At 41.1% G+C, this 574101-nt stretch overlaps 8 protein-coding genes and 1 long non-coding RNA gene across 24 annotated transcripts; 5 read left to right on the forward strand and 4 right to left on the reverse strand.

The window, feature by feature from the left end:
* Nucleotides 1–647: 647 nt before the first annotated feature.
* Nucleotides 648–123433, reverse strand: LAMC1 (laminin subunit gamma 1). The gene is made up of 28 exons (XM_082472533.1): nt 122527–123433; nt 48679–48983; nt 44094–44224; nt 41890–42056; nt 39221–39409; nt 38255–38372; nt 37792–37890; nt 37564–37700; nt 37067–37189; nt 36784–36973; nt 36359–36471; nt 34040–34261; nt 33731–33919; nt 22145–22390; nt 21495–21648; nt 20741–20883; nt 19594–19772; nt 18092–18248; nt 15232–15437; nt 14491–14570; nt 12818–12955; nt 12126–12270; nt 10959–11108; nt 10578–10692; nt 8941–9140; nt 7687–7845; nt 5349–5448; nt 648–3755 (listed from the first exon to the last, which is right to left on the reverse strand). Exons 1-28 carry the CDS (start codon nt 122939–122941, stop codon nt 3499–3501), a joined length of 4827 nt encoding a protein of 1608 aa, XP_082328659.1. The 5' UTR covers nt 122942–123433; the 3' UTR covers nt 648–3498.
* A 16213-nt stretch (nt 123434–139646) lies between these two features.
* Nucleotides 139647–198227, reverse strand: LOC309666350 (uncharacterized protein). The gene is made up of 4 exons (XM_082473704.1): nt 198111–198227; nt 178347–178508; nt 170979–171158; nt 139647–165882 (listed from the first exon to the last, which is right to left on the reverse strand). Exons 2-4 carry the CDS (start codon nt 178464–178466, stop codon nt 165781–165783), a joined length of 402 nt encoding a protein of 133 aa, XP_082329830.1. The 5' UTR covers nt 178467–178508; nt 198111–198227; the 3' UTR covers nt 139647–165780.
* On the forward strand, nt 178502–249391 carry SHCBP1L (SHC binding and spindle associated 1 like). The gene is made up of 11 exons (XM_082473106.1): nt 178502–197866; nt 198169–198588; nt 200119–200268; nt 208692–208906; nt 209833–209919; nt 209997–210215; nt 220443–220548; nt 238453–238606; nt 239835–240085; nt 240941–241063; nt 242225–249391. Exons 1-11 carry the CDS (start codon nt 197819–197821, stop codon nt 242474–242476), a joined length of 2025 nt encoding a protein of 674 aa, XP_082329232.1. The 5' UTR covers nt 178502–197818; the 3' UTR covers nt 242477–249391.
* A 2352-nt stretch (nt 249392–251743) lies between these two features.
* On the reverse strand, nt 251744–306316 carry DHX9 (DExH-box helicase 9). 4 transcript variants are annotated; one of them, XM_082472610.1, is made up of 28 exons: nt 306144–306316; nt 303097–303229; nt 301648–301788; nt 289282–289393; nt 286551–286663; nt 285785–285933; nt 283347–283393; nt 281377–281513; nt 281002–281091; nt 280735–280896; nt 280518–280595; nt 279784–279975; nt 271732–271873; nt 271206–271288; nt 267043–267199; nt 264847–264947; nt 262978–263191; nt 262697–262791; nt 262324–262397; nt 260965–261117; nt 258730–258890; nt 257795–257906; nt 257043–257204; nt 256802–256929; nt 254742–254971; nt 254450–254565; nt 253515–253715; nt 251744–252370 (listed from the first exon to the last, which is right to left on the reverse strand). In XM_082472610.1, exons 2-28 carry the CDS (start codon nt 303205–303207, stop codon nt 252061–252063), a joined length of 3771 nt encoding a protein of 1256 aa, XP_082328736.1. In that variant the 5' UTR covers nt 303208–303229; nt 306144–306316; the 3' UTR covers nt 251744–252060. The 4 variants fall into 4 exon arrangements, with proteins under 4 accessions (XP_082328736.1, XP_082328738.1, XP_082328737.1 ...); XM_082472612.1 differs by lacking the exon at nt 306144–306316 and adding an exon at nt 305846–306050; XM_082472611.1 differs by lacking the exon at nt 306144–306316 and adding an exon at nt 305756–306050.
* Nucleotides 306175–311436, forward strand: LOC309666409. Its single transcript, XR_014267085.1, has 3 exons — nt 306175–306308; nt 310302–310400; nt 311307–311436. It is a non-coding gene; the product is annotated as an uncharacterized lncRNA (long non-coding RNA).
* A 3262-nt stretch (nt 311437–314698) lies between these two features.
* On the reverse strand, nt 314699–351437 carry NPL (N-acetylneuraminate pyruvate lyase). Of its 7 annotated transcripts, XM_082473474.1 has the most exons (13): nt 351323–351337; nt 350186–350302; nt 347243–347327; nt 337651–337724; nt 336426–336513; nt 333244–333301; nt 327507–327582; nt 325437–325529; nt 324511–324659; nt 324333–324379; nt 321986–322070; nt 317567–317606; nt 314699–315308 (listed from the first exon to the last, which is right to left on the reverse strand). In XM_082473474.1, exons 2-13 carry the CDS (start codon nt 350226–350228, stop codon nt 315124–315126), a joined length of 1023 nt encoding a protein of 340 aa, XP_082329600.1. In that variant the 5' UTR covers nt 350229–350302; nt 351323–351337; the 3' UTR covers nt 314699–315123. The 7 variants fall into 7 exon arrangements, with proteins under 7 accessions (XP_082329600.1, XP_082329603.1, XP_082329601.1 ...); XM_082473477.1 differs by lacking the exon at nt 350186–350302 and having other exon boundaries at nt 351323–351437; XM_082473475.1 differs by lacking the exon at nt 350186–350302 and having other exon boundaries at nt 351252–351348.
* Nucleotides 351438–351520: 83 nt separating this feature from the next.
* Nucleotides 351521–483933, forward strand: RGS8 (regulator of G protein signaling 8). 6 transcript variants are annotated; one of them, XM_082473649.1, is made up of 12 exons: nt 351521–351740; nt 359911–360025; nt 384057–384140; nt 387682–395425; nt 455810–455925; nt 457049–457121; nt 458477–458624; nt 459034–459162; nt 461596–461697; nt 462717–462781; nt 478862–479028; nt 480251–483933. In XM_082473649.1, exons 8-12 carry the CDS (start codon nt 459137–459139, stop codon nt 480431–480433), a joined length of 543 nt encoding a protein of 180 aa, XP_082329775.1. In that variant the 5' UTR covers nt 351521–351740; nt 359911–360025; nt 384057–384140; nt 387682–395425; nt 455810–455925; nt 457049–457121; nt 458477–458624; nt 459034–459136; the 3' UTR covers nt 480434–483933. The 6 variants fall into 6 exon arrangements, with proteins under 6 accessions (XP_082329775.1, XP_082329772.1, XP_082329776.1 ...); XM_082473646.1 differs by lacking the exons at nt 351521–351740; nt 359911–360025 and having other exon boundaries at nt 376221–384140; nt 459034–461697; XM_082473648.1 differs by lacking the exons at nt 351521–351740; nt 359911–360025; nt 384057–384140; nt 387682–395425; nt 455810–455925 and adding an exon at nt 456901–456915 and having other exon boundaries at nt 459034–461697.
* Nucleotides 483934–526377: 42444 nt separating this feature from the next.
* RGS16 (regulator of G protein signaling 16) lies at nt 526378–532122 on the forward strand. 2 transcript variants are annotated; one of them, XM_082473674.1, is made up of 5 exons: nt 526378–526550; nt 527445–527555; nt 528339–528403; nt 528693–528859; nt 530277–532122. In XM_082473674.1, the coding sequence occupies exons 1-5, from the start codon at nt 526507–526509 to the stop codon at nt 530481–530483; spliced, it is 594 nt and encodes a 197-aa protein (XP_082329800.1). In that variant the 5' UTR covers nt 526378–526506; the 3' UTR covers nt 530484–532122. The 2 variants fall into 2 exon arrangements, with proteins under 2 accessions (XP_082329800.1, XP_082329801.1); XM_082473675.1 differs by having other exon boundaries at nt 528342–528403.
* Nucleotides 532123–539648: 7526 nt separating this feature from the next.
* RNASEL (ribonuclease L) lies at nt 539649–557552 on the forward strand. The gene is made up of 7 exons (XM_082473014.1): nt 539649–539766; nt 542010–543674; nt 547954–548039; nt 549295–549500; nt 550299–550431; nt 554331–554464; nt 555117–557552. The coding sequence occupies exons 2-7, from the start codon at nt 542198–542200 to the stop codon at nt 555295–555297; spliced, it is 2217 nt and encodes a 738-aa protein (XP_082329140.1). The 5' UTR covers nt 539649–539766; nt 542010–542197; the 3' UTR covers nt 555298–557552.
* The last annotated feature ends 16549 nt before the right edge of the window (nt 557553–574101 follow it).

A 574101-nucleotide genomic window follows, 5' to 3' on the forward strand; every position in this document is an offset into this window, starting at 1 on the left:
TTGGGTCAGCCCTCCAGATGGCCTGCTGGTCCAGCACATTACTTACTTCTTCTTCCATTATGTTTGAGAATGTTTCTCATCATATAAAGAAAGTACCTTTAGTTTAGCCGAAGATGTGTGTATTTAAAAGGCGGAAAGACAACTCTTTACATACACCTGCTAATTTAGAAAGCCCAAATAATTTGAAAATAGTCCTCCGTAGTCACTAATCAAATATGGAGACTACACCAGGGGGTCCGGCAAACTCCAGCCCGCAAGCCCGGGCCTGTTCCTGTAAATAGTTGTACTGGACCACAGCCCTGTTCGTTTGTTTACAGACTGTCCACAGCTGCTTTCCTGCTACAACAGCAGAGCAGTTCTAACAGAGACTGTATGGCCTGCAAAACGTAAAACATTTACTATCTAGAGCTCAACAGGAAGAATCTGCCAACCTCTGGACCACAACCAAAGTATTCCAAACTGAGAAGGGTTAAAAAAATAAATATATACATAAATAAATTTATATACTCACACACATGCACGTACACATACTGGATTGTTCTCAGGCAAATAAACAACCCAAAGAATACATTACGAGACGCTTCCCCTTCATCATACCTTTTAAAACATCTTACATCCCCAGTACCACACTCAGGCCACACCAAGTATAAAGGGTTACAAATATTCAGATTTTATTATAAATAAAATACTGTTTTTTTTTTAACATAAAAAATGCCAAGTGTTGCATTTTATTTACTACCCTGGAGAGCAAGACCGTAGAGATTAAGGCAAACAGCTAAAGTGAAGGCACACGGAAAAGGGCCACGGTTGGAATTAAGAGGGAAAATTCCAGGGAACAGCTGTGTATGCTCCCTGTGACACCCAGCATTCTGCAGCAGCCATCCTGTCAAATTTTATTACATAAAATACAGATAACTGGAACTATACAATAAAATAATGGCGATATTGCAGGTGTGTAATTAAGGTATTGTCTTATAAAGAACTTTTATTTTAAAAATAAAATTCTGTTTAAAAATATGCCACACAGATGGAAAAGGAGAAAAGAAACAACAACAAATTCCCAAAATTTCACTGTGGCCTAAGACTTACTGGAGTGAACCTGACCCATAGGCTAGAGGGTAAACTACCTTAGCAGTCTATCTTCAGTCCTTTCCCTGAAACCTTGACCAAAATGTCTCATAGGATGTGGCCACTTAAAAAGAGGAACTAGCTAGGAAACACTGATGTGAACACTTGGCAAGAAAGAGCCAGGCCTCCTGCGACAGGAGAAGAGGCCTGAGAAGAGGAATGGAGTGGAAGCTTAGGAGGATGCCAGGTCAAAACACCAGTTAAGTCAACTCTGGGATGCAAGGAGATGGAAAGGGGAAGAACTAAGGTAGACCGCCTCTCCCACTCTATCTATCTGCAGCATGATCCCTGATCATCCCTCGTATCCCTGATACGAGCACTCAAGTAATTATGCACCCCTTATAAAAATGACCCCGTCCAGCTCAAACAACGGCCAGAGGGCATTTCTCACTCAAGTAATTATGCACCCCTTATAAAAATGACCCCGTCCAGCTCAAACAACGGCCAGAGGGCATTTCTCACTCATTCCTGGCTAGGCTCTCACTGATGGTAAAGATGCCCTTCAGCAAACTTTCCTAATTCCATCCTTCCCTGTCAAGCTGGCGTTCCTGCTCCGGGGCAGGCGTTAAGAACAACATGGTGCTGTGGCTGAGGACCGCCAGGACTGCAACGGAAGAGGGTTCGAGGTACCTCTTTATCGTGGCTGTGAGTGGAGGAAAGCAGGTGGATGTGAATGTCAGAGAACGGACATGCTGCAAACACAAGGCGAAGAGCAAAGCAACAGGGAACGGATCCAATCCAAAGAACCGCAGATGGAAGGGGAGGAGGTATACAGACACATTGTGCCGGTGAAGAGGAAAAATGAAGTGAAGAGGTGAACGGACAGTGCCATTCTAGAAACAGGACCAAGTATATTTACATAAACTCCTTACTCTATAATCATGATAAACAAAAACACATTCACACAAAAATATAAATTTGAAATAATTAATAGCACCAGTGTGTCAGATAATAGTTTCTTTCCCCCGCTACGCAAAGTACAAAGTTGCATAGTGTTAAAGGCTATATATGAATCTCGAAGGCAGGTTGGTAGGAGGAAGGGGTTTGTGGCAGAGTATCGTCACGCTGTGACCTTAGAAGAACCACAGAGCTGAGGATCGGAAGTTGAGAAGCTCACTAGGAAACTCCATGTAAGGGTCTTCCCTCTACGCTTAGAGGGAAGGTTTAGAGGTGGGTTTAAATCACAAAGTGCAGGAACGAGATGGTGTTGGCAGCTGTGTGAAATACTGAGTGCAAGTATTTGTCACCAGGATTTGGCAAACAATGTGTTTTGAGGGGTTCTACAAGATGGGGAACATCAGGAGAAAACTGAGGCTAAGGGTCAAATGTTTCATCTCTCCCCAGTGGAAGAAAAATGGATATGTGGGATCCTGACAATACAAGTTGCATCTAAGTTCTATCCCTTTGCTAGAAAAGACTAGGACAAGGAGGCTTTTCTTTTGTTTTGTTTGTCAAGATCGTTAAGGACCACCCGTTCTCTGCCAGGTAACAACACTAGTTCCAAGACTAATACTCTAAAAAAGCTCTAAGAATTAGTTTGATTTTGAAAAAAACTTTAGTGGTTATCATATCCCTATTTCTTCTGCATAAATTCCATCTATAGGAATAGAAGACGTCTATTGGTGAGTGCAAGCCGCCCATCCAGATTTAAATTATCAGCTGCCCAAAGATCTGAAAAAAGTTTATCTTCCTAGTCAATTATTAACATCTGAGAAAATGTTCAGCCTACTTCTGCAGTCTCACATTCTCCTGGAGACTGTCATAAATCATTGCATCCTTACCCGTGGGATGGCTCAGTGTCCTAAACTCAAAATAGCTAAAACAACAGATGACGGCTCTCGACATTCTAAATGACCGATACCTTTGGCACAGGATGTGTACTTGCTTTTGTTTAAAAGGAGGAGGGGCAGGAGATGTGGATGCATTTTCTTTGCCTATAGACTGGATATACTGGCCATCACAATGCTACTGTCAGTAGCCAAACTTTTCCTTCATAGAAACAAGAGTACTGAGACTGAGGATGTTCTGTTGGTATCAGCGAGAAAGGCAGGGCTACTTGCTCAGCCCTGGCACACAACGGTTCCCACGAAGGGTTTAAGCCACTGTACAGCAGCGCAGGATGCCACGTCCTTATGCGACTCAGAAGGGGAAGGTGGGTCTGAGGGACCACCGTTAAGTGGAAGAGAGACTTTATTAGATAAAACCCTTTGTTCCTGATTCACGATGTTTAATTTGCTTCTCTTTAAACTTTGTGACTTCTCCTGGCTCAAAAGGACAGTGGTGGAGGGCAGCAGAGAGTGGGGGTCTGAAGAATGTAACCTTTGTGTTAAGGCACTCTGTGGCCTCACAGTGGCTCCCTAAGGGAAGACGCTAGGGCTTCTCAATGGACGGGGTGTTGAAGCAGCCGGAGGGTAAGGTCTTCCTGATGTCTTCCAGGTTGCGGATGTCCTTCAGGATCTCCTCAATGTCTCTGTTGTAGTCCATGATGGCAGCCTCCTGCCTCCTGGCTTCGTTCTCCAGGTTAGACACTTTCCTGTCTAGATCACTGACTTTCATTTCATCTTTGGCTTTGTTCAGGGTACCTTCAATCTCATTTAGCTTGTTCAGGTCCACTGTGTCCAGCTGCCCTGTTGAGTCAGAAGAGACACAGAAGAGGACGGACACATTCAGTGAGAATTGTAACATCACTCCACAAGTACCCCCACCAGCGTTTTTATAAAGGAAGCAAAGCAGCTGTCCCTATGAAAAAGTGGCCTGAGAACTTGAGGCCTGTCATACAAGGGCATTAACAATGCAAACCAAGTTCAATCACTGACCTAATCCAGCAGGGATGGGTCAGAGCTTATAATGAATATTGGGGCTGGATTTTTTTTTTTTTCCTGAGAAGATGGTTTTTTGTGAAATGTTTTCTAAATATATAACAACCACGTCCTAGACCTTGAGCCTCACTTGTGGTTTTGAAGGTCGTCTGGTAACGGGTAATACCTTTTTCACGTTTATATATGTAATCCTTGTGTCTTTTTAGTGCCCTCTAATGAACATAAAAATCTTTACGCTAGAACCCTAAGCCCTCAGCTCATCGATTCCAGGGAAACTGGGTTGTTTTGGGAGTCATGTCCTGCTCTCAAGAGTCAGACACTATCGTCAGAGCCCTCCTATGGAAAACGGCCAGGGTTGAAATGCTGAAATAATTTCAGCAAAGCTTCGCTTTAAAATTAGCAAGAAAAAGAGGTCCTTTTGAAAGGAACTACTTCTATATTAAACGAAAGCAGATAGCCAGCTGCACAACGACCAGCACTTTATGCATATTGTACTTGATTAAATTCTCACCAGATCATTTGACATCAATGATTCTCAGCTGTTAAGTAATTTGCCCAAATTTGCACAGCTTACAGGCAACAAAGCAAAGATTCCAACCCAAGTCTGACTAACTTTAAAATACAACCTTTTCTGCCACAAAACCCACCTCTTCCAGCTTACTTTCGTTTTAAAATCCATCTGCTGGCACATAATTTATTATCCTTGAAAATTGAGACAGATAAAAATATCACACACACCTCCCAGAAAAAACCCCCACAAAACAAAACACTGACCCAAAACCAAACTTTAAAGGCTATCACATTAAAACAGAGTGCTCTGCTTACAAAGCTGTACTGGCTAGGGTATTACAACTTTATAATAGAGGCTGGTGACAAAAGTACATCTGCCCTATAATGAGGCCTGCTCCCTATATCAAATTGGATTAAAGGAACATTTCAATATGCTTATATTTCCTTCAAAAAGAAAGCCTTCTCTCTTTTGGCATAAAAACTGTCACCTCATCCGATTAGCCTTTAATCGATTATCCTTTAAAGTGTTCTTTTATTCTGTCATTGAAATCCTTCACTTTAAATCCTTTAAAAACATTCTGCCAGCAGGATGAACTAAGAATAATCATTGTTCGATTCTATCATAAACCGTGACCATAAATGAGCCACCCTAGCTGGCAGCATATCTTTGAAATTTTATTAAGTCCTCAGACCATGGTCAGATTCCAATACTGAGGTCAGATTCCATGGAAGGACCTAGTAAGTACACGTTGAATTAATACAACTTAAAAGTCACGATTCAGTTCATACGGTCTTTGCACTGTAGTATCTACTTTTGAGTCAACTATCTCAGATCCCAAGAACAGTACAAAGAATTCAAAGGCTGCCTAAAATGACTCTATGGTTACTCACCCAGCTGCTCCAGGAGGTCATTAATAAGGTTGAGGAGGCTGGTGACAGAGCTTTTGGCCTTCCTGGCATTGATCTCAGCTTCCTGAGCAGCCTGTGAAGCCTGTACAGGGAAAAAGGATAAATGATACAGTAGTCTTGATGATACATTTTTATTTTCTTGAAGTATCTTTTCCCCAGTGAGTCAACAAATCTAATTTTCAGATGGTTTCCCTTCTTCTAACTCATGAAACTATTATCTGTTACTGTAGAGATGTTCTTTTTTGGTCCTATCTTCATGTTGAGGATGTTGCTATTTTTAATTCACTTAACAGTCATGCAGAAGCAGTCAGTATGCCTACAATGACTGTATTTGTATTTCAAAGATCGCTGTTACCTCCTTTTCTCACTTTCTCACTCAAGAACACATGGAGGTGTATTCATAATAAAACCCATCAAGCAGAAACAAGTTACTTTTGAAGGATGAGTATAAAAACTACCATTTTAGAACCAAAACATGTCCTCTGGGATGATCTTAGAGACTTGATTGTCAGAAATGTCCTATTCTCAGAAATTTTTCACAGCTAAGTGACATTCTTCTAAAACTCCCTCTCCCCATGCAGTCACACAAATACACACATACAAATTGGGGCAACACAATTTACATTTAAAAAATCAACCAAAGGTAAATATATTTGGGAAAATTCCATGAAACCTGAACAAATACACTTGTGCATGAGTCACAGGAAATGGCAATGGAAGAGGAAGTGTCTAAGTAGCAGAAAACAGATGCTCTCACAAATAAATCTGGTTAGGATATACACGAGTAGCTTTGAGCTGCCTACCACAGAACTGTTTTTCCTAGCTTTTTCGGGTCAAGAGAATACAAATTTTTTGGATAGAAACAATGTGAACATTTTAAAAAGAAAAAGAAGGCAACGGAAAAAAACCTTCACAAATAAACGATTAACCTCTGTTCAAACTGCAGCCATTCTCACTGCACCTTCCCAGGCTGTCTGCGAGTGTTCTGGCAGAGCTGTAAAGGACTCTGCTACGGCCATACTATTACATTTAACCTGCTGTCTGCAGCCTCCTCTTCCAGCAACAACTGTGAGCCTTCACTCTTCTTTCCCTTAAAAAACAGGTTACAAGACTGCAACAATACTGATGCAATGCTGGCCTTTCGGGATTGATATGTAAATATAAACGGGATAGTATATGTGAGGGGGCCTTGTGCTCCTTAGAAGTTACTTACCAAAAGGAACAAAAGATGGATCTTCTTTCCACCCTTTTAATTGAATTCATACCCTTTTTTGAAGCTTATAGAGAATATATATCTTTTCCTTTCCTTCAACAGGCTCTAAATCTAATGTTTCTACAACTGTATTAAAACATAAAATCCAGAGACCCTCAGCACATATGAAATATACACATTTTTACTATATGGGAATTTCCACTTGAGCCATACCTTGCTATAGAAAATGAGGACAATTCAAAACAACAAAAAAATGCATAATAAAATAAGGTATTTGCACAGGGATGCTTCCTGTTATCACTTCCCTAGGGACTTCTTTACCTAGATTAACAGGCTTAGTAGTTCTTCTTTCCATCCCAAGGTGAAAATGATCTACAGTGAAGGGTGTGATTTTTAGCAGGAGTGGAAGAAGGGTCCCTTCCTTGCACTGAAAGTCCACAATTAAACAAGTTCATGTCTATCATTACTGTGGTTATAATCAGATTGAACCGTAAAGGAATATTTCCATTGTGACTCCATCAAAGTCTTTCAAAAGCAAAATACAGCACAAAACAGAACGTAGTCCTTTGTTGGGCCATGCATTCACAAGTGAATTTTGTTACAAACAGGGCTATGTATACACATCATCACAAAAAGTGAAAAATCAAATTGGATGTAAGTTTGGTATGTTTTGTCATCTTCAAAAATGTCCTTTTACACAAGAAACCGGTCTTTGCCTTTAGGCAGCAAGTTGCTGGGAGAATAAGAGGAGGACGGAAATTAACTTTTCATTGCATGCCTTTTGTTCTTTTTTGATTTTATACCACCTGTGAATTACCCATTCAAAAATATAAAGACATACTTTTAAATGTCCTAAAACCTCAAATGTGTAAAACAGTGTTTTGCTTTTAACTGAGAGTAGCTTTGGGAAGGAGCTATTGTGCAACAATCTGGCAGAAGATCCAAATTCTTTGTCTTCTATGTAAGTTACTTACCCAATTCTTGACCAGAAAACACAATTAAAAACAGAAGTCAATATGAAAAAGACTCTTCTCAACAAGTTAGGGATCTTTATTATTCAACACCCTTCACTTTCTGCCCATTAGCAAATATGCCAGAATCACTTACCATCCCTGCCATCATCATATCCTGGTCAGCATCGTCTTGTTTTTTCTTCAGCTCCTTTTCTGCTTCCTGTAGCTGTTTCAACATATTATTCACCTCGTTATCCAGATCTGTAACTTCTGCAAAAGTCCTCTCAGCTTCTGCCTTGGTGCTGGTAGCATTCTAGGCACAAAGTAAACAATTCCTAATGAAAAAAAGTTTTCCTTTTTCTAAAGTATGCTGCCACTCCTTTTATAATCTGTAAAATGGTTCAAAAATCTGATCCAGAAAGAACAGGGCAATAATTTGTACTCTAGGCTGAATTACGTTATCATTTATTTAGGCTACACATTTAATGAAAAATATAACATTACCACCTAACATAACAACATTTTATATTTTATAAAGCACTTTGATTTGTATCCTCTTGTTTAATCCTGTTAATAAAAATTCCTGTTCTATCGTTGCCATTTTTAGTTGGGGTCACATAGCTGCAACATTTAAATGGTGTATACTTTCCACCACATTGTACTGATTAGACTCTTTCGCTTGGATAATTTTCTATTCAAAGCTAGCCTTATTCTATTGATACTTGGCAGTTCATCATAATGTACAAAAAGTCCATAATTCTGAAATATATTTTATAAAATATAATTAATCCAAGAAACTTAAAAATGTGTGTGATCTTCAAACACATAAGTTTAGAATCAGCTCCAATTTCTCCTTTAAATAAAACAGATTTATCTTTAAGTAGGAGAAAGCCAGCCTAGAGAAATTATTCTTTTAAGATGAGTAGAAAGAATCCTAGCACTGGTAACTTCAAAAATTCTAAATAGGTGGGTCTTAGATATGGCAATATGCTTGAAAGGGGGTCTTAAAAACTGTACTGGCTTGGCACTGTAAGTAAGATGGAAAACATATCAATTGTTCATGTCAAGGAACTGTGTTTACTTAGAAAGAATCTGATTTTTTGTGGGCAGGAGCTTGATGGGTCCCTGAAGCCAACCCCCCTCCTCAACAACTCAGACCCTTCCACTGAGACACAGCAGAAATTTGAGAGTAAAGGACCCTTTGAATGACTCTCCCTCTTCAATCAATGTGGTTACCTGTTCTAATGCCTAGTAAAAAAAAAAATGAACAACAAGGATGGTTTAATATAACTTTACTGGAGTTGAGGAAAAAATTTGCAAGAGCTTTTCGGGGTCTGGAAAGAAATCGGAAAATGACTAGAGAACAGATGAGCAAAGGCTTTGTTTCGGACAAGAGGGGCGAGCACACCTTTTGGACAGCGCTGGCGATCCTCTCCGCCTCGTGGGCCTTGTTCTTGGCCTCGGTGGCATCTGCGGCAGCATTGCCCAGAGCCAGCTGTGCTTCCCTGGTCTTTTCATTGGCTTCCATTATAGTCTGGTTGATGGCAGGGATTCTCCTTAGTGCCTCCTCTGCAGCCGTCTTGTTATCATTTACTCGCCTATCAAAATCTAAAACAGGTTCAAGGAATGCAATTAAACTGAACTCTCTACAAGCCAAAAGGGAACCTTTCAGGGAGCTGCCACTGGATTTTGTTTTATGAACAATGAAAGTCAGGGGAAAAGAATGAAAAACAGCATGGACTGAAATGTTAGAACAAAGCACACAGATCTACATGGAAGATGCATGTGAATGAACACCTGTTTCTGGAAGGCAGATTTTCACTTGAAACATTTATTTTCATGCAGAGCTGAGCATGCCATCACCTCCACCTCAACCAATATCGAAAGCTGCAGTTTATTCAGTGTTTACTAAGTGTTAGGTACTGAGTTAAGAGCTTTATGTGCTTGTGACACAGGCATTGTATCATTTTTATACATGAGAAAATTGAGGATTAAAGAGGTAATTTTTTTCAAGGATTCACAGTAAGAGGTGGATCAGGGATTCTAAACCAAACCCACTGACACAAAGCCCATACATTCAACCATTATCCTATAAAGCTTCTGTATATATAGAGCTTATGTTTATCAGAGGTGAGTCCAAGGCTACACAGTGAATTGAGCACAGTTCTTTTTTATCTTGGGTGAGGAAAGAAAACATAAAGACTGAGATGCAACTGGCAGAGAAAATTAAAAATAATCTCCATTTACCAATACAAGTCAGCTAAATAGGCATATCTTGGTTACAGGAAATATCTTTTCTTTTGGCTTCCATACCAAGGAATGCTGGGGTAAAATGACATGAGCGCTGGGATTTTTCTTTGAAATACTTTACCATAAAAAAGGTAGGGTAGGGACTTCCCTGGTGGCACAGTGGTTAAGAATCCACCTGCCAATGTAGGGGACACGGGTTTGATCCCTGGTCCGGGAAGATCCCACAGGCTGCGGAGCAACTAAGAACATGCGCCACAACTACTGAGGTTGTGCTCTAGAGCCCGTGAGCCACAACTACTGAGCCCATGTGCCACAACTACTGAAACCCGTGCGCCTAGAGCCCGTGCTCCGCAGCAAGAGAAGCCACCGCAATGAGAAGCCCGCACACCGCAACAAAGAGTAGCCCCCTCTCGCCGCAACTAGAGAAAGCCCGCAAACAGCAACGAAGACCCAATGCGGCCAAAAATAAATAAATAAATAAACTAATTAATTAAAAAATAAAAAATAAAGCACTATCAGCTGATGCGTAAAACAGTAATTGTTGGCTTTAATTATATGCATTAACTGATACAAAAATTTTTTAAGAAACTGTAGGGTAGGTGTTGGGGGATGAAGTTAAGTGCAGTAAAAATCTTAACTGCTGAATCTGAAAGGTATATGCGATTTCTTATACTATTATCTCTCGTGCTGTATGTGTTCAGAAAGTCTCAGAGTAAAAATTTTTTTACAAAAGAGAGAGAATCACCCTAATGAAGGACACGTACAAATTTACCCTGTTATCTGACCCTCTCATACCTTTCAGGTTGCTGAGAATGTCATTGGCTTCTTGTAAGGTATTTCGTCCCTTCTTAGCAGCTTCTTCCGCAAGAGCCTTGGCGGCATCAGCTCGGGCTAGGAGTTGGTCGGCAGTCTGCAAACACGTGGCAGATAAGAGGACAAACTCTCCAAGGTAAAGCCCTTCTCTCTCCTAACAGACCAGGCACCTACAAGCCACCACCCTGACACTGGCCAGTATACAGCAGGTTAGGCCTGGGCATCAGCATAAGGCCCTCCTCTGAATACTTTTTCGTGTGTTTTGTTGCTTCTGCAATTGTGGTAACATCACGGACACAGCTTACAGTCAGGCAGTTTCAATTTTTCCCTCAAGAAACGAAGCAACTTGCAAAGCAAACCAACCTGCTGTTCAGTCTTTCCTTTTTCCAGAAGGTTCTTTACTTCAAATTCCTTCCCTCTCATGTCCTGTCTGAGGTCCTCATAATCTTTTAACTTCTGGTCAATCAGACGATCCAGATCCTCAGCTTCCTTCTTTATTTTATTTGCCTCATTCTATGAAAAGCAAGTAAGATCATTATATTTTAGGCAAAACAACTAAACTGATGAAAAGGTAGGCTTAGTAATTTTATACTTAGTGGATATTTTTAAAAGAACAGCACAGGTGAAGATTTTATGGACCTTTTTAAAAAATTGAGGTATACTTACACACAGTGAAATGCACAGCACTTAGTTTGATGAGTTTTGACAAATATATTCACCTGTGTAACCAACACCCCAATCAAGATACAGAATATTTCCACCCAGGAAATTCCCTTGTATCTCTTTCCAGTCAATTTCCACACCCATCTTTCCAACAATGCAGCTGCCACTGGTCTGGTTTTTATCATCATAGATTAGTTTTGCCTATTGTCAAATTCCATATATATGGAATCATACAGTATGTACACGTCTGAGGAGACCTAAAACTTTATGGTAAAAACGAAGTCAACACCTCAGATGTAAGAAGTGAAACTTAATAAATTGCAAGTTTAATGTAAAAAATACACCATTTATATAGCACTTGGTATGAGGATTCACGATTAGAGTACAGATGAAATAAAATACTACCAATCCCTAAATATTTTACCTGCCCCAAAGCATCCTGATACAGTTCTTTCATTTAAACCATTCTTTTATTTCTCTCTTGTTCAAAACCAGGGTAACGACCTAGGTGTAGTCTGTTTTAATTAATCCAAGTACATTATAATTTGGATTTACATACAAGATTTAAGAGTGATTATTCCTACCACTAAAGGAGTCTTTGCTATTTAATGTTTATAACCACAGGATTTTTTTTTTTTACCTCAATAAGTTCTATTAATGTATCTAAACTAGAACTCAACTTGACCAGTGAGCTGTTGGGAGGACAGAGGAGGTAGGTACTGCTGACAGCGGCAGGGCAGTCAGAAGAGCTCTTACCCAGACTGAGGGGGTATGTGGCTGTGTGTTTGGTGGGACGAGGGTAGGAGCTGTGAATGGGGGACGGCAGTGACAACCAAAGCCTGTGCATGCAGGCTGTCAGCGCCATACCTCCATGGCTTCTGAGTCCACAGGAGCCAGCTGGGCGACACTGGCATAGATCTCCACAGCTTTCTCTCCAGCCTTCTTGGCCTCCTCATGGACTTGGGCGGCTTGCTTCTCTAGATCCTGTGAGATGTTCTTCGCTTGTTCATACCTAAGGAACGACAGATGTGATTTGATGAAAACCCTAGTTGCTTTTAGCATCTTAATGTTCACCAGATTCATTCCAGTTTAAATCACCGTGACAGTATTTCCAAAACCTCAAAGAAATGTTATATTAAAATGCTATTATTTAATACCAACATAGCTTAAATTTAGATTTCAACTCATCACTTCTATTTATAGCATACGGTTTACCATATGCTTTCTTATTTCAGACACCTTTTAAATATCTGTAGCTCAAATATATTTTCTCTGCTTACTCTATGATATTTTTTCTCTTCACCTTTATGCAGAATTTTAAGTATTATTTTGGCTAGTTGTTACCATTCTCTGCTGATACAGTAACTGGATCAAATAAAATCTCTGTGGCTCTACATCCCCTGCTCTAATTACTGCATCATTTCAAAAGCATGATTAACAAAAGAAATCTTACTGCATGAATACATGGTCTGAATTCGCCGGCATTTAATTTTTCCTTGAACTGGCGTTACTTACAAGAACAACTGAAGGGCTATAAACCACCTTTAAATTACACTCACTTTCTATTAAGCTCTTCAATCTCAACTGCTGTTTGATTTTCTCCTGCCAGTGTCCTCAAAAGCAGATTATATGCCTCAGTTGATGTATCATTGGCTGCCTTTGCCACTCGTACAATGTCATCAGCTTCTTGTTTATGGCTGTATAACATAAGAGGAAAAACAAGCCATGAAACACAACCGTCTCATAGGGAAAGAAATAGAATTTAGGTAATGCTTACCTTATTAACATACGTAAACTAATGTGGGCAGAGTTCCACAAATATTGAAAAAATCTTATAAATTTGGAATTTTGTTATCATTTCAGCGGGACTGAGTTTATAAATAGCATTCTGTAATCTGAGAAAATGATATTTCCCAAGGATATTAATGATATAAAATGTATAGGGGCAAATGCTTATATTTCTTAAAAATTACTTTTAAATATAACTATTTAAGGGTATTTATATATGAAACTGTGTATACCAGCAAGAACGCATTTCTCTAGTCATAAATACAAATCCCAGACCTCATCTTTAATTGCTACTCTGGTTCTGTTACTGCATAGTCCTGAAACAACTTTGACTATTCAGATTTCTCACAGGCAACCTAGTTACAGGCCAGGAAGAGCAACTCAACAAGGAACATGTCAACAGGGACTCCAGACAAATAACGCATTTTAGCTGGGTAACTGTTAAGGTTTTTTCAACTCTAAAATTTCATATTACATTGTCACACTGCAATACATGGCCATTCTTTTTGATATGATAAACTTTCCTTCAAAATTCATGCATGAAGTACACCACAATTAATTTCCAAGACCTACTTTTCTCGGGAGTTTTCTATAATGTTTTCAGCTGTCTTCTTTTAATCAGAAAATTCAGCTCTGAAACCATGAATGTTCTATGAGCTAAATTACAACAGTTCACACATATTTACAAAGAACAGAAAGAGCACATATGGTAAAGCAGGAAGCCAATGTAACTGCTCAGACATTGAGGCTAAAATTCTAACATCAGGCTTATTTAAGCACCCTGTACCTATGAGGTCTACTAGCTGTTCTGCAATGCATTTGATAAACATTTATTGAGTACTTACTGTATGCCAGACATTGTTTTAAGCATTGGGACTTCAGCAGTGAATAAAGCACACAAAAACACCTGCCCTCACGGAGCCTACATTTTAGCAATTTTATTTTTAAAAAAATGTTTTCACTTGATGCCTTCTACATTTAAAGTCTTCTTAAGAAATTACCTAACATTTAATCAGGAATGAAATGGTCTGTTTCTGATTTTCACATGTACTATGGGTTAGTAAATGTTTTCTATTGAAACTTGAAAATTAAACATTTTTGTTGAAAATTTAAAAATTTAAAAAAATAACTAAATTCTACTGAGCTTAATTATCTATTAACTTTAAGGTTTCAAAATTAAAAATCTAAAAAATGTTACGGTTTTCCTTAGATGTGCAAATATAATTTCCCTCCAAACCATCATATTCTAATATTCAAAGTAAATATTCTAATTTCAAAGTAAAGGGAAGCAAAGAGTACATGTAGCTAATAGCATTTCAGAAACGAGAGCAAACTTTGCAAAAGTGGGTTACATGGGAAGTGTGTGTGGGGATAGGATGAAACAACGTGTGCGTACCGCGATGAAAGCCATAACTTAACCATTAAAGAGGGAGCTGGAGGTTACCGTTCAGCAAGCTTTCGTGCCTCATCCGCCAAAAGAGTCATGTTGTTTGGGTCCCCTGTAGATTCTGGCTGAGTGATTGACTAGAGAGGAAATAAACAAAGCACTAATCTCAAAGGAATGAATTATTTAAATTTAATAAAGCAAGTGTCAAAACTAAATTTTCACTAGCGTTATTTAGAGAAAGAACGTCTCTTCTTAATTTCAGAGATCTTCAGTTAACATCAGCATCCTTGGTTGCAGATTATTATTTCTATTTTCAGCAGAGAAGAAAGGAAGTTTAGGGACTTCCCTGGTGGCCCAGTGGTTAAGATTCCATGCTCCCAATGCAGGGGGCCTGGGTTCGATCCCTGGTTAGGGAACTAGATCCTGCATGCTGCCACTAAGAGCCCGCACGGCTGTAACTAAAAGATCCCTCATGCGGCAGCGAAGATCCTGCGTGCTGCAACTAAGACCTGGCACAGCCAAATAAATAAATAAATATTAAAAAAAAAAAAAAAGGAACATTAAATTGCCTAGTGCCACAGAAGGAACACAGCTAGAGAAAGGATCCATATGTCTTTTGGTTTTAATCCAGTTTGTGATAACTATTTCATGGCAACTATAAGCAATATGGCTTTCTTGCTCCATGTCTGAAGACAAATAAAAAGATACAAGGAGTCAATTTAGCTGAAGAAGCATTCCACTACCAGTAAAAGCCAAGGGACTCCCTCAGCCCCACCTCAGACCTTCCCAGTCACTCACCACATTGGCAATGGCAACTTTTGCTTTCTCAAGTTCTCTGGATGCGATTTCAATCAACTGCTCTGTGCTTTCTACCCGGGCACATGCTTGTTCAGCCAAGTTTCCGGTCTCTTCAATGGTATTCCGGATATTCTGTAAACGGCTAATTTGGCTGAATAAGGTGTTATTCACTCTCTGGAGGCGATCCATCAAATTTTGGTCTACATCTGCAATCACAGTGCAGAAGAAAGTCCATAAATTATCTGAAGCGGGGTTGTGGAGGGGAACACATATCATCTCACGTGAAATCTGAGGCGCTGCTTATCCTTACTCTTCCAAACATAGCATCTTTCTGACAAGTTTCCCTAAGTCCATTGGCAGAGCTGGTCAGTCTTCACTGTGCCCAGCAGTAGCGCCAATGTTACATTCATCTACGGTCTCCAAGTGGGTTAACTGGAGATTAACACACTGTCTCTCCCACTTGACTATGAGTCCCTCATTCTTACTCAACACTGTATCCCCAGTCTTACACAATGATTGGCAAAGAGAAGACACTCGAAAAATGTCTGATGAAGGAAAGATTTTGATATTCCAGCACATGCAAGACTGAATCATAAAAATACAATGTTGTTAAAAGCACTACCAGCCCTGAGAGCTGGACATTTTTCTAAACTAGGAAAAAACTCGGTTCAAAACTGATGTTGAAATATGGCACGTTAAAATTATTTTGTATTTTAAACTAAATAGACTCTTGCTGCCACCTCCCACCGCCTGGCACATCCATGTAATTTCTTTCAAATTGATTTCTGCTTTTGAAAAGTTCTTCAAATTGTTCTCTATTAATTATGCCCATTCAATTTAAACCTCATACCTGTGTCCTAATCAATCAATCAATAAATATAAGCCCATGCAAAGACAATTCTGACGTTATTACAATTCTCACATGGCATGAAGTTATATTATAATATACAGGAACCATTAAGTCAATCCTATTCGAAATTGACCAGTTCTTATTTCTGCATGGTGCTAGTGTTGGCATCTAAATTTTCCAAGGAATGTAAAAGAGATGAGAAGCCAAAGTTAAGATCAACAAAGATGAATACAGGTTTGGAAAAATAGCAGCTTACAAGCAGGGCCATCCAATCAATACACATGCAAAGCTGGTGGCCTGCAAAACATCTCATCTAACTATACAAAATGGCCCTGCTCGGATGTTTACTTAAAACAATTCTTTGATAATCCAAAGATTTTTAAGAAAATACAAAATATAAAAACAAGCTGAAATCATAGAAAATCATTTAGATTTAGGAAGCGTTAAGCATTGGCTTCATTGGCTAATGAAGTTATAGAAGCCCCTTCCCTTTAGAACTTCAAAAAGGAAACAGATACCGATCTCTCTGGCCAGTTCTTTAGAGAAACAATAGTATCCCAAAAAGGGAACAAATAACCTAAGTGGATCACTTCAAAGCCCTCTAATTCCAAGTGTCCAATTGCAAGACCTAATTGCACCATATAATCTCCCTTCAAACTGCAGAATAAACACAAGTTTAACTACAAATGAACACTTAGGGAGAGTCTGAAAGGGTAAATCATTTTGAAGATATTTTTATTCTTGGCTAGTTTGAACCTAAGTAGGAAAGGTCAGCCAGGAGCTCCATGAATCAGGATTTAGTGGGAGTGGATTTTAACTCCAGCCTCCCTGTGGTGCTCCCAAAGCTACCAGAAGCAGCCCGTTATGCTCCCCAGCTTTCAGGTGGCTCAAGGGAGGGTATGGTGGCCATGGCTCCTATCAGAGCTTCTGTCCCACAGAATCACCTGCTTGGGCAGAGGAAAGTATGTAGCCATCGTGGCCAAAAAGAGCCAGATGTAACTGGGGCTGCACCAAGGTGTGGAGCCTGGATGAGTGGCAGTGCTGGCTGACCTCCCCTTCCCGCCCCTTGACCATGCCCATGTGCTGGTGCTGCTGGCACCAGAGCTGCCTGCCACACCCCACCTCTCAGGTTGACTGACTGGCACTTAAGAATGATCACCCCACGTTCAGTTCTTCAACGGATATGGCAGGACAGATGCGAATTTGCTGTTACAAGAGAATACATTAATGAAAAAAAAAGTGTCCAAATTTGAAAATGAACAGCCTAAAAAAACCACCATTGTTTATACAGAACAGGAAACATATAAATTCTTCTTTATCTATGTTTAAGACTTAAAATGTAACAACAACTGAAACAAAACACATACGTTTTTGACCTCTCATTTTATTTTTCAGTTTCTAAAAATTTACCTCATAGAACAATTTTTGGACTGTCCTAATAAAAATTAAACAAACTGGCCCAGACCAGATACATCCAATTTCTTCCTTCTCTACTTCAGTAATTTTATAAAATCTTAGGGACATTTACAATAAGAAATAAGCAATATATTTAGTTTTTGTTGACCTGTACTCTGACGAGAGGACTTCTCTAACTCCAGATGGAAACATCATCAGTAGGGAAGTTGATCATTGTGGTCCCGGGTGTATCAACGTTAATGCACATTTACTACGAGTATCTGATGAGCATCTGTGTCTCAGTGATGGAAAACTCCAAAACAAAAGTGACTTCAGCCCAGTGGTGAGCATCTTGATAGCAGGATTTATAAAATGCTTGGATTTTAACATCTAACAGTTTTTCATGTGCTGGGAGAACTATTTCTGCTTAGTGTATCTTAAAACATTGACAGGTTCTTTTCTACATGTTTAAAAAATAAAATAATTCATATTCTAAACAGAGTTTAAAAATAGAGAAAGAATTTTATAAAACCATACTACTTAACCTTGCATTAGGAGCTACATCTAAAGACGGACCATCTTACAGAAATTACCCACTTGTTTAATCGTGTGTACCTTTGACATCCTGGGCCTCACGAAGGAGGTCAGTCACCTCTCTCTCTGCTTCCTTTAGTCTATCCTCAAAGGCTTGATCTGTCACCATCTCGTCCCCAGTTCCAAGGTTTGCAATGAGATTCTCTAATTCCTGGAGTTTTGCTCGATGATCAGCAACCTAAGCATAATGGAGGAAGAAAAGGGAAAGGTAGGGTGTACAGACATTCCTGAAGAACTCGACTGTACTTCCTGCAGGAACAATAATCAAAGGGGGTACTCTAGAACAGAAGTGCCCAACCCCCGGGCTGTAGACCGGTAGCAGTCCGCGGCCTGCTCGGAACCGGGCCGCACAGCAGGAGGTGAGCGGCGGGCGAGCCCGCGAAGCTTCATCTGCCGCTCTCCATCGCTCTCCACGGCTCGCATCACCGCCTGCGCCATCACCGCCCCCCGCACACCCTGTCCACGGAAAAACTGTCTTCCACGAAACCGGTCCCTGGTGCCAAAAAGGTTGGGGACCGCTGCTCTATAAATATGAAGGTCTATACACTCCATGTATGTATACTTTTAAGTAGGTAACATGGGTAGTTTTTCCTCATTTCTCTGGCTTCAAAAGAAAAACTGGTTGATTCCTTTGACGTTAAACTCTACATGCTGATGATTCTCCAGTTCTGACCTCTCCCTTGTGTTTGAGACTACCTATCTGATATCCCCACTTGGCTCTCTGATAGGTATTCTCAACTTAATATCCAAAACTCCACCCTTGATTTTTTCTCTTAGATATGTATTCTCTGAGTCATTGCCATCTCAGTAAGTAATGCCTACAACTACCTTAAGCAAAAAACCCAAGATCCATCCTTGATTCTTCTCTTTCCTTAACCTTACCCTCTCTCATACCCTGCCCTGCCGAACACACATATAATATTTATCCAATTCAATCTAGGCTTCCCCTTTTGCCCCACTCCCAACCATCAATCTTCACACAGCAGAGTGTTGTTCTTAAAATATAAACTGGATTTCCCAGCTTAAAACTCATTAGTGCGTTCCCACTGGATTTGGAATAAAATCTGAATTCCTTACTCTGGTCAACATGGTGCAACGTAAGTTGTCTCTACCAGCCTTTCCAGTCTTATCACAAACCACTCCTTCCTCACTCAGCAGGCTCCAGACACCCTCCAGCTTTGAGGCCTTTGTACCCCACGTTCCCTCTGCCTGGAACAGCCTACCCACCACTTCTCCTTTGGTTTGCTCTTTCTTATCCTTAAGATCTCACCTTAAGTGAGTTTCCATAGAGGCTCTATATAAAGTAGTTCTCCCCAGTTATTCTCTGTTTGTATTCTTTCTTGCACTTATCTCAGTTAGTATTTCTTTAATTTTTATTATTTGTCTCCCAACTGGAACTTGAGTCTTTGAGAACAGGGACTGTGTCTATTTTGTGCACCATTTTTTCTCTAGAGCTTAGAGCATAGGACGTGCCCATTCAACGTCTGCTGAATGAATGAACGCATGCACTGTTGACAGCTGACCTTATCCTTTACCAGCCGGTAACAAGCTGGACATTCCTGGCAGCCAGGCCAAGACCGATTGTAGAAATAGTTCTCTTCACACTGGTCACAGCGATTCCCCACAAAGCCTTCTTTGCATTCACAGAGACCATCATCTTTGCACTGGAGGGAAAGAGTCCCCTCAGGATGACAGTCACAGGCTGCAGAATAAAGGGAAAAGGGTACATAATAAGGAAAAAAAGGAAGAGTGCATTTTCTTTTAACTCACATTGATATCAATAAGCCAACTGTACTATCATTATAATTAGATGCTTTGTGAAGAACAGGCTGATTTAGGAGAATTTAAATGGTTAAGCCTGCTTAGCAGAGAAGCCAGACATTTTTAAAACAACAGTAAATTTCAAAGTGAGCATCTTTTGGAGGGGGCACATTTCATGTGACTGAATAATTATAGAAATTAGTCTATTATAGAAAGTGCCCTTTTTGTGCACTTCGAGAATTTATCTCTACCTTCATCTCTCCACTGTTTTTCTCTCACTAAGGAACTAGAAAACCCAAATGCTAATGTTTATTTTCCATTATTTTATAGTTTGTTTACTCATTTTGTTCTCTGAACGGAGTCAATGACTTATGCTACATTCCACAGGAGAAATGAAGGAATTCAGAAAGCAAAAACCCAAACTGTTCCGCGGCCTAATTCCAAGCAAGTGTTTATGCCAAGGAGCAGCAGATGTGCACATGTAACCGCACCAAAAGGGCCCCAAGGGTGGGAAGCAACTGAGCCAATAAGTCAACAAACATGTCTGAGCAGAATCCCTCACTGTTTCATTTTCTGCACTAAGAAGGTGATCAATTAAAAAGTTTCATCAAGCACGGGGAAGGCTCGGTAACCAAAGGGTAATCATCTGGGAAAATTAAAGACTAGAAAAAGGAAGAATCAGAAACACTGTAAAAGAAGACATAAAGAGGGTGGTTGCAAAGAAACTAGAGAGGCTCTCGGTCCTCTGAGTTTTAAAAAATGGATAATATTTCTTGAATAAAGCAACTATGATGATTTGGGCACAGCCCTGACTGTGAGCCGTGTGGCTACACTGAGGCTGTCAAAGTCCTTTCTGGACTAACAGTTCTAACTGGAATGAGACGAGACTTTGCCACCAACGCCCCTTACGTTTACAGCCTTCAGGTCCAAACCCAAAGTGGTTGACCTCGCAGCGCTCGCAGTGCTGACCGGTGATGCCAGGCTGGCACTCACACTGGCCATTGTGGATGTCACACTGTCCATTGGTGGAACCCAAAGCATGGCAGTCACACCTGAAAATGAACACACGACATTTCCCAGGTAAGAAAAACAGACTTTAGGCAAACCTTTCTTTTTTGTTCCTTTCAGCATAGGACTGATGTAATTTGTATTAGAAAACAGAACGTTAAGGGCTGTTATGACAGACGTTAAGGGTTATGAAAACCTGAGGGTCAAGTAATTTTCATGAGTTCTATTCAGAACTTCTTTTTCTAACCTAACCCACACAAATACTTTTATTTCACTACTAAAACTACTACCCATGGCTCTCCAATCTGGCACCACATGGGCGCTGAATAGGAGGTTTGAAAACAGGAATTCCCAAGCAACTGCAACCCTTGAAGGTCTGATTCTAAGCATCTCAGAAAGGACCATATAATTTGTATTGTTAAAAAAATGTTGCTCAGGTGACACTGACACAGCTGGGGCCACTGCATTCCACTCTTTTCTCTCATTACTTAATTACAACTCTCCAGTATTGCCTCGAAAGGGTGTCTTGCCTGTTTTAGGCACTCAAATAATTCCTGAACAAAGCCAAGCCAACTATGAACCGTAACTTATAAAAATTCATCTCTGACAATAAAAAAGCAAAGGTCACTTGAACCAAAGGCAGCCGCCATCTTACCTCTCACAGCCCTGCCCGCTCTGCAGGTTGTAGAATCCAGGGTCACAAGCTCCACAGTCCCGGCCGGTCACATGAGGTAGACACTCACACTGCCCGGTCACAGGGTTACAGCTGCTCTGCTGCTTCACGGTCCCGTAGGGGTTGCAGTTGCAGGCTAAGGCAGGAAGACAGAGACAGCAAAAGATGCAAATCATCTGAGAGAAATACTCAAGTATAAACGACACAAACAGATTCTTCAGATTTGCGTTATCCAGTACAGTAGCCACTGGTCACCGGTGGCTACTGAGCACTTGAAATGTGGCTGGTCTGAACTGAGACGTGCTGTCACTGTGAAACACACACTGGACTTCGGAGACTTGGTGTGGAAAAGAACATACATGTCAGAAATTTTTTACTGATTACTTGTTGAGATGATAATATGTTAGATAGGTTAGGTTAAATAAAATATATTGTTAAAATTAATTTCACCTGTTTCTCTTTACTGTACTGTGTCTACTAGAGAAATTTAAATTACATAAGCGGTTTGCACTATATTTCTATTGAACAGTGCTGCATTTGACCAAACAACTGTAAACATTTAAAGAGACCGTGCAATGACTCTCAGAACGAATGAATATAACTGTGACAGAATCTGGCCGATGGCCGATTACCTTTGCACTTGTCTGCTGGATTGGGAGCCAGGGGATTTCCAAAAAATCCGTCTTTGCACCGGTCACAGTAGAAGCCAGCCGTGTTATAGATGCACTTCAGGCATTCTCCCGTCAAGCGATTGCAATTTCCAACTGCATTGGGATCGATGTTGTCATTGCACTGGCACAGGCGGCAAAGCCTCACAGGGCCGTTTCTACCCAGAGGGTCTCCAAAGTAGCCGTCATCACAGAGCTCACATCTTTTACCTGTGCATGAGACAATCTGATGTTATGAAAGAAAGGCCTTAGATGTTTCTAGTGCTACTGGTTACAAACAGTCTGGAGTAACCATCAGATGCAAGGCAACGTGGGGCAGTGGACATGGCACCAGCCTAGGAGAGCAGAGGACCTGGGCTGCAGTCCTGGCATGGTGAGTGACCTTGGACACATCTCCATTTCCTTATTAGAAAGTTAGCACCTGTTTTGCCTCCTTCGCTTCAGTTGTTTTGAGGATTAACTGAAATCATGCACTAGGAGTGCTTTGTAAATGAGTCCAGCTCAGGTTTATCAACCTTTCCAGTCCCAAGGGCTGGTACATTCATCTATGTTTGTTTTTTGCGATAATACTGAGAAAAATGAAAGATGACTGTTGATACCATACATTTCTTATACCACAGGGTGGGCAGGATTATTCTCTTAAAAAATAAAAGGCATGTGCTCATCCTTGTTTGAGCAGTGTCAGCTGGCACAGGAGAGAACTTGGAGATCGTCATTTGCCACTCGCTTCTATTACAACTAAGGGAACAGCCAGGTTGAGAAACTTGCCCACAACCAAACAGCTAATAGCAAAAGAGACAGAGGTAGAATTCAGGGCTTTTTCCACTGTATTAAACTCACTGCTCTTTATCCTTCTTTTTCTACTTTCCCACTATTATTAGCTCAAGTTGTGTTCTTGGTATCTTTGTAGCCAACTGGGCCTGAATTACCTAAACTTTTTGGAGAAACAGAGGTTTCTTCATTTACTCATCCCACAAATACTAACTGAGCATCTACAGACACGGCTCTAGGTTATCAGGGTGATGTGGTGAACAGGGGGGATGAGGTCTCTGCTCTCACAAAGCTTATGCAGCAACTGAGGGAGACCAGTTCACAGACATATAAATAAACAAGATCACTTCAGAGAGCGACACACATAAAAAAGTTAAACAAAACAGAAACCATGACAGAGAGACAGGGTGAGGGCTACTTTATATTGGGTGGTTAGAGAAAAGCCTCTGTAAGAGGAGACATTTGGGATGACAATGGAAAAGACACAAGAAACAAACCATGATAATACCCAAGAGAAGAATGTTCCAGAAAACCAAGATAAGCTCGTGGAAGCAGTAAGAGACAACCATGTAGGTCACAGTAAGGAAAATGGGTTTAAAGTACAGTGAGATGCTATTAGGGGTTTTTTAAGTGATGAGATCTGATTTACACTTTTAAAGTATTATTCTGGCTGCTGTATGGAGAATGGGTTGCAGGAGAGCAGAGTGAAGCATGGAGACAAATTAGGAGGCTATTTCAGGTGAGAGATGACAGCGGTGTAGACCAGGGTGGTGGCGGTGAAAGTGGTAAAGAGTGCTCAGATTTGAGAACCAGCAACACCTGCTGACTGATTGCTCCTGGGAAATGAAAGAGAGAAGAGTCAAGGATAAGCCTCCGATTTTAGCTTAAGCAACTAGGTAGATGGTAGTGTTTTTACTGAGATGAACAAGACTGGGGAAGGAACAGGGTTAGGGTTGGAGAAAATCAAAGATCTAGCTTGGATTTGCTTAAATTTGACATTCCTTTAGCCATCTGATTCAAGATCACACCAGAAAATATTTGGCACAAACTAGTGAGACTTGAGGAGAGACATTCACAGAAAGACAGACAGGATGAAAAGGCAGAGGGCTATGTACCAGATGAAGGAACAAGATAAAACCCCAGAAAAACAACTAAACGAAGTGGAGATAGGCAATCTTCCAGAAAAAGAATTCAGAATAATGATAGTGAAGATGATCCAGGACCTCGGAAAAAGAATGGAGGCAAAGATCGAGAAGATGCAAGAAATGTTTAACAAAGACCTAGAAGAATTAAAGAACAAACAAACAGAGATGACCAATACAATAACTGAAATGAAAACTACACTAGAAGGAATCAATAGCAGAATAACTGAGGAAGAAGAACGGATAAGTAACCTGGAAGACAGAATGGTGGAATTCACTGCTGTGGAAAAGAATAAAGAAAAAAGAATGAAAAGAATTGAAGACAGCCTAAGAGACCTCTGGGACAACATTCGCATTACAGGGGTTCCAGAAGGAGAAGAGAGAGAGAAAGGATCCAAGAAAATATCTGAAGAGATTATAGTCGAAAACTTCCCTAACATGGGAAAGGAAATAGCCACCCAAGTCCAGGAAGCGCAGCGAGTCCCATACAGGATAAACCCAAGGAGAAACACACCAAGACACATAGTAATCAAATTGGCAAAAATTAAAGACAAAGAAAAATTATTGAAAGCAGCAAGGGAAAAATGACAAATAATATACAAGGGAACTCCCATAAGGTTAACAGCTGATTTCTCAGCAGAAACTCTACAAGCCAGAAGGGAATGGCATGATATACTTAAAGTGATGAAAGGGAAGAACCTACAACCAAGATTACTCTACCAGGCAAGGATCTCATTCAGATTCGATGGAGAAATCAAAAGCTTTACAGACAAGCAAAAGCTAAGAGAATTCAGCACCACCAAACCAGCTCTACAACAAATGCTAAAGGAACTTCTCTAAGTGGGAAACACAAGAGAAGAAAAGGACCTACAAAAACAAACCCAAAACAATTAAGAAAATGGCAATAGGAACATACATATCAATAATTACCTTAAATGTGAATGGATTAAATGCTCCAACCAAAAGACACAGGCTTGCTGAATGGATACAAAAACAAGACCCATCTATATGCTGTCTACAAGAGACCCACTTCAGACCTAGGGACACATACAGACTCAAAGTGAGGGGATGGAAAAAGATATTCCATGCAAAGGGAAATCAAAAGAAAGCTGGAATAGCAATACTCATATCAGATAAAATAGACTTTAAAATAAAGAATGTTACAAGAGACAAGGAAGGACACTATGTAATGATCGAGGGATCAATCCAAGAAGATATAACAATTATAAATATATATGCACCCAACATAGGAGCACCTCAATATATAAGGCAACTGCTAACAGCTCTAAAAGAGGAAATCGACAGTAACACAATAATGGTGGGGGACTTTAACACCTCACTTACACCAATGAACAGATCATCCAAACAGAAAACTAATAAGGAAACACAAGCTTTAAATGACACAATAGACCAGATACATTTAATTGATATTTATAGGACATTCCATCCAAAAACAGCAGATTATACTTTCTTCTCAAGTGTGCACAGAACATTCTCCAGGATAGATCACCTCTTGGGTCACAAATCAAGCCTCAGTAAATTTAAGAAAACTGAAATCATATCAAGCGTCTTTTCTGACCACAACGCTATGAGATTAGAAATGATTTACAGGGAAAAAAACGTAAAAAACACAAACACATGGAGGCTAAACAATACGTTACTAAATAACCAAGAGATCACTGAAGAAATCAAAAAGGAAATTAAAAAATACCTAGAGACAAATGACAATGAAAACACGACGATCCAAAACTTATGGGATGCAGCAAAAGCAGTTCTAAGAGGGAAGTTTATAGCTATACAAGCCTACCTCAAGAAACAAGAAAAATCTCAAATAAACAATCTAACCTTACACCTAAAGGAACCAGACAAAGAAGAAGAAACAAAACCCAAAGTTAGCAGAAGGAAAGAAATCATAAAGATCAGAGCGGAAATAAATGAAATAGAAACAAAGAAAACAATAGCAAAGATCAATAAAACTAAAAGCTGGTTCTTTGAGAAGATAAACAAAATTGATAAACCATTAGCCAGACTCATCAAGAAAAAGAGGGAGACGACTCAGATCAATAAAATTAGAAATGAAAAAGGAGAACTTTCAACAGACACCGCAGAAATACAAAGCATCCTAAGAGACTACTACAAGCAACTCTATGCCAATAAAATGGACAACCTGGAAGAAATGGACAAATTCTTAGAAAGGTATAACCTTCCAAGACTGAACCAGGAAGAAATAGAAAATATGAACAGACCAATCACAAGTAATGAAATTGAAACTGTGATTAAAAATCTTACAACAAACAAAAGCCCAGGACCAGATGGCTTCACAGGTGAATCTATCAAACATTTAGAGAAGAGCTAACACCCATCCTTCTCAAACTCTTCCAAAAAATTGCAGAGGAAGGAACACTCCCAAACTCATTCTATGAGGCCACCATCACCCTGATACCAAAACCAGACAAAGATACTACAAAAAAAGAAAATTACAGACCAATATCACTGATGAATATAGATGCAAAAATCCTCAACAAAATACTAGCAAACAGAATCCAACAACACATTAAAAGGGTCATATACCATGATCAAGTGGGATTTATCCCAGAGATGCAAGGATTCTTCAATATATGCAAATCAATCAATGTGATACACCATATTAACAAATTGAAGAATAAAAACCATATGATTATCTCAATTGATGCAGAAAAAGCTTTTGACAAAATTCAACACCCATTTATGACAAAAACTCTCCAGAAAGTGGGCATAGAGGGAACCTACTTCAACATAATAAAGGCCATATATGACAAACCCACAGCAAACATCATTCTAAATGGTGAAAAACTGAAAGCATTTCCTCTAAGATCAGGAACGAGACAAGTATGTTCACTCTCACCACTATTATTCAACATAATTTTGGAAGTCCTAGCCACGGCAATCAGAGAAGAAAAAGAAATAAAAGGAATCCAAATTGGAAAAGAAGTAAAACTGTCACTGTTTGCAGATGACATGATACTATACATAGAGAATCCTAAAGATGCCACCAGGAAACTACTAGAGCTAATCAATGAATTTGGTAAAGTTGCAGGATACAAAATTAATGCACAGAAATCTCTTGCATTCCTATACACTAATGATGAAAAACCTGAAAGAGAAATTATGGAAACACTCCCGTTTACCATTGCGACAAAAAGAATAAAATACCTAGGAATAAACCTACCTAGGGAGACAAAAGACCTGTATACAGAAAACTATAAAACACTGATGAAAGAAATTAAACATGATACCAACAGATGGAGAGATGTACCATGTTCTTGGATTAGAAGAATCAATATTGTGAAAATGACTATACTATTCAAAGCAATCTACAGATTCGATGCAATCCCTATCAAATTACCAATGGCATTTTTTACAGAACTAGAACAAAAAATCTTAAAATTTGTATGGAAACACAAAAGACCCTGAATAGCCAAAGCAGGCTTGAGGGAAAAAAACAGAGCTGGAGGAATCAGGCTCCCTGACTTCAGACTATACTACAAAGCTACAGTAATCAAGACAATATGGTACTGGCACAAAAACAGAAATATAGATCAATGGAACAGGATAGAAAGCCCAGAGATAAACCCACGCACTTATGGTCAACTAATCTCTGACAAAGGAGGCAAGGATATACAGTGGAGAAAAGACAGTCTCTTCAATAAGTGGTGCTGGGAAAATTGGACAGCTACATGTAAAAGAATGAAATTAGAACACTCCCTAACACCATACATAAAAATAAACTCAAAATGGATTAGAGACCTAAATGTAAGACCGGGCACTATAAAACTCTTAGAGGAAAACATAGGAAGAACATTCTTTGACATAAATCACAGCAAGATATTTTTTGATCCACCTCCTAGAGTAATGGAAATAAAAAAATAAATAAACACAAAAATAAACAAATAGGACCTAATGAAACTTAAAAGCTTTTGCACAGCAAAGGAAACCATAAACAAGACAAAAAGACAACCCTCAGAATGGGAGAAAATATTTGCAAATGAATCATCGGACAAAGGATTAATCTCCAAAATATATAAACAGCTGATGCAGCTCAATATTAAAAAAACAAACAACCCAATCCAAAAATAGGCAGAGGACCTAAATAGACATTTCTCCATAGAAGACATACAGATGGCCAAGAAACAGATGAAAAGCTGCTCAACATCACTAATTATTAGAGAAATGCAATTCAAAACTACAATGAGGGGCTTCCCTGGTGGCGCAGTGGTTGAGAATCTGCCTGCCAATGCAGGGGACACGGGTTCGAGCCCTGGTCTGGGAAGATCCCACATGCCACGGAGCAACTGGGCCCGTGAGCCACAATTACTGAGCCTGCGCGTCTGGAGCCTGTGCTCTGCAACAAGAGAGGCCGCGATGGTGAGAGGCCTGCGCACCGCGATGGAGAGTGGTCCCCACTTGCCACAACTAGAGAAAGCCCTCGCACAGAAACGAAGACCCAACACAGCCATAAATAAATAAATAAAAGAACGTGAATTTCTTAAAAAAAAAAAAAAAAAAACTACAATGAGGTATCACCTCACACCAGTTAGAATGGGCATCATGAGAAAATCTGCAAACAACAAATGTTGGAGAGGGTGTGGAGAAAAGGGAACCCTCTGCACTGTTGGTGGGAATGTAAATTGATACAGCCACTATGGAGAAGAGTATGGAGGTTCCTTAAAAAACTAAAAATAGAACTACCATATGACCCAGCAATCCCACTACTGGGCATATATCCAGAGAAAACCATAATTCAAAAAGACACATGCACCCCAATGTTCACTGCAGCACTATTTACAATAGCCAGGTCTTGGAAGCAACCTAAATGCCCATAGACAGACGAATGGAGAAAGACATGGTACATATATACAATGGAATATTACTCAGCCATAAAAAGGAACGAAATCGGGTCATTTGTAGAGACGTGGATGGATCTAGAGACTGTCATACAGAGTGAAGTAAGCCAGGAAGAGAAAAACAAATATCGTATATTAACACATATATGTGGCACCTAGAAAATGGTACAGATGAACTGGTTTGCAGAGCAGAAATTGAGACACAGATGTAGAGAACAAATGTATGGACACCAAGGGGGGAAAGCGGCGGGGGGTGGGGGTGGGGGTGGGATGAATTGGGAGATTGGGATTGACATATATACACTGATGTGTATAAAACTGATGATTAATAAGAAAATAAATAAACATTAAAAAACAAAAAACAAACAAAATTGAAAATTATGTCCCTATTAATATTTAGTTTAATTTCCTTATATCAAACTATTCTTTTCTGAGAAATGGTAGGGAACTTTGACTAAAATGTTTATATACAGCACCATCCTATGCAGTGTCACACATTGGAGAGCATGTTTTCAAGCATAATTTTCTAGTGATTAAAAATCCATGGGATATTAGTATATTAAGAAATTAGAACATGATAAAAATGGCATTTCAAAACATCAAAGAAAAGATAGATAATTGAAAAAAAAAAAAAAGACTTGAGGAGAGTTAATAAAATATACTATCCATAGAAGGAAGGGGATAGTGTTGAGAAACCACAAGTAGAGCGTAGCACCTGAAATAGTAACTGCAGGGCTCCAGAACCTTGGCCTCAGAGGGTGGGTGGAGGGAGCAGTTACCAGAACCTAATAGTTTCTAACTTTCTTACAAAGGGCTGTTTGGAGAAGGTCACCTGCCAAGAGCTGGTAACTTTGATTAAGGTCACCAAACCACAAGGACCCTACAGAGAGGGGGCCTTGGAATACATACTCTGCCCTCACTCTCCTTCCTCTCTCTCTGATCTCCTATGTGCTTCCCACCACCTGCACTCAAATGGAGGTGGCCATGTGATGTAGTACATGCAGGTCTCATCAGGGTGGAGAAGGATGAAGGATGGATATGGAGGGGCAGATGGAAGGCTTCCAGCCCACCATCCAAGTGGAGACAGCAAGTAGGTAGCTGGTACTCAAGAGAGCGAGGTCAGGGCTGAAGACATGGATTTTGCGGTTGTAGGCACAGAGGGGCTTGTGAAGCCTAACGATGAGATTTGCTCACCTAAGGAGAAAATATAGATAAAGCTGACATGAAAGCCCTAGGCTGAGAAACAGAACAGTGTCCAGCGCTGCTGCGAGACCAGGTCAGATGAGGACTGAAAACTGACCACTGCGTCTGGCAAATAGAGACCACTGATGAGGTAACAGAAAATGTGGCTGGGGGAGGGGCAGGACACGAAGAAATAGGATGTTAAGAGAGGACAGGAAGCTAGGGGCCCTTCTTGCCTCTGAGGCAAATATTCAATAGCTTCCAGACCCGCACCCAAGATCCTTTCTCCAGATTAGGATTAAGACACCATTTCAGTTCTGCTTTTTCATCAGGTAATTTAGCTAGTCTAGATACGATCCGTATTTAAAATGTCTTAAAACCTGTTCTGAATAAAATTCAATTAAAAAATCTGCTAGAAAACTTAAAACAGAGCTACATGATAGCCCATGAAAAGCTCTCATTGCAAAATATCTTCCACAGCTACAGCTAGTCTATCCCTCTGTCTCAGGGTCTAGGATGTAGGTTCAAGTCCAGGCTGTACTACTTATATGACTTCGGGCAAGTTATAGACTTCTCTTAGTCTTGGTTTTCCTTATTATCCCTCCCACAGTGGGAGTGGTGTCTTCCTTTCTTCTCCTTTAGCACTCTTGTGTGTGTTCCTTTATCTGAACTAACCACACTGTATTAAAATGATCTGTGCTTTGCTCCACACTTTTAGACCCTGAAGATTAGGGACCCTCCTTTATTCATCTTCATGTTCCAAAGCCATGCACTCAAAAAATTTTGTTGAAAAAATGATTACTGTTTTTAATTTACCTGAAAAGATTGTTTAAAAGATTGTTTATTTACAAATAAATGCAGAAGCATCTCACACGTGAAGATCTCAGTGACTATCAGCAGTTATTCATATTCTTCAACAATTTTCTAAATGAGGAACATCTTACTTTGTATCTGCAACCTCTATTCATTTATTCAATAAATACTTGCATTCATTCAACAAACACATGTGCCAAACACTATTCTGGGTGTCAGGGACACAAAAGTGAATTAAACAGACAAAAGTTCCTGCTCTCAAGGAGCTTAAACTGGGGGTGGAGGGGGAAGATAGGCAATCAACAAATGAATACACATAAGAATATCAAGTGGCTAAAAAGTGCTAGGAAAAGAAGTAAAGCAGGATATAGGAAAATAAAGAGTGATGGCATTGGACTTCCCTGGTGGCTCAGTGGTTAAGAATCCACCTGCCAATGCAGGGGACACAGGTTCGATCCCTGGTCTGGGAAGATCCCACATGCTGTGGAGCAACTAAGCCCATGCGCCACAACTACTGAGCCTGCGCTCTAGAGCCTGCGAGCCACAACTACTGAGCCTGCGCTCTAGAGCCTGCGAGCCACAACTACTGAAGCCCACGTGCCCTTAGAGTCCGCATGCTGCAACTACTGAAGCCCGCGCACCTAGAGCCCATGCTCCGCAACAAGGGAAGCCACTGCAATGAGAAGCCCGCGCACTGCAACTAGACAAAGCCTGCACGCAGCGAAGACCCAACATAGCCAAAAAAAAAAAAAAGGACTGATGGCATTATTTTTCACAGGGTCTGTGCTGTTTTCATGCAGACTTCTACATCCTAATTAACATCCTCAAGAACTGCTATAGATCATTTCCTTCAATCCAGGTGATAACTAACAAAACAAATACAGCTGACCCTTGAACAATGCGGGGGTGGACTGATCCCTCTGCACAGTCAGAAATCCTTATACAACTTATAGTCAGCCAGCCCCCACCTTCTGCGGCTCCTCTGAATTCACAATTCCACATCCATGGATTCAACCAACTGTGGATTGTAGTACTGTAGTATTTACTATTGAAAAAATCTCATACGAGTGTACCCATTCAGTTCAAACCTGTGTTGTTCAAGGGTCAACTGTATATTTCACAAATGTTCTGTGAGAAACAACTGATTAGTGACTAATATGTGTATAACATTTTCTAAAATCTCCTATATGATACTCCATCTCTCTATAAGCATCCCGAATAATTTTACTTCACCATTTGTACTATTTAGTATAGATATGAGAACGACTCCACAATGCCTAACTGTTTAGTTTACTGTCCAGTGAAACAACAGAATCAGTAGAGGGATCTCTTATCAAAATGCTCTATTAAGTACTTCTGAGAGTAGATACTGCACGAGGGATACTTACTATACTCTGTGGCAGCAGAGTAAAGGGTCCTAAGAACCTGGGTACAGCAGGGAGGGTTCATTGAGGAAAACCATCCTGGGGAAGTGACGTTTCAACTCAACCCACAGAACAGACAGGAGTTGGCTAAGAAAAGTGAGAGAGTCGGGTAAGCACTCTAAAGAAAGAGAACAGCACACGGCAGGCCAGAGTCGGGCACACCTGAGCCCAGGAGGGCTGGAGCAGAGGGTACAAGTGCAGCGGTGGGTGGTGGGGAATGAGGCTGGAGAATTCTATCTCTAAGAGACTCTGTTGGGCCACTGTTTTCTTAAAAAAAAAAAAAAAAGGAGAAAAGAGTCAAAAATATGAAATTCTACACTAACTTCTACTCCTTATTTTTTCAACTACCTTAAGCAAATGATTGGCTCTCCCTGTGTGGCACTGCCCTTGTGCTCGATGTGCGGTCAGGGGAGAAGTGGAAGGAAGGTGGAGTGTTTTAATGTTTCCCAATGATTAAAGAATGTTTTGATGAGACATGAGAGATACAGATTATGAGCTCAGTGTTTTGGTTTTTCTATTTATGTTCATGCTCTCTAGCAATATCTTTTGAACAAAGAGCTTGTAATGGAGTCAAAGGCTGTATCAGAAGCCTGGCCAGAACTTCTCCATTACGTGGAGGCTAAAGTCAGTGGAAGAAAGGGGAACGGTCAACAGTGAGCCCCCGTCTCCCCTGTCAATCAGCACAGGCAGCTCCTTGAGTAGCTAGGAAAGATCTAGTTTTATGTTCTTATCAAAAAGAAAGAAACTCAGAGAATGGGAACAGAGGTCTTATCCAAAGCTCTACAAATATTTTTTCCCCAACTAAATGCGATGGGCCCTGATATACTGAAAGGACTATTTAGATAAAGAATTTAAAGAATTTTAAAATTACCACTTTACATCAAGGATCCCAGGGCAGCCTCACAAACTAAAAATCAAGTTTTGATTCGCGTCTTATAAGGGAGAGTATATTGTAGTGATCATCAGCTTTGGAGCCAGAATGCCTGGGTTGAAATTCCAGCTGCTCCAATGACTAGCCATGTAGCCTTGGACATGTAACTTAATGTCTCTGTGCCTCAGTTTTCTTAGCTGTAACCTGAGGATAATGCAAGAAGCTATCTCAGAGGGTTGTGAGGATTAATGAGGCAGTACATGTTAAAGTGCTTAGAAAAGCACCTGGCCGTAAATATGTTAGCTATTATTAGTATATGATGTGCATTTTACAAATCCATAATAAACCTGTTTCCTACACAACTTTTGCCTACTAGGAAAACTAATCATGGAACCAAACAAGAAAATCTGAAAACCTCCAAAGTCCTTCTTCCCAAGGTGTTTCTACGGATAGAGCAGACTTACCAGTGGTGCCAGTAGGACAGTTGGTGCACACCACCTCCTGTGTCTTAGGGACAACAGCACAACTGGAGCCCCCAGGACACGGACAGGGTTGGCAATCAGAGGAGGTGCCCACGGTTGAATCTCCATAGTACCCGTCACTACACTTCTCACAGTGGGGCCCGGCTGTATTCTCTCTGCAGTTACAAACACCTATTTGGAGAGCAGGTGTGAGAAAACAGGCGAGTGTGTAAGCAAATAAGACAATGAGCATTTCCAACCACCTGCTAAAGAGAATTTAGGTCTAGCAGCCCCCAAAGGTCATCTTCTCACCTGTCTCAGGGTCACAGGTCTCACTGTGCCCATTGCAGGTACAAAGCACACATGGACTGTATGGTCCAAGACTCGGAGTTTCTCTTCTGTAACCTGAGAGGCACATCTCACAAAACTGCCCTCCGTATCCCACAGGACAGGTGCAGGACTCCACCCAAGTTGCAGGGACCCCAGGCCCAGGACGAGCGCTCGCCAGGGTGACATCATCCAAATATCCAGCACCTGTGTATGATGTGGAGAAGAGGATCACTGAACTGGCTTTCGTATTCCAAAACTTCTTGCAAAGTCAATAATGCTAAAGGGTAACCACACCCAAAATTTCAGAGACAATCAACCATCAGTTTAATTCATCTGTTGGAGAAGATAACTAGAAAATAGCATTTAGGACAATTATGTGCTACCTGGTGCTAAGTATCTGGAATGGTGGTAGAGCAAACTTCATTTTTTAAACACACACACACACACACACACACACACACACACACAGATTTGTTGGATTTTACAGTTCTCCCAATCACCAATGTGAAAAATGAAAAGCATTGGGCAATAATCTGGGGCAAGAAAAGATAAAAGGAAGAATGTGGAAATAATAAGAGTTTAAGGCTACAGCCATTAAGCCGTGTTTTTGTTCTTTTGCCACAAAATCAGGCACTGATCGTAGAGTTCAAGAGAAAGCAGGGAAAGCACCTGTCGACAAGTACCACTCAAATTATATTTTTTGCCCTGCATAAAACAGAAAAAATAAGTAAACAAGTTCTAATAATCAGGGCTACTTTGACAAATATGTAATTATTCCAAAGCCGTATATCATAATGCTTTCCTGTTTCCAGAAGAAAATAAAAATAGAGGAAGTCTTATATTGGCTTAGCCCAATGGTTCATCCAACCTAACAGTGCAAATGACAGACTCAGCAGGAACATCCTATGGAAGAGGCAGGTTTTGATTGTATCATCATATTTCTCTTTAATTTCCATTCCACTCCTGTCTCTTGCACTCTTATCTTTCAAGTGTATTTCCCCATGTTATGAAATATCACTTGCTGTTTATATAATTCTTAGAAACTGATGACCTGAGGCTAAAGGACAGCTCTTCTATTTCTGCCTTGAATTTAGTTAACTTTTACTACATTTATGGGTTTTTTCAACATTAGATCATGAGAGACATCTCCACTGTTAATGTGCTTCCAACTCCAAACATTCTTAAGCCTCCCCATCCTAAAAGTACTCTTTCTTCAATCTGTCCCCACTCTCAAATTAGAGTCCCTCTCTTTTCCTTCCCTCACAGACGAACTTCTTAAAAGAATAATCTGTATTTTACTTCTTCACCTTTGAATTTACTTAATTTGTGATTTAATTTACTTCATTAAATCACTGCAATCTAACTTCAGTTTCAACACTTCTTAAACAAACAAACAAAACCCTCACCAATGATTCTTCAGTTACCCAATACCAAAATCCAATTGTACTATCTTCCTAAACCTGTTAATTGTTCCGCTTCCCTAAAATTCTTTTTCTCTCAAGTCTCAGGTCATGGTCCTTAAATAACTGTATTTCCAGGATTGCATCTTCTTTTCTCTTTCTATATTTTTTTGTTATATTTCCAAGTTTAAAAATGATTACCCATACGTTGACAACCCTTCGATTCTAACCTCCAGTCTCAACTTCTTCGTAAGCCCCATCCATATTTCTAACTACTTATAAGACATTTTCATCTGAATATTCATGCAGGCATCTCAAAAATCAACACATCCAAGCTGCTGATGCCACTTTCAATGCCACACCACCACTCTGATTCCTCTTCCCCCAGACAGATTTACCTTTCTACAGAAATAGGTCCTCATTAAAAAAAAAAAAATTATAGGAAAAAAATTTAAAGAAATGCTTAAAAACAGCTTTTTTAATTTAAAATTATAACAAATGTTCATTCAGTAATTTTTAATTTTTCATAATTTAGCCAATTTAGTTAAAAGGGCTTGATAGTTACATAGCAAGAAATAAAAAGAAACAAACGTTAAGCAATGTGAGCCAGCAGAATTATATTTGGGATTCTTAGAAGATTCTAATTAGATATAATGTAGCCTCAATAGGCTTATTTATTATAAAACAATACTATTTACTAATTTTGGCTGATTTTCTCCAGGTCCTTAAAAGTAGTTTTAAAATGCATTATTTTTATACATAATTCACGTATGATGAGGCAGTTTATACCACTTCTTTAGGATCAGTGTTATAGTATTAGGACTTTAGAGATAAACTTTTGATTATGGAACCTTTTATCTAATCATCTTAAATGATTCTCTTAAATTATATCATAACTTACTTCTCTCACTATATGTCCCACGGATCTTGATAGAGGTCAAATTGTTTAGGAGTTTCTGAAATTCGAAAGGGGTAAGAGTAGGCCTCCAAGGGTAATCTGTTGCTTCATGGAGCCTAGAGAAAAAGGAAGGGCCACATTAAGCTCTGTAAGGACAATTCTGGGTGCTGAGAAAGCATTTCTTACTCATTTATTCCACCAACAGTGCACTGCTCTGCCAAGCTAACCAGGTCAGAGAAGAGTCTGTAGGTTTGATAGTACAACTGGAAAAGGTACACGTAAACAAAGGGAAAGTTCCCTTTTACAAAGTCACCTTGAGAAGCCAGAAGTTTTTCTTCGACACACACCTTGAGGCCTGATGAGCTCTGACAAAGAAACCACTTTTATAATTCTGGTCAAGTCAGATTTTGCAAACAAAACTGTCTTACCTGAAGACATATTTCACAGTGGTCTCACTCGGATAGGAGTTGCCCTGAGCGATCAAGGGCACAGATACTCTTAGGCCAGCTCCCTCAAGCACCAGGTCTTCTGCAGAGAGGCGAGTGTCTCGCCTGTCCACTCGAAAGGAGAAGGAGAAGTTCTGACCATAACTCAACACCTGCTTGCCCAAGAACTTTGCTGGAAGGCAGACACAATGGTGAGCAAGAATGTGAGAGTACGAATAAACAGGGACACACGCCAAGCCGGACCGCTTCCTAGCCTTACACTTACCGGGGGCAATGAAGTACCTAGGAAAGTAGCTATCTGAAATGACAGCGATATCTTGCCTCTCAGAGGACCACTCAGATGACGCTTCAGAGCCGTCCCTTTGTTCCGCACGCCACCCATCCTCATCTGCAAGCAGAGGATGGAACACAAGTGCCGTTACTTTGTAAATGTCCTGAATTCAGGTCCTCTATATACCACAAAATATACAGCAAGTCATCAATGAAAGTTTTTTAACAAATGCAGGCTATAACAGTACCTATATATGCTATACCCCTCAAGCTATAATTTTCTTTATTTTATGTAACATTTTATACTCAATTTGGTAAATTCTGAAACCATTTATATATACTTTCAGTAAATTAAAAAGCCAAACAAAAATCACATACATTAAAAAACAAAGTGCTGATACCGTCAAAAAAATCCTCAAAGAGCTACTGACTTTTTAACACTGTAAATTTAATCTCACGATTCTAGAGGACAGAAGGAAAGGTCTACTTTACCAATCTGAAAGGTAGAGGTTATAGAATAAACACTGTAGCCGACAGCATTTGTACAGACGGAAGAATGCCCAAAGCAGAAGCAAGGTGTGCAACCCATAGGATTAGATGATTCCAGATTAAAAAATCCAGGTTTGCATCTGAAAGAGATTAGGATACAATCAGGTATTCATTGTACTTGAAATATGATAACAGAGAAAATACAATAAGGCTAGAGAAAAAATGAGCTACCTCTCACAATTGAAGCCTTCGACATTGTCTTTGCAAACACATCTTCCTGTTTCAAAATTACATTCGTCTGTGCTGCCAGAAGGATTACAAGAGCATGGCCTATTGGATGGAAAATGGAGGAAAACAATGAAATAAGAGAAAAGATAAAGAAATTCCACTCAATCTTTTGTTTTATATGTTAACAGATTTTTTAAAAAGGAATACATAAAAGAGCAAAATGAATCCTAAAGTCATCTTTATATTTGGATTTGATTTCAATCAAGGATAACCATCACATTTAGACATTGAAAACTCTGCTTCACCTCTGTACAAAACAATCCTGGATCATCATTACAGCTAGAAGCCTTAAATCTTGGTTTACAAGTATTATGGGGGGAAAATGTTTATATGGCTGCAGACTAGCTACAACACCTATTATTAAGAATCAGCTACATTTGGATTCTGCCCCCTTGAGAAATCTTACCTGCATCCAGCCTCAGTAAGAGAATGGTACCCAGGCTGGCAACGGTCACATTTGTCCCCCATCACTCCAGGCTTACAGCTACATCTGCCATAACTATCACACTGTGTACTGAGAGAACCTGAAATTTAAAGTGCTCAGTGTCAAACCACCAGTTAGGTAAGTAAAATTAATGTCTCAAAGAAAGAAGGTTGGTAACTAAAAACAGTGCCTGAAAACCAGAATGCAGATTGTTTTTCAGTATCTAGATGGTAACCAAGAGAATAAAGATCAAATTTTAAATCAGAACACTCTCCAAATCACACCCCTTGAAGCCATGACTTTTAAACTTTCCAGACACACACCCGAAGATGAATCTACTCATAACTGTTGAAAAACACTAACAAGTCACTCTGTAGCCAATGGTAAACTGTACACAGAACCAGTCACTCTGCTCTGTGGACAAGCACAGGCTCCTTATGGCCTGTGTCTAGAATTTAAGTATATACAGGCACGAATAACAAAAATAAAGTTCAAACTGCTGAACAAGTACGACAGACTAAGAGCAGTCCTCTGAACACACACCAATGTGCTGAAAGAGGTCAGCCCTCCAAGGAGGTTAGACTAAACAAAATCATTAACACGGAAGAACTCACGAAGCAGCTAACCTTTTACAGTCAAAGTTCAAATGGTCTTGATGATCTTATTGCTAATTATTTACAAAACCATTACTCAGGCCAACCCCACATTTTTATACACACCAGAAAATCATCCGAAGGCCCAAACTTGGTTAAAGAGAGTAGAGGCAGATCCTAAATCATTTACATGATGTAACATGTAAATTGTAACAATAAATTATAACGATGTACACTCTCCTATACTTAAGCTGTGCGAATCCCTAGGAAACAAAGCTTTATTTTCTGGGGGTACAGGCAATGCTTATTTTGTCTTCCAACCATCACAATGAAGCAGACTCTGCCTGTCACTTACCAACGGGACTACAGTGGCAGGGAGAGCAGGCTTCTCTGTTCCCAAGGCGGAAGAAATTCTCCCGGCACCTCTCACAGTTGGCGCCGTCCGTGTTATCCTGGCAGTTGGTACAGTGGCCACCATGGCCCGTGGAACGGTATAGTTCAGGGTCAAAGTAGCATTCCTGCGATCGGCCATTGCAGTCACAGGCTGTTGGCCAAAACGTTAAGTCAGATCCATGTTCCTTTACAAACAGCATTTTAAAAGACTCAAAGAAAACAAAACCATAATTCCCCACATCTCTGACAGACAGGTGGTGGCAGATTAAGAACGACCACCAGATGCACTGTTCACTCAAAAACAAAAACGAAAACTGTATGTCTGTCTATAAAGGGTTCATACAGTCAGGTTAACAGCTTACTAAGAAATGTTCATCCTTATCAAAAATAGTACCATCATAAAATATAAGTAATCCTTGTACTCAGGAATCTCCGCATAGTTGTACACATACAAACAAAAGCCAAGTCAAATTACAATTCTTCTGAATCTTTATCCTTCATTCTAATACCAAGTCCAAGCACAAGGGGCCAATTTATATGCAGGCTTCAATTTATGTTAACTTTTCAGGGCTCAGACAATTCAAATACCTTAGATACCAACTTCTACAATGCCAGATTACTTGCATACCCAGACGGGAGTAATCTTGAGACACATGGGTAAAAATTAGCGCCTCTTTCGAAAGAAGGAGGAAATCTATAGATCCGCAAGAAAGTAAATCCACAAGAAGGGAAATCTAGATCCACAGATGCTTCCATCTGCTGGGAAGCCATAGTGCCAAATGGGTCATCTGTTAAGTCGCTATATTCCCTACAGAACGAGTATCTGTAGTCACTGAAAATCTTTATTATATTTATACTAAGATGATTTTTTCCAAATTATTGATTCTGCCCCAAGTATAGACACTAAATAAAAATAAAATTTTATCTGATTACAGATAGAGCAGGAGATTGTTTTTAAAAAAATTTGAATATATGTTTTTTTTCTCCTCCCTGCTTTTACAATCAGTTCTTTTATAGTACTATATTTGAAAACTTTTTAGAAACTTGAATCGCTGGCACCAAGAATTAGAGTTAAGTAACTTTGAAAGCTCCCATTCCCTTCTTCATCAGCTATTTCTCTTCCCTCAAGTCTCCCTAGATTATCTCGCAATCAGCCCAGCTCACAGCACCTAAATGGTCTGGTGCTTAGAGACTGTGGGGTAGAACAATCCCCATGTCTATGCTGTCCTAACCCACTGCTAAAAGCAGATGCTGTGGCTCCCTCATCATCAGCTGGTAAGAGAGAAGGCAGCTGTCATTTTCTCTTCCCTAGCTCCAGCACCCTGACAATACTGTAGTACTGTCACACCTCCAGAAACTTCTCTCTTTGACGGGCCATGGTGCTGAAGGGACCAAAGAGGAAAGCAAACTGACTTAGCTCCTTATCAAAGTCTGTTAGCTACTGTATTCTGTTCACTTGCTAGTGAGAGGCTGGATATAATGTTACACTTGTTTTTTCCCATAATGTTCCTGGATAGACTCAAAATATGACATCATTAAGCAGATTACTTTTCAAACACATGTGTACATTTAATTAGATGTCACATCTTAGGAGTATTTCATTTTTTCTTTTATCAGCCTTTATCATGTAGTTTCCAACACTGGATATTACAGTTCAGTAAAAGAATTAAAGAAGTTCAAGTGCTTAGGAATGCTAGAGGAGGCTATAAAATTTATCTGAAAATGTGAATAAGAAAATCTGCTGTAAGCAGCTAATGTAAACAGTCATGAGTCAAGATATTGGTCCTTTTTCAAGGTTTCTGCCAATAATTCCTGCAAGTTCAGAGTGTCTTCCTTCTTATTCCCTTTATTACCAAGAGGATACAATAAGGAATATTTATAAGGACATAAGAAAATGTTGCTGCTTTAAAAGTTTCTCACTTTCAAGTCCTTGGCAAATCATGATTACACAGTTTCATGATTTTTCTCCTGAGATTCCTTTCTCTACCTCTTGAGAATAAACCAAGACATTATGAAGGAATAAACAATGTGTAATCTTCTTCATTTTACCTCTTCCTAAGAATACTAGGATCTACTCTTCTTCCCAGAGCCACCCACCTCTGCATGACAGAAGCAGGAAAATCCTCCCCATTGTGCTCTTTAGTGAGATAAAGAAAAAATAATTTTGATAAATAATCCATCGAAAGCAGTCTTAGTCTAGAACTCATCACACCTGACAAATGTTAATCAACAATCCTGGCTGTTTGAATAAATGAGCATTGAAAGCAAGAAGAATATTTTAAAGGGCAACAAAGAAAAGACTGGAGAAACCATATTTTAGAGTAGGCAACCCCAGCCCAGTATTTAGAGCTAAGCAAAGGCCAGACCTTGAAGGTGCCGCTCCCATTCTGTTATGTGTGTTCATGAAGGAAACATAAAACCAGCACAGTTTATGTTTATGGCCAATTGCCCGCATCTATGATTTTCCTTTGACGTGCATGCAGGTTATTGTTCTACACTCTCAAATTAGGGAAGAAGCTCTGCCTTTCAGGCTTTTCCTTTCAAGGAGGAATCAAAGGAAGTCACCAGTTCCTTCTCCCACCTCTGAAGTCCTCAAGACAATTTAGCAGACGAACACCAAGGGGCACTCACGCAGGCATTCGCTGGCACCCTCGGCAGTCGCCCTCCTCCACGGCCGGTCATTGAAGAAAGGAAGGCACTTCTCACAGTCTACGCCATAAGTATTATGTTTGCAATTACACACCAGCTTGTCAAATTCATTCTTCACGCACTCGCTTGCATGTCCGTTACATTTACACCTGGGGAGAGAAGAAACCCTCAAAAGAATGAAACACCTATGAAGCCCCGAAACGGATGCAGAAAAAGGATGTACACAGAGAACTAAAAACCACCTCAGGATGTTTTTGAGTTTACCACTCAAAACTGTAAACTGAGAAACTGAGCAAGATTAAGTAATGACTGTGTGTTTTCAGGTATGAAGAAAAATTAAACAAGACAGAAAAAAAAAGGTACCTTTATTTAACAGGGGATGGGGCATTAACCGGACATGAGAAGAAAGTCCCCAACAATTTCTGAGGACATCTGTAGGACCATTTCCTGAAGTGAAATGCGTGCATCTCAAGAGGCAGCCAAGTGTAGTGGTTAAGAAGAACATGGACTCCAAGGCCAGGCCGCCTGGGTTCGAAACCTTGCCCTGTAACTTACCAATGTAACTTAAACTCGGTGCCTTACCTGTAAAATAGGGAGGATGATAATACCTATTTCATAGAGTTATTGAGAAGATCAAGAGGTTGCTATATGTATGTGCCCCGGACTGTACAGGCATGTAACAAGTCAATAAATTTCAGCAGTTATCTGCCATCATGATTTTAAAGTATTTGATCTGAAGACAGTGAGAGACAGATACCACACCATCATATGGATCTCTGGTAGACTGACATTCCCTCAGGTTGTTTGGGGCAAGAATCCTTGAAGGAGCCTCTAGATGCAGGTACTACCATAAACTAAGGACTCATGGAAATCCCCATGAATACTAACACGCACTCTGGTGCAGAGCCGTTACCCTCACTCGCTCTTTAAAGATAGCAATCAGTTCCACAGCTTCAAGCACCACTTAATAATACACTCAAACACTTCTGAAACATCTACAGTGCACCAGGATGAATCCCAAATGTATATCTCCAGGCCGCCTCTTTCTCCCAAGCTCCTGTCCTTGATTGCTGCACAAATTTAGATGTCCTCCACGACTTAAAACTTTACATTCTACAACTAAACTCACCACCTTCCCAAATGAGCTCATCTTCTCCATTTATTTTGTTAATGATACCACCATTCTCTTGGTCACTAAACCTTCAAAATCACCTTTGACTAAAATCCTGATAATTCTTCCTTCATAAAATGCACCTAAATGTTTCTTTCCATTCTGCTGTCACCACCTTAATGTCAGGTATTTGTCACCTAACACCTAGATGACAGCATAATAACAGGAATATAAATTCTCTCGATCATATTCTACTGTTACCTTGCCTGCAGTTAATCTTCTTAATCTACTGTGTTGAAATCATAGCCCTAACTCCAAAAAAGTACATGATTTCTCATTGGTTACAGTTTCAATCAACTTTCACTGAGCATCAATCCCATACCAGGAACACTGCATACAAAAATAATGTTTCTGCTCTTGAGACTTCATAGTCTATTACAAGGGGAGGTAAGTCCAAGATTCTTGGCTCACTGTCTACGGTCTCTGGCTACCAAACTCTCTCTGGTTTACAACTCCACAAATTCATATAAGATTTTCCTTAAGTCAAGGAGGTTTAAACGCTTCCAACTCTATACTTTTGCTCATGACATGCACCCAACCCTCCTGCACCCAACCCAGACATCCTCTCTCCTTATCTAAACCCTACCTATTCGTTGACGCCCAGCTTAGATTCCATCTGTTTCTCTAGCCTGACAGTCCTGTAACTATTCTCTGACATATGACATCTCTTTATCTAAAACGCTTGATGGTACTAGTATTTAACTTTTCGCATATTCATACATCGCCTGCCCCATTCACCTGTAGGATCCTAGAAGGTCAGGTCCTTCTCAGTAAGTGAATGTCAGACTTGCACTTCCTCAGCAGCTTTATAGTGCCTATCATAGAGCTTTGCACTTAAACGCTCAATAAGAATTCACTAATGTGTTGATTTGACAAGGTTTTAGAAAACCTAATTACTTTGTTTCCAGGATAATGAGGTCTAAAAACATTACTAATACAGTTGTAAACAAGTTGCTACATTCACTTCTACACCAAAGCTCCAATCACTTTCAAGGTTATTTAATGGTTTACTTACCTACCACCCACAGCGAAATCAGAGATTGCATAATAATAGGATTTGAGAACTTTGGGGTCATTAAACACTTCATCTCCAAAAGTGTTCAGGCGATTGAGTGTTACTCTGATGTCAGTGGCAGTTACCCATTCCTGTCAGAAAACAAAAACACAGAAAAGATAGGTAAAGGCACTGAAGATAAGAGACATATATGTGACAAAATCTTCTAAACAGTTAATGTATCATTTAACTTATGTCCTCTTCTGGCATTAAATCTATTATAACACTCAAGGACTCCTTTCTTTTCTTCATACTTGAATTTCCTTCTTGACTCTTCCCTTCTTTGATCTAAGTTGTTACTTTACCACTCAGAGTCTCCCGAGGCAGGAATAATATTAGTTTCTTCACAAGGCTGTAGAGAGGCTTAAATGAAATATGCTTTTCAACGCTCAGCATGCATTAGGTAGTCAACACACATGTCTCGTCTCTCCATCCTGTATCCACACCCCAAAGCCAGTCAAGAGAAGCCAGCACAGAGCTCACGTAGTACCACCACTGTATCAGATACACTGGTCATTGCCTCCTCCTGCCCATCTTGTACCATCTCCCTCTCACTCTTACCCAATCCACTACGGACAGATCTGGGAGACACATCCAAGCACAAAGCAATCAATCATTACACTGGCCTGAACCAATCAGATGTACTCTTTGTCTTGACACTTCCCAAATGTCACTTCTCATGAGGCCTTCCCTGGCCACTCTGTCTAAAATCGCCACCCCCCCCCCCAGCCCCCTGCAACTCCCTATTTCCCTTCCCTATTTTATTTAAATTGCCTGTTTCCATCACCACCACCTGCCCACCCCACCATTGCCACCACCAGATTATAAGCCCCACAGGGCAGGAATTTGTTTTGTTTTGTTCACTGCATTTCACTAGTGCTTAGTATATAGTTGGTGCTCAAGTAACATTTGCCGAGCAAATGAACAGATTTGAGGAAACTCCAACTGATCAAGTTGGTAGGTATACCATAATGGCAGAGGACAAGAATGAAGGTTATACAGTTTTCCCCTCGGTTTTATGAGATCTAAGCGCTTATAATAAATGCCCTTTCCTTGAGCTAATTTTAGTCAGATGTTTACATCTGTAGTAATTACAATAATTATCCCAATGAATCACGTCTGCCAGTGTCCACAACCTGTGCGGTCCCTGTCCACGCTGATTCCAGGCTTGGGCGTGTGACTTGCTTTGGCCAAGGAGACATCAGCAAATGTGACACAAGCAGAGGTTTAACAAGCATGTGTGCACTGGGATTTACCCTCTTGGAATACTTCCTCCATCACATGAAGAAGCCTAGTCTAGCCCCCTTGAGGATGTAAGACCACAGGGAGAGAAAAACCCAGCTCCCAGCTGACCTGCCAGGGAGCGAGCCCAGGCCAACACAAAATCGTGAGAAATAATAAATCACGGTTGTTTAAAACCATTAAGTTTTAGAGTGGTATATTACATAAAACTACCCAAATATACCATGTCCACTTACTTACTTATTTATTTTATTTTTCGGCCACACCCCACGGCATGTGGGATCTTAGTTCCCTGACCAGGGATCGAACCCACCACACCCCCTGCAGTGAAAGCACGGAGTCTTAACCACTGGACTGCCAGGGAAGTCCCCCATGTCCACTTTAAGTCCTCTCCTGGGACTGCATATCAGCATCACCTACGGAGACGTTAACAAGCACGTGCAAAGCTGCAGGCGTCTGTTTTCAGAAGGCTTCACATGAGACTGGGAAGCACACCCCTGATTAAGAATCACTGCTTACACCAGGCCAAACACCTGGCATGTAGAACAACACAGAGAGCTCATCAAGGCTTATCTCCATGAAGCCTTCATGTATAATTAGAAAGGAGAAGAGATGATGATTTCACCATATCCAAACTTGGAACTCCAATAACAACGCCCACTCATGGCCACAATGTTAGGAATCTTTTAGTCGTCTGTAGTGTAAACAGCTAAACATATCTCTGTGTTTAATGCTTATTATATCTTCAACAGGCTTCACCTTTATCACAGCTCTCCTGGAATAAAAGCTTCTCAAGAGTTGAATCTAAGCCTTTTTTTTTTTTTCCCCCATAACGGGCATCTTAAAAAGAACAGACTCTAGGACTAGACTTTCTAGGTTTTGAATCCCAGTTCTGCCACTTAAAACTGTGTGATTTGGGGCAAGTGAGTTTATCTTTTCTGGGCCTCTGATTCCTTATCTGTAAAATGGAGAAAATAAAGGTATCTATCTTATAGAGTTATTGGGAAGGTTAAATGTGTTAATACATTTAATATATCTAAAGGTTTAGAGCAATGCTTGTCACATTGTGGCACATTATAGTAAGTGCTATAATAAATGCTAATTATTATTATAAATCACTACATGCTTAGTAATATTCATATACATTGAAACCGGGAAGGTTTCTGGGAGATCATAACTTTTAGAGGGAGGCACAGGGAGCGATGAGGGCAGAAGCCAACTGCCTCTCTCCTCACTGTCAGGTCGGCTACAAGTCATATCAGTTAACCCTCCTTGGCAATTATATAGCAGAGCCAGAGCTCTTACATCCAGAGATGCATAATTAATGTTTTTGCATAATGATACCAACTGACCAAATCTACTGCAGATGCCCACAGCCTTTTGCCACATTTAGTCTTACGAGTTTCTGTAGCATGAAGAGTTAAGAAACATCAGAATTCCTATAGCTGGGGGAACTGCTTCAAGACAGGCTGACAAGGCATACAGTTAGCAAAGGTGCCAGAAAACCACAGTCACATCATTAACTCACTGCTTTTCCCTACTGACTATACTGTTCCCTCCCCAGGACAGTAAAATACAATAATTCTTCCCTCCCCAGGAAGAATCAAAGTTAGAAAATGTGTGCCAGTTGACCAACTTATAGAGTATTTACAGATCACTTCTGCCCTAGGTAAGCTGTCTCCTGCTTTTTCATCTATCAAAGTCGGTTATTCTTTCTGCCATTTATTTTGAACACACCTTACTGCCTTTGAAAGAAACATTTTCTGAAAGACCTTTGCAAACACACTCATTGCTCACCAGAACCCTCAGAGCTTACCAAAATCAAGATCTATGATCTCCCAGCAAACTACAGAAATACAATGGAAGGGAAGAACTGGACCCAGCGAGAATATATTCTCATCTTTTGCCACTGTCCAAAGCCACACGGCCAAATTAGACAAAGGGTCCTTGTACATAAAAAGTTCCAAAGAGAAAGAATGAGGGAACACAAAGGCATAAGGCCCAGAAAAACAGGGAGATTCCCTACTTAGAAGTCACAACAACTTTTCATAAAGTATACACAGCATTTGCAAACCCACATCCAGTCTTTCTTGTCTCAGCGAATTAATACAGGCTGTCCCCATTTAGATGTTAACTCCAGCCATGTGACAGAAGCATCTCCAGTCTGTGTGAATGTGCTGAGTATGGCATGACACGCATCTGTCTCTCCATAATCAAACAGCCAGAACATAAGAAAAGGTCACAGACGTCTAAGCAATACAGAAAGATTCCAAATTATAGTATATAAGGAATATGCACACGGCATTTATGAAAAAAGAAATCTTGGGCTTCCCTGGTGGCGCAATGGTTGAGAATCTGCCTGCCAATGCAGGGGACACGGGTTCGAGCCCTGGTCTGGGAAGATCCCACATGCCGCGGAGCGACTAGGCCCGTGAGCCACAATTACTGAGCTTGCGCGTCTGGAGCCTGTGCTCCGCAGCAAGAGAGGCCGTGATAGTGAGAGGCCCGCGCACCGTGATGAAGAGTGGCCCCCGCTCGCCACAACTAGAGAAAGCGCTCGCACAGAAACGAAGACCCAACACAGCCAAATATAAATAAATAAATAAATAAATAAATAAAATTTTTTTAAAAAGAAATTTTTAATTCTTTCTATTGCCACATAGGGAAAAGTTTCTATCACCGTCCTTAAGCACTATACCAGGGTTACCTAAATTCATATCTTGTCACAAAATCCAGTGCTTTTAGGTGATGAAGAGTTTTCATAATGATTGGCAACAGTGCCAGACAAACCCAACCAAAATTTCCTTGTACAATAACGAAGGAAGGTAGAGTTCTTAAACATCTTGCTTCAGTTGTTCCCTCTTGCTAATATTAAAAAATAGTTTTTTTATTTTGTCAAATCAAAGAAGAGGTACGACAGGATACAAAAAAAATTTGGTAGATTCATTCAAATACCCTCCTTCAAAAGGAAGGCAGAAGCAAAATGTTTCCACTGCAAGTACAGAGACTCAAATCAAAATTGTTCAACATTTTTAAAAAATCTGTAAAATTTACCTCCCAGAATACACGTGCATGAAAACTAAGAACAAACATCAACTGGGCAGCAGAAATAAAACTACTTTCCTTCACTTATTAAGAGAACACAGGAGAGCAGAATAAAATCCAGCTGTCTGTCCTGGTGGAGTAGGTGCTATTCCTACTCCTTACTTCAGAAGTGGGACCACGGTCCCCCAATACAGTGATCTTCCTGCATCCTGCCTGTGGAAGAACTGACTGGCTACCAAGCCAACCGCTAGGTGCCTACCTGCAGCACAGGGCTATTGTCAAAGTTGTAGGCGCTGGGCCGTCCTTCCAGGGTTGAAAAGGCCACGTTGCCCCCGGTGAGAGGGGAAATGTCACTGAATTCATCTGTGCACAAGGCCTGCTGCTCGTCCCCTCCCGTCCTGATGAAGCCTCGGTTTGCCTTCGAGTAGGTGTTCTCGCAGGAGCCGCTGTAGTACTGGTAAGGGACCCAGGGCCCCTCTTCCCGCGTGCGCTTGTAAATGGCGAAGCTCTCCGGGCGGCTGGTGTGGAACTTGAGGCGCACATATGTGATGTCAAACGCTTTTCCTGTGGGGCAAACACATCGATGTCCAGAAGTCATACGTATGAAGCACAGAAACCCCCTCTATTCCCACTTTGCTTTGGAACTTGACAAAGAAAGAGGATACAAACCAACATGTGCACACTACGCTAAGAGGGTTCCAGAACACACAACACACTGGCTGTGTCCAATAGGCTGTTCTAAGCCTGGAAACAGTGTGTGTTTTCCCACAGAAATAAGTTATAGCTGCACTCATAAGCTGGCTCATAAAAGCCCACTTATGATGTGTGTTGTTAAAATGTTGGTTGCCATGAAAAATGATAGCATATATTACGTACTTATATTGTTAAACAAAAATAAAATTGAGTGAAAATGTGCATTTATCCTTAATGCCGGTGCTTCCACAAAAGCTTAATTAAAAGACAGAAAAGAAAATATTTGCTGGCTTTCTAAATGGGTCTTCTGGGCACTTTCAAGATTTTTAAAAATCGTTCTTCATTAATTTTAATGTTACTTCTTGATGCAGGAAGAGTATCATCAGCACTATTCTTCTGCTTACTTACCAGGTTAAGAAAGAGAAATCTGAGAAAGAGTCAAGGACAGTGATTGAGATATGGGGCAGGGTCGTAGAGCAGGAAAGAAGAAAAAAGATTCCTCCAGTAGCTGACAAAGAGATGACAAAAAAAGAGAAAGAGAGAGAAGGGAAAGGCGGTTTAAAGAAGCTGTGTTCGAAAGAGAATATATGAGACATGAGTGCTGAGCAAGGAAGGACAGCAAGGGGCAGGAGCCAACGAGCTGTCATCCCTCTGGAAGAAGAGTCACTGCGTCAGGCGGCTCCCTGCGGCAGGCAGAACACGGCCTGATGGCTGGGACAGCTTGGCTGCCAGCCAGCAGGATTTCAGGTGGGTAAAAAAGATAATGTGCAGCTGTTTTTAAACACCATTCATTCACAAATTGGTCTTTGTATCTCTGACACTATCTATACTTTGCTGCTTCTATGTTATAATGAAGACCACGGTTTGTCAACAAGTATGTATTGGGCACAACTACATGCTCAGTCCCATGTTATATACTTTGGGGGACAGGATGCATTAGACATACGTGGTCCTTGAACTCGAGACGCTTACAGTCGCTTCTGTCCAAGTGAATCAACTTCACAGGAAGAACCACCCTACAAAGCCCACAGAAGAGGAATTCCTGCACTCTCAGAAGTGTTGAGGAGAGACTTCTGCCATTCTCTCACTTCCTCACACCCACTCATTCCCCAGGGGAGAAGGAGTGTTGCTCATGTGTGGCCCGGAATCTCCTCAGCTCTCTCCTAGTTGCCACCCGAGTCCCCCTCTCTCCTCTCCCTCACTCCTCAGTGCAAGACAGCACCTCTGCCACTGTGCGGGGGAGGCCTGCTGCTGTCCTGCTACTCGATTCAGGACTAAGTGGATGAGTTCAACTGGGGTGGGGCAAAAGGCCCATGTAAGCTGTATGTCCAGGCTCTGTTCTTCAAGCCAGTTTTATCTGTAATAAAACTGATATGATAAGCCATATCTGACCCCATTTCCCAACTGGTTCAGATCTTAAAAGAGGGGTTTGATTAACTGTCCCCCATATAATGAAACATTCACACGCATAAGATCTTGAACATAAAGGTGTATGGTATGATGGAAAAAACACAGGCCTGGGCATTATGAGACCTGAGTACAGATGCTGGCTCCTTCAATTACTAGCTGTGTGATTTCTGTTCCGTCATTTTCTCCTCTGTGAAAATGAGGGTGATACAGACATAGAGAACAGACTTGTGGTTGCCAAGGAGGAGGGGTGGGTAGGGGAGAGAAGGATTGGGAGTTTGGGATTAGTAGATGCAAACTATTATATATAGGATGGATAAACAACAAGGTCCTACTGTATATCACAGGGAACTATATTCAGTATCCTGTGATAAACCATAATGGAAAAGAATATGAAAAAGAATATATATGTATAAACTAAGTCACTTTGCTGTACAGCAGAAATTAACACAACACTGTAAATCAACTATACTTCAATAAAATAAAAAAAAAAAAATGAGGGTGATAATCCCTGAGCCTCCTACCTCAAAGAGTTGTTGGAAGGTCAAACTAAGATCTTGTATATACCTGATTCACTATAAAACCCTATACAAACATAAGGCATTATTATAATACGGTACAGAAGAGAATTCCTGAACTAGGATCCTGGAGATGTTCACACACAAGAGCCTGATTGTACAAGGGCCTACCTGGTATAGTTGCCAAAGAATATTTTACAAATCCGGATCTTCTACCTAGGAGGCAGTATAACACTTTGTCTGGACACAGGTCACGCAAATACAGTTTACAACCTTCTTGTTCAAAGAATGCAAATTTAGCCTGTATCTCTTTACTGTGTCAAAAATGTAAAGACGTCACCTTTGAATGAAGGCGAGGTTATAATACAGTATCGACGGCATTCCAGAGACTATCTAAAACATTCTGGAATGGTAGAACAATTTAGTTTTACTCATGAGTACGTGGCTTGGGATGTTCAAAGGCTTACTCACTAATCTGTGGATTACAGATTACCCTTGCTTTTCTATTTTCTCTGTCTGCATTTCTGCCATCTCATTGTTCTTTAGCAACCCAACCTACAGGAGAATGGATCAAAGGAGAGGAGGTAAAATGGATCCGGGTATCCTGCGTCCCAGACAAACATCTGCACCACAAAGCCACACACTGAAAGAAACAGGCATATGTGGTCACTCAGTGTCGGTACAAACACAGCGATGGGTGGCAGAACGTCAGAAAAGCAACTCCGCTAGCATTAAACTTTGAAGCACCCTAGCTTGCTGCTGCTGGCGCTGCCTCACCACGCATCATTTTCAGAGCTGCTTTTTTCATTCTAACTTATAGCTACAGTTGAAAGAGGTAGAGGGCTCTGTGGCAATCTGTAAAGGAGGCTCACACATTCCACACAACAAGATGGCCACGTGCGTGACCTTCGACATTGCAGCCAGCCCAGTAGTGGATACAGATCACTGCAATTCCACGTGATGAGTGCTATGACAGGGGAAGGACATGAGGTTTTGGGAGCATGGAGGAAAGTCACCTAACCCACATCTATGAGGTCAAGATATTTTCTAGAGGAAGTGACATCTAAATCCAAGACCTGAGGAATGCAGAGGAATTAGCTAGGCCAACAGAGATCAGTCATCCAGGCAGATGGAGTTGGATGTATGAAAGCCCAGAGAACACAGAGGAGTGGCCACTGGAGGAATCAGGGGTGTGCAGTGCATCTAGAACTGGAGAGAGTGGCTGGAGATGAGTCAGCTAGCAAGCACAGCACGCCAGGCCTGAGGCCATGCTAAAGAGCAACTTCAACTTCCTCAGGCTGATGGCAAGCCATTGAAGGATTTACGTCAGGAAATGTATGATCAGGTTTGATTTTTAGAAAGATCATTCTGGCCACTGTGTGGAGATTAGGTTAGAAGGGACAGGACTAAAGGTAGAGAGAATATTTAAGAAGATGTGGCGGTAATCCTGGCCGACAGTGGCTGAACTAAGAATAGGGACAGCTGGAATAGAAAAATGAACGGATTTGGGTGACATGTAGTTAGCAGACTTCAATAATAATTTGTAACTGATGGAGGAAAGCAGGAATCATTTCTGAAAGCCTTCTCTACTTTTACCCTATTGACATTCTGTTTCATTGCCAAAGCTTCCTTTATGCATTCCACAAGGTGGAAGGATTGAGAATAACATTCAGTTTTCTAGTTTAAAAACAGCCAAATGGAGAGACGTCCCATCCACTGAAATACAGAACAAAGGAGGTTAAGCAAAACTGGAGGCAGAAGTGGAGGGCAGGATGGGGAGATGAGTTCTATTTTGGATACACAAGATTTAAGGTGTCTGTGGTCATCTAGACAAGAAAAAATGTCTAGTAGGGAGTTGGATGTGAATAGTCTGAAGGCCCAAGAGAGACGTCTAAGTTAGAGATACAGATTTGGGATTCATTAGCCTGTGGATGGATAATGAAGATGTGGTGTGGTTGAGACCAATGAGGTGAGAGTGTTGAGTGAGGAGAGCTGACTTTAGGATCATGCTGAGGAGCATCAACATTTAAGGCACAGCCAGAAGATGAGGCAACAGGGGAGACTATGAAGACCAGAGGGAGGAGGGCAAGTAAAAGACGACAAATATCACAGAAGCCAAGAGGGTGAAGAAGGAAAGAATCAATGGTGTTTAAATCTGCTAAGCGAATCAAGTAAGGTAATGACTAAGAAGCGTCCAATGGCTTCAAGCCACAAAGAGGTCACTGAGGTGCTTAGTGAGAGCAGTTCCACCGGCAGGGATCTTGCTGGGTTGGAACTGAGAACGTATGGTAGATAGGACGTGGGAAGGTAGACACAGTGAGTGTAGCCAACCTGGTATGACATCTGGCTAAAGGGTAGGAGAAAGAGAAGATGACGGTAATTGGAGGGGATATAGGGCCAGAGGAAGATTTTTCCCTTTTTTTCTGATAGAAGATACAAGGCTGTATTACATGCTGTTGTGCTCCAGTCAGCAGAAAGAGAAAGAATGACTGTGGAAACAAGGCGGGGAAACAAGAATGTGATTCAGCACTGGTGAAAGGACTGGCTCCATAAAGGAGAAAACCTGCATCCTCGCTTTCTACCTGGGTGCAAATGTAAGTGATTTAGTAGGTTTTAGAGGATGGAAGTTGAAAGAGTTCTAACTGATGACTTTATTTTGTCTGTGCAGTGAAAATCAAGGGTACCTGCTAAGGGGGTGAGGGCAAAGCCAGTGGGGAATATCTGAAGAGAGTGTAGAGCCACGATAGAGACTAGCAGAAAGCTGACTAGAGAGAAAGGCTTGCTGGGCAGAGACAACGCTGCCAGGATGAGGGTACAGACATCTTCGTGGAGGTGTGATTTTCTACAGCAGCACTCAGCACCTCCTGTACAGGGGCAATGGAAGGACAATAAGGTAGCGGGATTGGTGTTACTCCAAGGAATTTAGAATCTAACCTGAATAAATAAGGAAGCAAATACAGAAAACAGAGTGGAAGAGTCATGGCTTGACTATCCTGTGTTATCTGGAACTACCTGTAATCATGGATAATCAAGAACTGAAAACTTAAGGAGCTAGTTTTTATTCCATTAAACACCTACAGTTGAGACCTTCCATGTGCTTGTTTACACACTCTCTCTCTCTGAATACACTTCTCTACTCTTTATCTGTCCATCCTACTCATTTCACAGTTGACAGAGTAAGAAGATCTAGTTAAATGGCAAATGAACAGAAAAGAGGACTAGGTCTCCGTTTTTCCAATGACAGCGAGGACACTATCTTCATACTGTGGGGGCATGCGAAAGTAGATGAAGGACTTTAAAGGAAAGCAGCCAAGCCAAACAATTAAGAAAACCAGTAAGTACACGTCTGGAAAGTATTCCAGCAACTCTACAGCTAGAACGTCTTTCCCCTTCACCTCATGTTCACGCACATGAAGACTAACCATGGGACCTCCCTGGTGCTGCAGTGGTTAAGAATCCGCCTGCCAATGCAGGGGACACGGGTTCGATCCCTGGTCCGGGAAGATCTCACATGCCGTGGAGCAACTAAGCCCGTGCGCCATAATTACTGAGCCTGCGCTCTAGAGCCCGCACGCCACAACTACTGAAGCCCGTGCGCTCTAGGGCCAGAGTGCTGCAACTACTGAAGCCCGCACGACTAGAGCCAATGCTCCACAACAAGAAAAGCCACCGCAATGAGAAGCCCGCGCACCGCAAAGAAGAGTAGCCCCTGCTCGCCGCAACGAGAGAAAGCCCACGCGCAGCAACATTGACCCAACACAGCCAAAAATAAATAAATTAAAAATTAAAAAAAAATACTAACCATGGGTATACACACCCTCAAGAAAATATTTAGCTTCTGAATGTTCTGCTGCCTCCCCCGCCTCCCCTTGCCACATTCCTTCCATAAACAAAAAGACTCAAGTGCAGATGTTTAGAACGAAGCACACAAAATTAACTAATACTTCCTGCTCTGAATCCTACAGCGAGTCTGGCTGAGGGACTAAGAGAAGGGGAGGGGGCCACCTGGACAATGAGAATCCAGCCTTTGTGCACACAGGGCCAAGCCGAGGAATTCTGCTTACGCCTCCTACGTGGTGAAGTATGTCTAATCTCTCTGAGTAGGGGAGAAACCCTTCCTGTCTTAGAATTGGATTCGAGTACTAACTGCTGGGGAACATAAATGCTTCTCTGTTATGTGCAGCTCAGAAGAATTCCATGAGGATGTTGTGAAACAGCCTCCTTTACAGTGAAGTAATGAGCGACAATGGCCATACAGAGTTTCACAGAACTTCCAAATGCCCGTCCATGGCCTGGATTAGAAGAGAACTGGCTCATTCTGAAATATCAAATTAGGAGTCACTGATTCACTATTGTTCTTACGTGCTCACTCCTCAGAATCAGAAAATGACTATTCTCCTTGCAGTCAGACTTGATCTGAGGAATACGAGACTTTAATGAGGTTGTAGCACAGAAAGTCAATTAGAGATGGTAGATGTTTAGGTTACTAAATGGGAGTCTCCAAACAGTTAACACAAACAGTAGTCACAGAAAGCAACTATTTGAAAATGTTTCCAATTTTGTTAGTATAACTGCTGGCTGAAATAGGAGTTCCCAGGACGAAGTGTACAGCTGCGTACCAGCTGTTATTGTTCCACCTCAGCAGACAGATTGTACAAATACGGCCTCGCCAATCAAGATGACCCAGGGCCAGTTAATGCTGAATGTGGGATCCTCAAGTGGACACAGATGGGAGATCAGAAAGCGTGGAGAGGAACAGTCAAGCACAGACAGAATGTGTTGGGGTGATCCGGGTACATGGAGTTATTCCAACTGTTAGAAGACTCTTTCCTAACTGCCTGTTGAAAGGCTAGTTTCTATGGCTCAAAACTTACCTTCAAGATAGATTGTTTTTAAAAACTTATTATCCCGTTCCTTTCCCTTAAATTTCGGTGCTCTTTTTTCAAGGCCTCTCTCTTGTCAACCAGCTAAGTGCCAAAAGTGTAAGGGGACAATCCCATAGGAACTGCATCTAAATCAGTCAGCACAACTTATGAATCAGGACAAGTAACCTTTATAGGTTTCTATGAAACAGTCATTTTTCATTGAATTTATTAAAACAAATGCAACAGCATTCACAATTTGAGAAAGCATCCCTTTCAAATGAATAAAGAAAATGGTTCAAATTTCCTGAGTACATGCAATAAGCACATCCCATCACACATGAACCCCTGTCATGACAGAAAGACATGCCGAGATGAGTGGTGCTAGAATATGGACAGTTTCCATTCCAAGCTGCCACTGGGAAACAAAACAAAGGAGGCAGGTAAAACAGACAAAGTGAAGAAAATCATTTTAGACTTTTTTAAAAAGCTAATAAAATTCTATACCAAAGGCTATGTATAAAAATGATGGTATGGCTATGACAATAAAGCTAAGGGGAAAACAAAAGTTTTAAAATTGACTGGTATGATTTGGGAGAAGATAAACCCACAGTCTCTTAGGGAAACTAGATGTGTCCACAAAGTACCAAATTTAAAGTTTAAGCCAAAGAAAACAGTGCTACTCTCTCCCTATCACCTGCCAAACCTCCACTTGGTGTATCTGCTGAATAAGACCATGGCACTAACCTAGTGTAGCAATCTTCAAAAAATAAAATCCTTCTGCTTGTGTTGCCCAACTGTAGTATCCAAAAATGCTACATACTCTTCAGCAAATTGAAGGGTCAAAATTGACTTGGCTTTACACACTAAATATCAATAAATACGAGATCATCAGACAGTTGTTATGTGAACACGGAGGATTCTTAACTGAACACTAGAACATCAAACACTTTTGGAGGGTAATTTCAAATAGGTGCAAATTACTGTTAGAGGTTACAGATGTTTTCCATTGTCAAAACATAAGACATATATATCCTAATTTGTATATCTTGCCATTTTATTTGAAACTGTCACCAGGAGAGACAAGATTCCCAAGTGAAATTCCAAGACAAGAACTGGGCGTATGCCTTATTAACCCAAACCTCATGCTTGCAGACTCAATACCAGCCCTAATTCAGGCCAGTAGGTCACAAGCATGCCTGAAATCTTTGAGCCAAGCTGAAGGAATGCAGCCAGCATTTACTCCCACTCACGCAAGCTGAGGCGAAAAAATCCACCCTGCTGAGCGTCAGAGTTCTAACTAGGGGGGACTGACTGATGTGTAAGACTTAACTGAGTCACATAAATAAAGTAGTCAATTATAATACTAAGGAAATAAAATAAAGAAATCAACAGGCAATGAAATGTAAGCTTCATAAGTAAAACCCACACTTGAAAAATGTCTAATTGTTAAGACGTGAAAAGGAAAAAAGACACCATAATTTTACGGGAAGCTGTTTCTTGTTCTATGACGTCCATACACTATTGAGATTTGACTATTTTTTTGGCTATCATTCGCAGCAGAAGAGTCAAGAATTGTAAAAGAATAGAGAGAAAATCTGATTGGAAAAAACAAGAGATTCTAATATATAGTCATAGTAGTACAATGATAGACTAAGATCAATTCTAATAAATCCTCCCCACACACACAAAGTCCAAAGAAGTTAACCAATAGTGCACTTTCATTCATTCAATAACTATTTGCTAAGTGAATTTAAGTGACAGTCCACCATGACAAGCTACTTAAAATACCCAGTCCTTCATTTTGCTAGAATGCCTTTTACCCTCCAGTTTAAGTCTTAATAAACTCAGCCCGCTAGTCTCCTAGATCATAAACTATTTGAATCTGTCCTCAACAGAAGAAACAATTACAAACACCATGAAGTATCTTCAATACTAAAATGTCTTTCTCAGTTTTCACAATTGTGTAATTTCTTACCACAGCCACCCATTAGGTCAAGGTTAATAGCCATAACTGGTGTTGATAACTGCAAGTCCAAATGCTTCCACTCCTTCATCGAATATTTACTGAGCACCTATTATGTCACTGTCCCAAGCACTATTCTAGACACTAGGGTTACAGAAGAAAAGACAGACAAGGTTCCAACTTCATGGGGCTTACAGTGTGGCAGGGAGTGGGGGGTGGGTAAGGGTTAGATAAAAAGCAAAAATAAAAACAAAAATCTTGTGTGTCAGATGATAGATGACATGGTAAAGAACAAAGCACGGACAGAAAGCACGGGAATGGAGTGCCACTTAATGTAATATGACAGATGGCCTCACCGATGTGGATAAGGTGACATTCGAGGAAAGCACTGAAGAAGCGAGACAGACATGGTGGGGGGGACATCTGGGGGAAGAGCATTCCAGGAAGGACACATGCAAACACCCTGAGGCAGGTATGCTGGCCAGTTCCAGGGAATGATGAAGAGGCCAGTGTGGCTGAATAAGAGTGAACAAAAAGGAAAGAACAGGGGATGAGGTCAGGGAAGCTGAGGGGAGGGAGGGACTGCGGATGATGCCGGCCTTTAGGTCATTGTAAGACTTCGGCTTCTCCTCTGAATGAGATGAAAACCCACTGGAAGATTTTGTACGAGGGAGTAACGTGATCTCACTAGTATTTTAAAAGGATCACTCTGGCTGCTTTATTGACAAAAGACTACGGAGGGGAGTACAGAGAGACAAGAAGGCTAGTCAGGGGTTTTTATGCAATCTCCCAGGTAGGAGATAATGGTAGCTTGGTCCACAGTTGCGGCAGTGAGCAGTGATCAGATTCTGGCCATATTTTGAGGGTAGACCAGACCAGTTACGGATGGACTGGACATGGTGTGTAAGCTGTGGCAACTACAAAGATCGAGCTGTCGTTTATAATGAGATAGCGAAGTACATGGTAAGAACGAGTGTGGGGATGGAGAGCAAGGAAACTGGGAGTTCAGTTCTGGATATTTTAAGTTTGAGATGCTTGTGAAACATCCAAGTGGAGATTTCAAGTCAGCCATTAAGATATACAAGTCTGGATTTCAGGGAGAGGTCCAAGTAGGAGAGAGAAATCTGAAAAGTCATGAGCAGACAGACAGTATTCAAAGTGATGAGATTAGATGAACACACCTAGAGAATGGATTGAGAGGTACAGAACTGGGTCTTGGGACATACCAACTTTTAGAGATGGGGGAGATAAGGAGGCTCCAACAAAGGAGACTCAAGAGGGACAGTCACTGAAGCAGAAAGAGAATCAACAGGGCAGAATTCCAGAAGCCAAGTTTTAAAAAAACACTTTTCAAGAAGAAGAGAATGATCCACTGAGTCAAATGCTCCTGAAAAGGTGAGAAAGATGAAAACTGAGTGTTGGCCACTGGATATAACTGATTACTACAACCTTGACAGCAAATGGTTTGGTAGAATGACAGGGATGAAAGCCAGAGAATATTGAGGGGGTGGGGAGGACAGAGACTGGAGACAGCTAATAAAGACATTTTTCCAAGTAATTTTGCTATAAAGAAATGAGGTGGTAGATAGAGGGGAGAAGAAGGGGTTCAAGGAGAAATTACTTTCTAAGACTGGAAGACAGCACGTGTTATGTAGATGGGAATGATCCAGTGCAGCAGCTGAATTTACACTGAACAATAAGGACCATCTCTGGTGTTGCAGATGGATTAGAGTGGGTAAAAGAGACCCACTTTGGTGCACTGTAAAGTTCTTTGAGCCTTTCCAAACATTTCCCTCAAGGAAGAAGAAATAATGGAATTAACAGGATCACTGTAAGTATCTAGATTAAAGAGAGTTATCTGGTGCAAACTATCATATATAGCATGGATAAACAACAAGGTCCTACTCTATAGCACAGGGAACTATATTCAATATCCTGTGATAAACCATAATGTATATAACTGACTCACTCTGCTGTACAGCAGAAATTAACGCAAGATTGTAAATCAACTATACTTCAATAAATTAAAAAAAAAAAAAAAAAACTTAAAAAAAAGAGTTATCTGGTAACCAAACAGTTCAAAACCCAAGGAGCTCTGGAAGGCCCTCCCCAGTACAGCCAGCCCAGATCTAGGCTTTCCTGCTAGAAATAATCTGGCCCACAATAAGGTACCAGACTAGCTGTTAGAATCAACCAGAGAGCTTCTGAAAAAAATGCAAATTGTTGAGCCTCGTCCCCAGAAGTTCCATTTTGGTGGGTTCTGGGTGAGTTCCCCAAATCTGTATTTTTAAAAGCACCCTAGGTAATTTTCATGTACAATTACATTTGAAAAATACTGTCCTACTGTAAACTCTTCCTTATCCTGCTTCTCATCCTTTAAAGATTTAGGCAGGAAAGGCTCTGCCCTTGGTGCTGCAATGCAGAATGAACTCAGGCACTCATGAGTGGGGACTTCCACTTTCACATCAAGTATTTTAAGGTGAAATTTATTGCAAGTGTTAACTGTGCAGGCATGAACAGTGAACCAGAATAACAGTGGTCTATCTTCTTTAAGACACAGACAGATGTTAAACTACACAGGGGTTGTTCACTCCATATGCAAGGAGGCTTGGGGTGACTGGACCAGCTGAACCCAAGCTCTGTAACATTTTTCTCCATGCCAATTTCCTCTGTCATTCAACTTGTATCCTCAAGGCCCTATTTCCCAGGCACGTAGAAATAAACGTTTGATTTTGAGAAAACCCACCTACTGCTGGGGGTTTCACAGTGTTATTCTTTTCATGCAGATTATTGGTCAAGATTCCCTGTAATCCAAATTCCCCACCCCCTCTGGTTTCTATCCTTCCTTCCTCCTCCCAACAATTACTAATAGTTAATAAAATGACAGAACACTAACAACAGTTCTCAATGGCAAGAACAAATCTGGAAGCAAAGAGTTAACTTCTGCTTCAGTACACTCAAAAAGATAAGAAAACACTTTTTCTTCTTTGTCTAGAAGCCTAGACTTGTTTAATCCCAGTCTGTGTCGGGTAGTGTTGGCATTTTCAGGGAGAGTGTTATGTTCTGTTGGTTAAAGACCAATGTAGAAATATTTACTTTTCAGAGAAGAAATTTCAGGTATTTTTTTTTTTTAATATATATGCTTAAGAGCAAAGTACCAGACATTCATATCAATATTAAAGAGATGGGGGGTAGGGAGTGGGGCAGGGGGAGACTGAGATTGATTGAAGAATTCTAAGAACACTTCAAAAATTCAGACTCGATATTCTGGTTTTTAAATTCTCTCCCAACATTCACTTCTGATCTACAGGGCGTGCTTTCTTTTCATTTTGAAAATACTTTGAGGTCACTGATCCCATCTCCGTCCAGAATCAAGCCTTAGGGCACACCTTGAGTAGTTCAGAATCTAAGGTTGGCAAACTGTAGCCCACACACTGAGTCTAGCCCATCACCTATTTTTTGTAAATAAAGTTTTAATGGAACAAAACCATGCCCATACATTGCACTTTGTCTATGGCTGCTTTCTGGCTACAAGGGCAGAGTCGAGCAATTGTGAGAGAGACTGCATGCCTAAAATATTTACTGTGTGGCCCTTTATGGAAAACATCTGCTGATCCTGATCTAAGAAATCAAAGAATATAAAAACAAAAAATTCTACTGAAACCTCGTCTACCTCTTTTCTGCAGGGTATACTATTTTAAAACTTGGCTCGAGGACATCTGAATTTTTCCTCTATGGTCACATAAAATATGGAAAGAGGAATTCTATTCAGCAATTTTACAAGATTGATAACAATTCAAATCCATTTGATACCTAGATTTACTTATTTTATTACTTCGTAGGAAAATTATTATTTCAAATGAACAGGCGAAAAGATTAGCAGTTGAGGGGAAACGGAGATTTAACTCATTTCAAAAATCAAATCTACAATAATAAGCTTTAGCTCTTTTACACAGCCCACAAACGTGAACCAGTCAAGCAGAAAGACAAGGAAAAAAACACCACTGGAAAAAGCAGCACCATGTTTCCAGTGGTGCCCCCTCTCAGACCCACCCCAAATGGAGACTTTAATAAGCAATAGCAGAGAACGGAGGAAAACTGATGAATCAACTCCACAGCAACCGCTAGGATGGCAGGAAAAATGATGCTGAAAACTGCAAATAGAGTGGAAAATGCAAGTAGATCCCATTTAGAGCTCTGCGAGAACCTCCCTCCCTTGTCCTCTGGGTAGGAATTCAGTCCTTCACACAGGCCTCCTTGTACTTCTGCTCTTCTGAGCGGATGGACAATTTACATCACGAAAGTTCTCTGCCAGCTGGCACTCTCTCCACAAGCGACTGATTGTGAGCAGATGCCTTCATAAGATAAGGGTAAATGGATACACCCCCTTCTTCATCTTTCATTCATCCCCCCTCTTTGCAGAGAAATGGAAATGCATGCTCTACACACTATCTTTTAGAGACCAAAGTTTGTGTTCGTCACATCCCTTCATCTCTCATGGGCCGTGCTTGGACTTGCCATTGCGTTTCTGATTATATTGTGCCCCCCACCAAATATCTAAGATGTATGCCATCTCCCTAGATTATCTGTAAAAAACCTTGCGCTCCCAGATACAAGAACCTGCTTATTTTTTCTAATAATTTAGATTAAACACTGAATACTCTCTAGCATAGCCTCAATTTAGAACATTTGATAATCTACCACAACAAAGAATCAAAACTTCCAGCCAGAAGTCAATCAAAATTATTGGCGCACTTAGTGTTACAGATTAGTCATGCTTAAATACACTTTTTCTAGTTAAGTCATCTTCCCTTTAATGTACGTTATAATTTCAGAAGCTTCTTTGTTTTAAATTTCTCTCCAATTGGAAAGTAGTAGAGAGTTTTAATGATGCTTTTCAGGGAGGAGAAACGTTTTGTGATCACTCCCCAAATTGTTTTATAAATTAGGTATATGCCACATTCAGTGAAGGGAAGAGAAGATCATCTGACAAATTATTTACATAACATGCTTCAGGTAGGCCAGTCAGATTCCCTGTACTTCAAAAACACGAGCCTTCCTTATCTGCTTTTCCTTCTACATTGAGAGCAAATATTTAGCAGTGATATCAGAAGAAATGTTCTTCTAACCCATCCTTCACCATATTTCAAACAGACAGTGCTGAGTTCTCATCCACGGGAGTATTTCACATGCACCACAATGGGACTTGTTCTACCTTTCTATTTACATTCTGGAGAACAGCCAAAGTCCTTTCTCGCTCTCTTTGATCTGGTGCCAGAAACTTGGTATCTAACACCCACCTAGGAGAAATTCCCTCAGGAGCTCCATGACTAAAGAAGAGTCAGGAAGGAGCTGGAAAATATTCTATAAATCCACCCTATATCATATTGCTACCCATTTTATGAATCTGTGCAAGTTATCTAATCCAGTGCAAACTCTTTAGCATGTTATTGAAAGGCATTCATAAATCTGAACAATTGTGCTTCATTTTATACCTCCAAACTATATCCTAAAACTCTCCAATGTAAGACTCCACTCTTGCCATCTCTTTTATATATATACCATTTCTTACTTCTAAGTCATTCTCTAGCCTTCACTCCTTCCAAACCCTACCTATCTTCCTAGGTTTAGTTCACGTGCCACTGTCTCCACGACACTTCCAACCTGTGTTATCTTACTTATTGGAACACACAGCTCTTACTATCCAAACCACATAATTCAGAACTTGAGTATTCACTCCTTTGTATAAGTTTCTTTCCCCTAAAAGAGTTTAACTTTTTTTTTTATTAAAGTACAGTTGATTTCCAAAAATATATTAGTTTCAAAGTATAACTTATTCAAAAGCAAGTAATCTACCTATACTTTTTGGATATCCTATACAATAGTATTTTTCAAGTTTTTCTGACCATGACGCACAGTAAAAAAGGCACTTTACATTGCAACTCTCAACACACACACACACCCACACACACAAACTGAAAATCAAGTTTGATAAAACAATGAAATACCATCTATGCAATCTGATATTCTATTCCATTCTCTATTTCATTTGTTAGAAAAATGCTAGTCACAGTTCACAAAATTCATTTTATGACATTAGGAAGTTGTAACCTACAATTTGGAAAACACCATTCTGTAATCCCTTGGGCACTGTCCTTGGCACAAAACAGGTGCTCAATAAATATTTGTTCACTATGGGTTAACTCATCTACTATACACAACAGGTCAGAACTCCAAAATGAAATGACGTTTTCTAGTTATTGACATAAAATTTAAGATGACGCCTTTCAAGACCTTCCAATTACTTAAAAAACTGAACAATATTTTTAAAAGCCTTTGTATGTGGCAGCCTTTAACAAGATCAAAACAAAACAAAACAAAACAAAAACCTTTTCCTAAAGCTAAAAGGCAAAATCCCATTCATCAACATGGCATCCCTAAGAGGACCAGAAGCCACCAGCCCCGCCTGAACTAATCCTTCCAAAGAAGTTCTTTTTAGCAGCTCTGGATCCAGAAGAAGTCCTTCAACCATGAGCCTGTGATAAGCCTTCAGGGTAGCAGCAAGGATGTCCTCTCTGTGGGGTAGATGGAGTGATGCCCAGCGCTGGGCGTTAGACTCTACTAAAGAGAAGACATTTTGATATTTATTGGGAAACTCAGTTCTCCATGTCTCATGTTCATGGCACTTTTCTCATTGGGTTATCAGTACCTGGAATTATCTCTTTTATTTTTTGCATGTCTTGTTTATATGTCACCACCCCCCACCACCCATACACACACGAGAGTAAGCTTTTGAGGACAGGACTTTTGTCTTGTCTCCTGCTATCCCTTTACTCTGAGATATGTTTTTGTTCTTGCCTTTTAAAGAGAGAGAAATATCTGACTTATAAAATAAGCAGCAAGCTAATAGGAGAAAGTCAGTGACCTAGGTAAGTCTGGTTTGTTGTTTGGTTCATTCGTTCACTGATTCATTTATTTTGCAAAGATATGCTAAAACTTACTGTGTACCAGGCAGTTGGTTAGGCACTGAAGACACAAGGAGGAAAAAAGACTCAGTCCTTTCCCTAAAAGACTTCCATAGGATACACAAGGGAAGACAGAAATACTTAAAATGCAACGTGAGAGAAGTATTATACTAGGGAGTAAGGAGCAACCACATATCTATGTTCTCATCCATAAAATAAAGAGTTTTGACAAGATGAATTTAACATTCAGATCCCAAAAGCTTGATTGTACAATCTATGTGTCAGCGACATTTCTAAGGATACCTCCCTCACCAGATCAATGCTTTCTTTTCTTATAGTAACATTCTAGAGAAATGTTAAAATGCCACAGGAACTGATTTTGCAAAGACAAATGACAAAAGCAGCTGGTTTCCAATTAACCTCAGTTCTTTAAAGACTTAAATAATTTTCTGAACCTATACAATGCTTTTGCCAATACTGTGTCTGTCAAGTCCTATAATCCCAGGTGAGCTTATATAGAATAATCTGCAAAGGATAACAGAAATTAAGGTTCTACTTTTCAGGTTAAAACTTTTCTAATGACTGAACAAAGGGTTCTCAAATAGTTGCTTCCATCTTTGGATGAGAAAAAAATAACTCTTGGTTTCTAGGTCCATAAAATATGAAGCAGTTCAATCTCCAGGCAGAAACAAATAATCAGACATCTCTGTCCACATCTCGTCATGAGGGACAAACGACACATAATGTTTTAGAAAAATTTCCTCAGTACCAAGAAAGAATGGATTTTCTGCTCTTGCTTCTCTCACTTGAAAAAGTAAATGTCTGCATCCCTTTGAAAATTAGCCCAATCTACAAAACAGTGGAACTAAACTGAACTCCCACCAAGACTTGGCTCATGCATTCTTCCACAAGTTTGGAACAAAGACCCCATTGACTTACGCATGTAGGCGGATTAGAATTGCAATGCAGCCATGTAGCACATTACTGCTCAGTGATTCAACCGGGATAAGTCAAGGGAGCCTTCTCTAGATATTTCTCCCTGTTTTCCTTCTTTCCACAGCAATATAATTTCAAGTCTACCCTGTAACATAGATGTGTGATTTAGCGTAAGGCAGGCCTGTCCGCACATTTTAAAACAGAAAACAGGCATTACATTTTTTAATTTGCCTGCTCATATTTAGTGCTATTTCCAACCCTTTTAGAGCTCTCCTTTTTAAAAGGCCAGATAAGTGGACACATGCTAAGGGTCAAACACTCCAACTTCTTAAATATCCAGTGAGAACCTAAAAAGAAAAATATTATTATGAAAAATGAAAGGAATATGAGAATGGGAAACGGGTTAGTGGAAGAAAACAAGAGCAAAAGGATAGCATGAGCATAAACCAATTTTCACCAGTTTGCTATATCTTTAGAATTGATAAAGCAAGTTTATAAACTTCTTTTAGTGGTCCCCACTTTCTAATTTAATTGCCAAGCACATACTGACTGCCTAAAGTAATAGATTATACAAGGATGGGTATGCTCTCTGCCCTCAAAGAGTTTACGATCTAATAGAACCACAAATCCAAGTGCAACCCAGAGAAGAATGTGCTAAGTTTTAGCAAAAGCATAAACAGGGCAGACTGATTCCAAATGGATGATTTCATAAACTTTTATAAAGCAGTTATGGACAAATTTAGATTTCTTCTTCTGAATAACTGATAAAATACAAGTGGGTGGTTTTGACATAATAGACCAACATAATACATACTCTCAACAGTGTTTTCTTTCAGTGCTTCTCCTGATGTTTTAGTATATGAGTTTTAAGAATACTCACTTGAATAGAATGCTTGGCATTGTCACCCTTACTGTCAGAATAAAAAAGGGAGCATTGTAAGGAACCCACAGAGAACTTATATGAATACATGTACAGATAAGGACAGAGACTGATTTTAAATACCACATACGCCTGAATATAATAAAAGAACTTCCCCCCTAAATTATCCTTTCAGAAAAGGGAGAACTGCTTTGTATTTCAGTTCTTACAATCCCTCCCAATTATTTCATTTTAGACCACAAATTACTGTGAGGAAATCAAATTAGCTTGAAATGACCTCATATAATACAAGTTTTGGACACTTACATAAGACAAATAATAGAAGGGTTTTTTGTTTTGTTTTGTTTTATAAGAGGCAAGAAATTAACTCAGATTTATGTAATTTTCCATGAGCGGTGTGGCTTTAAAAATTAAAAGTGCTGAATATTGTAAATAATAAAACTTTTAAAGAATACTTTATTAGGCAGGAGAGTAAATGGTTATACTATGAAGACTGCAAATACAAACCGAAAGAAGTGGAAAAATACATATGCTAGTATTATATTAATCAGTATGTATGGCTTAAGATAAAATTCCCAATGATAACAATCTGATACAAATGTAAAAGCACTGTATCATAAACAATTTATTCATGGAAATGAATATAATATGATCTGTAAACCTGTGCTGATGGCTGAAAAGTGACTTTAACAATCAGTGATGTCAAAGATGTATGTAAAGAACTGGAATAAAACGGTTCCATAAGATGTGAAAATGCGGAAAACAACACTAATTTATAAATATATTATTTAAAATATGTAAATTAATAAACATTTTAAATAGACAGCTGATTATTTCACCTATAGCCTTTAAATTTTTTATATATTCACGTTGGCAAAACCCTGTTTTTAAAATCTTCTAAAAGGGAAAATGAGAAACAGCTTAATATTTGAGGTTGTCTTTTATACATATTCATATGGTAAATTTCGTGTTGTGACTCAAAAGAGACAAGACAGTAGCTCAAAGGGGATTCTGTATGAGAACTGTCCAATGTTTAACAGAGCAGTACCCATACCAAAGTTTCAGTCCCAGAAGAAACCAGCACAAGTCAGGAAGTGTGCAGGTTGGCAGGCACACCACCAATCATGCTGGTATGATTCTTATTGTTTCCATAGAACAGATACAAGTTATCCAGGTGGATGCCCTGCTTGAGACTCTTCCATCCCTTCCCATTTTATTCTTACTTTAAAAAGGAAAATCAACTTTAAAGGCAGATCAATCACCATCACACTAATACATGAAAGAACGTAAGTATAGGTACATTAGTATGATGTACCCTTGATGGTAACAGAATAGCATGAGGGAAAAAAAATCTTTGTTTCTCTTATTTGCCTTGCACTAATTCAAAAAATCATCATCTTTCTTTGCTTCCTCCAAAGTCCTCCCACCTGCACAAGTCACTGTGAAGGGCAAAAATGTTGGAAGAGTTAGTAGCACAGACAGCAGGAAAGTGAGCCCTCAACTAACTGCACGAGCTGTGCTAAGGCCAGAGCCCTTGCTCCACTGTATCAGTAGCAGGCCAAATGACGATATTGTCCACATCAAGGCTCAAGCTGGGGGAACCTCACCAGGAAACCACCCTGACTCTAAAGAACACTGTCCAAAGTCACAGTTCTCACTTCAATTCCCAGCACTAGGATATGGCTGGCACTGATCCTAATAAAACCCCACTTAAAAACCATCTTTAAAGATCCAGGCACATGCCTAAAATGCCATAGACATTTTCATCATCAATATTAATACAGGCATGCCTTGTTTTATTGTGGTTCACTTCATCACTCTTTGCAAATGTTGCATTTTTTACAAGTTGAAGGTTTGTGGCAACCCTGCATCGAGCAAGTGTATTGGCGCCATTTTTCCAACAGCATTTGCTCACTTTGTGCCTCTGTGTCACATTTTGGTAATTCTAGCAATATTTCAAATATTTTATTTATTATTATATTTGTTATGGTGATCTGAGATCTTTGATATGACTGCTTGCTGAAGACTCAGATGACAGATTTTTTAGCAGTTATTTTTAAACGAAGGTACGTACTTTTTTTAGACAGATTACTGCACACTTAATAGGCTGCAATACAGTGTAAACATAACTTTTATATGCACTGGGCAAACAAAGAATTTGTGTGACTTGCTTTAATGTGACATTCACTTTATTGCAGTGGTCTGAAACCGAACCCACAATATCTCCCGAGGTATGCCTGTGTAATGAAAGAGCATCAGTGCTATAATCACATGAACAACATGGCTCTATTTCCAACAATGATTCCTAAAAGTAAGACACAGTTTCTGGACGAGCTGTGGTAACTTGGAAAAGGGAACATGATGGGAAGTCCTTGCCCTTCAACTCCCTTTACTTAGGCACATGCACATACATGCACACATCACACACGGTCAACCTGCCAACGCTTCAAACTCCACAGCCCTTCTTCACCAAAATGATATCCTCACAAGGAAGCCATCAAAAATATTTAGCATACCAATCTCTTTAGAATTAACAGCATCAGTACTCTCATTCACTGCTGGTGGGAATGCAAAATGGTACAGTCACTTTGGAACACAGTTTGGCAGTTTCTTACAAAACTAAACATACTCTTACCATACGATCCAGCAATTGTGCTCCTTGATATTGAATCAAATGATATGAAAACTCACACACACACACAAACACCTGCACATGGATACTTATAGCAGCTTTATTCATAATTGCCAAAACTTGAAGCAACGAAGATGTCCTTCAACTGGTAAATTAACTGTGGTACATCCAGACAATCACTCAGCAATAAAATGAAATGAGCTATCAAACCACAAAAAGACATGGAGGAACCTTAAATGCATATTACTAAGTTAAATAAGCCAATCTGAAAAGGCTAATTCCAACTATATGATATTCTGGAAAAGAAAAACTACGGTGACAGTAAAAAGATCAGTGGTTGCCAGGAATTTGAGAGGAGAGAGGGATGAATAGGTGGAACACAAAGGATTTTTAGGCCAATGAAACTATTCTGTTTGATACTGCAGTGGTGGTCACAATGTCATTTAACACTGTCCAAACCCACAGAACGTACAACACCAAGAGTGAATGCTAGGGTAAACTATGGACTTTGGGGGATATTGATCACTGTTGTCTCATCAATTGTAACAAATGTACACTCTGGTTTAGGATGTTGACAGTGGGAGAGGCTGTATGTATGAATGAGGGGAGGAAGTACGCCACCAGACGTCTCTGTACTCTACTTTCAACTCAATTTTGCTGTTTAAACTACTCAAAAAATAAAGCCTATTAACTTTAAAAAGAACATTACTAAATTTCATTTAAAAGGCTTGTTTTAGAAGCCAAATGAACTTTGTTATAGGCTTTCAAGGCAGTTTTTCATTCAAAAATATTAAAAACTTAGAACATTAGTACTGTCAAAAAGTTGTCTAATGGCCAGTTTTTTAAGTCTAAAACTGGACTGTGTTGGAAAAAAACAACTAAAAAATAAAATCTTACCAATCTAACAACATATATAAAATAACACAGTCTAACAATATGCATTTTTCTATTTAACATAATATTTAAAAAAAAACTAGCATCAAATTACAACGGTTAAGATTTAACATACTAGCTACTGAGTCTGGAAAGAAAAACAGGAAGAAACAAAATCTCTGATCCCCAAAAGGTCTGACTCAATCCACTGACCACTAAGTGTAGTTGGGGGTATTCTCAATGGTCCTAAGTCCCAAGGCTGAAGTCTGAGAAGATAAGGGAGGGAACAGGGAAGGCTTAGGTTCCATAAGGAGGACCAGGGCAAAATACCAAGGATGGAGGAAGGTGGGGCTAATCCCCTGAGAACTCCAAGCTCACTCTCCATCCTATCTGGCCCCCTCAGCTAAAACAACTGTCCACACTCTGACTAATGCCCACGTATATTTCATCATTGTTCAGTGTAATGCTCTCTGGAAATGGATAACCAAAGATAAAGGATACTACCTAGAAACTGTAGAAACTATCTTGGTATCTTAAATATCATCTGTGGGAAAAAAATAGCCAATATAATATAACTTTTTATTTTTTTACATTTTCATAGCACTGTCATTACTCAATAAGACATCCCTTCATTATGCCTACAGTAATGAAAAACATTTATGTTTCTATTCAATAGAATTCTACGGACTCTCTTATACAGACTGGTAACACTGGTTACCAGTCTGGTTAGTTATTTTATGCAAAATCATCTGATCTTCAGCTGTTCAAATTCAGAAATTTAATTTTTATCAGTCCATTAAATGCTGATTAGGCTCTTGGAACTGACTTGTGCTAACCAAACTCAACCAAACTGATTTATCCATAAACAACCACAGGTTCATTTTGGATAAAAGCTATTTTTGTCAAAACAATAGAAGCAGATAGCTGCACAGGGCAAGTCCTCACAGACCAAATTAGAGATCATAAAGTTGCTTGGTAAGCAGAGAACTAGAGCAAATAGGAGTTAAACATTCTTGGGCAAGAGTTCTATCAAATTATGGCAAACTGCCCTTCCCTATTCTAGAGATAGTTCTCTCTAAAAATAATCAGACTAGTTGTCTAAAATTAGAGCACTCTCTCCCCCAGAGAATGGGACAGAGATTAATATTTTTACTCTTTATGTCCCCCTTTCCAATATTCCTTATATGTCACTAAAACTTCTGTTATTATAGTTTTTCACATTAATTACACATCATGATCCCCTTAATCTCACAATGTTGCCTTTAACTACAACATAAAAATGAGTTAAAATTACTCCATCTATTAGGTTTCATTTTCTCACCTTGACTCCAGATTTGGGGATTTGAGGATCTTATCATTACCTGAGCTTTTAGATTTAAGTGCATTTAAAAAAGCAATTAACATTCCAACGTGATACCTATCTTTCCAGTTAGCACCTTATCTCCAGATGCAGAAATTCATAGGACCCATAACTAGTCAAAAATAAACAACCAATACGATAAATTCCTGTTAAGAATCATCTTTCTGAACTAGTATCTTTCATCATTTTAATCTATATCTAAAATATCAAAGGAAAAAGTAAACACTAAAATACACAAGTACACACAAGCAAACCAACAAAAAGCAAAGCACAACTTTTAAAGGTTAAGAAAAAAAAAAACCACCAGAGTTGAATAATTTTAAGAGAGAACTTTATTGCCCCAAACAAGGAAACTCCAAAGAGATGAGAGAGAAAGCTGGTAAGAACCAGTCAGCACAAACAACAGTACTGAGAAAAGACTTGACAGAACAGGAAAGAGGGAAAGGAAAAGGAATTCTTGCAAATAGTCAGTACTGTCCACACCATGAGTCTCCCCTCATGGAGTAATTTGATTCAAAAGGATTATCTCTGGGATCACAGTGTAAAAAGAAAATGCTATAGAATTATTCTGCAAGGTACCTTCAAAGGAATCCCCACTTCCCCACACACTTTCAGCAAGTATACCTGCTTTTCAAAAAAAAGGAGAAATGAAGGGGCAATTTAGGTTTGAGACTGTTTGCATTTTTAGTTCCTTTGTTCTGTTCTCTTTAAATTAGAAAGAAGCAACCCAAACTGTTCTCCAGAGAACCTCTTAATTACACCAACTACCAAAATGAACTCATGAAGCACAACCTTGGCCTTTCAGGCTACTTCACAAAACTGCAGTGAAAAGGTCAGTCACTAGGTAACAAAAATCAAAAGGCCCTTCTTTAACTAGTTGGGCATGACGTTAAAATATTTTTGTGCCTAAATATTTATGACAAGGCATTAGATGGTGGGTGGGGCCTGGGGTAGGGGGGACAAACTGGGATATCTTGGAGAAAAATAATTTATTTTTTGTTTGTGCATAAATGTTTTGAATGCCAAGTGATTTTGCCAAAATTTATATCCAGCCTTCAATAACCAGTGCTCAAACCTGTAACATGAATTAGAGAGTACATTCACAGGATGAGTTGACAACTGAGATAGAGAAAAGCAAGGAAAACAAGTGGAGGCTGACTTTGCTCTGACCTAGTATTAGATGCAGTACTGTATAGTCCAGGTACTGTCTCAACCTAAAGGTCTCCAATGGTCCCGGGGTAGGGTTTGCTGATGCATGAAGGCTGGTTCTCAGCCATCGCAGAACAAGGGAAGAGAGAAAAGAGGTTAACCCCTTCAGCCTTACCACTCCAACCCCCCCCAGCTTGGTTCCACTGTTCCTCCCAGGCTGTTGGACAAAGACGGCAAAGGATGATGAGCAAATGAACAGAGTCACTGGACATGTTAATGGAATAAAATATAACTACTGAGGCGTTTCTCATTTGACATCAAAAATCCCATGACAGCATTCTTTTGGTCCTTACTGCTAAAAAATAAAAATGATAAAGCTCAGTTAGACAAAATGTCCTTCCCTACTCAGGGATAAAGGCAAATGAAACGGAGCTGAAAGCATTAACATGGAGCGCGCCTAGTAATCACAAAAATGTCTGGTAAGCACAGAGCCTTTCAGAGGGTGAACAGAATAGATTCTTCATTTCCATCCTTCTTTACTACTGTGGAGGCATATTTATAGATTCACTGTTGGAAGCAACTTGCCAAGGAAAGTTAGTTCTCTCTTTACAATAGCTATAAGATCTGGTAAAATGACAGAATGAGGTTTTGTGATACATTGCTTATGACAGCTGCAGAAGCATTTATAGAAATTGGCCAGACAACACAATGTTGAATCCACTGATTTCATGTGTCCCAGTGTGCCAAGAGATTAGGAAACTGTTACTCTACTACCTCTGACCCTTCCTCTCCACACAGGAGGCAGCTGAGAGTCATAAGCCAAAACATTTTCAAGCACCCAGAATTTGAGGACTTGTTTGAAAGGAAATGAAATTTTTAATAACTCTCCAAGGACATAAGAGTGATCTCTACCAAATGCTTGTAGCTATTCACTCAAATGTACTACACAAATTAACACCATACCTGAAATTGCTAACTCTAAAAGTCATAAATTCCCTATCTCTGGGGAAAGACAGGGGAGGCCAGATCATCACTATCCAAAATGAGCAAACAAAACAAGATGGTCCATTGTGATGTGTGGGAAGAAAATATCAGAAACTCAATTTGTATTTAGTTTTGTCTTACCCTTCTAAACTTCCCACTTACTGTATTTATAATGTACATATTACTATAGCCTACATGTATATTATTTATAAACAAATCAATATACATATATTATGGGTGTATGCCAAGAAATAGTTTACTACTAGTGTGCTTGATCCAAAAAGTTTAGAGACCATAGGTCCAGATAGCCACTTAGAACCCATGCTTGTCAAGGGACTCAAACACTGGGTAAAACTTTGAGATAACCTGAGAATTTACTTCCTAACTTATGTAACATCCTTTCATTCTTGCTTAAATATATCTATAATCTTAATAACCTGTTATGGAAAATATTTTCCGTTAGACAAGAAAATTATAAGCAGTGGACAAACTTTTATTTCAGGACAATTCTTTTAGACTTAAGTGGGATTGAGGTTGTGTCTGAATTTGGGAGGACATTAGTTTTCTTTATAAAACTAAATGAGATAAAGGTCAATCTGTATATCCAAAGGTAGATAAATGAAAGAGATTTCAATTACTGCTATTCAGTTACCTGATATTTAGGTAAAGTTTCATCTTTCATTCTTGAAGCACTGAGTAGAGAATTTCCAGGATTTTTTCCTTATAGACTCCATTAAGATTATTGATTAAAACTATAAAATAACAGGCCAGAATGAAAACCATAATTTTTTCTAACTCATAAAGTGTCAAAAATCCTCTGTAATGAAGTAGATGGGAATAGTGTTCTATGTCCAGCTCTTCCTTAGGTAAGTACTCAGCCTCCTCTTCATTAATAAAACATGTGACTCAAGTTCAATATTATAAAATCATATCCATACAGAAAATACCCTATCTTGTCAAGGTCCCTATGGACTGGAGTTTTTTGCAACCTGACAGTTCCCGCTTTAAACCAGGACCCTGTGAAGACTGAGGGAATCCTTAACAAACCATGCTTTATATCTTTTTGCTTCCTATGCATGATCAAAGAGTGAACCACACACTATACGGTAAACTTGTATGGATGTACTTTTTAGACAACAGCACTTGTTTTCCACATGCAAAAATCATTCTTAGACTCTGAACACTCAGCCTTTTCTAAGTTATAGGTTCATAGAGCTTAACAGGTAAGAGCATAAGAACAATTAAATTCATCACTTTATAAAAATACAATATGTATGAGGGAAATTTATGCATATCCAATAACACTAACCTATAAGTCTATATAAAAGACACATATGACTGATGTTACCATGTATCTGATTTGAATAATTTCATAATTAATCTCAATTAAATTTCTCTACAGAAATTAAATTTATCATATTTTGTCTCTAATAATTTCAATATCTGAAATATGTGTGTCTGCTTCTCTTGTCTATTATTTTGCTGGTTTTCTTTCATTATATCTTGTTTTCTTATATGTCTTGTTATCTTTCACTATGTGCTGGACATTGTATTTTAAAAATACACATAGGTATAGGTAAGGTGCATTCCTTAGGTAAGTACTTAGCCTCCTCTTCACTAATAAAACATGTAACTCATACATATATTATACACACAAACACACACACACACGAAAAAACTCAGAGCTAGTATCGTCCTACAAAAGAATGTTCAATTGCTTATGCCAAGCACTTGGGAGTGACACCAAACTGGCTCAACCTTAATCCAAGTTCAAGGCCTGAGTGTCTGAATTATCCAGGTGATGCAAAGCTGGCTCAAGTCTACCTGTGGAATGGTATATTTCTATTCTCCCCTTACTCAGAAGATGAAAGTCTTTTAGGGACCCAGGTAAGTCCTAGACTTTGACTCTATTTCCCTTACCCTGTGGGGCTGCCAAAACCTTTGTTTTGTAGCTATTTCTTTGATTAGAAAACACACTCAAGGCTCACCTCTGTGATTCCTGCCTTTTTCTAGGTTTATCCTCAGAAATTCCTACCTATTTTGTTAGCACTTTTTTTTTTTTTTTTTTTTTTAAATGGGACAGTCTGCCTCATAGGAATGTAAGGCTTCAGTGAGATAAGCCAGGTAAAGCGCTTAGGATAGCGCCTAACAGAGTTTACTTTTTTTTTTTTTTTTTAATTTATTTATTTATTTATTTATGGCTGTGTTGGGTCTTCGTTTCTGTGCGAGGGCTTTCTCTAGTTGTGGCAAGCGGGGGCCATCCTCATCGCGGTGCGCGGGCCTCTCACTATCGCGGCCTCTCTTGCTGCGGAGCACAGGCTCCAGACGCGCAGGCTCAGTAATTGTGGCTCACAGGTCTAGTTGCTCCGTGGCATGTGGGATCCTCCCAGACCAGGGCTCGAACCCATGTCCCCCGCATTGGCAGGCGGACTCTCAACCACTGCGCCACCAGGGAAGCCCCTTGTTAGCCCTTTGAGGTGTTTTTTGCCCCTCACAAAGACTGGGCTGAAAATCCTAGCTGAACGTTTCCAGAGGCAGAAGTAAGTCCTCTCTAGTAACATACAAAAAAGATATTGCATTATGTCCAAGTTGGGCTAATTTCAGGAGTGCAAGGTTGGTTAAAAACTTTTTAAAACATGTTAATGTAATCTATCATCTTGAGAAATTAAAATAATCGAATCATTTCAACAGGCAAAGAAAGCACATTTGATTAAATTCAATATTCTTTCACAATTAAAAAAAATCAGCCAACTATAAATAAAAGAGAATTTCCTTAACCTGATAAAGGGCATTAACCAAGAAAAAACCCATCAAAAAACCTTTAGCAAAATCATACTCAATGGCAAAGTGAGTTCCGTAAACACAAAGATTCCTAACTCTTTGACATCATACTAGAAACCTAGTCGCCACAAAAGAAAAAGAAGGTAAAAGGATAAGAATTAGAGGAAGCACTTATAGCCAATAAATAAATTAAAAGGTGCTCAAGCTTTTTAATCAGGGACATAAAAAATAAAACCACGAGTTACCATTTTATACCCATTAGATTGATAGAAATGAAAAGATCTGTCAATATAAAGTGTTAAAAAATACATGAGCTAGTAGTGAGCTTTCTCCACTATGTTAGACGTAAATGTAGTGTCCCCTTTCCAGCCAACTGGGTGCGCTGCAATACAGCTCTGACATTAACCACCTGCAGTTAGCATTAGACTCCACAGGTTAAGGCTTGGTGCTCCACAGGACTTCTCTTACTTCATATGCCAGCTGCACTTCGGGAGTCACCTGGTCACCCACACTTCTGACCAACTGGCTATAAATTCAGGGGTTCTCACAACCCCCTCAGGTTTGATAATTTGCTAGAATGACTCACATAACTCAGGAAGGTGCTACAGTTTCAATTACAGACTAGAAACAGCCAAATGGAGAGACACATAGACACATAGGGTGAGATGGGGGCAGAGGGGAATGCAGAGCTTCTGTGCACTCTCCTCAAGCAATCCAAGAATGTCATCCTTTTTGCACATCAATGTGTTTACCAACCAGGAAGCTCCACTGAGCCTCAGTGTCCAGAGTTTTATTGGGAGTCTCATTACATAAGCATGACTAATTAGATCACTGGGTGCAGGAACTCACCTGACTGAGCTCAATCCCCAGTCCCCATGCCCTCCCTGGAGGTCAGGCTGGCCCAAAGTCCCAACCCTCTAACCACATGGTTGGGCTTTCTGGTGACCAGCCCCCTACCTGAAGCTATCTAGGGACCCACCATGAGTCACCTCAACAGCATAACAAACACTCCTGACACTCAGGAAATTCAAAGAGTGTTTGAGGCTCTGTACCAAGGCCCAAGATAAGGTGTACCCTTTATTACAGCCCATGCCTGTCTTAAGCTCAGGCTGCTATAACAAAACGCCATAGACTGCGCGACTTAAACAACAGCCATATTTCCTTCTTAAATTTCTGGAGGCTGGGAAGTAGAAGATCAAGGTGCTGGCAGATTTAGCTCCTGGTGGGAACCCTCTTCCTGACTTGCAGAGGGATGCCTTCCCACCGTTTCCTCACATGGCACAGAGAGGAAGAAAGAGCTTGTCTCTCTTCCTCTTTGTATGATGGCACCAATCCCACCATGAGGACCCCACCCTCATCACCTCATCAAAACCGAAGTACCTCCCAGAGGCCCCACTTCCAAATACCATGATATTGAGGGTTAGGGCTTCAACATATGAGATGGGGGAGAGGGGGCACAAACATTCAGCCCATAACAAGTATCATTTCAAACAGATTTTGGAAGCTGACTTACATTAAACAATTTTTATGGAAAAAAATTTTTACAAAGCAAATCATGGTTGAACATTTGGCATATATCCAGCTCATGCAAAAGTCTGACTCCTAGATACTTGATTCATATAAAAATGGGTGTGTCTCCTTTAGGTTCCCGTTGTCATATGGTAAAAGAACATCTTCTAGATTAAACTATACAAATAGTACTTTTAGTTTGGCACTGCCTACCTAGTACTTTCTTCTTCTTTTAACTTCTCATATATATTTGATCTAAAGACTGGTTTAAGGATGTCCTCTTCAGGCAAGAGTAAATGAGGTCAAATAAAGAGGAAGGACACTAAACGTTATAGGTGAATTTAAAAAGCAAAACTTCAGTTTTAATGCTATTCAAAGAAAACACCAAGCAATGATGCTGCAATGATGTCCAGCTGACTCTGTCCTCTAACCTGCTGTACCCAAGAATCATCCGTTCACCACATCCAAGTATGTTCCTATAATAGTAATGTGGGGAAATTCTCTCCCACCATTTCCTAGATTCAAGTCAGGCATTTACTCTGGAAGGTCCACACCCATAAAGAATGGTCTCTGTAAAAGGAATACAGTGTTTGAAAACCAGTGGAATGAGGGGCTCCCTGACGGTCAACTCAGGACCTCTAATGAAGTAGAAATGTACACACAATCAGCCAGGACTTTTGGAGTCCAAGATATTCAAAGAGCTGTCTGCAGACTTTGCAAGGATCACTTGAATTAAATGTTCCCAAGCCTCAGTCTTTGGAATGTGTTGTAGCAAGATTTTATCAACACTCAGAAGTTTACCACAGTCACATTATCACAGATGGTGTCCCCCAAGTAACAGACTATAGAAAGTCAAATTTTACCTATATGCTATTATTTGTTCTTAGCTCCAAATTAAATAGTTCCTTTAATTCTCAAGAGATTTTTAAAATCTTTTAAAAAGCATAAAAATTCCCCATGTTCAAACCCTCTTACACTGTTGGTAGGAATATAATTGGTACAGCCACTATGGAGAACAGTATGGAGGTTCCTTAAAAAACTAAAAATGGAGCTACCATATGATCCAGCAATCCACTCCTGGGCATATACCCAGAAAAGAAAACTAATTCAAAAAGATACATACACCCCATTGTTCAGAGTAGCACTATTTACACTAACCAAGACACAGAAGCAACCTAAATTAAATGTCCATCGACAGATAAATGGATAAAGAAGATGTGGTGTATACACACACACACAGTGGAATATTACTCAGCCAAAAAAAGAATGAAATAATGCCATTTGCAGCAACATGGATGGACCTAGAGATTATCATACTAAGTGAAGTAAGTCAGACAGCGAAAGACAAATATCATGTGATATCGCTTATATGTGGAATCTAAAAAAGTGATACAAATGAACTTATTTACAAAACAGAAATAGACTCACAGACATAGATAACAAACTATGGTTACCGAGGGGAAAGGGGAGAGGGATAAATTAGGAGCTTGGAATTAGCAGATACAAACTACTATATATAATATAGATAAAACAACAAAGACTACTATATAGCACAGGAAACTATATTCAATATCTTGTAATAAACCATAATGGAAAAGAATCTGAAAAGGATACATACACACATATATACATATATATGTATATATGTATATATCACTTTGCTGTATACCTGAAACTGACACAACACTGTAAATCAATTATACTTTAATTAAAAAAAAGAAATTTCCCATGTTCATCCAGAGATCTGAACCACGAGAAGGGCCAATAAGCTTACATTAAATACAGTCAATTCTCATTATTCTGGTAGTTATGTTCTATAAGGTTGATGTAACCACTAAATTAGCAAATACAGAAGCATTGCTCCTAGCGGAAAGACAGGATTAGATTCTTGCAAACCTCTGGTCACAACATTTTGTCAACAGATCAATACATAACCTTGTTTCATATATATTTCTGTTTTAGGACACCTTATTTAACATATATTTTTGATTCATTAACATTGAACTCACGGTCAATAGCACTATAACTCACACCTGAACAAAGTTTATCTAACACATGTATTTTCTTCCTAAAGCACATAAAAGCCTTCTTGTACCAAGAAACACCAGACACTTGAGGCCTATTTCAGATAGCAAAATCACCAAGAAAAAAGCACCAAAGTGTGAAAAATGTGGCACTAAATGTTCACAGTATGACAGCTGAAACAACAGGGCAGAGCATCACCTTCTCCAACGTCAGCCGAGAACACATGTCAGGTGACGTTTTTCACCACTCTGAGCACGTTGCTAAATAACTGCAAAAGTATCATGAGGACTGTTTTTGCGTTACAAATAAAGTTTAGTAAGGAGGCGAATTTGCAAATACCAAATCTGTGAATAATGATTATGGACTGTACAGTGTCTACAGGGTCTACATATATACCTCAAACAGCAACACAATTTTAGTCTGTCTTCCTGGTGCCCAAAAGAAGAAAAATACAGACTTACTCTTACTTACTTACTTACTTTTTTATTTATTTATGGCTGCATTGGGTCTTCGTTGCTGCTTGCGGGCTTTTCTCTAGTTGCAGCGAGCGGGGGCTACTCTTCATTGCAGTGTGTGAGCTTCTCATTGCGGTGGCTTCACTTGTTGCGGAGCAAGGGCTCTAGGCTCACGGGCTCTAGAGCGCAGGCTCAGTAGTTGTGGCGCACGGGCTTAGTTGCTCTGCGGCATGTGGGATCTTCCCGGACCAGGGCTCAAACCCGCGCCCCATGCATTGGCAGGCGGATTCTTAACCACTGCGCCACCAGGGAATTCTTTTATTATTATTTTAAATTACAGCTGTAACTGGATACAGTTTCAATTTCCAAGTGAGAAACCCCACAGGGTAACAGCTACAGAACACAGTATAAAGTATTTTCCTCCACCCAAGTATAGACAAAACATCTATACACACACAATTCCAAGTTACTCATTATGTCTCTTCCTGCATCAATCACCAATTCCCTAACTTGACAACATATATACACACACAGACACACACAGACACACAGACACACACACACACACCAGCTTTCAAATTTAGACCCTTGAAAGACATTTCCTGGATCAGCCTTTTGTGGAACAACAACAACAAAATCAGCTTCCTGACATGTAAAACATGATTTCCTAAACAGCAATCTTGAAAAGCACTGTTACTTTGTATAGCGACACAGCAGGTGGCAGGGTGTGATGAAACAGGAAATGAGAACAAATGTCTCCCACACACAGACTTGCAGACCACCACAGGGAATACATCAGCACACAATTCCACATCTTTATCATCCAACCAGCCAACATCTGTACAATCTCTCATCCTTTAACTCACCCTCACCCACTGTTCAGCTACCCTTTGCACCTATCTGACAATTCTTTAGATATTAACATGAGAAATTTGCCAAGGGTGACATTACTGTGAGAATTACACTGAATTCAAGTAGAAAAATGATTTCCTAATTCCTAAAAAAATAATAATTTCTAATTCTCTAAATTAATAGCAAATCTCCTTAAGCCACAGATTTTAAAATATAACATTGATATCTCAAGAAATTATTAAACCCTTTTCACCTGACCACCTCCAAAGACTAAGGTTTCCCTAATTACCAACTAGATATAGCATTTATTCCACTTACAGATATAAAAACCTAATAGGAGCTTTTCCTTCACTACCCCAGAGATCAAAGTAGCCATATAGATACAAATGGCAGTACACTAGTGAGATCATGACCCACACGACAGAGGAAGAACACACAGATGTTACCACCACCCACAAAACTGGAAGTACCCCAGGAACATCTGAGCACCCACAAAGCATCTCAGTCATCCAAACTGTATGACAGACCAGAGTGATGCTTAGAGAGCCAGGACATAGAACCCAACAGAAGGGACTCAGCTCTGAAGCCCCAACAAAAGCACTAGTCCCTGGACCTTTACTTAAAATCATAGCTGTTCTAAGGTGGAAGGACTAGAAGAGTTCCCAAGTCTAACTGCCTCATTAATAGGTGAGAAAATAAGCCCAAAGATTAAATGATTTGCTAATAGAACTACTGAATCACAGACTGAACTGTATAACTATGTATTTGCCTCATAAAGGGGCTATGGAAGGACGATTCATTAGGCAATAAAAATACCCAAATTTTAGACGATATAATCCAGTCATTTCATTCCCTTGTACAGATCTTTCAATAATTTCTCAAAGCACTCTGGACTTTACATATGGCATGAAAGATTTTTATGGCCAAGTCTACGTACCTCTCACCTAATTCTGCATACACCCTGCAATCCAGCACGTTCATTCATCTGTCCATTCACTCAATCATTCTTTGAGTAATTATTCATGAAGAGTCTACTGTGTGTCATGTACTGTGCCATCCCAAACTACTTAAAATTACTCAAGTAGTCCATTCTCTTTTTGGACTCAGTGCCTTTGCCCATGTTTTTCTGTCTTTACCTGGAATGCCCTCTCTATCTTCTACTTCTACTTCTAAGTATACAAACACAGTAAGACATTAAATTGCATTTTTTAATGATTAGGTTTTCTATATCTTGGTGGATAGCTCCCATCTGTCTTACTTTGAACAAGCATTAGCACAATAGAAATAATGAAACTCCATATTTATTGTTCCCAGATGCATACAAGGCTGTTTTGAAAATCTGGCAAGAAAAGCAAGCTAAAATGCCTATTTGCCAGTGGATAAAATGAACTAAAGCACTCTCTGACAATGAGCCTAAAGCTACTCACTGGGTTCTTCTGAAGTTGCTGTAATAAGTAGTATAGTAGGTACAGTACAGTTTATACTGTGAGGGTATATATTAAATTTTAAGATATACAAATCAGGCAGAGTTCAACCATGATTTAAAAAATTTTAAAAACAAATAACAATACAAAAAAACTTACCATCAGGCCATTCCCTATTAAATCCTTCTAAAACAGGAATATTACTAAGATTTCCACTATTACTTCAGGGTAAAATTATTTTTCCTAAAGCTCAATCAATAAGTAATATGGTTTCTAGTAATCTGATTTATCAAAATTTATAGGTACAACCCACCACCTGGAAATCATTTCAAATACCCCAGGACCATAAGGTTAACTAATTACCAGATTCATGAAAGGTTACTTCTGGAAAGAACCTTGTTTGGGGGTTTAAAGAAACAAATTTAAAAATGTTAAGAGCTCAAAATCAAAGTCATACCATCCTTAAGTGACACAGGAAAGATTTGAGTCCTTGCCAAACACCCCAGAGAGTACGCTTTTCACTCTAAATGGGCCAAAACTGAAGCCTACTCGCATTTCTCCTATTACCAAAACCCGCGTTTAGAGTTTATGCTATAAATTCTGACAAACTCTTGAAATATAATTTCAAAAACCTCTATACTTTAAACAGGCATCATCAAAGTAGGAAAAACACAATATTGATATCATTATTTCCCTCAAACATTTTTAGTCACCAAAATGGCTTTGAGACAGTATTTTCCAATTCTGCCTTTAAGTGTATCTCTCACTTTAGGTAGGCTACATTCCTAAAGCACCAGGTTGGCAAAAGAGACAAAAAAGTAACAAATATCTGATAAGCACACTTCTTCTCCAGGGCCAACAGCACCTCAAAGTGAGAAGAGAAGATAACTTCTTTAACCTAATAGGGCATCTACAAAAAGCCTTCAGCAAGTATCATGATCACCTGTAAAATATTAAATCATTCTCATATTTAAAATTAAGAACAAGACAAAAAATGCCCACTTTACCACCTCCATTCAAGACTTCATTCATAACTCACCGCCTTTGCATCCAAGCCTCAGAAATCCTCTGGCAGAGCCTCGCTCATGGCTCATAATCACCTTCTTCCTTGTAGGTGGTCAAGTGAGGAAAAATGGAAAGATCCCAGCATACTTAGGCTCTACCCCACAGCTATGCTACCCAATGTGGGAACTCCAGCGTGTCCCCTCAACCTTCAGAGTCTTGATCTCCTCAACTAGAAAATGGGGATAAGTGATTCTAGTAACAAAGCATTAACTGAGTTTCTACTAGCTGATAGACAAGATAAATAAGGCTTTCCGAAGAACATGTAAACAAATATATAGCTGGTATCATAGTAAAAGGTATGAAAAGGCTTTGGAAAACACAGATAAGAAACAAATTAATTCTGTCCTACTTAAATCACAAGACTGTAGTAAAAGATCAAAAGAGATAAGATATGTGAAAATAGTTTTATAAATGACAAATCCTTCCACAAATATGGGTTACATTACGACTAGAATACATAAGATGGCATCTGTGTTTTCATGTGTCTCTTTATTCCCTAGAGCAGGGGTCCCCAACCCCTGGCTATGGGTCCACGGCCTGTTAGGAACCCGGCCGCGCAGCAGGAGGCAAGCAGCGGGCGAGTGAGCGAAGCTTCATCTGCCGCTCCCCATCGCTCCCCATCACCCGCATCACCGCCTGCACCATCCCCCTCCCCCCTCACCCAGTGGAAAAATTGTCTTCCACGAAACCAGTCCCTGGTGCCAAAAAGGTTGGGGACCACTGCCCTAGAGTACCTAGGAAACGGCAACTGAATTAATTCAATATTTATTATATAAATTTAAAAATGTGCAAAGCCCAAGAGATTTGGATTAAGATGCCAAGTACAATATATTGAATGAAAGCTCTCTGAGAACACTATTTTTTTAATTGAGACATAATTCACATACTGTAAAATTCACCTATTTAGCATTTGTAGCAAAATCTGACCTGAAATGACACGGGCTATGTATTATATATAGTCATTATTCCACATACGCATGAATTTTTATTTCACTGAGTTTGGTTATGGGATACTTGTCCAAAAACCGCTGAGAGGAGGAGTACGTAATATAAAGTGTACACATTGTGTTACGTTTCTAAAAATCATGAATTCTGAAACACGTTTTGCCCCAAGGGTGTTGGAGTTGGGACTACAGACCTGCAATAATCTAGTACCTACTTCACAGAGTGGTTGTGAGGACGATGAACGCCAAATGCTAGCACAGTGCCTGCACACAGCAGGTCTTCATTAGGAGTCAGTGGCTACTGCTAGCCTTCTGGGACTACTTGGTGGAGAGCACCAATACCCCTAAAACCTTTCTAATTTTGACCTCTCCATTCCCACCCCAACGGATGTACCTGCCCTTCCCTGTTTATGTACTATATATATGAGTTCTGGCTTACCATTTCTTCCTTTGTACTGTAACATCCCAGATGTTACTTCAATTTACATAAAAATAATTACCTTACACTTCAAGTTCACTTAAGCATCTGAGTTTGGGACAACTGTATCATTCACCACAAAAAGAAACCAACCACAAAACAAAATGGATAACCCACTAAAATGTACTATCACAATAAATAAAGAGGCAATAAATAGCAAACGCTTTTTTTAAAAGTCCACTTTCAAGTAAGAAACTAAGTATTACCAGGCACTTTCAGTATAGCCTTTAGTCTCTCAGTAGGTTACTAAGGAAACAGACCCTAAGTGCACCGTCCATATGCTATAGGAAACTCAGGTTAATGGACTCCAATCTACTCATTTTCCAGGAGATTGACCAGAAGCAAAAGGCAGAAACAGTTCATCTCTTTTTGCCATTCATTTTAGTACAGAAGCACCCATGTGAGGCCCCCAATAACAGATCTTTCTGAAGCTGTTTCTGCTATCATGATATTCCCAACACTATTAATATCAAGGTCAATACTAACAAGCTACAGAACACTCAGCACAGAACCACAGCAACAAAGAAATGCACAAAACACATTGTGCAGTTGTGTGGTCAACTTTAAGAGGAGGCACCCTAATTTTTTCCTTTTTTTTATTAAAATAAGAGTGCTTTCATAACTTTAAAAATACACTTACAAAAAAGAGAATTCCAAACAAAATTGAAAAACCTTATAATCAAAGATTACTTTTTATTTCTGAGCAAAATCCTAGAGCTGATCAGTAAATCATCATCAGTAGTTAAACAAGGTCCTAGGTATGAAATCTGTAAGAATATGATCTGCTGTAAAGGTTTTATAGAAAATATAGTTCCATTTCAATGAACACTAGTATCAAAACAAGAAATTAAGTTTCAGATGCAATCTCAGAACGTACTTAGCCTTAACCTGTGACTTTAGAAAAACTATATACTAATAACTAAAACTACCATAAACAAAACTTATTGTCCCAAGCTTTGCAGATGCTTTACAGGATACCTCATTTAATCTTCAAACAATTCTTTAAGATCATAACACTGATCATCTTTAGTGGTTGTTCAATTATAACATTCTTTTTTAAAAAAGAACAATAAAATTGAGAGATGCTGGATTTTGATTCCATTTTTCCCCATAAACAATACCAATCATGTACTCATATACATTTGTATTAGCCTATAGTGAAAAGATAAGGGGGAATTAAAAACTTTAAAATGCAATATAAATGTTGTCTATAATAATAATCACAATGATAAGTTATTATGTATTGAATGCCACTATATGCCAGTCACTATGCTGGGAGTTTTACTAGCATTCTTTCTTTTAATTATCAAAGTAGTCTGATGAAGTAACACCTTATTTTATAAATGGGGAAACTAAAACTCAAACTTAGGAAACTTGACCAAAGTCATATAAATTGTCAATGGCAGAGCTGTGATTTAAACCAAAGTTGTCCAGCTCTAAATCCTTGGCTCTTTCAATACCATACTGCCTCTCAGAGTAAAGTACTTTTCATTCTTCTCAGAGCTCTGGGCTTCCAAAGAGGTACTCACAATTTAAATGAGGTACTCACAATTTAAATGAGGTACTCACTCATTTAATATTTTTAATATTTTTAATGTTTCAAAACTTATAATTAAAAACACACACCATGATATTTAATTTTATTGTCATCTTGGCTAGGTTATGGTGCCCAGATGTTTGGTCAAACACCGGTCTAGATGTTGCTGTGAAGTTATTTTTTAGATGTGATTAACATTTAAATCAGTAGACTCTAAGTAAAGTAGGTTACCTCTAAAATACGAGTGGATCTGGTCCAATCAATTGAAGGCCTTAAAAGCCAAGACTGAAGTTCCCCAAAAAAGAAGGAATTTTGCCTCCAAACAGCAACATAGAAATTCTGGCTGAGTTTCCAGCTTTCGAACTCAAGACCGCAATATAAACTCTTACTTGAGTTTCCAGCCTGCTGGCCTGCCCTACAGATATCAGGCTTGCCTGATATTGGCTCACAATTATGTGAGCCAATTCCTTAAAATAAATACGGATATTTGTATGCATACAAACATACATACATATCTGTATACTTGTACGTATACATATGGATATACGTTTGTATTCATATACTGATTTATACACACACACACACACACACCTCTCTCTCTCCTGTTGGTTGTGTTTCTCTGGAGATTCATGACTTATACATACACTTAAATGTATTCTATATAAAATTTTAACCACCAAATGCATTAACTCATGCAAACAAGTTAATCTGTTTTTACGCAGACTTTGGAAAAACTCTTCTCCATCTCTGTGGTATACATGAACTTATACATGTGCCTTAATTAGGCCAGTTATAGTTCCACTTTGTTTTCATGTAAATTCAGTTTTGAACTTGTCCACTTGTGTAAAATTTTATAAGCACGCACACTGTTACTGCCGTTGTATGCCACACTCGAATGCCAGGGAAAGCCTAAACAAACCTGCACCCTTGGTGCCTGCACCTGCCACAGTGTAAGAGTCAATTCTCAATAATAAAGATGTTACCCACTTTGCTTCATAATATCTTAATACATAAAGTGTCAGGTCTTGGGGCTTCCGTGGTGGCGCAGCGGTTGAGAATCTGCCTGCCAATGCAGGGGACACGGGTTCGAGCCCTGGTCTGGGAAGATCCCACATGCCGCGGAGCAACTAGGCCCGTGAGCCACAACTACTGAGCCTGCGTGTCTGGAGCCTGTGCTCCGCAACAAGAGAGGCCGCGATAGTGAGAGGCCCGCGCACCGCGATGAAGAGTGGCCCCCGCTTGCCGCAATTAGAGAAAGCCCTCGCACAGAAACGAAGAGCCAACACAGACATAAATAAATAAATAAAATTAAAAATAAAGTGTCAGGTCTTACTGTCTTGTATACTTATAACCTGACAATAAAAATGGAAGTACTTTGTCATTCAAAAATAAATTACCATATCACAGAATGAGCTGTGTGGGAGGCAAACATTATCCACAAAAAGAAAGGTAAAAAAAACAGTATCAAGTTTGATGTATAAGCAAGCAGTTATGGAAATAAATTTAACATCATTATCTCATAACACCGCCCAGGGAAGATTCCAAGCAAGAGCATCCTTTGCATGTGATGAGTTCGTTCAATGTCTGAAATTGGCTCACCTCATGCTAACAATTCAGTTTGATGAGACAGATATGCCTCTGTCTTCTTTGTTTTTTAACATGTTGCTGCAGAAAAAAAATATGAAGAGGATTTACAAGACATTATGCTACACTGTTTAAAGCAATGATAGAAAAGATCTCAGGAATAGCATGGCCCCTACAAAAGCAACTCTATAATGTGTTCAATAATAAGCATCAGATGTCAGCATCTTCCAAACAGTACTGGACAATGACATAAAAGCTGCCAATTTCACTAAGCCATCTTTGAAATGCTCGTTTTCCAGGGTATCAATACCCGTATACAGCAATTTCAACTTTTTTTTTATACCTAAGTTTGCTATTTGCTCTGGAGCAGTGTGCCGATTTAAATATTTCTAATGAGATTTTTAAACTCACTTTTTGGTTGATAAATTCCATCAATTAACTATCTCTGAAATAAAACACTTAATATATATTAATTTGCCTGTATTCCAGAACAAGCTCCAATCTTACTATACGTACTTAAGGCCTACAGATAAGTGTTAGTTCGGACTCAACGTGTAAAACAAAATAAATTTGACTATCCTGAAACTTTGAGTGAAAAGCTGACAGTCTTTTGATTTTTTTAAGCAACGATGAACATCTTAAAATGTTACAGTGTACATTCAAAAACCATTTTCTGCCAAATAATGAATAATGAAACTGGATGTAGAGGTATTCACTAATTCCCTGTCTGTGCCCCAAAATGAATTTAACTGATATGGAATGTAGACATCACTAGTAATTCAACTTTTTTTTTTTTAACATCTTTACTGGAGTATAATTGCTTTACAATGGTGTATCAGTTTCTGCTTTACAACAAAGTGAATCAGTTATACATATACATATGTCCCCATACCTCTTCCCTCTTGTGTCTCCCTCCCTCCCACCCTCCCTATCCCACCCCTCTAGGTGGTCACAAAGCACCGAGCTGATCTCCCTGTGCTATGCGGCTGCTTCCCAGTAGCTATCTATTTTACATTTGGTAGTGTATATATGTCCATGCCACTCTCACTTTGTCCCAGCTTACCCTTCCCCCTCCCTGTGTCCTCAAGTCCATTCTCTAGTAGGTCTGCGTCTTTATTCCCGTCTTGCCCCTAGGTTCTTCATGACCTTTTTTTTTAGATTCCATATGTATGTGTTAGCATACGGTATTTGTTTTCTCTTTCTGACTTACTCACTCTGTATGACAGACTCTAGGTCCATCCACCTCACTACAAATAACTCAATTTCATTTCTTTTTATGGCTGAGTAATATTCCATTGTATATATGTGCCACATCTTCTTTATCCATTCATTTTGTCGATGGACACTTAGGTTGCTTCCATGTCCTGGCTATTGTAAATAGAGCTGCAATGAACATTGTGGTACATGACTCTTTTTGAATTATTGTTTTCTCAGTGTGTATGCCCAGTAGTGGGATTGCTGGGTCGTATGGTAGTTCTATTTTTAGTTTTTTAAGGAACCTCCATACTGTTCTCCATAGTGGCTGTATCAATTTACATTCCCACCAACAGTGCAAGAGGGTTCCCTTTTCTCCACACCCTCTCCAGCATTTATTGTTTGTAGATTTTTTGATGATGGCCATTCTGACTGGTGTGAGGTGATACTTCATTGTCATTTTGATTTGCATTTCTCTAATGATTAGTGATGTTGAGCATCCTTTCATGTGTTTGTTGGCAATCTGTATATCTCCTTTGGAGAAATGTCTATTTAGGCCTCTGCCCATTTTTGGATTGGGTTGTTTGTTTTTATGATATTGAGCTGCATGAGCTGCTTGTAAATTTTGGAGATCAATTCTTTGTCAGTTGCTTCATTTGCAAATATTTTCTCCCATTCTGAGGGTTGTCTTTTTGTCTTGTTTATGGTTTCCTTTGCTGTGCAAAAGCTTTTAAGTTTCATTAGGTCCCATTTGTTTATTTTTGTTTTTATTTCCATTTCTCTAGGAGGTGGGTCAAAAAGGATCTTGTTGTGATTTATGTCATAGAGTGTTCTGCCTATGTTTTCCTCTAAGAGTTTGATAGTGTCTGGCCTTACATTTAGGTCTTTAATCCATTTTGAGTTTATTTTTGTGTATTGTGTTAGGGAGTGTTCTAATTTCATTCTTTTACATGTAGCTGTCCAGTTTTCCCAGCACTACTTACTGAAGAGGCTGCCTCTTCTCCACTGTATATTCTTGCCTCCTTTACCAAAGATAAGGTGACCATATGTGTGTGGGTTTATTTCTGGGCTTTCTATCCTGTTCCATTGATCTATATTTCTGTTTTTGTGCCAGTACTATACTGTCTTGATTACTGTAGCTTTGTAGTATAAGTAATTCAACTTTAAAACAAAATTTCCTATTTCTCCTTCAAGTTTTCTGGATCAGTGTAATCAGACACTACCCTGAAATTGCATGACAAGCTATTTTAAAAGCTATTAAAGGTTCACATTGTAATTTTTAGCACTTTCTGACAAGAAAAACAATATTAAATAATATTAATCCAGCCCAAGAAAAGCTACTAGAATTATCTTATCCACATGACTTTGAACTCTTATTTTGCAAACAAAATGTAGAAATAAGTTATAAGATAAAACTGATTGAAGGTTGAAACCTAACTCTCAAACTGAAATTTAGTGTACCAAAGAAAATAAATGTATGTAACTCAGCACTATTCTTATCCATTTTATGTATTGGGAGTTTGATTTCATTGGATAAAAGGTCCTGTTACTAAGAAAGTTTGAGAACTGCTATATGTAAATGTGCAGGGCCAACTGGGCATATTCAAAAAAATACGGGCTTCCTTTTTCACTACTTCCCAATTATGCACTGATACAATTTAATTGCGCAAAGCTTTAGTTTCCTTAATAAAGTAAATTATTAATATTTACTTTATCAGATGTTGTGAGCATTCAATAAAATGTCTGTGAAGCAACTAGCTCCAAGAGTGGGGAAGAGTTGGCACTCAGTTTTCCTGACCTTCTTATAAGGTCCGTGTGCATTTACCTCAATAGCAAATGAAAATGAGAGATAGTAGTTTATCAATTAGGTCATGTATTTTTAACATACATGTTCAGAAAGCAAAATTCACTTCTGATTAGAATTCTTTTTAATAATTTTTCATAATCCATAAAAAAGACCTTATAGGAATATCTCAAAGAAACATAAAACTTAAAAGATATAGGAACCTTAAAAAAAGAAAGAAAAAAGGATATAGGTGCTGTATCCCAGTAAGTACTTAACAACAGCAACCCTAACGAAATGTCAGGAAGCGATACTACAATAAGGAAGCCATAGGAACATCTTGTAAATGCCAAAAAGAACTGACAAATTATTTCCCAAGCTTCCTTCTAGGCCCACAGCCCAGTAGAGATGAGCCAAGAACAAACAGAAAACAAAAAAACTAAAACCAACAGTTATTACAGAAAGAACTTCTGTTCCTCTTCGAAAAATCAGAGTAGAGAGTTTCAGATTTAGGTTGAGCTTTTAGACACTGATACCAAAAGACTGGAATGGAAAGGACTTTACTTTTGAAGGGAGGGAAAGGGGAGAAAAAAACCACCTTGGCAAACCAAAATGTGAGAAATCTAAAACAGAACTAGGTCTGCCAGAGTTTTGCAGTTTGTTGTTTTAAATGTCTCTCCTCTGGCCTTTCTGATTGGCACATCACCCTAGACTCAGTCATCATCAGCTCACATCTGGATTGCTATGATAATTTAAATTAGTATCCCAGGATCCAAACTTTTCCTCACTCCAAACCATGCAGCCACTAGACTAATTTTCCAGTAACTCTGCTATGTAACCATGTCACTCCTCTGACAAAAACCTTAAAATGACCGCCTTCCATAACGCACCTCGATTCTGCTTCATGTTCAAAGCCTTCCAGATGAAGTGATCACATCTTCCTCTCTCTTTTACAGAAGCTTACTTCTCAACACAAATCCTTCTTTCCAATTAAACGGTTTGTTTCATTCTTCCCATCAAAATAATGCTAATTTTGCATCCTTTGCTTATGCTGTTATATCAACTCGGCATAACCTCTAATCAGGATTTCTGTTTTCATTCGTTTATTCATATATACAACCATCTAATGAGCATCTACTATGTGTTTGGTAGTAGGGATACAAAGATAACTAAGGCCTGATCCTTGTCCTCAGGGGATGTAATGATTATTCAGTGAGTCAGACATGTAAACAAATCATTAGGACACAGTTTAATAACTGTTGTAATATTGTGTACAAGGTACTATGGAAACACAACAGAAGTAGTGATTCACCACAGAAGAAGGTAAGAGATGGAGAAACCATGGTCCGAGAGACTGCACAGAAGAAGTGGAATTTGAATTAAGTCATGAAGGATGACTAATGGGGAGTGGTGGGAAGGATAAAGGGGCAACTGCTATTTAAGAAAAAAATGAAAATACATATCATGTTTCAGGAACTGCAAAAGATTCAGCATTAAAAATACAAGAGGTTAAGCTGGAAAGTACATTTGCGTAGGTTTAACTTCTTGACACATGATGAGGAACCTAGGATGATTTTTAAGCAGTGACATGATCAGGTTTTTAAAGCTTGGTCTGAAGAAACTCTCCTTTCAGGATCGACAGAGCCTTCTTGTTACGGTTAATTTTAGACCAACCTGACTTGCCCAAGGGGTGTTCAGACTAAACATTATTTCTAGGTGTGTCTGTGAGGGTATTTCTGGATGAGATTAGCATTTGAACCAGTGGTCTCAGTAAAGTATTCTGTTCTCCCCAATGTGAGTGGGCATCATACAACGCATTGAGAGCCTGAATAGAAAAATGGGAAAAGGAAGAGTTCACCCCTTCTTGCTTCCTGTCTGTCTGAGCTGAGACATCTGTCTTTTCCTGCTCTTGGACTGGGATTTACACCACTGGCTCCCCTGGTTCTCAGGCCTCCGGATTCAGACTGGAATTACATCACTAGCTTTACTTGGTCTCCAGCCTGCAGACAGCAGATAGTGGGACTTCTCAGCCTCCAAAACTACATGAGCCAATTCCATACAATAAATGTCTTTATATAATAAGATATCTCTCCTATTGGTTCTGTTTCTCTGGAGAGCTCTGACTAATACATCTCCCTACTTTCACAATGTTCACATTTCTCTCCTTGTTCCCCTCTCCCCTTGAAACAGAACAACAATAACTGTCATTATGGAACACTAGCTATGTCCCATGCACTATGCCAGACATTTAATACCATCATTATATTTAATCCTTACAACATTACTAAGATAAAGGAACGCAGAGTCAGAAAAATTAAGTTTCTTGTCCAAATGTCACATAGCTTGTAAGTGGCAGATGCCATTCAAACCCCACTCCAGATTCTGTGGTCTCCATCCATTATGCCGCACATAATCCTACACTGAACTGCACTCTCCCTGTTCCATATCTATGTGTCCTCTCTTTTACCTATCTTGTAAATTGCTGCAGGACCTAGGTTCTATACCCAGGGATGCCACAAATTACTTGTTGACTTGGGCAAGTCACTTACCTTAACTAGTTTCCTTGGCCGAAATGGAGAATTAGACCAGGTGGTCTCTCAGATCACTTCCATTTTCTCCTGCCACACACTTGGGGTTAATACAAACTACAAGTGCTGATATATAACAGGGCAAATGGACTGTTAAAACCTGGGATGCCGTGGTCCACCACGATATAACTTATTAATAGTCCATCCACCAACATTTATGCAGAACACCTCTCAAACCAGGAAGCCAAACCTGAGTTAACAAAATCATCAACAATGAAGCCTCCCCTCTTACACCTGAGCAGCTTTCTTATTCTGCTAACTCAGCCTCCGCTAAGCATGGATACTTTGCTTATGAAGGCTTGAATTAGAGACCACTTCACTACCAGGGGATTCTAAGTAAATCACAAGACAGGCAATAGCTACATGGAATACAATGGAAGGAATTACCTACATTAAACTTCCAGTAGGGGCTTCCCCGGTGGCGCAGTGGTTGAGAATCTGCCTGCTAATGCAGGGGACACGGGTTCGAGCCCTGGTCTGGGAAGATCCCACATGCCGCGGAGCAACTAGGCCCGTGAGCCACAACTACTGAGCCTGCGTGTCTGGAGCCTGTGCTCCACAACAACAGAGGTCACGATAGTGAGAGGCCCGCGCACCGCGATGAAGAGTGGCCCCCACTTGCCACAACTAGAGAAAGCCCTCGCACAGAAACGAAGACCCAACACAGCCATAAATAATTAATTAATTAATTATTTAATTAATTAATAAAAGAAAACTTAAAAAAAAAAAAACTTCCAGTAAACCGAGACACATAGCAAAAACAGATGCTGCCATAGTACAGCTATCTTTCAAGAAAAATCTTTCGAGACTTTACTCCAGGGGAAGAAAAATTTACATGTTATAAAACAGAACAAAATATATATATTACCTTACCTGAAGAACCCTTGGCTATTGAGATTGCTGTTGATGGATTTTACCTTTAATAAACACGTAGGGAGCTTTTTGTTGGTGGCTTTTTGTGAGTTTTTCTCCTCCATTAATCATCTTTCACCCTCCAGGGAAACCAAGTAGGTGGGCAAAAATTCCTGGAGGTTTTCTGGGAGATACTGAGAACCCACACCCAGAGACATAAAAAATACTTCAAGTCTAGATAAACAGTCTTAGGAGATAATTTGGTTAACAAGTAACATTAGTATGAGTAAAGATAAAATATTTACATGTTGAGACATAAGAAAATATTATAGGAAAATGGGAAAGATGTGTAAGAACAAAACTTAAATCTTTAAGATGTGTTTTCTAATGATTCATTCACACACAAAACTCCCAAATTACCAAATTCATCATTCTTCACTTCAATCAACGTCTTCTGGGGACAAAAGACAATATGGATCTGTAATATCAACTAACTACAGAGATGAAACAGGCCCAGACTTAAATTTATACCTACCAAGCAAATTAAAATAACCACAGAGGAATCTTCTCCACAAAAAGCAGTATATTCATTTCAGGAAGCAGAAAAGCATAACGATGTATAAAACGGCAATGCATTGTAAAATTCCATCACCCCCGATATCCCTACGCTACGAACATGAAATACAGCAGTTGACCAAAACTCACATCCACTAAACCACACAATCAGCAAGCTTGAGATAAAATCCTTAAATTGACCCTTTAAGTATACTTCCAAGAATTTACTAAATTTAGAACAGAAATGGAGCAGTCAATAGCAATGAACTTTTGGAAAACTACATCATAGGCAAAAAAAATAAATGTCCTCCCATGTTAGAGAGAATGAGAGAGAGCCTCTTCTCAGAAGCGTCAAATATACTCAGTGACATAAACTGACGGTTTATTTTTAGGAAGAGATGAGGTCTGTTATTATTTGCTAAACAAAAGCAAATCCTAAAGATGACTTTTGATTATGACTTTGTTACTTCTTAGGTGTTAAGCATAATAAAATATCTGATAACATTTAGTTAGGGCACGTAATATTTATGTAAGGAAAGAAAAACTTCAATAGAGACTAAATGAGGGTGATAGATATATATTTATATTTTCAACTTCCCAGCCCTACCAGCTTAGGCTATAGTTGACAGCTATTCGAATTTTTAAATAAATTTCTACATGGTTTGGGATGGTCTAGGAAGTCTCCAGAAAGACAGGCAACCCAGTCTCTCTGGAGATTGGCCTGTATCATGAAATCTGTTTACGCATCAAAGATGGCTAAGGGAGTGGCTGACCAAAGAAAGTCCCTGGCAGCATTCAGAAGGCTATGAGGTGGGTACAATTGTGGCTTTGAAACAGAAACAAATGCACCTGTCACTACTAAATACCTTCTCTCTTGGAGAAGCTGAGGGCAGAAACCAGGTGAGTACCAATCTGTGTTTCTCTGAATCTGTATTGTGGGGAAACAACACTTTAGCAAACCTAAGAATACTTAGTCCTGCTCCAGAGTCTTCCTAATCCGCCTGTTTGTTTTTGTTTTTGTTTTTATGGCTGTGTTGGGTCTTCCTTTCTGTGCGAGGGCTTTCTCTAGTTGTGGCAAGCGGGGGCCACTCTTCATCGCGGTGCGCGGGCCTCTCACTATCGTGGCCTCTCTTCCTGCGGAGCACAGGCTCCAGACGCGCAGGCTCAGTAATTGTGGCTCACGGGCCCAGTTGCTCCGTGGCATGTGGGATCTTCCCAGACCAGGACTCGAACCCCTGTCCCCTGCATTGGCAGGCAGATTCTCAACCACTGCGCCACCAGGGAAGCCCTCACCTGTTTTTTAACAGCCCAGGAAGCTGTGAGGCCTTCAAAGACACAGACTTTCTTATAAAGCTCACAGTCGTCAAAGCTTAGCACAAAGTGCTTAGTAAATTTAGGATTATTAATTCTTGTGTTGTGATTTTAAATGAGAGAATTACTCAACTATTATGGCTGCCATGCAAATAAAGTAGGTATATAGACTGTGAGCAGGATGCACACTTGGAAGAGGCTCTCTGTCCCATGAGGTACAGTCTGCGTACATAACTTCCTATTTCTGCTTTTTTTTTTTTTTTTTTAATAAGCTCACAAACTGGGGTGGTGCATGGAATCGTGGAGAGAGAGCACTATTCTAGAAGGAGGAAACCTGATCGCTATCTTCCCTGGACTTCAGTTTCTTCATCTGTAAAAATGAGTGTGGTCAGTGAAATGACTTCTGAGGTCTCCGAGGTGCCTTCATGCTGCCTCACAAGGCTGGTTAAGTGCCAACCAATGGCACCCGAGAATTCAGGAGGGAGGGCAAAGCAACGGGGAGGGGGGACGGGGAAATGTGAAGAAGCCCTCAAGGATGAAGATGCTCAAGTCAGGCTTCAAAGACAGTGGTCCTTGTCCAGTGGACAACAAATACACCAGATTTGGCAAGGTCAAGTGTTCATACAAGGAGGAAATAAAGAGATGAGCCGGAACACGAGGAGCCTTAAGTGTCAGATGATTCTCTCAGGGAAGCTGACAAGTCTCAGAATCAGACCCTTACCATTCAAGCTTGTTACTGAACTCAGTATTTTTCAAACAATACATTGGTTTGAAATGAAAAAAAACGCTGGTAGGTCAAGATAAGCATTAAAAAATAATAATAATTAGAATAGAATGGAAATATCAGGGTAAGCCTTGTTTTAAGACACCTGTCTCAGTTGTATGTACTAACTAGGTGGCAATGTAAAATATATTTCTTATACTGGGCTACAGTCAAAAATATCTGGGAAAGGGCTTCCCTGGTGGCACAGTGGTTGAGAGTCTGCCTGCCAATGCAGGGGACACGGGTTCGAGCCCTGGTCTGGGAGGATCCCACATGCCGCGGAGCAACTAGGCCCGTGAGCCACAACTGCTGAGCCTGCACGTCTGGAGCCCGTGCTCCGCAACAAGAGAGGCCGCGATAGTGAGAGGTCCGCGCACCGCGATGAAGAGTGGCCCCCGCTTGCCGCAACTGGAGAAAGCCCTCGCGCAGAAACGAAGACCCAGCACAGCCAATAAATAAAAAAGAAAATAAAAAAAAAAACTGGGAAAAACTCATCTATTAAAAATTGACAAGGAAACTAAGTTTTTCGAGTCTTTAAGCACATTTTTCAGGTTTTTACATTTAATGCACTGTAAAACCCTAACAAGAGATTTGATTTACAGCATAACATAAACTCAAACAAATAAATTCAGAAAGGACTGCTCTTTACCCTCCCTGGACAGGAAGCAGATGTACAGAGAACTCCAGCCAACACAGAAAAAACAGAGAAATCATTGTGTAAGCCTCTTGCCTCATTTACCTGCGTTTGCATAAGGAAACCCACATGCTCCCAAGACAATAACTCCTTAAGTTCCCAGTCACTAAACCCCTCAAGAACTTTTTTTTTTTTTTAATAAATTTATTTATTTATTTTTGGCTGCATTGGGACTTTGTTGCTGTGCTCGGGCTTTCTCTAGTTGCGGCGAGCGGGGGCTACTGTTCGTTGCGGTGCATGGACTTATTGCAGTGGCTTCTCTTTTTGTGGATCACGGGCTCTAGGCACGCGGGCTTCAGTAGTTGTGGCACGTGGGCTCAGTAGTTTTGGCTTGCAGGCTCTAGAGCGCAGGCTCAGTAGTTGTGGCGCGCGGACTTAGTTGCTCCGCGGCATGTGGGATCTTCCCGGACCAGGGCTCGAACCCGTGTCCCCTGCATTGGCAGGCAGATTCTTAACCACTGCGCCACCAGGGAAGTCCTCAAGAACTTTTATGTAGCTTCTTTGAGTATGAAAGAAAATGCAAATATAGAAAAGGTCTCTAGTTAATCCAAATAATTTAATGAACACTATTATGTATCATGAACGAATAAGAACTTCTCTGTCCTCAAACTGCTTATAATCTATTATACGAAGGGATATAAGACAAATACCCAAAAAGCCAAGCTGACTGTGCTCAAGGTGAGGGAGGGGGAGGGACATGAGTAGGAGAAATGAAATGAAAGATGGTAATAAAAAGAAGGCAACTGAAATTGGCCTTTTAATATGAATAGAATATCAATCTGCAAGGTTTGGGAGAGACAGGACGAGGAGTGGAAACTAGGGTGCCTTTGAAGGAGGCGGGAACAGCAAAGAAAAGGCATGAGAGCTGCATAAAAATGGATAGGTAGCTAGTTGGACACCTGTAAGGAAACAGTGATAGTTAAGGCTATGGTTAATGGCACCAGGAGATGCACATTTTCTTTGCCAGGAAATGAAAGGGAAGCTTTTTGGTCACGGGGAATGGCAGGAACCTATGGGTACCAAGAATCTGAACACAGCTTGTTTTCTTAGTGTTAGCCACATTTATGGCTCTCCTTCAGACCATCCTAAAGATGGGTTCTTGCACCTGCCTCTCATTCAGCAGCCACAAAAGGATACTGACCATAAAAGAGTCTGCTCTCTCAGACACAAGATTCCCGTGATAGGAGCTTGGTTTGAAACTTTTGCCAAGCTTCAGTTCTCACACAAAAATGCACAGCCTCGGGATACTTCTGGCTCCTCTCCCACTGCTCTCTAGTTGAAGCCAAGCAGAAGTGCAATTTCTGCTGAAAGTCCACAGGTTTTTTTTTTTTTTTTTTATGCAACAATTCCAAGAAGGAATAAAGGCTGATTCCCCTTGGGGGAAAAACAGCTTAGGCTTTCCAAGTCGATACCCCAGAGACTCAACAACCGGCCCAATTATCTATTGCTGACAGCAGGCTACTCCAATGCACAGTACTTTACAGCAACCACCATCTTTATATCTCATGATTTTGAGAGTCAAGAATTTGGGAAGGACTCGGTTGGGAGATTCTTGCAGTCCACAAGGCACTGACTGAAGTCACTTGGTAGTATTCGGCGGGGCTGGTCATGCCTGGTGCCTTGGTGGGGACGGATGGAAGGCTGCACACTGCTGAGACTACCCACCAGCATGTCTACCCATGTCCTCTCGAGCCTAGCAGTTTTAGTAGTCAGACTTCTCCATGGCGGAGCAGGATCCAGGAGACCAAGGTGGAAGCCGCCACTCTTCTTCAAGGCTTAGTCTGGAACTGGCATTATCACCACACCTGCTATCCCACCGCTGGGTCACAGGCCAGCCCACATGCAGAGGGAGGAGTGTCAAAGCACTCATGCTCATCTTTAATCCATCCTAACCACCAAAACCAGAGCTGCACCTTAGGCAGCCATGATTTGCTAACTACTCAAGATGGGGAATTTTAAAACCCCGGTGAAGAAAAATTCATCGGACTACCTCACATTAAAAGGAGAGAAGGACAGAGAATTTCCAGAGCAACAGATACTCTCAGACCCTACTACTCAGAGTTTGAGACTAAAAAGCTTAGATGGATGGAAACTAAATTTTTGATGGTGAGCATACTGTAGGGTATACAGAAGTGGAAATGTAATGCTGCACACATAAAGCTTATATAATGTTATAAAACAATGGTACCTCAATACAAAAATTTTCTTAATTAAAGAAACCAAAATAACATCAACAACAAAAAAGAGTAAGGAAGCCTGGAGAACTTTCTCCAAATTCAGTTTCTATTATAACAGGGGAAAAGCAGATTAAAAATATCAGCAAACACTTCTGGAGTATACACTAGGCACAAAGAACTATCTTAATGTTGGAGATGCAAAGAAATCTAAGATACAGTCCCTGCCTATCAATGTCTCCAAAGGGTGAGACAATACATATACCAAAAAACAGTACAAGATAACACTTGAGGAAGTAACAGCTGGTATTTCAAAAATGGGAGAGGGAATCGGAGGCAGGAGACCAGTTAGAAGACTACCTGTGTGAGGATGAATTGCTGTAAGATGATTCTCAAGCCTACAGACTCCAGCCCCACTTTACAGCAAATAGTTTGTAATTCCTTCCCTTCAACATCGCAAAATGAAATCCATAGGTTATATAATCTACAACATTTAACTTCCAAGTTTGGGTGGGTGTGTGTGTGTGTGTGTGTGTGTGTGTGTGTAGCCCTACCTACAATGTAAAGCAGAAACTAAAAGGAACCATATGCATTTCAATAGATAAAAGCTCGATAACTACTAGAAGGCATAACAAAGCCATCAGACACTTTTATCAACTTACAACATGTAAGTTTGCATTTTTCATTTATTTATTTATTTATTTTTTGGCCATGCCACCCTGCAGCATACGGGATCTTAGTTCCCAAACCAGAGATCGAACCCATGTCCCCTGCAGTGGAAGCTCAGATTCTTAACCACTGGACCGCCAGGGAAGTCCCAAGTTTGCATTTTTAAAAATAGGACTGGATGGCATTCTGTACAAGACATACAGAAAATGAAGGGGCAGAGGTATAGGGGGACACTGCAATAAAAATTGGTGTTAGCAAAAGTAGTAACACACCAGATTAACCTGTGTGTTCTAAGAAAAAGAGAAATATCACTTTAACTGAATAGGTGTAACAAGTCAGGACAAATTACAGACTGTCAAAGTAGAGAACATGAGTTAGAATGATATACCTCAGCCAACTTTATCAGCATGTTTCCTTGTAAAATATTCGCTTAATCTTAATGATTTGATTACTCCAGAAGAAAAAACATGTTGGCAGGATAGGCATGTTGGTAACTATTCATGTGCAGGAAAAGCTGTAAAAGCAAATTCCAAAATTTCAACTGAATATGATCAACACTTTTCTTGACACTTGATATTTTAGAAAAAAGAGGCTAAATATACAAATATGCACACAGAATCACTCTGACTGTGAGTGCTAGAACGTAGTGTGACCTACACATGTGCCGAATGGGCAACGTGAACACCATGAGAGGCACTCTTGGCAGAGAAATGACTTTCCTCTTGCTAAGCTCAAAAACTATTTATTTACATGGTGGCTGTATTCATGGAAAATTATGTGTAATAAAGTTATGTGGAAAAAAACTGTGTTTATGTATAAAGACAAAGTTACATTCTAGGCTCAGATATTTATAACTGGGTTTTTAATAGCATAAATGTCCCATGAGAAATCACAAAGTTGGGCAAGATTTGGACACTTCTTTGCCGTGTGGGACAGCCTCCCCTCCCCACTTCATCCCCTCTGGCTCCTGTCCACTCCATACCCCTAAAGGGACAGTACCACACTCTCCTCTGAGGACCACCTCTCTGGGGTTTACAGCTGAATCCATGAGGCTTATCTATCCCAAGAACTTAAAAAAACTTCAGATTTATCACATTTTACATTGTACAAGACAATCATTCTACAGATTCCCATAGAGTCACCATTCTTTGTTCCAAAACCTCTAAATCCAATCCACCTCTCAGATTATAAATAAGGTTTCAAAGTGTATTAAGACAGTTTTAAAGAGGGGAAAAGAGCTTAAAGTATATGACCCACATTAATGATATAGCAAAACCATGACAACTGGCCTAACATATCTCAGGAGCTTGAGAAATTTATCAAACTCTGAAGTCAAGGGTGATTCAGTTAGGAAGACAAATTAAAACCCAGGTCCCTTTATCAGTGCTTCCTGGAGTTGCCACTGAGACAGATTGCTTTGTTTTTTAGAGAAACAAATGTTTTAATCAAGTCTTCAGTGAATTTTATAAGTAGCAATGTTTTCATTATCCAAAATACTACTTATGCCAAACAGTATGAATAACAACTAATTTGGTGACTACTTTACCAAAGAGGTGAGTAATAACTGTATATTACTAAATTTGAGCTAATTTTTTTTTTTTGGCCGCACTGCGTGGCTTGCGGGATCTTAGCTCCCTGACCAGGGATTGAACCTGGGGCCCTCAGCAGTGAAAGCGCAGAGTCCTAACCACTGGGATGCCAGGGAATTCCCAAATTTGAGCTATTTTAATTCACTGTAACCTGTAGCCAAAACATTCCTTAAAGTGGTTAAATACCAAAATAGAAACTAAGCTAAAAAGATTTTGTATTAATACCGTATCTCTTTACAAAAAAAGGAAGTGAGGTAGCTTATAGAAATAAATATTATGCAACAGAATAAAAAATAGCCTCAACAATTACAAAAGAAATGCAACCTAAAATAAAAACATTTCTCATCTATCAAATTAGCAAAGCTTTGTAAAACTCATAGTACTTAAGGGGAATGTTTAAACAGGAACTTTGTATATTGTTGTAGACAGCAAAGAAAAGAAAAAATAAATAAAAGAATTAAAGGTCAGTAGGAAGAAACGAAACTGTTATTATTTACAGATGATGACTGTCTACATATAAAACTGAAAGAGTCTAAAGACAAGTAATTAGAATTAATAAGAGAATTAAGCAAGGGGTATAAGATCAATATATAAAAACCAGTTACATTTTTATATGCCAGCAACAAAGACACAGAAAATGTAATTTAGAAAAAAAAGTTAAAATAACAACAACAAAAATGTACCCAGGAATAATTATAACAGAAAAAGGACAAGATTCACATGGACAGTATTATAAAACACTACTGGAATTCATTAAAGAAGGCCTAAATTATACTATGCTCATGAATAGAAAGACTTGAAATTTTCAAGATGTCAATTCAACCCAAATGGATGCCTAAAGTCAATGCAATTTCAATCAAGATCTAAATAGAGGTTACTGAGGAGCCTGACAACCTCATTCTAAAATTTATGTATAAGAGCGAAGGCCCAAGGACAGCTAGGATATTTCTAAAATAGAAGAATAAGTTTGAAAGGGATTTGTCCTAGGAGATAAAGACAACACACAAATCAATTAACACATTAAAATTAAGAAATTCTGTCCAAAAGCTATCATAGAGAATATAAAAAGACAATCACACGCCGGTAGAAGATACAGATAATACATAATTGATGAAGGATTAGTATCAAGAATACAGGAAGAATTCTACAAATCAATAAACAGGCAAATCAATAAATGGGCAAAAAACATGAAGAGACATTTTACAGGAGAGGAAATATGGAAGACCAATAAATACATGAAAAGATATTAGCCCTTATAAATAAAATGACTGAGATATAATTTTACACCATTAAATGGGCAAAATTTAAGAATTCTAACAATACGAAATGTGGATCGACGGTCTATTAACACTGTTGGTGAGCATCTAAACTGGCACAACCACTCTGGGAAACAATCTGCATTATCTCATAAAAATGAAGACACTCTTTATGATCCAGCAACCCAGTTAGAGAGACTCCCACACAAGCAACAGGAGACACATGTGAGAATGTTCACAGAATACTTTTCATCATAACAACAACCAAACAAAGTCCATCAGCAGAATAATCCATAAATTACCTGTAGTGTAATCACAATAGAATACTACACAGGAATGGAAATCAGTGGATTGCAAGTACACCTTAGAAATGTATTGCGTGAATAAAGCAAGGTACTGATGACTATATAAACCATTTTTATAAAGCTCAAAAGCAAGCAATACATTGTCTACAGATGATAAATTACTTTCTTTTAAAAGCAAGGGAATAAAACACAAAACCCAGGGTAGTGGATACCTAGGGTGGGAGAGTGGGCAGAAATGCTCCTAGAGCTACTCAAATACTTCACAGAGAAGTGTTCACTTCTACTCCAGATTTCTGTACACTAAGACAGAGTATCTGCTGCACAAACAACGTAATTATCTATTTCATCTTGCATTTACCTGTAAGTGCAAAACAACACCTCACAGTAATCCACAGCTGACCATATGTATTTCAAAACAAAATAAAACACAAAAAAACTCCACAGATGATTCAATTTGTTATTGGTGAGTACTTGAGGACCACGAGCCTAGATGACAACAGGATTTCCTCCTTGAGGAATAATCTCCGGATTCACTGGCAATTAGTATGAAGAATTTACAAGAAGTATTACACTGTAATAACCTTCAAACAATACGAAGAAGGAACTTAAACACCTACTTTAAAGTGCTCTATCCTTAGCGAAACAGAAACTCTTAAAAGTTTCGGTCTGAGAAACTCTGCTCTCCTAAAAAAAGAAAGGTATTTAACTTGGCATCGTGGATCCTGGAAAGGAGCACAAGACTTCTCAAAAAGAAACAAAACTGTGGTTGGTCTCAGCTATTCTTCGGTTCTTAAAAGAAAGTTCATCAGAACAAAAAGACAGGCCTTCTATTTTTACTGTCCACAACAAGGATGATGCCTTAAATTTTGAGAAAACAGCTCTGTGGACTTTCTCCAAAGATCAGTAAACACACCTCTTCCAAACACTTTTCCAAAAAGTCTGTGGACATATTTATTGAATTTAGCCCTATGCTTCTCATGAGTTCAGAACGGAGTTTTCTGATTCGAGACAATCGAAGAATATTCAAATGCCTACGATTTCACAAGTCAAGCACCTAGCTCTAAGTTGCTGACCCACAGCTCCTGTCCTCAATGAGCTCACATGCAGAAACAAAATAAGTACACATTTAAAAGACTCCAGAACAAGATGGTATGCTCAAGTGACCAAGGAGTGATACAATAAGCGCTACTGTCTCACACTTCCAGAATGTGGAAAAGAATTTTTAGAGACGGCAATTTCCTTCCAAAAGAAACTGGGGTGATAAAGCACAGAGGACAACATGATATATATTTAGGCAAAGGGTGATGGCAAAGGACTCTGAGCAAATAAAGACAATGAGTCTAAGAAAAATGATGTCAATTCAAGGAGACCACAATCTTTTAGAAAGCAAAAACCAAGCTGAGAGAACCCTAGAGGCAAAAGCAATCATTTATAACCATTTATATAGTCATTCTCAATACAAGTGATTCTTTAAAGATTCCTAGAGATACTGATTTATTGCTGATTTAAAGCAACTGGACAGGGGGCTTCCCTGGTGGTGCAGTGGTTGAGAATCTGCCTGCCAATGCAGGGGACACGGGTTCGAGCCCTGGTCTGGGAGGATCCCACATGCCGCGGAGCAACTAGGCCCGTGAGCCACAACTGCTGAGCCTGCGCGTCTGGAGCCTGTGCTCCGCAACAAGAGAGGCCGCGACAGTGAGAGGCCCGCGCACCGCGATGAAGAGTGGCCCCCGCTTGCCGCAACTAGAGAGAGCCCTCGCACAGAAACGAAGACCCAACATAGCAATCAATCAATAAAAATTAAAAAAAGGCTCCTTGGGAGATTCTCTTTAAAAAAAAAAGCAACCAGACAGAAAGAAAGAAAAGCTGTGATAAGTAGGTAGATAGGGAGGGAGATGCATAAAGTGTGGAGAGAGTAAGGACACAGACATCACTGAAATCATATGCTTCTAGGAACAAGAAGAAAATCAGAATTAACTTCCAATTCAAAAAGTATCTCGAGTGAAATGGCTTTAATGCAGCCAGGTTCCTAACAGAGGCACTGGAGATGAAATTGCATTTCTACAAAAAACAATCAAACAAACAAAAAAATAAACTACTTCTTTGAAACATTTATTTAATGCTCTATTTGGAATTCTAAATACTCTTACCATAATTTAATAACCCATCCACTCAGATCGTCTTAAAATACATCTGTTAAAATGCACCCTTTCAATGAAATAAAAGTTCCTATTAAATGGACTTTTATTCAATCATTTAGATAATAACCAATTTATCAAATGCCTATTATGTGCCAAATTTTTACATAGTCTTTAGTAGTTCTATTATCACTATCTGTAGAAGTGGTATAACATATAATCAAATGCGGTACAGTCCATAATCCTTTATCTATGATTCTATATCCAAAAATTTCTAAACAGCAGAGGATTTTCATAATATCTGACAACAAAACGTGACTTAAACTAGTGTGAGGCCCTTATAGCCTTTAATCAGCCTTTAATTCACAGAAGTATGAATACATTTCACCGCAGAGATAGTGAGGACCTGGCTGTTTAGTCTCTGACCTAATTAATGGTTAAAATACAGCTCCTGCCCTCAATGAACTCAACTCATGTTGAAGGAAAAGATAAATACACATTAAAAAAGATTCCAGAACAAGACTGTATGTTCAAGTGACCAGTAAGTGGTACAAACAATAGGCACTGTTTTACTACTTCTGGAGTTCTTGTTTCTGAAACACATCTGGATTTTAAAACAGCTTTGATTCATCCATCACAGACGAAGGTAAACATGATCACTACTGTCAAGTAAATCAAGACTTAATGATTCTGCAAGGATGTGCTCCTCTGAGATGAATCTGATACAGAGCCGGTCGGTGTAAGTACCCAACACTAACACAGTGAGATCTCAGTGTCAGGAGGGGACCATGGGGATGAAACCTGGTAGTCTCAGAATAAAATGAATTGTGCAAAGGTAGGGAGTGAATGGTGCACACTGAGAAGAGCAGGACGAGCGTGCACCCCTTTTCTTCAGAGGCTCTTCTCCTGAAGTCCTAGGCTGTGAAGGTCTACAGAGAGCATGCTTGCTAGTTTTTCTAGATCCACTTCCTAAAACTGCTGGCCACAGAATGGGATCCTCTGAAGAAGGTACTTCAGGAAGACCAAAACTCAGGAAAGAGAGGATTCTCCAGCACAGGAAGTGGCAGGCACAATACCACAGTAGAGGGTTGACATGCCAGAGCCATCTGCCAAAAACAGTCCCCCTCCCCGCCACCCTCCATCACTGTAACAGATTTGTGGGTGGGCGCAAGGTTGCCCAGCCAGACTACATTTCCCAGCCTCCACTGCACATATGAGTGGCCAGGTGACTAAGTGCTCTCCAGTGGCAGATGATACAATCATGTGGACCTCTGTCGGGCCTCAGTCTTGAGAGTTAGGCATACACGCCTCAGCAGCATCTTCCCACTTGGAAGACAGAGGTAGCTATCACTCAGCTTCAACCACACACATGAGGACAGCACCCTAAGGGATGGCAAATCATGAAGATGAAAGGACCCTGGGGCCCAGAATGTCTGTGTGGATCAGAGCTACCTTGCTGCTCACTCAGGACTACCACATGAAAGAGAAACCTCTATGTTTCTTGAACTACTTTATCACTGGGGCTCTTTACTACTATGGCTTAGTTTTTACCTAACAACACTGGTGAGGAAGCTACATCACGGACTAGCCATCCCACTCCACCTGTCCAATTTCAATAACCCTGTGTAACAGGCAAACTCCATCTTGGGAAAATCTAAAGAAAACTGCCATTTCTCACCCTCATCTGCATTCTGTGGCTGTAGCCTCACAGAAATAGGAATTCATTCATTCAGCAAACTTTTGAGCACCTACTTCTAAATGAAAGGTATTATGCTATACACTAGGAATATATAAGCCAACGTAAAAAAGAAAGCCAAGGGAACCCTCCTTGGGCAGGTCCTCTGTTCTGCATGCTTTTCACCCAGAAGTTAAGCTCTAGGTCTTCCTCTCTGTCCTATCTCCAGCACTTTGCAGTGCCTTTTACATAACAGGCACTAATAAATATTTGTGAATGAATTAAGAAATCAGTAAATTCATCTTATCCTCAATGAATTCAGTCTAAGGGGGGAAACAGAACAATACAATCTAGCACCTCTCACATCACAGGCATGCAATGTGGTCAGTGATTTTTAGAAATGAATGAATGTATGGGCACTGAACAACATGACAACAAATGCTATGGAGGGGCAGGAGGAATTAGAAATCAAAATCTTCCCAGAGAAACTGAAATTTGCCATGAGTTCTGAAGGACAATTAGAAGGTAACCAAACAAAGTAAGGAATCAAGAAGATGTAGGGCCCATGCTGTCTGAACATGTTTACTATGCCTGGAACTTAAGGGCAGAGTTCCAATCACACAATGCACATATCTAGTACTCCTTTGAATACCACTGCTTCCACTAATTAAGCCAAAAACTGACTTCTTTTCTTTAGCATTTGCATCATCATATGAACTGCTGTCAATGCAGTGCTACACCCTTCTTTAACTTTCAGATTTAATTTTCATTTTTAAATCTAAAATCAGGATTTATTTGACTTGTTCTAACAAATCCTCCATCATATAATCAAAGAATCTCAAGGTTGGTAGAAATCCGAAAGGTCACCAGATAAATGTTCTGGGAAGTCATTTATCTTGACCAGCTACAATCAGTTCTTTGCAGTCACATGGAATTTTTATCCTTCTTTTACAGCACTTTATATTTTGTCTCAGAGTATATTTGTCGATATACACATGCTCGCTCTCCCACTAGACTACACGTTTTTTATGTACAACTCACATTCTTCTTTATCTCATATTCTTCCAGTGCTCAATAATCACAGGCTCTGTATAAAATCATCTTTTAATCCAATCCAACCACATCAGCTCCTGCAGTCCCTGTCAAATCCAACCCGTTTGCTTGCTCCTGTGTACAGCCTCATTGTTACCTCTGGTAAAGATGAGTTGTCGCACCTTCTTTCCAAGACTCACAGAGCTTCCTTCCTGTTTTTAATGCCAATGATGCCACACTGCTTCTTTTTTCACCTCCATTTCTGTGTCATGGATTAGGGCTTAAGACTCCAAATGTTTGAAAAAAAAAAATGAAACAAGTTCCAAATAAACCATCCCTTTTGTAAGCTGCAGAATGTCCACATCTCAGAAACTGTCAGATGTTTCCCTGCAGATGTTTTAAGCCTAAAATCATCAATGCCCTTTCCCGTTCTACCTTTTGTCCCTCTGACAAGGTTACTGTGCTTCCTCGAGACTTCCTGTTTGAATAACCACACACTTGGGTGTTCAAACTCCCATGTGCCCATTATTCACCATAAAAGGGACCTGAGGAAGTAACCAGGCAGTTGAACACAAAATGATCTATGAACAGAAACAGCTGTGTGTTAGCAGGATGGACAAAAAGACAGCAGGGATCTTGACACTGCTGTGAATTTCAAAAACAAGGTCTATTTAGTCAGGCATGGTTAAAAGGCTGCTGAGTCAGAGCATTCGTGGCCCATTTCATAATTGAAAATCACTGGAGATGTGAAGAAGTCTTTTTAGTTACTTCCACGGAGTCTCACCCCAACACCAGCCTTCCTAACAGTCTCCCTTATGGGAACAAAGCTGCCTCTCCTTTCTCTCACAGCAATGGCACTACCAACTCAAAGGTTTCACCAAAAAAATTTAATACTTATTTTATTTCCCAGTCCAAAAAGCAGATTCCCCCTTCCCCAAAAGGTTTTCCTATAAAAACACAAGGAAGCACAGATATAGATACACACAGAAGAACACACAAAAAGCAGCAAAGAAAACAAGCCTACATTCTCCAAACATCTGGAAAGTATGTTAATTTCCAGAATCAGTCTATTTCTGATACCCTAGATTTACCATCCATGCCTTGTGCCAGGATATAAGAACTTTAAAGTGGGCATAAGTATAAAACCAAAGCTTTATCAGAATGGCCGCAAAGCTGAATGATTCCAACTGCACCAGGAGTTGATGCTAACTTATTCCTTGCCAAGCAGCAAAAATGCTGAAAACAGTAGTAAAAAAAACCAGCTTGAGCCCCTAAAGCAATCCTGATAAAGTAAACAAATTTTATTACAGCTGCATTACAGATGGTCTCACAAACTTTCATAATCTGTAACAGAGTTGTAAGAATTTGGTATTCGATAGACTTTCTATCCCATGAACTTATCTAAAATACTCACTATAAATTCACAACTATGCATAGAGACACTCTGAAAGTTAATCCTAGACGCTCAACCCCACAGAACATGACCCCTTTACCATGAAGGGGTAACCACATGACCAAAGCAATTAAAGTAGACAATTGCTCTTTGGTTTCCAACTGTCTCTCCCCACACAATATTCACCTTTAGCCTCATGTTTCTCCCCACCTCCAAAAAGAACACAACTTCAATGAAAATTTCAGGATGCTCATCTCTACCAGATCACGATCTGGCATTTAAATAATAGTAATAATCTAAAAACTTAGTGCTTCCCTGGTGGCACAGTGCTTAAGAATCCGCCTGCCAATGCAGGGGACACGGGTTCGAGCCCTGGCCTGGGAAGATCCCACATGCTGCAGAGCAACTAAGCCCGTGAGCCACAACTACTGAGCCTGCACTCTAGAGCCCGCGAGCCACAACTACTGAGCCCTCATGACACAACCACTGAATCCTGCGCGCCTAGAGCCCGTGCTTCACAACAAGAGAAGCCCGCACGCTGCAACGAAGAGTAGCCCCCGCTCACCGCAACTAGAGAAAGCCTGTGCGCAGCAACGAAAACCCAACGCAGCTAAAAATAAATAAATTTATTTAAAAATTTTTTTAAATGAAAAAAAATTTTTTTAATTAAAAAAAATTAAAAACTCAGTGACACCAAAACAACAGGACAAAGTCACCAGTCTTATCAGAATAAGGTCCATAGGAGAAGGAACCACTAGGGGAGGAACAGCAACACTGAAGCACAGATAAACTGCTAAACCAAGGCAACTATACCCTAACTTCTTCGGTAAGAGATTAAGTAAATTAAACCAGGACCCATCCTTAAAACATATTTTTTTACAGCTTAAACTTTCCTAAGTTTCCTTCCAACTCCAAAATTATTCTAGTTAGCCACATATTCAAAAGTCCAGACATGCCAACATTCCAGAAAACTAAAGGTCTAAATGTTGTACCAGATAGGGTCAGAAAACAAAATCCATTTCTAGATCTAATCATTTTACATTGCCAAGCTACTATAACTTATTTCTTAGTAGTTTCTGATAATAAGATGATCTCAGATTTTGAGAACATCTGTGCAGACCATTCCTGTTTCTAATCAGGATTTGTGCTGCCAGAGCAGGAAAACATCATTTCCCAGTCCCTGCCAATGAACAGAAAGCTCAATAAAAGCTGTTCAACTCATTTTCATCAAGCTGTCAGGACCCCCTTTTCAAAACCTGTGAAGCTCTTCTCTTGGAAATACTTAAGATCCTTTTATTCTCTTTGAAGAAAGTTGATGGAAAAGCCCTTAGAAAATACTTATGCTTCTGTATTTTACCAACTGGCAAAAGGGGTGGGGGCATTTTAAGCCCAATACTCGGCCTCAAATGTAGCAATGGGTGTCATTCTTCCCATAAGAAATAAAATTGAGCATGTGAATTTAAATATCATCAGTCACTAGGATGTGATGATGTAACCACATGTATCACAGAAATGCAATGTGGACAAAGCAGGTCTGTAAAGAAAGCAGGACTGTGATTCAATAATACTTAATCTTGAGTTGTAGAAGTGGAGGTAGTATGCAGTGGGGGAGAAACCCAAAATACAAAATCTAAGTGGGAAATGTAGCCCCCTTCTTCAGAGAGGAAGCAAAAAAAAAAAAAAATTTTTTTTTAAATTTTAAGATATCTAGGAGTCCCCTGCTTGAACCTTAGCTCAGGAATGCTCTAGGGAAACTAAGGAGATAAAGAGTGAATGATAGATACACAGATAAGATAGATAGACAGAGTTGTAGATTTACAAACTAACATATACAGAAATCAAAGTGAAGGAAGTCACTTCCGAGCCTGAAAGATGAAACAGTGACAAAGAAATCTCCTGGGACCACAGTAGTTATTTATCAATCAATAAAAGGTGGTTAGACCTTTCAGTTAGCAAACCTGAACAACAAAAAGGCCACCAAGTAAGAGTTAGAATTTACTTGAAGCAGAGGAAACGAAGTAGAACCTGGAGATGGCCCTGACAGCCTTATCTTTAAGGATGTCAGATAAAGTAAGCAACTGAACTAACTCAGCCATTCTCAACAACCAGAAAGGAGTCATGGATAAGGCAGAAAGGAGATAAGGTGGCGTTCCCCAGACCACCCTTCAGGAAACAGGGTATGTGGTACACTTTTCCTATCATTAGACACTGACAAAACACAGAATCTCATTCTGAAATTCAATAAATTCCTTACAAATTCCTAGAAGCGTTAACAGCTAAATATAAAACTAGTATAAGTACCCAAAGTGTAAGTATTTTCCCATTGCTAACAATCCTCTGTTTTTCACAAATAAGTGCAAAGATCTTTTTAAAAGAAGCACTCCAAATCCAGAGCTCAAGCAGAGATCTGTCAGAGAAACCAGACTCAGTCCTTTGGTTTGGTATACTTTCATTTCACTTCCTAATTAAAGGTCCTCTACAGTTCTCCGTCACTTACCAGGCTTGTTCTAACATGGCAGAGTGGCAAGGGCATAATCTATCCACAGCAGGTCTGAATTCCAACCTAAATTCAACCTGTTCTACCTCAGAGCAGTCACCAGTCATATTACTATCCGTAGGGGTAACAGTAGTTCTCAAGATTGTTTTAAGGATTCAAAGAGGCAACCAAGGGGTGCTCAACGAAAGGAAATTTACTTTCTTTTGTTGCCCAGTTTTCATGATCCGCATCTCCTCAGAACCCATCCTCCAAGTCTCTACTACTCCATGAAAAGCAAACAATGCCTTCACCATTATCTGGTTACTCTTAGACCTTTATTCAAACAAATCACCCTTCCTGGAAAGTCCTCCATTCATGTCTACCACTCTTCTTCAAGACCCAAGAAGCTTTTCCTGGTTGACTGCCATCGACACTCTTCAAAGTGCTTTGCAGGTATTCCCTCAGCACTTTAAAAAGTTTCAACTGAATTATGTTTACTGTGCTTATATTCTCCCACTGATTTTCTGTACATGAATGTTTTTGTCTTATCCCCTCAAAACACACTACAAATCACCTGAGGATAAAGAAAGTGTTTCAACAATATTACCTACACATTCCATATTACAATGCCCATAAGAGAAGAATTTTCTCAGCAAAATAAGAATTTTATTTACAAAAGAACTTTGCCCACTAACTAATTAAAATCACAATCAAATAGGCTCACCTCATTTTGAGTGGGTAAGTCTTTTCACTTAGTTGGAAAGACTTCACAAAATTTCATACACTTCTCTAAGAAAGCCACACAACACAGTTCAAGCTTCAGACTTATTATTTCTTTTCTTTTAAATAAATTTATTTATTTATTTATTTTTGGCTGCATTGGGTCTTTGTTGTGGTGCACGGCCTTCTCATTGTGGTGGCTTCTCTTGTTGCAGAGCACAGGCTCTAGGTGCGCGGGCTTCAGCCGTTGTGGCGCACAGGCTTAGTTGCTCCGTGGTATGTGGGATCTTCCCAGACCAGGGATCGAACCCGTGTCCCCTGCATTGGCAGGCGGATTCTTAACCACTGCAATACCAGGGAAGTCCCAAACGTATTATTTCTAAACGGCTCAATGAGAAGAAGCCACTACCTAGAACATGTCAAAGGAAGGAAGATGGGGTCTTCACATTATACATTTTATGTAATATGTGGAACATTTCGTTTTCACTGTAGAATTTAAGTAACAAATTTTATAAAAACCAGACATTGTAACAAAAGCACATGCCACAGGGACGTTCTTAGAGAACTCTCTAAACCTGCCCCCCAAAACACAAACTTACCATTTATCACTTCAAACCACCAAGCACCAACCAAATCCATCACCTGGTTAAAGGTAGTCGTGAGAAAAGCAAAGAGAACTTGCTCTTCCTGCACACCTGTCCACACTCCACTTCCTGAGACTTACCATGAAGCTCACCTGAATGCTTTTCTGAACGCACTCTGTAGGTACTTCAAGTAAAATCAGCTGATACCTCAATGAAAATCAGCTGGTTGGCTTGTGTCCCTTCACTCAAAAAACATTTCTTAATGCCTACTGATGCCAGCAACTGCTGGTAGGGTAGAAAGACCGTACGAGTAATAGAACTTAGATGATTATGTCTTAGATTCTGTGCTCTCCTATTTTAAACCAAAACTGTACCCTAAACTAACAAAATCACCTATTTATTTTTTGTATTTTAATAGGTTGAAACTTTTCATTCTTTTTTTCTAATCTGAAGAATAATTTAGATACAACAAAGTACACAAATATTAAATGTACAGCTCTGAATCTGTACATATGTATACACCTTTGTAACCTCCATGCAGGTCAAGATACAGAATGTAAAGTGGGAACTATAAAGGAGAAAAAAAAAAAGACTGATTACTAGCTGTGTCTCTGAAAACACTGACAGGCATCTCTGTAGTCACTGCCTTGGGCAATCGCTCTGGTTAGCAGAAACCTTCACATACAATGTGATTTATCATCATGAACAAAATTCATTGAGTCCCTAACTCTATACAAGACCACTTGTACTTTTTATTTCAAGAAACTAAAAAAAAAAAAATGTGAAGGAGGTTGATTCTGAATCCGTATCTCCAAAAACTTTCAAAACAAAAAGAAGATAAAATAACCAAAAAAACACAAAAAAAGATGATACAGCAAAAATCCAATGTTGACTGCAATATAATAGGAAGCAGCCATGCAGTTGGAAACAAAGAGTAAAAGAAGGGAGCTGAGGGACTAAAACTCCTAAAGTTTTAAAAGAAATCATGTAAATCCCCTAATTCATCTCCCAGCTTTGCCACAAAAGATCTGAGAGCGCCATTGTCTAAGAAAGAGATAAGTCTGCTTTATTTTATTTCATGAATATGTAGCTGCATAGGGCACCAGGCTGACTGGACCCAGTTATTTTAGGCTGGCCTCCTGGAAGAGCCCATGGAAAGAAAAGCAGATGTACTTAATTAGTGTCACCACAGTCTGGCACAATACTCTAAAACCTCAGTGACATTTCTATAAATGAGTTTTCTGCTAACCGCATTTAGCAAGCTGTCCGTTTTAGGCCCAAATGAGCAAACATCTAACTTTATCATTTTACAAGAAAGGAGATGCCTGCAAATCTTAGCAAGGTCCTCTTACAAATCTTAGGGCAAGAAACAGGCAAAGTAATAGAACCGGCACACAGTCATCTTGGAATTTTATCCTTTGACAATTTAAGATAAGGGACAGATTAATCCCTTATTTTAAAAAATCCTCTCTGGAATTTTGGGCAGTAAAAATAAACAAACAGTTCTGCTCTAAACTTTGACACTTTTCCCTAAAACTCAAACAGACCAGCAGTAGAGCTGTCAATTAAGTACATTGGAAACAAGCAACAAGGAAAGAAGCATCTGTTGGTTCTGCTGCCTGTTAACTCTAGACAAATAAGTGGTTATTATTCATCTGTCTAACCACTTTAATGTGGTTCTTCACTATCCTGCAGAGAAGGCATACCTCAGTATGCCTGTCTTCTGAGTGTACCCATAATGAATTAAATAAACTAAAAATGATGCCACACACAATAAGCAAATAAGATATTTCACTGCAACCCTTCTCTACAAGTGCTTAATAATACCCTTTTAGAGTCTATTTCAACAATAAACATGTGAATATATATTTTAAAATAAAAGTTATGTCCATTTCTAAAGAAAAAACACAACATTAACATTAAAATTTCAGAAACATATTCACATGCGAGATTCAAACCTGAGCAAGTAGTTTACTCATAAAATTTATCCAGCTGACTTCAAATCATATAAAAGTCTAATTTTTACACCAAAAAAGGATAGTCACCGATCTTCCAATTCCATATCAGTTCCATACCCAACTTAGTACTTTTTTATAAAGCTACAGAAATAAAACAATCAGGTACCACATTCACAGTGGCATAAATCTCAAGAAAATGGAGAGATGGCACTGATAAAAATAAACTCAAGTTCAAAAGTGTTACTGAGAAGAATATAAATTAATGTGCGGTGTTTTGGGACCTCTTATAATTCAGGCATTCATTTATTTACTCACTCTTCATATATTTACTGAACACTATGCCAGACACGTTGTTAAGCAGTAGAGATACAAACCCTCCAGCCTCCCTCCAAACGGTTAAGTGAATGCTTTCTGTGTGTGCACCTTTTACCTAAAAACTTATTATATAACATTGAATGTATCGGTCTAGAGCAGACGTCACCAAACTTGTGCTGTAGAGGGTCAGAGAGTAAACATTTCAGGCTTTGTGGGCCAGGACTTATTGTTACAATTACTCAACTCTGCCTCTGTAGTGCAAAATCAGCCAGAGACAATATGTTAATAAATGAACTTGACCGTGTTTCAATAGAACTTTATGGATACTAAAATTTGAATTTCATATAATTTTCACGTGTCATAAAATATTTTTCTTCTTTTGATTTTTCAACCAATTAAACATGTAAAAACCATTCTTAGCTCATCGCCCATACAAAAATAGGTGGCAGCCCAGGGCTGGATTTAGTCTGTGGGCTATAATTTGCCTACCCCCAGGCTAGAGACCTAGGTCTCCACATCTAAGCCACAAGTTCCATGAGGTCAGGGCAATGTCCAATGAATCATTATACACCCAGGAATCTGTATGGTGCTGAGGCATAGCAAGCAATTAACTAATGTTAGTTATATTCAACTAAACTAAAAAGATGACTAAGTCCCCGACCCTGCCTTCAAAGACCTCATGGTCTAGAAGTGGAGACAGACGAGTAAAGAAACAAGACAATACCATGTGATAAGTGCTGTGGTAGATACCTACAGGGTGGTGTGAGTGGGACACCTAATCCAGGCCAGGGAGAGAAAGAAACTGGGGAAGGATTCCTGAAGGTGATGACACCTGGAAGAAGTGTTCCAAACCAAAGAAACAGCCCTTCAAGCACATGAAATGACAAAAAATAAGCCTAGAGGTTATAAAGGTCCGGATCCTAAAGTACCTTATACACCATGCCAAGGCATCTGGACTTTATCCTAAAGGCTTAAGGAATCACTGCAGAATTTTTAGCTGGGAAACGGTATCATCAGATCTGCATTTTAGAACCATTGCTCAGTCCAAAGTGATGGCTGCCTGAATAGAAAGGGCAAAACTGGAGGCAGAAAGATCACCAATTCGTTAGCAAGTTGTTGCAGTAATCAAGGTGAAATTCCAGGGGGGGTTACAGTAAAGCAGATATAAAGATAAGGATCCAAGAGACATATGGCTGGATACAGGAAGTGAAAGTGGAGTCTTGGGCAGATTGTAGTAAGGATGGGTGGGAAAGAAAGTGGTGGAGTTACAGCTGCCCAGAGACCCAGCAGTGGATCCTATCTGCTGGCCAAACAGAGTAATCTTTACTGATGAAAGCCTATCAAGCATGGTTCTTGGCAAAAGATTGGTTGAGAGCCTCAGGAACAAACAGTAGTGCTGTTCATTAAGATACAGCTTTGAACTGGATAAGACAATAAGGAATGAATTTAGTTTTGGACATGGCCTCTGGACATACCAAACTGACCATGTCCCACATGGAGAAAAAGCTGTCCTGAAGATACAAATTTAGAATTTATTGATTTGCAAATAGTAATGGAAGCCTTGAGATTTAGAGGACCTTCATTCAGGAAGAGTGAGTAGCATGAAAAAAAAAAAAAAAGGAATCGAGAAACAGTAAGTGAAAAGGAACAGAGGGAATAGGAGGAAAACCAAGGGAGTCTAGTATCTCTGAATCAGTATGTACATGAACTTGTATTGATATTTTAAAGTTGCCCTGGAATAAACTAGTCATTCTTTTGAGAGATTTGTTAGAGAAACGAAGAACTGCAGGAGCTAGTATGTTAGACTGAGTCAAAAACCTACCTCCACCATAATTTTTGGCAAATCACAACCTCAGGACCCTCATCTTTGCCTTCCCTCACTGAGTTATGAAAATCTAATCAGTGATAAACTGGAGGCTTTATAAACTGTAAAATATTATAAAGGAACTTCTGATTTATTATTGTAATGGCATTACATCTGGGTATGAAAATTCCATCTAACAGAGTATAAACTTCTGAAGAATGGACCTTCAATCTTCTACACCTTTCTATCAGGTACTGCACCATATATTTAGTAGGTATTTAAAATATGTTTGCAGAATATTTGGGAGTAACGTGAGAATGTATGCACAGGGAAAGGAGTGCATAGCAAAAGGCGTGTCCAACTTCCTAAAAGGATTTAGAATTGAAATAGTCAAACTTTATCCCTCCCACAGATGTGGCCAATGACAAAATAATGGGGGGAGGGGAGCTCATAGTTCCAAATTTTCTCCTAATGTGTAAATTGTTTTTCTGAATGCTTTAGAAACATGAAAATGTTATTTACGGAAAAAGCAGTGAATTGTAGAACAGGAAAACAGCCAACAGCAACTTTATAAAACTGTGTTCACCAACTGCTGGCCACTAAAGAAGAGCTCCTTAACTCCTCAAGTTGAAACCTGCAAAATGTAAATCAGGCCTTTGTAAGACAAACTAAAATAGTGTCCCCTCAGGGTGCACAAATACCACAGTGAAGTCACCAGAGTTCTAACAGTCAGAACCTACCTCACAAAGATATTCCCGGGGAAAAAAATTTGCTGTTTGTTTCATGTTAAATACACACTAAGAGGACCAAACAGAATAAAATGTAATACCCTTATATAGCAATTATTGTGATTTAGACACACAAAAACAATATTTAGATACAGCTTAAAAGCATCATTTAATCACTGTTTGTTCCTAAAGCTTATAAGGAGCTTGGACACCAATCTGGTCTTGGTGTAAATTTCAGGAGTTCCATAAACTTTCATTGAGCTGGTTTTATAAGCACTCTCTTCCTTAATCTAATTGTTTTTAGGAAGAGGGTAACCTACCTTCCTCCAAGATCAAGACCCAGTCTGCCAAGTTTTCATCTACAGTGACTATCAAGTTAACTAAAGGGGTTGCTTAATAAAAGGCAAATCCTCAGATACAATCTTACTATCAACTACTCCGCTGATAAGGACAAAACTTATTATAACTTATTATAAAACACAAAAGCCAAACTTTTAAAAAGCAGTTGAATAATTCATATAGAAGTTAGGAGAGAAGATCCAGAAGTGGAAGGCAAAATAAGAAAGACTTCTTTTTAGAAAAGGATGCCTTGCTGAGATTTCTCTCCACAACAGGCAGAAAATGCAGTTCTGATGCCCACAGCAACTTTAATTCATTATATCTAAGGATACATTGCACCCTGTACCCTGGATAACTGTATATGGTGCTTAAGACATGGCTGCTTACAGAAACAATGCTGATTTTCCTGGCTTTTGTACAAGTGATGATAATGGTACAATCACCTAATTTGTACTTGCCATCTGTTAAAATATGCCTCACCCCCCAAAAAAGGTACCAGTTAAAATGATCGTGTAATTTTATACATACATGTGTATGCATGAAATGTTTCTGGAAGGTTACGTAGAAAATTGTGAGCGACGGTCTCTGGGGCAACTTAGCAAATGGAGATGAAGAGACTCACTAGTCGTTATACTGTTTTAATTCACTCTGTCATGTTTTACTTTTACAATAAAAAAAGTCTTAGGATCACTGGCAAAATATGCATATTTCTTGTGACCACTTAACTGCGATCTGGCTTTGCTTATTTTAAAGTTTACTGTGCTTAAAGTTCAACATCAAAAGGAAGGCTACAAAAGTGGTGGCTAGACCTAGTTCTTCCACACTACTCCCTTCGAGTTTCACATGCTCTGAAAGGGCATAGCGCAATATGCATCACTTGTTTAAGGGTATGTGAAATTTGAACTGGATGGGAGATTTAATAGATGCACAAACAGTCATGGTCCTTGAATTCATGGGAAATAATTAGTTAGCTAGAGCCCATGGAGTAACTGGAGTTACGGAGTGAATATGCTGAATATCGAAACACACAATAATACATAAAGCCCTGCCTATCTGTCATTAAGTTATAGATCATAACATTCATGAATACATATATCCTTGTCATGAAGAAAGAGAGGGGAGAGAGAGAGACTGAGACATGAAAGCGACTACACACAAATCTCCCTCCCCTTCCCCATCTTCTCCACACACAGTTTCCTCCAGGACAGCATTTCTGATGCAACATCAAGTACAATAACTTCTAGTCAAGTTTTTAGAAATTGTCTATCTAAAAATCTTCAAGTAAATGTTCTTACAGTATTTGTATGAAAACTATTTTAAATAACTTTTATTTACTTAGAAGTTTTAAATCTATAGTTTTATGAACTTCATTTAACAAGAATGTTACCCAAAACTGAAGAATTTTTCAGCAAAACAAGTTCAAGCATATATAACATTTTCAGAGTAAAAAGTCTTTCGAGCTTTTTAATCACTAGGACCCAAAGCTCATATATCGGCCTCCCAGTAGTAGCAACCTAACTTGAAGGATACTATCTTACCTAACACATTATCTTTGTAATAGAGAAGTAATCACTGAGTAATCTACCTTCCTCTACCATCACCTGAAATAACCTTTTGCTACATAGTGCTCAGAGCAGAAAATTCAGAAGGTCCAGATTGACAGCCCTATCTTTACCTAAATAAGAGATTCTTATTCAGAAATTTTCAGTTAAATCTCAGGCATTTGAGACATCAAGGCTGTGCTTTTGCTTTGAAATTTTTAATATTTCAAAATAGATAAAATAAGACGTTGTGGGCATTCAAAATTCAACACAGAAGCTTTAAAAAGACAAAAAAAATTTTTTTAATAATTGGATACAGATTTCAAAACTAATCTTGGCCAAGTTTAAAAATACAACACTTAGGAGAAAAGTGCTAAAGAGCATCCCCACGAAGTCTTAGGAGGCCCTAGGTCTCTTGCAGAATCTTTAGAAAGGCACCTGTTCCAAGATACTGCTTAGTTCCATGTTTCCAATACCTTTGAAAAACTGAACTCAGTTTATTTCTTCCATCTCTGAAAAACAGGTGCCTTAGAGTTCCAGTTTATGAACTTATTTTTGAAAAGTTTCATCTTCCTAATGACTTGCCTACAAATAAAATGATATTTACTACAAAGGTGCTAAATACTGTTTTTTAAAACTTGCTCCACACACAGTAATTTAGCTCCACTTTTCGAAGTACTTTCTCTAGAATCTTGACGCTTTCATAAAATTTAATGTATCAGAGAGCAGTGGAAAGAAAAATACAAAACCACGACCAAAAGAACCATGTGTCTACCAAACGTTCCTTTCAAAGATTCCCCAAATAATGTTACTAGCCTTATAGAATTATACTGCTTTGATAGAAGAATGGCTTGGCACGCTGTTCGCTCTGGAAGTTCATTACTACCAGCTACTGGTCTGCAACGGGACTGAAGCTCTACCCGTCAATGCCAGTTTCTCACGCATGTTACTCTGTTAAACACAATAACGAATCATTCTGCTTGTTTGTATATTTCAACGATGAAGAAAAACTGACCCAGATCAAACATGATTTTTAATACTTGGGGATAAACATGTCCATCCTCGTCCACCACCCAGCAATGAAGTTTTCTATACATCCCTTTCCTGATTTCTAAAAGGTCACTTACACATGCTTCTACACTTGCTTTGAATCAAAGCAAAAGCAAAGACAGTGAGGAGAGCCTTTTTACTCAGGGACAAAACTGTACCCAACAATTACAGTGAGTGCAGATACTTCCTTTTGTTTTGTCTGTACCAGGATTATCAGTGAAATCGCTCTGTGGCCCTTAATTAAAGCTGAACAACTTTAAAGAACAATAACTTAAAAAGTGAACTATTTTAATTACACATAGGCAACAGCGGTAGTAAAGTCATTTGCTCCCCTCAAATCCCCTTAACTTAGACCCTTTCCTCTCTAGCTTATTCAGCAGAGCAAACAGCAATCACCCTCAACCCTGGAGAGAAAGACTTTCAAACAACGTAAAAGTGCTAAAGGTGGACAAGCGAGGAGGGGGGTTTCTGATTAACGCTTCAGGAAACAGGGACCAAAACAGCCGAAATGGCGAATAATCAAGGGGTCGAAAATCCGGCTAAGTTATTGATAGACTAGGAAAGCAAACAGAGAGATGCTGGCGGGAAGCATCTTGGCTCGCGGGATGTTAAGTGCTAGATGGAGAAGGGAATTTCTGTGTGGCCCATGCTGGGGAGCAGAGAGCCACCACACGGCTGTTTGGGCCCCGCAGGCTGGGCGAGGGGGTGAGCAGTAGTAGGGGACGGGGCTGTCACCGCTTACCCAGATGCAGCGTGAGGTTGATGGAGTTGGGATACTGCACCCCGGCCAGCATGGTCTGGCTCTGCCACCAGGTGGTGTCGGCCTGGTTGTTGTAGTCCGTCAGGAAGGCTGCCCCGTGCTGCAGGTGGGGTTGCCCGGCGTCGCACAGGTGACAGGACTTGGTGACCCCGGTCACCCCGGTCTGCACACAGTACTCCTCGGGCGGAGTCCCGCACGTGTTGGTGGCCACCACGGTCACGTTGAAGGCGGCGTTGACGAATTCGGGCATGCAGCGCTGCGACCGCCCGCCCTCGTCCGTGCACTCGTCCATGGCTGCCCGGGCGCAGCCGGCCGCAGCGGCCGCCAGCACAGCCAACACCCGCCAGAGGCCGCCCCGCGGCCGCAGCGCCGGCGCGGCCGGTTTGCTGCCCCTCATCCCGCCGCCCGCGCGCTGGGCCACGGCAAAGGCAAGAGCGCGGGCGCGTTCCTCTCGCGCAGCGGCGTCCCTCGGAGGCCGCTCCGCGGGCTGAGCCTCGGGGCCCAGTGGCCGGACTCTCCGGACGGGCGGTGGCGGCGGCTCGCGGCGGAGAGGCGGTCCGGAGGGCGCCCCTGGCGAGAACTGCGCGGTTCGCTAACCACTGCCCCGCGCGCCGCCTCCGCGCCTCCCTCTCCCACCCGGGACACAGCCGGCACTCGCCACCGACCCCCGACTTCCGAGCGCGTACCCGAGCGCGCGCCCCCGGGGAGGAAGGAGCAGGGGGTGGGATCGGTGGGGTGGGGTCTGGCCGAGGAGAAAGCCCAACCCCGGCGTCTTCTCAGTAGCTCCCGCGGCCCCCGTAGCCGCTCCCCCGCTCTCCACGCGCGGTGGACTGCGCGTCCGCCCCGGCAATTCTCGGCGGTGGCAGCGGCGGCGGCGGCGGGGGCGGTGACATCTCGCGCTCGAGCCCGCGGCGCGCGATCGGCGGGGGAGGGGCCCTGAGGGGCGCGAGGGGTGGGCGGGGAGCGGGAGGAGTTGGGAGGGGGTTGGGGAGAGAGAGAGAGAGAGAGGGAGGGAGGGGCGGCGGGGCGGTGCATGCTGGGAGGGAAAGGAAGGCAGCGGAGAGGCAGCTCCCAGCCGGGAGGTGGACGCCCGGGTCCCCTGGCGCCGAGTCCCCGGAAGACTCAGGATTAGGGGAGGGGGTAACGGAGGGGGCCTTAAAGGGGCGACGCCGGAGGGGTGAGGTCGCTCGGAGTCGGCCTTTGGGCCCCACGCCGGTCTGGGCCGCAAGAGCGCGGATCCCCGCCCCGCCAGGTGTCAGTCCTTGTGTCCAGCCGGCCGCACCCCGGGCCAGGGACCAAAGGGACCCGATGGTGGGGGCTGCCCGCAGGCTCTCCGCCCCAGCCGGCCGCCGCGGGAATGCCCCCTGCCGCTCGGGGCCGGCTCCAGCTCTTTCCGAGGAGCGGTCCCGGGGTGTCAGGGGGCTGACATGGTCCCCGGAGAATATAGGGCCTGGTCGCAGCATCATAATGAGTTTTCTGAAGCGATTTCCTGCCTCTGAAGTAAAGTATAACCAGTCGTTTAACAGGCGCAAGGAAGGAAGTGAAAAGGCTGGGAATGGAATGACATTTTTCCCTTGGGTACGCAGACCCACTGCGAAATTCTTCCACTGTGTTGTTTATGTTCCCCAGCTTGCCTTTAAAAGACTCGAAATTATCTGGATCTGACATCCTCCTTTTCGGGCCTGCTGAGTCACGGAATATTCTCCGTGCCAGAATGACTCAGTTCACAGAACCTGAGCCAGAAGATCATGAGGTTTAGTCCGAGATCAGAACCTGGGCACTTAACCAGTGCTGATAACGACAAGCAAAGACGCGAAGGGAGGGTGCCGTAAAAGTGGATGACCCGAGGCGGCGTTTTTTAAACCTTTGGCGTCCCCAGGCAAAGTGGGTGTGCGTCGGGGATGCTCCTGAGGCAATTTTTTTCTTTTTCTTTTCTTTTTTTTTTAACTATTCAAGCTCTTAACAGTTAAGTGAGAATAATAAATACACTGGGGGCGGAAGGCGGGGGTAGAGAATACCTAGTTTTGGACCCAGTAGTCCCGTTAAGAGAGGGATGGTGAGGATGTGAAATAATGAAATAAGTAAATGTTAGGTTACTATGGTTGGGGTCAGTGTTAACTCTAGGAGGACCTTAAGGATAATGGTTTGGGGGAGGGGAGCAGATTAGGGGACTTGTCAGATGGTGAGCTTGGTTAGCAAATACAAGGATCACTTATATTGGTAGTTTATTTGATGAGATGGGTGGAGATCATTCATAACTCAGAGTCTCTAACTCCTCGCCCCCTGGCATCCACTCTTTGGGAAAGTTATGGAGCTGTGGGTAACAATGTTTTAATCCTTTCACGTGTGAGTGGAAGCAAAATAAATTTATTCATTTATACCTAGAGGGGATGCTATTCTCTCTCAGTCCTTGATTGTTCTTGAGAACAAACGAGGGCATACAGGACAAAGATAAGATGTTAGCTGTAAATAAAGCTACAGATATTTTAATAACTATATTTAAATGCATATATTAATACATTTGCCTGATAAATTTTCAGTATTTTATTAGGTATTGGCAAACCAAACAGTGGGTCTCCTTTTGTTTTCCACCAGGTCAATAGTTGGGTAAGGAGACCCCAAAGGCTGCGAATCAACATAAATGTTTCTTTGTCACTGCTCCCTTTTAGGTTCTAATGTCCAAGGGTTAGCTACAAGCTCTTACTTATGCTTACCTACCCCACTGTTTCATTACCGGAACCTCATCTGGTATTTGTAAAGCACATAAAGAGACTTTGAATTGATTTCTGAATTGTATTGCTCATCATGAGAGTGTGACAAGGAGATATCTATTTTGAAGCGAGATAATAATGTAACCAGTGTGCTTGATGATAAAAAATTTTGCTCCATTGCCTGAATCCTGATTCAAACAAACTAATGGTTAAAACAAAATTTTTAAGACAATTTGGGAAACTTAAACGCTAATTAGATCTTTGATGATAACAAATTAAGTATTTACCTGGAGATGCCACTGTTGACTAAATAGACTTGGGTGTTTTGGGTTTTTTTAAAGTGAGAGTGTGTGAGATTTTCTTCACTTCAAGTTGCCCTGTTTTTTTCAAAAAATTCCGGAGACCTTAATACATGTTCTTAGCTGCTGGAAGCTCCATTATTTGGTAAACAATTGTGGTGTTTAGAAGAAAAACATGAAGGTGTGGGAGAAATGGGTTCAGATCCCTCAAAAGATGATCTTAGTGCCCAATCACCAGTGCCTCTATGCTGAAAGAAAGGTAGGATGAAGGAATGTAGTGGTTTATTGTACATACAAAAGACCTCCAAAAAAATTTTTTTAATTCCACTTAGAATTTCAGAAAAAAGAGCTTTCCCCATCAGGATCTGTATACTCAATTTCAAGGAAGGATGCTGATTTCCCTGGCTTGGGTCACTGCAAATTCCTGAGCATACCCATCCCTAGCGAGGGGAATAGAGTAATGTGATTAAGCAGCCCACCAGAAAACCATGGAGTTTAGGAAAAGCAGTTCTCCAAGGAAACACGTTGCTGTTGCTAGAAGGGGGCAGGTTGCAAGGCAGAAAAAAAACCACCAGATGCCCACTACATCAAGACTGAGACTATGTCATATAATTAGAAAAATAATTTAAAATGTTGTATTGACCTTTTCAGATTGCCACTTGGCCCTTTTTTATCCTTTTATAATTACCAATGTGTTTATTTTTCCATTCCTTAGTCTTTTTGACCTCGTTTCCCTATATTCTTCCCAAGCCTAAACACCACTATACTATAAGCTTTATCTTTTATATTTAGCATGCAACTTAAAGATAACAGTTACAACTAATTATATAATGAGGTTAGTCTATATTTACATTCTGTTTTATACTTTTCAAAATGTAATAACTCTGAAGCAAAGAATATTAATTGTGTAGAGTTGAGGAAACAGGATCAAAGAGAATAAGTTACAGCAAAGTCAAAACGGGAGGCTGCACTTTGTGGCTCCCTGTCTAGTGTTGTTTTCTTTTCTGTGTGTAAAGATCATTGTAGAGAAGAGGGAAAAGGAAGAGCTTTCCCAAACTTCCAAGGTTTTGAGGTTATCAAATGGGAATTTTTAATTAGTCCCGTTAAGAGAGGGATGGTGAGGATGTGAAATGTGAAAATTAATATGATACTAGAAGAGAATTACAATATCCCTCTTCAAAGTTACGCTAACTACCCATGATTCTTGGTGTTAGGTTTATAGATCCTACTTGGGTCCTTGGTACAAGTCCAAGCATAACAAGATAATATATCATTGTGGCCAGGCTCAGGTGAAGACGGGATTCCTCTTATATGAGGTAAAGCCCATCTTTCCCATCTAGCCCCCCATACCCAATTTAAACCATCTTTGCATTGTGATACTAGTTTTAAAAGGGAGAGAGAAAAAAAAAAAAAAAAGGACACATAATACATAAGATTTAAACTAGAATTTTCTTATTATAAAGACAGTTTTAAAAAGAAATATTTCCGGGGCTTCCCTGGTGGCGCAGTGGTTGAGAATCCTCCTGCCAATGCAGGAGACACGTGTTCGAGCCCTGGTCCGGGAAGATCCCACATGCTGCGGAGCAACTAAGCCCGTGCGCCACAACTACTGAGCCTGCGCTCTAGAGCCCGTGAGCCACAACTACTGAGCCCATGTGCCACAACTACTGAAGCCTGTGTGCTTAGAGCCCATGCTCCACAACAAGAGAAGCCACTGTAATGAGAAGCCCACGCACCGCAATGAAGAGTAGCCCCTGCTCACCACAACTAGAGAAACCCCACACGCAGCAACGAAGACCAACGCAGCCAAAAATAAATAAATAAAATAAACAAATTTATAAAAAAAAATACTTCCAAAAGTTAGGAGCAAAGTCAAACCCCTCCCCCACCCAAAATCTTCCCATCAAAGAAGCAGAAAACTTCACATCTCAAAAATTTTATTATTCTGCTAACCAGATGTGAAATGCATCCTACTGTAGAGAACAGAGGGATAAATAATCTTTTATACACAGATGAAATGGCTTTATTGTGGGAACTCAGAATGTCTTTAATAAGTTGTTGACCGATAGTGGTTAAATACTGTTAGAAAGGGTAATTCTTTCAAAACCAAAGTTATTATTGGTAGTTTTCTCCCAACATTTAATCACGTTATAGTTCATTACCTCATTCAATTACTTAGATATATAGTGCAACAATTTTTTGGAGCATGTGCCTAGAAATTTTATTGTTCAAAATTAGAAGTTCACAGCTCTTTGAGCGAGACTCTCTTTGGGGTGTGATAATACCAGCTTTAAATCTTTTTCTCATTGAATTTGTTATGGTCCTCATAAAGAGCTCAGGGGCCTCCATCTCTAGTTTATATATGCATTTGAACAAATACTAAATTACTTTGTCCTTCCACCCAAATTTTGTTTATTGTAACAACCAAATTAAAGCAAGATTTTAAAAACTTCATCCATAATTATACTACACTAAAATGACTTTTCTTTTATCAGAACTCCCTCTCCTAGTCCTAATCATTCTTTTATTTTAATAGACATCTTTTATTGAAGTACAGTTTACATGCAAAAAACACACAAATTCCAGGGTATAGTTCAATAGTTCATATCACGAAGTGTACACACTTGTGTAATCACTACCCAGGTCCGGAAATAGAATATTGCCCTAACCTAAAAGCTCCATCATGTCCCCTGACAATCAGTATCCCTCCCTTCTCCCCAAATGTAGCTTCTATCCTTACTTCAGTCACCATAGATTAGTTTTGCTTGTTTTCGAATGCTATTTAAATTAAATCACACAGTATGTGTTTTGTGTGTGGGTGGCTTCTTTGATCAATATTGTGTTCTTGATATGAATCCATCATGTATGTAGCAATAGTTCACTATTTTTCTTTGTTGTGTGGTATTATATTGTATAAATAAACTGTAATTTGTTCATTCTATAATTGGTGGACATTTCAGTCATTTTCAATTTGGGGTTATTATGAATAATGTTACTATCAAAATTTTTGTCCTTTGGAAATACACACACACATACACACACTTTTGTGAATATATACCTAGAAATGGAATTCCTGGGTCATAGGATTAGGCATATATTCAAATTTAGTAGATATCACCAAACCGTTTTCCAAACTAGTTATGCCAATATTCCTTCCCACCAACTGTGTATGAGGGTTGTAGTTGCACCATATCCTCAGGAATACTTGGTATTGTCAGTCTTTTTAATCTATTCTAGGCTAACATTATTATGGTATTGGTGCAGAGCTTGAGAGCCTCTCATTCTGGTTTGTATATGTATTTGAACAAATGATGACTTACTTGTATCATTGGGTGTGAAGTATTGAACTGTGGCTTTAATTTCTAATTCCTCGATTACTGATTAGACCAACACCTTTTTCATATATTTATTAACCATTTGGGTATTCTTTTTTGTATACTTTTTCTTTTTTTGCTCATTTTTCTGTTGAGTTGACTGTCTTCTTCCTATTGATATGTAGGTATTCTTTGTACATTTGAATATAGGCCCCTTTTCTGGTTCTATGTGTTGCAAATATCTTCCTTCACTCTGGTTTGTTAATAGTGTCTCTCCCTTTTGAACTTTTATTATGAAAAATACAAATATAAATAAAAGTGGAGAGAATTACTCAGTGAAACCCCAGCTTCAAAAAAGATTTTTTGATTTAAGACCGATCTTATTTCAGCTATATTTCCTCATTTCTCCCCAGCCCCACTACCATCACCACTTAATTATTTTGAAGCAAAATCACAGATACTATAGTATTTTTTTCTTCCAGTTTTATTAAGATAAAAATGATATAGAGCACTGTATAAGTTTAAGGTGTACAGCATAATGCTTTGACTTCCATACATTATGAAATGATGACTACAGTAAGTTTAGTGAACATCCATTATCTCATATAGATACAAAATGAAAAAAATAGAAAAAAAAACATGTTTTCTTTGTGACGAGAGCTCAGGATTTTTCTCTTAACAACTTTCATTCTAACATACAGCAGGGTTAATTATATTATTAATTATATATTAATTATATTGTATTTAGATGCTCTTATGATGGGTGCATATATACTTACAATTATTATATCTTCTTGGATTGATCTCTTTATTGTTTTGTAATGTCTTTCTTTGTCTCTTGTTACACTCTTTGTTTTAAAGGCTCTTTTGTCTGATGTAAGTATTGCTACCCCAGTTTTCTTTTTATTTCCATTTGCATGGAATGCCTCTTTCCATACTCTCACTTTCAGTCTGTGTGTGAGTCTTTAGATCTACAGTGAGTCTCTTATAGGCAGCATATATAATGGATCTTGTGTTTGTATCCATTCAACCACTCTGTATTTGATTGGAGCATTTAGTCCTTTTCATTTAAAATATTGATAGGTATGTGCTTATTGCCATTTTGTTAATTATTTTGGGGTTGTTTTGTAGTTCTTTGTTGTTCGTTTCTTCTTCTTTTGCTCTCTTCCCTTGTGATTGGATGACTATCTTTAGTGTTATGTTTAGATTCATTTCTCTTTTTTCGTGTATCTAGTATAGATTTTTGTTTTGTGGTTACCAAGAAGTATATATATACCGACCTATGTACATATACATACATGATTATTTTTAGTTGCTGATCTCTTAAGTTTAATGCATTTTAACAACCCTGCAATTTTACTCCCCTCCCCATGTTTGTTTGTGACATCATGTTCTACATCCTTTTATTTTAATGTATCCCTTACCTACTTCTTGTGGATATAGATGATTTTACTACCTTTATCTTTTAACCTATTAACCTTGTACATTGTTGGTTTACTACCTTTATTGTATATTTGCCTTTACCAATTAGAATTTTCTTTTCATAATTTTCATATTTCTAGTTGTGGGCTTTTCTTTTCTGACTAGAGAATTCCCTTTAACATTTCTTGTAAAGCTTGCTTCATGGTGCTGAACTCTTTTAGCTTTTGCTTATCTGTAAAACTTTTGATCTCTCCTTCAAATCTGAATGAAAGCCTTGATGGGTAGAGTATTTCTGGTCATAGATTTTTCCATTTCATTCCTTTATATCATGCCACTCCCTTCTGGCCTACAGAGTTTTGGGTGAAAAGTCAGCTCATAGCCTTATGGGAGTTCCCTTGTACATAACTTGTTGCTTTTCCCTTGCTGCTTTTAATATTCTCTCTTTATCTTTAATTTTTGCCATGTATATATATTATGTAATATATATAATAATATATATGTCCAATTTTTTGGACATAATGTCCTAGTGTGGTCCTCTTTGGGTTGATCCTGTTTAGGACTCTCTGTGCTTCCTGAACCTGAATATCTGTTTCCTTTCCCAGGTTAGGGAAGTTTTCAGTTATCATGTCTTCAAATATGCTCTCCACACCTTTCTCTCTCTCTTTTCCTTCTGGGACCCCTTTAATGCAAATGTTGGTATGTTTGATGTCGTCTCTGGGGTCTCTTAAATTGTCCTCAATAAAAAATTTTTTTTTCTTTTTTCTCTTCAGCTTCAGTGATTTCCACTACTCTATCTTACAGCTTGCTGATCCATTCCTCTGTATCATCTAATCTACTGTTGATTCCTTCTACTGTATTTCTTATTTCAATTATCGTATTCTTCAGCTCTGTTTGGTTCTTCTTTATATTTTCTAATGCTTTGTTCAAAACTTCTAACTTCTCACTTTATTCATCCATTCTTCTCCTGAGTTCTTTGGTTCTTTGAGCATCTTTGTGACCATTATCTTGAACTCTTTATCAGGTAGATTGCTTATCTTCATTTCACTTAGTTATTCTGGGATTTTATCTTGCTCCTTGTTTGGAACATACTCCTCTGTCACCTCATTTTGCCTAATTCACTGTTTTTATTTCTATGTGTTTGGTAGATTGGTTATGTTTCCTGACCTTGACGAAGTGACCTTTTGTAGAAAACATCTGTGCTTCCCAGCAGCATACTCCCCTCTGGTCACCAGAGGTATATGCTCTAGGGGTCCCCCTGTGTGGGCTGCATGGACCCTTCTGTTGTAGGGGGCAGACTACTGTGGGTGGTATGGTAGGTGTGACTGGCCCCTGGTTTGTTTGGTTGTCAGGCTCTGCCTTATACGGAGACTGTCAGCTGCTGGTAATCGGGGCCAGGTCTCAGCAGGGATGGTTGAGGGGCTGAGGTCCCCAGATCTAGCATCAGCTTGCAGGTGGGTGAGGCTAGTTTCTCTTACAGCTAGCTGCAGGGTGCAGGGTGTCCCAAAGCTGGTGTCAGCTCACTGGTAAGTGGGGCCAGATACTGGGGTAACTAGCTGAGAGGCCCAAGGCGTCTTGGAGCTAGTGCCAGCCCACTATTGGGTAAAGCCAGGTCCTGGGATTTCTGCCTGCAGGGCCCTGGGGGTCCCAGGGTTGGTCTCAGCCTGCTGCTTGGTGGGGCCAGTTCCCAAAGGCTGGCTGCAGGGCCCTGAGTGTCCCAGGGCTAGTTCTGGTGCACTGGCGGGCAGGGCTGGGTCCTGGGCTCTCTGTTGGACAGGACTGGGTCCTGAGACTGCTGCAGGGTCAGGGGGTTCCTAAGGAAGCAGGCCTGCTGGTGGGTGGGGCTGTGTTCCTGCCCAGCCAGCTGCTTGGCTTTAGGCCTGCTGATGCTGGTGCCAACAGGCTGGTGGCGGGGGGCGAGTGCCAGCCCCAGCACTAAGAAACTAGAGAGAGGATTCCCAAATGGTGCTTGCCAGTACCAGTGTCTTTGTAACAGAATGAGATCCTAAAAATGGCTGCTGCCAGTGTTTATGTCCCTAGGGTGAGCTCCAGTTGCCTCCTGCCTCTCCAGGTTGCTCTTCAGGATCAACATGTGGGTCTGATTCAGGATCTTTTCAAATTGCTGCTTCTGCCCTGAGTCTCAGAGTGTGAGATTTTTGTGTGCACCCCCTTTTTTTTGGGGGGGGCTACATTGGGTCTTTGTTGCTCTGCTCAAGCTTTCTCTAGCTGCGGCAAGCGGGGGCTACTCACTGTAGTGGCTTCTCTTGTTGTGGAGCACGGGCTCTAGGAGCGTGGGCCTCAGTCGTTGTGGCACGCAGGCTCAGTAGTTGTGGCTCGTGGCCTCTAGAGCGCAGGCTCAGTAGTTGTGGCGCACAGGCTTAGTTGCTCCGCGGCATGTGGGGTCTTCCCAGACCAGGGCTCGAACCCGTGTCCCTGCATTGGCAGGTGGATTCTTAACCACTGCGCCACCAGGGAAGCCCTGTGTGCACCCTTTAAGAGTGGAGTCTCTATTTCCCACAGCCCTCCCAAAATTAAGTGCTTTCAAAGCCAAATGTTCTGTGGGCTAGTCTTCCTGGTGCAGGACCAGGGAAAGCCCAATGTGGGGCTCAGAACCCTCACTTCTTGGGGAGAACCTCTGCATTGTTAATTATCCTCTCGTTTGTGGGTTGCCCACTCAGGGGTATGTGTTTTGACTATACTGTGTCTCCAGCCCTCCTACCAGTCTTATTGTGGTTCCTTCTTTATATCTTTAGTTGTATAAGATCTCTTCTGCCAGTCTTCAGGTCTTCCTCATCAATAGCTACTCTGTAAATAGGTGTAACTGTGGTACGCCCTTGCGGGGAGGTGAGCTCAGGGTCTTCCTATTCCACCATTGGCCACTCACCCACTATACTATTTCATTTAATGCTGTCCTTTGATGAAAGAAATTCTTCATTTTAATGTAACCTAATTTTGAAGTTTAGGATTAGTGTTGTTTCGGGAATTCCCTAGCAGTTCAGTGGTTAGGACTTGGCGCTTTCACTGCTGTGGCCCAGGTTCAATCCCTGGTCAGGGAACTAATATCCCTCAAGCAACACAGTGCGGCAAAAAAAAACAACAAAAAAAAAGAAAAGTGTTGTTTGTACACTCATGTAAAAAAATCTCTAACCATGAAATTTAAAAAAATAATTTAAAAATCTTTAAAGTTATTAACATATCTTCCTATGTTATGATCTGGAAATTTTGTTTTATCTTTCACATTTAAATCTTTAATGCACTTGGAATTGATTTTTGTATATAGTATGAAATAGAGGTCAAGATATATTTTTTTCATATGGCTGCCCTATTGCTTAATCACTAATAATGGAAAGACTATTCTTTCCCACATTACTCTGCACTATGGCCTTTATCACTAATCAAGTGCCCTATAATCTGATTCAGGTTTCTGTAATCTGTTTTATTGTAGCGCTGTAGTAAGTCTTGATAACCGGAAGTGTAGGTTCTCCAGCACTTTTTTTTTTTTTTTGGCCTCGTGGCATTTGGGATCTTAATTCCCTGACCAGGGATCTAACCCGTGACCCTTGCAGTGGAAGCATGGAGTCTTAACCACTGGACTGCCAAGAGAAGTCCCCACTTTTTTTTTCCCTTCAAGACCATTATTTGATTATTCTTGTCCTTTACTTTTCCAAACAATTTAAAAATTGCTTGTCTATTTTCAACAAAAATTCTACCTAGAATTTTGCTTGTGATTGCATTCAATCTATATATTAATTTGGGAAGAAGTAACATCTATACATTATTGAGTCTTCCATCCCTTAATATGATATGTCCCTCTAATTAGTCCTTCTTTAGATTATCTTGGTAATTTTTGATAGTTTTCTGTGTAGAATCTTGTACATTTTTTTTTTTAAATAAATTTATTTATTTATTTATTTTTGGCTGTGTTGGGTCTTAGTTTCTGTGGAAGGGCTTTCTCCAGTTGCGGCGAGTGGGGCCCACTCTTCATCGCGGTGCGCGGGCTTCTCACCGTCGCGGCCTCTCTTGTTGCGGAGCACAGGCTCCAGACGCGCAGGCTCAGTAGTTGTGGCTCACGGGCCTAGCCGTTCCGCGGCATGTGGGATCTTCCCGGACCGGGGCACGAACCCATGTCCCCTGCATTGGTAGGCGGATTCCTAACCACTGCGCCACCAGGGAAGCCCACATTTTTAAATTAAATGTTTTGCTAAGTATTTTCTTTTTTTATCCTATTGTTTGTTACTCAAATATAAAAATACAATTGATAGCTTTATATTGGCCTTGTATCTAGCAATCCAAAAACCTTGCTAAATTCACTTATTATTTCTAATACTTTGAAATTTCTTTTAGATTTCCCATCTATACAATAAGGTCATTTGTGCACAAAAACTGTTCTGTTTTTTGGGGGTTTTTTTCCTTTTAAATAGCTTTCAGTTCTTTTTTTCTCAGCCTGCATTGTTTAGAACTTCTTGTTAAATGATAAATAGAAGTGGTGATAGTAGACATTGTTATCTTGTTCTTGATCTCAGAGGAACGCTTTTCAACATTTCACCATTAAGTATGTTTGTTGTACATTTTCTATGTTTACCTTTTATCAGATTAAGGAATTTCCTTTATACTCTTAGTTTGTTAAAAGTGTTTTTTTAAATTATGAATAGATGTTGGAATTGGTCATGATTTTTCTGCATCTTTTGAAATGCTCATATGACTTTTCTATTTTGCACATCATATGATATTATTTTGTTAGTGTGCTGCATTACATTGATTAATTATTAAATACCAAACCAACCTTGCATTCATGGTATAAACTCAATTTGGTTGTGCTATTATCTTTTTAACTATCAGTGAATTTAGTTTCTAATACTATATTTAGAATTTTTTCATCTATGTTAATGTTCTTTTTTTTTTTTTTCCTTTAACATCCTTGTCAGGATTTATTATCAAGAGCATACTGGATTTAGAAAACAAGTTGGGAAGTATTTCTCTTCTTCTATTCTCTGGAGGGATTGTTTTAAGTGTTATTTCATCTTTACATGTTTGGAATAATTTACCAGTGAAGCCATTTGGACCCGATATTTTTGGTGGGTGGAGGGGGTGGGTAGGATAGGAGAAGACATTTTAATAGCATACTCAATATCTAAAATAAATATAGAACTATTTAAATTTTCTGTTTCTTTTATAGTCAGTTTTGGCAACTTGTGTTTTTTAAGGAACTTGTTGATTTCATCTAAATTTCAAATTTATTGGTATCGAGTTATTCATAATAACCTCTTATTCTCTTTTTAATGATTGCAGGAACTTTATTCATTCCTGAGACTAGTATTTTCTCTTTTTTACTTACTAGGATCTATCAGTTTAATTAATTGTTACAAATTACCAGCTTTTGGCTTTGTAGTTTTTCTCTATTATTTGTTTATAATGTCATTTATTTCTGTTTTATTATTTTCTTCCTTCAACTTTGAGTTTGATATTCTGTTCCACTTTTTGATATAAAATCTTAGATAATTGATTTCAGCCATTTCCCCCCTAATATATATGTTTAAGGACATAAATTTCCCTCTAAACGCCACGTTAGCTACATCCTATGAGTTTCGATGTGCCATGTCATTATTATTATTATTCAGCTCAAAATGTTTTCTAATTTCTGTTGTAATTTCTACTTTGTCCCATAGATTATTTACAAGTATGTGTTTAATCTCCAAAGATTTGGGGGTTTTATAATGATGTTTGTTATTATACAGTTCTTTATTATAATGTTATTTAAAAGGTAATTAATGGGACCTTAGGAAATCTAATGTTTATTATTGTGATTGTTTTGCTTGGATCATGGAGTCTGTCCATGGATGGAGGTGAGAAAGAGGACCCTGTGGTTTGATCAGTTTGGAAAGGGTTGGCTGGCTCCACAACCTCTCTGACCTGGTACCCTGAGGGTGTACTACAGGAGCAGCAATGGCCTTTCAATAGCAGAGAACAGTCATCAGAACTGGCCCCTTTAGACTGAGTAACAACCCTTGGATTTCTGGACTTACCATGACATGGGGACCCAGAAAATGAAAAACATTCTCAAAATAAAGCAGGATAGATGTTTGGTGTCATATTACTACAAAAATTATGTGACCTTAAGTTATTCTCCAAGCTGGAGAAACAGGATATAACATTTTTCATTTGATATCATATTTCACTTGATATTTAGGCGACATAAATATAACTTAGTCTCCCTACTGTGTTAATAATATCCATAGCTGATATTTACTATGTCTCAAGCACTTTTCTCAGCATTTTGCCTTTGTTACTTCAATTAGTCCTCATACCTGTTATCCCCATTTTCAAATGAAAAAAGTAAGGCACTGCAATAGTAGGTGACTTGTCCAAGGTCATTCAGCTGCTGGTGGAGCCTGGATTTAAACTCAGGATGTCTGGCACTAGAGCCGATGCCCCTAACCATTGTGTATACTATAATAAGTGCTAATTTGGAGTTTTCTAGGTTGCAGTGACATTTTAAGTGCTCAGTATATACTGACTCATTTAATCTTTATAATAACCCTACGAGGTACGTAGCTTTACTATCATTCTATCTTATAGGTGAGCACACAAAAGCACAGGGAGGTTCAGTTACTTACTTAAGATCACACAGCTAGTAAGTGGCAGAGCTGAGACTCAAACATGGGCAGTCTGGCTGCAGAGTCTTTGTCTTCACTATTATGTAATACTGCCCCTCAAACCATATTGACTTATCAAAGACATGGCCTGTCAAACACATCAGTTCATGCTGTATTATATTTTCAAATTAACATTCACCCAGAATTGATAATTATGTCAGTAATGGTGACATTTATTTCTGAATGAATGCTTTGCTCATAAATAAAGTTCCTTCCAATTTTTAAAATTTAAAAACAATTTATAGGCATAATAGAAATAACCTACAAATAATAGTGTTTAGGACAAATATAATTACACAAATATACACATTATAGTCTTAGTTTGAATTCTATGACAAAAAGAAATGACTTATAGATAACATCAACTGAGGGAAAGAAAACTTCAATTTGCCCTAAGTTATGCACCTAGGTTATTTTTTCCATGGCTGCAACCTGAATTATTAAAGTTTAAAAGTTAAACTTTAATGTTAAACCACTCAGGGACTTCATAAATATGCTGTAGTGACAAGGCTTATTTGGTGTTAGTTCCACATGAAGGGGAAAGGGTCCATTTTCATCCAAGTCCAGAGACAGGGTCACCTGTCTAATATTCAGGTAAACTTAGTGACTGCAAAGCTGAACATTCCTCTCCCCACACATCACATTTTTTTAGCTGTCCAGTAAATTATACAGAATTGAAGTCCTTAACTTGCTTGTAAGTGTTAGCATGCCACAATTTTAGGTATAGAGCTTTCAATGCTTTATCCAATCATATTTGACTGAAGTAATAATAGTTTTCTGCTAAACTTTCACTTTTGTTCTTTGGTGTGTGTTCACTATACCCATTTGTTAACCACAAAGGGTATGCTTTTCCAAAGCAAGAATTAATACTGACTCAAACTGATTTCATGGAAAAGTCATTCCAAGAAGTAATTTGACATCAGAGTATTCACTGAATACAAGAATGACATTTTCTTTCAAAGAGCTGGATGGTCTTTTAGATATCCAGTTTTACATGCACATCAGTAGAACTTCTTAGGCATAAGGCACCCTTGTTTTGTTTTTAATAGCATCTGAACATTTGTGCTAATGGAAGCATTGGTCACTTATTCTGGAATGAGTTGTGGAAAGGACAGTCTGAATACAAAGGACCTCTGTGACATAACTGAGGTCTTAGCAATGAAAGTACTCCAGGCTATAAAGCAGGAATAGCAATACAATCACTGCATCAGGCAAATAAGTGAAAATATTCCACATGGCTTCCTAAGTAGAAAAAGAAAATAAGCACTTCTAAAGAATTCTTCTCACTATGTCACAAAATGAAGGTCAAAGCAAACTGCTAAAGTTTGGGAAATAAAAAACAGCAAAATGTAAAAAAAAAAAGAAAGAAAGTAACATACTTTGGAAATTGGCACCATGGTAACTCCCATTAGCCAGAGTGCTTCAAGACAAAAAACCCATTAAATTATTGTTATGGACTGAATGTTTGTGCTCTCCCCTGCCACCCACACACAAATTTTATATGTTGAAGCCTTAATTCCCAGTGTGATGGTACTTGGCACTGTGGCTTTTAGGAGATGATTAGGGTTAGATGTGGTCATGCTGGTGGGGCCCTGGTCTGATGGGATTAGTGCCCTTATAGGAAGAGACACTGGAGAGCAAGTGCTTCCGCCCTTCTCTCTCCATAGTTCTCTCTCTCTGGCTCCCTGTTTCTCTCTCTCTTCCATGTGAGGACACAATGAGAAGGTGCCTGGCTGCAAGCCAGTTTCTTTTTCTGGAACTTCTGTCTTAAGACAGCTCATTATAAAAACATCATATCAGTGTCTGTTGAGTGCATGAAAGAATCATTGTTATCAGGCTGCCGTCCTGATCAATCTTATCCCTTCATCTGAGACATATAATTACACAGCAGCACTGGAGCTACAGAAAATAGAACGTTTCCCCCTGCTGAGGCAGTACAGCCAAGGAAAGAGTCCTTCTTACACAGGCAGGGTCAGTGACACACAAAGAATAAGTTCACATGTGTGCCTGATTTCATTCATAAGTGATGTATCTTTTATATTCCAGATCACCTGAAGTTAAAGACCAAGGTTTTTTGTTTTGATTTTGTTTTAAATATTGATACCAGGATGGGGGCTCCACTGGTTGTCAGTGGAGCCAGCCCTGTGACTGGAGCGTTAGAACTTTCAGTCCCACCTTCCGCCCTCCCACCACCCCCAGCAGGGGTGAGGGAATGGAGATGGAGTTTAATCATCAGTAGTCAATGATTTCATCAGTCATGCCTATGTGATGAAGCCTCCAATAAAACTCAAAAGGAAGGGGTTCAGGGAGCTTCCCAGTTGGTGAACACATGGAGATGCTGGGAGAGTGGCACCCAGGGAGAGGGCATGTAAACTCCAAGCTCTTTCCCCATACCTGTATTATGCATCTCTCCTACCTGGCTGTTTCTGAGTTATATCCTTCTATGATAAACTGGTGATCTAGTAAGTAAAATGTTTCTCTGAGTTCTGTGAGCCACTCTAGCAAAATTGATCAAACCTAGGAGGTGGTCGTGGGAACCTCTACTTTATAGCCAGTTGGTCAGAAGTACAGGTAACACCTAGATTTGGGACTGGAGTCTGAAGTCCAAGGAGGGAGTCACTGGAACCTCCAATCTAGCTGGTTGGTCAGAACCACAGGTAACAGCCTGGGTTTGTGACTGGTGTCTGAAGTGTGTGTGGGGTGTGTGTGTGTGTGTGTGTAAGGGGGTGGTAATCTTATAGGACTGGACCCTTAACCTGTGGAATCTGATGCTATCTCCTGATAGTGACAGAATTGAGTTGAATTCTTGGACACACTCTTCTGGTGTCCAAGAATTGTTTGTTGGTGTGGGGAATTTACCCCCCTCACCACTATGTTGGAAAATTGGGTCTCAGAACACCCAAAAGAGGAAGACAAAAATTTGAATAAATAATTACAATAAAGTAAGATGGGATATGACATAAGAAATACAAAAGTAACTGGAAGTTATTGAAGGGAATATTACATAACTGGAAGTTATCTAAGCATGGAAGTAACATGATAATATTTTCAAATTTGAAAAATGAATCACAAATGGAAGAGAGCCATTTAGAAAGTTGGTGGCTATCATCCCAATAGGAGATAGATAATGATGGATAAGGGGATGGAGAAACATGGCAAACTCAAGACATACATATGAGGTAGAATAAGTACCTCCTGGGTTTATTTCTTGAGTTTAGAAGATTACGAAGACAATAGGAAAGAAATCTCTAGATTCTAGATTGAGCGACTGGGTTAATGGTGACGTCATTTAAGGAAATACTGGAAGAAGAATACATTTGGGGGTAAAGTTTGAATATGCTGAGTTCAATTTTCAACAAGTTCAGTTTTGGTCATAATGACTGTGTTAGATGCAAAACAAAGCATAATGTCTGACCTTGAGAGTTCATACTCTAAGAGGAAAATAATGAACATGTTATTGTATTCAGCATAATAAAAGACTAAATAGAGACACAGAATGTTGAAATAGGATACGTGAGGTTATGAATAAACTCTAAAGCTCAGTGACTTAACCAACAAAAATTTATTTCTTGCTTATATGAACTCTAATGCAGGTTGAAAGGACTTTACAGAGCAAAACACCCCTCCCCCAATACGTGGTATGTCTAGGCCATTTCCATCTTGTGGTTCTGCCATCTCATCACAAGACCTCCATAGTTACCAACAGAAGAGCGCATTAGAAGGTCATGTACCAGCTCTTAGGTGTTTTAGACCAGAAGTGGCACACCTCACTTCCACTCATGGCTGTTTGACCAGAAGAAGTCACATGGCCCTACCTCATTAGAAGGGAGCTGGAAAATGTAGGGCATCAAAAGACTACTCAGTGAGGAGCAAGAGTTTGAAATGAGAGTGGTTCAATAACTATATGGGAGAGCCAAGAAATCCTTCACAGGGAGGTCACATTTATGCTGAGATTTGAAGAAAGTCTAGGAGTCGGCCATGTGATGAGTACAGAGGAAAGACTTTGTAGGCTAAGGGAACGACATGTGTGTGGACAAGCTCGAGACATTACAGATATCTGGGGAATGGCAAGAAGACATTTGTTAGAGTACAGGGTTTCAGGGAAGTAGAAGAAAATAAGGTGATGATAAAGATTGGGGAGGGCATGAATATCATACTAAGGAGGTTGTATTCTGATCTGTAGACAAGGGTGAGCCATCGGTAGTTCTTAGGTAAATAAATAACTCTATCAGATTGGTGAGGAAAAATGACTAGGAAGAGGAGAGACTGGAGGCAGGAAAACCATCTAGGAGACTGTCATATAGTCCACAAGAGAGAAGAAGAGATAAATCTACTTAGAAGGTAAAATGGGTAGGACTTGGAAAACTTTTGACATGTAAGGGTGAGGGAGAAGGAGCTGTGGAGAAGAAATTTGAGGTTTCTGGCTTGGTCACTTCAAAGGATAGTGAAGCCACGAATAGAGGTAGGGAAAACAGTCATTGGAACAGATATAAGAGTAAAATAATTGTTTCTACAGTTAGACATTTGAGACACCAGGATCATCTTTTGCTGGAGTTTGTTAACCAAGAATTTTTCTATAACTATGTTGTAATAACATTTTTCTTTAAAAAAAAATTTTTTTGCTTACGGGAACACTGAAGGAGGAGGCTTTGTTATTGACTAAAACCACCCCTCTTATTTGAGTCTTAGCCCAGTTTCTATTGCCTACTAGATCCCGGTGTGCTTGGAGCATGGAAGCATCTGGAGCAACCACATTTCCTTATTTAAGCCAAAACAAGTTAACTCATCTGTGGCTTATCTCATATCCGCCCTGTAGATCTCATGGGAGGATATAGCCCTTATTATTAAAATAATGTGTAGAAAACAAAAATAGCATGGAAAGGAGTTTCAGAACACGATCTTTATAGTTGCTTTTCAAAATAACTTACTCATATAAAGTTAATGTAAGTTAATGTTTTGTGGTTAAATATTGCTTGGTTTTGATAAAGTATCTTTGTTAAGCTTTTATTTTTTTTGTATTTTTATGTGCATTCATTTAAGTTGGGGGGAATCTTTTCTGTAATAAGAAGAGAAACATTTAGATGCTGTTTTTTCCTCTGTAACTTGTGGTAAGGCACTTGACCTTTTGACAATTAATCCCTTGACTGTGATGCAGGATAATAGTGTTCAACTCTCCTATGAGAATATTTTTGAAACTTATTCAATCAAAGGTGTTAAAACACTGTTGTGCCCTTAGGTGAAATGTATTTGTAAATACTAAGTATGAATAATTAATGCTACTTATTTTGAATACAGTAATTTATTTAGTCCTGATATTTAGCCATCTTCTATTATATATTTGGTGCTGAGGATAAAAAGATAAACAACACATGGTTCCTACCTTCAAGGAATTCTTCCTTTTAGCAGAGAAGGTAAACCATAACATCAAAGAGTCAACATAGATAAGTACAATTTCATGAATGGTCAAGTGAATCACTAGAGGGAAAAAAAAAAGTGAAAGTGAGAAAAAAATCAATAGAAAAGTTACCTGAGCTAGTTGTTCTAAAAAACTTCAAGAATCTTGATTGACTCTCTTTTTTAACTAATAATAAGTTATAGTAATTTTCAAAGCTTCCACTTGTTGGCAAGTTATTTGAAGCAAGTCATATTTTTCAACTTAGTGTCCTATTTATCACAAGGAAGTGGTGAAGAGAATTGGTCCTGGATGTGAACCTCCTAAATTTAATTACTGGTGTGTGACTTTGAGCAAGCTTCTACTCCATTTAATGCCTCAGTTTCTTCATCTGTAAAATGGAGTAATAATAGCAACACTTCATAGAGTGGTTGAGGACCGAACAAGTTATACATGCAAAGTACCTAAAAGTAATTGGCACTTATTAAGCATTCAGTAAGTGCTAGCTGTTATTATTAGCCACACCTCCTAGTATAATGTTTTGCATACAGTAGATATATGCTCTTTGGATTAAACTAGCAGACACTTGGGCATAATCCAGAATTAGGTAAAAGTATCCATTCAACTGTCACTGTTCTTGACAAAAACAAATATAAATTCTGGAAAGATTTCACCTCATGAAGAAATGAGGAAAGAGATGAAAACTAAATGTGGACCATGAAAAAGTTCTTCAGAACTTAGGAAGTGAACAGTATCTTTAACATGTCATGGGAGGGACTTCCCTGGTGGTCCAGTGGTTAAGACTCTGCTCTTCCACTGCAGTGGGCACGGGGTCGGTCCCTGGTCAGGGAACTAAGATCCTGCATGCTGCGCAGGTGCAGCCAAAAAGAAAAAAGAAAAAAACCAAAAAACCACATGTCATGGGAGCAGGAAAAATGCCAGTCTAATAGCCCTGATGCCTACCTACCTAATGTCTAGCACATAGTAGATTCCCCATAAATACTTGTTAACTGACAATCCAATGGGGGTTGGGGGCAAAACATAATTCTGAAATTATCTAGCATTATTCAGAAGAAAATTTCCATTTTTGGCCTCTGCCATAAAATACAAGAAGACGTATTTTCTATGAAACAGTATCAGAAAACCATAATGAGAAAAAAATGGGGCATTGCTAGTCCAAGCACCAGCGATAAAACACTTGTTACCACCTGTGATGACTTTGAAAGTGTTTATTGAAGGCAAGGCCTTAGCAGATGTCATATCTGCTGCAATAGATCTTAAGCAGGTGTGGGGTAGGAGTGGAGGGTACAAGGAGTCAAAAACTGTCAGGTAGACTGGCTGCTTCTAAATGTTCATTTATATTGTCCAAACCCTGGATAGTGAATATGTGTGGTAATGAATTCTAGGGATGTTAGATCAGAAGGCAGGAACATAATTTTAGATTGGGCTGAATTTATCACTTGGCATGTATCCAGGAGAGATTCTGGATTCAGTGCGCTAACTCAAGCAGCTGAGAATAGTTCTAATTGTTGGCTTTGATTTAATGGTATTCTATGCTGAGTTAAGTTGAGATAACAGAAATTCCTTGGTACATATGAAGCAGTGATTCTCAGCTCTGTTTGACCTCATGCCCCCTCTTTATGATAATTTTTTTGTAATATCCCCTTTGTTCTCAAATGAAATTCATATTTAATTTAACCTACTTTACATATTATTTTCTTAAATCAATATAATATTCTAACTGTAACATAACAAATAAAAGGAGAATATTATTATTTCAATGTATGAATGCTTAAGCACAACTCTACCAGAAGACACAGCAGCAAAGTAGTCATATGTCTACATCTATATGTGGAACTGCCTTGAGTACAACAGCTCTAAATGTAGACTGATACAGATGTATTGTTTTGAAGATAAAAGTTCACAGGCAGTATTGTAATTGGTGATATAATTTTTCCAAAATAATGAAACAAGTATTGGTGAAGTTCTGAACAAAACAATATAGTAATAGCTTCACTGACATGATTCTTGCTTTCCAGAAAATTTAGTGTATATTAAAACCTCACAAAAGCTCCTGGATTTTTCCAAAAGACCCTGTGCCATTTACTGAGGTAACTGTACACTGGGGAAAGAGAAATATTCTTCATGCATTATTGGACATGTAGCTCTGAGCTGCCATGAATCCCTGGGAACCCAGAACTTAACTATGGTCACTCAGTTGAGTTTGACTTATACAGGTCATGTCATAAACGCGGTTGGGCTCAGGTCCATCTTACAGTGGGTCCTGACATGTACAAACCCACCCTATGTTTACTTCCACTATTCCAAAGTGTATAATTGGAATAGTATACTCAGCAGTTGGTAGAATTCTAGTATTGGTTCCCAATCCAAGTAGGCTATTACAATAGAAAAGATCAAGTAGGGGACTCCCTGGCGGTCCAGTGGTTAGGACTAGGTGCTTCGACAGCTGTGGCCCGGATTCAATCCCTGGTTGGGGAACTAAGATCTCCCAAGCGGCCAAAAAAAAAAAAGAAAAAAGAAAAGGTCAAGTAGAACATCCTTCCCAATCAAAACAGCAAACCTAAAGCACTACTGAATTTCAGGGAGAATTGTTGAAATTAGTGCTTGAAAGGGTTTAAAAGACTTGAAACAAACAACCAGTACAAGAGTACTAGTCCTCATCTTATCTCCATTGAATTTGACATTTGCCTGTGCAAAAGACAAATAGGTTCTGGCGTCATAAGCTTAATCAGGAAGAGTATATAGTTGCATCTTTGATCTCTTTACTGAGTCAAATCAACAAAATACCACATCTTGTATGCAGCTATTGATTTGATAAATGCATTTTTTTTCTGTCTTAATAAGCTGAGAACACTAGAAGCACCTTGCTTTCACTAATGTGGACAGCAGTACACCTTCACTATCTTGGTAAGCAGATGTCATGTGTGCCAAAGGATGGAAGATAAGTCCCATAAAGGTGCATGGTCCTGCCACCTCAATAAAGTTTCTGAGATTCCAGTTGTTTTGTTTGTTTTTTTGTTTGTTTGTTTTAAAATATTTATTTATTATTAATTTTTTTTTGGCTGCATCGGGTCTTAGAGGCAGTACTCGGAATCTTCGTTAAGGCATGCGGGATCTTTCGTTGAGGCACACGAGCTCAGTAGTTGTGGCACGCAGGCTTAGTTGCTCTGCGGCATGTGGGATCTTAGTTCCCTGACCAGGGATCAAACCCACATCCTCTGCATTGGAGGGCGGATTCTTTACCACTGAACCACCAGGGAAGTCCCTGAGATTCCAGTTGTTTGAGTCACATGAGGATATTCTTTCCAAAAAGAAATATACAATCACGCACCTTGCAATTCTACTTTGAGAGAAAGGCACAACACTCGGTGGCATGGTTTGCATTTTGTAGGTAATATGTGCCATAGTTGGGTGTACATCTCTGACCTTTCCTGAGTAACCTATAAAACCACTGACATTGAATAAACCTAGAGTAAGAGAAGGATGTCAGCTGCTCCAGGCTTCAATGCAAGCACCTGGTCCTTAATATACAGAAAATAAAATGGCAATTGACATATCTGTGACTAATTTGGAGTGCTGTGTAGAAACTTGTGGCAGGCCTATCAAAGCTCCTTCGGATTTTATCACAATGTCATTCTCTCTTCAGCAAATAACTACTCTCCTTTTCATATATATCCCTTAATTTGTTATTGGGTCCTGATAAAGATTAAACACCTGACCACAGGACATTAAATGATTAATTAGCCTGGTTACTCATCACAAACTGGGTGTTTTCTTATCTAATCCATCACAGTGAAAAGCTGGGCATGACCAGAGCACTCCATCATTAAGTGGAAGCAGCAGTTGAGTTTGGTCTGAAGCAGGTCCTTAAAGGACAGGTAAGTTGTGTGAACAGGTGGCTCACTCTTCCATTGCACTTATGCTATACACTGGCTCCTTTCCCTGAACCCACACATATGGCCTCATGGAAATCCAGTATTGTCAGTTAACTGAGGAAGAGAAATTCAAGCCTGATCTAAATAGTTTTTGGAGTATGTGCTGGTACTGGCAAGAAGCAGACTGCCACAGAATTAGAACTCCAAGTGGGGGTGGGAATGGGAGGGATTGGATAAAGGTGGTCAAAAGGTACAAAACTTCAGTTGTAAGATAAAAGTACTAGGGATGTAGGGATTTCCCTGGTGACGCAGTGGTTAAGAGTCCACCTGCCAACGCAGGGGACACGGGTTCAAGCCCTGGTCCGGGAAGATCCTACATGCCGGGGAGCAACTAAGCCCGTGTGCCACAACTACTGAGCCTGGGCTCTAGAGCCCGCGAGCCACAACTACTGAAGCCCGCGTGCCTAGAGCCCGTGCTCCGCAACAAGAGAAGCCACCGGAAGGAGAAGCCTGTGCACCGCAACAAAGAGTAGCCCCCACTCGCCACAACTAGAGAAAGCCCGTGCGCAGCAACAAAGACCCGACGCAGCCAGAAAAAAAAAAAAAAGTACTAGGGATGTAAATGTACAACATGAGGACTATAGTTATCATTGCTGTGTGATATGTTTGAATGTTGCTAAGAGAGTAAATCCTGAAAGTTCTTGTCACAAGGAAGAAAAATTTCTCTCTCTTTTTTTTGTATCTAAATAAGATTATGGATGTTAACTAAACTTATTGTGGTAATCATTTCACCATATATGTAAGTCAAGTTATTATGCTGTACACCTTAAACTCATACAGGGCTGTATGTCAATTATATCTCAATAAAACTGAAAAAAATAGAAAAGAAAATTTTAAAAGAAAACACTGTTAAGCAGAAAATAAATAAATAAATAAATGTATAAATGCGCCAAAAGAAAAAAAAAAAGAATTAGAACTCCACCCAGAAGTGTCCGGGAAAAACAATTCCGCTCCTGGTGGGAAGAGCTTTAGGCAGCAATATGGGTTATCTGCTTTGCCTGGAAGGATAGGTGGCCAAAGGTTAAAATCAATAGTGATTTATGGCACTACCCTTTAGATGAATGGTCAGGGACTGGACAGAAGGCCCATTGAGAGAACTGATAACAAGGAGATTTGGTTAAGCTACACATATGAAGCTCTCAGCCTAGATTCAGAACGTGAGGATATTTGTGTTCCATGTAAATGATCAACCAACTCTCCACCCCACCCCACATTAGAGAAAGTTCTAAATAATCAGGTGGACAAATTGATCTGCTCTTTGGATATAATCAGTCCCTTTCTCCAGCCACTCTAATGAATATTTAATAGGCTCAAGTACAAATTACCAATGATGGCAATAATGGAGATTATGTATGGGCTCATCAAAATGTACTTCCTCTTATCAAGGCTGATTTAGTGATTGCTACTCTTGAGTGACTGTACAAGTTAGATGACCGGTTAAGCTGAAAATACAGAGACTTAAACAAGGAAGAGTAATATGAATAAAGCGTATTTTTCTTTCCTATAAAAATCCTGGTAGGTGATCCAGGCTAGTATGGCAGCTTAACAGTTTGGGTGATTCAGATTCTTTCCTGCTTGCTTTTCCCTCTTTTTTCCTCTGCTATTTTATATAGAATGTGTCGGTAGTGGTGAATTTATTTAGCCCACACGTCACAGGTTCTCAAAAGAGGATTGTGACTGAACTAGAGTAGGAAAGAGCATCACCCAGAGATGAATGCTGTGACTGAGAAGATTTTGGGTCTCCTCTTTTGGAAAGATGGTAAGGATGTTTTTATTTGTACAAAGTATATTTGCATTGTGTTAAGTGGGAATATGTGGTTGTTGGAAGTTTAAGTATGGGAAGAAGGGTGTGTATAAATGTTGGGTAGCCAAGAGGACTTGCGCACACATTGTGGAACAGTTTGCACAACACCTATTTCACCCTTGTCCCAGAATGCCTTCATGAAATGCAGAGGTTGGAAAGCTGAAAGCTATTTATACCAGAATTTAGATTTAAGTTGCAGCTAAGTTTCCAGATTCAGGTTATTTGGATTGAGCCAAGCAGATACACTCTGAAAGAATTTTATTTGGAACTGAATTATGTGAGGGTAGAGACTGATACAGATGGTGGAGAAGAGAGATGGTTCCAGAGCTGGCAGCTATGGCACACTGATTCCCAGGGATCCTCCTGTTTTAACAGGAGGCTTTTAGATTCAGCAACTTTTGATGTGGCAAAGGTGGCCTGGTTCTGGTGCCAGCCATTGTGGAAGCACCTTCCTGATTCAGCGGCTTCCTGATCATGACAGAGTCAGCCACTACCTAGTTCTATGTATTACTTTGGGAGAGGTCCTGAAAGTTCAGACAAGAGATTCTTCCTTTAGCTCTTTCAATGATGGTATAAATAAACTTCTTTGGACTTAAACTAGCTAGAGTACATTCTCTAGACTGTTAAGAATCTACAATACATGGGAGCTAGAAAACAGGAGATATGCTACAGGAGGATGATAAAGAAATGTTCCATCTTAATAACTATACACCAGGCCTAGAGGGCAATCAATTCATATTAGAGTCAGGAGGACTTTGGGAAAAAGGTATCCAGCAAAATAAAAACAGAACTCATAGATTATCTGATGTGATTAAGCATTTGGAAAAATTATTGCAAGGTGTATTGGAAAAATAAATGGTAGGAGCATTTGGAAAAAAACTAAAGCTAGGTACAGAAAAAACCTAAGCAAATAAAAAAGGAGTCAATTATTAATTGCAGGAAAACCAGAAAGGTGTACAGAAAGCATGGATGATCAAGGTACATTATTTGGCTCAATAGTGAACAATATTTACATAATCAGAAGAATATATACATTGGCTATTGCTTTAGCAAATTTCTTTGAGAATGGAAGAAAAGAGGTACAGAGGTAAATCCGCTACTACCATAATAGGTAATCTATAGGTTCTGTCTAAAACTGATAAGTTGATAGGTATAATTTTAAAAAGATGGAGTTAAGTAGCAGAAGACACAGCTAAAAGAATTGAAAATGGCTGCCCCTAGGGAGTTATATTTGGTGGTAGAAAGAGGAGACTAGTATTTCTTGATTTAAGCCTTTAGTACTACTTGATAATTTATCTATTTGTATATATTACTTTAATGAAAATTTTTAAATTAAAAATAAAATACAGGAACTAAATATTCCACTCAAGAAGTTAGAGGAAAATATAACAAAAAATATCCCAATAAAGAAAGAATTAAAAGAACAAAGAAATGAGCTGATAAACCAAAACCAAATATAAAATGTAATGTTAATTGAGAAAACCAAAAGCTGCTTTATTGAAAATATCAATAAAACATAAAAACCTTTGGTAAGACTAAGCAAGAAAAAAATGAGTAGAAATAATTAAACACCATTAAAAGCAAGAAAGGGACAAAAATGCATACGGTGAGATGAAAGATTCTTAGATAATATTGTTAACAATTATGCAAAATTAATTTGACAAGCTATTTGAAATGAATGATTTTCTAAGAGAACATAAAATAAATGTTACTTCTGAGTCAAGAAGGGGTAAAAACAACAAATACATTAAAACTTTAGAAGACATTGGAATCTGTCAAAGAACCATTCTAAAAAAATTAACCAGTTTTATACAATTTCTTCATGTAGTTTCAATACTTTTTATGTTGTAGAAACTGGGAACATGTGTTTAAAAAAATCTTTCCAACCCATTCTATGAATCAGACATAACCATGGTTTTCATTCTAAAATACAATTATAGCATACCCCAAAAAATTATAGATAGTCTCACTAATGAACAAAGATGCAAAAATGCTAAATAAATACTAGAAAATTAGCTCCTGCAGTATGTTAATAGTGAATACTTTGCTTAATTAGGTTTATCACAGGAATATAAATATGCATCAACTTTACAGAATCTAAGCATGAAATTCACTATATTAACAGATTAAAGTTAAATAAAAGTGATCATACTAAAAGATGACAAAAAAGAATTAAATAAAAATCTATAAACACATTTAGTACACTAGGAATATATCTTGAGAAAACTGACCTACCAGACTCTATGGCAAACATCTTACTTAATGGTCAAACATTAAATGCAATCCCATTCAAGTCAGGAAAAGGCAAAGATTGATAGTATCAACATTGTACTGGAGGTGCTAAGCACTGCAGTAAGATAAGAAAAAATAAAGTATACATTTTGAAATGGGACAGACAAATGGTCTTTATTTGTAGCCTTATGTACCAGTAACAGTCACTTACAAAATATAATGAAAAAAGATACAGTAGAAAAGCAAATAAATACACAAAAATCCATATAATGCCAAAGATTAAATCTATTAAACATGAGCAAGGGACTTCCCTGGTGGTGCAGTGGTTAAGAATCCGCCTGCCAATGCAGGGGACATGGATTCGAGCCCTGGTCCGGGAAGATCCCACATGCCGCGGAGCAACTAAGCCCGTGCACCACAACTACTGAGCCTGCGCTCTAGAGCCTGCGAGCCACAACTACTGAACCCATGTGCCACAACTACTGAAGCCTGCACACCTAGAGCCCGTGCTCCACAACAAGAGAAGCCCCTGCAATGAGAAGCCCGCGCACCACAATGAAGAGTAATCCCCCCACTGCCGCCGCAACTAGAGAAAGCCCGCACACAGCAACGAAGACCCAACGCAGCCAAAATTTAATTAATTTAAAACAAACGAACAAACAAACAAAAAACATGATCAAGACCCAAATGGAAAAAACTAAACATTTTACTCAAAGACACAAAAGATAATCTGACACGTGGAGGGATGGATGATGTTCCTGGATAGGAAGGCTAAATATTGTGAAGGTGTTCATTCCTTCAAAAGAGTAACCTGTTAATTCTATCACGAAGTATTTAATTTGTTTCCAATATTTCATCCATCTTTGTGAACATCTGGAATAATCCAATCTGAGTATCTTTACTTTGTAGAAAAGTTTTTTTCTTTCTTGATATATGTAACATTTCTTTATCTTTGAAATTTGTAAATTTTATCAGAACATATCTAGGTGTACATCTTTTTCAGTGATCCTGATTACATATCTACTTATAAATGTCTTTTTGTTGTTTTCTCTTTTATTTCTCCTCCTTTATTGCTTTCTGCAATTCAGTAAAAACAACATTAGATTACTAACATCTACATTCCACGTTCTTACCTTTTATCTAATAATCTCCATCAGCCTTTTTGTTCTCCTTTATGGGATAACTGACCAAGACCTAATTCACACATTTAATTTTCCATAATTTGATGCTCATTCAGTTACAATCTATCTTAACTGGGTTTGTTTAAAATATATTTCGCTTATTCTCAGATTGCTTCCTTTGAGCAGGAGCTGAGTCTTGGCTACACTGATCGCGATCTCCCGGGGGCGGGGGCAAGTCTCCAAGCAGGCTTCCTCTTTGTTGAGTGGTTTAGAGAACAGGGCCAGGCAAGTCCTTCCCTGGGGGCAAACCTGTAAAGAGGCTTCCTCCAGGGTGGGAGGCTAATAAGTATTTGTGAACCGGCCAGTTCTCCTAGCAAGCAAAAAGGATGAATCAAAGCCATTCTCTACCTTGTCCTAGAGAGAATGGTTAAAAGAAACTGCCAACAGGTTTGTGCTCCTTTCCTGTTTTATGTTAGCTCTGTGAAAATTCCTTGAGTCTTGAGATATGTAAGTGAGATAGGTCTTTACTTTCCAGGGTTAGGCAAAATATATCCATTTTATATTTGCTAGACTATTTTAGTAGATGTTTGGAAAGTAAGGTCATCAAATGCATATGCTTATGTTACTACCTTAGCTTCATCCCAGGAAGAATTTACCTACCACATGGTGTTAATTGGAAAGGTAAAAAGGAGGATGTGCAATTAGAAAAACAGTAACCATAATTTATTTCTACTGTTTTTGTTGAAGTATATCCTATGTACTAGAAGGTGCACAACATTTTAAGTATACAGCATGATTGATGTTTTACAAAGCAAACACACCTATGCAACCACCAGCCAGGTGAAGAGGACTTTAAGAGGCCTCACTGTTTCTTCTGTTCCTCTGGGAACCCTGCCATCATGCTGAATGAAGCTTGGGCTACACTCCTGAGTGATGAGACAGCATGTAGAGGCAGAGGGAGCCATGTGGAGAAGCACAGAGGAGCCAGACAGTGAGTGAAGCTTTCTTGGAACTTCTTGTAGCCCAAGCTACAGCTGAATGCAGCTGAGTGAGTCACCGTAACCTTTGTTACATGGAGCACAAAAAATGCCCAGCTGAGTCCTGCCTGAATCCCTAACTGAAAGAATTGTGAGAGTTGCATTCTTTTTGTTTGCATACATCATATTATTTTGATGTCATCTCAAACTTAAAAGTTGCAAATATACTACAAAGAACTTTTCCCCAAATCATTTGAGAGTTAAGTTGCTGACTTGTTGTCCTAATACTAGGAATACTTTATGAATTCATATCCACAATACAACCATTACAATCAGGAAATTAACACTTATGATCTCCTTTATAGGCGACAGAGTCAATCCGGAATCACCTATTACATTTACAGGTGATGTTTTCTTAGACTCTTTCAATACCAAACAGTTCCTCAGTCTTTCCTTGATTTTCATGACCTTGATTTTTTAAGTTATTTTATAGGATGTCCTTCAACTTGGATTTGTCTGAGATTCCTAATGAGTTCAAGTATTGCACCTTTGTCAGGAACATCACAGATGTACTACTCTGTTCTTCTCATTCCATCTAATCCAAGCATACAGAATTTTGATTTGTTCTATTTAACTCTGATCACTTGATTAAAGCGATGTCTGCCAAAATTCTCCACTTTACAGTTACTCTTTTTCCCTTTGTCATTAATAAGTAGTTTGTAAAGCAGTACTTTGAAACTAGGTAAAGTCTCACCAAACCTTCAATGTATTCATTTATTAATTTATGTTAATAAGGACTCATGGAGTCATAACTTGTTACAAACATTATTTTGTTGTTCAAACAGTCCCTGTTTTGGCCAATGAGAACTCTCTTTAAATTGACTTCTGTGTCCTTTTAACATGTCCCCATCATTCTTTGAGTATTTCCTTTCTGTCTGGCAGAATAAAATATTCCAGGCTCATCTTTCACTTTTACTGCACCAACTCTGGAATCAGCCATTTTTATAAGGAGTCCTGATTCCTTTTAGTGGAGAATGGCATGTAGAAGCCAACTTCTGCACCATTGGTGTGCTTGTTGCTATTGAGTGTTGGGGAAAGGGGTGCTGCTCTCAGCCAGAATTAGGGAATGTATGTCTCCTGTATCTATATTTATTTCCATACCCATCGATATACACTGAAATCCACAAGTTCACACGAATACTTCTAATTCCAATCCATTACAGTGTTCATTCTAGTTTACTCCTTTTCCATACCTGTAACTCCTTTCTCCAAAAAAATGGAAGAATCTGGCACCCATCATCAATAATATATTTCATTATTTTTACGTATTATATTTGTATTTTATGTATTATCTCCCATTGCCTCTGCTGCATGCTTAGCTTGTTCAGGGGATAGAAATAAATCCAGTAGAGAAGGAATGGGAGAATAAAAGGCAAAATGGTAGAAGATGAAATTAGCACTGTATCACTAGTATCCTAATATTAAATTTTTGTTCTGATTCCATGATAAAACATAATAGGTATTATATAAAGTCAGTTAAGTTTAAGTGAAGAGAGAACTTATACATGGACTCACACATCATCAGATATGTACATTTTTTTCTTCCTGTATTTTATCTTTTAAATTATTTTTGTCTTGTCTTTGTATGCTTCATAATACTTACCTAGCACAAAGCAGGTGCCCCATATATTTTTATTATTTAATTTAAAATTTAAAACAATAAATTTACATTTGTTTTTAAAAACATGATTGAATATTTTTATCTTCTAAATAGGTATTGACTGATGTTTTTTCATAAAGGAAATAATGATCTGCAGTATTTCAGAGGAAACTGGCTTATTTTTATATATTCTTAGCATTTTCTTTTTTAAGCGTTCTATTGTTTTAACTTAAACTCTGAAAAATAACATTTCCTTCCCCTAAATACCAATGAATTTAATTTTTTCCTATTTGGCAAACATTGATTTGGGGCTTCCAAATCAATTGGAATTGGTTATGTAGGTGATGGAGGCACTGATAAGCCTCACAGGGGTAAGGTGGCAGTGCAGGTATTAGCAGAGGCAATGGGATGGGGAGGGCTTACTAGGGCCTAGAGGTCTAGAGGCCAAGGCCAGGACCCCAGAGGACAGGGTTGCTCCATAGGAGCTGCAGCTATAGGAAAGGCACAGTGACTGCTGGAGATATCACCTGAAGCAGAGTGAAAAAGAGAAAAATACCTTGGCTTCTCCCTTCCTCTTACCTTCCAGTCTCTTACCAGTGCCACCTCTTTGGGTGAACCTAACAGGAGCGGGTAGCAAGGGAGCCTGGGAAATGTAATTCCTTGTGATACAGAGCAGAGCAGGGGAGCAGAGAAAAATGGATAGGAGAACAAACAGCAAATGTGGCACAGAGCACATTTCTTAGCTTTTATTTTCAGGAAAATAAATAAATAGTGGCTTTATGAAACAATAATAATGCTTCATGGGATTTAAAAATATAGCTAAAATTAAATTATATGATGATAGCAGCACCATAAGGCAGTAAGAGGGACAATGGAGATCAAGTATTCTAAGGTCCTTCCACTATTTGGAAAGAAGTAAAAGTTATGATTTGTATCAGATACTTTAAAAGGTCAACAGTGGCTTAACATCACTAATCATTAGGGAAATGCAAATCAAAAAACACAATAGGATACCACTTCACACCCATTAGGATGACTATTACCAAAACAAACAAACAAACAGAAAATAACAAGTATTATTAAGGATATGGAGAAATTGGAACCCTGAGCATTGTTGGTAGGAATGTAAAATGGTGCAGTTGCTATGGAAACAGTATAGTTTCCTCAAAGCATATATTGAAAATGAAGAAAAACTGAGCTAGTTATTGGAGTAAACATCTCAAAAAAAATTTAAGTACAGCAAATTAACATCCCCCCCAAATTAGCAGAGGTAAAATAATAAAGATAAGAGCAAATTTTAGAGAAATAAAAAATAACACAGAATAGAGAAGTATCAATAGAGCCAAAGTTGGTTCTTTAAACAACAAATAAAATTAATAAATCTCAGCAAGACTGACAAAGAAAAAAAGACAAAAGTTAAAAGTTACCAAGACTAGAAAAAGGATACCAGTATATGCTATGGACATTAAAAAGGCAACGAGAGAATATTAAGAATAATTTTATGACAATAAAATTTTAAATGTAGATGAACAAATTCCTAGAAAAACAATTTTTAAAAATGGATAGTTTTACATCTAATAAAAAAGCTGAATTCTTAATTATAAACCTTCCCACAAAGAAAATTCTAAGCCCCTTTGGTTTCACCAGTAAATTTTATGAAACATTTGGAGAAGAGATAACATATCTTACAAACACTTCCAGACAACAAAAACAGTATATACACTTCCCAACTTGTTTTATGAGGTCAGAAAACTTTCACATGCAAACTGAGAAGGACATATAAAGAAAACAAAAAACAGCCCACAGAATGTCTCTGATGAACTACAACAAAATCCTAAACAAAATATTAGCAAATGAATCCAGCAATATATAAAAGGATAATACATTATGACCAAGTTGGAATCATTCCAAGAATGCAAAAATGGTTTCACATTTGAAAATTTATATATGTACTCTACCACATTAACAGAATATAAGAGAAAATCAGATGTTCATGACAATAGATGTAAAAGAAAAACATTTGGTAAAATTCAATACCCACTCACAATTTTAAAAAAGAGAAACTCCTACAAACTAGACTAGAAGAGAATTTTTTTTTTTTTTTGGCTGCACTGCGAGGCATGTGGGATCTTAGTTCCTTGACCAGTGATCGAACCCATGCCCCTGTTCACGCCCCCTGCAGTGGAAGCGCAGAGTCTTAACCACTGGACCACCAGGGAAGTCCCCTGAATTTTCTTAATATGATAAAATATATCTATCAAGAGCATATAGCAAACACCTAACTTAATGGTGAAATGTTCAAAGCTTTTCCCCTGAGATTTGTAATAAATAAGGAAGCCATTCTCACAACTTCTATTTAGCATAGCCCTGAATCCATAACCAGTGGAGGAAGGCAAGAAAAAGAAATTAAAAGCAAAAAGGTTGGAAAGAAAGAAATAAAACACATTTAATTCAGAGATGCCATGACTGTGTATGTAAAAATATCCAAAAGAAACCGCTGATAAACTATTACAATTAATAAAAGAATTTCACAAGGTCTCTGGATACAAGGTCAATATGCATGAATCAATTATATTTCCATATGAGAACAATTAGAAAATGAATATTAAAAATGACACAATACCAAGAATATCATCAAACACACGGAATAAATCCTACGAAGGAAAGACTTTTACACAGAAAACTATAAAATATTCTTGAGAGAAATTAAAGAAAACCCAAATAAATGGAGAGATATGCCATGTTCATGGGTTAGAAGAATCAACATTGCAAAGTTATTTTTTTCCCAAAGAATCCAAAGATTCAGTGCAATCCCTTATCAGAAATCCTGATGGCTTTTTATTTCATGGAAATTGATGAGCCAATTCTAAAATATATGAAGGAATGCAAAAGGCTATTCTATAATAACCAAAAAAATCTTGAAGACAAATTTGGAAGATATATACCCTTGGATATCAAAATAAAGCTACAATAACAAAAACAATGTAGGGATTTCCCTGGTGGTCCAGTGGTTAAAAATCTGCCTTCCAATGCAGGGGACACAGGTTCGATACCTGGTTGGGGGACTAAGATCCCACATGTCGTGGAGCAACTAAGCTGGCGCACTACAGTTAGAGAGTCTGCACACCTCAGTGAAAGATCCTGCATGCTGCAACTAAGACCTGACGCAGTCAAATAAATAAATATATTTTTTAAAAAATGTAGCAATGACACAGAATAGACAAATAGACTGAACAGAACAGAGAATTCAAAAACAGACTCAAACATTTATAGATTCTTGATTTATGCCAAAGCAGCACTGCAGAGTAGTAGGGAAAGAATAGTATTTTCAATAAATGATCCTAGGATAGTGTCATTTAGGAAAAAGTAAATATTGACTTCTACCTCACATTATATACAAAATTAATTCTAGGTGGATTAAAAGTCTAACTATGAAAGGTGAAACAATAAAGTTTCAAGAAAATAACTTAGAAGAATATTTTCATAACCTTAAAGAAAGAGTTCTTGAGTGGGACAAAAAGTGCACTAATGATAAAGGAAACAATTTATAATTGGAATACATTAAAATTAGGAACCTGTGTTCATCACCAAAGACAGCATTAAGACAGGGGGGGAAAAAGCAAGCCACAAACTGGGAGGAGATATTTACAACTAATATACCAACTTGTATCCAGAATATATGAAGAACTATACAACAGTAAGAAAGAGGAAGAACCTAATAGAAAAATTGGAAAAAGATTTAAGATTTCAAAATGAAGATATTCAAATAGGCAATAAACATATGAAAAAGTGCTCAACATCATTAATCACCACAGAAATGCAAATTAAAACCATAATCAGATACCACTATCACCCATCAGAATGACTAAAATTAAAAGGACCAACAATACCAAGAGTTGGGTGAGGATGTGTTGCTGAGAGTAAATTGGTGCAACTACTTTGTAAAATTATTTTGCCTTCTCTACTAAGGTTAAACATATACATACCCCATGACCTAGCAAATCCACTCCTAGATATATAACCAATAGAAATAAATTGATATGTACAGTAAAAAGACAACTATAAGAAAATTTAGAGGGCTTCCCTGGTGGCGCAGTGGTTAAGAATCTGCCTGCTAATGCAGGGGACACGGGTTCGAGCCCTGGTCCAGGAAGATCCCACATGCCGCGGAGCAACTAAGCCCGTGAGCCACAGCTACTGAGCCTGCGCTCTAGAGCCCTTGAGCCACAACTACTGAGCCCACGAACCACAACTACCGAAGCCCGAGTGCGTAGAGCCCATGCTCCGCAACAAGAGAAGCCACTGCAATGAGAAGCCTGTGCACCACAACGAAGAGTAGCCCCCGCTAGCCGCAACCAGAGAAAGCCTGCACACAGCAACGAAGACCCAACGCAGCCAAAAATAAAATAAATAAAAATTAAAAAAAAGAAAACTTATAGCACCATTATTCTTATTAGCCCTAATCTGTAAACAATCCAGATGTCCACAAAGATAATAAATTATAATAATAATTATACATTATAACATATATATTAAATATATTTAATATAATAAATTATATTCATCACACAATAGAATATTATATAAATATAACATAAAGAACCAAGCAGTTAAAAAGAACCAACCATTTCTACATGCAGCAACATGGATGAAACAAACATAATATTGACTAAGAGAAACCAGAGACAAAAGAAAACTGTTTAGTTACATTTACATAAAATTTAAAAACAGACAAACAATCTTTGGCTCTAGAAGGCAGGACAGTGACCCCATCTAGGAGAAAGAAGGCATTAGCAGTCAACGGTGGGGAGAGGAGGACACATATCACATATGTGTATTCTTGGGTGCTTTTTTCCTCTGGGTGGTGTTACAGGATGTGTTCACTTTGTAATAATTCATTTACATGTGCCTATGTATAATGTAATAAGAAGTTATTAGTAAAAATATATTCAGGTGAAAAATATACTGAAGATGTTCACTAAAATAATAGTAAAGTAGTGTTAGGGCACTGAAATTGTGGGTGATTTTTTGGCCTTAGTTTTCCAAATTTTCCATACTGCAGTTATCAGTTTATAATACACTGATTTGTCATAAAACTGCCTCTATTGTTTAAAAAATTATGCTTATAAAAGTGATTGTTTTTTCAAGTAGAGATCAGATTTGAGATATTTGTGAGACAATTTTTAAAAGAACCACTAATGGAAGTCATTAGTTCTATTAAATTTTAAAATCTTTCAAAACAAAAATATGTTTCTCCTAATCATGGTTTGATACATACTTCATTGTAGCAAGTTGCACTTAAGAATTTAAGATAAAAAGTTAAGTAACTCATCCAGATCATTTACTCATAATATGTTTACTTCCTACAAAAATAAACAATTAGGTGCAAAAGGGCAATTTCCTGTCTAGTATGAATTCTTTGTTCATTTTTAGTTGTAACACAAATTTCAGTTTGTTCCAGAACAAATTCTACTCTGCAAAAATTCATGTTGTTAACTCTCTAAAGACTAAAAATGACAATGAGACGTTATAAATGATTTAAAGTGTAGCATTTTATGGCTTTTTCCCCCCCTTCTCAATCTAATTCTGTTCTCTTCTAATAATGTTTTGATTTAACTTTAAAAAATAAAGCCTTCTTTTACTTCCCCAACTTATATCAAGATTCATTCTGATGCTATAGTAATTCAAACATAGGTATAGGTAAAAGAAGCATAAGCAAAGGGACAGATAGGTCAATGAAACAGAACAGAAAAAACAAAAACAGATTAATGAGTATTTGGGAACTTGGTATGTGATAGAAAAAGCTATGTAGACTAATGGGGAAATTATGAACTATTCAATAAATGATCTTGGGACAATTGGATAATTCACATTTTTCAAAAAGCTATTAGATCTCTACTTCAAATCTTATACAAAAATCAGTTCCAGATGGATCAAGGATTTAAATATAAAAGGCAAAATTTTTAGGAGGAAATATAGGAAAAATCTTTATGGCCTCAGAAAGAGAAAGTTTTCTTAAACATGGTATAAAAACCATAAATCATAAAGGAAAATATCTATAGATCTGACTATATAAAAATCAAAAATACCTATATGAGAAAAGATACCACAAACAAAGTTAAAATACAAGTGACAGCCTCAGAGAAGGTATTTGCAGCATATATGACCAGTAAAGGATTAGTTTTCAGAATATTTGAAAACAAACTACCCAATAGAAAATTATGCAAAATATATGAGCAACCAAATCACAAAAAAAGAAACTAAGTGGTCAATAACAAAGATGATCAACTTCACGCTTAATTAGGGAAATACAAATTAAAGTGATGAAACCAACATTCCCCAAGCTGAATGGTCCAAGGAAGCTTTCACTTAAATCCCTTTTTTGGTATATCCCACACTTACACGGGCATTGTGTCCCCAAGTCGAAAATTCTGTTGTTGTTTTTTTCCCTTTATCTTTTGTCCTTCTGGATTTAGGACTTTAAAGCTCATACATGTTTGTATACACTTTTCTATCACTGTAGCTTGTTTGGGAGGAAATGGCTGTAAAACTACATTCAATCAGCTATGTTATCTGTTTCTTTTCTTTATTTAACCTAATTTAGCTCTTTTTTATAATTAATTTTACCCCCAAACTAACCTCATTTTAGATGTAAAATTAATTTTCAAAAAACCATAATACCCTTATCACCTATTAACATATTTAATAATTTCCTAATATCCTAATTAGTCACAGTATTCAAATTTCAAATTAAACTCATACATTTCTTGGAAATGTTTAATTGTTAGTTAAGCAAATCAGAATCCAATTAAGTTCCACATACTGGTATTGGTTGAGATATCTTTTAAATCTCTTTGAATCCATAGTTTCCTCCTCCACCTCTCATATTTCCTTTGCCAGTTTATGGTTGTTCTTGAAAAAACCAAGTTATTTTTCTTTAAGAATTTTTCATGGTATGGATTTTGCCGATTGCATCCTTGTAGTGTAGTTTAAAATATTCCTTTGTCCTCTGCATTTCCTGCAAATTGGTAGTTGGATCTAGAGGCTTGATCAAAGTCAGGTTTGATTTCTTTTGGCTAGACATCACAGTTTGGGTTGTGTCCTTCCATCAGGAGGCACATATGTCTGATTCCCTTTTTTTTTGTGATGTTAGCAGCAGTTGACGAGCAGTGCTAGTAATTTATTACAAATCACAAAATCATTATATTTTCTTCTTTCTTTTTCATTTATTACCTGGAATACGATAAAGAGAAACCTCCCTTATTTACCATTTAGGTAACCAACAGTAGTAGTTTACATAAGAAAAGTAGGTAAACATATATATTTGATGTGCTTTTCAATCCAGTGCAGTATTTATCTTTATGGATGCCTAAACTTTCCTATCTTTGTCAGTGGGAGCCTCTTCAGTTAGGCTTCTGGGTTCTTCTGACACAATCTTAGCAATCTCAAAACATTCCTTGCGGTCTAAGACAAGATTTTCAAGCCTGTCCTGTACATTCCCTGTCCTATACCCGAAATCAGTTCTTTTCCCAAAGTGTCCTTGTTCTTTTAGTACGAGATACTATTTGGAGATCACAGTCTGGGTGCTAGCAGCACTCATTGCTACTGGCTTGATAAATGCATTTAGGCCTATACAGTGGACAAAGCTAGGTAGCTATCTTTAGGCCACCAAAGTGTATATATAACACATATATAATCTTTGAGCATCCCTATATGTCCTATGTAACAGGATTTCTGAATTTTGTGTTATCATTTCCTTTTTTATGTATCTTTAAACAAGATATTATTTAGTTCTTCATTTTTGAAACTTTATATAAATGGAATTATACTGCAGATATTTTGAGTCTTCCGGGAGTTTGTTTGGTCAACATTAAGTTTGTGAGATTTACTCATGTTAAAGCAGTCACTTTCATTACTCTATACCATTCCATTCTATGAATATAGCACAATTTATCTATTCTCCTAAGGATGCAAGTTTGGGTCATTTCCAGTAATTTGCTCCAGCAAACAAAGCAGTTATAACCATCTTGTGTATGAGTCTCTTGGTGCACTCATGCAAGAGTTTCTTGTTTCCAATAAGTGAGAAGTGAAATTTCTGGGTTATAGGGTCTACTCTCGCTTTTGTTCCTTCAACTAAACTGAACACCCTTGTTCAGTTTACCAGAGACCTCCATAGTGCCATATGGGTAATTTTCTGTTCTCATTGTGCTTGGTTCCTCAGCAGTTTTCAACTCAGCTTTTCCTTCCTTGGAATGCTCCGCCCAGGTCAGGACAGCACAGTCTGCAGACATTGCTCACATTCCAATGGTAGCTCCTTCTAGATCTATTCTGCCAGCTCCTCCTAATCCCCTCTACCCCACCTCTCAGCACTCGAGTTCCTTGGAATCCTTCCTGAGCCCTTTCTTCTTTTCCTCTCTATCCATACTTTCTCTAGGTGAACTCATCCATTTCCATGATTCTAAATGCTATTTATTTGTTCTGGACCCTGATTTTATTGGTCCTCAGCTCTCTTCTCTGAACTCCAGTTGTCTGATTAACTGCCTAGATTACTCAGTCATCTCAAATTTAATATGTTTAAGGTGGAATTTTTTCTTTTCCCATATATCCTATTCTACTCCAGACTTCCTCATCCTAATAAATAGGTTACCAGTCTTTCAGTTATTACAACCAGAAGCATTGATGCCTATGAACGGCTGGTTCTACCTCTAAAATATATCCTGAATCTGAACATGTTTCTCTACCTTAATTGCCACCACCCTACCCAAGCTACTATCATCTTTCACCTGGGCCTCTGCAGTAATACCATAACTGATCATAAACATTTCCATTTTTGTAACCCTTCAATTCATTCTTCCTACAGCAGCTGGTCCTGATGCTTCAGTCACACAGGCCTCTGTCATTTTTTTTACAACATGTCAAGCCTTTTGACTTGTAGGGCCTTTGCACTTGCAGTGCCTCTGCCTGTGTTGATCCTCTTGGGTTTCCCATGAATGGCTTCTTTTCATCATTTGGGTCTCATTTTAAAAGTCTCCAACTCAGAATGGCTATCATCAAAAAGAACACAAATAACAAATGTTGGCGAGGATGTGGAGAAAAGGGAACCCTCATTCACTGTTGGTGGGAATGTAAACTGGTACAGCCACTGTGGAAAACAGTATGGAGGTTTCTCAAAAGACTAAAAATAGAACTACCATATGACCCGGCAATTCCACTCCTGGGTATATATCTGAGAAAAATGAAAACACTAATTTGAAAAGATATATGCACCCACAATGTTCACAATTGCCAAGATATGGAAGCAAACTAAGTGTCCATCAACAGATGAATGGATAAAGAAGATGTAGTAAATATATAACAGAATATTACTCAGTAGTAAAAAAGAATGAAATGTTGCCATTTGCAGCAGCATGGATGGACTTGGAGGGCATTATGCTAAGTGAAATAAGTCAGACAGAGAAACACAAATACTGTATGATAGCACTTACAAGTGGAATCTAAAAAATACAACAAAGTAGTGAATGTAACAAAAAAGAAGCAGACTCACAGATATTGAGAACAAACTAGTGGTTACCAGTCGGGAGAGGGGCAAAACAGGGGTAGGGGATTAAGAGACACAAACTATTATGTATAAAACAAGCTACAAGGATATATTGTACAACACAGGGAATAGAGCCAATATTCTATAACTATAAATGGAGTATAATCTTTAAAAATTGTGAATCACTATATTGTACACCTGTAACTTATATAATGTTGAACAGCAATTATACTTCAACTAAAAAAAATACAAGAAAAAAGAAAGTCCCCAACTCAGGACTTCTCTGACACCCTATTTAATTAGCTCCCCTCTGCTATTTTCTTCTCAATACCCTATTTCTTTCAAAACACTAATCACAGTTCGTAAAAATATATTGTAGAAAGATGTTTACAGTCTGTCTCCACCACTAGAATATAAGGTTCAGGAGAAAGGAAGCTTTGTCAGTCATTTTTCTGTTGTACCCCGGCATCTTGGAAACTCAACCCCGTTCTAGATACTAAAAACTTGACAGTTGTGAATAAGACCTCTATCACATCCTCAGATTTGCCAAAGTGAATAATATTTTTGTAAAATATTCATCAGCCTTGACTGTAGATGCCAAAAGAATTCTATGCACATTGTAGTAACAGAGGTGAATTTCCTCAATAAATTCCTGTCTGGCTCCATCTAACTCGTTACTTTGCTTCCTTAGTGGAGGATATTTGGTGGTGGTTTCCGAAATGCCATTAAAGCCTTGTTTAAAATCCTATCAAACTTTTTAGCTTGGCCACACAGCACTGATCAAAAGTTCAATCTTGAGGAAATGAGCAGTCCTTTTTCTTGTCCTGGAGTCCACCTGAACAGCCACCAAGAGTCTCTTTGTTTGGTTGGCTGGGTCCAGCTTGATGAATGAATAGCCCCTTTACCAAAGAACAATAGCATAGAGCTGGGCCACTAACTAGTTGAGAGGTGTTAATCTCCTTGCAGGTAATTATTTCCAGAAATCTAGCAACTACTAGAATGTTTCAATTCCTACCATGGTCCTAGAAATTTAACCAATACACTTAAAATGTTTTTAAAACTTTTTAAAGATTTCGTAGTTTTATGCTTTTTAATTTCAGAAATCATAGTTTTGTATTGAAATTGTAAGGTTATAAACATTTTTCTTGAAATTGTTATGAATTTATAGTTTAGAATCTAAGAGATTGATTTCATTCATAAGTTTAATTCACTTTCAACTCTTAAACACAGGGAACAGATACATTGATCAAATGTGTAGTTCGCCATTAATACCTTTACCTCTCCACCTGAAGTGATATGTAAAACCTACCAAGTCACTGCTGTGACCTGCAAATGTTTACTTCAAGAAGTTAAACATCAGACATTGTGCAGGGGTTAATCAACAGTCTATTTCTAATAGCTTGCTGACAAAGGCAACCTTATTCTATGTGTTTCTAAAAACCACCATAGTTAGTTACTGTAACTTTACAGTGAAAACCAAAATATTCATGGCCTCAGTGCCCTGAGATGCATGGAGTCCTTAGAAACCAAAAGTAAACCTTAGACTTGATCTTCCTCTAAAATTTATGGTGGCAGGTAAACTGGGGCTCCTTCTCACACCTCCTCATGAATTGGAACATTTCATGCTGAGTAAATTGTGCTTGGTAACACACCATGCTGAATTTAGCTCATATCTGAAAAATACCACAGCCATACTCCATTGTTTGGCCGTATTTACTTTCTGGCTAGAAAGAACTTCCAAAGAGTATTCATTTCCTCTATCTCTTTAGGCCCTGGACCTTTGTTTATTGTGGTATAGCTTTGTGTGGTGGGACATAGGTTGAGTTTCGAATGCTGAGAAGGGATGATTAGATTTATCTTAAAAATACCTTTTGAAAATACTATCCATATCTTATTGTCTTATTGAATTCATCCCAGTCCATTTTTACACAAGATTTCTAGATAAACTGATTTAATGTTTAAGACCTGAGACCTCAGATTACAAAAAAAAAAAAAAACACACAACAGAAAAACCCAGCAGCTTGTCATTTCTTATTTAATTTTGTTATCGTTTAGATACCAGACTCTTCTATTGGATGGGACTCTTCATTCCTCTGTTGTATTGATACCTGTCAGTTTTCAATTAAAGGACTAAACCGCTTCAGGCTTCTAAGTTGGTCTTCAGTTTCCCTTTTGGTGATAAGCAAGGTACGTCCGTTGAGCTACCCAGCTTCCAACACAGATACAGGGACAGCCTTCGCTCTCTAATGAGGTACGCAGTACCTAATATATCACAAGGACATTAGGCAGGAGCAGCCTCCAAGAATGGGTTTCTTGATTGGTAACATTTCACTCTGACACTTCCATTAGTGTTTAAGTACACAGTTTAATTTTTTAAGTTACCTAAATCAATAAAATATAATAAAGAATGAAAAGAAAGAAAACTGTTTCTGTGAAACGTAAATTGAACGCCTTGGAAACACGCAATAAGATCGAATCACTTAAACCTGTCTAGTTGTCCAATTAGATGTAGGTTAAACAATAAAAAGTATAACTGACATTAAAAGGTCTGAGAACAAACACCTCAAGCATGATAGAGCAGCCACCTCGCCTTAAGAGTTAATGTTGTGAGTGCCAGGTAAGTCAGTTAGGTGGAGGTCCTTAAAAGAGAGTCTACTTAAATGTTGACTTATGCCATTTTTATGATATTCCTTATTTTTAAAATATATCGTGGGTGTGATAAAGTGTGCCAAAGAAGTGCAATTGAACAAAGAGAGACTCATGAATAACTTAAGAATTGCGATAATAAAAGTGGCAATAAATCATCCCAAAGAAAATGCCATAATCATTTTATGATTATAGAAAACTCAATGAGTTTTTAGTTACAAACAATAGAAACTGAATCTGGATATTTAAGCAGTTTATTAAAAGAAGTTTTGAAAAGATATTGGGTTAAAGCAGATGAATTTTATGGTATGCAAACTATAGCTTGATAAATCTGTAAAAGAGGATACTGGGTGTCTAACGTGTGTTTTTCAACACCACCAAGCAATTAACTCAATTCTGACACTGTCTACCTGGAGCTAGCATCAGACCCCACAGGTTAAGGGCTCAGTCCTACAAGACTGTCTCATCCTCCCCCACTTCAGACAGCAATCACAAGTCCAGGCTGTCACCTGTGCTTCTGACCAACCAGCTATAGATCAGAGGTTCCCATGCTCCCATCCTTGGGTTCGACAGATTTGCTAGAATGGCTCACAGAACTCAGAGAAACAACTTCCTTACTAGATTACTAGATTATTATAAAAGAATATAACCCAGGCACAGCCAGGTGGAAGAGACACACGGGCAAGGTATGTGAGAAGTGGCACAGAGCTTTCATGCTCTCTGAGCATGCCATTTCCCCCACAGCTCCAAATATTCACCAACCCGGAAGCTCTTCAAAGCTCATCCTTTTGGGTTTTTATGGAGGCTTCATTACATAAGCATGACTGATTAACTCACTTGCTGTTGGTGATGGAACTCAGTCTCCAGCCCTTCTCCGCTCCCTGGAAGTAGAGAGGGGACTAGGAGGGCCCCCAACCCTCTAATCACTTTGTTGGTTCCCCTAGCAACTAGCTCCCATCCTTAGGTTATCTTGGGGCTTTCCAAAAGAGTCACCTCATTAACATAATAAAAGGCATCTTTTTTGCTGTCATCACTGAGACAAAGACCAAATATATATATTTCTTATTACAAATCACAATATCACAGGTTGGCTCACAGAATCAGTAGGAGGACTGGAGAAAACAGACTTAAGGCTCCACTTCCAGGAACAACCCTGAAAACCACGGTGCAGAACTGGTCTGATGAGCAACCTGCTGCTGCTGGCCCTGCTCTCCCCACTGTGGGAGGGCACATCCTGGCCCTTCTGCCAGGGATTGACCTTACGGTGCCCATACTGCTGGCAGCACAGGCTAACTCCTGGGTCAGAACTCAGCCTTACGACCACAGCCATCCCTCTGCTTCTGCCCTTGGAGACAGAGCCTGCCTCCTCATGCAGCTTCTGAAATGAAGTCTCAAATGCCTATGCGCTAGCTGCACAGGATCCTGAGGAATTGAGTTTTCTGGGTTTCTATCTTGGGGAAGCAGGACTCCTAAAGCCAGACACTCTTCCTAGACATAGAAAGAGTGATCAAAAGGCGCTGGCAGCCTGAAAATGTAAGAAATGTCTATTTCAACAGCTTCTAGTTTTCAATGGATTTACCCATGTTCAGTCAAATTCTCCTAATCTAATACTTATGATATCAGACCTCTAGAATTCCACATACAATGTGTGGCTTATCCAAAAGAATACAATAATTAAGATTAAAGGTGATTATATGGTTGCCACAATAAGTTTAGTTAACATTCATCATCCCAGATACAAAAGAAAAAAAAAAGAAAAAAATAATGTTCTCACCATAACAACAACAACTATCACAGCATGGTAATTTTGTGAGTTAAAGAATGTGTTCCCTGTTGGTGGGAATGTAAATTGGTGCAGCCACTATGGAAAACAGTATGGCGGTTCCTCAAAAACCTAAAAATATAGTTGCCATATGATCCAGCAATCCCAGTCCTGGGCATATATCTGGACAAAATTCTAATTCAAAAAGATACATGCGCCCCTATGTTCATAGCAGCACTATTCACAATAGCCAAGACATGGAAACAACCTAAATGTCTATTGACAGATGAATGGATAAAGAAGATGTGATATATATATATAAAATGTAATATTACTCAGCCATAAAAAAGAGGGAAATAATGCCATTTGCAGCAACATAGATGGGCCTAGAGATGATCATACTAAGTGAAGTAAATCAGAAAGAGAAAGACAAATACTATATGCTATCACTTATATGTGGAATCTAAAATGACACAAATGGGGCTTCCCTGGTGGCGCAGTGGTTAAGAATCCGCCTGCCAATGCAGGCGACACAGGTTTGAGCCTTGGTCTGGGAAGATCCCACATGCTGTGGAGCATCTAAGCCCATGCGCCACAACTACTGAGCCCATGTGCCACAACTAGTGAAGCCCGCGTGCCTAGAAGCCCGTGCTCCGCAACAAGAGAAGCCACTGCAATGAGAAGCCTGCGCACGGCAACGAAGAGTAGCCCCGCTCACCGCAACTAGACAAAGCCCACGCACCGCAACTAGACAAAGCCCACGCACAGCAACAAAGACCCAACCCAGCCAAAAATAAATAAATAAAATAGATAAATTTAATATAAATAAATAAATAAATAAAATGACACAAAGGAACTTATCTACAAAACAGAAACAGACTTGCAGACATAGAGAACAGACTTGTGGTTGCTGGGAGGCAAAGCGGGGGAGGGATGGATTGGGAATTTGGGATTAGCAGATGCAAAATATTATATATAGAATGGATAAACAACAAGGTCCTACTATATAGTACAGGGAACTATATTCAATATCCTGTGATAAACCATGATGGAAAAGAATATGAAAAAGAATGTAGATATATGTATAACCGAATCACTTTGCTGTACAGCAGAAACTAACACAACATTGTAAATCAACTATATGTCAATAAAATAAATATTTTAAAAAAGAATGTGTTAACTAACCCTATTATGGTGATATGTAATATATATGTGTACCAAGTCATCGCATTGTGCACCTTAAACTTACACAATGTTGTATGTCAATTAATTTCTCAACAAAGCTGGGAAAAATGTTGATTGTTGAATCTGGCTGATAGGTATACAGGGCCTCAGAAAAGTATTTACTGTTTTTGTGTGTGTGTGTGTGTGTGTTTGAAAATTTTTATGATAAAATGTTTAACAAAAAACAATGAATTTATTTTTGAAACTTAAAAAAAGGATTGTTAGGTCCACATGAAAGAATGAAATACTTGTGACATGGACAATTGAAAATGTAGATTAATGAAAGGTAATGGGCACCACCAGTCACTAAAATGTATTGCAAAGCTACAATTACCAAAGCAATGATGGCACAAGAATAAACAGTCAATGAAGAAGAACAGAAACCCAAAACACAGCCCCTGTTACATATAAAACTTGAGTTTTTATAAAGTTCTGATTTCAAAAAAAAAAAAGATTAAAGGTGATATACATACATCTCTTAGAGGTCAAGAGTATGACTGTGGAACCAGACTTACTGGATTCAAATTCCAGTTTTGCAATCAATTAGCTGTGTGACCTTGGGCAATTTATTGTAACATCTCAGTATCTTCAACTGTATACCGCAGATAATAATGGTAACCTACCTCATAGCAGTGTTGTGTGCTTTAAATGAGTCAATATATGTAGAGCTCTTAAAACAGTGCTTAAGTGAGTACAAGTGAGTTATTATTATAGGTAGTACATATGTACTGTAAGGAAATAGGAAGGTACTGAGTCTAGGAGCTATACAGTATGTGCAAAGCTCATAGATGGAGGCTCAAAGGTGAAAGGGACACATGGCCTTTGCATTCTGAGCTGGAAGCCAAGTGTGGAAGATAAACACATAAATAAATGTGATACAAGACAGATGGCAATAAGTGTACAATATCGGTACACACAAAATACTATGGAAATATTAAGGACGGTGAGATCCTTTCCTGCTGGAAGACCCTTGCAAGGCACTTTGGAGCACGTCAGCTTTGAGCTATGCTTTAAATAAAGAGTTTAAATTTGATGGGCAGATACTGGGGGGAGGGAGAGGAAGAGGGCATTCCAAGCAGAAATGGAGCAACTTGAACAAAAGCACAAAGCTAAGAAATGGTATGAAAGGAGTCACCTGTGTTTGTATGGGTTAAATAAAATTTAGCAGGAAACAAGGCTTGAAATAAGCACGGACCAATTTGTGGAGTGCTTTCAATTTTAGGCTAGGGAGATGCACTTGATTATGAACGCAATGGAATCTTCAATTGTTTTGTCTGGTGGGGCGGGGTGAGGTGGAGTTCCCAACCCATGCCAAATCATTCTGCCCCAGACCATTCCATTTTCTTCTCCTTCATTAGTTACCCTCCGATTCCAAGTTCTTCAGAAAGATATTAACTTTTCAAGACTACGAGATAAAATGAATTACATTTATAAGTCAAATTGGAACCTGCTTTGAACTGGCCTTGCTTGGAGTTTTCTAAATCCCCATTACTGTATTCTTCCCTGGGCTGCCTGAATATGGTTTTTGTTATCTAAACAGGCAAAAGCCAGTTAAAGGTATTCAGCGACTCAAGTTTTTCAGCATTTATAAGGTAAAAACATGACCGCTCTCCCATTCACCTCTTTACTAGCACATTATTTCCTTCTTACTCCCTTTGAGGGCAGAGAAGGAAATGGAGAAATTCTGCTTAGGTCAAGCAGTTCCTTATCTAAAACGTATTGATACCTCATTGCCCCTTGCCTCAGTGTTTGGTATGTTTCCTCCAGCAACAAATCCAGAAGAAAGATGGATGAGTGACTCCCTGGAACAGCGCTTCTTCACACACTTCCCTCGGGCCTTAAGTCGCTCCGTCAGCCCAGCACTCCGGCACCTCTCGCGCTGCAGCAATTCCTCCACTTGGTGAGCCTTCCAAACGTGCAAACGACAAGTTGACTTATGTAATGTGTTCCTCAGTAAAACATACTTATGGCTTAGACTTTCAATATATATGAGATGAATCTGAGTTTAAAAGTATTCCAAAAGAAATAGGATTTGGAATTCCTAGTGTTAGGGAACAAACATACTACTGTTATGTGACTCTACATAAGTCCATGCTCCATAAATTTGGTTCTATGACAGACGTGGGGTGTGTGTGTGTGTATATATATATATATATATACACACAGTGGAATATTACTCAGCACAAAAAGGAATGAAATGTTGCCATTTGCAGCAACATGTATGAACATGGAGGACATTATGACAAGTGAAATGTCAGACTGAGAAAGACAAATACTGTATGATTTCACTTAGATGTGGAATCTAAAAAATAAAATGAATGAACAAACATAGCAAAATAGAAATAAGAGTTACAGATACAGAGAACAAATAGGTGGTTGCCACAGTGGGGAGGGGGGAGAGGAAAGAAATAGGTGAGGGAGATTAAGAGGGAGAAACTTCTAGTTGCAAAATAAATGAGTCATGAGTATGAAATGTACAACGTGGGGACTATAGTTAAAAACTATGCAATATCTTTGTATGGTGACATATCTTAGCTAGACTTATCATGATGATCATTTTGAAATGTACAGAAATATCAAATCATTATGTTGTGTAACAGAGACTAACATGGTGTTGTAGGTCAATTATACTTCAAAAACAAACAAACAAGTATAGAAAAAGAGGTCAGATATGTGGTTACCAGAGGCAGGGGGCAAGGGAGGGGGATTGGATAAAGGCAAAAGGTACAAACTTCCAGACGTAAGATAAATAAGTACTAGGGATATAATGTACAACATGATAAATATAATTTAACACTGCTGTGTGTTATATATGAAAGCTGTTAAGAGAGTAAATCACAAGAATTTATTTAATTCAGTATCTATATTAGGTGATGGATGTTCACTAAATTTATTGTAATAATCATTTCATGATGTATGTATGTCAAATCATTATGCTGTGCACCTTAAACTTATACAGAGCTGTATGTCAGTTATAGCTCAATAAAACTGGAAGAAAAAAATTTTGGTTCTATGACTCAAAACCAGAATAAAAAACTTACTTGTTTCACCACTATTTATCCATTATAGGTCATTTTTTTTAAAGCATGAGGATTTATTGGCCCGTAGAATTGAAGAGTCCAGAGGTAGTTCCAAGCTTCAAGCATTGTTGATTCAGGGCTCTGGTTTTCTTTCTTTCTGTCCTTATTGGTGCTGGCTTCCTTTGTGGCTGTAAGAGGGATCTCAGCAGTAGGGCTACATGTTGGAAAATGATCTTATGATTTCACTGTAGCCTTACTGAATTTTTTTACTTTCCTTCAAAATCTAGCAGGTGCTGCATTATTACACAAATGGCATTTGTGTATTTGACAAATGGTTCTTCAAAGCATCAAAGTGCTGAAGCACCAACTTCTGGCTCTGGACAATGAATAAGGGTTAAGTCACCATGAGGGCTGTGGACATCCACATTGTCCAGGCGCATGTGGTCTCTTCAAGTTGGATAGCTCTGCTGGTCCCACGTCAGGGGAGCACCAAGCCTTTGTTTATTTGGGAGTTCTGGAATTCAGGGCTAAGCTGTCTTGCATTACCGTATGGCCAGTTTTCTTCAGAGTCCTTTCATTACTGGTTATTTTTAAGGGACTTAGGGACTTCCCTGGTGGTGCAGTGGTTAAGAATCCACCTGCTAATGCAGGGGACACGGGTTCGAGCCTTGGTCTGGGAAGATCCCACGTGCTGCGGAGCAACTAAGCCTGTGCGCCACAACCTGCGCTCTAGAGCCCGTGAGGCACAACTACTGAAGCCCGTGCATCTAGAGCCCATGCATCTAGAGCCCGTGCCCCGCAGCAAGAGAAGCCACTGCAGTGAGAAGCCCGTGCACCGCAATGAAGAGTAGCCCCCGCTCGCTGCAACTAGAGAAAGCCCGCACGCAGCAACAAAGACCCAACGTGGCCAAAAATAAAATAAATAAATAAAATTTTAAAATATATATGCTTTAAAAAAAAGAAAACATTATTTTTAAGGGACTTGGAAAATGAAGCAATGGATATTGTCAAATATTAAGACCTATTTCTATGGACATAGAGGAAGCTTAAGCAATAATGTGAAAATTTTCTTCTAATGTATCATTCTCTATTTATTATTATATTTTAATATTCAGGGCAATTCTCTTTCTGGTCCAATTGTTAAGTAGAGGAGCTAATTTGTATGACGGCCTAAAAGTGCACTAATGACATTTTCTCTATGGGTTAGCCTGTGTTTTTCAGTGTATTGGTCCATATATGTGTGTGGACTGTGTGTGGACATCAGAGTCAGGGGGATGGTCAGGGAAGTGAGAATAAGCTCCTGCTGCTGAGCTTGGCAGCAGGTAACATAAACTAAGCACAATTATGTGACAATCATGGTTTTGAGCATTTTACAGACATTATCTCATTTAATTCTCATAACCACCCAATGATATAATTTCTATCTTGCTCCCATTTACAGATGGAGAAACCGAAGTTCAGAAAGGCAAGTACATTTCTCGAAGTTGCGTAGCTAGAAAGGGGCCGAGCTGAGCTGTCTTTCTCCAGAGCCTGAGGACTAAACTGCTAGCTTGAAGTGGTTCCCAGTGCTCTTTCTTCTGAAGTTTATGCTGATGTTCCCTAGTAATGCGACACAAGATGTCTCCCACCTCCATTCTGTGCCCTCTGAGAAGTCTGGAAATTCCATAGGTTTACGGTTTAGAGTCAGGAATAGAAGAGCTAGCCCAAGCCTTTTTTCCCCCAGGAAACATTTTATTTCCTCTAATACAATGGCCTTCTTCTCTTTCCATATAATTCAATATGTTTCAAAACTTAGACAAGGAGTTACTATTTGATTCTTTAAAGTATATTTTTTCCGATTGTGACAGAAATACATGCAAATCGAAAACTTTTAAGAAAAAGAAAACATGGAAATATGTGAAGAACCACATAACTCCTAAGATAACGCTGTTAACATTTCTGTGCATTTTCTTCCAGCATATACAGCTTCACATTTTGTTTTCTTCATGTATGGTAATGTGGTAAACATCTTCTCATAATTCTTGAGGGCAACAACTATGTTTATTTGGATCAACGTTATATTTCCAGGGCCTAGCACCGTACCTGGCATATAGCAATTAGCATCTAATTAGTAATGTCTAATTATTTGATTTAACAAATATTAGTTGATTGAATGACTGACATTATATATCCTTCCAAAACTTTTTAAAGGCCACATAATTATGAATCTCTGAAATAAAGTGTAACTGTGAAATCACATTAAAATAGTACATAACTCATTTTCTAAAGTTTTACCAGGGAAAGACAAAATGATGTAACACAAAGAACCCTGGGGCAGGGGTCAGGCTGGCAGGCTCTAGCTTTGCTCAGCCATTGTACATATAACAGTACACACTCCATTTTACTTCTTAATGCCTCGGTTTCCTCATTTGTGATATGAAGGGGTTGATTGGACTGCTTGCTAAGATTCACTTCTATTTTTACACTATATCATTTTCTTTCTTTGAAAGGGTGTTACTGTAGTACATAAACATATATATATATATTTTAATTTATTTATTTTATTTATTTTTGGCTGCATTGGGTCTCCGTTGCTGTGTGCAGGCTTTCTCTAGTTGAGGCGAGCGGGGGTTACTCTTCTTTGCGGTGCGCGGGCTTCTCATTGCAGTGGCTTCTCTTGTTGTGGAGCATGGGCTCTAGGCGCATGGGCTTCAGTAGTTGTGGCACATGGGCTCAGTAGTTGTGGTTCGCGGGCTCTAGGGTGCAGGCTCAGTAGTTGTGGCGTGCGGGCTTAGTTGCTCCGCGGCATGTGGGATCTTCCCAGACCAGGGCTCGAACCTGTGTCCCCTGCATCGGCAGGCGGATTCTTAACCAGGGCGCCCCCAGGGAAGCCCTATTTTTTTTTTTTAAACATTTAAGTAATACAGAATTATATAGAGTAAAACATGAAATTTCCATTTTACAACCACCCCCATCCCCAGTACCACTCTCCTCCCCAAAGGCTACAACTAGTATAGTTTGATGTCTGTAGGTCCTTCCATCCTTTTACTATGCTTTTATATATGTCCAAATACAAATTTGTAATTTAAAAACCCATAAATGGGATATTATGTGTATTATTCTGAGAATTGCTTCTCCCCCCTTTCCCCCATTTCCCTATAATATATCTTTAGGGCTCTTTCTGAGTCAGCATATCTAAACTGAATTTATTTTGATAAAATGGTTGTTATCATCAGTTATTTAACAATTCCACCAGCAATAGTCACAGGTTGTTTCCAGTTTTACACTATTGTAAACAGTGCAACGGTAAATACCCTGTACTGCGTGGCATAGCGGTTAAGAGCATGAACTTTGGACTCAGGTTACGTGCATTTGAATCCTGGCTCCACCACTTCACAGCTGTTACTTAACCTCTCTGTGCCTCAGTCTCCTCATTAATAAAGTGGGATTATTAGTTTAGAATTAAATTTAATTAATTAATTTAGTATTAAATTATTCAGCATATGTAGAGTTCTTCAACTGTGTCTGGCACATAGTAAGCGCTAAACACTATTATCATCATTATTATAATTATTATATATAACATCTTTGTGCACATATACAAGGGAACTGATTTTTTTTTTTTAAATAACTATCTTGGTATTTTTTTTTATTTTTAAAGACACCAATTGTACTTGAACATTTTTTTTTTAAATTTATTTATTTTATTTTTGGCTGTGTTGGGTCTTCGTTTCTGTGCGAGGGCTTTCTCTAGTTGTGGCAAGCGGGGGCCACTCTTCATCGCGGTGCGCGGGCCTCTCACTATCGCGGCCTCTCTTGTTGCGGAGCACAAGCTCCAGACGGGCAGGCTCAGTAGTTGTGGCTCACGGGCCTAGCTGCTCCGCGGCATGTGGGATCTTCCCGGACCAGGGCTCGAACCCGTGTCCCCTGCATTAGCAGGCAGACTCTCAACCACTGCGCCACCAGGGAAGCCCCAGGGAACTGATTTCTAAAGATGGAATTACTGGGTTGAAGTTAAGCACATTTAAAATTTTGAAAGATTTTGCCAAATTGCCTTCCTAAAAGTCTTTAACGACTTCTACTTTAATCCACAGTGGTTAAGAGTGCCTATCTTACATTGGTCACTATCAATTTTAAATATGTTTGCTCTACTATTAGACATCTGTGCACTTTTCAAAACTTAGGCTAATTACCTATTGTCATTCTTAGTGTCCTTTACTGTCAAGACTGAAATGTAAGACTTCTGATGGGTATCAAGGCAAGTTTAGGCCACCAGATTTTTACCAGAGGAGCTATAGTCAGCGGTTTTAGGCTGAGCATTGTTCATATCCTGTATTGCCTCTCTTTAGTGGAACGCATGTGCCCTGAAACATGTTTGGTGCTTCTTTTCTGTGGTTTATGTAAAATGAAATTAAAATCCTGTATTTACCTCAAAAAGAGCTAAAAACAAAAGCAGAACACAAAACAAGTATCAGGGGATAAGCACATATTGTCAAAGTCTGAAGATTTCACAGAACACCACACTTAAGGTTAAAGAAGTGTTAGACTTTAAAGAAATGTGTCTGAGCTTGTCCTTCAGCAAAGTGGTGTGTAGCCTGCTTCTGAGTCAGGGCTAGAGCTGGCGGGGCTGAAGGAATGCTTCAGGCTCCACCCAGCCCTTTGGGATTAAGCAGCCCCAAAGCTCTCTAGTGCCCTCTTCTGGCCAAAATGAGGAGATACATGCTAACCGGAGAACGTTTCCTGTATCGTCCCAATATTCAGAGTATTTGTTTACAAAGTTAACGTCAAAGAGTTAAGGAAGAGGGAAAATTCAGTGTTTTAAGAGAGAAAAATTAAAGTATTTGGGAATAAATTGCTGACTGCAGTGTTTATTAATATTTATTTTTTCAATTGAGAAAGCCAAAAGAAAAAAAATACAGCTACATTTTACAGCATCCTACTGTGTGCATCTTCGAAACAGTAAAAACCAAATCTCCACCATACAAAACTTCTAAAATTTCTAAATCTTCAGATGCACTCACTTAGTGTTTTCTGACCAATGCTGGCCTTATTTAAATGCTTAACATGTAGAAAAATGTGAAAATAATATGCTAGCAATATTAAGAACTTTATAAAACTGTAGTTACTCCTTATTTACTAGTGTTCTTTATATCTGAATTGCCCTCTGGGAATGACTGAGTGATGGAAAAAACTTTCCTTCCCTTGCAGCTGTCAGAGTCTAAGGTTTTCCTCTGACCTCCTTTAGATCTTTACTCAAAAGTCACCAATGGGTGACTACCTTCCCAACTCTGTATAAAAATTGTATCCCAGCTCCACCCTCCGAAACTCTCCATGCCCTTCCCCCTTATTTTTTTAACATTCTCCATAGTACTTACCACCACTGAATGTACTATAAATTTTACTTTTTCAAATTGAGGTATAATTCACATACCATGCAATTCATTCATTTAAAGCATACAATTCAATGGTTTTTAGTATTATTTTCAGAGCTGTACAACCAACATAACAATCAATTATAGTTATTGATACATTTATACAATTATATACATTCTCACTGTCCCCAAACGACCTCCTGAACCCATTAGCAGTCAGTCCCCATTTCCCCTCAAACCATCCCACTGCCCCTACTCCTAAGCAGCCACTAACTTACTTTCTATCTCTATAGATTTGCCTGTTCTGGGCATTTCGTATAAATGGAATCATATGTTATATGGACCTTAGTAACTGACTTTATCCACTTAGCATGTTTTCAAGGTTCTTCCACGTTGCAGCGTGCATCAGTACTTCATTTCTTTCAGTGGCCAAATAATATTCCTTTGTATGGCCGTACCACATTTTCCTTTTCTGTTAATCAGCTAATGGACATTTGGGTTCTTTCCACTTTTGGCTATTGTAAATAATGCTATGAACATTCATGTATAAGTTTTTGTGAGGATGTATGTTTTCGTTTCTCTTGGGAATTTTACTTCCTTTTAAAAAATCATGTTTGTTGTCTGTCTCCCCAACAAGAATGCAAGCTCAGAGATTTTTGAATATTTTGCTATATCCCCTGCACCTAATACCATGCCAACATAAGGTAGATGCTCAATACATACCTGTAAAATGAATGAATTGTTTTCCTCTCTCCTTTTTGGAAGACAATATTTTGCAGCATGGGCTCCCTCAGTTCCTCTTAATTCTGGTTCCAACTTTTCGCCTAAAGTCAGGTGAGTCATCACTAGGAAGAAAGGAAGGTGACTCTGTAGACCTAAATTAACCTAGGAGGCAATAATCAGGCAAAAAGTATTTATTTGGGATCAAAAAATTGCAAAGAATGGCAACCCACTCGGTGTCCCACTAGGGAGTAAACGTCAGGGGCTTTTAAAGGCAAAGAAGGGAGTTTTGCATTACAAATACTTTAATTGGTTTGTTAAATCTGCAGATGCAGAACTGTAGAGACAGAGGGCCTACTATAAAGTTAAAGGATTTTTGATTGTGTGGGAGTTGGTGCCCCTAACCCCCAACATTGTTCAGGGTCAAATGTATTTGTTGTTTGGCCCAGTTCAAGAGTTCATGGATCCACCAGGTGAGGACATGCGTAAGGTCCACCTCCTTAATGGCCTCCTGGTTCCATTTTAAAAAATCCCTCGACATAAGTGGCTTCATTTTATTTCACATTTCACATTTCCCCCTCTTGATCAAGATCTTTCTCTAAAACATTGCTAATCAACTTACAGATTTGCTTTGTCTCACATTGCTGGGATGGACCTGTCCCAGAAAGTCATGTCCTACATTGGGGGGAATTTTTAATCTTCCGTGGTTATTTCAAGGAGTCAGTATCTTAAGGGTTAGGCCACATTTGAGCAACAGGGAGATGTTTAAGAAGTGATTCTTAGGCAGTTTCCTTGTCTGGGAATTTCATCAAGTTACATGAAGGTTCAGGTGAATAAGACTTATCTATCATTTCAATCTGTTGAGCAACCATAATCTTGGTTTTCATAGATGTTTTGGAGCAGAACAGAGTGAGGAGTAGCATAAGAAGTTTAAATCAAGCACCCATAGCAAAATTCCAGTAATAAAAGAATGAGCAAAATTTGAAGTCCTGATGTTAGCCAAGAGACTGTACCTGAAGGAAACCAGCTGAAAACATCAATAGGGAACCAGAGGATATTGGACCAGAGAGGTCTTGTGCTATTTTTCTAAATTTTTTGAGTTCTAATTCCACTTCACCAGAAGCGTTGATTCGGGTGTAGCAGAAGGTGTTGGCTATGGCACAGATACCAACTTGTTCTGCAAGGAGATAATCGAGTGCTATTCGATTATCTAAATGTAACCCTTGCTAGGGAGTCCAGGGATCATTGCCATTGAGCCAAGGCTCGAGCAGTAGAATTTTCTAATTTAGTTATGCTTAGGGATAAATTCTTTATCAGCAGGTCATTATGGACTGCACCGATCCAGGGAACAAGTCCTTTGTCAACAGTAATCAATGGAGAGTAGATTGGGTATAAAAAGGGGCTGCCAAGTCTCTCCTTGGATTTTTTCTTTAACAAAAGCTTGAAACTAAATTTATGGTATTCCCAAAGGTATTGTCCTGTCATATGCCAGCTTCTAGATATTCATAAGCCCATGGTTCTCCTTTGTAACCACATACAAAGGTGTACCCAGAAGAGGCACATAGTATGCTGCCAAGAGTGTGGTTATTCATGTTTTCAGTGACAGGTATGAACTTAGGGATACATTCTAGCCAAGGATCAGTGCGGCCTTTACAGACCATTAAGGGGTCAGCTGACAACCATCTGATCCCAGTATGACAAAAGGCTTGGCATGCACTGATGAGATCACATTTCTTACAAATTTTGGTCAGTCATTTGCTTGATGCCAGAGGTAAAGGAAAAAGAGGGTACAGGTGGTAGGAACGTTAGAGGAATAGGGCTTTAGAGAAATGTTTTGTGTCAACTGAAAGCAAGGTGGAGACACCTTATCATATAGTTTTACTCTGTAGACCGTTTTAGGGGCTGGATGCTTAAAATCTACCAGAGTGTTGGAAACCAAGGAGAAATTAATTGGTGATGAGTATAACTACAAAGTCCTTAGATCTGGATGACTGTGGTCTTTGGAGACATACCAAAGCACTCAGAGAGAGGTCCCCCAGTTGCTCTATTTTGGGAATAGTTCACTAGAATAATATCTTTCCCATTTTTCAAAAGAAGCACCCTCAGCAAAGGTAAAAACTTCAGCTAAGATTAAATAGATTCCAACAAAATGTCACCATCTTGGACATAATAAAGGAAGTCATTAAGTGGTATTCCGAAACCACCAGCCCACTGAGTGGGCCTTCCTTAGCAACAATGTTGAATTAGTATCATTAAACTCAGTAAATTATTCAGTGTGATAGAGCAGATCTAATATGAAAAGGATCAGTAATGAGGTTAGAGCAGTGTGTATGTATACACTAGCCTGGTCCTGAATCTTGGGAAAGCCGTTAGCATCAGATGTCGTCTGATGCTAGTAATTTTTTAAATTAAATTTTAATTTAAAGTTTGCTATAACAGTTTCAGGTTGGGTGGCTTGTAAGGCAGCTGTCCTTGTGTCCTGATCAGCCAAATTATTTCCTTTGGTTCCATCTGAATTTAGTTTTGAACGTACAAGCACCTAAATGATGGCTAGAACAAATGGAAGTTGGATCATCCCAATTTCTATTCTTAATCTGGTTTTCCCCTGCCCCCCATACTTTCCAAAGCATGCCAAAGTCATGAATTATCCCAAAGACATAGTGACTATCTGTATAGATACTCAGTTTTGCCTTCTGCTAAGGTGCAAGCTCTCGTTAAAACATGGAGTTCTATGTGTTGTGCTGAAGTAGCAGTCATCAGCAGAGCTGCCTCAAAATAGCTTCAAAAGATGAGGTGATTGCATACCCAGCACAATATTTTCCTTTGCCATTTTTCAAATAAGAACCATCAATAAATCATAAAATCTCTGCATTAGCAATAGTGGTTTCTTGTAAGTCAGCTCTTAGGATTAATAACTGATCAGTCAGGGTCAGACAGTCATGAGGAGTTTCGTCAGTAGGTAAAGGGACACGGCTTGCAGTGTTAAGGTTGTTGCGGTGGGAAAGAGTTATGTGAGGAGAAGTTAGTCACAATATTTCGTGTGAGGTAAGACAGCTTGCAGAAAGGTGTTTAGTGTGATGAGAATTGAGCAAGGCTTTTACTGCATGGGGAACATAGATGATGAGTGGACAGCCCATAACTATTTCTTCAGTTGATTTTGTAAGCGCTGCTGCAGCTGAAATAGCTCTCATTCATGGGGGAAGACCTCTGGCTATAGGGTCTAATTGTTGACTGCAATGGCCAAGGGGTCGGTGTTGACCTCTGTGCCTTTTAATAAGCACTCCTAAGGCATTCTCCTCCCTTTCCTACACAAAGAGAAAAAAAGGAAGCTGGTAATTAGGATGTCCTAAAGCAGGGGGACTGAGAAGTCTGCTTTTCTGGTTCTGGAAAGCCATAAGGTGTTTTCTTCCCACTCTAAGGGATCTGGTCTTTCAGCTTTGAGCAATGCATAAAGAGACAGGGCAATTAAGAAAAAGTCAGGTATCCAGTTCCTACAGTATCTGGCCAGACCCCCAAATCCTTGAAGTTGTCTTTTGGTCTGTGGGAAATTTGAGACATTTTGAATCTTTTTAGGGTCTAAAAGGAGTCCTTGATCTGAGATCAAGTGTCTTGGGTATTTGATCTGAATTTGAGTAAGCGGTAATCTCTTTAGAGACCTAAAGACCTTTAGTTACTAACAGCTTGAGGAGACGGATGCTATCTTGCTCACTTGCTTCCTTGGAAGAGGAACAGAAAAGAAGTTCATCAACATATTGAAAGACGTTAGACCCTTGTGGAAAAACGACATCTGCTAAATCTGCTTTTAGGATCTGTGAAAAGTAGAAAAAGCTCTCAGTATAGTCAGGGGTATCGTTGTCCTTCCCACATGAAAGTGAATAAAAATTGACTTTCAGAATCCACAGGGTATGCTGAAAAATTCACTACAGAGATTTATTATGGTGAAAAATTTACTCTCTGTAGGTATTGCCGTTAAAATGGTATGAGGGTTGGAGACAACTGGATAACAAGAAGGAGATAATGATGTTATTAATAGCCCTCAAATCTTGGACAAATCTCTATCCTCTTCCTCGGGTTTCTTAATAGGGAGAATGGGTATAATACAAGGACTGGTGCAAGGGACTACGGGGTCTTGTGTCTTATATTCCTCTATGATTGGTTTAATCCCTGCTAAGTCCTCAAGATTTAAAGGATATTGTTTAATATTAGGAGAAGGCTTACCAGGGTCAATTTAAATTTGAATTGGGAGAGCTGAATGAATCCACCCAATGTTGGTTGTGGACTTTGCTTGCCCAGAGTTTCTCAGGGACTTCTTTGAGGAGTTTTAAGTTTATGTCATTTTTAGAAGCTTGTCTTAAGGGCAAAAACTGCTAATAGGATTGAGGAGCTTGGAATGCCATTAGTTGTTGAGGGGGTTAAATCAATTTCAAGGATAATTTCCCTCTTTAGAGAAAAAAGGATGGCAGCATGATATTTTTTCAAAAAGTCTTTTCCTAGGAAGTTGACAGGAGCAGAATTGACCAATAGGAAGGACTAGCTGTCCTGGGGGGAGCCCAGTTGGAAAGGAAAGTTAAGGGACTTATAAGCTATCAGGGGTTTATTAGATATTGTCACCATTTGAATTTTCTCAGTGCTCTGAGGAAGGGGTTGTTTGAGGTTGGTGTGGTTGAGCATGAATAGTGTGGCTCCAGTGTCAATTAAGACAGTAAGGACTTCATTTCCAATCACAAGGGAAGTTTCGTCCAGATGACTAAAGGGAAGGATTGGAAAAACCCCTTGTTTGTCCTAGGAGCAGGCTCAGTCCATAAGAGGAGCTGAAGGCTTAACACGGGAGGATTGTTTAAAGTGTTTTAGTTTAAGGCAATCCTTTTTCCAATGGCCATGTTTCTTACAAAAATGGCAGACATTTTTAGAGTTTGAAGGCTTTGATTTAGTTTGTTGAAGCCCCTGGAAATAGGCCAATACCTGTTGAAGCTGTAAATTCACAATTTTAGTGGCTTTTCATTATTTGAATTTTGAATAGTCCAGGTCAATTGGTTTGCCAGATTAACCAAATTGGAAGTTACCATGGTTTCCCAATTAAGTTGTGTTCATTTTACTAGAATTGTGAGATCTTCATCTGGGCTGTTTATGAACATGGAATTACAGGCCACCTTAGTGACTCTGCATCTAAAGGGAGTCCAGAGTTTTCCTTAAAAACAGTTTTAGGTCAGTTGTAATAGTCATGCACAGGTTTGTCAGTCCTTGAGTGCATGCTTGGATTTTTTTCTAGTCAACCGGTTTTGGGAAGGCCTGGGGGATGGCTTCATATAAGGTTTTTGCTGTTTCTTGGGCTTTGGATCAGCTGCCATGATCCACTGAAGATACTCTAGAGGATGATTCCAGCTAGCATTAGCTATCTAGTGTTGGGCCTGACCTTCTCCCATGAGCATGTGGACTAATTATTAAAGATCAGGAAACACAGGCTCATAGGTTTGAATGACAATGATAAATTCCTTTGCAAAATGGTGAGGGTCTTCAGTAACCTTGGGAAATTCTTTGGCTATAGCTCTCAATTCTGTCTTCGTCCAAAGTGTAAAAATTACATTTAAAAGGGTGCCCTGGGAATTCCCTGGAGGTCCAGTAGTTGGGACTACATGCTTTCACTGTTGTCGGCCAGGGTTCAATCCCTGGTCAGGAAGCTAATATCCCACAAGCCATGTGGCATGGCCAAATAAATAAATAAATAAATGGGTGCCCTCATTATTGGGTTCCAATATAAAGGGCAGAATTTGAAATGGTTTAAATGGAAGACACTGGGGCTGGAAGATCAAGGGAGGCCTTGGGGTCTTCAGAATAAAATGGGAGTCCAGCAAGGTAAGGGTAAAGGGAAGCAGGAGAGGTGGAGGATGGATGGGTGGAGGGCAGAGTTGAGGAGCAGGAGGGGGTGAGAGAGAAGAATTATGAGTCTTTTGTAATTGAGAAACCTCTTCAGAAAGTTTAGAATTTGTATCTTGGAGGGAAGTGATTTTGGAATCTTGGACTCATTTAGAGGCCTCTAAATACCAATTAAAGTAAGTGCCCCATTCAATTTGCTTAGTTCTGCAGTTCTCAAGTTTATTGTGCAGAAAAATAAGTTTAGGGACTTCAAAAGAACCCCATTGTGGCCAACTGTAATTTTAAATCATACTTGGTGTTATCAGTCCATTGAAAGAGAAATTTATAAAATAAAGAACCAGAGTTTTTTGGGTTTTTTTGTTGTTGTTTTGCTTTGTTTTCTGTTTTTTGTTTGTTTCTTTTAGTATTTTGGCCATGCTGTGTGGCATGTGGGATGGTTCCCCGACCAGGGATCAAACCTGGGCCTCTGCAGTGAAAGTGCCAAATCCTAACCACTAGGCCACCAGGGAACTCCCAGGACCATAGTTTTTAAACATAAAACCCGCTTGGGTCCCTGAGGGAAGATACATGGGGGAACTTAGAAAAGGACAGTCCCATAATTAAATAAGCATGCAAAGAGATCAGAACACTCAGCAGAAGGGAAACCCCTCTAGCAGCACAGCAATGAACTGGCACAGTGAGACAATTATCCCCCAGGGCAACTGCCCACCTGATCCCAAAGAAAGGATCAACCTCAACTTAAAGAAGGGAGGTTGGAGCCTGAGATGACTCACAGTTGAAGGAGATGGCAATTTGGAAACAGTGAACACAAGAGGGTCTGGGTGTACCACACTGATTCCAGGAAATATCAGTCCTGTGGCATTGAGAGCACTTCAGATCCCACTTCTGACACCCCTCGGCCTAAACAAAACTAGAAGGGGATAATCAGGCAAAAAACCTTTATTTGGCATCAAAGAATTGCAATTCAAGGCATGCAAATTCAGGTAGCAACCCAAACAGTGTCCTGCTAGGGAGAAAAAGTCAGGGGCTTTTAAAGGCAAAGAAGGGAGGTTTTCATTACAAAGACTTTTAATTGGAGTTGGAGGCAGAAGCTAGTCTTGGCTAAACATGACTGAATGCCAAGGTTATCACTAGAGGGATGTAAAAGTCCAGTACTCTGACAAGTTGCAGGTGTTTTTGCAGAGTCTTTGGACTACTTGTGGTTTGGCTCAGTTCAAAAGTTCATGGTTCTACCTGGTGAGGATATGCGTAACGTCCACTTCCTTAACAGCCTCCTGGCTCCATTTTGAAACCGCTTGACATTAGTGACTCTATTTTATTTCACATTTCACAAATCCTCCAGGTCTCTGCTATCTCTCCAGTACATTCCTCCAATCCCAAAGTTGGTTTTATTACACTCCAGTCCCTATTACATCTCTGTATTTATGTCAAGTGGCTCTGCACTGCTCCTGACTCCAAGTCCCTACTCTATATAATAATGAAATATCAAGAAAACTCTGAGTCTGGGTGGACCTCTGAAATGTCAGTGAGCCTTATCTATTCTTTGTTTTGCTTAGGGCTAGCTGTTATTACTCATCAGTGCTTTGTTCTTTCCCTCTAAGACCAAAAAAGAGAAAAGAAGATCCCAAGGAATTAATGTTCAGGGGCTGCAGGACTGAAAGAATTTACAAGCCTAATTTTTCTACTTCACAGTGACCTAGGAAGAAAAGAAGTTTCGATCAGAAATATTTTTCTGATAAAAAAAATGAGTTCTAAATTTTAAATAAAATTTTGTCATTTAGATGATTTATATATTGGAAACAGTCTGTGGATTTAACCCAGAGCTCCCCCAGACAGCCCAACCCAAAGAGAATAATAGCATACAAATATTCACATTAATCTAAAAAATTTAAGCACACATGCACTAAGAACTGGCAATGTGAGACCTCCGTGCTAAAAAAGTTCTGTAGTGAACATAAAGATGAGTAGAACCTGATCCTGGGCAGCATGGAGGTAATAACCTAAGGGAGACAGACACACATTTCACAATTCAGAAGTTGGAAAAATATTTATTGTACCCCTAGAGTGCTGTAATTCTTAAAACTTTTACTAGTTATGTGCCAAAACTGGGTTAAGTACTGGGGATAAAAACTATAAATGTCATTGTCTTTCCACATAAGTGTTTTCAGTGTATTACAATACTGCGCTAAAAGTGCTCTGAGAGCACAGAAGAGAGGAAGTTTAGTTCTGACAAGGGACATGTATTGGAACCTGGCTTAGAGGAATTTTGACAGGTAGAGGCAAGCAGGAAAGGTATTTCAGGTGAAGAAAAGAGCATGAGCAAGGTAGGACAATGGCTACTGATCAGATCCTTGGGAATGAGAGATAAAGAACGATATCCAGGACCTTAAATTTCTCGAATTCAATTATGCTATAGTCAGGTATCCCCTTCAAGGTCCTTGTGACAAACAAGACAAACCAGGAGGTTTTTGCAACAAAACCCAATGTGGAAACTAGCCCATATATGCAGGGTCCACAGACTCTCTCCTCATTTTTGGCAGACCTGAGCCCTAATCTCTACACAGGCCTGGGAACATCCTTTCCACCTTGGGGCACCACTCAACTATCAAAATCATGCATCTTACCACTACAATGGCAAGGAATATCCAATTCAAGGAAAAGTCTCCAAAAAGAGAGGAAATATGCCCCCCCCACACCCCTCCCCCATGCAAAGTATAGAATAGAGCTGGCCTCATTTAGCACACAAGGCCTTGCTAGTTAGAATTACTAATCAAATGCAAGAATTGTTTTAACTGTTGTAAGAAAGCACAGATCGATTTAACATTGATGGGGTGTACCTCAGGCACTAACTAAACAGATAAACATATAACCTCATTACCATAAACTTTTTCTTTTTTAATTTTTATTGGTGTATAGTTGATTTACAATGTTGTGTTAGTTTCAGGTGTACAGCAAAGTGAATCAGTTATACATGTACATATAGGTCATTACAGAGTATTGAGTAGAGTTCCCTGTGCTATACAGTAGGTCTTTATTAGTTATCTATTTTATATACAGTAGTGTGCATATGTCAGTCCCAATCTCCCAATTTATCCCTCCCCCTCCCTTTCCCCCTGGTAACCATAAGTTTGTTTTTTACACATCTGTGACTCTATTTCTGTTTTGTAAGTAAGTTCATTTGTACCATTTTTTTTTCAATCACAAACTTATTTAAATCCCATTTTACTGGCAAGGAAACTAAGGCCTTAGAGAGGAGGAGAAACTTACCTTTACATCATAGCAAAGCCACTGAAACCAGGCAGTCTGGCCAGAGTCCATGCTCTTGACCATTCATTATATAATATAACTTTAGCAAAGAAATGTATTGAGAAAAAGTGCTGGAGGAAAGGAAATCTCAAAGACAGGAGATCAGCTATATGGACATTCAAACTTTTCAAGTCCTTTGCATGTCTCCATTCCTTAAATCCCTTGAGTCCCAGCCTTAGGGAAAGGGTGACTAACACTGTGTAATCCAGTGTGGTTGCCTAATTTTCTATCAGTACCCAGAGCTAAAATTGATTGACTTCCAGACAATAATCTTAAGTGCTGGAACTAACTCTGTCTTTTAGACCAATAGCTCAGATGAGTCAGCATTGAGTCTAATCTTGTAGAGTTCTGTTCTATCTTATATCCCAATTCTGATAACTGCATGTAGTGAATGCTGGAGTGAGCTGCCCAACCCCTCTTTTAGGATGAAGACATTCATTTTCCCAGCTGCTTAGAGTGTTGCCTACTGAAGACACATCTGAATCCCTCTCTGGGAGTTGTCCTCAGCCAAAGGGAACTGCCACCACCACACATCCACTAGAATGGCCAAGATCCGGAATACTGAAAACACCCCATGCTAGAGAGGATGTGAAGCAATAGGAATTCTCATTCATTGCTGTTGGGAATGCAAAATAGTACGGCCACTTTGGAGGACAGCTTGGCAGTTTCTTACAAAGGGAGCTGCCACATCAAGGTGATGCCCCCTCTCTGTGCTCTTTGTGAACAGCTCACATCCAATGACTGGAAGATTCAGGGACACAAAAGGCCCACCCCTTGTCTTAAATCTAAAGGGCCACCCAGTCCAGAGCTGCCAGTGGGAATGGCTGAGGACTCTGTTCCAAATGTATCACAGTTCAGTAGCTCTCTTTGCCCATTCCCACTTCCTTCATTCCCTTACAGATGTTCTTCTCAAAAACACTCCCTCAAATTCTCTTTATGCAAATCATTCTCTCAGATCCTGAATCCCAGAAGACCCAACCTAAGAGAGTTGGTATGGAAGCAGATTATAAGATGATATTTTGGAGCTGGATCACCAGTTGTCAATGAGAACACTGTCATTAGTTGTAGGTGGAATACCGATAGCTCCCAGCAGATGTAGGTGCAATGGTTAAAACTTTCACTGTGGGTGAAAGGGAAGGGCTTCACTGGTGGTACAATATCAGGAGTTTGAGAAATTTGGTGGAAGAGGTAATTATAAGGACTCTTATGGCTCTTGCTGAGTCTTACTTATTCTATGCACTGGCATAAGACAAAGAAAGGCTGAGGTGATTAATCACCAATTTCAGGTGAGAGGTGAGAGGCCTCCACTGCAGCAAATAAAAAGACTCATTTTCTGCAGAAGGGCAGGAAAAAACTGAGCTTCAGGTTTTTACAAAAGTAATGAAGTTTCAGAGAAGGTTGAGTTCTCAGTCAGAGCAAGATTGCTAAATCAAACTGAGGCTCTGATTGGGAAGGAGTGAGAACCTGAGACTTGGGGACATCTTAGTTGACACATTTGAAAATATTAAATCCCCAAGTTCCCCTGAACCTTCTGGGCATACATCAACCCATTAAAGGCTAGTCTCCCTGTGCTTGTAGATGACGCATAGGCTTCTGCCTTACATGCACCACTCCTGACGATCTACACCATATTGCCTCCTGGCCACCAGTCCAATAAATAGGGTTAAGATACAACAAAACCCGACTCCCTCTTGCGAGAGCACCAGAATCACAACTAACTGCTGAACAATCATTGACAGGAAGGCACTGGAACTCACCAAAAAAGATACCCCACATCCAAAGACAAAGGAGAAGCTGCAATGAGACAGTAGGAGGGGCACAATCACAATAAAATCAAATCCAAAAACCACTGGGTGGGTGATACAAACTGGAGAACAATTATACCACAGAAGTCCACCCACTGGAGTGAAGGTTCTGAGCCCCACGTCAGGCTTCCCAACCTGGGGGCCCGACAACGGGAGGAAGAATTCCCAGAGAATCAGACTTTGAAGGTTAGCAGGATTTGATTGCAGGACTTTGACAGGACTGGGGGAAAAAGAGACTCCACTCTTGGAGGGCACACGGAAAGTAGTGTGTGCAGCAGGACCCAGGAGGAAGGAGCAGTGACCTCATAAGAGACTGAACCAGACCTACTTGCTAGTGTTGGAGGGTCTCCTGCAGAGGCAGAGGGTGGCTGTGGCTCACGGTGGGGACAAGGACACTGGCAGCAGAAGTTCTGGGAAGTACTCCTTGGCATGAGCCCTCCTGGAGTCCGCCATTAGCCCCATCAAAGAGCCCAGGTAGGCTCCAGTGTTGGGTCGTCTCAGGCCAAACAACGAACAGGGAGGGAACTAAGTCCCACCCATCAGCAGACAAGTAGATTAAAGTTTTACTGAGCTCTGCCCACCAGAAAACACCCAGCTCTACCCACCACCAGTCTCTCCCATCAGGAAGCTTCCACAAACCTCTTAGATAGCCTCACCCACCAGAGGGCAGACAGCAGAAGCAAGAAGAACTACAATCCTGCAGCCTATGGAACGAAAACAACATTCACAGAAAGACAGACAAAATGAAAAGGCACAGGACTTTGTACCAGATGAAGGAACAAGATAAAACCTCAGAAAAACAACTAAATGAAGTGGAGACAGGCAACCTTCCAGAAAAAAAATTCAGAATAATTATAGTGAAGATGATCCAGGACCTCGGAAAAAGAATGGAGGCAAAGATGGAGAAGATGCAAGAAATGTTTAACAAAGACCTAGAAGAATTAAAGAACAAACACCTAGAAGAATTAAAGAACACATAGAAGAATTAAAGAACAACAAACAGAGATGAACAATACAATAACCAACATGAAAAATACACTAGAAGGAATCAATAGCAGAATAACTGAGGCAGAAGAACGGATAAGAGACTTGGAAGACAAAATGGTGGAATTCACTGCCATGGAACAGAAGAAATGAAGACAGCCTAAGAGACCTCTGGGACAACATTAAATGCATCAACATTCGCATTATAGGGGTCCCAGAAGGAGAAGAGAGAGAGAAAGGACTCGAGAAAATATTTGAAGAGATTTTAGTCGAAAACTTCCCTAACATGGGAAAGGAAATAGCCACCCAAGTCCAGGAAGCGCAGCGAGTCCCAGGCAGGATAAATCCAAGGAGAAACATGCCGAGACACATAGTAATCAAATTGACAAAAATTAAAGACAAAGCAAAATTATTACAAGCAACAGGGGAAAAATGACAAATAACATACAAGGGAACTCCAATAAGGTAAACAGCTGATTTCTCAGCAGAAACTCTACAAGCCAGAAGGGAGTAGCACAATATATTTAGAGTGATGAAAGGAAAGAACCTACAAACAAGATTACTCTACCTGGCAATGATCTCATTCAGATTTGATGGAGAAATCAAAAGTTTACAGACAAGCAAAACCTAAGAGAATTCAGCACCACCAAACCAGCTCTACAACAAATGCTAAAGGAACTTCTCTAAGTGGGAAACACAAGAGGAGAAAAGGACCTACCAAAAAAACCCCAAGACAATTAAGAAAATGGTAATAGGAACATACATATTGATAATAACCTTAAATGTGAATGGATTAAATGCTCCAACCAAAAGACACAGGCTCGCTGAATGGTTACAAAAACAAGACCCATCTATATGCTGTCTACAAGAGACCCACTTCAGACCAAGGGACACATATAGACTGAATGTGAGGGGATGGAAAAAGATATTCCATGCAAATGGAAATCAAAAGAAAGCTGGAGTAACAATACTTATACCAGATAAAATAGATTTTAAAATAAAGAATGTTACAAGAAACAAGGAAGGACACTACATAATGATCAAGGGATCAATCCAAGAAGAAGATATAACAATTATAAATATATATGCACCTAACACAGGAGCACCTCAATATATAAGGCAAATGCTAACAGCTATAAAAAAGGAAATCAACAGTAATGCAATAATAGTGGGGGACTTTAACACTTCACTTACACCAATGGACAGATCATCCAAACAGAAAATTAATAAGGAAACACAAGCTTTAAATGACACAATAGACCAGATAGATTTAATTGATATATATAGGACATTCCATGCAAAAACAGAAGATTACACTTTCTTCTCAAGTGCAAACAGAACATTCTCCAGGATAGATCACATCTTGGGTCACAAATCAAGCCCTGGTAAATTTAAGAGAACTGAAATCATACCAAGTGTCTTTTCCAACCACAACCCTATGAGATTAGAAATCAATTACAGGGAAAAAAATGAAAAAAAAAAACACAAACACATGGAGGCTAAACAATATGTAATTAAATAACCAAGAGATCACTGAAGAATCAAAGAGGAAATCAAAAAATGCCTAGAGACAAATGACAATGAAAACACGACAATCCAAAACCTATGGGATGCAGCAAAAGCAGTTCTAAGAGGGAAGTTTATAGCAATACAATCCTACTTCAAGAAACAAGAAAAATCTCAAATAAACAATCTAACCTTACACCTAAAGGAACTAGAGAAAGAAGAACAAACAAAACCCAAAGTTAGCAGAAGGAAAGAAATCATAAAGATCAGAGCAGAAATAAATGAAATAGAAACAAAGAACACAATAGCAAAGATCAATAAAACTAAAAGCTGGTTCTCTGAGAAGATAAACAAAATTGAAAAACCATTAGCCAGACTCATCAAGAAAAAGAGGGAGAGGACTCAAATCAGAAATGAAAAAGGAGAAGTTACAACAGACACTGCAGAAATACAACGCATCCTAAGAGACTACTACAAGAAACTCTATGCCAATAAAATGGACAACCTGGAAGAAATGGACAAATTTTTAGAAAGGTATAACCTTCCAAGACTGAACCAGGAAGAAATAGAAAATATGAACAGACCAATCACAAGTAATGAAATTGAAACTGGGATTAAAAATCTCCCAAAAAACAAAAGTCCAGGACCAGATGGCTTCACAGGCAAATTCTATCAACCATTTAGAGAAGAGCTAACACGCACCCTTCCCAAATTCTTCCAAAAAATTGCAGAGGAAGGAACACTCTCAAACTCATTCTACAAGGCCACAATTACCCTGACACCAAAACCAGACAAAGATAATAGAAAAAAAGAAAATTACAGACCAATGTCACTGATGAATATAGATGCAAAATCATCAACAAAATACTAACAAACAGAATCCAACAACACATTAAAAGGATCATACACCTTGATCAAGTGGGATTTATCCCAGGGATGCAAGGATTCTTCAATATATGCAAATCAATCAATGTGATACACCATATTAACAAAGTGAAGAATAGAAACCATATGATCATCTCAATAGATGTAGAAAATACTTTTGACAAAATTCAACACCCATTTATGATAAAAACTCTCTAGAAAGTGGGCATAGAGGGAACCTACCTCAACATAATGAAGGCCATATACGACAAACCCACAGCAAATGATATTCTCAATGGTGAAAAACTGAAAGCATTTCCTCTAAGATCAGGAACAGGATAAGGATGTCCACTCTTGCCACTATTATTCAACATAGTTTTGGAAGTCCTAGCCATGGCAATCAGAGAAGAAAAAGAAATAAAAGGAATCCAAATCAGAAAAGAAGAAGTAAAGCTGTCACTGTTTGCAGATGACATGATACTAAACATAGATAATCCTAAAGATGCCACCAGAAAACTACTAGAGCTAATCAATGAATTTGATAAAGTTGCAGGATACAAAATTAATGCACAGAAATCTCTTGCATTCCTATACACAAATAATGAAAGATCAGAAAGAGAAATTAAGGAAACAATACTATTCACCATTGCAACAAAAGGAATAAAATACCCAGGAATAAACCTACCTAAGGAGGTAAAAGACCTGTACTCAGAAAATTATAAGACACTGATGAAAGAAATCAAAGATGACACAAACAGATGGAGAGATATACCATGTTCTTGGATTGGAAGAATCAATATTGTGAAAATGACTATAACTACCCAAAGCAATCTACAGATTCAATGCAATCCCTATCAAATTACCAGTGGTAGTTTTTACAGAACTAGAACGAAAACTCTTAAAATTTGTATGAAGGCACAAAAGACCCTGAATAGCCAAAGCAATCTTGAGAAAGAAAAACGGAGTTGGAGGAATTAGGCGCCCTGACTTCAAACTATACCACAAAGCTACAGTAATCAAGACAGTATGGTGCTGGCACAAAAACAGAAATATAGATCAATGGAACAAGATAGAAAGCCCAGAGATAAACCTACGCACCTATGGTCAACTAATCTATAACAAAGGAGGCGAGGATATACAGTGGAGAAAAGACAGTCTCGTCAATAAGTGGTGCTGGGAAAACTGGACAGTTACGTGTAAAAAATGAAATTAGAACACTCCCTAACACAATACACAAAAATAAACTCAAAATGGATTAAAGACCTAAATGTAAGACTGGACACTATAAAACTCTTAGAGGAAAACATAGGAAGAACACTCTTTGACATAAATCACAGCAAGATCTTTTTTGACCCACCTCCTAGAGTAATGAAAATAAAAACAAAAATAAACAAATGGGATGTAATGAAACTTCAAAGCTTTTGCACAGCAAAGGAAACTATAAACACAATGAAAAGACAACCCTCAGAATGGGAGAAAATATTTGCAAATGAATCAACGGACAAAGGATTAATCTCCAAAATACATAAACAGCTCATGCAGCTCAATATTAAAAAAACAAACAGCCCAATCCAAAAATGGGCAGAAGACCTAAATAGACATTTCTCCAAAGAAGACATACGGATGGCCAAGAGGCACATGAAAAGCTGCTCAACATCACTAATTATTAGAGAAATGCAAATCAAAACTACAATGAGGTATCACCTCACTCCTGTTAGAATGGGCATCATCAGAAAATCAACAAACAACAAATGCTGGAGAGGGTGTGGAGAAAAGGGAACCCTCTTGCACTGTTGGTGGGAATGTAAATTGATACAGCCACTATGGAGAACAATATGGAGGTTCCTTAAAAAACTAAAAATAGAATTACCATATGACCCAGCAATCCCACTACTGGGCATATACCCTGAGAAAACCATAATTCAAAAAGACGCATGCATCCCAGTGTTCACTGCAGCACTATTTACAATAGCCAGGTCATGGAAGCAACCTAAATGCCCATCGACAGACAAATGGATAAAGAAGATGTGGTACATATATACAATGCACTATTACTCAGCCATGAAATTGGGTCATTTGTAGAGATGCGGGTGGACCTAGAGAATGTCATACACAGTGAAGTAAGTCAGAAAGAGAAAAACAAGTATCGTATATTCATGCATATATGTGGAATCTAGAAAAATAGTACAGATGAACTGGTTTGCAAGGCAGAAATAGAGACACAGATGTAGAGAACAAACGTATGGACACCAAGGGGGGAAAGCGGGGGTGGGGGGTGGTGGTGGGATGAATTGGGCGATTGGGATTGACATGTATACACTAATATGTATAAAACAGATAACTAATAAGAACCTGCTGTATAAAAAAATTAAATTAAATTAAATGTAAAAAAAAGACTTTATATGTTAATTCCAGTATCTGGGTCATCTCTAGGTATACTCCTATTAACTGTTTTTTTTTAAAAATTAATTAATTAATTTTTATTTTTTTATTTTTGGCTGCGTTGGGTCTTCATTGCTGCATGTGGGCTTTCTCTAGTTGTGGCGAGCAGGGGCTACTCTTCATTGTGGTGCATCTGCTTCTCATTGTGGTGGCTTCTCTTGTTGCAGAGCACGGGCTCTAGCCTCACTGACTTCAGTAGTTGTGGCACGTGTGCTCAGTAGTTGTGGCTCGCGGGCTCTAGAGCGCAGGCTCAGTAGTTGCAGCACACAGGCTTAGTTGCTCCGTGGCATGTGGGATCTTCCCAGACCAGGGCTCGAACGCGTGTCCCCTGCATTGGCAGGCAGATTCTTAACCAGTGCGCCACCAGGGAAGTCCCTAACTGTTTTTTCTATGATGTGTGTGTGTGTGTGTGTGTGTGTGTGTGTGTGTATGTGTGTGTGTGTGTGTACTTTAATCATATTCTATCTCTTTGCCTAAGAATTTATTTTATTGGAGATCTTTTGGGTGATTAAAAAAAAAAAAAGATACAACATAACTCAGCCAGGGGAGTACTGGGTCTGCTAAGGGAAGACAAGGACACTGAAGGAGTGGCCCATATGTAATGGAAGGAGGTGGGAAAGTTTATATGGGAATGGATACTGAGGGTGCTGGATCAGAGAGTGGAATATAAAGTAGGATAAGGGACAGTTTATCAGTATGGTTAGAATCCAACTCCTTACAGTCATCATATATGTGACCCTTTGTGATATGGCTTTTGTGTGTCTTTCCAACCTGAGGTTTTGTTCAATTTGTCCCCTCTATTCCAGCAATACCAACCTAGTTAGGCCAAGTTATTTTACCCCTCTGTAAAACCATTAACAACTCTCTCTTCCTAGAATGTTCACCCTACTCCATCCCCCATTCTACCCCTGCCGTAGGCGCCTATAGTCTACTTCTATTTCATAACAGCCCATCTGTGAATCTTATCTGCTAAGTGAAGTAGAAATTAATGCATCCTTTTTGGGAAACAATTTTGCAATACTGAGAGCCTTAAATTGGTTCAGGAATCCCACTTTTCCCTGGGGGTGGTGGGAGGGGATCTGAAATTTTCAAAAATTTATGCACAAAGATATTAAAAATGGCATATTTATTATTATAAAAATTAATGTAACCCAAATATCTGATAGTATAGGTTTAAGGAAATTATATCCATACAAAAAAATTGTATGTAGCTATTGAAAATGATGTGTTTAAATAATTTGTAATGATAAGAAAATGCTTATGATACACTAAATAAAAAACAAAATGAAGTTAATAGGACCAAAACTTTGTAATAATGTGATAGGAAACAATACTGAAAGAAAATATTACCAAATTTAGCAGCTGTTATTGCCAGGCATTGCAATAAGAAGAAAAAGTTATTTAAAATTTCTTCTTTCTTATGCTTTTCTGTACTGCAAAATTGGCTCAGGGAACAGATATTGCTTTCATAATCAAGATTCAGCTTAAGTATCACTTCTGGGAAGAAAAGTCCCTTTTTCTCACAATGTGGAAAAAAATATATATATATACATATATTTGTATATACATATATATGTATACTTATATATGTATATATATTTTTATCATGGTCCTTACCAAACACAATCATCTATTCACCTATGTGCACCCTTCACTAGGATTATGAGGATAAGAATTTTGTCTTTTATTTCTATGACTTGGCATTTATGCATTGCCTGGCACATAGCAGGTTCCTAACAAATACTTGTTTTCTTTCTCTTTTTTTGGTGGGAGGTTGTTGTTATTTTCGAACTTCTGACTAAGTCAAGTGGTCTCTATTATTATGAACCTAAGAATAAAAAACCCAAATTTTATTCAAAACAAACTTTTTCAAGAGATGCTTGTGTAACTGATTTTACTTTTGGCGAGTAAAATCTACAGTGTGGGATCGTTTTTTTAAAAAATCCAGGACTTCTGACAAAAGAAATAAACTTAGAGTTAAACATGATGAATATTGTAATTATTTCCTGAACTATAGTTACACGATATTAATACTAATGTTTTCCTCAAAATAAACTCCAAGTTTAACACAGTGTCCTTCCAGATCAGGGGGAAGGCAGGCAGGTGTTTTCCCAATGGTGTTCCTCTCCGTGGGAGCTGTCAGCCCCAATGCAGTATTTCACAGCTAGACTGTAAACAAAAGTTATTCCAGTTGGCTCAACGTACATTCAATAGCAAAATCACAGAAACGAATGGTCTCTGTTCTCCAAAGTATTATCTTGAGCAGACTTTTATTGTGAAAGTGTTTATAGTTTGCGCACATTACTCCCAGCTGGAAATTTGCGTCCAGTTTAACAGTTACATAATATAATCTTTCACGTGAGAATTTTAAGCAACACAATAGGGGCATGAAAATAGACTAACCTATCCTTCTTGGCAGAAAGTGTCTTGCTTAAAATGTAAAAGAAATTTTATTTGGGGAACCCTGTGAATATGTTGGAGGAAACCTAGGTCGTTGGATTTGACACTGGAGTTTCCTCTAGTAATAACCAGAAAGTTGTAGTTACCGTCATCACCCAGTATAAAAATAAATTTTCCTCCAGGCTGTGTTTGTGCAGACACGTGTGTGTAGAGGGTTAGGTCCCACCTACATTCGTTAGGTCATGAGGACCCGGAGGGTGACGCACAATCACCCTGAAAACGTGTGAGGACCCTATGAAAACCCTCCATGGGGAGAGAATTCTGTCTCTGGATGGTTCTGAGGTGAGCAGGGTGACGTTAGAGCCAGCGCCCGCGGAGTGGGCATCATCTAGTGGCGCCCCTCCCCCACCCGCCAAGAGCTGGCCCAGAACCTTCCTTCCCGCCCCCCCGCCCCGTCGCGCCCCACAGTATCCCTACCCACCTCCAAGCCCCAGAACCACCCGCGACACCCGGACCCGCGCCCACCACCCCATCCCCCAACTCCCTCCGGGCGGGCTCCCCTCGAGCCGCCGCGCTCGTTGCTCACCCATTGGCTCGCGCGATCCGGGCGGGAAAAGCGACTAACGGCTGCCGCTGGCCCGCAGGGTGCTGAGGAGATGGCGTCGGGATCCAGAGCCACGGTGCCTGAAGACTCGGACCGAACCGTCAGCCCCGGCCGGCGAGGCGAGAAGGCTGTCTCCGCGCTCACCGGGGACTCGGTGGAGGCGGGGACCCTGAAGAGCGCCGCGTCTGCCGTGCGGTCGGTGGTGGCCTCCCCTCGCCCCGTGAAGGGGAAAGCCGGCCGGGAGGCGGCCCAGCGGCGGCTCCAGCTCCTGCCGGGCTCTCAGGCCGAGGGCCGGGGACAGGGGCCCGAGGAGGAGGAAGAGGAGCCCCTTCTCTCAGTGCCGGAGGAGGATGACGGGAAGGCGCAGCCACTGCCCCCAGTCTGCGTGTCCGCCATGAGGGGGATGTGGCGGGAGGAGAAGGTGGCGCTGTATTGCGACGAAGTGCTGCAGGGCTGCAAGGTGAGGAGAAGGAGAAGAAAACGGACGGGAATCCAGCACCGAGGGACTCGGGGCCTCCTCCTATGCTGACGGGTGTACAGAGGGCACAAAGAAACCCTGCGTTTCAAAAAGTAAATTTACTCCACACTTCCAGGGCTTCCACCTTGTTAGAGGTTCCCAGGCCCTGTTAAAGGAGTTCCAATTCGATTTTCCTTCAAACAGATCACACAGTGTTTTCTGGTTTTCTGAGAGGTTATCAGTGCCCAGGTGTGCATCTTTGTGTTTTCGTTAACAATCTGTGCCCAAGCATAAGGATAAGATTACTTAGCCTTGACTTTTACACTACAATAACTCAAAACATTTACACTTTAAGGGTGGTTCCCAGCCATCAGTCTAGGATGTGGAATGAGGTTTTGTAAAGAAGATACATACCTGGTAACACTGAATAGAGCAAATATTGTTTTTTCTAACCTGTTTTTTTTTTTTTTTAAGTTATAGCAGAAGAATTTGTGTACAAGGATTTCATTGCACCGATGTTTATAAAATTTAAAAACTAGAAACTAAATTTCCAACTATGGGGGCTGTAAAGAACTTGTGGTGGCTTCATGTAATGGAAAATCATGCAGCTGTAAAAATTATGTTTTCAGAAACTATAGATATGCTTATGCTATAATGTTAAGGAAAAAAAATCAGAAGACAAAACATATGCTTCATATGTATGGATGAATATATGCGTAGAAAAAAGACTGGAAGGCAATGCACCAAAATATCAACAATGGTTATTCTGGCTGTCAGGATTAGGGGTGGTTTTTGTTTTCCTTATATTATCTGTACTTTGCAGATTTTCTGTAGGTTAACCATATTTTATAATCAGAAGAAAAATTTTAAAAATACTGTTACCATAAAACTAGAATGGTATTTAATGATATTTGATATTCAGGGTTGGAGAAGGCTAGACCTCTTAAAGGCAATTGAAAAACATTTATATAAATCACAGTGTCATTAATCAGTCAGGGTCTAATGACTGAGTTTCAAAATAGTTTAGATTATCATCCTGAGGTCGCTGAATTGAAATGTAGAAAATCAAATGGGCAGATATTTCTTGAATGCTTAATATGCTCATTTGTTTTATAGAGTGGATTTCTATTTTAAATTTTTATGTACTGAATAAATTTTAAATAAAGTCAATAAATCTTTAAAGTTCAGAAAAAATCATTACTAAGTTTTTTAACATGATAACTATGTTTTTATATGTATAATTACAGTATACTTTTTGCTCAGTGGATTAATAAAACAAATTACTTAAAACATAATAAGTAGATGTCTCGTCTCTGAATTACTCTATTGAGTGAATAGATCTCTTTTAAATTTATTTTAATTTTTTAATGTTTCTATTTTCCATTAAATATAGATTCAGTTAAAAGTCTATTATTTCCCAGGTTTTTCATTATTTAAGGGTATATTCGTTTCATATTTAAATAGAAATCAGTAAAACTATATATAAATCTATAATTTCATATATTTATATGTATCTATTTTTTCTTTTGCTAGGCAGAAGATGCTGATGATGCTATGAGTAAATACCTATCAGAAAAATTAAAGTTGAAAGGCACATGGCTTGGAGTCTGGAAAACTAATCCTGAGTTATTCTTTGTGAAATATGAAGAAGCTTCTATTTCTTTTGTTGGTATACTGGTTGAGGTAAATAATTTTCACCTGATCCGTGTTCTCTGAGTGAAATTATCAGTTCTTTTTAAGACCAAAATGTAACCTTATTAATTTGAGGCTTTGATACTTAAACAAAGGTTGACAAAAGTTTACGTCTATTTTAAGTTTCTAAGCAAATTAATAGTGTAAAAAGAAGGTAAGGAGGGATATTAGCACCCATTTACCTATAAACAGTTGTCATTAAATCAAATCTAGTAGTATTACATAATATTTATTAGCCTAGTTTCAATTGCTCAAATAACAAAAAAATAACTAAAGTGCATTTCTTAAAATTTAGTAACTCAGGCTTTAATTAACTTGGGCCTTTTTTCCCCGTCATTTCTCTTTAATCTTCATTTATCTGAATTATGAGGTTTAGTTACATTAGGAAAGAAAAAAATAGATCAGAAAACTATTGGTAAAATTTGAAATATTTTCCTGTGAAAAGTGCCCTTTTAGTATAATACATCCACTTCCAAACCTTCAGCTGATACAATTTTGCTTTTATAGGTCTATACGTTAAATATTGTAGCATATTTGACATCATAAATTCGATTCCCTTAAAGGTTAATTATCCTTGTATAGAAATCAATATTTACAATCACAAATGGTACCCCTGTTTCAGATAGATATTTCAAATCTGTGGTTTCGGTGACAAGAAAAATTTATCTTTGAAACTCATTACATTGCACACTGCCTGAAAACAGTTCAATTCTGTGTTATATGGAAAAGTAAATTAGTGGTATTTTTACAGTAAAGGATGGCATATTTTCAGTCATAGATGCTACAAAAGAATATGAAAGTCTTGGGATTAATTTTCTAATAATACTCTATTTTTAGTGGTTCTTTGAGGTTTGACCAACTTCAGATTTTGAGTAGATTTTGCCTAGAACTTTCATAACTTCTTTGGACTTTTTTCATGTGGATAAAATAAGAGGAGGTGGACTCTATAGTATCTTAAAAATTTTTTTTAACAGTATAAGTTTGGGTTTTTTCAGTCAAGTTTTATGAGGAAGTCCCACATATACAACATATTAAAGTGGAACATTTCTGATTGAAATGAGGGATGGTATCATAGCAATTGCTTGGCTTCTCTCTCAACATCACATGATAGCCCCTACATTCCATAAAACTTTTCAAGATCCCTAAAGTTACATGGAAACTCACTGGATTAGGTTATCCAAAAATTCTGTCAAGCTCTAAGATTTTACATCAATATATTTGCTCTCTTCCCTATTCCAAAAATAACAAACAAGATTACACATAATTAGATTGCTTTAAAATCCTCTAGGAAATGCTAAGGTACTTTAAACATTAGAAAGATGGGAAGAAAAGCGAGAACAGAAGAAAAGCAGAATAATGTATTGGCAGATTCTAATTCTTTGCATTACAAGGCATTGAGACTAGCTCTTGGGACCTCTTAAGATTGTGCTGCACAATTCAGATTTGGTGGTTTTGTCTGCCTCTACTTCTTTAGTCTTACTTGGATTGAAATATCAACAGTGCTATATAATGCTCCTTGTTCTGAAGTCACAATAATTTATTCCTATGGACCTCAATCTCTGGCTTTAGCTTTAGATGCTATATTAGGTTTTCTATTGCTGCTGCAACAAATTACCACAAATTTGGTGGCTTAATATAAATTTGTTATTTTACAATTCTATAGGAAAGAAATCTGACATGGGACTAATTGGGCTAAAATCAAGGAGTAGACAGGGCTCATTCCTTTCTGGAAGCTCTAGGGGAAAATCTGTTTCCTTGTCTTTTCCAGCCTTTATAAGGTACCTGCATTCCATGACTTGTGGCCCCCTTTATCCATTTTCAAAGTCCTTCTCACACTATCTCTCCGGTTCCCTACAGTTTAGAAAGGTGCTTCCATTTTAAAAGACTCATGATTAGAATGAGCCCAACTGGGTAATCCAAGAGAACTTCCCCATCTCAATTCCTTAACCGTAATTACATCTGCAAAGTCCCTGTTGCCTTGTAAAGTAATATATTCACAGGTTCTAAGTATTAGGGGACCATTTGAGGGCCATTATTCTGCCTAATACAGAGCCATACAACAAAGAAAAAAAGCTTGGAAATATAATATTTGATTGGAAGGAAATCTAGCATATCCTTCATCTTTGTTACAAAGTGGGCCAAATATTAAGGAAACTTTTTTATAACCTCTGTAGAAAGCAATTTGGTAAAATATATTAAGAACTTTAAAACAGTTTATTTGTTGTAAGTCAGTTATTTCTCAATAAAGCTGGAAGAAATAAAAATAGTAATAAATAAATAGACCCCACTGCACAGAAAAATAAATAAAAATTAAAATTAAAATGTTCATTTTATTTCTAGAAATTCATTCTATAGAAATCATAAATGTAGAAAAAGATTTATGTATTTAAGGTAATCAAGTGATATTTATAAAATTAAAAATTGGGAAGACCATAAAAGTTTAATAATAGGATACAGATCAAATAAATGATAATATATTCATAAGATAGAATATCATGTAGTTATAAAACTTATGATTACCAAAAAACTCTTAATGATTTAGAACGTGCTCATTGTGTACATAAAGTAAAACAGAAGACACAAAACTAAATATACAGTATGATCCAACGAAGTACATAGGAATAAAACAGGAAGATAAAGAGCAAAAGGTTAACAATGGTTATCTCTGATGACAGAATTTTGGTTGAGTTTTAAAAATTTTGTAAAAAAAGCATGTCTAGTCACCATCAATAAGATTTCTTGGACAACATGCTTTAAAATTTTGTTTATATCCCTTGATGAAGGCTTAGAGAATCTTTAATTTGCAGATGTTTAAGGGAATTCTCAGTGGATTCTGGAAATTGGTTATTTACCTGATTCTGCTATATCATAGTTGTAAAGAGGAAATAGTAACTTTGAGCTGTGCTCAATATTCACAGCTTGCATCGTGGCTATTTCCACACACTCCCAACTCCAGTAATAGGCTCGTTGGTTCTAAAGCCTGTTTTAAAACTTGGTGATGTCTAGACCTGCTGGACAGCTTTTGGGATCTCCCTCCATCATCATCGTAGAAAGTTCTTTCATCATTCTCTTGTGTAAATAACCTATTTCCCCAAATTCCTTTTTTCTTAGTTTATTCTCTCATTTTGGCCAAGGATCTTATCCTAATAGCTTCATGGGTAAGGACACAAAGTAGATAAAATTTCTATGATACTGTGTGCTTGAAAATATCTTTACAGATCTTCAAGTTTATTTGACAGATTAACTGGGTACACAAATTCTAGGTTTGATTTCATGCCCAGAATTTGTAAAATTCTATTCCATTGTCTTCAAACTTCCAGTGTTGCTGGTTGAGAATCCAGTGTCACTGATTCTTTGATGATATATATATATATATCTCTATATAAATATATATATAGATATAAAATATATGTATATATTTTTGTGGCTGTGTTGAGCCTTCATTGCTGCATGTGGGCTTTCTCTAGTTGCAGTGAGCAGGGGCTACTCTTCGTTATGGTGCGCAGGCTTCTCATTGCAGTGGCTTCTCTTGTTGTGGAGCAACAGGCTCTAGGCTTGCGGGCTTCAGTAGTTGCGGTGCGTGGGCTCAGCAGTTGTGGCTCGCGGGCTCTAGAGTGCAGGCTCAGTAGTTGTGGCACATGGGCTTAGGTGCTCTGTGGCATGTGGGATCTTCCTGGACCAGCACTCGAACCCGTGTCCCCTGCATTGGCAGGCGGACTCTTAACCACTGTGCCACTAGGGAAGTCCAGATGATATATTTTTTTCTGTCTGAAAACTTGTAGTATCTTCTCTTATAGTATTGTCCCCAGAGCCCTCCACCAAAATGATAGCAAAGGAATTTTTTAAAAGGTACCCAAGGACAAGAGATAGAAAAGGAGACAATAGCAACACAATTTAGAAGGTGTAAAACATATAAATAAATGACAACTGACTTAGTAGAGCTAAGAAAGTTGAATTCTGTTTACAGCAGGGAAAGCCAAAGGAAAAAAAAAACCACATGATTTACACTGAATAACTCCAAAGGCTTAGGAATTGACTGTACTTAGAACTTGAACTGGGTTGAAGATGGAGCTTGAATTCAAGAAGAATTGCTTGAAAGCTATTTAAGAAACAGAGACTTCCCTTCCAGGAAGATGGAGTAGACAAACTTTTCCCTATTCTTCCTATCAAGTACAGCTAAAAACCCTGGATTATATGTATAAATAAACATAAGACTCTGAAAGTTGGAGAGAAGGCAGATTGTCTAGGGACCTTGTGACACAAGGAACGACATGATGATGAGTTCTCTGGGCTTTGCTTCATATATCCTAGACTGTGTACCAGAGGAGCTGGAAATCTGGAAACACCAACAGGTGTAGGAAAAAAAATAAAAAATTCCCCTCAAAAGCCTGCTTTCTCTAGTCAAAGTCAGGAAAGGGACAGCCAAACAATACAGAAAAAAAACTGCTGCCCTTCACTCCCATCTTGCAAGAAAAGACAAAGTGAAGAACCTACACTTCCACCCTTGCCAAGTTGTAACAAGGCACACTAACCCCACTCCCAGAGTGGTGTTAGAGAAGATCTAGTGGGAAGAAAATGGGGAGCTGGGTGATAAGGAACTTTCCCTGCCTCCCATGGTGTCAGTGTAGACTACATGGGAAGCCCAGACTACCACCCCCACTGGTAAAGGGACTCCTTCCACTCCCTGCAAGGATGGTGTCAGAAAAGGTCTAGTGAAGAATCAGAACTTTCACTACCACCCCCATGATGTTAGTGGAGACAATGTAGGGAGCAGTAATGAGGTGCTCTCCTCTCTCTCAGCCAGGGTGGTATCAGTGGAGGCCTAATAGAGAACCTGAACTCCCACCCCTGAATAGCAGTAATGAACAACCCCCTCACCCTCCAGTGTCAACAGAGGCTGAGCAGAGAATCTGGACTTCCATCCCCATCTGGCAGTAACAAAGCCCCTTTTCCATGCCAGATTGGTGTCAGAAGAGGACTGATAAAATAAAAGATTTAAATAAAATCAATACTCTCACAATGTAACACATAAGATGTCCAGGTTTTAATAGAAAATTACTTGTCATCACTCTCAATCACTTCCAAGACCCAGGAAGATCTCAACTTGAATGAGATAAACCAATAGACATCAACACTGAGATGACACAGATGTTAGAATGATCTGACAAGGATTTTAAAGCAGCCATCATAAAAATGCATCAATGAGCAATTACGAACACATGCGAAATGAAAAAATAGGTCTCGGCTATTTTTAGAAAGTAAGTAAATGAAAATATAAAGAAAATGAAATGAAAGATATAAAGGAAAACCAAAACAAAGTTTTAGAACTAAAACTAAAAAATATATAGTAACTGCAATTAAAAACTCAGTGGATGTGCTCAACAACAGAATGAAGACAGAGGAAACAATCAGTAAACTTGAAGGTAGAATAATAGAAATGACCTAACTGAACACCTGAGAGAAAATAGATGAAAAAAACCCCTAAAACCAAAAAACAAACAAACAAATAATGGAGCCTCAGGGCCATGTTAGACTATAACAATTCATGTCTTCAGAGTCCTAGAAGAAAAGATTGGGCTGAAAAAAATATTCAAAGAAATAATGGCTGAAATTCCCCTAATTTAGCAAAAGACATAAACCTACAGATTTAAGAAGCTGGCTTGAGAAGCATGGTTAAAGATGGGAGTATCCCACTGAAAAAAAGATTGTGATACTTCATTGGTACTGAATGTTAGGATCCTCTGCCTTCTACCCTGATTCTCCTTCTATAACACAGGCAGCTAAGGCATATGCCTCTAGGCATTAGAGTTGAAAGATTCTTCTATGATCAGTTCAAAAGAAAAGATCTAAAGATACTGATATATGAAGTTCCCGTGGAAAGAGCCTGGGCAGAACATCTTACAGTGGATCCATAGTAGACTTGTTCCACACAGACCTTCCAATTACCTTTATAGTGCTCAACTCTTAAATATGAGCAGACAGCCAAGGGTCACCAGACATTTGAGGAAACTTTAATATCAAAACAGTGGTTAAAACAGCAGAAAAGAAGACATTTGGAAGAAACAGATGACAGGGAGAAGAAAAACACACACACATATATAAAACTATTAATATTCTCAGAAAGAAGAGACAAGCTAAAGCATTCATGAAACAAGAACTGGATCCTGTATGATGGGAAAATTCCAAGAAAGAAAGAGAGCTTTTGGAAAATAAAAATACAACAGTAAGTGAAAAACTGAATAGAAGGATTAGAAGCATTGGAAGATAAAGTGGAGTAAAATCTCCCATAAAGTAGAGCTGAAGGACTAAGAAATGGAAAGGAAAGAGAGGAGAGTAATTAGGGGATTGGGTCCAACATCCAATTAAATGTTCTAGAGAGAGAAAAGGAAGGAGGGAGGGAGGAAAGGAAGAGGAGAAGGAGAGAGAGAGAGAAATAGGAAGAGGAGAAAACAAGAACAACAGACAGAGGAAAGAAAATTGTCAAGTTGTGAAAGTTTCCTAGAACAAAAGGACATGAATTTCTAGATTGAAAAGGCCCACTGAATGTCTAGCACATAGTGAAATTTGAGAACACGAGGGCCGAAGAGAAGGTTGAGCAGGATTACAGAGAGAAAAACAATAAGTTCATATAAATGATCAAGAGGCAGAATAGCATTGGACTTCTCAAAAGTAAGTTCTTAACTTTAAAAGGCTATGTAAGGGCTTCCCTGGTGGCGCAGTGGTTGAGAATCTGCCTGCCAATGCAGGGGACACGGGTTCGAGCCCTGGTCTGGGAAGATCCCACATGCCACGGAGCAACTGGGCCCGTGAGCCACAATTACTGAGCCTGCGCGTCTGGAGCCTGTGCTCTGCAACAAGAGAGGCCGCGATGGTGAGAGGCCCGTGCACCGCGATGAAGAGTGGTCCCCACTTGCCACAACTAGAGAAAGCTCTCGCACAGAAACGAAGACCCAACACAGCCATAAATAAATAAATAAAAAAAGAACGTGAATTTCTTAAAAAAAAAAGAAAAAAAAGACCTGGGACCATGTCTCAAAACAAAAAAACAAAAAAAAAAAGGCTATGTAAGTATATTGTCAACAAAAGTGATATCCTAACCTAGAATTCTATACCCAGTCACACTATCAGTTAAGTAAAAGAGTAGAAAAAATTTTCTCTTTTCAAGGATGTCATATAGTATACAGCCTTTTCAGGTTGGTTTCTTTCACTTAGTAATATGCATTTAAGGTTCCTCCATGTCCTTTCATGGCTTGATGGCTCATTCCTTTTTAGCACTGAATAATATTCCATTTCCTGGATGTACCACAGTTTATTTATCCATTCATCTACTGAAGGGCATCTTGGTTGTGTCCAAGTTTTGGCAGTTATGAATAAAGCTGCTATAAGTAGCATTAGGTAAATAAAATCTACTTAAAAATAAACAATTTTATTGGAGATGTACTTGAAAATGTTTAAAATTGATTATTGGAAGTGTATTTTTTTTCAGCTTTATTGAGGTATAACTAACAAAATTGTAGGATAGGGTGTATAACATGATGATTTTATATATATATATGTATATATACCCATATACATTGTGAAAGGATTCCCTTCATCAAGTTAATTAACATATCCATCACCTCACATATTTGCCACCCCCCCTTATTTGGTGAAAACATTTAAGTTCTCTCTTAGGAAATTTCAAATATATACTACAGTGTTGTCAACTATAGTCACTATGCTATTTATTAGATCCTCAGACCTTATTCACCTTATAGCTGAAAGTTTGTACCCTTTTACCAACTTGTGTAATTTTAAATTTTGTGTTAATACTTAGCATAATTTATTAATTTTTAAAGCTACTGTCAACTCAGTGGTTCTCAAGCACTGATTTTCAGACGTGCTGGAGGTTATCACTCTATTGTGGTGAAATGAGACAAGTAAGCACAATATAGTGTGTTGTTTATGAAGCTAAATTTATTCAACCTAAGGACTTTACCTTTTTTTTTCAGGACTTCATTTTTTGATTATGTCCAGTCTACTTTTTTTGGTACTTTATTAGCCTTTCTTTTAAAAATAATGTAATATAGATAGTAGGATTTTTAAAAACATACTTTTATGGCAAAATTAGTCCAAAAACTTTTTTTAATACTACTGTTTTATAAAATCCCAAAGTCTGGCAACTCAAACTTAGAAATAATGTGGGAGATAGGCAATTCCTCTCATGAACCTTAAAATTAATGTTGTTTAAGAATTAGTTTGAAAAATTGTGTTGATATTTTATTCACTATTGATCTATTATTATTATGTATGTTGATTGTTAGAGAAGTCATAAAAATTTAAAAGAAGAAATTTTATGAGTAGGTCATATTTGAGAAAGAATTCTTGTGGTTTACTTTCATTTATAATTACAAATTTTATCATATTTATCTTAGGTAACTTGTAAACTACGCCAAAGCCCATCATCTTGTTTCAAAGTTACTGTTTCTGTTGCTGAGCCCTTTTCTTCTAACATTGCAAATATTCCAAGGGATTTGGTCGATGAGATTTTGGAAGAACTAGAGCATAGTGTGCCTCTCTTGGAAGTGTACCCTGTTGAAGGCCAAGATTCTGATTTACATGATATTGCTTTGGCCTTGGAAGTTGTAAGGTATTAGAGGTTTTTTTCTTCTGAAAGTTCAAGTTCTCATATTCAAAAAGTTAATTTAATATGTAAGTCTTGTTCATATAGGCACTTTATTTAACTTTTACTCACTGCTGAATTCAATTTTTCTATTTTTAATGAACATACTTGTAACTTTTACTTAAAACATTCTCTGTTGTGGAAGTAATATATATGGGCAGTAAGCTTGCTGTTTTTTGATCTTGCATTTTACAAAAATTGAATTTTAAACAGTTCTAGAGATAAGTAATGCTAAATTCTAGGGAATTCCCTGGCAGTTGAGTGGTTAGGACTCAGCGCTTTCATTGCTGGGGCCCAGGTTCAATCCCTGGTCGGGGAACTAAGATTGGGGCAGCTGCACGGCGCAGCCAAAAAAAAACCAAAATCCAAAAAACAAAACCACTAAATTCTGTTCATATTTAAGCATCTTAAATATATTAGATTTCATTTTTCACATTTAAAGGCATTACAAATACCTGATGTCATCATCCCCATTGTGACTGCTTCTTACAAGTTGATACAATTTGAGAGAAGCTATACATAAGCATAATACAGAATATTGGGGGCATGTTTTTGTTTTCCTAATGCTCCCCCCAGTATAAAAATATGATGATATCTCAAGTATTATTTCTTTGGTAAACAAAATCATAGCCACAATCTGTGAAATGTGGAACATGAATTTTACAATCCCACTTCAAGAAACATTATCTTATCTGTAGTAACTTGAAATAGAATGCAGATCATCTAATGTATAAAGTTTTACTTTTAATATTAGTTCACTGAAAGATCATTTTGAAATATTTTTCTTAACAATTAAGATTCATATAAAGATATCTGACATCAGAATGTCTTTTTAATTCTAAACATGTACTGGCTGATTTTGATCACTGTCATCTCAATTTGATTTATCATAGGTTTTTTTATGACTTTCTTTGGAGGGACTGGGATGATGAAGAAAGTTGTGAGAATTATACTGCTTTGATTGAAGAAAGAATTAATTTGTAAGTATAGTTAAATAGTTAAAAACATTCATCACATTATGTAAGATAAACATTGTAACTATACCGATACTTTTCAGGTGGTGTGATATACAAGATGGAACAATACCTGGTCCTATTGCACAACGTTTCAAAAAAACTTTGGAGAAGTATAAAAACAAGCGAATTGAGCTCATTGAGTATCAGAGCAATATTAAAGAAGATCCATCTGCAGCAGAGGCTGTTGAATGCTGGAAAAAGTACTATGAGATAGTAATGCTCTGCGGATTATTGAAAATGTGGGAAGATTTACGCCTCAGGTAATAATTTGTTCTATTTTAAATGGAAACAAAAAGATTGCATGGTCATTCTTTTATCATATCACTTGTCATATATGTTACCCTAATTGAAATAGATTATAAAAGTAGATGTCCAATTTATAAGCACAGGTGCAACTACCAATATTGGAAAATTATTTTTATATTAGCTGAATTCACTGAAATAATTGTTTTGGGTTTTTTTGATGAAAAAAACTCATAAATCTAGTCCTTTCCTTACCTTTCTTCTTTACCCTCTTAATTTTGGCCAAAGCATAAGAAAAGAGTAAGTAGATGTCATCCACATATAAAATGAAAAGTAGAGAGAGAGTTGACTAATTTGGCTGCCTCACAATTTCTTTTCTATCCAAAATAAGTTGATAAGTTTTTTTGATGTTAAATAAAATAATGCAGATTTAACCGGCATCATTCTCCAGAATACTTCAGAATGTATTAAAATGTTTTTACATTACTATGCAGTAAAGTATATATTTCTGTCTTTGTTTGAAATAAAGGGGAAAGAGGAATTCTTGCACATGACCCCAAAATTAATGGAAAATCTTGATTGGAGCCAAAGGACTTTTGGCTGTTTCATACTAAGTTGTTAAGCTCCTTCCTTTGTGTTCCACCTTTACTCATTCTTTGCCTTAGGAATTCTGAGCCATATTTTACTTGTCTAACAATTAATTATTAGCCTAAATATTTTCTTTTTCTATTTTCTTTCAAGTTTGACCTTTTTTTAAAAAAAAAAAATTATTTATTTGGTTGTGCCGGGTCTTAGTTGCGGCATGCAAACTCTTAGTTGTAGTGCACATGTGGGATCTAGTTCCCTGACCAGGGATTGAACCCAGGCCCCTGCATTGGGAGCGTGGAGTCTTAACCACTGCACCACCAGGGAAGTCCCCAAGTTTGCCCTTTTTAAAAATCACTAAGAATCTCATTCTAGTGCCCATTTTTGATGTTTCATTGTTATTGGGATTCCTGTGTAACAAAACCTTAGGATTACTTTGGGGAATCAATATAGATAAGATTTTTGAAATCCACTTATCTAGAAATCCAGATTCAATGAAAGTTGAATTTTAATACAAGTTATCATCACTAGACTTTATATTCTAATGGTATAGGGCAACACAGAGTCCTCTCATCTTAAAAGTTATAATCACAGAGAATCTTATTCCAGGGGTGGTGGAGTGAGTTAATTGGTCAAACCCTTCCATAGATAGCAATTATAATATCTGGCAAAATATATTAAAAGTCTCCAAATATTTTAAGGCACTATGAAATGACCAAAAGCAGCAGCAACCAGAAAAGTTTATCCTTGGAATGGGTAAGAAATGGGAACTTTTGGCATTCTGGTCTGAGTGTCATCACCAGTTCTCATAGCCCAGGCAGCAAAAAAAATGGCATCTTACTTTCAAGGTGACAAAAGACAGTGCTGGCAGAGCAGCTGGAAATTTAGTTGGGATAGTCTGAAAGTGAGAGAGCTGCAAAAGGAGTGAGACCCAAAATTTGAGCATAAACTCTGCTCAGATCATTGGCTGTCCACTAAACTTTGCTAGCAATGGCAGGGGAGAGAAATCTGGGAACTCTGCTAAATAAGGAAGTATAAGAGCAAAACATGGAAGTTGAGAGAACTGAGCAGAGATGTCAGCTGCTACATACCTCAAGGAAAACGTTTTGCATTTTGAGGCCAGGCAAGTTAACTGCCTGCTAAAATACAAGACTAACAATCCTCAGAAGAACATAACACAGAGTTACCAGAATATATTATCCAAAATCTCCAGTGTTCAACCCAAAATTAATAGATATGCAAAGAAACCAGAAATTTAGATCTATCCTCAGGAAAAAAAGAAGTTAATAGAATCTGATTTTGGGTGGGCCCAGATGTTAGATTTGTCAGACAAAGACTTCAAAGCAGCTGTTATAACTATATCAGAGAACTAAAGGAAAGCATAGCGTTAATAAGTATACAGAGAATCTCAACAGAGAAATGAAAACTATAAAATAGAACCAAGGATTTCCAGATTCAGCTCTGACATGCAAAGAGCTTGTGAGTTATCATTCCTATCCTTACAACAAGAAAAAAGCTGAACAAACTTGAAAATTACTTTCTTGGAACCATCAGAGAACTGAGGTCACAGGACAAACTGCCACCCTGAAATCTGGAGAAAGGTAAGAGTCACAGCTAAGATCTGCTTACCTTGAACAGAACCCACTAGAGCCATAAATTGTAAAAGACTTAAATGGTGATTTTGATAGATTGCTGGAGGCTGAATGTTAACGAGGATGAGAGAAACTCCTGGGGAGCTGCAGCTCTTAGGGAGACCCCATACCTTTGTGGGGTTTTACCTCCAGGAGTCTCACTATGTTCTCAGGTGAAAAGCCAAGAAAGATCCCATTATGACTGTGGCAGGGTGAAGGGAAAAGTAACCATTGTGAAATATACCCCAAGCATTCTCCATAACAAAGATCTATTCTCCAGGGGAAAAGACTTTACCAGAGCTTTTTCCCACCGAGAGGAAGGGCATTTCCCTGACTCTAGCCCCATCTAGCCTTCTTGTCTGGGGAAAGAGGGGACTAAGAAACACTTGTGAAGGTCACAGTTTGGCGATATAGACTCAGTAAAAGCCTGATAATCAATCATAAGAATATAGAACACTTCCTCTCTGCCAAAACTTGAAACCATACCAACAGTATTCCAGTATAATAACTGGATTATAGTTAAAAGAGCTGTAAGACACAGACTCTTCCAAGACTAGTTTTAAAGGAAGCCCAAAGATATATAGAGGAGACAGAAATATGGAAACTACAGGAATTTGAAGCCTCTGACACCTAATGCTACAACAAACAAGTACAGGCTACCTCCTGGTTAGATTAATATAAAACCTCACACTAAAAGCCTATCTACCTCACTTCCTATTAGCCAATACATCATGCATAGGTTTCAACAAAAAATTATAACATATGCTAAAAGGCAAGAAAAAACTAAGTCTGAAGAAGGAAAGCAAGCATCAGAACCAGACTCAAGTATGATTTTGGAATTAGCCAAACAGGAAATTTAAAATAGCTATGATTGGGACTTCCCTGGCAGTCCAGTGGTTAGGACTGCGTGCTTCCACTGCAGGGGGCACAGGTTCAATCCCTGGTCAGGGAACTAAGATCCCGCATGCCATGCAGTACAGCCAAAAAAAAAAAAAAAAAGCTATGATTAATATGTTAAGGACTTTAATGGAAAAAAGTACACAACCTGCAAGAACAGATGGATAATGTAAGCAGAAGATGGAATCTGTAAGAAATTAAAAGATCATGCTAGAAATCAAAGACACTGTAAATAGAAATGAAGAATACCTTTGAAGGGCTCACCAGTAGTGGGACACAACTGAGGAAAGAATCAGAAAGCTTGAAGATATGTCAATTGCATTGTCTCAAACTGAAATGCAAAGAGAAAAAATAATGAAAAAACAACAAAACATCCAAAAACTGTGGAACAGTTTCAAAGAATGTAGCATATGTGTAATTGGAATACCAGAAGAGAAAAAGGAAATGCAGCAGAAAAAAAATTTAAATTAATAATGGTGAAGTTTTTCCAAATTAAATGCAGACGCCAAACCACAGATTCAGGAAGCTTAGAGAACACCAAGCAGGTTAAATACCCCAAAATTGTATAAATAGGCATATTATATTTAAACTGAAGAAAACCACAGATAAAGAAAAAATCTTGAAAGAAGCCTAGGGGGGTAAGGAAACCCTACCTATAGGTGAACAAGAATGAGAAATACAATGGGCTCCTTATAAGAAACCATGTAAACAAGATAATAGTGGAGTGAAGTATTCAAAGTGTTGAAAGAAAACCACCATCCTAGAATTCTGTGTCTGGTGAAATTATCCTTCAAAAGTGAAGGGGAATAGCTTCCTTAGACCAAAAAAAAAAAAAAAGAAGAAGAGCAAACTAACAAAAACCAAAGGAATTTGTCACCAATAGATTGACCTTGCAAGAAAGGCTAAAGGAAGTTCTTCAGGGAGAAGAAAAATTATTAAAGGTCAGAAACTCAGATCTACTTATACAAAACAAGAGCTTTGGAGGAGGAATAAATGAAGGTAAAATCTTTTCTTTTTCTTATTCTCAATAGATCTCTATCAATCTAAAAGATAACTATTTAAAGTAATAGTATTCATGATGGTATTGGGTGGTAATTGTGTATGGATTGGTTAAATAAGTGACAGTAATATCATAAGGGATGGGAGGGGAGAAATGGGAATACTCTGTTAAAAGGTACCTGTACTGTACATGAAGTAGTATAGTGTTATTTGATGGTGGACTTAGTTTAAAATGTATATTGCCATCTATAGGGCAAACACTAAAAAAACTTTTTAAAATAATTGATATGTTAAGAGGGAAGATAAAATGGAATCACTAAATGCTCAACTAAAACTAGAGGAGGCAAAAAAGGAGGTACAACAAATAGAAAACTGTTGCAAGTGTAGTAGATATTAATTTAACGATATCAATAATTACTTTATTTTTTAAAATATTTATTTTTATTTATTTGGCTGCGCTGCGTCTTAGTTGTGGCACGCGGGATCTTTTTAGTTGTGGCACACGGGGTCTTTAGTTGCAGCATGTGACCTCTTAGTTGCAGCGTGTGGGATCTAGTTCCCTGACCTAGCATTGAACCCAGGCCCCCGGCATTGGGAGCACGGAGTCTTAGCCACTGGATCACCAGGGAAGTCCCTCAATAATTACTTTAAATGTGACTGATCTAAATACATAAATCAAAAGATAAGAGATTGTCAAAGTGGATGAAAAGACAAGATTCAACCATATGTCATCTACAAGAAACCCACTTTAAACATAAAGGCTAGAAATGTTCAAAGGAAAAGGTTAGAGAAAGATACTTCATGCTAACACAACCATTAAAAAGCTGGAGTAGCTATATTAATTTCAGACAAAGTAGGCTTTCAGAACCAGTAAAATTATCAGGAATTGCATAATGATAAATGGTTTGATTTTCCAAGAAGACATGGCAATCCTTAATGTGTGTATGCACCCAACAACAGAGAATCAAAGTATGTGAGGCAAAAACTGATAGAAATGCAAGGACAAATAGACAAATCCACTATTATAGTTGGAGACTTCAGCATTCCTTTTTCAATAGTTGATAGATCAAGCAATAATAATAATAGATCTAGAGGAGAATTCCTCTTATTGAAAAAGAACATTACAAAAACTCTACAGCTAACAACATCATACTCACTGGTGAGAAACTGTATGCTTTCCTTCTAGGAATAAGGCAAGAATATTTTCTCTAATCACTTCTATTCACCATCATACTAGAAGTCTTAGATAGTGCAATAGGACAAGAAATATAAATGAAAGGTATACAGGCTGGGAAGGAATAAATAAAACTCTTTACAGATGACATGGCTGTCTACATAGAAAATCCGAAATAACAACCACAATAACAAAAAAGTCTGGAACAAAAAATGAGTATAGCAAGTTCACAGGATGCAAGGTTAATATTCAAAAGTCAATTTCTTCCACCCCAATGTTCATAGCAACATTATTTATAATAGCCAAGATATGTAAGCAACCTAAGTCCATATAGATTCAATGGAATAGTACTCAGCCATATAAAGAATGAAATTTTGCAATTTGCAACAATATGGATGGACCTGGGGGTATTATACTTAGTGAAATAAGTCAGACAGAGAAAAACAAATACTGTCTGTTATCACTTGTGTGTGGAATATAAAAAATAAAACAAACTGGTGACTATAACAAAAAAGAAAACAAACCTACAGATATAGAGAGCAAACTAGTGGTTACCAGTGGGGAGAGGAAAAGGGGGAGACACAAGATAGGGGTAGGGGATTAAGAGGTACACACTACTATGTATAAAATAAATAAGCTACAAGGATATATTGTACAGCACAGGGAATATAGCCAATATCTTATAATAACTATAAGTGAAGTATAATCTATAAAAATTTTGAATCATGTTGTACACCTGAAACTAATATAATATTGTAAATCAATAAACCTCAATGAAAAAGTCAATTGCTTCCTTATATACTAGGAACAATTTAGAATTCTAAAAAATACCACTTACAGTAGAGCCAAAAAAATGAAATACTTAGGTATAAATCTAACAAAATATGTATAGGATCTATATGTGAAAAACTATAAAACTATGATGACAGAAAAGAAAAGGTGATGTAAATAAATGAAGAGATATTCCATGTTCATGGATTGGAAGACTCAGTGTTGTTAAGATGTCAGTTCTTTCCAACTTGATCTATAGATTCAATGCAATCCTAATGAAAATCCCAGCAAGCTATTCTGTAGATACCAACTACTTCTAAAATTTGTATGGAAAGGCAACAGCCTAAGATAGCCAACACAGTACCAAAGAAGAATAAAGTGGGAGTACTCATACTACCCAATTTTAAGGTTTACTATAAAGCTACAGTAATCAGAGGAGCATGGTATTGGTGAAGGAATAGACATATAGATCAATGGAACAGAATAGAGAGTCCATAAATGGATCTACACAAATATAGTTGACTGATTTTTGACAAAGGAAATTAAATAGAGAAAGGATATTCTTTTCAACAAATGGTGTTAGAATAATTGAGTGTCCTTGTGCAAAAACATGAACTTAGACACAGACCTTACACCTTTCACAAAAAATTAACTCACAGTGATCCGTAGACCTAAATGTAAACAAACTAAGACTTCTAGAATAAAACAGGAGAAAATCTATGTGACTTTGGGTTTGGCAATGAGTTTTTATATACAACACCAAAAGTATGATCCATGAGAGAAAAAGATGATGAATTAGACTTCATTAAAATGAAAAACTTCTGCTCCTGTGAAAGACACTGTTAAGGGAATGAAAAGATTAGCCATAGATTTGGAGAAAATATTTGCAAAACACATATCTTATAAAAGATTTGTATCTAGGGGAATTCCCTGGCAGTCCAGTGGTTAGGACTCTGTGCTTCCACTGCAGTGGGCACGGGTTTAATACCTGGTCAGGAACTAAGATCCTGCATGGTGTGTGGTGTGGCCAAAAAAAAAAAGAGACATATCTAATATATAGATAGATAGATACAGATAGATCTCTTAAAATTCATTCATAAGTAGCAAATAACCCAATTAAAAATGGGAAAAGGACTTAAACAGACACCTTACCAAAGAAAATATATAGATGGTAAATGGTAAATAAGCATATAAAAAGATGCTCAAGGGACTTCCCTGGTGGCACAGTGGTTAAGAATCTGCCTGCAAATGCAGGGGACACAGGTTCAATCCCTGGTCCGGGAAGATCTCACATGCCACGGAGCAACTAAGCCCGTGTGCCACAACTACTGATCCTGCACTCTAGAGCCTGTGAGCCACAAATACTGAGCCCGCGTGCCACAACTACTGAAGCTTGCGCACCCAGAGCCCATGCTCCACAACAAGAGAAGCCACCATGAGAAGCCCGCGCACCGCAGCAAAGAGTAGACCCCGCTCGCCGCGACTAGAGAAAGCCCACACGCAGCAATGAAGACCCAACACAGCCAAAAATCAATAAATCAATAAATTAAAAAAAGATGCTCAACATCATTTGTCATTAGGGAATTACAAATTAAAATGAGATCTCATTATAACCTATTAGAATGGCTAAATAAACAAAACAGAGCAAAAACCTGACAATACCAATTGCTGACAAGGATGTGGAGCAATAGGAACTCTCATTATTTATGGGAATACAGAGTAGTACAGCCTCTTTTGAAGATGGTTTGATAGTTTCTTAAAAGCTAAACTTATTCAAACCATTGGTATTTACCCAAATAAGTTGAAAATATGAAAATATGAACAGAAATAAAAAGGATTATTAAGGAATAGTATGAGCAATTATATGCCAACAAATTAGATAACCTAGATCAAATGGACACAATCTACCAAAACTGACTCAAACAGAAACAGAAAATTTGAATGGACCTAAAGCAAGTAGGGAGATTGAATTAGCAAATTTAAAAACTATCCACAAAGAAAAGCCAAGGACCAGATATCTTCACTGGTGAATTCTACCAAACATTTAAAGAAGAATTAACACCAATTTTTTTTTTTTTTTACAAACTCTTCCAGAAAATAAAAAGAGAAGGGAACACCTCCCCAACTCATCCTATGAGGCCACTATCAATCACCCTGATACTAAAACTATAGAAAGACATAACAAGAAAACTACATAAACTATCCCATATAAATATAGATGCAAAATCCTCAGTAATGCTTTAACAAACTGAGTCTAGCAACATATAAAAAGGATCATGCATTATGACAAGTGGAGTTTATCCCAGGGGTGCAAGGTTGGTTTAACATATGAAAATAAATCAATGTAATGCACAAAAAAGCCATATTATCATCTCAATTGTTATAGAAAAATCATTTGACAAAATTCAACACTCTTTCACGATAAAAATTCTCAAAAAGTTTGGAATAGCATGGATCTTTCTCAACCTGTTTGAGACCATCTATGAAAAACCTATAATTAACATCATACTCACTGATGAAAGAATGGATATTTCCCCACCTAAGATCAGGAACAAGACAAGGATGTCCATTCTTGTATTCAATCATACTAGAGTTTCTAGCCAGAGCGGTAGGCAAGAAAAAGAAATAAAAGTCATCCAGATCAGAAAGGGAAAAGTAAAATTATCTGTACTTGCAGATGACATGCTTGTATATAGAAAATCCTATAATGAAATACTGTTCCATGCTATAAAGAAATAAATTGCTGATACACAAAATAACATGATGGATCTCAAAATAGTCTGACTGAAAAAAGCCAGACACAAGAGAGTACATAGCATATTCCATTTTAAAATTCCATTAAAAAATTCCAAGAAAGGGAAATCTATGACAGAAAGCAGATCAGTGGTTTTCTGGGAGTGGGTGTGGAGGATTGACTGCAAAGATGCATGAAGGAACTTATCAGTATGATGGGAATGTTCTGTATCTTTATTATGATTGAGTTAAATGGGTGTATACATTTGTGAAACCTCATAGAATGGTTCATTTAAAATGAGTGTCTGTTATGTAAATTATACCTTAATAAAGGTATAATTTTAAAAATCACATATACCTTTAATTTCAAAACTAGGATTGTATGATGAACTACTTATTTCCTGCATGTAAGATGCTTTACTCTTTGAGCAACTAGTAATTAGCTATACGGTGAAAAAAATGTATGAGTAGTTCTCTCAAAATCAAAACCAATTGCTTAAATAGGTATAAAAATGCTGAATGGGTTTGATTTTGAAATGTTAAATGAAACTTTTGCTTTGGAGGACATTGCTAGTATCTTAAAATTCAAAATTTAATAATTGGTGTCATAAATTCTTAGAAACAGTTTTCTGAAATTTTAAGCTTTACAAAAATATTAACAATTGAAATATAAGCTGAAAAATATTGGTATTAATGCTGCATCCCATTAGCATCAAGCAATAATCAAAGTGCTGCAGAGAACCCAAAAGATTACACCTAAGGAGACTACTGGTAAATATGTTGAAAAAGGAGTATCCCTTTTGGCTGACAGTAATGGTAAAAGTTATACTCAATTTTTTTTTTTCTTTCTTTTGATGACACTTAAATGATTGATAGGAAACAGGAACTGTAAAGAAAAGCAGAAAGAAGAGAAAGAATGGAATTAACTAAAAGTGCTGAACATCAAACAGTTAAAAAGCAATGAAGAGGGAAGCTAGAATTGTTCTGCTGGGAGGCCAGCAGCCAACTATATCTATGGAGAACTTAACCTTTGAAACAAAAACAATCTGTTAAATGAACATAGTATCTCAAATTAGGCATGTCCCCAAACATTCTTATACCTCAGTATCACAGACATAACCTATCGCTGCTTCAAGTGTCTACAATTCAGTGGATTATGAAAGTACAATCAAGAAAATTTCTACTGTATTGAAAAGTTGAGATGACTGTAGTGGGTTGCATGCAGATTTTCATTAAAATGAAAAGATTTTAGAATTCAAAGGTTTAAACACTCAGTTATCTAAAAGATTTCAATTGTTCCATTGCTCTCAAGTTGCTCATTGCTCTCAAGAAGCTTAAAATTAGTGAAACCTATTTCTCAAAGATGCTTAGTACCAAGTTTTAATTTTCTAAGTAAGTATATGTTGAGTCTTTTTCATGTTAATTTAATCATAAATAAATGTTTTCAACTTCAGAGTTCATGGGCCTTTCTTTCCAAGAATTCTGAGGCGTAGGAAAGGAAAAAGAGACTTTGGAAAGACTATAACACATATCGTAGCAAAAGTGATGACTACTGACATGGTAAGAAATACACTGTTATTATTTGTTCATTTATATAGCTGCATATAATCAGAAAAGAAGCTCTTTGAAGGTTGGATTCTTATCTGACAGTAATGCCTTATTTCCTCCATTACGTCCAGCTCAGAGATTGGCAATTAATAGGTACTAAATAAATATATGTCAGCAACTATTTACAGAGTACTAGTCTTGTTGCCAGGTGCTATGCTAGTAGCTACGGGAGACAAATATGAGAAATACTGCATTTGAGGGAGATAACGGTTTTGAACCAGACCCACAGTCTTGTTTCTTCCATACATTTGACAAGTTTGAATTATGGTGGAGATATGGACAAGTAAATAGGCTATTACAATTACAACACAAAATGATAAATGCTATGATAGGAGTATGTACAGAAGGCATATAAGATGCGTACATAAGCCAGAGTTAGGAGTTCTGGCAGTGCTGGCTGGAAAAAATAACCAGATGAAACCTGAAGGATGAGTGTAAATTTAACCAGCCCAAGAGGGGAAAGTGTTCTAAGTCACAGTAAATATTTCTATCTCATTTGACCTCTCAGTAGCATTTCACAGCTCTCTCCTTGGAATACTCTTTTTCACTGTCTTCTGTTACAATACTTTGCTGGTTTCAGTCACTCTAGTTTTTTTATCCTTCTGTCCTCTAAATGCTTGGAACTTATTTTTCTGCACTATAATATCCCTAAGTGATTTATCTGATCTCTTCCCATGACTTCAGTTATATACACTGATAATCTAAAATGTGTATTCACAGCCCACATTTTCGTTCTGAGCCCCAAACCTATATGTCTAGCTGCCTATTACTCATCACCCCTTGATTACCTCATGAGTACTTCAACTCAGATGTCCACGATTAAATTCATGATCTTATCCATTGACTTGTTTATATTCTAGAGTTCTCTGTTTCAGTAAATGGCACCACTGTCTACCCAGTTGATAATTACAATCTTCTGAGAGTTAGCCTAATCCTATCCCTCATCACCTTCATGTACCCTCTTTTATTCCTCATTAATACCATATCCTGGTGTACACCATGTTGTTTCAGAGAGCTACTGCACATCCTTTAGGTCTCAATTTAAATGTCATTTCCGTAGAAAAAGGCTTTCTCAACCTTTCAGAATACATTATACTACATATTCCCATGTACCCTGCACTTTCCCTTATTGGCACTTTTCCTTATCATGACTGTATTAAATACTTTTGTGGCTATCTATTGCATGTCTGTCTCTTTTACTAGAATATGAGCTTCTTGAGAGCAAGGGGTGTATGTTTACCATTCATCCAATCACCTAGCATGATGCTTAGCACGAGGTAGGTGCTGAGCATTTTTTGTTGAATTAGTAAATGAGTGCATGTTTGACAAGAGAGTATGGGGTATATGTGAACAACTAAAAGAAGTCCAGCAAGGATGGTGTTAAATACCTAGGAGGAGAGTGGTTAGAGATAAAGCTGGACTACTAGACTGGTCTTATCTGCTATTCTACCCATTTTTATTATTTTCAACAAAATTTAACTTTCCTTTGATTTGCTTATTAGATCAGATTTTCAATAACATTAATTATTCCACCAATTATATTTGTAAATATCTGTTAAAACATCATTGTAAAGTAAGGTATAGATTTTGCTTTTATCTCCAGCCTTTTAAAATATTTTTATTTTTACTTACCATTTTTTTGGTTTTGAATCTGTTTTTGGCTTTATTTTCCTATATGGCAGTAAGAAATTTCTTTGATTTTTATTCAGTGCTTTGCAACCCTGTCTTCATTTGTGTAAGTAAATATCCATGAACTTCAGAGGACAGGATAATGAGAGGAAGGCTACTCTGAGAAGGCAGTATCATCAACTTCCACTTTGCTTAGATCTTTGATTTTAGATTTACCTTTGAGGTTGACAAAATATTTTAATTTGACGGTAGTCGCAGCTATGTACATAAGCCTTTAACAATTTTCTCAACTTTGAAGATTCTTTACTTGGTGTTTTTCCTCCTCTGTACTCTCTCCTTAAACAGTTTTATCCATGCCCATCATCTTTATGCTGGTGATCTTCACAAGTAGTATAGCAAAAAGGCATGGACTTTGTAGTCAGGTAAATAGCCTGTCTTGGGCAAGCTGCCTAACCTCTGAACCTCAATTTCTATTTGCAGAGTGCTTTAAAAAGAGAAAAAACTGTGCACTGTGCTGATGAGGAGGATGATCTCTGGAGCCAAACTGCCTGGATTCAGATTCTGGCTTTGGCACTTACTACTTATGTGATTTTCAACAAGTTATTTACCCATTTGTGCTTTAGTTCCTCATTTGTAAAATGGGGATAATACCTCATTTCCTTATTTATAGAGCTATGAGTGTTCCTTATTTATAGAGCTATGAAGATTAAATGAGTTCATATTTGTGATGTGCTTAGAATAATGGCCAGCACATCGTAAGTACTAAATAAATGTTTTATTACTACTATTATGGCTACCACCACCACTGACACCTTATAGGGTTTTTTGAGGATGAAATGAGAGGCTATGTATAAAATACCTAGCAGTGTCTGGCACACAGTGGTTTTTCAGTAAATTCATTCCCTTTTCTCTTTCCCTTCTTGCTTGTATTCTTTGCTGACCAACATTACAACAAGCTCTTCTTAGCATCTTTACCTTATGTCTCACTAACATACAACAATCCTACATTTGAACTTAATTTTTTTTTAATTTTTGAATTTTATTTTATTTTTTTATACAGCAGGTTCTTATTAGTCATCAATTTTATACACAGCAGTGTATACATGTCAATCCCAATCACCCAATTCAGCACACCACCATCCCCATCCCCCCGCGGCTTTTCCCCCTTGGTGTCAATACGTTTGTTCTCTACATCTGTGTCTCAACTTCTGCCCTGCAAACTGGTTCATCTGTACCATTTTTCTAGGTTCCACATACATGCATTAAAATACATTTGTTTTTCTCTTTCTGACTTACTTCACTCTGTATGACAGTCTCTAGATCCATCCACGTCTCAACAAATGACTCAATTTCATTCCTTTTTATGGCTAGGTAATATTCCATTGTATATATGTACCACTTCTTCTTTATCCATTCGTCTGTTGATGGGCATTTAGGTTGCTTCCATGACCCGGCTATTGTAAATAGTGCTGCAATGAACATTGGGGAGCATGTGTCTTTTTGAATTATGGTTTTTTCTGGGTATATGCCCAGTAGTGGGATTGCTGGGTCATATGGTAATTCTATTTTTAGTTTTGTAAGGAACCTCCATACTGTTCTCCATAGTGGCTGTATCAATTTACATTCCCACCAACAGTGCAAGAGGGTTCCCTTTTCTCCACATCCTCTCCAGCATTTGTTGTTTGTAGATTTTCTGTTGATGCCCATTCTAACTGGTGTGAGGCGATACCTCATTGTAGTTTTGATTTGCATTTCTCTAATAGTTAGTGATGCTGAGCAGCTTTTCATGTGCTTCTTGGCCATCCGTATGTCTTCTTTGGAGAAATGTCTATTTAGGTCTTCTGCCCATTTTTGGATTGGGTTGTTTGTTTCTTTAATATTGAGCTGCATGAGCTGTTTATATATTTTGGAGATTAATTCTTTGTCTGTTGATTCATTTGCAAATATTTTCTCCCATTCTGAGGGTTGTCTTTTCATCTTGTTAATGGTTTCCTTTGCTGTGCAAAAGCTTTTCAGTTTCATTAGGTCCCATTTGTTTATTTTTGTTTTTATTTCCATTACTCTAGGGGGTGGATCAAAAAAGATCTTGCTGTGATTTATGTCAAAGAGTGTTCTTCCTATGTTTTCCTCTAAGAGTTTTATAGTGTCCAGTCTTACATTTAGGTCTCAAATCCATTTTGAGTTTATTTTTGTGTATGGTGTTAGGGAGTGATCTAATTTCATTCTTTTACATGTAGCTGTCCAGTTTTCCCAGTACCACTTATTAAAGAGACTGTCTTTTCTCCATTGTATATCTTTGCCTCCTTTGTCATAGATTAGTTGACCATAGGTCCGTGGGTTTATCTCTGGGCTTTCTATCTTGTTCCATTGATCTATGTTTCTGTTTTTGTGCCAGTACCATATTGTCTTGATTACTGTAGCTTTGTAGTATAGTCTGAAGTCAGGGAGTCTGATTCCCCCAGCTCCGTTTTTTTCCCTCAAGACTGCTTTGGCTATTCAGGGTCTTTTGTGTCTCCATACAAATTTTAATATTTTCTGTTCTAGTTCCGTAAAAAATGCCATTGGTAAGTTGATAGGGATTGCATTGAATCTGTAGATTGCTTTGGGTACTATAGTCATTTTCACAGTACTGATTCTTCCAATCCAAGAACATGGTATATCTCTCCATCTGTTGGTATCATCTTTAATTTCTTTCATCAGTGTCTTATAGTTTTCTGCATACAGGTCTTTTGTCTCCCTAGGTAGGTTTATTCCTAGGTATTTTATTCTTTTTGTTGCAATGGTAAATGGTAGTGTTTCCTTAATTGCTCTTTCAGATTTTTCATCATTAGTGTATAGGAATGCAAGAGATTTCTGTGCATTGATTTTGTATCCTGCAACTTTACCAATTCATTGATTAGCTCTAGTAGTTTTCTGGGGGCATTTTTAGGATTCTCTATGTATAGTATCATGTCATCTGCAAACAGTGACAGTTTTACCCCTTCTTTTCCAATTTGTATTCCTTTTATTTCTTTTTCTTCTCTGATTGCCATGGCTAGGACTTCCAAAACTATGTTGAATAAGAGTGGTGAGAGTGGACATCCTTGTCTTGTTCCTGATCTTAGAGGAAATGCTTTCAGTTTTTCACCATTGAGAATGATGTTTGCTGTGGGTTTGTCATATATGGCCTTTATTATGTTGAGGTAGGTTCCCTCTATGCCCCCTTTTGGAGAGTTTTTATCATAAATGGGTGTTGAATTTTGTCAAAAGCTTTTTCTACATCTATTGAGATGATCATATGGTTTTTATTCTTCAATTTGTTAATATGGTGTATCACATTGATTGATTTGCATATATTGAAGAATCCTTGCATCCCTGGGATAAATCCCACTTGATCATGGTGTATGATCCTTTTAATGTGTTGTTGGATTCTGTTTGCTAGTATTTTGTTGAGGATTTTTGCATCTATATTCATCAGTGATATTGGTCTGTAATTTTCTTTTTTTGTAGTATCTTTGTCTGGTTTTGGTATCAGGGTGATGGTGGCCTCATAGAATGAGTTTGGGAGTGTTCCTTCCTCTGCAATTTTTTGGAAGAGTTTGAGAAGGATGGGTGTTATCTCTTCTCTAAATGGTTGATGGAATTCACCTGTGAAGCCGTCTGGTCCTGGACTTTTGTTTGTTCAAGATTTTTAATCACAGTTTCAATTTCATTACTTGTGATTGGTCTGTTCATATTTTCTATTTCTTCCTTGTTCAGTCTTGGAAGGTTATACCTTTCTAAGAATTTGTCCATTTCTTCCAGGTTGTCCATTTTGTTGGCATAGAGTTGCTCGTAGTAGTCTCTTAGGATGCTTTGTATTTCTGTAGTGTCTGTTGTAACTTCTCCTTTTTCATTTCTAACTTTATTGATTTGAGTCCTCTCCCTCTTTTTCTTGATGAGTCTGGCTAAAGGTTTATCAATTTTGTTTATCTTCTCAAAGAACCAGCTTTTAGTTTTATTGATCTTTGCTATTGTGTTCTTTGTTTCTATTTCATTTATTTCTGCTCTGATCTTTATGATTTCTTTCCTTCTGCTAACTTTGGGTTTTGTTTGTTCTTCTTTCTCTAGCTCCTTTAGGTGTAAGGTTAGATTGTTTATTTGAGATTTTTCTTGTTTCTTGAGGTAGGCTTATATAGCTATAAACTTCCCTCTTAGAACTGCTTTTGCTGCATCCCGTAGGTTTTGGATCGTCATGTTTTCGTTGTCATTTGTCTCTAGGTATTTTTTGATTTTCCCTTTGATTTCTTCAGTGATCTCTTGGTTATTTAGTAACATATTGTTTAGCCTCCATGTGTTTGTGATTTTTATGTTTTTTTCCCTGTAATTCATTTCTAATCTCACACCATTGTGGTTGGAAAGACGCTTGATATGATTTCAATTTTCTTAAATTTACTGAGGCTTGATTTGTGACCCAAGATGTGATCTATCCTGGAGAATGTTCCGTTTGCACTTGAGAAGAAAGTGTAATGTGCTGTTTTTGGATGGAATGTCCTATAAATATCAATTAAATCTATATGGTCCATTGTGTCATTTAAAGCTTGTGTTTCCTTATTAATTTTCTGTTTGGATGATCTGTCCATTGGTGTAAGTGAGGTGTTAAAGTCCCCCACTATTATTGTGTTACTGTCGATTTCCTCTTTTATAGCTGTTAGCAGTTGCCTTATGTATTGAGGTGCTCCTATGTTGGGTGCATATATATTTATAATTGTTATATCTTCTTCTTGGATTGATCACTTGTTCCTTATGTAGTGTCCTTCCTTGTCTCTTGTAACATTCTTTATTTTAAAGTCTATTTTATCTGATATGAGTATAGCTACTCCAGCTTTCTTTTGATTTCCATTTGCATGGAATATCTTTTTCCATCCCCTCTCTTTCAGTCTGTATGTGTCCCTTGGTCTGAAGTGGGTCTCTTGTAGACAGCATATAGATGGGTCTTGTTTTTGTATCCATTCGGCAAGCCTGTGTCTTTTGGTTGGAGCATTTAATCCATTCACGTTTAAGGTAATTATCTATATGTATGTTCCTATGACCATTCTCTTAATTGTTTTGGGTTTGTTTTTGTAGGTCCTTTTCTTCTCTTGTGTTTCTCACTTAGAGAAGTTCCTTTAGCATTTGTTGTAGAGCTGGTTTGGTGGTGCTGAATTCTCTTAGCTTTTGCTTGTCTGTAAAGCTTTTGATTTCTCCATCGAATCTGAATGAGATCCTTGCCAGGTAGAGTAATCTTGGTTGTAGGTTCTTCCCTTTCATCACTTTAACTATATCATTCCACTCCCTTCTGGCTTGTAGAGTTTCTGCTGAGAAATCAGCTGTTAACCTTATGGGACTTCCCTTGTATGTTATTTGTCGTTTTTCCCTTGCTGCTTTCAGTAATTTTGCTTTGTCTTTAATTTTTGCCACTTTCATTACTATGTGTCTCGGCATGTTTCTCCTTGGGTTTATCTTGTATGGGACTCTCTGCGCTTCCTGGACTTGGGTGGCTATTTCCTTTCCCATGTTAGGGAAGTTTTCCACTATAATCTCTTCAAATATTTTCTCTGGTCCTTTCTCTCTCTCTTCCCCTTCTGGGACCCCTATAATGCGAATGTTGTTGCGTTTAATGTTGTCCCAGAGGTCTCTTAGGCTGTCTTCATTTCTTTTCATTCTTTTTTGTTTATTCTGTTCCGCAGCAGTGAATTCCACCATTCTGTCTTTCACTTATCTGTTCTTCTGCCTCAGTTATTCTGCTATTGATTCCTTCTAGTGTAGTTTTCATTTCAGTTATTGTGTTGTTCATCTCTGTTTGTTTGTTCTTTAATTCTTCTAGGTCTTTGTTAAACATTTCTTGCATCTTGTCCATCTTTGCCTCCATTCTTTCTCTGAGGTCCTGGATCATCTTCACTATCATTATTCTGAATTCTTTTTCTGGAAGGTTGCCTATCTCTGCTTCATTTAGTTGTTTTTCTGGGGCTTTGTCTTGTTCCTTCATCTGGTACATAGCCCTCTGCCTTTTCGTCTTGTCTATCTGTCTGTGAATGTGGTTTTTGTTCCACAGGCTGCAGGACTGTAGTTCTTCTTGCTTCTGCTGTCTGCCCTCTGGTGGATGAGGCTATCTAAGAGGCTTGTGTAAGTTTCCTGATGGGAGGACTGGTGGTGGGTAGAGCTGACTGTTGCTCTGGTGGGCAGAGCTCAGTAAAAGTTTAATCTGCTTGAGTGTTGATGGGTGGGGCTGGGTTCCCTCCCTGTTGGTTGTTTGGCCTGAGGCAACCCAACACTGGAGCCTACCTGAGCTCTTTGGTGGAGCTAATGACAGACTCTGGGAGGGCTCACGCCAAGGAGTACTTCCCAGAACTTCTGCTGCCAGTGTCCCTGTCCCCGCAGTGAGCCACAGCTGCCCCCTGCCTCTGCAGGAGACCCTCCAACACTAGCAGGTAGGTCTGGTTCAGTCTCCCCTGGGGTCACTGCTCCTTCCCCCTGGGTCCCACTGCACACACTACTGTGTGTGTGTCCTTCAAGAGTGGAGTCTCTGTTTCCCCCAGTCCTGTCGAAGTCCTGCAATCAATTCCCACTAGGCTTCAAAGTCTGATTCTCTAGGAATTCCTCCTCCTGTTGCCGGACCCCCAGGTTGGGAAGCCTGAAGTGGGGCTCAGAACCTTCACTCCAGTGGGTGGACTTCTGTGGTATAAGTGTTCTCCAGTCTGTGAGTCACCCACCCAGCAGTTATGGGATTTGATTTTACTGTGATTGTGCCCCTCCTACCATCTCATTGTGGCTTCTCCTTTGTCTTTGTATGTGGGGTATCTTTTTTGGTGAGTTCCAGTGTCTTCCTGTCGATGATTGTCCAGCAGCTTGTTGTGATTCTGGTGTTCTCTCAAGAGGGAGTGAGAGCACCTCCTTCTACTCTGCCATGGTGGTTCCTCGACCTGAACTTATTAATTTTTTGTACATATCCCCTCCCTAGTCCTCCTGTATTCTCTATTGAGTTAATGTGCTAAATATCCTTCCAGTCAACTACATATGTTAAACCATATATGTTTAACTTTTTAAAGAACCACTAAACTGTTTTCCACAGTGGCTGAACCATTGTACATTCCCACCAGCAATGTTTGAGGGTTCTGATTTCTCCACATCTTTATCAACACTTATCTGTCTCTTTCATTACAGTCATCCTAGTGGATATGAAGTGGTATCTTATTGTAATTTTGATTTTCATTTCGTCTTTTCATGTGCTTGTTGGCCATTTGTATCTCTGGTTTGGAGAGATATCTCTTCAAGTCCTATGCCCATTTTTGATTGGGTTGTTTGTCTTTTTGTTATTGATTATGAATTCCTTGTATATTCTGGATACTAGATTCATATTGGATGTATGTTTATGTATGTTTTCTCCCATTTCATAGTTGTCTTTTCACTTTCTTAATAATGTTCTTTGATGCACAGAAGTTTTAAAGTTTGGTGAAGTTCAATTTATCTATTTCTTCTTTTATTACTCATGCTTTTGGTATCATACCAAAGAATCCATTGCCAAATCCAAGGTCATAAAAATTTAACCTTATGTTTTCTTTTAAGAGTTTTATAGTTTTAGCTCTTATATTTAGGTCATTGATCCATTTTGAGTTAATTTTTGTATATGGTGTGAGTGAGGAGTCCAATTCTATTTCTTTGCATGTAGATATCCAGTTGTCCCAACACCATTGTTTAAGAGACTGTTCTTTCCTCCACTGAATAGTCTTGGCACCCTTGTTGAAAATCAGTTGGCCTTGGTTGTATGGGTTTATTTCTGGGCTTTCAGTTCTGTTTCAGATAGTGTCTATCCTTGTGACAGTATCACACAGTTCAATTACTATAGCTTTGTAGTAAGTTTTGAAATCAGAGGTGTGAGTTCTCCAACTTTTTTTTCAATACTGTCTTGGATATTCAGGGTCCCTTGCAATTCCATATAAATTTGAGGATAAGATCTTCCATTTCTGCTAAAAAGGCTATTGGAATTTTGACAGGAATTATATTGAATCTGTAGATCAATTAGGGTAGTATTGCCATCTTAGCAATATGAAAATCTTCCAATCCATAAACATGGAGACTTTCAATTTACTTAGGCGTTCTTTAATTTCTTTCAGCAAAGTTTTGTAGTTTTTACATAAAGACTTTCACCTTATATGTATGTAAAAATTATTCCTAGATATTTTATTATTTTGGATGCTCTTGTAAATAGAATTATTTCCTTAATTTTCTTTTCAGATTGTTCATTGCTGGTATATAGAAACAAAACTGACTTGTGTGTTGATCTTGTGTCCTGCAACTTTGCTGAATTTATTAGCTATCATACTTTTTTGGTGAATTCTTTTGGGATTTTCTATGTATATGATATGTAGAATCATGTTGTCTGCAAATAGAAATAGTTTTACTTCTTCCTTTCCAGTCTAGATGCCTTTTATTTATTTTTACCTAGTTGCTCAGGCTAGAACTTCTTCTAGCTAGTACAGTGTTGAATAGCAGTGGTAAAAATGGGTGTCTTTGTTTTGTTCCTGATCATAGGGAAGTGTTACAGGATGAACTGTGTCTCTCCAGAATTCATATGTTGAAGTCTTAATCCCCATACCTCAAAATATAACTACATGTATTTGGAGATGGGTATTTAAAGAAATGATTAAGTTAAAATGAAGTCCTTATGGTGAGTCCTAACCCAAACTGCCTGATGTCCTTATAAGAAGACAACATTTGGACACACAAAGAGATACCAGGGTGCACATGCACAGAGGGACAACCATGTGAAGAGGAAGCAAGAGGGTGGCCATCTGCAAGCCAAGGAGAGAGGTCTCAAAAGAAACCAAACTTACTGACACCTTGATCTAGGATTTGCAGCCTCCAGACTGTGAGAAAATAAATTTCTGTTGTTTAGCTAACTAAGTTTGTGGTATTTTGTTACCCTAGGAAACTAATACAGGGAGAAAGTTTTCAGTCTTTTATGTTTGAGTATGATGTTAACTGTGAGCTTTTTGTAAATTACGTTTATTGTGTTGAGGAAGTTCCCCTCTATTCCTAATTTTTGAGTGGTTTTTATAATGAAAAGGTATTCGATTTTGTCAAATGCTTTTTATACATCAATTGAGATGCTCCTGTAGTTTCTTTCCCCCCTTCATTTTATTAATGTAGCATTGATTGATTTTTATATGTTAAACTACCCCTGAATTCCTGGGATAAATCCCACTTGGTCCTGGTGTATAACTCCTAAAATACTGTTGGGTTTGGCTTGCTAGAATATGTTGAGGATTTTTGCATTTATATTCATAAGGGAAATTGGTCTGTAGTTTTCTTCTGGTGTCTTCGGCTTTGTTATCAGAGGATGCTGGCGTCATAGAAGGAGTTAGGAGTTGTTCTCTCCTGTTTTTGGAAGAATTGGAGAGAAGAATTGGTGTTAATTCTTTAAATGTTTTGTAGTCGTTACTAATGGAGCCATCTGGTCCTAGATTTTTCTTTGTTCTGAGGTTTTTGATTACTGATTCAATCTCTTTACTTGTTCTAGGTCTGTTCAGATTTTCTATTTCTTCTTGACTCAGTTTTGGTAATTTGTGTATTTCTAGAAATTTGTACACTTCATTTTGTTGGTATGAGACTGGAGCATTTGTTGGTGTACATTTGTTCATAATATTCTCTTATAATCCTTTTTATTTCTAGAAGTTCAGTAGTAATGTCTCCACTTTCATTTCTGATGTTAGTTATTTTTTGCCTTCTCCCTTTTTTCTTAGTTTAGCTAAAGGTTTGTCAATTTCATAGATCATTTCAAAGAATCAACTTTTGATTTCATTAATTCTATTGTTTTTCTGTTCTCCATTTCATTTATCTCTGCTCTAATCTTTATTATTTTCTTTCTTCTGGTGACTTTGGATTTAGTTTGTTCTTCTTTTTCTAGTTCCATAAGATATAAAGTTAGGTTACTGATTTGAGATCTTTCTTTTTTTAAATTTATTTATTTTATTTTTGGCTGCATTGGGTCTTCATTGCTGCGCGCGGGCTTTCTCTAGTTGTGGTGAGTGGGGGCTACTCTTCGTTGTGGTGCGGGGGCTTCTCATTGCGGTGGCTTCTCTTGTTGCAGAGCACGGGTTCTAGGCACGAGGGCTTCAGTAGTTGTGGCACACGGGCTCAGTAGTTGTGGCTCGCAGGCTCTAGAGCGCAGGCTCAGCAGCTGTGGTGCACGGGCCTTGTTGGTCCGCAGCATGTGGGATCTTCCCAGACCAGGGCTCGAACCTGTGTCCCCTGCAATGGCAGGTGGATTCCCAACCACTGCACCAACAATGACGTCCCCAAGATCTTTCTTTTTTAATGTAAGCATTTATAACTATAAATTTCACTCTAAACTCTGCTTTGAGCATCCCATAAGTTTTGGTATGTTGTGTTTTTGTTTTCATTCACCTCAAAGCATTTTCTCATTTTTTCTTTGGGTTTCCTTTGACCCATTTGTTGTTTAAGAATGTTGTTTAATTTCCACATATTTGTAAATTTTCCAGTTTTTCCTGCTGTTATTCTTTTTTAAATCAATTCCATTGTGGTCAGAGAGGATACATTTATTGAAACTTGTTTTGTAGCTTATCATATGGTGTATCCTGGAGAATGTTCCATGTGCAATTAAGAAGAATATGTATTCTTCTGTGTTGAGTTCTGTGTGTATTAGGTCTAGCTGAATTATAGTGTTGTTCAAATCCTGTTTCCTTATTGATCTTCTGTAGATGTACTAGTCATTATTGCAAATGGAGTATGGAAGTATTCAACTATTATATTATTGTAGAACTGTCTAGTTCTCCCCTCAGCTCTGCCAGTGTTTGCTTCATATATCCTGGGGCCTCATTGTTTCCTGCATACATGCTTATTATATCTTCTTGATGAATAAATTCTTTTTGGTCAATATATAATGTCCTTCTTTGTCTCTGGTAAAAACTTTTGACTTAAGGTCTATTTTGTTTAATATTAGTATAGTCACTGCAGTTCTCTTCTGGTTACTATTTGTATGGAATGTCTTTTTCTATCCTTTTACTATTAATTTATTTGTGTCTTTGGATCTAAAGTGAGTCCCTTGTAGACATTATATAATTGGATCATGTTTATCCATTCTACCAATCTCTATCTTTTAATTGGTGATCTTAATCCATTTACATTTGAAGTGATTACTAATAAGAAAGGACTTCTGCCATTTGCCATTTGATTTCTATATGTCATGTTCTTTTGTATTTGATGAGTTTTTTCTAGTGTTTTGTTTGACTCACTCCTCATTTCCTTTCCGTATATTTTTAGTTATCGTCTTAGTGGTTACCATGGAGATTACAATTAACATTCTAAATTTATAACAGTCTAGTCTGGATTGATACCAACTTAGCTTCAATAGCACATAAACACTCTGCTCTTTTACAGCTCCATTCCTACTTTATGTTGCTATTGTCACAAATTACATCTTTATACATTGTCTGCCCATTAACATGGATTTATAATTGTTTTATGCATTGCTCTTTTAAATCGTACAGGAAACAAAGAAAAGGAGTTACAAACCAAGATTATAATAGTACTGGCTTTATATTTACCCATGTATTTGCTGCCTTTGCTGGAGTTACTTCTTCATATGGCTTTGAGTTACTATCTAGTGTTCTTTTCCTTCAGTCTGAAGGACTCCCTTTAGCACAGGGAAGATCCAGCCTTTGTTTATCTGGGAATGTCTTAAGTTTTTCTTTATTTTGAAGGATAGTTTTGCCAGATATAGAATTCTTGGTTGATAGTTTTTTTTTCCCCTTTCAGCACTTTAAATATGTCATCTCATTGGTTTCTGGCTTCCATGGTTTCTGATGAGAAATCATGTTAATCTTACTGCTAATCCTTTGTTCATATTGAATTGCTTCTCTCTTGCTGCTTTCAAGATTCTCTGTTTTGGCTTTCAACAGTTTGATTATAATGTATGTTGGTGTGGATCTCTTTGTATTTATTCTGCTTCCATTAAGCTTCTTGGATGTGTTGATTCACATCTTTCAACAAATTTGGAAAGTTTCCAACCATTATTTTTTTCAAATATTCTTTCTGCTCTTTTCTTTCTCTCTTCTTCTGGGATTCCTATAATATCGGTGTTCTTGATGGAATACCACTGGTCCTTTCAACTTTGTTCATTTTTCTTCCTGCTCCTTAGATTTGATAATTGCAATTGTTCTATCTTCAAGTTTGTTATTCTGCCTGCTCAGATCTGATATTGAACCTCTCTAGTGAGTTTTTCATTTCAACTATTGTACTTTTTTGTACTTTTACTGTACAGCTATAGAATTTCTATTTGGTTCCATTTTATAAGTTTTATCCCTTTATGGATATGCTCTATTTATTCATCTGTTGTTCTCTTGGTTTCCTTTAATTATTTATCCATGGTTTCCTTGAGCTCTTTGAGGCTATTTAAGACAGTTGATTTAAAGTTTTGTCTGGTAAGTCCAAAGTCTTTACTGGACTTCCTCAGAGATGGTTTCTGTCAATTTCTTTTTTGCCTGTGAATGGGCCATAGTTTCCTGTTTCTTTGTATGTCTTATAATTTTTGTTGAAAATTGGGTATTTTTAATATTATAATGTGGTAACTCTGGAAATTGGATTCTACCCCATCCCCAGGGTTTGCTGTATTGGTTGTTTAGGACTGCAGTTGTCCATATGTTTAGTGAATTTTCCAAACTGTTTTTGCAAAGGCTCTATTCTTTTTCGTGTGTGGCTGCTGAAGTCTGTTATCTCAGCAGTTAGTCAGTGACCTGACAGAAATTTCCCTAAACACCTGCAGCTAAAAAGAAGAAAAAAACCCAAAAAACTCCTTGTCTTTGCAGATTAGCTCTGAGTTGAGGCACTCCTTCAAACTAAGCCAGGCTGCCTACAACTCTGCCTTAGTTTTCACCTCCTGCTTGCACAGGGCCCAGTGATCAGCCAGAAGCACAAGCCTAAGGTCTTTACAGATCTCTTCTGAGTATGCATCCATCCCTGAGATTGTGCATTTTACTGTAGATTCCCCAGTATATAACGTAGCTCTTATTCCCCCAAGAATCTTCCTCCTCAGCCTCCTCATTTGTAGGCTTTTCCTTGCCCTTCCTTCATCCTTTGTCCCAGGTAGCTTTGGGTAGAGTATGTCTTTAAATGCTTTCATCAGATGCTACTTATAAAGCTGCTCCATCCTGAGGGAGGTGAAACAAAGGTCAGTTTCTTTGCCAGTCCCTCTCCTGAGATACTGATCATCAGACAGGTCAAAATGCACAGTCACAATTTTTTGAGAATAAGGTCCCTATTTCCCCCACCCCTCACCCATCCCAGTGCCAGCAAGCCACATCAGAAATATGGGCTGTTGCTATTCACTCAACTGCTGCCAGTCTGGAGAATGGGGTATGGTTAGGCAAGTAAGTAAAAACACCAGAACACTTTCTTACTGAATTTTAACAACCTCTTCATCTAGCACTTCCTTGGCTGCTATGTTTAATTAGATTTCAGAGTTACAGAAAACATTGATTCTGTCAATTTTTGCCAATTTGTTTGCTTTAGAAGAAGAACTAATTCTTGGAGCTCTTTACTCCACTATTTCCAGGATGTCACCTCTTTCTTGTATCTTTCTCTCTGCTCTGTCCTTCCTGAATGCATTGAGAGATGCTCAATTCTGTTTTATCTTAAATAACAAAACAATATCTACCCTAAATACCACATCTTTGTCTCTTCCCTTGCAGAGCCAAACTTCTTGAAATATTTGGCTGCACTTGTCTTTCCTTCTTTCCCATTCATGCCTCTACTCACTGTGATCTGGTTTCTGCCTCCAGAATACCAGTGAAAATGCTCTTGTGGTCATGTGGGACCAAGCTGTGGCAAAATGTAGTAGGAATTACCATCTCTTTTAATCTTTCAGCAGCATTTGACATGATCAACTACTTCCTCCTTTTATGACATCTTGATCTGATTTTCTTACCACCTCTTTGGCCACTCCTCAGTTTTCTTTGTAACATCTTGTTTTTGCCTGTCCTTTAAATGTTATTCCTCAGTGTTCTGTACAAGGGTGCTACCTTTTCCTTTTTATACATTCTTATAGCTGATCTCACCCATTCCCATGCTTGAATTATCATACAAGTAACCAATTCTAGGATCTTTATACCTTGTCAGATTTCAGTCCTGTATTCTAGATCCTTATATAGATGGTCTACTGGATATCTCTGAGTGACTCCACTGGTACCTCAGTTTAACTGGCACCAAAATTAAACTCATTATCTTCCCCCATCAAACATTTTTCTCGTGTTTCCTGTTTCAGTGAATAAGGCAAATATAAATGATGGGAATTCCCTGGCAGTCCAGTGGTTAGGACTCTGTGCTTCCACTGCAGGGGGCATGGGTTCGATCCCTGGTCAGGGAACAAATATCCCGCAAGCCGCACACATGGCATGGCCAAAAAAAATTTATATATATATATATATATATATATATATATATATATATGTATAAATGAGATGTATTCTAGAGTTCTTCCAAAGTATTTACAGAGGTAGTCTTTGTACTGTCTGCTACAGAAGTACTTAGAGTATGTAAGATGTAATACAAGCACAAATGACTGTATTGGTTTGCTGATTTAGTGAGGATTATAAGAGTTTCATATCTATATCTGGAAAAAAATGTTCACTCCTGCTTATCAAAGAAAATTAAAATGAAGCAGTGAGCCTATTAAAATGGCAAATATTTTTATACATTTAAAAGATACCCCATGATGAGCTTGCAGAAAAGTGAGTTCTCAGACCAAATTTCAATTGGTTAAACTTTCTTGGAGGGTGGTTTAGCAATATGTATCCAAGAGGCTTAAAATGTTTTATACCTTTTGACTTAGTAATTCTCAATCTAGTTTATCCCAAAGAAATAACTAGAGATGTGCATAATGATTTATTTGTGGTATTATTTTTGTAATATTGAAAAAAATTGTAAGCTATCTAAATGAGGGTAAGAAGATCATAATATAAATTATGACACATCTGTATGATGTATTATTATGTAACTCATAAAAATTAGGCTTTGGAGACACAGACGTAGAGAACAAACATATGGACACCAAGGGGGGAAGGGGGTGGGTGGGATGAACTGGGAGATTGGGATTGACATATATACACTAATATGTATAAAATAGATAACTAATGAGAACCTGCTATGTGGCACAGGGAACTCCACCTCACTTCGCTGTACAGTAGAAACTAACACAACATTGTAAAACAACTATACCCCCAATTAAAAAAAAAAATTTAGGCTTTGAAAAAATATTTAAAGACATGGGGAAATGTGATATAATGTAATGAGAAAAATCAGGATTCAAAACCATATGCATCTATGGTATGATACATTGGTATTATGAATAAATGAATATACACATGGGAAAAAGACAAGAAGAAAATATCTATATAAATATATTTTATTTAGGTTAAAATTTCCATTCTTGTTATGCTTTGCTTCATTTTCTGTTTTTTATAATAAGTGCCTCTTATAATAATAAGAAAAAAATATATGAATGATGATGCCATTTCTATTGGGATAAAAGAATAGGCATTTTTTCAGAGTATATTTTTAGTTACCAGATTTTATTTTTAAAGTTCCTCATTCTTCATGGCACTAATAATGAAGTTCTCTCCCCTTTCCTACTCCCAGTGCAAATTTCTGGTAATTTTTTAATTTTAGTTCTAGAATCTTTAATATATAAATTTTTGTTGGTTTACCAAAATTTTAGGGTCAGTTTGAGTTAAAACAAAGTAGTAGTTTCCAGTAGGAAAGAGATCTGGTTGGTGTCATCAAGACCTAGATCTAAAACTTAGCTTCACCACCCACTAACTCCGTGTCCATGGGCAAATCATTTACTCTCACCGAGTTTCAATTTCTTAACATTACAAGGGTATAATAATACTTTACCTCAAAGAACTGTTGTGAGGCTTAGGAGGTAATATGTAAAGGTCAAAATATGACTTCTGGCTGTATTTAATAGCTGTAAAATTACTAGTGATTGTAATCATTCACTAGTGAATATAATTGTAATGAGAAAATCCCTTTTCATCATTCCTTAATTGACGGACTGATACTTTGAGCATTTAATGAACATAAATACATACAGTATTTACAGAGCACTACCTATAAAAAGTAAGTCTTTGGGAAAAGCACATGTTACCAATGAGTTAACTGATTAAAATGACCTGTTTCAGTTTGACCTATTGTTTTATTTCTTTTTTTCAGGTAAAGGACTTATCTTCAGACACACTTCTCCAACAGCATGATGATTTGGATTTGGCTTTGGATAGTTGTTATAGTGGAGATACAGTAGTTATTTTTCCAGGAGAATATCAAGCTGTAAATCTTGCTTTATTGACTGATGACATCGTTATAAAGGGTTAGCAAGGCATCCTTTGCAATTTTTTAACAGCAATGTATGCTGGACAAACTGTATATTATAAACATGGTTAATCAGATTACTAGAAATTAGAACAGGGTTTTATGTTTCACGAAAATCCCTTATGTGCCTTTTACAATTAAGATTTTCTCACCTGTTCAGTAGTATATTATCTGTACAGGTGACCTCGTTTGGACATACTGTACCAGAGCAAATCAATCAATGAGAACACTTTTTCCCCATGATAATGTAGCACTGCAAGCAGAGATTCTAAATAAATAATCAAAACCAGAAAAAAAAATCAGTTCACAATATCTTCTATTAGCTCTATATTTTTATCTAAACTACTTTTTTCTCCTCTGTCTCCATAGCACTTCATAGCACTCTAGTAGGAAAACCTAAATGTGAGGCTATATTAAAATATCCTCAGCATTTTCTCAAAAAGTTTAATTCACATGCAAACTCACTAAAATAGAAGTAAAAAGCAGAGTTTACTAAATTTCTTTTAGGTTCTGAACATATTTAGTGACTTTAATTTTGCCCTTTTACATTAAAGTAAGGTTATTCCCCTTGTCTAGCCAAAAGAAAAGACAGATGACTTAAACTTTGCTATCAATTCAAAAATTGAGCAAAATTTTTACTAGATTTTGATGACTGTAATCAGTTATATTTTGCTGAACTATATGTGTAATAAGGATCATATTTGTAATTTTAAAAATTGGTAGTCTTCTTAAAGATCCAACCCCTTATTTTTGGACTGATGTTAAGTTTAGATGATTGCTCAGACTACTCTAGAACAAAATTATGGATATGATTACATTAATCTTGTAACCTAATTCAAGTCTCTGCCTGTCTTTTTCGTTATGGTAATTTATAATGGTTTTGAAACCAGGTTTTGGTAAGATACTTTTTGTATCTTACACATTTTGTAGATGACTGCTCACTATATAATATAGGGAAATATAAAGTGGAAGGAGTATGTTGAATAAGTACCATAGGTACATTTAGATTGATTATAAACCCAGATTCTTGCATCATGGCATCAAATAAGGACAAAAGACTACATTATAGTTAAGTATCTAATTAGTTGACTGAATAATTACCGATGTTACTTATTAAAAATGTGTGAAAAGAAAAACTTAGTAAGAGCAAGTATTATTGAATGACTAAAGGGCTTTAAGCTTTGGGAGTACTGATTTAATTATGTATTTTTGTCTTTATACATCAGGAATTGGAAAGAGAGAGGAAATTATGATTACTTCTGAACCTTCTTATGACAGTTTTGTGGTGTCCAAAGCTGATAATGTGAAATTAATGCATCTATCTTTGATACAACAAGGGACAGTTGATGGTATTGTGGTGGTGGAGTCTGGTCACATGACCCTAGAAAACTGTGTATTAAAATGTGAAGGAACAGGAGTGTGTGTTCTTACAGGAGCTGCTTTGACAATTACAGACAGTGAAATAACTGGTGCCCAGGTATTTTATTTTATAAAACTTATGGGTTTATTTGGCTATTGATAACTTTGAGTGATCTTAATTTGGAAACAAAGGGTAACAATTATTTTGTCTTTGAATTGAATTATAATTAAACTTAGAAACTGATAAAAGTAAATAAAATGAGGACAAGTGTAAGTGTGTCATTATACACTTAGTACACTTAGGAAAAGTAAACTGCCTAAGTCCAAAGTAAGAAATTACTAGTTTTGGTTTATGTGTGATTTTTTAAAAAATCTAGGAATCAGTGGCTGTAAAACAGATCATGAGTCAGTTACTTGATGGTTTACTTAAAAAGATATAAGTACTTATAAGCTATCAGACATTGCTGTAAAGTATTGTGATTAGTTCTGACAGCTTGAGTCTAAAGATAACAATCACAAAGACCATTAAAGGACTAGAAAATTGAATGAAAAAAAGATTAAAGGAAGCAGAAAAATAAGACCTTTTTATAGAATGACTTTTTCTTAGTTCCCACTAAAATGAGGAAATACTTAAGCAGAATTATGAGGGATTTAGAGTATATATAAATGAATTTTTATAACTATTGAAAATAATTGCTTAAAGAGATCTTTGACTCCCTTCTAAGACTTGATTTGGGTAGGAGAGCAATGTTATACGCCATATGACTTCAACCTTCCTTCTAGGCCTAATGATTCTCTGACACAGTTTGTTTTAAACATTATCTCCACAAAATTGTTGTTTGCACTATCACGTATTTTCATATAACTTAGTGTGTTTAGATTGCTAATATAGAATTACAGTTTTCAAATCTAAAGAAAATTTTGGAGAGGTGCATGTGTTTTATAGATTGTTTTATTTGCTTTTAATTTACAGGGTGCTGGTGTTGAACTGTATCCTGGAAGCATAGCTATTTTGGAAAGGAATGAAATTCATCACTGTAATAACCTCAGAACAACTGACAGTTCAAAAAGCACCTTAGGTGGAGTTAATATGAAGGTATTTTCATATTTTTTAACATAGAATTATTGTAAGAATTATAAATAATTATTAGAAAGATAACTTCAGTCTTAAATTTTAGTCTAAATGTTATTGTTGATTTGGAAAAGTATGGTACAAGTAATTAAAATATGGTTTAAATGATGGTTGATAGGAAACAAGTTTAGTCTTATTTAATAATTTCAACTTAAATTCTTAGTAAATAACTTTGAATATGAGAAAGTAGGGAAGTTCTCTTATAAATGTTCTTTCATTGAGCAGACTTGTAATACATTTTCCAAGGTAAAGCAAATTAAGAGGATAAATATATTAAATATTTTAAGTCTTACTTTCAAACTTTGTAAAATAATTTAAGCTAACCAATTAAAACATTAATAGCAATAATTTATAAGTGAAATGCCTTCCCATTCCTTTCTACTTCTATAAATTCTACCTTTCTAGGTCCCTCTCTAGACTCGTATAGTTAATGAAGTTTTCCCTAGAACACTAATTTACATATCATTAAATTATTTTCATCTTTAGCATTTTCATTATCTGAAATTATTTTCATATTTATCATGTTATATTAAAAGTCAGCTTCATGGGATATTGCTTTATCCCCATCTAGAATCAGTTGTCTTTATCAATAATGGATAAAATTGAAAACTCCATTTTTTAAAAATTTTTTAAAAATTAATTAATTTATTTATGGCTGTGTTGGGTCTTCGTTTCTGTGCAAGGGCTTTCTCTAATTGTGGCAAGTGGGGGCCACTCTTCATCGTGGTGCGTGGGCCTCTCACTATCGCGGCCTCTCTTGTTGTGGAGCACAGGCTCCAGACGCGCAGGCTCAGTAGTTGTGGCTCACGGGCCTAGTTGCTCCGTGGCATGTGGTATCTTCCCAGACCAGGGCTCAAACCCGTGTCCCCTGCATTAGCAGGCAGATTCTCAACCACTGCGCCACCAGGGAAACCCGAAAACTCCATTTAATATTAAAACTTTTTGTAGTTAGTATTACATTAATCCAGTGTGAGGAAAATAATACTTGTTCAAAACTGAGAGATTCAGTTGTTCTAAAGAAATGTGTAAACTCAAGAATAAGTTCTAGAGTTTATGAGATGTTCATTAGTTTATATTTTATTTTTATAGAAATTGAAAAACTAATTTCCTTGAATAATTTAACAGGTTCTTCCAGCACCCAAGTTGAAGATGACCAATAATCATATTTACAACAACAATGGCTATGGAGTAAGCATTCTTCAACCAACTGAACAGTTTTTTATTGTATCAGAAGAAGCCTTCAGCAAAGGGGCTGCTTCAGGAGATAAAAAAGATGATAATATGCTCTCCAAAGTAATGCAAAATCTGAATCTGGAAATGAATAATAATAAAATAGAAGCAAACTTAAAGGGGGATATCAGAATAGTAACAAGTTAAAGCATCTGGATCTATGTTAAAGTTTTATGTTTCAGATATTTAATAAATAATTCTTGTATCCCACAGAAATGGTAGTTTTAATTAAATTTGAAACTTAATTTAAAAATTTAAATATTTAATGCTCTCACTGAATGATTCATTTTAACATGTTTTTTTAAATAAGTTTGAGATATAATTCACATATCATAAAATTCACACTTTTAAAGTATATAATTCAGTGGTATTTAGTATATTTTTAGTATATGGTAACACCATCATCACTAATTCCAAAAACAAATGTGTGTTTTTTTTTTTAAATTAATTAATTAATTTATTTATGGCTGTGTTGGGTCTTCGTTTCTGTGCAAGGGCTTTCTCTAGTTGTGGCGAGTGGGGGCCACTCTTCATCGCGGTGTGCGGGCCTCTCACTGTCGCGGCCTTTCTTGTTGCGGAGCACAGGCTCCAGACGCGCAGGCTCAGTAGTTGTGGCTCACGGGCCTAGCTGCTCCGCAGCATGTGGGATCTTCCCAGACCAGGGCTTGAACCCGTGTCCCCTGCATTGGCAGGCAGATTCTCAACCACTGCGCCACCAGGGAAGCCCCAACAAATGTGGTTTTAAATATTGTTTTATGTAGTCTTAGTCCAATAAGAAGCTTTAGGTGTTTTATGTAGAGAATTGAAAAAAAAAAAAAAAGTTTATGGCCAATATCTGATTCATTCCCATTTATCTGTGCAGGTAACTGGAATAAGATAAGATAGCACTATGTTCAGGCTTAACTATAGGAAACAAGAAAATTCAAAATAAGAGAGGCAAAAAACAAAGAAATGTATTTCTCCCTCAAAGTCACACACATTATTTCAAGTTTCATGCCTCTCTCCAGCTAGAATCTGATCACATGGCTACATCTAACTGCAAATGAAGCTAGGAAATATAATCTTTAAATTGGATGGCCATGTGTCCTCTAAAATAGGGTGTTTGTTTTGTAAGAAACTGGTCTTTTTCACAAAGCTTAGCTTACATTGACTTTAGGATGTAAAAGGAAATAAGCACTCAGGCTTCAGCCCCTAATCTTTCCTTCCACAATTTGACTTTTATTCAATACTTTGTGTTATCTGTAACTTAGCAAAGGTGACCCTGTGTTGCTATAGAGAATCTCTTGAGGCTGAGAGTTGAATAAAGTATAGTAGCTGTTCTTCAGTGTTTCGTTGAATAGCTTTTTTTTTTTTTAAACACAAGGTCTTCTTAGCCAGGTGACATATAATTCCAGGGAGGAGGCCTTAACAAGAACAATCTCCCTATAATGAATTTGATAAGCTGTAAAAGTGGGGATTTTCCTTCACAATCCTCTTCCTCTACTTCCCTGTTTTTGGCTTTAGGAAGAGTATGTGATGGACAAAGATAGGCTCTTTTGAGTAAGCAGAAAGCAACAGCCCCACATGAGCAAACTTCTCATTCATTGGTTACTTGCCTCCTTTCTGTTGCTGCCATTGGTTTCCAACCAATTACTTTTTTCCCCAGGCCCATTCAGAATACAGGGTTTTTTTTGTTTTTTTGTTTTTTTTCTCCTATTCTCATATCTCTAAAGCATGCACAAAGCATTTTTAAGATTTTCTAAGAAATCTGAACTTTGATAAAGTTATTTTTCTCCCTCCTTCACCCTCCCACCCTTATATTTTTCTCTCCATCATAACGAACTACCACAAATTTAGAGGTTTAAACATCACCAATTTATCATCAAACAGTTCTGTAGGTTGCAGTTTTGGCATGGGTCCCACCAGCCTAAAAATCAGTGTTGACAGGGGTTTGTTTCTTTCTGGAGGCTTTAGGGGAGGATTTGTTTCCTTGCTCATTTGGGTTGTTGGCAGAATTCAGTTCCTTGCAGTTGTAGGACTGTTTTCTTGATGGTTGTCAGCTGAGGGCTGTTCCCAGCTTCTGGTGACCAACTGCATTTGGGTTACGTCCTCCTTCCTCCATCTTCAAAGCCAGCAACAATGGACTGAGTCCTTTTTCTGCTTTTAATTTCTTCTGCCTCGTCTTCAGTCTTATCTCTCTGAGCCAACTCTTCTGCCCCCTCCCTTCCACTTTTAGGGACTCATGATTAGATTGAGCCCACTTGGATAATCCAGGATAATTTCCCCATCTCAAGGTCCTTAACTTGAATTACATCTGCAGAGTCCCTTTTGCCATGTAAGATATGCATTCACAGGCTCTGGGAATTAGCATGTGGACATCTTTGAGGAGCCATTATTCTGCTTACCACTTGTCTTAACCAATTTTCTAGGTCAAGGGAAGACAAATCCTAATTCTACTCCTCAAATGGGATTTAAGAAGTTTCCTCCACCAGGACCAACCAATGCATAGCTTTTATACATTTAAAAGAGATTCTAATTTAGAACAATGGCATATGCCCTGAGAAAACCATAATTCAAAAAGAAACATGCACCACAATGTTCACTGCAGCACTATTTACAATAGCCAGGACACGGAAGCAACCTAAATGTCCCATCGACAGATGAATGGATAAAGAAGATGCGGCATATATGTACAATGGAATATTACTCAGCCATAAAAAGAAATGAAATTGAGTTATTTGTAGTGAGGTGGATGGACCTCTGTCATACAGAGTGAAGTAAGTCAGGAAGAGAAAAACAAATACTGTATGCTAATGCATATATATGGAATTAAAAAAAAGTGGTACTGATGAACCTGGTGGCAGGGCAGGAATAAAGACACAGACATAGAGAATGTACTTGAGGACGGGGTGAGGGGGCGGGGGGGGCGAGTGGGGAGCTGGGACGAAGTGAGAGAGTGGCATGGACATATATACACTACCACATGCAAAATAGATAGTTGGTGGGAAGCAGCGGCACAGCACAGGGAGATCAGCTCCATGCTTTGCAACGACCTAGAGGGGTGGGATAGGGAGGGTGGGAGGGAGACGCAAGAGGGAGGGGATATGGGGACATGTGTATGCATATGGCTGATTCGCTTTGTTGTACAACAGAAACTAACGCAGCATTGTGAGGCAGTTATACTCCAATAAAGATGTATAAAAATAAAATAAGAGATTCTAATTTAGAATCTAAAGAAGAGGTGGTTCTGTATTTCTGCTCTGTCCTTCCCATTTGTGCACATATCTGGCTTGCCTACTGGACAGTAATTTTATAGTATAGGCATTGGGTCTTAGTAACCATTATATTCCCCACTGTACTGTGCATTCCAAGTAGTAACTGCTGACAGTTTTTAAAAGAGACCAATGGGTCTCTGCTTATGCAAAAGACTAAAATGAGATTTACAATCTAGGACTTTCAAGGATATTTCATCACAGTTGCTGGTGATGGAAATGTTAGGATTCTGGAGGTGAGGACTGGACAAATCAAGATTAGAAGAGTGGCCTTGGTGTGGAATGAAAAGGGATGAATTAGAACCCCTTTCTGCCTTTTTGTAAGGAACTGGCAGTAGGAGTGGAGATTTCCTTTGCTCCACTGCAATGCCAGTAGCAGCTATGGTCAAGTCTCAACTGAAGAAAAGAATGGGAACTATAATGCTAGAGCCTCTTGTCAATTTATTAGAAGCAGTGAAAGTGGCAGGTGGCTACAAACCAAGGGACTGAGGCACTCCTCAGCAGCACAAGGTACAGAGAAGTTGCTAATATAATAGGAGCACTTCCCTGGTGGTTCAGTGGTTAAGAATCTGTGCTTCCACTGCAGGGGGCATGGGTTCAATCCCTGGTCAGGGAACTAAGATCCCACATGCTGCCCGGCATGGCCAAAAAAAAAAAAAAATAGGAGCAAATTACTATTCTTTGTGAGACACCCAAGATGCATGTTATCTTATAGATTTAACGTTATAATCAGAAAGCAATAAACTTGATGACAGGGGTCTAATTCTTCCAAAGTATTAAAGTAGAAAATGAGAAAATCATACAAATATACTATATTTTCAGTGATTGAATCAAATCAGCCATTCTTAAACTGAAGTACAGGCTCCAAGAGTCTGTGAACTACCTGAAATTTTAAGTAAAAAACTTTGTGTACATGCCCTTTGCTGGAGAGAGTCCGTAACGTTCACACTCTCAAAGGAGGCTCTCAGTCCCCAAAAGCTTAAGCCAACTGAACTAGATAGTATTTAAGTTTCCTTTTACATATTCTTTATTACTACTCAATTGAGGCCTAAAACAGCTTTTAACAAAATGTGTTGCTTTGTCTACAGAATACTCTGATTTGTTCTGTAGAAAATTCAGGCAACTTTATATCATTATTTTAATACTAAACATTATGCCATGTGTTTTTTTGTAATTTGATATTTTTCAGATTTTGCAGTTGCACAGATAAATTTACTTTATTTCCTAATAAAATTCTGAAGCCATTGGCAGGTATCATTAGAATACTAGGTTAATTTGGAAATGCTTAGAACAACTACTAATGCCCTAAAACTTAGATTTTGCTTAGGTCAGCAGGTTAACCTAAGCCTCTTATGCTTCCTGTTATTTTAAAAAGAGCTAAAATTTTCAATTATTTAAGTTAAAATTACTATAGTATTAAAAATAACCACCAAGTATATATTTCACATTTTTACAGGTTAACATGAAAAGTATTATACAGGTTTACCAGTTGAGAAACATTAAAATACTGGATTTGTAGCCAAATCCTTTGTTGCCTTTACCCTAAATTTATTTCTATGTTTGAAAGAAATATGCAATTTCAAAGTCTTGAAATTTCTGAAGGATTCCCGCATTAAGGTTAATGTGACCAACTCATCCTAGTTTGCCTACAACTTTCTTTGTTTTAGCATTTCCCATGTCTCAGAAAACCAGTCTGGGTAAACTGGGAACATCTGGTCACCCTAATTAGTTCCTAGGAAATAGATTCTTAAAAGTTAAATTATCACTAAAGTAGTCTGATAAATTCAGGTGACCTCAATCAGTTAATCTTGAGAGATTCAATAGTGCGGGCATACCTCCTTTCATTGCGCTTAGCTTTAACACACTTCACAGATGGGTTTTATACAAATTGAAGGTTTGTAGCAAAACTGCATCAAACAAGTCTACTGCCACCATTTTCCAAAAGCATTTGCTCACTTCATGTCTCTGTGTCACATTTTGGTAAGCCGCGAAATACTTCAAACTTTTTCATTATTATTATATTTGTTATAGAGATCTGTGATCAGTGATCTTTATGTTTCTGTTCTAATTGTTTTAGAGCACCACAAACCATGCCCATAAAAGATGGTGAACTGATAAATGAGTTCAATAACTGAACTGATAAATGCTCCACTGATGGGCCATTCCCCTCTCTTTCCCTTCTCCTTGGGCCTAACCTATTCTCTGAAACACAATATTGAAATGAGGGCAATTAATAAGCCTAAAATGGCCTGCCTCTAAGTGTTCAAGTGAAAGGAAGAGTCACATGTCTCACTTTAAATCAAAAGCTAGAAATGATTAAGCTTAGTGAATAAGGCATGTCAAAAACCAAGAGGCTGAAAGCTAGGCCTCCAGCGCCAGTTAGCCAAGTTGTGAATGTAAAGTTCTTTTTTAAAATAAATTACTTAACACATGAGTGTATTCAATGGGAGGGCTTTTTTTTTTTAATTTTTAAAATTAAGTTTTGGCTGCGTTGGGTCTTCGTTGCTGCGCACGGGCTTTCTTTAGTTACGGCGAGCGGGGGCTACTGTTCGTTGCAGTGCGCGGGCTTCTCATTGCAGTGGCTTCTCTTGTTGTAGAGCACGGGCTCTAGGCTCATGGGCTTCAGTAGTTGTGGCTCGAGGGCTCTAGAGCGCAGGCTCAGTAGTTGTGGCGCACGGGCTTAGTTGCTCCGCAGCATGTGGGATCTTCCCGGACCAGGGCTCGAATCCACGTCCCCTGCATTGGCAGGCGGACTCTCAACCACTGCGCCACCAGGGAAGCCCCAAGATAAAGTTCTTGAAGGAAATTAAAAGTGCTACTCCAATGAATGCGTGAAACAGTCTCACTGCTAAGGAGAGTTTACTGGTCTTGATAGAAGATCAAAGCAGCCACATTCCCTCAAACCAAAGCCTAATCAACAGCAAGGCTCTAACTCTCTTCAATTCTACGAAGATTGAGAGAGGTGAGAAAGCTAAAGAAAAGTTTGAATCTAGCAGAGGTTGGTTCATGAGGTTTAAGAAAAGTAGCCGTCTCTGTAAGAGTGCAAGGTGAAGCAGCAACTGCTGACATAGAAGCTGCAGCAAGTTATCCAGAAGTCTAGCTAAGATAATGAGGGTGGCTACGCTGAACAAGACTTTCAATGTAGAAAGAACAGCCTTATGTTGGAGGAAGATGCTAGAGGAGGAGCCAATGCCTGGCTTCAAAGCTTCAAAGGACTAACTCTCTTGTTAGGGGATAATGCAGTTGAAGACATGCTCATCTACCATTCTGCAAATCCTAGGGCCCTTAACAATTATGCTAAATCTACTTTGCCTGTGCTCTAAAAACAGAACAAAGCCTGGATGATAGCACATCTGTTTACAATGGTCTACTGAATGTTTTGAGACCTACTGCTCAGAAAAAGATTCCTTTCAAAATACTACTGCTCACTGACAATGCACCTGGGCACCCAAGATCTCTGATGGAGATGTGCGAAAAGTTAATATTGTTTTCATGTCTGCTAACACAACATCCATTCTCCAGACCACAGATCAAGGAGTAATTTCAACAAGTCTTAACAGATAGTGATTCCTCTGACGGATCTGGGCAAAATAAGTTGGTATCCTTCTGGAAAGGATTCACCAATCTAGACGCCATTAAGAACATTTGTGGGACTTACCTGGTGGTGCTGTGGTTAAGAGTCCGCCTGCCAATGCAGGGGACGTGGGTTCAAGCCCTGGTCCGGTAAGATCCCACATGCCATGGAGCAACTAAGCTCGTGCGCCACAACTACTGAGCCTGTGCTCTAGAGCCCACAAACCACAACTACCGAAGCCCGTGAGCCTAGAGCCTGTGCTCCGCAACAGAGAAGCCAACTGCAATGAGAAGCCTGCACACCGCAACAGAGTGGCCCCCACTCACCGCAACTGGAGAAAGCCTGCGCGCAGCAACGAAGACCCAATGCAGCCAAAAAATAAATAAATTTATATATATAAAAAAACATTTGTGATTCATGGGAAGAGGCCAAAATATCAACACTAACAAGAGTTTGGAAGAAGTTCATTCCAACCCTCATGGATGACTTTGAAGGGTTCAAGACTTCAGGGGAGGAAGTAACTGCAACTGTGGTGAAAACAGCAAGAGAACTAGAAGTGGAGCCTGAAGATGTGACTGGATTGCTGCGATCTCATGATAAAACTTGAACAGAGGAGGAGCTGCTTCTTATGGATGAGCAAAGAAAGTGGCTTCTTAAGATGGAATTTACTCCTGGTTGGTGAAGATGGTGTGAAGATTGTTGAAATGACAACAAAATATTATATATATGAGTCAACTGCTTTCAGACATTGGATGACAGGCAACGTAGAACTGTGATCCCCAAAATAAGGGAAGAAATTAGATGAGCCTAAGACCAGCCTGACTTTGTGTGGAGGCACTCTGGATCATGACAGAGGGAGAAAGGAACAAGCAGAGAAGAGCAGTCTCAATGAGTTAAAAGACAGACACTGGAGTTTGAGGAGGGTAGTTAAAATTTGTGGGGCAGAATATAGGACACAGCTGCAGAGAGAAGAGTTCTAGAAATCTGCATAGCAATTGCCTTAGGTTTCTACCTAAATTCTGCAGTAGAATTTAGAATTTTCTGAGTTTAAGCTATGCCTCCCTGAGTGGTTCTTTCAAGCTTCAGAGAATGTAATTTGATACCTCTTCTGGCCATTTTTGATTTCCCATTTCTAGTTGAAGGAAGTTGGAGGAATACGTATCAGTCAGGTGAGGCATTACTAAATTTATACGTTTTATGGAGTTTTCACAACATGTGCAAAGGACACAAGAAAGCCATTGATTGAGGCTGGAAATTCGGTGTGGCTACTGAATGGAACTGAGTGTAGGGTAGGAGTGAGGGGATAAGAAGGGAGCTTAGCCTTTACCCCAAAGGCAATAGGAACCACTGGCTTAAGCAAAGAGGGGCGTGGTGGTGACCTTAGATTTGTATGGGAATGTTAATCTAACTGCAGTGTCGAGAATGGACTGTAGACAGCAGGACTAAACAAGCAGGAAGATCAGTTAAGAGGCTGCATCAGTGTATATACAAGTTAATGACAGCCTGAATAGAACACAGGCAGCTCGTTTAGAACAGCACAACTGGAAGGTGTTCTGGAAGAAGAATTGACTAGATGTGGTGATATTTATGGCTTTGGCTGAAACTCCTATCTGTGTTTAAACAAACAAACAAAAACCAGTTGAACAGTCAACAGAGTATATACAGCATAGGATGAGTTAGGGGGTTTTCTTCAGTTTGTATAGTACTTAAGTTTTTTTATTTCTGGACAGAAATGTATGTCCAGTAAGTAGTTGTTTACACAGGTCTGATGCTCAGAAAGAAAATCTCAGTTGGAGATATAGATTTGAGAGTCTGTAAACTGGACTAATCAGCTTATCAACAGTAACTGCTAAAGGTGATCTAAAGAACGTATGTATAATGAGAAGAGGATTTTGAAAAGGACATTAACACAAAATATAAGTTGCCCAAGATCATTCACGTGTCAGCAGTATTAAGATATGAGCTCAGTCCCGTCTCATCCAAAAACTTTGTAATCTCTACTATACTGTGCTATTTCTGAAATTAGAAATGTGAAAATTCATTGGAAACTATTTATAAAGTGTTATAAGCGTATAAACATCTCCACTAAAATAAACCAGCTTAACAAATATCCTTTGAAATACATGTTAATGTAGAGTTACTTGTCAAATATCTAAACTTTATGCATTGGTGAAGCTTCTTTGCCTAAATATAATCTTTATTCAAGGGTTACGTAGATTAATTTTTAATTTTGATTAAAATTTTAAAATAATTTTTACACTGGAAACTAACTTAAGAAAAGAGAACGCTGACCTTGGTCTTAGATTTTTCAAAGACAAAGCTTGGGAAAAAGTAAAAACGTTCAGCCTTAGGTCAAAAGTTTTATTCAGATACAGAGGCCCATGTCAATTGTGTACTGGCCAGTATTTACTGCAAGAATAACAACTGCAGTTCAAGGCTATTTATTCTAACTACTGTAAGTAATAACATCAATTGGTATACTTGTGAAACAAAGTACAGTTTTTCCTCTAATGTTTAAAACTAACAGATGTAATTAAGTGCCATTGTAAAATTTTTCTAATGTGTAAGATCAACAATTAACTACATAGCCAGTATTCAATGTAATACTTTATTTCTATTGTATTAAACTAAAATCAAGAAAATATCAAGTTAATTTTAAAGGCAAATCTTTACTCCTTAAAGAAAAAATACAAACTGTAGTACTTTTATAATAGAGCATGATATTTTACATAATATAAACAAAATCACTAATATACCTAATATGTTTAGTTTCCTTAAACTACAACAAACCACAGAATGGGTGGAATGGGTTTACTTACTGGCAGCACATAAACAACTAGGGAAAAGGGGTAGCATGCATTTCTTTTTTTTACCTGTCTATGCACAGGCACTGACATAAGCAAGCTTTAATAGCCACCACCTCCTCTTCCTTGTCCAAAGTAGCCACTCCCATAGCCCCCTCTGCCGCCTCCTCGCTGGAATCCCCCAGATCCTCTGTAGCCTCCTCCACTAGACCCTCTGTAGTCACCTCCATAGCCACCTCGGGAACCCCCTCTATAGCCTCCCCAGTAGGAGCTGGAGCCACCACCATAGCCACTGCCACCGTAGCTTCCACTACCCCCATAGCCTCCACCACCATAACTTGAACCTCCCCTTCTATATCCACTTCCATTGTCATATCGAGCCATCTTGGGAGGACGTGGACCATCTCCATACCTAGCAAAAGCACAAAACCACCACTTTAGCAAAGCATCCTTAGTACTTCTCAACTAGTCACAAAATATAAACATTTAGTCACATTCGAAAATTTAATGCATAAAGGGAATGAAGCCAAATGCACAAATACTGAATACATCATAGATAGATTAAATATTAAAATGAGTTAATATCAGAAAAGCACTTAACACAGTGTGGCACACCCTAAGTACTATGTTTCATTAGTTTAAAGAAGTAGTTAACTCAGTTATAGGCAAAATGGGAAGCCAGAATCCACAAAGCACACAGCACTTCTATACATTAAGATAACAGTTTATAACCAAATGCAGTAAGTGAATCTTGATGGGGAGATTAAAGAATATTTTTGAGTGACTAAAAAAAATTTTAATAATTGTATATTAGATAGTGTTATTGTAACACATTTTTGGGGTGTCAACTAGTATTGTTTATGCTATGTTCTCAAAAGATACATGAAGCATACTGATGTAAAATGCAACTTAATCACCACAAACGATTAAGCAAAAGAAGTGTGTAATATTTATATGAAAGCAAGTATCACAAAATGCTGACAGTCAGTGAAACCTAAGAGACTATATGGGAGTTCACTGTTCTGCATTTTCTGCAGGCATCAAGTATTTCCAAAGAAAAAGCTGTGGGCAAAGAAACTTTTTGAAGGTGAAAAAAACTGAAGCAGATAAAACATTTTAAGAATTAAGAGGAACTACATACTTCTTTACTTTTAGATACCCATGTTCCTGTACTTCCCTAAGATAAACCCAGATGCTTTTCACCTAAGAACGAACTTAGCACCTCATCATTTTTTCTTTGGAGACGGCAAGGCAGTACTGTGGGAAGAGGACTGTCTGGGGTCTCTCACTTTCCTGTCATGTGACCTATCCTGGACTCTATATGTACTTTTAAGATCTCTTTCTATCTCTAGCATGCACTGGTGTAACAGATCATTAACACAAAAGTAACACCCTTTTTTCTGAGTGTGCTAACCAGAACTAGACTTCATATTCAGCATTTGTCTAGAACTGTAACTTAAATAACAAGGCCTCTATTAACTAACTGTGGAAATTTTAGGCCAGTATAAGATTACTGTACTCTGCTTAGTTCAAAGAGAAGTTACTGTGGTACTCACCGTGTACTGCCAATCATAAGGTTGATGCCAGCAGCTGAGGGCCTAGAGATTTGGCGGATTGTGTTTAGCATATGTTCATTAACGGGGTCCAACTGGCTGATGATATCAGGCTGCTGGGTTACTTCAACAACCAGAGCCTCCATGGCTGCCCGGAGAGCAGTGATACAGGCAGCAGCTTCATGAGATATTTGCAGTCTGATCCTAAAATAGAGAAAAATGACTAAAAATGAGAGGTGGTACACACAGAAAAAGACTATTATCTTTCAATTTCACACATGGCAAGTGACGGGACAAATTTAACTTCTTTCCAAGTACCAATACTTTCAACTAATGTAATGGCCCCAGAATTAGGCAAACACAGGTAGGAAGAATAATCATCTAAGGTAACTTCTTGAAATTCACTGCTAGCTATTGGCAGGAGTTGTGAACCACAAAGTCTATCGAGCAAAATACTCTTAACCGTACAGATCACTCAGCCTCCAACAAAAGAATGAAATAAGACACTAAGATTGTTAGTTTTGCAAGTTTTCAAGAATATAACTGAGCCTACTAACCATTCGTTAAATTCTATCAATTTCTGCCAAGTGCTTACTACCCACTCACCACTAGTCTCTAAGTACTATAAAGTATACAGAAAAAAGAGGTGCCCAAGCTCCAATTAGACTCTAATTCCTTAGTGTAGTATTCATGGTAGTGGATGCGGCTCCAATGCCTAATGCATCTGCTTCTGCTGGTATAGTCAATTTAAGACTTTACTACCAACTATGAACCATACTCCTAAGATATACTACTCGCCAAGAAAAGACAGTGTTATAAAGCATCTCATTTGTGCCATCAAATTTTGCCATGTTTCACAAATTAAGTTAGATTAGCAGCTGAATCCCATTACATTTCAATTTAAGAATTCAGTTGAGTTCACATATGAAAATCCATACCAGTCATCTACAAGCACAATCTGTCCATCAGATTGGACTTTCTTGGAGGCAAAGAGAAGCAGCTGCAAGGGGGTGACTAAGGTCATGCCTTTAGCAGAGATGGCCCGGGTTCGAATCTGAAGACAGAGAAAGAGGCAAGAAGAAATAGTTGACATTCCAACTGTCAATCAACTACCACATAATGATAATGAACTATGCTTTGAAAATTAAAACTCATGTTCCCACTGCACATTAATAAGTAAAGATAATTTGGATTTTAAATGTAAACTTTTCTAAACTAATCTTTTCTTACCTTTTCACCAAAAACAAAGAAGGGAGATGGGTACTTCATGTCTTGGCTGCTAAAAGGACAATTAACAGATGACTTGTGGATAAGCGCATTACGCCCTTCAGTGGTGAGAATCTTTCTCTTTTCCTTATGATAGCACACATTGGGGTACACGCCAAAGGCCAGGAGAGAGATAACAACATCCAGATTATTGTCTGGTCCAGTGTTAGTAAACACTTGTGTCAATAAACACTCTGTTAAGAGGAAGATTTAAAAAAAAAAAAAAAAATCAGGTATCTGGTTAATCCTCACATTGCATGTAAAGTATTTACCAGAATTAGATGACAATTAGAAGAATTAACTCCTCCTCCACCCTCCTTTTTCAAATAACCTGTCTAACTTCCTCTCTTCTCAGAACTCTTGCACTCAGATTAAGTGCAAGGAGAAATTCTGCTGAGTAGCCACAATAAGAAAATTAAAATGTCTATATTCTCATACAGACTCAACAAAATATAAGCTTGGAGTAAGTATTTTAAAAAATCGCCCAATAACCATCTACTCTCAGTATAAGAGCTAGACTGATATGACCACAGTGTTCCATATGCTGTTTTGAAAAAGCTGTTCCTTCTACAGAAGATGGAATGACAACTTAAGAGGAACCCACTAGAAGGTGGCGGATGTCTTCACCCAAACTATGCCTTACGCACATGGAAAGTATGATGGTAAGAGAGCGGATATACTTTGTTCTAAAAAACCTGAATCCTAGTCTTATAAACTTCCTAATTGAGTCTGGACACGTGACTTAAGCTTCTGTGTCAGTTTCCTCATCTATAAAATGGGGTAGTAATATGTGCATCTCAGGACTGTTGTGAAGAGTCTATCACACAAAAATGTTTTTCTCTTTTCCTTTGATTTTGATTAAAAAGCTACGAATTGGGAAATCCCTGGTGACGCAGCAGTTAAGAATCCACCTGCCAATGCAGGGGACACGGGTTCGAGCCCTGATCCGGGAAGATCGCACATGCCACGGAGCAACTAAGCCCGTGTGCCACAACTACTGAGCCTGCGCTCTAGAGCCTGCGAGCCACAACTACTGAAGCCTGTGCGCCTAGAGCCTGTGCTCCGCAACAAGAGAAGCCACCGCAATGAGAAGCCCATGCGCTGCAAAGAAGAGTAGCCCCCACTCGCCACAGCTAGAGAAAGCCTGCGTGCAGCAATGAAGACCCAAAACAGCCAAAATAAATAAATTAAAAAAAAATAAAAATAAAAATTTAGTCAGTTTACAACAGAAGAGAATTACTTTAGTTATCTAGATACTGCCCAACTACCTTCTGTCTCTCAACTAAACAGCTCTTTCTGGTTATGTGTTCCAATTTTCAATGTTTCAGGAAATAACTCTGTCTCTTAATCTAATTGGAGAAAAGTACAATAGTTCAAATTCACACAAGAAATGAACAGCTGGATTACTATTCCTATATCAGATATCAAAGTCCTCTGTAATTGTCCACTAAAACCTTATTTAAAGCCAATTAAAATTTAACACGGTAGAGTTTACTTTATATCTAAAACTGAACAGATGGGCAAATTAATAAATCACTTCACAAACCACTACTTGAGGTATTTCAACAAACTGTTCATTCAAAAGATGCTAAAAGCTAGACCTGTGTTCTTCACAAGTGGATGGATTTAAAAAATCCTCCCATCTAAAAGAGTGGGTATGTGTATAACTGATTCACTCTGCTGTACAGCAGAAACTAACACAACATTGTAAATCACCTATACTCCAATAAAAATTAGTAAAAACAAAAACAAAAAGTCCTCCCAAAGTAGCACAATTCTCAAAAGGTCTATTAATCATCTCTGTACTAAATTACAATTTGAACATTATAACCTTTTGCATCTTGTAAAAGACTGAATTAATGTGAAAAACTGATTATCACCAGAGTTCAAAGAACTAAGAAATAGCCAGGAACATAGAAAAAGCAAAGGGTCTAATGTTTGAAGCTAAAATATACTGCACTGTCAATGTGCATGTATTACATTAAGGTTACTTCAGATATGTCTTAAGAATGTGAGAATCTTACCTTCTGGAAATCCAGAATTAATCAGAATCTCTTTGAGCTGAACTTTGGCTTCCCAGGTCATTCTAAGTGTAGCCATATTGAGTCTTTTGTGCTCACAAAAACGTATCTCTGCTTCTTCTCCACCCATTCTAAAACAAATAGGTTGTTAAGAGTCATTCCCAAAGCCTAAAGAACTAGATACAGATTACAAACTAGAGACAGTTCACCAGAATCTTATAACTCTCCTCTTTCAAGCCCATACCTAGCATCATCCCAAGCTTGGAATACTGATAAAAGGGCCACATGATCAGAAAATCTGTTTCCAGCAAAATTTCGATGGATATAACCCAGTCGTTTTCCTTCACTGATGAAAGGCTCCGGAAAGCAGGTGGCAGCAGAGATGGTACAAACAGCATCTCCCACACTGAAACAGAAAGGAAAATTCAGTCTAGATCACATTCTTGTTCCAGCAACTTGGGCAGTACTGTCAACTGTGGGTCAGTCTTTATTGGCTATGATATTGTTTTAATAGCACTGAAACTGGCTGAACAAAAAAAATTTTACAGCTGCTCTCCAGAGGCAAAAAGGGAAAAAAAAAATGAGTTCTGATATTAATGGAAGCATATTTACCATAAACTGACCAAGTATTATATTTTTCCTTTCCCATTCTCCCTCATCTTACAAAATCTCTTAATCTTCAAAACCTTCTAATAATATATACCTGTTTTCCTAATCTTTCTCTTTCAAGGAAAACTACTTAACCTACTTAACTGCACTTCTCTTTTGAGAAGTCTGTGCTCTTTCCCCCAGAAAGTTGGGCCCAGGTGTCCATCCACTGGAACTGTTTGTTCTTCTCATTTCACACTTTTCTCAGTATCTAAAGTATGCCACTTCTCTACTGAAGAATATTTAGTTTTTTCTTCTATTCGAGCCCATCCTGTTTTTATTGGGAGGGGGATAAAATTCTAAAACTGTTTTACCATTTAACTATCAGCAATAAAACAAAGCACTTACTAGAAAATACACCCCATTATCATCATTTTGCCAAGACGAGGCTCAATGGGGAGTTTAGCCAGGATTCGTCCCAGAGGAGTCAACTCATCATTGGTATCTAATGCATCAAGCTCTGTGGGGAGATATTTCTTTGTTAGCAGAAACAGTAATGAACACCCCTTTAACCTAGGCAAAGATGAAACATTTGTTTATAGATTAAGGTTCAGATACTGCACTTAAGTTTTCCTCATCTGTCAAGCCAACTGCCAGCACCATGCCCATAGCCAACAATTCTCTTCACTCAAAAACAGAACAAAACCAAATTCTAGAGCACCTAACATGAAGAAGGTACTAGAATTAGGCCCTGTAGGCTGTAAAGCTGAGTACAGTCCATGAGAAGTCTATAAATACAGTAATAACTGTAATAGCAGCATAAACAGCTACATGCTCTAACAAGTCTGACAGCATCCGTTGATAATTTCTAGAAAGAAATGAAATCTAGAGAATAAAAGTCTGAAGTTCACACAGCAGGTGAGCGCGAGATTCAAAATTCAAATTCAGATCCCCCTGGACTCCAACGCCCTTATTTTTTTCCACTATACTACACTGCCTCTGTAAATGTGATAAGAAAATGCAAATAGATGTTCTATGAAATGTACATGAAACACTGTGGGTATCATGAATAATTCACGTTCCAATCGTTAACCACTGGTTAAGAGAGAACGTGTGCCTTTTCTCCATTTTTTCCCCAATAAGACTCACATCATCCCTTTCTTACCTTACGTTGCTCATTTTATACACTGACCACACTAAGTACATTAAGCAACACTGGAAGCTTTGCTGTCACAGCCTTGTGGACTAGATCCTCTTCTTGACTCATTTGTTAAGTGTTACTTGCCAGGACAAGACAGATGGTATAACTAGCATGTGTTAGGCTGGTCTGTAGTTGTAGGTACCTCTAAGTGTGTGCTCTGCTTCAATCACAGCATCCAAAGGCGGAGGTTCAATTGCCTTGGCCAGGAATTGGCCAATTCCTCCCAGACGCAGAAGTTTTATGCTCAAAGCAATTTCATGCAATGGTGTTCGGAACATCTCTGGGGTCATGTGGGTTTCGAGTCTAAGAGAAAATAAGCATAAAATAACCATCTTCTCTTGTGTACACACACGTTTATTTAACAAAAAACGTTGCAGAGAGATAATCAGGAATATATAGAGCTGCCCTTCCCTCATCTTTTTACAATTACAAAAGAACGTTTTATATTTACTACAAAGACTCTCTGGACAAGACCTTCTTAAGTGGTTGAGTAGTGGCTTACGACTTTACCCTTATAGCTTGAAGCCATTTTCAGCTGAGTGAAGGAGGATGAAAAATTATCCCAAATCTCTAATGTTATTACCCCCACCCATGGCTTCTTCAGGTCTGGCTGCTGACAAACATGGGTTAAAAACGGTAGCAAGACCTTCTGTGGGAGATGCAGGCTAATACTAATATTTCCCTGCCACCTCTTCCCCCACTTCCTGGTCTGTATAAATTTAGTGCCACTGGAAAGGATCTTACAGATTATCTAACCCTTTAAAATTTTAGTAATAAAAACTATTAATATAAATCAATATTAACAATAATAATAATAGCTAACATTTACTGAGAGTTTACTACGTGCCAAGTATTGTTCTCAGTATTTTCCATTACTGACTCACTTAATTCGCAAACAAATCCTATGGGATTAGTATTGCATTACCTTCTTTTTTCAACTGAGGAAAGAGACACAGAAAGGTTAAGTAACTTAATCTCATTTTGTAGAATGGGGAAACAAAGGCCTAAAGAGTGTAAATATTTAAGATTATGTGATACATTAGGCAGAAATAATATTAAAATCCAGGTCTCTACATTTGCAATTCAGGCTTATTCTATATAAACTACTTATAATGAAGATTCATAGGAACCATTTAGAGGTGAATTCCAACACTGCTGGTAAGACCTAGATCAGCTTTAATCAGGTTTACATAGATGCATATAGCATATCTATTCCTCATCCTACAGAGAAAAGAACAAAAATCCCTTACAGATCTATTCATGCTGTTAATTAATTAGGAGCTGGTTTTACTGTAAAATGTTAGAGTATAGTACTTGTTTATTCAGGTCAAGGGACAAGCCAACCTTTAAAAAGAACTAAGTGTCTTCCAAATGTTGCAGCCAGTCTCCTGCATTAACTTCTGATGCTCAAATAAACCAACATTTGTAATTACTAGGGAGCCATATGTTATCAGTATAAAAGCAAATCAAAGCTTTGACCTTTCTTCAGTGTGCTATATACATCTGGTCACCTAAATTAGTCTGTCCCACAATCCTTCATTGTGGCACACACACACAAACACACCTCCTAACTCTACCTTTATTATCAACTGGTTAAAGCTAATGTACACCACACTGATTTCCAGAAACATACAACTAAATACATATAACTTAAGTCTGTAATTCAGAGAGAGAAGTATTTTTTATTTTTTAAATTGGGGTTGAGTGGGAGGCAAGGAATAACGACTTTATTTGGAAAGCTAGCAATCTGAGAAGATGGTGAGCTAGCACCCCAGAGAAGTATTTTTTAAACCAATTGGTCTCATCCACAAACATTCTCCAAAAGGATCTGTGGTATAAACGGAAACGAACAAGGTATTAACAGACTTGGATTTCAGTCCTGGAGAAGTCAGCTAAGCTTCTTAAGCTTTGGCTTCCTTACCTAAATAATGCCCTCTGTTTCTCAGGCACATAAGGAGGATCATATGACAGAGGTGATGTGCTAATGGGGGTGGGGGGTGGGGAGGGTGTCTATAAATACAAAAGTATTGTTATTTTAACGTTATTTTTCAGAAAAGTTAACCATTCCATAAATATCAGTAATCCCAAAGTGATAAAGATGTGTGGTATGGAAAACATATGTTATGCTTTTAAAAGATTATTAGTAAATAGTTAATCGGTATCAAACATGCCATCATTGATAATTTCTGATTTCATCCTTACCACAATCTCACTATCTAAGCTAAGTTTCCTCCAATTAACTGGAAGCACTTATGTTCTGAGTTCATTAAGTTTATGTCAGGGCAGAGAGGTGTGGGGAGGGGTGTGTGTGTGTGTGTGTGTGTGTAAAAGGCTAAAAAAAACCCAACTTCATTCTTTACTCAAGAATTGGTCTTACCTCTCAAAACGAGCTCGGCTACAGAGGTGAAAGCAGAATCCAGGCCGTACGCGGCCAGCTCGTCCTTTCCGCTGCTCGAGGTTTGTTTTGGATGCCCAGACTGTAGCGTAATTGGTCATATTGTTGTGAGCAGTGAACAGCTTCACTTTTTGCCTGAATAGGAAAGAGTGGTTAATTCTCAAACTCACGTGTACTATCAATACATAACTGTTACATTTCCACTAAGTGGCAGACGCTTTCCAGTCATGCCTACTTGCGATGTCTGTTTGTAAACAGCACCGATAAGAATTTGACTGTGCACTCTTTAGGCTGCCAACCTGCTAGGAGGCAATATAATATACACGTGCCACTTGCCAGATGGATGATCTTGGCCAAGTTACTAATCTTTCTGTGCCTCATTTTCCTCATCTGAAAATGAGTATAATACTATCACCTACCTTGTAGTGTTTTTATTTATAAACATTATGTGAATTAATGAACGTATAGCACTTAAACAGGATCTGGCACGTGCAGGTAAGTGAGTGATAATTATTCAAAGCCAACTCTATTCCGAAGTTTAGTTTAACTTTTAGGCAATCTATGATCTAAAGGCTATGTGCTAAACTGGAACATGTGGCACTTCTGAAGACCTCACCAAGTGGTGTTGGCATGGTCCTCTTGAACCCCTAAGCAACCTCAGAATTTGTCAATGTTACACATAGGCAGCTGGCACTAAATGACTGGGACTGGCACAAAAGAGGGGCATGCTATTCACCATTCCCTAAAGTGGGCATTGGCAAATCTTCTTCAATTGCCAGGAAAGGCTTAGGGACTACAGAGAAGACATGGGGCACAAACTGGCTAGACAGAACAAAGTTTCGACGTTTCTTTCCTCTCTGTGTATCAATTAGCGTGTAATTACTTTACCTATACACAATGCCTCCCTGTGTATTTCCCAGGGTATCTCATACCAAATATGAAGTCTTAATTCTTAAGTAGTGTCCTACAAATAGGACACTTGTCATGAGCTAAATATTGGACATCTTTATACACCAAAGAGCATGCCATTGTATGGCAGTGGTCAATGGAAACACCCAACGGGAAATGAGCAGAACACCAGCAGACAAGAATAAGTGGGAAGCAGTCAGTAGTGTTAAGCTTCGTCACTTTCTACCATAACTGATATGATGATCAACACCAAGAATCATTAATTACACTATAACTCAGTACATACAGATGCAGCACAGTAATTCTGACGGTAAGAGAACACAAGAGTTTTAAAAATAAGGTGTTTTTGATTCTGTTAATTGATTCTAGACACTACATGGAGTATTCTAAAGATTTACTGTATTCAAGGCAATGGGTTCCTTGGGAACTTACTTGCAGGAGTCAATGACATAAACAACATCATTTATGGTAATGCTTGTCTCAGCAATATTTGTGGACAAAATAACCTGTGAAGAAATGGTATTAAGAAAAATTACACTTCAGAAAATATTCTCCTATTACGTACTTAAAAGGAATGATCTGCTTATGTAACAAATGACAACAGAATTACAGAAATCTTCAAATAAATCACTCATTCACTGACTGGATAATTGAAAAACCTACTAAGCTCATGAAGAAAGGACCCCTTTTTTCTTCCTCAATTCAGATGGATTACAATTTTTTTGGATAGCTCTTTGAAGGTCTGTAATAGTTGTCTAATATCTACGTTAATTCCAACCCCGTAACTGTAATGTTTACTACTTACCTTGGTTACTCCACCTGGTACTGGATCAAATACTTTGCGCTGTTCCTCTCGAGGAATCTGAGAATGCAGAGGTAGAATCTGATACCTATGGCTTCCTATAAAAATATGGAAAAGTTAAGGTCTAAAAATAGGAGTCGAGTTTAAAACTTTTCTACATTATGCATATTTTTAATCAAAAATTGATACAACACTAAATTTTATTTTCATATATTGGCTAGGGTGCAAGCAAAATCATTCATTTTTCACTCTCAAATAGTTGAGAATTCAAAAAAGACTCATACCAAAATGTGGATTCATTTCCAAATGCTTCTGCATAGTATAAATCAAATTCCAGCCAGGCAGAAAAACCAACACAGCTCCAGGAACATTAAGGGTCTCGATGTACTTAAGTAGAGCCTCGATGAGTTCAAAAGGAGTTTCTTTTTCATTCAGTTGAGCCATGCTCATCTTTGTTTCTGGACCATATTCATCACCACAGATCAGGTTGCAATTTGCCTGCAAAAAACAGGGAGACATATTTTGGACTGTCTCAATTAGTACAGCTCATGAGTTAAGTCTCCTACATTTGTTCTTAATGTTCACATGACACCTAATATCCTTATTGATTCTAGCTGATTAGTCGTATCTGGCATATAGAAGAAATTTAATTTTCAAAAACGTAAAACCACTGCACGTTGACATACTGAATTTTTCTACTGAACAATACTTCCCATAGGATGTGACTAAAATTCAAGCACAAACGTTTAAATTTGACTCTAAAACTTCTAACGGCTCCTTCTACAAAGCTTATTTCTCCCTTATGACTATAAACTCTTGATTTTTCAAAAATATTTTCCTTACTGATTAATAAACTGCTCCTATGATCCTCTCTTTGTATCAATTATCATATAATTATATATACACAATGTCTTCCTGTGTAATTCCCAGGCTCACTCATACCGGAAGACAGGGTATTTGACCACCTTCATCTACATCTGAAATAATCCAAAAAGTCTGCCTGAGAACCAATGATAAACCAAACCATCAGTAATGAGAAATGAAGTTGTTACAATTGATTTTTTTCCCCCCAATAAACTTTGTAATTCATTGGATTTGAGGATATAATTCATAATATAATTCATTTATATCCTCAAATCTGATTAAAAATACCCAATCCTAGGTTATGTTTATCATATTCTGCATTGCTGGCTGCCTTGTAACATTCATTCTGTTCATGTTTCCAGATTCAGGATGCATTTTTAAATATCACTGGTCCAACTCTGAAGCACTACGAAATAAGTGTCACTTTTCTTTCCTGTTTCTTAGGAAATCCCTCATCATCCCCCACTTCAATACTCTCTCCATCTGCTAATGTCATTACCATACAGTCTCTGTAACCTAGGACTGTAGCTGCTGTTGCTTAAACTTTATTGTACATATGGGTCACCTGGAGATCTTGTTAAAGTGTGGATTCTGATTTAGGAGATGTGGGGTGGGGCACAAGATTCCACCTCTCTACCAGTTTCCCAGGTGTTGTGGCTCATGGAAAACACTCTGAGCAGCAAGGCCTTACAAAATGGGAGTTATTAAATATCTTACTCCTTCCTCTTTTTTTTTATAAATTAGATTTTTTTTTTTTTAAGAGCTCCTGACTTACTTATTTATTTATTTTATTTTTGGGGGCTGTGTTGGGTCTTCGTTTCTGTGCGAGGGCTTTCTCTAGTTGCGGCGAGCGGGGGCCACTCTTCATCGCGGTGCGCAGGCCTCTCACTATCGCGGCCTCTCTTGTTGCGGAGCACAGGCTCCAGATGCGCAGGCTCAGTAGTTGCGGCTCACGGGCCTAGTTGCTCCGTGGAATGTTCCCAGACCAGGGCTCGAACCCATGTCCCCTGCATTGGCAGGCAGATTCCCAACCACTGCGCCACTAGGGAAGCCCCTTCCTCTTTTTTTTTAACCTTTATGCCAGAGATGATTTAACTCATGGTATGAAAAGCGCTTTTCACTGAACATCGAATTCTTTGGAGTGAAATATATCAATTAATTCAAAGATAGACATTACAGTCAATTTTTAGAAGTTTTTGTAATGCTAACTTATTGCATGTTTTTACTAAAATCATTCCCTGCGATAACAATTTTGCCCACAATGAAAATTCTTCACGAAACTCACTTACATCATCGTCTTCACCACTATCATCATCCTTATCCTTCTTCTTCTTGTCCTTCGGTGGAGGAACAAAGTGGGTCATCTGAATACAGTCTTCCAAAAAATATTCTGCCAGGACAATCCAGTCAGGTAAGTACTATCAACTTGCAGAATGGAGCAGTCTTTAAAACTCATTTTCTAACTCATAATTCAAAACTACCTTCATACCCTTCAATCTGAGTCTTCACAACTGCCAAGAAACTTCAGTGTCAATAACCTCTTTTTCCAATCAAACTCAGTGTTTCCATCTCTTGGACCTTGGAGGAGGGTGAGGTATCTCTTATACATGTTCCCACAGAGCCAGTCAGGGTATCCGCTATATACAATATTCAATCAAACATTCATGGAATGCATATTGTGCTCTATGCTGTATACTCCCACAGTGTGGGTGTTATATATGGAGAGAAATTACTATCAATACAATAATATACCATAGTCCATCCTTCCTCTATTAGGATGTACAGATAAAAATGGGTTCCTTTTAGTTATTACTCTTAAAAAAGGACTTCAATGCGAAGGTTGGAACATCTACTGATCAATTATGCTCCTGAGGTTCTTTGAAGTGTTCCAGAAGTTTCAGAAGTATCTCATAATCTAAACACTTCCCCTCTATACCCTTAGAGCCCCAAAGTACCCTTCTCATCTCATTATATCAAAGGTACACACTATCAACATGACTCATCACTGATGATATTAAACTTGATCAACCTGAGGTAGTGTTTGCCAAGTAAACTCCATCGTAAAGTGACTCGTTTCCCCCTTTCCATACTCTACTCTTTGGAAGCAAGTCATTAAGCACAGCACACTAAAGGAGTTAAGCATCACTTTTCTGAGGTAAGAGAGAGTATCTACATAATTTTTTTCTAGTTCTTCCATATGACAGCTTTGTCTTTATTACCCACTTATTTATTCAACCACCATATAAATTCATGGGTATCTGTTTTATACTTCAGGTTATAATCCAATACTATGTTTTCTATTTCTTTGTTCCAACTATTCCATTTTTGGCCACTGAGAGCTTTCATGTTGACTCCTATGTCCCTTTGTCCCCTTCACTGTTTTTTTTTTTTTTTTAAAAGCACTTCCTTACTTTCTGTCACTACAAGATGTTTCAGGCTCATCTTGTATATTCCCTGCCTCGGCTTCAGAATCGGTCATTTCTTCAAGGGCGTCTGGTTCCTTTAACTGGAGAATGGTACTGGAAACATGATCTGGGTGTTGGGCATGATCCTTGCTACTGGGATGTCATCACTTCTAGGCCCGCTCAGCAGACAGAGCTAGGAAGTATATCTATGTACGCAAATCCACGGATCCATACACATGTATATTTAGCTTTGTATCTACCCATTTCTATCTAGACACGAGTTCAGCTGTAATCCAGTACCACAGGGTTCATTCAAGCCTTACCCTCACACTTACCTGTAACCTCCCACTCCAGCAGTAAACCTGGTTCCCACTGTCTGTCATCCATTTAATTATTTTTTTCAATGCCAGTATGCATGCAAAGCAGCAGTTGCAGGATTATTAACCTGTACCCTCGTGAGATATGAGTGCACTGACTTTTATTTCAGAGCTACCCTCAACTTCTGAATTTCAAGTTAGCATCCTGACATAGCCATTCATTTCATATGTACACTGAAAAACTTTTAGCTTATTTTCATGCCCTCAATTAGACTGTGCTGTAATTAATTTTTAAAACCAAGCTATCAGATGACTATTCTAGAAAACGGTGATGACAAAATCTTCTAAATAAACTCTTAACAATCAGAAATATTTGACCTTGAAACACTGACCTTAATCTCATTTCAAAATCTGCCTGCTCTAGCTCTAGGAAAGATTGATTCTCTAGTTAATTTGACCCTGGCTGCTTAAACTTTTAACAGTATTTCCCATGAACATCTACAGGCATATTAATTAACACTTGACTGTAAAATCTTAAAAGTTAACTTTAGCTGTTTACTGGATATGCAAACTCCTCAAGTTGTAAATGAAACTCACTACTGCTTGACTAAAACCCCAAGAATGCTATGATGCATTTGATACCCTGATTTGGATTTTATTTTAAATATCCTTTAAACTATTACTCCAATCTCTAGGATTAAGAAAATCCACACACTACAAAAAATGTTCACCCTCCCATCCCACCCCCACGATATTTATTTACCTTGAACTGGGTAAGTCCTCCCATAAACTTCAATGATTGGGCAACTGAAGAAATATTCACAGAACATGCTCGTATCAATAGTAGCAGACATGAGGACAATGCGAACTTCAGGATATGCCTGAACGACATCACGCAACACTACCAAAAGGAAGTCAGTCTATTAAAACACAAACACAAATGGAAAAATAAATGCACTGAAAAGTCCTTGCTCACAAGGTACAGCTAAAAGATTTCTTGTGTTAATAAGCCACAAGATATCAGTGAAATTCAGTTTCTTGGGCAGCTTGTAGAAGTAAGATGAAGGATTACAGTGGGATACGGTAACAGTATTTTTAAGAACAGTTGTAGCCTACTCGTTGTGGGAATTAGAAATGAGCGCTACTAGGGTAGGGGAAGGGAAGGGAAGGGAAGAGAAAAAAAAAACATTAACGAGAGGAAATTTTCAGTGAAATTTATATTTTCAGTTGCACACACTACTAGAGAAAAGGGGAAAGCCATGATGAGCCAATAATCAGTTTTCCAATCACCTGTAAAGTGAATCTTACAAATGCTGAAAAGGCTATATTTAGTCCATTCAAACAAAATAACGGTAGAGACATTTATTATTTAATAATGTAAAGTTTCCATCAACCCACCAAACAACAACATGAAAGCTAGAACTCTGATAAAACTTTTCTCTGGCTATGGGGTCTTCAAGTCCATCACTCTGCCTCCCCAAATAGAGAAATCCACCATCCTGAATCTTTTATTAGTCCTTTTCATATACCTTTCCTCTGATCTATATGCGTATCTAACTAGACACACATACATATGTATGCATGCATACATATATTTTAAAATTTACCTATTCTTAACTTTATGAGAAGGTATGATATTTTATGTAATCTTTGGGGATTTCCTTTCTCACATCCTATAGCACTGCTGAGACTCACCCACGTGAGAATCACCAGAGTTATTCTTTCTGATGACTATTTAAATATCCCAATGTGTGTATGTACCCATTAATTCACCAGTAGATTTCTGGTGGTAACTACTGCAGGTATCTGGGTTGTTTCCGGGATTTTACTCTTCCAAACATTTGCTACTCTGAACATCCTAGTTCGTGTCTCCTACGGTACATACGCAAGTTTCTGTGGGTAAGTGTAGGTATGGAACTGCACTCACAGGATGTGTAAATGTTGAACTTTTGCAGATAATGCTCAACTATTTTCCTAAGGCATTCCACCAGTTCATAAACCACTATGAGCAATGGATAAGAGATCCTGCTGATATTTATGTTCTCCAATACTTGGCATCATCAGTTAAAATTCTATTAATCAAATGGATATAAAGTAGACGTACCTTATTATGGTCTTGGTGTGTACTTTCCTATTCACCAATGAGACTGAACACCCCATCATGTGTACTAGCCAAATATAATTGCTCTTTTGTAAAATGCCTATTTGTATTTTTCCTTGTTTTTCTACTGAGTCATCTGTACTTTGCTTACTGATTTGTAGGAGGTGTTTGTATTTTCTATACTAATCCTTTGTTGGCTATATTGGCATCTTCTAGCTTGTGGTTTTCCTGAAAGTATCTTTTGAATGAATACATGCTCTTAATCTTAATATAGATGAATACCTCAAGTCTTTTGTTTCATGGTTAATGCATTTCATGTTCTAAGAAATTCTTCCAGAAGGCCTAGAACTATGTTGCCCAATATAGTTGTGGCTACTGAGCACATAAAATGTGCCTGGTCTAAACTGAGATGTGCTCTAAGTGTAAAATACACAGACAGATTTTGAAGACTTAATATGAAAAAAAAAAAACGTAAAAAACATTGATATATTTTTTATATTGACTACATGATGAAAATATTTTAGATATACCGAGTTAATTTTACCTGTTTCTTTTCACCTTTTAAAATATGATGCTAGAAATTTAAAAACTGCATGTGTAGGCCACATTATATTTCTACTGGATAGTGCTGTCTAGATGTCTACTTATATATTCTACACAAGAGTTTTTAAAACTGCTTTGGCATTTAAGTCCTTATCTATCTGGAGTTGATTTCTGTATCTGGTTATAAGGTAAGGATCCAAGTTCAAGTATTTCCTTATGGATGACCAATTGTTTCCAGCTCCATTTACTGAATAGTACATTCTCTTTCCACTGATCTGACATGCCATCTATCACTCACTCTATTATACCGAAGCTGCACGCAACACACAATCTGTTTCTACACTCTGTACTATTGTTGGTCAAGCTGTCATCTCATGTACTATACTGTCTAATTATTATAGGTTCAAATTAAGTCCTGAGATCTGTAAAGCAAGACCCTTCATTCTGCTCTTCTACAGGAGTCCTTGTTATTTTTGGCCATAAATTTTCCCTATAGGTTTTTATAATCAGCCTATTAACAAAACCTACTGGGAATGGATTAGAATTGCATTCAGATGTGGATCAACTTCCGGCAATCTGACATCTATATTATATTAGCCGTGAACACAATCTGGTCTTTTTCAGTGTTTTGTAATGAAGTTTTATTTTTCCTGTATAGGTTCTGCATGTCTTTTTGTTGGACTTAGTCTTAGGTGTTTGACATTCTGACTAGTGCAGTGGTGGTGTTTGACATTCTGACTAGTGCAGTGGTATCTTTAGTTGTTTTCTAGCTGTTTGTAATGTACACAATGCAACAGACTTTTGTATATTAACTTTTTTTCCCAGCCATACTGCTAAATGTTTCTTTCTTTTGGCCGTGCGGCATGTGGGATCCTTATTCCCCGACCAGGGATTGAACCCGTGCCCCCTGCAGTGGAAGTGCACAGTCCCAATCACTGGACTGCCATGGAAGTCCCCTATTCTATTTTTCTAATAATTGGTCTTTTAAGTTCTCTTGGGTTTTCCCCGTAAAGTGACGTTTAGATAAGGTTCATCTGAAAGAGAATATATGTTTCTGCAAAGGTGTTTTTCCATTTTTACTGTGAATAATACATTAATACAGACCTGACAATCTTTCAAGAAAAGTTGACCAAAGCCACTTATTTTGGGGGAAAACAGTAATGATGACCTATGATGTTTCTAGTGTGACCTGGAATAATTTAAACTCTAAGAACATTGGTATGTTACCATGCTAGTAAAGAAAATACTGAAACATTTATTTTGATTAAGTTAATTGGGGGGGGGGGAGGGGGGACATTAGTTTTCAAAAGATTCTGAATGACAAAAGCAGCAAAAATTTTATCCTATGGAATAGATTTGATTTAAAAAGGTCATCTGAAAGACCATGCAAACTTTCTTACTTGCTTTAGCTCAACCATAAAGATCAAAATTTTGCTAAAACTAAGTATGATGAACAACAACGGCTATGGAATTATTTTCTAAAGAGGAGGAACTCCAACGAATGTTTTAAGTAACAGGAGCTTGGAAACAGTTTGAATGACATACTGTCCACCCACTAATACCTTTGTTTGGATATGTAAAACAGTGCCATAAAAACAAGTCACTGATTTATGGCATCAATCTTTGAATTATACAATTGTATAATAAGTTAATTCTATACAAGTTTTGCCAAGGACCAAAAGAGGACAGGGTGTGAAAAAAATTCTAGTTTTTTCTTAATTCTGGCATGATTATCATTAACGTTGGAAAAGACTAAAGCTGCAAACATCCGAAAACACACCATTAACTATATTAAATTTAAAATTGTGGAAACTCCCTGGCTGTCCAGTGGTTAGGACTCAGCGCTTTCACTGCCATGGGCCCGGGTTTGATCCCTGGTCAGGGAACTAAGATCCTGCAAGCCAGGCGGCGGGAGGAAAACAATGTAAAATTTATCACAGATAAATTTTCAATTCAAAGAAAAACTGATTATTAAAATTCCATCAGCTATTCAGTGATAAATCATTAGTTCAGTTGCTGAATTATGCTAACTTAATGATCACTGTAATTATACTTACTTTACAATAAGAGGTCTTTTAGAACTCTGTGCTTTAACAAAGGAAAAAAAAGGGTTTAATGGCTTTGCTAAAAAAGGTGTCCAATATCTTAGTGACTGAAGTTCATAATTTTGATAGAAGTTGTAAGCTATGGGAAAATGGAAATAAAATAAAGACATTCTACTTCATTTCTCTTTATTCAGAATTTTAGCACTGGTACCTTACCATCACTCTCAAGTTACTTACATTTATGTCTCTTTCATGTATTTCATCTACAATTACATGACTGATTCCTCGAATGCCTGCTTCTAATTTTCTCAGGAGTACACCTTGAAAAGAAAATCAGAGTAAACACTGGCGATGAGTTTCTATGTTAAAGTAGGGAGGTAAGGAAAAGTGCAAAGAAACCAATGTCTAGACAATCAACTATGCTTCAACTACTATAACCCCAGCGTTTTAGGAAAGAAATCATCACTGGTATATTTAAATTATTAAAGAAGTGATCATGTAGTCTATAACACATTTGTCTAATGAAAACATTTTTAACAGTTCCAGCAACCTAAGCTGATTTCATTTGCTCTGCACTACAAAAGCCAGCAGGTACATAACACTCTCCATGAAGAAAAAAACTGCCAAAAGTTCTATTTAAACAAGAATTCTGAAACTGGGTTCTTGACTTATTATTTCCAGTCACTCTGTGCTATTATCAAGTTTTCTTCACAAACAAAATGTAAACCCCAAGTGAAAGGCCAAAATAAAACAGATTACTGACCCACAGTACAAAACATTATACTGGCATGAGGGCGGGGAAGTACAGACTCAAATCGAACACTATAGCCACAACTTTTTCCAGGCTCTTCTCCTCTCTCATATGCAACTCGCTCTGCCACAGAAACTGCACTGATTCTCCTGGGCTGAGACAAAAAAAAAAAAAAAGTGATTTAAAAGCTACAAAATTAGTTACACTTGTTTATTAGGGTTATTAAATGACTGTAGTAAATCTGACCCATTGCCAGCTCAGTAATCAACAGAAACAATAATAGTAGTGATAACATTTAGGAAGCTCCAAAGTTTATTAAAAAAAACAAAAAAAATTACCACTTAATTCTATGGTAGACAGTTAAAAATGCTGTTTTTCACTTTGTATATAAAGTGATTCCAAGGCTTTTATAGAAAATAAAATTTCTTCAACATTGGCCCTAACTCTTAATGGCATCAAGTGATTTTCCAGTAGGGAAGCAGACAGATCACACGTGGACAGCTTGTTCTTATAACTTCCTACCACAGCACAGGCACATGTTTAAAGAACTATTTAACTGAGATGTACAGGTTATTAGGAAGGTGAACAACCTCTTTTGCCATATCTACGATTCATTCCCTTATTAACTCATAAAATAAGCAGTCATAGCATATCTGTATTGATATCAGGTGCCACAAAAGGTGCTAGAGATAAAAAAACAAAACACAACACCTCAATGGAATCACTCTTGGTTTTGATGAGCTTATGTAGCTGGGAAAACTGAGTGTATATTACCTTTTCCAGCAATATACATGCTGTTAGCAATAAATATGCTGAACCCTAAGGACAATTATGGGTTAAAATTTTAAGTGTTGGACCTTAACTTTTATGAAAACTTCCAAAGTGTCCCCTGTCTTCTAAGTACACAAAACAGCATTTACTTGGTGGATACCATGGCTATTATGATACCCTGAATGTACAGCTATGGGGGTACATGCAGATTTAGACTAAATGCTTCCAGGTTGCTTTGTATTTGACTTTGTCAAAAAGTTCCTGATGACAGATTGTACTTTAGTTCCTAGACTGAGAAAGTTTTTTCCGAGTTCCATATTTAGTTAAGTACCTACATGATTATACCCCAGGTTATATGACATGACCATTTAGGAAATCAGAGGCTGATACAATCTTAAAAAACAAAAACCAACCAAACAAAAAAAACCCCAAACCAAAAAACCAGTAGCTTCACTAGAGCTATCAACATGCTCTGAATTAATATAAAACACGATTTATTAATTTCTATATCCCCTAACACAAGAGCCCTTTATGCTATGTGGCTAGTAACATATAGGTGAAGTGTACAATCACCTAGTTCATATTTATCCTGTCCAGCAAGGTAAGGGATTAAAAGATGCCATCTTGAACATACTGTACATTTTCCTGAGCTTATATTCTTTCTGGTTTATATGCCTTGTTTCGCTGAACAATGCTAGCTTTTAATGACCACTGCTGACCAGTTCTCTGTACCTCACTAACTCTGAATAAAAGTGTTACATGAAGGACTGAGTTATGCATTTGTCCATAAAGAGAAGAGTTCTGCTATATACTTATGTCAGGGAATGTGAAGATGATATTCCACTAAAGGTATAAAATATAAAGTTTTTTGGGCATTTTCAAGAAGTTCTTTGCATTCTACAAAGAACAGGTAAATGCTCAACACTATTATCGCTTTTCTCTCCTTTTGTCTTTCCTACAGTTTTCAACATTTCTACTAAATAGCTGGCTTCTAGAAAAACTTCAACTCAATTAGGATATCTGACTCTTCTGAGGTGTATTTCTATGCTACTGGATACTCAAGGATTGCTTTTACCAGCTTGAGGCTACTTTCAGGTCAATCACCTTTGTAGTCTCCAGCCTTTTAAAGTGAATATGGACAGGAGACGGCATATTCCGTAAGCAGCACTTACTGTAGTTCTTAACAGTACAGCACTCACCTCCCAAGCCATCCATGACAGAGGCTGTTACAAATTAACACAAGAAGTGCTAAAACAACCATCTTCAGAAGCCCTACTGGCCAAATTTCCTTGAGTAAAAGCAGAAAACATCAATATCAAGATGACTATTCAAACACCAAAGAAACAAATGACCCTACAATCTCCTTTCCATGTTTTGTATGCTTCTCTAACTTATCGCCTTCCTATTTCAACAGCCCTGACTTCAGAAAAAAACATTTAAAATACATATTAAAAAGAGAAGTGCTTCTTTTATTCATAACTGATCCAACTGGAAATCAGTATGATTTTTCCTGAGGGGAGTATGGCAAAATGCATAAAACTTAAAATATGCATACCCTTCGACCCAACAATTCCATGTCTAGGAATTTATTCCAATGAAATAATCCAATGAGAGTATAAGATGTATGTACAAGTATATTCATCCCAGCATACATAAATACCAAAATATTAGAAACAATCTTAAAGTATCTCCACCATTTAAGAATAAAATAAACGTACATGCATAAAATGGAAAATTATGAAGTCATTAGAAAATTATTCCGTTGCTTTAATAGCAGGTGTGCTGTTACATAATGGGGACAGGTTAGGATGGTGTACATACAGTATATGTACATGAAGTCTGAAAGGATAAAGGCCAAAAGTAAAAATGATTACTTCCGGATGGTGGGATTCTGTGTGGGCTTTGGTTTCTTTTAAAATTTACTTTATTTTCTAATTTTTTTCCCAATGGGTATATAATACTTTTAGAGTCAGAAAAAAGCAACTAAAAATAAAATCTTCTTCTCAGTATAATTCTTAGCTCATGATAAATATCCACAGGATAGGCATTTTGTGTGGGAGAACAAAGCTTAATGTAAAAGACTATTAATGTTTAAACACTTCTCAGACTGCATGCTACCTGATAACCTATAAACAGGTTGCTCTATTCATCCCCTGAATAATTTCTCTCTTTTCCCTTGGATAGTCAATAGCTGTTTTACATACTGCCCTACAATGAATACATACAAAGCAAGGTCCACCTTCTTTCTACACCCGCAGAACTACCTCTCCACATATGGTTTAACTTATCCTCTCTTAAATATTCTATAGTATATAGAAATATTCTATGTTCTATAAATAAAGATTCAAGACTATAGAGACCCCACAGAACAATCATAATTAACATCTGTGTAACAATAGTAAAAACCATGACTGCATGTACTATTTTATTTGTGCTTCAGAATAACAGTGAGATTTTTTTTTTTCCATTCTAACAGATGAAAACACAAGTTCACAAGTAAAGGTATTTTGCCTAAATTCATATACATGACTTTAGATGTAATACAAATTTTCTTTACTCCCAACTAAGCCTTTTCCCAATTATTCTGCCTCTTGTTGTAATTTTATGTTGTATTTGGATTAAATAACAGAATAACCCATTTAAGTGAAACTAGTTAAAAAGTAGTGGTGATGAAAGCAAGGGATAATGTTAAGTCATTCCAACAGAATACTTCAAATTATCCTCCAGCATATGAGCTTTTCTTTACATTTTCATTGCATATTTATCTGCTCTCATTTGCTCTGTAGAATCCTATTACTCTTTCCTGGAGACCAGCCATAGTAGTAGTTAGTTCTAAGTGATTACCTCTTCTTCACAATTCTATGTTCACTTTAATTAATTAAAACAGCTAATATTACCGGTAAAACTTTCCATACCACAAGCAGCTAAAGACCTGTCTCAAAGTGTTCTTTTGCAGTATTCTAAAATCTGGGGGCTTCCCTGGTAGCACAGTGGTTGACAATCTGCCTGCCAATGCAGGGGACACGGGTTCCGAGCACTGGTCTGGGAAGATCCCACATGCCGCGGAGCAACTAGGCCCATGAGCCACAACTACTGAGCCTGCGCGTCTGGAGCCTGTGCTCCGCAACAAGAGAGGCCGCGATATTGAGAGGCCTGCGCACCGCGATGAAGAGTGGCCCCCACTTGCCGCAACTAGAGAAAGCCCTCGCACAGAAACGAAGACCCAACACAGCCAAAAATAAATAAATAAATAAAATTAAAAAAAAATAAAATCTGCATCATTTACACCCCTCTTGACATTTATCCAGAACTGTAATTTCTCTTCTTAGCGATCTCTAACTGAAAGAGTACTGCTTTCAGAACTTTGCGCCCCTATTTCTCATCTGGGTATTTAAATACATGGTAATAGAACTAGGCTGCAATAAAATACAAGATTTCTAAGGCATCAGATATCACAAAACATACCAGACTCCACTTTCTCTATTTTCTAAGTTCTGAGTTTATTTTACATGACGGACAGCTGTATCCTGAAATGATGGTACCTTGGGGTATGTGCAGGACTGCCAAGATATTCACAGATGTTAATTTAACATACTTGAGTTGCATCCTAGCAATTTTAATTCACCTCTCTCAACATCTTTAAGGTCAGAAAATAACTATTTCCTATTTTCAATTGTTGCACACTCACACCCTAAGTTTTAAGTGGCTTGAGTATGAATAGCCTGAAGGCACAAAAAGGATACAGTGAGTTTGGTATAGAATTTACACTAAAGCCGGTGGTAAGGTTACGAGCTAAGGTTTGAGCTACTCATTCTGTTTTATTCTAGCTCATAATAACTCTCAACTTGTGCTCTATGACTTGAAATAACATATTTAACCAAGCACATAAAAAACTTAGGTAATGACTTCATGGGATTTCCTATATATGACTGCAAGTGGAGGAAGAAGGAAAAATGAGGGCTTCCCTGGTGGTGAGGTGGTTAAGAATCCGCCTGCCAATGCAGGGGACACGGGTTCAAGCTCTGGTCCAGAAAGATCCCACATGCCGCGGAGCAACTAAGTCTGTGTGCCACAACTACTGAGCCTGTACTCTAGAGCCCGTGAGCCACAACGACTGACTCCGTGTGCCACAACTACTGAAGCCCGTGCACCTAGAGCCCATGCTCCACAACAAGAAAAGACACCACAATAAGAAGCCCGCACACTGCAATGAAGAGTAGCCCCCGGGCTTCCCTGGTGGCGCAGTGGTTGAGAATCTGCCTGCCAATGCAGGAGACACGGGTTAGAGACCTGGTCTGGGAAGATCCCACATGCCGTGGAGCAACTAGGCCCGTGAGCCACAACTATTGAGCCTGGGTGTCTGGAGCCTGTGCTCCGTAACAAGAGAGGCCGCGATAGTGAGAGGCCCGCACACCGCGATGAAGAGTGGCCCCCACTTGCCACAACTAGAGAAAGCCCGCGCACAGAAACGAAGACCCAACACAGCCAAAATAAATAAATAAATAATTAATATTAAAAAAAAAAAAAAAAAAAAAAAAGTAGCCCCCGCTCGCCGCAACTAGAGAAAGCCCACACGCAGCAACGAAGACCCAACGCAGCCATAAATAAATAAATAAATTAATTAATTAAATAAATAAATCGAAAGATGATACAACAGTGATATTACTACAAAAATTATTAATGCTGTCTCAGACTGTCTTAACAGAAGTACTATATAATATCACAATTATTAAGAACTGTATTCTACAATGACCAATCAGTATGTTCAGGCCTACCTTCTCAGGTAGGATGCTGATGCTTCAAATGTGCTTAACAGCCTTAGACTCTATCTTCATGGCTGAACCATAGTTGTTTATAAAACAAAGGAGATATACTAGGACACTATACAAACTTTTGAAGACTTATTACAGGTAAGAGAAATCAGAGACTGACTTGGGGACAAGCACTAGGACAAAAACATGGAAGCCACAGAATGTTGATTTCATGCGACAGGTCAGTCATTTGTCCAACATCAGAAGACACAGGCTGCATCTCCACACAACCGGAAATTTTCCAGCAGAAGTTAGGTGACCGTCTATTATGAACATTCCACCCTGAGTAGAAGGATGGAATAATTCTGAAGTATCTTTCAATTTCATGGATCTATCACTTTACGAAGGAATATAAATAAAGAACTAGTGGATAAGTGAAAGGTGTTTTATACGCAAAAGAAGCAGAATAACATTTGATCCACCCTTCCACACTGTAGCTTCACCGCTCTTATGCTTGTTACAGCCTACATATAGAAATCTGTTCATTTTACAGATGAAACCACCAGAAATGTCCAAATTATTTGGGAAGGGACACAAGTTAGTAAGCAAATCATACAAAGTTGAAGACCACAGTACAAAAACTATTTTTGTCTGGAACAAACAGAAGCCATTTTTGTCTGGAACAATTTGCATTTGATAAGTCAGACAGCAGGCGAAAAAAATCACTTCTCAGTTGGGCGGGAGTTAGTTTTTTTCATACTCATGACATGCAAACAACTTTTTTTTTTTAAATTTATTTAATTTACTTATTTTTGTCTGCGTTGGGTCTTCCTTGCTGAGCGCGGGCTCCCTCCAGCTGTGGCGAGCGGGGGCCACTCTCGGCTATGGCGCGCAGGCTTCTCATTGCGGTGGCCCCCCTCGTTGCGGAGCACGGGCTCCAGGCGCGTGGGCCCCAGCAGCCGCGGCATGCGGGCTCCAGAGCGCAGACTCAGCAGCTGTGGCGCAAGGGCTCAGCCGCTCCGCGACATGCGGGATCCTCCCAGACCAGGACTCAAACCCGCGTCCCCCGCATTGGCAGGCAGACCCTCAACCACTGCGCCACCAGGGAAGCCCCGCAAACAACTTCTGAGTGAGACCACAGGTGTTCAGCTCATTTGTCGAATTCAGCATTTCTGCCTATATGGCTGAACTGTTTTGAATTTAAAAATGGCGAGTGGTAGTAAGGAAGGAGGGCAGAGCTCAAAGTTCTTCTGTAAAATGGCGCCCTCCTGAACAATACACCTCCTGAAAAATCAGATAAGCATTAAGAGCAAGTATATTTTATTGATGTACTTGAGGTTGGAACTTCTGCTGCGAGACAAAGAAATCATAGCCAGTTTTGGGAGTGAGAAGGGCAATCGAAGAACATTTTGAGAAGAAAGCTAAGGGTCCTATCCCAGAAAAATGGAGATCTATCATATTTTTTTCAAGCTTAAAATATCATCCATTTTAAATGCATTCCTTCAGTCATTTTTTGAAGGCCCCCCCCAAACCCAACTCTCCTATATAGAGGCCAATTTTTAAGACATACTTCATTTCAGACATGTTAAAAAAAATATGGTTTGCACATGTCCACATAAATGCATGTGTACAAACATCTTTTGCTATTTCAAGATTCATGACTCTCCCGTGAGTATCAATTAAGCTTCCCCGGTTAAGAATCCCTACGTCAAGGTCTGGGCCAGCCTGAGAGGTAGTATCTGGCTACTTGCAATGCTCTCCTTTCAAGTGCCAGAAGTACAGGGTTAGAGCTGACAGGAACTGCTTTAACCTAAGAAGACTGCTCTTCCCTAAGCACTGCGACAAACTTGCAGGCACTGCTTATTGCTAGCAAGGTTAACGACAGAATGTAGCAGTCAACAGGGGGAATACTGAAGGCCGACTGTTTGGTTATGAATCCTAGTTTCAACAACTTCCTGTGTTAACCTTGGACAATTTTTAAGTCTCTTTGTGCCCTAAGTTACTAAAAGAGAAATATTAAATAATATAGTACTTACATCTTAGCGTCATAAACTTTAAATGAGTTAAAAAAAATATCAACTGTTTAAAACAGAAGCTGGTGTATAGTAAGCATTCAGCTGAAGTCAACCATTTATCTGTTTTTCTATCTTGTCTACTCTTGCGCTGACTGGTTTTTATTGAACATTAAGGTGATAAGATAGAGAGAACCAAGGTTTGGATGTAAACTTAAGGAGAAAGTACTCTGTTTTGTTCAATTCTAGGCCCAAAGACTCCCTCTAGCTCAGACAAAAAGAATCCTCCACATGGTTGTTTAGCTTATTGGTGAGTTATACTGGAGATTAACATAGACTTAAATTCCTTTCATGCCTTTCTTTTCCTTTTTTTTATTTAAAAGGGCCTAATGCTCTACCACTTTCAGAATTTTATGTCACTACAAAGGGGACTTGATCAAAGAATTAGGAATGGTCAGGCTTCTAGGTGTTTCCACTCTCAAACCCTATCCACACCAGGCACGTACCTCGTAAGCTGGCTTGCTACTTACCTGAGTTACTACAATATTACATCCTGCTGCTCGGTCATTCTGGATAAAGTCATCTAGAATAAACTGGGGAACTTGTGTGGTTTTACCACATCCAGTAGCACCTCGGATAATAACAACTGGATTTTGACTAATTGCTTCCAGGATTTCACTTTCAAATTTCTTCACAGGCAGTAACTCTCTCTCTTGTAAGATCTGTATGAGAAAAGTTACACCTCAAATTTCTACCAATATACATATTAGAAACAACTATCTTAATTCTAAAAAAAATTTGCCATCTCTATAAAAAGTTATTCCTTTCCACTGGCTGAGTACTCAAAATATACTTTTTCATAAAAGAATGTATATATTTATACCTCTAGTTGAACGGTTTCTTTCCATTAAATTTCTGAAGAATCTATCTTTTGGCCTTATCCACACCCTTATTTTCCTCCTTTTCTCCCTAGACATTACATATACATTCCTTTTCTTCTAACATTTTAAGTTGTTTCATTCAGAAAATACCAAAAAACTACCAAAAAAAAAAAAAAGTTATTATCCCACATCTTCCACTTTAAGAATTACAGGCCCTTAACTCACAACAACAACCCTCAGCGGTAACTAGGATTAGCAGTTAGGTTAGTATCTTTGCTCTACCTTCCTAGAAAGGGCAAAAACATTATTCGCTGTCTTTCTGCCCATACCTAGAAAGTTCTCAGACTGTGAGCACCTTACGTCTAAATACTTCACAGACTTACTGCTTGCAAATCATGATCCTGTTCCAGCTGATACATTAATTCACTCTTGAGGTCCATGCTTATTTGTTCTGGAGTAGCCTGTAAAATGAGAAGGCAACAGTCACACAAAAGCATAATTCAGCTTCAAAATGAATCCATTTTTAATCTAGATATCCTAATGAAATATATTCAAAAGTAAAACACGAGAGTCTGATCTCAAAAACAATGTTGCACTCACGTAAGCCAGGGGCCCCTCATCAATGTTGCTACTGGTCCAAGGATTCCAGTTGGATTGTGGAGGTGACCAAGGAACCACGCCCACTTGGTTCTGCCGCTGAGACGGCTCAAAATGAGCCAATTTGCCAAGGTTGAGTACAACAGGCACAGAAGGATCATCAGGCTATTAAAAATAACAGAAAACAAAACAAAACCAAAAACGAATACCAGTTGCTTGTCTGGCTACAGAAGTTCAATACAAAGGTAAACTAAATAGCTGTATGCTTACTAGGGGCACGATCTCAAGATTTAGCTCTTGAATGATGTTCTGCAGCTGATGCTCCAAATCTTGAGAAAGGTTAACTTTGTAAGGCTCCACCTACAGAAAAGGGATGGCCATGAAAATCATGTAACATACACACGAACACTACTCAAACCTACTACAGTAGGGTTAAGAGTACGCAGTCGACGCTAGGTCTACAATAGCCCTAAAGCCAACAAGTCAGTTCCCTTGTGAAAGAATTACTTAATGATGATTAGTAGGGCCATTTCCATTTCTTGAGGCGAGAGTCCTAGAACTACCAAACTTCTTTAGCCAAATATTAAACAGAAGCTAAATTGAATCTTACAATATCTCTTTGGGCTACTAAGTCTAAAGACTCACTGTCTCTCCTTCTTTCTTCTTTGTAAGTCCAGAGTAAGCTTCAATCACTCCAAGGTGGTAGAGCTGTCTGACAAGTGACAGCGCACAGGACTGTGCTGCCAATTTTTTATTCGATCCATGTTCGCGTGCAAAAATCCCTACAATTTAAGGTCAGGATTACCAAAGACAGAAGAATAAATCGTCTAAGTAAAGAAAACATCTCAACATAAGCAACTAGGAGGCTAGGTACAAAAGCTGCCCTAAAATACAGAGTACGTTATGAGTTCTAAGTTCCTTTTCATTCTAACTGCTAACCAAAAGCCATACTTTAACAGCTTATCAACTAAATAGCCAACCATCTTGATTACAGGCACACACTAAGACACATACAAATCATTATAAAAGCAAATAACCTATTTCAGCAAAGTTGTCATTATTAACATCATTTGGCATTAAAACGGGAAGAAAAGAGAGTTTAACTTCTGAAAAGTAAAGGATCAAAAAGCAAATCAAAGGAAAGAAAATGGGCCCAAAGTGCCTAGACCAGGAGACACCAATCTGCTTCTATAAAGGGTCAGATAATAAATATTTTAGGCTTTGCAGGCCACGTGGTCTCTGTCACAATTACTCAGCTCTGTCTCTCAAGTGTGAAAGCATTCACTGACAATACTCAAACTAGGGTTTGACAAACCTATGGGCCCAGGAACTAAAAATGTTGTAAAATTTTTAAAGAGTCATAAATATAAGACAGAAATAATGTGTGATATATGTGACCCACCAAGCTTAAAATATTTATCTGGACTTTTACAGAAGTTTGCTGTTCCCTGACATAAACAAATGACTGTAGCTGTGTTCCAATAAGTTTAAAATAAACTCCCATTTACTCAGAGTAACTTATCTTTAAGGTCTAGGATAAAAAAATTCAACATCATCTCCTCATGATTCATTCAAAGGCTTGATTCTATTAGAAGTCTTTGATATACTAAATTTAAGTCATCAGAGTTAGTTGCAGAATTCTCAAGCTGGAAAGAATCTTTAGCCATTTCTCCCAATTTTTAGTGAAGTAAATTGAGTCCCAGCAATGTAGGTGTGATTTATTCAAAGTCACAATACTCGCAAGTAACAAAACCAGGTACACAGGGCTATTCCTTACTTTCAAGCATGACACACCACCTGCTTTAAACTTACTAAGAATAAAGGTAATATATCTTTGCCTTTCTACTTCCTTTATGAATAACCCCAACCTATTCCTTAAGTGCTTCCTCAGGGTAACCTTCTCACCTTTTCTTCTTGACTCTGTGACTCTTAAATGCTTACATTCAGTTTTAGGCCTCCAATCCTATCATCTGATTAACTCCTTTCTAAATGTCACCTAGCTAGCCTTACCCAAAGGATTATATCTTTTATGTAGAAAGATTAAAAAAAACATTTTAGGGCTTCCCTGGTGGCGCAGTGGTTGAGAGTCTGCCTGCCAATGCAGGGGACACGGGTTCGAGCCCTGGTCCGGGAAGATCCCACATGCCGCGGAGCAACTGGACCCGTGAGCCACAATTACTGAGCCTGCGCGTCTGGAGCCTGTGCTCCGCAACAAGAGAGGCCGCGATAGCGAGAGGCCCGCGCACCGCGATTAAGAGTGGCCCCTGCTTGCCATAACTAGAGAAAGCCCTCGCACAGAAACGAAGACCCAACACAGCCAAAGATAAATAAAATAAATTAAAAAAAAATTTTTTTAATTCTTTGACAGTGGCAGATTCTTCAGTAGTGTACCACCTCTTATTACCCTTTGAAATATACACTAGCACAATCTTTCTTTTCACATGCAAAAATGGGAAACTGGGCCTTCTGATATTCTAAAATACCCTAAATGCTACCTTGTATCATGGACTCCGTCAAGTTAATAAAGCTTACATATATGTGGCTCAAGACTTTAAAGCGAATACTACTCCACTATACAAGGCAAGGCTCAGAGTATCAGGGAAGCAAGCACTTACTTCTGCCCAGCTGCTTGATATAAATGGTCATTTCTGCAATAAAGCTCCTGTAACAACATATATAAACAAGGTTAGAAATTTCGCTCTTAGAAATTATTAAATCCAGGACTCCCAAATCAGGCAGGCTTTCCAACTGCTTAGGCAAATCAAAGCAAAAAACCACTGTAAACATTTATGTCTGTTCAATCCTAGAACAAATGAAGTACATAAACTTCAAATAATGCACAACATGGCACGAGACAGCTGTAATCAAAGTTGATGAGCCAACTGTTCACGAAAAGAAAATGTTAGGGTTTTTGGTCCTATATTTACTTACTTTTAACTCTTATTTCACAGGTTGCAGTCTGAATAGCTAGAATACATTCAGTGAAAAGGAATTTTCCACTCAGCTTGAGGCCGAGAAATAAAATAGGCCTAAAACTCCTTAAATTATAATTGTGATTGTTCTAAGATTCCTTTGCATGGGCCACCCACTAATGATTTCAATCTGCTAAGATAAGCTAAATATACACAGGTATGCACACATACACATGGGTGTACAAACACTGTGCACATGTCAGTGGTTCCTGAGGCGGGGGTCCGATATCTGCCTGCAGTTGGAAGCAGCCCTTGATAACAAAACATTTAGCTTATTTATATCACACTTTATTTAAATCAGGTCCTGGAGAACAAAATATTTTTGAAAATTATAGCTAAAATTGCTAGCAGATTCTAGGGAATAAATTTAGGTTTTAACAAGGGCAAAACTGCCCTTTGAAAACTATGCTCTCTGATCTTTCCACTACTCATGTACATTCTAACCTCGACTTAGTGCTGTGAATAAAAGGTTAGGTGAGACTTTAGAAAAAAAATAAATGTTAGATTCCTTCCTATACCTCTTGTGAACTGACCTTCAGGCACAGCGGCTTCAGGGGTCAAAGGCCACTGGCTTTCAAGGGAACAACATCCACCCTTTCATTAATGACACCGATGCCAGTATGTTTCTCAGCCAGGCTTAAAGTCAGCACTCAATCTCATTCTCCTCCACCTAGGGGGAACAGCAACACCAGAAATCAGTTTACAATAGTTTCCCATGTGATTGCTTAGTTCAGCCTAAGCAGCAGCACATGTGTGTATGAATACAGACCTCTGGTGTTGCTGTCTGTTATGCCTTTAAATAAAGGACATATAAGGAGCAATGCTGTCCTAGCTCCCCCAACTGTCTCTGCCTTCCTGGTCATAGCCTGAATTCTTCAACTTTGTATCAGAAGTCAATTAAGACACTTAAAAAAAAAAAAAAAAGTTTACAATAAGCTTCAGGCATACTTAAATTATCTAACTGTTCTTAAAGTCACCAAGTGCTACTAAGCCCAATCAGTGCAGAAAAACAAAATATTAAAAAAAAAACCATCAACAAATGAATCTTTTCCTTTATGATCTTTGAGGGTTTAAAAAAGTCTGACGTCAAAATTAAGTATTTGAGAATTCAGGATAGAACAAAACAGTGGGAAGCAGGGGGGAACCATGCTCTGAACATCCTTTTGACCAGTGTCAAAGTTTTTCGTTAGTTGTAATTATCTTAGGGCTGCTAGATGCAACCAAAGAACCCTTTGACTTTCAAGGGAAAAACTTTTGATGTATTTTGAATAATTTATTTCATATAAGGACAGCAAATTAAATCATCCAGATTTCCATTATAACATTCCCTCCCTTCCAATAAAATACAGTGCCCCCAGAAGAGTCTAATCCATATGAGCCTTCCTGGGAGTAATAACTACTACACCCTGGAATGCTCTCAGGAAGAACAGCAAGCAGGCTGAGAAACATACTGTCACTGTTAGAACAACCTCCTCCCTTTATGTGCAGTTTTATACATTTAACAGAATAAAAGTGTGCTAATTTGACTCACATACAAAGACTGAGGCTCTCCTTCAGCTTTACAATAAGCCCTTAAAACTTCAATAATAGGACTCAAGAGCTGGCAACTTTCCAAGCTGATGGGAAATTTGGATCTAGATGCAATGCCATCTACCTCTGAAGACTCTAAACTTAAGTGTCTAACTTGACGCATTGAAGAAATAAACATTATAACTGCCTCTAATACCACAGTGAACAATAAACTCACTACCTCTGGCTGATTTTTAAGTCAATTATGGACAAACCACTACTTGTGGCTACGAGTTTTGCCTCTCAGATTCATACGAGAACCTAAAAGTCTAGCAACACAAACAGCAGATTTTTGCAGAACTTCTTACAACAGCTAAAATCACACTCCTAAGTGAAAACCATGGTAAACTGCACATTACAAATCAATGACAATTTTTCTTGGGCAAAGTAACATATCTTTTCACAATTTGCTGCTAATCCACAAACTGAACCAGATAGCACGTAGAAAAATAGATCAATGACTATACAAAACCCTAACTTACTACAGAAGGCAAAGAGTGAAACAAGCAAACCTGTTGTGATCAGGACCCACTTGGGTGTACTTATATTCTCCTTGGATCTTTTCTTTTTGGAAATATTGGTTCAGACGAGCCTTAGCATTTTCCAAGGTCCAGTTTCCATGTAGCCCAGCATTTAAATCCACTTCTTCGGATTCAAGGGTCTGTTGAATCAATGACAATTAAATTTGGCTGCACTAAGTTTAGTTTAGTTATGTACACTTAAGGCACAAAAATTTATAACAATAACTTTTTTGTACCATGCTTTATAATGCAGAAGTTGTTTTTTTTAATAGTTTCTGATCCTAGTCGAAACTGAGCCAGAATTTAGTCTTTACTCCATGTGGTGGCCCTATTGTATAAACAACCTATTAGTTAATGTACTGTATTTAAACTGTTCCAAAGAAACCTTTTGACAAAATTTTTCACGCTGGTTTTAACACTTTGCATACATCAAGTGGAAAAGTAAGTGTTCTGTCTTATCAAAACGCTTTTACTACGAGTGCTCGTGAAATGAGGTTTACTGAGGCAACTACATTTCCTACAAAGCAGATGAAGAGATCTTTTATTAACACCATGAAAAACTGTTTTATTTCACAGGCAATTCTAATGACCAGATTTAACAGGCAGCTTAGGTTTATGGTGTTTTGGGTGAACAATCAGTCTCAAATAACTACTTAAAACAATCACCAAATTATTAAGTTGCAAATATCTTAAACCTTGCCATGAACCAAGTCGTAAATCACATTCCAGGAGGTGTAACACAGGGTTACTGCCTTACCGCTTGTACTTCTTGTTCTTCTTTTCTTGAGTAATAATCCTTCAAGTTGGCCCCTCGATCCCAGGTGGGCCCAGGAGCACCATAGCCAGAGGCCCCAATTCCAGAATTATTTTCTATTACGGGAAGAAAATGATTGTTCCCTTGATAAATCAAACTGTACGAGGATCCTAAATATTTTAAGAAAATACTCCTAATTTAGATTTTAGCACTCCATTATTAGAAATCCAACGTTTCAGTTATTTGGAAATGGGCCTGAAACCTCTATGACTTACCTGAAAAGTGTTACGTGACTGAATACAGGTCTAAATTGCTAATTCCAAAGATGGTATACAGGGGGGTGCTACAAGTAATGATCATAAGTGACTGATAACCCAGCATACGTTATCAATGTAGCTTTAAGTTGTTGCATATGTATTGGGTTGGCCAAAAGGTTCGTTCAAGTTTTTCCTGTAAGATGGCTCTAGTAGCACTTAAGTTGTCTTTAACTTCATTTAAAACAATTTTGTTAGACAGCTGTGTCAATTCTGTGACAGCTGTCATATCAGCGAGCATTTAATAAAAGACTTATCAAAATCGGTGAATTTTTGTGTAGCCATTTTAATATTGAAGATGGAAGGAAAAAAGCAACATTTTCGGCATATTATGCTTTATTTCAAGAAAGGTGAAAACGCTACCGAAATGCAAAAAAAGATTTGTGCAGCGTATGGAGAAGGTGCTGTGAGTGATCGAATGTGTCAGAAGTGGTTTGTGAAGTTTCGTGCTGGAGATTTCTCCATGGTCAGGTAGGTTGAAGTTGATAGCGATCAAATCGAGACATTAATTGAGAACATTCGATGTTATACCACATGGGAAATAGCTGACATGCTCAAAATATCCAAATCAACTGCTGAAAATCATTTGCACCAGCTTGGTTATGTTAATCACTTTGATGTTTGGGTTCCACGTAAGTTAAGCAGAAACAGCCTTCTTGACCGTACTTCCACATGTGATTCTCTACTTAAACGTAATGAAAATGTTCCGTTTTTATTTATTTTTTAATTATTACTTTAAAATTTATTTTATTTATTTATTTTTGGCTGCACTGGGTCTTCGTTGCTGCGCACAGGCTTTCTCTAGTTGTGGTGAGTGGGGGCTACTCTTAGTTGCAGTGTGCGGGCTCTAGGCGCATGGGCTCAGTAGTTGTGGCTTGCTGGGTACAGAGCACAGGCTCAGCAGTTGTGGCGCACGGGCTTAGTTGCTCCATGGCATGTTGGATCTTCCCGGACCAGGGCTCAAACCCATGTCCCCTGCACTGGCAGGCTGATTCTTAACCACTGTACCATGAGGGTGGTACAGGGTTTAAAAATTTGTTTTTAAAACAAATTGTGACAGGTGATGAAAAGTGGGTACTGTACAATAATGTGGAACGGAAGAGATCACGGGGCAAGTGAAATGAACCACTACCAACCACAACAAAGGCCTGTCTTCATCCAAAGAAGGTGATGTTGTGTATATGGTGGGATTGGAAGGGAGTCCTCTATTATGAGCTCCTTCCAGAAAACCAAACCATTAATTCCAACAAGTACTTCTCCCAATTAGACCAACTGAAAGCAGCACTCGACGAAAAGCGTCTGGAATTAGCCAACAGAAAACGCATAACCTTCCACCAGGATAATGCAAGACCACATGTTTCTTTGATGACCAGGCAAAAACTGCTACAGCTTGGCTGGGAAGTTCTGATTCATCCTCCATATTCACTAGACATTGCACCTTCAGATTTCCAATTATTTAGGTCTTTACAAAATTCTATTAATGGAAAAAATTTCAATTCCCTGGAAGACTGTAAAAGGCACCTGGAACAGTTTTTTGCTCAAAAAGCTAAAAAGTTTTGGGAAGATGGAATTATGAAGTTGCCTAAAAAATGGCAGAAGGTAGTGGAACAAAAAGGTGGATACGTTGTTCAATAAAGTTCTTGGTGAAAATGAAAAATGTGTCTTTTATTTTTACTTAAAAACCAAAGGCACTTTTTGGCCAACCCAATAATAGCTGATTAAATGATAAAACGGTTTCTTTGCTAAGTATGATCCTGCAAGAAAGCTAACTACTAGTGCTAGAGATGGAAATAAGGAGAAGCTTCAAAGGTGTTGAAAAGTGATGAATCTTGATGAGAAAGCAGAATAACTAAAAATAATAGTTAATACTGACTGAAACTCTACCAAGTTTATTATACGCTTTTTAAAAGTTTACTCTTCATAATAATCTTATAAGTAAATACTACTGCAATTCTTGTTTCATAAACACTGGATCTGAGACTTAGGTAATTTGACAAATATTCCACTTAATCTACCCTACAGTGCACACACTAATAAAGTTTTGGTATATATAGAATTCAGCAATGACTGGGATCCATAAGGCAAGCAAACAAGCCTACAATATATTTGGTAGAAATAAGTTAGAAACAAGAAAGGGCAGTAAATAAGACCCCTTTAACCAAATGTTCTAGCCTGTGCAAAATCTATCCAGAGATCAAAAACTAGTAAAAGCTAATGACAGCAAGGAATTGAGCTGTGCCACTTTATAAAAGAGATTAAATAATCTGGTGGTATTTGCAAGCTTATGTAGTTCTTGGGTTCTCTGAAAATTATGAGTTTACTATAGTTATTTCTATCTATCCAAGTGAGAAAGAAAGATGATGACCACGCAAGATCGTGTATCTTATTCTCAGTCATGTGCACACATTCAAGTCCCTTACCTGCCTTGAGAGCCAGATGTGGAAGAGGTCCTCCCACAGCTGTTGGTAGACCTTCACCAGTATCTGCTGTGCTGTCAGGTGCATCAGTAATTGGGGGCCGAGGGGGTGCTACCTGCAAGAGGAAAAGTCAAGGCAGTGTCAGTAATTTTGCCTTCAGAGACTATCAAATTCTTTTATTCTTAGAGGAGGTCCACGTGTCACCCCTCCTCTCCTCATAATATTAACATCTTTGTTTTTTCAGTATTATAAAACTATTATGCTCTCATTTCAGGCAGAAAAGGATAGGGTAGTAAAAATATGCATAATTTTCCATCTGGAGATTACATAATTATGTAGATGAATACAGTTTTTCCACAAAAAGCGGGATCAGTTTATGCTGTATAGTTAATTTACCTTTTCCACTTAATATCTTTTTTTAAATAAAATATTTATTTATTTATTTATTTGGCTGTGTCAGGTCTCAGTTGCGGCACATGGGCTGTTCTCTAGTTGTGGTGCTCGGGCTCTAGAGCGCGCAGGCTCAGTAGTTGTGGAGTGCATGGGCTTAGCTGCCCCGCAGCACGGGGGATCTTAGTTCCCCGACCAGGGATCGAACCTGCATCCCCTGCACTGGAAGGCAGATTCTTAACCCCTGGACCACCAGGGAAGTCCCTCCACTTAATATCTTTATAAATATGTTCAACTTCCAAGAAGCATCTGTAAAGAGACGTCTACGTGGTAGACACTGTTATGGGTACTGAGGACAAAATAATGAAACAACCAGATGTTCTGTAGTTACAGAGCTATATTCAGACAGCTATATTCTAATTCTGTATTCTTACAGAGCTAAATAAACAACAAATAAATACACAGTATGTCAAGTATAATACAATACTACCAGAAATGAAAAATAGGGATTGTGGGAGATCACAGTCTCCATGTTAACAGACATTCAGATTGTAGCCAATCTTAAATCATAAAACAGCATTGCCATAAACTCTCTGTACTTTGGCTTATTTCTTTTGGGAAAAATTCATGAAAGGGAACTCCTGGGTTAAAAGGCATCAAGATTTTAAAAAGCACCATAGTGCTCTACAGAAAGGCTGACTTCCACGCTTGCACTCTATATGAGAACCTACTTCCCCATAGCCTCACCAATCCTCGGAATTACAGCATACGTCTTACATCTTTACCAGTATTAATTTTGTTTTGTTGTTATGGCGACTGGTTATTTTCATTTACATTTTCTTTGCCCATTATTCTATCTGGATAATTCATCATTCCCACTAATTTCTAAAAATTTAATATTTCAGTGCTATTCACTGTGTCATACAAGTTGCAAAATAATTTGTCCTTTTCCTTTTAACTTTGTTAAACGCTGTTTAACATTATTTTGTTTTTGTTTCCGCAGTCAAATCTAGTTTCTGCTGTGACACCTCAGTAAAATGGCCTTTCCTATCCTGAGACCGTTCTACGTTATTTGCATACACACATAGGCACATGTATGCATATACCACCCCTCCCCATCTTGAAACTAGTATCATGCAAATTTAGTTACTGCAAATTAAAAATAATTAAAAATCTTTATTAATATATAGTAGGAATGGCTAATACTTTTAACTTCTTCAAATTCTTCAGCAATAATTTTTCCTAATTACCCTTTTCCTCTAATTTACCAAATATTATGTTAAATTTATAGAACTTACTCAGGGAGAACGGACTTCCTGACAATGAGCTGGCTGCTGTCTTACAATAACACCCCCACCGGCTGACAACTTCCAGCAACACGCCCGCCCAAATACATGGCTCTACATTTCATCACTCTTCTATCTGCTGAGACGGTTCCCCACAGGTATCTCATGCTTCTTCAAGTTTTATTTAAACATTTTTTCAAGGATGCTTGGAGACCAAATAAACTTGCAAGATGAAGACAATATCTTCCTCCAGGGTAGGAGGCAGGTTTGTTTCCTAACAAAGATGATAAAGATAGCTGGCAGGTTTGCCAGCAGCCCCCCAACACTGGGGGCTTTCCTAAGCTCAAGTGCCTCAGCTGTGACACAGACCCACTGTGTCCTCAGCATCCACCTGGACCTACTCCACACCGTCCCCCAAGGGGTTCAGGGACAAGGGGGAACTGGGCAAACATGAAGAGTATGGTGCCTACTATCCCATGAGTAACAACATCCTTTGTCTCTGACTCAGAAGTCATGTATCTTCTGCCAGCATCTATGAAACTGTGGCAGTCTGAATCGTTAGCTTGCAAGTATGGTAAAATCTCAGACTCTTAAAAGAGTTCTTGATGCTATCCTTCAGTGAAAATCCATTGCACTGTTCTTACAGGTCTTACAAACTACATATGCACAAGTTCTTTATAATTTTTACTATTATAGTAAGATATTTGTCCAATTAAATTCTTTATAATACTTACACCTCATTTCTTTCTACATATTCCTTTTATTCCTTTTTATTTACTGAATTACACTGAGTAATGGTGGTGACAGTGGACACCTTGGTCTTGTTTTAACTTTACAGAAGTTCCCCTAGCGCAGGGCATCTCGAACTATCCGTGATGAAGAACTGGCTTTGAGTTTTTTCCCCTAATCCACTGGGAACAATATTTTCGTAAAATATACCAAAAATAAATTCCTAGAAATATGAAATAGAAAAACATAAAACACAAGCCCAAGTTTTCTAATTATTAGATTCAACAAATACAAGTTTACTGTCAAAACATGATTAAGTATTTCTAAATTCTTACTCATTTCTGTATTTACCTCCTCACAAACTGTAACAAACACTTTGAGCAGCACTTTGTTTTTAGTACAGTGTTCACTATTATTTTTAGATGATACCTTTTAGCATGTCTAGGAAGTATTTTTCTACTCCATTTCCTAAGTACCTTATTGGTAATAAGCACTTAATTCTGTCAAATGTGTTTTTTAAAACCTCTATTAAGTTGATCACTGAGTAGATATTTCTTCTAGACTCATCAATGTGATATAGTAAAAAAGTCGGATTACAGGGTTCTGACTCAGATCTGCTAGAGGTGTCATAAGATACGGTACGTGCACCAAATTACTTTTCTCAAATACGAAACATGCTGCATTCTCAAACCCATCTAACCACGTGAGTTTTTGATAAAGGACTGTGAATCTATTTACTTTTTTCTTAATTAGACTTGGGATGGACTATTTATCTTTTACAAAGAACATCAAAAATTTTTACTTATCACTTTTTTTTTTTAAATCATAGGTCTTTTTTAAAATAATTTTATTTATTTATATTTATTTTTGGCTGTGTTGGGTCTTCGTTTCTGTGGGAGGGCTTTCTCTAGTTGTGGCAAGCGGGGGCCACTCTTCATCGCGGTGTGTGGGCCTTTTGCTGTCGCGGCCTCTCTTGTTGCGGAGCACAGGCTCCAGACGCACAGGTTCAGCAGTTGTGGCTCACGGGCCTAGTTGCTCCACGGCATGTGGGATCTTCCCAGACCAGGGCTCGAACCCGTGTCCCCTGCATTGGCAGGCAGATTCTCAACCACTGCGCCACCAGGGAAGCCCGAAAGATTTCTTTATACAGACAGCATAGGGCTTGAGGCAAAGTACAGCCTACTCCTGGGACACCGTTAATAGCCAGGTCCCAGCAAAAAACCAGTGAGCAGCACTGGTGCCACAATGTTTACTTGTCTTTCCTCTTTCCACCACCTTGCCCACTCCAGGGCCACAATTCCATTCTACCTCGCTCTCTATCTACATCAACTTAAGAAAAAATTTCTTCAAGATTGAGGTTTTCTTAGTGGGACAACTTCCTACCTTCCAGTGATGGGGAGTATTATGGATTAAACGCCTGTGTCTCCCCAAAATTCATATATTGAAATCCTAACCTCCAATGTGATAGTTACCAGGAGTCGGGGCCCATGGGAGGTGATAAGGCCATGAGAGTGGAGCCTTCCTAAAAGGGTACAGTGCCCTTATTTAAAAAAAAAAAAAAAAAAAAAAAAGCAAAGCAGAGAGCTCTTTCACCAGACACTGAATCAGACAGAACCTTTATCTTAACACTTCCCAGCTTACGTAAGTGTGATAAGTAAGCCACTCAGTCTATGGTACTTTGTTATAGCAGCACTAAGGAAGGATTTCCTTTTTTACATTTACTGATCAATTAAGATTAAGATGCAGAAAAGGGTATTAAAAGGCGTGTCATCGTGCATAAACTTGGCTCTGCCCTAAGGAAGGTTTAATGACACGAGAAAATGTTTATTATATTAAGATAATCGAAAAAACGAGGTTATAAAATAGTATACGCAATTTGTATTCTATCATGTTAAAACACACATTTAAATATCTAAATAAAAATACATAGATTTTAGCGACACTGGCAATACTATGGTTTATTTATGTTGTCTTTTTTATAATCTTTATGTTTTCTAAAATTTCTGCAATGAACATGTATTAAACACTGTAAAAAAATGTTATTTTTTTACTTCTAGGACTGATAGTAAAACATGAACTACCAATAGATAAGCAAATAGACAATTCAAATAAAGAAGTTAGAAATAATTAACATTTAGAACAAATGGTCTACTTATTAATAACGAAAGAAACACGAATTAAAACACTATCGTTTTTTCTCTTAAATTAAATAATTTTTAAAAAGACTACCAAAACTACTAAATCTGTTGATATAGGTGATACATTGAAATGTACAATGGTTCAAGCATTCTGATAATCTTGCAATATTACATTAAGAATTCAACACAGTATTCAACATAGACTAACCTACAGATTGATGTGACCAACCCCCCACCCAACACAGGTGACAAAATAGGTTCATTATTTCAGAGGGCATATTGTTCTTAAGAATAAATCAAACAAAATCCCCATCAAAAACCAAAAAGATTTTCATCTAATAGAAGGAAGCAAGGCCAGAAAAACTGTTCACTGTACATAATTTAAAAGTTCAAGTTCAGGAAGAGAGACAAGTTGTACAGGGAAGTTTCATAAATTCTCACTGCAGTCACTTTTTTGGGGAATGCTTTGTTTAAAGTTGATTTATTGAGGTGAAAGGTTTTGTTCAAGATGAAATATACAGCTCCATGTCAAGTGATATCAAAAGATTAATTATGGTTTAGTCTAAGTAAAAGTTAAGGACTGATGCATTCATTACAAAAAAGATTCAAGTACCAATATCTGATAGAATGCAAAGCTTACAGAATAGTATGAACAAAGGATGGGATAACTATGGTATGGAACACTTAAGGGTATGGGACCATACCCTACTAAGTGAGGGAATGATTAAGGAGCAGCTGGAGAGACAGGAATAAAATCATGAAGACTGGGTAATAGAGAAGACAAAGGAAGAGTGTGTTGAGATGGAGGATGTGAACAATAAAGCTGGACACCGATTCGGTAAAAAAAAGGAGGGGTGGGGGATTATTAGTTTACATTAAGAACATTTTTTTTGGTATGGCAGAAAATACCACCACATGCAAAATCAAAGATATAAAGGACAAACTGGAAAAAAAAATATTTGTAACATATCACAGATAAAGGATTACTATTGCTAATATGCAAATAACTTAAAAAATAACAGAAAAATGGGTAAAATATATGAACAAGTTCATTGAAAAGAAATGCAAATGGCCCTTAAATGCCAAAAGATCTTCAACTTCACTAAAAATAAAAGGAAGGCAAATTAAACGTATACTGAGATATCTACCACAGACTGACAAAAATAGAGCAGTGGTGAGGTGGTAGACTAAGGTTTCTCTACCCTGACACTACTGACATTTTGGATAGTTAATTCTTTGTTGTGGGGGACTGTCCCTGGCCTCTACCCACTAGATGCCAGTAGCAGCCTACCCAAGCCCCCTTGGTCAAAAATGTTATCTATATATTGCCAATGACACCCCACCCTGGTGGGGGGCAGCTGCCCCTGTTGAGAACCACTGGAAATGACTGAAATGGTGAAAATTGCAAAATAATACAATTCCTATCCTATGGAGAGAGAAAACTGTAATAGCTTGCAAAATCACACGGGCATATATCCTTTGACCCAGCAATTCCATTTCAAGGAATCTCTCCCACAGACAGATTAGCAAAACTACAAAAATTCATACGCATACATATGCATAATACATAGGCTATTCATGTCAGCATTATAAGTAACAGTAAAAAGATAGTACAAAATTCCATCAATAGAGGCTAGTTGAATAAACTATGGTACTATGGAAGTGAAAAACACGTAGGTAAAGAAAAAGAAAAGTGTACACAATAAGATAGTGTTAATTTAATAAAGAGTTGTGGTAAGGGATATTAACATATATACATTTTTTTCTTTGCTTATAGTTAGAAAAAGGTTGACCAAAAACTATATAACAAAAACAAAAAACTGGAAGACGAAAAAGGATGGAGGAGGCAGGAACAGAAGCCAGGCTTTTCTAAATATACTTCTTTTGTTAATTTAACATCAAAACTATGTAACTATTTAATTCGGTTCTCCAATTTTAAAAAGGTGATCCCTAAAAATCAAAAGCAAAATGAAACAGATGAACCTGAGTATAGAGATGACAGTATGATCACAAACAGGAATTATTTCAAACTTTAAAGTGCAGTAATTTGTATGTCTATAGTAGGATACACCCTAAATATGAAAAGAATTGCAAAAAATGTTAAACTTTTCAGTAATCGTATTATTGGTGGTAGCAGTGGAATTTATAGTGTGAGACTGTTGTACATGTATTATTGAATAAAGCAACAGAGTAATTATGTTGGGGCACTGCAAGGAACCATGGTTCTTGGATTGGGGGAAAATGGACATACTGATCTACACTAAAGTTAAGCAAAAGCCCTGCAATTCTGAATTTAAACTGGAAGCATCAGGTGGAACTCAAAATATATCTTGTCTTGGAAAAATTTTTCCCAAGCTGTGTACACTGAAAAAGCTAAAACAATGACCAATTTAGCAGTAACTTCTGGCACTCAGTTTGTGGCCTCTAAAAATCAACCCCCGGTGAAAAGAACCAGGGATCTTAAGAAATGGCTGATTCCAGATCTGAGATAGGAAAATTCAAGTTGAGCCAAACATATGGCATGCCACAAAGCATGAAAGTGATCAAAGACTAAGGGGTAAGGTTAAATGAACTTAGAAATCAATGTGAAGAGGGTCCTACTGGTCCAAAATGGGACAACTTAAACATCAACAATAAAAATAATGGATTAAAATATGTTATATATCTGAACCAATGAGTTCATAATAATTTTGGGAAAAAACCTAGCTGGTGACCTTTGGAAGATGCTAGGGACAAACTTATTTAATTGTTAAAGGGAAAGAATCATAACATTTATCTTGCTTTTTCTGTATAAATTATACCTGAGTGACTAAATTATTGATAAGGAGAGGTTCTGTTTTTGTTTTTTTAAGGCAGTTTCTTGTTATAAAAGTATTCCAGCTAAAAATCAAAGGAATGTGCTAATGAAATAAATCTACACGGTGGTATCAATGGCTGCTAACATCACATCATGCACCTCCTCCTGATGGAAGTACAGACCATCATCTTTGGAAATTTCTTGCTCCTGCCCCTCTACCCAATCAAATCTGAATCTGATCAAGTCTCTAATCTAACTACCAAATATGGGAAATAGAGGAACAGAGAAACATGTTTTATGATACCAGAGGGATATAGCTGCAAAATCTAAACTGTGGGAAACTAAAGAATAAATAACATGCTTTCTTCAATAAACAAATTCCAAAGAAAAATTAGAGACAAAGGAAGAGGGAGAGAGAATCTAATGATTAAAAGACTAGATATCAATCAACTGTAGTATATGGACATCATTTGGAGCATGATTTAAATAACCTATTAAAAATGGATTTATGAAACAATCAGGAAAATCTGAATACTGAGGGTATTTGGGAATATTAAGAAACTATTCTTCAATTTTTTTTTTAGGTTTGATAACGGAATTGCTATGTTTTTTAAAGGATTATCTTTTAGGGATTCAAACTGAAACAGTAACAGATGAATGACAGGATGTTTGGGATTTGCCACAAAATAATCCAGAAGGAAGAATATAGATAGAAATTATAGAGATGAATCATGACTGGCCATGCTGAAAAGTGTTACAACTGGATTATGGGAACATAGGGGTTCATATCATTCCTATACTTGCTTTGATACACATTTGACATTTTCCACAATAAAAAAATTAAGTATCCTTTGCATTTAGAAACAGGTCATTTTTGGCAAGTGCATTCTGTTGAGTGAAAAGGCAAGTGAAGTGACACAAACAGGGTTTGGCAGGGATGGGGAGGTGAAATAAAGATGGTATCTAAAAGTAAAGACTGGCTTGTGATATAATATTTTTCCAAATTCATCCATTCATCATTCATTCATTCATCTAACCAAAAAATATTAAATGCCTGCTATATGGGCCAGGAACTATTCTAGATGCTAGAGACACAGCAATGAACTAAAAACAGACAAAAAAATCCTCTGCTCTCATGAATTTAATTCTAATATGAGGATCTAGGAGAAAAAATTAGGTTAGAAGCGGGTTTTTCAATCTCAGTATAACTGACATTTTGGGCTGGATAATCCTTTGTTATAGGATGCTCTCCTGTGCATTGTAGGATATCTGGCAGCGCCCCTGGCCTCTACCTACTAGATGTCAGTGTCACCACCACTCCCTTCCAGTTGTAACAACAAAAATGTCTCCACAAACTGCCAAACATCCCTGCGGGACAAGATGACTTCCAGTTGAGAAGCAGCGGGCTAGAAGTTAGTAAGTGCTATGAAGAAAAATGCAACAGTGAAAGGAAATAAGAAGTACCAGGGTAACAGCAGATTTGCAATTTTAAACAGGATGGCTGGGGAAGAGCACTACAGGCAGAAAGAATAGTTAAGTACAAAAGTCTTGAGGTGGAAAAGATGCCGGCATATTTGAGGAACTGCAAGAAGGCCAGTGTAGCTGGAAGAAGTGAGGGAGAAAGCAGAAAATGCATATTCAGAGCATTTAATGGGAAAAATCTGCATGTGCCAAAATGCTAACAAGAAAAAACTGTAAGTAGGATATTGTTTATGGTATGACCAAGTAAGCTCCTACTAGACTGACTCCTGCAGATAACATGAGCTCTAGGAAAATAAAAACAAGAACTAGAACACCCCTAAAACCCCCTCGGCTATACACAGGCACTAAAAAGTAAACAAAAGCTGGCAGCTTCTGGAAGGATCTTGAAAGGAGAAAGCAAGAAATAGCAAGGGTATAATTCCTGTTTATTATGCCTTTTAGCTCTAGGGAAGACCATGTGAGGCAGCTAAAACTCAATAGAAAACCCAGTCTTCCTGGCCTGACATATCAGAGGATAAGAATTTGGGGAAACCAAAGCTGCTAAAAAGTGGGAAAGGAATCCTGGAAAGGAAAGGAGGAATCTCAAATTCTGTGTATAAACTCTCCCCAAATCTCTGGCTAACCCCTGAACTACATATATACAGGAAAGACTCCAAGCCTCCTAGCGTAGGATCAGAAAACTGAAGTGAGATTTGAGCTATCACTCAGAAGACAGTGTTTGCAGTTTGAGTCCAACTAAATTAATTGCTTAACAACACAATAACAAAATAAATACTCTTTGGAGGAATAACATTATTTAGAGTCTCCACAGCATAATATTCACAATGCCCAGGATATAATCCAAAATTACTTGACACACAAAGAGGAGAAATCTCAAGAGAAAGCACAATCAACAGAGCCCAAACCTGAGATGGCCCGATGTTAGAATTAGCAGTCAAGGATTTTAAAGCAGATATTATAACTATGATCAATGACATAAAGGAAATTCACAGTCATATTATGAACATATGGTTATAATGAATGAAAAGGTAAGAAATGCTACCAGAAAAATGAAATCTGTTAAAAAAAAAAAGGTGATAATTCTAGAAATGAAAAACATATCTGAAAAAAAAAAATCACTGATGGACTTAACAGCAAAATGGAACTGAGAAAGCAATCAGTGAACCTGAATACACTGATTATCTTCAACATATATTGAACATACATATATATGAAATCATCTAATCTGAAGAGTAGAGAGAAAGGAGGAGAAAAAGAAGAGAGCCTCCAGGACCTTTGGGATAATATCGAAAGTTTAACATATACGTTAACATAAGAGTCCCAGAAAAAGAAGACAAAAAAATGAGGCAGAAAAAAATTTGTTTTTAATAATAGCCAAAAGCTTCCCAAATTGGGTGAAAGACATAAATTTACAGATTCAAGAATTTCAGCAAACCCCAAGCAGGATAAATACAAAGAAAACCATGCCTAGTTATAGCACAGTGAAACTGCTACAAACCAAAGATAAAAAAATGAAAGCAACCAAAGAAAACATTACATATAGGGGGAAATGATTTGATTACTGCTGACTTCTCATCAGACAACAATGGAAGTAAGACAACAACAGAATGTTATCTTTAAAGTGCTGAAAGAAAAGAAAACTGGCACCTCAGAATTGTATATCCAGTGAAAATATTCAAGAAAGAAGGTAAAATAAAAATATTTTTACATAAAAGAATTAAAGAGAATTTGCCACAGGCAGATCTACACTACAAGAGGGAGGAAAAGGCTAAAAAAACCCAGAACAGGTCATAACAGATGGAGCAAAGGCCAATAGCCTCCAACATTTGAAAGATATTTGCAACATTCTTTTCATAGCCAGAAAGAGTCTTCAAGGTCATCTTGTCCAACCCCTTCATTTTATAGATGGCTCAACCAATCTAATTAAAAATCCTGTAATTATCTAGTGGTACAGTAGACTAGAAAGTAAGACTCAATTTCTGGGTAAAAGCAATGGAAGGAAAAACACCATGTATATACCTTTATAACCAAGTCAGAATACAAAAACTCAGTGAAAAGTGTTAAAATTGATAGATTATTCCTAAAGGTTTTATAAAAACTGGACCTTTCATGTACTACCTAAGGCATCTACTTAAATCATAATGTGAATCTTTTTATAATATCAACAATACCTGAATTTTTGTGAAAATTCAAGTTTTCATTTTTTAATTAAATGACAAAGTTTCTTTTTTTTTTAAATTTAATTTATTTATTTATTTATATTTTTGGCTGTGTTTGGTCTTCGTTTCTGTGCGAGGGCTTTCTCTAGTTGTGGCAAGTGGGGGCCACTCTTCATCGCGGTGCGCGGGCCTCTCACTATCGCGCCCTCTCCCGTTGCGGAGCACAGGCTCCAGACGCGCAGGCTCAGTAGTGGTGGCTCACGGGCCTAGTTGCTCCAAGGCATGTGGGATCTTCCCAGACCAGGGCTCGAACCCGTGTCCCCTGCATTGGCAGGCAGATTCTCAACCACTGTGCCACCAGGGAAGCCCCAAAGTTTATTTCTTAAAAACAGTACTAGAAAGGGGTTTTTGCTGCATACTCCCAATATAATTAAAATGATCGTGGTATCAAAAACACAAGAATGATATTCCATTGCACCAAATACTACTTTGTCTCTACTATCTAAGGGAATGTCAATAGGAGGAAACGTATCTTAAAATGTTACTGACTTGGGGCTTCCCTGGTGGCGCAGCGGTTGAGAGTCCGCCTGCCAATGCAGGGGACACGGGTTCGAGCCCTGGTCTGGGAAGATCCCACGTGCCGCGGAGCAACTGGGCCCGTGAGCCACGATTACTGAGCCTGCGCGTCTGGAGCCTGTGCTCCGCAACAAGAGAGGCCGCAACAGTGAGAGGCCCGCGCACCGCGATGAAGAGTGTCCCCCGCTTGCTGCAAACGGAGAAAGCCCTCGCGCAGAAACGAAGACCCAACACAGCCATAAATAAATAAATAAATAAAAATTAAAAAAAAAAATGTTACTGACTTTGGGACTTCCCTGGTGGTCCAGTGGTTAAGGCTCCAAGATTCCAATGCAGGGGGCCCGGGTTCGGTCCCTGGTCAGGGAACTAGATCCCGCATGCCCAACTAAGGATCCTGCATGTTGCAACTAAAGATCCCACATGCTGCAACTAAGACCCACACAGCCAATTAATAAATATTAAAAAAAAAGTTACTGATTTTTATATTCTGTTTAAAATGTTGTCTTTGTAAGTGCACAGAATACAACAGGCTCTGAAAAATCAGTTTTGAATGAATGAAATATATAAAACCTTAAGACATACAGATTAAAGGGATCTCCCAAGCCCACAAGTCAGGTACATAATGAGAATAAAATCCAAATCTTCAGGAAATCATCCTAGTTCTCTGAGAAAACAAAATGCCAAGGTTCACTCTGGAACACAGTAATATACTATTTTAAAACAACACTGAAAAATTTATCACCCTGGGCCTCCACACATACTGGATTAGCATAACCTTATAACGTATGTCTCAAGTGCTTGGCCACACTTACCCCAATAGCTGGAACTTCTTCACTCTTTACTTCATTTATTCGAACCAAATAGTTAACAAAGTCTCTGGCAGCATTGCTCTGTGCATCCTTTTTATTGGTGGAATTACCCATGCCAGTGTAATTATATCCTTCCACTCGAACCTTTAACAGTCAAGAAAAAAATACCTTGAGAGACTGACCTGCGTAATTCTGGTATTTAAAAAATTCATAATTCACTAGTCCATTAAGAGACTACAGTTAACTGTTGGAAATATACTCTATAAACACACTGAAAATAACACACTTAAGAGAATTCACCAGTTGTCTTATTAAAAAAAGCTTAATTCGTGTTGTCTAGTAATAAACTAATTCAAAAACAAGAATGTTAACTTATGTGGCTCAGATATTCTCTTCTCACGTAACAGAATGTTCCAGTCTATGGCCATTACCACCCTGAATGCGCCCAATCTCGTCTCATGTAACAGAATGTTCCACATTAAAATCTGACTTGTAAGACCCAAGAACAAGCTCTCTATTTGTATTTATTTTAAAGTACTCTGACTTGAAGCAATCAAGAATTGACCTACTTTCCATGGAAGCAACCTAAATGCCCACTGACAGACGGATGGATAAAGAAGACGTGGTACATATATACAATGGAATATTACTCAGCCATAAAAAGGAATGAAATTGGGTCATTTGTAGAGACGTGGATGGATCTAGAGACTGTCATACAGAGTGAAGTAAGTCAGAAAGAGGAAAACAAATATCGCATATTAACACATATATGCGGAACCTAGAAAAATGGCACAGATGAACTGGTTTGCCAGGCAGAAACAGAGACACAGATGTAGAGAACAAACGTATGGACACCAAGGGGGGAAAGTGGGGAGGGGCGTGGTGGTGGTGGGATGAACTGGGAGATTGGGATTGACATGTATACACTGATGTGTATAAAATGGATAACTAATAAGAACCTGCTGTATAAAAAAATAAATAAAATAAAATTCAAAAAAAAAAGAATTGATATACTTTCTACTGGAATTAGTAAAACTACAAACAGCTGGTCCAACTTTTCTAATCTGCACTTCTGGTACTGTGGAAGCTGTGGAAGATTCACGTTCTAATTAGAATAACTTACCTATCAGATTGTTTTAAAAGTAATGCTCAGGGAATTCTCTGGAGGTCCAGTGGTTAGGACTCTGCACTATCACTGCCAGGGGCCCAGGTTTAATCCCTGGTCGGGGAACTAAGATCCCACAAACTGCGTGGTGCAGCCACAAAAAACCCAAAAAACAGTAATGCTCACTTGAAAATGATTCGTAATGAAGCAGACGTAACAGGCAAGTCACAGTAAAGAAGATTCCTCAACGTACAACACATTAACATTTTCAAACAGAAAACATTGTTCTTTTAATAATAAAATAAGCCTCAAAAGTCACATAAATGTAAACTGTAGTTTTTTAGTACCTCACACATGAATTTCTGCCTGTTTTTGTTCCCCACCGCTCTAATTTCATAGGTTGGGGTCATCTTCCTTTTGCCACACCAGGCATACAGAAAATTTTTAACGTCACCCATGATTCAAGTGTCTTCTTCAGACCTAAGAAACAAGTTAGTTAAAAACAGCATTATTTATAAGAACAAACACTGGAAATTACCAACCTGGAATTTACTGAAAATCTAGGTTAAGTACAGGATATTCTATCATGCTGCTATTAACACTGCCTATGAAGAAATTTTAATGACATAATTGGAAAGTCTATGACATGTTATAAGAAAAAGCAGGATACTAAAGTATGATCTGAACTACACAAAAAGTATGCATAGGTAAATCAAGACTGGAAAAGACATATCCCCCAAGCGTTATCTTCAGGTAACTACAAGCGGTTTTTCTCTTTTCTTGAAAGACATTTTATGTAACGTCCTACTTTTTACAAGAGGCACTTTATGTGTTTTATCTAATTTAATCCTTACAACAATGGTAGATAACATTATACACAGTAGATCCTACTATATCATCTTTTTACAGAGGAAGACACTAGGGCATAGAAAGTTTTAGTAACTTTTCTAAGTTATCCACTGTGGAGGCCTAAATTCAAACCCAAACTACTATATTAAAAAATGGTCATCAATCATTTTGTATATAAATCCAATAGTTTATCCTCATCTGGATTATGTCTCGTAACAGACTGCCCTCAAAGTTGTAGGCAATATATTATGTTACTAAGTCCAAATACAGCACTTAAACTGGAAACAGTAATCAACGAACTTAAATATTCTGTGCCAAATCTCTCCTTTAGGCTTTGTTATTCATTAAAATTTGAGAATATTATGTCTTCTTTAAGTGCAAAATACCATACTTGTTGGCATTCTCCCTCTACTCCAGGTTGTAAAATAGCAAAAAAGGGCTTCCCTGGTGGCGCAGTGGTTGAGAATCTGCCTGCTAATGCAGGGGACACGGGTTCGAGCCCTGGTCTGGGAAGATCCCACATCCGCGGAGCAACTAGGCCCGTGAGCCACAACTACTGAGCCTGCGCGTCTGGAGCCTGTGCTCCGCAACAAGAGAGGCCGCGATAGCGAGAGGCCCGCGCACTGCGATGAAGAGTGGCCCCCACTTGCCACAACTAGAGAAAGCCCTCGCACAGAAACGAAGACTCAACGCAACCAAAAATAAAAATAAATAAAAAACAAGGGTATCTTTAAAAAAAAAAAAAAAAAAAAGATAGCAAAAGATATGGAGCCTGAGTCTAAAATCTGAGTCTGAGTTACAAGCAAGGTATGTGAGACTAAATTAAGAACCAGAGAAAATATGCTACGAATTTAGTTTGCTGTGATGTGAGAAGAAACCCCACTGCTAGCATTGTCTCTGTCTTCTGTTAATGTTTAGTGCATTTTGTTAGCACCTAAGTCTTGTGTCATCCAACCTGACCCTAGTATAAAAAACTTATTCTGTAGTCACAGGTTAACCCTGGGGACATTCTATTAATGAAAAGCTGTGGAACGCTGATGATGTCTATCTACAAATTCCAACCATGAATAATTAAAAAACAAGCCCTCAGCGTGAACGAGTAGCATGAAATATGAAGGACTACACTATCAAATTCCTTCCTCCCTCGGTAGTCTCATCTAACTCCATAATATTAAATATCAACTATATGCTAATGATGCCCAAATGTATATTGAAAGTTCAGTCTTTTCTCTTTAAGCTCCAGAATGAAGCTCATCCAACTGCAGCACTAACGGACCCATCTGAATGCTAACTTGGCATCTCAGTTAGAACAGAATTTTAAATTTCCTCCCAAACCTGTTCCTCTTCCCGCCAATCCCAGTGTTCCCATCTCCCTAAATGGCACCGCCATCCACCAAGTTACTCACGTCACCATTTGGGAATTTCCCAGTCCCTCAAGATCCTCCATAGCTATCCCTTGTAGAGCCCTTATTATGTGCCAGTCGGTATCCTTAAAGGAGCATCTATGTGAACTATTTTACTTAACCCTTACAACACTGTATAGATAAACATTACTATTATTCCCTTTTTTACAGGTGAGTAAACTGAGCCAAAGAATAACCTGCCCCAGGAGACAGAGCTCCTAACTGGGGGACCCAGGATTCCAAGCCAGGTAGTCCTGATCTACTACTGATTTACTGCGCACTTCTGCCTCCAAAACATGTCTCCAATCCATTCGCTTCTCTCCCTTCTCCCTGCTACCACTACTGCCCACCTGGAGTAGAGCAAGAACGTCCTAAATGATTCCCATTTCCACTCTGGCTACCCCTAAATCCATTCTTCTCTTAAATTCTCACCACATTCCAGTCACATGGCCTTCTTTCAGTTTCTTTCCAATCCCTGCCAGTAAACACTAACTAATCCCTTCTGCCTCTGCAGTTCTGCTTTTCCTCCGCGTCTTCATAGCTGACGCATTCTCCGCCCGATGGCCGAGATATCGGCTCAGAGGTCTACCTCCTCCGAAAAGCCTGCCTTGCCACCCTATCTAAAGTAGCTCCCTCCCTTTACACTAATTCCTCATGATCTTTTTACCGAAACCTGCAGACATTTGTTTCCCTACTGCCACCCCCGCGCCACGACCGCAACCTCTGGGAGGGAAGGGCAAGGACTGTGCCTAACCTGTTTACTCTCTGTCTACAGCACCCGCAGGACAGCACCCAGTATTTGTAGCATGGGCCCTAGGCATGGGTGGCGCCTCGACGGGCTCACCCTCAGACGATTCATCCCCTTTCACTCTGCGGCGACGGCGACAGCGCCACCACCACGAGCAGGGCGGAGGAGGAAGTGGGGTCTGGCTGCTCCAGAGACGGGACCGTGACCAGCTGCGCGGAGAACCGAGGGCCACCTCGCGGCCCCGAACAGCGCAAGCGCGGCGCGGCAAGCAGCACGCAACGCGCAATCCGGGAACCCGGCGGGGCGGCTCCCCCTCCCCCTCCCCGCCCCCGGCAACAAAGCCCGGCTGCAGAGCCGCGGGGCCCACCGGGTGACAAGGACGTCTTTCCCTTACCGGCGTCCGCTTCCTGGTACCCGAGAGCACAGCCCTCTTAGGACCGTCCGTGGCTTCGGCCTTAGCGACGGACACACAGCGAACGCAAAGCCACACGCACAGAGTCGGAGGCTGCAGCGGCGGCGGCGGCGAAATGGCTCCGATCGCGGCGCCAAGGAAGGCGGGGTCAGTGCGCTAAGCATGCGCAGAAAGCGAGCTTGGGACAATGGGCGCCCAGAGGGAGGAGCGGGGCTGCAGCTACCAAGTGGCGGGTAGCGTCTCGTCGCCTGGGAGATCCGCTGTGCCTGGCCCCGGGCGCCCCGGCCCTGCTTCCTTCTGTAGTGCAATACCTACTTCTGAAAGTTTTTTGCGAGTTGGGGACCTGTAGCATTTTAATGCAGCAAAATGTTTTGCAGCTTCTGTCATAGGGACCTGTGGTAGATGAGGTGCCCTTCGAAGACAGAACTGGAAATCTCAGGTGCTAACTTTATAGGGTTGTTGAAGCAATTAAACAGGATGGCATGTGAAGGGAGCTTATCATGTGTATGTGGCACACAATAGGTGTTCAGTAGGTGGTGGTGTAGTGAGTCAGATACTCTAACGTGAACGTCTCCTGAAAGACATAAACTCAGTGAAGGCAGGAACCCTGCCTGGCTAGCTCGCTGCAGTGCTTGGTACATCCAGAGCTCAGTAAAAACTAGTTTAATGAATAGACAAAAACTGCAAGGTTGTTTTTGCTCACATTGGATAGCCTCTTGTCTTCAGAGTCTTTGGAATAATTTGGATTCTTAACTATTGTAGTAGTCACTGTTAAGTTTTTGAACTCTAGGGCTTCCCACGGAGGCAACAATACAAAACATTTCAAACTGGGGTTGTTCCACAGAATCCAGACTAATGAATTATCTGGCCCCATCATACCTACCATCCTTATATTTCACCTCTTCCACTACGTTTTTTCCCAACTCTTCTAGCTTACTGTGATTAATCCCTTTAAAACTGTTGCTCCTATGATCAGAATAACACAGCATTCTCGAGCATTACTCATTCTTTTATTTTCTCCATGTGTTTGCTCTCTTCAACTAGGAACAAAATCATTTGGGGAAACACGTTAATCTTTCATTTCTTTGTCCCTTCCAGGGTGCTTAAAGCAGCAGGGTTTTTTTTATGATAAGTGAAACCCAACTAGCATAAGTGAATTGCAAGTGTTTTGTAGCAGATAATGAACACAGCATTTTTATTACCAACTTTTTGAATTCATTGTCTGGTAGACTGATTATATGTTTCATTAATTTTTCTGGGGTTTTCTCTTGCTCTTTCAATTGAGAGTAGTTCCTCTGTCTTTCCATTTTACTTAACTTTCTCTGTCTCTATGAATTTAGGTGAAACAGTTATCTGTTGTGGTCTTGAATAGGTGTTTTTATGTGGGAGCATCCCTATGTAGACTGTGTGCCCAGCGTCTCTGGTGTGAGGACTGGATTTCATGTGGACACCAGCCACATCTTTTCTCAGCGTGTGCTGGCCACGATCACCTTGATAGGGGGTGTGACTGGTGCTGGAGGAGCTGGAGCCTGTGCACGGTGTGAGGTGGGACTTCCTCTCAGTTCAGTGGCTGTCACCACACTGTCAGGGGTGAGGTCTGCTCCGAGTTGCTGGAGCGGAAGCCCTGAGGGCCAGCCTCAGGCTGGCTTTGTTCTCTTTATGTTTTTACTCCTCCCCGAACTGAAGCCTTTGCCTCAAAGGAGGGGAGTGGTGAAGTAAATGGGGCTCGTGTGCTTACAGAGGTTCAATGTGCTGCCTTTGTAGGCATCTACAGCTCTGCTCAGAAGCAGCCCAAAGTCATGTCTTTTCCCCAGTTGTGGCCATCCCACATCTAATGCAAAGTTACGGTATGGAGTGGTTGGGGCCAGCGCATTCGCCAGGTTGGGACTGAGGGTCATAGTGGTTTAAGTGGCTGGGCTGCCATGAGAAGTCTGGACTGCTTCTGTGGTGCTGTTTGAGTGAGTGCAAACAATGGCCACTGCTGCCCCACCTGGACCATACCCCAGGCCCCTGGGTTACCTATGCATCCCTAGATCAAGTCTTTTCCCAGGTCCTGGCTGCCCTAGGTCCATTGCCAAGCTGTGGTGTGGAATAAGTGGGGCCAGGGTGTTCTCTTAGCTCAGACTGGGGAGCATAGCAAGGAGGCAGCCGCTAGGGCAGACCTCTCTCCACCGTGTCTGATGGCAAACCAGCACCTGCGCACTCCTCACGAGTGGAGTCTAGGCTCCTCCAGTCTTTTTATCTGTCCCAGTGGTCCTCCAAGCAGCCAAAGGGGCTTATCCTTCTGCGTAGGACCCCAGGACTGGAATGCCCAGTGTGTGGCTCGACCTGAGCCACTCCTCAGGGCTAGTGTCCACCTGTGCGATCTCCCTTTTCCTTAGTCCCCTCCCAAAGTCACAGGTCCCCACCCGATGCCTTTCTTCCCATCCTACTGTAAAAGGGAAGCGCCGACCCTGACTCCATGTTGGATCTGCTTCTTTACTTTAACCTTTGCTTTTTGTTGCTAATTGTTCACTAAAAGGATACTGTCTATACATAATGGCCTGCCTCCGGGAACCCTGCTCCTCTGCCTGAATGTTAAATCAAAATGCCTTTGTTCAGGGAAACATCCGGACCCTGTCCACCTGTGAATGGCAGCTAGAAAGGAGAAATTAACGCATCCCCTCCCCGAGGCTGGCCATTCCAGGGGATATTTGCGAAACTTATGGCCTTTTTACTTTACTTCCTCACCTCCTCCCCTTCTCTGTTCTATAAAAGAAACTGGCATCCAGACCCCGATAAGATGGTTTTTTTGAGACACTAGTCTGCCATCTTCTCGGTCTGCCGGCTTTCCGAATAAAGTCGCAATTCCTTGCCTCAGCACCTCATCTCCCGATTACTGCCGTGTCTTGCGACAAGCAGAGCGAGCTTGGACTCGGTAACACTACCTGATTACATGGGAATCTTTCTTGCAGCCTTAGTTGTACAGGAGTTCTTCTGCCAGTTTCCGGTTAGTTTTCTGTGAGACTTGTTCCACATGTAGATGTGTTTTTGATGTACTTGTAGGGGGAGGTCAGCTCCACATCCTCTTACTCTGCCATCTTGATCCTCATCCCATGGTGGGAATATCTAACCATAGAAATAGGCAAACGCTACAAGTCTGGGCCCTTTCCCCCGCATCTTCTGCCAGAGCCAGTTGTTAACCATTTACCAGCTCACCACTGGCCTTGGTCTGGGCAGGTGCTTCAGTCGCCCTGGGTTTAGTCTTCCCTTCCCTTGAGCCAGGGGTGGGGTGGGTGCTGGTCTTCCAGCTCCAGCCTCCTGCCCTGCAGCTCGGGAAGCCGATGGTGAGTTGTGCTGCTTCTGGGCTGCCCTAGAGTCTCTGTCCTGAGCAACAAGGTGGTTGGGAATGGAACCTACATAGTACCCAACTGCTGAGGTGCCAGGGCTTTCCACACTTCAGAGAGGACTTCAGCGGTGGCTGGGAGACTCTGGTCCTTTGGGGCTGGTGACATTTGCCAGCTGCCCATTTTCCTCTGAGCTTTGCATTCTCCTCTAAGGATAAGACTCCTGAAGCAAATCTTCTCTGAGCATCACCACACCCCTCACATTTGAGGACTTTGGAGTTCCTCCCAGCACAGCTCTGCTCTCATGTCTCTGATCAGTCCATCTCAGACTCCTATGCAACTTCCTCTGTAAGCACACAAAATGCCAGTCATGCCCAGGTTCTGTTCTTGGCACTCTATATATGCTCTGCCTGGACAATCTTATTCTTCCCATGGTTTCAACTACCATCTATGTGTTGATACCCTCTAAACCTCTATCTCCTATCCAAACTTTTTGAACTTCAGATCAATATATATAAACGCTTGGTAGGCCTCTCTACATGATGTCCCACAGGCTTTGATTCCTGGGTGTCAATTCTGATTCTTTTATTTTTGTGGTAGGCAACCTTCAACGCGGCCAACAATGATCCTCTCCTCCTGGAATTCATTCCCTGTGTAGTCCCATCCTACATTGTGCTAGGGTTGTCCTTTTTGACTAATAGCATACAGAAGGGGAAGGTAGGCTCCTTCTGAGATTGCTTTAAAAGACTGTGGCTTCTATTTTGAGCTCTGGCTCACTTGTGTGCCATCTCTCTCTCTCGGATCTCTCTCTCAGATCTCCCTTTCTGGGCTAAGAAAGCTGCCATAATGTTGTGAGAAACTGAAGCCTCTGGCCAAGAGCCAGCAAGGAACAGAGGCCTGCCCACAACTATAGGTAAGTGAATCTAGAAGCAGATTCTCCAGCTCCAATTGAACCTTGAGATGAGTAAAGCTCTAGCCAATAGCTTGACTGCAACCTTGTGACAAACTCTGTGCCACAATCACCCAGTTAAGCTGCTCCTCGTTCCTAACCCTCAGAAATTGTGTGGATTTATAAATGTTTCCAGGTTTAAGCTGCTAAGTTTAGGGGTGATTTGTTACATGAAATAAAGAACAAATGCAAGTACAATCGTCCCTCAGTATCCACAGGGTATTGGTCCCAGGACCCTTGCAGATACCAAACTACGCAGATGCTCAAGTTCCTTAAATAAAATGGCATAGTATTTGCATATAACCTATAGGATATCCTTCTGTATACTTTAAATCACCTCTAGATTTCTTATAATATCTACAATGTAAATGTTATGTAAATAGTTACCAGTATGTGGCATATTCAAGTTTTGCTTTTTGGAACCTTTTGGATTTTCTTTTTTTTTTTTTTTTAGTATTTTCCTTCTGTAGTTGGTTGAATCCTTGGATGTGGAACCCGCGCATACAGAGGGCCAACTGTATATTCCACATCTAGGTTCTGTTGATCCTTTCTAAATATTTTTCATTCCATTCCCTCCCCTCCATCCCTGCTGCCACTTCCTTAGTGGCTCCACCATCGGTTACCTATCACAATAGGCCACCTAACGGTTTACCTGTTCCCAGTCTGTCTTCCAATCTACTCATCACACTGCTTCAAGAGTGACATTTTTAAAACAAAAAGTCATGTCACATACCTTCCTATCCCATACACACATAAATACTTCAAATCTTTCAATGATGGTGACTTTTTTCATCTATGCCTCTTTGACCTGCTTGTTCCTCTGAAATCACTTAGCAAAAGTCATTCTCTCATTTTGTTTGTTCCAAATAGTGATACATGGATCATTCAAGAACCCACAGATATTTTCCATTCCCCATCCTCTGCTGTTAGAAGCACAGTCAGAAATTCCCAACCTACGAAAAAATCTGAGGGTGGCACTATGATCTGGACTCCAGTCATAATAAATGCAAATTTCAATTTCAATTCTTGGGTTTCATATCATTTTCGACTTTATTTTGGCACCTATTGAGTTAAAAGGTTTAGCAGCAATGTAATGCTTCTCTCTGTTGTATAAAGAACATACACCGAATGCCTTGGATAGCTATAAAAACTAACAATAACTAACATTTCACTGTGCCTAAGATGTGCCAGACACTATTCTAAGACCTTCTTCATATGTGTAATCCTCATAATAACCCCAGAAGATAGATATTATAATTCTTATGCTATCAATGAGATAAATGAATGGCTGAGAAGTTAAATAACATGTTGTAGGGACCTCCCTGGTGGCGCAGTGGTTAAGAATCCGCCTGCCAATGCAGGGAACACGGGTTCGAGCCCTGGTCCGGGAAGATCCCACATGCTGCAGAGCAACTAAGCCTGTGCGCCACGACTACTGAGCCCGTGTGCCACAACTACTGAGCCTGCACGCCTAGAGCCCGTGCTCCACAACAAGAGAAGCCACCGCAATGAGAAGCCCGTGCACCGCAACGAATAGTAGCCCCCTCTCGACACAACTAGAGAAAGGCCGCGCACAGCAACAAAGACCCAACTCAGCCAAAAAAAAGTAAATGAAATAATAAAATAAATAAATTTATATTAAAAAAAATAACGCTGAAGTCACACAGATAGTAAGTGGTGGAGCTGGGACTTGGACCCACACAGCCTGAGGTCAGACATAGAAGCATAAGGCCAACCCTGCCTCCCACAAAACCATGTTATACTGTTTGCTATTTCATACTATATTGAACCCAGCTCTCTACTACTCCTTGGACTGGAATCTTATGGATAACACTGGCTAAGAGGTGCTGCTGGACTCAGTTACAAAACCAGTCCCTGAAATCACTTTGACCTTCCAACCATCTCCAATGAACTAATCTCAGATTTCCACCTTGGAAAAGATGTTAAAAATCAGCTTTTAGTATTGGGATAAATAAGATATTTCACGTCATTACTTTAGTTTTAACATTAAAAGCTAAATTCAAAGATAACAATAAATTCATAATATTCCAAAGTTTTACTTTTGTTTAAAGGCATTATTAGCAACCCACTGCTGTATAACACTCATTCGTTTCTTTTTTTTTTTTTTTTTAAAAAAACCTGAAAGTTTTCTAATGGTTTTCCTTCCTCTAGAAGGCCAACACAAACAAACTAGTGTGACGTGGCTTGCATTTAGGTGCACTCTGCACAGACGTCCCAGTAATGTTGCTAAACACCTTTCCCTATTTTCCATTTATACCTTCTTCAAGATGTGTTAAAGTGTTGTTTAATAAGGGACCGTAAACAGAGGGTATCCATTCCTGAGCTTCTGGCACATCCATATGTTCAGATTCAAACTCATCCAGGTAACCAGATGGCTAAGGGAACCACTAAAGAAATGAAATATGTTCTGGGCCAACTTGTTGGCCTGAATTCTCCTAACTCCATTTTGAAAGCTGCTAAAACTTTATATGCGCACTATAGTGGTGGTGAAAGTCATGATTCCTGTTCATCATCCAAGACTTTGGGAAAAAAATGGGGAAAAAAATGATTTGCAGCTACTCATAACTGTCAGGTATCACCTGTAAAATATAATGGAATGTTACACTCTTGATTCTGTGGAAATCTACTCCTGAAGACAACTTCACTCTGAAATGTCATTGGCAGAAAAATTCAGTGGATTATCCTCAAAAGAAAACTGTAAAAAACCACTCATGGCACTGTATGTATTAAATTGTAGAACGGTTTTCTCTTTTGTGCTTCCCTGATTGGTTGCACTGGGTCTTAGTTGCAGCAGGCCGGCTCCTTATTTGCGGCTCACAGGCTCATTAGTTGCGGCATGCATGTGGGATCTAATTCCCAGACCGGGGATTGAACCCAGGCCCCCTGCACTGGGAGCACGGAGTCCCAAACACTGCGCCACCAGAGAAGTCCCTTGTTTCTACGGAGTTGGATGTTAAAATACATAGAGCTAAACTCAGCCCTTGGTCATTTTGTTTAACTATCTTTGTGTTCACAAGATCTCATTAATCATGATAAAAGCTCTCCAAGCACTAATTTCAGAAGAGCAAAAAAGGAAAAGCAGAGTTCATTGCTTAGTGGATATCCAATATTTATCTTCACTGAAAAATTAATTTGTCTTTAGTATCATTAAGTAGGGATATGACATCCTCAGAACCAAAGACTAACAAAAACCTCACTTTTATTCTTTCAGGAAATTAACGGCTATAGAGAAAAGTTTCAGTGAGGTAGAATATAAGCTCACATAAGCCATTGTGGTTCATTTTCTAATTCAGATACCTTACTCCTAAAGGTGAGAGAAATATGAGAAAACAGTGTGTGTTATTCCTGGGCAAAAAAGGAGTGAGGAGATATAAAGAGAAGGGTAGCAAAGATAATTAAATCCACTGATCATTTCAAATTCTCATTTTGCAAACATTTTCTTTTTGATTTTTAAAAATTAAAAAATAGAGTAAACTGATACGAATTTCAAATACTTTCCCTCTGCCAATGAGCAGACTAATTAGATAAGAAACAAAATAAAAATCTTAGGTAGTTATTAGACTGGATAGTCCAGTTTAAAATCACTAAGGATTGACCATCAGTACACTTTGTTACTAGAAGGCATGCACCAGGGTTTGTAAGAGCGGAGACTGAGCAGCCAGTTATATAGTGCAGAGAAAGAAAAAAGTAAAGAAGGTGTGTAGAGAAAGTTAAAGTTAAATCTTTGGGTCCTCCCTAAATCTCTTATCACTGAAAAGTGACTGTGTGAAAATGTGACTGGGAAATAACAGTAAGTAGCCCCTGGGCTCACGGTAGAAGGGATGCTGGCTTTCACTTCCAATAATTCAGGGCACTGTTGAGGGACACTTTCTTCTCAGTGAGGAAAGGAGAAGTTTGTGGTGCCCAGAGCAGAGAGCTCTTTGGTTCTCTGAAACTTTGAGAAGTTCTCTATAGCAACAATTAGAGACTTGAATTCATCTTTGGGGAAGGCCTTTCCTTTGTTATGTGAAAACCACCCTAATGGCCCTTTAGTTATAGTAACTGAAGCAAGTCTTCACCTAACCCTATGTTTTTGGGGAAAATTGCGACATCGCACGCAATTAATCCGAAAGCAGATATTCTAGAGTTAGACTGAGCAGCCAAGTGAACTGCTTTGTTAACAGTTGTGCATAGTTGAGTCACACTGTAATTTGGCATTAAAGTTAGTATGTCTGCCTAAATGCAATAGCTCAGAGTTGTCCTAGATTCCAAATGAATATTTATTAAAATGAAAGTACATTATGGTGGTTTAAAATTAGAAAACTTTAAAATAGGATTAACAAGCAGAAATCAAGATAATGGGAGCTCCCAAAGGCAGATGGAATTAATCAATTACAATTTTCCTCTTGATTCCATCTTATCCATTTATGCAAAAACTTCTCCACCAAAATTCTGTGAAATATTGAATGACTTAGGGCTCATAACTCCTTTTAGAGTTTTTGCCCCTTCACAAATTAAAACTTTTAAAAGATCATAGTAGGTATTTAAATACTTGTTGATTGATGCAAGATTTCATTTGCTAGGAAAGTTTAGTTCAAACTCATTTAAAAAGTTTTTGAGAAATGAATGCCGTATTCAAAGTGGATTATATCTCAACATACACACACTGATTTGATAGAGAGAGGCGCTAGCTACAAGCTTCCAAGTTTCCATCCTTTAAATCAGTGAAAGAAAGGAAATCTAGGCTTTTCAGTTTAGCTTCTGCATTATCAGTAAACTCCCTGGAGGCTTTCTGTAGTGGAAGCCGGGGTGGGCCCATTGGAATCCCAGAGACAAGAGTCATGATGGCTTTGGTCTGCGACACTCCAAAACCTAGACAGGAAAAAATAAATGAGGAAACATGGCTGGCACTGTCCACTTTGCCACAAACACTCGAAAGAAGAGATCATATTCTTACAGTGATTACTATAACAGGATAAAGTGGAACTAAAAGATGGGAACATTTCTTGTCAATATGGCAGACTGAGCAGATGCAGGAAATCCCTATTCCTGCTTTAAACATATAGAAATGCTGGAAACTTTTTAACAAATTGACAAACTGTAAAACAAAACAAAGTGAGACTCAAAGTCAACCTCAGAAGCAAGAAGGAGGAATGAGAAGTATCAGGAATAAAGAGGTCAGAGCGGTAAGGAGGAGCTGAAGCCAATGGTCCATGAGGATAATCTGATTCAGGGATACACTGTCGTGGATTGAATGATGTAGGACTTGGTCACTAGGTCACAATTTAGTTCAAACACATCTAAGAAGTCCCTGAGAAATGCACTATTTAAGGTAGTTTATGACTCAATGCTGCTGTTTTAGACTAGGGCAGGAATGCAAGATGAAGCCTTGAGTCTGTACACAGCAAGGAGCTGGAATTAAACTCCCCATATAAAATTGGTAGCCAGCCTTCTACGAAAAGCAATAGAAAAAAAACTGGCCCACTGGCCTGAGAGGCAAGGAAGCATGACTTCCGCCAGGGTGTGGAAGGAAAAAGATCATATAAATGAAATCCCAAGCCTGTGCCATATATGAATGCTGGATCCGTATTTGCATTATGTGCTTGGTACAGGAACCATACTAAGAAATATACCTAAAGACTGGTTAGAACTGATGAAACGATAGTGTCCTAGCAGAGGCAAATGTAAAATCATTTGATAGGACACCTCACAACCTAGAGTACAATGGATTCTCCAGAAAACAGCTGTCTCTGAAGATGAAATCCGAGTTAAAAATTACAAAGCACACGAGGAAAAAGAAGCTGCATGAGAGACAGCAAATGCACAACTGACAAATTTTACATCCTGAGAAAAGATGATACAAAATTCTGAAAGAGGCTTCACAGAAATAAACGTAAGAATAGAAGCCATAGGCTAAGAGAAGGGCATATAAATAAAGAACAGGAAGATCTGGAAGAAAAAGCCAAAAAGAAATGCTGGAAATTAAAAATACATAATCAGTAAAACTAAACAGTAGAAAACATAAAGATAGAATTAGTGATTTTGAAGGTAGATCTAAGGAAATAATCCAGAATATAGCACAGGAAGATATTTGTTTTCTTAACTGGCTATTGCTCTTGGATCAAAGGTACGAGAAGTAACTTTCTTTTACTAAGGTAATTTTTTTTTTTTTTTTTTTTTTTTTTTTTTTTTTTTTTTTAAATTTATTCATTTATTTGTGGCTGTGTTGGGTCTTCGTTTCTGTGCGAGGGCTTTCTCTAGTTGCAGCAAGCGGGGGCCACTCTTCATCGCGGTGCATGGGCCTCTCACTATTGCGGCCTCTCTTGTTGCGGAGCACAGGCTCCAGACACGCAGGCTCAGTAGTTGTGGCTCACGGGCCTAGTTGCTCCGTGGCATGTGGGATCTTCCCAGACCAGGGCTCGAACCCGTGTCCCCTGCATTGGCAGGCAGATTCTCAACCACTGCGCCACCAGGGAAGCCCCTACTAAGGTAATTTGGTTACAGTAACAATTGAGCATTGGGAAGAAAAATACTAGCTTGGCTAAATATATAGAATATACTTTGCTAAATGCAAAATGGCCCTCCTAGGCTTATTATGAATGGTGGAAGACTGAGAGCTACCTTCATGATAAGGCTTTATCATGTTTATTAAGATTAAGTCTCTCTTATATACAATGGAATATTACTCAGCCATAAAAAAAATGAAATCTTGCTGTTTGTGACAACACAGATGGACCTAGAGGGTATTATGCTAAGTGAAATAAGTCAGATAGAAAAAGACAAATACTGTATGATTTCACTTATATGTAGAATCTAAAAAACAAAAAATGAACAAATATAATAAAACAGAAACAGAGTTATACAGTGCTGTGTGTCAATTTTATCTCAAAAAAACTGAAAGAAAAAAAAAAGTCTTTCTTTGACTAATCCATGGAAACTCCAACCCCCAAGGAAGTCTGAAATGAGCTCTCTAAAGATACGTTCTTTTAGATCATAAAAACTGTCTTCAAGAGGCCTCTTTTAAAATGCCAAAAATCTGGCAAAAGAGTAAATCCTGGCAAAAGAGTAAACCCTCAGAGAAAGTCTATTTCCTTTACACTCTCCAGTAGGAGACAAAGTGGGAAACTTACCTAGTTTGACCACAAAGTTGATAAATCTCTGAATACAAAACTGGAAAGGAACAAACAAATCTATAGTCAGTATTACTAAACTGTGATAACTTAAAGAATTTAGAGGTCAAATTGCAGAAGCCCCAAACTAAAAAGTCCACACACCTTAGTTTTCTGAAGGTCTGTTGGAGTGGAGAAGAACAGCCAAGTGAGGATGGCTGAGATCTACCCCGGATAAGGTAGGATCTTTTCATATATATAAGCTTTATGAAATGAGCCCATGAAGAAAAGAAGCTCCAATGAAGGAATTGTACAATAGAGAGTTAGGATGGGGAAGGTAACCTTTACCCACCTAGGTTACAGAGGTAAACTTATCAGCTAGTGCAGTTTCCAAACTGGGGTACTCTAATCTCTAGGGTACTTTCCAAGATACCTCAGGGGCACTTGGTCAAGGCTAAGATATATGGCAATTTCTAGACCCTCAACTTCCATAAGTGCTATTTCTAAAATTGATCAGAATAAGAATTTGCACATAATGGAGGTGTAGCTTGTCCTTTTATATTTCCCTTTTCACAGTCCTTCTCCTACTTTTGAAAAAATAAAGACATACCTCTTATATCACTGCCTTGGGACACCTCTGGGAACCAAATAAAGGAGCAAATCAAAATGTTGGTATTGGCATTAACAAAGAGAGCTAACAGAGTGATTCCTTTAATTAATGGATAACAAGTCCTCTAAAGAATCATAGGGTTTTCAATTTTTTCCTTTCAACTTTGCTTTTAATGTTGTGATTCAGGTTGTCAGTTGAAAATCATTAAATGATCAAGCATATGACTCAAAAACTGCTCAAAGAACTGAGTGACATTGCTATACCTAAGTTTCTTCCATTCTTATCTACTAATATATATAAACAGGGTTTCACAGCACTTATTTCTATAAAAACAAAAAACAGAAATAGTATTGATGCTGAACTTTAACTCATCCTAGCATTAAAGGATATTCATCCACAAATTCATGAAGCAATTCTTAAAAAAAAGATTCCCATTCATCTCATCAAGAGATGCATTTTCAATAACATTTTACTTTTATGTTGTTTTAATCAATTGTATACTAGTAATAAAAAAGTCAATGCAGAATAAAATTTTGATATCAAGCCTTACAAACATATATGCACATGTTCTTTTTCTCCCTAACACACAAAGTATGGCACATTACATTCAGAAGTCTCTACTTCGTTGCTTTTTTTACACTTAATATATCATTGAGATCTCTCCAGCTGTGTGCATATAAAAGTATCTCATCCTTTTAAAGGACTGTATATAATTCCATTAAATAACTCAAACATAATGTATTTAACCATTTCCTTATGGGTGGATATTTGGGCTGTTTCTATCTTTTGCTAGTATAAACAATGCTATAAGGAATATCTCTGTACATGTGTCATTTCACTTTGTAAATATAACAGATGGCATTTAAGTCCATGAGAATGATGGACTTCCCTGGTGGCACAGTGGTTAAGAATCTGCCTGTCAATGAAGGGGACACGGGTTCAAGCCCTGGTCCGGGAAGATCCCACATGCCACGGAGCAACTAAGCCCGTGCGCCACAACTACTGAGCCCGTGTGCCACAACTACTGAAGCCCGCGCACCTAGAGCCCGTGCTCCGCAACAAGAGAAGCCACTGCAATGAGAAGCCCGTGCACCGCAACGAACAGTAGCTCCCGCTCGCCGCAACAACGAAGACCCAACACAGCCAAAAATAAGTCCATGAGAATGAGTAAGTTTAGCCCTAACTTTTTACTTATATGTTTCTTCACTTGACTGCAAACTCCTTTAGGGCAGAGACCAGTTTTATTGAAATTATACATTCAGTTCAGCCCATGGTATATTAATAAGTGAGTAAATGAGACCTGCTCACACTTGCTTTCTGTAAGAACAACCAGAATGTGGTAAACTAAACTGCTTACCAATACTGTTTTGGGTGCGATGATTTATTTAAGTAGGACTAAAAGAAAAAAAAGAAAAAGAGATGGAAATTGAATCAGCCAGTAAAAGAAACCACTAAGTGGAAGGTTCCGTATCACAGCTGTTTCACAGTTTACTCTATCCTATGATTTTCACATCATTCAGCTCAGAACAGGTTGAAATGTTCAGAAATAATTTTTTCTGGGAAACTTAGGAAAAAGAAAATCGTATAGGAAAAGAGATGGCAGGGACTTCCCTGGTGGCGCAGTGGTTAAAAATCCACCTGCCAATGCCGGGGACACAGATTCAAGCCCTGGTCCGGGAAGATCCCACGTGCCGCAGAGCAACTAAGCCTGTGCACCACAACTACTGAGCCTGCGCTCTAGAGCCGCGAGCCACAACTACTGAGCCCGTGTGCCACAGCTACTGAAGCCCGCATGCCTAGAGCCTGTGCTCCGCAACAAGAGAAGCCACCGCAATGAGAAGCCCGCACAGCGCAACGAAGAGTAGCCCCCGCTTGTCACAACTAGAGAAAAGCCCACGCACAGCAATGAAAACCCAAGGCAGCCAAAAATAAATAAATTAATTAATTAATTAACTAATTAAAAAAAAGAAAAGAGATGGCAGAGTCCACACAATTCAGACTTCATCTCTTAATTTAAACCAAAGTCTTGCCAAAGTTTAATCTAGTTGACATAGCTTCCTAAGTCCTTACGCTGTTCCTGCTTTCAGCTTCACCTGGTCTGGGGCTGAATAAAGGTGAATATTAAATAAGCTACTTAAACTTTAAGTTAAGTAGGAAGTAGATTTAGGCTTGCTCAGTGTTCAGGGCTAAAGAGTAGGGATGTATTTAATCACTCCTGGAAACTGCTTCCTCCTGTTCTCTTCTTGGTTGGAGCTCAGGTCACTCCCTCAAACCTCCAGGATGCTTTGTGGCTTCTGCTCTGTAATTTCTGATTGCCCTGATGGTGGCCTGTCCTGTTCAAAAGATCCCTTATCTAAACTTACTGGGACTGACCACCTGCTCTGATCTTCCTTATGCCTTTCATTCTCACTCATTTTCTTGGGACACTCCTCTCAGTCACTTTTTGTTGTTGTTGTTTATTTATTTATTTATGGCTGTGTTGGGTCTTCGTTTCTGTGCGAGGGCTTTCTCTAGTTGTGGCAAGCGGGGGCCACCCACTCTTCATCGCGGTGTGCGGGCCTCTCACTATCGCGGCCTCTCTTGTTGCGGAGCACAGGCTCCAGATGCGCAGGCTCAGTAATTGTGGCTCACGGGCCTAGCTGTTCTACGGCATGTGGGATCTTCCCAGACCAGGGCTCGAACCCGTGTCCCCTGCATTGGCAGGCAGATTCTCAGCCACTGCGCCACCAGGGAAGCCCCTTTTTTTAAAATTTTTATTTATTTATTTTTGGCTGTGCTGGGTCTTCGTTTCTGTGCGAGGGCTTTCTCTAGCTGTGGCAAGCGGGGGCCACTCTTCATCGCGGTGCGCGGGCCTCTCACTATCGCGGCCTCTCTTGTTGCGGAGCACAGGCTCCAGACGCGCAGGCTCAGTAGCTGTGGCTCACGGGCCCAGTTGCCCCACGGCATGTGGGATCCTCCCAGACCAGGGCTCGAACCCGTGTCCCCTGCATCGGCAGGCAGACTCTCAACCACTGCGCCACCAGGGAAGCCCTCAGTCACTTTTATGATCCTGAAAGTTCCTGGGCCTCTCGGCCTCCAGAAGTCTCTCTGTAGTGCTTACCCTATTTCTTTCCACCTTATTCTGTTTACCTAACGTATACACACTACCAGCTGTGGGACTGTTTCTACCCTTCGGTGAGGCTCTTCCTTCTCTGGACAGCTAGGCTGTCCTCCCTGTAACATTAGCAGCAGCCACCGTTTCCCCCAGGGGTCTTCCCTGGAACACTTCAGATCCTGCTGCTTTTCCCTTCCTGTTTCAAAGCCATTGTCTCCTTTTGGATCACCTACTCGGCTCTTGTTTCCTGCCTGGTGAATGTTTTCAGTTCTCAGCACATTTCCAGGGCAAAGAGGACTGACCTGCTCTGACTTTGGATTAAGTCTTCCCTTTTTAGATCACTAGCCTCATAGCTTCTTTATATACTCTGGTGACTCAGGTGTGAAGTTCTCAAGGGGATGGCATGTGGTCATTTCCCCAAAAATCTATCACCATTATTTCCCAGTCATAAAAATACTTTGAATGTAGACTAAAAATAAGATCATTTCTAGGAGGAACAGAAAGGAGTCATTCCTGTATGGGGCCTGTCCTGATGAGACATGCAGGAAACATGGATAATGGGGACAGGTTTGGTTTTAAACAAGAAAAGTAAGAAAAAGAAGGAAAATACAGAAAGCAGCAGCTAGGCAATCTTAAGGAGGGCAGGTGTGGTAGGAATGCTGATGAGAGAAAATAAGAATTCTCAAGTGGGAAAGAAAAAAGGCTGTGATTTATGTGAAGGGAAAAGAAAGCTAACCTGATGGTTCAGGGCCGAGGAGAAGTCCTTCCGTTCAAAAGCCTCCAACATCTGGTTTGTCTTTTTTCCCAGGTAGTTATAGGTACTGGAAAGAAAACAGCACATCTGCAGGATCAATAACTTAGCGAGAAGGTCCAGCTCTTCAAACCCCTCTAATGCTCAAAAGGGAAAAATCTACCAAGCCTTCCAGAAGTCTATTTTTAGGCCCTAATCTATTAAAGGATCAGGTGTCTTCAGTTCTGAGTTTTCCAGCAACACTAAGCAGTGCAGAGGAGGCAGAGAACATCAAAGGGAATAAAGAAAAGGGAGAAAAATAGAAAAAGGGTAAAGTTAGAAAAAAGAAAAAAAGTGAAAGACAGAGGTGTATATGGCAAGGAGTGATTGAGGGTAACATCTGGCCCAGTGCACACACAGAGGTGCAATGCTAGGTAAGAACTGTGGATAAAATGTAGTATCTGAGGTGGGTCCTAAAAACCCTATGCTGAGAAACTGGGTGAATGTAGCACCACAGTAAAAGAGGCAAATACTAGCAGATAACCTAAATTGTTTGCCAAGTTATATGTTACCCAGAGACTAGTTTCTAATAATAATATTAATACTGATAATAATAATACGAGGACCATTTATTGACTATTGTATTCCGGGTGCCTGACATAAACCATGCCTAATCCTCTCAAAGCCCTGTGAGGTAGGTGTGGTTTCCATTTTGCTGTGAAGAAACTATGTCTCAAAGAAGGGCTACAGAGTTGTCGAGAAGCTTTCCATCCCTTCATACTGCTTATTCTATTACATTTCAACAAAAATGGAGATGAGAATGTTATTTGATCTCATAAAATGTTCTTGCTGACTTAGAAAAGAATCTCTAACTCTACCAATAAAGATAAATATTTTAGACTAATCACTGAATTGTTAGAGAAACCAGCAAGGTAGAAGGTTCTAGAAATTCAGAACAAAGATGTTTCCCCAGTTTCTAATGACTTCCCCTACAGTAACTCAGGATCAGGAAAGAGTTTTATCTTGGTGTACCAGGAACAGAATATTGTTGGTACTTCATAAATGTAGTCTCTGGAGTCAATACAAGGCATTCCGAGAATGTGAAGTTCACATTATCTTCTGGTAAAAAAGTAGGGAAGAATAAAATATAATCATTGAGATAAGTTACCTGCAGCTGTGAAACACCCAAAGTCGCAATATGTGCATGAATGTCTAAGGGGTTTCAGAATACTCTAATTTGAATCCCAGGGGTCTCAGATGTATCCTCATTTAGAGAGGAATGTGATCGTAATTAAGGAGAAATGAAGTGTAATCAAATGTACTTTGCTTTCAGATTCTGTTGACAGAATAAAAATGCCTAGTATGGAGGCCAGAAAAAAAAAAAGTCTAAAAAGTAAGAATTTCCAGGGTCAGCAGATCCAGGCATTCAGGTTTCCTTGGCGGAAATGGCCTGTAGTGATGATGGATGTTGCAGGCATCCTGGCTCAGTGAACAAACCATTACTTACCATTACATCCAACCCAACTACTCTTCATCAAAGCCATGCTCACCAAGATATGCTATATTACTTTGCTTCCCCTGTACTTTTCCCACAGGGAGGCAATACACTTTCAGTTAATGTAAATAGTTCAGTCAATCTGCTTGCAGGCACATTGCTACTGAACTAGGTTAACATGTGCAGTGGACGTGCTAAATTGAACGTCCCTAGGCCTTCTGCTGAGTAGACATCAGGCCACATGATTCTACCTTCCTAGCTGCAGCTGACTGGACCTTGCATGCACACCTGACTTGGCAGTGCTATCTAGTGATATCCTGAGATGCCCCATTTGGGCACCATGACTGGCCACGTGCATGCTGAAGAAGAGAAAGCCCATCTGGAGAGAAAGGCAAATAAAGAGATGTCCAAAGGACCACAGGTGGAGAACGATCTGCCTTGGCTGTTGAGAGCTTTGCAGTTTTAGGTTCTCATCTTCTCTGAGACCTCACTGCACTTCCTCCCCTTGGGTTTTATGAAATTTCCCAGTATTTTATAATAACTTACCTTCTTTCCCATAAGCTAGTTTGAATGGCTTTCTGTTATTTGTAACCAAATAATTTCTGATAAAGAAGTTCTGTGCACGCTCTCAGCTTCTGTGCCTCACCCCTAACTGCAACAGATGCTTCTTATAAGAGTGACTGAGTCGCTAACAAAGTGCTAAGCCCTAGTTCATTCCTTTTCAATAAGAGAATGTGGCAAAGAAAGGCAATTTCTATTAGAAAAGGTGTACTTGCAAGAAATACAACTGCGCAGGTGATGATTGCCTCTGTGGGGGATTTTACACTAATAAGCATTGGGAAAATGAGTCCTGCTTACCTGCCCACTGCTCCAGTTGCTCCCATCACCAGAGCACTCAACAGTTGCTGATCAGAAACAGACAAAGAGTATTAACTTTGATGAAAAAGAGAAGAGAAAAGATGCTACTATATAAGCGGCTACATCAATTGTTGCAGAGGGAAACTAACCTGCTGGGACATGCCAGGGGGAAACTTACCTCATCCACCCCAAAAAGGAAAGCAAACTGTTGCTGGCGATTCTGGTCAACACACTGCCCGAAGTCTAAGAGATCTGTGTCACTGAATTTCAGCCCTTGGAAGGTGGGGATCTTATCCTGAATTCCATCCAACAACTCCTCAGCACGAACTGTTCAAAACAATAAATGTCTCATTCACCTGTACACCCCCAGAAAATATCAGAGAACATCTCATCTAGCGCCACACATCTGCACTGAGCTGCCAGGGGTTGCTCTCAGCTGCAACTAGCTGCAGATTGAACATATTGAACATAATCACTTGCCCTTGCCTCCTAGTTCCTCTGTACTTGTCAAATTGTAACCCTAAATCTTCTATTCCTTAAAGACAATAGATGGATATTTATAAAGCACAACTTCTATTTTTTCTTCTAAGGAAGTTAGAAAGGAATGGGATTTAAAAAATAGCCTCCTAAGAAATTTCATCTAACTGTAACAATCTTCTTGCTGGAGAAGTACGATAATGATAAAAGAAAACCTAAAAGAAAAGTGAGAAGAGATCGGAGTACCTTCCTGCGTGCCAGGTGCTGAGAACACAGTAGGGTACAAGGTAGACCCAATCCCTGTCTTAGTGGGGCTTACAGGCTATGTCTTCCCACATAAGACGGAGGGGTGTGTGTGACAGACACAAGTTGTCTGCTACAAGTACGAAGGGGTCAACTCGTCTTTCATACTTAAAAATCTTCCATTATAAGGTGGTGTCAATGATTGATAAGGGCTGACTTATTTTTGATAAGAGTGACTTATTTTGGAGCTGTTGGAACCATCTAGTCAACAGTCTTATGCTTTCGTGACACAGGGTGAGGTGGGGTGGAGTCGGGGTTTCTTAGTGAAATAGGGTATGATGTGAGAGGTGAAGGTGAAGGAACATGAAAAGAAGCGGTACTTACTCTTTACCCCTGTCAAGGCAGGAATGTGATAGTAGTAAAACGGCAGTGCAGGGGCAGCCGCGGCCACCTCCTTTAGGAAGTTAATCAGGACATCTGAAAGAACAGCAGGAAAAGTCACGGTGTGAACAAGTGTAAAACACTGGCTTTGCCCAGTAAAAACTGAACCTTGGGACTTCCCTGGCAGTCCAGTGGTTAAGACTCCATGCTTCCAATGTAGGGGGCATGGGTTTGATCCCTGGTCGGGGAACTAAGATACCACAGGCCGTGCAGCCAAAAAAAAAAAAAAAAAGAGAACCATCTAATGAAATGCAACCATCCTTTTTGGAAGCCAAAAATTCTTGACCACTCTTACCATCTCTGAGACTGCTACTGCAGTGTCTTTGCAATTCACTTTATTCAAAGTTTTATTTTCCTCTCTGTAGAAAGGCCAAAATAAAGATCACTTTCCTACCATACTAAAGAACTATTAAAAAACTGGTGCAAATCTTCCCACATATTAAGAGAAGCTCATGAAATACTCTTACAAAAATCAGAAGCCCGGGCTTCCCTGGTGGCGCAGTGGTTGAGAATCTGCCTGCTAATGCAGGGGACACGGGTTCGAGCCCTGGTCTGGGAGGATCCCACATGCCGCAGAGCAACTAGGCCCGTGAGCCACAACTACTGAGCCTGCGCGTCTGGAGCCTGTGCTCCGCACCAACAGAGGCCACGATAGTGAGAGGCCTGCGCAACGCGATGAAGAGTAGCCCCTGCTTGCCGCAACTAGAGAAAGCCCTAGCACAGAAACGAAGACCCAACATAGCAATCAATCAATCAATCAATCAATCTTTAAAAAAAAAAAAAATCAGAAGCCCATCAGGCAGGATCCTCTTCCTCTTACCCAGAAGGGTAAGTGTGGTCAGTGAACAGCAAAGACTTTGCATTAAGATCAGAATAAAGTTGTAACAGTAAATTCTACAACAAACAGATAAACAACGTCTGCTCAAAATGGGAAGTCATAAAAGTAGTGGCACATCTCAACCAGAGTTTGGTACCTTTCCCTTTTGGAGAGAAATTCAGATATATCAGAAGAGAGTTCACTCTGGTTTACTGAGGAATTGGGATTTTCTACATCATCCAATTTGAGCTTCAGCAGCAACACTACTACAGATGATAAATAAATCCAGCAGAACTGCTTACATCTGGATGCCACTGAATAGTGGGAGAGAAGCTTATGAACACATTTGAATACTGTGATAATAAATATTTTGACAAAATTATTGTGTATTATTTGTTATTTTTCATTTGTGTTATGCAAAACATATTTATGCAAAATTTTTTAAAACCATGTGAAAAACACTTTTAAAATGTTCATTCTAAATTTCCCAAATAGCAGTATTTAAATTATTTACCAATATTAACAAGTATTTTACTGATAACAGGTAATATTTCATGATAATCTTGACCTGTTATACATTTAGCTATGGATTTATTTAATCATGCATACGAATAACATCTTGTCTGTTTTTAATCCTTTTAAAATTTGTACTGCATTTTTGCTAATCAAAAGGATTAAAAAGACTCAGTATACCTGGAAACCACAAATAGTTTCCATAGAGAAAAGAATAATTTGATATTTTGGAAGACAATGGATATTTCTGTGAAATCTCTTTCCAAATTCATCACTTACTCAAATTTGAATAGTACATGTAGTCTCAAAATGCCCATTACTTATATTCCCCTTTTTTTGAGAAAAATGGTCTCATGCTTTGCCATGTGACTCTGACACTCTATGCAACTGACTGGCCAAAAGTGGACACCTGACCCAAACACGGCACCTGTAGGTTGATCCGGGACTTGGTGGGTGACCTAATCAGATTACTTGACAAAAGAGCTGAAGTCCTTTAATGGAGTCTTTTCTTCTCTTTTACGGGTCCAGGGAGGCTGAATATTCCGGAGAACTACTGTACCATTGCAACTTCATGCCTCCAGTCCACAAGACTTTACTTTCATGAGTTAAATACAACCGTTTGGAATGAAGGCATAAAGAAGTGGACCATGTACAGCACTGTGTGTTTTGACCTGTCTACCTACCTTTGTTCCACGGCTTGAGGAAGAAAGGTGCAATGACAGCGATGCCATCGGCTCCTATTTTTGCTGCATGTTGGGCCTTTAAAAGAAGAAAGAAGACCATTGGTCACAATTCTGATGTGTGTGAATGTGGGGTTTTCTCCACCTCAAAAGGCAATTCTCAAACACCAGCGGGGTTTCCTACAATACATCTCAACTCTGACACTATCTAACTGGAGATGCAGGTTAAGGGCTCAGTCCTACAAGACTAGCTCCCTACCCCCATTTCAAATGCCAGGTTGTATCACCTGTGCTCCTGACCTATGGGCTATAAATTAGAGGTTCCAACAACCCCCTCCTTGGGTCAATTAGTTTGTTGGGAGGTGCTCACAGAACTCAGGGAAACATTTTACTTAACGAGATCACTGGCTTTTTATAAAAGGATATGACTCAGGAACAGCCAGATGGAAGAGGTGCATAGGGCAAGGCATGGGGAAAGGGCACAATGCTTCCATGTAAGCAGGACTCATTTTTCTTCTCCCAGTGTGAGTGCACCACCCTCCCCAAATCGCCACATGTTCACAAAACTGGAAGCTCTTTGAAATCCGTCCTTTGGCGTTTTCATGGAGGCTTTACTACATAGGCATGATTGGTTATATCATTGGCGATTGGGGATTGGTTAAAATAGGGTCGATTGTATCAACCCTAACTGAAAGTTCCAACCCCCTAATTCTCATGCCTGGTACTCTTGGCAACCAGCCCCCATCCTTAGGTGCTTTCTAAAAGCCACCTCATTAACATAACAAGAGACACCTTTATTGTTCTCATCTCCGGGAATTCCAAGGGTTTTGGAGCTCTGTGCCAGAAATGGGACAAAGACCAAATATCTATTTCTTGTTATAGATCACAATTTCACAACCATCCTGGAGTAAACGATTTGTTATATTCACCTACAGCTTAGATACTAGAGGTTAACAACAAACTCTTCAAATTTGCCAACAGATGTACCACTAGAGAGTGGAAAATTACCACATTTAATGATAAATGTCATTACCAGGAAAATCCCAGGTTGCAAAGTAGAGACCCCTGGTGGAGGTGAGCTGTGTATTTAATCTTATTCTTCTGCAGACTTTGTCAGTACAAAAAAAACTTGCTAAGGAGACATGAGCAGTTCATTTTGATAAACTATAACTGTTAAATATAGAGAAACTTGCAGATGTCATTTCTCTTCTAGTGTTCAGCCCACTGGATGATACTGTCTTTCCTCTCCAAAGATATAACAGTCATATTTTAAAATTTATATTACAGATTGGAAATGCAGTTGAGAAAGGCTGAGAAGAAAAAGATTATACATATCACAGAAGATACACTGCACTACTCTTCTGATATTTACTCACATTCCTTCAGAAAAAATGAACATTTCCTCCCACTGGGCCCTCATAATATTTTTTATCTATTTCAAGTAGAGTACTTAAACCTAACACATTGTGAGGTAGTTGTGTATCATTACTGGTCTCCAACTAGAGTGACTTCCCTGAGGGCAGAGGTCAGATCTTATTCACTCTTGTGTTCAGGTCAATCATGGTGCTGAGCACATAGCAGGACTCAGTAGATGTTGTTGATTGCTTTGAAACATGCCCCACTACCTAAAAGGGAAAAACGGCTTTCCTCTGAGACTTAAGCTAGTGATATCTATATCTAATAGATGTGATTAACTTTCTGCAGAAGTAAAGTAGGAGGGTCAAAAAGAGATTGGGATATAGTCCAAAGAACAATCAAGACATTGGATAGGATTTTATTGACACAGGATTGGAATGCGATATATCTGATTCATTTATTTAGCACCTTGTTTAGGACAAGAGTAGTAGGGTAACCCTAGCTGAAAGGAAGGAAAAAACCCACTTCAGAGACAGTTGATGGCAGTGCCCATTCAAGCATCATCCAATGGAGAGTTATGTCTAAGCAGATGCCAATATTACTGTCTCCTTGGAAAGATTATCCCACACCAGGGGATTATCCCTATAGCAGGCGATTATCTCTATACTAAGATTATCTTTATACTATTCTAGTGTTGAGCCCCATGGTTGACACTGTCTGTCATGTCATGACACAGCAATATTTTAAAATTCACATTATGCATAGAAGCAATTGAAAAGAGAAGGAAAAAAAAAAGATTTCCTCCATTACGCCACCATAGTTGAAAGACCTACTGTTAAGAAGAACAAATCAAGTATACAAAGGATAAATCAAGTTTCCAAGTTCTGATTCTAGGCTTACTAAGCAATCATCTAGTAACGTCTTCCCTAGTGGCTTGCCTAAGAGTGTTGAATTGCGGTTTTGCAAGTATACAGTATACATTCCATTTCTAAATTCAACTAATAGGAAACAGAATCAAACAAAACCCACAAGAAGATGTTGAGGTTAGATCAAGTCACTGCGCTCTTTGGAATGAGAATATCTAAATTCTGAGGACATGGTTATGTGGACAAAGAATGTCCCTGCCATTTCAGTAAACAGAAGATGCTTCGGCCAAACAGCCATCAGCCACTGCAGGCACCAGGTCGGTGTGACCTAAGGGGAACTCAGGATGGAGAAAAACATGCATATCAAAGGAATGGTTTCAATAAGCCCGATCTCTTGCCCTTTCCCATACAAGAAAACACTAAAATCATTAACTTGAGATGCATGTTTTTGTGATTAGCAATAATCTTTTTTTTTTTTTTTTTTTTTTTAGCAATAATCTTTTGATGTTCAACTACATTTTTTTTTTTTTTCCAGCCAAAAACTCCTACACATCCAGGCTCCTCCCTTACCTCTTTGGAACAGTCCCTCAGAGCTCGCTGAGTGGCTGTATCCCAGGCTTAAGTCCTCAGTAAGTCTGCTGAATAAAACATAATTCTCAACTTTCAGGTTGCACATTTTTTTTCAGTCGACAGTCCAGGCTACAACATCTTTGTGCTTTCTTTTCTTACTTGATCCACAAAGACCTCAAAACCACCACATGGTTTACTTTTCTGCTAGCAACTTTAACTCCTTCCTCCCTCGCCACAATATTACTCCACCGAACCTGCTCACCTCTAAACCCAGAGCAATCCAGTCTTTGCGTTCTTGTTCCTATGTTCTGGTTGAAGAGTGTACCTAGAAGAAAATCTCCACACCTGTGTGGAGTGGTGGTATGACAAATTTATGACTTACAACTTTGGTTGGTTTTTAGCACCACTGGGGCAATCCTTTTAAAAAAATTAATTACTTTTAAATTTATTTTTCAAAATTGTGACCAAGAAAAACACAACATTGGGAGTTCCCTGGTGGCCTAGTGGTTAGGATTCCGGGCTTTCACTGCCGTGGCCTGGGTTCAGTCCCTGGTCGGGGAACTGAGATCCCGCAAGCCACGCGGTGCGGCCAAAAAATAAAAATTAAAAAAAAAAAACACCATCTTAGCCATTTTTAAGTGTACAGTTCACTGCTGTTAAGTATATTCACATTGTTGTGAAACAGATCTCCAGAACTTTTTCATCTTGCAGATCTGAAAGTTTTGGAAGGAGCTGTCAGCAGGAACTCCACTTTATACTTTAGGGCTCCATCCTGTTAAACTGTGAACTGTGCTGACCCCGCTGACTTAAAAAAAAAAAAAGAAGAAGCTATCTGTTGAGAAAGGCATCCTGCGGAACTGTGCAGAAGTGTGCCTTTACTGATAACAAGTGAAACGCACTTGATGAGTCAATAAATTGTAACAGGAAAAAAAAAAAGAATACATACCTTCCAGTCACAACTCTTCGCAAAAAACTTTTGGAAACTAAGTGTGCTTCTCTGTTTTCCTTTAAAAACTCCTGCCTTTTGTTTCCCAGAGGGGACACTGTTCTGGTGGCTGCTGGAATCTGTGCTCCCTGAATTGTAATTCTAAGACTCCAAATAACCATAAATTTGTTTTCTATGTCTGTGAGTCTGCTTCTGCTTTCTAAATAAGTTCATTTGTATCATTTTTTTAGATTCCACATATAAGTGATATCATATGGTATTTGTCTTTCTCTGCCTGACTTACTTCACTTAGTATGATATTCTCTAGGTCCATCCATGCTGAATTAACAGATACACACTACTTTATATAAAATAAACAACAAGGACTTACTATACAGCACAGAGAACTATATTCAATATCTTGTAATAACCTATAACAGAAAAGAGTCTGAAAACGAAAAAGAATCTGAAAACGAATATATATATATATATATATATATATATATATATATATATATATATATACACATATCTGATCCTGCAGAAGAGAAAACACTGTTGCATCACTTGAAGTTTATAGTAACACAAAGGGCTGCGCTATTGTGCTTTACGCTGGTTTTAATAGTTAACTAATATCTAATCTCAATCTCGGCGACTTCCCTGGCGGCGCAGTGATTAAGAATCCGCCTGCCAATGCAGGGGACACGGGGTCGATCCCTCGTCTGGGAAGATCCCACACGCCGCGGAGCAACTAAGCCCATGCGCCACAACTCTTGAGCCTGTGCTCTAGCGTCCACGAGCCACAACTACTGAAGCCTGCACATCTAGAGCCCGTGCTCCGCAACAAGAGAAGCCACCACAACGAGAAGCCCATGCACAGCAGCAAAGAGTAGCCCCCGCTCGCCACAACTAGAGAAAGCCCACGAAGCAACGAAGACCCAACGCAGCCAAAAAAAAAAAAAAAAATCTCAGTCTCAAGACTACTAAACTCTACAGTGGTCTACTAAAAATTAATCTAATCAGGGATTTAAAATAATGTCCAGGGAATAAAATTTAAGGTTCAACCAAGCAATAGAATTTTGAAGGCAATAACTGCTTAATCTATATATCTATATATCTGTATCTATATACATATATATCAATATAAAACTGAATCACTGCTGTACACCAGAAACTAACACAACACTGTAAATCTACTATACTTCAATTTTTTAAAAAAGACCCCAAATAAATGCATTTCTTTGTTTTACAGTCTGCTTCTTTTTCGCAGACAACAAACTCTATACCCATTAAACAACTCTTCTTTCCCTCTCCCCCTAGTCCCTAGCGGGACTAACTCTAATTCTGTTTTTATGAATTTGACTACTTTAGATACCTCATAGTACAAGAAGAATATAGTATTTGTCTTTTAGTGACTGGCTTACTTCACTTAACATAATGTTCTCAAGGAGATTCATCCCTAGTGACAAGATGGATTTGCTTCCTTAAGGCTGAATAACATTCCATTGTATGTATATACCACCTTTTCTTTATCCATTCATCTGTCCATGGGCATTTGGGTTGCTTAGACCTCATGAATAGTGCTGCTATAAACATGGGTGGGGACAATCTTTTTCTGTTTAAGTTTTCTCTTCCATTCTCCAGGCAGCGATTCTCAGTTTTTACCACTTCTCATTTCTGAACCCCATTTCCATCTCCTTTATGCCCAGCAGATGGCCTTGCCTTTTACTTCCTAGAGAAAACTTAGGTTGGCTCAAGTTCTGTTCCTTACCTGCAAACTAGGTAGCTCTATACCCATCCTTACTTTGCCCAGAAGAAGAGGTGCCTCTGTCTCCTATTCAACGCTCTGCTACAGCAGTTATCACCTTGGGCTACTCTTTATGGCTCTGTGTCGGCTTCCCCGCAGTCCTACACCTTATACTCTCCAGCATCCAATATTTAGCAAAAATGATACTGATTTTAACTCCAGCATGAAGATGGAGGCCCCTCAAGTGGTCTCTCCCAGATGCACCCACATACATACCAGTTCTTGTGACTCCTTCAAGCTCAGTGCTCCCACATGAATTACTATCTGATCCAACCTGCAAAAGAGAAAACACTGTTGCATCACTTGAAGTTCATAGTAACACGGAAGAGCTGTGCTACCTTGGTTTGTGCTGGTTTTAGCAATTAGCTAATATTTGACTAATCTCAATCTCAAGACTACTGAATTCTACAGTGGTATACTTAAAATTAATCTAATCAGGGATTTAAAAAAAATGTCCAGGGAATAAAATTTAAGGTTCAACTAAGCAATAGGATTTTTTTTTAACATCTTTATTGGAGTATAATTGCTTTACAATGTTGTGTTAGTTTCTGCTGTATATAAGCAATAGGATTTTGAAAGCAATAACTGGTTAATCAATCAGTACTCAAGTACCTTATTTTGACTATGCACTGTTAGAGATGCTGCATTTGATGGTGACAATGTGCATGAAGATAGGTGTAAAGCTGAGATATTTTTGGTTGGAGATAAAAGAGGTTCCTCAAAGAGTACAACCAGGAACCAGCCATATGAGAAAGGAATTCACTGTGAAAAGTTTTTTCCTATCTTGTACGTCCTCAGAATTTGGCCATGAGTGAGGTTTTCTCTGAGACCTCAGTGTTCATCTTTGGAGGTGCTCCACGGGGCCCCGTGGGAAGAGGCCACACTTACACTGGTCTTCTGAGGGTAGGATCAATAAAACTCAGCTGTGAATGCAGTCATGCTGGCGAGTCTTCCAGGGACTCGGAGTGACATATATGCTGCCCTCATGGGATGGAGACATCACAACCCCGTTAAGGCCCGAGCATTGAGTCCTCCTGTGATTCTTGACTTGTTCTGGCTTCGGTAAAATGGGACCTAGCTGGGAGGCGCTACGATCAGGTCTGCATTTGTTAAGGATAACAGAAGACTTCTGAAAGGAGAAAAGGTGGCTGGCTGGTCTGCTTTACCCTCACCAGCAGCTTTACTGCATGACCTCCTTAAACCTTTCACTACCCCTGTCTCCTGGCTTAGGTTAAAACAATCATGCATCCCCTCCTCCTCTCCACCCGGCTGCTGGGTCTGTGGCTTTAGTACAAACTCGTGATTTCCCAATTCAGGAGGACGAGGCCACCAAAAGCCTTCTGGTCCCCATGACTTACTTTCCTCTCCAAGTCACTGCAGCAGCTGCTCCAAATCTTGCCTTTTCTCCCCAAGCTCTAAATTCCACCCAAACCCTTGTTCTTGGCAGATGTCCTCGCTTCCAAGACACCAAAGATAAAGATTCTTCCACACACAGACTCCCTCCCTTCTCCTCCTCCTCACCTCTGTGCTTAGCTGTGTTACCTTCTATGCGTTCCTCCCAGCTTCTTAGCTGTCTCCTAAAGCTACTCTGCTTACATTTGGGTTTATTTCAAGCCCCCGCCGAGACCTGCCATCAAAGGCATCAGTTCTCCACTCTCTTTAATCTCTTCTCCAATGGCACTGTCCTTTCAGCGAGGAAACGTGCTCATTACTTCCCTGCTTTAAGAGAAAAAAACTACCCTTCTTTTAATCTTGCTTCCTCTGCTCTAATCCATGATTCCTTCTCTCCTTCTCCTCGGCAGCAAATTTTTGTGTGAGAATAAGCTACCTTCACTGGTTCCCCTGCCATGTGTCTGCTGCATTCTAACCTCACTGCAGCTGCTTCTGTGACAATGACCCGACTGGCTCTGCTCTCTCTGAGGTTAGCTGGTCATTTCCTACTTTCTCAATCCTACTGACTCTCACAGCGTCTAATAATTATTATAACACATGTTATAATGAACACAGCATCCACTGCAAATAATTACAGTGAATTCTTATATAATACTTAGCACTATATGTGTGGCACTGCTGGAATCCTCACCACCGCCTCACAAGATAGGTACTATTAGTATTCCTGTTTTACAGACAAAGCACAGGGCATTTAAGACCTGCCTGAGTTCACAGAGCTACTTAGAGGCAGACTCAGGACCCAACTCAGGCAGTCCGGCTCTCCAGGCCCTGCTCTTAATTTCCACGCTCCCCTGACGCTCTCTGAAGCCATCCTTCCTTCCATGACAGGATTCGCTCCTCACCTCCCTCTGACCCTTCTGAGGGTTTTCTGTCTGTGCCCACTTCACTATCCCTCCCGGTTCTGGTGCTTTTCTTGATGTTTACCCTTAGCCTTTTTCTTTCCTCACTCTGCCCGTGGTCTTTAATCTTTTGGGGCCCAGGATCTGACTGAAAATCAGCTGAAAACTGAAGGTCACCAGAAAGTGCATACGTGGACACGCATTCACATTTGGCGTATAATTTCAGAGTATCCAAGTTGCTCTAAAGCCATTTAAGGGTCCCCAAAGTGGGCAGGGGCTTTGCACTGACAACCTCTGCTCCAGGCTCACTTGAGACTTACCTCCAATCTTTGCCTCCACCTAAGGCACCGTCAATCACCCTTCTCTGATCCCTGTTTACACTATTTATCGGAAGGATCAGTGTTAGTTTTCATGGTCTGACATCTCCATTGGATGGTAAGCAACCTGAGGGCAGAGATCCTGTTTTATATCTCCAGTGCCAGCGCAGTGCATAACACACGATGCATAACAGGGTAGAACAGACCACAAATCAAGCTTGGTTAATTGCCGTGCTTATTGAATGGATGCTGTCCTATTTGTTTCACCGTGGCACAAATTGAGTGTTATAACCAAATACATTAACTCACTGAAGTTTAGAGGGTGCAGAAAGCTCCCTAAGACTACAAGAGGAAGCACCACAAAGAGCATGCTGAGTCACACGCAGAGAGACCTGTAAGGAGGCAACAGGCTGACATAACCACCAGGAGCCACCCTGCGACCGGAAGGAGTAGGAGCTGCTCAGCAGAAGGGCCAGGGGCCCAGCAGCCAGGCACCAGGGCCCTCCTCCACATCCCTTCAGGCCCAGGACAGGGAACCGGAGGGACTGGCCTGGTAGATAACACAAGAGGCAGTTTCCAGTTTCCCGACGGGATCTCTGAGAGCCGGCTGCGTCTGGCTGCCCTTCCACACGGAAAGGAAGGGCGCTCCTCTGCCTCAGCTCCTCTCCCCACAAGCTGACCTCAGGCCTGACGTGTGGTCGGAAAGCGGGGAGGTTGCGTCATCTGGGGTATAGCTGTGGTCTACGCAGCTCTTGCAGACGCGTGTGTTTATCTTGATGGAGACACTCACTTGTTCCTCCCTTCTGTCACCCACTCCTCCGCGACCCGGCAGCGCTCTGAGATGCTCAGGGACAGGCCTTCTCCTGTCGTGCCATTCACTGTTCCAAACAGAGAGTCAGTCAGTGGGACCAACCGATACCTTTCGTTCTTCCAGCACCAACGCTGGCAGTGCAGGGGCAGAAATCCCTGCTCAAGAGGAAGGGACATGGAGAAACACCAGAGGACAGAATCTGGGTGGGTGGGGTGATGCCATGTTTCCATTTCCACCTCAGACTCAGCCTTTTTTCCATCCTCACCTCGTCAAAAGGAGTGGGAAGGTTAAGTATGACTTGTAATTTACAAATCTCATTGTTTTCAGGGATAGAGAGTATTTTAAATGGAGACAGAGGTAACTGCCCATGTTTCAGGCAAATCTCCGAGCACGCCAGCCAGTTCTATATTTGGGCTTGAATGGCAGGAAAACCAATACCATTCAGTACTGGGATGTCAAGGTGGTCATAAGTGGCAGTTACTTATGAAGACAATGGTGTGTACTACAGATCTAAAACGACCTCTGTCTACAGACCTGGGTGCCCGGACTCTTTAATCAATAGAAATTGATAAGAGGCCCGATGAGAATTCAGGCAAGGCTTTACTGAGGCTCCTGCTGCAGCATGAGGGAGGGAGAACAAGAAAGAGGTGTCTTTGCTCGCTCCCCAAGGTGGCGAGCTGGTTCCTTAAAAGGGGTAACAACAGGGGCGGGTCTGTGGGTTGGGCAGGAGGCGTAGCTTAGGTGGTCTACCCACCCCCTCGGTGCTGCTGGGTGCAGGAATCCTGCGTGGTACCCTGCATGCTCCCAGTACCTTAGAAGTGGCAGTTGGTTTATGGCCTTTTTGAATCTTATTGTTCATAATTGCCCCCACTGCTCATGTGTGTAGTGATTTTTACTCCCTAATAGTTTCTTTGTAGTCTGTTGCTCTCAGAGACGTTTGTCCAGGTGTAAGCACTCCGGTAAAGGGTCCCAGGTCCCAGCCTATCTCAGGTACGCTACCAAATTATATAATCTCTTGATCATCTTTTAGGTCTGAAATTGATGAGACTAAAAATCCACAAATTTTACATGGCTTAGCCAGGCTCAACCATAACCTGTGACACAATAACACTGTGACCTCCTAGCTAGTAATCTGGTGACAGCTACTTTCTAAGGACTGAGCTAGAGATATGTAGAGATATGTATATCTCTAAAGATGACTTACCAAAGATATTCTTCACTCCCTGTTCTTCTACAAGATAATCCACATACCGACCAATGACTGAGAAGTTGATTTCTCTGAAAGACATAAAGAAAAAAAATTAGAAAAAAAATGCGTATTTATTCTTTTCTAGATTATTCAATTCATCCCCACAATTATAAACTGCTCTCTCTTGTTAATAGTTATTCAAATCCACCTAACCAGTCTGAAATTCTTAGCCTGCTCTGAATAATGCTTGGGTTTTTTTCTTCCCTTGAGTCTGGTAGTTTCTCTACTCAGCCATATGTGCCTCACTTATGTGAGAAAAGCACTATTAGCTATCCACAAAGGTTTTATGTTTAAACTTCATCACAAGTAATACTTAAAAAGTAGTTAATTATCTTTTGCCCTTTGGGGGCGGAGTGATGGCTGGGGGCATGGTTAAACGAGAACTAAACATTTTCCATGTGGCAAGAAGCAATCATTTCTTAGGCTTACAAAATAAGAAAATTCAAACTTAGTAATTTAAGAATTTTAGCACTTAATATTTGTCACAATAAATGAAGGCTTAAAGTCATTTATACGTGTTAGTGTTAAACTGAAGAGGGATAACAGTTGAAAAGGAACTTTGTCATCACTTTGCCTTTCAATGTGTTATCTGCAGAACAGCAGTTATCAGCAACTGGGGGAATTGTTGCAAATGAAGAGTCTCAGGCTGCACACAGTTCTCCTGGTCAGAATCTGCACTGTAACAAGATATCCACGTGATCTGCATGCACTTTGCCATTTGAAGAGTACTGACCTTGCAAAGATCTGATGCTTAAAATCCTATTGAGTTTAAAAATCTAGAAACTGACTCACAGATCAGATAAAGTGACCTGTTCTCAATCAAAATACAGGTGGGGGGGACTTCCCTGGTGGCGCTGTGGTTAAGAATCCGCCTGCCAATGCAGGGGACGCAGGTTCGATCCCTGGTCCAGGAAGATCCCACATGCCGCGAAGCCACTAAGTCCGTGTGCCACAACTACTGAGCCTGTGCTCTAGAGCCCGTGAGCCACAACTACTGAAGCCCGCGTGCCTAGAGCCCGTGCTCCGCAACAAGAGAAACCACCGCAATGAGAAGCCCGTGCACCGCAACGAAGAGTAGTCCCCACTCGCCGCAACTAGAGAAAGCCTGCGCGCAGCAACGAAGACTCAACGCAGCCAAAAATAAATAAATTTAAAAAAAAAATTATAAAATAAAAATACAGGTGGGGAGGATGGAGGATGGAGAAGGAAAATACAAAGGAAAATGGTGGGGCAAGTGTGTGTTAAATGTTGCAGAATGCATGGTTGCCAAGAACACTAAGTACTAGTTGGCTAGTACTTCTGCATTTTCGTCAGCGGGGCCAGAGAATCCTAATGTAAGTTTAACCTTATTAACATTCTTTTCATCTTTACTTATTGTATTCCTTAAAAAACAAAATGGAACCAAAATATCTGATGCATATAGAAAACAAAGACATCAAAGCGTATATGTCAAAGGGAATAGGAACAATAGAGATAAAAACAAAGAATGGATAGGCAACCACTGCCCACAACACTCAAAAGACAACTAGTCCAAGCTGCCACTTGGGAAAAGGTAGGTTTTAATGTAGTTAAAAGGCCTGCAAGGGGACCAAACTCTCTCCATAATGGCTCATGCCTGAAATATTGTAACACTGCCCCTCCCTGTCCCACCTGCTCAAATGCCAAATCTTTGCTTATCAGTCTCACTGAGTAAGACTCCAAGATGGGGGAGTTAGCTGCCTAGACAATCATCTCAGGACCTTCATTTAGGTCAGCTTGAGCCGCTCAACATCTTGAAATCTCTCTGCCTCAGATATTTCTGACCACTTGGAACCACACCTTTACACCACACTAGCCCCCTGCTGCTTCCATCAGCTCTTCCCCACTTGGGACAAGCCCTGAGATGCAGAAACAATTAGCTGGGGCTTTGTTTGTGTGACACTAACTTTGGTTTTGACCAATGATGTCCATCTACTCATGCAAGTAACTTTCCAATCACAGACTGGAAACTGGAAATAAAGTCTCTGGGCAATAGCTTGTGTTAGAGTCACAGATTCAAACACAGTGGCTCCTGCACACTTTCACTGAAGTCTTGACACCTCCCCAGTCCCACCCTGGCTACATACTCAGACACTGAGAGCAGGCCTGGCCTTTTCAGCAAGGAGGAGCCTGCAGAGCTCCAGATGATTGAGGCCTGGTAGGCACTGTACTCACTTTGATGTGCTTTCTTTTGGTTTAATCTCATGTTTTCTTATTTGGAAAGGGAAGCTAGAGAGCTTGTTTCCATTTCCAGACGTGCTTAAGGAAGAAATTTAGTCTTTTAGGGTGCATGTGTGTATCCCCAAAGTGGACTCTAAACTCAGCAAGGACCCCCACTACCAAGGGGCCCTCTATCGGCCAGTCCAGCACAAGTGCTCAGCACTGCACCTGGCTTCAATTAAAGGCTCAATCATTATTGCTGTTATTATTCCTCAGTGACAAATTCCTCACACCCTCAGCAAAGTTCATCTCTCTATTATCACGAACATCACTTTGTAAATTGTTTATGCCCACCCTCCAGTCTGGAGCAAGAACTTCCTGAAGGCAAGAACTGTGCCTTTTATACCTTACAATCTCTCATCTGCACCTGGCACAGCACAGACACTCAACAAAGGCTAGTGAAGGAGCCGTGATGCAGGAATTTACAATGATGATGAAACACCCATAATCTCTGCTTTAAAAGCAGATTATCTCCACACTTGCAGGATGTGTTTACATTTCACTACCATATTAACTGAGCAAAGAAAATAGCATATATAAATAACTAAAATATTGAGAAAAATACAACAAAGGCTGTGATTGGTTAGAAAGTGTATAGAGGTTCAGCAGGGGACTGATAATTCCACTTAGGGAGGCTGGGAAGGAGACTTCAAGGACGAGGTGGATCTGGAATAAATAGGGTGAAATCCTATGATCCTCTTTCCCTCTGACTGTATTGAGAGCTGCTATTTGTCTGGCCCTACTCTGGTGTCCTCCTTCTAGAGAGCTGGCCACACCCTCAGGCAGATCTAGGCCAGCATGTGAACCCTCCAGCTCCTTCTCCTTCCTCAGAGAACTCCATGCTATTTTATGGCGTCAGTGTAGCAGTGCTTTTGTCTACACTCACCCACTCTCCCCTACTCCTTTAGGCCTTGCTGGATGACAGCTACAATAATTCCACTCAGGTTAGGGGTGCTAATGGGTGATACATCATCTATTCCTTCAAGAAAGCAGTTTGCTTTCTCTTATAAAATGTCCCTAGCCTATAGGAGTGACACTAATGGTGGAATTCTGGGGCAGTGGCAGAGCCCCCCACAATGTCCTTGGACTTATGGCCTTTTGGAACTACCAAATCTCCTTGGAGAGATCAGAGGTTGAAAAGGGATGGCTCCTATACCTGTTTCGTTTGACTTTCACAACGTTAACATTTCTTTTCATGTTAAAAAAAAAAAACCTTTGTTTGAAAAGCCAGACAAGGGAAATGCAAATCAAAACCACAATGAGCTATCGCCTCACACCTGTCAGAATGACTATCATCAATAAGAACACAAATGTTGGCAAGGATGTGGAGAAAAAGGAACCCTTGTACACTGTTGGTGGGAATGTAAATTCGCACATCCACTATGGAAAACAGTATGGGGTTTCTCAAAAAAACTAAAAATAGAACTACCATATGACCTAGCAATTCCACTCCTGGGTATATACCTGAAAAAGACAAAAACACTAATTTGAAAAGATGCACGCACCCCAATGTTCATAGCAGCATTATTTACAATTGCCAAGATACGGAAGCAACCTAAGTGTCCATTAACAGATGAATGGATAAAGAAGATGTGGTATATATACAATGGAATACCACTCAGCCATAAAAAGGAACGAAATGTTGCCATTTGCAGCAACACAGATGGACTTGGAGGGCATTACGCTAAGTGAAATAAGTCAGGCAGAGAAAGACAAATACTGTATGATAGCACTTACATGTGGAATCTAAAAAATATAACAAACTAGTGAATATAACCAAAAAAAAAGAATACTCACAGATACAGAAAACAAACTAGTGGTTACCGGTTGGAAGAGGGAAGGGGAGAGGGGCAATTTAGGGTTAGGGGATTAAGAGGTACAAACTATTAGGTATAAAATAAGCTATAAGGATACACTGTACAACAAGGGGAATATAGCCAATATTTTACAATAACTATAAATGGAGTATAATCTTTAAAAACTGTGAATCACTATATTGTATACCTGTAACTTAGATAATAAAATAAATAAAACCCGGATGATCTAACAAGGCCAGGCCCACATTTCCATACAGCACCAACTGGCTGGGAAGAGCAGTGGCTGTCTGCTTTGGAGGCACAGAAGCCCCCCAGGTCACCTCAGAGATTTCAGATACCTGCCTGACTGTAGGTGTGAGGTTTGCAGCCCTTGACAGAAGATGCTCAGGGCTCCAGTCACAAATGGGCCCAGGGAAATCACGCAGAGGTGTTACCATATTTGTCACAAAGGCACCCCAAATAGCAGGGCTAGGGTGGCAAGAGGATGATAATTCTCTCTGGGGACTCTGCTCCCTTCCCTATTTTCCCACCCTATGCTACCTCCCTAGGGTGCCTGGGTTTATGTTCATTATTGCAGGCACTGAACCAGTTATTGCGCAGTCACTACAGAGAGTGGAAAGAATGAGACTGGGTAATTATTCTCCCCACTGGCTGGCCGTTTGGGGCTTGTTGCTCCTGGAAGGTGAGAGATGGCATAGGCCAGTTCACTTGGAAAGGCTCCACTGCCTCATCTCTTCCTTCATGAGCCCTACAAACACCTCTTAGCACCTATGGGGAGAGTGGCCCAGAACCAAACTCCATGCTTGCTGTAGACATTCTCATACTTGTTGTTTTGTAAACGTGAACAGATTTTTAACGCTTTAGTTTTGTTTGGTTTTTTGTTCTTCTTCTTCTTCTTTGGCTATGCCACATGGCATATGGGATCTTAGTTCCCCCACCAGGGGTTGAACCTGCGCCCCCTGCATTGGAAGCGCAAAGTCTTAACTATGGGACCATCAGGGAAGTCTTAACTACGGGACCATCACACTTAACTCCAATGTAATGTCTTAATTTCAGTTCTCATGGGTTCAGATTCTGTCTTAGGACCACGATTTTTTAAAAATAAAAGTACTTGACTTTTTTCATATTACAGAAGCTATATATTTTAGAAAGTACACACAATAAAAGAGGAAAAAAAAAAACCACTCAGGATCTCCCTAGAGATTATTACTCTCATTAGTTTGATATTTTTCTATTCACAAATACACAATATAGTATTTTCTTAAATAAATGTAGTCATATTGTACATAGTACTGTAATATTTTTTTCACTTAGCATTCCAAATTGGATATTTTCCCACATTCTCAGATATTGTTACTATACTGGCTGCACAGCATTTCATTGTATGGAAGAACATAATTTAGCTAAGCCTCTATTCTTGGACATTTAGTTTACTTCCAAACTACGTTAAGAGGGGGGAACGTTTATCAAGTGATTTTTGCCACAAATTGAGGCCTAAAGTAGGTGAATTGTGAAACTGCATGTTGATTATACCTCCTCTCTTAGCGTATAAGGATAATAGAATTTTTCCGAAGCAGCTTTTCAGAGAAAAATCCCTACTGCTGTTGTACGTTTCTTCTCCTGGTGCATCACACACGGTGAAAGACTTTCACTTTATTTGAGAACACGAATCAACAGGACAGGTTCTTTTCATAACTGGCATGAGCTGGCATGCGTATCAGAAAATCTGACGTTCTGTCTCTTTGCCCATTATATGTATACTTCAGCATTCAAAATCAGATGGAATTATGTGCCCTTTTTGGCAAAATAACTACTTGGTTACTTCAAAATTCCTTTGGCAGAGAAGCATGCAGGGACAATAAGTACCCCACCTTGCCAGAGGTAGAAAACATCCTGTTCTGGAAATCTGGGTCATTTAGTCTCCCAGAACAGTTACAAAGACAATAATCTATACAACTCCGAATCCAGCAGGCCAGGCCCTTTCTGACTGGTTGGGTAACAGGCTTGTTGTTACTAGAGGGTGTTGTGAAGATTCCCATGGTGAAGTCAAGGGCATTTGAGGGAGAAAACACAACTTTTTTCTAGACATTTTGGCCAATCTGAAATGGACTTTCTGTTCTAATGACTGTGAATGTACCCAAAGGAAAGTGATTTCTTGAAACAACTAAGGAATGCAAAAGTCTTTCACTCTAGTGTAGAAAAAGATGTGAGTTGGGATGGGTAGAGACAGACCTTCCTTTCCAGCTATGTGTTAATCTTTAGGATCTTGGTTTCATCAACTGCAAAAATAGAGATAACAGCTCTTTCTCAATGAGTTGCTGTCAAGATTTAAGTGGAATATGTCCATTAAAATGCCCAGCATGAAGACTGACACATAGTCTTTAGCCAATCAGTATTAGCTTCCTTTCCTCATGAAATAACAAAATTATTCGCTCATGAAATAACCAAATTTACCACACACTGTGCTAGATGCTGAAGATAAATAAGAAGATAAATAAGATACGTGCTCAGTCCCCATGTATGGTCTGCATAAGGTTAAGCAGCTCATAGCCTGTTGGGAGAGACAGGCATGTAACAAACAGCTATTGTAACAATTATCATAAATAATTGTGATGTAATGTGAAAAGGTAGGCACAGGATACTATGGGACCACAGAGGAAGGACTCTATACTACTTTCTATGGAAAGTGGGGAAGAATCATCAGAGGATGGTTTTGATGGATGAATAGATGTATTCAATTGGAGCAGAGAATGGAGAGGGTGATGGTAGAAAAAGGCAGAGGAAACAATGTGTAAAGGCAGAGGGAAGAAAGGGGATGAGGTGTTTGGGGAAATAGAAACGTAGCAGGAAAGGTAGACTGTAAAGGACTTCCTATGTCAGCCCAGGCTCCTGGGCTTTAACCTTCAGACCAGTTCATCCCAGACTTTTATGTGCTAAAGAATCATCCAGGGACACCATTAAAATGCAGGTTCTGGTTCAGTGGTATGTAGCAGTGCCTGAGTTTCTGCATTTCTAGCAAGTTCCTATGTGATGCTGGAGCTAATGGTCCATGGTCTGTACGAGTAGCAAGGCTTAGACAAAAAGGGAATTCAGATTCTTAAAGAGTAAATCTAACAAATGATTAGATTTATTTATGAGGACTGGACTACAGTGTGGAGGACAGATTGGAGTTGCAGGTACTCAGGCATTCTTACTTAATGGAGATCACCACAATATCCCTAATAATATTTAACATCAGAGGACTTCGGACTCTTAGCATTTGAATGGGCCTTAGAGATAATGTGGTTGAACTCTGTCTCTTCATAAAATATGAGAGAAATTTACAAGGTGACAAGAGCTCCCCAGGGTCAGACAGCTAGTGGTGTCAAAGCTGGGGGTCAAGAACCCAGATACTCTAACTAAAATCTATTTAACCATGTTTTTGCTGACAACTTCCCCACTCTAGGACATCAACTTATATTCAGAGTTGAATCATTAGAATTATGAAGAAAAAATGTTCAGCCATTCTGAATTACGGAGGCCACGGTTTACTCTAAGAGCCAGGTTAGGAAAACTCCTATGATGTCTGGTCACCAGGCAGAATTTCCAGGTGTTAGATTCCATGTGGCTCTTCTTTCTGTCCTGTCTCTTAGAAACATGTCAGAAATGCAGATCCCCTTGTGGGCAAGTGGGTTAATGGCCACCTGCTACTGGTGGGTGCTCCAAACCTGCTTCATACCTATAGGGACGTTTGGACGGAGCAGAAAGATGGAGAGAAAAGGGAACTAACAAAACTTACATGTCTACTATGTGCCATGTGCTGACACACATTTTGATTTAATTGAAATTCTTACAAGGCCCTTATTAAAAAAATGCATTTTTATTTTTATTTCACACCTTAGGAAAGTGAGGGTCCTAGAAAAGAATTCATGAAAAAAGAGGAAATTGTGTAATGGAGGCAACAGGGCCAGAGGTATTTGGGAAACAGAGAAGGATCCGGAAAAGCAGAGTCATTTCAGTTATATCTAATATGCGTGGGTCCTGGTGTCCCAGGAAAATGGCAGGATAGAGAAAGCACAGTGACACTCCGCAGGTCCCAGATGAACAAACAAGACTTAGAAGAAGCCACTTCTAGGCTAAGAGGGGTCTGATTAAAACGGTTAAAGTAGTATCAACCAGATGTAATGTTGTGAGCTTGCAAACAGGATCTTTCTCCATAACAGGAAGTAAATCCTGTCTGCTCACACAATCACATGCCTTCTGTTTTATCTGCCCAACAAGTAGCTGACACATTGAGGAAGAGCTGACTTCAGTCTTTCTTAGGGCTTGTGGAAATGGAGAAGCAACAGAAAAAAAAAAAATTGCTATTAACCATTGAATAATTTACATGCCATCTCAGCAAGAATTTTATTTAGACCGAGTAAAGATGTGATTTTTCAAGAATCTTAGAAGCCAGAAGTCTTGAACTCCAATGATCTAAGGGAAAACTGTGATATGGTCAACTTTGAATGAGAATGGTAAAAGTCATAAGAAATTTCATCTACTTTAAAGGGGTAGGGTTAAGGTTTACAAAATTCAGTAACAGAAGACCAGAAATGGAAAAGCCTTATTTAAAGATACCTTAAATACCTCATCTTCCGTTTACTTCTTATGCCACAATAGCAATTCAAACTTATTGACCTAAGCACATACTGACCCTGTGCTAAGCACTGTTATATGGATTATCCCATTTTAATACTCATAACTCCATCATGTAGGTATGACTCCATTTAAGTTTTACAGAGGAAGAAAGGAGAAGCTTAAAGAAGCCAGAATTCTGACTGTTTTGGCAAACTGACTCCTCTAACAGGTTAAAACACTTAGATCCAGATGGTGGATAAATCCCCAACTTATTAATGGCAATGTCCAGGGGGGGAGTTATATATTGCTCATGGATGCCCGGGGCACATGACCACTAACTGCTAGTACCAGCAAAGGGACTGCCATAACATTCACTGGAAAATGCTTGCTTGGGTAACAATTTCTCAGCAATCATCTGTTGTTACCTCCCTCTTGCAAGCTCCCCAACATTTAACCAATGTTGAAATGTGACTGTAAGACATGCCTAAGGGGGCCGTCTGGCAGCTATCTTCCCCACTTCCCTCAGGGTAGGACATTTTCATCACGTTCATGGACAGTCTAGAGACAGGATCTAGAGGCCAGAACTCGATGTCAAATCCTGCTAAAATGAGATTCTCCTCACCCAACTCCACTGGCCTTATTTGGGAAGGCCAGGGCTCTGCTGAAATGCAAGGAGAATTTGCTTTGTGGGGCTACAGACACTGGGAGGAAGGCAAGCTGCCATATCTTACCTCGTCTCCTTCTGCACTGTTTGTGATATAGAGACCTCTTCTCTGACTTGGGGTCAGAGACAGTGCAGGGGCAGAAGCTGCAGAGTCTAATCGACCGCTGCTATAGAGACCTTCTGACCATTGGGGTGGAGGGAGATCCCTTTAGTCCCAAACCATAGTTACCCATGCTCAGTCATTGGCGTGATGGTCGCAGCAACAAGACCTTGAAGTTTCTTCTTCGGGGAGGCCATTGAGCTGCTGAAAAAGTCTGGAAAACATACAGCGTAATTCCTCTCCTTCTTCTAGGAATGTCAATTAATGATAAAACTCGGGGGCAAAGTCTGTTCCCACAAAGTTTAGAACTGTGAAAAATGCTTACAAGTATACAAACACAGAGCAAATGAGAAGAATGTAAAATGTGACAGCTTCATTTTATAGAGGAGGAAACTATATTTTAAAGACAGGAGATTTGGAGACAAGAAGAGCAATGTTCTGGGAAAACACCATTGGAAAGGCCTCCTGTTTTATCTATATGGATGACTGAGGTAATCTGAAACCTCAGAGAGCAGGGGTGAATAACAGCAGAAGAATATGAACCTAACTCAGCGAGGTCGAATATATAAAACATTACTTATTGCTCAAGTTGAAATATGGTCAGGAGAAAAGGGACATTCTTATCTCTTTCTATATCTTCATACTGTTAAGCAAGAATCTCCTCTAAAATCAGTACTTAAGTCTTAAGGCTTCAGTGTGATCTACAAGACTATCTTCAGATTTACCTAACTATCCTTTCATATGCTGGTTTTGACCAGTTTTTCCCTGTTTTCCTAGCTCTAGTAAATCGCATCACAAACATTTATTCACCTCTCCCCCACTAGACCAAGCCCCCCCGCCCAGGACAGGAAACAGATTTCATTTGCCTTTGCTTTCTCTGCACTGAGTGCTTTGCTGGACATCTCATGTTCAATTAAAAAGTGATGAATATATAGGTGATTGAATGAGGTGTTCAGACTGTAGCTCGATGATGACTTCCACAGATGGGGAGATCGCTGCTGAAACAGTGAACCTGGCAACACTCATTTGAGGCAAAAGCATCCCTCACCACCTGGCGAGTGTACCTGTCCACAACCAGCGTAAAAAAAGCCAAGAAGTTGCCCAAAACAGGCAATGAGAGGCAACAGAGCATCCTGGTCAGTAGCCTGCATTCCATAGGTAGACTGCCTGATTCAACCCACAGCTCTGCCACTTAACTAGTTATAGAAGCATTGTTATTTTTTGAGCTGTAGGACATGAAAATTCGAAGCCACAAATGCAAAGTCTAACAATTGAAGAAGAAAATAAAATATAATCAGACAGTATTTGGTGACAATTGTACAAAAGATGTTTGGCTTAGAGAAAATACAAGAGAGGGTATATTATAGTTCTGAGGTCACTGGCACATTTAAAAACACAAATGCCCACTAGCAACTTACATCTTACCCACATAATGTAATAATTATGAACTATCTCATTTTGTTTGTTCTTTATAACTGTTAATCTCATCTCCCCACATAGGAGTATAAACTTCCAGAGTACAGAGATCATTCCTTCTACTTTTTCTGCATCTCCCAAGAGTCCTGGCTCAGGTGAGCCCTTGAAGCTAGAAACAGGGCAGAACAAGGACAAAAACATGAAAGGGTACAGTGTGGCAAAACTTATTGCTTTTGTGAAAGGCCAACGGTGATACCTCCCCTTATAAACAGATACGTCCCTGGTGAGGCTTGCTCCTGAAATTAAGCCCAAATCCTTCAAGTAGCTTTGCTCTGTACTGAAGGGCAATAAAGGGGAACCTTATCAGATATATAGGATACTAGGGTTTCTCTGACTTTTTGTAGTTTGAAGATGAGACTAACTCCTGTTGGAAGTTTTGGAAGAGAGATGTAATCACCTGGCCCATGGGGAAAATGCAAGGCCAATAACACAGGCCCAGTCTACCCCAGAGGAAGGTCTGAGCATCAAATGAGGTTGATGTTGTGCCCGCTGCACATCTTCACCTGGCCTTCCTGCATGCATCTCAACTCGATAGCCCAAAGCGAACCTGCCACCTGGTCTTCTAAACAATTTCTTCCTTTGCTCCTTACAGTAGAGGGGTTAGAGCACCAGCTCTGGAGTTAGACTTCCTGGGCCTGCATCCTGGCTCCATCACTCACCAGCTGCGTGACTTTGGGACTGTTATTTAACCTCTCTGTGCTTCAGTTTCCCCTTCTGTAAATGGGGATAACAAGCATCATATTTCACAGGGTTGTTGAGAGAATTAAATTACTTAATTCTTGCAGAGTGATTAACAGCAGTGCCAGGCACATAGTAAGTACAGGTTCAGTCCCCTCCATGAAGTCTTGTCTGCTGACCACAGGACATTAGCAAGTAGCATTCCTTTATCAGCACACTCTTTCCTGTCATCTCCGCTCCACTGGTGCCCCCCTCCCCAACCCTGGCTACTCTTTTCTGTTCAGAGACTAAGTCATTTCAGTTCCAACTGTTATCTTCTTTCCCTGCAATCCTTCTCTCCCACCTTACTGCCCCTCTCCTAACTTACCCTTTGTTACTTCTTATCTAGACCAATGGGCACAACTCCATGTCCAAGGGGCCCGTAGGGACTCAAGAAGGTTCAAGTGATAAGAGTCCAGAGAGCTAGGTTCCACATTAAAAGTCTCCTATATTGAAAAGTACTAGGCTGTACACCCTAGATTTCCATATTCTTGTGCTTTTGGCTGCATTTATTTCATATTTAGAGCAGTTATAAGGATATTCTTAGGATGGTCAAAAGCTTGGACTGGCAGATAGATAGATACAGATATCCATATATCTCAAATTAAGTGCACTTAAATACAGTTTGATTGGTTAAAGATATGGGGCCTGGGAATCACTGTCCTAATCCCAACTCTCTTCTTCAAAATAGTCAGGCTGCCAGAGTAACCTTCCAGTAGCTCAGACATTTCTGATCTTGCTTTTGCCCTGCTGGAAAAAGGCCAATTAACTTCTTCCTGGCTTCCACAGGACAAATACCAAATTTCATGGTCTGGGTCTCCGTACAGATGTCTTCACACCTGAAGTGCACTAGCCCAACTGGTCCCCACTGCTACCTACCTTGTGCTGGCTTGTCCGGCTCTCCCACCCGGAATGGCAACATCTCCCACTTCAGCTCCTTCAGTATAACCAACTTTCAGAACTCACTTTAAAAACTAGAGAACATTCTCTGATGCCCTAAATGAAAATAACTTCTTACTCTTCAGAATTCCCTCAAACATTTGCTTTTCATTAAAAACTTTACATCAGAGATATTAGCAAGGTAGTTTTGGCTCGTCTAGAGTGTAAGCCATCAGGGGGCAAGAACAGCTTCAAAAATCTATCTTTGTACAGAGCAATACACTAAGTAAACAAGCAAAGACTGCTGGCTTTGTAAACTGTGAAACTGCTACAGGAGAGATGGGTTAAAAAATCACAACAACCGTAACTGAGAATGATCCAGATTTTGTAAATTCGAGTTTTAAATAAAAACTGGGTAACGTGATGCTTTCAAATTCTTCATAGCTTGTATCAAAAACAAATAGAATGTTCTCCAGCCTAAGGCTTAATGTGAATTTAGAATGTTACTACTGAAACACTTGGGCAGGGCCTATTACTCTCGAAGTCTTACACCTTTATCCACAGACAAGAACCCTTAGTGCAAAGAATTCAGGTTGCCTAAGTTAAATTCTCTTAAAAGGGAAAAGTTAAAAAAAAAAAACCTCTGGGGAAGGTGGAGGAGGAGGATGCAGCTCTGGGCATGAGGAATCACTCGAGAGAGAAATATTAATACTTGGAAAGGAAGAAACAAATAGAGAACCTAAACAAACAAACAAACAAAAATGCATAATTACAATTTCCCATCAAATGGAGGGATTGTATCACACTTAATCACTAAACCCTCTTCCCCCCAGTGGCTGCCTCTGATCATTTTGAAAAAAGGATCCTTAGGGCCCGGCTCTGTGGTCTGGACAGAATCCAGGGGAGTGGGTCCCTCTGCCCCGTCCGTACAGAGACACTCGCCCGGGCCGGGAAGGTGTCGCGTTCACACTTCCTCTGGCTCCATTTCCCAGCTCCCCTGCCTTGCCCTTTGCGTCCGGCCGTCAGCGCCTCGCCCACCCCCGAGTCCAGTGCCCCGGCCCTCTACCCCCGTTCCCTGACTGTCGGTCAGTCTCCATCCGTCCGTCCGTCAGTCCACGCCTGCGCGGCCGCGCTCACCCACTCGCCGCGGGTCCAACTCTGCCGCTCCGCGCCGCGCTCCCAAGCGCGCTTTTTATCGACGGGGCCGCGCACCACATGCCCGCCCCGCCCCAGGGCCTTGCGGCTGTAGCGCCGCCCCGCGCCGCCCCGCGCCGCCCGGCGCCGCCCCGCGCCCCAAAGCGTTAGGCAAAGGTGGAGTTCCCTCTTTCTGCGGGGTCCCCCGAACACCGGGGCCTGAATGAACGTGGGCGCGCAGTCCCAGCTTCCTGACAGTTGCGAGCATCTGAACTTGCACTTGGGTGCCCGCAGCGCGTGCTCACCCGCGGCTCGGCTCTGCTGCAGCCCCACTTACTCTGCTTGGCCTTTCCTAGCACTTCCGCGTCCTGGGCTCCTTTCCGTCTTAACTTTTCTTCTGTCCACGGCCCTGCAACAACAGGTATTTTGTGGTCCACTTGCAGGAACGTCAAGAGTTTATTTTCTAATAGCAAGTGCTGTGTTAATCAGAAACACAGCCATAAACAAGTCCTCAGCTTTCTCTTGCTGATGTGAATTAACCTCAATTTTCCATAAAAGGCAGTGGCTGATGCTTGTTTCATTTAGAAAAAAATGAATTTCTCAAAGTGCTTTCTGGTTTGCAAAGTGCTTTTATATCCATTAGGATAATTCTTTCATTGCACACAGCACCAGAAATTAATTCATTAATGAATTCATAAAACAGTTCTGTGTGGTGGGTTCTATTTTTTTAATTCATATTTTACAGATGAAGAATTCTCCCATTTTATAGATCAGAAACCGATGTTTAGAGAGTTAAGTGATTTGCCAAAGGCCGTAGAGCCAGTGAGTGGTTGAGCCGTACTTTGATTTCAAGTAGTCTGGGAGCTGTTACTATTAACTGCTATTCTGTTATCCTGCAAAAAAGGAAGGAAGGAAGAAAGAGTCCTAGTTACATCTGTTTGTTTTGTAGTGTTAAGAATATTATATTCCAATGGGACAATGTTAGTATTTTTTTTCAGTCACACTTTAATATATGCAAAATTAAGTATTTCAACACCCCAAAGATATAAGCCATTAGGGTTAATATTGTCAGCCAATAAGCCAGTATTCTGAATATATTTTATATAATATTTTATAAATAAATACATGTTTATATAAATATATAAATGTTTGTATAAATTTGGTAGTACACAGCAGTTCCTTATTATAATGTGTTAGGATTTGCTAAGAAGCAGATGCTAAAATGGGAGTTGATGTGCAGGAGATTTTTGGGGAGAGGGAGCAGGAAAAGGCAGGGAGAGCCTTTAGGTTGTCATAGAGGGCTGACACCTGTGGAAGGAGAGATGGAAAGAAAGAGGGGAGGGTAGAAAGAGTCTCATTAGAGTGGGGGGCGGTGCACATCCCAGTATCCACGATCTGCCCTGAAGAAACTCACAGCCTCTACTGTGAATTGTGGGAAAGGCATTTATTTAAAAAAAATATATAGGCCTGTGCAAAGATGCTAAGAAATCCTGAGGGGAGACTCTCAGTGGGCTAGTTGAGTGGGTGTGTGTTTATGTGTAAGTGTGTGCATGATGAGGCAAGAGAGTGTTTCAGGAAAGTCTTCCTGGGGGGGGGGAGGTGACACCTGAGTTAAGTCTTAGACAATTGAGTAAGCCTTAGAAGAAGGGAGAGACAACAAAAGGCTCACTGCTGGCTTAAAGTCCTCTGACACTTTTCTGATGAGTGGCAAGGGCTCTGTGACATTTCATCTCTTGTTAGCCAGTATTATTTAATCACCTTTATTAACTTTTCATGCTTTTGTTTCCTGCCCCCTCACACCACTGTGAGGTGCTCCAAGCAGGCACCGGGTCCTATTTCTTTGTTTTTCCCACAGTGCAGAGAGCACAGCGTCTGTCCACCTGCAGCCCAGGAGTGTGGGGTTTGGAGGCATTGACTCCCTTCAACTCTCCTTTGTTTTTTTAGAAATATTGGGGTTCCACATCGTAGTTTGTTCACTCTAACTCAGGTTTGAAACTCGGTGATGTAGAGGAAAGAGCTTGGGGGATGTAGAGCACTGGAATTGATCAGATTGGCCACATGTTCCATCCTTGGAGCGGGATGTGGAGCCCCATCACGAGGCACCTGAACTGGGGTGAAGGGTGGTTTCCCAGAAGGGTTGCCCTCACCTTCTTGTGAGCCTGCTGAAAGGTTCTAGAACCAGTTTGAATGTGTATGTGTCAGGGAGGGGGTTTTCCCACACTAAGAAGGAGCAGTTCCCTGACACCAGCTGGGTGTCCTGTAATTTAACTCACTTCTTACACTGTTTACCCAGAGCATCAGATTCCACAAGGGTTCAGTCCTCCCCTCCACTTCAGCTGCCACTTTAGACCCGGGTTGTTACCTGTGCTTCTCACCAACTGGCTGTAAATCAGAGGTTCCCATGACCCCCTCCTTGGGTTGGATTAATTTGCTAGAGGGGCTCATAGAACTCAGAGAAACATTTTCCTTACTAAATCACCGCTTTATTATAAAAAGCATACAACTCAGGCACAGCCAGTTGGAAGAGATGCATAGGGCAAGGCATGGGGAAAAGTTGAGATTCCAAGCCTCCCCAGCTGACCTCCCCACTCTCTGAGTGAAACCGAGCAGGGCCCTGTGGGCCTCCAGGGCACGGAGGCCTCTTTTTGTCCCCCATTTCTTATAGGCCAGACTCCAACCTCCATGACCTTCCCTGAATTCCAAAGGGCAGATTTGAACAGTTGCTAATCAAGGGAGAAGCAGCCAAGAAACCACCTGAGGCAAGATTAAAGGGACCAGAGAAGCTCATCAAGATCAGGAGATCCGACCACCTGAGGCCCTGCACACACCCTAATCTTGTCAGCAACCCCACCCTTGGGAAGTATTGTTACAAAACCCCTCATCAAATCCTCCTGGGTGGGGACACATAGTTTTTCGAGGCAGGAGTCCCCTGTGTCCCCCTTTGCCTGGCAAAGTAATAAAGCTGTTCTTTTTTACTCCTCCAAAGCTCTGTCTCCACATTTCTATTTGGCGCTGGTAAACAGAGGCCAGGTTTTCAGCAACACCAGCACTTCCGTGTGTTCACCAACACGGAAGGTCTCCAAACCCTGTCCTTTGGGGTTTTTATGGAAGCTTCATTACACTGGCAAGAATGATTAAATCATGGGTATTGGTGATGGAGTCAACCTCCAGCCCCTCTCCTCTCCCTGAAGATCAGGGGGTTGAGACTGAAAGATCCAACCCTCTAATCACAGGTTTGGTCTCCTGATAAGAAGCCCCTATCCTTAGGTGCTTTTCAAAAGCTGCCTCATTAACATAACAAAAGACACCTTGATTGCTCTCATCACTTAGGAAATTACAAGGTTTTAGTCACTCCATGCCAGGAACTGGATGAAGACCAAATATATATTTCTTATTATAAATCACAATATCACAGTTGCCCTTATCAGAAAAGAAGAAATGGATTTCAGGCAGCTAAAATACTGCTACATTAGGGCACATTCATGAAGGAAGGAGAGGGTAAGTTGGATCTTGAAGTGTTGCTGTCCATTGTGGACCAGAACAGGTCTGTCCTTAGGTGAGCCAGAGTTGTTTCCATTCAGTGTAAAGAACGTATAACCAGGTTATAGTTATGAGGATTTCTCTTGGAAATTCTGGCCGTGCAAGTATGTCAGAGGGGCTGGTGGAAAAGCTGGAGTTCATTTTGCATCTTGTCAAATGCTTGTTCTGCATCTATTGAGATGATCATATGGTTTTTATCCTTCATTTTATTAATGTAGTATATCACATTGATTTGTGGATGTTGAACCATCCTTGTGCCCTTAGAATGAATCCCACTTGATCATGGTGTATGATCCTTTTGATATTTTGTTGAATTTGGTTTGCTAATATTTTGTTGAGGATTTTTGCATCCATGTTCATCAGAGACACTGGCCTGTAATCTTCTTTTCTTGTGTTGTCTTTGGTTTCGATATCAGGGTGATGTTGGCCTCGAAAAATGAGTTAGGAAGTGTTCCCTTCTCTTCGTATTTTTGGAATAGTTTGAGAAGGATAGATATTAAATCTTTGAATATTTGGTAGAATTTACTTGTGAAGCTGTATGGTCCTGGACTTTTGTTTTCTTGGGAGCTTTTTGATTACTGTTTCAATCTCTGAACTAGTGATCAGCCTATTCAGATTTTCTATTTCTGATTCATTCTTGGAAAGTTGTATGATTCTAAGAATTTGACCATTTCTTCTAGGTTGTCCCAATTTGTTGGTGTATAGCTGTTCATAATATTCTCTTATAATCCTTTGCATTTCTATAGTATCTGTTATTTCTCCTCTTTCATTTCTGATTTTATTTATCAAGGCCTTCTCTTTTTTTCTTAGTGAGTCTAGCTAATAGTTGGTCAGTTTTGTTTATTTTTATGAAGAACCAGCTGTTAGTTTCATTGATCTTTTCTATTGTCTTTTTAGTCTCTATTTCATTTATTTCTGCTCTGATATTTATTATTTTCTTCCTTCTACTAACTTTGGGCTTCGTTTGTTCTTCTTCTTCTAGTTCCTTTAGGTGTAAAGTTAGATTGTTTGACATTTTTCTTATTTCTTGAGGTAGACCTGTATTACTATAAAATTCCCTTGTAGTACTACTTTTGCTGCATCCCACAGATTTTGGAATTTTGTATTTTCATTTGTCTTCAGGTATTTTTTGATTTCTCCTTTGATTTCTTCATTGACCCAATGGTTGTTTTGTAGCATGTTGTCCAGTCTCCACATTTTTGTGATTTTTCCAGCTTTCTTCTTGTAGTTGATTTCTAGTTTTATACCTTTGTGGTTGGAAAAGATGCTTGATATGATTTCAATCATCTTAAATTTGAGACTTGTTTTGTGTCTCAACTTATGGTCTGTCATTGAGAAAGTTCCACGTGCACTTGAAAAGAATGTGTATTCTGCTGCATTTAGATGGAATCTTCTGTAGAAATCTATCAAATTCATCTGGTTTAATGTTTCATTTAAGGCCAGAATTTCCATGTGGACTTTCTGTCTGGATGATCTATTCATTGATATAAGTGAGGTGTTAAAATCCCCTACTATTATTGTGTTCCTGTCAATTTCTTCCTTTAGGTCTGTTGATAATTGTTTTATGTATTTTGGTGCTCCTATGTTAGGTGCATATATAATCACTGTTACATCTTCTTGATGAATTGTCCTCTTTTTTATCATATACTGTCCATTTTTGTCTCTTGTTACTATTTTTGGCTTGAGGTCTATTTTGTCTGATAAAAGTATGGCTACACCTGCTTTCTTTTGGCTGCTATTTGCTTGGCATATCTTCCATCCCTTAACTTTTAACCTGTATTTATCTTTAGGACTGAGGTGATCCTCCTGAAGGTAGCATATAGTTGAGTCTTGTTTTTTATTCCATTCAGCCACTCTGTGTTTTTTTTTTTTTTTTTTTATTTTTTTTTTTTTTTTTTTTTTTTTATTTTTTGGCTGCACCCTGCAGCATGTGGGATCTTCCCTGACCAGGGAACGAACCCGCACCCCCTGCAGTGGAAGCACAGAGTCTTAACCACTGGACCACCAGGGAAGTCCCCACTCTGTGTTTTTGATTGGTGAATTCAATCCATTTACATTTAGGGTGTTTTGGTTTTTTTGTTTTGTTTTTTTTAATTTGAACACAATGTTTTTTTCATTACCCTTATTTTTTTTAAACTGTAGTTTTTTTTGTTGTTGTTTTTTAAAATTTTATTTATTTATTTATTTATTTATTTATTTATGGCTGTGTTGGATCTTCGTTTCTGTGCGAGGGCTTTTCTCTAATTGCGGCAAGTGCGAGCCCCTCTTCATCGCGGTGCACGGGCCTCTCACTATCGCGGCCTCTCTTGTTGTGGAGCACAGGCTCCAGATGCGCAGGCTCAGCAATTGTGGCTCACGGGCCTAGTCGCTCCGTGGCATGTGGGATCTTCCCAGACCAGGGCTCGAACCCGTGTCCCCTGCGTTGGCAGGCAGATTCTCAACCACTGCGCCACCAGGGAAGCCGGTTTTGGGTTTTTTTTTTTTAACATCATTTGGAAGCTTTTATTTTTCCTTAATTAATTAATTTATTTATTTATTTATTTTTGGCTGTGTTGGGTCTTTGTTGCTGCATGCAGGCTTTCTCTAGTTGTGGCAAGTGGGGGCTACTATTCGTTGCAGTGTGCGGGCTTCTCATTGTGTGGGCTTCTCTTGTTGTGGAGCACGGGCTCTAGGTGCGTGGGCTGCAGTAGTTGTGGCTCATGGGCTCAGTAGTTGTGGTGCACGGGCTTAGTTGCTCCTCGGCATGTGGGATCTTCCCAGACCAGGGCTCGAACCCGTGTCCCCTGCATTGGCAGGCAGATTCTCAACCACTGCGCCACCAGGGAAGCCCGTTTTGGGTTTTTTTTTTTTAACATCATTTGGAAGCTTTTTTTCTTCCTTAATAAATTTATTTATTTATTTACTTATTTTTGGCTGTGTTGGGTCTTTGTTGCTGCGTGCAGACTTTCTCTAGTTGTGGCAAGTGGGGGCTACTCTTCGTTGCAGTGTGCGGGCTTCTCATTGTGGTGGCTTCTCTTGTTGTGGAGCACGGGCTCTAGGTGCGCAGGCTTCAGTAGTTGTGGTGCGTGGGCTCGGTAGTTGTGGCTCGTGGGCTGTAGAACGCGGGCTCAGTAGTTGTGGCACACGGGCTTAGTTGCTCCTCGGCATGTGGGATCTTCCCAGACCAGGGCTTGAACCCGTGTCCTCTGCATAGGCAGGTGGATTCTTAACCACTGCACCACCAGGGAAGCTCTAGGGTGATTATTGATAGATGAGGAATTAGTACCGCCATTGTATCTTTGTTTTCTGATTGCTGTATACTTCCATGTGTTTTTGTCTGTCATTTTGGTTTGGTGGTTTTCTGTGATATTTTTCTCAGTTTCTAGAGGGACATCTCTTGAAGGGAGAAAAGTCCTGTGCATAAACTTGGTTTCAGAGAACCCTCTGGGGTCACAGGAAGGGAAGGTGTTGAGAGCAGTCATGATCAATGTCTCCTGGCTCAGTCCTTTGGTAAACATCCACTGGGTTCCTAGGGAGAAGGAGCTTGAAGGAAAAAAATCAATTGAACAGAAGAGATGTACTTCCATACTTGTCCTTCTTAAGTGGGGATCTGTGATTCCAGTTTTTTAAAATAAGAGTTTTATTGAGATATAATTTAATAGTATACATTTCACCTATTTTAAGCATACAGTAGTTCAGTTGTCTTTACTATATTCAGAGAATTGTGCAACCATCACTACAGTCAATTTTAGAACATTTCCAACACCCCCCAACAACCTGTACCCATTAGTAGTCACTGTCTATTCCCTCCCTCCTCCCTGCCCCCAGCCCTAAGCAACCACTAATATTTCTATTTCTATAGATATGTCTGTTTTGGACATTTCATATAAATGGAATCATTACAGTATGTGGTCTTTTATGTCTGGCTTCTTTCCCTTAGTGTAAGTTTTTAAGTTTTCTCCATTTTGTAGCATGGTTCAATTCTTTGTTCCTTTTTATGGCCAAATAATATTTCATTGCATGGATATACCACATTTTATTTATCCATTCATCAGCTGATGGAAATTTGAATTGTTTCCACTTTCTGGCTATTAGGAATAATGCTACTACTGTGACTTCAAATTTTCAACCTCCTCGAATTTTGTGGTGTCCTTTTCCATGCGTGGAGGGCGTGGCATGGATTAAACCGGGGGAACATTGCCTTGTTGCTGACTTGGAAACCCTCTAACTGATGTGCCAGTGGGTTTTACACATTGTTAGGTCACCACCTAATAATAGGAAAACCCTTTGAAAATTTGGACCTCGTTTGACTACTAGCAAGGGTGAATCATGAGAGTGCTATAGGTTGAAAACAGAAGCGAAAGTTAATAATATTAATTTTACTTGGCTGGGCTTCTTCGACAATATTCAAATAATTACAGAGGCAAGACTTCCTTTTGAAGGATGTTCAGCCTGCATTAGCTGTTCCCTACATGAACCTTAGGCCTTTGGGAAACACACAAGTGAGTCTATTCTACTTGTGACAATAGTCTGTAAGTTTCCCCAGAGATCGCAAAGAGAAATAAGCATGTCTTCCGAAGCATCCCAAAGCCCAGTAGCTGCTTATATTATGAGTAAGGTAAAAACTCACCACTAGGTGACAGTCTATCAGCAGAAATTGCTTTCTCTTTTAATGAATCCTTTCTGGACTGAAAGTTTCTGGGAATATCAGTAAACAGTAAAAATACTAGCTAATCTTTTCTTTCTCCCATTTCCCCATCCTCCTTTCCCCCAAATCTATGCAGATTACATCTTTAATTTTAAATGTTTTTAATCCTTGTTTCTCTCATTAATATAAAAATAATGAGAAAAAAAAGATGTATAGAAACACAGAAACTAGACTTGGAAAATTATGTTTCCCCACCCCACATACTAGCCCTTTGGGTTTTGAAGATGAAGATGACTCTAAGAAGAGGTATATTCAGTGGTCTTGACCTTTTGATATGTAGAAGATACTTAAAAATCTGGTTCAAGTCTATAAGTATTTTCTCTCTCATGGAAAAAAAAAAAAACAACGCTATGCTTCCTTTCAGCATTTGAGGTGAAGATGGAGCAATTAGGAGAAATACATTTCGGTTCTTTTATGAAGAAAGTTTATTACATGTACCTTTTGAATGAAAGGAAACTCCCTGGAAGGAATTCATTGAGGTAAGTGCAGTTTGAAATTTTTTACCCAAGGCTGGTTTGATTCTGGGTAACATCTGAATTTAGGTGCTAATAGTTCAGGCTCAGGAAGGCTTAGGCCCCCTCTGTCAGCTGGTAGCAGGGGCAGGAGCCCAGATGGCCTCTGGAGGGGGACTTGGAGATGTTTTGCTGGTCCTGTCCCTCCTTATTCTTTCTATCCAAGCCGTCAGGGCGTCATTATTCTGGTCCAGCACTCTCAGATTCCAGCTTTCAGTGGTATTTCCACTGTCCCCATTGGTCAAGTTCTTCTGGGTCTACTGGAAAGCTCCCATAAGTTATTCCAAAGTGTTACTCTTTATTCCTGTGCCCCATTTCTCAGGTTAGGTATCTTAGTTATAACTAAATTATGTTAGCTCTGAAAGTAATACATACAGGCTATATTTGGTCATACATGTAAAGGTGGCCAAAGTAGGTAAAAAAAGCAAAACACAGAACTGTATTCAATTCTTCCATCTGTATTAAAAGAAGTAAAGGTGTTTGTAGGGATATACCTGTATATGCAGATAAGTTATCTAGAAGGAAAACGGTGATGTTCAGAATACTTAACAACTGGTTCAGCATTGGCAAACAGGGATGGCTGCTGGCCTTCGAGCTGGAGGGATGCTGGAGACCCCCTAGTATCTAAGCTTTAACTCTTTAATGATTGATTGAAATTCTGGGCAGACAGCACTCCACGGGCTCAAAACAGTGGCTATTTACCAACCTGAAGGGAAATATTTAAATATTTTAACAACCTGTGGATTATACTAGTGTATGCCAGCAGCTATCAACTGTTTCTCCTAGGAAAGGGGATTGAGGGAGGGAGGGACTTAATTTTCCACATGCCTTTTAGTTCTGTTTGAAATTTTTGTTTGTTCTTTCCGTTGAACCATGTACTTGTGGATAGAATTTCATTTTGTTCAGCTCAGAAGGTAAGTCTTTTCTTAGAATTTGGTTCTAGACATTTCTGTCTGGTCATCTGACTCCAGTCTGTCTACAGCCTCGGGGCCATCTTCTTTAGTTCCGTCTTGCTGGAAACTCCTCCACCCAGAGCTTTGCATAAGCCCCTCTGCTTGTCTGGCTGAACTCCCTCTCACCGTCATCCAGTCTCCACCCCCGTCCCCAAAGTTGGTGTCTGAATCCCCTTTTGTTACTTTTCTTGGACCTCCTATCTCTCCACCTACCAGACCTCAGTCCCATTACTAACTAGTGTAGGTATCACTCTGCTTAATCTTGTGACCAGGAAATGAGCACTTTTTTGTGTTCATACAACTTTTGTGTATGTAGAACCTGTGTTTTCTGAAGCTGTACCTATGCATCAGCACTGCGGGTAATGGTTATTATCTTAGTGGTGATAAGTCACGTTGCATTGGCTGTGCCTCCACCTGCCTGTGGAGTGGACACCCCTGCCTCCAGCTCTCCCCCAGTGTTCCTGGGAGGCATGTGGTACCTCTACTGTGCTCCCTCCCTTCTTTCCCTGTAAGACTTGCAGCTCCTTGTTGGTGTCCCCTGCCATGAAGCCACTGGGGGGCAGTGTCTCATCTCAGCCACTGTCACAGCCACTCTCAGCCAAAGTTGCTCTCTCCTGGGGCCTAAAGACATGGAGAGAAGCCCCTTCTCTTCCACTTTACCACAGTTTTTCACCCAGGTCCCAAAGCGGCATGACTTGTACCCAGTGTCTCACTGAGCCCCTTCCCTCTCTACCTGCAGGCTCTCCGTCCACAGGCTCAGACATGAGTCTATGGGGCTTAGGCAGGGAACCAAAGTCGGAGAGGAGATTTTTGTGTTTCCCATGCCCCTTTCCGCACCCCAGGACTATTCCTTCCTATCCTTTCTCCACCCCCAAGGCTGTCATAAAAGCATCTTCAAGCCGTCCCTTCCCTTCAGTCTAATCAGCTCCTAACCAGGTCCACTGCTCCCTTAGATTTATCAGACAGAGTTGACTCTTAGTGGTGGGCACCACTGGGCTCAAGCTGACAGCCTGGCCGCACACGTTCTATTCACACTTACCTCCCTGTGTGGTAGTTAACTGTTGGCCCCGTCAGACTGTGGGTTCCTCAAGTATGAGTTTCTAACTGTGTAGTAGCCACCTTTGTCTCCCCGGCACCCAGGCCCTGCCTGTTTACACGGCAGACCTTGAAAAATACTTTTGAAAGAAAAATTGAACACAGTCATTTAGCACAGATACCCAAAAGAAAATAGCTCATCTTTGCCAAAGGGAGAGTCAGGCAGCCCACCCAAACGGAGGAAAGCTATTCTTAAAGGGTGTCCTCTATCCTACAAAAGTACTGCTTCAAAGCTGTTTAGGCTCCTTGCATTCTCAGGTGGAGAAGAGCCAGGGTTAGAGCAGTACTTTCGGAGAGGCTTAAAATGATCTTTTTTTTCCTTTTTATTTTTTGGCTGCGCCCCGCAGCATGTGGGCTCTTAGTTCCTCGACTGGACCGCTAGGGAAGTCCTAAACTGATCTTGTTTTAAGAGAATAACGTGTTGAACAACTATTATTTGACTAGTTACATTTTATTGTGTACTTGCCAATCGAAAAAACCAAAGACAAAAACAGGAAAGGGCACAGTATGGCAAAACATATTGATCAGAAGGGGGAAAAGCAGGTGATACACAGGGACAGAACATTTTATTTGTATCATTCCTAGTTCAGAGAAATAAGGTTAACTCAGTGCTCCTTCACCTACATGTTTATAGCGGAGGTGAAAGTGACAGACTGAGGCATGGATTTGTTAATGCTGGGTATCAGGTGTTTCTTCGCTTATTATTTAGTTGAATAAGTCTGATGTCATGTGATAGACCACTAAGCATAAGCGATTCTTCAACCAAGAAAGAGAAAGAAATTGTATAACTATCTGACTTTGTTCTCTGAGAAGCAAACCCATGATTCACCGCAAAGGCAGACACTCTTCAACTGGTGTGTGAGACAAACAGAGGTATTCATTGTATTTATTACGATAATAATAATTCTTAACACTTCCTTCAAGGTGTGGCATTTGCAGAAATTGGAAAAAATAAGAATATTCCAGCAGGCTTAGGACACTCAGTGGTAATATCACAAATAATTACAGTCATTGAAATAATTTCAGAGATGAGAATGAGAGTTTAGTTTGAGAGAGAGAAAGAGAAAGAGAGAGAGAGATTTATTTAACAATCTGTTAACGATCCCACAGCTCGTAAGAAGTCTCTCTAATTCCAAAGCATGACCTCTTTCCTCTACACGGCAATGCCTGCTCAATGGGAGAATGCTATCATGTAAAATCTTCAGATGAAAAACATCACGTGATTTTAAAAATGGTATTGTTTGGTGACATGTTTTGGTTTCCCTGTTCTATAGACATAGAAAAACTTAGGTAGAGAGAAACGAAATGACCTGCTAGGTGATGAGGCAGGTTGGACTGAAGGATAGTGGCTGGAATGACCACAGTGCCATGTGTTCTGTTACCCAGCACCTTCTCTGTTTTCTACTCCACCTTCTAGATAACTCAGACGCTGGCTTAAAGCCCATCAGAAGATCAACCAGTCTCCCCACCCACCCACCAACCAATAAACCAGCCAGCGTTTGTCAAAGGCTCACTTTGTTGTTCTTGGAACAGTGTTTGTTTGGTGCTGTGGGAAAGGCCGAAGCAAGACCAGACAGGGTCCCTGCCACCCTGGTGCTTGTAATCTACATGGGGAGACAAGACAAAGAAAGCTACACGACACAATTACAGAATCTGACAGAATATAATAAAGTGCTAAATTGTGTGGTGTAGGCAATTAGAGAACAAGACAGTATATAATAAAGTGCTAATTGTGTGGTACAGACAATAAGTATAATAGGAGTTCAGTGAAGGGATGGATGAGTGTGGGCTGTAGTCTTCAGGAAAGGCTTCTCATCATGTCAGGCTGCCGTGTTTATCCAGTGCATGATGGGAAACTGAATATGAAATAGAAGATGGATTAAGAGCAGAATAACTGTGCTGTACCATGACATCTCCTCTCAGTCTGGGCGAGGACAGAAAGAGAAGGAGTTCTTTGACAGGTGGCATTCTCCATTAAAAAAAAAAAAAATCAAATGGAGAAAGGCCTTATTTTCTTTATTGTGTTACAGAAAATTTCCTCTGAAACTTATTTCAGCAGTTTTTTAAAAAAATTTATTTATTTATTTATTTATTTTTGACTGTGTTGGGTCTTTGTTTCTGTGAGGGCTTTCTCTAGTTGCGGCGAGTGGGGGCCACTCTTCATCGCGGTGCGCGGGCCTCTCACTATCGCGGCCTCTCTTGTTGCGGAGCACACGCTCCAGACACGCAGGCTCAGTAGTTGTGGCTCACGGGCCTAGTTGCTCTGCGGCATGTGGGATCTTCCCAGACCAGGGCTCGAACCCGTGTCCCCTGCATTGGCAGGCATGTTCTCAACCACTGCGCCACCAGGGAAGCCCCTGAAACTTATTTTAAATGGAATAATGTGTTACGTACACTAGGAGAGTTCAGTGTTTAAAGAAACTATGTTGTAATTCCTTTTCATTAATGAAGAATACTTTTGCATAATAGATAATCACTTCCTAGTTTACACAAGATTCCTTAAAGCAAGTAAATAGATACTCTTTAATACTACTGGTGGGACTGACAAACCTATTGCAAGGTAATTTGGCAATGTGTACCTCAAATCTTGAAAATGTGCATATTCTTCAGCTTGTCAATTTCACTTCTGGGAATTTATCCTAAGGAAGTAATCACGACTGACTGCAAGAATAACTTTTCTGCAAGGATAATTATCACAGAGTTGAGAGAAACTGGGGACAACCTGAATGCCCTCAAATAAAGGACTGATGAAATAAATTAACACACATTTAGAAAATGGCATGTGTAATTACTAAAATACTGTAGAAAAATATTTAATATAGTGGAAAATATTTACAAAATGTGGGTAAGTGAAAAAAGCAAATTCTAAAACTTGTAGAGTATGATTTCATTTTTGATAAAAATATGTTTTATGCAGAAAAACTTACCTGAGTGGTGAAGATATATGGAATTTCCATTTCTTTATGCTTTTGTGTAATTTCCAAATGTTTCCCAAGCTACACGGTTTGCTCTGTAGTAAGACATGTATTAAAATCCTATGGTTCTCTGATCTGGTTTGTTTTGAGAGTTTGAGTAGTCATACTCTGGACTGTCATTCAGTGAGTTTTCTTAGAGTGGGGTAGGCCTATCCTATAGGGATTCCTACAGACCTAGCAGCTGGAGGTGGAAGTGGAGGTGGTTGGAACTGAAGAACTCATGCAACAGAGGAGTTCTAGGCTAAGAGACAAGCATCAGAAGCACTGTTCCATTCTCCTTTGAATTAGAAACAATTCCTATTTAGCAGAATATATACCTTATTTCTTGAACTCACATCAGGTAGGAGATGTTTTAGAGGTATACACATTTTTTAAGGCTCACACAACATGAATTTTTAATAGCAAAGCCTTTCAGAGGGGGGCAGAAAGCCCAGGACATGAATCAATTTTTAAGACGTCTGGAATACTAAAAAAAAAAAAAAAAGCACCGAAACAGAGTTTGAGAAGTTGTATTTTAAACGTTTGTCTTGAACACAAGAACAGAAAGTAAAACTTCATTTGGAGATTAGGTCAGAAGCCTAAATTTGAGCTCTCTGGTGAATGTGGGCTCAAAGACAAATCAGGCACTGCCTTGAAACCACATGAGGATGTGGAATCACTGAACAAAAACAACCAACGTCTGGAAAGGATTTTGGAATTTTTGGTCCACGGGATTTTCCATGTCTAAACTGAAAACAAAATACTCTTTTTCTATTCTAAGGACTTGATTTAGAACTATTTTGAAAGGGGCCTTTCTCTGAAACATTTCAATACAAAAGTACTTTATTTTCTCATCCTATGACTCAGTGTCTTACATTTTTTAGGTTTTGACTAATCTAAGGTCTTCAAATATATTTGTTTGAACCCCTTTTCATTAGTAATTTTCTATTTTTACCTCACCATCTAGCTTCTCATCTTCAGTTGGCCCAGTGAAAATAAAACACAGCAAAGTCAGAATTTTACTTCCTTTTTTATGCTTCCCAAATATAGAGGAAATCCTTGGATACCCAAGTTTGGGGGAAGTCAAACCTTAGCTAAAACTGGGGCATGTCTGCCTCCCCTTTGAAGAATCCATCCTATAGGAAAAATTCTGTGGGCAGCATCCCTGGAGTACAAGTGAGGACTTGTCCCTGCACACTCCTTTGTCTTCCCATTACTTTGGGTTAATTAACCCTCTGTGCACCAGGCTTTCCATTGGGTGGCATTGCACAGTGCTCGGCTGGAGGATGAGTGGCGTATAGCAAGTAATTAAAGCATTTCTGACAAATGGCAGACAGCTGACATAGACAAGCCTTCTCTCCCACTACCTGTATGTAGAAGGCTGGATAAAACATGGCAGCAATTGAAAAGATATACAACCAGTATTGTAAAAAGTAAGGGAAATAGTCTAGGTCTCAGTATGAAAAAGGAACTCAGAACCAGTGTGATAACTGTAGCTAAATGTTGCTGGACCTGAATGTGGGTCCGAGAATCTGGGGGCTGGGGTGTTGAGGCCCATGCAGAGACAGGATATGTGGCCTCAGGCCAGGTTTAGGCAGGGCACTGTGACTAAGCTTGTCAGATTTAGCAAATAAAAATACAGAATGCCCAGTTACAGTTGAGTTACACATAAAAAAATGAATATTTTTTTTTTAGCATAAGTATGTCCCAAAAGTTGAATGGTGCATACGTAAAGTAAAAGATGTTTACTTGAAATTCAAATTTAACTGAGTATCCTGCCTAGAAATTGTCATACTGAGTGAAGTAAGTCAGACAGAGAAAGTCAAATATCCTATGAGATCGCTAATATGCAGAATCTAAAAAAAAATGATACAAATGAACTTATTTACAAAACAGAAACAGACTCACAGACTTAGAGAAAGAACTTAGGTTACCAGAGGGGAAGAGTGGGGGGGAGGAATAGTTAGGGAGTTTGGGATTGACATGTACACACTGCTATATTTAAAATGGATAAACAACAAGGACCTACTCTATAGCACAGGGAACTCTGCTCAATATTATGCAACAACCTAAATGGGAAAAGAATTTGAAAAAGAGTAGATACATGTATATGTATAACTGAATCACTTTACTGTACACCTGAAACTAACACAACATTGTTAATCAACTATACTCCAATATAAGACAAAAAGTGAAAAAAAAATAACTGAGTGTACAGTATTTTGTCTGATAACCTTGTGACAGAGTTCTGTCAATAAATCCTGGAGTCTATGCAGGGTGCCTCATCCGTGAAGGAGGGACTAGAGAAAACATTGACCACTGTTGTGAAGAAGCAGGAAGCTTGTAGTTAGTCTGGGGCCATGGGTAGGAAAATGTAAATGCCTCCCAGGCCTTACCATGAATAAACATAGAATTTAAATTTATACAACCTAAGGGAAGTAGAAATGTCAACCTGAGAAATTACCATAAAAACTGGTCCAGAACCTTTGAACCCTCAGAATTTCACCGGAAACAAACTGATGTGTTGGGGGTATTTCTTGAACTTAAACACACAGGGATCCATTGGGATAAACAGCCCTGCTGAAGGTGAAGTCTTAATAAAAAATGACAAACCAAATGAAATGAATCACCCTGAAGGGCAACCCAAAGGTAAAATAAACAGGAAAATTAGCCACTTAAGAATTGAGCTAACTTTGAAAAATTGTGAAATAGGTTTCTTTTAAATGCCAGAGACATAAAGGAAAGAATAGAATGAAAGAATAGTTTATTATGAAAAAAAGAATAGGTTTGTTTGAAAAAGAACCAAATGGAAAGTATAGAAATTAAAAATGTACTTGTTGACATTAGAAAGTCAAAGGGACATGTTACATAGCACATTAGACACCTGAAGAGAACAAGTGAACTGGAAGAAAGAACTGAGGCAGTCACCCCGAATGAAGCACAGAGAAATAATGAGGCAGAAAAATATGAACATGAATAGCAGAATTGGAGGTTAGAATGAGAAGGTGATGCATCACAACATTGTAAATCAACTATACTTCAATAAAATTAAAAAAAAGAAGGTGATGCGTGCGTGGACACACACACACGCACACACACACACACGGAAGACATAAGGAAAGGGGAGGGTGGAGAGAACAGAGGTACAATTGTTAAGACATAACAGAAGTTGCTTTTAAAAAAGACACCCTAAAACACAGAAACTTATTTCTCTCCCATATAAGATGTCAAGGACTGGTAGAGTGGCTCTGCTATTTTCAATCTGTGGCTTCTATTTCAGGATCCCACATGGCTTCTTTAGCCTTGGCCCTCAGGTCTGTATCCTAGGCAGGGGTGGTGGTGGTGGGGGAGTTTGCAGGCAAGGGAGAAGGGGCATGCATGCCCATTTCCTTAAAAGCACTGTCCAGAAAATACACACATCACTTATATCAGAAAGCCATTAGGGAGGCAGGGAGAGGTTCTATCCATAGCCACCCTTTTTTTTGATGAAAAATAATGTTCAACCTAGAAATCTATATCCAACTGAATTATCATTCGAGAATGAGGGAAAAATATTGGCATTTAATGATAAATAATTTAAAAACTAGACTCTTGCTAAAGAACTACCGAAACATATACTTTGGTAAGATGGGCACTGGATATAGAAGGAAGGTGTGGGATACAAGAAACGATGATAATAGCCTCCCTGTATGCCTTGAACTCAACTGCACTTAAAAATTCATCTTGAAATGTATAAAGCAAAAATATGATGGAATTATGAAGATGAGAGGTACCTTGGAAAACACATCAGATCAGAAGATTTGGGTTGTGACCTCTGCTTTTACACTTTATTTCTCAGAACTTCAGGTTAGAACTAGGTATTTCTATAATTTATTCTAACTTTAAAAAACAACAGTCACTCAACTCTGATTCATCAGTTTTACGTCCTTGTGGTGTAACTTTTCTGGTTTACAATGTGGGTTTTGGATTATGACAATCCTGGTTCAAATCCTTGCTCTGTCATTGATTAACTTTGTGATCTTGAGCAGTTTAACCTCTTAAAGCCTCAGTTTCCACATCTGAGAAATAGAAAAATAATTGTTCTTGTGTTAGAGTTCTCTAAGCAGTAGAAGATGACTCTTGCTGAATAAGAGGAAAAGCATTTTATTTAAAAAATATTGGATGAATCACAGAAGAGTTCAGTGGACTGTAAAACTGGGCTTGAAGATAAGCCTGGTGGAACAATGCCACAAACTAAGCCACAGATCTAATGGAAAATTGCTGCTGCTCCACAGCTGCTACTTCTGCATCAGAAAATCACCACCGCAATCCCTGGGAAATAGCCACCACTGCTGCTGCCACCATGAAAAACCAGACACCTCTGCCTCCCCTTCACCAGCGAAGATGCAAAGATGGAATGTCCATGCACAACTTCTTTCCTTGTTGCTTACTTCTGAATCAAAATCTTACGATGGCATCCCCGATTGGCAGTAACTAAAGCACATGCCTGAATCCTAGCTGCAAGGGAGGCAGGAAATTTGCATTCTCACTTCTTTTTTTAAAATTTTTTAAATTTATGTATTTATTTGACTGCACCAGGTCTTCGTTGTGGCATGGGGGATCTTCGTTGTGGCATGTGGTATCTTTAGTTGCGGCATGCGAACTCTTAGTTGTGGCATGTGAGATCTAGTTTCCTGACCAGGGATCGAACCCAGGCCCCCTGCATTGGGAGCGGGGAGTCTTAGCCACTGGACCACTAGGGAAGTCCCGCATTCTGTTGGAGTGATAATGACTCAGAATTTGGATATTTCCCCAAATATAGGAAGGAGACTCAAAAGATGATAGGCTGTCATGAATAGGATAGATGCCCACGATCATCATCATATTTACTGTCCTGAATTTGAACTCCCTCCTGTGTTTGGGGAATTTACCTTTTTGTAAGTCTTGCTAGGTGGAAGATTTTCACCTACAGCAGAAGCCAAAAAAAGACCAGATACTGGTTTGCTTGAAATTTTGACATGAGACTTAAGCTCTTGTCCTGTGCTTTGTGACCTTAATAGTGACGCAGAGAAGCAGGGGCAGTTTGGTAGTGTCAGGGAGGAAGAAATTTTCCTCTGCCCTTCTGGGTTCTTCTGGCTGGTCTAAAAAATCAAGTTGACAGGAGACAGATTAACAGGAGACAATCAAACAAAAGTTTAATAACATGTATACATGGAAGAGACCCAGGAAAACTCAATAACTCGCCAAAATGGCCAAAGCCCTCATCTTAAATACCATCTTTAGCTAAAGACAAAAGAGGATGTTGGGGGTAGTGGTTTGGACCTACAAAGGGGAGGAAGGCAATATACATGGAGATGGAAAATCAAATGTTTGGGACTTCCCTGGTGGCACAGTGGTTAAGACTCCGTGCTCCCAATGCAGGGGGCCTGTGTTCGATCCCTGGTCAGGGAACTAGATCCCACATGCATGCTGCAACTAAGAGTTTGCATGTCACAACCAAGGAGCTAGTGAGCTGCAACTAAGGAGCCCGCCTGCTGCAACTAAGACCCAGTGTGACCAAATAAATAAATAAAAATATTAAAAGAAAAGCACATGTTTGATAAATAAATGTTTGCTTGGCCATGCAGAGACAATGGGATAAAGGGAGGAATTTGTATGAGCAGAATTTCCGAGGTTCCTCCCTAGTTCATACTGTAGGTGTATATGGTGATAACTCCTTACTGGAACAGGTCCTCTGTCTACTTCCCTTTAGGCAGTTAGGGGGAAGGTCAGTGGTTCTTCCTGAGTCTTTGGGGCTTCAAAAATAATCAGCCTAAATTAATCTTCATGCCAAAGAGACACAATTTGGGGTGGCAAATTTTGCTCCCCTACAGTAGTCATTCTAGTGGCAGAGTTTTGATGGCTGTGACAGTCAGTGCCCAATAGTCAGTAGCAGTAATGACAATAGGGTGCAGAGTCCACAGCTCTTATGATCATGAAGAACATCTTTTTCCTCATCTGAAAATGGGTACACCTTACTTTAGAGGGTGCATGTAAGAATTCATTGAGAATTGCATGTGAGAAAGGCCTCTAAAAGCATCAAGGGCCTTCCTTATACATGCAAGGCATTATTCTCTTCCCCAGTCACAGCCTTGGGAACATAGCATAAAGTTTGGAGTTCTAGCAGAAAAGGAACAATCTATTTAAACTTTAAGAGAATACATAAAACATGTAAGAGAAAACAAAGACTATTCATTCATTTGACCGTTATGTTTTGAAAGGTTATAAATGTAACCCTACATAATTTGTTAACTGGAATAAATAACCGATCACCTATTTTGAAAAGCTGGCTACTCCGTCATTACATTATACTCAATGTGCAATTGAGGTGTTTGAATTCCAGCTGTAATATGTCTTTTGAGTATATTCATTTGAAGCTCCAGATAAGGCTGATTCAAAATTCTCTGGCATATTACAGTTACCTCTCAGTTAAAAAAAACTCAAGACATCTCATTGCCAGAATCTCATGTGATAAGAACGTACAGTTGATATAGCAGGGGTTTTCATTTTGTTTTTGTTTTTCAATCCTCATTGTGTGGTGTCCCTGTCTAATATTTGTGTGTGTGGTTGCAGTTTCCTTTTTGTAGCATTTGGAGTGGAGAGTGATAGCGGGGGGAATCTTGAGTCCTTCAGTCAGTGGTGTGCTAATCAGCCAACTTTTGGAGAGAAAAAAAGCCCAACAACTAATTTATAGCATTTGTCAACTGCCAGGGTTAAATACATCCACCATGGCTAATTTCAGGTTACCAACGTGGTGTCACAAAACACGAATTTGGGAAGAGATGTGCAAGATAAGTTCTTGTTAACTAGAGGCAGACAGCTCCCAATGCACTCCCCTGTCAGTTTGCATCTTAAGTGTTTGCTCTTAAGGTAAAAAAACTTCATAGGCCATAAATCATACCATATAGTTTCATATATTTCAAAGCTATACTGGCCAAAAAAGGGGATTCCTAACAAAAAGTTTTATCCCAAGATAAACCCTTTAAAAGCTTTAAGCCTCTTGTCCCTCTAAACTTTTTAAAAAGTTGCTAATTTAAGTAAAACGGAGGCAAAGACATCTCTTTCGACCCTAGAGTGGTGAAGGGGTTTCTGTTCAGGGTGGGAGCCCTTTCCATGAGTTTCTGTGTGAAGGGGCCTTTTCCAGCGACACTGAATCATTTCTTACGTTTATCCAGCACTTTGCAGTTTTCTTCATTTGATTCTCCATTTTGAAGAGGAGAAAGTTCGCTCACGCAATGGAAGAATGGAGATTTGATTCTTTTCAAATCTGGTGCTTTCCCGGTGGCTCCACACGTGCCATTCCCCAAGATGACCAGAAACTTCCCCGGTTCCTCTCTTGACATCCAACGCAGACAGGATGTTTTCTGTTCAACTGCCCGGAAACTTATTTCCTCACCCCCTTCTCACTTTCATAGGAGGAAATTCCCTTGGCCTTCGATGGGCTTGCTATTTTCTGTGTCTCCTTGGATCACATTCCTGCCAAGGTCCTGCCTCACTTGCAGATCGTCTGTGACTAGCCACTCCCACATCTCCACTCGGGACTGCGACTGGTCCCATGTCCCAGCAACGCCATAGGGATGCAGTGCTTGAGAGCTTCCCGAGGAAACTTTAAGGCTCATCTCTAGAGACAGCGTGCTAGGCCGAGTCATTCTGCCGTCTCAGTAATAACATTAATCCACCGTTATTAATGGTGCTGAGAATGAATTTTTATGATACCAGTGATTATCATACAAACTCAAAACCGTACCTCATTTGACTTTCTAAGCAGCCGCAGAAACAGCAGTCCTTCAACAGTTTCATACAAGGAGGGGAAAATAATGACTGCATAGGAAGCCTGAAAAGCTTAAATAGCATTTAACTAATGCATTCATATGTTAACCAAATATTTATTGTGCATCTCTCATGTTCATGGCTCTGTTGAAAGTCCTGAAGACTTTCTGGGTCAAATGATGGCGTTTGTATTCCTCACGTTTTTGCAGAGTGGCAAGGCAGACATACGCATTGGCAGTTGTAATTGAAGGTGATAGATACTACGGTAGAGAAAAGTGCAACCATGGAGGAGGAGGTGTGTTACTTTGCCCAGGGGAATGAAAGAACCTTCACAAGAGTTCCAAGCTGGAGCTAGGATTTGAAGAACAAGAATGACACCAATTATGTAGTGCTTACTACGTTCCATGAACTGTCCTGTTATAAGCATTTGCCATATATTAACCTATTTAATTTTCCAAAAGCCCTACAAGGTTGGTACGATTATCATCCCCATAGGAACCTGAGAAATAGAGAAGTTAAATAACATGTTCAGTGTCACCTACCTAGGGAACTGTGGAGCTGGGATTTGTAAATTTATTTATTTAATTTATTTATTTTTGGCTGCGTTGGGTCTTCGTTGCTGCGCGCGGGCTTTCTCTAGTTGCGGCGAGCGGGGGCTACTCTTTGTTGCGGTGCCCAGGCTTCTCATTGCGGTGGCTTCTCTTGTTGCAGAGCATGGGTTCTAGGAGCGCGGGCTTCAGTAGTTGTGGCTCACGGGCTCCAGAGCGCAGGCTCAGTAGTTGTGGCGCACAGGCTTAGTTGCTCCGTGGCATGTGGGATCTTCCTGGACCAGGGCTTGAACCCATGTCCCCTGCATTGGCAGGCAGATTCTTAACCACTGCGCCACCAGGGAAGCCCTGGAGCTGGGATTTGAACCCATGCTGTTAACCCCTGATTTGCTGGGATTATGGGGGTGAGAGGGGAAGGGGTGTGTGTGGAGGACATTCCAGGCGGAGGGAACAGCATGGGCAATGAATGGCCCAGACACATGAGAGAACATCCCATGATTTTGTTTTGGGTTTTGGTGGGAAAGCAACACAGAGCCACTGATCATACATGCATCATTTTTCTTTCACCACAGAGGTTTTTCCAGAGGATGTTAGGAAAGGAATTTGTCAACACCATTTCTCAAAACCTGAATGTTTTTAAATGGCTGCTGTCCAGCTGTTCACCCTGCTGAGTTGTTGGCTGAGAGTTCTAAATACATCCCCAGGTGAAGGATACAAATTTCTTGATTTCCCATTATTCTTGAAATTGATTTATTCTAATGCTACTTGAGGCTAAAATTGCAAGATTTATTCCCACGTACGATATAGCATTTCTGGGAGAAAATTATTGGGGATAACCAGGAAGTATATTCCTGATCATGGCTGAAGTTCTTGCCAGTGTCGGCTGTGGATCACCAGTGACACTGTGTGTCCCATGCAGTATCTCACCGTCACCTCGGGATAGATGACAAGCACTGAATGTGTGTGCTTTAGCAGCAACGCTAAATGTAGCAGTATTTGGCCTAGAATGGCCCTGAATGGAGGGTAATCTGGCCAATTCCATATTTCTTGGGTAATTTTCTGTTCTTAATACACTGGAGGGTAGGTCATTCATTCATTCATTCATTCATTCGTTTATTCACTCAGCCTTTTCCAAGTGCCTTCTATAGTAAAAGCTAGTAGTAACGGTTATCATTTAATAGAACTTACCATGTGACAGGCGCTGTGCTAAGCACCTTAAAACTATTATCACATTTAATCCTCACAGTAATCCCACGAAGTAAGAACGTTATTATCCCCCCATGAGAAAACAGAGGGATTAGGAAACCCGCTCCACATCACATAGTTCATTGGGCTGGCAGAGCTTGATTTCCATCCCAGATAGCCTTAGTCCAAAACCTGCCGTGCCATGTCATCTCCTTCTGTCCGAGGTTATGTAGTAAGCCTGGTTAGGGATGCAAACAGCAAACTGTAATCAAGTCAGAATGAGACAGGTATAAAGCACCGGGTCTCAGCCTTTTGCCCACTGAAACATATGCGAGCTAATGTGCATGCATGAGATGCATTCTCTGGGACAGCACCAGCATTCTGCATAATCTCCCCCCCCACCGCCCCCGAACCCTTTTACTCCACCCTCTTGCTCCAGGAAAGCATATTAGAATGCACATGAGTAAGAGTGGCATTATTATAGTAATGACATTGAATCGGAGCTAATTATGAAGGTGATAAATCCTTTGCACTTTTTCATCTAAGAAGATAGTGGGTATAAATCTCTGGACACAAATAAAGCTATTCAAGAAATATGACATTTCTTTTGTTTCCATAAATCAACTTAATTTTGACTCTGGACACCCAGCCTCTTGGATTGACAGAAAATTTCATTCTGGGCTAACCTCTCTCACTTCCCATGAGTGTGTCAAGGTTCTGAGGTCTTATGCAGGGCCAACAAATTGCATTGGACAGTTCTCTATACTGGTTCCACTGAGACAACTGCTGTCTTGAACCCACAGGATCCCTTTGGCTCTTGGGACCCTGAAACCCATGAGGCATCTGGGAGCCTTGTGTGAGAACATGGCCTCCCAGCTTCCCCCAGGCTTCACATGGCCTTTTTCTCCAAGGTCCTTAGATCTGTCTCTCTTCCCCCTAACCCAGGGCTGTTTCTTTTTTCTTTTTCTTTATTTAGGCCCTGACGTGTGGCGTGTGGGATCTTAGTTCCCTGACCAGGGATCAAACCTACGCCCCCTGCATTGGAAGTGCAGAGTCTTAACCACTGGACCACCAGGGAAGCCCCTGTTTCTTTTTCTTGGAGGGAAATCCCCTCCCCAGTTTCCCTCTGAGACTTTTATTCTTTCATCAAACTCTATTCTCCTCAATGGGTTTTGCTCTTTGGGAAGAAAGAAAAGCTGGGAAGTTAAATATCTTTTCTGTTTTCTATCTTGCTGCTAACCTGTTGTAAGGCAAGTAAGCGAGAATCTGCTTGAATTAGAGGGGGAAAATAGTAATTCCAAGAATAATGGAATTATTGGTCATTAGAGTGGAACTTACCACTCTAATGGTAAATTTACCATTCTAAGATAACTGGAAACAGTTATCTTTCACTTCTTTTTCTCCTTCTCCTCCTCTCCCTCTCCTCTTTCTTCTCTACAAAATGTAAATAAGTTTGTTTTCAATTATGAAAGATGCCATTGAGCAAATTAAGAGTAAAGATAACTACAGTTTGGCGTATGTTTTTCAGACCTTTTTTAAAAAAATTAATTAATTAATTAATTGGCTGCGTTGGGTCTTCGTTGCTCTGCGTGGGCTTTCTCTAGTTGTGGTGAGCGGGGGCTACTCTCTGTTGCGGTGCGTGGGCTTCTCATTGTTGTGGCTTCTCTTGTTGCGGAGCACGGGCTCTAGGCACGTAGGCTTCAGTAGTTGTGGCATGTGGGCTCAGTAGTTGTGGCTTGTGGGCTCTAGAGCGCAGGCTCAGTAGTTGTGGTGCACGGGCTTAGTTGCTCCTCGGCATGTGGGATCTTCCCGGACCAGGGCTCGAACCCGTGTCTCCTAAATTGGCAGGCGGATTCTTAACCACTGCACCAGCACGGAAGCCCAGACTTTTTTTTTTTTTTTTTTTTTTTACACTATGCATACATTCAACAATATTTAAGAGATATTTATTGAGTGCTTACTATGCCTTGTAAGCTTGGATAAGGAGGTTGGATTTTATATGAAGTATCAACCCATTGGAGAGTTTGAAGGGCAGTCACCTAGTCTATAATAGTTTTAAAGATCACACTGGCTGTCCCATGAAGGGTGGATTTTGAGGACAAGAGACTATTATAGAGTCCAGATAAGAGATGATAGTGCCTGGGGTAGGGTTGGAGTCATGGAGGTGGAGAAATGAGTGGAGATTCTGGATCTGGTTGGGAGGGTGAGTGGGCAGGACCAGCTGGGGACTGGATATGGAGGGAAAGGGCAGTGAAGAATTGAAGATGTTATCTAGGTTTGGGGCTTGAGCAGCTGTGTGAGTGGTGCCATCTACAAAGATGGGAAAGACTAGGGGAGGGTGATGTCTTTCATTTCCTAAAACTCTCCTCTAGAAGAGTGCTTCCTAACTTTCAGGACTGCCTAGAGTCTTGAGCAATAAATCTAGGGGTTGAATCCTGACCAGGGGAGACATAGAATAACCCAATGGGCTGCAGGAAGAACATTCAAAACTTCTATTTAAACTTTTCTTCTCATCCTTTTTAATGTACATTTCTGTGTATGCTTTACAATATACATATTAGTACAGTGCTTTATACATATATACACATATGTATACCATTTATAAATAAATAAGAGTGACTGAATAAAGGAAAGAATAAACAGAGTTATGGCAGACAGTTAGCTGTTCACCAAAATCTGTCCTTTCTTCCAGAATATACAGAAGCTGGGAAGCTGCTGCCCAGCCAGAGGCAACTTGCCCAAACCCCTTGTAAGTAGCTGTTCCCAGTTCTCCCCAACGGGAGGTAAGTTGAAGGGATATATATCAGTTATGGACCAAGGATTCTGAGAAGCAGGCATGCCTCCTTTGCACTCTTTCCCCTTCTGCTGGCTTAGATGCAGAAAATGGCCAGGTCCTGGGGATGTTGGAAGACTAGATGGAAGGAACCTGCATCCCAGAAACATTGCTGGGAGGGTGGCCACTCACTTACAAAGAACATCCACCTCAGGCTATTATCAAACGAAGAAAAAAACTTTTGTGTATTTGAGGCATTGTACATATTTGGGTCTCTTTGTTATTACAGCCTAGCATACAGGGAGCATGCTTAACATTTGGTGGGGGGGGTGCCTGTGAAAAATATTGGGAGGCCACTAGTTTTTTTTCTTTGTTTGTTTGTTTTTATTTATTTAATTTATTTATTTTGGCTGTGTTGGGTCTTCGTTGCTGAGCTTGGGCTTTCTCTAATTGCGGCAAGCGGGGGCTACTCTTCATTGCAGTGCGCGGGCTTCTCATTGCGGTGGCTTCTCTTGCTGCAGAGCACGGGCTCTAGGTGCGTGGGCTTCAGTAGTTGCAGCCTGTGGGCTCAGTAGTTGTGGCTCATGGGCTTAGTTGCTCCGCGGCGTGTGGGATCTTCCTGGACCAGGGATCGAACCCGTGTTCCCTGCACTGACAGGCGGATTCTCAACCACTGCGCCACCAGGGAAACCCCGAGGCCACTAGTTTAAGGACTTGCTAAATGCAAATGAAATAGGGTTGTTTTGTCCTGTCAGACACGGGGTACAGCAGCTCACCATTTCTAAGCCATCCCCTCGCATAATCAAAAGCTGTAATTATCACGGAATGATGGTTAAGTCAGCTGAGTTTTATTTTTGAAGAACTGAAAGTAGTTTTTGAAGAACTGAAATTTTTAGGAAGACTCACAAACTCAGGTTGCCATTAATGATAAAAAGCGACTAGCCTTATTGGTAATCCAAGGGTCATGTTAGAAAATGTGGAAATACTCAATGAACATTATTAGAAGAAATCAGTGAAATTCAGCAAGATGGAACATTTGTTTGGCACAGATTTTGCTGACATTTGCAAATACTTTCATGTCCTCAGATTTTAGCTTAAATTGTCTTCTTTCAAGGTCCATGGACTTTTAAGACCCACGTGTTTTCCACTTACCTTTGCAAATGAAATAAGAGTTCTCTGCATTCCTTCCAGAATCTACAGTTGTCAGTGGGATTTAGTCATAGCTTTCCCCTTTCCTGGGGCTTCTTAGATGGTGAGACTCAGAATGCCTTCCTCAGAGCATTTAGCACAGAGGAGGAATAGAAGGTGGCATCCAGGCAATATTCCTGAAAGCTGAGATCCACAGATAGTGGTTAAAGTCAGCGTGCAGTTATATTGGCTGAGAATGTCACGCCAGCTGCTTCTAAATCCCACAAGATGATGGATGTCTTACTGCTATCCCTACTGCTCCCCAGAATTTATCAGCACAAAAGAAAAATGGGGAAATGTTAGAACTCGCAGAGAGAATTCCGAAATTCTTTTTCCAGCAGTGAGCAATGAAGGCTTGGGTGTCAGTTATGAATGAATCACCGGGCATTTGTGTGGCGGCAGGAAGGAGTATCGAAACCTTGGTATTGTAATCAAGAGCAGCAGAAACACCTGGACAAGTGAGGGGCCAGTGAGGTGGTCAGAGGGCTCGCAGGGCAGAGCATTGTCATTCTCACCTGTGAATTTTAGCCAGTTGCCATTGAGGGAAAACGCACTGTTAATATTAGGGACACAAAATCCTACGGCCCTCTCACTGTGGAGGAATAAATGGTTCTAGGGCATGGAAATCCTGCATGGAGTCAGGAGTGAGTTGCCGAAGTTCTGGTGCGGTGGAACTGGTCAAGGGCTGTGTGGGTGGGAATCCAGGGGCAGGTAAAGATGGGTTTGAATCAATCATCTTGGGTTTGGACGCTAGTTTCCTTCCTTTCCCCTTCCTTCTCCTTTCTCCTAGTAAGGGAGCTAAGAATAAAAATGCTGGAACCTGCTGTTTTATTTTTCACTCAAGAAACTGATTAATGAGGGCTGCTGGGTTTAATCAATGGTTGTCTATTTCAGCTTAGAAAACACTATTTTGGGGAGTGGAAAAAATACTGGCAGTCATTCACCTTACGGAGAGCTGCATTATGTGGCAAATGGTTAAAGAAATAGACCTTGGAGAAGCCTGGGCTGAGATACTTGTTCCTCCAGCTGGTTAAGATATTCAATAGCTGTGTGACCTTGAGTGGTTCCCTCACTTCACCTGAGCCTGAGTCCCTTCACCCAGGAAATGGTGTTAATAATATTACTCGTCTCTTAAATTTGTTCTGAAAATTGAGCGAGTGCCTGATATGTTGGATAAATGTTAACTCCCTTCATTATCTACCTATCCTCCGTTCATCTTTTCAGAAGTAAGACAGAGGCTGCATTTGTTTATGGGCGCTTGGGTTTTGAGCCCCCGCTCCTGGTTAAATTTCCTGCTGAGTGTTTCCTGAATCCCTGCTCATCATGATGGAATCTGGAGAGTTAACATCACCCCTATTCATTTCTGTCTGGAGCCCTCCCCTCTCTTTCTTGCCTTAGGAAGTGAAAAATGAACAGATAACGAAGGAAAGTTTGCTTTAATTTCCTGAAGAAAAGCTGTAGAATAATAATTTGAGTACTTACTAGTTGTTGAGCCTGGTCAACGTTGGGCACCCTTGCATAGTTTGTGCAGACACGGTTTCGTCGTACTTCACTTGTAATTCAGTGAGAATCCAATCAAATGGGAAGTCATGTGAAAGTATGCTGTAAACTGTAAAGTCCTGTATAATATCAGGTGTTATTGTCCTACATAGTGGCTTACATGTAATAGGTACTTTTAATATTTTGCCAAATTTGTTTTTATCATTGTCTCTCTCTCTATATATCTTTATCTTTCTCTATCTCTGTATATATATTTCATATATATATTATTTATATAGCATATCTTCTTATATTTATGTATTACGTATATTTATATTTTTTCTAAACCTCTTGGCAACCTTTCAGAAACCATGTCCCTTTGTCCCTAAATACTTCAGCATATATTTTCTAAGAAGAATATTCACTCAGGATATTTAACAATGAATACTATCATCTAATTACAGGTCTCACATTTTGCAAGTTGTTTCCATAATTTTTTATATAATTTTTTTCACAGTGATGCTTTTTTATCTGGTCCAGAATCTAATACAGAATCATACATCTGGAATGGTGTTCTGGCCTTTTTTTGATTTTCATGACATTGACATTTTTGAAGAATTTAGGCCAGTTATTTTTTAGAGGTCTTTCAAACTGGGTTTTGTCTGATGCTCCCTCATGGCTAGAGTCAGATTACGCAGTTTTGGCAGGAATATTAAATAAGTGGTTAATGTTTCTTGAGCTAAATAGAAGACACGATCTGACATAGATTCTCATAGTGTGAATAGTGTGAATTGTCAATCACTGGATGGTGTGAAGATTACCGGACAGGGAGTCAGCCCAGTGTAGAATCCAAAACCCAGTGTGGAAGCCAAGTTCTGCTATTAACCAGGTGATATTGAGTTACAATAATAAAAATGATGATGGTGGTAACAGTCATAATAACAACTTTACTTAGCAGTATACAAAGTGATGTATTTTGACCTATGGATGAGGAAACTGAGGCTTGGGAAGATTAAGTTCCTTGCCCCAGGTCACACAGGTAGAGAAGGGCAGAGGCAGGGGTCAAACCCAAGTCTCAAAACTAGACTCTAAATCGTATGCTTCTAAACCGACGTGCTGGCGCAGAAGTCACATTGCTTGTTGGGAACTCATCTCTAAAAGGAGAAGAGTGAATTAAACAGAATGCATAAGATGGTGCTTTCCAGCCTTGTGGATTTCAAGAACAATAAAAATAGTTTTAAATATTGGGGAACAGACACAGGGCTTTACAATACTTTATTCTACCAAATAAGAATATTAAAATATAAAACAAAGTGTTATCTAATATCAGTACTGATTGATAAAAAGGACATTTTAATATAAAAATATAGAAAAGCCATAATTTGAGAACAAAGAACATTCTTTGAAATTGGATATGTTAGTTTTGTAACATACTCAGTACCTTGTCGTTAATTTTCCCAGTTCACTGGGACCTTGTGAAAGCTCTGCCCAGAATAGCCGCATCTGTGGCTGGAATTTGGGGAGTACTGTATGATGCTGTCTTCTTGCTCTGTCTTCCAGTGGCTTTATTCTATTTGGTCAGGAGAGTGAACAGTGCACAGTGAGATGGAGCAGGGCTGGAGTAGGGCAGGGAGATACAGCATTCGGGAGTGTGGATGTTGTCAGCCCCTGGGATTTATGGGTTGCCTTTGATTCTCCTTCCTCCTTACTCCAAAGCTCCTTGTTCACTACTCCCTGCCCTTAGCCCTCACTTTCAAGAAATAAGAAAGTTGGCAGGAGACCAAATATAACGTTACCATTTGGGTAGCGTAGGAACAGAATATCACCTGTCTCATGTCTGAGGGCTCAGGATGGAAGGTCTAGAAGGAAGCTTCTGTCAGTTAAGTTAGACACTTATCCTGGCACAGAGTGCATTTATTTTATATTTTATTTTTTCATTCTATTATATGTTTTTTATTAATATATTAAATAACCAAAGCTTGAAGTGGGTCTAATGACTCCTATAATGTCAAAGTAGTAGTGATGACTGTAAACAACATTTTGCAACATTATATCAACTGTAATGTGGTATTAAAATAGCTTTGTCATAGGTGACAAAGTAATAGGCGCTGCTGTTACTACCTTCTAAGTATGACACCTACAATCATAATCTAAGGAAAGGCTAACTTTCAGTTAAAGGTGAGTGAAAATCAAGATGCAATTTTTTTTCCATTTCAAGTTCATGGATTCCCTGAATTCTATCCATGGATCCCTTGGTGGGAAGAATCTGTGGACCCCAGATTAAAACCCCTGGTTTAAAGTCTATACTCCCTGCTCACTTCCTCATCTTCCATTCATCTCTCAAGTTTATGATTCCTCAGATATCTGTTGAGTGCCGACTGTGTATAGGGTAAGCAATGTTTTGTAATCTAGCTTTTACTTCCATGGCCCATGGTCCCTCTTCTCACCAAAGTCACAAATGTCCCCTCCAATTCAAAGGATGTTTTTCCATCTTCATTATTACTCCATCTCTGTGCAGCCTCAGAAGCCAAACCATTCCCTCCTTGGAACTTTCTCCTTCCTGGACTTCTGCAATATTCCTCATGTCTGTGACACAGTGGTTTTAACCCTCATAATGGCAGAACTCACACAGGGAGCCTTTTCAAAATGTGGGTCTGGGGCTCTGTTCTCTGGATATTCTGAGAATGTTTGCAGGAGGATCCAGGCTACACAAATAATTCCATTTTGTATCAATGGTTGAGAATCACTTCCTAAGTGATTGATGAGTGCTTAATGTATGTTTTACACCCACAGCTATAAAAATAATCATCATAAACATAGCTATCACCTTAGACACGTATTTTTCTTTCTCCCACTGAGTTTCAAAGCACAGGTCTCAATCTTTTCTTGGCTTCATTTCCCTCTTTAAAAGTGAAAACAAAGCAAAACTCCACCTCCTTCAACAAAGTGATTTATGTATAAATGAGGAAATGTCTGCAAAATGCTTCTGGAATCAAATGTATTTTGTAAAAATAAAAATCATACTTTATTTTGGAAGCAAACTGGGAGAAGGTAGAGATAGATGATAAATTCCAGGGGTGGCTTGTGAAACGCTAATTCATTGACAATGATAAGTAAGCAATGTTAGTCTCTGTGTGAGAATGTGGGACAGGCAGGAAGTGAACTTTTGCTGGTGTGAGGTTTGTAACTAGCAGACCTAGCGCAAGGTCATAGAATTTTAAAGAAATACTGACTCTTAAATTTGGAAGGAACCTTATGGTTCCATTCTTTATCTCATGCTTGAATCCTTGTGAAAACACCCAGTCAGGGCCACATTATCACTTTCATGGGTCCCAGGCGTATTTGCTTTGTAGGCCTTCTGCTTCATAAAAAATATTTAAAATTATATTTTATGATTCCACTGGCATAAAACCGACTATAATCCAGGCTGGATTCATTATTATATATTTATTATTATCACACACATTTTTCTTATGATTTTAAAAGAAATCAAAATTAAAACATTTTTGTGGGCCCCTAAAAGAATCACGGGCCTTTGGTAAGTTCTGTACTTTGGAGAAGTCCGCCCTGCTTCCAGAGAGGGGACTCATTCTTACAAAGCAGCCTATATATTCCGTTTAAGGATGATTTTATTTGATAGAAAGTTCTTTTTTATTTTGAGCTGAAGTTTGCTTTTTTTCGTTAAAGACTTTTATTCTAGTTCTTTTCCCTAGAAATAGTCTCTTCCTTCTTCCTCGTGTCCTGAGTACAAGAGCTTGGCTATTTGAAGTGTGAGCCATAGACCAGGAGCATTGACATCACCTGGAGGCTGATTAGACATGCAGAATCTCAGGTCTCACCCTGTATCTACTGAATCAGAATCTGCATTTTAAAAGCTCTTCGGGTATTCACATTATGGAGAAGCACTATACTGGCAAGAAAAACAATAGCAAATATTTATTGAGTGCTACTCTATGCTGGACACTATTTTAAGTGCTTCATGTGGATTGCCTAATTAATACTTTCAATAACCTTATTTATTTTTCCATTTTACAGATGGGCAAATTGAGGCACAGAGATGAGTGACTTGCTCAAGGTTTATCCAGTAAGGAAGTGATGTGCAGGAATTCAAACCAAGCGGTATGACTCCAGGACCTATAATGCTCTTTTTTTTTCAAATTGAAGTATAGTTGAAGTACAGTAATATTATGTTACAGGTATACAATATAGTGATTCACAATTTTTAAAGGTTATACTTAATTTATAGTTATTATAAAATATTGACAATATTCTCCAAGTTGTACAATATATCCTTGTAGCTTATTTTATACCTAATAGTTACCTCTTATATGCTCATTACCTCCGTGCTAGTTTGCCCATCCTTCTGTGCTTCTTTCGAGAAAAACTTGTTGCTGCCTTGCTCATAGCCCAGATTGCCAGGGCAGGGCAATTTTTTTTAATACCACTTAACCCCACCCTCTTGCTATAGCTGATTGGAGGAGAGATGAATCCCTGATTCATAGCCAGGCAATCTATAACTAGACTATAACTTACCACTTGGGTGGTCTGCTAAAAACCAGTAATTGATAAGCTGGGCTTTGTTAAAATTAAAAAATTCTGCTCTGTGAAGACAATGTCACAAGAATGAGTAGACAAGCCACAGACTGGGAGAAAATATTTGCAAAAGACACATGTGGTACAGGATTGTTTTCCAAAATATACAAAGAACTCTAAAACTGAAGGATAAGAAAACAAACAATTTAATTAAAAAATGGGGGCTTCCCTGGTGGTGCAATGGTTAAGAATCCACCTGCCAGTGCAGGGGACACGGTTCAAGCCCTGGTCCGGGAAGATCCCACATGCCACGGAGCAACTAAGTCTGTGCGCCACAACTACTGAGCCTGCGCTCTAGAGCCCGCGAGCCACAACTACTGAGCCCGTGTGCCATAACTACTGAAGCCCACGAGCCTAGAGCCTGTACTCCGCAACAAGAGAAGCCACTGCAATGAGAAGCCCGCACACCACAACAAAGAGTAGCCCCTGCTCACTGCAACTAGAGAAAGCCCGCACGCAGCAACGAAGACCCAACGCAGCCAAAAATAAATAAATAAAAAAATTTAAAAAAAAAGAGCCAAAGTCATTAACAGATACCTCACCAGAGAAGATATACAGATGGCAAATAAGCATACAAAAAGATGCTTACATCATATATCATCAGAGAAATGTAAATTAAATACATCTATTAGAATCACCAAAATCTGGAACACTGAGAACACAAAATGCTGGTGAGGATGTGGAGCAACAAGAACTCTAATTCACTGCTGGTGGAAATGCCAAATGGTACAGCCACTTTGGGAAACAGTCTGTGGTTTCTTACAAAATTAAATGTACTCTTACCATATGATTCAGAAATCTTGCTCCTTGGTGTTTATCCAGAGGAGTCGAAAACTTATGTCCACCCAAAAATATGCACATGGATGTTTATAGCAGCTTTATTCATAATTGCCAAAACTTGGAAGCAACCAAGATGTCCTTGGGTAGATGAGCGGATAAATTAACCGTGGTTCTTCCGGACAATGGAATATTACTCAGTGCTAAAAAGAAGTGAGTTACCAGGCTATGAAGACATGGAGGAAGCTTAAAATCGTATTATTTAGTAAAAGAAGTCAACTGAAAAAGCTACACACTTGGAATTATATAGTATGACTCCAACTATATGACATTCTGGAAAAGGCAAAACTATGAAAGCAGTAAAAAGATCAGTGGTTGCCAGGGTTTGGAGGTGGGAGAGGAGAAATGAATAGGCAGAACACAGAGGATTTTTAAGGCAGAGAAAATACTCTGTATGATACAGTAATGACGGATCCGTGTCATTATACATCTGTCCAAACCTATAGAATGCACAAAACCAAGAGTGAACTCTAATGTAAACTATGGATGGACTTAGGGTGATTATGATGTGTCAGTGTAGGTTCATCAGTTGTAACAAATGTACTGCTCTGGTGAGGGATGATGATGATGGGGGAGGCTATGCATGGGTGGGGAGAGGGGGTGTATGGGGAATCTCTGTATTTTCCTCTCAATTTTGCTGTGAACCTAAAACTGCTCTAGAAAAAGAAAGTCTTTTAAAAAAAGTAAGTCAAGCCACTGAGATTCTCACTCAATGGTATTTAAATGCAGCAACTTGGAAAGCATTTGTTATCTGTTAGGGGAAGAAGCAGATGGGGCCAGATGAGTCATGTGAAAGGTGACTTTTCTATAAAAAAGCACTTGAGCTTCTGCTCCTGTAGTGTCTAGACCACCTGAAGTTCAAACCCACTCTCCCACCATTTTTCTAGGAGGCCCAAGCCTATTACGGTTCCATCTCTTGAATATCCCTAGGAGTCTCCTTAGACGCTCTGCACTAATCCCGTTTTACCTGAGCTAGCTTGAATGAGTTTCTGTTGTTTATTATCATAAAAACCAAACTGCAATGACACGCAGTCACGTACTTGAAAACTCCCATGCATCTCCTTGAGAGATCCCTCTCTAAGCAAAACACCCCCAATTCAATCAGTTAATCTTCATCCCTTGTGTTTACTCCCTCTCTTGGTCCTTCCTCTCTGGACCATAGAGTTGTAGTCTTTAAAAATGGACTATCATGAAGGCTGGAACGGGCAGCTACTTTTATGGAGCAATTCGAAGGGAAAAAGTAGGTCCGCTAGCCTCCAAAGTTCTTCTTTAGCCCCTAGCAAGACTCTTCCCCAGAGCCTTAAAATTGGTTCTGTTTACAAGAGGGTCTTTAAAGGGGCTACAGTATAACTTGCTGAGAGTGAAGCCCTGTGCCAATGAGTAGGAGTAGGTCCTTTGAAGAAAAGCAGTGAAAATCAAGGGTGGGGAGAAGGGCCAGAGAGAAGTTTTTCCTAAGCCTGCTTTGGCTTGAAGGTATTTCAAAGGAGAAATCCTGGTGGAAGACTGTGTCCCCCAAACTCTGGGGAAGGAACAAGTGTGCAAACTGGCAGGTGACTGGTTTGCAGCAGTAGAGAGAAACTGTGGTCTCTTCCCCCTTGTGGTTGTTATGTTCAGGTCAGTACTAACTTTAGCCCTGCAGTCCTCAAATGGGGACAGTCCACTAGTGGATTAAATCCTCCTTAAATGACTGAGAAGCTTTTAGCCAGAGATCAGAAGTAAGGAAAGGAAATTATTTCATCTATTCTCTGCCTGGTGTGTGATGATTTCCAGGGAAGCCGGTTCTCCAGTGTTTTGCATAATAATAAACCTTTCTATTCATGTAGCATTGATCTACCAGGAGCTTGAAGTCCTCCATAAGCATTTTATCAGCTACTCTCACCAGGAGTACCTGGGAAGGGGGAGGAAGCAGGACCTCGGAAGGAGAGGGTGGGGGGGAAGCAAACCCAAGGACTTTTTCATGGTATAAATGGGCTCACAGTATTGCCCCTCTACTGGCTTCATGCTGGCTGGGTGTCCAGTTACCCACTACCGTGTAATTATCCTCATTCCATCGTTTATTTGCCTCATTTCCACGTGGGGTAAATATCCTCATTCTTGACTGGGGAAACCGACGCCCAGAGAAGCCGTGCAGGATGATTGAGTTCTCAAGCCAGGCCACTGACAATTCTGGAGCAAATGTTATCCGATGTTCAGCTACCGACCTGTCTCTCCACCTTCTTCCTGCCTGTAGTGAGCAGGGGACGGTTCCAGAGCTGAGGTGGGCTGGTTTGTCCTGAAACACGTCTGAGGAGAAAAGGCAAGTATCACTCGAGCTGGGAAGGCATGACCCCAAGGTGGCTGGCTGACCTTCAGACACGTGGTCCTTAGACCCACATCCAACACTGTTCTCATCAGATCACACTGCCCCTGTGGGGCTCGAACATTTCAAAAAAGATCTGAAGGGTGTTTCAAATGGTGCTGGGACATAAATAGCTATTGCAGAAGAACGTTGCCTCAGTGATATGATGACTGAATCAGCACCACGTTGAATTAGCAGCAATCTGGTTTTCAGGGTAATCGAGTGATGGTAAATGAACATTATTACATTTTTACCCTGTGAATGAGTCCTTAGGAAAAAGACAAATAGCTTCCAGGTGTCTTGCCACAAGATTTAAACAATCGAGTCACTCGAACTTGACGGAGGAACAAGTGGCAGCATAGAATCTCCTCATGATTCAGCGGCTGCCAACTTGGACTGTCCCCAGTTCCAACTTTAGCATCTTTCTTTAGTCACTCTGCCGTATAGTCAGTTCCCTTCTGTAGATGCACAATAGGAGGAAATTCTAATGAAGGAGACAAAGCTGCCATTGTCCCGTCTGACCAAACGTCCCCTGAGACAACAGGCCTCCCATGCCAGGAAAGGCAGTTCCTGAGAGGAACCACCTGGGGATATTCTGTGTCAGGGCCTTGAATCATTGGCCATCCCTGAGCAGGCCTGATTGATGTGCCGCCACCTCTGGTTGCCAAGGAAGCAAGGTAATCCCTCAAGAATGTCCAATCAGGGACTTCCCTGGCTGTCCAGTGATTAAGACTTTGCCTTCTAGTGCAGGGGGTGCAGGTCAAGGAGCTGAGATCCCACATGCCTCGCGGCCAAAAGAACCAAAAAACATAACGCAGAAGCAATATTGTAACAAATTCAATAAAGACTTTAAAAAAAATGGTCCACATCAAAAAAAAAAAAATCTTTGAAAAAAAACGAAAAGAGTGTCCGATCAGGTGGCTCAGCCCAGACTCTGTTGTGAGGGCAAGAGGTGGGACAGAATGGAGGGAGTATTGTCCTGGAAGTCTTGTCTCTATGTTAGCTAGACTTTAGCCTAACAGATGACATTAGGTGGGTTGGAACTCTCTGGGTCTTAGTTTTCTCATCTGTGGGGTTAATGACCTAGAACGGCTGGGCAGGAATTAGAGGATAAACTCACTTAAAAGCATGGACTATATGGCCTATTTCATTAGCATAAAGGCATCCAGTGCATTTGTGTTGACTGATAAAACTGAGAGTCTACGAACTTATGGTTACTGGGTGGGGAGGGACGGATTGGGAGTTTGGGATGGACATGTACACACTGCTATACTTAAAATAGATAACCAACAAGAACCTACTGTATACCACAGGGAACTCTGCCCAATATTCTGTAATAACCTAAATGGGAAAAGAATTTGAAAAAGAATAGATACATGTATATGTATCTTTGCAGTACACCTGAAACTAATACAACATTGTTAATCAACTATACTCCAATATAAAATAAAAATTTTAAAAAAATGGAGAGTCTACATTTATTTACTGATGGTGGATTTCCAGGGGGCCATCAGTCCACAGAGAAGTCCCCAAAGAGATGAGTTTGGTGGAAGAACAGGATACTCCAAGGAAAAAATGTTACCTCTTGTGACTGAATTTTAAAAAATATACTTAGAAAACCTTTGGAAGCGATTAAGCCTAATCTATAAAGAATGCTTTGCCAGTGGGCTTAAGTATCTTCCCATTGATTATAAAGAAAGAAAAATCCTCTGTAAAGTCAGGGGTCTGAAACTACTTGTTGATGTCAAGATGGTAGTGTTACCATGACAAGTGCCAGAGAAGGGTGTTGGTCTTCACAGAGCTTAAAAATAGAAAATTTGGTAAGTGTCACTATGTCTTCTTTGTTATCCAGGAAAGAGGGCAGGCCATTCTAGCTGACTGGTCCCAGTTCTTTAGACAGAGTGGAAAGGGGACAATTCATTAAGCTCTTACAGCCCAAGAAAAAGAGCCGTTAAACATATTCCACATCCTCTGTTGTAATTCTACTTTCAGCAAACAACTTTGTGATCTGTAATTCGTTTATTAATCACTCTTAATGAGCACCTACTATATGCCTGGCCCAGCTTACTACATACATTTCATGTGCATTCTCATACATGGCTCCTCACAGCAACCTTTTAAGGCAAGTATTGAGAACCCCATTTTTAGAGGAAGAAGCAGACTAAGGGTGGTTAAGTCACTTCCTCAGAGTTACTCATCAGCAATGGTAGAGCTGTGATTTAATACTGCTTGGACTAACTTTCAATGCCTTCTTTCTTTTCGGCATGCTGCTGCCTATTGGAAGGAAACTGCGTGATGCTTCTGGTTTTCTAATCTTGCACCAGAGTTGTCTCCCTGGCTGGAAATGAAGGAGTGGCCACAGTTGGTGAGACTCAAGCCTCCCACACTGGTTATTTGTGGGTGAACTTGTTATTGTGTTTGAATGGATAGGATGGAACCAGATCAGACTTTGAACTGCGGTATTCTCATGAAGATAGTGTCTCTGTGGCCCTGACAAAAATAGGTTGTCAGTTCTTCCCCTTATATTTTGGCACTGATTACCCTCTGGAAGGACTTGTGAAGACACAAAATATTCTCTGTGTGGCATCCTTAAATGGGAAGCACGCTGAAATTTACTTTTTCTCCTCAGGAAAGCTCCAAATTAAATGGATACAAGTAGCTTGGTATTATTGCTTTTGTTTTCACAGCTGCTGAAATAGCTCTGGCTTTCCTGGTTTGATTCATGATAACTCTGGTTGAAATTACATGTGTCTAAAGATAGGACATGCAGGTCAGAGCTCCTGAATGGATATTGTCCTTTGTTTAAATGGGATCTGCTCATTTTAGCTCAAAGCAGTCCTTGACCCACAAATGAATATGAAAAGCCCATAGAAGTCCCTCAATATGGATAATTTTATCTGTATGGTCTCAGCAATTCATATATATTGTGTTTGCATTTAAGAGGGTATTTCAGCAATGAACATAAGGCATGTCTGACCCCCTTTTCATTGGGAAGGTTCATAGTTAGGTGCCTATATTGCATATTTGTACTGACACACAGCAATGAATTGCTTCAATGGTGGGTGATCAGAAAGGTGAGGGTGGTGGGAGGTGGCAGCAGACAGGGATCTAAAAACCACGTTGTAAGATGGCCTGGGGGTTTTTAGCTCAGGGAAGAATTCTGAAGGAGGCAAGCTGTCTTCAGATACTCAGGGGACTCACTTCCCTGGGCAGAAAGAAGTCGGCTTCCCCTCTTTTACCCTAGGGGGCAGAACTTGGACTAAAAGAAGGTAGATGAAGGAAAACAGTCATGTGGGGAAAATCTTTAAATCAGGATGCGTGGAGAGTTTACTATAAGGAACAGTGCTTGGGCATTAAAGTTGTTTGGAATGATGGAGGGGGATACCTCCATACCTAATGATATGCTCCCTATCACTGGGATGCATTCAAACCAGGGAAGCTATGGCTTGGATTCCAGCACTGGGTGGTGAGAGGTTATACCCAATGACCGTAAGTTCCATTCCAATTCTAGTTCACAGTTTGATTGAGACACTGATGTCAGTTACTCTTACGTGAATCAAATATGAGAAATCATTTAACAGTGTACGTTGGAGAAGAGCGTATTTATGCACTAAAACTTCAATAATTTAAGATAATTGAAGGGGAAAGCCAGTTTGGTTGGTGAAGTTGTTTATGAAATGCTTGTAAATAATAAAAGGCTATTTTACGACTTTCAGGTCCATGGATGTGTGGAATTATGTCTACCGAAGTTGCCTGATAAAGGTCCTGCTTTAATGAATAGAGAATGATTTGTAATCAACGTATCAGAGCACCGGACTTGCTGGCCTCTGCTTAGATTAGAATCAAATCATTTGTAATTCAGAATGTTTGAAAACAGTTGGTCTCTTAAGTAAATAAAGAGGCCCCTCAGATTTTCATTTCAAGTATGTATTTGCTCTCAGCCTTTCCTTTTTTTCTGTTGATAGCGCAAAGGGAAGCTTATATCAAAATGTCACAAGTAAAAAACAAAAAGTGCACTATGAATAAATGAGGATTTTTGCTATATTTTTGCCAGACGAATTCTGTTTCTTAGGTTGGATAATAGATTGCTCAAAACTCATGAAACTTTCTGAGGAGTTACTGATATCTAGAGGGTGTGGCAAAAATTGGATTTAACATTGTTTTAATTCACTCATCAAACTTTAATGTTCAAAAGATCACATATTATATGATTCTATTTACATGAAATGTCCAGAAATAGGCAAATACATAGAAACAGAAAGTAGATGGGTAGTGCTTGGGCATGGAGTGCAGACTTTGAGGGGAGGAACAGAGTGACTGCCGATGGATATGGGGTTTCTTTTTGAGGGGATGAAACTGTTCTAAAATCCGTTGTGGTGTTGGTTACACAACTCTGTGAATACACTAAAAACCACTGAATTTTATACTTTGCATAGGTGAATTGTATGGTATGTGAATTATACCTCAAAAATTATGGAGCTGTGTTATGAGTCAGAAACTGCTCTGGGCACTAGAAATAGAATGTTAACAAGACTAAGTCCCTGCCCTCAGAGAGCTTACATTCCAATGGGAGAATCAGGTAATAAATGTGTGAGCAAACATGTAAAAACATAACTTTAGGAAGAGATAGCATGCTGAAGAAAAATAAAGCAGGATAAGGAAATAGAGAGTGATGTGTGTGCGTGCATCTGTGTATATGTGTTCGTGTGTCTGAGTGTATAGCTATAGCATACCTGTCTGTATGTGTGCACGTGTGTATTGTGTGCATGTGTGTATGCATGTGTATATGTGCACATTGTGTGTGTGTGCGTGTCTGTGTGTGCACACATGTTCTCTATTTTAGATAGGGTGAATAGGGAGGACCTCTCTGGGTCCTCCCATATGAGCCATCCAGATGACTGGAGTAAGTACATCTCAGGCAGTGCACACCCTAAGGCAGGAATATTTTTGGCCTGTGCAGCCAAGAAGCAGAACAGGGCACTTGTGGGAAATAAAGTTGGAGAGGTTGGCAGGAGTCAGGTCATGCAGGGTAATAACCATGATAATAATATCTGTGAATTATTTTAAGAGCTCAGTCTTAGCATTGATAATCACTACTAACTTTGCATGCCTTTTTTGTAGTCCGTAAGTCCTTCTCACAACCATTATCTTGTCTGATGCTCACAACAAAAGAAGTTGCAATTAGTCTTCTCAGTCTAGAGGTAAGGAAAATGAGAAAAATTGTCCACAATTCTTCCTGCTCCATGAGACTGTGACCCCACTTCAGAACATGACCCATGTCTGGGAATTCCTGTTTTCTCAGGCCCTACGTCAGCAGTTGGTGCAAGACATAGGCCCAGTGAGTGTTTATGGAATTGACTTCTCTGAGGTCACAAAGTGAGTGGCCAACCAAGCCAAGACTGAAGTTCTGGTCATCTCATTCCACACCCTATTCTGTCAGCGCTGACTCATGTGGCCACGTTACTTTTCCCATCGAATCACAGAATAATGCGGATGACAGAGTCCTCAGGGGTTATCTTCCCCATAGGTTGATGTTTACGTGTTCTGAGGCCTGTGGGAGTTTACGCAGTAGTTTCACAGGACTCCGCTAAAAGGGGTTGATCAGCCTCTCTTATAATTAATTACACAATCCCACTTTAACTGAGGAGAAAGTTTTGATCAGTATATTCTATTAGGTGAATTTAGCATAATTAATTTTTATCCCTGACTTTTGCAGTTTAGTAATTTTCGTCTCTGCCTTACCATCCAGCCAGGCTCCCTCTTAGCAAATCCTACAGTCTCTCACCTTTTAGCTACATAACAAGGTGATGCAGGACATGAGTTCAAACACTGAATCGAGCTCAAATCCTAGCCTTGCTCTTAACAGATGTGTGACATTTGACAATTAGTCATTCTGAGCTCCAGTTTCTCCATCAGTAAAATGGAGATAATGATATTATTGATCTCATAGGACCGTTCTGAAAGTTAAAGGTGCTCAGAGCAGCACCTAGAACAGAGTAATCATTTACTGAAGTAAATGTTAGCTATTGTTAGGTAGTATGCTTATCCACTTTCACCTCCCCCCGACCCAGTACCACTCACCATAGAATTGTGGCTAAGGAGGCAAGACATGAGATAATTGCTTGTCAGTGCTTCTCAGTATGCAGAATTTAGGATGCCATCATGGAAGGACAATTAGGTGGTTCCTTGGATTGGAACACAGCATGTGCACAGATGGAAACTAGGTTGATTAACTCCTGAGCATTCTACAGGGGGTTTAAGGGAGGGTGTGATTACTGAGTCTACCCAAGTACAATCTTCCATATGAATCTCTGCGGCTGTTATTAAACTCTCCAATTGGAGGCTATTTTTACCAGGTGATGATAGAAATTGGGAGTTGGGGATTCAGGAGAACAGCATGGGCGGGGATTAAAAGCCATTGATAAAAAGAGCCATTTGCCTCCCTTCTCTTTTCCTCTTTTAGATTCTGGAAGGAACTGCTCTTTCTGGTGTCCGCTGCTGTTTTGTCTCCTGTTCGAAGATTGTCGCTGTTGCCAGGTAACTGCTGGCTCCTGCAAAGGCTTCTGGGGGAGCGGCCAGCGCTTGGCTGCCCGCTGGCTGGGTGACTGGGAGGGAGCTGCAAGGAGGCAGAGGTCAAGGCTGACAGGAAAGGAAGCATCAGTGCCTGCACTTATAAACCAGGGCTGCTGAGACGGCCTCTAGGCTTATGGAAGAAGGGGAGGCCTGAAAAACACGTAGATAACAAGGAAATCCTCAGCACCTCCTTTTCCCATGCATATTCATCTCTGGCACAAATAAAAAGCTAGTGAATATAAAATACTTTGGAAAAGGAATAAACAATTTGACTTATTCTTTTCTTTCTCCTTTAAAAATAAGTCCCCCCAAATTCCAGAAAACGTGTGTATGGATGTGACTGTTGGCGCTATAATACCCCCGTCCAAAGCACATCAGTCCTTCATCTCAGTACTCTGAGTACAGTACTCATTACTCAGTACTCAGGACAGGTCCGCTGGCCCAGTGACTCTTACCGTCAGCGTTAGGGGGAAGATAAATTGTCTTCCCAGTCTCTGCAGAGCTCCTTGGAAAGCCATGTCTCAGGGTCTTTTTCTCTCACATATTAAGCACTGATTCTCTTCCTAAATGAGTAATAACTTACACCAGAAAAAGAGCAGAAAGTGAAGCAGAATAGCAGCTGACTGTCCGCAGCGTGTTTCAGCGTTCATCGGTAAGCTGAGCACATGTGTGAGGGAATAATCCATTTTCACATGGGCAGTGGCCGTGAATGTCAGCTAGAAGGGACCTGGGAGATGATCCAGATGATTCCTTATTTCAGGGATGAGGAGCGAGCAGAGGTTAAGTGCTTATCCAGTTCAGGGATGAGACTCCAGATTAAACCTTCCGTGAAAGAGAGAGGATGTCCATTTAACTCTCTAGCTTTCACGTTTTTCAGTGTCCCGTATCATTAACCTTCAGCCTCTTCCCCCACAGACTGCTTCTGAGACTATCTCCCTGGCCCTCCAAGGCATGTTACAGCCTCTTCATTCTGACCCTGCCACCTAAATGGACCTGCCATCCATCTCTGAACAGTTTCCCAGACTTATACTTGGTTTCAAGGTCCTTTATTAGTTTTCTCTTGGTGAGTGATTGCATCATCTCTCTCTGTCAAGAAATGTTTCACTGACTCCAGCTAAAACAATTTGGTCTTGATTTCTTTATCTCTTCCATTTCCTGATTCCATATTTTATATTAATTATTTTTAATGTTTCAAACAGGATCAACCATAAAAAGGTGCTCAGGGTACAGCTGGCATGGCCTATGGAGATGAGAGAACACATCATAGGAGATGTTAAATTTTTTTTTAAGTAACACCAAATAATTGGCCTTGGAGAAACGATTATTTCATTTAAAAAGTTTGAGATGATAAGTCTAAAATATATTTAATTCTATTTTGTTTTAATATATATATTTTCTTTCTTTTTTAAATTAATTAATTAATTAATTTATTTATTTTTGGCTGCATTGGGTCTCCGTTGCTGCACGCGGGCTTTCTCTAGTTGCAGCGAGCGGGGGCTACTTTTCGTTGCAGTGCACAGGCTTCTTATTGTGGTGGCTTCTCTTGTTGCGGAGCATGGGCTCTAGGCGCGCGGGCTTCGGTAGTTGTGGCACGCGGGCTTCGGTAGTTGTGGCACGCAGGCTCTAGAGCACAGGCTCTAGAGCACAGGCTCAGTGGTTGTGGCGCATGGGCCCAGGTGCTCTGCGGCATGTGGGATCCTCCCAGACCAGGGATCGAACGCATGTCCCCCACACCGGCAGGCGGATTCTTAACCACTGCGCCACCAGGGAAGTCCCAATATATATATTTTCTTAAGGCATATAAAAATAGTATAGGCTGCTATTTATTGAGCACTTACTATATGTCAAAGTATGATCCTAAAGTAGAGGCTTTACATATGTTATGAACTATTATCAACAACATTATGAGGAAAGTATCATTAACTCCGTCTAACACAAATGGAAACAAAGTCTCAGAGACCTTGCTTAAGGTCATGCAGAAGGTGGGCTTTTTCCAACTCTATAGCTTGTGGTCTTAAGTTGCCTCCATTAATAATATAGTTTTGGCTTGATTGTCATCTTAGATAGATGTGAATACAATGTAATGAATTGGCATTTTACAGGCCTTGAGCAAAGCAACTGTTAGTTATCTGTTGCTGTATAACAATACCCTCAAGCTTAGTTGGTTACAAAAGCCTTTATTATCTCACAATTTCTGTGAGTCAGGACTCTGGGCACAGTTTAGCTGGGTTCGCTGGCTCAGGGTCTCCACAGGCTGCATTCAGGGCTTCATCTGGGCTGCAGTCATCTCTAGGCTCGACTAGGGAAGAATCTGCTTCTGAGCTCACTCATGTGGTCGTTGGCAGGACTGAGTTCCTCACTGGCTGTTGAACTGGCCTCTGTAGTGGGTGGAATGGTGGCCGCCAAAGATATCAGGTCTTAATCTCTGGAATATGTGTATGTTACCTTAAAATTAAAAAAAAATTAATTGTGGTAAAATACATGACATAAAATTTACCATATGGTAAAGTTTTTAATGAATGAGATTAAGACTTTTGAGATGAGGAAATTTTCCTGGACTGTCTGGGTGGGCCCTAAATGCCATCAGAAGTATCATTATAAGAGAGACGCAGAGGGAGATTAGACATAGGAAAGGAGGGGGCATGTGACCACGGAGACAGGAGTGATGCAGCCACAAGTCAAGGGATGCCGGCAGCCACCAGAAGCTGGAAGAACTAAGGGACAGATTCTCCCCTAGAGCCTCCAGAGGAAGCACAGCTATGCCGACACCTTGATTACAGCCCAGTGAAACTGATTTCAGACTTCTGGCCTCCAGAGTGGAGTGAATACATTTCTGTTGTTTTAAGCCACAAAATTTGTGGGAATTTGTTACAGCAGCCATAGGAACTGATATAAGCCCCTCAGTCTCTTGCCACATGGACCTCTCTGTAGGGCATCTCACAAAATGGTAGTTTGTTTCATCAGACTGAGCAAGCAGGAAGAACCAGAGAGAGGGCATCAGCAAGATCAAAGTCACAGTTGTAGAACCTAATCTCAGCTGTACCTCCCATTACTTTTGCTCTATTCTATAAATTAGAAGCAAGTCGCTAGGTTCAGACCACACTGCAGGGGAGGGGATCACACAAGGGCATGAATACCAGGAGGCAGGCGTCACTGGGCACCATCTTAGAAGCTTCCTACACAGCAACCTATAATATTTGGTGTGAGATAAGGAGAAACCAGAAAGTATCTCAAATTGCAGATGGGTCCCCGTTGAGGTTTTTCTGTCTCTGGTTTGCTTCATTTGCCAAGGCAGCATTTACCTGGAGGGCTTTTGTTGGGAATGAGTTTATTTCCTACAGGATCCATTCTGATTCATTACTGTTTGTGGGAAAAGTCCAAGCATATAATCTCTACCCCTCCTTTTTACACCGACCTTAAATCTCACATCTTTCACGTAAACTATCATGATCAAGTGGAAGTTTTATATAGATTCCCAATACCCTAAACATAATAAACACATGACCTTTATCTTTTCTGAAAGAGGGAAAACCCAAGACACCCACAGAGAGATTCCATCTAGGGCTGATATATATGATTTATTTATAACTATTGAAGTGCTTTTGTTGCTGGGTTTATACTGAAGGGAATAGATTGTTGCATTAAGCTCTGGTCATATTGAAAGGGACCTTCCACAAAATAGGGAGTTGATGGAGCTGATCTTCAGATCCCTCCCCTCTCCTCGTGCATCTGTTCTGTATTAGAGTCCCGCTGGTCCCCCAGGGTACTGTTGTCCATGACATAGCTTCACGTCTCTTACTGACTTGTAGTGCTGTGTCCCAGGATTTTTTGCGTGCTTTGCAGACCAACTAAATCCTAATCACCTGAAGAGTTTGATAAAAATGCCTATATCTACACCCAACCCAGTTCTGCTAAATCTACAAAATCTGATGTGGGACCCAGAAACCTATATTTTAAATAAGCCTCCCAGGTGATTCTTAGGCACAATAAAGATGAGAATGCTACATAAAGCAAATTCCCTGCTCAAGCAGTTTTCCAAACTATTTATGAATGCTGTATCTGCTGTATGATATTCATGTTTTTGCAGTCACCTTTTAAAGTATTTGGAAATACTTAAACCAGTATTTCCTAATAAGTGGTAATTTTACCACTGGTGGTAGGCATGATGATTTGGGGGTGTTACATATGTGACCATTTAAAGTGTAACAGTGGTATTTGTTATCTTTAGAGTATTTATGTCCAATTTTATAGGTTTTACTTTTTGGTAGTGATATAGAGTTTCTTTCCTTCATAAGATTATTGCTGTGAGAAAAAAAAAGGAGTTGGTTTAAAAAAAACATATTAAATAAATAATAGAACAGGTGGTATACAGACCTGGCAGAAACAATGACCAACATAATCAAACGGTTGAAGTTTGGGAAACCCTCTCCTTACCCAAAGGAACGCTCTCTGTGGATTTCAGGCATCACAGTGGGAAGTGGAGGAGGCATTTGGGGTCAGAAAGGGCCTTTGTAGGTCACTGCCCATACTTTTGTGTGGGGTGGGCCGTGGTGATCTGCATCAGTCATGAAGCGAATCAGAATGAGTAGATGAGCCTCGCTTTCAGATGTGTCTCTTGTGAATAAAGAGAGCCAGAGCAATAAATAATTGCAAACTGGTGCAATAAAGCTGTGTAGAGCCATAAAGCTCTTCAACATCAGGACTGGTTCTTGGCAAAATGCAGTGGAGATGAAGCCCCTCCCATGCCCCCCCACCCCCCACCCCTGCCCAGGTCCTTTCTTTGTCATTGTCAAAGCGCCCACTGCTCCCTCCTTCCTTACCTTTTCCCCTTCCTTCTTTCCCACCCTGCCCCCATCCATTTGGGCTCTCAAGGGTTTTCATTGTTTTCAGAGTTGTATATGACCCACAATATTCCAAAGCATTGGTCTTCAAATTCTGTTGGATTGACGCATTCTACCACAAAAATTAACTAATTAAAAATTAACTAATATCTTCTTAATTTGGAAACAAAAAACCCTTTCTTTTTCTTTTTTTTAACAATAAAGCAGTGACTACTTACAGTACTCTCTAAACAGTGTAATACAATACATGTTAAAACAATTTGATGTTTTTGAAAATTTGATTTGTCATACAATACATTCAATAAGTGTTTTTTTTCTTTTTGAATTTCACTACCCATTTGAGGTCTTAGGACTCTGTTGCCCTTATGGTAGCCACTAGCCACATGGAGCTATTGAACACTTGACTTGGGGCTAGTCTGAACTGAGATGTGTTGTCAGCGCAAAATATACACTGAATTTCAACAACTTGGTGTAACAAAAGAGAATGTAAAATATACTATTAATAATTTTAAAATATTGAGTATATGTTGAAATGATAATATTTTGGCTATATTTTGTTAAAATATACCATACAAATTAATCTCACTTTTTGTTTTAACCTGTTTTAATGTGGCTACTAGAAAATTTGAAATTACATATGTGGCTCATATTAGCATATTAGTGGTTCACGTATTTCTATAGACAGCATTGCCTTAGAAAATACCAAGTTCAACTTGCAATAAATCCTGACCTTTAATGGACTTGACACTAAGTGATCATAGGCTCTGAACCTCCTAACATCCTCTGAGTGCTGACAATACAAAATAAGTCTTTGTTTCCTATCTGGGCTATTTAGGTCTATTCCCTTACCTCCTTAGTTAATATTAGTAGATTCTATTACAGAGAGATCATCGTGGTCAAGCCTAATTCTTACAAAACCATACCTTGTAATGAGACAACATTAAAATACATGAAAAATGATTTGGATCAACCACAAAGTCAAAGAAGGATGTAGGAGTATCACGTTATTGAAAATATATTTGTAACAAGCCCAAGATTCCTTCAGTTATTTTTCCTGTGGCTTATTGATGAGAATCTTCCAATCTTTTTAACTGGCAATATCACCTCTTCTCAGGTGGGATGTTTAGACCTCATAAAGCTCTTTCTGCTGCATGTACCATCAATCAGGCATTAAAAATTATAACCATCATCATTATGATTGAATTCTTTAGCTTCCAGTCAAATCAATACCTATCTATGAATGTAGAGAATCAGATTATATTGTGACTGACCTGTTTTTTGTTTACCTAAATCTGAAGCCAAAATAAATAATTTGGTATTCAGGCTGTGTCTTTTGTTCTAGCCACGCCATTAAACAAAATACTATTGGCTTTATGCGTCTCTGTTAGTCTGTTGATGTTGTGACTGTATATATTCCTAATTTTATTGGACAGTGTAGATGAACACCTGGTACTGGAGGTAGATCTGACTTCATTACTCTCCTCCTTACCTTGAACCCTGGCTGACCCTTGACATCATCCTTAGCAATATCTGCTTTGCTTCCTTAATCTTCAAGCTGTCTGCAGCCTCCTGGTGCTGCATTGTGGCCTCAGCTTAGAGAAATGCGTAAGACTCACTCCAGTGCGTTGTCCCAGTCCTGTCCTGGCCCAAGCTTGCACCTGGGCCCAAATCCCAGTCCTAGCTTAGCTCCTGTCTGCTGGCTATATTTGTCCTATCCTGCCAATATTCTTTACACATTTGATACCTGATGTCCTGTGTCAGCTAACAAGTTTAGGTAGTCAACAAAACCAATGAAAAAATAGCAAATGGATATTAAAATTCAGCATCATAATTCTACAGTCGTTAATGAATGCCCCCAGATAATTAATTTCCTAGAATATTGAGCATGGCATATCATTTCTTACCCAACACACTTGGGACTGTCTGAAACACAGGACAAATAATCTTGCCACAAATTTGTACTGCGATTTAATTAACAGAAAGCACTATATAACACATGTATCAGACACTATGAGGAGTCACTGCTTATATCTACAGCATTTGCATACTGAGCATCCTCTGTTGTTAAATCCTTTTTTAGAGCAGACTATTGGAACCATGAGATGTACTTGCTTCGGAGTTCAAGTTTCCTATAAAAGTCCCATATATTGGATATTTTAAATTCCCAGAGTGACCTTTCAACTTGGTTATATTAAGCTGTTGATGGCTTCACTTTGTGATTTATGGGAAGCCACAGTAACACTTGGCTGTCTAGCCAGGACCCTACCTGAGGCATGCACCACAGGAAATCATCTTTGGAGTTGCCAGGGTGAGGAAACCTTGATTCTTTTCGCTATGGCTGCCATCTTGCTTTTGTCGTCAAAGGCTTTGGTCCAAGGATGTCTACTCAAGCAGCCTTTCTTTTTTTCTATTATAGCACATCCATATTTGTCAGTCTTAACCAACATATAACATTGTTTCTAATAATAAAATTATTTCTAGCCCAGGTGCTTCCCAATGAACATCAATCATCACTTGCATGTTCTCTGCCATCTTGGTAAGTCTGAGAATACTTTTGCTGAAGCCATATCTTCTCCTGAGAGATTTTGGCCAAAGGATTTAAATTCCATTGTTGACATTTTAACATTAGCCGTCAGAAGAAAGAATTTGGAATGAGTGGTATGAGTCCTTCCTAGACTCTTAAAATTCCACCACCTAGTTGTTTCCTTATTATTTACTAATTCAAAAAATAGTTATTTAGTGCCTGCCACTGGACAGGTTCTGACTGAGGCACGGGTAATGTAGCATCCTACAAGAAAACTTAGAGCACTAGGACAGCCTAAGTACTGCTATAAGGCTGAGTGTGTTTATGTGTGTGTGTGTGTGTGTGTGTGTGTGTGTGTGTGTGTGTGTGTATGTGTGAAAGAGAGAAGAGAGAGAGCGTGAACTACAACAGACTTTTACTCCTAATTTCATAGGGGTTAGGAGTTGTAGAGCCAGCAAATATTATTCTGGAATAAGATTTATCAGGATTTCTTTGCTTACCTTACAGCAAAATTTCCCAAATGTCTTCAAAGATGGAATCATAGTTTTCACAAAACACCAGTTAACATCCTGGGAGTATAGCTGGGGAAAACATCCAGGTCAGTCACAAATGTCGATTCTTCCTAAATTAGTCTTCTGGAGCTGGCCCTTTTCACTCCACTGCTGGTAATCTAATCCCATCCCTTATCTGCTCACAACGGGGCCATTGCAATAATTTTCCAACTCATCTTCCAAACTTCAGTGTCTCCCAATGCAGTACCTCCTCTGTACTGTACTAATATTGGCAGCCTTTTATTGAGCAATCTACTTCAGTTGGAAGCGAGGCTCAAAGAGATTAGGTACCACAAACATGGTCACATAGGCAACAAGTGGCAGAGATAAGAATTCTTTCTATTATACTGATGTTTTCAAACTGTGATCTGTAGAACCCTGGGAGTCTAAAGACATTCTCAAGTAATTTTCAGAGGATTTGTAAATTATATGTTTTCCTTTAAATGGCAATCTGTTAACCATGAGAATATGCTAGACCACCTGAGTGACTGTCTCATAACTGAGGACTGGGACACAGTTTCAGTGCCTGTGTTTGTGCTCATTGTAATGCTGAGAACAAGGAGTGCTACTTTAACTGGGATGGATTTGGGGGAAAAAAGCAGATTGAGGGGTTTTTTTTCAGCAGTAATTTCAAGAATCTCCATCTGGAAGAAGACTTTTCCATCTTTTCTAGCTCTAAGGTAATGGTTTAACTATAGTTGGTGGGTTTACCCTCTTTCTTTGAGGTAGGTTGGGCACAGATGGGTGACACAAGGCTTGGGGAATAAGCAAAAGGGAATGATTTTATAGTATCCAGTAAACAAGAAATAGGATGGAACCCAACTGCCAATCAGTCAACCAACAAGCAACAATTGGAGAAATTAAAAATACTAGTGTGGCGCTATGTCTCTTAGATGAAGGATTATTGGGTTAGCTCCTATCTAGATCTCCAGAGGCTACAGGTGTCTCTGAGTGTGTGGGAAGGAGCTGCCAGTTTGCAAGAGGATTAGTGCCTGTGATGGGGAATGAAAGGACAATTAAGGATCCTTGAGAATTTTTCAAAACAAGTCATGGGTGAGGATGGGAAGATAGAATGCAGGACAGAGAAGTTCTTCAGAAAACCTGCCCTGGGGATTTTCCTGCAGCAGAGAGAAGTGAAGGTTTCTCTAACCCCTTTGTCTTTTAGTGTAATGCAGTGATTTTCTTTCTTTCTTTTTTTTTAAAACATCTTTATTGTAGTATAATTGCTTTACAATGGTATGCTAGTTTCTGCTTTATAACAAAGTGAATCAGCTATACATACACATATATTCCCATATCTCCTCCTCTTGCATCTCCCTCCCACCCTCCCTATCCCACCCCTCTAGGTGGTCACAAAGCACCAAGCTGATCTCCCTGTGCTATGCGGCTGCTTCCCACTAGCTATCTGTTTTACATTTGGTAGTGTATATATGTCCATGCCACTCGCTCACTTCATCCCAGCTTCCCCTTCCCCTTCCCCGTGTCCTCAGGTCCATTCTCTACGTCTGCGTCTTTATTCCTGTCCTGCCCCTATGTTCTTCAGAACCTTTTTTTTTTTTAGATTCCATATATATGTGTTAGCATACGGTATTTGTTTTTCTCTTTCTGACTTACTTCACTCTGTATGACAGACTCTAGGTCCATCCACCTCACTACAAATAACTCAATTTCATTTCTTTTTATGGCTGAGTAATATTCCATTGTATATACGTGCCACATCTTCTTTATCCATTCATCTGTCGACGGACACTTAGGTTGCTTCCATGTCCTGACTATTGTAAATAGAGCAATGCAGTGATTTTCAAATGTGGGTCAGGAGATGGGTTATGTCAGACTTGCTTATAGTGCTGGGTAAACATGCAGCTTTCTGGGGCTGAATCAGAATTTCAGGGAATGGGGCTGGTCGGTTGTAGCATTCCAGAAAGTTTTAAAGCATGTTAAAAATTTGAGATCTTCTGGCCTATGGACTTTCTCTGCAAGGTAGGGAGCAAGTTGCTGGAAGGACTCTAAAGTTTTCTTTTTTAAACCTGGCCATACTCTTTGCAAAAAAAGGTGATTACTGATGGGTATGATAGGGTATACATGTTTTAAACTTTACTACTGCATTGTTTGGGCTTTTTAAAAATGTAAAGCCCACCTAAGAGGGATAACCCGTTTACTCCCTACACATTAGAGTGAATGAGTTTCTTGGACAGCAAGAGGGACCTGGGTTCCATCATGAGTCAGGGTTGAAGATATTGGAGGACAGCTCATGTTAAGAAAAAGATATTAAAAGAAAGGGTGGGGAAATAATATTTCAATTTCTTGGGCTTGCCCATATTTTCCTACTTCTGAAGCCTTTGCATATTGTCCTCACTCACCATCTTTTCCAAACCTGACCCTTATATGCTGTTGCCTTTGCTTTCAAGCTAGGGAAACTTTTTTTTTTCTTCATCAGCTCTTTTTGGATGTGTTTGGAATTTTGCCTAAGCAAGGTCTGCCAAACCTGCTCCTGTGTTATTTTTAGTATCTCCTTTGCAGACATGCCCTAAGGAAGTGAGATCCTCTGTGCATTCTTTCTTCTGATGAATATTTGATTGGCAACCTTAAAATTTTTCTTTGTGTTTAAATTATAAACTCACTGCAAGCACAAGGCACCTTTCATAGTCTTTTAAACTACATGTCAATATGTGTTCTTGTAGAGCTATAATTACCTATTATTTCATAGCTTTCCAAATTAAATATTCATTAAACAAAAGCTGAAAATTGTGTTAAATCTATATACAAATTTTGATATGCAAAATTCACTGATCAGTATGTTAATGTAGCTTTATCAGGGTTTGACTTATGTGGCAAGGAAGGACATTATATTTTTTAAGAATGCTTTGCTTCTTGAAGCCATTCACGTTTACAGACGAATGCACATTTTCATGGAATAATGAATTATTATGTGACTGAGGGAGTTACGAAATGTAAATGAGAAACAATTTCGCTGTACTGTCTTTGGAGACAGGATGTGATTTTAAAATATAAATGGAAGTTTCCCACTTTTGCCCATAATCAGAATTAACATAGCTAGTGACAGGGAGCAGACTGGACGGTTGTGGCAAAAGAGCTGCCTTCTGATACGGAAGAAATCTCTGTCACGACCTCACCCACCCAGACCACTTTCGTTCATCTCAAGGTATTCTGGAGCGAAGAGAGATGCAATTACAACAAGCCAACATCTTTATCATCTGTGCAGACATAAATGTCCCAGGGGAAGAAAGTCTCTAGTACAATTAGCCATTTCATGTAAAATTTTTTATCCTGGTAATACGTGAACCTTGAGTTTTAAAGGATCATGCAGAAAGCCTTATAAAAGAGGCCACGGTGTCTTGCCTCATCCCATTCCCACCTCCCAGAGGCAACCATCTTTAAGTGACTCTGTTTTTAGTGTTTTTGATAGTTACCTTTCTATTTCTAAATAATACACTTGCCCGCTAAGTTTTGATTGGTTATTTTAGGATATATCTATTGAGTACCCTCTATTAAAAAGGAATATTACACCATTCTCTTTTTCTTCTAATTTTAATGCAATTATTGTTAGTTCTTCTGTTGGTTTCCTTTGTTGAATCTTTATAAAGATTATCCTTACATCTTTTCTGGTTCGGTCAACTTTAGACACTACCTCTTGATACCCTGCCATGTTAGATGAAGATTTTAGCACACTTACCCTTTTGCTTTTTCTTCCTATTTTTTAGCTCCATTGAGTTTCAGCTCTTGGATTTCACTGGTACTCTTTGTATTGCCCAATGTTTACCCTTATGCCAAATATCCTTTATCTGTGCTCACTAGGGTGAGTATTCTTCAGGATCTAAAGAGAGTTCAAATGGAAATGATCTGGATCAGATTATTTATATAATTAAATATCCTGTTTTCTTATGTACTCTGATGCTATCGTGAGCATTTTCCCATATCTTTAAGTTTTAAACTATCATCCTTCATGACTGAAGACTATTCTAATATATTAGAGACACACTGAAGCCTTGGCTTTGGTATTTAGCTAAACATGCTATTCACCTTTGGTTCAGGTTTAGTCTCTGAAGCCCTGATAGATGAATGTCGACTTCAATATCTTTTGTGATGTCTCTGAGCTTGTGTGTGAGCAGTGGTTGTGTAATCACTTATTTACCATCATAAAATATCAGCATAACAATATCTGTAAAATGAACACGTCAGATTTTTTGGATTTGTTGTTAATGTTGGAGTATCAAGATATTGGAACATTCAAATAAAGGCAAGTTTTATTCCAGATGTGACTTGGAGTAAAAAATCTCTTTGTGTGCTTTATTCAGTTAAATCTCTCAGTCAAATGAAGTATAAACATATATTTATTTTTGCAAGAGTAAAATTCTGAAAAAACTAACATGACTGTGAGAACTATAATTTTATACATAAAAACAACTACTAAGAAATTTCACATAGTGAAAGAATGCCAATATGTATAATAATGGGACATATTAGCTAAATTACTTTAGAGAAAACCATGTGCTTTCAGAACCTACAAATATTTATAACATCAAATAAATTATAATACAAGGTAGAGAAATATAGACTAGATGATATCAGAATTCCAATTTTTGTAGAATTATTTGGTGTTCTAAAATTTGTAACATTAAACAAAATAGCCTGTAAGAACTGTATTTATTAGTTTTTAGTTGTTTAATTCCATTTAAGTCATGAGTCTCTCAAGTAAAGGTTCTATTTGGAAATTGTTCACATTTTATGAGAATGAATAAAAAGCAGAATGTCAGTTTTACTGCCTTGAAATGTCATGAAGAGAAAAACTCCAAATCATAAAATACAAAATTCATCATAAACCATCTTCAGTCCAGAAATATTATTAATCCAATACTTAAATTGCTCTGCTCTACATACTTTCTCTATAGTAACTCACTTAATTCTCTCAATGGTCCTACGAAGTATGGGTATGATTAGCCTATTCTACAGATGAAGATGCTAAGGGTCCAAGAGAATAAGTCGTTTATCTAAGGTCACACAGCTAGGAAGTGGTACAGCAGGACTTGAACTCAGACAATTTGACTTGAATTCATGCTCTTAATCAAGGTGTCATTTCTTAAATGAGATGTACCTGAAAATTACTTAGGTGTGGGGTTCCTGGCACACGGAAAGCATCCAATAACAGTTAGCTCTTATCTTCAGTTGCTGGGTTGGGGTGGGGGATGCTGGAATGAGAGAGAGGGAGGAGCCGATGGGAGAGTCACCTTTTACTGTTCCAACTTCTAAAGGAAGGTACATGGTCTCAGGTAGCCAAGAAGCCAGCTTCAGCCAGGAGTGTCCAAGATAACAAATGCCCCTATTAAAAGCCTCATGCTTGGCTGTAGGGCTCCTGGAGGTCAAGGACCTGCTGCAATGCACAGGCTGCTATAACTGGGTTCCTTCACCAGGTTCCTTCTCACTTTGGAAGAGTGACCATGAAAATGGCTGCAACATTAGTTTCTTTAACATTGAGTGCATTACTTTCTGGCTTTGTTGGGGAGGATAGTGATGGAATGGGAATTTCAGTGGAGTGACACGTTAGCATTGGCCTTGGGGCGCTTCATAGACTTAGCTCTACCCTTAGATGAAAAGAGGGTTACTTAGGGTGGATACTTGTAAGCATTCTGCCGAGAAAGCTTAGTAAAACCCGAAGCCATTTTCTTTAAAACAAAGGTTTAGAAACCTAAGGATTTTTCTGGGATTGGCATTGCATAGGCATAAATGAAATTCTTTCCTAAGGGCAATCAGTGCCAGCTTACTGCAATTAACAAAGAACTGCAAACTGCAAGCTACTGAGAAGCCACTGAGTAGGAGTATCAGGCCCAGATGTTAAAGATCCAGAGGAAATTCAAGCAGTGCTAATAGCAGTTGTGGAAGCTGAGACAGCTGTTTTACTTGTACCTAAGTGTTCATAATTTATTAACTACCCTCTCTGTAGTGCAGCCTTTAAAATGTGTGCAAATGTTAGTTACTCATGAATTGTTAACATTAATGTTCTGTTACTTTAATGGGGTTATATGTTATTTATTTTTAAAGCTCAATTAATGTGTCTTTCTTTTGCCTGGGACTGGGGAAAGCCTGGCTGATTGAGGCACATGACCTTAACTTCGGGCATCGCTGTGTAGCTGAGCCCACCAGAGTTCTAGACGTAGAATCTAGTTGAAAACACACGACTTCTAGAATACCAGCCATACAAACTCAACCCTGCAACATGGTGCCATATATCAGCAAGTTTCATTTTTATGTCCTTCTCCCCACTCCTGGGGTTCAGGGGGTCCCATAGCTACCCTAGCACCTCTTATTGCTCCTCCTCATATGAGGGGCTATTGGATTCCAGACCTATCACTCACCCGAATTCCTATCAGCATGTCCCTTCTTATGTGTTCTTTCTCGGGGCTCTGCTGGATGACCAGCTGGTTTTCCTAGTTTTGAAGCTGTGAAAAGGTTCAGATATTCTTCTTGGCCTAAGAAGTGTGCAAAGAAGTGTTAAGACACATCCAGTCTGGGTCTACAGAAGTTAGCAACAGCCCTGCAGGGGAGTATAGTGAGCATCTGGTATATTTTGGGGTCTGTATTTGTAATTAACTTCATGACACACCTCCATAATATTTTAAAATTTAGAATCGTCAATAATTCCAAATAAAATGCAAAATTAATCTGAAATTAAGGCATCCAAAGGAATAATTTACATACATTTAAAAATCGTCTCATGATATATTGGGTTGCATTACTATTGTGGCTGGCAGCCTCCAACATGGCCCTCAAGGATCCCAGCCTCCTGGTTTTCACACCCTTGTGTAGTCTCCTCCCACATTGGGTCAGAAGTGGTCTGTGGGACCAACAGCATCCAGCACAAGTCGTGGTGTGTCGCTTTTGACATTAGGTTATAAAAGATTGCAGCTTCTGCCTTGGGTACTGTCTTACTCCTTTGCTTATATTCTCCCTGTCTTTCTGTCTCTGTCTCTCTCTCAATCTCCCTCGGATCACTACTTTGGGGGAAGCCAGCTTCCTTGTAATGAAAAAACTCAGGCAGCCTATGAAACCAAGCCCATGTGGTGAAAAACTGAGGCCTGAGGACTGACAGCTGGACTGTAGCTTTGTAAGAACCTGAGTCAGAACCATCCAGATAAACCACTCCCGGATTCCTGATCATCATGAAACCAGGATGTGAAATCACACATATTGATCATTTTAAGATGCTAAATTTTGGAGCATGTAATTGGTTGAATAGTGTTTCCCCCAAATCATGCCAACTCAGAACCTCAGATTGTGACCTTATTTGGAAATAGGCTCTTTGCAAATGTAATTAGTTAAGATGAGGTCATACTAGGGTAGGATGAGTCCTTAATCCAGTGACTGGTGTACTTATAAGTAGAGAAGAGGACGCACAGAGACACAGGCAAGGCCATATGACAATGGAGGCAGTGCAGTCAACCTGTTGGATATTGAGTTTCTGAGGGAGGGGGTGAGGATGGTGCTGAGAAGGCAGGGGGCAGGGTGAGCCCATCTCTGAGAGCTTTGAATGACCAGTTGAAGAACCTGGAATTTATTTGGTAGCTAGTGAGGAATCAATGGATGATTTTTGAGCAGAGAAATGAGATATTATCCCATCCATGGATAGTTTCATTTTAAGAGAAAACCCAATGCTTAATAAGAATATACTCTTACATAATAGGAATTTAAGGTCATAGAGCAGGTTAGTGAAGATATTTGTGAAAGAGCTTTCAACAGTCTCAAATTACACCATGTAGGCCCACTGCTGTCTTATGACTAGTCATTTTCCTGTGATAATCTGAGGTTAAATTCACTCATTTCTCAAAAACCTATTTGCAACTTTTGGGACTCTGAAATAGAAATTATGAAGGCCTGAAGGGAGGAAAAGGAAAGAAAAACAAGAAAAGTGAAGAAAGACGTTTTTCTCTTCAGGTCTCCTTTAACTTTTGGAAAAATGTTAAATGATGAATAAAATATTTAAGATAAGTTTTCAGCAATGATAAAACTATCAGATGATTTAAAAGAGAAACATCTGAAGAAGCAGAAATTGCACGAATAGCACAGAAACTAAGACCAATTATGCCTACTCTGATTGGAGCCTGGGGTAAGTGAAATAAATTAGACCAGAAAAAATAGGGTGTGGTCAAATTAGACAGGGAGATTAGAGGGAAAAGACAATTTTGTGAGCAATCCAATTAGAGTATGTAACATTTTATACCCTTCATTAACAACAGTGGCTATAAATTGTAGAAACATATCCTTTTAGTTTTGATTTCTCTGCAACATGTTTTTTCCTCTTTCCCCAATCTACGTAAATGAAAAAAAGCTTTTTCCTTTGGATTTTGAAAATTTTCAGAAACTTTGTATTTCTAGTCTCAAGGTATCCTGCTATTTTTCCTGCATCTATATCAATTTTCTTCTTCTTTTTGTGGTATCGCTTGTAAAAATGCATTTCCTTTTAGTAAATGAATTATTAGAAAGAATCTAATTTTTTATTCTCTTCTCGGAGGAAATTGTTTTCTCTGGTTTTGATTTCTGTGGTAGAGGAAAAATGATCCTAAGTGTTAATACTCTCTTCCCAGGAGGAACGCTGCTTGGTGCTGCTCAGCTCCTGGCCTTGATGGTGGCGAGCAGGAAAGGATGGAGACAGAGAGAACAGAGGGCTGGGTATAATAATGAGACACCTGGGCCAGATGGGAAATGAAGAGGAAATGTTGAGACGAGAGAACCTGGGTTGGTGGGACACATGGGAACATTTCAGTCACTGCCAGAGGAATCTGGAACGGGGAAGAATGATTTTTTAAAAGCAATTTTAAGGAAGTTTTGATTTGGCATAAAAGGTATCACACCTACCTCTGAATCCATTACACTTTCCCATAAAAACATCTTATTTCCATCTGATGCTTTTACAGTCAGATTTGTGAATGTGCACCTGTTTTTCTATTTTGTCAATATGTGGAGATTGGATTCAAGGTGAGAGAAGGGTCCCTTAAGATGGCCCAGTTTTATTTGGGTGACTTTATTTTTATAAGTGCACCATAGTATGGCGATTAAAACTATAGAAAGAAGACTTTCTGTAAAAGAGAGCCATGACAACAGCTATAGAGCAGTGTTTTTTAAAAATTTTATTGAAGTATAGTTGATTTACAATGTTGAGTTAATTTCTTCTGTACAGTGATGTGACTCAGTTATACACACACACACATATATACATATATATATATATATATATATATATATATATATATATATATATATATATATATATATATATATATATATATTCTTTTTCATGTTCTTTCCCATTATGGTTTGTCACAGGATACTGAATATAGTTCCCTGTGCTATACAATAGGACTTTGTTGCTTATGCATCCTATATATAATAGTTTGCATCTCCTAATCTCAAACTCCCATTCCTTCCCTCCCCTACCCCTCCTCCCCTTTGGCAACCACAAGTCTCTTCTCTATGTCTGTGAGTCTATTTCTGTTTTGTAGATATGTTCATTTGTGTCATATTTTAGATTCCACATATGAGTGATATCATATAATATTTGTCTTACTCTGTCAGACTTACTTCACTTAGTATGATAATCTCTAGGTCCATCCATGTTGCTGCAAATGGCATTATTTCATTCTTTTTGATGGCTAAGTAATATTCCATTACATATATATATCTCACATTGTGTTTATCCATTCATCTGTTGATGGACATTTAGGTTGTTTCCATGTCCTGGCTATTGTAAATAGCGCTGCTGTGAACATAGGAGTGCATGTATCTTTTCGAATTATAGTTTTGTCTGGGTATATGCCCAGGAGTGGGACTGCTGGCTCATATGGCAACTCTATTTTTAGTTTTTAGAGGAACTTCCACACTGTTTTCCAATGTGGCTGCACCAATTTACATTCCCACCAACAGTGTAAGAGGTAGAACAGTGTTTTTATTCTTTAGTCCCTCTCATATTGTTCTGGGGTTCCAGATTCTGTGTTGTTTACCATGTACTCACAAACTAGTCCTCTCAGCTGTCATGTGGGATCCACTGGTTTTCTCCTTTCTAGTAAGTTTAGGTGATGTCTCTGGCCACTGAGGTATCACGGCCACCATCATGTCAAGGGTGTCTACTCAAGGCTCCATTGCTGGTATCCCCCAAGGTGTGGCTGATTCGGAAAATGCTGCTAATGTCAAGTGAAGACTTTGCCCCTATTACCTTATGAAGGTGTCTCTAATATCTCTGAAGGGACCATGGTGCTGCCTGTATTTGATTATCTTATCTTTGGCATTTCCCATTACAGATGCAGTTGCTCATCCACTGCACCAACTGTTGAATCCATTCTGTTCCCTTTTGGTTTTTACCTTAGTCTGCTCTCTCTAGGACTCAGATATGGGACTATGATTGTAGGACACCCTGGAAAGCAGAACCTGGCCAGCCTCAGAAATACTCCTTCAACACTGCTTTGTCCTGGGATCAACTCTGCCTTACCTTAAGACATGTTCTGTCCCCAGAGGTGCTTTAGCCCCTCATGTGAGGCTTGTCACAGGCCTGGTCATGCTTAGACTTGTCCAGATCTCGGTTTAGGCCCTCATCCCAGCTTCATGGATGACAATTTTCACAGTCCTTTCATTTCTACTCTCTCCTTTGTTGCAATGTTAATGAGTATACCATTAGGATAATAGATTTCTGTCTCACAGCTGATAAAATTTCCAGTTTTGAAAGAGAGATGAGCTTGTCTCTTATTTAAATACCCATTTATATTTATTTATTTTGTTCATTCAACACATATTTATTTTTTTTTAACATGTTTATTGGAGTATAATTGCTTTACAATGGTGTGTTAGTTTCTGCTTTATAACAAAGTGAATCAGCTATACATATGCATATATCCCCATATCCCCTCCCTCTTTCGTCTCCCTCCCACCCTCCCTATCCCACCCCTCTAGGTGGTCACAAAGCACCGAGCTGATCTCCCTGTGCTATGTGTCTGCTTCCCACTAGCTAGCTATTTTACGTTTGGTAGTGTATATAAGTCCATGCCACTCTCTCACTTCGTCCCAGCTTACCCTCCCCCTCCCCGTGTCCTCAGGTCCATTCTCTACGTCTGCATCTTTATTCCTGTCCTGCCCCTACGTTCTTCAGAACCTTTTTTTTTTTGTTTTAGATTCCGTATATATGTGTTAGCATACAGCATTTGTTTTTCTCTTTCTGACTTACTTCACTCTCTATGACAGCCTCTAGGTCTATCCACCTCACTACAAATAACTCAATTTCATTTCTTTTTATGGCTGAGTAATATTCCATTGTATATATGTGCCACATCTTCTTTATCCATTCATCTGTCAATGGACACTTAGGTTGCTTCCATGTCCTGGCTATTGTAAATAGAGCTGCAGTGAACATTGGGGTGCATGTGTCTTTTTGAATTATGATTTTCTCAGGGTGTATGCCCAGTAGTGGGATTGCTGGGTCATATGGTAATTCTATTTTTAGTTGTTTAAGGAACCTCTATACTGTTCTCCATAGTGGTTGTATCAATTTACATTCCCACCAACAGTGCAAGAGGGTTCCCTTTTCTCCACACCCTCTCCAGCATTTATTGTTTGTAGATTTTTTGATGATGGCCATTCTGACAGGTGTGAGGTGATACCTCATTGTAGTTTTGATTTGCATTTCTCTAATGATTAGTGATGTTGAGCATCCTTTCATGTGTTTGTTGGCAATCTGTATATCTTCTTTGGAGAAATGTCTATTTAGGTCATCTGCCCATTTTTGGATTGGGTTGTTTGTTTTTTTGATATTGAGCTGCATGCGCTGCTTGTAAATTTTAGAGATTAATCCTTTGTCAGTTGCTTCATTTGAATATTTTCTTGCATTCTGAGGCTTGTCTTTTCGTCTGGTTTATGGCTTCCTTTGCTGTGCAAAAGCTTTTAAGTTTCATTAGGTCCCATTTGTTTATTTTTGTTTTTATTTCCATTTCTCTAGGAGGTGGGTCAAAAAGGATTTGTTTGCTGTGATTCATGTCATAGAGTCAGCACATATTTAATTAGCAATCACTCTACATCTAGGGATTGAGGACTTACCAGTGATCAAGACACACAGAATTCCTCCCTTCTTGGAGCTTTCTGTCTCATGGGGGAGGCAGACAATAAACAAGTCAACCAACATTGTAATTTCAGATAGTGGTAAGTTCTTGGAAGAAAATACAACAGGAAAGGGACTCAAGAGTAACAGTGGGTGGGGGGCACTGGTTGAGATAGGGTGGTCCGTCAGCGCAGGTCTCTCTCTCAGAGTTGCTGAAATACCAGACTTTTAGTGATTTTAATGTCAGGAAACTCCTGTCTGGGGTATTGTCAATGAAACGAGCTGGAGAGCTGATTCCATCTGTGTGCTGAGGTCAGAGGTATCATTTTATTTCACCGATTTCAGTTCAGAGTCATTGACACGTAAAGCGAAAGAGACACTGTTGGTTTCAGGAAGAAAGATGGGCCTGACTCTTTTCCATAGGGAAGTTATTGATGTTGCCAGTAGCCTTTTCTGCACCCAACCATCCTCCCCCCAACCTCAGCCTCAGCTTTCTCCTTCGGTTGAGGGTGAATTTGAGCATGATTTTCACATTCTTATACCCATACATCACGTGGCCCTCATTTAACTATATACAACTGTATATATTTAGTTATTCAAAGAAAAAAATGCACCAGACATTTTCTCAGCACTTATAGAGTCTTCCTAATTCTGTACAGGTGAGTGTCCTGGGTCACAGAGCTAGTAATAGTACTGAGAGCTACTCAGAGTGACTGCCTACTATGGGCCAGGGGCAGAGAACGTATTTTACCAAATATTCACTCCAGTTTTCCTGGGGGGCAAGCATTAGCATGCTCATTATATATTGGAGGAAGTTGACTTTGGAGAGATAAAAAGACTTAGCCGAGTCACTCAAGTACTAAGCTTAATCTTCTGCCTGACCCCAAACCACATTCATTTTCCATTAAACTATGATCATTTCTAAGGTGAAAGCAGATGGTGGCCTGGAACCTCTATTATCTGAGGAATGAAAGAGTAGCAGGGCCAGAATTCAGACTCAGGTCCCCAGGTTGCCTCACATTGAAGTGCATGGGCCATGGGGGTCACACACATTTAGGTTTAAACCCAGGCTGCAGAACTTTGTAGCAGTAGGACTATGGGCAATTTCTGCAGCCTTTCTGATTCTTGATTTTCTGGTCTATAAGTGGGCATGATAAATACCTACCTCAAAGGATTATTTGGGAGAGTTGTATAATGTATATTCCAGGTTTAGAGCAATTTTGGTACATATGAATACATTCTAGCTATTGTTATTCTGTTTCACTACGGCAGACCCTAATATTGCCAGCCTACAGCTACTCCCCCCTTGCTTGCAAAGAAAACCATGATTCCTGTATAGCTCTCAGGCAACCAAGGTCCCTGGCAGGCTTGTCCCCCTCGTAGGTACTACCTACCTACGTATGAACTACCATCCCTGGTAGGTAGTTCATAAGTGTTCTCAGCCAGAGGTTTTCAGATGTGGTCCCAGGATGAGCGGCATCAGCATCGCCTGGGAACTGTTATAAATGCACAACTTCAGGCCCCACCCCAGATCTATTGAATCGAAAGCTCAGGGTAGAGCCCAGCAGTCTGTTTTAACAAACCCTCTGGGTGACTCCTATCTGGGCTAAAGCTTAAAAACCACTGATCTAAAGCAATTGTGTTAATCTTATTCCCCTTTCCAGTAATTGAGTTAAGCATGGACATTTGACTCAGTCTTGATCTCTAGGGCTAGAGAAGTGACTTAGGGAGGGGAAGAGCGCTAAAGTTGTCTTTGCCAATTTAAAGAGCTGCATGTGAATAACTGCCTTCTTTGCAGGATGCTATTTGTTGTGTCTGTGACACCTGGTCCTATTCCTATTGCTTTGAAACTCTAGGAAGGTGTTTTCTAAGAAAGGCAGAGCAGGAAGGTAGAAAACACTGGGATCTCTGTTGATGCTGCTGAACTGCTGAATTAGCCAACCTCCAGACTTCCTCTTATGTGCGGTACTGAAATTATTGATATTTAAGTCATTTTCAGTTGGGTTTTCTCATTTGCAGCTGAAAGCAAACTCACTGATATTCCCACATAACAGTTGTCTCTTATGTAAGCCAGTGCTCTTTGGAATGTAGAAAGATTATGGTGCACTGAAAATGTGGGCTTTAATCACGGAAATTATTTATTTTCGTTTTCTCTAAAGCTATCTATATTTATTTAGTTTTATAGGTGGTGGTGGGACAAAGCATCTGTTTCTTGTTTCCTTTAGATTCTGAATGAGCCAAGAAGATGCCAAACACCTGGATGAAAGGACACTAAATTTCTCATATGTGTGCAATGATCTGGATGTTTGGCTTCTGAAAATGAAACATCTGGAGCACGAAGCAATGTTTTCACTTTTCAGAAATATTTTGGTATTATGTAGAAACCATTATTAAGCGAAACCAGGAATAAAGAATTTACATAAGAAATAGGATCACCCAAGGGCATCACTGGCAAGCTGTCCTGACCATATAGCAATTCATTCATTCGTTTTTTTAATCATTCAAAAGAATTGAATATGTGCCATGTTCAGGACATCGTGTGATAGGGATGTAATTATGACTTCATAGGTAAAAATGAAGTCGTGGACTTAAAGACAGTCTTTGTCTTCCAGGAGCATACAGTTAAGTGTGAGCAACTGGTATAATAAAATACGTAAGTTGACGTGGTAGAGGTTGGTAAGGTGTTAGTGTGGGTACAGAGAAGGGAGCTGCCATTCATTAGTTATTAAACACACATTCATTGTGTGTTTGATGACACTAGATGCTGTTTCAGGTTTTGGGGTACAGCTATGGTTCCTACTTTCATGGAGTTATCAATCTAATGGGAAAGATGTGGATGTATAAACACACAAATAAATATACAATTATAAATTCAGGTACTGTGACGAAAGAAAAGGACTGTGTTATCAGAGAGAGTAAGTGGGGTGATGAGTAAGTGGGGTGATGTAATTTATATACTTTGGGGGGGGGTCTGGAAAGGACTGTCTGAGGTTATGACATTTAAACTGAGACCTGAAGTGTGAGTGGGAGAGAGCATGATTAAGTTTGGGAGGATGAGGGGGAGAAAAGGTTAGAAAAATCATCTTACAGGAAGTGACACTAGAGTTGAGTCTCAGAAGTCAAATTGGTGTGGTAGAAAATGTCTGTATTTGCGCATATAAAGAAGACTATAAGGAATATACTGAAAATGCTAACAGGATGTTATCTGTGGGCAATGGGATTATATATACTTTTAGTTTTCTTGTTTCTGTCTTTATTTACCATATTTTCTGGTGCTTTTTTAAAAATAATAAAACGTTACTTTAAAAAAGTAAGGAAGGAGGGATAAATGGTTGTTTTCGTACAGGCGATGCTGGGTTGAGATTGGGGTGTATGTATATGGCTGGGCAAGGTAGTATGGCCAGGCAACAGGCTGGAATATTTAAAGAATTGCTAGCCACCAATAGCTTCTTACAACCGCAGCATGGCATTGGGGGTGGAGAGTGAGACATGGGACAGCAAAGTAGTCAGGAGGTCAGATAGGAAGGACATTGTGTCATCAGGAAGTTTCAAGTCCATCCAGTTATCACTGGGGAGTAACGTGATCAGATCTGTATTTTAGAGACACCCCCCTGGTGACAGTGTGGAGATATGTAGGACACCTGCAGCCATCAAGGTGAGCAATATCCGGTGGGGCAGGGAAATGTTGTCTTTTTAAAGCAACCCATTCAGTGAAGTGACCTGAGGTTTATTCTCAGCTATTCTCCATGGCTTGCTGGTAAATGTGGCAGTTCTTGTTTGTACAGACCAATACGGCTGAGTTGACTGATTGAAACATTAATTTCAAATGATTAATTTGACCAGTCTGATGCCAAATAACTGGGTGAGTGCAATTGTTTCTTTCAGCTGTTTATTTCCCTGTAGTACAGACCCAGTCTCCCTTTATCATGGTCTTCACCATGGTTCCCTTGTGGATCTTGAGAGGACGGGAGTACCTGTCCTTTTCCTACCTTAGTGAGAGATCACAATGAGGTAACGTCTGTAGAATGATTGATTTCCTCAGACACAAAAACCGCTGAAATATAAACTGTCATTATTATTTGCTCTGATACCAACTTTTTGTGCAGGTTTTAATTTTGTCTGTTCATTTTAACCAAATTTGAAGTCTCCATGACTACAATAGAAGAACAGAAGGAAAAGAATGCTTCTCTGTTGGAACATCCTAAATGGTATCATTTATTGTAAAATGTGGATATTTTAAAGGATGCCCACATTTTAGAAAGGTGTAAATGCTGTTCATATGGTGTTCCAAGCCAGGAACACTTTTATGTTCTAGCTGTGGGTGATAACGTGAAAACCTTGAAAAGATATATCAATAAGGACTCTAGAAACAGACTAAAAAGATAGCAGGATTTCATGGTAGAATTCAGATGGAACAAGATATGTTTATTTAGCTTCTAGGGTAAGGTCTGACTCTCTGAGACCTGAGTAATAAGGTCAAGTGTGGCCATGAATTGACGTCCAAGTAGTTTACACATTCTGAACACCTGAGTAAAACTTTTGGGAAAAACTGTCATGTTTTCATGGATCCTTCATGGGTGTATGGTTAGCCTTTACAGCGTGATTAGGATATGATAATAAGTTAGCACCCTTTTTCAAGAGACAATGAGTGTGTTTGAGGCTTTGCAGTTAGATTTGAGTTCCAGCTCTGCCACTGACTCTCCAAGTGACCTTGGACAAGTCCCTTAACATTTCAGACTCACCTGTTTAGTGGGAGTAACAAAGGCCACCTTGCAGGGTAATTGTAGGGGAGTAAAGAAGATAATATTTATAAAGCGCCTGGTATTTGATAAGCTCTTTAATTGTTACCCTTACTGTTGTTATTATGTGCACTCTTAAATAGCAGAGAGCTGTGCTTGCAGTTACTCAAGAATTTTGATTTCTAAACATAAAACAAATGAGAATCACTAGGGTGATGGGAAACAAAGGAGGAAAATAGGGATTGGCATGGTGGAAAGCCCAAGTTAGGATTTCTTGGCGCTCAGGGAGCTGAGATCCCAGGTCCTGTGCAGCATCTGGGAATTTGGGGAATTTAGCCAACATCTGGGGCCAGCATATCCCCGGCTGTTGATGCCAATGCCAAGTGCTTGGCACACAGAGATTAGGGTGAAGCTAGGCTGTGGCCATCACTTAGCTAGGTGGTCCCAGAGCTCAAGCCAATGCTGGCTGACCCTGGTCCACTGAGCAGCTGTCTTGATATTTGTCACTGGTGTGTGTCCCCAGCCACTGCTCAGTCCTCCTTTCCTCCCTCCTGGGTCTTGTCCTAGTCAGGTGTTCCGCTTCCAGTCAGGTACCCAGCCTGTGTCCTATTTTGGTTCTCAGCTTAAGGAGAGCAAAACTCCGCAAAGGTGAGGTATTTGCTAAAAAAGGTGGGACCTGTGTTATTTTGAAAAAGACTCTCAGAAACTGAAAGAATGACATTTTAGTGGCAAAATGATAGGCAACAGGTTGATGTTTGGGGTCGGGGGCTCTGTCTGGCATTTGTGATTGGGATACGTCATCATGCACTGGCTACGCATTCTGCTCAGAAGGCCAGTCCTTGCCAAATGTAGTGTTTTTAATAGTGTTCCTCTTACTTGGAGGACGTAAACAATCAGGGGAGTGGCTCAGTGCAGGGGCGGTATCGGTTCATCACCTGTTCCCTTCCCGCTGGATGCAGTGACATTACTTGCAGAGCAAGGTGCTTGTATGATGCCCTACTGCCTTGTCCGGCTGCTCCATTCAGGAATCCCAAGCAAGGGGGTTTCTGCCGGTGTCTCTGCACTTCCTGCCTTGGGACCCACACCTGTGGTTGCCTTAACGATGCCTTTGGCTTTTGGGGCGCCTGGTGCTCTGTACTGTCATGAGGTGCTGGGAATACGTCTGGAGAGGGGGGCAACGAGTACTCCATAAACATGGAAAATGCTACAGTAGGAGGTTTATTTTCAGAGACTTTGTCTATTTCCATGACAATGTGGAAATAATGTTACTACTGCCTACATTTTCAGGATCACTTCCTGGTTTTCAGGCCCTGTGTTAAGCACTCTTCATGATGTACTGGGCACCTGTTGTTTTTGTTGGACCTGCATTCCTCTTAGTCTCTGGTAACAGCACTTGACTTTCCTCTTGGGAACCACCCAGCCCCTAGAACATGTAATCTTAGGGGCCTGTTTTATTTGCCTCCCCTTTACTCCACTGGTGAAGGAGGGATTCTCTCCAGAGCGTTATGGGGGTGGATGGACATATGACGCCTGACACTGGACAGATGAGATTGACAGAAGTTTATGAGTCACATGCTCTCGCAGGCTGGGGGAGGAGGACAGCACAGGCCACACAGGGTCACATGGGGGCTGCATGTGGGAAGAAAGGGAACAAGCAGAGGCTGTGGGAGGCAAACTTTGTAGTATCAGGAGTTTGGGGTGCCCCCTGGTTTCCACATGAGGATGTGATTGGGTTGTTTGAATAATTCCATGAGCTGGCAGGGAACTGAAACTAGCTACTCAGGGATAGGCAGGACTTGCACTTGGTCTGTTTGATAAGGAGGGTCCTTTGACTCGGGGGCCCTATTTGCAGGAGCAGAGAGGGAGGAGAATTTGTGGTTAGGCCATTCGAGACCCTCCCAGTTTTCCCCAGATGTCAAGGCACACATGATACTGGGTCTGAATTTTAGGCTTTATACCACACCTGTAAATCCACATTCTGTGCCCTTCACTGGTAACAAGGATGGGTGTATGACCTTTGCTAGACCCATCAGGCTCTCTCTTGGAAATACAAAACTTGAGTTGAGTGAAACAAGATGGGAACAATGAATGGAGTTGATGAATCCCAATAGGGCTGCCCTGAGGAAATTGTTCCTTTCTGTAACCTGGAATCTTGGTGTTTCACTGCCTTTTCCGGGACCTGAGCGTTCATTTTTTTCTCTTGAGCCTAGGCACTATCTTGTTAGTTAAGTTGTCCAGAGTTGGATTGTTGTAGATGTTTCCTATTGATTGGATACCACGACCCTAAGGGATACGTGATTTTTGTTATCCTTTTTTTAAAGATGAGGAAACTGAGGCAAAGGAATGTTAAGGTTGCCTGAGCTCGCAGAGCAAGTAAGGGGCAGTGGTGAGATTTGAAAAAATAAGAATTAACTTGACAATAGTTTGCAACTCAGTATCTTTTTCTTTAAGACTGGGAATAGGTAGCTTGTCAGAATTTTAAATCCCAAGTAGGCAGGGGAGTGCCAGTGAGATACAGTGTTATCCAGTGCCAACACCTGGTCATCCCGTGGTATGTCATCCAGTCTTTGGCCCTATGGAGCAACTTACAGTTCACCAAGAGCTAAGGAAATGCAGTCCCTGTATTCTAAAGGTGATTAGGTGAGGTGCCACATTGATGTGGAGATTGTAATGAGAGAGAGAAAGGTCATCGTCTTCTACTGGCTTGGGTGGGTTTGAGCCAAGCATATATTCTGTCCCAAGTGGGAAGGGTGTGCACGCGTGTGTGCGTGTGTGTGTGCACACGCATGTGTACGTGCTTCATAGTTCAGATTCTTGAGTTTTTTTCCTCACTAAGCACTTAGGCCTGGCCTTTGGTGAGCAGAGAGAGACGAGCTGAGGAGAACAAAATTGGTTATAATGGAAATGATGAGCGCCTAGGTTTTCCCACTAAGATATAAGACCCATAAAATTAGGGAAGTGAGAGAAAACTGGACAATATCCTATAAAGGATAAAAACCCCTGCACACACATAAAAGCACATTCGCAGAAGTAGGAGGAAAATCAGGAAAAAGAAGAGCCACTAAACCCAAAGAAAGAAAGGGAGGAGAAGGAGTGCGGTTAGGTCCCTCTTTCTTTCTAGGTCAAAGGGTGCTGGCTGTCCCAGCGTTCCGCACAGGCGGGTCCTTCTTTCCCCTCTGCTCCGCCTGTGTAGAGCTGCTTAGGGGAGCTGTGTGTCAGCGAGCAGATGCTGGGAGCAGCAGCGTCCCCTTGGATGTTCAGAGGCCGTCACTTCAGGACACACGGCTCTGGGGCATGGGGAGAGAACCGGTGGTAGCCCTGAGCCTTGCTCTCCACTGGGCCCCCAACTGACCCCCCAGAGTTTGCAGTCTGTGCTTCTTAACCGGGTCTGAGGGCCTTGGTGCAGAAGGACACAATGGGTCTCTGTCTGGAGCCAGTCGGGTGGCAGGAGAGATGGAGCTGTGCTAAGGCACGTGGAGCTAAAATTATCCTGTCCGTATTTCTGCAGCTGAAAGACACATACTGTGAAAGTCATGGGTATTATGCTGTCAGTCCATGGATGGCTTCACACCCCTTGTCTGAGCCATGATTTCATCTCAGGGGTGGGGAAGCCCAGGCACGCCTCCTTGGAGACGGCTGCTCTTCAGTGCGGGGCTGACAGTGGCTGTGAGCCACGTCTGTCTCTCCTTCATGCATCTCCTTGAAGGATGCCTTGGGGCCCAGGCCAGGGTTTCCTTTCCAGTACCACCTGGGAGGTAGTACGGGCAGAAAGTCTTTTGTCAGGTCGCCTTGTGCAGGGAGGAGGCCAGAGTGGACGACACACAGAGTGCAAAGCTTTCGCAGTTGATCACGCCACTAACGAGTACTTCTTCCCAAGTGTTGCTGCTGCCGGAGTTAGACTGCCTTCGGTGAATCCCAGCTGCACTACTTACAAGCCCCGTAACCTTGGCTTAACCTCTCAAGCCTTGCTTTTATCACTGGACAATGAGAAACTTACTTCATAGGTGGTTGTGATGATCAAAAGAAATAATCCACGTAAAAAGCTTAGAATGATGCTGGCGGAAAGTGTCTAATAATATACATGTTCCTTATTGATGATGATGATGACCAGATAGTTGTCTGAGGTGCCTCAGCCCTTGGACTTTTCCTGGCCACAGCATGGAGATCATCTGATCCCAAGTTAGGGGGTTATTGGAATGATTATCCTGGTGGTGTTGGTGGGGGGAAGGGGAAGACAGGAAAAGGAATAAGGATGGTTGACAAATATTAAAATCAAGTGATTGATGCTTCTGGGCACACGCTATCCTGCTTTGTTCAAAGCCAATCTCAGATGGCCAATGTTCTTAGAAAGCTGGTTCAAACCACAGTGGCTGCAGTTTCTTAGTGGGCAGAAGGCCATGTTCCTCAGCTGGACCAGCTCTGAGCACCGCGAAGTAGAAGGCTATCTTTGCCTCTCCAGCCTCCTTCCTTGAGGCCCCTTTTTTACAACGGTAGTATCCTCAAAGCCACATGGGGTTGTCCTGTTCTTTTCTTGTTCTTACCAATACCTGGTTTTAGAACAGGATCTGAAACAAATTCACACTGAGATGTAAATGATGGACAGTCTAAAGTGTTACCTCTTCAGGGGAATTTGGTTTTTGAAATAAAATATACTTAACTCCCACATTAATTTTAAGAGTGGGGAAGGCATTCTGGGGGTATCAGGTCTTCCTACTTAGGTGGTTAATTACTTGCTGAATCTCAGTGTTCAAATCTCCACCTGCTCAGTTTAGCAGGTGGCATGGTTAGCACCAGTTGTACAGGGGAGTCAGAGTCTTTACAAGATGTATTTTTTTAAAATAAATTTATTTATTTTATTTATTTTTGGCTGCGTTGGGTCTTCGTTGCCGTGCGCGGGCTTTCTCTAGTTGCGGCGAGCGGGGACTACTCTTCGTTGCGGTGCGCGGGCTTCTCGTTGCAGTGGCTTCTCTTGTTGTGGAGCACGGGCTCTAGGCGCACAAGCTTCAGTAGTTGTGGCACATGGGCTCAGTAGTTGTGACTCGCGGGCTCTAGAGCGCAGGCTCAGTAGTTGTGGCGCATGGGCTTAGTTGCTCTGTGGCATGTGAGATCTTCCTGGACCAGGGCTCGAACCCGTGTCCCCTACGTTGGCAGGCAGATTCTTAACCACTGAGCCACCAGGGAAGCCCCTACAAGATGTATTTTTGAAAAGTTTCTCAGGGACACTGGGGCACTGAATCTCCTGCCCTCTCTCCCTCCCTTTCTCCTAAAACTCTTCAGTTATAGGAGAAACTATAAAGTAGGTGGCTGCTTTTCCCTTGCTGAGTGATGCTTTACAAGAGGCATTTCTGGGAACTTGAAACCCATGGCAAGAATTGGAAGGGTCCGCCAGCTCCCTTATACACAGCCTTGTCTTGAGAGGAACTTCAGGGACTTCCCTGGTGGTGCCGTGGTTAAGACTCTGAGCTCCCAATGCAGGGGTCTGAGTTCGATCCCTGGTCAGGGAACTAGATCCCACATGCATGCCGCAACTAAGAGTTTGCATGCCACAACTAAGGAGCCCACCTGCTGCAACTAAGGAGCCAGTGAGCTGCAATTAAGGGGCCCGCCTGCCGCAACTCAGACCCAGTGCAACCAAATAAATAAATAAAATATTAAAAAAAAAGGAACTTACTCTCCCTTGTCCTTTTATTTATGTTGTCAATGCTTGTTCACGATGCAGATATTTACTCTTACCTTAGTACTGATGCTGTGAGTATTAGGGGATCATTTCTCAGGCTTTTGCTTCATGCTCATCCACATCAATACTGAATGTCCTAGATAGAGTAGTTTTTTAAAAAAAACGTGATACAGAGTAAGAATATACCTAATGTATGTGTCATTTCACATAACAGTTCTTACTTTTACTATGTGTAAAATATGTTGTTTGACCTCTGAAACGAGTTCACTGATTCCCTAGGTCACCTGCAGTGAGGAGGCAGCTACCTTGCACATGTACAAGCGAGCCTGTGTTCTGAGTGCCTCTGACCTTGGTGCTGATAATGACCAGGTAAGCCGGGCTGGAGGTGCCTTCTGAGAATGCCTCACTCGTCGCTAACAGGAGGCCACCCTCTCTCCCACAACACACCAAGGACAGCTTGGGGCCCAGATGCTCTCCCAGAGCAGTGGGGGCAGTGAGGGTGTGTCTGGGATTCACACACTGCAAGTGACACACACGTAATCCACCTTACCAATTCCTCTTGCCATCGTGGAAATGGCAGCGAGGGAGTGGAAAGGAATCTGTTTTAGTAGGAGAATCTGGGTGAAGGGTTAGTGTTATGGAGTCACACTTTTGTCCCACTTCACATGTGGGTCCAACATGACTCTTGTCCTCTCACCTGCTTTTCCCAAGTTGACACACTTGACTTCCATGGATGACTGAATTGGGGAAGGCTCCTGCCCTTTGAGGGGCGGTGTCACAGATTCCAGGCCTAGGGGTGCAAACCAAAAGGAAGGCTGTGACGGGCTTGCCTGGAAGCAGCTGAACCGAGAGCATGTGACACACTGAGTGTTTGCTTCCTCAGTGATTAATTTATCAGTAAATTCAGAAATGCTGTCTCAAAGGGAAACCTCTGCAACCCATTACTGTGAATGCTCGTGTACCCTGGGAAGTGATTCCTCTGCTATTTTCTACAAGCTGAGAAACGTGCATTTTATGCAAGCAGAGAAACACAGAAAATTGCAGTATGGTTCTTGGAGAAATCCCTATTTATCTGAGCCTTGTTCGATCAAAAGCCACCTAGGTTCTGCTGATATTTGTGTTAAAAACAGTGCTATTTAGGCTCATATTTAAAGCTGTAGTGAAATTTCAATTGTATAAACACCAAGTGTGTGTGTACACTTCCTGAGAAGAAGGCAGACGCTGTATCTCATTCCTACTTTCTACCTCCTGCAAAACCAAGTGCCGTGCTGCACCATTTCTCGCCGTTCAATAAATATTTGTTAAATGAATGATGCAATTTGTGGCTTAACGCCTACAAATTTTAATCTCAAATCAGCTTTTCTCAACACTCAGCCCACTCCCTGCACCCCTCCCTGACTTCCCCATCAATGTGTGCCGAGGAAATGCAAACAAAACATAATTAGGAAGGTAAATGTACTTCGAGATGCTCACATACAAACAAATGTAGGCCAAAGGCAAATTTAAATAGTTTTTCAGAATTGTCTGTGGTTATTATCCCTGACCCTCTGCTGGCCCAATTTTAACAGATAATCAGGTTGGAGCTGATATTGGTTCTGTATTTCCACTTTAGAACAGAGGGGAAAGGTAGGAGGATGTTGTGAGGATGGATCAGGAGAAAATAAAGTTAGAAAAACCCCAGAGTTGTGTTGAGCCGAAGACTCAAAAACAAAAGGGATAGTATTTTTATTTTATTTTATTATTATTTTTTTAATTAATTTATTTTTTTTAACATCTTTATTGGAGTATAATTGCTTTACAATGGTGTGTTAGTTTCTGCTTTATAACAAAGTGAATCAGCTATACATATACATATATCCCCATATCTCTTCCCTCTTGCATCTCCCTCCCTCCCACCCTCCCTATCCCACCCTTCTAGGTGGTCACAAAGCACCGAGCTGATCTAAAAGGGATAGTATTTTTCTTAGCTGAAGCCTATGTCGATTTACATTCAGGCTACCCCTCTGCAAGCTCTAATTCTATTTGTTGTCTCATAGGGTTTGCTCAGGGCTGAGGCTGGGTGGGAATGGGTGGCAGGTAGGGTTTGTGAGACCAGAGCAGTTTGTTACCCAGACTAGTGTCATCTCCTCTGGGGATGATAAAACTTTGCCAGCCCCCCAGGGAGCAGTTCTGGTTTATGCTTTTGCTACCACCCAAGCAACTCTCCCAGAAATTTGGGTTGCAGGCAAAAGTGCTCCTTCCCCTTCAGAGGGCAATTTGTAGAGGCTGAAACCTGGAGGGCCAGGGATTTTTGCAAAATTTAGGTCAGGGCTCTGGCTGGAAATTGTATACTCAGTCTGGACCATTCGGAATCCCTCTATCTTGTCCAGCATTGCAGGGTGCATGGCACATAACAGATACTGAAAATGAGTGAATGAATGGGTGAGTGCATGAATGAACTTGCTGAAAACAGAATGCTCCTGCCTTTTTGTCATTGGCCTGCACATTCCAATGACCCAGTGTACTCCCATTTAGTGGAGGTGACTTGCCGTGTACTTGCAGTTAGTGGACTGTGTTATATGTTAGGTGGATACGTATTTGGTGTAAATCAAGGGACAGAAGTTTTTAATCTCCTTCAAAATATTGGATCATCTCCCAATGATCCATTCCTTTGACCTGGTCTGAAATTCCCATCATGATTACCACTTAGGGGTTAGATAACAAAGCTGAAGAATTGAATTTGTTTAGGAAGTCACTGGAAAAATGTAACATTGATTTATTTAAGAAGTCACAGATAATGTAAATATTTGACTTAGGATTGGACTTTTAACCCTCTCTCAGGTTAGCTGGTTGATCCCTTTGTTAACAAGTATATGAGAGGGACTTCCCTGGTGGTCCAGTGGTGAAGAATCTGCCTTCCAATGCAGGGGAGGTAGGTTCGATCCCTGGTCGGGGAACTAAGATCCCACATGCTGCGGGGCAGCTGAGCCTGCGCACCACAATTATTGAGCTCTCGCGCCTCAACAAGAGAGCCTGCGTGCTGCAAACTACGGAGCCCACGTGCCCTGGAGCCCACGCGCTACAACTAGAGAAGAGAAAACCCACATGCCGCAATTAGAGAGAAAACCCAAGCGCCGCAACAAAGAGACCGCGTGCTGTAATGAAAAGATCCTGCATGCCTCAACAAAGATCCCGTGTGCCAAAAAAAATAAGGAAAATAAAGAAATAAAATAAATAAATATTTTAAAAAACAAGTATATGAGTTATAAGACAAGAGCTTTAAAAGCAGAGAATCCAGCAGTGACGAGGAAAGATCTAAGGGTGGACGACAGCTCCAGGTTTCAGCTCAAAGGTTGACTGGACTCCGAAGGGGAGACCTTTGCCTCTGCCTCTTTAGATAGAGGGTCCTGCTTTCCAGTTTTATCCAGACCTTGCCCCATTCCCAGCTGGAAGTCAAGATCCTTTGTAAGTAGCATTCAGTTTTCCAGGTTGCTGGATATGATGGATGCATCTAATGAGTAATCTTGATGTCAACCCTGTAATCTTAGCTCCTCTCAGGAGCAGTCACTACCTCTGATGTAAGCGTTGCAGGAACCTTCTTTATGGTACACTTGGAGGGGCAAAAAGTTGCATTTGTCCCAAGGGAAGATTGGAATATGGCACAAGAGAAATGGTAACTCAGATCTGCTTTTTCTTCTGAGTCTGGCACCTTGCTGCTGGATGAAATTTCCTAAAATGCAGCTGTTATGATGTCATAATTCTGCTCAAAGACATCCAATGGTTGTTTTTTGTCCATCAACTCAAACTCCTACTATTCTACTCCATGACTCCAACTTCACTTTTTTGCCTTATTTGGGACAGAGCAACAGGTAGGGGAAGAAGAGGCCTAAATGTTATGTTGGACATACTTAACAGGTTTTCAAGAAAACATGACAGTATAACCGAATCACTTTGCTGTACACCTGAAAATAGCACAATGTTGTTAATCAACTGTGCTCCAATATAAAATAAAAAATTAAAAGAAAACATGACAACCACATTGAGTACATTTATATGACAAATTTCTTACAATGATTCACAATATATGTAATTTATTTATTAGAATTGGGAAGCTTGGAAAGAATATTTGACTGGGATTGGGAAAACTTGAATATGAATCCCAGCTCTGCTCTATTACTCACAATAAATCCTTAAATAATTTAGTTTCCTTCTGGTATCTCAGTTTCCTCAAAGATACTTAGCCCACTGGGTCGTTGTGGTGATCAGAGTAGACGGCTGCAAAAGAGTCCTTTCAAATGCTAAATTTTCAATTCAGAGTTCTTTCAAACACAAAATTTCATCAGTTAACAAAAATTAGAGATTTCATTAATTTTTAAGTAAAGTGTTATTCAGGTTTTTTTGTACTTAATAAAATGAGAAAGCTAGTAAAAAGACTTCGGTCTTCCTGAGACACCTCTGAATCCAGGAGCTCTATTTCACGGAGGCTATGGAAATTAGAGGGCGGAAGATGCATCCTGCATCATCTGCAGGCAGAATGCACCTGAGGAGGGACCTGGGGTCTCGGCTAGAATACCACCCTGGACTGGCACCTCTTTCTCTCGAAAGGGAAGCCAAGAAGAATGATGCTCTTGGTTATATTTTAGGGCAGGAATGCTAAGGGATCAGAGATTGGTGTGCTTATTAAAACACACAGGGACAGAGTAACCCGATGATTTGTAGAGTGTATGTAGGGGTGCTGTTTGAGGGGTCAGGTTGGGGTGAGTGGTTACACCTGCTTCCTTCCATTTTCCAGGGCAAATGGCTTCAGCTGCTGCCCAGCAACAGCCAGCTCATCAAAGCCTTTGAGAACAGCTTTGAAAATGTGTTAGCCAATAGCCGGGCAGGACCGGCCTGGCAGCTGAGGGACCCCCTCGCTGGAGCGGAGACTTCCGTAGGAGCAGGTGGAGGCCTTTCTCCCCCTGGCTGGCTCTCAGGGCTTGTAGGCACGCAGGACTCAGACGCTCAGACCAAAGCAGCTTCTTACCACGTTTTTGCCCTTGGCCCACGGCTCCGGAAGGAGTCTCATACGCCCCTCTGCCGTTTTCCTTTGTGGGGAGTGAGGTGCCGGATCTTATCCAGGGCAGTCACCCTGCAAAGGTTTGCTCTCCCATTAAATTTGCCGTGAGCCTTCTCACGTGTCATTAGTCAAGCAGCTGAACCGAGCGGGCACTGCTGGAGCACAGCATTCATTATAGTCCCCAAGGGATTCCTTTCACTAGATTCCAGATCTTTTGGTTCTTGGAATAGAGATATCCGTGCTGCCAGGAAGGCCCAAGCCTGCAGCACGTTGCAGGCCACTCCAGGGACTTTCCCTGTGTCCTTGTCGCAACCCCCAGGGTTCTGTGAATCCCCACGGATTCTCAAGGTCCCTGCAGCAAGCAAGCTGACTTTGGGAAGCGGCAGCCCAGGGAGAAGAGCCTCCAACGGGGCTCTATATGGGAGTTTCTGAGGACACAGCCATATGGCACGTATCTAGCCTGTTTTGTAAAATATTTTCCACTTTCCCTGTGGCAAGTGCTGAGATGACTCTGCCCTTTTCTTCTTCAGGACTGGTGCAATTTTGAACACTGGAAAAGGAGTTTGCTCAGTTAGCAAATTCACCCTCACCTAAGTAACATTGCTGATTTTTTTTCATCTTCAAAAAGGAGAAATCTTGGGGAAAGGTAGATGTGGCTTTAATCTTAGAGGGAAAATAATTATGCATCAGGGAAGTACTTAGGTTTCTCCTAGGACTTTGTGGAAATGTCTTTTGGCTTTCCAGAGAGAAGGGATCATTTGTTCTTCAAGGAAATTTCAAGGAGATAATAATAATAATAACAAATAACTTTATTGAGCATTTCTGTCTGGCAGGCATTACCGTAAGTATACTTAGTTATGATAACTTTTATGGGTATAAAAACTGAGGCACAGCAGGGTTAAGTCACCTGCCTAAAGTCACACAGCTTTTAAGTGGTGGAGCTGGGATTCAAACCAAAGCAGTCTGGCTCCAGAGTCTGCCCTTTTAACTCCTATAATGGACACAATAAAACAAATAAACAAACAAACAAAAACCAGACAAAGAAACCATGTAATGATTAGATGATGCCAGCTCCTTATTCAAAGGTTATCCACTCATTTGTAGATTTTCATGGCTTTGGCTTCTCCTTGATTTTGTATTTTTCTCCATTCTATTGTCCAGCAGCCCCTGTGCCAGAGGGAAGCAGGGGAAGGGAGAGACAGGGAACTCAAATCCATCACTTTCAATCATCATTAGCCATTCTAGTAAATGTCAAGAGAGGAAAACAATCGGTTAATTTGTGTCATCCTTTCCAGTAGTACCTCTAATTCCCTGAATTAGAGATGATAACACGTTGAAGTTTTTGGAAACCGTATCAGTTCTGAGGCCTTACTTTTCTCTGACTTCATTTGGATCATTTTCATAAGCAATGAGGGGTGGTGACCCACAACAACGTTTTCTCAGTTGTAAGATTCCATCCCTCAATTGAAAGAGGAATTATGTTTTTAATATAGCTTTATTTTTTGAGGGGCATTGATGGGAGTGGCGGGGGGATTACCAGTCTTACCACATTATATGTACCTGCTGATTGTAAGACAACTTAGTTACAGAAATGTTAAAATGTGAGAAAAAAATGTGTTTTAGAATTGAGAAAATATAGAGTATTCTATTCCTATCATTCAACAAGGAATAAGCCTTGTTAAGGTAGCATGTTGTAAAGATTCTTCTTATGTGATCTGCCCTCTCTGGGTATCCGAATTTTGATTACAGTTGTCAGCTGGAGTTCAGCCTTGTTCAGATATCTATTTTTAGCAATAGCTGAAGGTTTTTTTTTTTTTTTTTTTTTTCCATGACAAGAGGAGGATTACTTAAGAATAAGAGAACTGACTCATGGAAGGGGTCTGAGTTTCTTTCTTGTTAGGAAGGGGCTGGCTTCAGGGGTTGCCCCCGTAATGGGATAGGAATTGAGTGGAGATTCTTATCTGAGGCAGAAGAGTTGGAAAAGTCTGAGAGGTGAGCCAGGTTTGAGATCAGGGAAAGCAGAGAGATTCAAACTCCAGAAACAAATTCAGGCACCAAGACTGCAGTAGATTTGTCATAAAAATGGCCCCATTCTTCTATCTTTCCCTATATTCGTGCCTTTATAATGTGACTTTGCAGCTCTTCTCATCAAGTGTGGGGTCTGTTTATCTAGCTCTTGAATCTCTGCTGGCCTTGTGACTTGCCTTGGCCAGTAAAGTATGGCAGAGTAAAGTTGTGGCAGTACCAAGCCTGGGCTTCAAGAGGTCTTTGCCCTTCTGGTCTTTTTTGGGGGGACCTTAGCTCTACCGTAAAAAAGCTTGGCTAGCCAGATGGTTGATAAGGGACATGTGCCCCGTCACTCTAGCCAACAGACATTCAAGTGCCAGGCATGCTGGTGAGACCATCCGAGACCAGCCAGGCCCTGCTGACCCACCAGTTGACTTTGAATTCATGAACCAGCCTAGTGAAGATCAGCCAAGCCTGGCTCAAATCAGCAGAACCAGCCAGATGACTCAGAGATACATAATCAATAACAAATGGTGATTATTTTAAGTCACTAAGATATTGAGTGGCTTGTTTCACAGCAATAACTAACTGACACGAAGACCAAATACCGGATTGAAATTAGGGCACCAGACCTAAGGGTTTAGAATAAGGCAGAGACTAGGTTTGGAGCAACAGCTGTTCAAAAACAAAAGATGGGCCTAGAGGATCATTGTTGAGAATGGCCTTGGGATGTCTATGACTTACCTTCTTGAGTAGCTGGTCGATTCTTAAATTAGATTTTTTTTCTTTTTTATTTATTTATTTATTTATTTATTTTTTAATTTATTTTATGGCTGTGTTGGGTCTTCATTTCTGTGCGAGGGCTTTCTGTAGTTGTGGCAAGTGGGGGCCACTCTTCATCACGGTGCGCGGGCCTCTCGCTATCGCGGCCTCTCTTGTTGCAGAGCACAGGCTCCAGACGTGCAGGCTCAGCAATTGTGGCTCACGGGCCTAGTTGCTCCGTGGCATGTGGGATCTTCCCAGACCAGGGCTCGAACCCTTGTCCCCTGCATTGGCAGGCAGATTCTCAACCACTGCGCCACCAGGGAAGCCCCAGATTTTTTTTTCTTAAATTTATTTATTGTATTTATTTTTCTTTTTGGCTGCACGTGGGCTTTCTCTAATTGCGGTGAGTGGGGTCTACTCTTCGTTGCGGTGCGCGGGCTTCTCACTGTGGTGGCTTCTCGTTGCGGAGCACGGGCTCTAGGCGTGTGGGCTTCAGTAGTTGTGGCACGCAGGCTCAGTAGTTGTGGCTCGCAGGCTCTAGAGCACAGGCTCAATAGCTGTGGCACACAGGCTTAGTTGCTCTGCGGCATGTGGGAACTTCCCAGACCAGGGCTTGAACCCGTGTCCCCTGCATTGGCAGGCGGATTCTTAACCACTGTGCCACCAGGGAAGCCCTAATTAGATGGGTTTTGACACAGGGCAGAGGCAGAGTAGGGAGAATGAAAACTAGACAAGAAACCAAGATTGTTTTGTTTATAGAAGTATCCCTAGCATTGGTATCCTTAGCACAATGCCTGGCCCTAGGAGGTGATAAATAAATACAAGTTGATTAGATTAATAAGTAAATCCTCTCTCTCCTAGAAATTTCCTTTGTTCATTCATTCATACTTTCAACAGATTTTATACTGAGCACTATATATGGGTGTAGATGCTCATAAGTGGGCAGACATATGGGCACGATTCTGCACAGGTTTTGAAATTCCATATCTACCAGACGCGGAGTGTATGTAAACAATTTACTAAACATTCATCTTAAGCATGTGCGTATATACATCAAACTGCAGTGTATTCTGATATTTACCTCCAAATCTCTCATATCTAAGGACTGGGTGTGGACTAGGAAATGTCTCTTCTGTTCAGGCTAGAACTCTCTTATTCTTTCTTCGACTTCTGCAAAGTCTATTGACCACATCTGGGTCTCAGGACACTCATGTCAGATATTAGTCTGGGATGTAGGGAATGCTTTCTTAAATAGCTGTTTAAGAGTGATTGTAGGTAGTTCTGCAGTTGCACAAAATTCAAATAGGATTTCTGAGCTCCAAAAGCTGCACAGTTCTGAGTGTGCTGAAATATAGGAAAGTTTGTTTGCCTTCAAAGTGCTCCATAAAATGTGAGTTGTAGCTAGTTGTTGCACGTCAATTTTTGTGGTGCTGCAAATATGTCTCACTTGGATCTACTGCCAGTGATGGGAGGGGTCAGGACCTGCTCCAGGACAGGTTTCCAGAGTCAATGTGAAAAAGGGCTAATCCCGTTAGCAGAAGTAATGAATGCTGAGATATCTCCTAGGTGTTCTTATCAAACACCTTCACTGATTATGGTCTTTTATTATTCTACCGAGTATTTGTTTCATGTATGCAATGATGCAGGCCAGTGGTTCCCAAATCCAGTCCAACTATAGGTCCCAGTCAAAGTTAAAGTTATCTCTAACCACAAAAAATGAAAGAAAAAGCTAACATGATCCAGTGTGTACATGTGCATGCATACCTGTGCATATGTATGTGTATGTGTGTATATATTTCTTTATATCAATTTCTAAGTACCTAAATGTGGATGCAAAGTTTCCAACTGGGCTTGCATGGGAAGAATTATCCTTCATTCTCAGATTATGTCCTTCATACTCTTCTTGGCATTAAGATTATTTTATAAAATAATGGCAACAGTAGATAACCACTTTTAATGTTCTTATTTGAAAAAATAAAGATTGATGATCCTGTGGTTGCTGCCTGGGAATTTTATAAATTTACCGGGGCCATGATTTACAGGTCTGGAAATGGCTGAAAGGCTACACTAGGCACTGTGAAAGACAAAGAAGGATGACTTCTTGCTCTCCAAGAGTAAGCAATTCCTGTGGGACAATTAGACATTAGGACAAAACAGCTGGCAAAAAGTTAACTTCCAAAGCTGTGTTCAATAAATGGACTGTGTCATGATAGGTGAGTAAATTAACATACCTATTATATTCAAGAAAAAAATTAACCAATCTGAGGCAAAGAAGGGTTGACGAAGGTTTCAGAAGAAACAAACACAAGTCAGATTTCTCATAAAGCCGGGATTTTATTAGTTGCCAACGTCAATTTTACTCACTGATTTTAGAAATGAAGTTGGGGTGGTGGATACATTAAAAATGGCTAGTGTGCAAGGAAAGGAAGTACCCAGAATGGGTTTGAAATCTGGGCTACTCCAGGATGTATGAGTGAGCTTTTGCTGTGTAACAAAATATCCTAAAACTGAATGGCTTAAAACAACAACCATTTATTAGGTCATAATTATGTGAGTCAGTTGGGCAGTCCTTCTGATTTGTACTGGTTTAGCTAATCTTGGTTGGGCTTGCTCATGTGTCAGTAGTCAGCTGGTGGGTTGGCTGGTGGCTGGATTATCCACTGTGACCTCACTCACATGTCTGGCATTAACTGGCTATTGGCTGGTTGGCTGGTACAGTAGTAGTGACTGGGTCACATGTTTCTATTCATCCAGTAAGCTAGTGCAAGCTTCTTCACATGGAGAATGTAGGACTCCAAGAGCAACAAGATAGAGCAAGCCCCAATTTACAAGTGCTTTCCAAGCCTCTACTTACATCCTATTTATTTCTGTATCTCTACATTGTTTCATTCCTTAAGCCAAAACTTCCCAACTTGTTTGCCTAGTGTATACCGCCATGTACTCAGATATTCCTTCCCTCAGCATTTGGGCAGAGTGGCAGAGCCATGGACCCCACTTACTCCAGTGTTCCATAAAAAATTTTATTTATTTTTTAAAACAAAAACAAATATATGATTTATTTCAAATAACCTAGAGAAATTTACCAGTGTAACATAATCAAACCAGAAATAATCTCTTGCAGGTTGGAGATAGTATTGAAACTTTTCAGAAAAGAAATCCAAGAGAAAAGGGTTGTATTTTGAATGCAAATGTGATTCATTGTTCTCATAAATTGCTACTCAATCATGCAAAATCTGAGATTCAGAAGGAAAAAAGTCTTGGGAAAGTTATGAACTCTTTTAGCGATCTTTTTGTTAAATAGATCCATCTTTAAAATTTTTTATTGCAGTATATCTGACATATAACATTAGTTTCAGGTGTACAACATAATGGTTCGACATTTGTATGTATTGTGAAGTGATCACAACAATAATATTTTAAATCCATCACCACAAATAGTTACAGTTTTTTTTCTTGTGAGGAGAGAACTTTTAAGACTTCCCCTCTTAGCAACTTTCAAATATACAATATGGTATCATTAACTATAGTCACCATGCTGTACATTACATCCCGTGACTCATTTATTTTACAACTAGAATTTTGTACCTTTTGACCCCCTTCACCCATTTCATTCAACCCCTACCTCCCACCTCTGGTAACCACCAGTCTGTTCTCTGTATCTATGAGACTTTGTTTGTTTAGATTCCACATACAAGTAAGATCATATGGTATTTATCTTTCTCTGTCTGACTTATTTCACGTAGCATAATGCCCTCAAGGTCCATCCATGTTGTTGCAAATGGCAAGATTTCATTCTTTTTAATGGCTGAATAGTATTCCATTATGTGTGTGTATACATATATATATTTCCATTCTATTATGTGTATATATGTATATATATACCACATTTTCTTTGTCCATCATCCATTGATGAACATTTGTTTCCATATCTTGGCTACTGGTTTTTTTTTTTAAGTTTTTTTTTTTTAATTTTATTGAAGTATAGTTGATTTACAATGTTGTGTTAATTTCTGCTGTACAGAAAAGTGACTCAGTTATAGATATATATTCTTTTTAATATTCCTTTCTATTATGGTTTACCACAGGATATTTAATATAGTTCCCTGTGCTATACAGTAGGACCTTGTTGTTTATCCAACCTATATATACTAGTTTGCATCTGCTAATACCAAACTCCCAGTCCTTCCCTCCCCCATCCCCCTCCCCCTTGGCAACCACAAGTCTGTTCTCTCTGTCTCTGCACATCTTAGCTATTATAAATAGTGCTGCAATGAACATGGAGGTTCAGATATCTTTTCAAGTTATTGTTTTATTTCTTTCAGATAAATATCCAGAAGTGGAATTGCTGGATCTCCTGGTAGTTCTATTTTGAATTTTTTGAGGAACCTCCATAAATGTTTCCCATAGCAGCTGCACCAGTTTACATTCCTACCAACAATGCAAAGGTTCCCTTTTCTCCTCATCCTCACCAACACTTGGTATTTCTTGTCTTTTTGATAATAGCCATTCTAACAACCGTGAGGTGATATCTCACTGTGGTTTTGATTTGCATCTCCCTGATGGTTAGTGATGTTGAGCACTTTCATGTACCTGTTGGGCATCTGTACATCTTCTTTGGAAAAATGTCTATTCAGATCCTCTGCCTATTTTCTAATTGGACTGTTTGGTTTTTTGCTACTGAGTTATATGAGTTCTTTGTATAGTTTGGATATTAACCCCTTATATGATTTGCAACTATTTTCTCCCATTTGGTAGGTTGCCTTTTCACTCTGTTGATGGTTTCCTTTGCTGTCAAAAACTGTTTTCTGTGTTTGCCATGATATGTGAAAATCTGGGCAGTAATACTGTAAGCCAGTAGTTGTCAGGTGTGGTCCTAGACATGCAACATCAGCATTACTGGGAATTTGTTAGAAATGCAAATTCTCAGAACCCACCCTAGACCTACTGAATGGGAAAATCTGGGGGTGTAGGCCACAGTTTATTTTTTCAAACCACTTTCTCAATGGTCACCAATTCAGCCTAAAATTCAAAGTCTGCCACCATCTTCATTTCAGTTATCACTCACGTTGACTTCTCCAAGGTATATGACACCTGCTTCTCAAAAGCTCATCTTTCCTGTCTTCAATTACATTTCATTCCTCTGGTTTCCTTATCACTCAGTCTGATAATCTCTGATTGACTCCTCTTTCTCTCCTCCTCTTTTAAATATAGTCACTTCTCAAGGTTCTGCCCTCAGCCCCCCTCTTGAGTGATTTCATCTACTCCCATCTCTTATCTTCAAGGAGAGAGCTCCCAGCTTTCCACGCTTTTGCTAAGATCAGCACTATATTTCCATCTCCTCTTCATCTTCTTCCCTAGTAATAGTAATAGTTTAATAGCTCAAACAATCCCAAACCAAACACATTAGTTTTCCTGTTACCAGCCTACATCTGCTCTTTCTCTTGGGTCCCCTAGCTTTCAAAGCCTGTTTTCAAATGTAAGATTATAGATCCCATCTCCCTCCCATCCTTCCCCATTCTGAACTCCTCCATCCCTCACTTCAAATCAAGACCTGCTGATTCAGCCTTCACATATCTCTGTACTTTGTTCATCCCCTCTCACCCAGGGATTTACAATAACCTTGATTGGCTTCATTTTCCTCCAGTCTCTCTCTACTCAGTATCTCCTTAAGACTCAGATCTGGAGATTGGTTCAAGATGATGGAGTAGAAGGATGTGCACCCATCCCTCTTGCAACAGCACTGGAATCACAGCTAACTGCTGAACAATCGTTGACAGGAAGACACTGGAACTCACCAAAAAAGATACCCCATGTCCAAAGACAAAGGAGAAGCCACAATGAGACGGTAGGAGGGGTGCAATCACAATAAAATCAAATCCCATAACCGCTGGGTGGGTGACTCACAAACTGTGGTAAACACTTATACCACAGAGGTCCACCCACTGGAGTGAAGGTTCTGAGCCTGATGTCAGGCTTCCCAACCTGGGAGTCCGGCAATGGGAAGAGGAATTCCCAGAGAATCAGACTTTGAAGCCTAGTGGGATTTGATTGCAGGACTTCAACAGGACTGGGGGAAACAGAGACTCCACTCTTGAAGGACACATACACGGTAGTGTGTGCATTGGGACCCAGGGGGAAGGAGCAGTGACCCTATAGGAGACCGAGCCAGGCCTGCCTGCTGGTGTTGGAGGGTCTCCTGCAGAGGCGGGGGGCAGCTGTGGCTCACTGCGGGGACAAGGACACTGGCAGCAGAAGTTCTGGGAAGTACTCCTTGGTGTGAGCCCTTCCAGAGTCCACCATTAGCCCTACCAAAGAGCCTGCAGGCTCCAGTGCTGGGTCGCCTCAGGCCAAACAACCAACAGGGAGGAAACTCAGCCCCACCCATCAGCAGACAAATGGATTAAAGTTTTACTGAGCTCTGCCCACCAGAACAACACCCACCTTTATCCACCACCAGTCCCTCCCATCAGGAAGCTTGCACAAGCCTCTTAGATAACCTCATCCTCCAGAAGGCAGACAGCAGAAGCAAGAAGGACTAAAGTCCTGCAGCCTGTGGAATGAAAACCACATTTCACAGATAGACAAAATGAAAAGGCAGAGGACTATGTACCGGATGAAGGAACAAGATAAAACCCCAGAAAAACAACTAAATGAAGTGGAGATAGGCAACCTTCCAAAAAAAGAATTCAGACTAATGATAGTGAAGATGATCCAGGACCTCAGAAAAAGAATAGAGGCAAAGATTGAGAAGATGCAAGAAATGTTTAACAAAGACCTAGAAGAATTAAAGAACAAACACCTAGAAGAATTAACAAAAAATCGGAGATGAACAATACAATAACTGAAATTAAAGATACACTAGAAGGAATAAATAGCAGAATAACTGAGGCAGAAGAATGGATAAGAGACCTGGAAGACAGAATGGTGGAATTCACTGCTGCAGAACAGAATAAAGAAAAAAGAATGAAAAGAAATGAAGACAGCCTAAGAGACCTCTGGGACAACATTAAACACACCAACATTTGCATTACAGGGGTCCCAGAAGGAGAAGAGAAAAAGGACCTGAGAAAATATTTGAAGAGATTATAGTTGAAAACTTCCCTAACACGGGAAAGGAAATAGCCACCCAAGTCCAGGAAGCGCAGAGAGTCCCAGGCAGGATAAACCCAAGGAGGAACATGCTGAGACACATAGTAATCAAACTGACAAAAACTAAAGACAAAGAAAAATTACTAAAAGCAACAAGGGAAAAATGACAAATAACATACAAGGGAACTCCGATAAAGTTAACAGCTGATTTCTCAGCAGAAACTCTACAAGCCAGAAGGGAGTGGCACGATATATTTAAAGTGATGAAAGGGAAGAACCTACAACCAAGATTACTCTACCTGGCAATGATCTCATTCAGATTTGATGGAGAAATCAAAAGTTTACAGACAAGCAAAACCTAAGAGAATTCAGCAGCACCAAACCAGCTCTACAACAAATGCTAAAGGAACTTCTCTAAGTGGGAAACACAAGAGAAGAAAAGGACCTACAAAAACAAACCCAAGACAATTAAGAAAATGGTAATAGGAACATACATATCAATAATTACCTTAAATGTGAATGGATTAAATGCTCCAACCAAAAGACACAGGCTCGCTGAATGGATACAAAAACAAGACCCATCTATATGCTGTCTACAAGAGACCCACTTCAGACCTAGGGACACATACGGACTGAACGTGAGGGGATGGAAAAAGATATTCCATGCAAATGGAAATCAAAAGAAAGCTGGAGTAGCAATAGTCATATCAGATAAAATAGACTTTAAAATAAAGAATGTTACAAGAGACAAGGAAGGACACTACATAATGATCAAGGGATCAATCCAAGAAGAAGATATAACAATTATAAATATATATGCACACAACACAGGAGCACCTCTCAATACATAAGGCAAATGCTAACAGCTATAAAAGAGGAAATCAAAAGTAACAGAATAATAGTGGGGGACTTTAGTCAGACTCCCTGACTTCAGACTATACTACAAAGCTACAGTAATCAAGTCAATATGGTACTGGCACCAAAACAGAAACATAGTTCAATGGAACAGGATAGAAAGCCCAGAGATAAACCCATGCACCTATGGTCAACTAATTTATGACAAAGGAGGCAAGGATATACAATGGAGAAAAGACAGCCTCTTCAATAAGTGGTGCTGGGGAAACTGGACAGCTACATGTAAAAGAATGAAATTAGATCACTCCCTAACACCATACACAAAAATAAACTCAAAATGGATTAAAGACCTAAATGTAAGACCAGACACTATAAAACTCTTAGAGGAAAACATAGGAAGAACACTCTTTGACATAAATCACAGCAAGATCTTTTTTGACCCATCTCCTAGAAAAATGGAAATAAAAACAAAAATAAACAAATGGGACCTAATGAAACTTAAAAGCTTTTTTTTTGCACAGCAAAGGAGACTACAAACAAGACAAAAAGACAACCCTCATTATGGGAGAAAATATTTGCAAATGAATCAACAGACAAAGGATTAACCTCCAAAATATATAAACAGCTCATGCAGCTCAATATTAAAAAAAACAAAAACAAACAACCCAATCCAAAAATGGGCAGAAGACCTAAATAGACATTTCTCCAAAGAAGACATACAGATGGCCAAGAGGCACATGAAAAGCTGCTCAACATCACTAATTATTAGAGAAGTGCAACTCAAAACTACAATGAGGTATCACCTCACACCAGTTAGAATGGGCATCATTAGAAAATCTACAAACTACAAATGCTGGAGTGGGTGTGGAGAAGAGGGAACCCTCTTGCACTGTTGGTGGGAATGTAAATTGATACAGCCACTGTGGAGAACAGTATAGAGGTTGCTTAAAAAACTAAAAATAGAATTACCATATGACCCAGCAATCCCACTACTGGGCATATACCCAGAGAAAACCACAATTCAAAAAGACACATGCACCCCAATGTTCATTGCAACACTGTTGACAATAGCCGGGTCATGGAAGCAACCTAAATGCCTATTGACAGACGAATGGATAAAGAAGATGTGGTACATATATACAATGGAATATTACTCAGCCATAAAAGGGAACGAAATTGGGTCATTTGTAGAGACGTGGATGGATCTAGAGACTGCCATAGAGAGTGAAGTAAGTCAGAAAGAGAAAAACAAATATCGTATATTAACGCATATATGTGGAATCTAGAAAAATGGTACAGATGAACCAGTTTGCAAGGCAGAAGTAGAGACACAGATGCAGAGAACAAAAGTATGGACACCAAGGGGGGAAAGCGGGGTGGAGGACGTGGTGGGATGAATTGGGCGATTGGGATTGACATGTATACACTAATATGTATAAAATAGATAACTAATAAGAACCTGCTGTATAAAAAATAAATAAAATAAAATTCAAAAAAACCTCAAAACTCAGATCTGATAATGCAAATGATTTGACCAACACTCCTTTATTTAAAACTTTTTTTCTTTTTTTTTACCATCTGGTTGCAATGTACCCATTAATTTACATCCTCCAGTGCGGCCTCCTATCACACTTTACTTTCTGCTCCAGCCTCCCTAGGAAGAGCACTCACTGTTCCCGAAACACCTGGGGCCACCTCTAGACTCTGTGCCTTTGCCCAGGCTGTTCCTCAGCCTTGAATTCTCCTCTCACTAAACTCCGCTGGTCAAAATCCATAGGTAACCTTCACCGTGCGGGTCAGATGAGGCCTCCAGTGAGAGGACAGCTCTGCTTTCTCACATGGACCTGATCTCTCCTCCCCCGAGTGTTTCTGTGTCACTCTCTGTGTCCTTAGTTCACTTATCTATACACTAGCATCACTTATTTAAATCTCTCTCTCCTCGGATCACCCGAGACATGACAAGGATGTCTCAGTCATCTTTGCAACCCCACAGCACACAGTAGGCTCCAATGATTGTTTGAATTGCCCTTATTTTGTTGAATTGGAGCAGTGTTTGATGCTGCAGTGAAATGGTGATCGTGACCCTTTACAGAAGCACTGTCCTAACCGGAGCAACCATACCCTGAGGGCCATCCGGGGCAGCGCTCGTCAGGGCATCTGAAGGCAGACCTGAAGGAAAAGAACTAGCTTGTAGCGGGGAGGACGCTTCTCTGGAAGTCTGTCGCAGTTCTTGGCCCCTGCATCCCGCCCCTCCCTCCGGAGAAGGCCCTCATTTGTGAGCTGTTTCCCTTCATTAGCTGTGCTTGTTGAGTCTCCCCAGCTGCACTTCCTTTGGTCTTCTCTGGCTTCGCTATTTGTTTGTTTCCCAGTCAGCCTCTTTCTCTGGCTGTGGTTGTAAATAGAGACGATGACTGTCAGCTCAGGGGCCTGTGCGGTGAACCTGCCGCACGTGGCGGCAGGTAGAGTAGACTCGAGAATCCAATGCGAAGGGTTACCCCTGACGCTCAGAAGCTGCTCCAGGTGCTGGCCCGAGCTGTCCAAAAGGTTTCGCTCCTCACCATCCAAATGGAACTTTACAGACAGAAGCATCCCATGACACGCCCTCTCCATCCCCTCCTGGGCCTCCCTCTTCCTCCTGTTTTTGCCACCTCACCCCCATCACAGGTTGGGCCATTGTAAGAGGGGGCACTCAGGCTTGCCTGTGGCGTGGAGTGACAAATAACACGAAACATTTCATGCACTGTACTCTTCTAGGCCTGATTTTTGTCTCCTCGTCGAGAAAGTTGGAATTGTGCTTGGTCTACGTTGCCCAGCCATTCCGAATCCCTAAGCCAGAGTGGCCTGGCTTGTTGGCTGTGGCAGGAGAGACACCACCTTGAAGCCAGAGCAGGAGCAGGGCCTTTGGCTCTCGTGTCCAACCTGGTCTGTTTTTGAGCCAAAGCAGGTTCTTCTCTCTCCCTGATGCCAGTTACCCTGCTTCACCTCCTTCCTCAGTGTGCGACCCAGGGGACCTCCTCCCTCCCCAACCTCCACCCTCAGACCCCTCTGGGCTCTGCCTCTCTCTGAATTCTTCAGAGCGTCGGCCCCTCGGAGGCAGCTGCCAGTGAACAAGCTGTCAGCAGGAGAGCCACATAGGCAGTGCCATCCTGCTCGAGTCTGCGGTCCTCCCCCGACTCTGCGTGGCAGTGCGCATCATCTGTCAGAGTGCCCCCTCCCCTCCCTCCTCCTCCCCACCCCCTTCCCCTGGCGCTCGCTGCATTCCCGTTCATGAGCTGCAAAGCCAGGCAGGCGAGGAGCCCAGCTAGTGGGAGCCGCGTGTTGCAGCCGCTCTGCTAGGGGCCGAGGTGAGGTGAGCCGCCCCTCGGCCACCCTCTCCCATGTACCAGGAGGTGGCCGACTCTGTCACTCAGGGCTTCACCGAGCCATGCCCAGCTGGGGCTCGCGCCGGCCACACCTTCCCAGCTGCACTGCCCACCGCCAGACAGGTAAGAGAGAGCAGCTCTTCCAGCAGGGCCTGAGTGGGTCCCTGAACAGGTCGTCCCGAGCCACGAGTCTTGCTGGGAAGTACAGAACAACCCAAGGCAGAAAAGGCACCATCCGCCCGTCATAATCCTCCTCCGTTCTCTAATAGAGCTCCTCAGAGTGGGTTAAGCCAGTCACCCTTGCCAGGAACAAGGGTGCAGGAATATGCCCATCCTTCCCAGTTAGTGGGCGCTAAGCTGCAAATGTCCTTTTTTTGTTCTTCCTCCTCCTCGATCCCAACTCCCCAGGTCCCCTGAAACCTGCCTTCTGATCCAAAGGGATGCAGTACCTTCCCTCAGATCCCTTCGGGAACTCTGCGAATATGGTAGGTTGCTGTCTGGACCGTGAGGCTTTCTCTGTTAGTTTCATTCATGTCTTTTTCTGCTGTTGTTTTGATCGGATCACCTGCACAGCAGTCTGGCTGCCCACAGCATCTCTTCTGTTTCCAGACAGCATGCAGGTCTCCCGTGTTGCTGGTGACTAACACTGGTGACACATTCCAACGCAGGAGGACTCACAATCACAATGAGTTTGAGGGAGATCAAAATATACTGGAGGTCACCAATTTCTTTTTTTTTCAGCTTCATTGAGATGTAATAACAAATAAAATTATAATATGTTTAAAGTGCACAATGGGATGATTTGATGCATGTATACATTGTGAAAGAATTCCCACCGTCGAGTTAATTAACACATCCACTGGCAGGTCACCAATTTCTAGTTTAAAAATATTATTCCACCTTTTTATTATTATACATAATGCTGAAATAACATCATAGTTAAAATTTTGTTCACATGCTGGATTGTTTTCTTAGACATATTCTTAGAATGAGACTTGCTTGGATGACTTTTTTTATAAATTGATACAAGTGACATATAACATTATTTTGGTTTCCAGTATACAACATAACGATTTGATATATGTATATATTGTGAAAAGGTCACCACAATTAAGTCCAGTTAACATTCATCACCACACATAGCTGCAGGTTTTTTTTTTTTGGCAGGTCACCAATTTCTAAGCAGTGAGTCGAGGACACAGTTACCACCTACAGGAGGTGATGAATCTTTGGCATCAGCTAACCGGGTCCTTCTCAGAGCTGTCTAGGGGGGCCATGGAGGAGGAAAGTGGCTTTTCTCTGTGTTAGAGTCACTCAGTATCACTCCATTGTTTCACTCCATACTCAAAACCTGCCTTTCAGGTCCTCATAGGTCTTTATCTTGGAAAGCATTCAATCTAATGAAATAGGAAGGAAAGCCTACCCCATCCTGCAACTTCGGTCATTTTTGGATTATTCGTTCCTACAGTTTTGGAAAACTCCAGGGTTTTCTTGGAAGAGGCAAGAGGTGCTGGAATGTGGGGGAGTGAGGTAACTGTTATCATGAGCTCATCTAAGTGCTTGGGGAAAGTTCAAAGCTCTAAACATGCAATGTGGTATTATGCTGATGACAGCTATTATTTTTAGTTTGGGCACGATAGCCCAATGAACACTCAGTCAATCTGGCAAACTAGTTTTTATTAGCCATTTGCTCTCTGCTCAATCCTTAGAGTAGGTGTCCTAGAGGAAAGTTGATGGGAGTGGGGTGAGCGGGGGTTGGAGTGTGTCGGGTGGCTCCTAGCCCACCATGGCCAGGCAGAGGTAAGCTGCTCCTGGGGACCAGGTTCTGCTGGCATTTAAAAAAAAATTTTCACACAGTGCCTTACACACAAAGGAATCTGAAAACTTCCTCATATTCTTTGTCCAGTTGAATTAGACCTGCTAATGAAGCCAAGGTGTTTCCCCTATGGGTCAGTGAGCTCTGGCCTGAAGGGCATAGTTCTTTAGCCACAAGAGCCATTTCACAAATGCCAGGGACTCCCGAGGGATTGAACAAGAGTGTGGATGGACGGCACAAATCCATCGTGTTTCCATTTAAAAAACCCTCCAAATGTGGGTCTCAGGGACAGGTCAGCTGCAGCAGCACTGAAAAGGATGTGATGTTGTATAGAGTGGAAGAAGCCCTGGCTGTCCTGGGTTCGAGTCTCCCTAGGGTCATTAATTGAATTACTCTGTGCCCTTCACTCAGGGCTCCTGAACAGTTTTGGTTTTGTAATCTGTAAAATGGGCACAAAAACAAGTGCCCAACTTACCTCGAAAGGTTTTTGCGAGGATCAACTGAAAGAAATAATGATAGCTCCCAGTTATCAAGATGTGCCGGGAAACTTTGCTAGGTACTTTCCTTACATGCTGCTGTTTAATCCTCCCAAATTCCCCAAACAAACTGAGTCTCAAGGAGCTTAAGAAACCTGATCAGCTAAAGAAGTGAGAGCAGTTTGTAGTCTGTGACAGTGCCATACAAATGTAAGTTTTGTTGTGTATCATGATTTCATGGCTTAGAATACTTGTCCTGTTAATCCTATCCCAGGCTCTCTGTTTTGTGCTTTCTCATTTCCTCTTTGTCCAAATACCTACAGCTCCAGAGTCACTAGAAATGCTCCTTGTGTCTCCTCTGTGCCTTGAGGATTAGAATATTTTTTGCTGTCCAAGAAGCATCAGTATTCTCATCAGAACATTTATCAGTGTTCTCTGTATGGAATTTCCACAAAGCTTTTGAATCCTTCAATAAAAGGTCCTAGAAAGAAGAGGGTCTCAGAGAAGCTGAATGGCTTAAGGTAGATTCCTACCAGGGCCTTGTCTCTCAAGGAGAAGTGTCAGAATTTGCTCAGCATCTTTGTGCATCAGAGCACACCCACACAACCCTGGTCCCTCCTCCCGCCCCCAGTGCAGACATTAATGTGCACCTAGCACAGGCTCAAAAGCAAGGCATCTCATTTCCCAGAGAGCGCTGTGAAGGTAGTAGCAGATCCCAGCGGGAGAGCTGTCCCCAGTCACCACACCACTATTTCCTGCCACTGTTGTGGCCAGCCCCCATCCCTGGGTCTGATGGCTTGTGGAGTTTCCTTTTTGCGTGACTCTAGGTGGCTGGCTAGAATGTAGCTGGCAGGGAGGACAGAAAAGCCATTGGCTGAAGTCATTAAAAATGGAGGATGAGAAAGAGCTTATTTTATATTCAGAGGAGGGGGAGAGTGCTGAAACTGCTTTCTGCCCACAGCTGTAGACCCTGATGGCAAATGGTAAAGCTTTTGTTACTGCCTACGAAGGCGAAGCGATTGATAACCAGCACCCTGGCACTGCGAGAAAGGAGGAGAGCCACATTTCAGTTGTGGCGGTGCCTCGTGCGCTTACATCTCAGCCCCAGGGCTTTGAAAACTAGGTCCTGCTGCTTTTCCATCTCTGGTCCTGCTGCCCTTTCCTCTGCAGCCTCCCCTCCACCCCTATTTGGTGTTGGGCCTCTGTCTTCTATGACTCTGATGCTCGACTTCATGTTTTCATAAGGCTGAAGAATTTACAATCCATGTTTGCTTATATATCTATTGAATTCTTACAGTAACACAGGAAGTTGGCGTTGCCTTAGTATTCTGATTTCAGAGATGGGAAAGCAAGGTCTTAAGCCAAGATGACCCAGCCATGAAGGGGTGGAGCTGGAGTTTGAGCCCTTGTTACCGGACCCGGGGACCCATACTGTTTCTGTGACTCCATGCTGCCTCTTCGAGCCAGCATCCTGCTCCAAACATAGTTTCACTCACCCACCCGACGGCTGGTTCAGTTAAGTTCAGCAAACATTTACTGAGCATCTTCTTGGTGCCAGGCACTGGGCTAGGTGTTGGTGATGTAGAGATGAAAAAAACATTTTTTACCTGTGTAGTGTACATAGGTCATGTGATGGACCTATGCTGCCTGGTACATTGCTTGGCACACAGGAGATACCTAAATGTTAGTTGAATAAATGAATGAAAGAACGAATGAGAGGATATACTTTACTATCCTTGGTGAACTTGAGAGAGTCTGGTTAGGAGAAGAGAGTTGCAGGCACTTAATCGTGCCAGGTGCTGAGGTAGGGAAGTTTCTCTGGGAGCACAGAGTAGGGCACTTGCGGAACCTGGCTGTGCAGGGGAAGCTGCTTGGAGGAAGTGGTCCTGAAGTGCAGCTTGAAGGGTGAGTAGGCAGAGCGAATGGTAGAAACGAGGCCTAGAAACTTGGAGCCGTGGTGTGTGCTCAAGATTGTGAACAGTGTGGAGTCACTGGAACATGAAACACAAGCCACGGGGGTGGTGGGTGACTCTCCAGGTAGGCAGGCCCCAGCTCTTGGGGAGCTTATGTGTCAGAATCTTTTTTTTTTTTGGCTGCGTTGGGTCTTCGTTGCTGCGTGCAGGCTTTCTCTAGTTGCAGCGAGCGGGGGCTGCTCTTAGTGGCGGTGCGCGGGCTTCTCCTTGCAGTAGCTTCTCTTGTTGTGGAGCACAGGCTCTAGGCACGTGGGCTTCAGTAGTTGCAGTGTGTGGGCTCAGTAGTTGTGGTGCACAGGCTGTAGGGCGCATGGGCTTCAGTAGTTGTGGCACGCGGGCTTAGTTGCTCCACAGCATGTGGGATCTTCCCGGACCAGGGCTCGAACCCGTGTCCCCTGCATTGGCAGGTGGATTCTCAACCACTGCGTCACCAGGGAAGTCCTATGTGTCAGAATCTTTATTCAAGCTCAAACTTTATCCTTAGGCTAGCGGGGCTTATAGGTTGTAAGGGGAAGGGAACATAATCACATTTGTGATTTAAACAGGAGATTATGGCTGCAGAATGGAGTTGAATTTAAGGAGGTAGGCTGGATCACATATCACGAGGACAAGAACTAGCGACCATGAGCCAGGACGTGAACCAGAGCAGTGGTAGTAAGGATGGAGTGGAGGCCGGTGTAAAAACTATGAAGGAGATTTAATCAGTATGATTTGGTAACTGGTTGACTATAGGAGATGACAGAAAAGGTGTCATCTCTAATTACTTCCCTGTTTTTGGCTTGAGTTACTCAGTGGATGATGGTGCCAGAAACTGAGACCAGGGCTTCCAGAGGAAGCCAAGATTTGTATGTGTGTGGCAGGTATGGTGGGGAATAAAATGGGTCAGGAAAAGAAAGGGATATGGTGTGCTCTATTTTTAGGTATATTTGCATTTGTTGTACCTGGGGAATATCTGAAGGGTATGTTCAGCAACCCATGGGCTATAAGAATGTTTACAACTGGTAGGGGGCCCAGAATTAGAGGAAAGTATTTAGAAATGGTCAGTATAGCCGTGTAGTTAGGACTGTGGACAAGAATGAGATTGCCGAAGAAGCATTTAAGGAGAGAAGAGCAGGGAGCCAAGGTTAGAGGGCGGGAGAATATCAACATTTATGGGGTGAGGAGGAGGAGGCAGCACAGGAGACCAAGGGACAGGGCAGTTAGGAGAGTGTAAGGTCGAGGAGGTGAAGAGAGTAGAGATGCTAGAAGTGAACCGTCACCGTGGTGAATGCAGTGAAGAGGTCCTTAAGGACAAGGGTCATTTGACCTCACAGGATGGGAGTCGCTCTTTCAAGGGAGTGGTAGGGATGGAAGCCAATGGTGAAGGATTGAGGAGGGGATAGGAAGCAGGGAAACGGGAGATTCTCTCAGACAGCTTTGCTGACAAAGGGAGGAATACCCAAGAGGGAATTTTTTTTTTTTTTTTAATGAAAGAGTATTTTTATTTGTAAGTGTAATGGGAGAGAGAGAGAGAATAAAGATAGAGGTGAGAGTTGATAAAGCCAGGTAAGTGGGGAAGGAGGGGCTCGAAGCTAAGGAGGAAGAATTTGCCCTGAATAGACACATCTGAGAGGGGTGGATGTGTGTAAATGTGGACAGACTTGTAGGGGAGGAGATGGGGAAAGAGGCTGAGGTATTTCATACCTGAGGCCTGGATTATCTTGATGAAACAGGAGATGAGGCTGTGGGCGTGTGAAGGATTGTGTGACATGAGCTCTCTCTCTCTGTACTGTGGCTTCCTGCCCTTCAGCTGCCTTCACGGAAGCCAGCTGGCCACTGGGAAGCTAATTTGTAAAAACTGAGTTCACTGTTTAAGGCTGAGGTCACAATAGGGACAGAGAAGAGTTGGGGAGGTAAGCGAACAGATCATCCTTTGCCTCCTCAGCCGAGGTTGACTTATTGCCCTCCTGGATTCTGGGTGTGTAGGTGGTCAGGTCAGCAGTAGGAAGAAAGGAGGTAGCTGGATTCTGCCCCAGCAGCTCTGGGCTTGAGTCCTGGCTATTACTCTAAGAAACGTGACTTTGGGCGAAGTCTTTAAAGTTTAGTTTCTGTAGGTGATATCTAAGAGTTATACCCACTCTAACCTCTATGAATTTTGGCACCTACTTCCTAGGAGTCAAATAATAGTTTTTTCTGAAAATTGATTTATTTATGGGGAAGAAAGTTTACAATGGAAAATATACAGGAAATCAATTCCCATTCAAATTGCACTTTTCTTCCGTATTTTGATTTCCTTGCACTGATAGTTTACACATGGTATGCTCATTTTACTAAAGCACATATTGTTACTGGTCACACTACTTAAAAATTTTTTTATACATAATATCAGATATACACGAGTCAAGAAAATAGGACAATGATCCCCTCTGTACCTACCACTCAGCTTTGACCCCCTTGCACTCCCCACCCTAGATGATTTTGTAGCAGTTCCCAGATAGCATATCATTTCAATGCTAAATATTTCCAAGTGTATTTCTAAAGAAGAAGGTTGCTTAAGGAAAAAAAAAAATCTCAATATCAATATCACACTAATAACAATAATCAGTGCTCACATTTCCATAATTGTCTCATAATATTTTTATGGTTTTAAATTTGAATCAGGATGCAAATTAAATTCCATATACTACATTAGGTGGATGTGCTTCTTAAGATTTTTTTTTTTTTTTTACCACCGATGACCATTGTCTGAGAGATAGCTCTGTTATCCTACAACATCTCCTGATTTCATGTAATTTCCCCCAGTGTTGGTCTGCCATTTAATTTTAGATCCAAGGCACAATTGCAGTTTAGACACCAAAGCCTCCAAAGTTTCATTGTAAAATTCCTCTAGACACACTTAGAAGGAGAAGTATAAAAATAATGAATAAAGAAAAGAGGCTAGAAAGAAGAAAAGCCTGCAGGGAGTGGTAGGGAGACACATGAAGGCTCAAGAGGAACAAAAGAAAAGGAAAATAGTAATAGAGACTTATGTAACCCACTATCCACCAAGGTTGAAAATCCTTACAGATGTGTTTCATACACTTTTTGCTGTCACCTAGATTAGCAGGTGGCAAACGTTAATCTTTGAATAATAACATCTATTTGTTTAGTGTGTTTTCCCAAACAGCTTATCAAGTAGCTGAGCAGGTATCGTGGAAGTAATCCTCTATGTAAAGTAGGGAAGCAGTAGGAATTCTAATTCCCATTTTACAGATGATGAAACAGTTGATACGGCTAAATAATTTGTCAAACATTGTGCTAAACTCGATGACATTATCTAATTTAATACTTATAACCAGCTGATGACATTGGTATAAGGATCGTTACAATCCTTATAACAAGCCGATGACATGACGAAAATAACACTCAGAGAGGGAGAGTAACTTGCCCACAGTTACAGATCTGGAAAATCAAGGAGTGGGGATGGAAACTCAGGGCTGTCAAACCCACTGTTCTTTCTTTCCAGGTCAGTCTACTAAGTCATCAATCTTGTTTTGCATATACTTGCTCATTGGCAAAATTCCATTTAAAGAGAAGCTCAGAACGTCACTAAATATAATAACAGGGTACAGTGTGCTGGAATTTGCAGAGCATTTTCCTTCCCACAGACTGTCTCATTTCTTTCTTTTAACCACCTTGAAAAATAGGGCAGGTGTGTTAATTTGTGTTTTACAGATGAGGAAATTGAAATTCAAAGCTTTTGATTATGTTAGTTAGTAATCAGGCAGCTAGTAAGGGCAGTTAGTGTCACGGAGCTAGTTAATGGCAGAGTTAGGACCGGAGGCCCTTTCTTCTGATTCCACATCCCGTGCTTCTCGGGTCCTCTTTGCAAATCTCATGGGCCCACACCTTTAGCTGCTACTTTTTTCCATGTCCCCTCTGATGTTCCTTGTGCGAAGTCAAGCAGGCTTATTACAAATTAAATATCTGGATGCCTGAACTGATGAACAGGAAATGAGGCTGCTAATGCTCAGAGGAATGGAATCGAGATGCATTTTTTTAGCGGAATTTTGGGCCAAGTGGCCTCTTTCTGTCCTTCCTTTCCCTGTGTCCTTCCAGTCTCCATGGAAACCCCAAATCAATGTGGCATATGTTGATTCATGTTTCTACTGTTACTAGGAAGCTACAAACTGGAAATTGCTTTTAAAAGATTTGTGGAAAAGCTTTAGCATGCTCACCAGAATTAAAATCTAATATCAAAATAACTGTTTTTTTAAAAGCTTTTAATGTGGTCCTATCCTAGGTGGTATGTTGATTAAATAAGCACACAGGGGGCATTTGGCAATAAACCTCCTCTTCCACTATCGTGCCTTTTAAAAATATTATATTGCAGACTGTAATTCCCTTTATCTTCAATGTAATAACATTTCTGTGGCCTGTGTGACAATGGCAGGTGTCCTTTTGCTCTTGATTAATTCCACTCTGCCCTGACCAGGCTGTTGGGAACAATAGTTTGCAGATGCCATAGGTACCTGTGCTGCTGCCCTTGGGTGTCATTAGCATTAGACTGACTTCCGTCTTGACCTGGAGACTGCAGAAGTCTGGTGTGTTTCTGCCATAAGGAACCCTCGGTGATTTTTCACATTTTCTCATGCACTCAAAATCAAATACAGCTGACATTTATTAAACACCTGCTCCATACCGGGCAATGAGAATTTATAGCAAGGGGAGTAAGTCAGAGAGTCTGTCTTTGCGGAGCACACAGTCATTTGGGAGGCTCTGAAAACATAAATCACAAGGATAAACTACAGGCTGTGATGCAGGCTGTCAGAGAATCACACAGCACAGCGGTGGTGTTGGGATGGGGGGATTCCTCCTGATTGAGGAAGTTCTGGAAAAGCTTTGGAAAGGAGAAATTTTAGCTTGGAGGTATTGGGTTTTGAGAAGGAGCTAGGAGTTAAGAGGCAGACCCAGGGTGGGGACATTCGGGGCAGAGAGACCAGCAGAGGAATCAGGTGTGTGCTTGCGTGCATGCGTGTGTCTCTGTGTGTGTGCACACGCACACGCACGTGTGTACAATGGGATATGAGACTGGATAGGTAAATGGGACCAAATTATTGGACTATCAGGCAGGACAGAGAGCTACAACGGAGCCCATCAAAGACTATTATACTGATGATCTGCTTTATGGTACCTATTCAGTGGGTGACTCTCGTGGAAGTGGAGTGTGCCAGCAGGTTTGTGAGGAATGGGGGTGATGAAACGGGGGCAGGAAGATCAGTTAGTTAGGAGGGGGTGGGAGGGCATATGCGTTGTGCTGGGTGCTGATAACCTCTGACATGGCAGTGTCAATGGATGGGAGAGGATGAAACTGAGAAATATACCAGAAATACAATGACAAGGTTTAAAAACCAATTCAGCAAGGGGAATGGAGGAAAAGAAACCCCAAATACCTGCACTTGTTACCCTGAGGGGCTAGAACAGAGTGACGTCATGAACACTTGGAGGGGAAGGTGGTTGTTTTGGGGGCAGTCGAGTCTGTGGGGTCTGAGAGGGGTGGGGCTGTCTAGAAGACCTCTGGAAAAGCAGCGTGGAGCTCAAAAGAGGCAGGACCAAAGCACTGATTCTGGAGAGAAGCCGTGGCCGGTGCCTGGGAGGACTGTGTGTCCCAGGAGCAAAGGCAGAGTGGGACAAGCAACAAGGTACAGGGCAGCGGGTGATGCCAGAGCAGGGCTTATCGTGACTGTTTTCCTGGGAAAAACCATCTGTCTCGAACAGCGGCAATGTTCTGCGCCCATTCTTCAGCCAGCAACTCAGGAGCAGTAAGCAGAGAAGAATCCAGAGCTCTGCATCCCTGGACCAGAGTCCAAATAGCGAGTGCCTTTCTCATTAGCCCTCCAACCTGCTTGCCTTTTCCTGTCTCTCTCCTTCAGGAAAGAAGACCATGCTAGGATGCTTACCCCCTTGGTTCGGCTTAATACCACGACCCTCCCCGACCCCAGGAGTTCTTTATGTACCTGCCTCTATAGGAAGGAAGATTAAGTTAGAGTCCTACCTTGAGAGGGGCCTGTGCTAGGTCTGTGCTGCTCAAACTGGGTGCTGTGTGCTTACTCCTTGATGTTTAGGAGAGTTTTGGTAAAAAAAAAAAAAAACGTTTGGAATGCTTTTAATTTTCTTTTTACTCATGCTAGAGGCATGTCCACACACTCTCAATCCTCTGTCTTTATATTCCTGTTCTTTCTTTTAAAGCTTTATTCATTATGATATCTTTCCTTAAACGTTTGGGTTGGCTTATTGACTTCCTGGTTAATATTGATCAGCTTCCACTTGAGACTTGGGCCCATCTGCAGCCCTGCCCTGTCTCCTTGGTGCCTTTAAAATCCTGGATACAGGACTGGGCAGCTTAAGACTTGGAGGAATCCTTCATCCTCCCATTTTAGCCCCGGTTCAGGTCCCACAATGACGCTGCCTTTGTGTTAAGGCGAGAGGCGGAACAGAGGCTGGAGGTATGGAGTTTGGTATCAGACACCAGCTCTGCCACTTATAAACGACTTGTCTCTGTTTTCCCATCTCTAAAGTAGGGATGATAAAGATGCTGGCCTTGTAGGTTTGTTGTGCGAGTTAAATAAGATAATGAAGTGCAATGTTTAGCACAGTGTCTGGCACATACTAAGTGCTCATTAAACATTAGCCCTGGGCAGGGAATCCAGGGGGGATCCACCTTATAATATAAACTTATCTTGGATTAGCGAAGTGCTTATCAGTGGGCTTTTATTCTCCAGTTTATCTGTGTACCTCTTACTTACGATGCAGTACACCAGGAAAATGCCCAGGAGTGAAGGATTCTCTTTATGCTTTAATTCTAAACCCCAGCTAACCTCAGCGTTCAAGACAGGAATTCTGAGGAATGGAAAACATTTCTTTCGCATCTCCTTTTATAACGCTAAGTTCCTTTTACCTAACAGAGGGGCACTGTGGACATTTTCAGAGAGAGACAATGAGTTACTGTAGAGGCAGCATCAGAATTTTTATTTCATCCTGTCTTCAGGCAACGTGTGGTTGCAGCAGAATCAGTGCCCTGTGAGAGTACAGGTTATGCACCAATAGATCTGCCAGGAAAGACTGGGTCCAGGTGTGACGTAGTGGAAAAAGCTCTGCTCTAAGAGTCATAAGAAAACAAGTTCTGGTCCTTGAGCTGGCCTCTGACATGTTGTGTCACTTTGAAAAAGGCAGGTCACCTTTTCTACCCTCAGTTCTCTGATCTGTGACACAGGGATAATAATACTCTCTCTGACTATGGCATGGGGTTGTCCAGTGACAATACATGACAATGCTTTCTACGTTGTAAAAGGTTCAACAAATGGAATCTAGTATCTTTATTATAAAAGCATCACTTTCCATAGAGATGTCTGCTGCCTCTAGCAGATGCTGCCTTCTGGGTTTCAGAAACGATTTGCAGCAAAGTCTAGGTACATTTGGAGCTAGGTCCTGGGTGGGAGCAGGAAGCTCTGCCTTAGAGACCTAGAGCGGAATGGGGAGAAGGTAAGTAAGCTTTATCCCAGGGCAGCGGTTTGTAAACTTTAGCATGCATTGGAATCACCCGGAAGGCTGGCCCCATTCCCAGAGTTTCCAGTTCTGTAGGTCTGGGGGGTGGGGCCTGAGACTTTACATTTCTAACACATTCCCAGGTGGTACTGACGCTGCCGGCCCAGGGACCACACTTGGAGAACCGCTGTACTAGGGCGAGCAGGAAGAGAGAGTCCTCCTTCTGGAACTGAGCTGGGCAGTGTAAAGATCCATGTAGGTAAGGTGATTTGGAAGAAAAAAATGCAGAAGACAGAGAAATAGAGACAACATGCAGATTGGGCAGAACAAAGGGAAAAGTCTCATTCCGTAACAAATGCAGGTAGGGGGAAGTTGCTAGGTGATGGATGAGGGAGAGAGGTGAATTTCCATTGTAAGGAAACCCAGGTGAGAGGCAGGAGCATCGACTTGGAAATACATGTGTCTGGGGAGGTGGAGATTTCTCGTTAGGAAGTGAGGAGTGGTGTGGTTGGTGCTGGGGAGCGGGACGGGCTGGGAGAGGCATGCCACTGCAGAGTAAGAGGGACAGCTGAGATGTGGCAGAGCGGGGTGATTTCAGGGCTGTGTGGTTTGGCTCGGTAGTGCAGCACAATAGACATTGGGAGAAAGGGGGTGGAATTTATATGTGTGACCTGCCCCGTGGCTTTCTTGCTGTCTGCATTTATCACATCACGTCACACCCAACAAGACAGCCCCCTCCTCCTGGTTCATTAGGAGACTTGATTCGGCTTGGCTCCTGCTGTCAGCAGCTGTCTGGGGCAAGATCTTTACGCTCCCTGCTCCCTAAGCAACAACCAGCCTTCGGCCAGCAGCAGAGCGTATTAGAAGAGGCCCCCTGGACCCTTGATTTTCAGCTCACTGGTGGCGGGAAAGAGTTAATACCTCTGGCTTCTTTGCCCCCTGGGCAGCCTCTGGGTGCAGAGGAGGGCAGCTCTGGGCTGTGGGGACTTCCCCCTGAGCTGCTGAGCTCCGGCCAGAGGAGCAGGGAAGCACTTAGTGAGGCTGAAGACGAAAGTGCGGGAGGAGTGCCAGGCGAGCTCTGCTCAGGGGCACCTCCTGTATCCTGCCAATGAGGATGGGCGTGCAGACTGTGCCTGGGAGCTGAGCCGCCGCCCGCTGGGTGTAGGCTGCTTCAGTATTTACCGAATGTGACAAGCAGAGAGCAGAGCTTTCGGCGGGGCCGCTTGCTGCCCGGCTCAAGTGGTGGGAGGTGTGTTGTGCATGTATGCAATGTGAATATGTGTGTGTGTGTGCGTGTGCAAATGTGCCTCTGTGTTCATGCACACATGCCCTTCACCCGCCAAGGATTTGCTTGCTAAGAGAAAGATCTACTCTTTCCCCAGAGCTCCTTACCCGCAACCTCTCTGACTATCCCGTTGGCAAAGACCCGCAGGCCATGAGGACTGGTCAAAGACAGTGAGTATTGCTTTGGCTTCTCTCTTTCCTCTCTGGGTGCCCGTGTGGGCTGATTGCATTATGCATATTTAATTAACCTGTCTCTCCATGCATATTGATTGCTTTCTTCCCGCTGAGGCTCTTAGTTTCTCTTCCCCTCTTTATAAATCTTTGCTCTTTGCTTTTAACCATTTTTTTTCCTTGAGTATCCTCGCTTTCCAATATGTCCCACCCTGTCTGCCCCAGAGTCACCTGTAACTTGATGCCCACTTATTAGGGCACATGTAGCATGGTGCCATCATACCCTCGGCCTTCCTGGGCTCTGAGTAACCCCAAAGTCTGTCCCCTAGAAGTCGAGGGCCAAATGGGATAAGAGCCCCTAGGTGCTGGGATGAATGAGAAAGGTGGGGTCAGAGTATGCTGCAGATTCTTACTTAATCGACTTTAAGTTAATATAAGGGGTGGTGGAAGGGCTGAAGGGCAATGATGGCCAGTGCTGGATTTGGAAGAGAGAGAGGCAGACATCTCAGCAGCTCTAGGAAGCCAGCGTGGATTAGCAGTGGGATGGGAAAAGCGACAAGGCAGTGACAGGAGACCAGGTGATAACTGCCCCAGGTGACCTTGCCTGCTGTGAATGTGGGTGATAGCACCTGCTTCTGCTGAGCCCCAAGGTAATAAAGGAGGCTTCCCCCTCCTCTGGGGCTATATCCCACAGGTCAGAGAAAACAAGGCTAAGGTACCCCAAACAATGATTTCTAGAGACCCTTACAGCTGTAAAGGGCTTTGATTTCCCGACTTCTGGGCAAGCAGGTGTATGCACGGTTAGGACAAAGATTAAGGAAATGTCCTTGCTGTCAGGGAACACAGCCTTGGCTCGGTCTCCCAGAGATGAGCCTTTACACGAAGTCTAACTAAATTTTTTTCCCAGTTTTAACAAAGCAGTCTTTTAATTTGATTGATTATAGTATTATTAGAGAAGGTTTTTTTCAAAAGTATTTGTGAAATGTTCTAGGTAATATCAAAATAATTTCACCTGCATAGGTCGTGTTGGAACCTTATCTATCTAAATTAAGTTTCTTTTAAAATGGATTCTATGTTTGGTGTCACGGTTCCCCAGGGGAACCCTTTATTGGTGGGCTGCTCTCCTCATGTGTTTCTTCCTATCAGTTTCTTCTGTGGGAATGAAGGGTTTGATGCTCTGAGAATGGGACCCTCAGGAGAGACAGATTATTAGTCTATCAGGCCTCCACCTCAAGACCCCCTTTCCCTGATGCCCTTCCTGCTTCGGGTCGGGAACAGGCCAGTCTGCAGAATGTGGAAGGTCAGGCAGCCTCCATGTGGGCAGGAAAGAGTGACTTGCATATTCATTTCTTCAGCCTGTGCCTGTGATCCCTGCAAAGGAGCAAACCTGAGTGGTGACAGTGCCTGACAAGCCTCCCTTGGAGTTCTTCCAACCTTCCTCCCGCTCACGCCCTCCCCAGGCTCCGGCACTCCCACCTCTGGGACACGTTCCCTTGGAGGGAGGTGAGAAGCAGCCAATCAAAGGATTCTGGAGCAAGTGCTGACCACTCCTCCCCCACCCAGGGCTGGCTGGTCACTTGGGTCCCACTCGAGTAAGACACAGAGAACTGTAATTTTTGGCTTGCCACGCCTGTGCTTTCCTCCCCGGGGGCTCGTGTCCCACTTTACGCTGATGGCCAGTGGCTGGGGAAGCAGGACCTCCTGACCAACAGGCAGCAATGTGAAGCCACCCAACAACTGGTCCTCATTCACCCCCGGTTGGTCACCCTTGCTCAGAACCAGCAGACGTTCGTGGGGCACGGGGTGGGGTGTGGGGGGAGGTATTCCGTTGGCAGAAAGTCACCTGCGAGGACTTGTAGTGCAGTCAGATAAGAGAGGGGGCCCGCTCTTACAGCAGATTCTTTGATTTTAGGTGAGAGGACGTGAAAGGGTAAATCCCTGTGCCCCGCAGTCTTATCTCCCGCCCTGACGTCCCTGCACACCAGCCAGAGGGTTAACTGTAAGCGGGTGCCTGTATGGCCGCTTTACTGATGCCACGCAGGTAACTGATACTAACCTCTCTTCTCGTCCCTGCCACTTTCCTCTTCCTCCACCTTCCCACCTCCCCTGCTGTGTGAGCCTGCTCCAAGCCTCCTAATGCCGTGGGTGGGCCACTGGCGTCCGTCCCCCAGGCCTCCTGTGTGGACGGCGCTGTCCTTCCCCGGGTGCCCCTTGCAAAGTTGGGGCCTTGCAAGCAGCATCTGCAAGGCCCTCCCGCACTCTGCCGGGACCTATGGGGTGGGACTGTGCATGAGTGTGCATGGAACCATTTAGGGGTCTCTGAGTTTCCGGGGTAGAGAAGAAACACGAGGGCAAGTCTAGTCTTTTTCTTAAGTGACCTTAACCTTTGACTCTTGCTTCTGCTCCTATTATTTCAGGCCTGTCTAAAAGGTTAAGTCTCAGACAAGATGGAAAATAGAACTATTTTGCCCCAAAGAATATTTTACGGAAGATTTTTGCGAACTATTTGGGAGACTTACTGTTGTCTTGGTAACAAGTAGCACACTTTACCCTGGCCCCTGCTAAACCTTGTTAAATGGCTTGCATGGATGTGCCGTTTTTTGAAATCCTCTTAATTGCCCTTTAGGGGCATCGACCTGACTCTTCAATGATTGATGTTTCTGAGGCACCAAGGAATGAACCGACTCACTCTAAGTCGGTTCTGGCCTGTGGTACAGCCTGGGCAGGACCTGCACTTGAATTCATGGAATGTGATGACTCAAGGGCCCTTAATCAGTTGCCACAATAGCCTAGTGCTGGGGCACCCCGTGATTTGTAACAGTGAGTGGACATGAGATGCTCACTGTCAAGGAAGGGAGAATGGCTGTAGCCAATATTTTGAAATGCCAGGAAATCGATGGCTTCACAATGCACCTGGCTGAGATGAGCGGTAGGGGCACAGATTGTGCAGAAGAGGAGATATTTCTGAGAACTTGAATGTTCTGGCCTTAAAAGACTCTTCGGAGATGGACTGTGGAATACAAGTGTTGTCCATCCCTGCCAAATGTAATACCATCCCCGTAGACATTTGTTGGATAAGATTTCTGTGAACAATTACCAGGGTCAGAGATGAAAACCCATTTGAAGTAAAAGAAAGAGCTTGAATTGGATCTAACATCTCTGCCTAGGTCCAGGATTTGAGAAAATGAGGAAGGGAAAGCCAGGCTGGAAGAACTTCCTTTCAACAAAGAGAGTGACATCTTCTAGGACAATTTCCATGGAAAACTGTTACCAGTGTGCATGTGGCAGTCCCCTTTTATCAGTCACTCTTAAGTCCTGATTATCCCAAACCCCTCCCTCTTAGCTTTACCCTCCATCCGAGGAGTTGCCATGGTTAAAGGCCAGGGGTCAGTAAACTTATTCTCTCAAGAGCCAGGGAGTAAATATTTTTTACTTCGTGGGCCATACGGTCTGTGTTGCAACCACCCAACTCTGCCCTTGTGTTCAAAAACAGCTTTAGACAATATGTAAACAAATGGGGTGTTGCATTCCAATAAAACTTTATTTACACAAACATGTATCTTGCAGGGCTGTAGTTTGCCAATCTCGGTGAAAGGTAAAAGTGGCCTAATATTGAGAGTCAGAAAGAGACACTAGCTTAATTTCTCATTGGATCTGCCACAACAAATAACTACTAAGTGTCTGGTCCTTAGGAGAATAAAAAATATGAGAAATCTAAGCATGCATGTCACAATTTTACATATGTTGATTGAGATAAACCAAAGTATAGATAGGTGTGTGAGAGCTTAGTTAAGTGAAAGTGCTGACAAAGGGCACCCTGGTTCTTAATGGCTGGTTGTACCCACAGCCCCTCCCCACCTGTAGGCATCCGTCCTCACTGGTCTGTAGCCATTCACGTATAGCCTCAGGTTTGTGGGATCGGTAGGAAGGACCTGAGGTAGAACTGACCTGCCCTGAAGCCCCATACCTTGCCTGTGCTCTGAGATTCTATGACATGCATCCCTGTATCATGCAAGCATCCCTCTGCTCTCCATATGGGTACCACTGGGGCTCTGTAATCAGGAGTTACTGCTGCTGCTGCTGCTACTTTGCCCTCCTAGTGGGAGAGCAAAATGTGGATTGTTATTATGTCATCACTGTATTTCCTTTCCCCACAGAGAATCCTAATTTAGAAATTCTTCCAAGCTAACGACCTTCATTGACTTACCATCAACTTGCATGTCAGCTTTAAAAAGCATTAAGCCTCTAGGGGTAGGGGACCTATTCCTATTCCGGTAGTCAAGATGGGGAGTGAGTTTTGCCCTTGATCCTCTAGGTGTTTCTCCTCTTGTTTATGAGATCTTCAGGGGCCACCTGGGGAAGGAGGGGAGGGGGCAATGCTGGCTCCTGCCACAGCAACTCCAGGGGCGCTTTATGGGGCTGACAGTTATTATCATGACAGTTCCCCATCCTTCTGCCCCTGTGCTTGTTGCAGGAACAAAGGGATGAGGACTCGACTGGGATGCCTGTCTCACAAGTCCGACTCGTGTAGTGATTTCACAGCTATTCTTCCCGACAAACCCAACCGTGCTCTGAAGTGAGTAATATGGCCACACAGCATTCCCGGGGTGCCGACCATGGGATGCCCACTGTGGGACTATACAGCCTCATCTTCTCTGGTAGATGGCTGAACAGATGAGCCGAGTGACAATAATTTCCTGCCTCTTGGCAGCTCCCTTTATATCTCTGAACATGAATGAAGAAATGTTATATTCCTTTTCAAAGTGTATGGCTTAACGATCTCAGAATAGGGACCCTCCTTTTTCTCCTAAGAAAACCATATCATGCACCCCACTCTTATAAAGCTGCAGTGTAGGATACTTCTTGGTTCTACTTAGTTGTCAATCTGAGCTTCTCAGTTTGGAAACAAATTACTCAAATCTACTCTAAAATTCTGCTTAGGTTCAGATAAACTGGATCCAGTGCCTATACTGTGTTAAGTGATGTCACAGATGGTACCTCATTTAACCCTCACGGGGTTCTGTGATGGGTGCCGTTATTCCCATTACAGATGTGAGGAAACTAAGGTGACAGTAAGAGATGGAGTCAGGAGCTCAGCCTAACTTTTTCTAAGTCCAGTTTCTTCCCATTGTTACTGTGACATATTAATTAATTAATTAATTAACTAGAAGTATAGTTGGTTTACAGTGACATCTTTATTTTTATATTTTTAGATTTTTTTTTTTTTTGGCTTGTGGGATCTTAGTTCCCCGACCAGGAATTGAATCTGGGCCCTCAGCGGTGAAAGCCCAGAGTCTCAGCCACCGGACTGCCAGGGAATTCCCCTACAGTGACATCTTTAAATGATGCGCTTTCTTAGTTTTGCTCTTTAGACTGAAAGCCAACATATTAAACTTACAGAATTCGAATCCTGAGATTTTTCCATCAGCTGCTTAAGAATATATACATTTATAGCGACAGGATTGTAGGAATCCAGGTATGATCTTCATTTGCCCTCCACTGTTTTGATTTATTCTCCTGAGCAAATCTCAGTGGTGGCTGAAGGAGAGGAGGTCGTTTCAGAAATATTCAAGACAGATGTTTCTTCTTTCCTAGGAGACTATCCACAGAAGAAGCTACGAGGTGGGCAGATTCCTTTGATGTGCTTCTCTCCCATAAGTGTAAGTAGAATTCAGGTTTCATCAGGTCTCGGCAAATCATTCATTTTGTAAAAGATGCACCAAATACCTGCCATGATCCAGGTACTGTGCCTGGTGTCCAAGACAGCTCCAGTCTCTGCCCTCACAGAGCCTCCTGGCTAGAGGACCTATAGGCAAGAAAACATAATTTAAATGCAGTGGGAAGAGGGCCCTTATTTTGTATTCTGAGCTGAAAGGATGGTCCCAAGGAGCCTTCATGTTCTCAGCAACTTTAGCAAGAAAGAATTTGGCTTAGGGGGTTGCAGTGATGTGCTCAATGGGAATGACAGTCTAGATTCCATCCAAAGCTTGTTTTATAAACTGAGATGACCTCCTCCCAAGTCACTGGAGAGCCTCAGGTTACTAATCAGTCAGATGAATATTCTATGCATTTTGTTATTGACTTGAGTTGGCAGAGTTTTGAGTTTTCTTGTCCCTCCTTATTTGGGGGGTTTACTACCCCAGCTGTACTATACCCCTCAACTTCCGACTGGGTACAAGTTTTATTGTACACACTTCTGCTATCCCTCCTCTTCCATTTTCCCCTTTCCTCATCTTGTATGCCTTCTGTTTCCCACAAAGGCAAAAAGAGTTGTGCACTTTGCAGCGTGGGAAGGGCATTTTGATGGCGGCCAGACTTTTCAGCTCTTGCTTTTTTCTTATCATAAGCAAGTCCAAGTTCATTGGGTTTTACATCCTAGTGGCATGAAAAACATGGGAGTGGGAGAATAGGAGTCAGGAAGTGTCTTTTGAAGAGAAAAGAAGGTTTTACACAGACATTCAGGGCTCCCCATAAGTTCATCTTGCTGATATTAGAAGTCCTGATTGATCTGGGAGCAGAATGGCTTCTTTTAGTTTACAGCGTTGTTTCCACTTACTTGGGGGGCATAATTCTGATACAACAAAGTGAAGGGCATTGTCTGGTACTCACGCTTGTGTTCTCGATTTTGACCCAGCTCGGCTACCAGATAGTTGATGGCCTTGATGGAGTCCCTCAGTCTTCAGAAAATGTCTTTAGAAGTGATTTTGCTTTCATCTGGATGAGCGGTTCCCTCTTACTATACCCCTCATCCTAGTACTAATTAACGAATGCTTTTGACTAGATTTTAAAACGAAATGCAAAATTTAAGAATAAGCACATATCGTAGCAAGTAATTTTGTGAGACAAATAGTCATTTTAGTGTTCTATGGATTACACTTAGGAAAGAAAATAAAGCAGAAGAGAACAGCACATGTAACATATGGCTATACCCCCCAAACAGCAAACTTCTGTGGTGAATCTGCCGAGGTAATGGAATATGTACGATAATACTTAGGATTTGATAGTTGTTTTTTATGGGGCGATTCTGACTTATTTTCTGGAATCACATTAGGCTAAACAAGTGTCACTATCAATTTACACCTTCTTTCCTGGCTGGATTTGATTCAAGGTCATCTTGAAGTTTGGTTTCAATTTCAGCCTCATGACTGACTCAGTTTAAGTCACTGAGGCCGTTTCCTCATTCTTAAATGGGGATGGAAATACCTGTGTGCTACCTGTCACCTGGGTGTGAGAATCTTCATGAGAGGACAACTTCAGATGACTTTGGGTTCTCTATGCAAAGGTGTTTTGTAAGAATACGGTGGAGTTTTTCAGAAATGATGCTTGTATTTCTCAAATGAAAAATAACTGTGGCTCGAGAATAAAAATGCAAGTTTCGCTGCCAACGATTAACGTGAAGCCTTTATAGACAGAGTTTATGATGGTAAAATTAGTGGATGGAAGCTTACGGTATGTTTGGATTGCTGCAGTGGCAAGACCCGGTGATTTAGAGGTTTAATTGTGTTTGTTTGACTCAATGACTCTGAGAGCTAAAGACACTTGGTTCTGCTTCTATCAGGGGTGCTTTGGGTTTCCAGGAATGCAATCACAATTTTCTGAGTTGGGGATTCCACTAAGGAGTGTTACAAGCCAACACCAGATTGCTTCGCTTCTCTGTAAAAAAAAAAAAAAAAAAAAACAGTACAGAAATAAGCTTTTTGAACTTTGAAGTTCTGTGCTCCTTCTTGGAGTCTGATGCTCGTTTTTATTTCTGTTTAGTACGGAAATAAAAAGCCAATGGAGTGAATGCACAAAGACTTGAGAAGCAAGGGGCTTTTATTCAGGGGCCTCTGGCAGAATTGCAAGGTTCCCGTGAAGCTGTGGAGGGTCAGAGCCTAGCCTACCTCCAAGAGTGTTGACAACTTTCCGCAAGTCTAATTAATTTGGGTTAGTACTGTGACTCAGTTGGGGCTGATTAAGCTTTTGCAAAGGGATTACATGTGTGCTGGTCTCTTACGAGGGACAGCAGTTGATCAGAGGTGTGCAGGGCTTTCAATTAAAACAACAAAGTGTCCTAAGAGAAAGGAGAATGACTGAACGACTGGGCCACGGAAAAACGCGTGTTAGTCTAGAGCCCACTCCCTGGTAATTCTCCAGGCAGCTGTCCTCCCTGAGTTTTCTATTTCGGAAAATTCACATAATTGTTCTTGTTCCCGTTCTCAGTTTACAGAACATCTCTGCCATCCTGCTCTGCCTGGATGTTTAGGGCACTCATTTACTCTAAAAAAGGTGTCCTGAGTCTTCATTACGGACAAAATCTATGCTAAGCAGCTGATGGGAGAGGGGCCCCAAGATGAACTGGACAGTCCTGCCCTGGTGGAGAACGCAGGTTTCCGAGAAAACAGACATAGATACAGATAACAAGAAATAAGGCCACGTGCTAAGACTAGGGGGCCTCAAGATTTCAAATAGAATCCTGACATTCAGTGTTCCTCTTAAATGCCACCTTGTCGATGTTAGACGTCCTCACCGATCCGGAGCAGAAGGGCTGCTTTTGGTTTAGAGCATTGTTCCATTTAATCAGGGAGTGTACTTCTGCAGAATTAAGAACCCTGACTGGTAGTCAGACCTCTCGATTTTGACCCAGCTCTGCTGCTAAATAGCTGGGCAGCCCTGATGGAATCCTTCAGTGTCTTGGAAAATCTGTTTCCTCATCTCTACAGTGAGGGATCTGGATCCAAGGGGGCTGGATTGAGTTCTGCCCTGTTGTTCTAGGATGCTGTCTGTAGCAACCACCAGGATTGGCAGTCACTAGTCACCTACGGCAGGTGGTTTGAGACCACGCTGCCTGCAGGGTTATGTAAAACTGCTTGAGAGGGCTTCCCTGGTGGCGCAGTGGTTGAGAATCTGCCTGCCAATGCAGGGGACACGGGTTCGAGCCCTGGTCTGGGAAGATCCCACATGCCACGGAGCGGCTGGGCCCGTGAGCCACAGTTACTGAGCCTGCGCGTCTGGAGCCTGTGCTCCGCAACAAGAGAGGCCGCGATAGTGAGAGGCCTGTGCACCGCGATGAAGAGTGGCCCCCGCTTGCCACAACTAGAGAAAGCCCTCGCACAGAAACGAAGACCCAACACAGCCATAAAAATAAATTAATTAAAAAAAAAAAAAACTGCTTGAGAGTTGAAATGGCTTGAGCAACCCGATGAGAGGCGAAGGTACCTGTGTTATGAAGCTTTCTCCTCTCCTTGGCAGGATCCCACTGGGCAGGGATGCACCTCGCGGGTTCAAATCTCAGGAAAAAAAGAAAGCAACTTTTACTATTTTTTAGAATAAAAAAATCTGGAACGTAAATATTTGGGGAGGAATTTTATTTCCAATTACATTTGCTTACAAGTGCAGTGCAGAGCTAAAGACGCACCCGTGGAGGTCTGGGAGATAACCACTTGCTAAGTGCTTTTTTTTTTTTTTTCCTAACTAACAAATGAAAAATGAAATTGAAAGTGCTGATGGCTTCATTAGATAGGGAGGGATTTCTAATGTGTGTTAATTTGGCATCTTTCTCCTGTTCATCCAGTGACAATTATAGACTTGCTGTCTGTGTGTGTGCACCTAGTCTGTCCCCAGGGGCATGTGTGCGTGCGCCCACCTCTGCAGTTCATACTCGGGAGAATGAAGGCTCCCAGCTTGTGGGAAATCTTTTCTGACAGGTTGCTGGAGAGCACAAAATTCTGTGTCTTCTGCTTTTATTCCTCATGAGGTTCAGGCATATGCTTGTTATTTGTCCAGCTTTTAGTAGGACGTTCAGTCCTTAACTCTGAATCAATTCTCCCTCCTTCCCTCTGCCCCTCCCTCCTGTCTTTGTTTTTTATTTTTTTTTTTGACGTAAAAGTTGAAATTCATCCCAGTTTTAAGGTGAAGGTGTAGACAGGGTTTCTTCCCCCTTTCTTTCAGCCTGATCCCCCACCTGGATGACAGAGCACCTCCCCCTGGGCCTCCATGTGGTCCTTAGCTTTGTTTCATTGTTTGCAGCGCATGGAGGGTCCAGGCTGACCCGTCCCTGCCAGGCCAAGGGAAGGCTAGGTTCATGGAATAGTGTAATTGAAAGCTGTTTTACATTTGCAGAGTTAGTATTCATCTCTGAGCAAAAGAGAGCAGTAAAGAAGCTTTTAGTTTAAAAAAAATTAGCCCCTTTGGGATAACGATTGAGATATAGAAAAATAGAATGAAGTGACCTGGTCACATAGCAACCAAGCAGAAAACCCCACACAAGCAAACACTAAAATTATCAGCTCATGAAATTCCTTACTTGTTCATGCAAATGGTCTTTAGCTCTAGAATGTACCGTTTAACAAACAGATTTCCACCTGTCACACAGCTCTCCTCACATCCCTCTGCAAGCCGAAAGGTTCTAGAACAGTGTCACTCAAAGTGGGATCCAAGGAAGGCAGCACCAGCAGCTGATGAACTGATGGCAGCCTGTGAGAAGTGGAAATTCTTGGGTCCCATCTCATACCTACTGAATCAGAATCTCTGGGAGTGGGGACCAGCAGTCTGTTTTTGCTCAAGCCCCCCAGTAATGTTGATGTGCGCTGAAGCTTGAGAATCACTGCTGTAGAACACAAGTATGGGAAACTATGAACCTGGAGCCTCCTGGCGGGGCAGGTGGTCTGTGCTTTCAAAGAAACACGCTAAAGACTGTACTGCCGTTCTCCAAAGTTCTCAGGCAGCACATCCCTTTAACGGGACATCGTCCATGTATTGCAGAGTCCACACGTGTAGCAGGCGTGGTGGAGAGTGTTCACAGTAAATAAACAAATATGGCAGGTGTGCTTTCTGGATAAAGTGACGATAAAAGTTAGAAAGAGATACTCGAACTAGAGATGGATAGAAAAGAAACTTCTCCTCCTCCTTGCCACCCTCTCTATATTGCTATAATTTTTATTTGCACCCAGGAACATGGATGCATTTAACCTTTATAGAAGGAGCGCCAAGAATATCTAAGGTAGCTATTAAAAGCTTGTTGAAAAAGGTTTGAATGAAAGCATTTGGACATGCATTCTCTTGCTTACCAGCTGTGACCTTTGGTAAATTATGTAAACTCTATTAACTTCACATTCCTCATCTGTAAAAGGGGAATGCTTAGACTTACCTTGTAGAGTTGTTGCGAGGATTAAATGTGACTGCGGTTGTGAAATGCTAAGCATGATGACTGGTACATGGTGGGGGGCTCCATGAAGGATAAATATTCTTATTATTTTTATTATAACCCAACATTAAATTCATGGAGAACGCATGCATTTCGTGACTCCTATATGCTAGAGATGGTGTCAGCAGCTTGAGGTTGAACTCTGGGGGTAGGGTGGGGTTCACGTCAGCACCACCAGTGGGCTTATTCCAATCTCATAATACCTCACCCCCTTTTGCCACATGAGGTTTTGGCATCCCTTCTTCATACTGTCCCAACTACCCCTCAATATATGTGAAAGCATCTGTCTGGGATGTAGTTTTTAAAAGCCCAGTAGGTGAATCTGGTATGTTTCCTCTTTGAGAGCCCCTGTGGTGTTGTTATGTCAAACCAACCAGAAAAACATTCCTAAACACTTAATTTTTGAAATCTTTTAGGCTGTGGACTGGTGTCCATGGGATTTGATAATACTTCTCTTGTTTTAAAGGAGTCATTTGTGAATGCTAAACTTTCACCCTATTTGGGGCACATCTCCTTTGTCACCCCTTTAATAAAAAAATCCCTTGCCAATTTCTTACAATAGTTGCAGATACAGGCTCTACCACGTTGTTTCTGTTACTTGACTCAGTTTCTGCTTGATAAAATAAGAAGGAACATTGGACTAGGAGTTGTAAGACCCAGGCTCTCCTTCCTCTTCTGTGACCACGTCCTAGGAATAAGAAGCAATGCAACCCCAGGGCCTCACCATTTCCTTGTGTTCCGTGTAGGGCTGGATCATAGGATGTCCCATGTCTTTTCTGACTCAAAGAGTCTAGCAACCAAGTCCTACTACTATCATAATCTATCATCTTGCTATATATATACTAACAAAGTAGAGATCATTGAAGAAAATTACGCAAATCACAAGACTGAAGTACAATTAGCATACTAATTGCTTTCCAGTAAATGTCAGTAACTGGAAATAGTTTGTTCTGTAAATAATCTTCCTACCTAAATCTTCTTAGCCCCAGTTATTTGCTTTAAAACCTTCATTTTATAGATAACATAAAAGAAAGGCTTTGATCCTGGTGCTTTTCTCATCACAAATTTCAAATTAGTGAGCTTGGTTTTGAATCAAAGAGGTTTTGACTTCGTCATTAGTATATGCATCCTAGATCTTATGAATGTATTGTCCTCTCCTCTCCTTTGTCTGACCTTGGATCCATTAACCAGATTATTTTTTCCCAATTGATCAGGGATGCAAGAGGACTCTGGTCTTTGGGACTATACTTTAGCAAACAGAAAGCTAAAAAAAAAAAAAAAAAAAATCATTCTTGTGATCTTTTTTTCCAAGCCTGGGAACTGAACTAGGCTCAAGCCCACCCCCAGTGCCAGCTAAATCAGGGCTCCTGGACCTTGAACTGCTACCTAAGCCACCCGCCCTGCTGCACCAGCTGCACTGCTCATTCATAGTGACCCAGTTTCTTTTCTTATGTAAGCACCCTGCATCAAAGAACTAGAGGGAAGATGCCGGCAGCAGGCAGCGTGTGCGGCCGCGGGAGTGTTCTTGGAGATGCCGTGCTTGCTCGGGAGGATGCCGAAATTCTGTCCAGTGTTCCAGGAACTGTGGACGCCATCCTTTCCTTTCCTGCGACTCAACAGACACTAATCTCAAAAATGTCTGATGTTCTTAAGTGTCTTGACTTAGAAGGTCATGCAGAGAAAGCCAAAGTGAAATGAAAATGAAATGAAAAAAAAAAAAAAAGGCAGATCCTCCTGTTTCTCTCTCATTCTCCTGAACGGTTTCTCACCCATCATCTTTAAGTTACCAGGGTCGTTTTCTGGTAGTAGGCATGTTATGTTCTGTCCAATGATTCCTTAAGCCAGCAAAGTACAGGAATAATGATCGCAAACACATGTGGAGCAATCACTGTGTTAGTGTCAGGCTCTGCATGCTGTTTACGTGTATTAACTCACCTCCTCCCCACGGCCCCATGGGGGAAGTACTGTTAGCATCTGCATTTCACAGAGGAGAGGACTGAGGCACAGAGAGGTTAATCATCTTGCTCAAGGTCACACAGAGCCAGGACACAGCCCCAGGCAGAATAGCTTCAGGGGTCAGAGAGGAATCACTCTCCAGCAGCCTGGAATCTGTGGGGGTGGTGGAGGGGGGACTCTACTTCTCTGAGTACTGGGGAGGGATCTGAGTCTGGGATACCCCAGGGGGGTGAGTGGGTAAGGGGGGGTGGATGGTGCATGGCAGGTGTAGGCAAAGGAAGCACAGCTAACATAGCAGCTCACTCTGAGAGATGCCAGTAGATGCTGATGAGCCTTTCAGAGATGAACTGGCATCCTGTATTTTAACCAACTGCAGTTTATGGACAAGCAGAAGGGAAGGAGAGGGTCCTGGTGGAGAGAAGGGGAAAAATGGAAGGAGGAGCGAAAAGGGACAGAGGACAGAAGAAAAGGGAGAAGAGCGGGGAAAGATGCTGAGGCGTTAGGGAGAGGACCAGACAAAAGGCTTGCTGGGAGGAGGCGGGAGGTGATAGAAGGGGGAGGAAAAGATGTAGATGGGAAGAAGGAATCCTGCTGCAGCCTCATACAGTTCCTTTGCTAGGTCACATGAGCAGGAAAGTTGGGCCAGGTTGGGGACAAGTGGTCTGTACACAGAGGCCCGCTGCGGCCATCTGCTCTGGGGCAGGGGAGGGGCTCCTGCAGCCATGGGGCGGTGGAGGGAGGCTTCCACCCCATCTCACTTCCTTTGTTCAGGGATGAAGTTTCTCTTTGCACAGTGACCCTCCACCCTGCCTTGCTCAGAGCCGGCCCTGGGAGTACGAAAGGATGGGGAGAGGGGCTGAGAGGGGAGGGCAAGCAGAGGAGGAGGGGATCCCCACGGTCTGTGCAGGCCTCCATGAGGTTTTCAGTGTGTCTTTGCTGCAGTGCCGCTTCTCGGGTCCAGACCCTCCTAGGCCTTTCTCCCCTCCTTCCTCATCTCTCCTCAAGCTCTTCCCTTGAAATCCTGGTAAATTTCAAGTGCTACATTTTGCTTTGTTTGCCCTCCCACTCCCTCTGAAGCCTGCCCTGGAAATGCAGGCAAACACAGTTTGGATCAAGGCTGCCCGTGAACAGGATGCACCTTTACAAGGTCACTCAGCTGTGCTTTGTTAGAGTGTCCCCGGGCCAGGGTGGGGGAGTATGCCTGTCTGCTCTCTGAGGTGCCCCTGCATCCTGGGAGGGACACGTAGGGTGGGTATCAGAGCTGCGGGAAAGAAGAGAGTTTAGACAGATTCCAGGTTATGAGTGGTACCTGATGGCCTCCATTGTCGCCACAGAGGAGGTGATGGCAGGTGTCGTCCTGCCGGAGAATCTCCAGCTCTGTGAGCCAAATGGTGTGTTTGGCCTGCTGTGGCGTACTTGCAGCATACTGTCTGATTTGGGGTTATCGTCTAGCCCTCCTTTAGAGGAAGTGATAACGTGGGGCCTGCCAGTGGTCACCAGAGGAGAGACAGGCAGAGTCGCGTAGATGTGTGTGTAAATCCACCTCCCACCCCTTACTGTCTAAGGGACCACAGACGTTTCACTTAAACTCTCCAAGGTGAGAAAGCCTTGGGCTTTGAGATGTTAAGGTGTTTTTCCAAGGTCACACAGGATTCAAACGCAGGCTGTCTGACTCCAGAGCCTCTGCCTTGATAATAGGGTTGGTGTAAGGGTTACGTGAGTTGATATGTAGATTGGATACCATAGAACTTGGCCTGGGGTAAGTCCTTGATGTATAATGGTGATGATGAGGAGGATGGAAAACCATCGTCTGAGAGCTGTGTGTGACGCAGGCACGTCAAAGTTGTGATGGGGGCACAGAGCAGAGCACTAACCCTACCTGGGAGAGTTCATGAGATCCACCACCCTCGCTTTCCAGACGAGGATGCTGAGACTCAGTGAGGTTGAATGTGCTAACTGTGGGCAGCCTGCCTGTGATCAGAACTGGTGCTTCTGGCTGAGACACTGGTGCTCCCGCCCCAGGCGGGATGGGCAGGGTCAGTAGGCTGCCTCAACGGAGCTGCCAGACAATTGCAATCTGAGTATGAGCTCACCACACATTTTACTCCAAATCCCCATCCCCACTGAGTCAGTCTGAGCTGCTGTAATTCAGTTGGATGCTACTGCCCATGCCCATTCTTATCTCTGTGTTGTTCTACTCTCCGATACTCCTCTGCCTCCCTTGGTGACTTTTTTCATTCCCTCCCCACCTCATCTGTTGCCATCATTCCTGGAAATGTCGTCACTGTTGTGTTGTTGCTTGAGGCCTCCTTGTCTTGTGCTGTGCAATGGCTCTCCCTCCCCGGCTCTCCAGTCATCACTGGCGCAGGCGTCCCTCGGGCCCCACCGTTGTGCAGAGCTGGAGAGTGGACCACTGTGTCACATAAGAATGCTGGCTCTGCAGCTTGGCATCCTTGCCACTTGCTAACTGCGTGACCATTGGCAAGCTATTTAACTTCTCTAAGTTTCATTTTTCTCTACTGGGAAATGGTGAAACTATCAGGACCTATGCTGTGTATTTGCCACGAGGTTCACAATGCATTTGGTGCTGCGCCTGGCCCAAAGTGAGTGCTCAATACCTATTTGCAGTGGTTATTTTAAAAATGCCTTCTCTAACTTCAACTTTTCTTTACCTCCAGCTTAGCCTCTTTCTTTTTTAGTGTCCCAACTGCTGGTGCCTTCCTGCTCTCCAGGTTCCATTTGCCAGCCTGGAGCTGATGCTCCTGTCTTTTTTTTTTTTTAATTTATTTATTTTTGGCTGTATTGGGTCTTCATTGCTGCTCATGGGCTGTCTCTAGTTGCGGCGAGCGGGAGCTGCTCTTCGTTGCACTGTGTGGGCTTCTCATTGCAGTGGCTTCTCTTGTTTTGGAGCACGGGCTCTAGGTGCGCGGGCTTCAGTAGTTGTGGCACGCAGGCTCAGTCGTTGTGGCTCGCGGGCTCTAGAGCGCAGGCTCAATAGTTGTGGCACATGGGCTTAGTTGCTCCGCGGCATGTGGGATCTTCCTGGACCAGGAATCGAACCCGTGTCACCTGCATTGGCAGGTGGATTCTTAACCACTGTGCCAGCAGGGAAGTCCCTATGCTCCTGTCTTTGAATGACGGGGACACCCCAAAACTAAAAGGTCTTGCTCCTTTCCTGGTGCATCGTAACCCTCTCCAGGAACTGAAATCTAGGTCTTCGTAATGGTTTGCCTGTTTCCTACTAGGGTCCTATTCTTTTTTCTAGAGTAGCTGTTCCCAGACTCTTTTCACTCTCATAGGTGTCCCCACCACAGTACATACTACATTTGTAATTATTCAATTAATTATTTTAAATGATTGCTTAATGTCTGTTACACTAGACTAGCTTGCAAGTTCTGTGAGGTGGTGACTTTATATGATTTGATTCTACCGTATCTCCAAAATCTGGCATGTGGAGGCAGACCACCTGCAGGGCCTTCATCCCAAATTCATAAAGAAGATCAAAGCTGTTCAACCGTGATGCATCTCAAATATGTCCCTTCCTGGACCATTTCTCTCTATCTCCATCTGCCCCCCTCTCTTTCTCTACTTTTGACTTTCAGGAAGTCAAGTTCATCCACTTCTTCTTGAACCCGTTCCTTCTCTAGAATCTGCCTTTACCAGATACTGTTCTTTTGCCCCTTTAATTGCTCTCTTCCCTTGCTCTTTCCCTTCTGCTTGCAAACACACCTGGAAAGATCTTGCTTCAGAGTCATATGGACGGTAGGGAAACTTGGCTGTTCCTGCCAGCTGCGGGCTGGAAAATTTATCTGACTTCATAAGTTTTAGTTTCTTCCTGTGGAAAATGAGAGTGGATCATGTGTGCTATCTATGGACCGGCACTGCTGTGAAAATAAATTTAGCTGCTGTTTGTAAAATCTCCAGCAAAAAGCATGGCGTATAGTAAATAAATAAAACTCCCTGCCCCAGATCCTAAAGAAAGAAATAAAAACTGTACCATTTCCATTTCCTACCACTTTCTCCAGCTAATATCAGATGGGAACTCCTTCAACATCCTGCACCCAAACTAGAAACTTTCCTGCATCCACGTGCAGCCTTTCCTCTTTTTCTCCGTCACAGCGCTGTTCTCAGGCCTATTTCTCCTACCTTCCTGGAGGCAACATTTTATCAATGAAACTTTCTTTTCGTTAACTTCAACTCCTCCCGCTCAACAAGTCTTTTCTGGCCAGATCAACGTTTAATCATACCCAAGGCTATCTTACAAAAGCCCCATGACACACAGACACACACAGACACACAGACACACAGACGCACACACACACACCCCCCAGACCTCTTTCCTGACTTCTTGTTTCCCTCCAGCTGTGCTGTCTGATCTCTCTACTCCCCTTCTTGCAAGAGGCATCTGAATTCATTGTTTCAACTTCCTCCCCCCTCATTCCCCACTATACTTACCACAATATGACTAGGGCTCTCATCACAGCACGAAGACTGTTCTTGCCAGTGGTTCCGGAATCTTGTCGCCGAGTCTAAAGACCACCGCTTCTCAGACTGTATCTAGCTTGACCTCTGGGTAGCGCTGGACACAGTGGCCACTTCCTACCTGAAATGTTCCCTTCCCTGGCCTTTTGGAATGCTGTGTTATCCTTCTGTCTCTGGCTCTTTCACAGGCCTCTTGGTGTATGTCTATCCTACAGGTAGGCTCAATAATTTTAGCATTATTATTATTATTATTAAACACTAGTCTTTCTAAACTATTTCTGGTTACTCAAATAAACCTTTCTTAATTGTAGGCCTCCGTGCCTGTGGTTCCCCCTTTCTGCAAGCCTCTTCTTCCTCTTTCCCTTCCTTTTTCACTTAGCTTCCTTCTCCTCAGCTTCACATCTCAGCCTAGAAGCTTCTTCCTCCTATAAGACTTCCCTCTCCCCCTCAACTCGGGCTCGGGCGCCCCCCCCCGGGTACTTTCACAGCCACCTACGCTTTCCCTAGCGTATCACTTATCATCTATATCATAATTACCGTAATTATGTTATCTTGGCTCAAATTGCTCTGTTACTGAAAGTTCTGTGAGCACTTAGTTGTGCCTGTGCTTTGTGCCCAGGCTCCTAGCAGAATGCCTGGGTCACATAATGGGTGAAAGAATGAATGAATGAATGAATGAGTGGAGGTGGCCTTACTGCTGTGTTGGATTGGTAGTTAGGCTATCTTTTTTTTTTTTTAATTTTTATTTATTTATGGCTGTGTTGGGTCTTCGTTTCTGTGCGAGGGCTTTCTCTAGTTGCAGCAAGTGGGGGCCACTCTTCATCGCAGTGCGTGGGCCTCTCACTATCGCGGCCTCTCTTGTTGCGGAGCACAGGCTCCAGACGCGCAGGCTCAGTAGTTGTGGCTCACGGGCCCAGTTGCTCCGCGGCATGTGCGATCTTCCCAGACCAGGGCTTGAACCCGTGTCCCCTGCATTGGCAGGCAGATTCTCAACCACTGCGCCACCAGGGAAGCCCCTATCTTAGGTTTTTAAATGCTGCATATTATTCCTTGTGTGAACTCAGCCAATCCACTTCTCTAAGCATGTTTCCTCATCTATAAAGTGGGAAGAAGTAAAGCAACGTTCCTGAGGGTACTCTGCAGGTGTTATCTCCTTTAATCCACACAAAGACCCAGCAAAGCTGAGATCTGATGCAAGGAGATAACGTCTGTACCTTGGGTAGGGTGAGGCCACACAGTTTCCCTAGCAGGGCGATCCTCACTAATAGCATCAAGGAAGGCAGAGAGGTAATTTTCTTGATCTCAGCTTGCTCACAAGCACCCATTTTTGCTTGATGGAAAGCAGAACAAAATCTAACACAAACAACAAACAAAGTTTTCAGTTCAAAGAATTTAGTCTCGTCTGGTTTAAAAACAACAGGCTCTTCAGAGGCACTCTTCTGAGTCACTTTACATTTGCCCCTTTAGATAAACGCATAGCGTTTTAGGGTTCCGCCAGCCCCACACCTTTTCCTTCCCACACCCTGACCGCAGCGGGAAGGCAGCAGGGGAGGGCCTCTGGCCTGTGTCCTCCCTGTGTCATGGATCGCGTCCCTGGCTCTTGTCACGTGTGGACTGGTCATTGCTCCGAGGCCACGTCCGGAAGCAGCCCCGCCCACGCCCCTTGGCTCTCACTGGCACTGAGTCTCAGAGGCTTCCGCAGGTGCAGGTGGTTTTCCCTCCCACCTCTGCCTGTAGCCTCTGACAGGCATGCTAGCTCTCAAACCCCTGTTCTTTTAGAGCCTGAGGAAACTTCTAGAGCTCCTCTATGAGAACTTGGAGGAGACAAGACATGGCAACAAGATCACCCACAAGGGATTTTATGGACAGGGATTTTATGATCTGTTCTCTGATGTATCCCAAGATTTTGAACAGTACTTTGTTCATGAGTGGTTTTTTTTTAAAAAAATTGTTGAATTGAATGAATGCTTTTCAGAACATCTCTCTGCCTAATTAGTGCCACGCCACTGCTTCATACTCACTTTGATTCTGAATTTATCTCGGATTTCTATGTCCTCCTCTCAGGGTTTTGAACCCAGTGCAGGAATGAGGGCCAGTGGGGCACTGAGCAGACCTTTCGTATGAGTCTGAACTGTGTTACTCTCCTCCTGCCTGGCACAGGGACAGTTTTATTTCCATCCTGCCTGATGGGAAACAACCTTATATCATATTCTGCTTTCTCCAGACTCCTTGTCTTACTGTTAAGGTGACCATGTGTCCTGGTTTTTGCCTATGGTGGTCATGGTTTATGTCTGTTGTCCCTGTGTAATTAACAGAAGTGGCCCCCTTGACTCCCAGAAATGTCCTGGCTGGGGTGATAAATTTCACGGCCACCCCTACTTTTGTTAAACACTTTAAGCTCAGGCCTCCAAACTTAGATTTCTTTGTGATTTAAGGTTTAGCTTTGGGATTTTCATCAACACCCTTTTCTCTCCCAAGTTCCTGGCTCTTACAATTGAAAGTCTTGACTTTTATAACTATGGTTCTAGGGTGGGCATTAAGATGTCTATTTTGAAAGATAAACAATGACTTTTTAATTAGGAGAAATAAAAATGTTTCAGAAAAGTAAAAACAAACAGTTAAATATGTCAACCACATGGCGCCATCAATCCACGGAATGATGGTGGACAGTGCCCGGGCCTAGCGCCTATGGATGGACCTTCGATGCTCAGGGGAGTCCGTCACCCAGAATTAAGAACTGTTAACATATTGTCCTTCTAGTAAATTTTAGAAAAGAAATAAAACATTATAGCCAGAGTCTTTTTGTTTAATTAATTAATTTTATTTATTTATTATTTTTGGCTGCGTTGGGTCTTCGTTGCGGCGCATGGGCTTCTCATTGTCGTGGCTTCTCTTGTTGCGGAGCACGGGCTCTAGGTGCGCGGGCTTCAGTAGTTGTGGCATGTGGGCTCAGTAGTTGTGGCTCGTGGGCTCTAGAGCGCAGGCTGAGTAGTTATGGCGCACCGGCTTAGTTGTTCCGCGGGATGTGGGATCTTCCCGGACCAGGGCTCGAACGCGTGTCCCCTGCACTGGCAGGTGGATTTTAAACTACTGCGCCACCAGGGAAGCCCCCAGCCAGAGTCATCTTTAACCAATGCAGTCACTCCTTTATTTTAGGCTGTATCTGTCCTTCCTCTGAGAACAGTTGGTAGAAAGCTATAGCTCTTATTTGATTTGAGGAGCATGCGTTAAGGGTTAAGATAATTTATCAAAACTATTTTAAAATAAAAACATCAGCTGAATGCATAGGCTATCAATGAATGTTGTTTCCCTTTCCAAATCTATGTGATAACCCTGCTCATCTTATTCTGATTGGAAGCTCTGTTTGGCCATACGCATGACATTCATTAAGAAAAATGCAAGGATTTGTTAATCATTAAATCATTTACTAGAAAAATTATAATTAATCTTAATTAAAATGTATAATTTGATAGGCAAGATCTTTTAAAATAAAGCATCCATGGAATTAATCGTTAAATATGGGGCCTCAAAAGTTTTTTAAAAGAGGCTGAGAACCCCTTCCATATAATGGAATGGTTTTACAGACTGCATTTCAGTGGGTGTTTACTTTCAGACATTTTTCTGATAATAGTGAAGGATTTGCCCTGAGGCATTCACTGCCCCCCACCCCCCATCAGTTTGTCTTGTGACAGATTGTTTTTTCAGGTTGGTTGACTTGGATTGGTGCAGGGAATGGATTACATATATTACTTTGGCCTCGTTAGAAGCACAGGCTCACCAGTAGACCCAGGGGACAGCCAACTCTGCATTAGGGGACAGGCAGTCACCACCGAGGGCTGATTAGAAGTGACCAGGCCTTCCCATAGTCATTATTCCTATGGCTTCCTAAACATTTCTCCAGAATATCGCTATGATCCTTGAATGAGAAGCATGGCTTGCCTCTGACGGTACCTGTGTGTTTAAGAGACTGGAGTCTTCAAGAGGATGTGAAAGAGAGCAGTGAGGGCTGGACAATCAGGGCCGCTCTTGTGTTATGACTACCTTTCTTTCTTCTACAGTTCTTGGACTTAAGCCTCTTCCTATTTCTCTTCCTTTCCACTTCCCTCCACGTCCACAGATGGGGTGGCCGCGTTCCGCGCCTTCCTGAAGACGGAGTTCAGTGAAGAGAACCTGGAGTTCTGGTTGGCCTGTGAGGAGTTCAAGAAGACCAGGTCAACTGCAAAACTGGTCTCCAAGGCCCATAGGATCTTTGAGGAGTTTGTGGATGTGCAGGCTCCGCGGGAGGTGTGTTGGCGGTGGGGTCTTGTCAGACCTCCATCCATTGCTCTCTCTCCTTGCTGGGGTTTGAGCCAGGTTTGATGGGGACTTTGTTCTGAAATGAACCTCACTGCTCTGACGGCTCTTGATACAAAAGGGATCACTTTTAAGGTGCAGAGCCCAGGGATTCTATAAAAAGGAGCTCAATTGGGAGTATTTTAGCTGTCTGTCAGTTAAACATGTGCCAGCAGGAACTGTGTTTCTATAGGGATTCTGCAAGATAGATGCCAGTAAATCCATGTTAGTTTTCCTAGTGGAAGGCAGCATGACTTGATGGAAAGAGCATGTACTTTGGAATCTTGTTCCAATATCAGCTCCAGTACTTACTCGTTGTGTGATCTTGGTCAAGTTACCTGGTCTCTCTGAATCACATTTTCCCCAATGTAAAAGGCTATAATATCACCTTTCAAGACCACTCTGAGAATTAGGAGTCAAACACCTATTCAGTATTTGTCACTGCTTATTAATGAGTAATTATAGTCATTTATATTATTTTATGATCATTTATTATAATTACTTATAATAATAATATGAATTTCTATGTACTGCTATTCTGAGTTATAAAACAGAGTTTTACCTGGGAGAGTTTTATAGGAGACAAATATTTGTTGTCTATGAGTTTAGGTGCATTCTATACCTAAAACTCTTCAATTATGCTTTGACTTGGGATACAGGAGGTCTTTGGCCAGGGGCCAGAATGCTGCAGGCTCCTTATAAATGCCGGTTGGAACAGAGATGTACATTCTAAACATAGTCTTTCTCCCTGCGGTATTTGTTTCCTTAGCAGCTGAGAAAGGACAAAAGGGCAAGCTTACTTTAGGGAACCCACATTAATGCTTGTCTCTGGTTTAACTCTGCCTAACATTGCGAAGACCCATGGATTAAGAGTTGAGTAATTTGGGGTTTTGCCTTGGCTGTTACTAACTTTCCATAGTAAATTAGACCAGCTTTTTAGTATCCCTTTTCTTCAGTATCTTTATCTGTAAATTGGGATGAAGAATATCTGGTCTTCAGACCTCACAGGATTCTTCCTGGCATCAAAAGGGATGACCTTCAGGAAAGCAGTTTGAAAAGCATGAATAACCTTACATATTTAAGATGCTGTCATTAATAATTATTATATAGGACCAGCTGCCAGGCACCTTGGCCCTTGAGGGCCTGTGACCATGCTCTCTGTTTGTGTCTCCAGGTAAACATAGACTTCCAGACCCGAGAGGCCACGAGGAAGAACATGCAAGAACCCTCCCTGACTTGCTTTGACCAAGCCCAGGGAAAAGTACACAGTCTCATGGAGAAAGACTCTTACCCCCGGTTCCTGAGGTCCAAAATGTACTTAGATTTGCTGTCCCAAAGCCAGAGGCGGCTCAGTTAGACCTCAGATGGGGACTCCTGGAGATCACCGGCTTTCCCCTCCCCTTGCTGCCAAGACCATATTCTAATGTGAAATGTCATAGGTGTTCAAAAGCAGTGGCATTTAGGTTGGGAGCCCGGGAGTGAGGAAGGGATGAAGGGCCATTCCAAAGTATGATCCAGCCACCAGAGCTCGGACTCTATTCCATTAACCCATGTTTGTGTTTTGGTTAGTCGTAGTACCTTGTCGCTGTCACCCTTCTCTGGGTGGGCAACTTGCCCTCCATAATGCCTTGGGTCATCTCCACTAAGAAGGCAGATATGCCATGCTGGGCTAATCTGTAAATAATGCAAGTGCAATTTCCACCACTTCCACACCCTCCTCACTTAGGATTCCTGACTCTCTAACTTGTCCTATACTCCTGTGAGGAAGAGCTAGAAGACTCTGGCTTATGTTTGTGATTTGCTGTTACAATGTAATAGCCGGTCTCGCGTGCTGGGACCTCACGGTTTAGGAGAGAGGTCTCGGTGGAATCCCAGGTTTCTAGCGCCGTCACCGATAGGTGGCCTCTGAGAGAAGGGGCACACTCCATGGAGTTGGCTGTTTCTTCCATTTGCATAAGACCAGTGTCACTGCCCATCTCAGCCTAGGAAATTCACAAGACTCCCATACCCTTGCAATTCCAGAAAAGGTCTTGGGAGATGTCCTTCACCACTTCTGATGTGGAACTGCTATTGAGAAAGAGACAGTTTGCACATCTTCCTCAATTCTACCAAGAAGTTTTCCGGAAGTTGAATGAGCAGGGAATGTAGCACCAGTCGATTTTTGTGCAGTGGGCCACCATATAACCTCTCTGTTGCTTAATGTATTCTCTGCCCTCACCTCCCTGTGGTACCACACATCACTGATCTCTTAGACTGATGGATGGCTTGGTAAAGGGAGGTGAATTCCCCTAGCATGGACAGCTCTCACAGTGCCTGATACTTCCCCTGTCTCTCCCTCTTCCCCCCTCCATGCAGGTCATGTAATTCCGATGGGGGAGAATGGGAACTTAGGCTGTAATTCTCTTTCCAGCTTGCTTCCTGGGAGCATGCTTTTCTAGAAAGGTTCCTCTCGTGGGGGCCATCTTGGCTGATCAGCAGCTTCCTTCTTGACCTTTTGGGATTGAACGTGGAACAGGAGGCACGGCTAAGAAGATCGCTGTGAACATCTGGTTGTAGAGGACCTTCCTAAGATGTCTTCATGGTATCCCCGTGCTGCTCCTGGAAATACATCAGGAAACTTTTCCCTGGAGGATGAGCAAGACACAGGAAACTTCCTCCAGCTGCCCGGGAAAAAGCTGACTTTGGCCCAAGACTGCAGTGCTGAGGAGGTGACTCCTCAGCAGAGAGACCAGAAAGCGGAAGAGGAGATTGGGAGAGGCTGGTCTCTGGGTGGACTGAATCACAGAGAACGTGCTGGAGGTGCTATTGGGCTAACTCACAGCCGATGGATTTGGATTCACTGCAGATCTCCAAAACTTTCAGCTTGACTAAGTGAAACAGCACATGATGAGGTGTAAGCTCTGGAATGCAGGTGATTGAAAACTGGGCTGAAGCAGTCTCCTCATGTAGCGGGGGATGAGCCTTTTTAGATGTGCGGGTATTCCAGTGCTTGCGTTCCTGTGCAGTAACTTTATGGATCTCTTCCTTCCTTGGCTGCAGCTAGACAAGGCCAAGAAGGCTCTTGAGTCGCACAGACTGTTAGGGTCCGCTGCCCTGCCGTGTATCTGTGAGTATCTGTGAGTATCTGTGAGTGAGGTTTGACGTGTCTGTACGAACCATCGAGGAGAGAGAGAACGCAGGCCTCCTGAAGAGACCTGTGGAATTTCACGTTCAAGAACTCTGCAGCCTCATGTGGGTGTTCCTAGTTAGATCAAGTAGTATTCCCCCACCCCCACTGTTGAAAAACCATCCTTGGTTTAAGCTGCTAGAATTACTTTAATGATCAAATTCTGGAACAGGGTATTTTCAATGTTGTTTACATACGAAATGTACGTCTGCCGCCAACTCTACTGTCGACTAGGAGGTGCCTATAAATGGGAACAGCACAGAGTTATGGAGACCTGAAACGTCCTAAGAGGGGCCTTTTTACCACTTCCACTGTCCCCAGGAGAAAAGTCTGAACAAGAGCGTTTTGCGGTCGCCTTATCTGGGGCCTAGAGTTCTTGCCAACTATTGGTGGAACGAAGGCTGCAGATGGTGGTGTCATGGCGCCTGGTGACTTCCTCCCACGATGGGGAGGTGTGAAGGACCCAGCTAGGGTATCCCGAAATTTGCCGCTAAGTGAGGGTCTGTGGGCGTATGTTCGTGTGTAGAGGAACGTGATAGTTATGCTTATGGTACTCCCGTGGAGTGTGTGTGTGTGTGTGTGTGTGTGTGTGTGTGTGTGAGAGAGAGAGAGAATTATGAACACTAGACTAGTACACCACAGAGATGGTCTTCCCATGGGTGGAGCTTTCCTCACACCCTTTATGTCCTGCTTCCACCAGAAGGCACAGAGCTCTCCGCTCCAGTGCTACTTTCAGGCACTTTGGTCATGCCAACCGAGATTTTGGTCTGTGACGAAACAAACAGATATGTTTACAACATCTAGAGCAATATCCAAGCATACCTCATCCCTGACCTTCCACATTGCCCTGGCCCGCCCTCTCCCTCACCCTCTCCACAAGGGGTCCTCTGCCCCGTTTGGTGGGCACCCACAGCGGCCGCTTCTCCACGTCTTCCTTGGCTTCTCACACCGGGCTCGTGCTGTGGACTGCCTTCCGGGCACAAGGTTTGCTCTGTGCTTGGGACCTTTAAAGGCTCAAGGCAAGCCATGCAGTCGGCCGGGCAGAGCTGTGACTTTTAGGATTGTTCTCCATCCCTGAGTGGCCTTTCAGCCCCACGTGAGTATTAACCCATTTGGGGGCTGGTGTGAGATTTCCAGTTGCCCTCGGCAAACCAAATAGAACACAATCGGCAACAACCCTTCATAGCCCTGGGCACTTCTGGGGTGAGGAGTGTTCCCTGAGCAGCATTTATTCTGAAAGTTGAGGATGTGCAGGGATCACCCGGAAAGCCTGTTATAAGTGCTAATTCCCAGGTTCCACACCCAGAGATGCTGATCTAATAGATCTGGGGTGGGATCCAGGAGTCTGCATTTTTAATAAGCTCCCAGGTGTGTGGTGACCTGTGGACCATACTTTGAAAAAAGATGGTCTAAGACAGTGGTCTAAGACAGAGGCTCTCACCCTTGGTTGTTCAATGGAATCAGCTGGGGAGTTAAAAAAACCTGAATGTCTAGGTCCCACCCCAGAACAGCTTGGGGTTGGAACTGAAGGCATCAGTAGTTTTTAAGCTACTCCACAGGTGGGTCCAATGTATAGATGAGGCTGGGATGCTGGGCCTGAGGAGTGGGTGGGTCCAATGTATAGATGAGGCTGGGATGCTGGGCCTGAGGAGTGGGTGGGTCCAATGTATAGATGAGGCTGGGATGCTGGGCCTGAGGAGTGGGTGGGTCCAATGTATAGATGAGGCTGGGATGCTGGGCCTGAGGAGTGGGTGGGTCCAATGTATAGATGAGGCTGGGATGCTGGGCCTGAGGAGTGGGTGGGTCCAATGTATAGATGAGGCTGGGATGCTGGGCCTGAGGAGTGGGTGGGTCCAATGTGTAGATGAGGCTGGGATGCTGGGCCTGAGGGGTGAGGAGGAACACAGCTAAGGGTAACACACAGCTGTGTGAGCCGAGAGGGCTGGCGCACACCCAGACACAAACAAGCACAATAGCCAGGAACCTGCCAGCCCTGAATTTGACTCTTAGGGTGGTTGCCTCTATGCCCTCTCTGACGTTTGAGATAAAAACGCTTCTGCCCCAGCTGAATGCGTTGTCAGGCAGCGGGTATGCCAACAGCGGGGGCTGAAAGGGTCCTTGGGGTTTTCCTTGCCTGCCGGGTCTCGTTCACAGGGCTTCCTCCAATCTCTCCTCCTAGGCTGCTTCGCTGTTTGTTTTCATGCGCTCTTGTGCTTGGTCATTTCGTGTTAGGCCGTGCCTCTGTACCCAAGGCCACGCGACATGGTAGTTGGACTCAGGTAGTGGGTGAGGGGTGTGTAGTAGTGATAATAGTGGTAGCACAACAGCTTCAAATTTCTCAAGGGAGGGTGTTTTACCCTCAGAATAGCAAGCTCTTTGAGGCTTTCTTTTCCAAGGCCACCACGGGGTTTTGGTTGCTGCTCTAAGCCCTCACCATTCCCTTTGGTCTTAGGCCGGATGGGCAGCTAGAAGGTTCCTAGTTGATTTTACCCTCTGGTGCTCTCCGCAGAACTTGCTGCTCTGGATGAACCAAAGCTGTGAAATGGCTCTCTGCGCAGGCTGCAGGCCCAGCCTCTGGGTGCAGGCCCTGGGCGCCTGTCCTCAGCAGGGCCGGGTGTCCGGGTGCTCCAGGCCCTGCACTGTGAGGGAAAGGCACGAACTCACGGCGCGGAGAGCCGGGCTGGCAATGGGGAAGACTGAAGAGGAAGGAGCAGGGGGGAAAGACAAGCAGCTCACGTGGCATCTGCCTCTCCATAAACCAGCAGGGAGAGGTGATGAGTGGTGAGTTCAGAGGCAGTTTCGTCTCCCGTCAACCAGAGCACCCAGAGCTCTCCTGACCGTGTCAGTGCCCACTTCCAAGCAAGGCAGAGGAATTATGATTTTCCATCCGAGGCTGTCCTTCAGTCTGCCAAGTGTCAGCCCTCTTCAAATCTGCATCCTCCGTTTTAGAAGCAAAAGAGGTGGCAAAGTCACCCCTGGCATGGGGAGCCTGTGCCACTTGGCATGAGATTGTGAAGGAAGAAGCCAAGAGCAGAGATGTCTTCCTGTCCCTGTGACCTCTCGGGATTCACAAGATGCTGTGCACCAAGATGAGAGATGGCAGGATGGGGCCACTGGCCTTCCCTGGTGTGGGGTCCTGGTCTTCTCAATAAACCGTTCTCTTCTTGATTCTTCCTCCCTTCTGCCACTCTGCTCCCTCCCCTCTGCCAGGTACGGAGAAGGTGGCTGGGCTGGTGTGCCCGCCAGGCGTGGTGACATTCGCCGAGTCACGTGGCGGCACAGATCTGTAGCAGCTCGTCTGCTGTAGAAACCGCTTGGCTGATGGCGTCCTCATTGAGTTGTTTCATTACCATGCAAAGTGGAATAATGTCACTCACCTCTACTATAAACAAGGCTGTGAGGACATAATAAACAGAACCTGAACACGCTGCATTTTGCTCTCTGCCCACATTTCTGGCCAGCTGACTCTTTATGAGGAAACACTTCCCATAACACGTGGACTCCCCGGGAGGGGGCACGTGGCCTCTCCCTTGCAGAGGATGGCACGGGGCTGGCCATCAGGAAAAGCAGCAGTGTGGGTGGAAACGGGATGGGAATGACTTGGGATGAGTTTCGAGGTGGAGAGTGACTTTGGGATGTGAGAGTGGCTTTGAAACTGTAAAGTGCTATACAAACACGAGGTGGTATTTTTATTAGTGCCACCTACTGCGTGAAAACGCAGGGAGAGAAAAGGCTGAGGGATGGTTTATATATTTGTTCAGCTGGAGCAGTCTGAAAATGGAGTGGGTTGATCTTGCTTATGCCCGTACCTCCCTTTGTACAATCAGCGTGCCCCTGAAAGGCCTGCGTGAGTCATCGAATCTTCCAGAGTCTCTGATGATGGGCCCCATGGAGGGGACCGCAGGAGAATGAGCTGGAGAGCCTGCTCACAAAAGCTCATTTTTCAGTTGTGGTGATGAGACAGAGATATACAAAATATTATTCATCCAAAATAATTAAAATGTACCAGAGAAGGTCTATCTTTAAAGGAAAGCTGGTGTTTCTTCAAAGGTGAATGCTTTGGGTTAAATGAAGAAGGCTTTGCCATGCAGATGAACCCCCCTCCCCAGTCCCAGTTTTGTGGACTGGTCATGAGAGTCGGCAGGAGGCTGCTGCAGACAGGAGGCCCGCCCCTGGGGAGGGGATGGCATTGGCTCCTCTCTTCTCAGCTTTGCCCTTCTACTCCTTCCTACCCCAATTGCCACCTGGACTTTCTGACCCCGCCCCCAGGCCTGAGAAGGGCAGGGTGGGAGGTGAGGTGAGGGAACAAGGGGCTCAGCCCTTGGGCTCATGCCTCCTGGGACAGGCCTCTGGCTCTCTGAACCTGGGAGGACTCTGGTGGGTCGTTCCCGGGCTCATGGGAGACCCTGTCTCGGGGGGATTCCTTCCTCCCTCCAGCTCTCTCAACTGGGGTGAATGCTTTCCACCCCTGGCTGGTGGCTTGCTTCTTCCTGGGAGGTGCCCCGGCGTCTCTCTGCTGCAGTCTGTTTGTCCCTCCAGGACGCCCTCTTGGACAGCTGCTTGGATGACCCTTTGCTAGTCTCTTTCTCTCAGAGACCCACAACTGGCCCACTGGAAGCGCTGGGGCCTCATTTGGCCCTAGAATTACCAGGCAGCAGCTGCTCTGCCTTTGCTCTGCAGCCAGAGCCTCCAGCCAGCCCACTGCTCATCTTTTCAGTTTTCCAGGCTGGAGTCAGATCCCCAAGCATCAGGAGGCACATGTCAGGCTCTCCAAGGGACCCACCGCACCTGCTCTCCCTGGGGGCAAAGCGAGAGGCAGGCATTCAGCCCCATGTGCGTGGGGTGGGACTCACAGTCCTCCAACAGCTCTCTCCAAAAACTTTCACGAATTCTCTAGGCCTGACCTTTTTCCCTCGGAGACAGGCTTTGAGTGCCCGTCCCTGGTTCTCCACTCCCTCCCTGCAGTGTTTGCTTGGTCTGGAACCCTTCAGATCTCCTATCTATCTCCTAGGCCTTGACGGAAGCCTCTTACACAGCCTTAACACTATGAGGGGCATCTCATTAACATGCAGTACATGTGGAAGAAAACAAGCAAAGTCCCTTCTGGTCTTATTGTTTACATCCACAAAGTGAGATCCACAGGCAGAGGGAGACAAAGCAGGGGTCATTGAGATAACGCCCTCCCGTGGATACACTTCTTGGTTGGGGTCTGTCTTGGTCCCCTGCCCAGGAGCTGTGGGACAAAGCCCTCTGGAAGGCAGGAGGGAAAGAGTGGGGCTCCATCATGGGAATGCTTCCCCCGTTCAGGCCTCATTCTACAGCATAGAGGAGAGTCCAGGTCCACCAGCCCCTGGCACAGCGGCTCGTACCCAGCCAGGGAAACAAAGTCACAAGCTTGGGAGAACTGTCTTTGATCAGGGTTTCATCAAACACTCCTCCTCATATCTGGGGCTCTGATGCAGATTCTGAGTTTGAATCCCAGCTTTAACTCTTATAAGTTGTGTGAGCCTAGGAAAGTTATTTCGCTGTGCCTCAGTTTTCTCATCTGCAAAACTAAAATAACAGAGCCAACTGCTTGGGGCTGTTGTGAACATTAAGTAAGTTAACATAGACAAGTGTTTATTATGACGCCTGGCACATAGTAGGCACACAGTGCGTGCTCATTGGCATCTTCTCTCACACTGGGATCACCAGGGCTCAAGCCAGCACCCCCTTCTTGATTGAAAAAGGAAACCACTCAAAGCAAATGATACGACAGGTTCAATGTCTCTTCCTTCCCTGCTAAATCATAAACTCCCTGAGGGCAGAGACTGTTTGCTTTGTTCCCTGCTCTAGTCCCTGAATATTTATTGAAAGAATATCGCACCTACAAATGTTTTTTGAGCACCTCTTATAAGTTAGGCACTGGGATTGTTTGGAGGTGAAGGCAAGAAATCCACAACCTGGGCCCTCCAAGAGCTTATTTCACCCTTACAGGAGCTTAACCCCTCCCAAGGCCTAGGAGACAGATCTCAGATACCAAAGAACTTAACAAATGAGTGGTAAAGGAAGTTAAGTGGCTGCATAGTCACAGTGGCGATACTAATAGAAAACACCTCGGAGCCTAGAACTTTGCAGAGCAATTTAGATGCCTCATCTAGTTAAATCTCCACAACAATTCTATGAGGTAGTGTTCAGGCGCAGTTATTCGGGTTTGTTTTGTTGCTGCCCTGACGTTTGTACTTTCTCTCCATTCGTAAGATAAGTCCGCTGCTGTCTCACAGCACCGCTCGGCCAACACCCTGAGCCCACCACTCTTCTGGGGGAGGCTGAGTCACGGCCCCGCCCACCGCCTGCAGAAAACCTTTGGCTCCATCTCCTGCATCTGCCATGGGGTGAGCACATTTCTCCCAAGGAGGGAGAAATAGCCCCATCTTCTCAGGCACTGAGACCTACCTTGCAGGCACCAAAAGGGACAGGGGGCTCTTCCCCCAGCCACAGGGTGGGAAAGAATAAGAGATGTGGATGAACTAGCCTGAGACTGAATCCTGACACTCTTGCTTATTCTGTGTGTGTGACTCTGGGGAACTTAGCCTCTCCTAGCCTCTGTTTTCTTATTAGCAAAAGTGGGGGTAATAATGCCTACATTTCCAGGCAGGGTGGCTGTGAGGATTAGAGGTGATACGTGCAAAGCACCTGAGGCAGGAGCTGGTACAGATAGGGACGCAAAAAATGGCAGCTGTAAGTATTAGAGATCCAGGCCCAAGGTTGCAGACATGTTGGCGCTAGGTCTCTAACCTTTTCTGGGGGCCAGAACCTGTCATGGAGCTGTTGGCAGTGGAAAGTCTATCGGGTCGAATGTAAGTTGTACTTGCAGGAAAACAGGACCTTTGTCAGCTAGAAACAAAACAAGGTGGCTTTCATTCAAGAGGGCTCTCTGCCCTGGCCAAGATATTAGGACCGCTCCACGGGTGCCCTGTGAGCTAAATGTAATAGGCCTCACTCACTTGTCACACAGGCTTTTCAAAGGGCACTCAAAAGGCAACAAACTAACTGGACTTTGAACTGGCAGAGTTAAAAAAAAATCCGTGTGTCTTTCAAAACCAATGTAACTGATCAGACACCTCCAGTAAGTACACCGTTTTCTAATTAACCCCGGGACCAGAATTATACTTTTGACTTGTAGCTTTTGCAGAAACTCAGGAAATGAAACTGATGTGGATATTCTCATTCAAGGTGCAGAGTATGTAAGTAGCTCTGGAGTAGATTAAAATGGAGGCTGCCTCGACTACAGAATAGCTGTGTGGAGGTTTGCTAGGATATTAAGGGAAATCATTTCAATCATGTGTTTTAAAAGTGCAATTTTCAGGGTTTTCCAGTAAGTGCTTTATCAGGTCAGTTGTAACCAATAGCAAGGATGATGTCACTCTACAAGCCCGCAGGGCCTAGGTTGGCAGCAACTCCCAGGAAATGGCAAGGAAGGGGTGAGGAGCTAGGAAGGGGGCTTCTAGAACCTAAGGCATCACAGTCACATTCAAATCACAGAAACCCTGGGTTTTCAGTAGCACGCTGGGTCGAGGCCAGCTTCCTCTCCCTGCATGACGGGGAGAAAAGGAGTTGACTCCTGGGGAGATGAATAGGGGGCAATTACCCAAAAGTAATATCAGCCCTCACTGTGGCCTGGCATTGGGGAAGACTGAACCCAGGCCAGAGGGCAAACAGGTTTCCTTTCCTGACTCGGGGCGGGTGAGGCAGTTGCTAAGATACGGGGACTTTGCAAGAGAAGAGGGGAGCTAGTGCTTGTGGGCAGCTAGGGTAGTCGTGGGACCCTGGCCCATTTCACTGGCCAATGGCTCTTGGCAGGCAGCTCTGCAGAGGACTTGTCTCGGCCAGGAGGAAGCATTCTCATGCAGAGGGGCGGCATCTGGGCCCGCTCTGCAGCCACAGAGACAGTCCTGCTCTGTGGAAGGAGCAGCTGTCGGCCACCTGCTCACCAGCCTGGGTCAAGTCCTCTTTTGAGCAGGAGTGAAGGAGGCTGGCCTCTAGAATAAAGGGCGCGTTCAGTGCCGCCTGCCCCGGCCATTAGCTTCGGGAGGTGAGCCGTGAGTGGGGTGCGGTGGCCCAGATGCTTGTCACGTGCCCTATGGCTCCACCTAAGGTCCCACACAGGGCCCCCTCTGGACGCTGGCAGCCGTCCCGTCTGCGGGCCTTCTTGTCTCAGTACCACGTGCCCCTGCTCCTATGTCCCTGTCCCAGAGGAGGTGTCTCTCCCAGAGCCAGACAGGCTGGCAGCCGGCTGGGCAGAGAGATTCGGGGATGCCAGCCCTTCCACTAGAACAAGTGCAGGCCCCAGAGCAGGGCCAACCAACCACCTGTGGGGTGTCTGTGCTTATGTAGGGAGGAGGTTTGGGGGGCTAGAGGAGCAGGGACATATTCTATAAAGCTGTAGAAGAAAATGCCATGTGTACATATTCACCACCGATCAAGCAGGAAAGAAACAGACCCAGAGGTGAGGAAGTAACACATCCTGTAATCCTTGAGTTTGAGCAGAGAACTAGATGTAGAAATCGCCGCTCTTCACGAAGCACTCACTATATGCCTTACAAACACGGTTTAATCCTCCCGGCAGCCCTAAGAAGCAGGCATCACCCTCCTGTTTTATAGAGAGGGGCATGAGGCTCTGAAGGGTTGGCAGGAGGGCACTGCAGACTCTGGCCCTGTGCTCTTAGTCCTGGCCTTTCGCAACCTCCTGTGTCTGTGCTCTGCCTTCCGAAAGGCAAAACCTCTCTGGACACCTCTCCTAGGAGAGAGCTAAGCCATTTATTTAATTTTTCATCTGTTGTTCATTTTCTCTCTTTTTATCCAGAATATAAGCTTTCCAAGGGCAAGAGCCAAATCTGATACTTCTTGGCAGGCAGCTCCTGCTGCCCAGGGCACTTGGATGCTACACATTGAACACCCAAATACCCTCTGATGATCCAAGATCACACCGGCTGTCCTTCCCGCGTGAGATGATATCCCTGACCCTCTATCTGTAGGGCTTCAGTATGGGATAGTTTTCCCAGTTGGGTCCCACACTCGTTCTCCTAATCACCTTCAGCAAATTCCATTATAAGGTGAAGGTCTGAGTGAGGACAGGTCTGCAGCCTTGGGAAAGAATGAGGCCTCGGTCCAGAGGAACAGGATCTGTGCCTGGGGGCCCTGTGAGGAGGGGTTTTATGGGCCCTGCCATTACTTAAACGTACACAGATCTGTGAATCCTGTAAGCCTGGAGCCAGCGAACAGCTGGCCTGCCAAGGGCATATTTGTCTGGTAATTCTAATTTTTATTTGAATGCCCATCTGCCCAATCGCTGACATCACAGGGCAGCTGCAGATCTTGTTTTCCCTTCCTGTTGTCTGCGCCTGTGGTGTGGCCTTGCTCTGGGGATGATTAAATGGCTCTGTGGGTGGCCTCACCCCATAGTGTGTGCGCATGGGGTAGGGGTGGGAGCAGGCGCGCCAGACGGGGGTGGGGAGGGAGAATACTCCTCATTACTCCTTTCCCTTACTTTTTCCTCACCTTCTGCTCTTCATAGCAGTCCTGGATTCAAATCCTGGATCTGGTTATTTGCTAGTTGTGTGATCTTGAACAGTTTCCTTAACCTCATTAAGCCTCAGATTCCTTATCTGTAAAGTGGGCCCAGCATTTCCACCCCTAGGCATATAAATCTCAGAGACAGTCTTATCCGAGGACACCAGTAGACACAAGAGTGTTTTTAGCAGCACTGTTTGCAATAGCCAAAGGCTGGATACCACACACCAGGCCTTAGAAAGAAGAATGAATAAATTGTGGCACGGTCACACAGTGAAATACCATCTAGCTGTGAAAGTGAACAGACGGCAGTGATATTGTAGTAACCCTATGGATGAATTTAGCAAAACAACGTTGAGCTAAAAAAGAAGGTCCTTTTATTAAAATTTAAATATAACCAAAATAAACAGTGTATTCTGAGATTTCCGTATATATGCAATAAAACTAAAAACGAGCAAGGGAATGATAGGAGAGGTGGTTGACTTGTGTAAGGGGAGGTCGGAGAGGAACGGGAAGGAGCACATGAGTAAATGTAATTTAGCATCAGTGTCTTAATTCTCGGGTTGGATGCGAGTTCAAGGGTGCTTATCATATCACTAAAATTAGTGATTGAAAGAATTAGAAAATAAATAAGTAGGGAACAAGCATGGATCAATAAGGATAGTATGAAATGAACCCAAAAATTGTAAAGATTAACTCAATTTTGCACACTGATTCCATTAAAAAATATGATTGCAGGGTTCCATTAAATGAGATAATATTCATAACAACCACTATCTGGCATCTAGTAGGTATTCAAGAAATTAAGTTAATCCCTCAATTCTCCCAGCCACCCAGGGATCTTATCTTGCTCCCCATAAGTAAGGATTCTTGGTGCTTTGATCCTTTAGGGCTGAATCCTAAATCACTCACTAATTTTCTTCTACTTCCTTCCTCCTTCCCCCTACTTTGCTCTCCCTCCCCAGAACAAATAAGGCTTATTTATCCTATGTCACAGAGTTATGGGGATACTATATAGGAGAAGGCTTTGAGATTGTTAAGTGCCCCCAGTAAACTGTCACTTTCCTATGTGCCCTGCATTCTATCAGTGAGAGAAAACAACAAGACACAACTCTTGAGCTGGGCAGCTTCTGTAAGTGAAATGGACCCGTGGCCAGGCAGCTGATGTTTGGGGAGGAGAGAGACTGATGTGATCTCTAATATTCTAGGGGGATGCTGCAGGAGGTGGCCAGGCGTTGCCCCTGGAATGGCATCTGTGATTGAATGGAAAGAACCCTGGACTTGGGCTTGGAGCTATAAAACCTAGGTTAGAATCCTGACCTTCCCACTCATTGGCTGTAGGTAGGCGAGTTACTCAGTATCACTGAGCCCTGCTTCCCTTATCTGTACAATGCACGTTGAATGTAAATTAGACGCACACACAGAATCAGTACAACGCTTGCCTGACACATAGCGGACATTCAAATACTACTTGCTGAATCTGAATCCTATATCCTCTCCAGAGCCCAAGTTTCCTGCTGGGGCATTGGGACACTCACTTCAGCTAGAGTGAAAATGGCTTAATCCAGATCTGACAAGAAAGCATCATTTTGAGATTCAGTGCTGATGAATTGGTGGGATAGATGGGTGACATTTGTCATGGGGTTAGAAGCAGTTCCTTGACCACCTTCCTTACTTCCTGAGCCCTAACCATTGGTGCAGGATGACTGGAAAAGAGAAAACAAATCACATGTACTGGTGGCTCTCTTCTCAACTTTTCTGTCAGATGGAACCCAGGGAAGGAGACAACCAGAGCAGTCCTAGGAGGGAAAATAAGTTGCTGGATATCGATTCTGGAGAACCCTAATAGAGGTGGAAGTCGGGAGGAAGGTTTAAGGGGACAGGTAATTTACATCCTATAGGCCTTTTAAAAATTGCTAAGCTTGGCCTGAGAAAGCTATCTCCTTTTTCCTCAAAAAAAAAAAAACGACTTAGCCCAGCCCAGCCCATGATTAGTTAGTTCTAGGTCTGTGAAATAGACCGGAAGCCTGGGGTGAACTCTGAAACTTACTTTCAAAACAGAGATATATTGAACACCCATTATGTGCTAGCACTGTGCAAAGCTTTTTATGTACTTCAAAAAGCAATCTTTACGGTATCTAGCCAATATGTCTCTACATCTTCATTTTCTAGACTTGGGATGACTTCTTAGATTAGATGGGGTTACCCAGAGATAAATAGTGAAAATGTGAGGGCAGAAACCAGGCGTCAGGGCTGAGGTGGCTGCCACAGACAGGAAGTGAGGGCATCCTGTATCTTAGGTCACACCTGCCCGTCTACCTCAGAGACAGGGGTGATGTCTGCGGATTCTGACCAGAGCACAGTTGTGAGACTTGGGAGGGAGGCCCTGGGGGCCCCTAGCTTCCCAGCTGGAACTATCTCCTGGCAATACTGACCTTTCCACACAGCCCATCTTGCCACACCATGTGGAGAAAGGAGATGACTAACGTTGGCCTATCACCCCAGCAGAATCTGCATTTAACTGGGATGAAAGACTTAGCCTGAAGGGATAGAGCTTGGTGAGATTCTGAGCATCAGTAGGAATTTGGGGGGAGGGAGGATTTTAAAAGGACCCCTTGGGTGCCCTTCCCTTCACTCCAAAGGGCAGAATTTTGTCCTATTTGGAAATGTGGCCGGTCTCCTCACTCCCCCCACCCTCCCATAGATTTGAAACTCTGGGGTATTTGCTTGTCTTTGTGAGTAGGGACAGGCTTTTACATTTAGGAACATTTTTGGGGGGGAGATAAGGTATATGAAAGTGTTTTATAAATAGTAAAAGGTTACATAAGTGTAAGGTGATGCTTTTCTTACTGCTTCCTATGGAGCCTGATGCAAGCAGAGGTCTCTGATCTCACTCCCACTGGGAGCCTTTCTCCCTTCCTTGGAGCCTGACCCAGATTTGAAGCCCAGGAATACATCTTATGTAAGACTTCGCTAAAGTGATAGAGCCCCTCTTCCCAGTTCAAATTTCGTTAGATTTATATCAACTAAACTTTTTAATTAAGCGTTTACAATGTGCCCAGGCACTGTGCATAGCTGAGAACATAAAGAATAATATATGCATGATTCCTGTATTCAAGGAACTTATAGTTCAGGACTGGCTAAATAAAGGGGGGGGGCACGGAATCTTATTGTTAAATGAAATTTTAATTAAAAACCTCAATACGTAACATGAAGAGGAGTTGGGCTGCTTTGACTGAGGTGGAGATAGAGGAAGGAAGGGGTGAAAGAGGTAGAAGGTCAGGGGTCATGTTGGCCGGACCTCACCATATCCCCTTGAGGCCCTTCTAGGGTTTTTCAGAGGCCAGTTCAAAAGGCAATAATTTCCATAAGGCTTCTAGAAGAAAACAGAACACTTTCATGGCTTGGAGATAGACCCAAAAAGCCCTAAGTATAAAAGGAAAAAAATGATAAATTAGAGTATATCGAAGTTTAAAACTTCTGCTCATGAAACGACAATCACTAAAATAAATAGGGAAACCAGAGTGGGAGACCATATTTGCAATACTTATATCGGACAGTAAATTTGTATCCAGAAAATGCGAAGAACTCCCACAACTCAATAAAAAACAAACAAAAAACAATATAAAACATTGGTCAAAAGACTTACACAGACACTTCAGAAATGAATTGTACATTACTGGCCAGTAAACCGAATTAAAAAACTAGTCAACACCATCAATCATTCGGGGAGTGTAAATCAGTAGCTTGACAACAGTTTGCTTTTATTTATTTATTTATTTATGACTGTGTTGAGTCTTCGTTTCTGTGCGAGGGCTTTCTCTAGTTGCGGCAAGCGGGGGCCACTCTTCATCGCGGTGCGCGGGCCTCTCACTATCGCGGCCTCTCTTGTTGCGGAGCACAGGCTCCAGACGCGCAGGCTCAGTAATTGTGGCTCACGGGCCCAGTTGCTCCGTGGCATGTGGGATCTTCCCAGACCAGGGCTCGAACCCGTGTCCCCTGCATTGGCAGGCAGATTCTCAACCACTGCGCCACCAGGGAAGCCCAACAGTTTGCTTTTAAATAGCAGTGCCGCCATTTGAAATGGCTTTGTGTGTGTCCTTAACAGTTCCATGGATTCCCAAGTGCTTTTTCTTATTTTAGTTATAAAACTTTTTCTCCTATCCCTTCTCTGCCTCCAAATTATTTTTATCCACAGCACTAAAGCCATGAAGATACAGCTAGATGATCCACAGATGTCAATGGTTTTGTAATCCTTCATTAATGGCCTCCGAGGCCTCTTTTCTAAGTTCAAAAATGACATATTAATATTTCTGTTTGCCAGGGAGCGATCTCCCAGTGGGCTGCAGTCACCATCCTCTGTAAACATGCAAACTCACGTTACTACTAATATAGCACCGTAACGATTTTCTCTTGCCCATAAACCGCTACACTTGTGAAGCACAAGTGACACCCAAAAAGAGTGCTAAGAGACTCCTGTCCAGGGCTCTAAGAGGCTCTTCCAGGGACTAGGGAACACTTGGAAAAATTATGGCAAAAACCCACAGTGATATACGCCCACCAGACATGTAAAATGAAAATCTTGGTCACACAAGGGTTCGCAAGGATGTGGAATAACTGGAATTCTTATAAAGTGCTGATGTGAATGCAAAATGGTACAAAGTGCTTCAGAAAGCAGTTTGACAGCTTCTTATAAAGCTAACATATATAACATATATATAAGTTATATATAACTTATAACTTTCTTATAAAGCTAACCCTATGGCCCAGCTACTCTACTCAAGGAGTTTTCATATGTGAAAACATACGTCCACAAAAAGACATGCACACAAATGTTCATAGCAGCTGTATTCACAATAGGCAAAAACTCGAAACAACCCAAATAAGCAGGACAATGCAGGATAAGCAAATCGTGGTGTAGTCATACATGGAAAATACTACTCAACAGTTAAAAGGAATGCATTATTGATACATGTAACAACACGGACGACTCAACAACATACTGAGCTAAAGAAGGCAGACACACAGCACTATATCCTGTGTGATTCTGTTTATGTGAAATTCTACAGCGGATAAACTAATCTATGGTTTTAAAAAAATAAAAAAAAATAAGAGCCCAGTTGGGGATGGATGGAGTGGGACGGTAGCAGGAAACTGGGGAGGGCCACAAGGGAACTATCTGGGTTGATGGGAATGTTCTAGATCTTCATAGCAACGTGGGTAACATAGGTGAGTGCATTTGTCAATACTCCTTGAACTAAAACAGTTAAGATCTGTGTATTGGGTTGGCCAAAAAGTTTGTTCGTCTTTTTCCGTACCATCTTACGGAAAACCCAGACAAACTTTTTGGCCATCCCAGTATTTTGCTGTATGTAAATTACATCTCAATAAAAATGCGAGGCAAAGAAATCACTACTTTCCAATTTCGATAAGGCAGAGTAAAGACCTTTTTGTACCCATCTTCTCTCAAAAACAACTCACAGCTAGGAAAACAGCAAACAGCAAAATAAACTGAGGCTCAATGAAACTAGGTAACATCTGTAACCCACAATAATACACAGAGACAGAGAGCAGAGCGAGGAATGCCAAGTGATTTAGCAGAGAGGATAGAAGCCAAATCTGAGCCCTGAGGGGTAGGGGTGAAGAGCGGGATGTTGGTTGATCGACAAGGGTCAAGTTCAACGGCCTGCAGAAATCCAGAAAGGCTCTGGTGCTAGAGGAATCAACAGGGGTGTGTGGGATGGGGACGCTGTGGTGGAAGGACTGTTTGAGAGACTGGTGAGAAGTGTTCGCTACAGCCTCCCCACTGCTTCCCTAGGACACCATCGCTATGAACCCACAAACTCCTCCTTTTACTTTTCTGCAATCCTGAACCCTTCTCAAGGTTTAGGGTCTGGGAAATCCAAAGCCAGGAAGATCAGCGGTCTATTTCTGTTTTCTTGCTCTGTACAACCCTCCTCTGACAAAAGAAGGTACAAAGTAGCTTATTTGCTTGAAGAGAGGAAGCGAAAGAGAAGATTTTGATTTTTTGATAGGTAAGAAGTGGATTTATTTAGAGAGAAACACACTGTACAGAGTGTGGGCCATCTCAGAAGGTGAGAAAGGCTGAAAGAGGAAATTTTAGGTAGAGGAAGAAAACCCCGGATTAATATTGCCAAATATCCTTTAGCTACTTACACATGCACTTGCACTCTCTGTTTTCTAGTAATATAACTTATATTGTATTTCCTCTATAAGGGAATCTGTGAGGTAGTGAAGACACTAGTATTCCCCATCTAACTGATAAGGGAAACTGAGGCACAGAAGAGTTACATGAGCTGTCCAAGGTCACATGACCTGTTACTGTCTACTCAGAACAACGGCCCTGGTCCCTTGGCTCCAAAATGATTATTCTCTCATTATTCAATGATGACTGTGTACTACTCTTCCAAACTACAGGCAAACAGGCAAAAGAAGAGAATATACTGTGATTCCCTTTATATACAATTCTAGAAAATATAAACTAATCCATAGAGCCAGAGAGCAGCTCAGTGGTTACCTGGGGAATGAGAGGGCAGAACAAAGTGAGAAGCAGAGATTACAAGGAGATGATAGAGACTTTGGGGGGGTAATGGATGTGCTCACTGTTTGACTGTGATGATTGCACTGTGTTTACATATGTCAAAACATCAGATTTTACACTTTAAATATGTACACTTTATTGTGTGTTGATTACTCCTTAATAGAGCTGTTTACAAAAATATGGGCATAAATGAATCAGTGGCTGGGAGGCCCTGCAATTACCATTTCCACTTTTTAAACCTCTATAAAACATCCACAAATATGCTAGACGTACGGAATAATATACACCGTGACTTCATGGGGATAATGCTTAAAAGAAGAGGACTTCCAAAAAAGGAGTCAAGCGAATAAAGATTTACTGAGTATCTGTTATGAACTGCGTGTTCGAGTCTCCCCCAAATTGATATGTTGAAACTCTAACCCCCAATGGGACAGTATTAGGAGGTGGGACCGTTGGGAGGTGATTAGGTAAAGATGAGATCATGAGGGTGGGGTCCCCATGATGGGATTAGTGTCCTTATGAGAGGGAAAGAGACTAGAGATGGCTCGCTCTCTGGGCCATGTGGGGACTTAGTGAGAAGGCGACTGTCTACTGGGTCTGCCGGTGCCTTGAACTTGGACTTCCCAGCCTCCAGAACTGTGAGAAATACACATCTGTTGTTTAAGCCACCTAGACTATGATATCTTTGCTATAGCAGCCTAAAGTGACTAAGACAATATCTAACATGTGATCTGTAAAAATTTCCACTAAACCCTACGTGATGGCTATTACCATCATATCCATCTTACTGGTAAGAAATTCTCAACACAGCAACAGTTGGGGTTTGGGGGAGCCAATAACTAACACCCCCTTTTCCCACTCGTTTCCTGAGTCCTGAACCCTTTGTCTGACTCAGGAGTCAGACACACAATGATGAAAATATCAACTTCATTACTGATAAAAGCTGGTTTGGAAGGCTTGGCTGAGAAGTGCTGCTAAATGGTTTTGCTAATAGGTTCTTTTGACCCAACCTGAACTCTCAGATTTCAGCCTTTCCCTCAGGCCCCACTAAACTTAGCAAAGAGTAGGGATTTCAGGCTTCCTGGGGACAGGCCACTTCAGAAGCTGCTGCTTCCATGGGTAGGACTGAGTCAGGTTGGGGAGAGAGGCCACCAGTATAACTTTGAGGGAGTCCCTTAACATGAAAACACAGGAATCAGAAATAAGTATTCTCCCCAACAGTCAGGTGGAATTCAGACACAGGTCCACATGCCAAAGCATTTACTACATCAGTGGGCTTCATTCTAAGAGTTGTGTGCAAAAATCATTTCTGTGCACTGAGTCCTGTGTTAAATGGACTAAGGGACCTTTGATTTAAAGAAACCCAGGGGTAAACTTTTCATTAATTGGATAACTTTCTATATTCTTTCACTCATTTAAATACTTTCTGTGCACCTAGTCTGTAGGCCTTTGAGCCCATGACTAGGCAGGCTAAGATAAATGTCATGGGCCCTGTCCTCAGGCAGCTCAAAGATCGACCAGCCATTCCTAAGTTATATCTCCTGCCTCAACTTTCCTTTTCAGTATATCTTCCATTGATCGATTTTGCGCCTCCTGTTAAAAACAAATAGGATTTCTACTTGGGGCTCCTATAGATGCACTCTATACCCTTTCCCACCTCTTGCCTTTACTTATGTTATTCCTTTTGCCTGGAATCCAATTCAATTAAGCATAAAAATTGAGCATCTGCTCTTTTAGGACAGTGGGAGCTGGAGCTACAAAGAGGAACACTATCTGGCTACTGGACATTGTAAAGCTTGGCCTTTAAATGTCTAAATCCTATCCACCCTTTAAGGTCCACTTCTTCTATGAAGCCTTTCCAGGTTTCCCAACGAGCCGTGCTCTCTCATCTTTGCCTCCTTGGAAGTTTTTGAATTGTAGCTTTGAATGGTGAGTCTACCTGCCGATTGGTGAATCTTCAGCCACACTTACCTAGGGGAACACAATGGAAACACCCCATAATTCCATGATTCATCTCCATGGCAGAGTCCCCGAAAAGGTGGTATTTCATTCTCTTGTCCCCACATGTTGCTGCCTAGCATACAATGGGCAGGAAAGGACATAGTCAGTGATGGCAAAGGCTACTACTGGTTGCCCTACCCCCGCATCTAGCGTGACCCACTTTTGCTTTGTGGCTATTGCCCGTCCTTCTTCACCTTGCTGTTGCCACGGCTGTCGGGTGTCTCCACCTTTCCCTCACATCCTCCCACTGAAGCCTCTGCACTTCAAGTTTGAATAAACTCAGCCGCAGATGCCCTCGCCTTCCCCCAGAGCCCAGGACTTCAGCCTTTTCTGTCCTTGCTCTCATCCCATCCCACAGTCCAAGTCCTTCCCAGGAAGCCAGAGCTGCTCTGTCTTGGGCCCAGAGCCAGATTACATCTCAATGCAACCCTAGGGACTCCTTTGGGTTTTTCCAAGTTTAAACTCACCCAGTGTCTCACCAGGCCAGGGAATATGATCAGATCTTCCTTTTTTTCCTGCTGTGTCTACAGGAGCGAGGAAGACGGGAGGGCCGCCTCTATTACAAAAAAAATTTTGGTTGGCAACATAAATTCAACTCAAACCAGCATGAATAAAAGGGGGGCTTGGCCAGAGTATGGGGCATCCCATGGAATCTAGACAGGGATGCAGCCCAGCTGGCATCAGAAACAGTGAGCAGAGCTGTAGGGAACCCGGAAGCCCTGTTTCTCCTCCCCTCTGTTTCTCTCTGTGCACCTGCCGCATCCTTTTCTCTTCTTTTTTTTATAAATTTATTTATTTATTTATTTTTTTTTGGCTGCGTTGGGTCTTCGTTGCTGCGTGCGGGCTTTCTCTAGTTGCGGCGAGCGGGGGCTACTCTTCGTTGCGGTGCGTGGGCTTCTCATTGTGGTGGCCTCTCTTTGTTGCGGAGCACGGGCTCTAGGCACACGGGCTTCAGTAGTTGCAGCACGTGGGCTTCAGTAGTTGTGGCTCGCAGGCTCTAGAGCGTAGGCTCAGTAGTTGTGGCACACGGGCTTAGTTGCTCCACGGCATGTGGGATCTTCCCGGATCAGGGCTCGAACCCGTGTTCCCTGCATTGGCAGGCAGATTCTTAACCACTGCGCCACCAGGGAAGTCCCTCCTTTTCTCTTCTTGCAGACTGTTTTCCTCTGTTTCCCAGTTCACATGGCAAAAAATGGCTGGTAGCTCCCATGTTTACACATCAGTCCTAACACAAAGACATGGAGAGGAGACCATTCTGTCTCTCAGTCTCAGGTCAAAAATCTCCCAGACTGACTGGCCCAACTTGATTTGGATGTGCTCCCTTGGGTCAAGGAGGCAAGCTCGCTTTATCAGAATACAGCTTCTGCTGCAACTGTGTGGAAGCAGGAGGGGAAAGGGAAATTTTTAGAGAAGGGGGTACTGGAGCCACAATCCAGAAGGTGTCCCCCAGACCCTCTCATGGGGCACGTACTGACAGGTTCTCCCTCTAGGAAACTAGCCCCCTCCAATTCCGCATCCAGCCACCTGGACACTGGTGCTGGTAATATGCTTATTTATGGGTGCATCTTCTGACCCACTCCCTACCCCTCCTTAAGCTCCTGGAGGGCAGGGACAGGCTTAGTGGCAGCCCCCCCGCCCCACTGCCTATCCAGTGCCTGCACTTGGCAGATGTCCCTAGTGGTTGCCGAGAGAATATAATACTTAGATGTACCAAGAATTGTTCTGAGCCCTGTACGCATTAACTTATTTAATCCTTGAAATAACCCTACGAGGTAGGAACATTTGAGGAGACCGAGGGGGTAAGTTGCATGTCCAAAATGACATAGTTAGTCAGTGGCTGAGTCAGGATTCAAACCCAGTTAGAGTGACGCTCAGGTTCAGGATCCTAACCGGCAGATCCTACCAACCTCTTCATGAGTGTTTGGTGAGTTTCTGCCTCGCTTCTCAGGTTTCTCAAGTGAGCCACGTCTGAATACACACACTGGCAGCAGTGACCCTGGGTAAGGGGGGCAGGGGGGTAGAAGTCAGGAATTTCTTGGCCCTCCCTTCTTAGGTAGAATTGGCTACTCTCTTTTATGCCCATGTCTTACCTGTACACATGTAGCACCTGTAACTCTTTCCTGTACTGATCTGTTTATGTGTCTGTTTCACATATGTGACCAGTGGGGCACATTTTTAATATTCACTTAACATACTTTTATTTTAAATAAAAATATTGCTGGGAAATGAGTTGTAAGTTATAGATGTAGAAAAAAACACAATAGGGAATTCCCTGGCGGTCCAGGGGTTAGGACTCTGTGCTCTCACTGTCAAGGGCCTGGGTTCAATCCCTGGTCAGGGAACTAGGATTCCACAAGCCATGTGACATGGCCAAAAATAAATAAATAAATGAATAAATAAATACACAAATAAATAAGTAAATAGGCAAACATCATTATAAAAAAAAAAAAAAGAAAAAACACAATAAAAACTGTCTCTTATTCCCCTCCCCTCTGCCCCAGCTCCCTTTCCACAGAGAAAACCACTGTCAATGCAGCGTTAAGTTCTTTATCTGGTGATTTCCCCTATACTTCTAACTCATGCCACTCCCTCTTGATTCATCAATTTTAGACGTCAGTTCTAGACTTCTCATTATGGTAGTGAGGATTCTAAACTCATGTACTTTCCCCTCTTCTCTTCTTCTAGGTCTCCCCAGTTTCTGGTTAACAATGCTTTTGTTATCATGATTGTACAGATATTGTTTACTGTTAAGCCAATTAATATATTTTAATTACATATCCATTATTGCACAATTTTTCCCCCTGGGATTAATAATTGCCTCTAATTTTCATCTGTTTAGTGTTCTATCAACACCTGGTTACATCTTCCCACGTGCTCCCACAGCTGTAAAACACTGCCCGATGACACCTCCACATTGTCCAGTCTGTCAGATAATCCCCACACCCCACTTCACCATCCCAGACATCTCTCCTGGAGTCCTCTGACCCCCTTATTAGGGATCGGTTGCTGTCTCAGTCTGCCGTTTAGATGTTGTGGCCCTTTCCTCTGCTGACTTCCTGGGAATTCCTTTCACCTCTCTTGTCTCCTAATTCCCATCTCCCAGCCCATCCTCTCTCTTCTTATTTTCTTGTTTTTGTTTCAATAGAGCACACCTTCCGGTAGTAGCTTTCTAAGAAAGGGTGCATGGGAGATAATTTTTGGAAACTTTTTTTACTAAAAATCTCACCTCTGCTCACCTTTGATTTGAGTGGTACAGAATTCCAGGTTGAAAATTGTTTTCACTTAGAACTTTGGAGGCACTACTCTTGTTTTCTGTTTTCAATGTTGCCGTTAAGAAGAAGAATTATTTTGATTCCTGTGTATCATTTGTGGTCTCCCTCACCTTGGTTTCTCAACTTATAGGATCTTTTTTGTTTGTTTCAGCGTTCTGAATTTACAATGATGTGCAGCTTTTTCCGTTCATGTGAGCACGTAGTAGGCCTTGCCAATTTGGAGACGACTCATGCTTCACTTTGGGGATGGTTTGCTTATATTATTTCTTTGATGATTTCTTCCCCATTGTTTTCTCTGTTTGTTTTTTTTTCTGGCACTCCTATTAGTTAGAAATGACACTCTTTGGCTTTATCCCCTAATGGTCTTATTCACTTTTTTTATTGTCCTTTGCTTTATCTTTTTTTCTACTTTCTGGGAGATTTCCTCAACATTGCCTTTGGACACTTCTGTTGGTTGTTTTTTTTTGTTTGTTTTGCTATTGTAGTTTTGATTGCCAAGAGCTTGTATTTCTTTTCTCTGATTAGTCCTTAGAAAGCAAAATTCTGTTCTTATTTCATAATGCAATATTTTCTCCTACTTGTCTGAGGATATTAATGATGGGTTTTGTTTTGTTTTGTTTACTTTTTCTTCCATTCCCTGCATTGTTTCTGTTTCTCCCAGGTTCCATGTTATTATTTGTTTTAGTCTCTTTCTTTCATGTTTGAGACTTTGCTCTAAGGTCTGGTGATCCTTGGTTTTTCCCTCACATTTACGAGTGAAGCACTAAGAATGTGACTAAAAGCTCTGTGTGCGTAAGTGGGGCTTTTTCTGTGGGAAACCCCAAATGTCAGCATCTGTAAGTCTCCTCTCTGGAGCGGTTTGACCTCTCCATTGGAAAGTGATTCCCCTGGGGCTGGGCCGGGAAAGAGTAAATAGCTGCTGGGTCATCAAAGCAGAGGAGGCCTGGGACCTGTTCTCCAGGGGTGTCCCCAGGGAGGCAGCAAGACCCTGAGAGTCATGGCCGGGAGGGCAAGGGGTCCATAGACAGTACTTCCAAAGGTTGCTGTTCAGCAAGAGAAGTTACGAAGCAGCAGCTGCTGCTGGACCTGACTGTGGATGGGGATTGTGGCTGTCTGAGCAAAAACCTGAGTGGACAGAGGACCAAGGACAAAAGAGGGCCACTCACTCCCACTACCTGATGCCTCAGTGTTGTATAAAGCCTTATCACCCTGGTAACATTTCATGGAGGGGTACCTCAGATAGGTCTGATTTCTTGTTTTGTTTTTGCTTCTCTAGCAGTTTGCAGAACAGGTGCTCAAATTGAGAAATTAGGTTAACCTATAGGAAATAAAGAAAATAGTAAAAAAAAAAAGAAAGAAAGAAAGAAAAAGAAAATAGTAGCTTGAGGACTGGGATTCACAGCTGGTATGTGTACAGTTGCAGATAAATCAACACCAAGTGTACCACATAATGATGACATAAAATAAATTCCTAGACCCCAAATGCAGGAGTTCTGGATAGGCCTCTGTTGGCTCCGTGGCATCCCTCAGCCTCTCGTGGTAAGTCTAACCTGAATCCATCATCGGAGGAAGCTAAAGAATGATTCTACCCTGTACCATCCCACTCATATATCATCAGGGAATCACCAACCCTCCAGTGGGAAAGTCAGATCAATGCAGCTGAAACTGCTGACATATTTGGAGAGAAGTTCAGTCGTTTAGCTTAGGAATCACACATGTGTGTGCACACATGTACACATGCATACACATACGGACTGGCTTCCTAACTCAAGTGATCGGGGGAGAGATGAGGGAACCATCGGGCTCATTTCCAGCACAATTCCAGAACTCTCCAGACAAAGCCCAGAACTCTCCAGACAGAGCCTCAGTGCTTCTGGAAATGTAATCACAATCCCAAAGAGGTGTCAGGTGCAGCTGGGGGCCAGCCCGACTTCTTAGAGTCTGACAGTTCCAGAAAGGCAGGGTGGAGAAGAGAGACGGTGGCAGGGCACGGAGGCACACGAGAGGGCGGTGATGGGGACCGGACTCCCTCCTGAGCACTGGTGAGAAACAACCCTCCCTCCCTCCCCTCCCCCACTTCCCTGCGAGCCCCAGGGCTGAGGCAACGCATCACCGCATCACCGTATTTTGAGTGATTCTGCTAAATTGTGTCTCAGGGAAGTGAAAGACAAATCTCCAGAGGTTTGCGTGTTTGATTCACACCTAACACGGCCGCTGTCTACCGCCAGGGGAAGTACAGCTGTGCAGATTTCTAGCAGCAGCCTGAGACTGGGTCTTCAACTTTATAGCTGTTTTGCCTGTCTTGTTGTTGGGCCTTGGGGAAGAGTGTCCATGATGCAATGCCAGCCCTCCTTGCTAGGGATGACTCAGCACTTTGGGAAAATAGAAACCTGGCCCAGGGGAGAGCGCTTAGCTAGGAGTGGCAGCAACCTGTTCATCATACCCATAGGTGAGATGCTGCTCTCTTAGATGTATGCAGTTGCATTTGAATAATACTTTGTGCTCATCTCAAAGGGCCTTAACCAGAGAGCTTCATTAAAATCTCATGAGAGCCTCATGAAATATACAAAAAACTCCGTGCTCTATATTTCAAAGAGAGAAACTGAGTCCTAAATGGCCAGCTGGGTGACCCATGAGTAACCAGTAACAAAAAAAGCAAGAAATTCATTTCACTCTCATCGCCTCTCTCTTTCTCTCTCCAGATTAATTAATTTAACCAAATTACCCATTTTAAAAATACTGATTTATTACTAGACCTCTAAGTATATACATGCAATCTGATGGATAAAAACCAAGAAGAAAAAATCCAGTTCACAACACGAATGTCTTCGGGGATGATGTTTCTTATCAAAAAGCATTTTTTTTCACTTTATAAGATGATTTCCCTTGGAAGTCCATTCATGGTGAGCTTCCCTGGTACATTTATTTATTTATTTATATTATTATTATTTTTTAACATCTTTATTGGACTATAATTACTTTACAATGTTGTGTTAGTTTCTACTGTATAACAAAGTGAATCAGCTATACGTATACGTATATCCCCATATCCCCTCCCTCTTGCATCTCCCTCCCACCCTCGCTATCCCACCCCTCTAGGTGGTCACAAAGCACCGAGCTGATCTCCCTGTGCTATATGGCTGCTTCCCACTAGCTATTTTACACTTGGTAGTGTATATATGTCCGTGCCACTCTCTCACTTCATCCCAGCTTACCATTCCCCCTCCCCCTGTCCTCAAGTCCATTCTATACGTTTGTGTCTTTATTCCTGTCCTGCCCCAGGTTCTTCAGAACCATTTTTTTTTTTTTAGATTCCATATATATGTGGAATACGGTACTTGTTTTTCTCTTTCTGACTTACTTCACTCTGTAGGACAGACTCTAGGTCCATCCACCTCACTACAAATAACTCAATTTCGTTTCTTTTTATGGCTGAGTAATATTCCATTGTATATACATGCCACATCTTCTTTATCCATTCATCTGTCGATGGACACTTAGGTTGCTTCCATGTCCTGGCTATTGTAAATAGTGCTGCAATGAACATTGTGGTACATGACACTCTTTTTGAATTATGGTTTTCTCAGGGTATATGCCCAGTAGTGGGATTGCTGGGTCATATGGTAATTCTATTTTTAGTTTTTTAAGGAACCTCCATATTGTTCTCCATAGTGGCTGTATTAATTTACACTCCCACCAACAGTGCAAAAAGGTTCCCTTTTCTCCACACCCTCTCCAGCATTTATTGTTTGTAGATTTTTTGATGATGGCCATTCTGACTGGTGTGAAGTGATACCTCATTGTAGTTTTGATTTGCATTTCTCTAATGATTCATGATGTTGTGCATCCTTTCATGTGCTTGTTGGCAATCTTTACATCTTCTTTGGAGAAATGTCTATTTAGGTCTTCTGCCCATTTTTGGATTGGGTTGTTTGTTTTTTTGATATTGAGCTGCATGAGCTGCTTGTAAATTTTGGAGATTAATCCTTTGTCAGTTGCTTCATTTGCAAATATTTTCTTGCATTCGGCATTTGAAAATCCTGAATCGCTCCACCTGCTGCTTCCCGCGTGTGGTTGGGAGCCCTGAAAACAGCCAGCTCATCGGCCCCCAGGCCACCACTTGGCCCTGGGTGGGCACCAGGGACCACCTTCCGGGCCCTTCTCCCGGAGGGGCACCCAGATCCAATTCAGGGCACGTCCTATGTGGCAGATCCGGGGTTCTCCTCGGGGACTCCGGGAGGTACTGCGGCCCCAAGGGCACCCCAGGCTGAGCGGATAGCCCAGGGGGACGGGGGGCCTACATAGTCCTGGCAGGTGCTTCATGGGGAGACCCCCAGGTTGTCTTGTGGTATTGTTTATGGTTTCCTTTGCTGTGCAAAAGCTTTTAAGTTTCATTAGGTCCCATTTGTTTATTTTTGTTTTTATTTCCATTTCTCTAGGAGGTGGGTCAAAAAGGATCTTGCTGTGATTTATGTCATAGAGTGTTCTGCCAATAGTTTTCTCTAAGAGTTTGATAGTGTCTGGCCTTACATTTAGGTCTTTAATCCATTTAGAGTTTATTTTTGTGTATGGTGTTGTTAGGGAATGCTCTAATTTCATTTTTTACATATAGCTGTCCAGTTTTCCCAGCACCACTTATTGAAGAGGCTGTCTTTTCTCCATTGTATATTCTTGCCTCCTTTATCAAAGATAAGGTGACCATATGTGCATGGGTTTATCTCTGGGCTTTCTATCCTGTTCCATTGATCTATATTTCTGTTTTTGTGCCAGTACCATACTGTCTTGATTACAGTAGCTTTGTAGTATAGTCTGAAGTCAGGGAGCCTGATTCCTCCAACTCTGCTTTTCTTTCTTAAGATTGCTTTGGCTGTTTGGGGTCTTTTGTGTTTCCATACAAATTGTGAAATTTTTTGTTCTAGTTCTGTGAAAAATGCCAGTGGTAGTTTGATAGGGATTGCATTGAATCTGTAGATTGCTTTGGGTAGTATAGTCATTTCCACAATGTTGATTCTTCCAATCCAAGAACATGGTATATCTCTCCATCTGTTTGTATCAACTTTAATTTCTTTCATCAGTGTCTTATAGTTTTCTGCATATGGGTCTTTTATCTCCTTAAGTACGTTTATACCTAGGTATTTTATTCTTTTTGTTGCAGTGGTAAATGGGAGTGTTTCCTTAATATCTTTTTCAGATTTTTCATCATTAGTGTACAGGAATGGAAGAGATTTCTGTGCATTAATTTTGTATCTTGCTACTTTACCAAATTCATTGATTAGCTCTAGTAGTTTTCTGGTAGCAAATTTAGGATTCTCTATGTATAGTATCATGTCATCTGCAAGCAGTGACAGTTTTACTTCTTTTCCAATTTGGATTCCTTTTATTTCTTTTTCTCTGATTGCTGTGGCTAAAACTCCCCAAACTATGTTGCATAATAGTAGTGAGAGTGGATATCCTTGTCTTGTTCCTGATCTTAGTGGAGATGGTTGCAGTTTTTCACCATTGAGAATGATGTTGGCTGCGGGTTTGTCATATATGGCCTTTATTATGTTGAGGTAAGTTCCCTCTATGCCTACTTTCTGGAGAGTTTTTATCATAAATAGGTGTTGAATTTTGTCAAAAGGTTTTTCTGCATCTATTGAGATTATCATATGGTTTTTCTCCTTCAGTTTGTTAATATGGTGTATCACATTGATTGATTTGTGTATCCTGAAGAATCCTTGCACTCCTGGGATAAACCCCACTTGATCATGGTGGATGATCCTTTTAATGTGCTCTTGGATTCTGTTTGCTAGTATTTTGTTGAGGATTTTTGCAACTATGTTCATCAGTGATATTGGCCTGTAGATTTCTTCTTTTGTGACATCTTTGTCTGGTTTTGGTATCAGGGTGATGGTGGCCTCGTAGAATGAGTTTGGGAGTGTTCCTCCCTCTGTTATATTTTGGAAGAGTCTGAGAAGGATGGGTGTTAGCTCTTCTCTAAATGTTTGATAGAATTTGCGTGTGAAGCCATCTGGTCCTGGGCGTTTGTTTGAAGATTTTTAATCACAGTTTCAACTTCAGTGCTTGTGATTGGTCTGTTTATATTTTCTATTTCTTCCTGGTTCAGTTTTGGAAGGTTGTGCTTTTCTAAGACTTTGTCCCATTTCTTCCAGGTTGTCCGTTTTATTGGCATATAGTTGCTTGTAGTAATCTCTCATGATCCTTTGTATTTCTGCAGTGTCAGTTGTTACTTCTCCTTTTTCATTTCTAATTCTATTGATTTGAGTCTTCTCCCTTTTTTTCTTGATGAGTCTGGCTAATGGTTTATCAATTTTGTTTATCTTCTCAAAGAACCAGCTTTTAGTTTTATTGATCTTTGTTATTGTTTCATTCATTTCTTTTTCATTTATTTCTGATCAAATTTTTATGATTTCTTTCCTTCTACTAACTCTGGGGTTTTTTTGTTCTTCTTTCTCTAATTGCTTTAGATGTAAGGTTAGGTTGTTTGAGATTTTTCTTTTTTCTTGAGGTAGGATTGTATTGCTATAAACTTTCCTCTTAGAACTGCTTTTACTGCATCCCTTAGGTTTTGGATCATCGTGTTTTCATTGTCATTTGTTTCTAGGTAATTTTTATTTCCCCTTTGATTTCTTCAGTGATCTCTTGGGTATTTAGTAGTGTATTGTTTAACCTCCATGTGTTTGTATCTTTTACAGTTTTTCTCCTGTAATTGATATCTAGTCTCATAACGTTGTGGTCAGAAAAGATACTTGATAGGATTCCAATTTTCTTAAATTTACCAAGGCTTGATTGTGACCCAAGATATGATCTATCCTGGAGAATGTTCCATGAACACTTGAGAAGAAAGTGTATTCTGTTGTTTTGGGATGGAATGTCCTATAAATATCAATTAAGCCCAACTTGTTTAATGTGTCATTTAAAGCTCGTGTGTCCTTATTTATTTTCATTTTGGATGATCTGTCCATTGGTGAAAGTGAGGTGTTAAAGTCCCTTACGATTATTGTGCTACTGTCAATTTCCCCTTTTATGGTTGTTAGCATTTGCCTTATGTATTGAGGTGCTCCTATGTTGGGTGCATAAATATTTACAACTGTTATATCTTCTTCTTGGATTGACCCCTTGATCATTATGTAGTGTCCTTCTTTGTCTTTTGTAATAATCTTTATTTTAAAGTCTATTTTGTCTGATATGAGAAATGCTACTTCAGCTTTCTTTTGATTTCCATTTGCATGGAATATCTTTTTACATCCCCTCACTTTCAGTCTGTATGTGTCCCGAGGTCTGAAGTGGGTCTCTTGTAGACTGCATATATATGGGTCTTGTTTTTATATCTATTTATCCAGTCTATGTCTTTTGGTTGGAGCATTTAATCCATTTACATTTAAGGTAATTATCAATATGTATGTTCCTATTACCATTTTCTTAATTGTTTTGGGTTTGTTATTGTAGGTCTTTTCCTTCTCTTGTGTTTCTGCCTAGAGAAGTTTCTTTAGGTTTTGTTGTAAAGCTGGTTTGGTGGTGCTGAATTCTCTCAGCTTTCGCTTGTCTGTAAAGCTTTTAATTTCTCCATCGAATCTGAATGGGATCCTTGCTGGGTAGAGTAATCTTGGTTGTAGGTTTTTCTCTTTCATGACTTTAAATATGTCCTGCCACTCCCTTCTGGCTTGCAGAGTTTCTGCTGAAAGATCAGCTGTTAACCTTATGGGGATTCCCTTATATGTTATTTGTTGCTTTTCCCTTGCTGCTTTTAATATTTTTTCTTTGTATTTATTTTTGATAGTTTGATTAATATGTGTCTTGGCGTGTTTCTCCTTGGATTTATCCTGTATGGGACTCTCTGAGCTTCCTGGACTTGATTATTTCCTTTCCCATATTAGGGAAGTTTTCAACTATAATCTCTTCAAATATTTTCTCAGTTCCTTTCTTTTTCTCTTCTTCTTCTGGGACCCCTATAGTTTGAATGTTGGTGCGTTTAATGTTGTCCCAGAGGTCTCTGAGACTGTCCTCAATTCTTTTCATTCTTTTTTTCTTTATTTTGCTCTGTGGTAGTTATTTCCACTATTGTAACTTCCAGGTCACTTATCCGTTCTTCTGCCTCAGTTATTCTGCTATTGATTCCTTCTAGAGAATTTTAAATTTCATTTCTTTTTTTGTTCATCATTGTTTGTTTGCTCTTTAGTGCTTCTAGGTCCTTGTTAAACGTTTCTTGTATTTTCTCCAGTCTATTTCCAAGATTTTGGATCATCTTTACTATCATTACTCTGAATTCTTTTTCAGGTAGACTGCCTATTTCCTCTTCATTTGTTTGGTCTGGTGGGTTTTTACTTTGCTCCTTCATCTGCTGCGTATTTCTCTGTCTTCTCATTTTGCTTAACTTACTGTGTTTGGGGTCTCCTTTTCTCAGGCTGCAGGTTCGTCGTTCCCATTGTTTTTGGTGTCTGCCCCCAGTGGGTAAGGTTGGTTCAGTGGGTTGCGTAGGCTTCCTGGTGGAGGGGACTGGTGCCTGTGTTCTGGTGGATGAGGCTGGATCTTGTCTTTCTGGTGGGCAGGTCCACGTCTGGTGGTGTATTTTGGGGTGTCTGTGAACTTATTATGATTTTAGGCAGCCTCTCTGCTAATGGATGGGGTTGTGTTCCTGTCTTGCTAGTTGTTTGGCATGGGGTGTCCAGCACTGGAGCTTGCTGGTCGTTGAGTGGAGCTGGGTCTTAGCATTGAGACGGAGATCTCTGGGAGAGCTCTCACTGACTGATATCACATTGGACCATGAGAGACCTCCTGGGGCCAGGAGGTATCTCATGGTCCAATGTCCTGAACTCGGCTCTCCCACCTCAGAGGCTCAGGCCTGACACCGGGCCGGATCACCAAGACTCTGTCAGCCACATGGCTTCTAGTGTTGGAGGGTGTCCTGCAGAGGCAGGGGGTGGCTTTGGCTCACTGCGTGTAGGAGGACACTGGCAGCAGAAGTTCTGGGAAGTACTCCCTGGTACATTTAAATATTGGCTCACAGATCTTTGCTTGCCAAGAAAAGTATGAAGGCAGGGGGCAATGAAACTTTAAGCTGAAATACCCAGTTGTCAATATGTGCTGAAGAGCAGTTGTAAATTAACAATGATTTCTGAAATGATGGTGTAAGCCAATGAGTATATAGAATCAATTCACAAAAATGCAACTCACATGCAGCTTTGGGGCCATATGTGTTTTTTGAAAGTGAGCCCTGCCCATAGCAGTGTAAACCCAGAGTTATAGAACCCCAGAGAAGATTTATGGAGGCCTGGTGGGCTAAGGCTCAGTGGGATGGAGAGGTCTGCCTTGACAAAGAAGAAACCATAGATCCCTGTCAAATGGCCTCACAGAGCTTGGCTACGTGGGAGTCTGGGACAGCTGCAGTCCTGGGGTGTCAAGAAGAGACACAGGTGGTTAGCAGCTAAAGAGCTGGAGAGCCTCTGGTCCTAAATCCAGATGGAGTTTACTGTCCCCTCCCCCCATGGATCATGGCTGAGATTCAGCAGCAGGGATCTCTTTTGTGCCAAAATTTTGCCTGAATTTCAACCCCCCTAGGAGACAGCGTGCGTTCCTGTGAACATAACAGATCTGTGTTCAAATCTGGGCTCAGCCATGTTCCAGACAAGATTCCTAATCTCTCTAAGCCTTAGATTCTGCATCCAAAAATGGAGAGAGTGAGTAGCTACCTTGCAAAGAGGTAGTAAGCCTGAGAGATGATGTCTGTAAAGGATTTGCATATAATAGGCACTCCAGATTAGCAGCTATTATTTTTATTGGAAGAGAGGCTGAAATCCCATCAAGGGGAAAGAGAAAGGCTGCCATCAGCCAAAGTGTGTTTGGAGGGGGGCGGACTTCAGTAAAGAGTGGGTGGATAGTCAACCCTAAGCTCAGGTCTGCATACGCAGCAGCAATTGGACTGGTGCCAGAGGCTGCCTGTATCTGCCCAGCACAGCTTGGAATTTTGCATCAGAAGCAGCAGGGTGCCAGTTAGGTACTCGCATCTGGGACTCTTGAGTCAGGAGCTGGTGATGCAAAGAAATGGGGTGGGGGAGACTCCACTTTGAGGTTAGTGGTGGCCGTGGCATCTGGTTTCCAGGGGCAGCGGAGCCAGCAGGGGGGTTCTGGGGAGTTCCAGCGCTGGCTGTGGAGTGGGCTGAGACGTCTAGCCTTCAGCCGTGGCACCTTGTTGGTGCTCATCAGAGTGGTTATGTGGAGGGATTTTTGGCCACCGAGCCTCCTTTTGTTCTTGTCTGTGTTCGGAGACTCCCTGAAAATTCTGTAGGCTACCCCAAACTCCCTTCAATAATTCTTTTCTCTTTAAGTCAGAGACAGTCCATTTCCATCCTTAGCAACAGAAACTTGACCAGGACATCTTTCTGACCACCTTACTTAAAGTAGGTCCCCCTTTGCTCTCTGTTTCCTTTATTGCTTTCGTCACTGTTCATCATTATTTTACCAATTTGATGCTTGTTCCTTATTTCTCTTCCCCTTCCGGATGTAAGCTGCCTGAGGGCTTCATCTGCCGTCCTCTGGGGTCCATCCACAGCCAGGCTCCTGGAAACTGCTTGGCATAGCATCCTGGCCCACAGACGCCGGGGCCAGCCTGCCTGGGTCTGAACCATGGCAGTGCCACTGTGAGATTTCAGACCTCCGTGTGTCTTGGCTTCCCTAACAGTAAAGCAGGGATAATAACAGTTCCTGTGTACAGTTGTTGTGAGGATTAAATGAGGGCACATATGAGAAGAGTGCCCGGCACACAGTGTTCATGGATGAACTTAGGAGAAATCCAAATAAGAAGGCAGCTGCTTTTCAGGATTTGATGATCTTTGTCCCATTGCTTTAACCTTCACTCTCAGTGGAGAACCCCTTTCCTAGGGTTAGGCTGAGTTTATCAGATTGAAATTTGGGGTCCAGAACCAAGGGCCCAGTCTTCGACGTGCTCTCCTCTTTTGAGCATTTCATGCTGCCCCTGTTTTGTTACATAAGCATCCCAAACCTGGGTGCTCAGAGCCTGGGAAGCCAAGCTTCTCTGAAGCACTGAGTCATGGCCCGCCGTCTCCTTCCTCAGAGCCCTCTCACTGTCTTTCCCCAGCCTGCTGGGGCTAGTGGGACGGCCACTGCTTCCAGGAAGAGCTGCTCCTTTTGGGATCCCCAGGCCTTGGATGATACAGGAACATCAAGGCAGAGCCTTTCACCCAGACAGGCTGTGGCAGGGCAGCCAACTAAAACATCACATTCCTGGATGACTGCTTTTCTCCAAAACCAGTGTGTTACTTTTTTTTTTTTTTTTTTTTTTTGTGTGTGTTACTTTTTCCATGGTCTTGGCTCTTCCGGCACAGAGGGCTGGATGCCACGTGAGCCATCCATTTCTCGGTGTCTGCTGCCAAAGTCCACTGATGGTGCAACCGAGCATGGGGTTATGAGCCCAGATGTTTGCTGCTCTATTTTAAGATTCCTAGTTCTGTCTGTTTCCCAGAAGTTGTCAATTGGTCAGAGGAAAGGGAAAGCGGGGGTGGGAGAAGATGAGGCCCAAGCCACAGGGGCTCATTCCTTCCAGCTGGGTGGAAATTCCCATCCTTCAATGAAGCGAAGCACCGCCCTCCAGCCCCAGACAGAGTGACTCAGAATTCTTCACTGGTCCTGGCCACGACAAAAAAGTCTTGTTCATTTTAATAACAGAAATGAGGAGAGTACCGCATTATTTGTGTAAATCTTAGACTTCTCAGAGCCCGGTCACCCACCTCCCCCCCATTTGTTGGGTAAGACAGACCGTGTAACTCCCTGTTTGCAGTGAGAAAACAGAGGCACAGAGAGGTTGGTCATTGCCCACGGTCACACAGCTGGTTAGTCACGGAACTGGTCACAGAGGCTAGATCTCCTGAGGTTTAAACTATTTTCTGCCATTCAGTAAACAGCCATTTATTATCTTTCCCCATGCCAAGGCGCCTTCCCGTGCTTGTCAGCATGCGTGTGACGGAGAACGTAGCCCGGGGGCTGGTCTATGGTAATTCCCAAGACTTCCTGTTCCTGTTCCTTATTGCTTCTCAACCTCACAGGAGAGGACATTCATTCATGCAAATGAACAGTTATTGTGTGCCTGCTGTGTGCAACTACTGTGCTTTTGCAGGTTCACAATTTGCAGAAGAGTAAGTTGCTAAATGCAAAATTACAATAAAATGTAGTAAAGTGCTGTGTTGTTGGCAAACACAGAATGTTTAGGGAACACAATGAAAGGGGTAATTCACTTTGTTGGGGGGCATTCCCTGGCACCCCCGTGGTTAGGACTCCACGCTTTCACTGCTGAGGGCGAAGGTTTAATCCTTGTTCAGGGAACTAAGATCCCACAAGCCGTGCAGCCAATAAACAAACAAACAAACAAACAAACACTTTGTTAGGGGCAATGAGGACAAATCACAGATGAGGTGGTTTTTCCCCCTAACTTAAAAAATTTTTTTTATTGAAGTATAGTTGATTTACAATGTTGTGCTAGTTTCAGGTATACAGCAAAGTGATTCAGTTATATATACATGAAGAATATATATACACTCTTTTTCAGATTTTTTACCATGATAGGTTATTACAAGATATTGACTATAGTTGCCTGTGCTATACAGTAGGCCCTTGTCCCCCAACTTTTAATTGTGAAAAATTTCAAGCATATAGAAGAGCTGAAAGATGATTATAACCACCACCTAGGTTCAACCGTTGCTATCATTTGCCATATTATCTTTCTCTCTCTTGATATATAGACAGGTGGATATAGATACCTAGATACGCAGATATATACACATTTATGTAGGCATATAGCTGAATCATTTAGAAGTCAGTGAGGGATGTCATAACACTCACTCCTAAACATCTCAGCACGCGTCTTCGAAGAATAAGGACATTTGGAGAGGTGAATTTTGAGTTGGGTCTTGTCAGATGAATAGGAATTTATCAGACAAAAGGGGAAGGTCATTTCAGGTAATGGCAATGACAATGTACGTGAAAGCAAATGAACGGCGTGGAGCATTTGGGGGAAGGTTATGGAGCGTGACCAGAGCTGAAGGGGTTGGGGAGCAGGTAGAAGAGGAGCCTGGAGCAACTGATTGGAACCAGACTGTAGAGGAACGGGAATGTCCTGCTAAGGGTTTCAGTGTGGCCCTGGGGGAGGTGGGAGATACTGGAGGCTTGAAGAGGGTAAGGACATGCTCCAATTTTTCTTTATCTGGCGCCACAGTAGGGAGGATGGGTAGGATGTGAGAAGATGGCTTAGGATGCAAGAAGGTGTACAGTGGTCGTGAGGATGGAGAAGGGAGAGTCCAGAGATTGGATGAGAGTAGACAGGACTTAGAGGCTGATTGGAAACAGGAGGGATGAAAGTGAGGGATCATTGATGGCGAGTGAGATTTCTCTCAAGAGCAACTGAATGGATGCTTTACTGCCATTCATCAATGCCATTCATCTAGTCACATGATGGTATGTACACCATGTTGAATGAGTTTTGGACAAGTTAAGTATGAAGACACCTAATAAGCAGGTGGAAATATGGGTCTTGAACGCTGGAAGGGGTCAGAGAGATGGGTTTGGGAAGGCAGCAGTGTATAGATAGTGGCTGAAGCAAAAACAACTTACTCTGGTAGAGGCTGAAGTACAAGGAGAGAGGCTGGCCAGGGCACAACCTTGGGCAGCACCTATATGGAAGGACAGATAGAAGACAAGAGGGTCAGCCTCGGAGGTGGGAGACCAGCTAGAGGGAGGCCCGCCCACCTGCCAGGTTCCCAGTGAGCATTAAATGAGCTCATATGTGTGAGATTCCAAACTCCAGGCTAGGGCTGGGTAGTTGTTGGATAAGTGAAAGTACCATTCTTTTTTTTTTTTTTTTTTTTTGATGTGGACCATTTTTAAAGTCTTTATTGAATTTGTTACAATATTGCTTCTGTAACATGTTTTGGTTTTTTGGCTGCAAGGCATGTGGGATCTTAGCTCTCCCACCAGGGATCGAACCCGCAACCCCTGCATTGGAAGGCAAAGTCTTAACCACTGGACCGCCAGGGAAGTCCCGAAAGTACCATTCTTAGAGTGGATGGATGTTGTAGGTGATGAGTGCGGCTCCAGGGTCAGAAGCTGCCGGGATTGAAGGGCTGCCTCCTGCTGAACTGAGCCTTGGAAGCTGAAAGCCTTGTTCCTTTTCCCAAGAAGGGAAGACCAGACTGAATTCAAAGAGGAGGAAGGTAAACCTTCATCTCTCGAATCCTCTTAGAGCCGGGGATGTGAGGGTTTGGAACCCAGGGCAGGAAAGAGCTTTCTGCAACTCTGGAGGGGGGCGAGGAGGGGACTGTCTACACAGCGAGTGGCTCACTGCCTGCGTGCTGGCGTCAGATGACCCGGTATCAAACCAGGGCTCTGCCCTCTTGTCCCTTCTCCAATTAGCCTCTCTATGCCTCGGTTTCCCCATCTGTAAAACCACAATAGTAGGCGTACCTTCCGCAGAGGTTAGCGTGAGGATGAGATGAGAAGAGAAGAACCATAAATGTGCAGCACAGAGAATGCTCGCTTCATGTAGCAATTGTCATCACCATTGCTGGCACCTGGGGGTTGGGGAAGCCTGGGGATTTGGATCCGACAGGTTCTCCCGTAGCCCACACCGGAGCAGCACATCCACGTGGCGAGCGGAGAGGGAGTGGCTCGCTGGGGCTCAGGCACACAGCCCAGCGCGTGTCTGCCCTGCTCAGATGTCCGGGGCCCATTAGTCAGAGCTCATTTCTTTCTCAGCCAAACATTACGCAGCCTTCCCGCTGCGCTCTTCCCTCTGTCCACCTGGGCCTGTTTCTAGGACATCTGCTATGTCAGGAGCTGATGGCCGGGGAGCTTGTGAAAGGATCACCTGTTCCCATGGCTCCCCCCGCCCCCTTCCCTCCCACCCCACGTCTGTCGGCCCCAGCCTCCCGTGGCTCAGACAGCCGGCCACGTTCCTCCCTTCGCTCGGGGAGCTGCGGGCACAGTGCAAGGAGGCACGTTTCCTCCCAACTTGTTACGGAGGAACAGCTAGGGTTGATGCTTTGTCAAGCCTCCTGCTTTCCTACAAGATTGCTTTTCCTCTGCGCCCCTCCTTCAACCCTCCCCACCCGCCCCTATTCTCTCCCTATTGAAATGGGGGTTCAGAGACTGTGACTCAAAGGAGGGCAGACCCCAAACTCCCAGGAGACGGCCACCCCCTCCTGGAGCTCCGACCTGACATCTCTGCACGTGTGTGAGACGTTCACATGCCGGGGCTTGCTGTGTGAGCAGTCCTCGTGTGTCGTCTGTGGCCTGTGTAAGCACCTACATATCCCTATCTAGGGCAGCGTGGAGAAATGGCCTGAAGTAGCAGCCAGGGGCCAGGGGGAATGCTGCTCAGAGGCAAGAGGACGGCGCATTGAGCAGCCCTGTGTCCGGACCTGCTGGACAGAACTGGGTTTCAATCCTGGCACCTCTGTTCATGGGGTGTGTCACTGCGGGTAGATTACTTACCCACACTGTCGGTTTCTCCATCTGGAAGGCACTGAGCTCAGTGTTGGGTCATGGGGGCCCTGCAAATGGCATGTCCCTTCCTCCAAGACAAGGTCTAGAGCCGGGACAGGTGTTAGCCAGCTGCAAGCAGCTGAAATCTGTTCTTGCTACCAAACACAGCATCTCCCTAGCACCTGCCTCTCTGGAATACCTAGGAGAGGGGAAAAGGCAGCGAGGTGTGCCGGAAGCTCTCCTTACTGAAGACCTTCAGAGAGATGGGACGAAGTGGCACAGTTCCGTGTGTGTTTGGTGCCCTGTTTCCAACTCGAGCTGGGCTCTGGAATGACTGATGTGTGTCAGGCTTTCCCTGGCTTTGTGTCGGTTTGCCTGCACTGGGGGACTCCACCAGCCCCAGTGGGGGCCATGTGAGGGAGGTGCATAATAATAAATTTCATTGCGTAAGGCAGCCTGTCTGTGACCCACTTCCAGAAAGTCATCAGGTTGAAGTTCAGCCAAGAGTGTCTGCGATCCCAAGGAGCCTGGAGAGGCTGAGCTGACAATGGCTCTCCAATGACATCCACCGTGTCCAGTGGGATGCAGTCCTTCTTTCCTCATCCAACATTTCATGACTATCTATATTATGCCCGACACTGAGCTAGGTACAAATTCCAGGTTCCAGGCCACCCTGAGGCCATTTCAGACCCGCCCAGGTGAGCACCTACGTCTCAAAGGCAGCTTTCCAACCGAGGAGAGTACACTAAGTGTGTCTAGAGCCAGGGATGGACTGGTGTGCTGAGCTTTCCTAAGAAATGAAGGTGGGTGGGCTGGGACTTAAACTGCTACTTGCACAGGTTTCTGTCTCTGAGGGTCTTTCAGTCCCCTGTCCGCCCCCGCCCCCCCGCCCCCCACATGGTTTGAGGGTAAAAATGTTTCAGTTAGGCCATTTGCTTCCCAGAGAGCAGGGGGCATTCTCCTTGCCCAGAGCATTGCCTATCAGTGTTCGTGGCTGCCCCGGCCGGTGAATATGGTAGAGGGAGTGAGTTGGTCAGAAGCCCCCTCTCCTCCCCAACCAGGGGGTGGCATCTGTTAGATTCCCCCAGTGCTTGTTTCCTGCCTGGAGTGAGGCACAAGCCGGCAGGCAGTACCTGCCTCACGTCCCAGATCTGGAATCCAAAAGTCTTCACTCCTCAGTCCAGGAAAGAACAGGGAATTGGAAATGTACATTTCAACTTTCAGTCATTTGCAAATCCCAGGCCTCACTTTTTTGCCCCCTCTAATCATTCATTCTACGTGGCTTCTCAGGGCCTTGGAAGATTATTAAATGAGAACAATCCAGATTTTTATAAACTTTGTTTCCAAGACTCAGTGAGTAGAAGTGAGATGCTCTCAGAAAAATGACATTCGTGACAAAAGTGAAAAAGGGGATGGGGAGGGAGGGTGAAAAAGAAGAAGACAGAAACCCAGGGCGCTTAGGTAACCCTCCTCTTTTGGAATTGGCAGTATTAGGGTGAGGGGGGCCTCATTTATTGCCACTGATTTCGTTGATACTTTAGGGAATGAATCAATATGCGAGCACATGCAGGTGAAAGCTGAGGCAGCACGCTGCAGGGGCACCCCGGACACTGGGAGAATTCAGGATTCAAGGCAGGCAGACAGTCTGGTTGGGGTGTGGGGTAAAGCAGACCATCACGGCCAGGCAGGCAAGCCCACCTGCATGGGGGAGACCACAAAACACCAAGCACAGGGCCTGTGAAGGGCCACGGCCCGCATGCAGCGGAGAAAGCATTAACCCCAGAGGCTCCATCTACCAGCAGGAGGATGAAGAGGAACAAAGGTTTCCGGGGTCCCACACATCCCAAAGGCTTTGGGAACTGGAGCTCTGCCTCCCTTGAAAGCTGCCCTGGGGCTCTTTCCAAGGTGGGAACCAGGATCCTCTATGAGCAAAGAGGGCTCGGGAAGCACAGCTGGGAAGGGAGGCGTGGCAAAGCAGCTGAATTGAGTTTTCCTGAAAAGATAATAAAAGCCCAGATGTTCACCAAGGGATTTTAGCAGAGAAAGGAGCTCTCGGCAGCCACATGCGGGAATTGCATACACAAGAGACAGAAGAAGCAGACAAGTCCAGAGCCAGTGATGAGACACAGCTGAGGGCAAAGACAGAAAGTGGGAAATGTGAATGGCCGCAGAGGGATGGGGTGAGCAAAGAAGAGGGGTCGGGGTCGGGGGGATACAGGAAAGAAAACTACAGAAAACGGAGGATGAGGTGTAACGTCCTTCCCAAGCTTATGCTTCGTTCTTCTCGTAGTGAGCAAACTCTGAGTTCTAGAAAACACCATACAGCAAACTGGCATGGTGTTATGTTAGCAACACAGGCTCTGGAATTGGACTGAGATCAAAACCCAGCGTGACCACTCACTAGCTGTGTGATCACAGGCAAGTTACTTAACCAGTCTCTGCCAGAGTTTACTCAAATGTAAAATGAGGACAAGATAGCACCCGCCTTATGGGGTAATTGTGAGAACTGAAAGGTAATTCAGGGGAAAATAGCACACAGAACAGAGCACGGCACACAGTTAGTGTTCTTAGCTATTATGATTTGTGTTGAAGCAGAAGCCAGCCTGCCAGCCAACATTTATAGAATACACACCAAACTGGGCATGGTGCTAGGGGCTGAAGATAAAAAGAGGACCAAGGCATTGGTCCCTGCCCTGCAGGAGCTCACAGAGCAAACAGATTGGGAATCAATTGTGAGTTCAGGGTAACATAGGCAGGAACAAGTTCCAGGGATGAGAGAGCACTTGCGCCAGGCCTCAAAAATAAGTAGAAAACAAACTCAGGATTCAACGTGAGTCCTATGGTTCTAGGACTCAGACTAGTGGTTGCCTCTGATGGGGGGTGGGGTGGGGTGGGAGGTTGGCTGGAAGGAGCGTGACGTTTTCTAGGGTGACAGAAGTATTCCGTAGCTTGATTGGCTCTTGATTAAAATGCCACCCAGCAAGCTGGCATGGTGTATGCCACGGTTACATGGATGTCTACATTTGTCAAAACTCCTCGAGCTGTATACTTAAGATCTGTGCATTCATTATATGCAAACTATATCTCAATATATATAAATTAGTTTATTGAAAATATCTTTTAAAATGAGTAGGACTGGGATTGGAGGGTCCTTCAGGCCTAGAGAACCTCATGCTCAGGGCTTGTAGGTGCAGGCAGCATGATGCCTGGGGTAACCTGCAGCTGCTGAGGTTGGCTGGGTGTTAGGGCGTGAGGTGAAGGATGTGAGATCAGTTGGTTAGAGCCTTAGGTGCCATGTAGAGGAGACTAGACATGATCCTACTAGCCATGGGTGCTGCTGAAGAGTTTCAGCCTCTCCCAAGTGGCTGGGACTGCCCTCCTTGGAGCCTAGGGGTCCATTGGTCCAGTTGGGTAGAGAGAAGCAGGCCTCCCATCCCCTCAAAACTCTGCTCAGAGGGAAGGAGGGGAGGGAAGAGGAGAAATCAGAGATGAGCAGCACAGCCATCAAAGTGAGCTGCACCCAATGCCCTAAAGGATAATCAGGGGAAAACAGTCGTTTCTTGCACCCAGGCTGAACTCTGTCAACTTCCCCTGCCCAGGAGGGGAGAATACCCACAGTTCTTGTCATGATGCAGCAGGGAACTGACCCCCAGAGACTGTCTATTTCACGTCTGCTGGAGGCGATCTCTCCCTTCTCATGCAGACGTCTTAGGATATGTTCTGCCCCTGCTGTTTTTGTGCTTCTAAACCTAAAAGTGGCATCCAAGTGTGCACACTGCCAGCTTAAGCGCCTCTGCCTGTATGTAAGGAATTCCTAAATCTTTGTGCATCTTTGCTGTACCCCCAAACTACGACAGGCTTTTCCTAGTTGTTTGTCCCACCTGAGGCATGCTTCCTCCCACATGCCCTGCATATTCTGACCTTCCATGGTGCTCAAACCTCTCTCACTCCTGTTTTTTTTTTTTTTTTTTTAAACACTGCCAATGCTCTCTGATCTCTCCCTTTCCTGGACACTTGTTGCAACACCAGGCAATAATTTCCTATCACCTCTCCCTCTCCCCTCTGGTAGTTCTGTTTCCTCAGCTGTTAGGAAATACAAGGCCATTACAGTAAGAGAAGAGCCTTAAAAGCTGTTGTTTCCCCATCAACTTGGGAACATAGTACATTCTTTTTTTTTTTTTAATTCTCTTTTTTGGAGTCATGTTTCTTTTATTTATTTATTTATTTATTTATTTATGTTTGCGTTGGGTCTTCGTTGCTGCACGTGGGCTTCTCTAGTTGCGACGAGCGGGGGGCTACTCTTGGTTGAGGTGCGCGGGCTTCTCATTGCGGTAGCTTCTCTTGTTGCGGAGCACGGGCTCTAGGTGCATGGGCTCAGTAGTCGTGGCTCGCGGGCTCCAGAGCACAGGCTCAGTAGCTGTGGCGCAGGGGCTTAGTTGCTCCGTGGCATGTGGGATCTTCCTGGACCAGAGATCGAACCCGTGTCCCCTGCATTGGCAGGCGGATTCTTAACCACTGCACCACCAGGGAAGCCCCATAGTAAATTCTTAATAAATATTTATTAGTAGATTGATGACTGACTTTGGAAGGTCCAGACCACTGTGGGGATCGTCTGTACCAAAGTCGAGCCAGTATTTTCATTTCCTCTAACTGTTTTCAGCAGACAAAGGTCCTGTCTAGACCTCAGTCTCTGTGGAAAGAGTGGTCCTGGGGGGTCAGAGGGGCTGAAGGAGATGGAAGGCAATGTGGCTGGGATACTGTGGGATGTTGAATCCTGACCCCAGATGACCCAGGCTGCAGAGCTGTGCCCCCATACTCTCCACTAAAGAGAGCACAGCTGCACTGGGAGCGCTGGGCAAAAGTGAGGTCAGGTTCTGTCAAAGCCAGTACGATTCACAGGCGAGCTCAGCTTGCCGGATTGACAGCAACTGTTGAGTCATTACTGCAATTGCAGACATGAACCGATTTACCTGCTGGGAAGAGAATTTGGGATAAACCGTGAACTTCAAAAAGTTTCTGCCTGGAAACTGAAGAGGTAACCATGGCAACCGGGAGGCAGGTTGAACTCGGAGAGGGCTCTTCATCTTGAGCAGGGAGCTTTGTGCTCTTGGATTTGCCCATCTGCGCACCATGCATCAATTCCTTTGTCTCTTTCGCTTTCTTTGTCAAATGAAAAAGTACTAGCTCAGGAATCTGGAGATTGGGCCCAGGGTTCAGCTGTTTTCAGCTCCAGTGCACTTAACTAAGTGCCTTTAGCACTGCCGTTTTGTTGTCTGCAGAATGGAAATTTAAAAGCTCCTCTGGCCTATTCACAGGGAAGGCAGAAAGGACAGGAAGGTTTGAGGAGGTTTTCTGCCTAATCACTATTATTGTTGTCACGTGGCCACGTCCAGGCTGATTCCAACGTGGTGCTACTGAGGGTAAGACCGGGGGTTCAATCCGTCCATAAACTTGCCTTTATTGCTTGGAGAAAAGCTGTCTCAGACACCACCCACGTCCCCATTCGGCAGCTGCATAATAAAAGCATATGCACTGGGGCCGGAGCAGCAGCAGGTGACAAAACAGCCCTCATCCCAGCTGACCAACTCCTCCAGCAGAAGGGCTTGCCAATGCTGCCGGGTGGGCTGCGTCATCGTGTGGACCAAGGGCTGTGCTGAGAAGCAAACGTTCAGAAAGGCATCCTTCCGTTGCCCCCCTCCCAACCCTTGCCCATCGCCCTGCCCCACACCGATCCAGCCCTGGACTTGTGAGAAAAGTAGAACAAGAGCCAAGGTGCGCGAGACGGGGCGCAGGTGGGAAGCGGCATCTAAGATGGTGCTGCCAATGCGTGAGCTGCTGCCTCGCCTGTCCCTGTGTTCCACTAACCAACCCATTAACCACCCGGGAGGCTGGGGAGGGTTCAGCTCTGGCTTCAGAGAGCATTAGGTTTTGAGTGGGTCATCCCACTCCAGAGTATCCCCTGGGACCAGCTTCGGGCATTCGTTTCCTCCCTCTGCCCAACCCTGCTTCCCTCACACCCTCTTAGTTCCCAGAACTCTCCCCAGCAAGTCTCTGCCTCCCAGAAACTGAGTTTCCCGTCTCCTGGGGAATTCAAACTAAGAATTAAATTTCTTTAGTTCTCACAACAACTTTATGAAATAAGCGCATCATGTTTTCGTTTTAGAGACAAGGAAACAGAGGCATGGAAAGGTTGAGAAACTCGCCTAAAGTCTCCCATCAGTAAATGGTGGAGCCCAGATTTGAAACTGAGAAACCTATCCCTAGATGGCACACTCTTAACCTCAAGTGCAGCCTCTTAACAGCAATCCCAAAGGGAAGTGAGGGGCAATGCGGAGGTTCTGACGCCTTTATGGGAAAGTGAGGAGAGAGGCAGGGCATTTATTACCTTTATCTCAGAGATGAGGACGCCGAACTAGCTAGCAACTGCTTAAAGGCAGGATCATTCATTAGTTCCGGAGGTGTTGGGATTCTAATCTGCTGAGGGGCAGTGAAAAAGCATGGTACATTCATATTTGACTTCTGGCAAAACACTTACTGGGTGACTTTGAGCAAGTTATTTAACCCAAGTCTTAGTCAAAAAGTACATAGTAGATGCTCAATAAAGCCAGCCACCACCCCCACCCCTTGTCTGCTATTTCTAACTCTGATCTTGGGCAAGTCTCTCTAACGTTCTGACTCAGTTTCTTCATCTATAAAATGGAGGTGATGATGACAAAGGGCTTACTTAGTTGACCCGTGGCCATTTGGCTAGGAGCACAGTAAATGGAAGTAATCAGTGTAACCATGATGCTCTCCTGCCTGGCTTGCATCCTGTGCTCCGGTCCTGCAGGACCCAACAGACTCAGGCTCAGGCTGTGCTCGACACCGTGCGTGCCTCCCCGAGGAGGCACCCCAACACCAATCCTCCTGGCACCGCTGAGTTGGTTCCCTGCTTTTACTAGCGGCAGAAGGTGTTTTTTTTTTCCCCCCTACTAAACTGGGTGTGCGCTTCTCATCTCCGTGTGACTTCTCTGCCGCTTCTCCCTCGCCACGCCGGTGTCCGCCCGGAGGAGGGGGTTAGCCCCGTGAGCACCCCCGCGGTGTGAAGGTTGCACGAGGGTAGCGGCGCATCCCGGGCAGGGCGCCCCGGGCGCCCCGCCCCGTCGAGCTCCAGGCCCCTCCCGCGCCTTCGCCCGCGCTCAGTATCGCTCTCCGATTGGTCGGCGGCGCACAGCCCCGCCCCGCCCCCTCCAAGGCAATAAAAGCCGCTGGCTCGGCGCAAGCAGTTGAGTAAACCCAATCTTCGCAGACAGGCGCTGGCCGCCGCTGCTCTGCCTCCTCGCGCCCTGCGGTGCCCGCTGGAGCGCGTCACCATCCTCCACACGACGTGCTGCCCTGCACCCGCAGCCATGTGCCGGACCCTGGCCGCCTTCCCCATCACCTGCCTGGAGAGGTAAGAGCAGCTTGTCCAGCTGCCTGGAGGAAGAAGAACAAGTCCCACCAACCTTAGGGAGTGCAGCGGTGGCAGGCTTGCAGACCTGGGTGGGCTGGAGAATGGGACGCAAGTGACGAGAGGCAGAGGTCAACTTGGTTCCACGTTCTCAGATGCCTCCCTTAGAGTCTTAGAGAAGGATGGGCGACGAGAATGGAGAAGGCAAAGCAAAGGGAAGCAGGGGGACCACTGCTTACTGCCATTCCCCATCCTCTGACAAGTGGCAGTTCTACTCAGGTGACCCAGCTTCAGGAAAACCACGGTGGCATCACCAGGCAGAACTGAGTCTTCCCCGGTTTCTTAAGCACTTGGTTTTCATTCTAAGTCATAGGTCTAGGGGCATGGCCTCCTCTGGCCCTGGAAAGGCAGGGAAGTGTTTTTCAGCAGCCCCCCCAGTGAGGGATGTGCCCGCTTCCCAGGGAGCTACTCACCCACTCCAATCCTTGCTGGAGCTGGGAAAGAAAAAGTAAAGATGAAGGCAGAAATCAGCTTCCACACAGCTCCAGAAATATTTGTGACAAGTGTAAGAGAGTGCTGAACTGCCTTCTGCTAATCAACAGGCACAAAGATGGATCAGTGTGACTTAAGTGGGAAAAAGCCCATGTGTGCTGTACTGTAGACCCAGAAAGTATAAGACCTACCGAGGCACAGCTTAAATATTGCTTTCATTGTTTCTGGGTTCATGATACCGCTGAGAGAGGCAACGTTTAGGCCCTGGGAACAGTTACGGGTTCCCAGGAACCCCAAGGCTGGAATTTGAGTGACGCTAACCTGAGCTCTTCTGGGACCTCATAAATCTCTCTGCCCTGGCTGAGCGAATGGAGAATCCTCACAAGCTCGTGCTTTGTCTTCCAGAGCCAAAGAGTTCAAGACACGGCTGGGGATCTTTCTTCACAAGTCAGAACTGGGCTCCGGTACTGGGAGTGTTGGCAAGTTCGAGTGGGACAGTAAACACAGCAAAGAGGGGTAAGTCCTGCTGAACAGCCTAGGGCCCCTAGAGGGAGGGAGCCAGATTTAGGAAAGGAGTCCTGAGAAGGAAAATACCAGGAGAAATTAGGACATGCCAGCGTGGACGTTGGTGACCTCTTCCTAGAGATTGTAATGGAGCTGGTCATAGCTGGTCTGCTGTGGCTGCCTGGCTCATGGGTGACTGGGTGGATGGCTCCAGGCTTCTAATTCCATCAACAAATGAGCATACCCAGGGCCTGAATGTCTAATTACCAGACTCCCGCACCTGAAGATGTCATTGCACATGCAAGCAGGGCAAGGGCAGGGTCCAAGGCCACTGGAGGGTTTTAAATTAGTGGCTACTTCCACTGACATGCACTTTACCTGGAAGCCCTTTTATACTGACCATCAACTGTGCCAGGTACTGCGTTAGGCTCTGGGGTTATGGGTAGACATAATCTCTATTCATAAGACCCTTATTTCCTTGAGAAAGTATACAAAACAAGCTCTGAGAGTCAGGGGAATAGAAAGAATTTTGGACAGCGAAGACACAGTCTGAGATATTTACTGAGGGCCAGAAAGTCCCTGCTTTGGTTTCTGGTTACTGAGCTGTCCTCTAGAAAACCCAACTATTTCCCTGAATCCCATCCAAGAGTTTGAGGCATCAGCTCCAATAATTATCCAATTATACAATTGTGTGAATTATACAACTTCCATCAGCGTTCTGGCTAGGATTTGTGCTGTGCAGTAGTTTGTTGATTTTTTTTTTTAATTAAAATCCTGCCTTTTTTTTTTTTTTAGCAGAAACTTCTCAGAAGATGTGCTGGGGTGGAGAGAGTCATTTGACTTGCTGCTGAGCAGTAAAAGTGAGTGGGACCCTGTTGTGTCTGTCTGTGGATGGCACATGTGTACCCATGTGCCGTGGAGCCAGCCTGAGGATGCTGAAAGCGTGGGCAAAATAGTAGTAGTAGTAATAATAATAATGATCCCCTAGTGTGCCAGCCTCTATTCAGAATACAAAGGCAGGTCCTTGTTCGAGAAAATTACATCCTAAAAATAGAACCATTAACTACAATTGCTGTCTTTTCTTCTTTTATTCCCGGCTGGCTGTCCCCGCTGTCTGACCTGTCTCTTTCTCTCTCCCTGCAACCCCAGATGGAGTGGCCGCCTTCCACGCCTTCCTGAAGACAGAGTTCAGCGAGGAGAACCTGGAGTTCTGGCTGGCCTGTGAGGAGTTCAAGAAGCTCCGGTCAGCTACCAAGCTGGCCTCCCGGGCTCACAGGATCTTTGAGGAATTCATCTGCAGTGAAGCCCCCAAAGAGGTCAGAGCCGTGACATATTCCAGGGATCCTGCAGACCCTGCCTGCTCCTTCCCCACTGAGAATTGGGGATGGTGGGGGGCCAGCAAGGAAAGGGCCAAGTTTAGAAATAGAGTGGCCTCATTTGGCACAGGAGGCTGCAGACTATAAAAGCCAGGCTCCGGGCCACCCCTGTCTGCTGTTACCCTCATACTCACCAGTGGGACCGGAGGGGTTGGCAGGTGTTTTTTTGGCTTCTGTCCATATGCACTTCTGTAAACTAAGCCCTTTTTAGAGCTCAAAACACTTACACAACTGGGGAGACAGGTCATCATAGGATAACCTGGCTCAGTCCCCTGGTTGACCTGCCTCAGGTCTGTGAACCTTTTAACCCCACGCCTCCACTGTGTTTGATAGAGAATATGGCGCCACCTTGTGGAGAGAAAGTAGTAATGCCTTGCTTTTGTATCTGTACAATATTATATTTTCTGAGCACTTTTATTTATTCCATAAAGATTTGTTGAGCATCAGTTACATGCAAGGCACTATTATAGACATTGAGGATATGGCAGTGAACAAAAAGTCTCTACCCCAGTGGGAGAAGATGACAATAACCAATTAAGTAAATATTGTCAGGGAATGATCTGTGCTCTGATAAAAACAAAGCAGGATATGGAAGGGAATACCAGAGTACGGGGTGGGAGGATGTGAGGTCTTTCCGATTTATAAAGGGAAGTGAGGGATGGGCTGTTTGATAAGGTGACATGTGAACAGAGACCTGAAAAGGAGGAAAGAACATTCTAACACAGGAAACGGAAAGTGCAAAGACCAGAGCGTGCCTTTTGTGATCACAGACCAGCAAGTGGGCCCATGTGGAGCAGACAGTGAGGGAGAGAGAGTGGGAGATGATGTCACACAGGTGGCAGATGGCCAGGTGCCGGCCCAGGTGGCCGTGTGGGCTCATTGCACACTTGGGCTTTTCCTCTGAGTGACGGGAAACAACAGAGCTGCTAGCAAACTGACTTGGGTTTTAAAAGGCTCGCTCTGCTGCTGGGTGGAGAATAGACCCCGGGGTTAAGGGGAGACAAGAGAGACACCAGGTAGCAGGCGCTGGCACTAGTCTAGGAGAGAGGTGATGGTGACTTGAACCCGGGTTGTTAACAGTGGAATGGGTGAAAAGAGGTTGGATTTGTACACATTCTCAACATATCCTGGGTCCTTCTGAGAGACTGGAGGACAGACACTGGATCAGAGGTGGGGACAGGCCCGGAGTTGAAAAGCCCGTTGATGGTCAACTCTGGAGACCCCCGGTTCCGTGTTCGGAATCCAGTGCGCCTTCCACTGCCCCACGTGCCAGTCCTCCCGCGCCTGCTGGCCTCCTGCCCCTGCCACCCCGTGCCCTGACACCCGCGCACCCACGTGCTTGCCCTCCTTCCCACAGGTGAACATAGACCACGAGACCAGGGAGCTGACCAGGACGAACCTGCAGACGCCCACGGCCATGTGCTTCGACGTGGCTCAGGGGAAGACGCGCACCCTGATGGAGAAGGACTCGTACCCGCGCTTCCTGAAGTCCCCAGCTTATCGGGACCTAGCTGCCCAAGCCGCGGCCGCCTCCGCCTCCCCGTCCGAGCCCTCGCACACCTGAGCCTCCGGGCTGAGAGGGGGCCAGCCGGGCAGAGAGGTTGGGTCGCCCATAGCCGAGGCGCCGCCCCCGTGCGGGGGGCGGGTTCTGCAAAGCCAGAGAGGACAGCGAAGGGAAAAGCCCACCCGGTGACACCCTCTCCTCCAGACACTGCGGGACTGAATTCCGTGCGTGAGAGCGTTCCGCCACCTCTAGGACCTGCGCCCAAGGGCTGAAGAGGACGGTTGTGTGTGGCTCTCTGGGGGAAAAGAAAGATGGTGCAAGAGTCAGCGTCGGCTCTGGCCGCTCTCAGCGGGGCGAGGGCTATTCCAGGGTGCTTTGGGAAACTTGTGGATAAAGGGAAACTTGAAAATGAGTGAGGGAAAGACAACCAGGTTAGCCGTTCTGCCTGTCCATCGGGGGACACATCCTGGTTTCCTAATCCCCAGACTGTCCTGGGCACACGGGGAACCATGGCTGTGGAGCCTTCCCATCCCGTCCTCTTCACCTGCCTCTGGGCTGCCCGGGGGTTCCCTGGCTTGCATTTCTCAACACTCCTGTGTCCAGCCTGGCAGTCTTGTCAAGGCCAGAGAGCCAAGGTGATGCTTGCCCCAGATGAGATTTTTACCTCAAATACTGGCCTTCAAGCCCCTTTCCAGATCAGTAGAGAGCCCTGAAAAGAGGCCATCTTGCTCACGTGAAATGAACCTTGGTGCCCTTGGTGGCCTCTTGCAGGTGCCCCGACCCTGTGAGTGCAGCAGGGTCCACCTGTGAGCAGGGCCCGCTGAGGACCTCTTGCCGGGATGTGTCCGCTCTTAGCTCCGTGCTGCTGTTGAACGTGGGGCCCATCAGGAGAAGGGCATGGGGCCTCTTGGTGAGCCAGCTCTTTTGCCGGGCAGGGTGGAAGGAGGGAGAAAAGGGTCCTGAGAAACAAATCTCTTGGCAGTTCCAGAAAATCCTCTTTAAATCAAGCTCATCTTTTATTTTTGTGGGTCTGAGAACAGGGAAAAAGAGATTTCCCCAGGATGGAAGGGGAGCCTCGTGTTTCTTTCCTGTGGATGTGAGGTACACTCACTGGGGTGTCGGGAGAAATGAGGCAGGAACCTCAATGAACTTGGACAGACCGTAGAAGCTGGGAAGAGCAGGACTGGGGGCAATCAGAACCAGCTTGTCACCTCAGGGCATCACTGAGCACACATTCTGTGGTGGGACTTCTGCCTGGGCCCAGGCTGGGGAGGTGAATTAACCGGGCAGCTCCCTTGTGCCCCAGGAAAATCCACACTGTTCTCTCTGCGCTATGAGCTCCTCCAGGAGACAATTATTTAAGTCTAACATATTGTTGGTTTTGTGACCGTGGTCATGGCACGTTATTTTTATTGCTGTTGTCGTGTTGTTGCTATTGTTATTTATTGTCATTTGAGTTTGCCTCTACTGGAGAATCTCAACAGGAGCTGGCGGCCTGAGTCTCTCCCTCTCCACTGGACTCTACCTCTTGAACATGCTGGGAATCTCTTAGCGCCTGTCAGGAACTCCTCCCTGTTTAAATATTTATTTATTGTTGACAACTGGAGCTGGTTTTCTAGATGTGAATGATGTACTCGATCCCCATTTTCCTGTTTCAGCATGTTATTTTATTCTGAAATAAAATAAAACCCAAATATGAGATCCTGTCTCCAAGGGCTGTGTGGTCAGGGGAAGAGGGAGAGGGAAGTGCCGGCGGGAGTCTTGTGGGAGAGCTGGCGTCCGGAGATGCCACAGGATGCATGGGGAGCTTTCGAGTTACGGGCAGAGGCACAAGTCAAAGGCTCAAGTTTGCCTGGTGACCTGTTCGAACGGTGGCCACCAGGATGGGTAACTTCATTCAGCTGGTGACAGCCCAACTTGTGTCAAGCCATTGAGTCGTGTTGATTGGACCTGGCTCAGCTGTCATTTCAGAGCCCATCTCCTCTCTCCACCTTGCCCAGCACAAGCCATTCCCAGTTCTTCAAACAGAGCAAGGCGTGGTTGCCCCTGGCCAAGTAGCCACACATTATCAGTTGGGGGGGACTTCTGTGCCATTTTCACCTTTGCCCATTTCCAATTTGCATTAGTATCCTTTTAAGATGTCATATAAATTCAGGGAATTAGTATTCCTTATAATTTCATAGACGTCTCTGAGATGAGCTTTGGGAAGCCACTTGATACACGGGACTGTTCCATTCCCGGGGCAGAGGGAATGAGAGGTTTGCGCTGGGCTAGGAAGGATTTTGGGGTAGGCTTGCAAGGATCCAATCTGCTCTCCCTCTGCCGATCACCTACTCGTTCTCCCTAAATTCTTCTCTATGTTGAATTATCTGTTTATATAAAGATAATTGAGTAAAGTGACCAGACTTCAGGTACATCGAGTAGAAAACCCCATGGAAACACATTCTAAGCCCAGATCTAAGAGGCGATTCTATGCGTGATGCCAGGAGGGATTCTGAGGTTAAGGGCCTGGGATGGAAGATGGGAACACACACCGTGGCAGGCCCTGATCTCATTTAGTCCTTACGACAGCTCTGTGAGGTAGGTATGATAACCCTACGATACAGATGAGGAAACCGAAGCTCTTGGGGGCATCGGGAGTTGAGAGGGGAACACGCCCAGGGCAGCTGGCTCGAGAGAGTGGCAGAGATGAGACCGGAACCCGGTGACACCATGGGGGGGAGGGAGTCCAGTCTGTGAGGGATGGTCGAGGGATACGATGGACGAGGGAAGAAGAAAGATGGTACCCAGAGAGGTGGGGAGGTAGGAACCTTGTCCTCTTCTCATTACTTTCCTTCCATCTTTTTGCCTTTTTTACATGCATTTATTGCATCTAGTGCATTCTGTGTGCTTGGCAGAAAACCAAAATAGCCATACCATCAACTGCAGGTAGCCTCATTTAATGGTGGGTGGGGATTCTGGATAAGTTTAGACAAGGGCACAAATGTGTATTTTCTGAAGCAGTATGGGTGCCAGTAGGAAAACGTGGGTGTAATCGGCGAGTAATGGAGAAATGAACTGGGGTGACAGACATCCAGTGACTGGGGTGGGTGCTGGCAGTCTCCTCAATCCAGCAAGACCATCCTCAAGGCTTGTTCCCCTCCCCTAGCCCTTCTTCTCACATACAGGGTGGTCTTGGAGCCCATGGTGTGGCCTGAAGTTGGTAGATACGCATTAGAGATAAAGAAGAACGACTCTTGGCTGACCTAGACGTCTCCCAGGTGTCAGGCTCAAACCAACACAGGACCTCTACTGTATTGGTTCTCAGAGTGTTTAAGTGATTTCCTGAAAATCACGCAGCCAGCAAGAGGTCTCCAATATCTTTAAACTCACTGGCTCTGGTCCTCCCCCAGAGCACTTCAGGCTTTTGCTTAGCAGGCAAAGCACTTCCTGAGTGGGTTGCTTATGCCTTTCCGGCCTCTCCTCCCAATCCCTCACCTGCCCCTTGAAAACAAATCTTTCACGGTTCCCAGATTCACCCTACTGTTCAAGCCTCCTTGCTTTTGCCTCCTGGACCACCTCCCTGCTGTGTCCCCTACTCTCATCACTCCATCAGCCTGGGGACGCATCTTTCAAAAGCCGGCTCAAGGGTCTTACTGGGGCGCCTTCCCTGAGCCTTTGGGTCTGATCCCTGAAGCCTGTGCTTCATGTGCCCCCACGGCTGCTCACCCTCATCAGAGCACTTACTTCCCTCCTTTCTGTCTCCCTTTACCAGACGCCAAACTCCTGGAGTTTAGGCATGTCCCCCTCTCCAATTTTCTACACCCAGGGCCTAGCATATACATGTTTAGCAGATGGCTCTTACGTTAATGATTAATTTCAAATCCAGCAGGAGAAATGCTTAGATGACCATTTCCAACTTCCTACCGGACTCCTCTCCCTGGATGTCCCACAGGGTCATCGTATGGAGCCCATTCAAAGCCAAGGTCATCATCGTCCCCCTCAGATATCCACTGCCTTCTGGTCCCCTAACCCTGATAGGGAGAGACGCTGCTTCTCCTCCTGGCTCCCCGAGACGTCTTTATAGTTTTTTTTAAAGAATAAATTTATTTATTTATTTATATTTTTGGCTGTGTTGGGTCTTTGTTGCTGCACACGGGCTTTCTCTAGCTGCAGCGAGCGGGGCCTACTCTTCATTGCAGTGCGCGGGCTTCTCATTGCGGTGGCTTCTCTTGTTGTGGAGCACGGGCTCTAGGCACGTGGGCTTCAGTTGTTGTGGCACATGGGCTCAGTAGTTGTGGCTCACGGGCTTAGTTGCTCCGCGGCATGTGGGATCTTCCAGGACCAGGGCTCGAACCCATGTCCCCTGCATTGGCAGGCGGATTCTTAACCACTGCGCCACCAGGGAAACCCTCACCAAGATTTCTTAGAGGAACCTTTCATCCTCTTCAACCTAGGCTATAAAAACGACTTCCCACCTGGTGCCCCTCCCCAGTGCTCTCCCCCTCCAGTTCATTTTCCATGCCGTGTCAGTCTTTATCCATAAAGCACAGATCTGAGCACGCCGTGGCTGCATTCAAGCCCTTCAGTGGCTCCCCTTTGACTACGAGAGAAAGTCCAGCTCTTAACGATGACATACGAGGTTCGCGCTGATCTGACCCAAGTCCCTCACCTGACTTCGCCCCTGCCCTTATGGCCCTTACACACATGCTCTCTGCTCGTAATGCCCTCTTTGTCTTTCTTTTAATTAGGGGTTGGGGGCTGAGGAGGAGGATGCCCTCCTCAAAAGGCCTCCTGAAAATCTAGCAAAAACTCACCTCCTCAAGTGAAGCCTTCCTTCCCAGACATCCACTGCCCAGAGTTCATCTCTGCCACTTCCGTGATTCCAGGACACCCTGTCCTAACCTTGATCGCCTCATGTGTGACATGGCACTGTCACTTGCCTCTTCACAGCTCTTTTTCTTTCACTAAACCACTCTCTTCAAGATGGGGAGCCACGTTATTTGATAAGATGGGGCAGAACAGACCACGGCAGAGTGATACACAGCCCAGCTCGTGGGGTTGGAATGTTGGGGCTGGAACCGGCCCCTTTGCTGTATGACCTTGGGAAGCTACTAAGCCTCTCCAAGGCTTGCTTTGCTCATCTGTGAAGGAGGGCAGTAAGAGTGCACCCCTCGGAGGGCACATGGAATGAAAGAAAAGTGTTTGGCACAGTGCTGATATCCCACGAATATTAACTATTATTATTATCTGATTCCAGGTACTCAGCACAGTACCTTGTACACAGTCAATAACTATTCGTTGACTTTTTGAAAAGAATAGAAGAGTCACAATTCAAAGCCAGGATTCCAAGTCTACTCTCCCAAGTATAGTACAGCTGTTTCCACACTGTATTTTATCTGATATGAAGAGCATTCCAGAATTCCAGATGAGGAAATCAAGGACTGAGCCATTCAATCCAGACAGTACTCACTCAACCCAGGCTCGTGTATTTCCGCATCAGTGCTGTTGTTTCCGTGGTGACTGTGGAGGGCCCTGGCCTATTCCCTCACCCTCTGCTGCCTCCCTGTGGCCATGTCAGGTCAGGCTATACAAACTTTTCTCTTGGAATTGGTTAACTTTGCTCTCATTTTAAGTTGGCTCCTTCCTTTGGAATTATATCCAAGAGGTATAACTTTTAGTTTTGTTTATTAATGCAGTTTAATAAAGATGTGAAATTTCAATAGAACTGAAAATTATTAGCATAATTGCTAAGCTAGCCCAGGGGGTACGGGGGTTAAAATTAGATTTCTTTAGCCAACAGGGCTGAAATCACCTATAAAAACTGAAGCTCTTGGCGTGGATGTAGAGAGAAGGGAGACCTTGTGCACAGTTGGTGGGACTGTAAATTGGTGCAGCCAGGATGGAAAACAGTACGGAGCTTCCTCAAAAAATTAAAAATAGAACTGCCATATGATCCAGCAATTCTACTTCTTTTGTTTTTTTTATTGTAGCTATATGAGATAACGGATGTTAACTAAACCTATTGTGGTAATCATTTCAGAGTACGTGTGAATCAAGCCATCATACTATATAACTTAAACTTCTAGAGTGATGTATGTCAATTATTTCTCAATAAACCTAGAGGGAATTCCCTGGCGGTCCAGTGGTTAAGACTCTGTGCTTTCACTGCAGGGGCCCAGGTTCGATCCCTGGTCAGGGAACTAAGATCCCACAAGAGAAAGGTGTGCTGGGCATATTAAGTGCTGATCACAAGGTAATTCAGAGTTACTGAATCTTTTTTTTTTTTTTTTTAAAGAATTTTTTTTTTAAGGCATTGTTTACTTTATTTATTTATTTTTGGTTGTGTTGGGTCTTCGTTTCTCTGCGAGGGCTTTCTCTAGTTGTGGCAAGCGGGGGCCACTCTTCATCGCGGTGCGCGGGCCTCTCACCATCGCGGCCCCTCCCGTTGCGGGGCACAGGCTCCAGACGCGCAGGCTCAGTAATTGTGGCTCACGGGCCTAGTTGCTCCGTGGCATGTGGGATCTTCCCAGACCAGGGCTCGAACCCGTGTCCCCTGCATTGGCAGGCAGATTCTCAACCACTGCGCCACCAGGGAAGCCCCTGAATCTTTTAAACTGGCCCAGCTATTCAAATTACTTTATGAGGAGAAGACAGATTTAAAACTTAAGCAACGGGGGCTTCCCTGGTGGCGCAGTGGTCGAGAATCTGCCTGCCAATGCAGGAGACACGGGTTCGGGCCCTGGTCTGGGAAGATCCCATATGCCGCGGAGCAACTGGGCCTGCGAGCCACTATTACTGAGCCTGCGCGTCTGGAGCCTGTGCTCCGCAACAAGAGAGGCCGCGATAGTGAGAGGCCTGCGCACCGCGATGAAGAGTGGCCCCCGCTTGCCACAACTAGAGAAAGCCCTCGCACAGAAACGAAGACCCAACACAGTCAAAAAATAAATAAATTTAAAAAAACAATCTGTTTTAAAAAAAAAAAAAGAACACTTAAGCAACGGAGGAGTGATCCTAAGGGTAAGGGATGTAATGTAGTTAGGTGCTAGAGAACGGAGTTTGAGACTTCTTTATTTAGAAAATATATCTCTTGACTCATAATCCCCATCCTAGTATTTTCAACCCTCCTTATTCTACTTATTATTCTCTGTAGGATTTTCCCCATAAAGCATATTACATATAATTTACTTATTTTGTTTATTGTCTGGCTTCTCCAACAAGAATGAAGGAGGCATCTTTCTCTGTGTTGTTCAGTGATGTAGGCCAAATCTCTAGAACAAGGGAAGTTACTTAACCACTTTGTGCCTCAGTTTCCTCATCTGTACAATGGGATCAAAAACAGTACCTACATCAGGGACTTCCCTGGCAGTCCAGCGGTTAAGACTCTGAGCTCCCTATGCCGGGGACCCAGGTTCGATCCCTGTTCAGGGAACTAGATCTCGCATGCTGCAACTAAAGGAGCCCACACGGGGCAACGAAGATCCCGCATGCCGCAACTAAGACCTGGTGCAGCCAAATAAATAAAATAAATAAATGAATAAATATTAAAAAAAAAGTACCTACCTCATAAAGATTAGGTTATATGATTTTATATATATATATATATAAAGGGCTCAGAACAGTTCCTAGAGCATACTAAAGAGCTACATAAATGCTTGCTACCATCATCATTCTTCTTCTTCTTATCATTATTATTAGTTCAGGTAGCAAAAGCGGCGTGTGCAGAGACATGGTGGTGGGAAGCAGTGTGAGGTGACGGGGAACTGGATGGTAGTAGTGATGATGCCCATGGGGAATCGGGACAGTCAGGGACCATATCAGGACCTGAAATCATGTTACATATTGCATTTCTCAATTATTTATGATCTATTTCTGCCTACTAAGATGCAAGCTCCAGGAAGACCCCCATGAGGCATTTGTGTGATAAATCACTGTATCCCAAGCATTTAGAATAGTCACTGGCAACATTGTCAGTGCTGAATAAGTATTAATTGAACGAATGATGGGTTAAGGATTTTGAACTTTGTCCTGAACACTATGGTGAGTCAGTGAAGCAGGTAATACTAGATTAGAGGCTGAGAAGCAAGTCATCAGTTTCTTCCAGTAAGCGATAGTAAGGGCTGAGGTCGTCATCCCCTTGCAGATGAAAGTAGGAGACTTGGGATTGGGATGAGAATGAGGAGTGGCATTCAGGAGGCGGTGCCATTCATGGGGATGGAGAGAAAGGAAAGGAGCAGATTTAGGGAGAGACGAGAATCTCTGTTTGGGACATGTTCTAGACTTGCGGGTCTGAAGTTCAGCAGAGAGGCTGGGGCTAGAGAGAGAGGCTTGGGAGTCAGTGGGGCGTAAGGGGCCACTGGTGACCAACATGTTACCACATCTTGCTCGCTGTTCATGACCCTCTAGGAAGTTTGTCTCCCGGCAAGACGGGATATTCTTTGAGGACAGGAATACTTCCCATTGTAGCCTTCAGTATACAGCGTGCAACTCAGTGCTAGGAAAATGGTCAGGAGCAGAACTTCTAGAGCAGAAAGGAATCTTAAAAATCATATTAACACGAGAGAACGAGGCCCAACATCGTTCAACCACTTGCCTGTCGTCACTCAGCAAAACAGCCACAGCTCTGGCTGCAGGACCAGGTCTCAAGACTGCCAGCCTTGTGCCCTTTCCAGGAGGTCACATTGCCTCAGGGCGGTGAGTTGAGGGCACCCAGGTGAGTGAAGGAGCTCAGGCTTTGGGCTGATCTAGCTTCCTGGAGCCTCAGTTTCATCATCATCAGGATTGGTAGGGGTTGACTGGGTCCGAGTCTCTTGTGAAGCAATGAACATAGTGCCGGGCACCCTGTCGGTGCTCAATAAATGTTTATTTACCACTCATTTCCCTCAGGAAGATAGGGGGTTTGGAACAACGTGGTCAGGCTGGAGCTGGATGCTGTGACCCGAAAGGCTGAAGGCTGAGCAGCACGATCTTGGACATCAAATCAGCCCTCAGCGATCAGTTAAGAGCCACCGAATAAACACATGTATACGTATAACTGAACCCCTTTGCTGTACACCTGAAATTAACACAACATTGGTAATCAACTACACGCCAATATAAAATAAAAGGTTAAAAAGCAAAAGAGCCACCGCTTTCCTCCAGGAGGTTCAAAGGCGCTACTAGCTCAGGCTACCTCTGCCGAGTGTAGGCGTGGTCCGTGTCCCCGCCCTCCTCCTTTCACTCTCCTTTCTAGGCTCCGCCCAGCTGGCTGGCTCCTTGACGCTCCAGCCCCAGGAGGAACTGTTTCCGTGCTGGCTACAGTGTTTGAGGGTTAGGTGCTGCCAGAGAAATAACCAAGGAGGAGGCGTCTTAGCTGACTTAGAAGGTAAGGTGGGCAGAAGGAGGAGAGCTGGGAAAGCTTGAGAAGTTGTTTTCTTTGAAGGAGTCCTTGGGCTCTGGGGACTGGAGATGACAGTGGGTGTGGAACTGGAGGAGAGGAAGGAGCGCACAGAGACAGCTGGCCAGCCCCAGGGGGCCCTTCGGGCCTCAGCCCACCTGAGGGTCCCAGGGTTCTCTCACAACCCACACGTTATTTATGCAAGTCATCTCAGTTTATCAGGCGCGTCTTGTCGTGTGGAGAAAATGAAACTGAAAGCAGAGCTCTTCCCTTGCAGTGTTTTTGATGGGTTGTTTTCATTTTCTACTCTGATATTTTACCTGGGGTTTCTTTTATTATTATTATTATCATTATTGTCATTTTTATTTGCATTTCCTCAAAAGGAGTCCAAGATGTGGTATTCTTAAACGATTGTATTACACTGAAGTTAGCAGTTGGAGGTGGGCTGGAATAAATAAAGGACCAGAGAAGGAAAGAAGTTCGAAGAAACCCTGAGTCTTCCAGGTTTCTTCGAGCTTCTTTCCTTCTCTGGTCCTTTATTTATTCCAGCCCACCTCACACCCACTGTCACCGGAAGTGTTTACACAAACATTGGGTCCAGAGAGTTCATTACCGGGTGATTGTGCTTCCGCTGCACATTTGATTAGACCTCTGAGGTAGGGGCTTTGACACTGTCGGAGGGGTGAGGTTGCTGAAAAATGGTTGCTCTGTGAATTTTGCAGCAGATGTAGTTATATAAATCTTCAGGTAACAGTTTGCTGCCATCTGCTATTTGAATTGGGTCTAAATTGCTCAGATCTGATCAAGGGCAGTTGGATTAAACTGACACCCCAGGTTCCCTATTTGTGTAGTGTGTATATGCACATGGGTGGGGAGACTGGGATTTGCTAACTTTTGGTTTCATAAACGGACGTCATTAGCTCTACCATTTATTGAAGGCTTGATATTTCCCCCTCTCCCTACTTCAATGCACTTTATATGGGGGACTGTATTTATTGTTGCCCCCACTTGAGGGAACAGAAAATTGAGACTCAATAATCTAAGGTTACACAATTAGGAATAAGAGTCTAGAATTACACGACCAGGGGCTCACACTTAGATCTTGCTGAGTTGGGAGCCCGAGTTCTTAACCATACGCTGCACTAGTTTGAACAGGACCGCACGTGTGCAAAGAACCAGGGCTGTGCTGAGCATGTTCAACCAGAAACACAAACTGATGAAAAACACTATTTTCTTATTAAATGAGGGTTCTGGTTTTTTAAGAAGGCCATCTATTTCTAGTAAGAGTATGTTTATATGGCATTGGAAAAAAAATGTATTAATATAGGTTGAGAATCCTAAAAACAATCATAGCCTTTGACTCGGCATTCAGTTCTTTGAAATCTATCCTAAGAAATCCATTATAAGATTTATCATAAGAAAACAAGCTAAAATAAGCTAAATTTGCTCCGACGTTATTTAGAATTGTGAAAAAAATAATCATTTTGAAACTCTGTTTTAAAAGTTATTTTAAAAATTTGCTTCATAGTAGAGAACTGAAAAACCTCTCTGATGGCATATTGCATAGCCATTAAAATGTTTTAAAACACTTGTAATAATATAGGACATTATTTATAGTAAGGCATTAAATGAAAGGAGGCAGGATACAAAGTTACTTATAGAGCATGAGCCCAACTATTTTTTAAAAAAATCTATAGAACTATACTAAAATATTAACAATACCTGTTCTGGGCAGTGGGAGAATAAAGTAATAATTTTCTTGTTTAAAATGTATATATATTTATGATATTCTATAATAAAAATTTCTATAATAGATGTATTTTGAAAAAGTTGCTAGTAAAATTAATTTCTCGAATTCAAATGTTTTCTTTTTTTTTATAAATTTATTTATTTTTGGCTGCATCGGGTCTTCGTTGCTGCGTTCAGGCTTTCTCTAGCTGCTGCGAGCGGGGGCTACTCTTCGTTGCGGTGCGCAGGCTTCTCATTGCGGTGGCTTCTCTTGTTGTGGAGCACGGGCTCTAGGCGCATGGGCTTCAGTAGTTGTGGCACATGGGCTCAGTAGTTGTGGCTCACGGGCTTAGTTGCTCCACGGCATGTGGGATCTTCCCGGACCAGGGTTCGAACCCGTGTCCCCCTGCATTGGCAGGCAGATTCTTAACCACTGCGCCACCAGGGAAGTCTAAATGTTTTCTCACTGTTATAAAATTATAAAGTTCCTCTCTCATTTCCAGGTGGAAAGTCAGAAGACTTCAAGAGTATTGTCCTTCCTGATACTGGTGGTCTGTAGCCAGATAATTCTGATTTACCCTGACAGGATTTTCTAAGAGTTCCACGTCTCTTTGATCAAATCCCAAGGAGATAAGATTTTCATTTTCTTGAAAAAAAGGCAAAAAATTTGTAACCAGTGGTATTTACCATCATGGAGACCAAGAACCGTAACAATCCTCAGGAAAGACCCACACCCTCTACTAATGGGAGGGCTTCAGTGGAAGACAATCATTTGTTGCTTAAAGCTACTAAAAATGAAGACATTGAGCTGGTCCGGCAATTGCTAAAAAAAGGGGCTGATGTCAATTTCCAGGATGAAGAATTTGGCTGGTCACCTTTGCATAATGCAGTACAAAGTGACAACGAGGACATGGTGGATCTTCTGCTTAATCATGGTGCTGAGCCTTGTCTGCGGAAGAGGAATGGGGCCACTCCCTTCATAGTTGCTGGCATCGCTGGAAATGTGAAGGTGCTCAAACTTTTACTTCCGAGAGTAGCAGATGTCAATGAGTGCGATGTTCATGGCTTTACAGCTTTCGTGGAAGCCTCTGTGTATGGTAGAGTTGAAGCCTTAAGGTTCCTGTATAAGAATGGAGCAAAGGTGAATTTGCGTCGAAAGGCAAAGCAGGATCAAGAGAAGATTAGGAAAGGAGGGGCCACTGCTCTCATGCATGCTGCTGAAGAAGGGCATGTAGATGTCGTGAGGATCCTCCTTCATGAGATGGGGGCAGATGTCAATGCCCGAGACAATATGGGCAGAAATGCTTTGACCTATGCTCTTCTGAACTCTGATGGTGAGAAGGTGAAGGCCATTACTCGCCTTCTGCTGGACTGTAAGGTTGATGTCAGTGTGCGGGGGGAAGGAAGGAAGACGCCCCTGATCCTGGCAGTGGAAAAGAAGAACGTGGGTTTGGTGCAGATGCTTCTGGAACAAAAACATATAGAGATGAATGACACAGACATTGAGGGCAAAACAGCACTGCATCTTGCTGTCGAACTCAAGCTGGGGGAAATCGCCAAGTTGCTGTGCCACAAAGGAGCCAGAACAGACTGTGGAGACCTTCTTGCCATAGCAAGGCGCAATTACGACCGTGACCTTGCAAAGTTTCTTTGGCAGCATGGAGCCGTAGAAGATTTTCACCCTCCCGCTCAAGACTGGAAGCCGCAGAGCTCACGTTGGGGGGAAGCCCTGAAACATCTCCACAGGATATACCGCCCTATGATCGGCAAACTTAAGATCTTTATTGAGGAAGAATATAAAATTGCTGACACTTCTGAAGGGGGCATCTACCTGGGGTTCTATGAAGACCAAGAGGTAGCTGTGAAGCTATTCTATGAAGGCAGCACACATGGACAAAATGAAGTCTCGTTGTTGCAGAGCAACCGAACCAACAGTAATGTGGTGACATTCTATGGCAGTGAGAACTACAGGGGCTCTCTGTATGTGTGCCTCGGCCTGTGTGAACACACACTGGAGGAGCACTTGGCCGACCACAGAGGGGAGGCTGTGCAAAACAAGGAAGATGAGTTTGCTCGAAATGTCCTCTCATCTCTATTTAAGGCTGTTGAGGAACTACACCTGTCTGGATACACTCACCAGGATCTGCAGCCACAAAACGTGTTAATAGGTAAGTCCCCAGTCTTCTCTTAGAAACGTAGGGTCTTTAGTTACGAGAGGAAAGGATTTTCCTGGCAGAACAGGGAAGAACTAGGGTCAGTGTGGATTGTTCAGTTTGAGGATTAATGTAACGAATCCATAGTTACAGGGCAACCTCTCCTGCTACCAGGTATAACCCGTATTCCATGCGGAGGTCGAGGATGCCAATGGAATAGCAGGCTGACCTTATACTGCCCTTGGCAAATACAAATATGAAGGTAGGTCTTGGATGGAGCCAGCTCCAGAAGCTTGAACTCTTAGAGTAGTCTGCAAGTCAGGGAACCTAGAAAGTGTGTTCCTTCAGAGAAGGTGGCAGTTACAGTGAAACTTAATGGCAAAACCGAGGTTACAATTGGGATCCAGGTTAAGATGTGACACAGTGAAACATACTGCAAGCAGGCCGAACAAGTCAGTGTCCACTGTTGCAAACCAAAACCAAAATAAACTAAAGCAACATTCAAGGATACAAGCAGAGCTGAGGGCTTCCTTGGTGGTGCAGTGGTTAAGAATCCGCCTGCCAATGCAGGGGACACGGGTTCGAGCCCTGGTCTGGGAAGATCCCACATGCCGCAGAGCAACTAATCCTGTGCGCCACAACTACTGAGCCCGTGAGCCACAACTACTGCAGCCCACGCACCTAGAGCCCGTGCTCCACAACAAGAGAAGCCACCTCAATAAGAAGCCCGCACACTGCAATGAAGAGTAGCCCCCGCTCGCCACAACTAGAGAAAGCCTGCACAGCAACCAAGACCCAATGCAGCCAAAGAAACAAAGAAACAAACAAAAAAGCCAAGCAGAGTAGGGAACAAATGTATGGACCCCAAGGGGGTGAAAGGGGGGGAGCGGCGGTGAGATGAATTGGGAGATTGGGATGGACCTATATACACTAATATATATAACATAGATAACTAATAAGAACCTGCAGTATGAAAAATAAATAAATAAAATAAAATTCGAAACTTAAAAAAAAACAAACAAAAGAAACCAAGCAGAGCTGAGTGTGAAGTCCCGGGGGGCAAGGTGGTGCAGTAAAAAGAGCCTCGGCTTCAGCCATGTTTAAGGAGCCTTGCAGCCTTGTCCCCCCACTTTGTAGCTTTGTAACCTCAAGCAAGTCACTTAACTCTGTGAGCATTGGTTTCCTCACTTGAGACTGATAATACCTCCTTCATAAGGTTGTTACGACGTCTAAGAGTAGTATGTCAAATGGACAAGTCATCTGTCCATTGTAGGTGCCCAACAAAGGCCAGGTACTTGTCTAGAGGGCTAAGCAGAAGCAGATAACTAACCTAGAGATATGCACTGACATTTAAGCTTGGTGTAAGGGACCAGGGCAAAAAGAAGATGTGGGTACTGAGAGTCAGAGAAGAGCACTTAAGGTCCTGGAAGAGAGAAATAGGTAGACGTAAGATCTGGTTTTAGTTTGAGGACAGGTGCTTGTGGCACTCCTTCCTGGTTTTAAGCAGCTTTGCTGGGGAGACTGACAAGGGCCAGAAATATGTGCAACTCTACCCAGTAAGGAAGAGTCTTTGAGGTTCAGCCAAAGGTGAGGTCCTTCCCAAGTTTACCTGCTGATCTTGATGCAAAAGGGTCACACATCACGTTCTAAAGAAAAATAATTTGTGCCTACCTATTCTTTGAAATTTCTAGCACCACTTCTTCCATTCTTAAGCTTGAACAGGAAAGAATTGATTATATTTCTGCCTCAAGCTGGCGAACCTAGCACATACTGCAGACTCTTCCCTGTGTTAAATCCCTCAAATGATGGGAAAAGGTTTTTAAATGAATTCATAACTGAGGTCAACTTTAAAAAAAGAATTCCTAGAGGACAAAATCCTTGACGAATCATGGAGAGACTAAACATAGATAGGATGGGATTGAAGAATAACACAGGAGCCCAGGACAAATGCAGGAAGCCACAGGGAAACATTCCTCATGAAAGTAGGAACAGTGTAGAAAAGTGCCACTCCAAAGCGATGGAAGCCAGAAGCAGGAGAGGACCAAGGACCAGCTAGCAGGCAGATTGCTGCGTCAGTCGACACTAGGCAGATCAAACCCTGGGCTTCTCGTCTTCCCCAGGGACCAAGCATCTATGACAGACCTTTCTTCTACAGACAGGGGGACTGCTTGAGACACTGGGTCATTGGTGATATCAAGGGAAACAAAGAGCAGTTAAACATGCAAGATTTCTGCCAAAGCAGCTACTAAGTGGCATGTCCTGCTTCCCCCAGAGCTTCACTGAATAAAACGCAAAGCAGAAGCTCTGACGACTGCTTCCCTCCCTCCACTATGTTGGGTGGCATTAACAGAAGCAACTCGCAGGACGTCAGGGAGTCTCAAGCGCAAAGTAAGACTTACAGTCGAAAATCACTTAGGATATTTAAGAGGTGCCGATACCGTGAAAGAGATGCATGAAACAGAAGAATTTACACCCAAAGAAACATAGCAAACCAAATGTGTAAGTTTCCATGGCTGTTAAAAGAAATTGTCCCAAACCTGGTGGCTTAAAACCACAGGAATTTAATCTCCCACAGTTCTGGAGGCCAGAAGTATGAAACCAATTCCAAGGGCACCAAATCAGGTGTCAGCAGGGCCGAATTCCCTCTCTACGCTGTAGTACAGAAACTGGGCGTAAGTATTAACATTTTTTATAGCACTTTAACAATGTCTGTTGAAACTAAAAATAAAAAATTGAGGAGTGTAAAAAAAAAATCAAATGTTAGAAGAGATGTGAGGTATTCCATTAGGTACTTTCAAATTTCAGTAGCAGAAAACTCGACTCCAAGTGGCTTAAATAAGTGAAGGGAATTTATCACTTCAAATAATTGAAAGTGGTCTGTGGTTTATGATCTGCACCCCATCTGCCCCTTCAACCTCATCACAAGCAACTTTCTGACTCTGTCCCTCCTCCCCAAGTGCACACTTGGGCCTTTCTTCTGCCAGAGTGGAATTCTCCACGCATTCCTATCTGGAATTCTCTCTTCCCTCTCTTCCCCATTCCACTCACCTACCCAAATTCTACTTTCTGATCTTTTCTGTCTAGGCGTCTCTTCCTTTTTTTTTTTTGGCTTCACCATGCGGCATGTGGGATCTTATTTCCTCAACTAGAGATTGAATCCATGCCCCCTGCAGTGGAAGTGTGGAGTCCTAACCACTGAACCAGCAGGGGATTCCCTAGGCGTCTCTTCCTTAAGAAAAACTTCTCCACCCTCCCCGCCCCCCCACCCCCCAGCCATGTAGCTCTTCTTGTGATACACTTTTAGGGCATCCTGCACTTTTGGCTAGCATTTTCAAAATTGCAATTAATTTAATGTTTATCCTCCTTTAGTATCGGTCTCCTTGCCCAGAGACTGTAAACTCTGTAGGGCCAGGACTGTGTTCTCCTTCCTCATCATCATTTTTTTCCCCTCACTAAACATTTGTTGAATGATTTAATGGGTTCCTTTCGGTTAGACTCTGAGTTTCCTCACAACTCTGATGTCTAAGTTCATGATGAAAGGAGTTTGAGAAGCACACAGTTGTACTGGCCATCATCCTACGTGGGGTTACCCAGCCTTCCTCTCAGACTCCTTTAAGCCATCTCTTCGAGGACAAATTACTGACTCACCCACCTTTCATTTCGTTCCTGACCTCTCTCATCCATGCAGCCCTCTTTCTGAGGACTTAGTGGCTTCCTTTAAGGGAGGAAGATTCTGAAGGGGGCCAGGAGGCAGTGACTCATTCCAAGCACATGGTTTATTCATGGTAACAGATGACAACGTCTTAGTGGGCAGTAACTAGTGGGCTTGATTTGGTGCATACTTGACGCTTGGTGCTTGGTACTTAAGCACTTGATTTGGTGCTTAAGTATACTTAAGCATACTTAAGGTGGTCTTGGATTTGGACCCTTGTTGTTTAGTTGTTCTTTAGCTATAGGATGTAACCTTAACTCCTGCCAGCAGCTTCTTTACAAATCTGTGCTCTTTGACCCCAGGAGTTGCATGACTGGGGAGCTGGTTATACTTATCCTCATGCTTCCCCACCGCTTGGCTTGGAACAAATAAAATGTAAGCCCTGCTCTTGGCAGATACCGAAGAGATCAAACGACACAGTGCACATGACAGTGTTTTGAGAAGCAAACAACAAAGCAGATATGAGCTTATCATTGTCTTCCTCAGAGACGATAGACTGTACATTGTGTTACAGACTTATTTAAATTAATTACAGCATGGAGAATGAGCATTTTCAATGCATCTCTACAAACTATCCCTTAGATTCCAAGAATGGCGCTTGCCTGGCAGATTTCGATAAAAGCATCAAGTGGACTGGAGATCCACAGGAAATCAAGAGCGATCTAGAGGTAATTTCTACAAACAATTTACTTTTCCATCTTTCTGCTTCCTTCTTTGTTCATTACCTTACTCCCTGTGGCCAGTTAGAGGATGTTCCTATTTCAACCAGAAGGAAAGACGTTTCCAGGCATTTCCCCGGTACTCATTGCCTTCACTCCCTTGCAGACAGCAGCGTTTCCCCAAGTGGGTGTGGGGTTGGCCATCGCCGTGGCCCCTTTCTCTATCTCTTTAGATCTCTCTCTGACCCCACAGGCTGAATAGTAAATACACTGAGCATGCCACAGTTCTTCCAGAATTACCGCCAGGAGATTTTCTCCAAAAGAATGCCACAATTCCTGTAGGAGGTATTTTCTGCCTAAAGACAAAGTAAATGAGATTTCTTTTCCCACTCTATTCAAACACGTGTGCCAAACTCCTATGAGGGCCAGCGACTAAGGCCCTCTGAAGCACAGCGGAGGGATGGGATCGATCCGCAACTCGAAAGAGACTAAACTTGGCCCCAAAGGTTAAGGTCCTGAAAGAACTGTTTCTCCAGAGAGGAGACAGAACTGAGACATAGCCTCTGCTGATCACAGCTCCCAGATAGATTCTGAGCTTGTCAGGGCAGCTCTCGCCTGGAGTTCTCCAGGGTGCTGAACTTCCAACCCAATAGACAAGAACTCTCCATCCATGCCTGGCCTTTCTGGTTCAGTGGCTCCAGGTCTTAGCTCCTTCCCTGACTGGTGTCCTTCCCAGTGCAGTTTCTATGCTGGCCTCCTTCCTGGTCCTTCCTCCCTGCTGTGCCCTGACTCCTGGGGCCTTCACTCTATTCTGCGGGACCTGGTCTGGCTCCTTTATCTGTGGCCTGACGTAGGCCTGACCCAAAGTCCCAGTTCCCAGCCAGACTCTGAGCATCCCCCTTGTTTAAAACCTTCTCCCTTTGCCCTGTTTATCTAAATTCTATCCGTACTTTGAGGTCTAGCTCAAATTCCTCTTCCTCAAAGCAGTCTGCCCTGACAACTCTGGCCTGGGATTATCTGTTGTTCCTTATAAACCTAAACCTACAAACTATACTACCTTGAAGAGGTAGTATACTAAACTATACTACCTTGAAGAGTTCTCTATGCACAAGCCCATGCCTTCTCTCCCTGACCAGGCTGTGGAATCTCCTCGAGATTCTACCCATTTTCCATTTGCTCATAGCCTGCGCCACACCCTCCAAAGTTCCCCAAATAGAGTGATAATTCATAAGCACTTTTGGCTTGATTTATGGCTTTTGTGTAGGCCCTGGCACTGCTGGTCCTGTACGTGGTCAAGCAGGGAGACATTTCTTTTGAGAGGCTGAAGGATCTAAGACCTGAAGAGTCGATTCAACTTTCTCCAGATGAGGAAACTCGGGACCTCATTCATCAGCTGTTCTTCCCTGGGGACAATGTGAAGGACCATCTGAGTGGCCTGCTGGGTCATCCCTTCTTTTGGAGTTGGGCGAGGTAAGGAAAACTGAGTGTATATTACAGACCTCCAAGACAGAGACAGTGAGTTTATTAGTCAGGGCTCTATATATATATACAAAATAAGGAAATGCCTCATGCGATATTGGGGCTGAGAAGTTCCACCATTTGCCATCTTCAAGCTGGTGACCCAGGAAAGCCAATGGTGTAATTTCACCTGAATCCAAAGGTGTGGGAACCAGGGGAGCTGAAGATGTAGATTCCAGTAAGGGTCTGAAGGCCTGAGAACTAGGAGAGCTGAGGGCAAGAGAAGAGCCGTGTCCCAGCTGAAGCAGCCAGGCAGAGACGGGCGGATTTCCCCTTTCGTTCTATTCAGGCTCTCCGTAGATTCAATGATGCCCACTCACACTGGGGAGGGCCGTCTGCTTTAGCGAGTCCACTGGTTCAAATGCTAATCTCCTCGGAAACATCCTCTCAGACACACCCAGAATAATATTTAATCTGGGCCCTGTGTGGTCAGTGAAATTAACACATAAAATTAACCATCATGGTGAGGTGGGCAGGAGTCAGGCTGGGAATCAGCAGACCCAGGCTTTTCTCTCAGCTTGGCATTTCCTGGCTGGGTGTCATTGGAGCAGTGACTTAACTTCTCTGGATCTGGTTTTCTCCACTGAAGAATAGAAAAAGGATGAGGGAAAAGAGAGAGAGAGAGAGAGAGCTCTCCCCTTATGCAGATTTTAGAGACATGCTTTTACTACTCGTATCAAAAGCCAAAATCTAATAGTTCTGTAAAGAGTGGGAAGGATGGAACAACCGTGATAATTCCGTCATTCTCAGCCGCTACAGGACCCTGAGGGATGTGGGAAATGAATCTGACATCAAAAAGAGAAAGGCTAATGGCAAGGTCTTGAAGCTTTTGCAACCTGAAACATCTGAACTTTCCACAAGTTTTGCCCAGTGGACAACTAAGGTATGAACAGCTCCTATGGTCTGGGAGTTATTCCAGGAAGAAGAATCTGTGTCATGTGTTGTGTTGGTTTTCCTAACTTTTTTATACTATGGGCCTGGCCCAACCAAGTGGTGAGAAAGGGGATTTTCCTTTCCCTCCTCCCAGCCCAGGTCCCTTCTGCCCTTTTGAGTCTCTGCTCCAGGCCAGGCCCTCCTGAGAGACTCATCCAGGCTCCTCTTTAGGATGGCCTTGTCACAGCCCAAGAGCCTTTTTCTTTTCTGTGACTCTTTCTCTCAAGCCTTGTTTTCTGAGCGAGGTCTGACTAATAATTCTATTTCCACTGTGACAAGAGCAGCTGATTAAATAGAGTTTAGCCCAGAGGAGGTCCTGCCCTGTGGGGCATTCCCATCCAGGGAGACGGGCCTGCCTCTGCCGCCAGTGAACAGCCCAGCCTGAGCGCCCATATACACACCTATTTTCTGTATGAGAGAACAGAAACTGAAAAAAAAAGAAAAAAAAGATGATCTTTCAAATTCCTCCTCTTCCAGAGAAGGTCCACTCAATATAGTGGAACATAAAAATTAATCACCATTTCAGTCTAGTCAGTACTATCAGAACTTTCGTTATTATTAATGAGCAGACATCTATCAAGTACCAGTATGTGTTAGGCCCATGCAAGGTCAGAGATATACAAAACAGAGTACAGCATCCATGTGGGGTGGAGAGACCCACAGGATGATGGCTGTGGGATACATGCTGGGTACCCCAGAGACATGGGCAAAGCATTATGAGAAAATCCATAACTCTCAAGTCTTTGAGTGAGACCAGCAGCTTCTGTATCTTAAGCCTGATGTAGGACTCTTGCTTCTTCCAACCCTCTTCATTTCTGCGTCTCATTTTGCTTTCCTTCCCTTGCTTGCCTCTAGACCACATATCACACTCATAATTGCTGGCTTAACGTCTCTCCTTCTTGCTACCCAGTAAGTTCCACCAGGGCAGAGACCATCCGTGGTCTTGTCTGTCATTGTATTCTTGGCATGGAGTAGGTGTGCCATGACTCTTTGCTAAATGAATGTCTATAAAAGTTCAGCTAAAAATTAAACTTGTAGAAACAAAGACATTTGAAACCAGAGCAGATGATAGTAATAGCTAACGATCACATAGTGCTAACTCTGTGGCAGCTGTAGTTCTCAGGACTTTGCATGAGTAACCACAGTTAATCTTTACAACAGCCTCTGAGGCAATTAGCTCCATCTTGCAGGTGGGCAAACTGAGGCACAGACAAGTGATTTGTTTCAAAGGCACAGAATCAGTAAAGGGTGCAGCAGGATTTGAAGCTGGGCACTCTGGCTTAAAGGCCATGTGCTAACCTGTAGCTGATAGAGATTGTCATTTTCTTTTTCTTTATAATGTCTGAGACAGAGAAACAGGACTACAGGCAACAGAAAGGAGAAATCCAACCTCAAGACTGAAGTGCTAATAAAAGTGGTTGCAAAAGTAGAAATAAGAGAAGTATAGAGCACAAAGCACAGAAGAAGCAGGTGATGAAAGCTATTGTTTCCCTTCTTTTCTCACTCTCCACTCAGTGTTAAATGGAGCATTATTTTCAGACCATATAGGAAAGTCGTTCTCTTGAAGGTTAATTATCTGGCCTTTACTTTCTGTTTGAAAGCAGAAGCAAGGTTTGAGAAAATGCAGTGGTGTTGGGTAAATTATCAATCAAAGCCCAAAAGTCCAGAGGCATAAGAAGGAAGGACAGAATTGAAATGAAGAGGAAAGTACAAATAAAGAAAAGTGCTAACTATCACTAGAGAGATAAAGGTTATGGATGTGATGGGACGTTATCAGTCATCAGACGTGATGACACAGGCAGGTTCTAAGGTGCAAAAATGTAATTTTAAAAAGTGCTTCCAGAGAACAAGATACAACAACGAGGAACCTGGGAGACAAGGGGGTTGGAGAAAATGGGGCTGAACCCAAAGACAGAAGACTCTATCATCGAGAGAAAGGAGCCTCAGTTTTATTTAGAAACATGAAAAATAATGGTAGAACTACTTTTTTATCCTCAGATAATTTACGTAAGATTTTATTCTGATTGTACTTCAGATGACAAAAAGGATACCCAATCTACTGTAATAGAAGGTACAGAATTGAAAAGCGAATAGGAAAATAGAGATCCAGAAAAAAAGATAATACAAATGAGACCAAATATTAAATGTGCCAATTCCCCTAGAGAAACATTTAAAACTGGTTAAAAATAAAAATATAAAAACGTATTTAATCAGCAAAGTCCTACTGCATAGCACAGGGAACTATATTCAATACCCTCTCATAAACCATAATGGAAAAGAACGTGAAAAAGAATACGTATATATATGTATAACTGAATCACTTTGCTGTACCAGAAATTACAACTTTGTAAATCAACTATACTTCAATGAAAAATTGGGAAATAAAAAAAAAAAAAAAGGCCACACACTAAAGCGGCTCACTGCACAATGTTATGATGCCGTCAAGTCCACCAAATCATTTACTTGCCAAGGAAATTGAGGCTCAGAGGTGGAACCCCAAATACTCAGGGATGGAAAGCCAGAGGTTGGTAGAGCTGGGAAGAGAATTCTGTTCTTTTGTCTCCCAGTTCATTGGTTCTTTCCCTTAAACTTCATTGACATATGCTGAATTTTTTTAAAAAAAATTTCCATTTGTCCAAGTATTTTATTTGCATATTCCATATTTTTTTATTTTAATTTTTTAATTTATTTATTTTAAAATTTTATTTATTTATTTATTTAATTTCAGCTGTGTTGGGTCTTCGTTTCTGTATGAGCTTTCTCTAGCTGCGGCGAGCGGGGGCCACTCTTCATCGCGGTGTGCGGGCCTCTCACTATCGCGGCCTCTCTTGTTGCGGAGCACAGGCTCCAGACGCGCAGGCTCAGTAGTTGTGGTTCACGGGCCCAGTTGCTCTGCGGCATGTGGGATCTTCCCGGACCAGGGCTCGAACCCGTGTCCCCTGCATTGGCAGGGAGATTCTCAACCACCGCACCACCAGGGAAGCCCCATATGTTGAATTTTGATTGACTTCAAGTCTTATCTTTTTGTTTTCATTTTCAGCTTTGTTGTCCTGTTGATTTTGGTGACTTGCCCATTTTCCTGGGCGTGCAACCAGTTTTCCAGTGTGGATTCCACCTTCTTCACACGGCTGCCTCTCCTCGCACACATACGTGCTCAGCATTTCTCACATGTGCTCCACACATAGTGCCCCAGGCAGGCTTCTAGTCACCAGTTACTCTTCCTAAGGGACCCTCTGGCTTCATGGTTGTTGCATCTTATTTTCTTACTCCAGACTCTTTCTACCTATCAGAGCCATCTACAAGAGGAAGGCATTATTAATATGAGAGCAGCTGCCCTGGGACACCTAGGGACAAGGAGAATCATGTAACCTTTGGAAACATAATTACAAAAACAAAACAAAACAAAGAACAACCACACTCACTATGGCAATGGCTGCAATGCCTGGTTTCAGTCAGGACAACCTTCTTGAAGGAGGAGATGTAATCAAGTATGAATTTGGAAGGGTTGCCACAAGGATAGTGCTACTGTAGAGTATAGTGAGCAAATTTCCTCGTATAGTAGCCAACAATTTCCTAAAGCATGTTTTAATGTAGTTAATTCCTATGAAAACAATTCTCTTGGAAAATAGATACATGAATTTAAAGATATTTATAATTCCACATCCAAACACAACTACAGTTAGCATTGTGGTGTACGGTGCTTACTTCCATTCTTTTCTTTGTATTAATTTGCTTTATTAATTAGTGGAAATTTTGACATATGTTCAAATTTGTATTCTGCCTTTTTGTATTAACATTCAGGATTTATTTTGTGTTGCTACCACGTTTTTGTGTAATTTTTTCTTTTAGATTGACCAATTTGTGATGAAAGTAATGAATAAGTTTTATGAAAAAACAGGCAATTTTTATCAGGACACTGTGGGTGACCTGCTGAAGTTCATCCGGAATTTGGGAGAGCACATTCATGAAGAAAAGAATAAAGAGTAAGTCATGTATGAGAAGTCATGTATGAGATGAGAATAATTTTAAAATTCCAGCTCTCAATTTATATCTGCTATTTGATGGAAAGAAGAAAATTTATTTTGGTGAAAGTCATTCCTCCTTCTGTTTGGAAAAGGGCCATCACAAGGGTCTTACAGTCAACAGTGGACATGCCCTGCAGGTTCTCCTCTTCCTTTTCGGTTTTTGCTGAGCCCCCTTGAACAGCAGGCTAGCAATTCTTGTGTGAAGAAACACAGGGGACTGCGTGGCTGGGTAAAGCGAATGTAGCCTTAGAAGAGTAGCCCCGTGTTAATCCAATTAGCTTTTGCTACCAAAAATCTTAGCTGCAAACTCACAAAACACTTGCAGTTTTCAGGGCTCTTTTGGATTTCAGCACTGTAGATAAGGGATTGTGGGATTGTATTATGTACACTTTATGGATAATAAAACTGAGGTTCATAAAACTTAAGTTGCCAAAGTTTAGTCCATTAGTTGAAGAGTCAGGAGATGAATCTTGCTCTGTCAGATTCCAAAGTCCTCATTTATTCTGCTCTAGAAACCAGGGGAGCAAAAAAGATTTCCAGGGCCATATGCTATAAAGGGGGGATGCAGAGTTTGGGGCAAGAATATCAAAATATTTATGTTTCATTTCAGGATGAAGTCAATAATTGGAGAACCTTCCCAGTACTTCCAGGAGAAATTTCCCGATCTGGTCATGTATGTCTATAGGAAACTACAGAACACAGAATACACAAAGCATTTTCCAAAAACTCACAATCTAAATAAGCCTAGGTGTGATGGAGGTGGTGGTGGTGAGCAGGCTGGCCAGCCCTAGTGCCTTTTGAATTCAGGGAAGTACTTTTTTGCTGTGTAATTCTGGGCGAGTCACAACTCTCTGCGCCTCTTGACATTTTTTTTTTGTTTTTGGCCACACCACGAAGCATGTGGGATCTTAGTTCCCCCACCAGGGACTGAAGCCATGCCCCCTGTAGTGGAAGCACGGAGTCCTAACCACCGGACCACTAGGGAATTCCCTGGGCCTCTTGACTAACCTGGTTGCTTGTGAGCAATGAATTGGATAGCTGATGTGTCAGTTCCTGGTGCCATGCTCAGCATTCTCCACGTTTACAACAAAAAAAGCATATGCTCAAACTACTCTAGTCCTTTCTAAGGGTAAAGCTTAGTGGCAGGAGCTGGGAGAGCATCCTGCTAAGATTCGTCTTGTCAACTGCACCAAAGGAGTGAGTTCCTAGACCTCTAATGCTTTATGTTTTACATCAATTATCTCATGAAATTCTCCCAACAACCTTGCCAGATAAGATTAATATCCCCTTTTAGGAACTGAAGAGCCTGAGAGACTCAGGGAATTTGAACTACTTGCTCCAGATTATACAACTTGCACAGAGCGCAGTATAAATGGACGTGGTGTTATTGTTACCTCTCAGTCAGCACCTTAGAACTTAATTACTAGCTCAGAGCTCTTCTGCATGAGACCCAAAAGGTCAAAGGGGCTCTGGGTGGCTCATTCATTCATTCAATATTTGTTGAGTGCTAACTAGTATAAGTCTAAGCACCAACTGTATGAAATGCATTCCTTCTAGAATCACCTGTGTTGGTTTTCTATTATGTTAAGGCTGTATTTCTCAACTGTAGGCAATCTTGCCCTTCAGGGGCCATTTGGCAATTAAAATGTCTGTCAAAGCTGAGGGTAGGGGGTTGTACTGGCATCTAGTAGATAGAGGTCAGGGATACTGCTGAACATTCTATGATATGCACAGGATAGCACCTCCGAAACACAGAATTATCCAGAAGAACAGAATTATCAGTGACACTGAGGTTGAGAAACTCTGCCTTAGCGGGCTGTGCTACATTTGAGCTGGCTGGGAGCCCACGACTGTGGACTGTGTGGCTCACCTCACAGAGGAGTGACTCGAGTTTGATGTCTTGCTTTTGGATCTGCAGTGAGACAGTTCCAGTTTCACTCCCTCAGGAAGTCCTCTGAATGCCCTCACTTTCCACACCCCCGTCTGAGTGTCCTCTCTGGCTCCCTAGCACCCGTGGCCACACCAGAGCATGCTTCTCTGCACCCAGAGCATGATCTTCCCCACTGGAATGATATATATATATATAATTGGCTCCTTAGGGCCAATGATATATATATTTTTTGATGTGTATCATTACAGCCTAGCAAAATGTCTGCCACATGGAAATGACCAATAAATATTCATTGAAAAATGAATGATCCATTTTCATACATGAGTAATAATGCTAGGATACATTTTGAGGGTGTTTTATAATTTATAAATTACACTGCATATTTTACCTCTTTTAGTTTTCAAAATAATCCTGTAAGATAAGTGTTGTGATCGTCATTTTGCAGATGAGGAAACTAAGGTTAGAGACGTGTTGATTTACTCTAATGCATAGGAAGTGTCACTGTCTGAATTTGAAAAGATTTTCTGGCATGAAGTCTGATGTTCTTTCCATTTATCCTCACGGCGGTTGTGAAGATGAAGCTTTGTAAGGAGAGGAGCTGGGAGAAAAACCAGTGTCTTAGGTTCTTTCTGAAAAGGAGATGGTCTTGACTTCCCTGGTGGTCCAGTGGTTAAGACTCTGCACTTCCAACACAGGGGGTGCGGGTTCGATCCCTGGCTGGGTACTAAGATACCACATGCTGCGGGACCAAAAAATTAAAAATAAGTAAGTAAGTAAGTAAATAAATAAATAAATAGAAACGTTCTTTGGGACTTCCCTGGCGGTCCAGTGGTTAAGACTCCACATTTCCAATGCAGGGGGCACGGGTTCGATCCCTGGTTGGGGACTAAGATACCATATGCCACAGGGCGTGGCCAAAAATAAATAAATAAATAAAATTTAAAAAGGAGGTGGTCTAAAAAGGGTGTCACTGAATGAAATTAACAAGTACTGGAAGAAACAAACTTAAGACTTTTCTTTAAGTTTGTAGGAGCAGCAAGGTTGCTTTAAGTTTTAAAAGTAAGATTTGTTTTTCTGATTTGTAGTGAGTACTTGGATATGACAATCAAATGCCCATTTGTAAAGCATATTCAATAAAACTTTGAATTATCTGAATGTCTGATTTTCTCTGAGTGACATTTCTACTTTAGAGAGTAGGGGTATCTACAATAGAAAATGCTCAGTGATTAATTCCTGGGTAAGTTTTAAGAAAGGCATCCTGCTCTTTAATAATGGGAAAAGGAGCCTAATTTCAGCCCTCCATTAATTCGGGAACAATACGCACCTTGGGGGTCCTTGCAGAAAAGGAAGGGTCTGATCATTGTACTCTCTACTTTAATCCTCTAAGGGTTTCTGTGGACATGCTGCAAATATTTCTTATTCAGTTGCCATTATCACAAACATTTAATTGAGCTTGTAGTTCTTGTTAGGTACTGTGTTAGGCAAGGTGATTCTGTGCGTGGGCTTGTCAAGCAGAAGTGCCAGTTACACAGAGACGAGGGGAGCTTGCCTGCCTAGAATGCACTGAACAAGCAACACAGGAGAGAAAATTATGGTGAGAATAATAGTTACCACCTCTTGAGGACCTACTGCTTTCCAGAGCCTAATGCTTTTATATATGACATCCCATAACAAACATGACAATGCCATAAGATGCAATTATTCCCATTTTACAGAAGAGGCAACTAACGCTCAGAAAGGATTGCTAAGTTGCCCAAGTTCATATGGGTAGTAAGTGGAAGAGCCAGGGTGCAAACCCAGGTCTGCAAGTCCAAAGGGTGTGGTTTTTCTGGAGAGCCCAAGATGGAGAGTTCAGGTAGGCTGGATGGTCTTTGTGAGCGTGTGTATCGGGGCTTTCATCCATTCCTTCCTATTAAAGCCTAGGAGGTCAAGGTTACCCATGGCCTTCATAGCAACCAAATCCAATGGTCCTTCTCTGTCTTCATCAACCTCACACCACAGTTGATTCAGCTGACTACTCTTTTGCTCTTGCACCTGTCTTCTTTAGCACCTGCAGCACCACACTTACCTGCTTTTCCTCCCCAGTGGTTGCTCCTCCACAGTGTCCTTTGCCAGCTCCTTCTCTGCTCGACCCCTAAACATTGAGTGCCCCCGAGTTAATCCTCAAGCAATTCACTTTTCCTCTTTTCTCCGTGGATGATCTTTTCAAATGCCATGACAAGTATCATCATAAATAGACAGATGATATCCACGTTCTGAAATTTATCCACGTAATTGCCTACAAATTATCAGTCTTGTTTGCTTCTTTTTTTCCCATACGCCCTACATCCAATCTATTAATAAGTCCAGTTGGTTCTCTCACCAAAATAAATTCTAAATCTGTTCACAACCCTTTGTGTCTGCTGTGCTCAAACTACCGTCATTTCTCATTTGGACTGAAGCATGAGCCTTGTAACTGACTATTGTGTTTTCATCCTCGTGCCCCAACAATCTTTTCTCCACAAAGTGATCTTGAAAAAATATAAATCACGTCAGGTCGCTTCCCAGATTAAAATCCTTCAGTGACTTTCCATGGCAGTTAGGATAAAACCCAGCTGTTCCCACCACACACAGGGCCTTACGTGAGCTGACAGTGTCTATACCGTCGGGCCCATTGCTTTGCTCTCGTACCTTGCAGGCTCAACTCCTCCCACACTGGCCTTATCTCTGTTCCTCAAAAATGCTGAGACCAAGTCGAGGTCAAGATGATGGAATAGGAAGACTTGGGGTTCACTTCTTCCCACAAGTCCCCACATCTCTCCACTTCTCCCCACATCAAGAATACATCAAGTGGAACAATTCGTACAGAGCACCTGCTGAACACTAGCCTAGGACCTCGGACACCTAAAAGGACAAGAAAAGATCCCCGCATAACTGGGTAGGACAAAGGAGAGAAAGGGAAGAAAAGGAAAAGAGGAAATGGGTTGGGACCTGCACCCCTGGTGGGGAGGTGAAGGAGAGGAGAGGAGGAGGCCCGGGGAGTTGCACCCAGGGAGGCCCCCCACCAGTGGCAAAATATGCTGAAATAGAGGGGGAGCTTCAGGGGCTATCAGAAGAAAGTGCAGTGGCCCGTCTGTGGCAGGCAGGACAGAGCAAGACTTGCACAGATGGTCTGGGCCACAGTCCTGCACGCCCCACCCTGAGATGGGTGTCTGCCAATGCTGGCAGGGCCTGGGTGTCGAAGTGTGGGGTTAAGAGAGTGGACCTGGGGAAAGGACTGCTGTTGGCTGCGTGGAGATGGCCTGAAGGGACGGGAGTGAGGACCTCTGCAGCGGGGAATGCTTCTGGAGGAAGCGTGGACTGCCTTGGAAGTGAGGCACCATTGTTGAGTGGCACGCAAAGGGCAGGGCCGCCATCGTGGGCCTCTCTCCCCACACACCAGCACCTGCCTCTGCAGGCACTGGGTGGGACTCCCAGCAGAGTGAGCGCTCATGCCCCAGTCTGTCACAGCTTCCTGCCAGCCCTTGCCTCCGTGGGCCCTAGAGGGGAATCCCATGGGAGCGAGCGCACACACCCCAGTCACAGCTGCCTTATCCCCCTCCTGCCTGAGCAAGCACGTGCACCCCAGCTGGTAGCCACCTCTTGTCCCTCCCACCTAAGCAAGCAAGTGTGCCCAGTCAGTCGCTGCCTTCACCCCCTCTCATCTGGGTGGGAAGCAGACGCCTCAAGATGGCCCACAATCAGAGGTGGGGCTGAAACCAAAGCTGAGCCCCAGGGGCTGTGCAACTAAGGAAGAGGAACTGAAATCTCTCCATTCAGCTGCACACGCCATGGATTAAACCCCTGCTATCGGCCTGGTATATCCAACGCCTGCAGAAAATCTGAATGGACGAGTGTTCCCACAGCTGATACCAGTCTAGCTTCAGCAGCTGTGGAATTTAGGGGCAAGTACACATGGGAGTTGGGACAGGTCAGAGTCTGAGCTGCCCCCACAGTGCTCACAGCAGGTCCAGAGACCTACCTAGAGGTCTTGCAGGGCCTCCTGGGGAGGCAGGGGTTGGCTGTGGCTCACTATGGGGGCAAGGACACTGATAGTAGAGGCCCCAGGGAATTTTTTTTGTTTTGACTTGTTTTATTGTTGTTGTTTTAATTTTTAAATTTTACTTATTTATTTATTTAATTTTAAAATACATTTTTAATTTTTCTATTTTTATTTTTTGTTTTTTTCTTTATTTTTGCTCATTTTTTGTTTTTGTTTTCTGTTTTTTTGTTGTCATTTTTGTGTGTTTATTTTTGGTTTTCTTTGCTTTTTTTGTTGTTTTTGTCTTTTTTTGTTTTTGTTAGTTTTGTTTTTATTGTTTGTCTTGGTTTTTTTGTTTGTCTATTTGTCTGTTTTCTTTCTCTCTTTTTTTGTTTTTTGGCTGCACTGCGTGGCTTGGAGGGCCTTGTTTTCCTGGCTGGTGATTGAACCTGAACCCTCGTGGTGGAAGCGCCAAGTCGTGGCCACTGGACTGACACAGAATTCCTGGCCCCAGGGAATATTACTCAGCATGAGCTCTCCTGGAGGTGTCCGTCTTGGCACCAAGACCCAGCTCCACCCAACAGCCTGCAAGCTCCAGTGCTGGACACCTCAGGCCAAACAACCAGCAAGACAGGAACACAGTCCCACCCATCAGTAGACAGGTTGCCTAAAGTCATACGAAATTGACAGACACCCCCCAAAACACACCTTGACATGGCCCTGCCCACCAGAGGGACAAGACCCAGCTCCACCCACCAGAGTGCATGCACCAATCCCTCCCACCAGGAAGGATATGCAAGCCCCTGGGCCAAACTCACCCACCAGGGGGCAGACACCAGAAGCAATAGGAACTATGATGCTGCAGCCTGAGGAAAGGAGACCACAAATACAGCAAGTTAGCCAAAATGATATGACAGAGGAATATGTTGCAGACGAAGGAGCAAGGTAAAAACGTACAAGACCAATTAAATGAAGAGGAGATAGGCAATCTACCTGAAAAATAATTCAGAGTAATGATAGTAAAGATGATTCACGATCTCAGAAATAGAATGGAGGCACAGATTGAGAAGATACAAGAAATGTTTAACAAGGACCTAGAAGAACTAAAGAACAAACAGACAGTGATGAACAATACAGTAAATGAAATGAAAAATACACTAGAAGGAATCAATAGCAGAATAACTGAGGCTGAAGAACAGATAAGTGAGTTGGAAGATAGAATGCTGGAAATCACTGCCATGGAACAGAATACAGAAAAAAGATTGAAAAGAAATGAGGATGAGTCTCGGAGACCTCTGGGACAGCATTAAACACACCAATATTTGAATTATAGGGATTCCATAAGAAGAGAAAGAGAAAGGGTCTGAGAAAATATTAGAAGAGATCGTAGTTGAAAACTTCCTTAACATGGGAAAGGAAATAGTCACCCAAGTCCAGGAAGCACACAGAGTCCCACACAGGGTAAACCCAAGGAGAAACACACTGAGACACATAATAATCAAACTAACAAAAATTAAATACAAGAAAAAATATTAAAAGCAGCAAGGGAAAAGCAACAAATAATATAAAAGGGAATCCCCATAAGGTTATCAGCCAGTTTTTCAGTAGAAACCATGCAGGCCACAAGGGAGTGGCATGATATATTTAAAGTGATGAAAGGGAAAAACCTACAACCAAGAATACTTGACCCAGCAAGGATCTCATTCAGAGTTGACAGAGAAATCAAAAGCTTTACAGACAAGCAAAAGCTAAGAGAGTTCGGCACCACCAAACCAGCTTTACAACAAATGCTAAAGGAACTTCTCAAGGCAAGAAACACAAGAGAAGAAAAAGACCTACAAAAGCAAACCCAAAATAATTAAGAAATTGGCAAGAAGAACATATATATCGACAATTACCTTAAATGTAAATGGATTTACAACCAAAGACATAGGCTAGCTGAATGGATACAAAAACAAGACTCGTATGTATGCTGTCTACAAGAGACCCACTTCAAACCTAGGGATGCTTACAAACTGAAAGTGAGGGGATGAAAAAACATATTCCATGCAAATGGAAATCAAAAGAAAGCTGGAGTAGCAATACTCATATCAGACAAAATAGACTTTAAAATAAAGACTGTTACAAGAAGCAAGAAAGGACACTACATAATGATCAAGGGATCAATCCAAGAAGAAGACATAACAATTGTAAATATATATGCACCCAACATAGGTGCACCTCAATATATAAGGCAAATGTTAACAGCCATAAAATGGGAAATCAACAGTAACACAATAATAGTGGGGGACTTTAACACCCCACTTACACCAATGGATAGATCATCCAGACAGAAAATTAATAAGGAAACACAAGCCTTAAATGAAACATTAGACCAGATAGACTTAATTGATATTTATAGGACATTCCATCTGAAGGCAGCAGAATACACTTTCTTCTCAAGTGCACACGGAACATTATCCAAGATAGATTACATCTTGGGTCACAAATCAAGCCTCAGTACATTGAAGAAAATTGAAGTCATATGAAGCATTTTTTTCTGGCCACAATGCTATGAGTTTAGAAATCAATTACAGGAAAAAAACTGTAAAAAAACACAAACACATGTAGGCTAAACAACATGTTACTAAATAATCAATGGATCACTGAAGAAATCAAAGAGGAAATCAAGAAATACCTAGAGACAAACAACGAAAACACGACAATCCAAAACCTATGGGATGCCACAAAAGCAGTTCTAAGAGGGAAGTTTATAGCAATACAATCTTACCTCAAGAATCAAGAAAAAGCTCAAATAAATAACCTGTCCTTACACCTAAAGCAACTAGAGAAAGAAGAACAAACAAACCCCAAAGTTAGTAGAAGGAGAGGAATCATAAAGATCAGAGCAGAAATAAATGAAATAGAGACAAAGAAAACAATAACAAAGATCAATGAAACTAAAAGCTGGTTCTTTGCAAAGATAAATAAAATTGATAAACCTTTAGCCAGACTCATCAAGAAAGAAAAGGGAGAGGATTCAAATCAATAAAATTAGAAATAAAAAAGGAGAAGTTACAATGGACACCATAGAAATACAAAGGATCATAAGAGATTACTACAAGCAACTATATGCCAATAAAATGGACAACCTAGAAGAAACAGACAAATTCTTAGAAAGATACAACCTTCCAAGACTGAACCAGGAAGAAATAGAAAATATGAGCAGACCAGTCAGAAGTACTGAAATTGAAACTGTGATTAAAAATCTTCCAACAAACAAAAGTCCATGACCAGATGGCTTCACAGGCGAATTCTATCAAACATTTAGAGAAGAGCTAACACCTACCCTTCTGAAACTCTTCTAAAAAATTGCAGAGGAAGGAACACTCCCAAGCTCATTCTACGAGGCTACCCTCACCCTGATACTAAAACCAGGGAAAGATATCACACACACACAAAATTACAGGCCAATATTACTTTGAACATAGATGCAAAAATCCTCAACAAAATACTAGCAAACTGAATCCAACAACACATTAAAAGGATCATACACCATGATCAAGTGAGATTTATCCCCAAGATACAAGGATTCTTCAATATACACAAATAAATCAATGTGATACATCACATTAACAAATTGAGGAATAAAAACCATATGATCATCTCAATAGCTGCAGAAAAACCTTTCAACAAAGTTCAACACCCATTTATGATAAAAACTCTCCAGAAGGTGGGCATAGAGGGAACCTATCTCAACATAATAAAGGCCATATACAACAAACCTACAGCTAACATCATAGTCAATGGCAAAAAGGTGAAACATTTCCTCTAAGATCAGGAACAAGACAAGGGTGTCCTCTCTTGCCACTTTTATTCAATATAGTTTTGGAAGTCATAGCCACAGCTCTCAGGGAAGAAAAAGAAATGAAAGGGATCCAAATTTGAAAAGAAGTTAAACTGTCACTGTTTGCAGATGATATGACACTATACATAGAAAATCCTAAAGATGCTACCAAAAAATGACTAGAGCTCATCAATGTATTTGGTAAAGTTGCAGGATACAACATTAATGCACAGAAGTCTCTTGCATTCCTATACACTAACAACGAAAGATCAGAAAAAGAGATTAAGGAAACAATCCCATTTACCATTGCATCAAAAAAGAATAAAATACCTAGAGGAATAAACCTACCTATGGAGGCAAAACACCTGTACTCAGAAAACTATGAAACTCTGATGAAAGAAATCAAAGATTACACAAACAGATGGAGAGATGTACCATGTTCTTGGATGGGAAGAATCAATATTGTGAAAATGACTATACTACAGATTCAATGCAATCCCTATCAAATTACAATGGTATTTTTTCACAGAATTAGAACAAAAAAGTTTTACAATTTATATGGAAACACAAAAGACCATGAATAACCAAAGCAATCTTGAAAAAGAAAAACGGAGGTGGAGGAATCAGGTTCCCCGCTTTCAGCCTATACTACAAAGCTACAGTCATCAAAACAGTATGGTACTGGCACAAAAACAGAAATATAGAACAATGGAACGGGATAGAAAGTCCAGAGATAAACCCACGTACTTATGGTCACCTAATGTATGACAAAGGAGGCAAGAATATATAATGGAGAAAAGACAGTCTCTTCAATAAGTGGTGTTGTGAAAACTGGGCATCTACATGTAAAAGAACGAAATTCGAACACACGCTAACATCATACACAAAAATAAACTCAAAATGGATTAAACACCTAAGTGTAAGGTCAGATACTATAAAACTTTTAGAGGAAAACATAGGGAGAACACTCTCTGACATAAATCGCAGCAAGATCTTTTTCAATCCACCTCCTATATTAATGAAAATAAAAACAAAAATAAACAAATGGGACCTAATTAAATTTAAAAGCTTTTGTACAGCAAAGGAAACCATAAACAAAATGAAAAGAAAACATTCAGAATGGGAGAATATATTTGCAAATGAAGCAACTGACAAAGGATTAATCTCCAAAATATACAAACAGCTCATGCAGGTGAATATCAAAAAAACAAACAACCCAATCAAAAAATGGGTGGAAGATCTAAATAGACATTTCTCCAAAGAAGACATACAGATAGTTAAAAAAGACACAAAAAGATGCTCAACATCACTAATCATTAGAGAAGTGCAAATCAAAACTACAATGAGGTATCACCTCACACTGGTCATAATGGCCATCATCAAAAAATCTACAAACAATAAATACTGGAGAGGGTGTGGAGAAAAGGGAACCCTCCTATGCTATTGGTGGGAATGCAAACTGGTACAGCCACTATGGAGAACAGTATGGAGGTTCCTTAAAAAACTGAAAATTGAGCTACCATATGATCCAGCAATCCCACTCCTAGGCATATATCCCGAAAGGACCATAGTTCGAAAGGATTAATGTGCCCCATTGTTCATTGCAGCACTATTCACAATAGCCAGGACATGGAAGAAACCTAAATGTCCATCAACAGAGGGATGGACAAGGAAGATGTGGTACATATATACAATGAAATATTACTCAGCCATAAAAAGAAATAATGCCATTTGCAGCAACATGGGTAGACCTAGAGATTCTCATACTGAGTGAAATCAGACAGAGAAAGACAAATATAGTATTATGTTGCTTATATGTGGAATCTAAAAAAGGCTACTAATGAACTTACCTACAAAACCGAAATAGAGTTACAGATGTAGAAAATAAACTCCACGGTAACCGAGGGGTAAGGGGGACGGGGAGGGATAAATTGGAAGATTGGAATTGACACATACACACTACTATATATAAAATAGATAACTAATAAGGACCTACCTGTATAGCACAGGGAACTCTACTCAATACTCTGTAATGGCCTATATGGGAAAAGAACCTAAAAAAAGAGTGGATATATGTATTTGTATAACAGATTCACTTTGCTGTACACCTGAAACTAACACAACATTGTAAATCAATTATACCCCAATAAAAATTTAAAAATAAATAACTAAAAGGAAGCCCAATATTAATACAGGATGTGAAAGATAGTATTCTCTTTTGTATTTACTTTAAAATAATATTTTTAAAAGTTGAGGAAGGTATATGATTTGAGACTGGCAAATTGTTTATAACTTTATTATTTTCTCAATTGTTTTATGTTTGAAAATAAATGTCCGTACTTTGATAGGCCTTCCTAATCCAAAGTTGTTCACAGCTGTCATTATTTTTGATGACACCAGAGCACTATCTGAACGTTATCTGAAATTATCAGTTTTTCCACATTAAAAAAAATTTGTATTTCTTCCTCATGATGATGAGAACATAAGCTCCATGACAGCAGTGATGTTGTCTGTCTTCTTCAGCCATTTATTCCATCTCTGATACCTAGTACAGTGCCTGGAACAAAGCAAATTTCAATACATTTTTACTGAATGGAGAAGTAAATGCTTCTATGAGTGTAATATCTCACTGAGTTATAGTTATCTCATTATAAACCTTTCTTTAAAATACAAGCATCTAGAAGGTTAAGATTTTTTTTCTTGTTCATTGTGCTTGGCACTGAATAGGTGGCTTGATAAAATCTGTTCTGTTTGGTTGATCCTCCCGCCCCTAGGGGGCTCTGTTATATTAATATGGGTCTCTCAATGAACGCAGAGGCTCTAAAGCCCAAATAAAATACAATTGAAAGGTGTGATTGCAGGTGTCATGGCGGGAGGTAGGGAAGGACATTAGGATGCTTCCTGGTATCTCTCAAATTATTTCTAGACATCTGCCCATAAGACAAGCAGATTTTAGGTCCCTAACTTCCCCTGGCCTGTGGAACATCCAAGAAGTAATAGAGTCAGGCTCGTGGGCTCACAGTCTGTGGTTCCTCCCACAAGCCCAGCTCCCTCTGAAGTTTCAGTTTCCAGATGAAACTTTCTTGGTGTCAGCTTGCACACAGTTAAGGCAACAGCTCTACCCCATGTGCTGTATTCAGTAGTGGGTGGCGTTTATACCTGTTTCCCCAGAGCCTGGTACAGTGCCTGGCACGTTATAGGTGCATAGGAGATGCTTCTTAAATTCACTGGAATTGATTTTTGGAAGGTTCCTGCTGCAGCCTGGGAGAGAGGTAAGTCTTGGAGCTGATTCCAAGGGCAAACTCTTCCCATTCTCCACTCACCTCCACTTTAGGACAGTGGGGTTTCAACATACTTTGTGTAAAGTGCAGCAGAACCTCCCTCCAGAGGAGACCTTGGGAAATCCAATTTTCCCTTTTCCTTTCTGTGGGGCTCTCAGGATTGCCAACATGCCCAGCACAGTGCCTGGCATATAGTAGGCACTTAATATCAGTTGCTGCTCTTGTTAATCACCTAGCTCATGACAGGCTTGCAGCAAATGTTTTATCCTCCTTCTCTCTTCTCCTATTACAGGAAACAGAAATATCAAGGGAAAAAAGAGTGAAGTCATGCTTTAATTGCTTTATTGCCTGTTTGCTTAGCTTAAGGACAAGAGAGGCTAATAAGAAATGGAGAGAACTGGGTGGAAAAAACAGGGGGATTGGATTTTCTGAGGCTCTAGAGAAACATTAACAGGATTAGATGTTAATAATATTTATTTTTATTGTTTTTAAAGATTAGTATGTGCCCATCAGTATCTTTAGCCCTAATAGAAGCCTATGGAAATTTAACACAGGAATCCTGAAGTGATTTCATGTCTGCAGAAGGGATGGACCCCAGCAGTGAGAACTATTGACTTAGAGATTTTCATTTTCTTTCACTCTTGAAAATTCTCTCCTCTCCTGGAGTATTAGGTGGGATTTTGTTTTTGTGATTTTGTAAAATTGAGATAATCCAGTAAGATCTTACTTAGTAGCTCTTTTAATAAAGACCAAATGAAAGTGACTTAAGCAAGATAGGTTTGTATTTCTTTCATGGTAAAGCCTCAGTGGCCAGCAGTCCAGGAAGTAGGCAATTTTCCCCCATGAGTCATGGAGAGAACAGTGCTTTGCTATCTTCAGTGATTAAAGCACTGGAACTACTACAGTCAACAAACCAGCCCAAGATCTCTGTCCTCGTGGGGAATTAGAGAGGTGGAAGATGGAATTAAGCATTAACAAAGATACAGCACACTAAAAGGTGATAATGACCAGGGATAAAAGTAAGGCAGAGTAAGGGGTTGCAAGTTAGGGAGGATAAGTGAAATTTGAATAGGGTGATCAGAGGACAGAGCCCTCTGTGCTCATTATCTACCTCTCTCCTTCAGCAGTAAAGTGTATATGGCACCTATCAGTCGTTCTTGAAACTGCATGTATGTTAGAATCTTTTGGGCCCCATCCTAGACCAATCAAGTCAGAACCTTGGTGGGGCCCAGGCCTAAGCTTTAAAAAAAATCTCCTGGAAACTTCAGGCTTCCGATCCAACACATTAGGAGCTTCGAAGTCATCACTCTGTCCTAACAATAAGTAGAAAGCGGAACTGAAAAATCAACAACTCTTTTTTGGATCTGTCAGAGAAATGAAGTCACAGGACAAACTACTACTCCCCAAACTACAGAGACAGAGAGGTGAATACAGAGAATCACAACTTCTAGAACCACCTCAGTGAGAACCAGGAAAGGAGCAGGAAAACCTAAACTGTAACTAACAAAATTGCTGGAGGCTCAGTGTGGACAAGTCTGAGAGATTAAAAACTCCAGGGAGACTGGCTGCTAAAAGGGGTGGTGAGGTCTCACACTTTTGTGAGTTTTACCTCCAGGAGGTAAAAACCAGGCTCTCACAGTAAAGATTAGAGATTAGAGATTAGAGAAAAGATTAGAGAAAAATCCCTTTGGACTTGCCGCAGAGGGAGGTGGTGGGGGGGGGGAAGTAACCATTTTGAAATACACCAGAGCATTCTGAAAAAGAAACTATTTTAACAGGCCTAACACACTGGGGTTTTATCAGAGTCTAACCAATGTCCCGGAAGGGAAATAGCCAACTTCAGCTTCCCTTGGTTTCCGTGTGGGGGAAGGGAAATACTCAACTGTGGTCCTCTCTAGCCTTCCACGTGGAAGAAGGCAAATACCCAACTCCAGGCCCCTCTGGTCATCTTGTACCACCTAAAGGGGTGAAGAAAAGGAAAACCTAAGAAGCACTTGTAAAGTTGACAGCTCAGCAGCACAGGCTTACTAAAAGCTTAGGACTTAATCATAAGACTATAAGATACTCAACCCTCCTTTCGCACCTCACCACTACCTTACAAAAGACCTATTTACCACATTCCTTTTAATGAGTACATCATGTCTAGCTTTAAACAAAAAATTACCTGGCATACTAAAAAGCAAAAAATGCAATTTGAAGAGACAGAGCAAGCATCACAACCAGACCCAGATAGGGCAGGGATGGTGGAATCATCAGGCCATGACTCTAAAAACACTATGATTAATATGCTAAGGGCTCTACTGGAGAAAGCAGCCAACATTCAAGATCAGATGAGTAATGTAAGCAGAGAGATGGAATTTCTAAGAAAGGATCAAAATGAAGTGGAAGAGATAAAAACGACTAACAAATGAAAAATGCCTTTGATGGGCTCATTAGTAGACTGGACATGGCTGAGGAAAGAATCTCTGAGCTTGAGGATTTGTCAATAGAAACTTCCAAAACCGAAGGGTAAAGGGAAAAAGACTGGAAAAAAAAAAGAACGGAATATCCAAGAATTGTGAGACAACACAGAAGACATAACATGCAAATAATGGGAAAACCAGAAAAATAAGAAAGGAACAAAATAAATATTTGGAGAAATAATGTCTGAGAATTTCCCAAACCACAGATCCAGGAAACTAAGAGAACATCCAGAAGAATATCTACCAAAAGACTACACTTAGGCATATCATATTCAAACTGCAGAATATCAAAGAAAAAATCTTGAAAGAAGCCAGAGGAATAAAACACCTTACCTATAAAGGGGCAAAGATAAGATTTATATCTGGCTTCTCCTTAGAAATCATGCAAACAAGAAGCTAGAAGAGACCTGCCCTCTCTACATGTGCATTAGCTCACCTGTGAAATAAGGCTTACAATTCCTATCCCAGCTGTCACATAGTTAGTTAAGCGCTCAATAAAGGGTCACAAATATTTTGAAGTATCGGCTAGGGGCTCCGGGTGTGCATGGAGGAAATCCATGGGCACAGGAGGAAATCTTTTTACCTCCTATTAATAGTAAATATATAACATATAGAAATCCTCCAAACGACTACATATACATTAGGAATTAAATGGACCTGTGGATTCCTGGCCACTCAACCCCCCACAGACCATGTATCTTGTTGGAGGAAGTGCATTCAGAATTTTCTCAGGATTTAGCTCTTCCAGTATACCACTCCTGGTCAATCAGTTTCTTCATGTTCTGAGAAGTTAGGGGACAAGGTGGAAAGAGGGGCAGCAACTAAAGTCCCTGCCCCCAGCTCTGTTCTTGGCCCCATGGCGTGCACTTGGCCTGCAAGACTTCAAGTTAGTCTCCAGACAGCCCTGTGAGGTAGACCTTATCACCTCTGTTTCACACACAAGGGTGTTGAGATCGGGACTCAGTGACGTTAAGTAATTTGCTGATGATTACAAAGTTACTAAGGAGTGGAGAGAGGATTTAAAACCAGTCTGCTTCAGGGAAAAACGGGAGCTCTGAAGGAACTCTGTTGGTCAGGAGAGGGCCCATGTTCTTGAGCCTCTGGACAACGCTGGCTGGCCCCTGGTCTTGATCCAGGATGGGGAGTAGTATTTCCACTAAGCTCTTGAATTGGAAGTGACCTTAGGAGCCCCCTGGGGAGCAACGTACTGGTTCCCTGTGCCCTTTAATGAGAGTATGGGAGGCCCACGATTGTGAACATGGACGTCTTTTATTCTGGCTAATGATATGCAGTGCTGGTTGAGGTGTAGGGGTGAGGACTGGCCCCCCGAGGTGCTGCACACAAGAGCCGCCTCTCTTCTGCAGTGACACCTGGATCATTTGGAGGCATTCAAAATGAGGGACACACTTGCTGTAGAAAGAGGGGCGATTTATATCACTCCCAGGCGCACAGAACTGAAAAGGCTCCTGAACGTGGAAGGCAGATCTCTCTTGGGCTCTCTTGCTCTGTTTTCCTCTGCCTCTTTCTGTCACCCTTGAGTCTGAATGGGTTACGTGAGCTTCCTTAAAAAACAGAAAGTTCTGAAAGCATAAAGCATTATTGGAGTGTAAAAATGTTTCATAAGGAAAATTTGCTATTTCTTCTTTATTGGGCTCGTCACAATTGTATTGGTTACTGATTTGATTTTCTGGTCAACAGCACCATCTACTCTAATGGCCTGTGAGGTTGGCGTAACTGGCTGTAAGGTCAGGGCAGCCACGAGCTGTGTATTCTGTTTTCTCCACTCCATTCCCAGCGCCAGGCACAGTTGGTTTACTCATGCATTCATTGTGTATCTGTGGGGCAACTATTACATGCATTACTGTGCTAGGTGTTGGAGGTATGAAGAACAATAGGAAATGGTCTCTGCCCTATCAAAGTATACAGTCTAGTAGGTGAGGCACATACACGAATAGGTATCTCCAAAAAGGGGGAAAAACATGTTGCAGAAACAGAAGGGTGAGAGAGAGGGGATAACCAGAAGACATCACCACTGTGATGTTTCTTACTGCCCAGTGGAGAAGAAAGGGAAGGGCATTTTAGACAATGGTGTTGCTGGAGGATGAAGTCCATGAGGGGGAGAGGCAAGAAATGAATGTGGAAACCTAGCCCGCGGTCGAGTTGTCAATGGTCTTGTGTCTGCCACTAAGGAGCGGAGGCTTTTTCAACCAGGCAAAGAAAGGCCGACAGCCAGCAAGGTAACAAGACCTCAGTCTCCAACCGCAGGGACTGGATTCTCCTAACAACCTAAACGAGCAAGGAAACGGATCCACCCCTAGAGCTTCCGGAAAGGAATGTAGTCCTGCACACCTTGACATTAGCCCAATGAGTCCCAGGTCAGACTTCTCACCTACTGAACTGTAAGACAGTACTTTGATGTTGTTTTAAGCACCTAAGTTTCTGCTCATTCATTATGGTAGCAACAGAAAATGAATACAAGGGACTAGAGTAGACCAGCTTCCTTACCTGGTTCTTCTTTCTTGGCCCTTTCCTTAAAGGTCTGTCTGTGGCCCCTTTGGGTCCATTGTCAGGACGTCTCTTCCTCCATTCTGTCTAAGATGACCCAGGACCCAAACACAATTTCACAGGGAAAGAAATAGCTTAAAGCAAAGACTGCAACTTGTTGGGCTGTGGACCAAGCTCACCCACAGCCAAGTTTTGTTTGACCTGAATGTGTTAGAAAAATTCTAAACATCTTGTTCTTTGTTCTTTTTCCTTTTTCTTCTTTCCCTTTTTTTCTCCCTCCCTCCCTCCTTCTTCTCTCCCTCCCTACCTCCTTCTCTTCCTCCTTCCTTTTCTTTCTTTCATTTTTTTTTTTTTTTTCAAGTAAGCAGCTCTGGCAGCACTGGGTTGGCCGGCTAGAGCTGACTGTCGCCGACCCTCTGAGCTGTATTCTCCAGCTCATCACAGTCTCTACCATCCCCTGTTATCTCTCAGGGGTTACTTTACTAGCTTACATTACTTGCCTGCATCCTATAGGTGATTGACTTTGGAATACTCACCGAGTTCTGGTGTTAGAACATGCTAGATCTGGGATCTCTGAAGTGACAGCATAAGAAACTGTGGGAAGCAATCAGCAAGACTCAATAAAAGAGCAGAATTTTTTTCTACTCAGAGTGGTCCTCATAAGTGTCGTGAGGCCTTTTAAATAATATGCTTGCGTGTGCTTGCATACCTGTGCATGAATACACCCATGGGTGAGCGCACAGAGAGAGAGAATTAAGAAACGGGCAAAGATCACAGTTTCGAATGAGTCCACTGAACAATCTTTCTCTTCCTTCAGTGGGACCCACCTATTGCCAGTCTGTAGATTCAGCCTTGCCTCAGTCCACTGCGAGGGTAGGTAGGCAATGACCCTGACCCGGTATTTTACTAGATCCTCGTCCGTCACCTTGTTGCTGGTCTGACATCCTCTCCAGTTCCACGCTCCGACTCTTGTTCCTTTTTGACCAAGCTCATTCCTGGCACCTCAATTCCAGTAATAGGGCTCTTCTCCATTCTTTTCCTGGAATGTTGCCTTAGTTTCTTGCCTGATTTTTAGGAACTTTAATTCTGTCTCATGCCTTCTGCTGCTTCTGTTAATTGAAGTCCTTTTCTGGAGCCCTGGCCCTGTTAGGGGAGGAAGCCTTACTCCCTTCCTCTGGGCCCCCCTTATGCTGAATGCTTGCTTCGCCGGACCTTGTCCCAGTGCCTGAGAGGCTCCCCATACCTTGCCTACATCCAGACCTCCCCTAGTCATGTCTGCCTTCAGTCTTCCTGGACCTGTCACAGGCACAGCCCCACCCAGATGATTCCACAGTCCCCGGTGTTTGTGAGCCCTGTCCGGACATCTCAACACTTAGCATCTTGAGAAAAGTCTAGGAAATAAAGGACATCAGCATAGCAGGAAACTTTGTCTGGAAATTGGAAAGGATTCTCCAATAAGCTTTCTACTCTCTCCTCTTCCTGCAATCCATGGAATCAATGAGCCAAGTGGAGGGCTTGTTTAGGATATTCTGACCGTCATTTTATGCCCAATTTTCTTCAAAGGGCAGAAAATGGGCCTAGTCACTCTAAAATGATGACAATAATTTGGTTTTTAGGTCAAACATTTTCC

The sequence above is a fragment of the Balaenoptera physalus genome (genome assembly GCF_965194825.1).
Source record: "Balaenoptera physalus genome assembly, chromosome: 1".
In the NCBI taxonomy this organism is placed as follows: domain Eukaryota; kingdom Metazoa; phylum Chordata; class Mammalia; order Artiodactyla; family Balaenopteridae; genus Balaenoptera; species Balaenoptera physalus.

What these genes read in the sequence shown, in the direction of transcription:
- LAMC1 (XM_082472533.1), bottom strand. Translation starts at nt 122,941, where the DNA reads ATGAGGGGCAGCAAACCGGCCGCGCCGGCGCTGCGGCCGCGGGGCGGC. An exon ending in GGGTGCCAGCGAATGCCTGC is followed by an intron (nt 39,410 to 41,889) that starts GTGAGTGCCCCT and finishes TTTGGCCAACAG; the next exon opens with CCTGTGACTGCAATGGCCGA. An exon ending in TGGACTCAGAAGCCATGGAG is followed by an intron (nt 11,109 to 12,125) that starts GTATGGCGCTGA and finishes TGCTTTTCATAG; the next exon opens with AATGAGGCAAATAAAATAAA.
- LOC309666350 (XM_082473704.1), bottom strand. Translation starts at nt 178,466, where the DNA reads ATGACTCACCTGACTTTAGGCGAAAAGTTGGAACCAGAATTAAGAGGA. An exon ending in ACAATTCATTCATTTTACAG is followed by an intron (nt 171,159 to 178,346) that starts GTATGTATTGAG and finishes CACGTTTGGAAG; the next exon opens with GCTCACCAAGTGGAGGAATT. An exon ending in CTGAGGCAAGGGGCAATGAG is followed by an intron (nt 165,883 to 170,978) that starts GTATCAATACGT and finishes GTGATATATTAG; the next exon opens with GTACTGCGTACCTCATTAGA.
- SHCBP1L (XM_082473106.1), top strand. Translation starts at nt 197,819, where the DNA reads ATGAAAACCCTCCATGGGGAGAGAATTCTGTCTCTGGATGGTTCTGAG. An exon ending in TGTCTCTGGATGGTTCTGAG is followed by an intron (nt 197,867 to 198,168) that starts GTGAGCAGGGTG and finishes GCTGGCCCGCAG; the next exon opens with GGTGCTGAGGAGATGGCGTC. An exon ending in ATTGAAGAAAGAATTAATTT is followed by an intron (nt 209,920 to 209,996) that starts GTAAGTATAGTT and finishes GATACTTTTCAG; the next exon opens with GTGGTGTGATATACAAGATG.
- DHX9 (XM_082472610.1), bottom strand. Translation starts at nt 303,207, where the DNA reads ATGGGTGACGTTAAAAATTTTCTGTATGCCTGGTGTGGCAAAAGGAAG. An exon ending in GGCAGAAATTCATGTGTGAG is followed by an intron (nt 301,789 to 303,096) that starts GTACTAAAAAAC and finishes TGACTGTTAAAG; the next exon opens with GTTCGAGTGGAAGGATATAA. An exon ending in ATAGTGGTGAAGACGATGAT is followed by an intron (nt 263,192 to 264,846) that starts GTAAGTGAGTTT and finishes TGTTTTTTGCAG; the next exon opens with GCAAATTGCAACCTGATCTG.
- NPL (XM_082473474.1), bottom strand. Translation starts at nt 350,228, where the DNA reads ATGTTGCCATTCCGGGTGGGAGAGCCGGACAAGCCAGCACAAG. An exon ending in CCTCAAGCCGTGGAACAAAG is followed by an intron (nt 325,530 to 327,506) that starts GTAGGTAGACAG and finishes CTGTTCTTTCAG; the next exon opens with ATGTCCTGATTAACTTCCTA. An exon ending in TCCTTTTTGGGGTGGATGAG is followed by an intron (nt 324,380 to 324,510) that starts GTAAGTTTCCCC and finishes GTTTCTGATCAG; the next exon opens with CAACTGTTGAGTGCTCTGGT.
- RGS8 (XM_082473646.1), top strand. Translation starts at nt 461,498, where the DNA reads ATGCTGGCTCCTGCCACAGCAACTCCAGGGGCGCTTTATGGGGCTGAC. An exon ending in AAACCCAACCGTGCTCTGAA is followed by an intron (nt 461,698 to 462,716) that starts GTGAGTAATATG and finishes CTTCTTTCCTAG; the next exon opens with GAGACTATCCACAGAAGAAG. An exon ending in ATGTGCAGGCTCCGCGGGAG is followed by an intron (nt 479,029 to 480,250) that starts GTGTGTTGGCGG and finishes TTGTGTCTCCAG; the next exon opens with GTAAACATAGACTTCCAGAC.
- RGS16 (XM_082473674.1), top strand. Translation starts at nt 526,507, where the DNA reads ATGTGCCGGACCCTGGCCGCCTTCCCCATCACCTGCCTGGAGAG. An exon ending in CCCATCACCTGCCTGGAGAG is followed by an intron (nt 526,551 to 527,444) that starts GTAAGAGCAGCT and finishes TTTGTCTTCCAG; the next exon opens with AGCCAAAGAGTTCAAGACAC. An exon ending in AGTAAACACAGCAAAGAGGG is followed by an intron (nt 527,556 to 528,338) that starts GTAAGTCCTGCT and finishes TTTTTTTTTTAG; the next exon opens with CAGAAACTTCTCAGAAGATG.
- RNASEL (XM_082473014.1), top strand. Translation starts at nt 542,198, where the DNA reads ATGGAGACCAAGAACCGTAACAATCCTCAGGAAAGACCCACACCCTCT. An exon ending in GCCACAAAACGTGTTAATAG is followed by an intron (nt 543,675 to 547,953) that starts GTAAGTCCCCAG and finishes ACTATCCCTTAG; the next exon opens with ATTCCAAGAATGGCGCTTGC. An exon ending in TTCTTTTGGAGTTGGGCGAG is followed by an intron (nt 549,501 to 550,298) that starts GTAAGGAAAACT and finishes CGTCATTCTCAG; the next exon opens with CCGCTACAGGACCCTGAGGG.